Source organism: Equus caballus, chromosome 4 (assembly GCF_041296265.1).
Source record: "Equus caballus isolate H_3958 breed thoroughbred chromosome 4, TB-T2T, whole genome shotgun sequence".
Classification (NCBI taxonomy): Eukaryota; Metazoa; Chordata; class Mammalia; order Perissodactyla; family Equidae; genus Equus; species Equus caballus.
Window position 1 is genome coordinate 95,479,526 of NC_091687.1, and position 458,695 is coordinate 95,938,220.

Genomic DNA, 458,695 nt, shown 5'->3' on the forward strand with positions numbered 1-458,695 from the left:
CAGAGTTCTCAAATCAGGGCTTATTGAAGCTAAAACATTCTGTATTAGGGAGCAAAGGCTGACACAGCTGCTTCTTTGATGAAGAGAGAAAGTGGCTAGAAGCCATTTTCCTGCTGATAGATTCTCAGTCCTTTCTCTCACCCTTTTCCTTTCAAAGACTTGATCATCAGCAGTTACTATGTCCTCTGATATGGATATAGCCATGGAACTGGCAGCTTTAGATTAACATTGGCAGAAAAAGTAAAATAATGAAAGCAAATTAATTCACATTGACCTGGCATTTACTATGTCCTGATGTTGTTAACAGTGGTCCACCTCCATGATGGTGTTGGAGATCACTGGAGTCAACACAGTACAGATTCTGGAAGAATCAAAAGACTTGAATTCTATTCCTGGCTTAATTTTTCTGGACCTCAATTTTTTTTTTAATTTTCAAAATGGAGAGTTTGAAAATACAAATAAATGTCTCGTGAGGTCTCTATAACTCCATAATTCTATGATTCTATAGTGTAGTTTGGGCCACTACAATGACACAAATTCAAATATTGGTTGGGCTAAAAAGAAAAAATATGTACAATTCCCTCTCCCTGTTCCTCCTGACATAAGGGAATGGGTCTCAAATAGCCAAGCGAAATGGGCTGTCTCTTTCCAGATAGTGACACTCTGATTCAATTACCTATGGTCGTGTTGTAAACCACCAAAATTTAGTGACATTTATTTGCACATGATTCTAGACCTTGGAAAAAGTTTGTCAAGGCAGTTCTACTCTGCCACATGCTGGAACCAGAATGTCCCAGATGTTTTCTTCAATCATACATCTAATGGATGCCTCAGCTGGGATGGCTGAAACTGATGGGGGCTTGCTAGATGTCTTTATCTCTCTGTGTGCCTCTCCACGTAGCTAACTTGGGATTTGTCATAATGGTGCTGGGTTTCAAGATGGAGCATACCAAAAGGACAAGCCCCAATATGGAAGTGTCTATCAAACCGCCACTTGGGTCACACCACCTAATGTTCCATCAGCAAAAAGGACAAACCCAAAGTCAATGTGGGAGGGACTATACAGGAAATTAATATCAGGAGACAGGGTTCACTGAGGCCATAAAATAACGGTCAACCAGAGACACCAACATGGCATTTCTGGTTCAAATAACTTATACCAGTGAGTTTACTAGACCAACTTCTGAGCCAGTCTCCTACAGCCTATGTTTTGTTCTTTGAAAATAAAAATTATAATAGAAATAATAAAAGATCTCTGAGAGATTCAGTTTTCTTTAGTGGACCTATGAAGTCAAGTGACTAGCATGTTATTCTGCTATGGACCACATGGATGATATTTAGTATTTGTTCCTCATCCAACCTTTACTCCCTACTTCTTTGTAAACAAGATATATAGAATGGAAAATATGAGTTGGGTTTGGGTTAGAGCTAGAAAATTCCATTCCTTCAGTAGCACCCTTCTCTTCATAGCCTAAATGGCCATTTCACATTTGGTGATTAAGTATGTGCTTTGTCCCAGAGGCTACTGCTCATGGAGTCGAGAATCCTGCTCCGGATTGCCTCTGTCAAAGGAACAAGTCTGTCATTGGCAGACAGAGCAGCTGTAACCTCTTCTTGCAATGAGCCAGCAGCTCACTGAGCCAGTACAAACTGCTGCCATTGATTTTTCTATACAGATAATTGAAAACAGCTCGTATGCCTGCATTTCATACCCATCATTGGTGACAATGAAAAGGCCCTAATTCATGTGAATATATCATAGTCCTCATGCAAACCTTAGGTTTGGGCTGAAGAAGCATTTTCCTTTCTGTGGAAGTACAAAAAAAAAAAAAAACTGAGCTAAATTCAGAGGAGCCAGGCCAAACATAATTTCAGAGCTGAGTTTAAAAGTTATGGTTGGAAGAAATTTAAAGTGAGGCTTCAAGCACAGGACTGGACACAGAAAATGAACCTTCTGGGATATCTGGAGTACATATAGAATATTACTACAACTTAAATATTGTCAGAGGTTTCAACATTATGAAACAATCTTCAAATATTTGGCTCCATATCGTCTGAGTTTGGAAATGTGGTGATTCTCAGAAGAATGAAGATGGTTTTAAATAGACAAATTTAAAACAGGAAAACTATCCAAAGACTAAAACTAAACTGTTAATACCGGTTGTGTGTTCGTGCATTTCTGAAAGTACCGTACAGTGGTTTCTTCTCAAATCAGTGATGCCCAGAGACTTACGTAATCTGAAACTAGACTTAAGACAAGCTGATGAATTGTTTTTCCATTTCATTTCAACTTTTGGGTATATTTATTCCATGTTTTCTCTCAATCTGAGTTTTCAGAATTGTAGCTTATGTATCACTGTGAAAGTTTTAAGACATTTGTACAAGCCAGAGAAAGTAAAAAGGATTGAGGCAAACCTTAGGTTAGGACTTTAACATCAAAGCAAATAGGATGAAGTAAACTGACTAAGCCATCCAAGGTAAGAACGTACACGTACCTCTCCTTTGCTGGTCCAGTGCCCCACACTGCAGAGAACAGTGCTAGAAACATGATAAGCATTTCATCAATGTAATCAACCCCAGCATACTTTCATAGCTACAATTTATTGAGCACCTACTAAGTACTGGGCATAGTTCTAAGTATTTTTTCAGCCAGTATCTTATTTAATGTCCACAACTCTGTTTGGTTGGTGGTGTCATTTTCTATATTTCTGGTGAGGAAACTGAGGCTCAAAAAGAGAAAGCATGTAATGTGACCAAGTTCACCCAGTTTTTAATCAGTAATGTAGGTACCAAACCCAGGGCTATCCACACTGATTCAGAAAATGTAAGCAGAAAAGAAGCCCCACGACCTAATTAGATTGATCAGTGAAGGAAAACCTCCTTCCTCATTATCATTACCATCTCCTCCATGTAGTTGTAACATATAATAGTTATTAAGCATCTGTTCTCTGTGTAAGTTCTGGTCCTCTCCATCTGTATGAAACTGAGCTAATTATCTCTCCGCCTTTGAAGAGATGGCCTGTAGAGTTGGAGAACTAGCACCCTGAGGCTCACTGTACCCATCTCTGAAAATAAGCACATACTCCAAATCTCAAGGGTTGAATCCTCCAAAACGCCCACCAGTTATGAATGCTATGGCAAATATTGCTCAAACGATATACTTTGGGGATGGTTTTAGCAGAGTTTTCCAAAGGGAGGGCCTTGAACAGAGGTCTTTTAGAGCTTTTCCCATCTTTATAAGTCTTCTATTAAAAGATCCCCTTCAGAGAGTCCCCACACGTGAGAGAAGAAAGAAGCCCTGAGACCATTAATTGTACAATCTGGTTTTACAGGTGAGGAAACTTGGGCCCAAGGAAAGCAAGAAATATACCCAGCTCCTCCAGAACAGAGCTGGGGCTAGACTCCAGTGTATTCTCTTCTACCACAAATATCTCTTTGTTTCATCCTCACAGTGCCTTCAGGAGGCACCTAAGCATTTGCACTTGGCATTGCCAAACTAGTTGCAGATGAGGAGCCCCTGAGCTTTGGTGAAATCTCCCTGTCACTGGTTAGCTATGTGATCTTGGGCAATGTTTTCATCTCTTTGAACCATAGTTTTCTCCTCTGTAAAATTAACTTGTTCAACATGATTTCTAGAATCATTTTGCTCCCCAAACATATGACTCTATGATTTTAATCTATTTGTGAATTAACTGCTGCTTTTCACAAAGCACACAGGCCTTCTTATTCCTCATTAAGATTCTCTGGATTGCTAATGAAAAATGATGTTGGAACCAGAATCCCAAAGACGAACAAACTCTAGGTAAAGAACAAAACAGACATTTTCAGACAGGCAAGAACTCAGAGAATTTATTCTGCTAGTGTCTACTTTTAAGAAGTAATTTGTGACTATACTCCAGCTAATCAAGAAACTAAGAAATATGTGAGAGTCAAGAAGTGATAAGACAAATACGGAAGTCCAAAGAAGAAAATCTTAAGGTGATAATTGTATAGCATGCCTAGGAAACAATTCATCAAAATTAAAACAGAAAGCCCACGGACTCTGAGCAGAATGCCTTCAGGAGAAGTAACAGAATGGATTCCAAGAGTGATTAGGGAGCTAGATGATACTAGCGACATATTGAGAAAAACTATGTGTGTGTATGTGCATGTGTGTTTTATCTTTCAACAAGAACAAAGAAAAATAACCAACACCATGAGAAAGAAGTTCATAAACACTATATCAAAGATTCCACATATGAAGAAGAGCAATCCAAAAAAATGTAAAAAAAAAATAGAAGTTATTTGAGCCAGATGACAGGAACATTGTCTTTCATTGGGATTGGGGTCATAGCTTTGAAAGGTTCAGAAAAAAAATGTAATTGTAGCATAGTATTTGCCTCTGCAGTACACATTAACATGCCACGCTAATGAAACTCCATGTTCTCGGCTTTCGAGTCTCAGAATTAAAAAAATTGACAACACATAGAACTTTTAACATTGCTACAAAATAGAATGTAAAAGTTTACCTCTGTGACAGGGCATACAGTTAAGTTGAGAAGTGGAAGAATGGAGAAAAGGTAGGGATGTGCTAAGATCCACACAAAAACATCCTAGTGATTGCCTCCATGACCAGAGATGGGGAGGAGGTGGGAGCGGAGTGGGAAAACATAGGAGGCTGTAAAGCTTCATTAATAAATAAAAGCTGTGGGTAGAGTAGACGGTATGGGTGCAGTGTGGTTAGTGGCAACAGGCATTCTTCCCAGCCTTGTGAGGGCTGATGATTGGTCTTTCTCATCATTTTGGATGATTCTTTCTCCAGTCTCAGTTTCCTCATGTGCAAACACTAATAAGGATTTTATTGAATACTTAAGGGGGCATCTCTGCAGAGCTGTGTGGGGGGTCATTTCTCTGTGCAGCTGTTTCCTCTCTGATACTCTGCTCCATAAGCTCTGGTTGCCTTCGTCTCCCAAACTCTCAGCTGTCTCCACAACTCTGGAAATCTGCCAGAGTGTACCTCAATTTCCCCTCCCTGAGTCACTGCCTGAAAACTCTCTGAAGTCTATAAAATGGAGCAATCATAGAGCTTATCTTGGTTGATTTCCATCTCTCAAGGATTACTGTCTTTTTTTGCCTGAGGTCCAATGTCTTGACAATCATTGTTTTTTATATAAATGTTTTTTATTCAGGTGAGAGAGTAAATCTTGCCTCTGTTAGTCCATCTTGAAAGCAGAAGTCTTTTTTCAAAAAAATTTCCGCCTTCTCAGGGATCCCTTTTAGTTTCTGCCTTTCCTAAACAACCAGCTCTGCTAACCTCCTAATTTTGAAAATCTAATTTAACCACTGTTAAGGACAGTATTCATACCAACTACAACTAGCAGCCAGTAACAGAAGAAAAGAAACTAATTATATTTCTTAATTTTTATTCTGTACATTTCCACACAATTCACAATACAGAAAAAGTGTCCAAAAAGTTACTGTAACTAGTCAATTTCTTTTTCAGAGATTAGTTCAATCTCCCAAATTAATTCTATTGAAAATCTCTGTAGAGCAACACAGTGATCAAGATACTTTATATAAATAGGAAATGCAAGAAAATTAGGGAAAAATACTTTATGACTTTGTTACAAAAAACTCCATTCTTCCCTTCCCCCCCTTCCCACCCCCCTCCCTCCATTTCATATTATCTGGATCCCACTTTACCTGGAAATAAAACGTCATCATCCTACTGCCACAGCTGCTACATTTTTTGGTGTTTTTTGGATTCCACCTGCCAGCTGGCTGCTTTGCAAAAGCATGGCTCTGGGATGTGATAGGGCAGAATCAGAAATCATGAAAGAGCCCTTTATAATGTGACTGCAACTCTCCGAGCAGATGTGGCCTTTGAGAGTGCGCTACCCACAGCCAAGGGTACTCTGGGTGCCCAGGAGCCTTTTCCCACTCAGAAATCAGATTAAACGGAACATATTCATTCTTACGGAACTGAGACTGTCCTCTACTCCTTACTTCTTTACAGGAATGGTTTTCCTCACTTTCAATCAGCTATGGTCCATATAATATTCAGATTCACAGTTGCCCATTTAACCATTGGTAATTTAAAAAAAAAACAAAAACAGCCTAGCTAACCTTTACTGAGACTAATTTGAACCCTAACTTTCTAAAGATGTGTTTTGCAAAATATTCTATTGTGCTAGAATATTTTGTCTATTAAGGTTCCAAATCTCATTCCCCAGGATGGCAAGAACCCACACTTCCCAGCCCTCAATCCCGATGTTAGCAAGCATCAATCTAGTTCTAGTTGCACTGGAAATTGTTCATGTGGTCTGAGCCTCAGTCCAACCAATGGGGTCATGGGGGGCAGCAAGCAAAAAAATTTATTGTTAATAAAACCCAAAAGTTCAGGAAACATTTGGATTCATTGTACAAGCTGCAGTAAATATCAAAGCTAGAAGGTATTTTAAAAGTGATAAATCTCACCAACATATTTGAGAGAATTACCTATAAATTTAAAACAAAAAATAGTGTAAACCAACTTAGGGCTGTCCTTGTTTATTTTTATAAATAAAGACAATTTGTAAACACCTCCTATCTCTATAATTTTTAAGAAGAAATGTTATATGTAAATCCCAAAGTAAGAAAGTCATAGTCTTTGAATTTGTAAAGATTGACTATATTTAGATTTGTGAAAAATCCCCTAAATTGTCCTTATTTTTCTCAAATTTTATCATAGACCACCACAAGTCTGAGGACAGGTCTAACCTCCTATGCGTACTTGGAGAAACTCCTTCGAAAAACAACCCAGGGGCTGGCCTGGTGATGTAGTGGTTAAATTCGCGCACTCCACTTTGGCTGCCCAGGGTTTGCAGGTTCGGATCCCAGGCACAGATCTATACACTGCTCATCAAGCCATGCTGTGGCAGCATCCCACATAAATTAGAGGAAGATTGGCACAGATGTTAGCTCAGCTACAATCTTCCTCGCCAAAAAAACCAAAAACCAAAAAAACAACCCAGTACTTTAGAAAACTCTATTAGAAAGTTCTTCTTTCTATTAGCAGAGACCTGTTTTTCGCTAAATTCCACACATAATCTAATTCTTCTAAACGGCATACATTGAAAATTTCATAATGATACTCCTTGAAGCCATTCTGAACAAGTTTAATCTTCATCTATATCTTCTAAATTTGCTTTTCACGCGGATCAAAGTTTGCTGAGGGTATATATTATTTATTTGTGGGTTGCCATGGCTATTTGTGTTAAGACCAGAGCCTTATTACTGTATTACTCTTGAGAATCTTTTCACCTTTCCCCATAACACTGCTTTTCTCTTTCCTTCCCAAGCCGGGGGCAAGGAGTAGGGTGGGGAAGGAAGTGGAGTGGGAGCAGTTCTCTGAGCTAGACTCCAGATATGGGCCCATTTCTTACTACCGTCTTAAGAGTGACTCCCCCCCCCCCCCCCCCCACCGCCCCGGCCTAGCCAATTTGAAATCTAGGAACTCAGGCCCATTATTATGGAAGTAAGGGAAGATTGGCTATTAAAACTGTAGTCCACAAACGGAAACATCATAGACACATTAGTCCAGTGATGTGAGGTTGTCTTATTTAAAGACAGTAAGTTATAGAAATTGCCTCCGTGCTTTACCATAAAATATAGAGATCTGCACACCTCCAACAACAAATGGGTAGAAAATATGAAAACGAACACTAGATCCTTTGTTTTCACTTTAATTCCTGAACTTGTGACTGTTCTGACTTAGTAGAAACATATATCTTATTCAGGAGATTTGGGAATTGGCTAGCCATTGGGTAAAGTGTATGTGCATGTAAAAGGAAAGCAAATTTTATTTTAGGGTCATGAAATACCTGCTTCTAAATGATCTGGGTTATATTTTCAATGACTGGTGTTTTTACAAAAATGCTTTCATTGTCATCTACGTGGCAGGAACCTGGGGGACGGGGGAGGCTGGGAAAAGGGCCCTAATTGAGTTCTGCTCTAAAGTCGTAGAAAGCTAAACCTGGAGAATAGCACAGAAGTCTTTTAGTCTAAGCTCCCTCCCCTCACAAGTAAGGACCTGCTTTTACATGGTCCCTGATTGAGCTGTTCAGTTTTCACTTAAATACTAGAAGAAACACTAGCTGCAATAAGTTCACTCTGTCTTTTTAGAAAGTCCAATCCATTTTCTCTGGATGTAATGTTTAAGAAAAAAAAAATCCTTATATAAGTAACAAGCCTACCTCCTTTTTATTTCTGTTCCTGATTGCTTCTGTCTCTATTTTATTCTGCCAATTGTCTGCCCTACAGAACTTGAATATAACAGTCCTACTTAACCTGTTTCCTCCAAACAGTCCTATTCCTAATCCAATTTTGTCTTCTTTCCAGATCAAACATCCCTCTTCTACATATTCACGAATCTGCTCATCGAGATGCCTTGTAAAATATGAGATTCAGAATTGAAGAACAGCTCAGGCCCGTTGGTTCTTTCCACTTCCAGCGCAGCATGACTTCCCATAGCTGTACTGGGTCTCTATGTACGTGACTATGTATGGACTTAGCTGTGCATACCCAGCCATAAACGTAAAGCAATGGAGTCTTGAATGGCAAGGCCATTTTCAACACTTTGGTGCAGCATTCTGAAATAATATCATTCCAATAGTGACTTCCAAGAAGAGAAAATAGTACTAACATTCTTAAATGCTGAGAATCATAAAGTAGAGAAGCCAAGAAGTCATCCTTGGTGTTCATTTCTTCTTGTGAAATCCACCTCGGTTCCAAAACATTTGACCTTTTTTGCCCTTGAAATATGTCCAAGCTGATAATGCTGTTGAAATCTGTCTGATAGGAAAAACTCTCCATTTTTAACTCCATTTTCTGCCTCAGTTCTAACCAACTCTTGGTATGGGATCTTAGGTAAATATTTTTTCAAGGAGGCGCCTTCTAAATTATGGAAATTGGAATGATTGATGTAAAACAGCATTGAAGCAATGGTGAAAAATTATTTACTTAGAAAACATCTATTGTATACACGTTTGTCTGCTAATATCTAAGCTCTGGAGGCGGTTCTACCACTTACTATACGAATCTGCGCAAGTTGAATTCACTGCGCAGAGATTCCATCTATCTACGTAAAATGCATTATCTGCATTATCCACCTCATGGGTTTGTAATGAAGCTCAAAAGTGTCAAAAATGCTAAAGCACTAACATTTTAAAAATTACCGAAATTGTTATTAATAAACAGTATAGATTTGAGTTGTTTAAGCTATTTTCGGTTGAAAGCTATACGTGTTTCACTAAAAGATTGAGAAACAAGAGAGTTTCAGCTGTTCCCACAGTTAAAGACTCCCATTTAAGATGCCATTTGGCTCAAAATATTGAAACATTGGAAAATGGGGAAAAACCAGAGTCATCACTTTCTTATTTCCATGGGCAAGCCCTCCATTGTAATTATCATGCCAGGAGCAGAAGCCAAGGCATTTTCCATGATTGCTTTCACATACATTTACTTGGATCCCAAATATCTCTCAGGCAGAATTTTCTTCTGTGGTTATATTAGATTACATTTAATTCTAAGAATATCAGATCACAGCACTTTTTTATACTGGACAGACAGTAAAACAGATTTCTAATAGGACTTTGCTTAAGAATGCCTAAGAATATTCATCAAAACCCTTAATGCTTCCAGGAGTATTTTGCAGGAAGTTATACCTCTTAGTATGTTTTTCTTCACTAGCTCTTAAGTTCATGCCTAGTTGGTTTAAAAATTTTTAAATCTAAAGGTCACTCTCCCCCAAATTTTAAAGCCTCGCACAAAGTGATGTTTTCAAGATTAAACGTCAAGAGTTTCATAAATTTTTAAAATAAAACCCTGCCATTCAACGTCATTTTAAAAGAAAAATTTAAAAATTCACAGAATCAAATTCCAGGTCCCTCAGATACACTTGTTTATCACAATGTCCTTCCAGGTGGTCTCGTATATTCTGTTTAAATACTGCCAGTGGCTGAAAGTTTTCAACTCCATAAGCGTGCCCCCTCTACTGTTTGACAATATTTATACTTCATCTTTATGTTTATTCAAAACCCACTGCAAATTTTGCCCATTGTTTCTAGTTCTGTCCTTGAGATATAGGATAAATGAGTTTTAGCTCTCATTTTAGTAGTGTTTCTAAGTCTCATCTTAAAGTCTTGGTTTCAAATGCATTTTGAGAACAGTTCCAAGACTCCAAGAAAAAGGAAATGCAAAATGTCATTTCTTTCATATTCCTATTCTCATCTCATACTTCCAAGTCTACAACATTGCTGGCTAAAGAGTGGCTGGTACAATACAGGCTTGACTGAACCCTCAGTTCATGTTCCCCTAGGACCTGGGGGTTCTCCTGCACAGAACTGATCCCATCGGAATTTGTCTTATCTCCTAGACTGCCAGCTCCATGAAGCCAAGAGTTTTGTCTCTTGCATTCATTCTTATATCTTAGGTATGGTGACTGCATGAGAGTAAGTGATAAATATATTTTTAAATAAATAATTAACTACAAGAATGTATGATTGATTCATGAACATGAATGCATGCTGAACGACTGAATACGTATATAAATAGACTCTGGAATCTGTCCATGAGGATACCATCCAATATTCAAATCTCTAGTTTAAAATGAAATGCTTTAACAGCCTAAGAATTATTCTTTCTGCTTTCTTTTTGAGGCCAGTTCAGTGACTCTCAGTGTCCCAGGAGCACAGGGTGTCCAGGGGCACTACTCCCTGTTTAGTTCCTACTTTTAGGTTTCTCATTCAACTGTGGGGAGACAGCCTAAAATCCACAGATGGCCAGTAGGAGTATAATATATATATAATCCAGCCATCCAAGTGACTTGAAGGAGGCATATTGTTTATATGGTTGGATGTAGAAGAAGCTGCCATGATTGTGTACTCTCATGGTGTGACTAAGAAATTTGCTAAACCTATCTGTCAGATTACTTCCCAGAACAAGGCTTGTTATAGCTCTGTAAGATGATGAAGGTCAGTGAACGTGTATTTGTCCTTTGGGCAAAGTGGATACTTGTCCCAGAGGGTAATTTCTCTTTGATCCATTTTGAGCATAACATCTGGGGGAGATTTGGGCATCTGTGTGACAAAATTATTGAAGGTAGTGGCAGAAAGTCCAGGAGCAGGACTATTGCCATAGTCAGACAATTGGAAAGACTAGAGATGAGTGATGACTAGGATACAGAAAAGAGATGGGGCCAAAGTCAATCTGAGAGGCTCAGCAGAGAGAAACCTATAAGACTTCCAGTCAGCTGAACGTGGAGTTCAGAGAATGAGAAAGTTGAGAGATTCAGGGATGGCTCTATTAAGACCTGAGCAGAAGCTATTTTATATTAAGTAAATGTTAAAGATTAATTAGAAAACTCTCTAACAAATGTTCTATTTTTTCCCTAAAATGAAAATAATTCATTTAAGTAGAGCAATTTGTAGTTTTATTTGATAGTTATGATGAGTCATTTTAACAATGATCTATGTTATTTTTAAATAGCATAATTGAATAAAATATCATGCTGTTCTCAGTGATTTCATTAGCTACTCCTACTGGAAGTCAGCCAAGCTACTCAGACCCCAGCCCACATCCAAGTTATTACACCTTCCTGGCAGTAGCTTGCCCTAATTAAATATCATTAGGCAACCTACTGAATGTTAGCCCTGTAAACTCAGCCTTGTAAAGAGATGTCAGCATCACAGAGGAAGGAACTCTCCACTTGAGATCCAAAAGTAGCAGACAAGTCTCTGGGCTCAGGTGGGTTTAATGCTTCATGAAAGGTAGCATAAACAATTATGAGACCTCTTGGTCATGGATTTTATGACACAGGCAATAACAAATACCATGTGCAACTGGAATGCTGCAGTAATAGAACTAAGCTTAGTAACAGTAGAACCAACAAAGAATAAATGAAAATTTTCTGTTACCTTATCTTTGTCTGTTGGTGTTAACTACACATATATAGATGATCGGCATGCTTCTAAAATGTTTTATCTTTTTTAAACCTATGCAAAATATGTGTATATAGTATATATACACATATATGTATACAAATAAATACATTTCTATATGTCGGGGGGTGGCTTGTGTATGCAGAGTATTTTTTGCATAACATACAAGCAACAATGTTTATCAGTGTTAACACTTTATCTCTAGGGAGTGGAAGTGAGGACACTACACCAGCACTGAGGAACATGTTGACTTTGCACATGATACTCATCTATGGTATTAGAGCTTTTTATAAAAAGCATGTTCTACTCTTATAATTAAAAAATCCAAATATTTTAAATAAAGTTGACATGTTAAAAAAAAAAAAACTGCTGCCCCACATTTTCTAAGACTTGAATATTATGAGGAGTCTAGTAAATAAATTTCAAAATCCTTTAGGCAAAGAAACTGCTTCTAGGTCCAAACAAAAATAACCACCTGTTGAGTATCTCTCAGTGCAGACAGATCTGCCTAAGCACTGAGGGCAGCTATGACGAAAGGATGGGGGGGCCACTGGAGATGAGAGGCTTTCCATCAGTCATCACTAATTTCATGGCTGTGTACTCACCAGCTAAATTCTCTGTTTCAGAAATTGTGTTGGTTTTAGGTTATAACCTCTATAGAGGTAACCAGAACTCTTACAGCGAAATTCCCAGCCATGGTGTTTATTCCCTTCTTGGCTTCTGTTCTTTCTCAAGTCCTTGAATGTGATAAAGCACAGCTTAACGGGGTTCTATTTCAGTAAAGGTGGAATACTGGAATATAAGGCTTCAAAAATGACCAACTTTAAGGTTATGTGATGTTGTCTTTTAAGAACACTCCATTTCTCATCCCTCTATCTGCCTAATCTAAAAATGGAATCCCAGAGCAGACAGTGCCACCACACAAAGGGCTTTCTTCTAAGCCAAACACAGAGGAAGGTCAGCTTAGTCAGTCACTCTTTGCAATACTGTCTCAGTAGGCTTTGTAGAAAATATTTCTATAGGTATATAGTTTTCAGTCTTTCAAAGCTATGTGGGTTTTCAGACCAGGGCCAGACCATTTGCTTCTATACTCCTGGTGGCCCACTAAAGGGGATACTATAAATGTACGCTGAGTTGGAAACTCCTGGAGCATATGGTCTTAGCTCTTTCTAAAGCCCAGGACTGTCACACGCAGTGATCAATTAAAAATAAAACTGTCGCAGGAGGTAGATTTAAGGTTTAAGCCACTAAATACATAACTGTTCTGTTCATTTTTGATGTTCTTTTTTTGGAAAGCCCAGGTCCTCGGGGTATTTGCTTTTTCAAAGAGATATTTGCCTTGGTCATATATCACTCCCCATCAATAACGTAGGACTTTAATATTTTTTGTTTTTTGTTTTTTTTTCAGTTTGGAATGATTTCCAAATGTACCAGGACCCCTACAGTAGTCAGTACCTCATCTATTTTCATACCAGGAATTTACTTGTGACTTCAACTGGAGCTATTTGAATTGGCCCAGAGCCACCTGTACCCTAAATTTTCTCTGGGCTGCTTTGAGCATCACAGAGAAATATGAGACAGTAGTTGGTGAAAATAGACTCCTCCATCACACCAATGGCAGCTGGGTAACTGACTGCGTGGTCAAATGTTTGGCTCTATCTGGGGAATGGAAGGCACCATTCAAAGCCAGATTCCAGTCTGTTTTAAGGATTATATTTCTGTCATCACAGCATCTCCTTGACAGTTCCACCAACTGAAAAACTCCCAATAGAAACCCAGTGATTAAATTCTCCTGGAGCATATTTTTTTCCAGCTTCTGGAAACAATCTACTGTACTCCCTCCTTCCCTCACCATAAAACCCAAAAGATAGTTCCATTTCTAAGACTGATATATGGAAATAGATTACTCACAACCAACCCATTCTCCCACAGCTGGAAATAATGCCAACAATTTGGTTTTGGAACGACTAAGGAGAGACTTAGTCCCCATCCACTGAGAGGCTATTCCTACTGAACATAGTATATCACTACCTGTACTTTCAAAATGATATGAGGCCAAATGTGATCAGAAAAGCAACGCAACATCACTGGACCTTTAAATTAAATGTGGAGAAATGATCATTTATGTTCACATGCAGAAACACTAGGGAAACACTTTGTTTGTGTCTAAGAGCAAAATGTAAGAAAGGTCAGAAGACATCAGTTTTAGTATGAAGCAAAACCCTTGATCACCCACTTTCATTTCTGAACTATACTCAAGTCAAGTAGATATTTTCACCGAAAGTTAGAAGACTTTTTCTCCTGATATTTTAGTTATCAAAGAGTCCCTAATAGAGGTACCCGTAAATACCAACTGATCTGTGGCAGGATTAGAAGTTGCAATTCCACTGCCAGAGAGATATTTCTAGCTAGGCTCCCACAGTGGTCTGCACTAAGAACTTTCTGGTAGGGGAAAATAGAGAAAAGAATATATTAGACTACCCCATACATGAAAAGTGGGGGTATAGTGCTATCAGGTATGAGCTTGGGACCTGACAAGTAATAGGTGAGGCATCCATCAAAAAGATCCAGCATCCCAGAAATCTGGTAGTGAAATTCATAAAACAAGCCTCTGTCCTTGGGACCAGCTTATTTGGGGTAATGAAAACCAAAACCTTAGAAGGAAAATCTCAAATGGGCCCCCTCTCACCACTGTACCCAAGAGTATATACCTATTAGCCTCTGTGCAACATTCCAGTGATTGCTTCCTTGCTTAAGTGAGTTATTTTGACATATGTTGCTACTTTTGCTTTTGCTGTTTTATTTCAAGTCGATCAGCCTGCTTTCTATTATCACTCAAAAAAGTCTAGAAGTAAATGCTGTCCTAGTGCTCCATTTCCTGTAACCACAGTTCCCACACATGGTTTTCTGCTCTGTAATTTAAACAGCACTTAAAATTGAGTGGTTCTGCAAACTAGCTACGGGCCTTTGTTTAATCCATTGCTCATCTCTATTGCAGCAAAAGGCAAAGATGGCTACACATAGGCAGTACGGAGCTGTACAAACAGCCCAAGCTGACCCAGTCCTTCATGGCTACTGGCAACAGCCTGTGACCTGGGCTGCCCCTGGGTTACCTCTCTGAGGTACCTCTGCACACAGACAACTCCCATGCCACCTCACCATACCTCAGAGATATAGCACACAAGTTGACATTATCCATGTGGCACTTCCCAGCTCCTATATAATGAAAAGGGATAGGGGAGGGGAGGAGGCATGCAAAAAGTCACTAAGTAGTCGTGGTATATTTAGTCTTGGAAATGGAAGCGGTTTTACAGTTATATTTCTGCAGGACATCCAGAGGGTTTTAAAAGACCTTCAGATAGTCTTGTGGTCTTCAAAGACTGCATGTAAAGAGAACAGATCATATCATATTTTTTCAATTGATGGGTTATCACAGTGGAGTTGTGCAGTATAGGGGAAAGATGAATGCAGAGAGGGAGGAGGGAGCAGTGCCATTTATACAAACATCCTTTGAATCTTTAAAATAAATTATACAGGTGAACACAGAAGTTCATGCTACTTGCTGGAAGCAATAAGGACCAAATTTCGTGGAACTCGTATTCCACACATCCAGATATTCTGCCTCATCGTCAGTGGGCTATCTGTTCTCTTGTACATCTTGGGAGCCCTTAAAATTGGTGGCATGGTCTCAGATAGATTCTTGCAGGAGACAGACTTATGGTTTCCATCGGCTTCTTCCAGGGGAGCTGCCCGATCGCTGGGAGGGCACAGGTGATATGCTCGCGCAGGTTCTCATTGCCCGTCTATCAGGGTCAAACAGCAGTTTCCAGGTCCTCATGGCCAATGATCTTATAGTTCAGGCGGCTTTCTAAGTAAGCAGCCAAATCTGGGTCTCCAGCCTGCTGTGCTCTGTCTTGAGGTGTCTTACCCTATAGGTAACAATGAAAAAGAAAGAGACACAAACACTTGGGATGAGACGAAAAAAACCCCACAAAATTACAAAACAGAGCTGCTCAAAGACTACTCACTAATAAGGATCTTTCCATGTTTACTGTTTTAGAGTTCACAAGACACTTTGAAATCTATCATCTTATATGAGCATCACATCAAACATGTGAGGCAGGTAACTTCAAGAGAAAGAGATGATCACTTTTGACAGGTGAAGCTTATATCTAAGGAAACGAAGGTTCACAGAGTAACTGAGTGCCCAACAGGAAACTGTGGCATAGTGAGTTTTGGAACTCTGATCCTTTTTGGAAGAAGGCGGATAGAAATCATTGAATAGATAAATAGGGAAGCAGGCATTCTGATTTCTAGTTCGGTCTCTTTCTATTATACTGAACTCTGGGAAGTGACAAGCAGAACCTGAGAGGAAGGAGTGCTCATAAACGACCTTAAAGGGTTTCTTTGTTGGTTTCAAAGACTTCAGTTAAGTTCTCCTCAATTTAGAACTATCTCATCTCTCCAAAAAGTAACGTAGTATTACCAGTAATTCCACTACACTAAGACAACCGTTGTAAACCTTCCATCGAGTAATTATTTCACCTTTTCTTATAGCTATATAAATAATTATTTTTATGAAAATAAAACCACACTTTGCTAATATACTGTAATATAACGTGATTTTTCACTGAATAATATATCAAACTTTTTAATGTCATTAAATGTTCTTCTACATCATTTTAAATGATCATATAATTTCTTGCAGTCTACTATAGTGCTATATGTATACTTGCACACACACACATGTGTGATATTTTTGAAACGAGGTCGATGAATAGAAGTCAGCAATAAAAGGAGGGAGGGTGTCTATTCTCTTGAATGTTTACAGATATTATTTAACACTCCCTGAAACTTCCAGTTTTTGTTCAATGATACTGTTTTATCCATTTAAAAAGTGATATTAAGTTCTAAGGAAAGGGTAGAAGCATTATCATCATACCAAAGAAATAGCTCCATGTATAAATGCATAAGAGTTTTACAAAAATTATCAAAGACTTCTCAGTCTCCATCTCAGCTCTTGCAATGGACAGTGTCGACTTCAATTAAGCTGACTCCTGGTAGCCTAAAAGGGTATGTGGGGTAAAGGATTAAAGGAAAGTAACAATGGCTCTGGACGCTTTCTAAAATTTTACTCACTTGGTTGGGATTCAACATTTAACCACTAGGTTAAAGTTCCTATGATAATTTTATTCAACTTGTTTACAGTATTAGTAGACTATCTCATCTTTACATCAATATTAACGAGGTTGGAATTCCTAGCTTCCAAATATTCAAAGAGATGGACTGGGGTGGGCCTTTGAGTCATTTTTTAAGGAATTGTTCTATTGAGAGAAATTCTCAAGATATTGTGTCTCTCCAAAAAATTCCAAGAGAAGATCCAGTCATAATTGTCATATTCTGCTTTCACCTAGCATCAAATTACAGAATGGAAAAATTAAAGGATTCTTGAAAAGGAGGAAGCATAAGTATATTACTTCAACTGGTAAGATCTCTAAAACATAATTTTGGGTAAAAAGTGATACAATCGCACATATAGTATGACTTTATCTACTTAAAAAAATGAGAAAAACAGACATACACGTGAAGAGAAAGCATTAAAATTTTAATAATATATAGGTCTAGATAGTGGGATTTCTAGCGATTTTTACTTTTGTATTTTTTGCATTGCTAGAGTTTTCTATGTGAGAATACACTATATTTATAATCATAAAATAATAAAGTTATTTGTTTGCATTTTTATAAAAAGTATACACATAACACAAAATAGGAAGAAATCTCAAGGAACATCAAGCCCATTCATCTGATTCAGAAACTCAGATAGATAAAAAAAGAGCACTGTGCTCAAGGGCCAGGTCTGCCGTCTAGTCTTTTGTTTGTCCCTCTATTTCATGTTGCTCTTCCCTTTCCTTTTAGTGTATTATCTGAATTGAGCGTAAGACCAGCTTTTGTGTAGAAATAAGCTGTAGTCTGAGTGGCCCCAGCAAGGCCGAGACTCTTCCTTAAATCAAAGCCTCCACTGATCCTGTGTACATGGTTTGTGTTTCTCAATCAGATTACATATCAAAGCATTTGCGTGTAAATATCACCTGGGAAGAATATCACACTGAGCAATCATCTGCCGTTTGAAATCATATACCCAATTAGCTAACCAGACAGGTAACAGACCAGCTGGAAACCAGGACACAGTTTAATGTGTTTGATAGCCCAAGGAGGAATTGAGGCAGCCAGGACTTCAGTCACAGAGCAAGGATCTGGCAGGTTGCAAAGGAGGTGGGGATTCATGCAATGCAATGTAACTGGCTCAGAAAGGAGAGAAAGGTCCACGTAAGAGAAACAGTTATTTCACGATGGGCACTGCAGTCTGAGAAAACTTCAGGGTGAAAATTGCGTATAAGATGCTCATCACTGAAATAAGTCTAATGGGGTTTAAGTCATATTAGGCTTCCAAGTCATCTGTCTTTTTCTTGCCGACATTCATTGGCCCAAAACTTAGGTTACTCGGTACCTGCTTAACGAAGTCCGCATCTATATATTAGAATTCTTCTCTGCAACCCTCTCCAGTTAAGTGGCTTGTCCTTTCCTGGAGTGTACCTAGGTACTCTAAAACTCTCAGAGTTTATCAGGCTCCTCTGTGGGGTTGATCTGTATTAACTTCTCTCTCTCCCCCAAGGGCTGTAGTCCTAGGTCAAAGTTGCTAAGTTACAACAACTCCTTTACTCCAGCTTTCACTCCTTTCCTTGGCTGTCCTGTGTAAATTGGAACAACTCATGGTGTTGCCTGATTTCCCATCCTGGGAGTGACTGGTAATCACTCATATATGGGGTCAAATAAATCATAGATTTTTAAACTATCCCGGATTAAGCAGCTGAAGGAGAAATCCTAAAGGGTCTTCTCTGTAGCCAGGCCAATGTCTTTTGAACACTGTCCTGACCCCTTCTCCTAGGGCTTTGAACCCCACCTCCCCACAATTTCACTGCTGGCATTTGGCAGGAGGAGAACCCAGAAGTCCCAGCACGTCCAGAAGTTTAGAAAGCCCCATAGGCAAGCACACACCCACCCTTTGTGCTTATACATTTAAACTGCAGTTTCTCTAAATGAAGCACTTTATTTTTTCCTCCTTATTCCAAAGCCCCAGGCACTTCCATAAGCACAGAAAGGATGCCTTTGCTGCGGGCACAAGTGAAGGCAATGGTGCCGGCGATCCTGCCCAGCGGGAAGATGTTTGCACTTGCTCATCAAGTTACCTTGGAGTCCGTCTTTCTCAGAGATGCTCCTGCGTCCACGAGAAGCTGGCACACAGCCCGGTTCCGCTGGCAGGCAGCCTTGTGCAGTGCAGTCTCACCCCTAAATCAAAGATGAAATGGGAAACCACCCATAAAGGGGATGGGGGTGGGAGTGGGGATGGCAGGGAGGGGGCCGAGGGTGGCATCCCACCCCTGCTGCTGATGTCCTGTGCTCCTTGGCCTCTTTCCCTATCTGTGCTGAGACCAAGGCTGCAGGGCACATTCTGAGGAGGTGGGCAAGGGGGTATCTAAAAATGCCTTGAGTTAGTCATCAACTAACCATAAAATCTAACTCCAGCCTCTTTTTCAAACACTGTTGGTTAACTAGGCTGACTGCTCCTGTTTTAAACTATTAATGTTGGATTTAGATAATATCTAATGACACTACTAAATAGACTGATGTGTGTAGATGTGTCTGAACATGTGAAGCAATTCTCTCTGTGGATACATCTGGGCACAGCATGAGGGACACTAGATGAAGTACACAGGGAGCAGCGATGGGGAACCAGACCCTTCAGACACATCACACAGTGATTGGTAGACAACCATCTGACCCTCAGAGGAATGTGTTGCGGGAACTCCACTTCAAAGGCCCAAGCCAACACCCACTCTGCCCTACCTGCTGATTCCACATGAGTGGCAGGTGGAAGGGGAGGGGCAGCCACAGAGGTTATCTGGAGAGTTCAGGAAACAGAGCTCTCCCCTGTAGGCAGCAGGCGTGAAGCCAGCCACTCAGTCAGGGAAGCACACAAGAAAACGTGGCTATTTTCCCCCCTCTAACAGGCAGGATAGGGAGGAGGATATTCCCATTCTGAGTCAAAAATTGAAAAGATGCTTAATGCCAAACTGTTTCATGGGAAATCAAATAAAGTCCTTAGAGAAGGCAAACTGGGGTAAAGGACAACCTTGCCAATAGGATATGCAGTATGAAGACAAGCTCTCTGTAGCAATGGACAGTTTCTTCCACGTCTAGTAATTCATAGCTAGACGCCTTCTTCCCACTGGTCCTCCATTCTATTCATTCCTACTTTTCCTCCTCCATACCTGCTTAGCCACTCCCCACCCTGTCCCAGTCCACCCTGCCCATCTTTATCCTTTTTCAAATTTCTTTGAAGTGTTCTAGTGGCTCTATATGGCTTTCAGGGTTAGATGTTTAGCTTTTCTTTGTTCTTATTGGGGGAGTAGTAGCTATTTTGCTGCCCTAGGAGTAAGAAAGTTGAAAACAAGCATTATCAGTCTGGGGACCATCCCAGAGCTGACAACTTTCTCAAAGAGTGTTCTTCATCGGAATCACAGAACATGAAAATGGTTGGAGTTACCATGTTCTCAGTTTTCCAATGGTTGTATATAACTTAGTCCATTCAAGACTCGGCAAAGAGGCTTCATTACACCAAAGGATGCCTTAGGGCATTAGGGCTTAATTTTTTCACAAATTCCAGGTGAGAAAGAGTAAATGAAAAGGTAAATATATTTATTTAGACCTCTCATGCACCAGTGCAGAAGTACCTTGCAAGTAGGAAGTTCTAAATAATGACTAGCAATGACTGTGCATGCAATCATTTATGACACATCATTAATTTTTATTGTGTAACTTTTCATTCAGAAGATTAGTTCTGCACAGTTATAAATACAATGAAAGTGGACTTTTTATCACTGGAATTAAAATTACCCATTGTATGCCCCATAGACAACATTCTTTTCCTAGTTACGTTCTGAAGAAAATAATCTAGACTGTTAAGGAAAGGCAACACTTACGTTTCACTGTCTGCCATATCCAATAACTCGAAAGGTCCTAAATAAGGAGGAAAGCAAGACGCCCATCAAAATTAAGTTAAAAAACTAACCATTAACAAAAAAGTCTATAGTCACAGAACTAAAATGCTTTGAAAAACTGAATAAACAAGAGTCATTTGGTGATAGTGATAATAAGACCACTTCCCCCCTCCCCGCCAAAAAAGAAAGGCTTCTTCTGCCTCCCTGTCACCAATCTCCCGATCACCACCCAATATGTGCAGAATGGGAGCTACAAAAGAATGATAGGGCTCTGCCTTCAAGAAGCTTTCAATCAAGTTGAAGAAATGAAATCAATTGGAGCAGAATAAGTGAGAAATAATTAAGTGGCTACCTTGGGAGAAAGGGACAATCAGGTGGGCTTAAGGATCGTTTCTCACTCTCCAGTGGCAGGTTGGTGGGGATGGGGTCTTATGCAGTCTAATGTTAACGCTACAAGAGATCAGAGATATCATCCAGTCCAATACCCTTATTTTAGAAATAGGGTAAAATTCTATTTTTCATAAAGTTTCCCTTCCAAGACCTGGAAGAAATGTTATGCATAAACGTCAAATGATTATAAAGGCTTCATTAGGAAGTGAAAAGTTGTTCTGTGAGTTTGTGCATTCACAGTGTTTTATTTGTTCACTAATTCATTCATTCAATCTGCAAAAACTGCTTGGCATGTCCACCTTTCTACCTTCTGCCCCACTGCTTTTCTGCCAACTCTCCCTGCAACTCCTTCCCCTATTTAGCCTGCACGTATCAGATAAGACACATTTCTTCCATAAAGCCCCCGATGACCGCACTCCTAATATTGCATTAAATGTCCTGCCTATGTACTCCCTCACTTCTGTACTAACCCTATGTCCTATAATTGGGAGGGTAATATAATTTAATCATCCAAATTGAGACTATTCCAGACAAGTGGGGTATATGATCACCTTACTGATCCTGACATTTAAACCATATTAATATCACCTTCTGATGTGTTACTCTGCACAGTGAGACTCTGGAAAACTCCCTGAAGTTGTGGCCCATGCCTTGTCTGCCACTGTGTCCTTCCTTTGTGCCTGGCATAGAGCCTGGTGCCAAGCAGATGCTTAAATGTCTGGTTGAATGAATGGATGTACTTGGAAGTGCCAAACACAGTTTTAGGTATTGAACATTCTAGTCTTAGAAATATGATCCTATTGATTTTCTCTCTACATTGTTGGATATCGTTATCATTGAAAATTTACTTATGTGATTACTTATTACATAAGAAGAAAAAATGGCAGAAGAGGTTAGGACTTTCCAATCATGAACATCACTGGCCGAGAAGATGACTGAGATGTTATGGGACCTTCACAATCCTCCCAGTCACCCAAGAGCTAAATCATCATCTTTGCCTGCTCTCTTTCACATCTAGTCATCAAGGCAGGTTAATCTTCCTTTGCAGTGTCTGTCCTATTTGTCTCTCCTGTTTGTCCTATTTGACAAATAGGCCTCCTAGGAGGTCTCTGCCTGGAACGTAATTAACATGTGGAAAAATCAAAAGGTCTTACGTCATTTGGATTTCCTGGTTTCCACTTCATCACATTTCTTACTTAGCCCTGAGTATTTAAACATTGAAGTTCACAGTCTTTCACTTGGAGCCACCCTCTCTCAATTTGTTTCCAAGGTTCCATTTTTTTCACACAAGCTAAACTGGTAACTGCACCATCACCCAAATATTTCTCAGGCTCTCTCAGCTCTAAAAGCTTGTTCTTCCCACTCTCCCTATCCAGAACAGCCTTCCCCTTTCTAGCCACATTCTCAAATCTTTCACATTCTTTAAAGCTCAGTCTGTGATGATGGCCTCTGAAAAGAACACATTTGACAGAAGGACTCTATCCCTTCTCTGAACTCCCATAACTCTGACTGGGTTCTACCCTTGTACCATGTATTTTCTTTTCATTTGTAAGCCTTGTCTCCTTAAACAAATTATTGTAAATCCCTTGAGCATAAGAATACTTTTATTTTTCATATCCCTCTCGCATCTACCTTATATTAAGGATTCAACAAAGATTTAACTCACTTATTTTTGTTCCTCAGTTCTGTGGTTCTAAGGAAATATGAATGATAATCCCCCCCCCCAACACACCCTCAAAGAAGTGCAAAGCAGTCTAGTGCGATGCTGCAGAGTGAGGGTTCTGGAGCTGTACCTCCTCTGCTCAAAATTCCAGCTTGAACTGCCATTGACTAGACCCCGGGCAAGTTCATTTAATCTCTCAGTCCCTTGATTATTGCATATGTAAAGTAAGATTGATAATATTTATCACACAGGATTTTTGTGCGGTTTCATAAGTTAATAGAAGTTACGTGCTTAAAACAGTGGCTGGCATACTAAACGCAATGTCTAAAGTTTAGATATTATTAAGTGTTTTACTCTCTGCATAATACAGCAGGGTACACGAAGTCAAGATGTTGGAACATCAGCGAAGGAAGCAGATGTAAAAGGACCACTTCACTCCCACTTACATTTGAAGCCACTTGTTGACTCAAATTATATGTCCCAAGAACCAAGTACTCCAGGCCTATTCAATTGCTGACAGGGCCTTCTCCACAGGTCAGGAGCAAGAAGGCTTACAGTGCCCAGCGGTCCTCTTAAAAAGATACTGTCACCTTCAGTGAATCTTTTGAGCCATTCATTTTGAAAGGAATCCCATGAACGTGAGCAGCCCAGCCTCACTAGTAGTCTGTTCCCATCATTATTGCTAATTGCACAAATATTTAGGCAAGAGATGCTTTGTCTCCTCTTCTTCTTTATTGAGCACTGTTATTCGGAGCTGCACCCATGGCGGGTCCATGGACTCAGGGGTCCAAACTTCCGTGCAAGTGAGGGGACACTGAAGCAGTTCAATCGGTGCTAAAATGCCAATTGTTTGACACTCTGAAGTGGAGACAAGGAAGAGAAAGGGCGTTGCTCCTCAAATTTCTGACCAGAATCACTATAAATGCAGCCAACCCAGAACAATTCCAGGGCTGATTATCCAATTCATGAGGCAGGCATGTCTATAGTCACTATCATTTCCTCCTTCTCTTCCTTTAACCCTCTGCAGCTGACAGAGGTGAGAGAGAGAGATGCTGAGACTAAAACCAGACACTTTTGCTCTTAATTAATATCTAAAGAAACTCCAGTTAAAGCTTTCAGGAATAGCTCTGGAATGATGGGCTTAACCCAAACTTTCCTTATCTTCCCATCAACTTACATCATCACAAAATAGCAGAACATTTTGAACACTGGCAGGCCAAGAGCCAACGAAGAGGGAAGGGTGGCAGCTAGCCGCTCATGGATAGCAGTAGGGAGCTATTTTTAATAGTACAGGAACATGTTCTAATAATTTTTTTAACCTGCCTTAAAATAAGCATGTTTGCATAGTGCTAGCAAGAAGTGGGCTACAGAGGAGGAAACAAGAAGAGGAGTGTGTGCCGAATGCAGCCTAAGACAAGTCTGTAGTTTCCCCCCCATCTGTACTTTCAGTGACCCATTGGGAGCTCTTTTTAATAGTGCATCATACTGTTTAACAGTACCCTGTGAGGATTAGTAGCATCTGTGTAAGATTGTTTATTGGGGGAGAGAAGGGAGTTGGCCAGAGAAACAAAAATAATTAACAAAGACCACAAAAATTCTCTTGAAAGAAAAAAGTCTAAAGAATAGCATTTATGATTTTGGGAAAGTTAGTTTGAGTCTCACTAATAAGGGCAAGAACAGGAGAAAGAGAGAAAAAATAAAGATGACAGGGGGCTGGCCCCATGGCCGAGTGGTTGGGTTTGTGCGCTCCACCTCAGCGGCCCAGGGTTTTGCTGGTTCAGATCCTGGGCATGGTCATGGCACCGCTCATCAGGTCATGCTGAGGTGGCATCCCATGTGCCACAACTGGAAGGGCACACAACTAAAAGTACACAACTATGTGCTGGGGGGGCTTTGGGGAGAAAAAGGAAAAACAAAATCTTTAAAAAAAAAATAAAGATGATGGAATTCTTTTGATATATATCCATGGTGAACATCTGGGTTTGGGGCTTATTTTACATTTTACATATATATATGTTCTGATTGGAGGTACTATGCCATCTCCCCTAAGGAATACCATTAAATTGTCAGCAGTGACCTCACAATCGTTCCCTGAATGTAAAAGGAAGTCTTGGCTCACTGTCCCACACAGGGGTTACAACAATGTCCACACTCCACCCTGCAGCTGACCTGCACCAGAAAACAACTGTTAAATCCTACTCAAGGGACGGGTGCAAATGTCTCCACGAAACTTTCAGAGGAAGCTGATCACTGCCCTTCCACAGCCCTGCACCAGTCGTCACTGGAACCCTGCATACAATACTCACGTTGAACCACCCTGCTTTATGGTTGTTTATCCATGTTTCATTTCCCTTGCTGGGTTTTAGGAATATGGAGGGCAGAGCCCATATCTTATGTTGTGCACGAGTTTTGAGAAGTAACCTAACTTCACTCTGCTTCAGTTTTTACCACCTGTCAAATAGAGATCAGAGAATGTACTATGTAGGGTTGTTGTAAGAGTGAGACGTGTTAATACACATAAAGCATTTAGAACAATAAAGGTTAGCAGTGATTATTACTATAACTTTTTCTCAAAAGCACGTAGGACAGAATTAAATTCCTTTAATGAATTTAAGATTTTAAAGTCAAGGTGGATCCCAGCCAATACCATATTTTTTCTGAGAAAGATCCATAAAAGGAACATGGTTTCAAGAGACTGTACCATATGGCAAATGGTCTGAAAAATAAGGGGATGTACACACCAGTATTTGCGTGAAGGCCAGGGAATACAAAAGAAAGGAAGCAAAAGCTTCACAAATCTCTCGACCTGAGAAAGCGAACATGTAGTCAATAGTCAAGACTTCCAAATGGCAGGTCTGCTGCCCAGTGCTTGCTCCCGAGTCTCTTCCATTGGATACCCCAGTTCTTGCTGGTGCAATTTTATCATCAATATTGTACTTGTATTATATATGATGTGTCTTTTGTCACATGTCTCCTTTAATTTGCTTCCCACACCAAGGCATCCAAATCCCCTTTGCCGTTCCTTCCACCTCCCCGTGGCCTCTCTCTCTCCAGACCTCATTTCCCATTAGTCTCCCTGACGCTGCCAACAGACCATTCCAAATCCTCCTCTGCTCCAGGACAAAAGCTGCACAGATGTGGGGAGAGCTGGCACTGGGAACTCGCACAGCACCGTCATCCTGTCCCAGCGGGATGGTGGTCGTTTCTCTCGGGGACCAGAGGCAGAAAGGGGGTGAGGGGGGTAAAAAAAAAAAAAGAAAAGAAAGACTGAAGGCAGAAAAAGAGGGAAGACAAAATAAGCCATTGAAATCAAAAAGGAAATGCATGAGTGAGATTTCTATCAGGAAACACGGTAGGGGGCAAAGGGGTAGGAGTGGAGAGAATAAAAACAAAAGAGCAAAATGTGCAGGGTGGTAAAAGACCAAAACAACACAAAAGTCTCTGGGAGGGGTAAATGAGGGAGGAGGGAGTGGGTGAAAAACATGGTTGAAAGGAGCTGAAAAGCAGGAACCACTGGGGGGATCTCGGCTGGAATCCCTCCGCATCCTCCCCTCTCCACCCTGTCCCCACGGAATTGTTAGCTGTCTTCCTCCTCCATTCTCTTTTCAAACCTCCAAATACCCAAACTCCCGTTTTTCATAAAGGAAAACAGCATGTTGCGTAGTTGAGAGAAAAAGTCCCAAAGAAGATGCAGGATGAAAAAACTTCAAGCCTCCTGTGGCTTTTCAGAACATACCACACATCTCATGCCCCCAGCCCCCTAGCCTGGTTCTAAAAGAGCCCTTAGAAGAGAAATACATTGCTGAATGTGGTGTCTGGGAGAATAACTAATGTCTCACGACTCCTGTTCAGGGGGTGTCCTCCTGATTGCCCACCCCACTGCTCACCATAAATAACCAGTGAAGAAGAGGGTAAGGGGGTGTGACTGGGGGGTGGTGGTCCTTGAGTAAGGACACAAGCCACATACCATTTCAGTCAACCACCTTGGAAGGGGCATGCTGATTTCTCAGAATCCTTGTCCTTAAAAGCATCTTTACAATCAGGTCTAGGAACAGTTTCTAGCATTTATATAACATGAAGCCACAGGAAAGACAAATTTAAAAAAATTAAAAATTACAAAGAGATCTGCAGCATTCCAGATTGGGAAGGCTGTCCCTCTCAATCTTTGGCAGAGTATAAATTTTTCTTTATTTTTTTTCATTTATTTATTTCATTTCCAAACTGATGAGACCTATCTCCTGCAAATCTGGCGCTAAATTAATAAACACAGAGCCATAGTCTGGTATGCATCCTCAAATCTCAGCCTCACGGAGGCCTCTTGGGGGAGGCTATTTTCCTTGTCAGACCAGGGAAACGCCAGAGCCATCATCATTATTAAATTAGGAGAGACTACTTCACTGAGCAGAGGTCACATTCAGGAGATTAGAGAGTAGAGAAAGGGTCACATTTTTCATATACTTGTCCCTGACTTCAAGAAGACTATAATTTAAAGGGGTTTCTATGATTTAAAAGAGATGAATGGTTCTGCGAAGATAGTTTTCAATCCCCAAATGCACAGGTTAATATAAATGGTATCAGCAACCAAAGATATTAAAACAAACAAACAACAATCAAAACGGCTGAGTGAAGTGCTTCACTCTTAAGGATTCTAGTGAATCAGTGTGCTTACGTGAAAAGATTTTACATCCACATTCCTGAATAAGTAGAAATAATGAGATCGATGTTAAGAATGAAATTGGCAATGCCTATCAGATTGATAAATACTAATTTCAATAAAAATCAACTGCCATTTAGTTTCCGTTATTTGACTATAGTAGTAAAAAGTTAAAAATTGCCATCCATCAAAAATACAGTGATCTTTGGACTGTAGAGCATAATAAGATTTTATTTTCAAACAGAAGAGATCGCTTGTGCTTCGCTCCCTCCACAGCCTTTCTCTCACGTATCTACTGGCCACAGCGGAGATCCCGGCAAGGCTCGGAGGGTATAGGATGCCTCCTGTGACCATGAGAACAGTTTGCCTGTGAGTGAAAGGGAGGTGATTACAGAAATCTCAAGTTTTTTCTTGTTAGCATAAATATTAAGCCAAAGAATTTACAAAATATAACCTGAAAAACCGGAAAAATAAGCACCCTCTCCCCAAGAAATTAACACATTCCTTTGTGTCCTTCAGTTTTCACAGAGAGTGCTGTACTGTGTGATTTGCTCTTTGCAAAAGACACTGGGGATCGAAGAGAAACTAGTTTAGTATTGGAATGTCAGGCTTTGGTCAAAGCACTAAGAGACTCATGTGCCAGCTGGATTTCACGCCAGGCAAAGTATGTGTACAGTTGGGGTTAGAAACGCCAACCCCTGTGAGCTTGGGTTCCAGGGGCTTTTAGAGGCCCTATTATTTAAGGCAGTGGAAAAAGAAGTCGTGGGGGAAGTGAAAATCGGCACTGTTAGAGTAATGTCATCTTACGCCTCATCACTCATGCTCCTGGGGAGACTCAACTGAGATAAGGGGTTTTGGTTTTCTTTTTAGTAACAGCATATCTCAAATATTGCATGAGACATACTTATGCTAAGGGGGGAAACTGTTATTGTTAAAGAACTTGCAAAGTTAAGGAATTGTTGCTGCTAAGCAACCATAGGATTCAGAACCAAAGGAACACACGGAAGCAGAGCTCCAGGGGATTCCAGGTGAGTCAGTAGTGCAGGATATTGAGAAAGTAGGGTTATTATTTTCAGCTGAAGAAGATGGCGAGTAAGGGAGGGTGGTAGATTAAATACAGCCACAGATTATTTGCAGCTCCTTCCATGAAGCGGTGGGGTCCACTTCCCCATCCCTTGGGTCAGGGCTGGCCCTGTGACTTGTTTTAGCTAACATAATGCCACAGAGATGATGCAGAACCTTCCAGCCTGGCCCAAGAATGTCTAGAAGTTTCCATTCTCACCTTCCTGGAACTCTAGGACCATCATGCTGTGAAGAAGCCTGGGATGAAAGACCAGGTGTAGAGAAAAGCTCAGGCATCCAGGCCATTCCAGCTGTCTGAGCTGAGAGTACCAAACACATGAGAGAGTCCATAAATACAGACTCAGTCAACATTGCAGCTCACTGCAGCCTCCTGAGTGAGCCCAAGTGAGACATCAACTGATAACTGACACAGAGAGGATCCTAGGACTAGGAGGGGGAAACCAGTTCTTCAGGAAAGGTAAAGAAAGAGAGAAGGAGAGAGGATTCCTGGATTATGTCATCACTTAAATAGATGGCCAGTGCCTCACTTGGCTCCAGAGTAGGTATGTGGGTACCGAACAGCCTAAGGCATGCAAGCAGGAATTCAGTCTCACTGGGTAAATGGCAAACTAGAGAGAAAGGATTGAGGATGAAGAAGATAGCAACCAGGAGTACTTTAAACCTGAGCTAAAGGCAAATAAAGTAACAGTACATATCTAAAGCTCGCCTGAATTTTGTGCAGTAGAAATCCTGAGCTCTTGTCTATTAAGGGAAAAATAACCATAGAAGCTTTACAACTTTATGCGTCATCCGTGGGGTTGAGTTCTCACATTTGGTTCTGCCTCTCAACAACTGAGTTTTTTTTTTGGTGGAAGCAGCAAGCAGAAATTATGCCACCATTGTTTTTGTAAGTCTTGCCCAAAGAGGAATGCTTTAATCGCAGGGGGTAGAATGGTCAGGGGAGTAGGAGATGGAAGGGTGTACACCCCAGACACAGCACCAAGAATACAACTTACCTACCTAGGCTTTCCAGGGCAGCCAGGCTTGGGGTTATCCAACCCAGGCTACAAAGGGGAAAGAAATCCTCTAAAGAGCATCAGCCTACTTTAGCACACTTTTCTTTTCCTAAACCACTCTTTCCACCATAATTCAGGCCAAAGGTTCAAGCAAACTCTTCATGGTGACAAGATATTAAAGAGAAAGCAAGGTGAGTCAAATAGGACTGACAGTCTAACAGCTACCTCACAAGGTCCTTGTAAAGATTAAATGATAAGATGAGGTTAGTATAAGATCTGGCATATACGGCGTGCTTGATAAATGGCAGCTATGTTAACTACTTGTGGCTTTACAATAGGACTTAAGACATCTATATACAACTATTGTAAATTTAGTTATACATAAGATTATATTTTTTCTTTAGCCTTCAAAACAGTCACTGTATTTTATTTTCATGCGTGCATGTGTGTGTATGTGTGTTGGTCTATCACAGGTGGTTCCTGTTAGGCACTCCACAAATATTTGTTGAATGATTGAATGAATGAATGAATGAATGGAATAAGACATGTTTGCTGAATTGACGAAAAAGAAGAGCAAAAAGGTATGTGAATGCCTACTAATATGCTCAGTATTTATCGCCTGAATTTGGATGCAAAGCCAGTAGGCCACAGGTTCACTACTAGGGCTCACAGAACATCTTCCAGGATCTCTGTGTACCTATATCCAGCAGAGCTAGAGACTGTTCCACTCCTTCCTCAAAAAAAGCCAAGCCAGGCAGATTTCTTTCCCTTGCTCTTCTTTTTTATTCTAGCAACACTATAGTAAGCATGAGAAGCTGAAAGTAACGGTCAAGATTTGGTATTCATCACATGTGTTTACGCCTCTCAAGGACTATTAGAGGAAGATGCTAAAGCACATGCTACTTCCAGCAAAGGATCTAACGTCAAATTAGAAACGTAGTTCAGAAGCTGCCTAGAGGGTGAGCATGGCCTGTGACAGAGGACACGAGAGGACCAAATATTCTCAAAGGGAATAAAGTGTCTTGAGTTAAAAAAGATGAATGACATTCAAACAGCAAAAAAACGAGAAACTAGAAAGATGGAAAAAAATATGCTCATTAATCTTCAGAATGATCAGCTGCAAATATGGATTAGGTACCTGGTCCCAATCAATTAACTTCCCAAAACATAAAAGTTCTTCCCAAAACAATGAAGCTCATTATGCCAGGCTGGATTTTTTTTGTCTTTTATTTTTTAATTAATTGGCCCAAAAAATACCCTACAAAGACCTTGACATGAAAATCATTTCTATCAATTGCTTGGGTAAGGTGACTCATAAGCATCAGTGGTCTGCAATCCTAGCTGCCTCAAATAAACAGGGAGAGTCAGCTAAAAGTTGGAGAGCATTTCCACCATTCTGAAGACAGCCTGGATGAAAGTCAACTTAGAAAATGCAATCTATTTCATGGATAAGTGATCCCTGGCTCACTGTGCCTACTCACCGTGGTCAAGGATGTACTTCACGATGTCCCCATTGCCGGTTTTAGCTGCGTAGTGAAGGAGTGAACAGTGGTCTGGTCCCTGAATTAGCAGACTGCCTCCATTTTTATAGCTTTCTATTAGCTGAAAAAGAGACATATGAAAAGATGCTCAGGTAGAGTCAAGAACAAGGAAAATAGCTAACCTGTGATAAAATAAGAGTAACATAGCAAACCACAAATGTTTCTAGCCTCAGAGCACACAGAGAAAAAAAGTCAGAGATGAAGTAACAATCCTGGATTGCGTTATCACCCAACTAGATGGCCAGTGTCTCACCTAACTCCAGAGAGGGTATGTGGGTATTGAACAGCCTAAGGAACCTGAAACATGCTGAGTTACTTCTTTCTTTTCTGTTTTTTGTCTTCTCTTTTTCTTTTCTGGGTACTGGTCTCTGTCCCAAGGGAGTAAAGGATGGAGAAGAGAATAAAGCTTCCTGATGTTGGCTCAGTATTTTCAAGTGAGAGAAGAGTTAAGGCCGTAGGCAGGAAGAGCTTGGTGTCTGGGAGTTAAGCTCCTTTCCTGTCCTTTAGTGTTTGTTCAATCTCTCATGAACCTAGCTACCAAATATGGAAGCTGCTTCCCCTTTTCCTGCATGAGATCACTGCACACATGCATACAGCATACACACCCATACACATACGACTCCCTTCTCCATCCAGACCCACAGCCCAGCCTGCGTGCTTTCTGTTAATCATCCAACACATACCCAACAAGGTCAGAGACGATCTGCAAGATGAGAACCAAAAGGATTCAGAGGACATAGTAGGAACCCAAAATACCAAAATATGAGAATAGATTTTTGCAGCCTGAGATTAAGGTGTCTAAATATTGTTTAAGTTCATGAAATTCTGAACATTATAGAAAGCGTAAGTGAGTCCCTGTTTTCCTAATTTCAATATATCAGAACAAGAAGAGTCTTTCTGGAGCTTCTAAAAGGTAGTTTTAGGAGAAATAATAATCAAATAACCCAGCAGGTAATAAGCGAAAGGAATGTGTTCTACCACCAAGAAGTCAGATGGCACAACATTACCTAAAAAGTCAAACATCTCCTGAGGTCAAAGAGTAAACTTATAGTTCATGTTTTCACTCAAATGCAACCACAGAACTGCCATGTGCCAGATGCCAGGGAAACAAAGATGAATATAATTCAGTCACTGGCCTCAAAGACCTCACAGTCCATGGGGGAGACAGATGTATGAAGAAATAGACAGTAATGGAGAGGAGCATGATGAGTTTATTGTAAGACACTAGGAAGGCATAAAGCAGGGAATGGAAAGAGTCATGGAAGCCTTCCTAGGAAAGAGATCAAAAAGCAGCAGTTGAATGAAGGTAAGGAACACATGGGGACGTTCATCCCTAAACTGTGGGGCAAGAGAAGAGGAAGACGTCACTAACGGTTTCCCACAAAAATCTAAGTGAATCCTGTTCTGTTCAACTGTATTGTCTCACAATGACACTCTCTTTGTGGGCAGAGCTGTGAAGGATTGGGGTGCGACAAAGCCACAGAGACCTGAGCCATCAGCTGCCTTGACTCTGCCTGCCTGTGGAGTTTTTAGACGCTGAACACTAAGTTAGTCTGTGGGCCTCTTATGCAGCCCAAATGTGCAGTAGATAGTCCTGAGAGCCCCCACGCTGTGGTGGTTCCTCGGTCTTCTGTTCTCTGCTCACTTGCTCACGTGCTCTCTCATGCTCTCTCACTCCCTCTCTCTCTCTCCCCCTCATACAAACACACACACACACACACAACCAGTTTAGTATTTAATCTTTATTGTACTTTCTACATGGAAGATAGAAATGAATGAAGATGGAGAAGAAAGAAAAGGGAAGAAAATTACTTAGGAAGGAAAAGAAAGAAAAAGCGTGAAAAAGAAAAACTGAAGCCCCTATATTTCATCTCTCAGTAAATATGGTATTAAGTCATTTCTTAGCCATTTAGGAAATAATTATAACAGAGCATGTAATATCATAACTGGCCGGATATAGTGATTTCCCATATCTCAAATAATTCTATATTAAGTACAAAAAAGTGTGATAATGCACTCAGGACCTGGAAAATCTGTTTGCTGGACTTAAAGCATATACAAAATAAAATGAAAAGATTTCAAGTGTATGGTAGTTTACAACATTTTCTGGCTTAGAAGCTCTGCACGGGCAGGGATCAGGTCTTACGCATGTCTTCATTTCCCATAGAATCTAGTGTAAGACCTTGTAGGGAGATAGGATAGTATCAGTTTAATCCACTGCTGGGAAATGGCATGGAACTCATAGCTATACTACTCAGAGAGCACTGTTCTCTCGTGGGTAACAATTCCTAGTAACACTATGATCTGGACAGTGGCACAGGGATCATTTCCAGGAATGTGAATCTAAACATGGCAGTTTATCGAGACGTTTGCAACATTCTCACGTTTTGTTTTCTGCTAGTAACCTGTTGAAAATGTTACACAGACACTCCTCAGTTTATTCAACAGATATTCTTCAAAAGAAGTTGTCTACAAGGTCGTGCTTCTCAGCTTTAAGTCTTTTGGTTTCTCGATCTGCAATGGCACCATACTACATAGGCTGAAGAGTAAGACATAGCCTCTGCCCCTAGGCAGTTGCCTATATTATAGAGGAGATCAATGCCAGTGTGGGCTATACAGGGATACACGGGCAGTCAAAAGTCCTGATGCCTGAAAATGATAAGGGACCAGATATAGCTTTTAGAATACTCACAGACTGTATTATACTTTATAACAAATACGTGTCTCTCCACTATGTTTAGCTATTAAAAAAACACAGACTAACACTATAATGATATTAATGAAATAGCACTCTAGAGTGTAACAGGAACGGTCTCAAGAGCTTTACAGATATTATTACATTCAATCCTCACAACAAACCAGAGAGAGGGGGCAATATTATTATTCCATTTTACAGATGAAGAAACTGAGGCACGGAGAGAATTAAATAATTATACAAAGGCACGCATACAGCAAATGGCAGAGCCAAGATCTGAACGCAGGCAGTCTGAAGTGAATATTTATATTCACTCTAGAGGCAGCGACCACTTCCTTCCCTCTTAATGAAGTTCACCAGAAAACATAAGCACAAATTAAAATGTTCAACATGGATCAGATAGAGTATCTTCTTCGGTTAACTGCGATTTCCAAAGTACAAAACTGTAAGAATGTTGGAAGAGGTATGCTCTGGCCTGGAGAATGCATTTCTGGGTGTTGTCCAGGTCCTTCTTACAGATGCATTCATTTCAAGACCTGTCTGAAAGGCAACCTTTAAACTTTTCAAATATCAGCTTCTAGAGAGCTGGAACCCTGGGCACTGTGTGCACTACATCCCGAAGATGTGTAGTCCATTTTAACTTATCACGGCAAATAGCATGGTGCCCTTGCACAAACCCTTTGCTGTTAGGAAATGTGGAGATGCTGTGAAGACTCCTCTCAACCTCTCTGCTCAATTCTCAAAAGAACATCCTTCCTCTTTCCACTCAGCCAGCACAGGCAGGGGGATGATAAATGATATACGGGATCATGAAAATTTGGTGAGAAAGGATGTTGATTTAAAGTTCTGTAAAGAATCACCAGAAGTTTTGGTAGGAAGATATCTTACCTTCATAAGATCACCAGCTATTACTGCCTGCAAAATTGCTGTGAAAGACAAAAGAGAGATGTCCCATTAGTAGAAGACCCTCTCATTAAAATCTTACAAAGGGCTGGATCCATATTTTGGAGAAATAGTCTACATTTGGGGCAGGAACCAGGGAAGGAGAAGCATGCCAAAGGTTGAATCTTGGTAAACACTCTAAGGCTTCCTCTTCAGCCCTGCCCTACACAGGGACCCACCCCATCCATTATGCTAGAGTCTTCCTGAGCCCCCTCTAGCTCTGGCACAGCAAAGTGAACATGTAATTTGGACTCACACAGATTGGGTTCAAATCTTATCTCTGCCACAAGCTGTGGAACACTGGGCAAATCGTTTAACCTCTCTGAGCCTCAGAGTCCACATCTGTAAAATAGCAAGTCTAAATCTTATAGGAGAGTTGAAAGGATTACTTAAATCCTATAAATGTTCCTAACTCATCCACTAAGGCAGAGTGGGTGCCAAATTATGATTATTCTTGCTCCTTTCTCTCCAGTTTCTTCTACTTTATCCTCTTGGAGTTCAAGTAATCACCAGTAATTTTGTTTGTGTGTTTTGTAATGATAAATAAGTACCCACTGCTATGGAAATGAAGAGGACCAGAGACAGTGAAGAGGAAACAAGTATATTTTAGTTATATTTTGAAGAAAACAACCATGTGTTTAGCATCAAATTCATCAGTGACTTTTATGGAAGGAACTCTAAAAGTCTTAGATAACCTAAACTAATTGTAAAACTATCTAGCCTTAGGGAGAAAAAACAGAAGTGCATGTGCATGTCACGTAGGGTGTAGAAGAATGAGAAAATATGACTGACAAAAGGGAAAAGTATATATGAGTGTCTAATGCAATTATGATTCCTAAAGGGAACATTTGCATTTGAGTAGAAATAGTCCCTTCAGAAAATAAACACCTAGATTCTAAAACTACTCAAAAAGCATATTATTTTAAGGCTTTAACGTCACAAAAATTTGAAAGAAAATAATTTAAATTTACTTTTCAAAGTGTCATTTTGCTCTTCTTGTTTGAGTAGTGTCTCATATAGAGTTAGCCAAAAATGTAGTATCACACATCAAAGCACTTGGAGCCCCTGGCTGTCACGGAATGAAGCTCTCAAATCTTTTATATTGAGCATCGATGAGTCCTGGGTCACTAGGCGCAAAGGACCACAGGCATGTTAAACTCATTCATTGGCCCAGGGCTGAGTGCCTTCCCTCTGACCAAAGCAGAGGCCTTGAAAAACTGTGGAAATGATGATGCCTACTTAAGCACAAGAGGAAGAAGGATGCAGGAAGAAGAAAAGAATGGAGAAAAAAGGTGAACAGGAAAGAGAAGGAAGACTGTTTCCTTTCCTTAACAAGCTGTAAGAAATATACTCTTTTCCTCTCCCTATGGTTCCTACCACAATGCTTGGCACATTGTTGATGCACAACAATTAGTTGCTGAACTGAGTGAAAAGAAAGCAAAAAGAGAAGTGCAAAGGGGAGAGAGAAAAAAATAACAGTAAGGGAAGTAATAAAATGTTATGTGTCAAAAGAACCTAAGGAAACGTGTCTCTCACTCTTCATGTTATAGATGGGGACACTGGAGTTGAGAGTAAAGTCACTCTCTTGGGGCACAGAGAGTAGTGGTCCAATCATCACCATGCTGGTCTCTGTGTCCAGTCCAAGCCTCTGTCCAGTGCCCTCTGTGAGCTGACCATAGAGAGCTCTACTAGGCTCTATGAGGCCTACAGAAAACAGAAGAAAATTCTCTCTAGGTTGTCAGGTTACAGTGTTGTGAAAAGGCATGGGATTGGAGTCTAGTTCTAATCTCTGTAATTTACTAGACACATAAATTTAAGAAGCTATTCAGTCTTTTCGAATGAATTTTCTTATTTATAAAATAAGACTAACAGCTGCCCTGCTCACCTCTCTGTACTAAGGATGAAACCAAAAAAGTGCTAGATAAATAGATGTTCTATTAACAGAAGGGGTAGTTTTCAATACTTTTGTGACTGTACATAAATACATGAAAAAGACATATGGACACTTCAGCAGGAGCCCAGCAATAAGGGTCAAATTGGTGTGTGAAGTCAAGTAGACACATCTCTGTTGACACTGCACCCATCAGATGAGAGGCATGGATGAAGGAGCCAATGAGATGGTGCTTAACCCCAAGAAGTAAACCCTAAGTCAGCAGACAGGAGGGAGAGGCAGCGGAAAGTATTAGCAATTGTGGGTCTGGGAATTTGGACCTTTATACTACAGCATGTTCTCTTGACTGAGGTAGAATATTCATATTAGGAAAGAAATAAGGTTAGGGAAATTGCCCGAGGGGGCAGCTAATAAAAGCTTTGAAACACACGCAGAATCTATGTTTTCAAGATCATATTGAAACATTCCCCAGAAATTCAAAGGAAAAAAAAGGGAACTAGAAAAAGAATCAAGGAGAGAGAAAAGAAAAATGAACTCATTAACTGAAAGCATTTGTGTAATAAAATTTGGTGCCTATAAGCAATAAATCAAGATGATGAAAAAATCCCCAGGACAAAGCCTATTTAAGGACAACTAAAAATGAATGAATGAATGATCATACGAGAGACTGAGGGAAAACTTACTGGCTAGCTGTGGAGTTCAAAGAAGGTTTCCTGGAGGAGGTGAAGTCTAAGCTGACTCTTCCATGATAAGTGGATTTAATTAGCAAAGAAGATTTGGAAAATCCTTACAAGATGAAGGGAGGATATGAACAAAGAAATTAAGAGTCATGTTGTCTGAGGGACCCTGCAAAGCGGTGTATTATCACATCTGAGGTGGAGAGTGGCCTCAGTACCAGACTGCAGAGCTCCACAGGGACCACTCCAGTGGGCACCTCTTGCGTCAAAACAAGACACTTGGGTTTTATCCTGCAGGTGATGAGAAGCTATTGCAGAGTTAAAAGTGAATCAGAGGAGCATATAAATATCCCTCAGCATGCCAGTTTGATTCTGCCCTCCCCTCCTGGAAGCAGAGTTATGACCTGCTCTTGGCTCATTTTCTCCAGATTGCCCATATTAAAGCGGCTTTCAATTTCTTCCTCAGACTCCTCCACAAGCATTTTTATCTATGTTTGTTGGTTTCCAACAGCCTCCCAGTTTAAAGTCCCTATGAACAGGTAGAAGATCATATAACAGAATGAATCATAACCACAAGTAATTCCCAATTGTGCTGGAGATGGAAAGCATAAATATTTATTTTCAAGTCAAGCAATACACCCAAGGGTAGCTGTTATGCAAAATTATTAGGCATGAGGCCCACTTCTCTCTCCTGATTAATGTCCTTCCCTATGAAAACTGTTGTTTAATGTTTCCTCTGCATAAAGAGAGCCTGAATCCATTAGTATTCAACTCCAAATAATAACCTTCTGAAAGATGAAGCTTAAAAACAAATAATGAGCTGTTATGATTACAGTATTATTCTTTATTATTTCTTAAGCTCCGAGCTCGCCTTCTCACCTTTTCTAAAACTCCTTCATACTGAGGAAACAAGGCTCCCAAAATCAAAGAAGCAAGGGAAGTCAAATCGTCAATGGGACGTAAAAGTTATTGGTTAGATTAATACTAAGTTTCCTGGACAATTAAATCACAAACTTATACAGTTTGTATCCTATAGATAGGAAAGTAAGAAGGTAGAGAACTGAGAAGTTTGTCATTTTTGGAGGTTAGAACTGGAATCATTAGTTCACATGAAACGGTTTATTTTTCCTTCAGCACTATGCCTTCCAATAAACTGCTATCCAGTAAACATCCTGAGACAGAAATTTGGAACTGAGAAGCCAGGAATGTCAGGAGGGAGTCACCATCTTCCTTCTTACAGTCTCTCTTTCTCAGGCCTGGATTCCCAAGAGTCCAGATGACCTCAGACATCTGTGCATGGAAGGAAAAGAGGCTCCTATCACCTGAAATATGGAAAGAGAAATAACAGTCCACGGGCCACTGCTGGCCCACCTGCTCCTGCCATTCCAGGCCTGGTTCAAGGCCGTGGGGATGTAACTGTACAAAACAAAATCCATCCTCTCAGGGAGCTGACGTTTTGGCAACAAGTCCAAATTAGGAAGGGATATATTGTAACTGAGTCTAGAATCAGAGCCTGAGTTTAAGTCCTGTAAGCACCACTAACTAGCTGGAACCTTGGGCAAGTTACTTTACAAAGCTTTAGTTCTCTCATTAGGAAAAGGAAGATTAACTCAGTTCTTTCCTGACTCTGTCTTGCAAATAAGCTCAAGAAATAGAGAATCTGACCATTATGGTCTTCTGTAGAGAACACCATGGAATATTGGTGTTTTTCACCCCATTACACTGGAAAACAACCATTTCTCATCTGTGAAACGAGAGTTAAACCAAGGATAATTACAGCTCTAGAAGTTGGCATGTGACTACTTCTGAAGAGATAGTTTAAGTTGTGATTCCTGTTTTGCACATAAAAATATTTAAGAATAAAAAGTATACAGAACTTGGCAAACCCATATGTACGTAATTCTCAATAAGTCAACTAAAACAACTACATTATGATATATAAAATAGAGCTAAAACTCTGAGCATTTACATCTATTAAAAAAGTTAATCTTTCATATTCAATTATTTTTCAGTTCTTAAATTAATATTCTATGGCCAAATTGTTTGTCTCCTGCTAATGATAGCAGTCATTTAGATCTTTTTTAAAAAAAATTGTGAAATAAAAAAATAAAAATAAAAACAAAAACTACTGAACAAAGAATCGCTTGTGGAGACCTAGGGGAAAAAAATCAGTTGATTCATCGAGAATCATAAATGCATATCTAGCTTTGCCAAGGTCTGCATACTTTTCACTCCTAAATCTTTTCATCTGCAAAGCAGAATCACAGCCTAAGACTATCCCTTCAGAAATTGTCATATTGCACATTCCAGAGCTGTATTTGGCCTTAGTCTAACCCTCTCATTTCACAGATGAGGAAACTGGGGCTTGAGAAGTGAACTGATTTTTCCAAGGTCACACAGATAGTAGCAATCCAGCTGGGAGACAGAGGGACTCTTGTTGACTTTTTTCTTTGTTTCTTTTATTTTATTGTTTCTGACCCCTAGGTCAGAGTTCTTGCCACCTTGCTGTCTCCCCTTTAATTTGGAGTAGAGTGGGCAAAAATTAAAGCAAATAACCCAAATAAAAGTTTCATGTAGGGCTGGCCCGGTGGCATGGTGGTTAAGTTTGCGCACTCTGCTTCAGCAGCCCAGGATTCTCGGGTTCAGATCCTGGGCGTGGGCCTGGCATCGCTTGTTGGGCCACACTGTGGCAGCATCCCACATAAAATGGAGGAGAATTGGCACAGATGTTAGCTCAGCCGCAATCTTCCTCAAGCAAAAAGAGGAGGATTGACACAGATGTTAGCTCAGGGCCAACCTTCCTCACAATAAGTAAATAAATAAATAAAAATTCCATGAATGCATCACATACAAAATGAAGTCAAGTCTATGTACGGCTTTAAGTACCAAGGCTTTTTATGCCAGAGGAGACATTGAATAATGAGCACACTCATGGCAAATGTTATGTTCACAGTTCCCTTCATCTGATCATAACTGGAGTCTTCATACTTTTCCTTTATTCAGAGTAATTTACTGTACCAGAGAGCTTGCACTCTCGACTACCCAAGAGCCCACTTCTCTGAGATACATATTTCTTTATAGCTTTTCCTGTATTTTCCTTATCGGAAACATTCTGTCCAATTTTTCTACTTTGTGAGCAGCCAGCCATGGTACATGAGCAACAAACTGTGAATGCTTAGCTCCCCAAAATGGAATTTAGTATAATCGTCAAACATAGCACAGGTAATCTAACACACATTTAATGGTATGGATAACCAGTGTGAATTATGCTAACTAGGCATAAATGAGAAGCAGTTCATAAAAATGACTGCAATTAATATTATTTTACATGGTCATACTGAACAAGTCCAAGATGAGATAAGAGAAAGGAGGAATTAGATACTTTTAAAGACCTCTGCATTTTAATCTAGGCCTAGAGGAGGTTTTGACAATTGATAATAAGATACATGTCAAGTTATTTGTTAACAATAATAGCTAGAATATTGAGGGGTTTTTATAATATATTAGGACATATTCAAGACTATTCTCATAATTACACACAAATCTGTATCACTTTTCTGCTACTACATAGCAAATCATCCCAAAATATGGTGGCTTAACACATAACAATTACTTATTTTGTTCAAAAATCTGCAATATGGGCCAGGATCAGCAGAAACAGCTTGTCTCTGCTCCACCTGGCATCAGTTGGGGCAGCTTCACTGACAGCTGAGAGATCCACTTTCAGGATGACGACACATGACTGGTACCTGGGTGCTGGCTTCAGCAGGGGGCTTTGGTTCCTCTTGTGTGGGCTTCCATAGGCTGCTTGGGCTTCCTCCTGAAATGGTGGTGGGGTTTCAAAAGCAAGCATCCCAAGAGAGCCCAGTGAAAGTCCTTGCCTTGGAAACTACATTGTCACTTCTACTACAGTCTCAAGTTTGCCCATATCCAAGGAGAGAGGGCACAGACCTCATATCTTGATGGCAAGAGTGTCAAAATCATATTGCAAGAAGAATATTGTGGGATGGGAGATAATGCTGTGGCTGTTTTTGGAAAATACAATCTGTCACATCATCCGCTTGCATTGTGATGTGCTTTGAGTCAGAGGGTTGGGTTGACTCAGTTAGCACTGGGAAATGGGCATGAACAAATAGCCTTTGTTACCTGTGTCACCTATGGGAGTATATTTTAAAAACAATGTCATCAGTTTTCTGTGATGAGTATCTCAGCAGGAAAATTAAAAAGGCTGAGAACTGCTTATCTGAAAGATCAGCATTTTGGAGCAGGAAGAAGAAAGGCAAGTAGAAGACTAAGCAGACAACAACTGTTTGTTGAACTGAATTAGGAATTCTATCTACAGTGAGCTCTGTACAGAATCTCTCTTTAATAATCTGATGTGAGAGAAGAGCCCATTTACTTTCAGGAGGAAAAAGAGGAGGGGGCAACCACTCACTGAACTCTAGTCTAAATCCCTCACTCTGCCTACCAGCTTCTCCTTCGCCACAGAAATATGCAGTGGAGGGTGCAGAGAATAAGTCTTACATATTCTATTATTCTCTTATCATCCCATCATTGTCGGGATTAATCCATCAGTGCATATAAAGGCCATTAAATGCTACAGTGGTCTAATACTCAAGCTCCACCTGTGCCAAATCCCTCTTAAAGTGTGTAACCATAGACAGGAGACATAAATAGGTTTTGTTTCTAATGACAGAGTTAATCCTCAAATTCAATTAGCCCCTGCTAATTGAATGCATGAATGTATATGGGTTCTTTCCATCTGCTGCAGCAATCCTTTTGAAGCTACCTATTAGCATGGAAGAGATTTCCTGTTTGGAGAAAAAACAAACAGTCCCCATCCAGTGTTCCCTCCTGGCAGAAAACCTCCACCTTGCTGCCAGAGACCCAGGATGTACTCCCTTCAGAAGCAGTCAGCTCCACTTCTCCTATTCACCCCTGGAATTAGCTATAAACAGTGCAGGGACCAGATGTCTCTCCCAAACATCCCATTTGTTCATCCGCTGTTGTGAAATTCTTCTCATTGTCTCACATGTCTCAGTCCCATCTCTGCAATTAAGCCACAAGCACAAGGACCATGTTTTCATTTTTTTTCTCTTTGTTTTATCCACACTCCATCTTTCACTGAAAACACTATAGTACAGAAAATACGTGAAGTACTTAATCAATATTTGGTTGATCGTGGCCTGGTGATTCAACTTGCTATCATTTCAATACTTTTTGAACTCTGGATCAAGGAAGATACTCCAGGGAATGGAAGAAAGTCCACTTTACTGTCCCCTGCTGCACCTGGCAGTCAATTCTGGAGTTGAAAATATTTTCAAATCTCTTTGGTGTCTAATAGCGCTTATTACATGCAGTGAAATACTATTGCAATTATCTCAACAAACTAGAAATGTTTATCTTATGGGTCAAATCACAGCCCTATACTCAGTAATAATACATGTTACTTCCTAGGACATCAGTAGTAAGCCTTGGCTCAGTGTTAAAACAAATTTCATGGGCTAATTTTCTTTGAGCATTGGGTTAGTGAAGACAAGTTCATAGGTTAAGGGACGAATTGGGTTCACTCTTTTCCACAGTCACAGTATGTAACTTTCAGCCAGCTGTGTAAAACATGTGCCAATAGTCACAAGGGAGATGAGAGGGGTTCTTGAAAATATCTTCTTGAGAATCTATACAACTCAAAATTAATGTTTTCTTCTCTAGTGATTATATATTAATATTATCATCTTTGGCTATAGTGTGTCAACACATCTTTTTATATAATACCACCTTCTAAAGTAATATCCAACTATTCCCTTAAAACTAGAAAAACATAAATTCATTTTTAGCATTAACATTACATAACTGAACCATCAACTATTTTTGTTCAATAAATTTTAGGCTTCCACCAACAGGATTTTTCATATTTGTAAAGGGTTTTAATCTGATTACACTTTACTAAATTCAAGAACCCAAAATAGTTATAGTACACAATAACACACTTTCTGCTTCTTAACATCTGAATAAAGTAATACAACTGCATTAGCAATGTAAGGGATTAAAAAAAAATTCTAGTATTCTCCAAAAGTCCTTCATCCTCAGAATGTTGAGAGAATTTAATTTAGATTGACTAACTTTGTTTATTTTGCTTTCCTGGCTTTTGGATGATAAAGCTATAATCCTGAGGAGGTAAGAGAAATGGAAGCACTAATAAAAAAGGTCTTTGTTAGCCTCACAGATGAGTGGAAAGTGCCAAGTAGAAGGGAAGCTGCTGCTGGCCTTAGCTCCTACTGACTTTCACTGAGGATCTTAGTGAGAGCATCGGGGCTTTGGTTTCATCCCTTCCCTCAATGTCAGGCCACATTCCTCTGTGATAGGTCTCCTTGAGTTCATTTGATGTATTTTACCAGTGTCCTTCAGGACTTTTAAAAGAACCTTGGGTTGAAAAAGAGTGCTCGTATCTCATTCGGTGATAGCTGTAAGCAGATCTGACATGGCCTGAAAGTGATGGATGGCTATTGGTTTTAACCAAACATCAAGACTGCGTGGGAAATGGTGTTGAAGGGCAGGATCCAAGTACAAATGAATGTGTTCTAGAGCTCAAGAAGATGATAGGTTTATGGGTCATCTGGTCATCAGGATGCACAGTAAGTACCTTATCATTGCCTAACAGCATGCTGACCACTCTGTAACATGGAGGTCTTTTTAACTGAGAAGAATAGATTTAGCCAAAACATTCCTCCTTGGAACAAAAGTAAAGCGTAGAAGGAGTGAATATAACACAGGTCATTTTCAGGGGCATACATCAGCAAAATGCACACACAGCATAATTGAACAATTTTAAAAAAGATGAAATTTCTAAAGCCTGCTCTTACTTATAAGTGGAAAGATAGACATGATAACTTATATTTGCAATTAAGTTACAATAACACACTTATTTTGAATCATCTCCATATAAGGATACAACAGATATTATTTGGAAGCATAGAAAAATTAAGCGTTTTATTTCAGAGAAATGAAAAATAAGTCTTAACTGTCACTTCAACATTACACTAAGTTGACTAAGCAATATCATGCCTTAGAAGCAAGAATTATAAAGTAAATGGTTAGTTCTGAAGCTTGCTCAAAAGAGGCAGAATAGAATAGGCTTCGGTGTATGAGTAAATCTTCAATGATATTTATTACAGAGAAGATTTTACTGTCCAGTTGCTGTGAAGAGAAACAAAATGAAGACTAAACTTTCATTCTTCTTAGGAATTCATATACTTTTAAGAAAGTGAGAGTATCTATAAAGTAATAAGCGTGTACTTATACATCCAAACATAGCCCCTGATTGCTGAAGAAATAGAGTGACGTACGGAATGACTTCCTAGGAAACTTGTAAGAAGTTGTTCAAAAAGGGAAAATTTGCATTGGCAGAAAAGATGGAGGAGAATTTTCTACAGAGAACACCGGCTGGCATGAAGGAAGAGGTGATAAGCAGTTCCGCTTAATAAAGTAGGATGTTGGAAATGGGGGTAGGGAGAAATGAGTCAGAAATAGAGTGAAAAACGAGATTCTGGTGGAACACCTTCCAAGACTCCCAGAGTAACGTGAGGCCAAAGACCGTTTTTTTTTTAATGTCAATGAAAACCATTTAGCAACTGCATTTTCCAAATATATCCTTGGCCAGGGGGATCACCCTCTTCCTCAAAGATAAAAGGAGCTTAAATATATAGAAGAAAGGAAAGATCACTGGGACATCAGATGCCCGAAGAAGAATGTCTTTAGATGGCCACGCAGGGTTAGTTAGGGAAGATATGAGGACTAGAGAGGGGCACAGTCAGAGAAACAGAGCCAACAGTTACAGGAACAGTATGGTTCAAGTGACTGTTTTGCTGTCTTGCAAAACACCCCTCTAATTTGTTTTCACAATGGCTGAAATAATTGCCTTCACTTACCAGGGTCAAAGAGGAGGTGGAAATGTCACCAGACTGAGCAAAATTGAGTGGATTCTGGCAGATTACAAATCCCTTTTTCAATAAGCAATGGGGCTCTGCTTTGTCAGGAGAAAAGCTAGAAGCTGCATAATTAAATAGCAATGTATTTCGTTACCTTGTTAAAGAAAGCTACCAGTGTGAAAGTGGCCTGCAGCATTTATACACTTGCAAAGTTGATTTTCTTTCTTTTCAGAAAGTGGGAACATGGTGAGGTATGGAAATTGTGGTGCTTTTGTCATCTCAAGCAGAATATAACAGACCTGCACACATCTGCAGAGATCCATACACGTGCCCCACGGAGAGCAGGGCATAGGTGTCTCCAAAATACCCTTCCAAAACTGAAAATGACATTTTTGGTTTTTCCTCACATGTTTCATCGCCCAATATTCTTTCCTGGCTCAGAGGCCTGAGTCTGGGGCAGAAGAGGCCTTAGATGTCTGCCAGCTCAGCCTGCTTGCTGAAAAGACCAAGGTCTGAGGGAAGTGATCTGCCCGAGATTACCCAGCCTGAGAAGAGCAGAGCCAGGGCAGTGCCTGGTTCTTCCCACTCCAAGACCAAGGCTCTTGTCCTTGCCCAACTCCACTGCCATGCTCAAGAGACCTATGTCAGGAATGATACAAGTCATTCCCTGCCCATTGAGACATAACCTCAAGGAAGTGTTCAGTTCCAGGAAACTTAGAAAATAATAAGCTTGAATAATTCCATAAGTCCACACAAATAGGACATATCTGGTCTATTTATAGTGTGGGGACCTGGAACTGGCCACCCCAAGATATGTCTCTTTGGCATTAGGATCATTTGAGGCTGATGGCTTTTGATAAACTGGGACAGGGAAGGAGGCTCTGAGGAATGGAACTTGCCCTTTGTTAGGACACATTTACATTTGTAAGGTAAATCTCTATCTGTAAAAGGTGCCTCCCTCTCTGTACCAGGAAGAAGAAAGGCGATGACCTTCTCTCTAGAAACTCTTAATCGATACCAAAGGCAAGGACTTAAATCTGCATTTTATTGTGCTTGTCTGGTAACCTCCTGTAACTGACTTCCCTCCCCCTCCCAATGTTGTCATTTCTTTAAGGATTAAGCATCTTTCCTTAGGGAAGGAACTGATTGCTGCGCTCACCTGTGATCGCCCAGCTCCAGACAATAAACTTGCCTCCTGCTACACCCACGAAGATAGCAGACCATTACCTGCTGTGTCCATCAAGCAATGTGCCTACAGGGCAATCTTGTGACTATTGTGGGAGGGACATTTCAATCACATGTGAAACACCCTGTTTGGGGGTATATAACCACTATGTGCACCCCACTTCTTCCGTGCCCTTTCTTCCTTCGGGAAGAAAGGCCACGGGCCATGGTTCCTCATAAAGCTTTGTTTAATTTTCTCTTGCTATTCTGTCTTGTGTGAATTTAATTCGTTCTCCGGCCAGACGAACCCCCATTTGGGAAGAGGAAATGTCTTCCTCCCCTACAGTACAGAAAACAAAGTTGCGGTGCTGGGGGAAGGAAACGCTGTAGTAAAGAACTGCTTACAGGTGTTATGTGGAGTGATAAAGGGATGTTGTATGAAGCCAAGAGAGTCACGCCCTAAAATCTGGTGCACCCAAAATGGACCCAGAAAATGAGGATTGACAAAGAAGGCTGGCAAAAAGAGGAAGTATTTTAACTGACTTTATTATTTTGTAAAAGAGCTGGACTGATGAATATTTTCTAAGGTCTATCCAGCGCAGCCCAGGCCTAAGTAGCTGTAATAGACAGCCTGGGCAAACAAAACTATACACAAAAAAATGCTTCCAAGACATTGGAACATACAGGTTGAAATAACATATCCAGGACTAACCTTCTAGGAACCAACCGAACAGTTAACAATACATTCTAATATTTTGCAACTGGTAATCATGATAAGAGATGCTGAGGCTAAGATGATGATTCAGGGAAACCAGTCGCCAGTGTCTACCCAGTTCTTTGGGAGAAGAAGCCACCAAAATGAAAAATAAACCTTAGGTGGAGCACACTGGCAAAACAGTTGTCACTGAATATTAGGTTTTCTAGTCAAGTAGAAAACAGACAAATGGAGAATAATTATCCTCGTATAAAGATTGTACTACAATAACTTCAGTGTACTTGCCTAGCCCCTTGGTTACATGGATACTAATATAACCCAGATCAAATCATTTCTTACAGCTAAAATCTTAAACACGGTAAACTTTAAAAAGTAAGCATAATTCGATTCTTCATTTCTGCTGTCATGGATGGCTACATAGGGATGAAGGCAGGCATTTCCCAGTCCGTTTTTAAACACTATAGTGAGTTACCTGTAGGAATGAAATCTATGATAGCTTCATTGTCGCCAGAGAATTCATGACACATCATCTTATTTGATTGCCTCTTTCCACCCATCCAATTAAAGGCAAACCAGGAGATTAGCCTTCCTCCCTTTCTAACTCTCTCCTTTTTTCTGTTACTTTCTTTTTTTGCAACGTTTAAATACTTTTAACTTAAATATCCTTTGAGGCCAAAGGCAGTCTACAGCAAAGTCATAGGTAAATCTTAGTACAGAGCACACCCCCGACACACACATTTATAATAAGGCTTCAAAAGATCATTAGATAATTACCACCAACAAAGCCTTCCAAAGAAACCAAAAGGATCAAAGGATTATATGGTTACAATCAATAGGGAGATTTAGAATGAGACAGAATGGTGGGGTCAGGACACATATAAAGTAATATAACCTGATTTTGGAAAGCCCAGGGGGTTTGGTTTTGTTTTGTTTGCCTGTTCTGTTTTATTTTGTTTTTTAATCAGCAGTGAAGGTCTGTTTTCCTAGGAAATGTGAAAGAAGACTAGCCAAGGAAAAGCATGCGGCCATTTATTCCTTTTCCTTTCACACAGTCTTTGGGGAGCCCCCAGTGAGACCACCATAAAAGGCCATCTTTTCAGCACATTAGTAACTGAGTTTCTTTGGAAAAGGACCAGGACTAACCTATCTTCAACAACAGGGAACAATGCTAATGACCTACAATGGAATTCAAAGATGTGTATTGAAAGTTTCTGTTTGCCAACACCACATACTGCAGCAAACCTAACAGTGAGACTTGTATAGAGGGAATGGATTCTGTGCCAGCGCACAGCGTAGAGTGGGGCAACATCTCTATTCATGGGTTTATAGTTAAATAAGAAGGGCAACACCACTCATAGGGAAAAACATTTGGAATACACTCAAACAGTAAGGAAGGAGAAATCATGGGCATTCGAGTTGTCAGGAAAATTCATCATTATTTGTCCTTAGAATCTACGGAGGTGGTTCCAAGACTAGGGGATTAATGAGCACTGAGGAGGGACTTGAACGAAGGACAATGAAGGTGATCTGCCAGAGAGATGGTAGGAGCTGATAGAAACCATATGGCTGAGTGAATACAAGGGAGCTGGGATCTGGAGAGGGGCCCACAAGCAGGGAGTAGAAATAATTCACTAAAGCAACATGAGCTAAACCAGGGTGAGGAAGAGCCTCAAAAGTGAGCACTAAAAAGTTTGAATCTAATTAAAAAGCCAATGGGAGATTCCATAGTCAGAAACTGAATATAGGGCAGAAGAAAACACTCTAGCAACTTTGCATTAGCTAGCCCAAAGTCATTGCAAAGTGGCATACTGTGACGGCCAATACTGAAAGTTCTTCCTAGCAAGGCAATTAAAGATCTGCAGATGTTTGCATCTGTATCATCAGCCAGATTTACTCATCACATTTCACTGATAAATGGCTTATAGAAAATAAAAGGGGAAAACTTCTAACTTTCTTAATTCACTTCACTATTCTGGTCATAATAATTGTCTTTCTATTGTGATTATTTCCTCAAGGAAATAGCTTTCTTTCAAGAATTCTTCCTTTTTAAGAATGAGTGCTATTGACAGGAAATTAGATCTCTGTTTCCTTGATTATAGAAGTATGGGGGAAGGACAAGTGGATCAGGAATATACCTTTGAATTGTTCTTATGTGTCAAGGGTACTGCTCATTGTTATGAAAAAACAAAACAAAACAAACCAAAATCAAAATCCTCCCTCTTTAATGATTAAACCCCACCCCATAATGATGAAGTCTCCATTCAACAAAAACAATCATGATTTCCTATTCCATGAGCTCAAATCTCAGCAATGCTATTGAAAGAGAGTACAGGGGAGTGGCTAAGAATAGCGTCTGGATCTAGATTACCAGAGTCTGAATCCTAGTTCTAACCCTTACTGGCTCTGCATGTGACATTGGACAAGTCACCTAATAGGTTTGTGCCTTGCTTTCCTCATCTGTAAAAGAGGAATAACAGTAGTACTATGACTGTTGTAAAGATTAAGTATATATAAAACATTTAGAGTGGTTGGTTAAGTATATATTAGTTGGGTGTCACCTTAAAGAAGCTATTTAATCACTTTAAGCCTCAACAGAGCATATCTTAGGACACTGCCTGACACTTATAAAGTTTTAATAAATGTTGATATCTTTTTAGTTTTAAGCTCAGATAAGAGTATTTTATCCCAAATAATTTCAAAGGAGTAATTAAAATTATTTTGCTAAAACACAAGGAGTCAAATAATTAATCCCTTAAACTTAGTTTATCAAAAATCAATTATTCTTTTTCTAATTTTTCGATTTCAGAAAGTATCATAGAATTTTTTTAAAAATATAACTCTCAAGATGTTTAACCTTTATTTGAATATAGGTTTCTCTGTTCGATAGTAAGGGGAGTGAGATACACTGCACTTTTCTAACAATGTAAACTAAAATGCTGGATTAAAAAAAATCAGGAAATTTGGGAAGATGGTGGCAATAGATGCAGTAGACATTTTGAATATTCCTGAATCTCCACATAGAGAGAAATAGAGAAATTAGAAGAACCAAAAACATTTAAAACAAAATAAGGTAAGTTACCCTTATAAACCTCAAAATTTCAAGTGCCTGGAGAGAAGCCACCAACAGCCAAAAGACCTGCATTCCACCAGTGTCTGCACAGGAAAGTTTAGGGAAGCAGTGGGGCAGGTGATGGACCTGAGAATGGAAAAGCTTCAAAATAACCAACAGATATTCCCTGAAAAGTACAATGGGCCAATCAACATGACACCAGCTACAGAAACTCAGCAGTTTTTCCCATTTTTGTGGCTCACAAGCACGAGGGCCCCAGAAAGGACTAAGATACCCAGAGCATTGTAGCTGCAGTGAACTCTCAAAATTGACCAACTAGGACTCCCCTTCAAGACAGGACCCAAAGTGAGGGCAAACTTCTGTGAGCGGAACATACATTGAGCAGAACAGAGACAACAGAAGGAATGAGGTCTGGATGAAAGTGAGAACAAGAGTCAGAGCCAGGAAGTCTGAGAAACAATCTACCATATTCTTAACGGTACACAAAACCAAGAGAAGAATGAGCTCTCTGAGGCTAGAAGAGCTAACTGAAATATTTTTCTTCCTAAAATTCAGATAAACTAATTTCATATGAAAATAGAAACAGAAAGATAATGAGGTAAAAATCTCATAATTATTTTAGAAAAGAGAATAAGGAACAGAATAACATTGGTACAGACAACGAAAGTGCATTGCAAAGACTTGCTCAAAAAAAAAGTAACATACTATTCAAGGGATTTTAAAGACAGCAGTAAAGTGATACATGAAATAAAGAAATAGCATGAATCAGAATTAGAATAATTCAGAAATGAGGTGATATAATTCAACAAAGAACTAGAAATAAAAGAAAAAGAGCATTTTGCAAATTAAGACTAAACTAGAAGGAACATGAACGGAAATAAATGCAACCAGGAAAGCCTTAGGAAAAGTAGAAGATACAAACAAGGAACCTTTTAAAAATCAAAAAAGAAACAAGAAAAGAGACAAAAGGAATGAGAGAGAGAATGGCAAATGTTGAAGATAGGCAAAAAGATAAAACAAACAAATAAAATGATTTCCTGAAGAAAAAAACCAGAGCAAAACAACAGAACAAATATGAACACTTAATTCAAGAAAACTTTCTGAAATTTTCTTTAAAAATTAAAACTATATATTTAAATAGCATATTATATATCTGAGAACAATAATGTCTCAAAGTGTTCTATACTAAGGCACATTTTCATTAAAGTACTGGACATAAAGAAAAATAAAAGATCCTTTGGATATCTAGACAAAAAATGTCACTTTCATAAGAAGAATGATACCATTAGACTTTAACAGTAATGCTTTATACTAGGAGAAAATGGAAAATTTAAAATACTGAGGAGTGAACATGTGACCCAACGATTTTGTATGCGGCACAACTAATTTTCAAGGGTAAAAGGCTCAGATGAACCCCTATTACATGAAAGAACTCAGGAAATACTATTCCCAGTAGATTTTCCTAAGGAATTTACTAGCTGATGAGGATCAGACAACCAAAACAACTAGAGAGACATCAACATAATGACTGATGGTGAGCATTAACTAGTTACTTCTGCAACTAAGTCAAAAATAAATGTTAAAAGGCAGAAATTACAGTGTGCAGCGGCTATAGGATCTTAACATCAAGTTATAAATCAACAAAAATGCAAGGAAATATATTTTAATGCTTTCAGTAATCATAATTGAATGTGGTAATATTCTGAGAATATTGTATGTTAAAGTGGGATAAAGCAAAAGATTAAAGATGTATATGTGTATGTGTGTCTATATACATCCTTAATCCATACATATCTATCTTATCTCTGATCACCAAAAAGGCTCAGAAACAATGACCAACATGGTAGCACAAAGTGCCCAGCCTGTAGTCTTAAAATACTATTTCTCACTAAAAGAAATTAAGAGGTTTTGGAGAAATGACATCCAGGGCAAGAAATACACTGTCATGCCAAAAATCAAGGAAGTGATCTAAGAACACTAGGCAATGTCAGAGGTCTTAGGAGCCAACCTTAAGGTGCTCCCCCTAGCCAAAGACAGAACAATTTAAACTTCTATAAGAATAAGAAATGCGCTTGACTGAAGCCCAAAATCATATGTTAAAAATCATTCATTCATCAAGATGTTTTTAAAAAATTGGTCATTTTTTTAAGGCAATGAAGAACCAGGTAATTATCTTGATAACCAGATAAATAAGAGGACAGATTCAAACAGTTATTCAGTTTTCCTGTATGGAACTGTGTTACTGAGTAATCAAATAGTAGAGGAGATGAAGCGCCTTTTTATAAAGTGATAGAATTAGAAAAATCCCAATGACAGAATTAGAATATCACTATTTGACAACCCCCAAATAATAAATCTAGGTATTGAACATCCAAAAAAACCAGTGAAATCCAGATACCACTTGTCCCTGATAAACGAACACACTACCACCGATGGACTTGCAAAAGAGATCAGACCTGACCTTGATCAAGCTCTGGATCCAGTTGCTAATTAGTGGGAAATACAGAGGACAGAGGAACATGTGAGCCGTGTCATTAGAGCTCTTGCACTCAGCGAAATCCAGTCTGTGTGTAATTCTGCAGTTCAAATGGCCTGGGTGCTTCAGTGATAAATTCTCAATAAAAGAAAGGGGTAGATGGGGAACTGGTATTTCAAAGATACTTAAAAGACATACCATACTTCAAAAACTGGGCAAGATTAGACTACAGTATCTAAAGTAGCATATTTGAGTGATAAAAATTTATAGCTATGCAAAAAAATTACTATAAAAATCAGGATAGTGGTTATCTTTAGAGGACCAGGGGGAATGCAATTAGGATGGAGACACATGGAGGGGATTCTATTTTTGGCTTTGGTGATGGGTGTAAGGGTATTAACATGATAATAATATGCTAAGCTATATGTTGTTTTATTTTACAACAAAAACAAAATAACTTTTAAAACCTCATCATACACACACAAGCACAATCCCCACTGTTAAGAAAGACAGTAAGGAACCCATAGATCCATTAAACAAAGGGAATTCAGCGACAACAGTAGATGAACAGGTCCCAAAACTACCTGACATCCTAAAGGTCTCTGCCAAACCCCGAGGACTCGGAGCCACTCTTTGATGTGCCTTGCGTATGAGGCACAGGAAACAGATGAGAAAGCCTGGAACCTGCCCAAAGAGACTCCTACATGAAACTGTGCCCCAAAGAGCTAAATCAGTGTAAGAATGAATAAGAAATAAAGCCTACAAAAGACTCAGGAAGAAAACTTGGTGCTGCGTGGAATTAAAAACGAAAACAAAGAAAACTCTTAAGTGAAGTTACCGCCATCAACTGACCACCACACAGTCTGAATTAACGTCTGTGTTTCCTGTGTATTTTAAACAAGAAACAAGCACACACACATACAAACTCACAAAAGGAGAATTTAATTTATGTGAATCGAGTTTGGTAGTTCTCTGTGGTGACTGAAAACCCCTCTGAAGGACTTTAAGAATCCTCATGCATCAAGTCCAAGGAAATGAGCAGCTCACATAGGATAATCCTAAAACACGTGAATAAAATTCAGTAAAATTGAACAAGAAAACAATTTTGAAGAAATTATCCATGATGCATTCCAGAGAAACAAAGAGATGTAAAATATGAAAGAGAGGGTAAGACACATATGAGATAGCATGAAAATGCCTAATATGCATCTAAAAAGAATTCTAGAAGGAGATGTGTAGAGAAGAGAAAGCATTCAGAGAATGCTTGTACTTAAATGTCGATGTTAGAAAATAAGTAGAAAAAGAATGCAAATAAGCCAAATGATTAGAAGAAAGGAAATTATAAAGATAAGAAACTAATACAACAGAAAGCAAATATATAATACAGAGGACCAATGAAGCTATAAAACAGTTTCTTGAAAAACCAATAATATAAAGAGGGCTCCAAGGCTCTTGTGAGAGAGAAGAGACACACACAAGAGAGAAGCAGACACAAATACTATTAAAAATGAAAAGACAGATGTCACCTCAGGTCTCACAGAAATTACACAGACAATAAGAAGAGATAAAAAATGTATGCCAAAAAATGAAAAAACCTTCAATAAAATGGATGAATTCCTTGAAAAATAGTTACCAATACTTTTTCAAGAGAAATAGAAAATCTGACTAGCCCTACAAACATTAAAGAATATGAATCTGTGATTGAAATTTTTCCCACAAAGGAAATGCCAGCCCAAGACAACTTTACTGTCGAAATCTTCCAAGCTATTTCAGAAATAGATAACTCAAGGGTCATACAAAGTCTTCCAGAGATTAGGAAATGAGGAAACACTCTCCAACTCATTTTATGAAGCTAGGAGTATCATACACGCATTGTACAATAAAAAGGAAAATTAAAGGCCAATCGTACTCATGAACATGGATGTAAAAATCCTAAATAGAATATTAGCAAACTGAATCCAGAAATATATAAAGGAGACGAATATAATAATCAACTTGAATTCATCTCATACAAATTAGATTGGTTTCCATTAGAAAATCAATTAGTGAGGTGTACCATAATAACAGACCAAAGGAGAAAAACCATATTATCACCTCACAGATGAAGAAAAAGGTACTCAATAAAATTCAACACTCATTGAATTTAACAAATTTGAATGAAGGGAAAAGTCCTTAAAAAGCTATCTGCAAGACCACCACCACCAGCACCACATCAGTAAACTTCACACTTATTGGAGACTTGTGGGTGCATCCACTTTCAGATCAGGAACAAGTCAATGATGCTGATTGTCTCTACTTCTATTCAACACTGTCCTAAAGGTTCTAATCAGTGCCGAAAGGACCAGAAAAAATACATTCAAAGCACAATGGCTGGAAAGGATGAAACAAAATTCTGATTACTTACAGATGATATTGCCCTTACAGAATTCTTTCCTCACAAAAAGACCCTTCAGATGAAGCTTATGAATTTAAAAGTTTAACAGGAATCTTGATTCAAGATTTTGAAACAAGAAACTTGAGACATGATTCTAAAAGTTAATTGCATTTTAATATGCCAACAATGGCCATTTAGAAAGTTTTAAAACTATAACATAAAATGCCACTAAAAAATATAAAGTACCTAAGAATATATTTAACAAAAGATAGACAAATCCTTCATAAAGAAAATTATAAAACTCAAGTGATAGGCATTTAAAAGGTCCAATTAGTCTTTCTAAAAACCCAGTTAAATGTAAAGAGATATGGTTTGAGATGGAAAGATTCATAATTATGAAAATATCAATTCTCTTTATAATGACTTATAGATTCATGCAAGTGCAGTGAAAATTGCCACACAAAACTTGATAAGTTGATTCTAAAATTTATATGAAGGAAAGTCCAAGTATACCCAAGACGCTCTTGAAGAACAAAGTTTAGGGCATCTGCTTGCTCTCCCAGATATCGAGATGTACATCTAACAAAGTTAGAGGAATTAAAACACTGTGGCATTGTACAGGAATAGACATATGGATCAGTAAAACAGAAAAGAGAATCTAGAAACCCATGTATATAAGGAGATAGAACTGGCTTTGCAAGTCAGTAAAGGAAATAAATCATAATGACCGGTTATGTATGTAAAAAAAAATCAAAACAAAACTGGACTTTTACCTCTCATCAAGCCACAAAATCAGTTCCAAGATATTAAGGACACAATTGAAAGGCAATTTGTACTATAAAAACTGTACAAGAGATAATGGGACAATATCTTTATGATTATGCTGTGAAAGGATTTCTTTAAAGAACACACCAAAGGTATAAACTACAGAGAAAACGTTCATATTTGATTACATTAAATTAAAGAATATCTATTCCTCAAAAAAGTTAGAAAAGGTAAACCACAAACTGGAGAAAATTTTCAACACATATAGTCAACAAAAAATATTTACTGAGAATACATAAAAATGCTCATGACTAACAAAAATGGGAAAAAATGGGAAAAGAAATAAAGAGGCATTTCATAGAAGGGTAAACACAAACGGCCTGTAAATATATGAAAACAATCAATTTGATGTGTAATCATTCAATACAAACTAAAATCATGACACCATTTTGTGTTTGGGATACCATTTGGCTCCCATCAAATTGGCTAAAAAATTTTAATCAGTTAATATCAAGTGTTGGCAAGGATCAATGGGAACTCTTATTCATTGCAGTTAGGAGAGTAAATTAGAATGACCACTGTGGAAAACAGTTTTGTTATTATGTGATAAGTTAAATATGCGTACAGCCTAACGCCTAACTATACCATCCACAGGTTTAAACCCTAGAGAAATTCTTGCACATGGACACCAGGAGGAATTAGGAAAAATAATGCCCATAGTGATATGATTTGCAATAGTAAAAACAAAAAAACCCTGTAACCCACATAAACATTCATCAGCAGACTCGATGTTTTCATATATTCATACAACAGACAACACAACATGAAAAATTAAAAATGAATATGGTACTCATCAACAAGGGTGAACCACAAAAACACTATTTTGAACAAAAGAAGAAAATCACAGGAGTTAACAACATGACTCAATTTACAAAAGTTCAAAATAAGCAAAATTATACACACACATACATATATGGAATACATATATATACACACACACATATGTTCATATGTGGAATGTGCATATATGTAGTAAAATGATAAAAGAAACAGGGGAATTCTTAACAAAAATGCAGAATAGTAGTTATCTCTATAGGACAAGGAAGAGAACGTAATCACAAAGGCAAAGAGGAACCTTCCAGATAACCACAGATGTTTTATTTCTGAGGGTAGGGGCTGGGTGCACGGTAGTTCCTTTTGGTGACTATTTAAACTGAGCCGATAAATTTAATACATTTTTACAAATATCTTCTGTTTCAGTAAAACTATATATAAACATATATTTATATATAGAGAAAAATGAATCTGTGGTATTCGAGCCAAGAGATCGCTATCGATGCTTGAGAGCTTCAGGCCTCACCACAATGTGCTTCTTTGCACAACCTATTGCCAAATAAAATTGCCTCCAAGAATGACAGTGGGCTCATGCTTGGGCACTTACACTAGCAATTGTGGTTGTTACAATTTTATTTCCAGATACCCCCTACTCTCATCCTTGTCTGCTGTTACTGTTGCATCAAAAAAGCCACCATATAAGATGAGAGCCATTACTGCCAACAGGTCTAGGAGGTAGGACTGGAAAGGGTGCCTGCTTCAGACATTCCAGGGGGAATCAATCAGATCGTTGGCACTTCCTTTCAAGAGAGTCAATTAATGTCTTTTACTTTGTAAGCGGACAGATATTAGTTGGAAGATGACCCTCTGCCAGGGCCCTGGCACAGGTAGCGGCAGCAGAGAGGCATGCTGAGAAGCCTGTAAAATACGCGGGCTAACGTGACAGAACTGAGTCTGAGAGCTTGGAGCAGGCGAAGCAGCATGGGCACAGGAGGCAGCTCCAGGAGCACTTGAAATGATGAAGTGATCGGCACTAAACGCAGAGGAAACTCACAGGACAGGGCAATCCATCACTGCCAAGCTTATCTTCTGACAAGGAGTAGACTCCAGCTTCCAGATGTAACATTCAAACGTAATGTCTCCACTGGGATTTAGCATGGCAGGTTTCCCTGAAGCTTCGGTTTCACTCAGTTAACTAATTATGAGAGAATGTGACATTGGTATTTACTTTTTTCTACAGGGACAGATCATTTCCAGCAGGAGGGAGAAGTTGTTATTTTTGTTCTGTTTTGTTTTGTCATTAAAAAGTAATTACTTATGCAGTAGTAAATAAACTCTTGTTAGAGGGAAAAGAATGTTTCTCTATAATTCTCCGATTCAACTTAATGCTGACAATCATTTCTTTTGTTTTGTGGGAACACGGTGGATAAGAGAAGAAGAGCTGGGTGTTAGCACCGGGTGTCAAAATTAACTCTAGCACTTAATAGCTGTGTGAGCTTCCGTGAGGTATTTAGGTACTCAGAGACTGTTTCTCCAACTATAAAACTGAGGATACTACATCTATTCTGTCATGTTATTTGTGAAAGATGAAATGAAATAACGTAGTTGAAGTGCTTTAGCACAGTGTTTCCGCATAATAAGTGCTCAATAAACTTCAGCCCTTATTCTTAGTGACTCAGATACTCTATTATATAAAAAGAAACATTTTACATTTTATTTATGCCTTGTCTTGCCAGTTCTCTATGACCACACATCTAATCACAAACTGAACCTTTAACTTTGGAACTACAAACTAATTGTGTATTCAACATTTTACTCTTCTTCACTTAGATAGCAACAGCTTTCCAATGAAAATGTAACAGTTAATGACAATGTTGAAGGGAACCTTTCTCACTCCACCCCTTCCTGCACACCCTTTACCTTTTCAAAGGCAGTACACCATGCTAAGCCATCATCACTACTAAACCCACGGTGGTTCATCCACTGCTCGGACGGTAACAGCCTTATGTTTGGAATGCTTTTAATAAACTGGAAACTGATTTCACAGATGACTTCCCATCTGACTTCACAACAGTCCCTTGAGGTGGGCAGGGTAGATTTGATTAGCCCCATTTTACAGACAAGGAAACTGACACTAAGAGGGTAAGAGTCAATGAAAGGGTAATCTGTGGGAATGGAGAATGCCAGGGTTATTGAACTTCGGAAAATTAGATTTCTCAAGAATGAAGTCTCTGCTGGGGATAGCTGAAGTGACCAGTTGTTAGGGAGAGATGTCAGATCATTGCTGGAAATCAACAACACAGAAAATCAGGAGGCACAGGGCTTTATATTCCAATAGCACAATCCATTTTCCCAATGTGATCCAATTTTTCTACCCATGAGTTTGAGAAAGCAAAAATGCTACTTCTTACCTCTCTGACAAGCATACTGCATGTCATTACTGTGTACAAATGTAAGCTTGATGATATAATATTCAAAAGGTTTTATGCTAACTATGGTAAATATGAACAATGAAAAACGCATAAACAAAAGAAAACATAGTTTGAGTGTTAGGTAGAAAATAAAATAAAGGATAAACAAAAGGAAAAGAATGTTTTTCCAAGGATTCATGGGCTAGAAGATGATGAAAAATTAGATAAGATTAGATAAATCAGCATTATAATTTTACGTTACATATTTGAATAATTTTTGGACATTGTAGACTCAAACGAAGTGTCATGTACATATAATAAACTTTTTGAAGCCATGAAAATATGAAAGCCTTTTAATTTGGATAATGTTTCACATAGACCAGTTCGTAAAATAATCAATTCTGAAGTGCCATTAATACTGAGCAAGTCACCTTTCAGGACTTCTAAGGACACCAACATACGCTCATAATCTCTTAAGAATTCCTAGTGGACTATAGAATTGCAATTCAGACGCTCATAATCTCTTAAGAATTCCTAGTGGACTATAGAATTGCAATTCAGAAGTCCCACTCACATTTTTTTTGGAAATGGGGTGTAAGTTCTTATTTATAGGAAGGCCAAAGCCAACAAAGGTCATTAAGAGGAACCCTAATTCAATAAAAACCAAACACAAGTTTCTAGTTATCATTTGAACCTGGCAGCCCAGGACCTCTAAATGCAATAAAAACCTAGTCATACCAACACAGACGAGCAAACTAGCATACAACAAAATGTCATCATTAGGTGGCTGATTGCCTGATTCTGACTTAATAGGCCTAAACATAATTTGCCTATGATTCCTCATAGAACATGATATACCTTCACTCCAATATCGGGACAGATTTCATGATGCAGCTGCAGAACAGGCCTGCCGAAAACTCCCTCTCCATCTCCGTCATTCATTCATTCAATAAACATCTTTTGCGTGTTTGCTATTTTGCGGGATCTACATCAAAGAACTCACAGCCTAGCAGGGGAGACAGGTAAATCAAGCCTCAAATTTGTGTGTTAAATTCTAGAATGAGGAAAAATATTTGATGCCACAATAAGTGGGTCAGGAAGCTCTCTTGGAGGATGAGATGATTAACAAGTTCTCAAATGTTAAGTATAAACTGTCTATTTGGCAGAAGGGAGCAGTAACTTCCTGTCAGAAAGAACAGTATGTATAAAAGCAGGGACACATGATAAACTGGCAAGTTCCAGAAATTAGACGTAGTGCCACATGGCCTGCAGAGCACAGAGCACGGGTAGGAGATGAGGGAAAGATGCCAAAAGAAGCAATAAGCAGTAGAGGAAGACAAAGAGTCTATCATTTAGGACTTTCTAGTCCATGTTAAAATACGATATTGGAAAGCTGAATACAATTATTGAAAAAATGAAAAGATTCCATCCTACAGGGCAATGGGAGTAGAATTTTACTATAGAACAATCAGTTTGGTTCTATCTAGGTACACGGTGAACTAAGGAAGGAAATCTAGAGGTATGAATACCATTTAAAAGACAATTTTAAAAATCCAAGTATGACATGGAGAGGCCCTAAACTAAAGCAATGGGGATAGAAAAGAGAATAGAGATAAAAGAAGTATAAAAAACAGAGTTGATAGGATTGAGGGACCAGGAAGAAATGAGAGGATGAAGAGAGAAGCTTAAAACAGCTTTCATAGTCTTTTCATTGGCTGGCTCAATGAATAATGGCGCCCTTAGCTAAATTAGGGACTGCATGAAGAGGAATGCCAGTAGGACTCTTGGAGTCCCCATTTATCCCTCTTTTATAAGATTAATCACATTTTGCTTTATACTTAAGTAAGTGTGTCACTCCACCACCCAACTCTCCACTAGACCCATAAAGCTCCTCGAGGGGAATAATTCTGTATCATACCCCACATTGTCTCTGCATACAGTCCCATAAAGCATAATTGTATAACACGATTATATAGCATAACTGACTCATCGTAGACACTTAATGAACATTTTTGAATGACTGATTGAATAAATAGACAACTCTGAAGGTTAGATGTGACAAAACTATACATCTTATCCTTTAAATGAAATAGTTGCCTCTTAAAATGCAAATAACTCCCCTGAGCTGGGTAACAACTCGCACCACTACCAATTAGCTTCATTTCAGACTCATAACACCCTCTGTAAATCCTAATGTCCAATCTGGAAGGGACTTTTGGGAATATCTACTACAAATTCCCATTTTTAAAGACTAAAATCTGTGATTCAGAAGAGTTACATGTCTGGCCCAAAGTCACAAAAAGCATCTAGTGGTGGGACAGAAATCAGGCAGAATTCATTAAACTTTTCAATATTTGTCAACCAAAATGGTTGTAACAGATTTGAAGATAATACAAGATATCAAATTTAGCTAGGAAGAATTAAGATTTTTAAGGTGTTTGACATTCCACACTAAAAAAATACAAGGCAAACATTTTAGAGACATTTTCTTAAATAATTCTGCCCTCTGACGTGAAATTCAAGGGCTACAGCTCAACTTTTAATCCTCAATTAGTATAAGTAAGATGGATTCTTACCGTGATCTTCTGAAGAGACTGGGGACCTAAAATAAAATAATAAGCATGATAAATCTTTTGTAAGTGATCTGATAATTATAACAACGATCAAGAATAATCTCATGGAAATTATACCCCCCAAATTCAGTCAAATAGAAATTCAATATAATAGATGGTGTAATTAATGAGTTGGTTGCATGGTATATTCCAATCAATAACTCCCAAAGCTTACCTGGATTGGCTGAGTGGTAGGTGTTGGTAAAATGTCAATCTACTGAATGGTGTCACAGGACTGTAGCAAACTTAATTCAGTCTGGATTTACCATACACAGAAAGAAAACTCATAGAAAGGTGGTAATGGATGAAATCCTGTGATGTCACTAAGTGCCCAAGGCCACGCCTCCAGAGAAAATGCTAAGGATGTAAATAAGCACTAAATTGAGCATCTATACATAAAAAGAAATCGACTTGAATAGTTAAAAATGAGACAGAAGTAAAAGAAATAGCACGTAACCTTGTCATTATTGTTTTTTGTTTCCACGCTTTGTGGAATTTAATGTTTGAGTGAGCATGACATAGACCTTCAATGTGTTGGCCTTGTGTCCCTAAACCTCTGAGAATCAGGATGAGGGAAGAGGGTGACCACTGGGGCCCCACAGAATGTTTACAAATCAATGACTTTTGCATACCATTTGAGGATCAGCTCTAGTTATGGTAGTAAGATACCAATGGAGCATCATACCAATCCCTTTCACAATAAAAATCTTGTTTACTTCCCCAGCTGACTACTAACTGAGTTACGTTGAGGAATACACACAAAACCTTGTAGATGAATTCCCCTCAATCTTGAAAGATATAGTCTTGACTACCAACTCATTCTTTTCTTGGAAGAAAGAGATGCATAATACCATATTCAGAGGTGTTAGGATTTTGAAGGGAAAGGCAAGAAATCAGTTGGGAGGAGTCCTCTCCTCTAATTATCAGCCTGCCAGAGCCCAGAACAGGGAGATGACCAAAGGCAAATGCGAGAATTTGGTAATAAAGCTCTCATTGATACAACTAATACAAATGTTGGGGAAAGAATGATTCAGGGGATGCATAGTGGTTGAAGGAAAATTTTACCTACTTTGGGATGCTTGGTCCCCCGCTTTACTTTCTCTACTGATCAGTAATGTTTTTGTCCATCATGTGAGGAAATAGTAAAGTATAAAGACACAGCAGTAACAGTGAGATAGCCTTGAATTTCCATTAGTGGCAAAGTGTGAAATTGTTTGAACCCTACAGGTCTCTTCAAGTAAACTTTTGCATGTGAAAACTACAGAGGGTCCCAAGATTTTGTGGAGAGAGAATGGGCATCTGGGAGATGGACACAGAGAGCAGTGAGAGGGAACCTAACGCAGTTCTAAGTCATCACTGCAGAGCTGGCTCCTTAACAAACACCACTTGGGCTCCCCAGGTGCTGACATATCCTCTCCTTCGAGTTCTCCTATTCCATTCTGTCCCATACCAGTCTTCCCCACTAGGTTCTGAGCTCCCTGGAAACCAGGACCTGAATAAAATGTATTGAATTGAATTAATTTCAATATCACCACACCAGTGTTCAGACTCAGATACATTCTGGGGCTCCTCAAAAAGTCACCATGTCACCTTCAAACTACCTTCAGGATAAGTTTGCTGCCTCCTAGGCCAGCCGCGTGGGGAAAGCCTAGGGAATGAACCTGAAGCTCCAGATTTGTGACAACGTGGGCAGTCTCAGAGCCAAAACACATCCAATGTACCCAGCAAAGAGATACCCACAGTCTGCCTAAACGATTAGGAAAAACAAAGGGGAGAAGGTTTTGAATAGAGGTGAAATGGGATCGGAAGATGAGTCTAAAGAGTGAAATAAGATGAGATAACTTCTTAAGCTGCCTAGGGCATAGAAGAGTGAGCAACAAGGAAACATCTCCACTCCAGGTGTTTTCTGATGGGAAGTAAGCAAAAACACATCTTGGACTGTTTGCAATTCATTTCTCATAGAGCTATAGGGACAAAGAAAAGTCCATGGCAATGGATGGCTGAATGTCTCAGGTAGAGGGCCCGTGAAGCCGGCTTTGGCTGCCTTTCTAAAAAAGCAAAGCACTAATATTAAATCTGAAAAACTCCAGATGGCTCCGTTAAAGTCCCAAGGGGCTGCATTCTGCGATACATCCAGGCAGTGGGGAAGAACTATCGATTTCAGAGTGTTTTTTAAGGATTAGAGCCACGTTGAGTTTCTGTGCAGAATGTCTCCCACACGCCTGGATTTGTGGAATTTTAAGCCATATGGAGTATTTCAATCCTCACTCAGTATTTCACCTTTCATGGTAACGAGTCACTAAATTATATGACTGAGACATGCACATCATCCATTATTGCTGGAAATGGGCATAAAAAGTTTTACAGAACTTAGCTTAGGAGAGAAGCAATATCGTGAAATCAGCAATATGAGTAGTTATTTTTAAAACAGAGAGCTTGAATCCCAGGAACAGATAACCTTCCTCAGCCTGACAACTGAGGAATAAATGCACGAGAGCTCACTGCTTATTCCTCCCACTGCACCTGAAAGACTTGTGGTTTTGCCCCTGACTGTTTATTTCTCCTCCAAACACACTTCATCTTGGAGCTAGCATCTGCTCTCACCGGGTAAATTATTACCAGCACTCAAGTAACTCCAGAATTTAGAGTTCTCCTCCTCTCTTCTTTCCTCATCACTAGTCTTTTATTACAGTCTATAGAATATTTATATTTGATTTTGCTTTGTTTTATTTGTTTTAGTGGGGGTTTTTTATGTTTTTATTTACATTTCATTCAGATTCAGCAAACTAAAACAAGAAAAACAAAAACTCAAGTCCTGCATTTAAAAAGTTTGTCTTATTTTATTAAATCTTAATAATTATTATTCAGGTTTGAATCTTTCCATTTGTGTTGATTCAAACCAGAGGAGTAATTATTACTTGAGACCCTATTAAGTACCAGGCCCTGTGCCTAGTGATGGGGATACAAAGATGAACAAGATATCAGTTTCAAGGAACTTATAATCCAGTGAAGAAGAAAAAGATGTAAACAAATGATTACAATTCCGTGAAAAAATGTAATGATCAAAATATACATGAAGTAAAGAGGTAGCGAGGAAGTGAAGGAGACCAATTCTGTTCCAAAAGAGTGAAAGAAGGCTCCAGAAAGTGAGAACCATCTGACTAGGCTCTGAAGGATAAGTAGAAGTTTATTAGGTAAAAAAGAAAGGAGAAGAATTCCAGATAGAAGCATATGAATTCCAGAAAGGCTTATGAAAAGGAGAACAGATATGAAACTTCATAAGATGTGATCAGATATACAAGTAACCCAACGTTGCTAAAATGCAAAGGAGTAATAAAAGTTAGGACTAGAGACTTAAGAGGCGGGGGCCGTTTCAAACGGCTTATAATTTGTCTTGTAAGCTAAATGCAGCAAGGATCTGAAGCAGAGACATTGCACATTCTCATTTGGGTTTCTGAATGGGCAGGCTGTGGAAAGCAGATTATAAAGGAGCAAGAATAAAGGCAGAAGACAAGTTCAAGACTATTTTTGCAAAACTTTCACATTAATTCCTCTGCTCTTAAATTCTTTTTGAAATTCATGGAAAATAACAGGGAGAATGAGAAATAGGAAAGGAAATATCATCTTTAACTAAATGAGAAGATGCCCATAAACCGGAATCATCATACATGAAGAAGAGCTACCAAGTATAGGAAAAACCGGACAAGTTTCAGGGAGACAGAGAGAGAGTGTTTCAACCCTAGTCATCTTAAGAGACATGAGCTACCCCATGCACCACAGAACCTACGACAGAAGGCCCTCCACTCTGAGCCAGGGGTCCTGCTGTGAGGAGAATCAAATCCCAGAGGAGAGTGCTACTAAGAAAGAGTTTAAAGACAACAGACCCAAAGTCAAGCTTCCAGAAACACACCAACCTACTATCCCTAATTATCCATCTCAAATTAGCGGTTCCAAAAAGGACTCACCCAATGCAAATATGAAGGATGAACAAAACGGAACCAGCATGACACCCACACACAAAATACCCCAAAAAGAAAGCCGGTCAAGGATCTGCTGACACACAAAATGTAGGCTGGGAACACGCCAAAAAACTATGGCACGAAGCAGGTAAAATCTGTGAACAGATCTCCATGAAATTTAGCAACGGAAAACGGGAAGGAAGGCAGGAAGGAAGATCGAAAGGGAGGAAGGAGGAAGGGATGGAAATAGAGCCTCTGTGAACAGAAACTTAAAGAAACACGATGATCAAGAAATAGTTATAAGACGACAGCAGAGTTGAAAAAGCAAAGGTTTGCCCAGGGTCTCTGAACTAGTAAGTTATAGAAAAAGCTTGAGGGCTCTTTCCATTGTGTCACCACTCTGCTGCAAACAGAAAATTAAGAGGAGGCGAACAATTAAAAATGCATTGAGAAATAATCCATTCATTTAGTCATCCATTCAAGCATCTGCTTTGTGGAAGTCTGTTCAGCTTTTTTTCATTTTGATTGACTTCTCTGTGAATTTTGACTTGAAGATTTGCTGGTGAAAGTCCCCTTCCCAATGTTAACTCTGCTCAGTAGAATATTCTCTCCTTCTATTTGAAGGCAATGCTTCTCAAGTGAGGGTACACACAAGAACTTAAAAATAACGGAAGCCCCAGGAAAACAAAACACTATTATTAGATGGGGGATATATAACTTAACCGAGAGAAATTAAAATGTTATTTTTAAATTGAAACCAACATATTATGGACCCAAAGCAAGAGTCACTTGAATTCTTAAAATAAAGCAATAAACGTAAAAAAAAAAATCTGTGTTTTAGGCAGTCAGCTTCAGGCTATGTCTCCAAGGCCACTAAGGGGGTCAGTTTGTTCTCCTCTGGAATAGGGGGATTTCCAAGGAAAAATCTCATAACATGAAATTATCCAGTTAAATACAGCTATAACATTTTGGAATGAATCATTTTATAAGATTAATGTATGTAGACATCAAGAATCTGAGGGACAGAGACACAAATCATACATTGGCTGGTGGCTACTGTATTGGACAAAGCAACATCTAGACCCTGTCATCAGTCACTAAGACCCAAGGAATCTCTAAGAAACTCAAAGATAGTTATTTAGATTGACTTTCATCAGCAAGTTTCCATTCAAGGCCTCTAATCTTTCAAGAAGATCAATTACAATGCTTAGGGACACTGAAAAACGTGCTCCGTTTTCTAGCAGCAAAGTAGTAATACATCCATAAGAGCAAAAGAGTATTATATTTATGAAGGCAAAAACGTCTTTAAGAAGTATTGCACTTCTCATGATGTTTTACTGTTTGTAATCAATAAACCTAGAACTGAGATGATGGGCATCATGACTATTTCAGCCTTTATAATGTGGTATAATACTTTGCAACATATTTTAAGTACATGCATTTTCTTGGCCCCTTCCATGAAATGCTCTAACCCTACAAGCTCATCCTAGACAATTTCTTTTTTATTTAAATGAAACTATCTTCATTCTCCTGTTTTTCTTTGAAAGCCTCTGTAATATTTTGCTTTTCTTTTCATCTCATGGCTTTAATTCAATAGGATCTATGGCTTTTCTAGTTGGCTCTGCCTTGGAATGTCTGTATCATTTCCTTCCTTGGAAATAGATAGGAGGTCAATAGACTATCCATTTTAGATAGAGTCTTTCCTAAAGATAGATTAGACAAATATTGGGGACCCATCCTACATGGGTCTATTACTTTTTGGAGAGAATCATCCACCATTGAATGTCAATTTCCCTTTCCAGTGTCCCTAACACATATACAACTATTTAGCATTTCTAAACTATCACCTGGTCAGGAGTCAGCCAAGGGATGGGTCACCACATAGAGGTGAGCTTGGAATAAATATACAGGACAGGTGTAAGAGCCAAGTCTAAATAGGCACAAGTGTAGAGATTCATATTCTGAAAATACTCAGCAATGGAGTATTTCTCTAAAACTATGGATGGGGAGGAGAGCTCTGAGATGTTCATACTTACAGCCCAGCTGGAGAGGCTGGGGCACCTTCATTTCCCGGTTACCATCATAAAATTATAACAGAAAACAAACGAGGAATGCTGGGGTGAGCTAGAAGCTGTGCTACCTCTACACTCCACTCAGCACACTACAAATAAACAAACTCTTCCCTGGCTGTGAAGTCCTCGTTGGGGAACAAAGAAGTACACACACTGACAGCAACTCTCTCTCTACATGTACTTTATCAATTTTCCTTTTTATGCCTGCCTTTCATCTTTACCCTCCAGTTTTGGGGATGAGGACCACAGCAAAAACACCACCTCCTATAAGCATGGGGTGAGCATCCATCCTAGTCAAGAAGGAAAAGAGAAGCCTCTGGTCCCTAGCATTATATCAGCTCTGAATGTTCTTGCCCTCTTTCTTTTGTCATTCAACTTTATTTTTTCCCTCTCATTACCACAGCCCTGAGACTTCCCTGAGCTCATCTCATCCAGCTTCCTCACACTTTGGTGGAGTCCAATCTTTGTATAAAACAGCCTCCCATCATGTGCTAATGTTCTTCTTTCTACTGAAGAACATCAGGAACATTCAGTCCTGAGCCAAGTTCCCCAGGACTCATTCCCCGCCTGAATCATTATTTCCAGTTATCTGTTAACAAACTCCTGAGACGTGGTCCAAATGGAAACTGACTTCCCAGCTGGACGCTCCTTCCAGGGATATGTCAAGAGTCCACACACCCCACTGCTGCAGAAACACCATCTTTTATTTTTCTCCTGTTTTACCTTGATGTGATGATGCCACACAAATTTATTTCCTCAAACTACTGATAGACAAAGAATTTTTACTTAAATCAAGCAAGCCAAGGGAAGATCTCCTGTGATTTGAAAGCACGGCTGGAGATGATCATCTCTGAGCAACAGCTTTTCTCCCTCGAGCTTCCCTCAAGCATGTGCATTGCCTGAAAGACTGCTATGTCCCGCCTATGACATCATTTTGAGGGCTTGATGGAGAAACAGTGAGATCATAGATCTAGGTAACATCTTAACCACCATTACTGTAGTCGCAAAATATCTCTAACTAGGTAAAAGAGAACCAGAAATCCCTTGGCGCTAAGAATCTCCATCACTGATTCAATCCTCTCTTTGTCTGCTCTTCCTCCCTCTAATTAAGAATATTGCTATTAAGACAATGAACAAAGCACATACAGTAAAAAGAGCAGGCGAGGATGAGAGGGAGAGAGATGAAAGTTACAGCAACCACACAAAGTGGCATTGAAATGAGAGAAAGACAAACACATTCTCTATTCAAGTGGTCACAGACCCATTGAGGGAATGCCAAACAGCCTCAAAGGTAACATTCACCACCAACAGAGGGGAGGGTGCAGAAAGAGCAAAATCCAAGGAAGGAGAGAGAGAGACGGACGTTTGTGTGGAGGTAAGGAAATAAGTCCCAGAACTCAAATAATAAGGCTGTTTGGCGAGGTCTTCATTTGATGTAAATTTGCTCTAATTCCCTTCACGCTCATAATTTCCTATTCTCCAAGACTCTCCTACCCAAATACATACCCGACGATCCTCGCAGGAGCTGTACTTGAAAAATCTTCTGTGTTTTTTAAATAAGTTCCTGTGTTTAGTTATATTTGGCATTTCGAAAATACCAGTTTTACCACTAGCATGTACTTCCGTTCCTCTGTACACCCTCCTAAATCAGCTTGAGTTAGGAAGCCCCTGAAGGTCCTTTGAGCTTGAAATTTTACTGCCACCTACTGTTCAACTCTAAGAACTACAACAAAGTGAGAGGAAAGGTGTTTCTTTGAAATCTGGAGGTAGAGATGAGGAGAAATGGGCAAAAGTGGACAGTGGACACGGAGAAGAAACAGATGGATAGATGGCATTGAAAAAACTAATACTGAACAAGTTCAGTCAGCATGAAAACTTGACCGTCACACTTTTTATTACCTAAAAACTGAACACTCCTAGGAAGCATTTTAACATTTTGAAGAAAACATGAAAAAAAATTGTATATTAGACACAGTACAGTCATGCAGATATAGAAGATGCGACGCTTCACATTAGAAACCAGACTTTGCAATACATGATTTCTAAAAAGAGAGTAGAGGAATATGAAAGGCAGGTTATTCTAAAACCTAACCAAAGGAGATGCACCTGCAGAGACCCGGCAGGGAGTATCAAGTGGGAGGACCTTTTAGAAAGAGCCGCTGGCTGTATGCTGGTGACTCTGGGAGCCCTGGCCAACAACTCCTGTTGAGATGCAATCCACCTGGAGTTTTGCAAATGTGGGCTTTTTTTTGTTAAGTGTAAATCGAAACATGAAGCTCTGGATGGTGAAGGCAGATCACATGAGTGCCACATCTAGTGTTAACGCAAGAAACTTCTGCGAAGGCCATCTCACACAGTGCACGATTCAGGACATGCAATATCTACCTTGTGGGGCACAGAAACTGAGCAAGGGCTCACCCACAGCTAAGTATTTTTATGAAATCAAATAAGGACTTCTGAATCCAGCCTTAGAAAATGGAGGAAAAAACATAAGTGGAGTTGGAAGCTGTTTGGCAGTTCTCCAGAAGATAACTGTAATATATTCCAGAAGTTTTCCTAGCAACATCTCCTCCCACCTCACCTACTTCTCAGAAGAGGGAATTCACATCCAAGATACTGGCCCGGGAAACAGAATCTGAAAATTGTCTGTCTCCTCCCAACTCTTCTGTGTCTAAGGACAGGAGAGTTTCTAAGTAATATATTAGCAACCACCAAAACCAGTAGAGGAGCTCTATGAGAAAATGATAAATTATTATACATAAATCATAGTAACATTCAGAACAAGACATGAAAACGGGCTCCACAGACTCCATCTTAGAGCATAATGTAATTAATTCAATGTTTGAACATGAAGCCCTGCTATGTGCTTATCTCCATTCCAGGAGTTGTGGGAGATACTGAACAGACATTTCATCCCACTTTTAAGGAGAGTCTAAGGGGGTCATGGAGTGAGACAAATGTCACACAGTGTTGTGTTGTCTGTTGTAGTCGTTCTTATGCTTGGTGAATAGCCCAAGAGCCAGAAAAGTCAGGAAAGGGGAAAATGGGGTCCCCGTCTCCCTGAATTCCAAGTAGGCAGCTTCTCCAGGTTGTGGAGATATTTCCTGTCCCAGTCTGCTCGGGGTTGTGGGGTCAGGGGTCCCTGGCGTTTCCTGAGAGAAGTTCCACACTCTGTACATCTCCCCTCCCCATCTCTGATGGCAGCAATGCCACCTTCTTCCCATCCCTGACCCCACACCCGAGCACATCCAGCGCTCAGTGGTCAATATCCCTCCAACGTCAGATTCCTAGGCAAACAATTTTGGAAAGATTTCAAAACGCTCATTCATACTTTAAATCAACTTAATCAAATTACTCAAAACAAATATTTAGCTCAGATCATGACAGGCACCCTTACTTATAAAGAGACAATTTTGGGGGGGAACAGAAGTTGCCCTCCACCTTCCGAAACCTACTGTGGAAGTCCAGTGACGTGGCAGGCGTCCCAAGGAACATGGACTCCACAGAGTGGGATCCTTTGACGAAGAATGACATGACAGAAGTCTTAAATTGGGGTATCTGCCCCCTTTCAGAAAGGAAGGAAGAATCATAGTCAGTCCTTGGAAACTGTGCCCACTTTCCTGCTAGCATGCTATTTCACAGTGATGAATAAATGAAAATCAATAAGAAAAGTTAACATATTGGGGTATATAAGGAAGCCTGACCTTGTTTATCAGAACGGCCTGACGTGGCCCATCCAGCATGCCTTGTACATCTGCTTTAAACATGTACAATGTCCCAAAGCCAAGAATGATGCCGTTAAAGATAGGGATGTTGCCTCCCTCCCAAATCAGCATTTCTTTAAAGATAAACATTTCTTCCCAGAAGCTAAGGGTCATAGTGACCTAGTGTGTACATCTTGTGACCACTGACCTGCTGACCACTCGCCTGTTGTGCCAGTGAAACATCTTGTGACTGCAGTAAAAAGAGATATTCCTGTCATACGTAACCACGCTGTACACCTTGCATCTTCAGAGGACTGTTTTTCTTGGTAAAGGTGTTCTCCTGGGCTAGATAGTCCTCCGATTGGCTCACATAATAAACTCTCCCCAATTTTGATTTATAGGTTGATTACTATTTGTGTGAACACCAGCATGCTGTGGGAGATGATTCTTAACACTCTTGACTAAATTTTAATCCCGATGCTTAGAAAAACTGGGCCCTCAAGAAGAGACATGACATCACTTTGCAGAACTAACATCCCCTACGTCTATGCCAGCTTTCTTTTTTTTTTTTTTTTTTTTAGCTTGTATCCCATTCCCTTTATCCCTACTCTGTTTACCAAACTGAGGAGATTTCCATGTCAAGCCCTTAAGGAAGATCCAGTGACTAGTTCAGGGAAGAGAGGATGATGTGCACAAAAATGGATAGCATAGTGACCCCACCACAAGCACATGGCTGTCCCCAGGGGACACAAGACAGAAGAATGAGAGGGGATCCCCTATGTACCCAAGTCCCCACTTCTAGCACAGCCACCGAAAACAAGAAAAATTCCCATTCCTATACGGGCTTACCAATACTCACGCTAACTTCTGAGTGCAGGGGGAGATGGAGTGATCATCTTCCCAGTTTTAGAATGGTGCTTCAGTCATTTTGTCACAAAAGACTCTGTCACCTTCCTACTAGCTTTCCCTAAAGCCCTAAGGCAGAGTGTGGTGTTGGAAGGAAAGAGAAATACTTGTTTTGTTTTTAAAGAAGACCCCCATAATTCCCTGAGAGGTCCTTTCCACTGCTCCCTGCCTGTTAGGAAACTCAAGAAAGCACTTTTCTGCACATCTTGTCCCACTGCTTCCTAATGCTCTGGCTTTGCCTTGTCTTCTTCGGTTGGAAATCCCAGAACTCTGTTCCATCCATAAAATTTTGATGGTTTATGGTTTCTCATGTGCCAAGTTTCTTCTCTTCCATCTAAAGAACATCCAAAACCTCTTCAAGGACTAAGCCACTGTGTTCATCAACAGGGCAACATCTCTCTGAGTCAGGGGTCCAATGAATCTTTATTATTTTATTATGTGAATTTCCTGGATCAAACAGATCCATATTAAAATTTGAAATATATAAATGGATTCCACAGCCCAACAAAAATGTTTAACATTTTATATATCATTTTTTTAAAACTGTTACATGATTAGAACCAGGTTTACTATAGCCCTACAAATAGACGTATCTATTTTGGTTTGATAGAGCACCTTTTCTCTAACATCTAACTTTTTTTTTTTTTTGAGGAAGATTAGCCAATAACTAACATCTGCTGCCAATCCTCTTCTTTTTGCTGAGGAAGACTGGCCCTGAGTGAACATCCATGCCCATCTTCCTCTACTTTATAGGTGGGACTCCTACAACAGCATGGCTTGACAAGCTGTGCATAGGTCCGTATGCAGGATCCGAACCGGTGAATCCCGGGCTGCCGAAGCGGAACGTGCAAACTTAACCACTGTACCACCAGGCGAGACCCTCTAACATCTAACTTTTATCCATTCACCCAACAAGCCTGCCTTATTGAATGCCTGCTATACCAGATATGGTGCAAAGGGCTGTGGATACAGAGTGAGCAATACACAGTTTGTCCATCCAAGGAACTCACATGCTTTAATGAAGAATGCAATCAACTTTCCCTCCCATTCACAATATTCCTGAAGTGTGAGGAGGTGAGGCCACCATCTTTGACAAATGAAAAAAGAGAGCCACTTAACAGTAATAATATTTCCTCATACTGTGATCATTGGTAAAACTTGGAACTCATGAAAATAAAAGGGCAGAACTCTTGGCATCATTTTAAATAAAACAGATGTTTAATATTAAAGCACATTTACCTTAGCAAATTTTTTTTCAATGTTAGTCAAAATAAGATATGGTGCATAAGGAATTCTATTCTGGCTCTGCCACTAATCAAACTTGAAAATGGAAATGTAATTCCATTTCTGACAAAAGGTTTAGGGCCCCATATGCATAACTGTTCAAGGAGCAATTATGAAAAGAACAGAGAAAAATATCTCATTAATTATTTTGCACACATAAAGGGACCGAGTATTATCATGTGCTTGGCTAAACAGAGAGGGTAACAACTGGAGGTAAGAGAGGGAGAAAAAGAGGAAGAAAGATACATGTCAGCTAAACTGCAGTTTTTCCAGCTTGAGTGACTAGCTAGGGAGGGCGAGATTTAGACCTGTCAAAAGTAAATGGGGGTGGGACCCAACTATCTTAGCGAAACAGATGGAAGGGACTGTCCCTATCCTGACAGCACTGATTTCATCTCTAAGATGTATTTCAGCAAAACCTGCATCCCACTAAGAAGATTAATTTTCTCCTTCTTATCTGATTGTGATGCTCAAAGGATATTTCCACAACCGAGTCATTGCCCAACAGTCTGTCTTCCTGTTGACAACCTTCAGCTCTGACAATAAGCACAATTATCCTTTTTATTAGGGTCAGGCCATCACCTAATGTTCCAGGAAGAAACTGAGTAGAGGAAATAGCTGAAGACAAGAGGGGAATGAAGCTATTACTCCTATGTTCAGCCCAGAACTTCTAAAGTCTCTGGAAGGGGGAAGATTTCAGGGCTATCTTCTTGATGTGGTGGTTCAGAATTGTGGACTACACTAAAAAGGCCAATTTTCCAGTTTAAAGCATTATTAGGTGTTCTGGATATCCCTAAATAATCTGTCAGCTGCACAAACTTCCTTAAACACACATCAGGTAGAGGGATGCTCAACTCTGTTCAGTACGTTGAATTATTTGAGGGGGCATTTCTGGTTATATATGATAAAAAGCAAATACTTGTCTCCTCATTTGCAAAGCTTGAAGAAAATAAGCATAGAGCCCTTAAAAGTCTCTTTTTTTACTTTGAGGCTAAACTTCTCATTAATTCTTTCAATACTTAGCCTTTTCATATAAAAATTAAAAAGTGAAATCTAGAGGAAGCAGCAAATTCTATTTCCTCTTGTTTCTAGAACACTCTATGCATATATCCATTATAGCACTTGTCAGAAGGAACTAGAATAATTGGTTTAAGTCATATTTCCCCTTTGAATATAAGCCTTTCAAAGCAATAATTATTTCTTATTTAGTTTTATATTTTCAGTGCCTAGGTACATAAATTGCTCCCACCTAGAAGGTGCTCAATATTTATTTGCTCAAGAAATGACTAACTGAAGGGCTCAACCTGTTTCTTAGAATCCCAATGAAATCATAAATCAGACCAGATACATTCTAGTTCAAATTCTGGTAACATTCTCTCGTGTCTGAGGCAGAGCTGCCCTGCCGGTCATAAAACTCCCTCAGCCTTCTCAGCTGACCAGGTAACAGATACCTGCCCAGACACAGACATCGGGCTTGAATATCTGCCCTCGGGTGGTCTGCTACACTGTCTCTGCAGCGTCTTAGTCCAGTGGCAAGATATTCTATTTTCACCTACGTGACCTTCATCTTAGCTCTTTCAGGCTTAGGACTGGAGACACCAAGAAAAAGTGCCTCTCTTTCAATCAATTTTTGAGGTTTCGCATAAACCACAAAATATGACAACCAGAAAAGATTATTCTTATTCAGAAACTAAAAAATACCTCCCAGTCTCTTTACTTGCTTTCCCTTAGCCCATATAACTCACACGTAAGTCTGTCCTTTCCTCAAAGATAATTTGAAAGAACATACCAGAGTTTTCATTCAGTGCCTATTTTCTTATCTCACAGATCGTGAAGTTGGGAAAAGTCTTCCCTATGATTCAAATAGATTCTGTCTGCTAAAATTTTAGTTAATTTCTTCCTTATGAATCTTCTGCCAAAATGAAACATAGTCTTATCACTAATTGTGGTGGTACAATTAATGCTAAGGGTAAACGTCTTTCCAGAATGTTATTTTAAGAACTTTCTTAGACAACAAAAATATTTTTTGAACTTAAAGACAAATTTATTACGGTCTGAACAGTAATAATGTGAGTTGTGGGTGATGAGGATTTTAGGCTGGTTAATTTTAAAACTGCAGATGAGAAGCAGGCTCCAAGGAGTGGAATTTGCTTGCCCTTTGAGCAGAGACAGTTGCATTTGTGAAGGAAATCTCCATGCCTCCCTCTCTGCGCCAGGAGGAAGCGGGGATGGCCTTATCTATGAAAACTCTTAATGGGGAAGGCAAGAATTTAAGTTGTTTACTGTATAGCAACCTCATGTAACTGACCCCCTCCACTCCCCCCCCCCCCCCCCCCGCCCCCCCCCCCCCCCCCCACCCCCCCCCGCCCCCCCCCCCCCCCCCCGGCAAATTCCTCTTTTGTCTTTAGCTGAGGATAATATGTAAGCGGTGACTTCTGCCATTTACTCAATCCTGTTTGATTCTTATCTAAAAGTTGTGGGACCGTCCAATGGCTGGACCCTACCAGCACTGGTACCATTTTAACTTTTTTTTTTGTCTTGTAAAGAGATAATTCACATACCTATGCCTTAAATTTAGCCTTACTCTCCACCCAACTTTGCAGCAGAAGCGGCAGCAGCAACATGCCGGCAGCAGCTCTGCCTGCCCATGGGTCCTGTCCCCACGCAGCAGCTCTGACTGCCCATGGGTCCTGTTCCCATGGCAGCAGCAGAAGCTCTGACTGCCCATGGGTCCTGTCCCCATGCTACACTATTCTTTAAATAAAAGAGCACTACTGCCAGATCTTGAGAGTCCAAGAAATCTTTCTTTCGACTCCTCGGCTCACCGACCCCACATCATTTCGGACCTGGATTTGGCCACCCCAAGATATGTCTCTTTGGCATGATGACTATTTGTGGCTCGTTACTTTGCAGACAGGAAACCAACTGAAAAGTAGAACTTGCTTGCCCTTTGTTAGGAGACATTTACATTTGTAAGGTAAATCTCTATCTGTAAAGGTGCCTCCCTCTCTGTACTAGGAAGAAGAAAGGAGATGACCTTATAACTAGAAACTCTTAATCAATGGGGAAGGCAAGGACTTAAATCTGCATTTGTTTATTGTGCTTCTCTGGTAACCTCCTGTAACTGACTTCCCTCCCCCTCCAACGTTGGCATTTCCTTAAGGATTAAGCATCTTTCCTTAGGCTAGGAACTGATTGCTGTGCTCATCTGTGACCACCCAGCTCGAGACAATAGACTTGCCTCCTGTTACGCCCACCGAGATAGCAGACCCACTATCTGCTGTGTCCATCAAGTGCTGTGCGACAGGGCAATCTTGTGACTATTGTGGGAGGGACATTTCAATCCTATGTGAAACACCCTGTTTGGGGGTATATAACCACTATGTGCACCCCACTTCTTTGGTGCCCTTTCTTCCTTCAGGAAGAAAGGCCCCAGGCCATGGTCCTCATAAAGCTTTGTTTAATTTTCTCCTGCTATTCTGTCTCATGTGAATTTAATTCGTTCTCCGGCCAGACAAACCCACATTCGGTAGAGGAAAACACTTCCACCCCTACAGAGTCAACCACCTCTTACAAATTTATTTTAAAACTGGTTCTTAAAGATTGTTTTTTACTACATTCGTAAGTTTTGAAGATCTGTGTGTTCACGTGTTGTACATCCTTCTTCAGAATTATAGTCTTTCCTAGGTGGTCTATGTATAAGTGGAATATATGTGTATCTTTCTCAAAAACTTGTAATGTTTCTAAATGGAATCATAATATAAATGTAACCCGCTCTAGTAATAATAGAAATCTAATTTATTCTGTTTATTCCATGTCACTCTCTCTGTGAGGAGGGAGGTTGATAGATCTTAGAAATTAAAGTTAAAACCATGAGCAAACCCTGAGAAGACCCAAGGGGAGTGGGTCAATTAGAGTTTGGAGGGGAAAAGGTCGCCTTGAGCATGTGCACACTGGGTGCCACGGAGGAAGAATGAGCTGGGGAAAACATTGTAGTTGCAATCCTTTCACTTTCCCCTATTTATTTATTTTTTAAATCACTCTCTCAGAACTTTGTCTCTCTTACTTACCTTGGTAAAGAATCATTTTTTAAAATTTTATTCTTGGTTAATCATCCATTTTGTTTGTTTTATTCTCCTTGTCACTGATTTCTGTCTTTATTATTTTTATTCTTTCTTGTTTCTCTGTTCTCTACTCTGGATTCTTTTTCCAGTTTATCACATCAAATTCTTTATTAGTATGCAATCACTTTTTCCCTTCATAAATGAATTTAGAGTCATAAATTGTTCAGTGAATTCCACTTTAACAGTGTCCCGCAAATTCTGATAAATAGTATTTCCAGTTCAAAGAATTTAAAATTTCCCCTTTTATTTATTTATATAGTGAGTTATTTAACACTGTAGAGAGGATGTTAAAATTAAACTTTTCCTGTCTCCAAGTCAACTGGGGCATTAAAGCTGAAAGCAACAGAGGCCAATCATACCTACAATATTACAATAATTCTTCAGGCCCTTTTCACAGACTGATTCTTAAATATTCCTAAGGGGAATGTAAATCTTTTAAGATCAAGTAAAGATGAAATTGCATATACACCCTGCAACACAGAAGAACACAGGCATAGGATGGTCACTGCATTTTAAATAATATATTATTAGAAATCAATTCAAAATGAAAAAGTAAGTTAGCACATATTTATATTGTAATATTCTATATCAAATAAAACAATTTAAAATCTACATATATCAATATGAATACATTTTTTAAATATGATGAAATGGCAAGTTATAAAAGTATATGCATTGATACAGGTGATGAAAAGTAAAAAGATAATATAATACAAAGCAGAAAAACAACCGATAGTATGTATTTTTATGATACTCTGTTTGTTTATGGATTGAAAGAAAGACCTAATGCAAAGAAAAATGTAAAACAATAACATGACATATCAGGGTGGTTGGCACATGAGCACCTTTAATATAATTTTTGTACTTATTTAGATTGGGGCGTATTTAATATACACTTCATTTTTAAATAAAAGTTTATTGTTATTTTTTATTTCAATCTCTTTTTTTAAAAGCAAAAAATGAGGCTGGCCTGGTGATGTAGCAGTTGGGTTCATGTGCTCCACTTCAGCGGCCTGGGGTTTACCTGTTCAGTTCCTGGGTGCAGACCTACACACCACTTATCAAGCCATGCTGTGGTGGCTTCCCACATAGAAGAACTAGGACTCACAAGTAGGATATACAAGTATGTACTGGGGCTTTTGGGAGGAAAACAAAAAAGAGGAAGATTGGCAACAGATGTTAGCTTAGGGCCAATCTTCCTCACCAAAAAGCATACCTTTAAAAAAAATTAAAATAAACGTTTAAAAAAGGCCTCGCAAAAAAATTAAAAATAAAAAATAGAAGCAAAACTACTGCTTTAAAATTAATTGTCAACTATAATTACTTTTGGTTAAATTTGCAGTCATATATATATATATAATATGCATACTTTGTCTCCCTCTGCTGCAGAATTTTTCACTTTACAGATGCTAATAAAAAGGAAACTCAAATCTTTCCAGGGCAGTGGGGCTCCAGGAACCCCACCTTTGCAGTGGCCCTTTGGGAAGACAGTGTAGTACGGTGAAAAAATCATTGATTCAGAAGCCAAGCCAATCTCATTCACACCACGATTCCCACACTTGTTATATTGGGTGACCTAAGATGAATGTTTTAAACTCTATGAGTCTTAGTTTACTCATCTGTTAAGCAATAGTGAGTTTTAAAAGTGGTTGAAAGAATTAAAGATAAGTTAAGTACGATTCAAAGCAAGTAGAAGGTATTTTATCAATGCTAGCTATTATTGACATTAATGTATATTATATAGTTATATAATATATATGTTATACAATTATATTATTCCATAACTGCAATTACACCTGTTGGTATCAGAGATGAACTCTGAAGGAAATAAAGAGATGTTCTTACTAAGGAGTTAATGACACAATAAAATTTTTTTTAAAGAATTAATAGACAAATTAGGGCAAGGTAAAGTATTTGCTTTTTTAAAGTGACTTAAAATAACAATTTTATTATGCTTGTGTATTCTGTGAGTCAGGGATTCAGAGAGAGCCCACTTGTCTCTATTCCACAATGTCTGGAGATTCAGCTGGAAAGACTCAAAGGCTAGAGGTAAATGTTTGAATGTTACTTTGTTTGTTTTCCACGTGATCTGGTAGAAAAATTTTTTAAAAAGAGTCAGCTGCTCTAGTGCATTTAAGACCTAAGGTAGAATAAAAGACCAGGAAAACTGATAACTGCCCACAAAAGATCAATCAAAAATTAAGAGAAATCCCGGAAAGGATGATATAACCCAAATAAAAAGTAAGAGTTGATTTTTGATATAAGGTTTTAAGAATTTGGCTATTATACAAAGTGGTACATTTATTTGTGGCTCTTGGGAAGAATATTCACTATCTTAGAAACAGTCACTTCACACATCATGATATATACATTAAAATACTATATATAGAGAAGACAGAGCATAGGAAATGAGATTGAAACCACACTACCACACTCTACTTTTTGGAAACAGCCTGTATATAAGAACAACTAAAACACTCATCTGGTTTGTCTAGGCTTAATTCCTATTTCTGTGGCTAATTAAACCTCTAATTTTCAAACAAATCTGCCCAGAGCTAGAAGGTCACGTTTTTTAGCCATCAATGGATGGCTGACTCACCCTGGTTCACAAGCCTCAATTCCATATGAAAAAGAAGTAGAAGAACACCCTGAATTGCAAGCAATCAAAATGCCATCAGAAACTAACAACACGGTTTAATTAAAAAGGAACATCCATAGTAATTCACTTTTTCTTTTCCACTCTTCACACAACAAATAGGAGGCAGTACAGAGAAGTAATTAAAATGAAGTCGCCTTTTGCCCTTGGGCTGTCTGAGTAGAACCTTTACCAATGAAACAATTAGCTTCAGCTTTCTCATTTTTCTCCCCTTTGTCATGCTGAAATTGCTTCCGGTTTTCCTTTAGAAACAATGCATTGTCTTGCCTCTTCAGTTAACCCTAGGCTTCTCAGAATCTTAGTAATTTCATTATTTTGTAAAAATGGTAGCATGGTTACAAGGCCATTGTCCCTATTTGATTAGCACGTTGGATAGGACTAGAAACCAGTCTAACTGGAAGAGCTGCAATGAACTTGTATAATCTCTGACATGGGTTGACTGACCTGAAGTCACACAGTAGGTACAAATGAGTGTGTCCATGACCACATACTGCCCTAGAACCTGCTCCTGCAAGGAGGGATGACCGGAGGGCAGAGTCAGTGGACACAAATGTATCAACACTGTTATAAAGCTCCAACATTCATCCTACTTTCTGACCATCAGATCTATTATTCTGATCTATGAGCACATGCTGCACTGTCTACCCAGAGAGACTGAAACCACACATGAGCAACACTCCATTTCAGCCAACAAAACCACTTGGCTATATTACACAGAGCATACATCCACAGGTTCAGGACTGGAGACAAATGAAAGAGAGCTATAACAGCAAGTCAAAATGTTCACACAAATGAAAAACTATACTTCACTTCCAAACTATTCATGATCACTCTTAAGCATGTCTTCATGATGTGGCAAACACTGGGACATCTGGTAAACACTGGTTTCCAGTAAAGCAAACACTGGTGAGGTTGAAAGTATTTATAGATCCACATGCAAGGGCTCAGTGTGGCTCAGGAGCAAGAGAAATGGAAAGTGAAGCTCCATCGGGAGCTTGGGGTGGACAAAAGTGAGCAAGGTGAATAAAATGTCAAACCACAGGATGACACAGCTTGAGACAGCAGAAGCACCACTGAAAGGGCAATCCCTCCCTTTGGTGAGGACCCCACATCCTCTCCCAGCAACCACAGAGGCACTCAGCAAAAGAACAGAGAGAGAGAGCTCTTACTGTAGCACACGGGAGTGGGTGAGATCTTTCAAGTCTGAGTCCTCATAATGCGGAGTTATCATTCCCAGCCCACTATCACTCAGCATGCGTTTCCTCAGGGCAGGATTCCACCAGTCTGACATTCTGGGAGAAAGAAGGGCATCAGACATTTAAGCATTCAAAGTCAGCCACAGGACTTATTCTACTCTTTCTAAAGATGATTCTTGTCTCTAAATGTGAGAAGGCAAATGAATCTTTATTAGGTATTTACTAGGTACTTCACATTTATTATTTCATTTCATTTTCTCAACCATCATGAACTGTTTGTATGATTCTGACCTCTTTACAGAGGAGAAAACTGAATTTGAAGACGAAGTAATTTTATATATGACTTTAATAAATAAGAAGTAATGGAGCCTGATGTAGAAACGCAGATTAGAAAATAACAAAGTCCGTCCCCTTCCACTGCTTCCCTGTTCCTAACTTATTTCTAGAGAAGGCAACTAATAAGAAATAAGAAAGGGACTTATTCAAATTCTAGTGGATTTTCAAGCTACTTTATTTTTGGAACTAAAGCTAACAGAGGTCTAACCTAGGACAAAGTCATTTCTTTTGACCGTTATTTGACATAGAAGAATGACTGAGGCTGAGAGGGCGAAGCCCAGGGCAAGCTTGGCAGAACGGGTCCACTCTTTATCAGACCAAGGACCGGAGCCCAGATCAGGTGGAATGAGAGAACACCTAGACTTTAGTACCTACAGCTTCCGCAGTAGGACACAGCACCTCACTTGCTCTCTCCACTACTACAGGCTTCATTTATGGTACATCGTCTGCAAAGATGGCCTTCTCCAACCCCTCCTGGGACTCCCCAGGTTACCTCAGGACACCCTTTGTCCCTCTCAGTTTTCTCTTCATGCCAAGACTGTCTGCTATCACTAGCTCTGGCTTCCCACACACAGCTATGTATCTGTTCCATCCAGCCACTCTGTCTTCTCTTGACTCCCCCACAGACTTGATACATACCATGGATATCAGCTGGCCCTGGCAGAGTGGGAGATATTCAGAAATAGCAGCAATGGTCAAAGGAATTAGTGAAGCGGGGTAAACAGGCATGAGGGTCACCTCCAGTGAACATGTCTGTTTACAATGGGTAAGTATGTGTACACAATTTGCATATGCTGCTTGTGTGAATGTGTGTGTGCTCTCCAGGAAAATGCTTATTTTAACTATTTAGTCTCCATATACTGGGAAACCACAGATGTTCACTAGATTTCACAAGGGCGGAGATTCTTGTCTGTTTTTATTTTTGCACTGCTGTTTCTCAAGGGTTTATACTAGTACCTGGCACATAAAAAGCTCTCTAAATACATATTTTTGAATTGCTGAAATAACCTAGAAATAGTAATTATATTTTAGTGGTTCAACGTAATGGCTAAATGCATGGCGTAAAGTATCAGAAAACATAGGACTGAATCTCTATTTTTCCATTTATTTTCTGTGCAATGCTGGGAAACTTACAAAGCCCCCTAAGCCTCATTTTTCTATCTACAGATTTAGGATTATAATAGTAGCAAATATGAAGGGTCATCCTGAAAAGATGGTGGTTATAATTATTTCAATGACATGATTTAATGAGTGTCTACCAAGTGCCAAAAACTATTCTTAATATTTTACATGTATTAATTCATTTAATCTTCACACAATTCTATGAGTAGGTATTATTATTTCCATTTTACAGATGAGGAAATAAACAGAGAGCACTTAACATGATTAAGTCACTGTGAAATGGTAGTAGGAATAAAGAAAGACATTGAACACAGTATGTGGCATACTGTACCACAAAACAAAAACACTAGATTGTGAATCTAGTAATAGAAACTCAAAATTTCTTATTAACTGAGAAAGTATGCAAGAACTACTAACTCACGCCCCCATGCCTAACAGTATGGTTTTCTCAAACTTTCAAAGGATTTGAGTTATCCGTTGGTCTCTTGAAATGTAAGATATGGCGGAGGGCACCCGTGTAATCACATAAGTGCTCGATATATCATAGTTATTATTAGACAATCTATATGTCTCAGGCTACCTGGATATAGAAGAAGAAAGGAGAAGAAGAAAGGAGAAGGAGAAGAAGGAAGGAGACAATCTATAGTGTCTATAGATAATCTATGTCTCAGGCTACCTGGATATAGAAGAAGAAAGGAGGAGGGGGGGAAGGGGAGGAGGGGGGGAGGAAGGGGGAGGAGGAAGAGGGGGAGGGGGAGGGAGGGGGGAGGGAGGGGGGAAGAGGGGGAGGAGGAGGAGGGGGAGGAGGAGGAGAAGAAGAAGAAGGAAGAGGAGCAGGAGGAGAAGAGAAGGAAGAAGAGAAAGGAGAAGGAGAAAAGTAATTGTCAAACCACCTGTGTCCATTTTTATTTGGATAATACAGGCATTATAGATGCATAGGCACAAATGCAAATACAAGAGCTTTCTAGTTTGGTAGGAAGTGTGGGTGTGATGGGTAAAGAAAGCTCAGATGTGATTCAAACCTGAGTGGGAAAGAGTAATTCTACACCGCCATTTGTAAGACAGACTTTTAATGGAACCAGCTATACCATACTCTAAAGAAACACAACAAGAAAACCTGTATTTTAAAATAGGTTGATAGAATGTAAAGTCTAAAGCCAAACCAGACGTGGATGTTACCCTGTGGCCAGCCTCCCTAACAGACCACCAAAGGAGAAGCACACTCACCCCGAGGCTTGCTCCACCACCAGATCAGGCATTCCCGGAGGTGTCCCTGCTTGCTGTGACAACACCATATCTGGGTCCAGAATAAAAATCTCATCTTGGGAAATCTCCATCACAAAGTGCAAATGTTCCTACGGAAGAGAAAGAAGTTTGTCAGATGATTAACAGGATGCTCAAATCCATCATCTGAAGAAAAACAAAACAAAGCATTCTTGGTCTTGAGGAACAATAAAATTCTGTGACATACCAAATGACCACAGTGTGCATCATATGCCAGACCAATGGACATCCCTCCCTGAAGCAACATTGTAGCAAGAAGCTGGTGAGGGGGCAGTTGAATCCCTCTTGGTTTGGGATTCCTAGTTGACCCGAATCTTGTTGGGTATAACCAGAAATGGTCTTGCCTCTTCTTCTTCCCAAATACTATCAAAGAAGTGAAACCCTACATGCAACTTGGTCCAGCATGAGTGTATGATAACCTGGATGTCCACTCCCCTGATCTGGTCAAAGCTAAGTGGCATGGTTAACAACGGGTTGTATCACTGGATTCCATACTGTACCTTTTGTTTTCTCAGGAGAATTCGGACTGTGGAAACACTTGTTATCATTGGGCAAGAGCTTTTTTTTTTGCTCATTACTGAACTCTGGAAAATGATGAATTGAAATGAAGTAGCCTAGATATACTCTTGAGGACTCAGACTTGCTAACCAGAAACGAACTTAAAAGGGCATAATATTCGGTAAAGAAGCAGTAGAAGGAACAGTGTGAATGAAAATTTGGAGCGCAGGCCAGTAATAATATTTATAGCCTAGTTATTTTCTGTACTCATTTGCAAGGTCAAGCCCTATCATCTTGAGTCCACAAATCACAAAACACGTGAAGACAAATTAAAAGCTCATAGCTTAGGCTATGAGTACCATTCCAAAATCTGTAAATGTTTCAGTGTTTTTGTTAGAAAAATTTGTAAGATTAGCCTCTAATAAAATATATTTACTCAGGAATTTTTCACTTTCACAAGCAGGCTCAAGAAAACTTACCTGAGATCTGTCTATTCGATAAAAGCGATCAGCAGAAGTTGCTAGGAGAAAAAAAAATGTATATGGCATTCAGAGTGTCCCATGATGTGGCACCAAATTTACAAACTTCTCTCCTACATTGTCAATCAAAACCCTTACATTCCAGTCATGTGGACTACTGGCCAGTCCCTAAGTCTATCAAGAAAAACTCAGGACTTCCATGCCTCTGCTGATGCTATCCCACTGCTTAGCGAGCACTTCCTCATTACATCTGCATATCTAAACCTTACTTGTCTTTTAAGGACCAAGTCGAATGCTACCTCCTCTGTGAAAGCTTCTTCAGTCTCATTCTCCCTATCCCAGACAGAATTTGTTGCTCCTACTTCTAGGCACAGTTATACTTTGTTTACACTTCTCATAGAAACTATCTTCACAGATAACTATGAGACAAAGATATCTGCCTGTTTAAAGGTCTGTGTTTCATTTATTCTTTTATGTGTGCAGGTATTAGCACAAGACCTTAAACAGAGCTGGGATTCAAAGGTATTTATTAAGTAAGTAAAGATAGAAAAACCTGCAGTCGGCCAGACTTCCTGAGGAAGTGATTCTCATTTTGGAAAAGAGCTTGAAGATGCAGAGCCAGGGACCACATCTGGTCTTAAAAGAATTATTTTACTTTAAAACTGAGTCCCTAAGCCATGTCTGAAGAAAGCCAAAGCAGCAAAAAATATATATATTATTTAAGCATTCCTAAAACGGATTAGGTTGCATCTGTGGGTTGAGGAAAAAAAAAATCTTAATTACAAACTTTGGGTTTCTAGAAATTATTCTGATTATTCTTAATATTGAAAAGAATTGCATTCCTCCTCACTTGAATGTATCTAACAGAGTCCAAATATTATAAACAGATTTTCTACAAAGTACTTAGTACTAGAGGGAAAAACTCAAAATGCAAATAATCATTCAAAAATCATAAATATTTAATGAGTACCTTCTCTTCAAAGGAAAACAAGCTAAGAAATAAGACAATCATGGTCCCTGCCCTCCAAAAGTAATAGGAGAGTAAAATCTGGCTGAGAAGGACTTACTCTGCTTTGTTCTTTTTAACCCTGACTGCAATCACCTTTTAAAGCTTTTCAATGAAACTATTTATACAGTAAACTTAATATCTGGGTTAAGACCATTATCCACACTTGTAATTTTATCTAAGACCATATAGAGAACAGACTGTATATAGAATAATTCATATACGTTTTCATAATTTTCTTAAATATAAGCTGTGCCTCCTGGATTCAGGAAAAACAAATTATTGCATGTCTCGTCACTAGGGAATAAAGGAGCTGGAGGAAAAGTGTAAATTATCTTCAGAGGCAATTGACAAGCCATAAATGAAAACTGATGTCAAGATTTATGTGATTTAGATTTAGATCTCATATAGATACAAGTGCTCACTTTCACAATACTGTTCACACTCACACATCGTGTCATACTCAATTCCACATTTATATCCTCTTAGATGCATACACAGATAAACAAAAGAAAGATCTACACTGAAAACCACGTTTCCACATAGACAAGAAAGATATTGGGAGGTAGATACACTGGTGGCACATAAGCAGGAATGTATTGCAACATGGGTAATTGATAGCAAAGTAGGATTAGACAGCATCTAGGGAGTAAGAGATGCTTAAGATGAAAAATGGACTCGTTGATAATCAAAAACTAACTGACACTATGCATTCAATATGTCATGTTCAGCAAAGCAGATTTGAATGCAACTGAAATTTCTACCCTTTTACAAAAATTTATACATCATATTGAAATGATGTTTAATGAAAATAATATGAAAGTTCCATAATTTGCAAACAACATACAAATTAGTACCCATCTCATGCTTACTGAATCCATCTACTGGTCTGAATTGAAGATAGGCACTCAACACACTTTAGGAAAATGGGGGCACTGAAAAGGAGACATCTGCTTGAGCAATTTGATGCTGAGAAGTTCAGCCTGAGTTAACCAAGTTGCTTTGAGGAAAATGTCTTCAGGAAAGTGTGTTGCAATATCAGCAAGTCCACATTGTTTGAGATGGAAATACCGATCGTGGAGCCATGTGAAGGGTTTCTGAATAATCTTTTGGAAAACTAGAGTCTACTCTTATTAATCAATGCCTTGCCCTGTTGCTTCCCCAATCCCCACCCCTCCATGAAATACAGAAACACTCACCATCTAGAAAGCACCACCGTGGGGAGAGCCTCTGGGCTGAGAGAGCCCTGGGGAAGGAGGTTTCATGGTCCTGGAAAGAGACACCACACACCCTCATGGCTCCATCTGAATTACCTGAGGGGAACCCTTCACGCCACATGCTGCCATATCATCTATAGCTAAGAGTGAACAAACCTTCCCAAACAAGGCATAGTGAGAGACCAAATCACAATTTTTACTAGAAACAGAAACAGGGACTCTGCTTTGAAATGAATTATTTCACACAGAATCATTAAAACAACTCCCACATTAAATTTCCAGAAGGTTTTCAATTATTTCATTAAACATTCATAAATTATATAATTTAGGACATTTAGTTCCTTTGGGGGAATTTCTTTCCCTCTGTGAAGCTGAGAAACTAGTGGCAGCTGACTGTTATTTACATTTGAGCTCTCCACATAGGTATAAACATTTCCCCTACTAAGAGATGATAATTTAAAAAAAATAATAAAAAGCACATTCTAGTTTACAACACATGATTTGGAGCACTCTAGCCCTGGCTCATAGTGAGATTGAAATCACTGACAGAAATGGAACAAATGAGGAGGCAGGCCAGGTCTCTGTGGGGAAGACACTGAAATAGGGAGCATCCTTGGGGGGCAGCTGGGTGTGGGTGACCTTGTGTATACAGAGGGGGACAGGACAAGGAAATGGGAATAACATAGAAGTAATAAGAGAGCCAATCAGAGTTTGCATTGACTTCTTTGGGGGTTTAACCTGCCTCACTTGATCCTCAGGCAAAGCTGATGCTTAAATCAGTGATCCTCAAAGTATGAACTTTGGAGCAGTGGCAATAGCCGGGAACTAGTTGGAAATACAAATTCCCAGGTGCCACCCCAGGTCTACAGAAACCTGGGAGTGGGCCCAGCAATCTTTCAGTTGAGTCTGGTATATGCTAAAGTTTTAGAACCATCAGACTGAAGTTACTAGGACAAAAAGGATCCATTATTAGAAATCCTGGGTATATGGAGCTTTTAACATGAATGGATTCTGCAAATCAAATAATTGATAGGGAAAAAACTGGTCTCACTCAGGCCTGGCACCAAAATTTATATTTATAGATATAGACTTGTTATAGCAATGGATACAGAGATAAATGTACATTCCTCTTTTGAACTGGCTTTCTCATCCTGCTGCTGGCACTAAATGAAATCGTGACATATGCTCAGTACCTATTTATATGAGAATCATGTTTAACATTTTGAACATTATATTTTGACACATACGATACCTTGTTTTAAAGGAACTTAAGGTTCTTAATGTATTTGTATAAAGCGTAAAGATATCAACGTGTCTCAGTTTGGTGAGAAACGTAATTTATACCAAGATTTATATCAAGAAATTTGAAAGTGATTTCAAATATTTACTGGCAACTATGAAAGCTAATAAATAAAGATATTAAACAGAAACATTGCTGTCTTCTCTCGAAATAAAGAGGCTTAGACACCAAGGATACTTTCTGAATTTTGGTGTCAAATGCGCTACAGAGACCATTACAAAAAAAAATCCAAATTTCTCCAGCTAAAAATCAACTCTGAAAGAATACAGAAATGCTTATCATTTTAAAAACCTAAAGATTAATAATGTTATTGATAGAATATTCAAATTAGAGAATATTGGACATTCTTTAGTCTAGTTTAACACAAGGCAAATTGATATACTGACTTGGCCACATGACAAGCTTACCATCGGCTGGTAAAGTAATATTGATATAACTGTACACCGTTTCATGTGCAAAAGTCTGTGTATCTGGAGAGTTTTATGCATGTGCCTGACTTTATTCATTTATTTTGCTTATTTTCTGTTCATTTATTTAGTCTACACCTTGATCCACAATGCACTTGATATACCACAATTTCCTTAAACAACTTTTCTCTAAAGAGAATGTTACATTTGCTCTGTGGAAAAGTAATTTGCCATAGAACTCAATAAAATACTTCAAATAGGTTCAAAGGGGTCTTCAGACAGGTTCAACAATCCTTGAACTCCCTGAAATTTTATGCCAAATTTGGTGTGTCCATGTGTATGTGCATTTTCTCCTGTTTTCTGTAGATATCAAAGTGATCCAAGATCCCCCAAAAGGTTAAAAAGCTAATTCAAGTAATCAAAAATTTAGGCCAGAGGGAATTCAACAAAATAAGAAGATTCTAATCAGTAAAATGCCTTAACAACATCCAGACTTACAAGAATAGGAATTACTATTTCAAAGTTACTGGTGATTGTAGAGTCAAGCAGCTGAAGCTCTCTGGGCTTGCGGCTATTCTCTTGGCAGTGGACAGAAATCAGGCCAATTTCTACAGAGAAGGACTCAATGAACTTTTTGCTTATTTCCACCCACTGTCCCTCCCAAACGCTTGTTTCCAGCCCTTTATATAAAGTTTATCTACTTATATTTATTTTTTTTAAAAAACAGAGGAGAAAACGTGTTTATTTTGAATATTGGATTGCTTTAATAAGTAAGTTAAACAATACTTCACTAATTAAAGACACAGGAATTTCATGAAAAAAAATTTATTGAAAAATAATTGGATACTTTCCGAAAGGTTAAACTACAATCTGAGGAGGTGGTTAGAGAAACCAAGTAGAAGCCTAAATTCTCTGAAATAGCTTCCCTGAACTAGCTTTGCATCCTTCTCCCTCCTTTTTTCAAGCTCTTTCAACCCGGTTCATAAAAAAAAAAAGTGAGCTCTTAAGGGGACAGTTATTAATATAATGAGGTCCTATGTTAACAGACATTTGAATTCCAGAGGAAAAATGTAATTTACATGTATCCAATCTGGGAAAGATTTATAATGCAATGTAATTAAACTACTCATTTAAAAATTTTACATATCAAAGATATACAAAAGCAATGAAGTCTCAACAAAATTTTCTGCCTGGCTCTAATCTAGTCCATACATATATATGCAGATGAAAGGATCTCACCTGCATTAGAAGCCTAAAAGTTGGAGATTTTCCTGAAATCAGTGTTAAATGATGTTTCAGTGCAGCAGACTGACACGATTGTAAAACACACCCACAAAATATACCAAAAATCTATAAAATAAGAAACAAGAAACAAACCCAGCTACTAAGCACAGCCGGGTACCAGGACTACATGTAAAAGATCTGAGGGGGAACAGGAGGTGAACAACAGCCTGGGGACAGGAAATCTGCTGGTGGTTGAGGTTGTGGTTGTATTTCACTTGAGCTGAAAAACTGAGCAAAAAGTTACTTTTAGTGACAAAGTCTGCTTTGGAATATGAAATTTTTGTAGGATGAGGTCATCAGACTACGCAGTGAGATAACAAAAATGTTTCTGTCCTTGAAGTATTTCAATATCATTGGAGAGGTAGACCTATGAATGGGAAGGACAACAACACCACAGGTTGTGTATGATCCCCCCCCCCCTTTAAATAGCAAGCCCAGAGGTGGTGGGATTCTGACGGCCAAGAGCACCAGCCATCAGAACACATGACAATCCCAGCTCCACTACCTACTAACTGTGAGGTTTTTAGGCAAATTTATTATCTATTCTGTGCCTTGGAGTCCTCATTTATAAAATGGCTACCACACTATCTATTATCAAGGATTCTTTTGAGGAATAAATGAAATAACATGTGAAATGCTTAACTCATTGGCTGGTACATGTTGATACGCAGATACAGTCAAGCTAGAGGAGGAATGAATGCTGGGCCAGCTGGGACAAAATTCTTTTACCCGAAACAACTATGACCTTTAATCATGTGAGGTGCTCACGGGACATAGGTCACATTTCACACCAGATCATTTAGATGGTGCTACACCAGCATAACACTATTTTTTTTTTTTATTAAGGTTATGATAGTTAACAACCTTGTGAAATTATAGTTGTACATCATTATTAGTCATGTTGTAGGTACACCACTTCACCCCTAGTGCCCTCTCACCAGCCCCCTTTCCCCTGGTAACCACCAATCAGTTCTCTTTGTCCATATGTTAACTACCACCTATGAGTGGAGTCATACAGAGTTCGTCTTTCTCTGTAGCATAACACTATTTTATCCATAAATGCATTTATGCTCAGAATCTGGGTTTCAGAGAAAAGAAATAGGACAGATTGTATGAGTGGACACAATAAAGAATGACATCAAACAAATGCTGATGGTTGTTGGTTTGGTGCTTGTAGGGTTCGTCTTAATCAGTAGTTTGGTGCCTCTTTTCACAGTATTAGAAGCTCCATAATTGTCTTAAATACAAGGTATTGTCTTCAAGGCTGGACGTTCTCTATCACCAAGGGTAATATTTTTCAGAACACTTTATTTCACTGCCCTCTCCATTCCTCATTCAATAATAACCATGCTTCCTAGATATTTAGTTTCACCAAAATTATCTTTTCATTTGCTGATTTGTCAGTTGTCACACAGTTTACATTATTCTTATTCCTGTGACACAATTATCTCTTCTCAATGTGTATTTATTAGAGCAAATGAAGCGTAAGGCATGAGACTGGAAGGTCACAAAGACCTTCTGTATATATCCTAAATGTCTATCCAGGGATAGGGTTAAATATATACCATGGAATAGAGTGGCAGTTTTAAAAGATTAAGTTAGAGCTTCATTTATTAGCAAGACATAAGATCTGTAGTATAGTACTGTTAAAAATAAATTGTGGGGACCGGCATAGTGGTTAAGTTCACATGCTCCACTTTGGTGGCCCGAGGTTTGCCAGTTGGGATCCCAGGTGCAGACCTACACACCACATCAAGTCATGCTGTGGCAGAGTCCCACATATAAAGTAGAAGAATATTGGCACAGATGTTAGCTCAGGGCCAATTTCCTCACCAAAAAATAAACAAATAAATAAATTGTGGTACAATACGTATAGCAAGTGCATAAAAAATTTAAATCCATTTTTGTTTTCAAAAACCAACAAAACCTCAAATGTGTGTGCATGTATGTCCATGTATGTACCTTTGTATAGATGTGGATAAAGGTATAAAAGGGTGCACACTGGAAGGATGCTGTCCTAAGGTCTACTTTGGGTGGGGAGTTAAAAACTAAGCAGAAGTCTAGAACTGTGTACAACTGGAAAACTAGGATAAGCCAAGATTATAAAACCTGGCAGCCTCATGACAGAAGTAGCTAATGAAAGTCAAGAGAAATATCTTGAGGACCAAACACAAATGCATATTTGAATGGACTAAAAGTGGAGCAAGTATAAAGGGAAGTAGATTGTCAAAAAAGAATCACAATAACTTAAAGCCATGGTCTATAAGCTTCTTTATACTCTGAAGTTCTTAACTAATGATGAGCACAAAGGTGACTAGGGTCTTACATACTCAGGATTCACATAATTCTTGCGTCTTGTCTATCTATAGCCTTTTCTCTCCAACTCAAAAAAGGGAATCAGAATACATGAGTGGTGGAGATGTTAGCATAGAAGCAATATTGAATTTGCTGTAATTTTGTCTTAACTAACTCTCATTGCTAACCCATGGTGGGTGATACAACTCAAATCAGCTAACCACCCCACTGTGTCTTCACAGAGGGTTTGGCACACACGTACAGTGGATGTCTCCGGCATTAAGGAATCCTGGATTCAGAGGCAGCTGGAGGGTGACCAGCAGTGCAGTGTGGACCATGAATTAGACTTCAGCAGGAAAAGGGAAGTGAGAAAAACAAAACAGCCTCTAGCAGGAGGTCAAGTATTGGCCCCAAGAGCAGATATTAGTTTCACGCACCCTCTGGGGTGAACATGGCAGCATGCTCGTCACTAAACAAGTGACAGTCAAATGGATGGAGTATGTTTCCTTTATGAATGCTACACATTAAAATAAATACACAAAGTCTTAATTTCTGATAGAGCCAAAAAACAAACTCAAAAATATGCACCTTTCAAAAGCATCTGACTGTGGATACTTAAGAAATGTGATTGTGTGAATGCAGCTCATTTTGTGATCTGTTATTTTTCTTCATATAAATGGTATGATTTAGATGAATGCAACTGTCATTGCTCTGTAATGTAGGCAGAATGATATAACCTTGGACATACCATGCTCCTTTCTATTTTAGATGTAATAATCTCCTAAAATTGCATGCTCTTTAAATGAATAATATTAACAATTACTGCTCATTTAAAAAATCCCTGATATGTGAATTTTCTCTTTTGATATATGCTAATGGAAAAATTTGTTTCTAATGCTAAAAATATAGCCACATGCACAAAAGCAACCCTGATATTTCTCGTATATATTTTTTTGAAAGTCAACTGGCATGAATTATATGTAATTGATAAGGAAATTACCTGAACCACTCTTTGGCACGCATATGCCAAACTTGCCCTTAATTTACATTCAATTACTCATAGCTGATGCATACTTAATTTAACGACAGCACAGCAGCCCCATTACACACTCCAGTGGGTTATCCAATTAAGCAATATTCACCTAGCTTTTAACTATATCTTCACTGTGAATGAAATTCTTTCATAAAATTTAGGGAAGATGTAAGCAGAGGCAAAACAGAAGTTCCTTTGGGTCGGGAATCCCTGCTTCATTTATAAATGTCCAATCAATAATCACTTCATTTTTCTCTCGTTTACCCATCCAAATTTCTCTTCTGCCTGCCTTGACATCCCCCATGTCCAACACATCTGTTAATTCATTTTTTCTCTCTTTCCATCATCAAGTTGTGTACCAATATCTCTTCATCCTTGGTGAATAGATCCACAAGGAGATGGTTAGAAATATGTGTTTATGTATCTCCATCCAACTATAATCCCAATTAATAGGCTTGCGACTGTTATTTTTATCTTTCAAAATTTGTTCCCTTCAAACCTACTTTACCACCCACAATTCCTGCAGCAGAATACAGAAATGGGATGCCCATTTCCAGTCAGCTTTGAAAGATGAAGAAACAGTGATGGTGTGGCAGAAGATGGAAATGAGATATTCTAAGATTTTCAAGAGTCCTTTTTTTGTGTGAGGAAGCTTTCTATTAACAACAACTGAACGTGTGTGTGTGTGCGCGCGCACGCGCGCGTGCACACATGTGTATTAGCAGTATTGCCTTCACTTATAACAGCAGACAGATCTGTCCCCAGGCAAATCTTACTTTAATTCCTCATTCGATCCATTTCTGACAGCTTTGAACTAGCCTAAAGAAACATTCTCCAAAGTTGCTGGCTAGCTCCTGTCCTTCTCTAAGACAAGATAAATTCATTCCCAGGAGGACTCCTTTAAACTTATTTCAACTCATCCATTGAAAGACTCTTCTAGAATCCAGAAAATAAATTAAGGAGGAAGAGATTTCAGAGAAAGGAGAGAAATGAATAAGGACAGCTGTACGACTAGAAAGGGAATAAATCAAATATTTGTGGGAAATGCTATTTCCCTAGGACTAGACAGAGATGGAATACAATACAGATCTATCCTCCAGAAGATGATCAGGTATGTAGGAAAGAAAAGAGAGGTCCGAGGATGAACAAATGGATGTAGACTCAAATCTGACCAAGAGTTTTTTCTTATGAAAGTGAAAGACATCTTACTACTCTAAAGGGATGAAAGAACTTTTCAAAAATGTTATATCTATTTTGAAATATTCCAACCATCCTGGTGTCATTTCTCAGTAAATTAATTCTTAAAGAAGAGGAGTCACCTGGATGAACCCATTTTGCAACTACTATTGCATTCTATTATATTGACTAAAATCTCAAATTAGTAGCTTCTAATATTCTGGAAACATATTCCTGAGTGCCAACTACATTAATACCCCTTGGAAGTGGGGATACTCTGAGTGTCTACAAAATCGCTAACTGTTCCTGGTTCTCTCTTTATTCTACTCTACCATATTCTTAGATATCTCTATTTTCCTTTACCACGTTTTCTCTTCCTGCTCCTTTTTCTCTCTCCTTCCACTTTCCTCATCTAGGACATACATCTGCCTGTGGTCCCCAATCATGCCCTGAGAGCCATCAGAATGACTCAGAGTTTCTCAAGCTCCTCACTATTGACATTCGGGGCTAGATAATTCTTTGTTGCAGTGGATTGTGCACTGTAAGATATACAGTAGCATCCCGGCCTCTTACTCAATAGATTCCAGTGGCAATACCTCCCCTAGTCATGACACACAAAGATCTCCAAATTGCCAAATGTCCCATATGATGCAACATCTCCCCCAGATGAGAATCACTAGAATAATTGAATCTGCTTCTACTCCTTAGTAACCTTATGACTTGAGGTTAAGAAGGGATACAATGAAGTTCAGGGAGGGAGCAAAGAAGGAACTATGTCATAGTAGGCGGTCTCAAGAAGCATCGATAACAAATAGGTAGGCAGAGTCCATCTTCTATATGAATTCTAATTTATCTGCCAAGTTCAAGAATATCCTGAATCTGTGAGCACAATGCATTTTGCTTGTCTAACTTATCAGTTACAGGTAACATGAGATGCCACTAGAATGGATGGGCCTTTGTATTTTGACCTCACAGATGGTGTAGGCAGGAGTTTTCAGCAGGCTATAAATATCCAACACATTCTTGTATAATCCATAATGCCTTGTTAGGCTAATACAGGGTGTCATTTTTGAGCCTTAATACTTTGTTGGCAACACGCTATGAATTTGGGAAAGGAAGAAACCAAAGCAATGAAATGCTTAAATGGCTAGGAACTGCCATATGGCTCACTAATAAGGTGTCTTGGGCTCTTGTACACTTTTCCAAATGCTGGTTTTCCCTAGAGTTTTTTCTAGCCTTAGAAAACAGTCGGTTAAAATCCCAACTGCAAATTAGCAAGCTGATAGGAATTTCTCAAGTTTTTAAAACTTACTGGTGTTTATTCATTCTATCACAGTTCATTCTCCAAGCATATTCAGTGCCATCTTATACATAAGAAAGTTCATTAAAAAGGTTTTAAGACATTTTCTTGACCATGTTTCTTACAGGTCTTTCTCCTAGATCACCCCCTAACTCTCACCAAGGTGGACCAGACATTCTGGTATTACCAGTTTCTGCATTGGGAAACAAACATTTAGTATTAAATTTCCTACTAGTTGGTTTTGTCACTTTCTGCATAAAAACGATAGCATGTCTATCCAAAGTATTTTATATGCACCCTTAAAAAAATATGGAAATCAATCTATGTCATAGCCTCTCAAGAGCATTGACACTTTCCATTACTTCTTTCTTTCTTGAAATGAGTTTCACTTGTGGCTTTTATGATACCATGTTCTCCTTGATTCCCAGCTGCCCTGCTGCTCGCCTCAGGGTCCATGACTCCTCTTGACTGATGGCTCTCTTCAACTTGTGCTCTTCTTGACTGGTCAATAGACACAGATATGATATTGGGCCCTCTTCTTTACCTAAAGTCTCCCTGGGTGACCTCCACCAGCCTCTCAGATTTAAGTACCATCCATTTGCTAATTTCTATCCATTTCTCAAATTTCCATCTCCAGGCTTGACTTTTTCAGTAAGTTTTAAATTCATACATCTAAATTTCTACTCATCAAAACTTCTTGGATCAAATAGGTATATCAAAATTAGTGTGGCTAACCAGAGCTCTTTATTCACCATCCGTCCCCTTCATTCCTCCTCCTGCCTGTCGGAGATCCCAACCAAACATGAACGTTTGTCTCCCCCCAGCTCCTTGCCTCCACCAGCTCTCTTTCGTTCAGCTCAGGAAATTTCCTCACCACCTTTCTCTATGCTCTGACCATGTTAATACAGACATGGTCTCTCTCAGTTAAGCTTCCTGTTTAATGAGTAGATCCTGGACTTCCACAGATTCTTTTATTCCAGCCTCCCTAACTCCCAAGGTCTCTGTTTTTTATAACTCTGCAATGAGGGGTGTGGGGTGAAGTCACACTCCTGACACTCATCTTTGATCACTTCATTGGTTGTCCTCTATGGTCAGTGCACAAAACCTTCTCAAGTGACATTTATACTGCAGCAGTGTTGACACCAGAGTTTGACCTGATGGCAAGTAAACAAAAAATGAAGCAAGATTTTGATACAGTAAGGTAAACATCATTAATCCTCTGCATGATTTAATTACCAAATAATAAATGAAACAAATATCCTTATGATATTCTAGAGTCTCAATGATCCCCTGATCTCTGTTGATATGTACAAACATGGCATAAAGAAAATGGTACAAAATATTCATATATCAAAATTCTCAGGCCAAAATGACTGCATCAAGTAAGTAAGGATAATAAATAAATGAACTAGTTTCATAAAACCACTTTAGAATAAATGTCTGATATACTTCGATAAAATTGAAAAATTTCAAAATGTCCATCCGTAAAAAGTACAAACTCTTTACCTAAACAGTCTCTCAAAGTCTTATAGCTCTCAGGCCAATTTCTAAAGAGTAGTGATCAGCTCTAGCATTTAAAAGCACTATACTCTTAAAAAGGAAATTATATCTAGATAGTGGCTCTACGTAAATATGCAAATAATGGAGGTGAGGAATGTTGTACTCTAAAAAATAAAGTAGAAATTTGCCTTTTAATGGTTGGAAACAGTCTCAGAAGTAGAGTTTATTTCCTCAATGTAAACAAACCCTAAGTGAATTCTTATCCTTTCTATTGCAGCCAGATGGAAGAAAGGACACCAGAATAGTGAACATTTTTGTTTGAGAAATAAACACAAACAAATAAGAACATCAGGGCTCTTCCTATCATTCAGCCCCAGGATAATTAGACTGCTTTGGCTGAGGGAACAGGGTATCTATTGGGAGAGGAAGAAAGCTACCTAGAGGCTAAAAGGTATAGGGTTTTTTAAAATCGCTTTTTGTTTTTTATGGAAAAGGATCTTAAACTAGTACTGTTGGGAGTAGCAAAATAGACACCAAAACCTAAAGTAAGGTGCTAAACCAGGATTTATAAATTTAGATGTCTTTAAGCCATTCCCCCATGTGGAGGTATAAAAGGGTCCAGGAAAGGATTTATTTGGAAGAAGTCTTGGTATGCTGTGACTCCCACACATTCCTCCCAGTGAGGAAGGGTACTTCTCTGGGCCTCTCAGAGAAAAGGGCTTTAATGGAACCACTCAGAGTTTTGGATGTGCCCATTATAGTTTGGGATGATACTGTGTACTGGTACCTGAATGATGCTTGAGAATTCTAATTTGTAAATGTAAGACAATGCCAGGAGAGGCTGGTGCAGCACAGTACGGGTGAGGAAGTAGGGAAGAAATTGTACTCCCAAAGATTGCTGGGGCAAAGCATATCTGAGTATTCTCCTGGGGACTTGATGTGGGTCACAAGAGAGAGATAGGTTGAATTTATTAGACCCTGTCCAAAAGGAGGGACCAATCAGATTGCATTTTAGAACGTTTGCCTGATGGTTTTGGGGAGCAGGGAATTCTCTTTCCTTGATGTGAAGGAGAAACATAAAGCCTTGGTTGCTAATGTTGCCATCTTTAACCAGGAAAACATCTAGTCCAGATGTGAAATTTCAGAAAGAGGAGAACAGAGCAGAAAGAAAATGGAGCACAAGCCACGGCCAAATGGTACACAAAATCCCACCTTGGTCTGAATGTTTTGCTGATGTGAGCCAATAGACTCTCTCCATGTCAAGCTAGTTTGAGTTGAGTTTGTCAGTATTTGTCACTGAAAGCACTTCATCTTAAAATTTTTTTCTAAATAATACGAGAGAAAACCCACAGTCCAAATTTGCTCTAGACTAGGATCGTCCAAAACTAGGAAAAGGCAAAAGAATCAGAATGATAACATCACTTGGTTCTTAGAGCTAACTCTATCCCTGGGAAAGAGGTGGATGCTAATCCAAATGAGACATTAATTGAAAGGCGGACTTCTTTTGGCTGGAAGGTAAGAAACAAGGAGAGGCAATGTGTTACCTGGTAATGAACTCTCTGGGAGCCAGAAGAAACTGACTGCAGGTCCTAATGAGAAAAATGGAAAAAAATAAAAAAATGTATATCTACAGCTTAGGATTAGTTTGAACAAGCTGCTTCCATAACTCTGGCAACTGAACTCCCAAATGAACATTATTAAACTCATCTGGAAAGCATTTAACTCATCCAAATTCAACAAAGTTAAATAAAGAACATAATGCCAAAAATAATAAAAGCATACCAAGGTGGACTGAGAGAAGAAAGGCCATTTAGCTACTGAAGCTTACGAATCTTAAATAGGGTTTAGAAGTGAATGATATAATTTCAAAGATAGAGGAGAACAAAAGTAATAGAAAGGCAATTTTGTAATAATAAGAAGGGCAGGTCATACTTAATTTGCACCTGAACTTTTAGCTTGTAAAGAAAGCTTCTAAAGGTCAAGCACTTAGAAAGAATTGATTTATCTCAGACCAAATGCATACTGTCATGGCAAATGTGTGTATACCGATAAATTACTTGGCAAACACAGGATTTCATAGACTGCAAAGCGAAAAATCACTGGCCCCCTCTGCATATCACGAAGTGAAAACTAACAGGTTTGAAATTAAAGAGGTTTTCCTGGCAGATTCTGAAAGCCTGGCTCAATATGTAAAGTTTTATAACTAACTTGTCACCATTGTCATGTCTCACCGGCTTCCTTCTTAATGAGTGTAGTGGTTCTATTTACAGATGTCAGCAATCCTGGGTACCTTTGTCCTTATATCTGCTTCCCACAGGGCTTTATCAACTTACTGTCTGTGTCCAAGTTAGTTTTAAAACTTCTCCTCTTTGAGTTCACTCTGTCCTCATTTTTTTTTAAGAATCCTACTTTTAGTTGAACATTGGTGTGAGAAGCATGTCAATAAATTGGTTCTCAACCAAGTCAGTTTATCAGTTATGTATTTTGCTACTGCAAAATCTTAAGTCATCCAAGCATTTTTTAAAAAATAAAGGTTTGGTCTCAATTAGGATTCACTTTTTTATTGCGGGCTTTTTGAGTGAGGTTCCACAATAAAATACAAACATTATTTTGAAAAATGAAATACTATATGTTACATGCTAAAAAGTTCACAAACCTTAACCTGTTCAAGTTATCCTTGGTAAACATAGGCAAACAAAGCCACAAGCATAAAATTTGTTGACTTTTCTTCTCTCACCCATATCAGTCTTCAAAATTTGGCAGCCATCTCAAAATACTTTGCATTCACAGTTCCATCTCTATCCTTAACAACGCTGAAGAGAAAAATTAACAATTTTTCATCCTACTTTATGCCTCCTACCTGAATTTATTTCCACCAAGAGAAGTAGAACCTAGTTGGCTACAACTAGAAAGGATTTTAAACACTCTTTTTCTTCTTAATTTGTGATATTTACTTATGTATAAAATGTGGTCTGGAAGAGAGCTGCTCATCTTGGGGTATCTATCAAAATCACCCAACAGCTTTAAAAATACAAATGTCTAGACCACATCCCAAAAAAGTGATTCTAACATGCCTCTTTCATCAAGAAACAATGATAAAGAAGGGGCTATTTATGCTTTTTTGCCATTTGTGAAACAAAGACAGTGAAGATCCTCCTCAAAGTTTTGCCAAAACAGCCAATGACCACTGCGACAATGGGCTTGAGTCTCCTGGCTTTCCTGGCACAGTCCAAACTCATGGGACTGTCATATATGAGACCCTTCCTTTCTCGTTCTCTATGGTGAGACCAAACTGAGAACAAAAAGAGAGATTATTCCTTTGTGTTCTGACACAAATTCCTATAAAATACAGAAGATTCTTCTTTCCTGTAGAGTTACATTTTTTTAAATAACATCTAGCTGTCTCTGACAGAAGTCTGTGCTAGATACAAAACATTAAATAACTCCAAATCTCTGTTTTCCTTCATTATTTATCAGTGCCCTTTGAAATTCTGTACAGCTCAAAAAGTGCAGATATGTAGTCTGGCAAGAAGACAGAAAGTTCCAAGCTATAGCTATGGATCACACTAGAGCAACATCAGGCTGTAGTTAATCCACTCAATCCCTCAGTCCTTTCCCCTTTCAACCTCCTGAGGAGGAAGGATAGCAGTGGGAGGTGGGGGAGGGAGAAGATATGGTGCATGCTTAAAAGACAAGGCCGCCACATTTCCATTTCCTCCGCAAACGCATCATTTCAGAAGCAAATGTATATGTATCTGGTAATTGTTTAAAAAATGGAAAACTGAGAAGAATAAATAATTGGCTAAAGAAACTCACCTCCTGTAGGCGATCTATGTACATACGGCAAGTCTCCAAATCACAGTCTCCACGCACCACTAGAATACCCAGAGGGATGGCTGAGGGGGAAGGAAAAAGACAAGTCTAAAAGAACGTATTTGATTTGTCTAGATTGGCATAAATGTGTTTCTTACAGTTAGAAAAGTCTCATAAATATTATTGGGGTTTTTTTTTTGGCTATTTCAATATCCAAAATCCTCTCTATACCTCCCTTAGGATCTCAATCTCTCTATTTCCACAGTTGGTATACTCTTTCCTTGCACAATCCATGTTGCCTCTTGCCACCTGGGCTTCATTTCATTTTGTCTCAGTGGCCCTGATATGAAGTATAATGTCATGGAAACAGTGGATTGGCAGACCAGGAGGCTGCTCATAGCCAGCTGATAATTTATGCCTGCATTTGCAATAGCCAACATACCAGAGAGAAATTTTTAAAAAACCATGATTCTGGACACTTACCCCTTTCCCTCCTGAATGCATGGGGCTTAATCTTTCTGTCAGTTTTCAACAATTCCATATTTAACAGACTCAACTACTCAAGGCACTGTTCCTACCTGGTGGTCAACACCAGAACTAAATAGGCATGAAATATTAAAAAAAGAAAAAAAAAAAAAGGCTTCTGGAAGGTTCATAGCCTAAAAATCCAACTGATTTTAAAGATGGTGAGTGCAAATTCAGTAGCAGCAGGACTTCAAGAAATAATGAGAAGCTGTTATGTGCCTTAAATACCTGATTTAGGTGGTGGCAAATGTCACATAATGGCTCTAGTGGACAGAACCTCCTACTTCAGATATAACCATAAGATTCCTGAAACACTGAAAAAATAGTTTGCTTTCCAAAACTTCAAAAAAACATGTGTACATTTCTGATTTTAGAAGTACAGTTACACTATTAAATCCATGATTTAACAAAAAGAAGTAAAAATCTTGAATTTACCAACTAGAGACCAGCAGGCAGATGATATGACAGTGGTGTTCATAAAATATTTTCAAAAATCTTTCACTCATTGAATTTATTTTTAAAGCCTAATCATCAATAAATGGGTCTGAAAATGCAAAGTGCTAGGGCTTTAAAATTTAATAATACAGAGAATCCATTCAAAATGCATGGAAAAATCTTGAGGGAATTCACAAAGTAGTAGGGAAGTCATAACATAAACAAAAATAATAACTGTAACATAGGCTATACTAAACGTATGAATTTAGTCAATTGAAAACTACAGGAGAGAGGGACCACTTCTTGCCTGGAGGGTAGATTTTAGGCTCTTTGAAGGATATGGAGTAGCTCTTTTAGTTAGAGAAGCAAGGGTGGTCTAGGGAAAAAAGAAATAGAGCTTGTTTCTCAATATTACCTCCTAAATTGGTTTCCCCTAGGGACATCAGTACCACCACCTTAATCCTTTAGGTTCCCAAAGTGCTGCACATAAAGTTTGAAAGTGTCCATCATTTGGTGGAACTATTTAAGCCTGTCAGTGAGTAGGGACTCTCTCACATAAGGAATAAGACATGTTTACCTTCACAACCCCAATGGCTGGTAGAGAAATGGTAGATAGTCATAAAAGTTTGTAAGAAGAGGGAGGAAGATAGGCTTAGGGTCTGTTCAAGTGTGAAAGAGAAAGTGTGTCTTTAAGGGCTTGGTCAACTTTCCAGGATAGGGAAAGAAGCAAGGGTTTGGAGAAGTAGAGGGCAAGCACTGGTGGGAGCTTACCTTGGCCTGTTCTTCCCAAAGAGAAGCTAAGCTAAGCAGTAAGCAAAGGGGTGAGAAACCCTGCAAGCATCACATGTTTAGGGGAATAATAATCTGGAAAAATACTTTTTCTCTTCTTTTTAAATATAAAAAGAAACATCAAAAAAGTCTTTAGTATGGTGATCATGCATCTTTGACAGGAATGGAAGGGAAATTCAACAAGGAGATCCCTAAAGCACTGATTAAAGTCATCATCCTGAGATAGACTACTAAATAGAGGATCCAAATAAGATACTCAGGTAAGAGATGAATAAGGATCTCTAATACTTGAGGAATAATGAGAAAAATCTAGAATTTGGGCCTACAAAGTAAGTCAAGATTGTAGAAATAGCATATAGCTATAGTCAACACGAGGGTCCACATTAAAATGTTGCTTAACAATATTTTCTATTAATTTCAAGTGGGCAAATGTAGAGAAATGAAATTTAATCAATATTTATCTAGCTACTTAAATGAGAAGACATTTTACAGAAATGCAGGAATCCCATCAACACCTTTGATTTCCTTCTATTATCAATGCTTGGAGTTAGTCTGGTCGTAAATAGAAGGTGCTTGGTAGTAGATATTGTAAACTATAATTAGAGATTGGATATTCCAGACCTAGAATCAAGAAGGAATTGCTAGGAAAAAGTTTGCAACGATGCGTCATTCATTTCCCCATGGGTATAAAATCAGCAACTTTGCCTGATCCTCAAGAAGCTGAGTAAGCAAAGCAGTGCTTTTGACTGATATTAGCCATTAATTGGGCTAAAAAGGAAAGAAAAAAACCACCTTCTACCACAATTTCATAGTATGATTACTGACAATTGTGATCAAATTTATCCTTTGAAGTTAGCAGGGTGCAGTGGAAAGGACTTAGTCATTCACTCTTGGATTCAAATCCCAGCACTACTTTGGTCTTATGAATTACTCATTAGCTGTTTAATCTTGCAAGGTACTCAATTCCTCTGATCCTTGGATTGAAAATTATGGCATTTAGCATAGGTACCTTCTAGGATTTTGTGTAGAGAAATGCAACACTACATTTAAAAACAAATTACCGAAACATCATGATAGCTCTCCCTCGCTCCCTTTGGTATCTTTTGAGCATCTTTAGCTAGAAAATGCAAACATCTAGTCATCTATCTTTTAATTTATCATAATACTATACAGATTAGCTGGTAGTAGTCCATAAGTCATATTCCTGTTGATGTAAAACTAACTTCTATTCTTCCTGTGATGGGAAAAATAACTGTAGTATAAAAGAATTGTAACTTGACACTTCCATTTGGGGCTTCACATGGTGAAAACAAAGCAGAAACTTGAGGAAAATTACCTAATTTTACACTACTGACAACCAACTGCCAAACTTCACTGAAGTTCCCTTCCTCTGAATTGGGAGCAGTGAGAGTGCTCATCACCTGAGCATTAGCATCACTATCCCTGATCTTGATGATTCATCTTATTTTGGCCTTAGAGACTTTGTCACCAGTGCCAGCCAATACTTAACCCACATATTGCAGGGATCAAATAGAATTTACAAGTTCTAACTAAGCAGTAAAGAACAAGCTGGTTTCTAGATTAAGATGGCAGACTTAACACACGTACTTCTCTCTCACCAGAAATGCTACTAAACTACAGAAAATAGATTTTTTAAAGACATAAAATGAGAAAAAAGAGAAAGAAATGGTAAGGAGAAAATAGTAACAGATGAAGCAGATGGAAAATTGGTAACTGATCCAGAGCCCATGGAGCAGTCCAATCCTAAACAACAGGTGGGATGGATGGGAACCAACACAATTTACACAGTAAAACCCTCAGAAGACTTGAAAACTGGCAGCATCAGGAGCATCTAAAATAAGAAGCACTGGATGTTAGATCAGTAGATTCCACCACCCACTCTCAACAGGTGCAGTTACCTTATAGAAAATGGGGACTAATTGACCATCTGCAGAATGCAGAGATCCCCAGCTTTCTTTCCTCACCAGGCTCCCCAAAAGCTGGCAGCCAGAAGCTTAGCTTCTTAGAAAGAGATTGTAAGACTCTTCTCTGGGGAAGAGTCTTTAACTCTGAATCCTCAGAATTAAGAGAAATATTCCATCCATAAAATATAAATATGATTATATTAAAAGAAGATGAAGAATATGAAAAAGAAAAATGAGAAGGAGCATCTTTCAGAGAAAAAAATACAAAATCCTTGAAAGTAAAAATTTGATAAAAGAAACAGCTCATTAGAAAGGTCAGAAGATGAAGTTGAGGAAATCTCCACAAAAGTAGAGAAAAAATAAAAAGAGGCGTAAAACAGGACAGAAAAGCTAAGAAAAACAGAAGACTGGTCCAGGTGGTCCAATATCCAAATAATAGGAATTCCAAAAGCCAGAGAACATACAGAGGAGTAATTACTAGAAAAGAACAAACAGAAACATCGAGACTATTTCCTAAAACTGAGGAACATTAGTTTACAAACTGAAATGGCCCAACAAGTGTCCAGCAATAGCAATTGAACAGTAAAGACATTTTACTTTGTAATTTAAGAATATTGAGTATAAAAAGAAGAGTCTACATGTTTCCAGAAGAGAAAAACTAAATCACATAAAAAGGATCAGGGATTCAAATGGTTCTAAACTTCTCGAAGGCAACTATACAGTTCAGGAGGCAATGAAACAATGTCTTCAGAAGGCTAAGACTTTTGCACATAATCCAAACATCAAACAAGTTCAAGGATTGAATAAAGGGCACACTTTCTATCAAGAAGCTACTGCCATACTTGCCCCAATAAAAGTTTGCAGCAAGAATGAGGAATGCATGGGATATAACAAATGGGAAATCCAACAGAGAAGAGAACCAAAGGAAATGTGCAAGGGGATGGGGCTAGAAGATCCCAGGATGACAGCTGTACTGGGCTACCAGACAATACATACTGAAGCCCTGTGACTCAAGAGACAAGTATGGTGCGAGCTGTCTTTATTAATATTCTCACAATCCTTGTAGAGTTATTTTTCAACCCAAGGATAGAATGCCTAGGCGAGTCTGAAGCAGTTTCTTATATATATAATAATACTATATCACCCCTAGATGTGTTCTGCCTTAACCTGTTCTTGAGAGCAAGAGTTAGGTCATGATGAAGCAGAAAAATTCAAAGCCTCTAACTATATTTCCCTCTAATCATATTTCCACTTAGTAGCTAGAACCCACCGTAACACCCTGTCAAATGCTTCCCAGAATTCAACCATTACCTTGCCCACTAAATCCTCTGCGGAGGGGCTCGTGTGGACTCTCAGGGAAGCCGAAGCCAAACAATGATCAGGGACTCTTTTCAGCTCCCTTGAAAGCCTTCATCTAAAAGTGAGAGCATCATCTTTTCCTCACACAGAGAGGATTAGGCTTGCTACTCAGTTTTTCAAAACCACTCAATATCTGGTTTAGGGATACGTACATTGGTGGTAAATATACTTCTATCAAAAGAATGGCAAGTACAAAAATCAGTATACTGGTTATCTTAGTAGGAGCGAGGTGAGGGGAGGCACTTGTTCTGTTCCTTAATCTGGGTGGCAGGTATACGAATGCCCATTTTAATGTTAATCTTTAAACCTCAGTATTTTATATAAATACATATATGTATGTGTGTATATACACACACATATTACCTATACATATATAGACACATATGTACACATCCATATATGTATATGTGTACATAAAATGCTGAAGTTTAAAGGTTAATACTAAAATGGGCATTCGTGGACCTGCCACCCAGGTTAAGAAACAGAACAAGTAGGTATGTGTATACATATATGTATATAAACAAATAACATACATGAACAGAACAAGTCTACATAGAGAATGTCAGAACTAAAAATAAGTAATATAAGGTATCTGTGGCAACTAAGTTTTAATGACACTGGTGTCAAAGTTTATTATATATCTTCCAGAGAGGTTCTCTATAAGTTAAAAAAAAAAGTATAAATTAATATCAGATTGAAAAGGGGGAGAAAGTAGAGAAGTAATCAATTATTGCCAAGAGAGAGGCCCCCCAAATGATCCTTTTGTTGCAATGCATTTCCAGCAGGGGACACCAGGCATGTCAAGCAGTACTAACCCCCCTGGCTTGTCATGGCACGTGCATGTGTGGGTTTATGCAACAAGCAGCAGGATGATGTGCAGTATTCAGGCCTCAGAAGACTCTACAACAACAGCGACCACAGACTTTTCCGCACTGGCCCACGCAGCAGCCATTAGCCACATGTCATACTGAGTACTTGAAATATGGTCAGTGTGACTAAGAAACTGAAGTTTTTATCTTATTTAATTTTAATTAATTTAAACTTTAAATAACCATATGTATCTAGTAAGCATTACACTTTAGTCTTTGGGGAACTAACAACTTGAATTTCCTTAGTACCAGATACTATGTATGTCAAAACCATTCATGTTTTATCTTTCCACAAATAGAGCCTAGATCCAACAAACAAAACTACTTTTCTCTTTGCCTTTACCAGGTTGGATCAGATGGGCTTCCTAATTTCCAGCAATAGCATTCCTTGGCCATTGATTTCCCTTACTCTATCTTATCAGTACTTTCTTATTCACTTCTCTGCCCCTCCTTCTATCAAAACATACTCTGAGATCCTCCTTGGTATTTGGGTATAAATGACGAATAACAGATTAAAGCGTTAATCCTCTAAGGAGCACTGGGGTTTTAACATTTTTGATCTTTGGGCTAACATGATTGTCAGGGACTGAATGTTTGTGTCCCCCCAAAACACATATGTTGAAGCCCTAACTCCCAGTGTGATGGTGTTTAGAGATGGGGCCTTTGGGAGGTAAGTAGGGTTAGATGAGTCACAGGGTGGGGAGCTCATGATGGGATTAGTGCCCTTATAAGAGATATCATAGAGCTCTGTCTCTCTGTCTCTCCAGCACTTGAGGACACAGCATCAGGGTAGCCGTCTACCAGCCAGGAAGAGAGCTCTCACGAGAAACCAAATCGACCAGCACCTGGACCATGAACCTTCCAGTCTCCAGAACTGTGAGACAATATATTTCTGTTGTTTAAGCCAAGCATGCTATGGTGTTTTGTTACGGCAGCCCAAGCAGACTAAAAGCAATGGTGAAGCTTTGACAAATTTAAGTGCAGAAATAGGAAAGAATTTGTGGAGTTAACTGGCAATCCCCAGCCCTGAGAAAATTATAGTACCAATTACTTCTTCCCAGCCAAAATATAAGCCCTGCTCTGGCTCCCTTCTCAGGCTGCACCCTGGCCTCCATTAACCCCCTTTCCCTATTTGTTTGTTTAAGTGCCTCATAATCCAGATGTGATTAAATTAATTGGTTGAGAAATCTATTATATATTTCACACATGCATGCTCTGGATTTTATGTTTGAAATAAAATGCCAATGGGTCATAGTAATTAATTTTGTCTTCTATACTTGAACTTAAGACTACTTGAACTCATTATGCAAATTTATGCCAAATAGTGCATAAATTAACACTATTCATCTTCAACAAATTCAAAATCTTCTAGCAACCAATCTACAAGTGTACTCTTTCATCTGTAAGAAACTTCTAAAATATAAGAAAATGTGTAAAATATGGTTTCTAAAATTTCTATTTCTCCATAAGTGTTAAGCAGAGTCAGAGAATAGACCAAACTCCAGTACCCTTATATGGAATGGAATCACACAAAATTTTAAAAACTAAAGTTTTTAAAGGCTATTAAATGGAAAATCCCTAGAGTTTTAAGAAAACTTGAAAAATGTTTTCCAAAGAGTTGGAGGTATGATGCAAAAGAAAATTAAATAATTTCCTCAAGTGAATTAATTATTTGATTCAAGAAAGACAGAAGACCCTTGTGGACCAACTCTGAGGTACACACACCTCCCCGGGGTCTCTGAAGTAGACTTTATTCTGCTACAACCGCAGGGCTGTGCCCGAATTGTGTTGAGGCCAATGACTTCACAATGTATGGGAATCTGAGGTTAATGAAAATGCAAACCTTGTGGCTTCCCAGATGCAAAACTATTTTCTGCTGGCCTGAGCTAGGAGTTATCCTGACACAGCTGCTGTGAGCCACAGACTGGGTTTTAGAGAAGTGGCAAGGAGAGGAGAAGCAGGGCGCTGAAGCTATTCCTTGTCTTACACTAGAGAATCAGGCCTCCACCTCTAGAAATGCCAGTATGCCAGAACAGACATTGTGTATATGTATATTCTGGGAGCATGATCTAATCCATGCTGTATTTAAAAATACACAATCTTGCGTCTGTTATAAGGGTTTAGGCCTGGGTGGAATAAATCTGGATGAACAGGAAAATAATAATAATGATTACGTGACACGAAGAAGGAGAAGAAGAAAGAGGAAAAGGAGGAGAGGAGAGCAGGAAAGGAGGCTAAGGAGGAGAGGGAAGAAAAGAAGAAAAGAGCTTACATTAATATAAATAATTTACCAGTTTTATTGTGTTATTTAATCTTTGCCACAATCCTAAGAGGTGGATATCATTATTCCTATTTTTTTCATTAAAGTATATTTGACATACAATATCCTATTAGTTTCAGGTATACATCATAGCAATTCAATATTTATACAAATTGCAAAATGATCACTACAACAAGTCTAGTTACCATCTGTCACCACACAAAGTTATTACAATATTATTGACTGCATTCCCTATACTGTACATTACATCCCCAAGACTTCTTTATTTTATAACTGGAAGTTTGTACTTCTTAATTCCCTTCACCTATTTCGAATTATCCCTATTTCTAAAATGAGGAAACTGAGTCTTAGAACGATTAGGTAACATGTCCTAAAATGTCACACTACTCAATGGAGCACTCAGATTTCATCCCAGGTCTCTCTCACTCAAAAACCCCTGTTCTCAACTCTTCTTACTTCTCGTAAACGTGAGCCACACAGAGGACAGGGTCCCCTAGCTTTCAACACTGAGCCCAGAAAGGTGAAGCCAGGGAACTGGTGACAGGCTGACCAGGGAGTGAGGATAGAATCACAAGACTTGTAATTAGAGCTACAAGAACGGGCGAAAGGCTGTGATTGGTGGGAAGCAAATCTAAGGTAAGAAATTCTGGGCCTGGACAAAGGATCATGACCACGAGATTCAGAAAGTATGAGTAACAAACAAATTTTCATGAACATACTTGGCAGGAGTGGGGTCACTTTTAAAGACTCCCCACTCCCCTCCCTTTCCAATAGGCCAACTTCCGAGGGTCTTGTAGACTGTGGATCAAGCTTATCAAAACTGTTGACAGGCATGCTACAACCTTGTCTGTAATTTAGGGGTCACAGAATTAAACGTACCCTTGCTTACTTTATGAAGAAATGCAACTATAAGACTGTGAGCAGGATGCTAATCATAGTGACAGGAGAGACAGGAGTATATCAGACATTAATCAGAATTGTTATAGAAAAATCACATGATCTGTTTTGCTATTAAAATCATTGCATTAGAATTTCCAATATTAGGCGGAAGAGCTGATTGACAGTTAACATAAACTAAACATGAAACCCACGCTCTCGCTTGAGGTATAAAACGTTCATGACATCTGATGCACAAGATATTCAAAAGTGCTTCCCCCAGACTTTTGAAAGAGTGTTTACTAAACATTAGTTTCCAGTCTCGTTAACACTGGACATTCTTAACCTGGTAGTTTTTGTTATGATAGGTATTCTCATACCATCCATTTTAATGTTTAATTACCCTTGGTAAATCACTATATTCAGGAAATTTATTATCACAGATTTTTTTATCATTCTGATTACACAATAAGCCTATCTTGCCCTTGATACTTTTGCAATATAGCATGTGAAGGCTCTATGTAAAGAGAGACATCACGGTACCCACCTGTCTGGGTTACTGTAAAGATTAAACCAGCCAATGCCTGTAGAACACTTACTATCTGCAAATCCATCCTACATTCACTCCTCTAAGCCTTATTAAATTTATCAATTTTTCCTAATTCTATATCAACATGCACTAGCCATTCATAAAGTCTCAACCCAATTTCAGCAGACCAAATGGGGCCATTCTCACAGCAGATAATGTGTTGCACCAAAACCTCTAAAGGCTAAAGCCTAAACCAAAGCATGTAAATAAAACAATCAACCAAACCTACATGGAAATGAAAGGAGTCACAGCTGGCTGCTTTATGACACAAGCAAAGACCCTCAGAGCCAAAGCAGGAAAGAGCCGCCTTTGACACAAATCCACGTGAAACCGTTAATGGGATTTACAAAAAGGGAGAAAATTCGCAGCAGCTAATTCAACCCCTGTGAGATACTGTGACGTGTTCAACAAGGTATGACTACGGAAAAGAAAGGGCTGAAAGCTCAACGTTTTAAAAAAAGAAAGGATTTAATTATCTGACACACATGCAATTACAGTGCCATTCCTGTTAAAAGAGAATTGCGGCTAAATGGGGCTATTTACCTATTCAAACCACAAACAAAACTATCTTCAAAGGGATCATTAAATGAAGGTGTGAAACAGAAAAAAGATGTTCAGAAATTGCAAGGTTTGCAAGACTGGATTTTAAGCTCTAAACATAAACATAGAAATAATAGAATTGCAGAGGTTATGTTGAGGCTAAATGAAAATACCCTCACTTTCTGAAAAGAATAAATAATCACAGGGTTAAAAATTCATAAAATAGGAAAGCATTCTGAACAATATGGTAAATTATCAAAAATATAAATAATTTTAGAATGAATGCATTTTATGTTAACACTATTCAGAGACAGATTTTTAAAAACTTGACATCGGTAATGATATTTTAGCCACAACACCAAAAGAATGATCCAAGAAAGAAAAACTTGGTAATTAGGACTTCATTAAATTAAAATTTCTGCTCTGTGAAAGATACTGTTAAGAAAATGAAAAGCCAAGACACAGATCAGGGGAAAAAAATCTTTGCAAAACACATATCTGATAAAAGACTGGTATTCAAAATATGCAAAGAACTCTTAAAATTCAACAATAAGAGAGTCAACTGAAAAGTGGGCAAAAGATCTGAACAGATATCTCACCAAAGAAGATATATAGATGGCAAATAAGCATATGAAAAAAGTGCTCGACAACATACGTCATTAGGGAATTGCAAATTAAGACATGAAATACTATTACACATCTATTAGAATAACTAAAATTGAAAAAGCTGGCAACACAAAATGTTGGTGAAAATGTGGAGCAACAGGAACTCTCATTCACTGCTGGTGGGAATGCAAAATGATAACAGCCACTTTGGAAGATAGCTTGGCAGTTTCTCAGAAAACTAAAATTCTTACTACATGATCCAGCGATTGCACTCACTGGCATCTTACCCAAACTAGTTGAAAACTATGTCCCCACAAAAATTTGCACATGAATGTTTATAGCATAGTTATTCATAATTGCCCAAACTTAGAAGCAACCAAGATATCCTTCAATAGGTGAATGGATAAACCAACTAGTCATCACACAATTGAATATTATTCAGCAACAAAAAGAAATGAGTTTTCAAGCTACAAAAGACAATGGAGGAAAGTATAATGCTAAGTGAAAGAAACCAGTTTGAAAAACCCATGTACTCATGATTCCAACTATATGGCATTCTGGCAAAGGCAAAACTATGGAGACGATAAAAAGATTAATGGTTGCCAGGGGTTACAGGGGAAGGATGGATGAATGTGTACAGCACACAGGATACTGTTCTGTGTGATACTGTCATAGTGGATACATGCCATACATCTGTGACAACCCATGAAACTATACAACACAAGAGCGAATCCTAATGTAAAGTAGGGACTTTAGTTAATAAGAATGTATTAATATACGCTTATCAATTATAAAATGTTAATAATACAGGAAACTATGTAAGCTCAAGGTGGCGAGGGGGGAGGTGCTGAGGGGATATATGGAACTCTCTGTACTTTCAACTTAATTTTTCTCTAAATCTAAAACTGCTCTAAAAAGTGAAGTTCATTACTTTAAAAAAAAAAATAGAAAAGCAGGCCCAGCCTGGTGGCGTAGGGGTTGGGTTCAAGCACTCCGCTTTGGTGGCCCAGGGTTCACAGGTTTGGCTCCAGTCATCATACTGCTCATCATGCCATGCTATGGTAGCACCCCACATACAAAACAGAGGAAGACTGGCACAGATGTTAGCTCAGTGAGAATCTTCCTCAAGCAAAAAAAGGAAGATTGGTAACAGATATTAGCTCAGGGCGAATCTTCCTCACAAAAAAAAAAAACTCCAAAAAACAAAAAAATAGAAAGCAAGAGAAAAGAAAAAAAACTGTTCTGAGTTTCCTGTAGACAGATACTTTGCTGACATACAGAAAAATAAATGTTACCTACTTTCTTAGCCATAGTGTTAACAGTATTGAGAAAGTCAACACGATGATGGGAATAAGGGACTAGAAGTAAAAATCAAGGAGGGGAGGCAATGGACTAGATGAAGGAAGGAAAGCCCCAAGGGAGGATGGAGGGGACAAGTGGGATCTTTCTACGTTACCTCATTAGTTCCAAATGTGTCAGGGTTATCAGGGAACTAAAATTCTAACCTGATGGGCTGGCAATAATTAAATAGAATGAGTCGGCAATATTTCAACCCAATTTTTCCCCACTGTGTGCCACAGGTCATCATTAACTACCTGCTGCTCACCTGGAACCAGGGGAAATTAATAGGCATATTAGCATTCAAAAGGAAACATAACACCTAAGAACTTTGTACTTCTTGGTGCCATACCCAGGGTCTGTCAAAGGTTTCACAACCCCAGGTTATTGTGATTAAAAATGATCCTAGAGTTTGAATTCCATAGCTTGAGTTTAAACCAAGTCCTTCGCATAGTTAATTCAAAATTTCATACATAAGATAAAGTAACTAAGTAGTTTTCATTGCATTCTATGTGAGGATAATATTTCAGAGGTGTGCTTTCTAGAAACTAGCAGATTCCCTACAAATCTGGGTTTCGAACCACAGATCAAATTCTGTTTTTTATGCTGACAGTATACCACCTGAGAAGGCAACCCAAGGGACACGTGACTCACTTTTTAAAAAATCCTGTTAAACACTTTGGCAAGTATAATCTTGAATAACAACTCCTGGTATTCATTTTCAATTAATTTGGCAAATGTGTATCATGCATATGAGGAATGGTGCCGAAATATTTTTCAGGTCTACAAAGCATTCACTTAATCACTCAACACACAAGTTTTAAGGATTCTCTCAAACCAGAGACAACTCTAGTGCTGGGAGAAGGACATACAGGGCTGAGGAAGACATGGCACCTGCCCTCAAGGTGTCACAGACTGGGAAGAGGGGAGTGGCATAAAAACATCCTACTGATTATATAGTTGTGATAGGAATTCTGATAGTCAAGAAACAAGTGGGTTTAGGACACAGAAGAGCTGTATCTTCCCCAGGATGTGAGAAGTTATTTCCCAAGTGAAGAAAATTAAGGGAGTCAACAAAAGTTCTTTCAAAGAAAGGGAATTCTCCCAGTCTTAGGCCATCCTCAGACTGTAGGAAACCAAGGCACGAAAAGAGACAAAGGTTCTGGACTTGGGAAGATACGTAGGCACAGAGTACTGGGGGTGAGGCCAAGACCAGAGGCTTGGTTTTGTTATGTTAAGAATTTGAGACATTTTTCTCAAAGGGATGGGCAAATGCTGAAGAGTTTCCAACAGAAAACGGAGGTTTCAGATTTACATTGACCAAGAAGGCCTTAACGTTGCCCTCAGCTTGACTAAACTTTAGACAGGTTTCTTTCTGATTATAGGCCTCTGGCCTCCCTTTTCTTAGAGTATTTACTTCAGAAGACCTTCAATTGTAAATTATTTCTCTGCCCCTTTAAGATACAAATCTCCCAGCCTCTGGCCAGTTTTTCAACCCTGGAATATCTTTCTCAAAGACCTGAGAGTCATCCCCTTGAAATGTAGTACAACCTTCTTGTAACTTGCCTAACACCACAGTGGACTGCGGCCTGCTGAGCTAGAGAGAGTGAAGGAGAACAAAGGAAGTGAGAAGAGGGATTATGAAAATAATACAAAAGCAAGTGGCCCTTGCAATGATGGATGACAAAGACTACTTATAAAAACCTCAAAGGCGGTTGATAACACCTAAAATATCTGAAAGGGGTTTCAGAATTAGAATGTTGTTACGTGCAGAATTGGGGAAATAATATTCTCAAGCCTGGAGAACCAAGAGCAGAGGGAAAGGGGATGCTGTCACTCTTCACACACCCATCCAAACCCTAGACTACAACACCTCAGGAACTAAGAATTAGTCAGCAGTAGATCTTTTTCTTTCTCTCTTTCCAATCATCAGCATACAGGACATGATAAACACAAAAGCACAAGGGAGAAAGAAAAATCCAGGAAAAAAGTTGTTAAAGCAGTCTTCTGAACAAAGATAAAAAGAGTCAGATGGAGAAAGCAACTCAGGTCATGGCTAATAGGTTTAAAATTGCATGAGGTTTTTCTCCTACTTTGACGAATTTGGTTCATCTATTACCATTGATAATCCAGGAGAAAGTATGGGCAAAAGGCCCAACACTCTCTTCTAATAAATAATAGAAACCAGAGGTCCAGATCAAACAGTTCTGTGAAATGTCATAATCTTCCAACTTAATAGGAAAGTTCAGGAACAATAATGTAAATTTCTATTTTTGATGGCGAGAATTCCATTTCAATGAAGATTCCTAATGTCACATGCAATAAAATTCTAGTACAAAAAAATGATCTATAAAATTCCTTGGAGTTCATTCCCAGTGTCACATGTGATAGAAGTTTTTAACTGTGAGGTCCTAGAACGTACTTGATGATAAACATTGGAAAACGATATAATTGTTTTCCAGGTACATTCAGGAAGGTAATGTTTGCAAAATTCCTAGATATGGGGCAGAACCACCACTGCAAATTTACTGCCAGGGCTCTAGTATTTGGGAGAGAGAAAATACTTGACTGTGATGGTAGAATCTCGGTATGTGGCTTGGCCAGCCAAATAGATGTGAAAGTCAAATGAACTGTTAAGAGTCTAAAAGCAAAGATTCAGAACTGTATCCAAAAGTGAAATATTCTAAATGATGGTTAGAGACACTGGTTCAAATCTCTTTCACAATTTCAACATCATACTGTCCATTACACTGTCTGGTGATGGGCAAGGTCACCAACAGCTAGATGCTGGGGACACATTCAGTCATGTAGCTCTGAATTTCTGAGTTGACTGGATACATGTGGAGAATTAATTACAAAGATTTCCTAAAAATCTGCTGGAATACCTAGGTCTCCTTCTGGAAGCAAAAAGAGTAAACAAATTATACATAGACAGCTGCCACACAGAGATGTGAAATAGAGTAGTCTTAAGCAAACACATTCCTAACATCTGAAAACCTAGGGAACTCTCTAATTCTGCTTATCAGTGACTCCAGAAGGACGGCAGTGGATCAGTGATTCAGGAAACCCACTAAGTATTAAGAAAGAGTGCTTTCCACCACTATGAACTATGAAAGGCCTGCAGCTTTTACCCATGTAGCTAGCACATAAAATTGTGGTTCTGAGTTAATCTACAAAAAGGTTATTTTCAGACTAGTACATATTTCTGTCCTTGGCTCTATTCAGTTCTATATTTTTACCAATAAATTGCAAGAATATATGGAAGAAATATCCAACTTGTTGAGGATCAAACTCTGGAGTTATCTCTGACTACAGTGTAAGGCCAGAAATAGCCTGAGATTTAGATTGCCTTGCAGTTAGGTTTCCAATTTTAATGACTCAAATGCCAAATAGAGAATATTTGGCTTGACAATAGTTCATGCCAAAAATAACTTTTAAGAAAAGGTCGGTATTAACATTTTAGGTTTCACTTTACTTAGCTAATTCTGACACTTCTCAAGAAAGTAATTAACTTATATTCCAATTCCCTGAATTTGGAATAGTAGGGAGGTCAGGTCAAAAGATACAAAGAGAGAAACTTGGAGGCTAGTGATTATATGAGTCTAATCCCCAGTACCTAGAACATAGTAAGTATCAACAAATACTTGTTAATGAAGAAGTGAATGAATGGACTCAAGGATTGTGTTGTGTGCATGGTTCTTTCCTGGCCTTATTTCAAAAATCAGGTGCTGAGTTACGTAGACAAGGTAGTACTTTCAGAACTGAAGTGCCCCAGCCAGACCCATGATGGGAATGAGGCACTCATTCCCTCAGCTGCTGGAAGTGTTGGCTCTGCGGACAGCTCACAGCTGAGTCTCTCTCCAGGAAGGAAGTCACTTCACTCAAGGCTTGGTCCCTCCCAGAGGACAGCCTAACCTGTCGCCAGTAATCTTTGCCTTAACAGGGACAACTCTAAACGGCCATCCCAGCTCCAAATATCCCTATGGGAATCCTTGGCTGCAACTGCATCACAGCTCATCTTCTTCCTCTGCTCAATCCTACCTTCCTCCCTCTTCACAGCTGTCATTCCCTCTTGGAGAATCCCCAATAAATCCCTTACACGTACAATTCAACGCAGAGTCTGTTTCCCAGGGAAACCCAACTAATAACAAGAAGAATGATCCCAAATTCTTTTTTTAAAACACATTTCTATAAGTGCACAACTATGTCTTTACAAAGAAGTAGAGCTGTGTACTAGAACATGTACCAGATTAGGAGAGAGAAGATGTAAATTCTTACTAAAATCCTGTCGCAGCTATGCAACCTGTGTGAGGCAGTCTTTCTAAGTGTCCCTGGGATGACGCATGTGGACAGCGCCTATGAAAGCCCTCTGTAAACCATGAAGCACTATGCAAACACCAGGTGTGATTATTTATTATTAAATATGATGTCATGACTCTGCAGTGGCTGATGCCACTCACACATTAACATGATAGGTAAAAAGTAACAATTTTATACACCACTCTTAGAAGAAAGTCTTTAAAGAGAAACATAAGTACTGAGTTGATATCCCAGAGTTGTCAGCCTGGGAAGGTCACAACAAAATGGGCTAGGTGGGTATATAAGCGGTAAGAATTGGTCATTATTGTATGTGTGTGTGTACATAGAATAAACCAACGAAAAGGAAAATATTCCTTTGGGCAGAGATTTAAAAGGACATACCTGCAACTGATTGTTCTCATTACCAAAGGCTAAGTTTTAAAAAAAGAAGGATTAAGTATTATCAACACTTTAGGCTCATTTCCTTGTGTGAGACCTAACATCATTAGCATCTAACATAGCACAGCTCTGGGAACACTTCTTATTTTCCTATAAACAAAACAAGGCTTTGGGTCATAAAAAGAATTAAATAATGAAGGGATTTATATTAAAAATAAGATTATCATCTTTCAGCCTAATATTCCCCTGGCATCTGAATCTCTGAAGACAAGAGAGTGCACTCACTTATAAGCCGAGACGTCCAGGAACTGAGAAGTCAGGCTCAATGTGCTTATGAAAAGCCAATGAATTCAGCGATCTGTACCTGAAATGCCGCTCAGCAGTTCTGCCCGGGCCACTCACTGTCCCGCTCTTGGAATTGACTGTTTTAAATTTTCTCCTCTCTTCCTGAACACTGATACCCTCCCTTCCCTACTTTTAGTTGGTAGGCTTGCTTCTTATTTCACTGAGAAAACAAAAGCAATCAGAATAGAACTTGTGCTTCTCCCTAGTACCAAATACCCCAAGCTACCTGCCTCTGTACCCACTCCTCTGCCTTCCCTCTCTGTCCTCTGGAGAACCTGCCCCCACCCTCCACTGTGCACCAGATCCCATCTCTACTCAAAGGCATTGCTCCTGCAGTTGGCCCTCCCTCCTGAGTCAAATTGTCTCTCTAGTGGATTGGTCCCATCAGCATATAGACTGTACTATCTTACAAATTAGAAAAAAAACATCTTTGATTCCACATCCCTTTCCAGCCACCATCCCATATCTCTCCTTCCCTTTACAAACACCTCACAAAAGAAACCTAGGCAGAATCACTTCCTTTGCTCCCATTTGCACATGAACCCACTTTATTCACCTTTACCTTTTTCACTCTATAACCTCTTGTGAGGTTACTAATAACCACCCTCTAGCCAAATCCAATTACCAATTCTTAGTGCCCATCTTACTCCAAATCTCTGGGGCACGTGACACAACATCACTCTTCTTTTATAAAACATTTTTCTTCCCTTGGCTTCCAGCCAACAAGCTCTCCTGTGTTTGCCAGCTCACTGTGTTCTTCTCGGTCTCCTTTGGGTCCTCTGCATCTCCCCTGCCACTGTTTACCAAGTTGCTGAGGCCAAAACCTCAAAGGCATCTCTGAATCACTTTTTCCTCTTCAAGAGTACAGCTAATCCATCATCTACTCCTACCAGCATTACCTCCGAAATACATCCAGAACCCAACCATTTCTCCCCAATTCTGCTACTTTAACTCCCTCAACTTCCCTCTCTCACTTAGAATATCATATTAGCCTTGTAGCTGGTGCCCCTATTTCTACCTTTATAATCCAACAGTCAAGTCTCCACTCAGCAGCTAGAATTATTCAAAACAAATGCAGGCATGTTATTACACATCTTCTCAAATAATTCCACAGCCTTCCCATTACACTCTGAATAAAATCCAAAGCCTTCTCCATGGCCTGCAAGCCCTCTCCCTGTGCTGGTCCTTTCCTGAAACTTCAAAATCATTTCCTACCCCTGTCCACCCAACTAACTAGGTCCAGCCACATGAACTTCCTAGCTGTTCGCTAAACATTTCAAGGATGTTTGTACCACAGGGCCTTAGCACATCCCATTCTATCTCCATAGGGATACTCGTCCCCCAGAAACCCACATGTGCACTCACTCATTGCTTTCAGGTCTCTGCTTACATATCATCTCTTCAGAAAGTCCCTCCCTGATCACCTTATCAAAAATGGAATACATCCCTATTTTGCTTGATTTTCCTTTATAGCACTTACTGCTATATTATATTATTCATTTGTCTGTATCTCCCACTGGAATATAAGCTCCATGAGGGTGGACACTTTTCAGTACCCCCATCACTTGTACCAGAAATATCATAAGCGGTCAATGAACATTTGTTGAATTTATGAATAGATGATTTATTTGGGGGTGGAGGGAAAGCCAAAAACAGAAACTTGTCCAACAAACCAGAGGGTGGTAAATTAAGGCAAAGTCAGCTTAAACATAAAAAGGCATTTGAAGTAGCATTGTGAAAGATTTTAAAACAAACGAGATGTTAAAACAAACATTAAATGTATTTTATATAAGAAAATAAGAACTACTCCTTGGAGGGAATGGAGAGCAAAGTGATTAAATAAGTATTCAGAACTTGGACAGTGTCCTTACATGTTCTGTCTCAGTGGCCCTATACGTAAAATCCGGATAACAATGCTACCTGTCACACAGAGATGTTGGGAGAGATAAATTGCATGACATGTGTAGAAATGTTAAGACATTTCCTAGCTCACAGTAATAGTACAATATGTGTTTATTATTATTATTAGTTTTTAATAAAAAGATAAACATAACATATAGACAAAAGACAGGGAAGAACAGTAAATAAACTAAAAGTACAAAACTCTGGGTAATTGTCAACTTGTGAAAATAGGAATAAATAAACACCCTCACAAAAGGATGGACAGTGCCCTTCAGAGCACAGACTGACATCATTTACTCTTTAGATTTCAAAATGGAACACCTACCTTCACCAAATGGAAACCTAATCTCTACTGAACAGCCCAGCTGTCAACTTGTTAAATGAGGGGGAAAGATTCAATTTTAGATGAAGCAATGGATAGGAAAAAAAAATCAGTGTTTTTAGCAAACTCATGGAGCAAAATGCACTTTGACAATTTTCTAATGCTCACACTCATTATAATGAATGATGCTGTAGCTTTAAAACTTTACTCAGGAAACATATCAGGAGGTAAAATTTTAAATCCTATGTAATTTCTGTAGGGCTAAACATTTATCATTATATAGTATGTTCTTAGGAAATACCTAGTTTAACCACTGCATTTAGCAGATAAAGCAACCGAAGCCTGAAGATGATAAATGCATTACCCAAGGTCATACCACTAATTAGTGGTTAGATTGGCTTTTCTCATTCTTGCTTATATATTCCAGCCCTTCTTTCAGTTATTCAAATGATGTCTGATAAAAAAATAGGTACATAGTGTTTCTGTAGCCCTATCACAATCCTCATCACAGGAGGAAAAACTCCAGCAAATCAGCACTATTTCTGGTTTGGGGTCTTTTTTCCCCACCACTCTTTGCTCCGAGTAAGCGCTCAATAAATGTGTATTGAATAAATGATATTGTAATGTTAGATGTGCCACTTCATCTTTTAATGCCTAGCATCTACCATGCTATCTAGCTTATAATTGATGCAAATATACAGTTTTTGGAAGCATGGTTGCATCAGTGATTGAATGGCGCCACCATTTTGGCATATTTATTAAATTCAATCAAGGTCAAATACGGAAACTGGAGACAATGAAAAACCCAGTGATCCACCTCCCCCCCTCTCCGCCCCCCCCCCCCCCCCCCCAGTTTGAAGATGGATTAGACTTAGCGACTCACTCACAAAGAACAGCATAGGGAAAGGCAAAGAATAGTAACTTTACAGTGGAGAAACCTAGCAATGCAACCTTAACTAAATGATCAGGTTACCATTACCAGGTATGTCATGCTGAGATCAGATGACCCCTGATATGTTGGGACATGAAGGGTACTTCAAAATAAGTCAAACAGAAAAAGACAAATAACACACGATTTCACTTGTACATGGAAGATAAACAAACAAACACATAGATAAGGAGAACAGATTGGGGTCACCAGAGAGGAAGGGGGTGGGGGCAGGGCAAAAGGGGCACATATGTATGGTGACAGATAAAAACTAGTCTATTGGTGGTGAACATGATGCAGTCTATACAGAAACTGAAATATAATAATGTACACTTGAAATGTATACAATGGTAAGTCAACATGATCCAAATAAGATAATTTTTTTAAAAAGAAAGGTACTCCATCTCTGTAGTATTCTCTAAGAACCCACAACTCCAGTCTAACTATGAGTACAACAACAGACAAAGCCAGATTGGGAGATATTCTACAGGATACCTGGCCAGTATTCCTTATGACCATCAAGGTCATGGAAAAACAAATAAAAGGAAAGACTGAGAAACTGTCACAGACCAGAGGAGACTGGTGAGACACGCCACCTCAATGTAATGTGATGTCCTGGATAGATCCTGAAATAGAAAGCCCAGAGTCTAGGTAATCGTAGTGAAGCAATATCCGTTTCTTTGACAAAGGTACCATGGTAATACATGGTGAGGGGTATAGAGGAACTCCCAGTAGTATCTTTTGCAACTTTTTTGTAAATTTAAAATTATTCCAAAATAAAAAGTTTTTAAAAAATTCAATGATGGATACCAGATGACACACTTACAAGACCGTCTTAAGACTGAAGAAAGGGAGTTTGCAGATATCTGGCCAGATCACCAAACATGGGCATTCAGTATTTACATGTTTCATAGGTTTAAACAGCTTGCCATCATAGCAGTCTCCTGTACTAGTAGACAGGATAAAAGTAAATTGAATGATTAATTATGTTTTCTTCCCATAATCTTTCTGTGATATTTATCAGTGTTGTCAACTCTATATTTGAAAGTGAGAAAGTGAGTTGGAGGGTGGTAGTGTGTGCACTTAAGTGAGAACTATGCGTAGAAGAGGTCAGCTGCTCTGAGCCTGTCTTTTGGACCCGCAGATTGAGGAGCGGTGTGACAATAGTGTGTCTTTAACAACAGCAACCACAACAATCATAGCTACCACTTCTAGAGCGTACGCTAATGTGCCAGACTTTACACCAGGCATTTCATATACAAGGTTACATCTTACCCTCAGCACTCTATGAGGTTGCAATCATATTCTCATCTTAGAGATGAAAGATTTGGTCATCAGAGAAATTAATTACTTTGTCAACTTTGCAGCTGAGATTCAAACACAAGCATTTCTGACTTCTACTAAGTCAGTAAACAAAAGACAAAGAAATTCCATTAAGGCAATTGCCTAGGGCATAATCCTAACATCACTTGTCTTTACCAGAGAATAATATACTGAGATATTATATATTGTATAGACATACATTATAAACATCCCAATAATACCCATTATGCTGCTATAATGTATGTAAAAGGGTTGAACACTAAATTTGATATACAACAAGTGTTAGTCCCCTCCTACCCTTGTAGGCTACATCTGTTTTCAATTAGTTCCAAACTGGTTTTTGCTCTTGTGGTTTAGGCCCTAGACTGGTATTAACTATCATGACATTTCAAAAGTGCAGAGTCAGTTAACGTCAGAAGTAAAATTTAACTAGTTTACATGGGATAGAGTTAAATCTTGCCTAGTATCAAGTTATTCTAGATATAAAACTATATGTCATATTTATGAAACTCTTTTGAAGTTAGAAATACGACATATTTTCAAAAATGGATTACCCCTCGCTTACACTATATGATTACATGCTTTATTAAGGACTCATTTACATACTTCATTCAGGTTACGGGAGCAAAGTTTTTATCATTATTATAGATTTACTTTAAGAATTTTTTCTTTTTAAAGATTTTATTTTATTCCATTTTCTCCCCAAAGCCCCCCGGTACATAGTTGTATATTCTTAGATGTGGGTCCTTCTAATTGTGGCATGTGGGATGCCACCTCAGCGTGGCTCGATGAGTGGTGCCATGTCCGCGCCCAGGATTTGAACCAACGAAACACTGGGCCGCCTGCAGCGGAGCACATGAACTTAACCACTCGGCCATGGGGCTGGCCTCAAGAATTTTTTTTAACATAGCCACTTTCTCTTTATGTTCTGCTCTTAAGTTGAATAGACTTTCCTCTCCTCAACATCATAACCATTATCTTGAGGCTGAGTAATTCATAAATCCAGTGAAAAAGACATTATTTTAAGTAAGTCTGGAATTTACCAGCAAGAGCTGAGAGAGGGACTGGCAAAGACTAACTCTTTTCATGCTATTATTTTAGGGGGAATGCCCCCCATGTGTGTTGGGGCTAAATGGAAGGGAGATGGGAAGCATTTGAAAGAGTATAGTCACCTTTCTGTATGCTAAAATAAGCAAGGCAATTAAATGGACTGCCATCCTGTAATTATCAAGGAGTCCTGCCTTACAGACGGAAGCAGGGCTTTGTTAGACAACAAACATTCAAGCTTTACTCCAATATGAATAATGATCCAGACACATGAGCAAGATTCTATTAAACAGTGATGGCAAACAGCCACATGCTGCCTGGATGAATCATTTGGTGTACAACCAAGCAAGGGAACTAATTTTTTAAACCCTGTAACAATCCTGCTCTAGTTTAGACTTTGAATGTTGACAATAAGTGAATGACCTAAGAGGATGCACTCCTTTTATTCTTCTGGGATGCAGGTCAGAGTGCATTCTCAGAATCTCTTTTATCTAGATGTGGTTCTAAGCCCTTAGTTAATACTTCTGAAATAACATATCTATTTTGGCATGCACATCACATACAATTTGAACTGGTTTTTGCCTTTGTACTCAACTTGAGCCCTGCCAGCCTTCCCCTGAATCTGTAGTCAGTTACAAGGCAGAGCCAGGCAAAGAGAGTAAGAACAAATCCATAAACCCGAAGGACAAACTTTCCTGAGCAAGCACAGGAAGAAGCATCAGCACCATATAACAAAAGTAAAATGACTCAGTTAGCCACTTTTACTTCTAATGAATATGTTGTCTTCTTCAAACCCAAATCTTTAGAATGAGAAAACTCTTGGGTCCCAAAGACACGGCTGAATTTATTGGACATATACCCAGTCGCCCTCCCCAATTTGATATAAGAAGTTTCCTCTCATAGAAGTTTTATCACACAAGCTATGATGAGTAAAGCACTCGCCAGGAAATGTCAGCTTCTTGTAAAAACTCAAATCCCAATTACCTCTGGCAATGGTGGGCACATAATGCCACAGAAAAGATAGAACAGGTAATTGAAATCCACAGATAAGCCTCAAATCTCTTTCAGCCAAAAACTTCAAATGCTTCCCCACTCCCAGATGACTTTCTTCAGACTTGATGGTAAGCTGTAAAATGTTACTAACTTGAGATCCAGTCTCTTTTTTTATTTTTCAAAATTGTAAGCTATTTGTTCAGAAGTTTGAAAGAGAGAAAGCATAAAACACTATTCTTTATAATTAGTGGCCTCTAAAAGTCAGTTTAATTTACATTGTAGCTACCTCTCCCTTTGCAAGCATATATGTCCATCACTTATGGGTTAAATTAGATTCTGTGCCAGTCTGTCACTTATAATCTCATTTACATTAGAAAATATAATCTGACATTTACAGAAAGAGAAATGCAGAGGTTCAGGGAACTGTCCCTCTTCCACTTCAAACTTTCCTACCAAAGGAAATGGGAGTGAAGGACAGAGTGAGAAGGCTGGGGAGAAACTAACAGGTATTGATGTTTAAGAAAAAGAACCAAAAGGCTTGAGGAAGCTGAAGCAGCAGAAAAAGTGTCTGAGAAGGCAGACGTTTCCCACAGAATTCCCTGGGAGATTCAGTGACCCGGCTACCAGGGAAACGGATCCTTGCTCACTGCCACTGCCAGATGTGAAAGTTCCCGCACCCACCCCTGAGACTTCTGGATTTCAGGATTTCCATCCATTAAACCCCACTCCAGGTCACAGGTTCAGGAATCAGAGCTTGGAAGTCATTATCCCAAGAATGCATCCCCTACTCCAATCCTGCCAGTTCTAGCTATTTGGATCTTCTACAGCTCCAGCCAGGTCCACACCTGGAGCCAGTTGGTGGTTTTAGTTCATAAATCTCTGGTTCTGTAGAAAACTCCTTTCTTCCTGTTGGCATCTCTGCCTGTGCCTTTGGACACTGGCCCTCATCGTCTCTGACTTTATTGTACTTGACTATTGGCCCCCACAATTACAAGGAAGCACAGAACCCTAATATCTAACACACTTGTGGCTTTAACATCTTCTGGCTTACTTTACCCATTATATACTATGATATAGGCAGGGATCTAAAATACTGACTTGAATATAAAAAGTGCCCAATAAATACTGAAAAACAAGGTGAACTAAAAATTAGTTATACATTTAAAGAAGCATATGGAACATATGAACACTGAGAAGCAATTCATATGTTGACTCAATTTAAGATTTCAGAAACAATGGCGCCTCATCATCAATTAATCACTTTATCATTGCATTTTTTGACATCATATAATCACATAACAGCTAGAAGCGTTAGGCATGTCTTCACGGATAATTTTGTCACATCTGCATGAAGAATGAGGACAGTATTTGGTAACGCAGGCTCCAGGAAGATACCTGTGCTGTCTCAAGAGTTTTCTAGATGTTACTATACCATGTGGTATCACCAACTTTCTGCTTTATCATTTTAGGTAAACCTGAGACTAAAATGGTTAATAAACCAAGAGACCCTAACATGGCCATCTTCAGCATAATAATTTTATGTTGCTGCTTTCCTTTTCCAGTTCCAACTTCTTCAGCCCATATATCATCACAAGGCGTTCATATGTTATTATGTTTCCCTTCATTTCTCTAACCACGGTTTTCAAACACATGATGAATCTATCCATCAAACCAAGAAGGACCAAGAAGCTGAAGACAGGCTGATGTGATCAAGTAGACACTTTCAACTTACAAGCTTCCCGGAGTTTCTCTTTGTCATAGTGGAATCCTTCATAGTCTTGTAAACCGATTTTGTTCACCCGGATCCTCAGGCGGTCTGGGACAGACTGGGGACTGCAAAACAAGAACCAAGTAGTCAGACACAAAGGAGAGAGTGGAACTGGGGGTCACATGCACCTGGAGGGGCTAAAGGCAATATCATCTCTTCATGCTTAGAAGAAAAAGTTCACATTCAAACCAGTATCGTGAGTTCTTTACCAGCAATTATCAGAAGAACACTTCTCCAGAAACCTCAAATTTCTGGAATTTAGGTAAGAACACATAAATAAGCAGAAAACACCTTTAGAGACCACTCATCTCATATTTGGTATCAGCTTACTAAAAATTCTAATAAGATCATGTGTTCAGTTCCACAATAAATTAGACGCAGCGAATCTGAAATAGTGAGAAGTGGCACAGAGCTTTAAAGAACTGCTCTAGGTAAAATATGCCCATAACAGCCCAACATGGCAGCTTGACCCACAAAAGAGACAGAAAAACCATGAAAAGCAGACTAAGATCCACAAAGCATAGGACTGAGACGGAAACAGTTCGACTTGCCTCAACAGCCCCTGAGAGCAGCTCTCAGTCAAAGCACACTACAATAAAGTCCTCTGACGGTGCCTCTAAGCAACTCAAAATGAAGAAAAAATTTTTTAATATGTATATTGTACTTTCCTTAGAAAGGGAATAAAGTATGTAATTCATTGTAAAAGAATTCAATCCCAACAAGTTCAGGATACATATTAAACAATTAAAAGGAGTAGTGCCAAACTTTCTGAAGTACCCTGTTCTCCCTCAGAATGTCTTTACCTGGATTCCTTGGTTGTTCTTAAGTAATATTTTTAAAATAGTTTAATCATGGGCATTAGTCGAGTGAAACAATTTTCATCAGCAGCACTATGGATCAATACAGGTCTTCAATATATTAATATAACACAATGTCTACTTGTCCTTGAATATTATCTTTTACTTAGATTTCATTGGTTTAGAGAATTTTCTCAAATAGAGGATTGCTTCTCCTTTCTTATATTATGGGATAAAGGTCATCATTGACTAAAGTAGAAAGAATACCATTATGCTTCAATTTATTTCTGTAAAGGAAGGAAAGAAAGAAAATAAAGAGAGAAAAAGAAGAAGGGAAAAAAGGGAAGAAGTGAAGGAGGGAAGAAGGAGAGAGGAGGGAAAGCAAAAGGAAAAAAAGGCAAAAGAGGGATGGAAGGAGGAAGTGATACTTTTAAAATATTGTCAGGATACTGCTACCCCCACCTCAAACACACACACACATTTAATTTCAGTGCAACTTTGGAAGAGGGAGAGAAAAATAATTTAATTTCATCCCCTTGTCTAAAATCTCATTTTAGGGCAAAATAGAGTAACTCCCTCCATGTAGACTCCTATTCTACTCATCTCCAATATAACACATGCATATCCAACTATAGATACATATGTGCACACCCATACATAGTTCTCTCCCCCCTCTATACACACACTGAGAGAGACTGAGATATAAGCGCACAAATTCTAAAGAGAGATGGTGAACACAAAAAAAAGTCTGAGGTTCACTGGGTTAAAAACTAAGCCAATACAAAACCACGAGGTGGATATTTCTGAGGGAAAGCTGAGCAGATTCAATAGTTGCACTGGTCCATTCAGTCAAGGTATATTTGTTGGGTGTCTACTTGGTATTGGGGGCATTGTGCCAGACATTGAACAGGCATTGATAAATAAAATTGACGTAAGTAGTTAAGCTGTGATGGGAGATATGGTTGGACAGCATATTTGTAAATTAGTGGCACAGATTTTAAGTATCACACATACCCACACCATCATTTACAGATAGGGAAACTGAGGTTCAGAAAGGTAAAGTGATTTAATGGTCACATAGCTACTAAGTGGCAGAGCTGGGAGCAGAGCCTTGGACTCCTCACTCATTGGTTTCATGCTCCTTCTATTATATGAAGCCAAAAATCCCATGGATTTGACAGCAAAGTCATGGAGCTTGGATTAAAAGAGTGAGATGATCTTTATGTGGTGTTCAGATTATTCTTTATCAATAAATAATGGACAAAGGGATGGCTAAGTAAACTGCGGTACATTCAAACAAGAGAACTTTGGGCAAATATTACAAATGAGTGTGTAGATCTACATTTATTTAGAGAGAAGTCTGACTACGACATATTGTTAAGTGAAAAAAAGTCACGGAAAATTATGTATGGCATAATCTCCTTCATGTAAATTGTGGAATTTAGGAGTTTATATACATAGAGAAGTGTCTGGAGAAAATGTTCAACAAGCTGTTCCAAGGAGTTATCTCTACATGATGGGATTTGGGTTTACTTTACACTGAGTATCATCATTTTTAAAAAAATAATCTAATTATTTTAAAAGTATGTCAATACGTAAATGACAACTCAGGACAAGAGTAAAAATAAGAATTATAGAAAAGAGTGTTAACTATTAGAACTGAGTGGATAGGAAATAATTTAAGCGATTAACAGAGTGGCCATACAATATTCGTATCAAATGCGTGTCTCCAAATTAAGAGGGGTCTGAACTCTTTACTTTCAAGTTCACCCCAGTGACCTGCAAAGAGTGTAATTTGCAAATATCTTCCTTCAAGAATAGCAGATAAGAGGGAAGCTAGAACTACAGAATGTGGTGGCCCATCATACTCTGTAACGGGAGATGAGGGAGGACCGATGTGGAAAGACCTCCACCTAAACAACTGTTGAGACAACAGCAAATCAAACAGCAGTGAGCTCTAGTGTTCTCCGGTGGGCTGGAGGTATCAAAGCTGAGACCTGGGTACAGCAGTAGCTGTGGAGTGAGAAATAGCATTCAGAGAATGACTGCAGACCAGTCATTGTACTCCTTCTCCAGGGAGCTCCCCATCGGCTAACCAGTATGTACCACCTTTCTCAAAATCCATCAGTGCCTGCTCCCTGTCCACATGCTTCTACTTCGCAGTTTCTCATCTATGCCTGTTGATTCCAGCCACACACCATTACCTCCCATCAATCTTCCTGACTTACAGGTGGTTCACCATGGACATACAACAGGAACTGTTATGTGAATAGAACTTTCAGGATCCCAAATGAATTCACATATTCTGTCTCTTCATCTCTAGAGTAACCAGCTAAGCAAGATGAAAAGAAAATGGAGACTCTCACTAACCCCTTGTCATTTTCTCCCATCCACCTCTCTACACATTCACTCTCTCACTCTCAGCTCCCATTTTCTCGCAACAATCTACAATGCATCCCTCTTTGCCACTAGCAGCAGCTTACTTAAACCCGCTGTTCTGACTAGGGTACCTGGTGTTCGGGCCTGCTGTCAAATGTTGCCACACATGAGGCCCATCAGCAAATTTTAGGGCACTCAATCAGAGGGTCCATGACGGAAAACACCTTTGAATTATTCTGGGCCCTGGTGTAAACAGTAGGTATGGGAGGCAGCTCAGCAAAGTGGTTAAGAGCTCAGACTCTAAGTCGGATTGCCTGGATTTGGAGTAAAGTTCTTCCTATTACAGGTTAATCAGGAAACTCTGTGCTTCAGTTTCCCTCATAGATAAAGTGGGGATAATCACAGCATCTACCTCATATGGATATTATGAGAATTAAATGAGTCAATACAGGTGATGTGCTTAGAAAAACGCCCGGCACATTGTAAGTATTCAAGAGATATCAGCTATTATCAGCTTAATTACTATTCTGAAAATTGCTCTCCTAGATAAAGTTCTGCTAACGTACAATAGCATCTGCTGCTGCCAGGTATTGAAAGAATTTTAGGGCATATACAGGAACCTCCCTAGACACTTCTGAGAAGCTGCTGGGCTTCCTCTGAGAGGAAATTGTCTAGCCTGGCTGGTGTCATGATTCTCCTGGATCTTCTCCCATCTGGTATTTTACAGGCCAAATGATGACATGAAAACAGACAACTAGAACATGGGGGAGTGTACACTGAGATTAAATGAAAGCCAAGTAATTCAATTGTGTCCCTTTGTGTCATAACGTATTAGTGTCCCATTAAAGGCTGGCTGGAGGTGGAGGATGACAAAGTTGATCCTTGGAGTCTGGGGAATAGCACTGCTATTAGTTTTCTAAAATTAAATTTTGCTAAGAAATTTAGTAGAGCATAGAAGAGACTAACAACCTGGGTAAAAATGAATTTGCGTCCGTGCCAACATCCACCAGAAGCTACTCCTAAACTGATTTCAGCTCTATATTAGAGGTTCTAAACCTGACTTCCATGGAAGCTTTCAAGTTCCCAAAAGAGACTCAGCAATCTGTGAACTCCCTTTGAAATCGGGGCAGTGACCTCAATCTGTCACCTTCTAATTTTCTCAGAAATGTCAAGATTGAGCTCCTCTAAAAGCCCAGGATGACTTTCTCAAGAACCATAACAAGAGCACCTCTCACTAAAGTCACACAGATGGGCCACCACAATCTCCAGACCATAGCTTCCCTCATCCATGTTATGCACACCTGTTACCCTGAGATGTTCAGAAGGGGGCGAAGGGGAGGAGTGCCATTAAGGCAACTCCCTGAACACTCACTGCTATCCAACTTCCACCTAATTCTCATTACTCTCTGCTCTCCAGTAGGTTCTGCCAAGAGTTTGGGGGTTTGGTTTTCTTTTTAATTATTCTTGGCTCTTCAAAGACTTTCAATCCATTAGAGTCAAATTTCCCTCTATGCCTTTAAACTTCTTCATTTTTTCAATTTCTTTACTAAACACTGCTTCTCTCAGACTGCTAGCGGACGCCTCTCATTAGAATCCCCTGCACATAATATTAAGACAACATAGCACAGCACATAAAGCAGGATGTAGAGTCAGAAAAACCTTAGTTCTAATCTGAACTCTGTCAGTTAACATGTGGTTAATGTTGAGAACTCTGGAGTTAATTCCCCGAGTCATTTTCTCGCCTGAAAATGGGACTGATAATAGGAATGTAGTGAGCACCAAATGAGAAGGTACATGTAAGGCATTAGCACATTCCTGGTAAGTAGTAGGTGTTCAAAAATAATATATTGTTGTTGTTACTATTAATAGCATCCTGACGCTTCTTCAACTTCCACAAGCCCTACATTTTTTTTATTCAGTCATGGATTACAACATCATAGCAGAAGCTGGAGTCACAGCTCTAAAGAGCAGTTAGTAGATCTCAAACCTTGGCAGGATGAGAGTCTGTCAACATGGGTAGGGAGACAAGATTCAGAGTTACACAGTCACCTATAGTCTGTTGGGCGAGAAAGCAAGTGGGGACTGCTGGATGAGAATGTTTGCAAGATATTCTACTTAAAGATATTGAGAATATAAATCCTAATTCATGTTACAGAGGAGGCCCTTAAAGTTATATAATCATTCTACATTTTTACCTTGTAAATATCCTGTTTTCATTAACATTTCTTAAATGGTTCAGTGTAAGACCTGCCCCTTAAAAACACTATGTAGACTCCGATTTTTATGACAAATTACAATTTAACCAGGCATTCGTTACTCACATATAAAGAGTTTTCCTTTGCAAAGTAGAAAAACATCACAACTCTGTCTGCCTTTCTCCCTTGAGGCCTGATTTAATAATAATAGAAATAAGTTGCTTTGATTTCTTTCAAGCAATGTAAATGTGAGATTCTACCCAATCATAACTTAGATATAATAAAGTATATTTCTAACTCATCTTTAGTAGAATTCACTTGAATTGGCCCTAATTTTATGAAATGGACTTTGATTAAAATATTAATTTCTAGTGTGAATTCATGGCATAAAAGACTATTTCTTCCTCCTCTTTGCAGCTCCAGTACCTAAAATAGAGCCTGGTCTGTGTTGTTTACAATACCTGTTTTTGAATAAATGAATGAAAAGCAAGGAAGAGTCAGATTTCTCTGGGCCTATGCAAGGCCCTGAGGCCTTAGCACAGTTTGGCATCAGAGTGTCTCTGAGCTGCTCACTAGTGGCTTTTCTCTTTGTGAGCCCCCAGCAAACCCTGATTTGGCTGTCCATTTCTGTCCTTTTTCTACCTAGCTCTCTAGACCTGGAGGTAAATCCATACTGGATTATGCTGTCTCACTCCCTTGCATTTTATCTCCAGAGGGATATGCACAAAAAGAAAGAGGAAGGAATATACAAAGGGTAGATGTCTCTGCCTGAAAGGTATGCAATCCATTTCAAGACTGCCTGTTCTTCAACTAAATAACAGTCAACCAGAAACATCTACTACCACATCCTTTCATCAGCTATCAAGCTGGGCCTTATTTAAATATAATTATACTTAGTTTCCTTTAGTAACTTCCTAGAAATTGCTGCAATTTATCCTGGGACATTTTGAAACTGCCACTGACAATAATCTACCCCAAAACACACCCAAATGGGCCTTTTTACACTGAACAGTAAAACCAAATTGAATCGAGGCGTTTGAACAGATTTAAAATGGATTTCTGACACCTGCCAAATTCAGACAGAATAATTCAGTTATCTTCTGCCTAGAGTAGAGAACAATGCCTCAAGAATCTGAAATAAATTGTAAAGGTGTTTTTGAATTTGGAACCAAGGATAAACCAAAATCACATTAGCAGGAGTCAATCATGAGCTCCCACCGCCCAACATGTTGTTCTAGAGAAAGTACCTTTAAAGGTGGTTAGTGCTTTTTTGACAGAAGTTGAGCAAGTTGTCAGCCTCTTAAGGATCCATTTAGGAGGTGGTTGATATGTCATAGCTTACAAATTATTTTAGACAGCTATCCCTCCCAATCTCCAACAAGAGCATGGAATTAAAACATTACAGGGTTGGGAGAGATTATAGATGTCATATAATTCGATATTTGCTATTCCATCTGATTCAACATTCCTCTACGCCTCCATCTTCAAATGATGGCTCAGTCTCTGCCTGATCCTCACCCAGTAGTGAGGTACAGAACAGAGGTGCCCTATTCTTTGTTTCGACTGCGCTAAGCATTTGTAAATTCTTCTTAAAGAACCTAAATCTCTCTCTCCATAGTTTCTTTTCATAGCCCTTTCTTCTACTGTTTGGGTCAGAATTGGGTTTTAAGTCACTGAGATAATTCGCCACAGACACTAACGGCAAAAGAAGGTAAACCTTAAGTACCCGAACTAGACACATATCAAAAACGTTTACTGACTTCATGGCTAACAGATTAAAAATAGACTATAAGTACCACATAGCAAAGAATTTTTATGCCATTGGCCGAAACAAAACAATTTAAAATTTTTCTGAAGATTTTCAAGTACACATTGAAATGCACATTTTCATGCTTCCATTGAATTTTGTAACAAATTTTATGCTTCTGAAATTGTAATAAATGAATATGCAATCGAGTGAAATTAGCATGTGGTTATTATAAACTGTCTCTTCTGCTAGATATCATGTTCTTGGCATTTAAACAAGCAAAGATGAAGAACTAGTAGTGGCTTCACTTGGTGGCATTGCAAGCAGATTTGACAGGTATAGCAGTTTCATCACTTCTGCTTTAAAGGAAAAGCAACAGGCCAACAGCTTTGATCAACACTTCAAATTCCCCTGACCACCCATTTCTTTTTGTGGCAGTGAATGTCATAGCTGTTATTGACTCCATCATCCAATTCTGAGACTTTCATGTGAAACCACATCATATATACCTAATGTTACAACATCTGGGTACCAGAGTTACAGATTTATTTTTTAAGTCGTAGACGCTCAAACTTCCCTCTACATAAGATCACACAGTCTCTTCACTTTCTCCTTTCCTTGAGTACATGCACATTAAATTCAATTCTCAATTCTCACCCTAACTGCCCCTTCAGCAGCATTCCACATTGTGGTTAACTCCCTGCTCCTTGAAGCATTTTTCTCCTGGATTTCAGTTCAAAACACTTCCCTGATTTCCCAACTAAACTGCCAACTGCTCCTTTCTTTCCCCTGACATTCATCCTCCTTTAAACGTCGTTCAGATATGTATGCTTCTCTACCCGTTCCACTAAAACCCCACAGACCAAGCTACTATCATTTTGCATCTTAGACTGATCGCAGCAGACTGAGCAGTCAGTGTGAAATGTAAATGTGGTCATGACATGATGATTTTCTTCCCCCAGTAAATCATGAGCTCTTGAGGACAGGATGCCCAGCTATATATATGTATCTATCTATGTGTTAAGCTACTGCTTTCCATATGGACTTGCTAATTTTGCAATGAGAAAAACTATTTTTCATGACAACCGACTACATTCTACATCCCGCCTAATCATGCATGCTATGTAATGTGCATCATTGGCCAGAATGGGGACCACTCAGCAGAATTTGCTTCAAAGGAAAAACCAGTTCCCATTGCTAAAACCAACAAACAAATAATCTCAGTGCTCAGGCATCACATTTTTCCTGTGCTACCCTCATGTATGGAGTTGATTCTCTGGCTTGCCTTTGATTAATATGAATGGAGAAGAATTTCTACTTGTGATTAGACATCAACTATAGTTTTAAATCTCGTGAGAGTCTCCTGCCTTAATATTTGCTGAATTGGCATCTGGGGATGACAACCTTTCAGAAAAGTCTTTAGAATTGGAGTTTTAGACCTTAAGTTCCCACTCACACTCTTTTCATACTATTTTATGCTTAAGAAGCATAAAAGTTGGACAAATATCATGATGAAAGACAAAGGAAGCAAATACCACAGGAAATAAAGAGGGCTGGAAATTAGACATAGAGGGGACATGGATTTTTGTAGTAGAGTTCTACAAACTCAAACTGCTGAGATGAAGAACAGTTAAGAACAATTGGAATGGGAATAAGAACTCAAGCCTTGTCTTTCATCACACCAGGGCAGAATTATTTCCACTTTAAAGTAAGTCCACCTAACGGAGGTTTCCTGGCTATTAAAAATGACTAAAGATTCTATCATAAAACACTAATATGTTTTAGTACCATAGCCTGCAATGGCATGGAGAATTCTTTTGCTGTTCTGATTGTAAAGAAGACCATTAATCACTATTTCCAATAGAGTAAGGAAATGGTTCACTGGGCTTGAACCAATGAGACATAATAGGATAATGTTACTTTCGAGTCATCTAAACCACTTCAGATCTCATATGCTTAGGGGGAAAAGACATTTTTTTCCTTCAGGTTTGAATTTCTATATACCAAACAAAGGGAAAACCTTACATTTATTTGCTATTTAAATGCTAAAAATCTTCACTCGGGTTTGCAGTCACTAGCTGTTGTAATATCCTGTTCTTATTTGCAACTTGACAAAGAAACTGACTTTCTTTGCTGGAAAGGAGTGTGGAGCAAGTGTTGGGATTTGCATAGTTTAAAAAACGTCATTTCACGGAAGAAAACACTTGCGGCCTTTCACATATCACGAAGGACACTGGAATTAGGCTTACGACTACTAGGACCTTTGCTCATCCTCTAGTAACCCTACACACTTGGATGAATCAAATGGTGGTATTTGAGTGGGTGTCTGTGTAACATTAAAACAATATTTTTACCAAAAAAACTCCCTAGAGCACATGTAATTTTTAAATATTTAACACTTATTTCACCTACAAGCCTAGAGAAAAAAGTCAAGAATGTAGAATTTTTTTATATGTAAAAATAACCAAAGCAGTAGCCAAAAATGCATGCAGCAATAATGCAGTGAAAATAAATACGGAAATCTTTTAAGGTGGAGAAACGTTGTAAGCCCAATTCGTTTGAGAAAGGATTGAATGCATGAATTACAAGATGTGTTCCTGTTGAAAAGCTACTGGACAAATTGTGTGGAAGTAGTTCTGCTTCCCTCGGAAACAGGCTCAGTAAGGAGAAGATTCCATGTTTGGTTTTATATCAAGAAAATAAAAAGTATTGGCCTGACAATAAATGGCATTACATAAGAAACATTTCTGTGAATGGTTTCAGCTTTCTATATACACATTTTATAAAAGGGCGCATATACTTTCCCAAAACCTGGGTACTAGCGAAACACTATTTGCAAAATCATTTTTTCTTACTAGGTAATCAGTATTGTACTGTGTTACATTTTGACTCATTTTTTCCCTCCTGGTTGGCAATGGCTCGCCAAGGTCTGGGATACTCAGTGGTGCTACATTTGGCTCAGGAGAGAGAGAGATGGCATCACAACCCTCCTATTCATCAACCTACAGCTGGTGGAAAGCTAAGCCCCCCACTTGTGGCACAGATGTGTTCCCACTACCCCAGGTTTCTTTGTCAGAAATCCAAGAAGAAATCCAAGAATCAGAGTCCTCCAAACCCGACTCCCTTCCCAACTCAGCAAATGCAGCCAATTAGGCGAGAACTCTTTGTCACCATTCTCTAACACCTGATCCAATTACCATGGTGCTTTTTTGTCTGGAACCATTCTTCTTGTCTGTGTAAGAATGGACAGAACAATGACATATTGCTAGAACAGAGCCTGTAAAAATCATACAGTTCTATCACTACAATTGCTAACCAACAAAAACAACTTTTGTAAAGTTTGATAAGAAAACTTGAGAAAAATTTTCCTTAAGATAAACCTTTAATGGTAGACTAACAAGTAAATTAGATGATGAAGAACAAATACAAAATAAACAATTAAAATATAGTTAATATTTTAGTGCTACCAATACTGAAAAGAAAATAAGCAGAGAGAGAAGGAAAAGAATCATTTTTGCTGAGACTGTCATAACAGAATGTGAAAATAATTCGGGGTACTTTGGCTTGTCCCATTTATTGCTCTCCTTTCATTTAACCATATTACAGATAATCAGCTGTCTATCGAAGGCAGCATCCTAACATTTCATAAGCCAAGAACCTTTCTTCAAGGAAACACGTGCTTGTCTCACTTTGCCTGGGCAAAAAATGCTGTCAGACCACAAGATTTATTTATGACCCAATTAAGGAACATAAATCACCCCTCTTGAGAGCAGTAGAGTCTAAATGATTAATTAAGAAAAATAAAATAATTATAGTTCTCTGTAACAAAAAGCTGAAAAGCTTTGGCCTTTTTGTACCATTTCTAATTCTTCCAACGCCACTTTCATTTCAGTCAAATATCTTAGCTACAGCTTTGGAACTTGCTGAACTCATTTTTAGAATTTCATTTTCTGACACAAAATGTGTTGATGAGTTCTGCGGATTAATTAAATCTAGCATCAACAAGTATTTTCTTTTTATGCCTTTAAAAGTGTGCTCTCTTTTCACATCATGTAAGTGTTTCAAGGTATTATGACAGACTAGGAAAACTCAATTGCATTGGTATAATTAAATTGAAATTCTCCTACAAAGAAATGTGCATTGCAATTTATGACCACCTCAGCAAAGCAATCCAAAATAAATACCCTCTTGGAATGCTCAAAACAAACGTCTACATTTCTTTGTTATTGGTATGTTCTTCCTACTCTATGGTGGAATATGATATCAGTTATTATTGCAGTACTGGAGTAAAAACTGAAATGCTTCTTTTTTCTCTCTGAGCACAGTAAATCTGTTAATAACGTTGCAGTTGTAATGGTTTATCTAAAGATATCAATGAATACTTTCCAAAAGTATTAAGCTTTTTTTTTCCCCTGGGTGGAGAGTCCATCTGAAAACAGATCTTTTATTCACAAAGCCTAGCAAAATTACTTCTTTCCTTTTGTATTTATAGTCTGTATTTCTATAGTTGCTTTTATTATAATAATGCTTTAGGAATTCAGATCTGAACAAAAATTTAAAGTTCATATTGTTCAACCACCTTATTTTACAGAAAATGAATTTGGGTCCAGAGAGGTCAACAACCGTATTGTACCCACATAATTTATACTGACAATCTCCTATAAATAAAAGAGCAACGTCCTTCAGCTCCCCTATACCATTTAACAAAAACGATTTTAGAGGCCGGCCTTGTGGCATAGTGGTTAAGTTCATGTGCTCTGCTTCGGCAGCCCAGGGTTTGCCAGTTCAGATCCCAGACACAGACCTATACGCCACTCATCAAGCCATGCTGTAGTGGCGTCCCACATACAAAGTAGGGGAAGATAGGCACAGATGTTAGCTCAAAGCCAATCTTCCTCACAAAAAAAAAAAAAAGATTTTAAAGAATTAAGCTATCAACATGAGTAATATACACAAAGCTTAGCCTTCACACAGTGGTGACAAGAAAAAAACTAAAATTCAATCAAATTTATCTAGTATGATGTTGTTATGAGCTGGGTTGCGTCCTCCAAAAATTCATATGCTGAAGTTCTAATCTCACCTCAGAATATGACTGTATCTGGAAACAGGGTCTTTAAAGAGGAATTAAGTTAAAATGAGGTCATATAGGTGGACCCTAATCCAATCTGTCTGGTGTCCTTATAAGAAGAGATTAGGACACAGATGCACATAGAGGGAAGACCATGTGAAGACACAAAGAGAAGAGGGCCATCTAGAAGCCAAGGAGAGAGGTCTTAGAAGACATCAACCTTGCCAGCACCTTGATCTCAGACTTCTAACCTCCGGAACCGTGAGGAAAGAAATGTCTGTTGTGTAAGCCAGTCAGTCTGTGGTGCTTTGTTATGGCAGCCCTAGCAAGCTAATCCAGATGCCCACTGAAAAGACGCACTAAGCAAACCAGGACATTTTGTTTTATTACTCAGGCTATTGTCTATAAAAAGACACACAATAGAAGAATGAGAAGAATCCAGTTTTTCACTTTCCAAAATTCCAACCTGGCTTGGAAACCTCTGCTGGTTTGACGTCACTGCTCAGGATACTCAGACCCAAATTTCCACTTCACCTTCTAAAAGTCAAAGTATGTAGAATGATCTAAAAAAGTTATTGTTGTGTTTATTGAAGTAATGGGACTTCAAAAGTCATATTTTTTTAACTTTTATTTTGACTTTTTAAAATTTTAAAAATATGTTTTACCCCTGAAGCTGACCTTGCAGTGGCCTCCTTATGCCCTGCATCTCACGCCAACACCCGAGTAAACATTCGCTTCAATTTAGAAGTGACCTTCTACCACACGAGACGTGCCGACTCGTAAGACTGTTGCCACACCTACGCAGACATGAATAATTCATCTCTAAAAATAAATGTTAAAAGCAACAAGATATAATTTTAAATGTTGAGGGAGTCCTAAATGTATTATGCCTTTACATAACCGTACCAGCTGCTGCAATCTGTGTTTACCTTGGCTAAGAGAAGAGCACAGGTGCCATCCATCCACTGTAGATGCGAGCATGACCCCTCCCAATAAGCCTCGTCTGCAGACCAAACACCATCACTAATGATTCTAAAAGGCTCTCCAAGTTCTTCAGCTGAACTAGAATTTATTTTTAACTGGGGTTTATCATTCTGACATTTTTCTTCTAACACTTGAACTGCAAACCTGTAATCCCAAAGATTCACACATTTGAAACACTCAAAATTGAATTCTAAGTTATTATTCATCCAAGTTTTCTTAAAAAGGAGAGAAGTTTACATCATGCGATTTTATTAAAATATGTAAATCATACACCTGAAAATAAACACACACATACACAGGAAAATGATCAGAGGTTAAACTGAAAGCAGAGTTCAGTGCCTTAAATGCTATCATCAAAGCAGATAGCCCTGGGCGATAATATTATCACTTTATGGCATACGATCTCAAGCAAGTTTCCTAACATTTCTTATTCTGTCTTGTCACCTACGGAATGGGAATAATAGCAATTGCTATTGTTACCACATACTGCTATTAGGTTGTTAAGTGGGATCAAAACTCAAGGTGCTCAGCATAATATCAGGCACATATTACCTCCTGGGCTAAATTTAAAAACTCCACTTGGATTCTTGCTGAGAACAAGGTAAGACATTAGTTAAGTGTACCAAGGTAATACAGGGCCTGGCCTCCCTGATCAATACTAGGGATAAAGGATGACCCTGTCATGTCCCATGGCAAGTCTTGCCTACTTCATGTCTTAGATCCCTTTGGGACAGATTTTCGTAGTCTGAGGTCATGCCCTGAATTTTAGCATAACTTTAGACCTATAATCCATAAATCAGAATCTGGACTGATTTCTTTTTTCTTTTTTTCTTAAAGATTGGCACCTGAGCTAACATCTGTTGCCGATCTTTTTTTTTTCTTCTTTTTTTCCCCAAAGCCCCCCAGTACATAGTTGTATATTCTAGTTGTGAGTGCCTCTGGAGTGCTATGTGGGATGCTGCCTCAGCATGGCTTGATGAGCGGTGCCATGTCTGAGCCCAGGATCCGAATCGGTGAAACCCCGGGCTGCCGAAGCAGAGCGTGTGAACTTAACCACTCAGCCATGAGGCCAGCCCCTGGACACATTTCTGCCTAGACATGAATGAAAAATTCTTCTGGAAGCTCATCTGGCCCAGAAGTGCTATTCACCCTTAGGTTCTCATGAAGGTTTGTGTGTTAGCCACCAATAGCTTAATTCATTCTGAGGCAAACCATGTCTGATGGATCTTCTTGGCTACTTTAGAAGTAAATCTCATAGTTTACAAAGGCATACATGTAAATTTCTACTTTGGCAATGTTTTTGCTACTCCCTGATAGACTCCAGAGTATGGTAGAGTAGAGTTTATAGAAAGAAGAAAGGAAAAGAGAAAGGATTCTGAATAAAGCAGGAGTCTTATTTTCTAACTAAAAGGCCAGTATTAAATAAACAAAATGAACAGACCTCTTATAGCATATTACAGATTTTCAAGAAAATGTTAAAACAAAATCTTTAATGTGACTAGTTGGAGAACAGAATTACAGAATTTTAGAAGGGTCTTCAAAGGATCCTCTACTTCCCTGGCCAGAGGCATGCAAACGTTAAACTACCTATGACAAAGTTATGTTTTCTTCAGTCACCAAGATTGAAGATTCTCAGCTTTATCTTAGTAGTTTCTCAATAAGAAAATTCTTAAACTCAACTCAGAACCATAAAAAACAAAGACATATCAAAAATACTTCTCTTTCTCTTAGTAAAACTCCCTTTCTTCTTGAAACAAAAATCAGTTTACTTTCATCCTTTACCAAGAAGCTTTCATTTATCAAAAGCAATTTTAGAATGTTGAATCATATTCAGCTTGTAGTCAAATATGACAATTCATACTTTTTTCATGGATCTGTGTCTAACTCTGCCTTCCCCAAGGGTAACAAAGGAATCTACACAATTCAGCATTGCGAAACATCTTGTTTATATTTAAATGGTAATTGCTGTGTCAGATGGCATATTTAGGCTACAGTTCAAAATACACTGATCTCTCTGCAAAGCTGTTTTGCCTAGTTTAGCTATGACACTCAGAGTAACTGCAGTGGGTAAGAAGAGGATAGAGTATGATAGCCCTCTAGTTCTGGGTAAGGTGGGCAAGCACACCCATTATTTCCCAATGAATGCAGCTATAAAACCTGGACAGAATTCATAAAGCAGCTATTTGAGAACTCTGAAAAGTAAATGATAGCAGCAGACTGGGAAAGAAGACCAGAATTTAAAATACCATCAAACTGGTGGTGAGCTCTTCACTCCTTTTCCTTCCAGTAAACCCTGGTGTGGACTCTAGGCAGCAGAAAGCCTGAAACAGACAACAGTCGCAGGCAGAGAAAGCTCTAAGAAAGCCCTTGAGCTCTGGTTTGAGGGAAGGAAAGGGACTCTGAATGCTCAGAGAAATTCAAGGAAATCTCCTTTTTTTGTTATACTTTTTCCCCTTCTGTTTTCTTACACCCCAGTAAGCAGGCAATTTTGTCATGCTGGCAGCAGCAATGACAAAGGCCTTCAGGTGCTTAAAAATGTAAGGGAAGAGAACCTTCCTTTGTGATTAGAGGAGCTGTGATCCCAAGAGGATGGGATAAAGCTATATTGCTTCTTTTTCTCTTTCTGCCATATTATTGCTTGATACTGGACATGAACACCATTGCAGAAAGTATGCAGGAGAGCAAGGTAACTAAAGTCTTAACTTTCTGGCTGAAAGACCAAAAAAGGGAGCCCCAGGAAACTGGAAAGTACTGGGAATGACAACAGCAAAGGAGGTGCTCAGGAAACCAACTCTATAAAGGTGTTGATGAACTCTTGGGTTCATCTTTAGCTTGCAAATGTGTGAATCCGACCATAAACATCATACCATAGACTTTAGGATATGAACTACAGAGTAGGCTTTCCATCCAAATCTCATACTGCAGCTTGGTGGTACATAAACCAGATGGATATGAATAGTACTGCAAAGGCTTTGAAAACAACACTGTAGCCACAACCCTCAGAAGGTGAGTCAGAACGTGTGACCTGAATTCAACTGAGTCAATTGCCTGCTAAAACAAATAAATAATTAAGCTTCCACTTTAAAGAACTAGAAAAAGAAGAGAAAAATAAACCCAAAGAAAGTAGAAAGAAGGAAATAATAAATATAAGGACAGATATCAATGAAAGTGGAAACAGAAAAACAACAGAAAAATCAATGAAACCAAAAGCAGCTGATTCTTCAAAAAAAATCAATAAAATTGATAAACTTCTACTAAGATTGACATAGAAGAAAAGAGAGAAGAGGAAAATATCAGGAATAAAGGGCACTATCACTATAGAACTCACATAATTCTACACACATTAATCAACAATTTAGATGAAATGGACCAATTCCTCAAAAACTTCAAAAGACTACAAAAAAACTAAAACTCACCCAGGATAAAATAGATAACCCATGTAGTCCTTTAACTTCTAAAGAAACCAGACTTAGAGCTAAAAAGGGAAAAAAGAAATTTTGAGGCCCACATGGTTTCACTGGCAGATTCTAACAAACATTAAAAAAACAAATAATTCCAATTCTCAGTAATCTTTCCCAGATGTCTTCATAAAAATACTTCAACAAATAAATGTACAACTAATAATCGTACTTCATGGTGAAAGATGAAATGATTTTCCTCTAATATTAGAAGGAAAGCAAGGCTGTCCATTCTCAACACTCTTATCATTCTAGAAATCCCAGCCAATGCAATAAGACAAAAGAAAGAAAAGGCATACGAATTGGGAAGAAAGAAATAGAACTATTCCTATTCACAGACAACAGGCGTGACTATGTATAAAATTCTAAGAATTCTACCAAATTCCTAGAACTAAAAAGTGAACTTAGTAAGTCCAAAGGATACAAGGTCAACACATAAAAATTCATCACAGTTCTATATACTAGCAAATGACCAACTGGAAACCAACTTTTTAAAAACTAGCATTTAAAATAGCTCCTCTAAATGGGCACAAATCCATCAAGGCATTTATAAGATCTGTATGTTGAAAAATACAAAACAATCATGCACAAAATAAATAAATGGAGAAACATACAGTATTCATGGATTGGAAAGCTCAGTATACGAAAGATGTCTATATTCCCCAAATCAATCTAAAAATTCAATGCAAATCCTGTCAAAGTCCCAGTAAGATTCTTGGAGACACAGGCAAGCTGATTCTAAAATTTATATGGAAAGACAAAGGAACTGAATAGCCAAGACAATTTGGAAAATGAAGAATAAAATTGGGAGAAAATAAATAAACTTTAAGATTTTAAAAGTACAATAATCAAAAGAACATGGCATTGACAAAAGGACAAATACATAGATTAGACTAACAGGACAGAATAGAGTCCAGAAATTGATATCTATCAATCCAAATATATCCATCTCTATATCCGCTTCTCTATCTATAGCCAATTGATTTTTTTATAAAGATGTGAAGGCAATTCAGTGGAAAAAGTCTTTTAAACAAATGGTGCTGAAACCACTGAACATCTGTATGCAAAAAGAAAAAAATATTAACCTCAACCTAAACCTCACATCTTTTACAAAAATTAACTCAAAACAAATCATAGACCTAAATGCAAAATGTACAACTATAAAACATCTAGAAGAAAACAAAGGACAAAATATTCATGACTTGGGATTAAACAAAGAATTCTCAAGGGGGCTGGTCCCATGGCCGAGTGGTTAAAGTTCTGCATGCTCCACTTCAGTGGCCTGGGTTCACAGGTTTGGATCCCGGATGTGGACCTACTCCACCCATCAGCCATGCTATGGAGGCATCCCACACACATAAAATGGAGGAAGATTGGCACAGATGTCAGCTCAGGGCTAATCTTCCTCACAAAAGAAAAAAAAGAAAAAAAGAATTCTTGAACATAACAACAAAAGCACAACTCTATAAAGACAAAATTGATAATTCAGACTTTGTCAAAAGTTGAAACTTTTGCTCTACAAAAGATACTGTTAAGAAAATGAAAAGACAAGATATATACTGAGAGAAAATATTTGCAAAGCACATGTCTAACAAAAGACTTGGATGTAGAATATATGACAGATCCTTAAAACTCAACAGGAGGAAAACAAACAGCCCCCTAAATGGGCAAAAGATTTGAAAAGATGCTTCACCAAGGAGTATATGATAGAAGGCAAATAATCACATGAAAAAGCACTCATGTTAGAATGATTAAACGATTAAACTTTCAAAATGCTGACAATACCAAATGCTGGCAGGGATGTGGAACAACTGGAACTCTCATCCATTGCTGGTGGAAATGCAAAATGGTACAACCATTCTGGAGAAGAGTTTGTCAGTTTCTCATGCACTTAAACATACACTTCCATATGACCCAGGAATCCCATTCCTAGGTGTTTAACCTAGAAAAATGAAAACTTATGTTTACACAAAACCTGTTCACCAATGTTCATAACAGGTCTATTCATAATTTCCCCAAACTGGAAATAACCCAGCTGTCCTTCAACAGGTAAACGGGTAAATAAATAGAAATATCCATATAATGGAATACTACTCAGCAACACAAAGGAACAAATGATTGATAGGTGCAACAACATTGATAAGTCTCAAACATGTTATGGTCAGTTAGGAAAACCAGTTGAGAGGGTTATGTATTGGATACGTATTGGCATCCAAAGCAACATTAATGTGATTTTTAAAGGTTGCTGAATATAGCAAATAGCAGCATGAGAATGGGTCAAAGCTAAGTTACCACTGCCATAATACATAAAGACACAATATTCACTGTTGTGCTTAGATTTTTCTCTATGCTCCTTGCTCTATGTGACAGCGTTTTGTGACCTAATTTTAAAAATACTCTAATTTAATAAATTTTTACTACATAAATATTTCATCAGTTATATACAGATATAAAATCTATAAATGTAATACTTAATATATCACATATAGATATAAAATATTTTAGATGAATATTCAGGTTTTAAAGTGGCCATGCCTACGTGTTCTGCCTATTGTACCCTATCAAAATAAACACGACAAACTGACCTTACGACAGTGTACACATCCGGAATAAGAAACAAACAGCCTCATTTAAGTTATATGACTAAAACGCAAACACATCAAAACTTAAACAGTGAAATATGACAAAGACCACATGCACTTCTGATGTTGATACTGTCAACTCTTCAAACTCCACTGATAGAGCCACTGAAGATAGTGGTCACTGAGAGCCCTTCCTTGGACTCCAGTTTACTGAACCGGCCCTACGCAGAATGTAGAATGTACGCCACAATGGCCTCCACAGTGGGAATTAAATGTTAATTTCCTATCAGTTCTTTGGCCACTCAATTGTAAGGCCCATGAAGGTAGTGTTCTGTTGTGCTGACCACTAGACGCCAAGCACAAAACAGGGTCTGACACAGAGCACAGCAAAATAAGTATTTTTGAAAAAATATTTGTTAAAATATGAACAAAGAAATGTGTACCTATAAGGTTGAGGTTGAAAGTAAGATTATATAACTGAACTTTAGGAATCCCTCTGGCATATCGCTACATGTTAGATATCGTACACGTCAATTTACACATGTATTCTTTCAATCATTCATTCTACCAACCAACCAACCATTATATTTGGTCTCAAAATACTTCGTGTTAAGATCTGTGATCCAGGGCTGGAAACACAAAGATTCATAAGAAGATACGATCAATGATCTCAAGTAGCCTAAGTCTAGTGTGGAATGCACAAGATATAGAGCTAATGTAATTAATATCAATCTATTAAACGTTGAGGACCATTACAAGCACATCAGTAGTGAACTCCAGTGAGGATGTAACTAATTCTGACAGCAAGAATCAAGGAAGAATTCTTTGAAAAGGCAATCACTCAACTGGGCCTTGAGAAATACTTAGGATCCTAATAGATGAAAGGTGGTAGATTATAAATTGTTACGAGTATGAACTTTGAAGTCAGACTGCCTGAGTTTGCATCCCAGTCTACCACTTATTAGCTGTGTGACCTTAGGCAAGTTACTTAACCTCTCTGTGCATGAGATTCCTCGTGCACAACATGGAGATAATAATAACACATATGGCGTAGGGTTGTTGAGAGAGTAAATTAGATAATATATGTAAGCATCTGTAACAGTACCTGAAACATAACAAAAGCTAGCTAAGTATGCGTAAGATGGAGAAAAGAAAGAAGAGCAAGACAGAGGCAACAATATAAAAGAATCCTGAAGTAAAGTACTAAAAAACATTTTCTTTTTATTTGTCTTCACCAGAAAAAAAATAAAAGCATAGAGTGTACATACAAATTACTAACTATGTATAAAATGCGTTTTGCTAACTCTGTGACAGTTTTGGGTCACATCTTTTATTACAACTATGGATCCTCAACCCAGAAAAATGCACAGATGTGTGTACACACACTCAAAACTCCACACGATTTTAGGGGTCCGTCACAAATCCAGGGCAGCAGGCACTTCCTTCTTCCACGTCACCCCTGAGCCATCGCTAATGGAATGGTCTAATGGTGTTACAAACTTTCCATAAAACCAAAGCTTAGTATGGAATTTCATACAACTCTGTGCAACTATGGGCTCTAAAATATCTAACCAAAAAATTAAATTGTGAACTCAGAGGACTGAGACAAATAGAACACACAGAACTTCACAGCTCTGTCTCAAATCAGAGAAGCAGTAAAGAGGCAATTACATTAGGCGGTTTTTTGAGAAGCAGACCTGTGAAGGAAAAAGACGCAGGTAGTCGAACTCTGAGGAAGAGATGAGGGCGAGAGACCAAATGTAAAAACTGAACAGCATTGTACTCACATGGTGAAGGAGCCAGGGGGGGCAGACACTCTCCGCAGGTCCGCAGCTTGCACCTGATGGATGCTAGAGGCAGCAGGGAATGAGCAGCGAAGACAGTCAGCACAACAGCGTGGACAGATAGGGAACAAGCCAGGAGAGAGAAAGAGAGACACACAAAATTTAAACAGAAATTAAATGAGCGCATCACCAAACAGTGAAAGAAAAGAAAAGGAAAATCAAGCCAGCCACAGAAATAATCCAAAAAGCCAGTGATAGCAACGAAGCCAACGGGACACATGGCAGGGGCCGGCTCAAGGCAAGCCACAGACTAGAGCACGGGGCAGGGCACGGGCAATGCCGGAGGGAGTGCTGACGCTGGGCAGGGCTATGGGGGGTGGAGGGTTGGCATGTTCCTCTCTTGCTCTAGGTCATTCAGGACATCCAAGAGGAGGAAGCACACATGAGCGCGCACACACATACACACACACACACTCACATACTCACGCTCAGCCATATACACATTAGAGTGGTGGTCTGGCACAGTCAACTCATCTTTAAGGAGACTGAAGATAAATTGCATCCTTTAACACAGTCCTCATGATTCAGGGCATTGCAGAAATATTTGTATCAAAGACAACCATCTTCAAAAGAGTGACTCAACAAAAACTTTAACTTCTTTCAGTTAAACAACACAGGCGTTTTAAGAACTACGAAGGTAAAACCCAGAAAGCCTAAATTCATCACAGTGAGGCCATAATTCCACTCATACTCTTGGCAGAAGAGTGAAACCTTAGACTTCTCCGTTTTCTCCCTTCTTTTATAAAGGAGAGACTTCAGTGGCTATTACAAAAGATAAGACGCAGAATTTAAGAAACTAAGCCCAAAGACTTCTGTCACTTTTACACAATTATTCTGTCCCCTCTCTCAGACCATGTGAACAGTTTCACTGTACCTGCAACAGATATAGCTCCCCCCATCCCCTTTTCCCTCTGGGTACGTAAATTCTCAGATAAAGTAACCCATGAATTAATGCCTTGTTATCTTCAAAGGACTATCAGTTATACCCAGTAACACTTCTCAGCAGCCCAGTTCAAAGTTTTCCAAATAGAGATCTTGCCCTTGGATAACACAATCACCTTTAACAATGTAGTCTTAATTACTAGTGAGCTCAGGATAACAGCTGGTTTAAGATCTCCCTAAACACCTGAGTAATTTTAAATTTCTGATATCCTTCAAAGGTGCCTTTCAAATAGAAAATATAGTCAAATTTATCTGGCTATCATGTTTCTAGTACATGAATATGAACCTAGATAAATCTCCTCTATTACATTTTGGGGGGAAGATATTTACCGGAGTGCATATTTCGAGTAGATGCATAAGCCATGATAAAAAGAGATATGCTCCTGGACCAATGTGGGTGGGGGCTGCTGAACACAATGGGGTCTAGCCTTTTAGTTTGTATATAGTAATAGCAAATGGGATTATAAGCCAAGAAATATTTTTTTAGAAAAAATTATTTTTAAATAATTTCTGAGAAATGTAACATATAGCACTACAGATCTGATCCACATGCGAGCCACTTATTCAAAACATAACTGTAAGTGTCAGATGCACTGGCAGGCAGTGGGGACCCTAAGAGGAAAGCCCCAGGGCCTCCCCACAGAGCAGGGAAGAGAGACAAGTAAACCAAGGATTACACTATTTCTGATAAATGCTGTGATGGAAGTAATTGAGAGCACGATAGGATTAATGTAGGTGTATCTAACAGCTAGAAGTAGATAGAAAAGGATTCTTAGGGAAAGCGATATGTCAATGAAGTCTTGAACCTGAGTGAGACTGAGCAGATGAAAAGGAGATAGAGGGCATTTCAAGAAGAGCAACTGAAGTGCAAAAATATGAGGATGCATAAGACAGGAATAGCAAGTATCTCCTGGGCATCAGAAGATGAGGATGAAGAAGGCAACGATCAAAAAGGTCTATAAAGCTAAGGAATATAGGCTTCACACTTTTAGAAAGATCATACTAACTAGTCTATTGGAAATGACATTGTGTGAAGGGCAGCAACACTGGAAGGAAATGAATTATAAGTATAGTTTAGCAACGCTGCTGAGGTAACTAATACGGCCCTTGAACTAAAGCAGTAACTAGCAGAGGGGATAGATGGTGTGTGAGTTAAAGATTTGGGAAATAAATAGAAGGTAGATTTCAAAGAACACATTGGACATGTAAAAGTGGAGGTGAGTTTCTGGGCATGTAGGCCCAGAAACTGATGATTGGATAAAGAAGATGTGGTATATATACACAATGGAATACTACTCAGCCATAAAAAAAGACGAAATTGGCCCATTCACAACAACGTGGATGGACCTCGAGGGCATTATGTTAAGCGAAATAAGTCAGTCAGAGAAAGATGATCTCTATATGACTCCACTCATAGGTGGAAATTAGTATATTGAGAAGGAGATCTGATCGGTGGTTACCAGGGAAAAGGGGGGGTGGGGGGAGGGTACGGAGGGGGAAGTGGTGTACCCACAACATGACTAACAAAAATGTACAACTGAAATCTCACAAGCTTGTAATCTATCATAACATTAATAAAAAAAAAAAAAAAAAAGAAAGTGGAGGTGAGTGAGATGACTCTAGGGGCCGGGACATGGCGATTGAGTGGATAGTGGTTCCATCCACACAAATGTGAATGAAAAAGGTTCATGGATGGTGAAGAGAGAAAGCAAATGGAATAGTGTTAATGAGACCAGTTTTAGCTCCTAGATTGAGGTTGCAATGGGATATCCAGGTAAAGATGCCAACTAAGATAGCTGGGTGTGAGTCTTCAGATTTTAGAAGGAAAGGCTGGGCTGGAGACACAGATGTGAGATCATTAGCTTATCAATCAAAGATGAAACCAGGGGTGCAAATACAATCTCCCAGAGAAAGGGCCAATCCGGGAGGAATATCAGCTTTCAAGGGGAAAAGGGAGTCTGTTGTTTAGGGAACCACAGCACTTCGAGCTCCAATAGTCACAGTTAACACGCGATGTGAAAGGAGGGTAATTCCTTGAGATGAACTGAAAGCTACCCTCTTCTGACTGAGAACACCCCCCAGCACACACAGAGGTTTTTAAACTAAAATTCTAAAGACAGCTTAAACAAGTTCTTTCTTCCCATAGAAGAAAAGCAAATGAAATAGAAGGAACAGTTAGCAAAATAAGTAAAAAATAAGAAAGGAAGAAGGAAGAAAGGGAAAAAAAGGCAGCACAAATAAATGAAGGAAGGAAATTTAAAAAAATCTTTCAATTATCTCTTTCTGCCTTGGCTGCAATAGTGAACTTCACACAACCATGGCTGAAACAGAGAACTGATTGAGGAAAACTTGTAGAAAGGTCTTAATGGCCAGGATGCCCTCAAACTGGAAACTCCGCTTGGAAACCCAGTGGAAGAAGTCAGATTTCAAAACAAGGATTTCTAGTGAAGTAGAAAGAAGCAATCTTATGGTAGAGGATGAATAAGAGCTATGGGAGAGAAATGAAGGCTTCTCTAAACATTACATGGCAAGTAGGTGTTTTGCACTTCCTTTTGACAACATATTATCTGTATTGATTTTCTAAAAATGTAATGTTGAAAGAATTTTCATAATAAGTAGTAATAAATATCTTTGTTATTTTTTAAGATTGTTATGTGTTCGTTTTTAAAAATGAAAAGCATCCTCTCACTGCCATTTCACAGAGGTCTTTCATATGGCCTGAGGCTGCCCGGATGGAGGCACCACGGCCTCCTGGTGGGAAGTAACTGCATTTTGAATTGAGGTGGTTTCTTGAACACCTGTACAGCTAAATCTATGAAGTCATATGTGCCATGAGTACAAAAAGAAAATGATTTATATTTGTTTTTATATGTGAAGAAAGGCAAAATGAATTTTTAAGATTACAGTTACTGAGCAATCACAGATTCTTTCTCACGGGCAAGAGCTGTTTGAAACTAAACACCTGAAAACAATTTCAGGTCTGATAAGGTTATTAAACCTAGAAGTACCAGGCACAAGAATGGGAGCTCTTTGCCTGTAGATATTAAGAACTTTTAGCTCTATTACACTTTAACTATCTACAAGTGACTCAAAACAATCTAGGCTACAGTCCTATCTGAGATGGCTTTTCACCTAGTAGTTCAGAAATTTTTCCCAACCCAGTGGTTCATAGCTTAACTCTAACGTTTTTAGAGAGAATATGGTCAGCCATATACGACTGCTGACATCCTACTTTTTTTAACATATAAACTCGCCAATTGTATATTCAACCTAATAGAAGGTAAAGGCAGGGAGAAAAGAAAGCATCAGGAATGCACTAAGAGTTTCACTAGCTGCAAAATATACACAAAATAAGAAATACAACCAGATAAGCCCTCTGAATAGTGATCTAGGAAAAGTGCTGGGAACTGGGAAAGGAGGAAACAGAGGCGAGAGGATCTCTCATCCCAGGTTCAGACACAGAAGTAGGTGCCTAAAACTAAAACACCTTCAGACCACTGTCTAATGCTGCTCCTCTGTATGTGCCATCTCAGAAGGAGAGGAGAAGTCAAGTTTTGGCAGTGAGCTATGGCCCCTGTGACATCGGTTTATTCTAGGCACTTCTGTAGATTGTCATGTTGACTCAATAAATAGGTGGCAAAGCATGCCCTTGCTTCACAGGCACCGCAGGAAGCCAGCCATTCAGTACAAATAGGTAACCATGCATCACAGGCCACAAACAGAAGGAGCACCTTGGAGGGTCCCTCACTGTGATAGAAGAATGCCCCAAGGCTGAGCTCCGAAACAGCCTTGAGACAGATTAGGTATGGGGGCAGGATATACAGACGATGCTCAAAAAGATGCCCTAAATCCCCATCTTTCTCCACTTCTTTCTCCAACCCCAAATAGACATTTCAATCAAAAATTAAAGGATGCTATAAAATGAACATGCACTCTACATATCTAGTCATTATCACCTTTTCTCAAATCAGTTTATCAAAATTCCTAAGGAAAGGGTCCAGGAGTGATACATTTTGTTTCCGCATTGAGTTGTGGGTCAAGTTAAATCTAGACAATAGGATGCCACCCAGAATGGCAAACTGAGCTGAAGCACCAGAGTACACAGGACCCCAAAATGGGCTTCAGGAAAGGGACAATTCACTAATAGGCAGAAGGGGATGCAACGTGCAGAGAGGCAAGCTTCAAAATCCAGCCCTGCCAACCTCCTGCTATTAAAGAAACCAACACTCTCCAAGTGACCTGGGTAAAGAAAGGCCAACAGCATGCCTTCTTAAAACAAAAGAAAACAAAGAACACATTTATCTGGATGCATTGTATGACCCTAGAAACACTCAATGATTTTCCGCTGGTCCCAGGAAATATATACTCTAGTGGTCAGCGAAGAAGAATTCTCTCTCTAGCATACAATAATGATTTCTAAAATAAGGGTGTGGTCACTGTGTAACAAACATGAAGAAAAATTGTGAGAGAGGCCAATGAACTGCTGAGTGTTGTGGACTTTGTTCCTTTCTCAATGCAGTGAGGCCCCCAGACCATGCACATGCTCGGCGTTCTCTCCAGGGTCTTCCTGTTCACAAAGGTAGGCAAGGGGCAGACTCACTCATTGAGTAAAGGCATGGACGTTCTCCTCTTGCTCTTCTGTACCATGTTGGCCTGATTCCTCAAGGAGATCCGAATCATGGCTGGGGCCAACCTACAGGGCTCCCCATCCACTTGCATGGGGATGGATTTGTAAGTTAGCAGCATGACCTCCCGACATTGGTGCAGCCTTTCTCCATGGCCTCCAACTTGCAGGGCTGCCTGTAAAAACAAGAGTCGAAAGGAAGCAAGTAGTTAGTTCTTAAGAGCTACTCAGGATATATAACCAAAAGGTCTTTGGTAAACATATTGAAAGTTGTTAGCCATGAGTAACACGAGAAAGCTTAGATAAATCATTAATACAAACGAACTAAAATTTCTAAACTTTTGATGAGTGTAACCATAAATTCTTATTGATGGCCACTTTTCACCTTTATGTATTTTCAGTCTTAATTTAATCATGTTAGTTTAATACAAAAGTTGTTCTTTGTAAATAAAACCACACATCTATGGACAGCTTATCTTTGACAAAGGAGCTGAGGGCATACAATGGAGAAAAGAAAGTCTTTTCAACAAATGGTGCTGGGAAAACTGGAAAGCCACATGTAAAAGAATGAAAATTGACCATTCTTTTTCACCATTCACCAAAATAAACTCAAAATGGATCAAAGACCTAAAGGTGAGACCTGAAACCATAAGGCTTCTGGAAGAAAACGTAGGCAGTACACTCTTTGACATCAGTATTAAAAGGATATTTTCGGACACCATGGCTTCTCAGAGAAGGGAAACAATAGAAAGAATAAATAAATGGGACTTCATCAGACTAAAGAGCTTCTTCAAGGCAAGGATTGAAACAAAAAAACAACCCACTAACTGGGAAAAAATATTTGCAAGTCATATATCTGACAAAGGCTTAATATCCATAATATATAAAGAACTCTCACAACTCAACAACAAAACATCAAACAACCCAATCAAAAAATGGGCTGGAGACATGAACAGATATTTCTCCAAAGCAGATATACTGATGGCCAATAGGCACATGAACAGATGCTCATCATTGCTGATCATCAGGGAAATGCAAATCAAAACTACACTAAGATATCACCTTACACCCATTAGAACGACAAAAATATCTAAAACTAATAGTAACAAATGTTAGGTTGTGGAGAAAAAGGAACCCTCATACACTGCTGGTGGGAATGCAAACTGGTGCAGCCACTATGGAAAACAGTATGGAGAGTCCTCAAAAAATTAAAAATAGAACTACCATATGATCCAGCCATCCCACTACTGGGTATTTATCCAAAGAGCTTGAAGTCAGCAATCCCAAAAGTCCTATGCACCCCAATGTTTATTGCAGCATTATTTACAATAGCCAAGACACGGAAGCAACCTAAGTGCCCAGCAACAGACGAATGGATAAAGAAGATGTGGTACATATATACAATGGAATACTACTCAGCTGTAAAAGAGAACAAAATCATTCCATTTGCAATAACATGGATGGACCTTGAGAGAATTATGTTAAGTGAAATAAGCCAGCGAGAGAAGGATAATCTGTATATGACTCCACGCATATGAGGAATTTAAAATTATGGACTAAGAACAGTTTAGTGGATACCAGGGGAAAGGTGGGGTGGGGGGTGGGCACAAAGGGTGAAGTGGTGCACCTACAACACGAATGACAAACATTAATGTACAACTGAAATTTCACAAGATTGTAACCTATCATTAACTCAATAAAAAAAAAAGAAAAAAAAAGTTGTTCTTTGTGTTATCTCCATTAAATAAACAATGTAAGTTAGAAAAAAAATATAAAAGAGATAAAGCACAAAGTTTAAGATAGCTTCTATACTTATGTTTAAATATAAATACACATTATAATAAATATAAATATATATGCAAATATAACATATATTACTTAAATATAAATATGTAATATATAATAAATATACAGTGATATATATTATATTTAAATATGCATCCTATCCTTGGTTAATTTTTAAACTTGGGCAAGCTTTTCTTTTTTACCTGAAACCTCCTAAAGCTACTTCTACTCTGTATAAGATCAATGAAACGCAAAATAATACTACTCAATTGAAAACATTCTGAAAAGTAAAGTAGTTTGAGGATCAAAATCAAACACAATAAGAGTTCAGTTCACTGCAGTTGCCACGAAATGAAATGCTAATCCAACGCTAAAAGTCTGCAACAAACTAGCCTAACTTCCCCACCTTAGTGTAAAAAACAAAAACATATATACACACACACATTTGGTACTATTTACCCCTTTAGGGATAAATGAAAATAATACAATATATGTTTGGTTACAGCATGCATAGAGCACACAAATTATATTCTATAGCTTGATGAATATTTTTATACACATATGTGAATCTTGATTCCGATCAGGCTTTTAGGCAATTTACAGCAACCAAAATGTTTCCCTTCACAATCTATTTAACCTCCTCCCACCAACCAGTTGGAAACCACTATTCTGACTTCTATCACCAGAGATTCAATTCGTTTAGACTTGGATTTCATGTAAAATAAATCATACAATATGTAGCCCTTTGTGTCTGACATCTTTTGCTCATCGTTACTTTTGAGTAATATATAGCAAAGTATATTTATCTACCTTCTGCTGGCAAACATTTGATTGTTTCCTGTTTTGGACTATTATTGATGTTAACTGTCTGGTGTGTATCTCTTGGTGGATACATACTTCCTTGGGTCCCTACAATGAGTAGAATGGCTATGCCATAAGTTTAGACGTATACTTAACTTTATAGATACTGTTAAATAGTTTTTCAATAAGGATATATTATAATGCATTTTGAGTATCAGTTAATTTATAATGAATTAAACTTAAAAAAGGAACCAAATACTAACTCTAGTCCAAAATCTAAAAGATTTACATAAAAAGAAGAAAAAATATATACTATCAGCTTGTTTCCATATGTCTCATCACTACAAATGGGAAAAAAATCTTGTTAACTGAGATTTTGGAAGTCAACTTCCACTTATTTGGTTGCCAGATATTTGTATTTATCTGATGTTTTGAATTATTTTTGCACTTGTATTAATTTGAACAACAGAAACCTGATTATCTATAAACGTGAAGAGAGAAGGAACACCAAGGGACAGAAAAGAGAGAAAGAAAATAGAATAAAAACTGAAAAGTAAATAACTTATTATTGAACACCTTCAATGTTAAAAAGTCTTCTATTGTGTGCTTTACATAAATTTTATTCAATTAGTGGGAGAGCAAGAAAGCCGAAGAGAATGCAGTGAGAATTTACAAAAATTCTTTTTGACCTATCACTTGATCCTCTTATTCAGCTGAAAGTTTTTCTGGCTGTACTTAAAGGATCTATTTAAGTTAATCTATGGATTTGAGCCACTATCTCATCTCTAGAACTTTTCAATATATTTCCCTTGCCTTTGAGGACTTCTTAGCCCAACATTTTCCTGACAAAACTGTATCCCCTCAAACACTAGAAGAAATCCCATTTTCTTCTTTTCTTCCCAGTCTTGACTAGGCCCACTGACAAATAAAAATGCGGAAGCTGCCAGGTAAGAACTTATTCCTCTGAGTTTAACAGGACTGAAAACTGCCTAAATATTTTTCAACCTCTTGGGATCAGAAGGCATACAAAGGAATGCAGAGCACGTTTAAGCTGTCTTCTCAGCCTCCACAATAGAACAGCAGCGAATACCACAAACGTATAGAGGTGAACAGCTGTCAATGACAGTCCCACTTGCATATCAGAATCCATCCAAGATCACCCAACAGGCTCAAGAGGATCTACTGGAATTAGCTTTTCAGGATAAAGACAGTTCCATTACTGTCAGCACAGGCACATTAAATTGTTTTTGGAACAAGTTAGAGTAAAGATAATTTTTAAATATTTATTAGAAATAGTTACTTTTCAACACTTAGATCAGTCTAGACTTATCTTCTTAAGGCACAGGTCCTAACAGCCACAAGCATCCCCATGATTTGCTAGAATAAATCATTTACTGATAATAATACATTGGTTTATTAACGTCAGACAGTCAATTATCTGTTCAACCTAGTACATATTACTGTTGTGAAAACTTCAAATACTGCCTTTCTGGTAGCATATGATTGAGAGGAAAATGCATCCATTGCCCTGAGCTAAGCACATCCATTGCCATTTACTGCCCTCGCCCATAACAACTTTCCTTCCCTCCACATGAATGGCTTGAGACGTTCTATCTTTCCACACAATAGTCCTCCCCAGAATACTCCTCTCCATCTTCAAGTCTTACCCTCCCTTCTTACTACTCAAGGCCTTATTCTACTTGCTTCAGATGGAAAGGATGGACAATCCTGGGTTGGGGGAGGAGAAGAGAAGTAAGGGCACAACCTCCTCTCCCTCCTTTCCCATCACTGCTTCCAGCCCCTGACTCCCAGGCTCAGTCCTGCAACAAAAAGCCCAAGGCAGACATCAGTGACGTGGACCATAAACAATGGAGACAATCAACAATACTAAAACCTGGGTTATTTTTTTATGACTAACAAAGTAGCCTTGTAGGGCTAAACAACAAAAAAATAGAAAAACAGACAATGATTTATTTTCTGATATTGAACTATCATGAATTCTTGCAGAAAACCATTACAGATCACAATTTAGTTTATATGTAACAGACTAGCAGAAGCAATTTTTGTTTTTATGATTTTGGTATGTATGATTATAAACATAATTTAGGCTAAAATTTTGTTTTCTTATACTGCCCTTATCTGGTTTTATCATCTCAGAAGACGTAGCATCGTATTATCTAAAGAAACCTGTATTAAATGGACACTGTCTTTTTAAAAATTTGGGTAGGACTGCTCGTACAACATCGGTCTGCTTGGCACATCTGGGAATGGGGGGTAGGATGAGATATATTTTTGCTAGCTCTTTCAATTTTTTAAATTGACAATCTATTTTTAAAAATAAAATAAGCAAAAGAGGATAGCTAAAAATATAATAGTTTTGAAAATCATATAAGAGTGTTATGAAGGCCTATATGTCAATAAAGTGGAAAGCCTAGGTAAGAAAGAGAAACTTCTGGGAGGAAAAAACATGTAACTTGCAAAATTTGGTGTAATAAACACAGAAATTGGATAGATTGTCAATTTAAAAAATTGAAAGAGTTATCAAAAATATATCTCATCCTACCCCCCATTCCCAGATGTGCCAAGCAGACCGATGTTGTACGAGCAATCCTACCCAAATTTTTAAAAAGACAGCATCCATTTAATACAGGTTGATTTAGATAATACGATGCTACGTCTTCTGAGATGATAAAACCAGATAAGGGCAGTATAAGAAAACAAAATTTTAGCCTAAATTATGTTTATAATCATACATACCAAAATCATAAAAACAAAAATTGCTTCTGCTAGTCTGTTACATATAAACTAAATTGTGATCTATAATGGTTTTCTGCAAGAATTCATGATAGTTCAAAGTCAGAAAATAAATCATTGTAATTTTACCACTTTATGGCTTAAATGAGAAAAACCATATTGCTATCTCAAAAGACACAGAAAAAATAAGTTCAGTGCCTTTAAGATAAAAGTTGTTAGAAAACTAGAAATAGAAAGTAACTTCTTTAATAAATGCCATCTACCAAAACACATAGAGACAATATTATTCAGAGTAAAGAAACTCTAGAAGAACTCCTTTCACAGGACAAAGTTTTTCACTAGCTAGGAAAGTTTTCAAAATAATATTGGATATCTTGAACAACACAATAAGTCAAGGAAATAAAATTAGAGAAAAAAATCTTGGAAGAAAAAAAGCAAACCTGCTAACATTTCCACTGTTATCAGCTGATTCATAGAAATTACCAAACAATTCATAGGCCAAGAATTAAAACTAATAATAAAGATGGCTGGATACACTATCAACATAAAAAAATCAATAGCGTTCCCCTACTCTAGCAATAACTAAATAAAAAATAATAGAAAATAGGATGACATTTATAAAGTCAACAAAAACAATGAAGCAATGCAGAAAACTTTTACACAGAAAATTTTAAAACTCTATTGAAGACATAAGGCAAGACCTAAATAAACGGAGAGCCATGCCATATTCATAGAAGGGACAACTTAATACTCTAATGATACTAATTTCCTCCAAATTAATATACAAAGTCAATGTAACTCCAATTGAATATCAGAAATACTATTTTGAGGAATCTTGTCAAACTGATTCTATAATAAAAATTCTATTTTAAAGAATGAAAGTCCACAAATGGCTGAGAATATTTTGGAAGAAATAAGAGCAATAGACTACCCTTATTAAATATTAAGACATATAACATTCAAAGATACAGTAATCCAAACAGCGGTGTTTGCATAAGACAAGATATAAAGGCCAAGGGAAGGGACTAGAGAACAGATTAGATCCATATGAGTGAGGATATGGACTATGTTGATGTGGTATTATAAATTATGGAAGAAATAATGGGTAATTTAGTAAATGGTGTTAGGAATACTACTTTATAGAGAAAAATAAAATGAGTACTCTACCTCACATCATATACAAGTATAAACTCAGATGTCTTAAAGGCCCAGGAACAAGAAACAAAAATATAGATATAAAAATTAGCCAGCAGAAAGAGAGGAGAGAAAAATATTTCTCCTTGTCTCTCTCTTTTCAAGCAGTGTCTCTGACAGTGGCTGATTCATGTCTGTGCTTTCATATCTCACTGGAAAGCACTCTCTCCAGATCACCTCTGTCTCTATGGTCCCAGCTCAGATGGGCAGCCCCAGCAGTGGCTCCAACTCCCATGGCTTGATTCCACTCTCCAGAGTTCTAGCTCCCGCCTGATGACCCTCACTGCATAGCCCGTCAATGGCCACCTCTCCAAGGTTCCACCACTGTCAAGTGGCCCTGGCTCCTGAGTGCTAATGACACCATCTTCTCCCTTTGTCCCTCCAGCCCTGGAGGTGGTTGAGAATTTCTGCAGTTGCTAATCTATGGATTGCTATCTAAGGTTGTTGCCCTCTTTTCAGTTTTTCCTCTACATCCATAACTAGTCTTCTGTATTAAATACCATCAATTGAACTATCTCACATGATTTTTTTCTCCGATACACTACCCTAGTCATTTGGTGAGAAACTTTACTTACACAATTTGCAGTGGCACCATTATCATCCAACCTATATTTTTCTATACAAGTGTTTGCAAGCTGTTTTATTGTCATGAAGCAATATCATTAAGTTTTATTGCTTTTTTCATTTTATCAAGTATTAAGATTTCTGGACATGGCTGTGTTTTAAAGTCCTACCACAATACACGCTGTCGGGGGTCTAAATACTATCAGCAGTAGTAATGTTATTATTTCCTTAATTATTGTCCATATGAGTAACTATTTGTCGCAAAAATAATTCCAGAAATTCAGTTTCCGTATATGTAAAGTGATGAGATTTCAGTATGCTGCTACAGTTTGTTTGATACTAGCATTTTATGGTTCTAGGTTGTACCTATAACTTCATGCTCTCAAATTCCACCAAATCTCACTAAGAGTCCTCTTTTTTACCTTGACTATATTAGCCATGTCACTAATGCACAGCCAGTGTATACAATGAAGTAGAAGACAGTTGAAAAAAAAAGGAGGGGGACACAATGGTATAGTTTGGAAAAATTCACCTCCATGCTTTAAAGCTAGTTCCATAGACAATCGCTCCTCTGAAATCAGTCAAATCGTGAGAGAGTCAGCATAGTATAATCATATAATCAACAATAGATCCTGTAATAATGGGATAAAACAGATTTCTATACACCTGGGCAGAAACATACGCTATTGATTTTTTTTTTAGCACAATGCTAGTAGCATTAGTCCCTTATATTACACTCATTTTTGTATCTTGTGAAGCAAGAAGAGAAGAAATGAATAGAATGTAATAATACAAAAATACATATGAGGTCACAATAAAACAAAATCCAGACTCTATATAACATATCATCCACTCACCATATAATCAATTGTACCAGACATGCAAAGAAGAAAATGTGATCCTTTAACGAAGAAAAAAATTAAAATGATCATTGTATGGATTTAAGAGCAAACTGGACACTGCAGAGAAAAGTTTCGGTGAACATTAAAACAGGTTGATAGAAATTACTTAATCTGAAAAACAGAGACAAAAATGTTTTATTTTTTTCCATGAGCTGTGAGACAGTAGCAACAATCTAAAATACATGTAATCCAATGCCAGAAGAAGCTAGGGGGGATGGAGCAGAAAAAACATGGATGAAAATATTCCAAATTCATTGAAAAAAGAACCCCAACAAGCTTCAGGTCCAAGAAGATCAGTGAAGCTAATTACAAAGCAAACCACTGCGGAAGCTAGAATAACATCCACAATCACCAAAAAGATGCCCGTGTTCTAATTCCCAGAAACTATGAAAATCTCACATGGCAAGAAGGCCTTTTCTGGTGTGATTAGATTAAGGATGTTGAGAGAGGGAGATTATTCTGGGTTTACGTGGAGGTCAATGTGATCACAAGCATCTTTATAATGGAAGGAGGGAGCCAAGAGAGTCAGCATCAGAAACGATGAAGTGAGGACAGAAGCAGAAGTCAGAGAGATAGGAGGCCATGAGCCAAGGAATGTAGGCAGCCTCTAGAAGCTGGAAAAGACAAGGAAGTGTGTTCTTCCGCAGAGTCTCCAGAAAGAACACAGCCCTACGAACCCATTTTAGACTTCAGATCTCCAGAACTGTGAGATGACAAATTTGTGTGGGCTTAAGCCACTGTTTGTGGTAATTTATTTATAGCAGCAGCAGGAAAGTAATACAACCACACAGAGAAAATCTTAAAGCTAAAGATACAGACAAAATCTCAAATACAAACCAAAAAAAGACACACTGTATATAAAGGAATAATGATACAAATTATACCTGACTTTTCATCATACAATATGGAGGCCAGCAGAAAATGAAATAACACATTTAAAGTGCTGAAACAAGTTAATAAACTCGTCAATCCAGAGTTCTACATTCATAAAAATACAGTTGAAAAAATGAGAGGAAAGTAAAGGCATTTCCAGAAAAATAAAATTTGAAGTTCTTTATTTCCAGAAGGCCTGCACTACAAGAAATGCTAAAGGACATCCCTCAAACTCAAGCAAAACGATACCAGACGGAAACTTGGATCAACAGGAGGAAATGAAGAACGTTGAAATGTGGGATTTATATGTATGTAAAAGTAAAATATACGGAAATAGCACAAAGTAAGGAAGAAACAAGAAATTATGAGAAAAAGATTTGTAACAAAATACTTGTATCAGGAATGGGGGAGAGGGTCCTACAGACATTTAAAGGACAATAGAATATTGTGAACAACTTTATGCCAATAGACTCAATAATTTAGATGAAATGGACAAATTCCTTGAAAAGTTGAACGTAATAAAATTGACTCAGGAAGAAATAGAAAATATGAATAATTTTCTATCTATTCTTGCTTCAAAGAAATCTCAAGGCCAGATGGTTCATTAGGAAATTCTATAAAATATTTAAGAAAAAAATACAAATATTACACAAATTCTTCAAGAAGACAGAGCAGAATATCATTTTCTATCCCAATTATGGGGCCAGCACAATCTTATATCAAAGCCCAATAAAAATACTACAAGAAAATAAAGTTGTAGGCCAATATCTTCCATAATCATAGTCATAAAATGATTAACAAAATATTAGTAAATTGAATTCAGCAATATAAAAAAAGATAATACATCAAGAGGAGCTTCTCCCAGAGATGCACGGTTAGTATAACCTTCCCCCCCCAAAATGAATGGAATTTATAATGAGAAAATCATGTCACTCCCACAGATACAAAAAAGCATTGATACAATACACCACTTATTTGTTAGAAAAACTCTCAGAAAATTAGGAATAGAATCAAAATTCCTTAATTACACAAAAGGCATTTATTTAAAAAAATACAACTAAACAGCATATTTTATGAGGAAATATGAAATGCTTCCCCCTAGAATCAGGAACAAAGCAAGCGTGTTCATTCTTACCACTTTTATTCAACATATTACTGAACACCCTTGCCAGCTCAATAAAGGAGTAAAAGGCGTGTAAGGAAATAGTAAGAATGTCCTTATTCACAAAAAACATGACTGAGCATATAGAAAAACCTAAGAAATCTATAAAAAAACCACTAGAACTAATAAGTGGATTTACCAAAGTTGCAATACAAAGTCAATAAATATATGTGTACGTGTGCGTGTGCAGACACATACACACACCAGTTACATTTCTATATATTAGCAACCATAAATGTGAAATTTAAAACATTATTATTTAAAATAGCATCAAAAAACATAAACTACTTAGGAATGAACTTAACAAAGGGTGTACAAGAACCTGAAAATTGGCCTGAAACTACAAAATGTTGCTGAGAGAAATTAAAGAACATCTAACTAAATGGAGAAATATAACATGTTTATAGATTGGAACACTCTGTATTGTTAATATGCCAATTCTGTCTAAATTTATCTACAGATTCAAATCAATCCCAATTAAAATCTCAACAGTTTTTTTGGAGACACAGTCAAACTGATTCTAAAATTTATATACAAGTACAAAAAATACAGAATAATCAGAAGACTCTAAGAATAAAGTGAAACGATTCATAGTACCAGACTGAAGGCTTCCTGTAAAGCTACAGTAAGCAGAACAGTGTGGTACTGGAATAAGGATAAACAAATAAATCAAAGGGACAGAACAGAGTCCAGAAAGAGACCCACCTACAATTGAAGGGCAAAGGCACCAAAGTAATTCTATAGATAAGGTAAGTCTAGTCAACAAATAGTGCTGGAAAATAACTCAATAAATGTATTTTTAAAAAATGAATCTTGGTGGGGGCTGGCCCCGTGGCCGAGTGGTTAAGTTCGCGCGCTCCGCTGCAGGCGGCCCAGTGTTTCGTTGGTTCGAATCCTGGGCGCGGACATGGCACTGCTCATCAAGCCACGCTGAGGCAGCGTCCCACATACCACAACTAGAAGAACCCACAACGAGAAATATACAACTATGTACTGGGGGGCTTTGGGGAGAAGAAGGAAAAAATAAAATCTTTAAAAAAAAAAAAAATAAAATAAAATAAAATAAAAAATGAATCTTGATATCTACTTTACACAATACATATAAACTAATCTGAGCTGAATCACATAATAGCTAAAACTATAAATCTCCAAGAAGAAAACAAAGGAGGATATCTTCCAACCTTTCTTGGAGTACACAAAGTTTCTTAAGGACAAAAAAAGCTCTAACACAAAATAAGCCTACTTCATAAAATCAGAACTTGTAAAAATGCTTAAACTTCATCAAAAGAAACATTAAGAAAGGAAAAAGATAAGAATAGACTGAGAATATATTTACACTAAACATATCTGTCAAAAGACTTGGGTTCAGAATATGTAAATAACTTCCTCAATTCAACAATAAAACATAAACAGTCCATTAAAATATGCAAAATCCACAGACACTTCAAAAAAAAGACATAAAAGGTAATGATAAAGATAAACAACTTGTCCTTATTTTCATTTTTTGTTGTTTAGCAGTACATAATTAATTGTACAAACGTACATAATTTCTTTCTAGAGATGGAATTTTGTTCTCTCATCTGCTTCATCAACTATTAATATTATAATAGCTTTTTGTCTCTATCCATTAACACATTTTCAGCACTGGTGGGTGTTAAATTTCAGTCACTCCTCATCAGGTATTGTTGTACATTGCTGTTGGGCAAGTAAACAACACAATTTCTAGAAAGTAGTTTTATACTTTTTGTTAAGAGGCTTTAAAATGTTTGTCATTGAGTCAGTAATTTCTTTCCTGGGGATTTGTCATAAGAAGATAATTTGAAACGTGAACAGAGGTTTATGAACAATTATATTAATTATATTACCCCAAATCCAGAAACCTAGAAGTTTCATAAAGGAAACTTTTCATAAAGGAATAATTATTACACAAACTGAGACATATTATACAATGGAAGAGTAGGCAGCCATTTGTAGTACGAGTATTACTTATAATAAAGATTTCCTATATATTTAAAAACATAGATATAAAGCAAGTGGAAGAAAGGACATCAAAATATAAATAGTTATGGATCATGTGCTTATGACTGATATTTTTACTTTTAGTTCTTATACTTATGTGTATTATCAAAATAAGCAAACATTTAAAGTCACTTTTTTATAAAAAAGTAAATAAGAGGTTTTATTATCTGGTATGTGTACAACTTCAACCCTGGGAATTTCTCCATGTAATTTTTCTCACTGAATAACCTGTTGCTTTTATAATTCATACATTAAAAGGAGCCTACATATTTTACTTTCAATTAACAAAAAAGAACACTGGCTATGCTCTCTTTAAAGTTTAGGAAACTGAAATCTTTGGATTTCACAATGCATAGCAAATTAGGCTCCCAATTCCTCAATCTGAATAATGCTTTGAACTGCCTTGAAAAGTTTTAAATTGGTACTTAGAACAGACTCAACATTAAAGGACCTTCACAAATATAATGGCAGAAATAAATACAAATTACAGTGCCTGATTATGGTCTGTGTAGAATCCGAAAAGGTAATCAGGTTACCAAGCACCCAGTGAAGAATCATCTTAATTAGTAGGAATGCGTTTCAACCAGTAAAATGAATTGAAGACTTCTGCATTGAAATTTGCAATTACAAGATAAAGAGTCTAAAGGAAACAAACCTTTTTTCCCATTCCAGTAATTCTATTTCAAATCTTTCTTAAAGTACCACTCTGAATATTTTAAATACACAAAAATATACACACATATACCCAAATGACTACATTCTTCTTTTATGTAATCATCTTAAACAGATGTAAAAGTTTTCAAATAATTTATCTTCTTAGAAAAATAATCTATAGAAGAGTTTCAAGAAACGTGAAACTGAAGGGCTGAAAATAAATTTCATCTTGAGTGGAAAAAAAACACAAAAGTGTACTGCTATAGGAGTAGCAAGGCGTGCATGAAATATAGAAACATATGCCAATATTATTTAGAGAGCATAGGGTGTTCAAAACTGCAATATAAATTACATTTAACTCTTTCTCTAGGTAGAATGTTTTATTATCTTGGAAGCATTCTAGAGTCACTAGAATCTGAGGTCTAATTACACACTTGATGCTAGCTGGTATGTATGTATTTTATTATTTATATCATGTAAAGAGAGAAAAATAATTGATATAATTTTAGGAATCCATTTTCTCTTCACCAACTCCCACCTACTATTATTTTTCTCTCCTTCCTGCTAATGATAGGATGGAGAGCGAAGGATTTGATAGACCCCAAAATCACTTTCCCCAATATAGAGGGATCCCTTGAGCTCTAACCATGTATTTCAAATTGCTCTTTTTTAGATCGCCTTAGAGGTCTCACAGGGGTTTCAAATTTAACTTACATAAAATAGAGTTCATTTTTTGGCAATATTGTTTTTCTTTTACATTTTCTGCCTTATGTAATATATTCACCCTTTACCTAACAGCCCATGCTAACTACCTGGGATTCATTTATACTCCTTTTTCATCCTCCAGAATAAGTCACTATAAGTAATTCTTGTATCCACCAATCCCTCCCATCTTCATCACCACTTTCTTACTTCAGGCTTCCAGGCCTCCTTCTGTCTTCACCTGGGCTTTGGTACTAACATCCTGATTCAGCCATCTGCCTCCAGCAATAGAGATTCTGGTCGTCTTCCACACTGACATCACCGTGCTCTTTCTAAACCACAAATCTGATCCTGTCTCATGACATCGTGCTCAACTTCTCCATTAACAGTTTAAAAACCTCTTCTGCCCTGTCTTTCTCCACATCCACATCTCTATGCCCTGTATACATCGTCACTCTGAGCCACTCTCGCAGTTCGAGTACACCACTCTCTCTCAGGCTAATCCCTCTACGGGACGGCCACTCGCAACCTCAGGTGCAGAGACTCCTGCCTCCTTTGTGGAATCTTTGCTGATATTCTCATTTTATAAACACTGTTCTGCTTTCAGTTCTCCTTTCCATCCTCACATGTGCCTTTCTCTTGGAATTCACTATGTCCGACTGCAATTGTTTGCTTACTTCTTCGCTTGTCTTTTGGTCCATTTCGTAGCCATTTTACCCAGCAGTGTGTCATTAATGGATTCAATAAGTGTTTATGGAGTCAACAAACATTCCATAAATATTTATAACTAATAGTAAATGAATGAAAGCAGGGAGAAATTTTAAATAACTGGTATTACCTTGAATTTACAAAATTCCTATTTATTAGAGACCACCAATATTGCCCATATTTCCCACATGCTACATGGCCTTTAATGATCCAACCTCAGAAGTTACCCAGCATCACTTCCACCGTACCCAATTTGCCAAGTATTTATAAGCCCACCCAGGTACAAGAGGAAGGAACATAGACCCAACCTTTCATGGGATAAGTGTCCAAAAATTCCAGGCCATTTTAAAACCACAGTCACCATCTGGATGCTACTGAACTAACTTATTGTTTTGAAAATGTGTAAAGAAAAAGAATGACTTATCCTGCTTTTCCTACACAAACTGTAACGAAAATATAACACAAAAGTAATCAAACAATAGGTGAAGAGAAATTTCTCTTTATAGAAATATTCCATTTAATAAATGAAGAAGGACAGATTGCTGGATCCAGACATTCATCAGACTATTAACAAAAAAAGAGAGACAACTAGACATCACCTATCCTCTTTTGGGGAAAAAAAAAACACTACCTACAAAGTAAATTTGTGGGAAAAAATGTATCTGATGCATCAACATCCAACTATCAACTTAGAGGAAATAGAGAAGAGAGAAGAACATGTTAATTGATGCCTCAGCACAACTCAGGGAGTTATCAGCACAACTCAGACTCAGGGAGACTTTACAGAACAAATAGCCTCATTTCTTCAAAAAATAAATGAAAAAATAAAGAGATGAACAGAACCATATAGATACTTAAGATTGGTATTAATCAATCACAACAAATCAATTTTTGGGGTCCTGATTCAAACAAACAGAGCATAAATAGTCGACATTTGGGAGACGATTGGAAATTAAAGGGCTGAGTAAATATTTAGTGATATTCAGATGGTATTGTTTTAATTTTTAAAAATAGTATAATATGGTTGTGTTCATAAAGCAAAGTCTTTTTAAAAGACATCCAGAAATGTTTATAGGTAAACTGATATAATCCTTGGGATTTGCTTCAAAATGTAAGGGAGGAGGTCATAGATGGAGACACATATAAGATTGTCCATGAGATGATAATTATAGAAGCTGAGTGATGGTACACAAAGGCTTAATATATTATTTCACCTATTTTTACATTGAACTTTGCCCAAAATAAATATGTATTTTATAGAGCACACTTTACTAATTCCCCAGTGACCTTGGAATAAAGTCAAAACTCCTAGATAAATTCTATAATGCGCTCCATGATCTGGCCCCAGCCTACTACTCCAGCATCATCTACCACTCTCACTTCTCACTTACATTTAAACTACATAAAACTAATTATAGTTCCCACAGGGGACTGTGATCTCTCATACTTCCAAGTATACATAAATTTCCCTTTTTTCAGAATGCCAAGCCCCATCCTTCTCCTCCCAGCAAAATTCATTCATTCTGTCACATTTACTCATTGCCAACTTTAAGTATCAGGCTCTCCACTGTGTACCAGAGACACACTACAGTGATGGATATCTACCATTTGCCACTCTTGGCTGGCACTCCACCCTTCCCTGCCCTCTGTTTTGCCCTGTGAGGCTGACTCATCTCAGTGGCCTCCTTGTCCTCTGGCTTCTGGTTAGACTTCTCCAGAGGGAGGCACCAGCGGAAGATCTGGAGGGCTAGAGGAATGAGGTCACTGTATTCATGTCCCCGGCTCCCTCCCCACCAGGTTGACACAGGCTGGCTGCTTCTGCTTAGCAAATACTACTCCTATCAGGTAGTCCTTCCCAAATAGTTCTCTTTCTGGTACAGTTGACTGCTCCCTCCCCTTTGCTCCTTCAGCTCAGGAAAACGACACATGACCCATTGTTCCTTCTCATAAACCTAGTTCACTATTTGTAAAGAGTCCCTCCATTAAACTCTCCTCTAACTACCCAGTTTCAGTGTGCCATCTCTTTCCTGCTCAGACACTAATTACACAATTGTAAGCAAAAACAACCCAAACAAGACCATAAAAAGAACCTGACACAGATATGGACTGAGAAGTTATAGAAGATGAAGACTTAACATTTTAGAGAGACAGCATATGCAATGGCCCTGTGGTGCAACAAAAGCAGGGGCTGTTCAAAACTAAGCTTGACTTGAGAGGCTACTTGAGCTAAGAAAGCAAAGAGGGCAATAGGAAAGGCTAGAGAATTGAGGAGAAATTCAGTCTTGCAGGCTAGGTAAAGATTTAGATTTTGATCCAAAGAGCAATGGGGAAGTGTCTAATATTCTCCTTGCTCTCCCAGGCCTAGGTAAGGGCTCATCTTCTCTCAGACATTCCCTGAGACCTTCTACCACACAGCCGGGACTAGGAAGCTCTGGCAGAGGGTAAACATTCAACAAATGTTCACTGAATCAGTGAATAAATGAATGAGTAACACACATCTGCCCAGGTCTGGGGCTTTTTTTGGTCACCTCCAAGAATTCTTCTTTGCACTTATTCCTATTCGCTCTTGGCTGAGTCTTCGCCTGTAATTAGCATAAAGAGCTTTGGAGAGAAAGAACTGTATATTAACTACAACCCTGAAAAGTAAATCAATTCCAGTCCAATCTTTTTTACTTAACAGTGATTTCATCCTAGAGATGGCAGATTTAACAAGCAACATCACCATCTCAGGTGATGGACATTCTTTTTTTTTTTTTTAATTTTTATTGAGTTAATGATAGGTTACTATCTTGTGAAATTTCAGGTGTACATTATTGTCTGTCAGTTGTGTTGTAGGTGCACCCCTTCACCCTTTGTGCCCACCCCCCACCCTACCTTTTCCCTGGTAGCCACTAATCTGTTCTCTTTGTTTACATTTTTAAATTCCTCATATGAGCGGAGCCATACAGAGATTGTCTTTCTCTATCTGGCTTATTTCACTTAACATAATTCCCTCAAGGTCCATCCATGTTGTTGCAAATGGAATGATTTTGTTCTTTTTTATGGCTGAGTAGTATTCCATTGTATATATATACACCATATCTTCTTTATCCAATCATCTGTTGATGGGCACTTAGGTTGCTTCCATGTCTTGGCTATTGTAAATAATGCTGCAATGAACATTCGGGTGCATGGGACTTTTGCAATTGCTGACTTCAAGCTCTTTGGATAGATACTCAGTAGTGGGATAGCTGGATCGTATGGTAGTTCTATTTTTAATTTTTTGAGGAATCTCCATACTGTTTCCATAGTGGCTGCACCAATTTGAATTCCCACCAGCAGTGTATCAGGGTTCCTTATTCTCCGCAACCTCTCCAACATTTGCTACTATTTGTTTTAGTTATTTTTGTCATTCTAATGGGTGTAAGGTGATATCTTAGTGTAGTTTTGATTTGTATTTCCCTGATGATCACCAATGATGAACATCTTTTCATGTGCCTATTGGCCATCCATATATCTTCTTTGGAGAAATGTCTGTTCATGTCTCTTGCCCATTTTTTGATCGGGTTGTTTTATTTTTTGTTGTTGAGTAGTGTGAGTTCTTTATATATTATGGATATTAAGCCTTTGTCAGATGTATGACTTGCAAATATTTTTTCCCAGTTAGTGGGTTGTTTTTTTGTTTCAATCCTGTTTTCATTTGCCTTGAAAAAGCTCTTCAGTCTGATGAAATCTCATTTGTTTATTCTTTCTATTGTTTCCCTTGTCTGAGAAGACATGGTGTCCAAAAAGATCCTTTTAATACTGATGTCACAGAGTGTACTGCCTACGTTTTCTTCCAGAAGCCTTATGGTTTCAGGTCTCACCTTTAGGTCTTTGATTCCTTTTGAGTTTATTTTGGTGAATGGTGAGAAAGAATGGTCAATTTTCATTCTTTTACACGTGCTTTCCAGTTTTCCCAGCACCATTTGTTGAAAAGACTTTCTTTTCTCCATTGTATGCCCTCAGCTCCTTTGTCAAAGATTAGCTGTACATAGATGTGTGGTTTTATTTCTGGGCTTTCAATTCTGTTCCATTGATCTGTGCACCTGTTTTTGTACCAGTATCATGCTGTTTTGATTACTGTAGCTTTGTAGTACGTTTTGAAGTCAGGGATTGTGATGCCTCCAGCTTTGTTCTTTTTTCTCAGGATTGCTTTAGCAAGTTGGGGTCTTTTGTTGCCCCATATGAATTTTAGGATTCTTTGTTCTATTTCTGTAAAGAATGTCATTGGGATTCTGATTGGGATGGCATTGATTCTGTAGATTGCTTTAGGTAGAATGGACATTTTAACTATGTTTATTCTTCCAATCCATGTACATGGAATGTCTTTCCATCTCTTTATGTCGTCATCCATTTCTTTCAGAAAAGCCTTATAATTTTCGTTGTATAGGTCTTTCACTTCCTTAGTTAAATTCACCCTGAGGTATTTTATTCTTTATATTGCAGTTGTGAATGGTATTGTGTTCTTGAGTTCTTTTTCTGTTAGTTCATTATTAGAGTATAGAAATGCTATTGATTTATGTAAATTGATTTTATACCCTGCAACTTTGCTGTAGTTGTTGATTACTTCTAAAAGTTTTCCAATGGATTCTTTGGGGTTTTCTACACATAAGATCATGTTGTCTGCAAACAGCGAGAGTTTCACTTCTTCCCTCCCTATTTGGATTCCTTTTATTCCTTTTTCTTGGCTGATTGCTCTGGCCAAAACCTCCAATACCATGTTAAATAAGAGTGGTGATGGAGGGCCTCCTTGTCTCGTTCCTGTTTTCAGGGGGATGGTGCTCAGTTTTTACCCATTGAGTATGATGTTGGCTGTGGGTTTGTCATATATGGCCTTTATTATGTTGAGGTAGTTCCCTTCTATCCCCATTTTGTTCAGAGTTTTATCATAAATGGCTGTTGGATCTTGTCAAATGCTTTCTCTGCATCTATTGAGATGATCATGTTGTTTTTACTCCTCAGTTTGTTGATCTGGTGTATCACATTGATTGATTTGCAGATGCTGAACCATCCCTGTGTCCCTGGTATGAATCCCACTTGATCATGATGTATGATCCTTTTGATGAATTGCTGAATTCGGGTTGCCAAAATTTTGTTGAGGATTTTTGCATCTATCTTCATCAGCGATACTGGCCTGTAGTTCTCCTTTTTCGAGCTGTCCTTGTCCGGCTTTGGTATCAGCGTGATGTTGGCCTCATAGAATGTGTTAGGAAGTGTTCCATCCTCCCTAACTTTTTGGAATAGCTTGAAAAGGATAGCTATTAAATCCTCTCTGAAAGTTTGGTAGCATTCCCCAGGAAAGCCATCTGGTCTTGGGGTTTTATTCTTTGGGATGCTTTTGATTGATGTTTCAATCTCTTTCCTTATGATTGGTCTGTTCGAATTGTCTGCTTCTTCTTGAGTAAGCTTTGGGAGATTGTAGGAGTCCAAGAATTTATTTACTTCCTCTTGGTTATCCATTTTGTTGGCATATAGTTTTTTGTAGTATTCTCTTATAATCCATTGTGTTTCTGCAGAGTCTGTTGTTATTTCTCCTCTTTCATTTCTGATTTTGTTTATTTGAGCTGTCTCTCTTTTTTTCTTTGTAAGTCTGGCTAGGGGTTTGTCAATTTTATTTACCTTCTCAAAGAACCAGCTCTTTGTTTCACTGATCCTTTCTACTGCCTTTTGTTTCAATAGTATTTATTTCTGCTCTGATTTTTATTATTTCTCTCCTTCTGCTGACTTTTGGCTTTGTTCTTCTTTAATTCAGTTAGGTTTAGTTTAAGATTGCTTATTTGGGATTTTTCTTGTTTGTTAAGATGTGTCTGCATTGCGATGAATTTTCCTCTTAATATAGCTTTTGCAGTATTCCGTATGAGTTGGTTTGGCACGTTATCATTTTCATTTGTCTCCAGGTATTTTTTGATTTCTTCTTTAATTTCTTCAATGATCCATTGCTTGTTCAATAGCATATTGTTTAGTCTTCACATCCTTGTGCCTTTCTCAGCTTTTTTCTTGTAATTAATTTCTAACTTTATACCATTATGATTGGAGAAGATGTTTGTTATTATTTCAATTTTTTTAAATTTGTAGAGGCTTGCCTTGTTTCCCAACATATGGTCTATCCTTGAGAATGTTCCATGTACACTTGAGAAGAATGTGTATTCTGCTGTTTTTGGATGGTGTGTTCTATATATGTCTATTAAGTCCAACTGTTTTAGCTTTTCTTTTAGCTCCACTGTTTCTTTGTTGATTTTCTGTCTGGATGATCTGTCCATTGATGTGAGTGGGGTGTTGAGGTCCCCTACTATTATTGTATTATTTTTGATATCTTCTTTTAGGTTTGTTAATAGTTGCTTTATGAACTTTGGTGTTCCTGTGTTGGGTGCATAGATATTTATAAGCGTTATTTCTTCTTGATGAAGTGTCCCTTTGATCATTATATATTGCCCCTCTATGTCTCTCTTTACCTGACGTATCCTCCAGTCTGTTTTGCCTGATATAAGTATTGCAACATCTGCTTTCTTTTGTTTGCTATTAGCTTGGAGTATTGCCTTCCACCTCTTCACTCTGAGCCTGTGCTTGTCCTTGGAGCTGAGGTGTATTTCCTGGAGGCAACAAATTGTTGGATCTTGTTCTTTAATCCATTTTGCCACTCTCTGTCTTTTTATTGGAGAGTTCAATCCGTTTACATTGAGGGTGAGTATTGATGCATGAGGACTTACTGCTGTCATTCTGCCGCTTGTTTTCCTGCGTTACTTTTGTTTCTCATCCTGTGTGTTTTAGCCTACCCATTGACTTCTGCAATTTCTTATGCTGGGTTTCTTAGATTTTTCCTTATTTATGTTTTGTGGTTCTGTTCTGTTTTTTAGTTTAGTGGCTACCCTGAAGTTTGTATTGAGAATCTTGTGTATAATATAGTCCATTTTTTGGTGGTCTCTTACTTCCTTAGCCTAGACTGATTCAGTCCCTTTCCTCCTCCCCTCCTAAATTATTATTTTCATCTCCTATTCCAACTTGTGTTGTGAGTTTGTGTTAGAGTGATAAGATTGTCTTTGCTTTGGCGATTTCCTTCCCTTTATCCTAATGCTATAGTTGAATATTTGCTATCCTATTCTGATTCTATCTATTTGTTTCCCTACTCTGTGTTTTGTGACCCCTTTCTCCCCTTTTTTCTTGTTTCAGGAATGAGAGCCTTCTTGAGGATTTCTTGTAGTGGAGGTCTTTTGGCTACCAAGTCCCTTAGCTTTTGTTTGTCTGGAAAAGATTTACTTTCTCCCTCATATCTGAAGGATGTTTTTGCTGGATAGAGTATTCTTGGCTGAAGATTTTTATCCTTTAAAGTTTTGAATATGTCATTCCAATCTCTCCTAGCTTGTAAGGTTTCTGTAGAGAAATCCACTGAAAGTCTGATAGGGGTTTCTTTGCAGGTTATTTTCTTCTGCCTTGCTGCCCTGAGTATTCTTTCCTTGTCATTCATTTTTGCCATTTTTACTACTATATGCCTTGCAGTAGGTCTTCTTACATTGACAAATCTAGGAGATCTGAAAGCTTCCTCCACACACATTTCTTTCTCAATCTCTAGATTTGGGAAGTTCTCTTCTATTATTTTGTTGAGCACACTTTCTGTTCCATTTTCCTTTTCCACGCCCTCAGGAATTCAGATTATTCTTAAATTGCATTTTCTCATTGCATCCACTATTTCTCAGAGACTTTCTTCAGTTTTTTTAATTCTTACTTCTCTTTCTTCCTCTATCTGGAGCCATTTAGCCTGTCTATCTTCGATTATGCTAATTTACTCCTCTATGATGTCTACATGGGCATTCAGGGAATCTGTATTCTCTTTTATCTGATCTATTGCATTTTTCATCTCTAGTATTTTATAGTTTCAATGCCTTTTGTGAAGTAACTCCAGAACTCATTGACTTGTTGCTCTATATTTCCCTTTACCTCATTGAGTTTTTTCATGATAGCTACTCTGAATTCATTGTCATTTAGTTTACCTATTTCCAAGTCCTCAGGACATAATTCTGTGTTTTTATTGTTTTCCTTTTGGTCTGGAACTTTTATACATTGCTGGATGCTAGAGGAGCATTTTTTGTGCATAATGCTATTATTTGGATCCAGTTACAGCCTGTCGCCACTAGATGGGTGTCGAGAGCCATGCATTCTGAGCCCTCCGCCTTCAGCCGTGATGGCGGCGCACAAAACGGGTTGGAGGGGAGGGGGACTTTCTCCCACATGCAGACCTGGATTCCAATCAGCTCTCGCTCTCTGGTTCCCTGGGGCCCTGGCTTGATGAGGTCTCCCCACGTGAAAGCTTTCTCCATTAAAGGGTTTCCGTTGCATGGGTCTGTGGGAGTCCTGGATGATCCCGCAGACACACAGCCCTCCCCCACTCCTTCCCTCACCTGCAGCAACAATCCCAGTCTCTAGGGGAGGTAGCGAAGATCTCTCTTACCCTGTTCCAGCTCCTCTGAGGGGGGGCTCCAGCTTTTCCACCGTCCATTGTTTGGCTGCTGTGGGTCTCTGACGATTTCTGTTATTAGGATTTTTTTTGGTTGGAAAGCAGTTGCTCTCTTTGGTTGTAATTTGGAGGGGAGAGAGTCTTGGGTGAGCCTATTCAGCCATGTTGCTGACGTCATCAGTAATGGACATTCTTGACAATAGGTTCTTTTGTTATATCTCACTAATTTGAAGTGATTGAGGAAAAGTCATTTGGAATCCACTTGAGTGAAAAAGAGCTATTTTGGTTTGTTTAGAACAAGAAATACAACCTTCTTCTTTTCAAGCATAAGATATAGCACAAACCAAGGGTTGTATTTAGAAGGTTTATTTTAATTTGCTTTATAAATTGATAGTGTGGCTTGATTTACACCAGATAAAATGATAAGCATTGGTTAATTGGTTTAATTGGTTTCCTCATCATTCAATAATAAGTTGAAATGCATGGCTAAAATCTGGTTGAAATTACACTTACATTATAAATTTACTCTGTTAATGCAAGCAAATGAAATTAAAATGCAAAGCAATCTCAATACTGTGGCCACTGAATATTCATTAATGTCATAATAATGATTCCTATTCACGAATTTTGTGATAACAGAGATGCTCGTCTCATGCTCAAGCAGGCAAGATGAAGATGAATACAAATGATCACTTTCCTTTTTACCTAAACACTCAAGTCCTCATTGAAACAAAAAAATATCAAATGGCTAGGTTTCTGCATCAATGTTAGGATATGTCTGTAGCATAATGCTTTGTGTATGTGTGTGTGAGGAAGATCGGCCCAGAGCTAACCTCTGTTGCCAATCTTCCTCTTTTTGTTTGAGGAAGATTGTCACTGAGCTAACATCTGTGCCAATATTCTTCTATTTTATGTAGGATGCTGACACAGCGTGGCTTGACAAGTGGTGCTAGATCCCTGCCTGGGATCTGAACCTGCAAACCCTGGGCTGACAAAGCAGAGCACATGAACTTGAACACTACACCAGGGAGCCAGGCCCTAGCATAATGCTTTTTAATTAGCATGAAAATTCTGCATTTCATTCTGGTAGAAAATTAATCAGGAAAATTAAATGATATTCATTTATTTTTGAAGTTCAAACAAATGTGCACCAATTTTCTTAGCAACATAAAGAATTAACTTTTTGTTCTTATTTTCCTCAAGAGACTCTATATTGCATAAAGTTTATAAATTGATAAAGCAGGAGAGAAAATTATACCAAAGGACTGTGAAATGATTAAACATTTCATTTTAATAAAATAGCTGCATTTCTCACCAAGGAGGCCATGGTGAATCCAATGACTTCAATATAACCATCATCATGACGCTGAGGTTCAAAATCATGGTGATCTCCTGGGTTCCCCCAGGGCATTGTGCCAGCACAATATCTGCAAGACAAGAGTAAAAACAGAATGAAGTTATTCCATTCCCCTCAGGATCATCATTAGAGAGTGACTTATAGTTAGATCCAGTGTTTATTTCATATAAGAACAGTTTTCTGTTCTTAATGTACATCTTCCAACAGAAAAGAACAAGGATATGTCATCTCCAAAATAGGAATCTGTGAAAATGAGCCATGTTTTCACAAGAAAAGCAATCCATAGTGCCCAACTCTCTCCTAAGTAATTATTTATCAACAGTTCTCACTCAGTGATTCATATGTCAGTTTTCTATGACATATTGTGAGTTATCAATAGGTGGTTTCAGCAGTTGGTCTTGGAGGAAGACATGTGCATGTGAGTAGAAAAAGGAAAGGGAAGTGAGGTGGGGAAGCATTCAACATTATACACATAAGTAGGATAATAAGTGCCCACAGGACAAGGGAAAAGTAACTGAAGATGAAAGAGTGAAGAAGGGATGAAGAGAAGATATAAGATTAGAAAAGGAGGGGGAAATAAAGGAAATTGAAAAAGTAGAGGAAGTGAAATCCAAGGGCGAAAGGGAGAGGAACAAGAAGAAAGAGAAAGTAAGGAAAAGAGAAAAAAATTCAATAAAGCTAACAAACAATGTTTCCTGAGAATCTAGGCTCTCCACTTAAACAACTAAGATGAAAATGCTTCTGGAATAGGATTGTAAGCAACTATACTGAGCACTGCCAAAGTAATCAGGAGACTATAATATGTTTCCCTAGCCATAGAGTTACATACAATTCTCATTTCAATTAAATTTAGTCTAAATAGAACATATTTACAGATTTTGTGTCTAAGTTGTCTGGTTTGCAAGTAACAAAGGGTCAGAGATCCATCTCTTCCAAAATCTTGGCTAGGGAGCCTAGAATCTAATTTTATGCCACGGACATAATGTGCTTATTTTGAGACTAGCTAATCTTAAATACCTCTTTCTCCTGAGGTATATAATAGCACCAAAGAGAGTTGACATCCTGGCTAGAAAATGCTACTCTAATTGATCTTAGTTTTTTCAAACCAATCATCTGGCAACAATTGTGGATGAATTCCATACTAAAATCAGCCTGGATAGTGTCCTAACAGCTTTTGGGACATTGAGAACATGGATTTATTCAAATCTATCATTCTTGGGGGGTGGGAGATCAGTAATTGAGAATTCAATTAAAATGTTCCAGTTCAGAGGGTGTCTGGGTTTCACAAGGACGGGTAAGTGCAGACTAGGCATGCCATCTCACACAAAAAAACACCTACCACAGAGAACACTACGCAAACCAAGCAGGAGAACAAAATTAACAGACCCAAAACCCTTAATAAGTCATTAAAATAACTCGTTTTCATTGGTTATTCCTGGAAATTTTCTATAATGAAAACAGATTACCCCAAGTCAAACAAAGCTCACATCAAATGAAGGACAATATGAATAGAGCTTACCTGGGTATATTTAAAAATACTATACACTGGAACTTGAGTTCCTGAATCTTTGGAGTGAGATCTGTTCCATCACACTGCAACAATCAAAACAGAAAAAGCAAGGGTTTGGAAGTAGTCACAAGTCTAAAGAAATTATCAAAGATAATCAGGTTCACCATAGCATATATCATGATCTTCCCCTTGTGCCTATCTCTGCTTAAGTGAATGCCTGGTACTATGACTGAAAATTTATCACCAGACCCAGGGTTCAGAGATTGGTTCTGTTTTTATTTAAAGTGAAAATAAAGCTTCCATTTGACCAAAACAACTTTTCTCTGCTCTCACAAGCAAAGGAACTACTGTCATTTTTAACCTTGGATTATTATTAGATATTTAGGCTTGCAGTACCAACACTACAAGATTTATGAATGCTTTAAGAATAAAAATAATGAAGCCTCAAGATAAAGCCGTAGCCATCTCCACCACAGTCATCTGATTCAAACAACAGTTATGAATATACCATTTACGTTATTTGCTTTTTGAGATAATTTTTATTTTGAAAATGTTAAACATGTTTTGAAAACTATTTAAAAGAAATATACACTGCAAGCTTTTTTAAAAATATTGATTACAAATTAGTATTATCTCCATTAGTGATTTGCTCCTATAAATTTAACCTCTTACAGAATTTGGTCTTCCAAGGTAAACTGCTTTACTGAAGGCTGGACTTGACCCTGGGTCTCAAGGGCCTCAGGCTAGCTGGGCCTCAATTCGCTGTTGTGTGGCTTCCCTCATCAGTTAGTGCTTTCCTCAACAGTATCCTCTGACTAATCAGAGAAAAGGCTTTCATTTTCCTTTCTCATTTCCCACTGGCGGCGAGAGTCAAAAGAGGAACAATCTAGTCACGACTATAGACTTTTCAACGTCAAAGGTATAAAGCCTGCTTTTATATTTGCTCTCCTGACACCCTCGTCACAGAATTTCCCATTATCTTCTCCTTTGGAGAGAGGACTGAAGTATTCCCTAGCTCCCCGTGAATTTTTAAAGATTTCTTTAGGAGGAGCTTCAATCTAAGCACAACGATTCTGCTCACAGTCAAGGTGGTCTCATTCTTTCCCCCGCTGATCTTGATGTAGCCTAATTTTCATGAGCATTCTCAAAAATTGTTCCCAGGAAATCTTATAGTCCTAAATAAACAAAGTCCTTTCAATGTTATTTAGATAAGAATTAAATTCTAGACCTCGATTGAAGGGTTTTTACAAGACTCTCAGATACTAAGCAAACATCAAGTCTCCCGATTTATTTAAGGACTTGAAATGAGTCAATAGATGACTATACCAATGAAGGAAAAAGTGTAGACGTCTTAAATTATCAAAATTAACTGTTGTCAGCAACTAAAACTTTCTAAAAATAGGAAGTGATACATTCGTAGCATGCAAAGCAGTATTGTTGCATTACAGAAAAAAGTATTCTTGATATTATCGTATGTAGAACAGAATTCGCTTTTTAATTTTCTACTTTTACCTCCTAGGAAACACATCAGTGATTCTGGGAACTCATCAAATTATAGAAGGATGGGCACCTCACAATATATTGTGCTTTCTTACACATTATTGCACTTAAACTTTAAAACTCTTTAGAACAGTAATTTTCAACTTTTCCCCTATTTCAAACACACACAAAGGAAAATATTTGCATGCAAAAATGTTCCTGTGTACAAGCTCACATAGTGACAAGGCAATAAAACAACAAGAAGAAAACAGGGAAAATAGGGCAAATAATGCGGTATGTAGGTTTGTTATTGTCCTGTTTTGTGGTATAGTATTCATATAAAGATTTTACATTTATGTGAGAGATTATTAACTATTACCTCAGAAACACTGACTTCACACTGTGGCAAAGATAAGATGGTCTGTTGTTAAATATACATCTAATTGCTCTGGCTAACCTTCCATCCTTTCCATCCCACACTCAAGAAAGCATACAGTTATGTCATTGTATAAACATCCTTGTGTCCCTCTGTGTCACAGCACACTGGTCAATAATTGTCACTTCAAAGACATGTCTTGTTATGTCTGTTTTAAATGAGGAAATTAAACTCTTCTGAAAGGTTACATGATTTCCCCAAAGTCATATACCTCATAAGGGTAGACCTAGGACTGAATCCCAAATGTTTAGACTTAGTGTCTAATGTTTTTTTCTCCTCATAAAAAAGATATTACATAAGCCAATCCACCTGGAATATTACATGTATTGGCTTATATCAAATCTTTCCTAGTTATTTGGCTGTCATTTTGGCCTCTCCGCAAGCTTCTCTTAATCCTTGCTATATAGCCAACCATGTACGAGACATTCATCATCAAGAGGACTGCCAGACGTGGAAGAGAAACTCTTTAGTAGTTAAGAAGTTTATAGAGTTTAACTTCAATCCAGCTGACTTGAACAGTGGATGCCGCTCAATATGACCACTGTCCGCCGCTCACTGGCTCTCTGCACACGTGTTGCTGCTGTTCCTCTAAATGTGAAAAATAGTGGAAGGAGAGAAGAAGTTTATTTTTGGCTGGGTTGCAAGGAGTGAAGAAACAGGGGAAGTTTGATGTAAGGTTTCTGCAACTTAAATTTATTAACCATAATGTTACCACAATAAAGATCTTCATAGTTCAATGGACCAAGTGTCTTTCTTGTATCTAGCTTTAAGAAGGCAGTATGTTCATTTTTAAGAGTTTCTACTACTAAAAGATGCTTGCTTTTCATTGCCATTGTAAAGGAGCTGAACTATCTGAAAGAGATGCCAAAAGTTGTTAGCACCAGTGGTCTCTTATTTCAACTGATTCAGGAGATTCATGTCTCATATATGCTTCATTGGTGATCATAAATTTTAATTTGTTCCTCTCATGCTCCTCTGTATTCCTCTATATACCCACTAATTTAAGATCATATATTTTTCTCTATTCTCATGGACATCTTTTGTTCTGTCCCCTCTTGTCACATATTCTATTCTTTATCTATGCCATGAGAAGTTCAAGTATTGCTATATTCCTTTTCTTCCCCATCTATATATTTTTCTCTTCTGTCTTCCATTTTCTCCTTTATTTATACAAGTATGTACAACTATGTCATGTTCATTCCTCTTTTAACTTGGTTACTATAAGAAAACATTTTCTTTCTCAATAACTAATTCTATACTGTTTTAAAACACAGTCTCTGAAAGATAACTTCCTCTCTCCCTTGCCTCCAAGCAGTATGTGTCCAAAACCTGGAATAGGGACCCAGGAAGAAACAGCACCAAAAAAAAAAAAAAAAAAAAAAATCCATTCAGTGGTGAAGAACCTTGACCAGGTTGGAGAGTGAATCATGACAAAATAATGAAATCAAAGCATTTTTCTAAAATGGAAATTCCTCAGACAGCCCTGGAATAAAGGTATTTGTTTGGTGAGCACCTATTTCTACTTCAAGACCCAGCTCAACATTGTTTCTTTGATGGTTTCCCTGACCCTACCACGGTCAGTTTCCATTTCTCCCTCTGCGCCACCACCACGTTATATAGGTAGTCAACTAACAATGTTTACTATATCAGTCTACAATGAGTTATGTGCCCTTTTCCATGACTGAACTGTGAGTTTCTTCAGAAATGAAGCTAGTCATCTTATTTATCTTCATCCCCAGCAACTAAGACAGTGCCCAACACATAGTTAAATGCTCATAAATGTTGAATGAACTACACTTAATTCACTTAATGTTCTATGTAGTCCACTGATTAATCTAAGCATATAAACTGATGTTTGGAGTTCCTTTGTTGCGGCATACATATTCATATCTAAATGAAATAAGTCAACACATTCAATACTTACGACAACTTTAACATGTTTGGAAAGATCTCTAGAGCTCCTCTGTAGGAAATCAGAAAAAGCTGCCTACACCACAAGGAAATAAAGAAAAAATTTCTTAATTACATGGTCATGCCAAATCTTTGCTTCTATCTTGTAGATAGTTCCTAGTGATTCTCAATTATACAAAAATATAAAACAACTTCTCCTCCTCTGAATCCAAAGTAAAGTAGTGCAGAGTCTGTCAAGTTGAAATCTTTCTCTTTGTTTTCACATTATAACCTATAATAAGATTTAAGATCACAGTAGGAGAGTGAAAGTGTAGATCAGTCCAGGAGTCAGTATGGAGATTTATTTTGACTACCTTTCCTAACTTTCCTATTTGTCCATTAGGTGCTGATATAATCTTTAACTTGCCACTGAGAATGTCTTGCTTGATCCCCTTTTACTTTGACTCCCTCTATCCAGTGATATAAATTTAAACCACATTTTAAAATCAATATTTTAGAAGCCTTTTTTTTCTTGCTGGCCAATCACCCCCAGGGACATCCCTGAGGAGGAGAAGAAGTAAAAAGAAGGAGCCCCCTTTTCTCTTAGATATGGTTCCATCAAAGACTTCCCATGCTCCGTCAATTTCTCATGCAAACATTGATGCAAATATACCCCTGTGGCAACTACATTCCTCCCCAAGACTTTCCATACTTCTTTCAGTCTATCTAATTTCCCCATTCTCTAGATGGCTTTTATGTTTGCTTTTCACATCACTCCTTCAGTATCATCCCCTCGGTACAACATGGAGCCTTAGGGCTTTAAAATTCAAAGATGATAAACACCAGCTCTCTTTCTGCCAACTAACTGAAGACATACATCTTACTTTTATTCTTAAACCAAGACATTAAACGTTAACCTTATGTGGACATATATGTAAACATCTGAGATGTGTCTGTAATTATTTTTAATATAGTTAGCAACTTTATTACCAACAGCGAATTACTACTAAGTGATATGTAATAATTGTAAAATGAAATATATACTTACCCCTGCATAGAACATTTTATTTCGAAAACGACTGTTGAATTTCTCTGGATTTGCTTCTGTGAAATGGAAAAGACAGTTTGGTTATAGAGACCTCATTAAAGGTAGTGACTTAGATTAGCACCCCTACTTCCTTGCCCTCCCTTCCTCCCCCACAGATCCAACAGACCCAACAGCTTCATTAACATCTTTCCCTTAGTTACAGGCCAGTTGTCCAGCGCTATAAAAGTGTAGCCCCAAACTGGCAGCATCCAGCATCAACTGGGAGCTTGTTACCAATGCAAATTATTAGGCTCTACCCCCGACCTACTGAATTAGAATGTCTATGGGGTGGTGTCTAGGAATCCATGGTTTAACAAGCTCTTCAGGTAATTTGCATGCATATTAAAGGTTGAGACACTCTGAACTCTATCCAAACTAGAGGGTTGGCAGGGATACAGGGCAGGGGTGAGAGGACAATGAGGGAGGGGTGATTATTAGCTTTGACCCCCATAGAGGATGTCTACTATAAACTAGGTATGCAGCTTCCAAATGTAATTAAATATGGGGAATTTGGGTAAAACTTATTGGAAAATTTGCTTTTACATTTTGCAAAAACTAACTACCATCTATGCTCTTGTTTGTGACAAGCCTTGAAAAATCATTTGATTTAGTGGAGATATATAAATATAGATCTGCAGATGACCTGCTGAATTGACTCAGGGCATATGACAGCAAAGGCTCTGGCTGAAAAAATGGTTCAATTTTGAGTTTGTTCTTGTATGTTATTAAGGCTGAGGACAAAAAGATTAAACAAGAGTCTGCATCAAACAATGTTCACATGAATTCAAGGGATTAAAAATTCCTAAAAGAAATATCATTTCCTTAAATTCTAATAAAATTCTAAGACATTCCAAAGGAACTCACTGTCAATGTTTCGCCCTCTGCTATCTTATCCTATATGCTCATTTATCCTTTCTTAGGGCTAGGTTTTTTAAAAAAGATGTGAGGTAAAATGCTGTTATCTCTCCGCTAATAATATAATAGTATATTATACAATTGACTCCCATATTGAGGCCTCCTTAGCAACTGGATCCTTTTCCCATTTTTATATCTACCCTATTCCAAGAACAAATCAGACTTGGAAACAAAAGTTGGCTGGAGCTAAGAGAGATGTCTGCTAGTGTTAGACCTTTGCCACTAACCCTACAGAAGCCAGGCCACAAGAAAGCAAGGGATAGCCTGCAAATAACAGTACTCAATCATTCCTCACTGGCTACTAAATGGGAAGGGTTGAGCGGCTGAACATGTCTATGTGCATGTGTAAGAACTGATATATCTTTGAAAAGGATCAAAGAATATAGATCCCAACTACGTATATCAAGAAAAAGGGGGATACAGAATTGAGAAAGGGCCATTAAGAAAGTTTAAGGTTCTTTCTCCTTAAGAAAGTTGTGTCTGTTAATTGGTATGAGGTAAACCATGAAAAGCCATGCTCAAGAAATACCAATACTCAAAGTATCCCAAGATCCCAACAGTGGAAGTATCCATGGCTTATTGCTGCAATTCCTAAATTGCCCATCCTCTTCTTCCACAAGAAGAAGGTATGAGATAGTGAGATCCAAACACTCACTGTGTATGTCTACACCATTAACTTATTTACAATCTGACTGGACACCAACATTAACTGTATTAGTTTTCTATCCCTGTAAACTTGGTAGCTTAAAACATCCATTTATTTTCTTACAGTACTCTAGGCCAAAAGTCTGGACTGGGCTCTCCTGAGTCCTCTGTTTAGGGTCTTATAAAGCCAACATCAAGATGTCAGCCTGCAGGGCTCTTATCTGGAGGCTCTAGAAAAGATTGACTTCCAAGCTCATTCAGGTTGTTGACAAAATCTATTTCCCTGCAGTTGTAGGAATGAAGTTCTTTTTCCTTGCTGGCTGTTGGCTAGGGTTCATTATCAACTTCTAGAGGCCTCCTGTATCCCTTGGCTTGCAATCCCCTCCATTATCAGGGCCAGCAATGGCACATCAAGTCCTTCTCACACTTTGAATTTATCTGACTTCCTCCTCTGTCACATCTCTCTCACTTCCTGTTCTATCTTCCACTTCTGCTTTTAAGGGCTCATGTTATTACAAAGGGCGCACTCAGACAATCCAGAATTATCTTCCTATCTTAAGGCCAGCTAGTTATTAACCTTACATGACATATATTAACAACAACATGACATCAAATGGCACAGGTTATGGAGGCCAAAATCCTACCTACCAATATCCACCCTTATGGCTTCATGATTCACATCTTTCACATATGAAAAATACATTTAGTTCCTCCAAGGTCCCCAAAGGTCTCATCCCCAATATGGCATCAACTCAAAATCCACAAATCTCATCTAAATCTCACTAGCTCAAACTTTCCAAATCTCATCATCTAAATCATCTAAATGATTTGGCTCTGGATGTAATCCATTTATAATGATGATGAGGCTCTGGGTATAATCCATTCCATTGATTTAATATATTAATCCCATCCTCATACAAAACACAATAACATGTGTGCCATCAGAATGGGCTCCTAAACCCTTATTTCGTCTGTAATTTGTCTTGCAAATTAGGAAGAAATTCGTAAATATAAGTTCAACACTATGTTTATCAATAAGCAATTTGGACCCCATATAACTCACACGTCTTCCATATTCTCTGCATTGGATACTTACCCAATCTTAAGACTTGAGTTATGTAAACATAAATGACTCCAAAATCTATACCTATAGTAACATTGCTACCTTCAATTCCACGGTACATATTTTAAAAAATCTTCCTTCCAATATCATCTCTCATTAAGGACATGTATTTTTACCAACATTATCTTCATTTCACCAACACCACTACAAAAATCTTTAATTATGTAATAACTGGTCATCTAATTCATCTTCATTGCAAGTTGACTTGTCCCTCTGTACTTTTCTTTCCTGTCTGAAACATCCTCGCCCACTTCACTTCTTGTCTACGTCACACTCCTCCTTTATCTCCCAGTTGTATTATCTCCTACCCTTTCTGGAAATTTTCCCGATACATTTCCCCTGGCAACAATCCTGTCGAATTCCTATTTTATTTACTGCCTATACAACTAATCTTTTCCCTTTCTATGTATTCCCTTCTGTTGTTATTTATCTTTTATAGATGGGGCTTTTCCTCCAATTAAACATTCTATTACTGTAACAAACACTTATTGAGACAGACACTGGACTTGGCACAGGGAATATAAAAATAAATAGGATGTGGTCTTTTGCCCCCATGGAGTTTAGACTGGAGGAGAAAGGTCTGAAAATGAAAAGTAAACCATCATTTTGTATATGCCAGAAAAAGATGTCTATATAAGATGAGGTGGTGGTAACACAGAAAGGGAATGATCAGAAAAGTGTTCCAGAGGCAGGTACACTTGAATCTTGAATGATCAGTAAGTGCCACGCAGAGGTTCAAGATGGAAGAGAAGATTACCGACAGAGAACCTTGGACAGCGAGAGCTTCTCAAGGGCAAACCATGCTTGAGTCTCAGTACCTAGACAAGAGTCTGGCAGTGTGTCCTTTGCAGGGATGGTGACAATGAAATTTAGCAATCCACTGCAAATAACACCTTTTTAAAGAAATCTGTCTGTTCTTCACATGAATCATGAAACATTCATAATCCTTTGAAATGTGCTGATCTGCATGCCTCTGTACATTCAGTGAAAATAGTAAATGCTAAATCAAATTTAAATGCTGCCTCTTCTAGAGTCATAATTGTATTTCTTTGACCTTGCAGCACAAGGGTCAACTCCTCTGAACAATAAGTAATTTCAATGAAGCAGTAAAATTTAAGCAACCAATCTCAGAACAAGAGTTTGGTGTGTTTAATATCCTTCATATCCAAAAAAATGACAATCTAATTCATATAGCGTCAAAGTGAGACCTAACTTTGCCACCTGATAATCACTGTTAACATGGCTATACATTAATAGATTGGAATATTTTCAACGTACTTCCTCAAGCACTGTCATAATGCAATAATGATTAAAGTTCTGGGCAAGGCTCCAACTGACAATTAAATGACCAATCCTATTACATGTCCAAATTCTGTTCCAAATGATTGCGCTTTCTGACATGCAAGTAGCAGCAGTTCAATCATGCATGGTTTAGCCACTTGGAGAAAAGGAAAGCATCCCTGTTTTCCAATCAAATGGCGTATACCTTCTTTCTGATCAAATACAGAAACCCAAATTATTCAAACACTTGCATTCTTTATATACAGTCAATCAAAATGTTAAGACTATCTTCACTCTTTGCTTGATTTTCTCCTGATAATTCTAAAAGCATTTACACAGTGATGCCACCAATAAACTGTCTCAAAATATATGTTATTTAATTGTCCCTTCTAAAAGAAAGACAATATAGGTAGTAATGCAAAAATCTGCATTTAGCCCAAATTGACAAAACATTTCACATCTATGCCAAAAATTGTTTCAGCAATTTTTAAAGATTCTGCTTTAGCAAGATTTGTATTTATTACCCATTTCATGTAGATGGACTCACGTAATTTCCAATTTAAAGTGCTACATTTTTTGAGTGATATATGATAGGTTATTTTTTATAATAGATCTCATGAGGCTTTGAGTTGCCCTCCAAGTATTTTATGGCAAGTGATACAAGTTTTGTCACAAAGTCTCAAACTGTGAGTGTCTGTGTTTGAGAATAGTTTGAAGTCTCAACCATGAGTGTTCTTGACTTGATTACAGCCACTCACTGTCTACCAACAAAAATAAGTAACTCTACCCCTATTGAAAATGGGGCTTTGCTATCTTTCTTTTCCTTCTGCAGGTGAGCTTGGGATTTCTTGACTATCCAGGTAAAAATATGGAAAATCCAAACAAACAAAAAACAGTACAAAAAAAAAAGGATATTATCTTGAGTAAGTACACTTTTCATCACAAATAATGATTTTAACTTAACGCAGGAAGAATAGATAAACAGATACTAAGAAGTCTACACCTCTGGTCTAGGCATATCAACAATCTGGTTTCAAAATTTTGTGGATGTTTATCTTGTACCATCTTTATGCCATCTTCAGGAATGCTGTAGCTACTATTCTCAGTCAACATCAATTCTCCCTGATCAGCTCCTCAGTGGCTGGTTTGCCTCAAGTGTTCTAGTTTACCTGCAGGGCAAATGTTTGCAATTCCATTTCATATTGCATTAAAGCACTTACACCAAGCCTCAGCAATAAATTACTCAAAGATTAACACTTGGTATCTTTTAGACAATGGTTTTATAATCACACACATATAAAACTATGCATCTACACATATACACCACAATTTGCACATTCCTCTCTAAAATGAAACAGTCTCATAGCTCAAAATAAAAGAAAACATCACTTTCCCACAAGAATTCCCTTCTTAGCCTGGTCTTTCCACCTTGATGTCTCCCTCTGCTCCCCCCTCACTGTGAGGCACAGAAGTTTCATCATAGTACAAGGAAATGTATCATTAGCGTAACTTTCAGATTGATTAGGCAAAATATTAGGCTCCCTTGAATGAGCTCATTGTGGGCCACTTACACATTTAGGCCACTTTTCATGCCAGGATGCCTATTTGGGGAGATTCATGCATCAGTGATAACTGTATTACTTTACAAGTATTGTTAAGAAACTTAAAGATTTTATTAGAAAGTCCAGATCCAGAGTCTCCTGAGGAATATAAGGGAAAAAAATAAGGGAAGAAATAGAGAAAGAAATCTCCATTTACTTGCCCAAATTAACTCTCCTTAAATAAAGGAAGGGGAACAGGTTATAAATGTCAGCCCTAACGTAGGACCCTCTGAATATCTAATATCCAAGAACTGTCTATGGCAGAGAAGTGGGGAGAGCGGTGGTGGTTCTGATTTGGGTATTTGATATTTATAGTTTTGTTATCAACCGACCTTTCCATCTGTGATTTTTCTGGCTAATCAGGCCAAACTATGGCTCTCTCTTGAATCTGTATTGCTTTTATTTGGCACAGCATTTGACCCTCAAAGCCCATGAAACCAGGAAGGCAAAGTCTACCAAAATTGCTGACTTCAGTAAGAGAATTATAGGTTTGTACTTCACTTTTATTTTGTATTCTAACAACCTTAATCCTACAGCTTCACTCTTGACCTTTAGTACATAAAAGTTTTATCAGAATTTTCTCTGCAATATTGCTGGAACCTGAACATGTGAATCCCAGCTTTTAGTACTCTATTTCAAATTCTGTGAGTTACAACCACATATGCTGTGGCAGAATCTGGAGGAGAAGATCCTTTATGACTTCATCTCACAAATCACTTACTAACCTAGAGCCTACCATTATTTTGGTTATATATTAACATATTCACAAGGGACTAGGTACAGATATAGTTATGGATACAGGCATAGACATAGATTTATAGTATAGTTATATTAATAGGAAGAGAGATTAAGAGAGACCGAGAGAGCGAGAGATTGAGGCTTCCAAGCACAAGCCAAAACCCTAAACTTTCTCAGCTCTGAACGGCATAAGAAAATTGTGATGAAGTATTTAACCACATCATTTCATCTTATTTCTCTTTCAAAAAATTGTTTTGCTCCCCCAATCTTGACTTCATCTCTTGTAGTGCTTCAAATTACCTCTCAGCCTCATTCCTACCTATCTCATCCAGTGGTTTTCTCAGCACCTTCCACACCTAATCCAATCACCAATATACCCTTTTCTTTCAACCTAAACCACCTATAGTGCCCCCATTGTTCTAAGGTGTCTCTTTTATGCACACAGGGAGGACTTTATGCTTTTGCTACCATATTTCAATGGCCCTAGTTATGAAGTGTTGGACTTTATTAATCGGTGATTTGAGAAGCTGTGAGTATCCTAATGATTTTAGTGAAAAAATCTCTTTTTATCACTTGTTAGTAGTTCACTAACTTCAAAGTTTCTAGTCAAACTTAAAGATTAGCAGTCCCGAGACCTGGAGCATACATCTGATCCTGTCCTTTACCATCTTTGAGACCCTAAACAACTAGGTCTCAGGCTACCATCTGTAATAAGTTCCTATCTGGTCTGGCTCCCAGGGTCATGCCGAAGGTTAAAATGAAACAACACGGAAGACACTGTCAACACATAAGTGATATGCAAACAAAAGGAAACATGCAAAACACCTGCTGAAAACTTCCTCCCTGGGAGATGGAAATGAGACGTTGTCCTCACCTCTGGATTCATGGAACTCCAGTGTGACGTGGGCATCAAATCCAAGGCTGAAGTAATTATTGAAAACATTCAGAGGAAGCTGCAATGATGAACAAAGGCAGAGGTAAAGTTGTGTGTAACCAGGCAGAAAGAGAAAAATATGACCTAAAGCCAGACATGTGTCTCTGGGGCAGTTCCTGGGAGAAAGCTCAGTCATAACTCAAGGTAGAGGGTGTTTATGGGGAAGGAACACAGGATTTTTGAATTAAGTCATTAGTGAAAGCTCAACTCAAATGATACTCCCAAGAATTTTAAATAGTATGGGAAACAAGTGATACGAACACAAATTATTAAATGAGAATCATTCTTATGCATAAGGTAATAAGGAACTTTATTAAGCGGAGGGATACATATTTGCAATAGTTACAAAGAACGATTCACTAAGCAAACTTAGAAAGTAAATTCAGTAAGGATCGTGTCTAACCTACTTAATCAGTGGATACTCTTTTTTCAAGAGTTTCTGTTTAGTATATTAATATTGCAACTTAAAATGAGCAATGTTTAATTTATTTACCTTTCACTTATTTTCAAAAAACATATTTTTTGACAAGTCATATAAGTAACAAGGCAGTGGAAGCCATTCAGCTCTTCTCGACTTAGAGGAAAAACAAAAAAAACAAACATATATATAGACACACGCACACACACATCAGTATTCAGATTCCTATTTAGTCTATTAAACCTTATATCTTTAACACGGTCATGAAATATGCAAACACAGGCACACATTTGCTCGCACAAGCCTTGGCTCCCTTTCCCAGAGTCCTGAGGGTCCCTGGCTGTTATTACTGCAAGCTGAGTAAAGGAGGGAACGAACTATGTGCCTAAAGTCCTGCATTAAAATTGCAAAATTGATGTGACCTTACGGCTTCTGTTCAATGTTAGAACAATTAGAAAAGCATGTGGCAAATGCTAGAAGGGATATAGTGATTCTTTTACTTTTCCTTCTACAACTCAGAATGGATGATAAAGCAAATAGAGAGGTAATTTTATCTCAGTTTGATAATGTTTCCAGATAAGTATCAGGTTTATCCTCCAGATAGAAATGCACTTCTCGTCCATTAGAAATAAATGTTTAACCCTCAAGATGTCAAAAGTAAGTTTATTACATTGTTTCATATGCCCCTTGGTCAGTAAGATTTTCTGTTTGACTACAGTGAGAACCTTGTCCCATAAGAGAAAAATGAAATGAGATGGAGAGTGAGAGAGAGAACAAGAGAGATAGTATACAGAAATTGGATTGCCTTGGTCTCTAATGGAAATAAAGAATGACTCCCTCCCCCCACGGAAGGCCCTGAATCAGAGCTTACAATGATTCAGAAATCAAATCAGCCCTTAGAAATGGTTACAACTGACTGGAGAACAGAGACAAAAACTAAACACAGAGAGACAATGCCAAAACCATGTCTCACTCTCCTGGCTTCATATTTGAGAATGTCCAGTTCCTGCACTTAAACAAAATACCAGTCCTTAGTAATGACAGCAAGGGTCGGTAATCCTGCCAAAAGTACAGACATGTTCATCTCCACCATTTATGTTTTTTTGGCTACAATTCTAATCCATGTCTTAACATCTACTCATAACTTAGGTGAACATCTGGTCACCATCCCCTAAAAAAATCCCAATTTAGCCTGTTAGTAAGTTCTTATTCACATTTTCCAGTAAAAGTTGCCCCAATTTCCTACACGTCTCCTCAAAAATCCATTTTCAAAGCTCTTTAATTATCTGGATTAACGTTCCCTGGCTGCACCAAGAAGTCTTTCCATTTCTTAAGCTGTTTTGAAGAGAATATAGATTTCTATTGAGGGTTTAGCCATTCCAAGTAAAGTGGGGAAAGAATCTTAAAATTTCCATATGATACACTTATTTTATACTTTGGCAGTCTTCTATGCAATTTCTGTAAGTCAAATACATTAGAAAGAAATATCATATCCCAAGATGATACTTTTCTAAACAGCATTGTGACCTTATGAACTCAAGCTCAGCTGAGCAATCTTGATATCTACTAAAAACCTTATAGTTTCTAGATTATGATTTAGGTGAAAAAACCATGAAGACAAGACAAAACATGTTTTAACCTATTTTAGCTAAATAAGAAAGCTGAGCACCTATCACGATTGGTCAGGATCATGATGCTAATGAATTAATGGGCATTGGTTTGGTCTAAATGATATCAGGTTTTAAGGCTGGAACATCCATGAAACCTCAGCCTCAATCAAAGGCATAATCCAATAGATCAGGATGCTATTTCAAGTACAGATGCCTGGGGCTTAATCCTGCATTTATTTAATCAGAACTCTGGGGACTGAGCCTCATAATCTGCATTTCTAACAGGTACACCTGAAGACACTTGTGCACACAGAAGTTTGAAAACAATGTCACAGAAGAAAAATGGGAAATAATATACAGGAAGTGGCTCCTCAGCAACTTATCAAATTTATCTGAAATTGAGACCAGAACATAGAACAAAATGTTCCACTGAAGCTCTACAGTAGCACATTGACACCTATATTCCCCGGCCTGTTTGGGGTTGAAATAAAAGCTCAATCCCTGAAGAGAAAACGTTAAGTCAAAACATTTATTTAGGTGTCTTCAAGTCCCAATCAAATGATGCAACTGGCTTAGTTGATGCTTCCTAAACATAAGGGATATTTAAAATCAGACCAGAAATCTCAGGAGGTTATCTTTCTATTGAAAGACCATGTACTTAATGCTCCCAAACATATATATTTTTCATCTTCTTATAGGTTATGAATTTGAAAGATTAAAAAGTGGATACATGTCTTTCTGGTGTGGAAGCTTAGGACAGAACAGCTCCCTGAGCTCTGGAAGCAGCTAGGAAATCTAGGTCTTTAGAAGTCTACAGGGCAGAATCATTGGGAAGTGTTACACTCACAGCCCTATTAGCCATAAACTCAAACACTATCCTGTTTTCTCATAGGAAGGAATCAGCACATGACTCTCCCACCAGAAATGCATTCCTTGTGCCTCAGACAGATGCTCCAGCATTCCTCTCTGCTAAAGAAAGAACTCTCTAACCTTACATACGCCATCTTCAAGTTCTTCAGGAGGCAAGTCTGGGTTTCTTTCCACATGGAGATTCCAGCGATCTAGCTGTACAATTGTCCCATCTTCTACTTGGCAAAGGATCTTAGAAACAGGTTCATCAGTGTAGCCCTAAGGAATCAAAGAACACACTCATTGCCACCTAGAGTAGTAAACGGTGTAGCCGAAGCTATTTCACACAAGGAAGAGCCTTTCTGCTATAGCTCTTTGTTTATTTTGCAATTAGCAAGGCTGGGAGAGTAAACTATTTTCCTTGAGGTACTTAGAATTTAAGACAACAGTCACAGGTAATGTGCACAGAAATAGTAACTCTCGCTGGCTTGAGCTGAGGAATAATTTTTGCTGGCACCAAGAATCAATAGTTACTGGGAGACATTGGGGGCCATGCTGGATGGTTGTTCTTATCAGAGTAAAAACAGGACTCCCCACGCCTCCTACTAGAGGAATTTGGAGAATATACAGAACAAGTGTGTATGGAAAAGGGGAAAAGGATCAAGGTGGTATCTGACAGACAATTTCTTCTATTAACAATCCATTTCTCTCACCTCTCCCTAACGTTGTAGTAGGATCCCATTCCTTCCAGGACCTAAGGCAAGTCTGACTGAGGAACAGCCCAGTTAGGGAGCTACTTACTCCTTAAGCAGACATTACCAACAGCATGATTACTAAGGATAGTCAAGTCATTGATTTGGATAAGAGGAGTTAACGCTGATAACACATTAGCTGCTTCATGTAAATATTTTTATTATATATACTTTGCCTACTTGAAAAAAAAGACCTATGAGAGATTAGTTTGTTCACCCAAGGCCAGATCAATATTTGCTAACATCCAAAGATAATTTTGATGGAGCCCAGCCCAGGTGATGGTCTCATATGAGCCGATAAAAAGTTGGTGGGACTGCATATATTAGCATATTGTGCCTTCTTACTATCTTAGTGGTATAAAAAATAAAGAAATGAAATGGCTGCTTAGTGACAGGTAACTACTTCCACTAAGCTTGCCTGAAGTTGGCTCCATGGTGGAAAGGACAGCTGGCTACCTATATAGCCAAAGCCATGATGACACTGACCAGAAAAAAGGTTATAACTCTCCCAAAGTAAGGGTTGTAGATCTGAACCAGATTTACTCTTCTGTCTAGTGCTGAGGGTCAGAATCAACTCAAGTCTGTGTGATTGTTTTACAGGAAGACTTGAGGCCAACCCACCCACTGTCTTTTAATGGATACCTCAAAAATCCCCGAGCCTGTGTACTAGCCACTAATTTTTTTCTTTAACACCAAACTTGCCCTTCTCCTCTACATGATTGTAAGTTTAAACCAAAAAAATTACCAGATAAAATCATGGTTCATGGGCACCTGGATTCTCAACTCTAACTTATTCCATGGAAGGCAGCAGCATCTTCCCCTTCCATTACGACATCTGTGGAGTGGGGGACCCTGATGCCTGATAACATGGGCAGCCCGTGAGAGCAGTTCTTACCCCTCCCCAGTTGAGAGTTCGAGCCAGGTCATTCCCGGTGCCCAGAGGAAGGACCCCGACAGGAGGCTGAGGGCTCAGCTGCAATTCATCCAGAATAGAAAGGATCCAGCCCACCTACAGGCATATTGGGGGCCAGGAGAGAGAGAAGAAAGAGGTAAGTTACAAAGAAGACAACTTGAGAGGAGGCAGCTTTAAAGAGCTAAGTGAAATGATTTTATGTTTCTTTAAAACATGTTTTGATCCAGTGGCCAGGGAACAGAAAGACCACCTATCTCAGGTGGTTTCAAAACAGCAAGTCTCGGGGCCGGCCCCATAGCAGAGTGGTTAAGTTCACACGCTCCGCTTCGGCAGCCCAGGGTCTCGCTGATTCAGATCCTGGGTGCGGACATGGCACTGCTCATCAGGCCATGCTGCGGTGGCGTCCCACATAGCACAAACAGAAGCACTCACAACTAGAATATACAACTACATACTGGGGGGCTTTGAGAGTAAGAAGAAGAAGAAAAAAAAGAAGATTGGCAACAGATATTAGCTCAGGTGCCAATTTAAAAGAAAAAAATAGGGAAAAGGACTGTTTTGTACATACTATCATACCAGCAAAATCGGACCCCTTCATCTGTATGTTTAGCTAGAGATCTACTCTACAATTTAGGAGAGTTTAAAATTTAGGGAGATATATAACGTAGGGCACTGGAAGGAAGTAAGACTCAGAATCAGACTGAATTTCAATTCTGGCTTATATTGGCTGCCTAATCTTGATTAAATTATTTAACCTCACAGACTCATTTGCCTGATTTTCAAAGTGGAGATAATATTTACCTACAAGATTGTTTATAGATAAAAATATATCTAAAGCCCGTAATCTGGTGCCTGGCCCACCTAAGCGCTCGTTAAATAGTTACCCTCCATGGTATCATCTTAGAAATAGTAGTTTTCCTAAATATCCCTATATTTCTCTTAATGAAACATTATGAAAACATAATTGTGGATGGACCTAGTGCTTATTACAAGTTTAGGCAGAAAATAGATACTCATATAGCAGAAACATATTCTCATTTAATCTTTTTTTAAGATAAACAATACTTTGAGTTTAGTCTTATTACGACTATTTAGAAAAATTACCCAAAACTTGGAAATAGCAAAAAGAAACTTGTATATCCTTACAATGTCATATTAGTGTTTCACAGGCCGATCTAAGAACTTTACAATTGTAGGTTAACTTGAAGCTTTCTGTCCTCTAGAGATACAGATGTTGAGAAGAGAAGATTACTTTAACAGGTTATGGTTTTATATCCCCATAGGATATTAATCAATTTTGTCTCAAATTTAGGAAAATTATTTTGGTACAAACTACACAATCCATTTTTTCTACTTCTCCAATAAATCAGCTTTATCATAGTGCTGGTTCCTTCATAAAAGAGCTAAGTAAATTTTTGACATGTATTCATTCTAGATGTGTAGGAGGGTCATTTTTTTCAAATTTTGAAAATTATGCTTTAATAGTACATTTATTGAACACTACTGCATATAAAACACAGAACTAAGCAACTGAAATAAAAAGATAAATGAGCTAGGCTAAGATAGATAAAGTAGAATGAGTGCTCTCAAGGAGTTTACAATAACATAAAAGAGTGACATTACTGACTGCTTTCTATGTGCTAGTCTCTGAGCCAAGTTCTCTAATGAGGCATCTTATTAAACTTTAAAAGAACTCTAAAAGATCAATATATTTTTCATCTCCATTTTATAGGTAAGGAAACTGAGACTTGGAAGGAAGTTCAATGGCCTCCTTAGTATCAAATTGTTCATGTGGTAGAACTGGCACTCGAAATTAGCTATGCCAAGCTCCAAAGGCCAACCTCTTAACCACTTTGATGCCAGGAACCTTCAAATAAAAAACTAAACCCAGTTCTGGATATGGCCTGACCATCCCAGAGACAGTGGCATGGACTTTTGGAATCTTTGGAGTGCTGGAGAAATATTAGAAATTGCTTGATCAAATTCAGTTAATTTGCAGATTTATTAAGTGAGGTGCAGAGCGATCATATAATTTGCTCAAGACTAAATAATCAGAAGTGGCAGAGTCATAGCAGGTCCCTTGATTCCCATCTAAAATCCTTTCTCCTCCACAATGATTACTTCCCAGGATGGAAGACTTGCCCATCCCTCAAGAAGTTTAAAATTGTGTTTACCTTGTAGAAAGGCAAAGCACAATGTTCACCCAATGCGGTGAACTAAAAATCCGGATCTACAAAAGAGTGAAAAGTCCCTCCATTTCCCCAAACTGGGCAATTTACTCGGAGAAAACTCCTTAGATTCTGACCCAGTGCTGCTTTTGCTCTTCTTTTACACACAATACTAACAAAGCTTGCTACTAAAGAAAAAATAATACCAGATGTTAAAATAGTTCTGATGACTGTGCCATATACTGTTCCCGTGCTGCTAAAAGCACAAACTAAACACAGTAAAAGCAGATGCTCCTATTAAACTATAAGAAGGGGCTTTAAAGGACATGAAAACTCAGAAATCCCAAGAATCAGGGATCACTGACAGCAGATGCAAACAGCCCTGAGCAGAACCAGAACTCTCAGAAATGCAATGGCACTTAGTGGAAATCTAATTCAACATCCATACAGAGCAGGGAAAAGAAAGCAATCCTGAGAAATGATCATGCAGCCTCCCTTTATGGTTTGTACTCACAAGCCAGTCCATTTCTTTTAGGTAGATTTAAATTTGAAACTTTTTTCTTATGCTTAGTTAACGTGTCTCTCTCTTCTTGGTAAAGATAATGCTATGAGCTTACACCTTCAATACCCCATTTCACTCTAGACACAATAATAACAGCAAAAAAAAAAGCTTCATGCACCAGAAACAAACAAAACACAAAACAAAACAGTAAGGGGTGGAAGTCAGGAGGTGGGCTTCTGTCTGATAATGGGGAATAAAAGTTTGCCCCTTGCTGACAGGAGGCTGTGCTGGAGCCAAGCCCCTTTCTGGTCAGGAGGAGTGTGAAGAACCCCAGCCCGAGACCATGACCAATAGACAGCTGAGAACTGTTATGGCTGGAGGGTCCTGAGAAAGCCTCTCTCTAATGTGTGGCCCCATGTTCCCACTAGTTCACCGACATACTTGAAAAACCCCTGACATCTCCTCTGGATGGGCGACTTAGCCACCTATAGAAAACCTGACTCTCGTCTCAGAGCCCTGGAAACCATTCAAACTACTAGAAAGCGACAGCGAAGTGATGCAGAGAAAGAAAAGGGAAAAATCAAACACAATAAAACAACTTCCTCTGAAGATGAGCCTGCAAAGAAAAATTCTAAATCACATGAGGAATGCTGACACTCAGATGGACAGGAAAGTTAGGGGATTAATTCACTGTCCATGAAATACAAGTAACTTCCAAATGACGGCAATAACCAGCGCATCCAGCACCCCTTCAATTAAATTACTTAATTTGTTGCAACACACAGCACTTGGCATATTTTCCATCACAACTGAAGAAAGCTATCTGGACTGGGCAAAATCATTTTCCAGTTTGCAGAGTTCTTTCCTGTCTTTGTGTTAGGAAAAGCGGGGCTGACAGAGTTAGAACACCAGGTCCCTGGCTTTGCCCCTAGCAGTACAGCCATGCCGCCGCAGTGGCTGGCCAATGCTGCCACCACCTGTCCATGTTCGGCTTTAGCTATCACTGTGTGTTTCCCAAGTGCATTTTGAGCAATGCTTTCATTCTGCAATATACTTACATTAGAGGCAGCTGAGGGGTGGAGAGGATGGTGAATTGACACTTTCTTTGAACAGAGTAGATGCACGTTACGTTTCCTTATAGGCAGGCAAAAAAGTGAAGGCTATTCATACTGAGAAATCAAAGGAAAACAAGGGCAACATTTCTGAACTTTGAAAGATAATCAAGACGCAGGATTCGATGCCCAGGTGTCCCTTTCTAACATGTACACTACGATTCTTCCCTTTGATATTTTCATTTTCATTTGCACTTGATAGCTTACAAGGTTACTGTGTGTTAAAAGAAATGTTTAAAATCAGCCCTAAGGAATCAAGATAAGAGTAAAGGTATGAGCTTTTTGAAACAGAGTGTAGATTTAGGATATCCATTCACACATTCACAATGACTGCTACTGAGGGTGTACCATGCGCTTCCTCTTGAGAGAGGATGGGACAAACATAGGCTAAGGGAGAAGAGGGGCTTGGAATGGTTTGCTTGCCCCTATCAATTAAAGGAAAACAATGCTTTCTTCCATGCTGTGGCTGTAATAAGTCAGGGCATGGGGGTGCCTAATGTTTAGGGTGTATCCTCATTTACGGAAGCCAAAATGAACATGAAGTAAGCATGAACTGGGTGGCTAAAGTTCATTTAACTCCAGGTCTTTGAAAAGATGATAACATGGTTAAATGTGGACCTGCTGACCCAGCCCAGTTCATCAAGGTCAGGGGACAGGTAAGTACTGATCATGTTTCACCTCAAGGAGCCATAAGGAAGGGAGAGTGTGTGTGCCTCTGGTGTCTTGGTTCACATGCTCTTCAATATCTAAGCAGGGTGACAGCCATGGGGAGCTGGATGGGTGAAGACGTGGCCAAGGAAGGGAGAGAATACAAATTTACCACACAACCAAAGAGCAACTATTTCTGAGTGATAAACATGAAAGTTTGCAATCATTCTAGAGTTAGCTGAGTTTTCTCTCAGCCTAGAGATCAAAGATGGGGCCAGCCCATCTGATACCTGCAACTATGTGACCACCTCAGGACTATGTAAACCAGTTACAAAGAGACTACAGCTGTGCTGTCCACTGCCTGGGCCCTGGTTGCAAGTGGGGACTGAGCATTCGAATGTGTCTAATCCAAAGTGGAGGAGTGGTAAGCATGAAACATACACCAGATTTCACAGATAGCACAAATCAAACATAAAGTACCTCATTAATGATTTTTATACCGCCTGTAGGTGGAAGTGATAACATTTTAGATATATTGGGTTAAAATATTATAAATTAATTTTACCTGCTTTTTAAAATTTTTTAAGTGCCTTCTAGAAAACTTAAAATTGAAAATGTGGCTTGTATTACAGTTCTCTTGAACAGCAATGGTTTATACTATTATAATGCTGCAGCTGTAAAGATCCTTAGAGATCCAAATGTATCCCTTTGCAGATTTCAAATGTCTTAAAAGAGGTTAAGGCACCTGACAAAGGTCTCAGAAATAGTGGCAGAACCACTTCTTCCACCTCCAAGTGCAATATTGGGAGATACATCACTCTGCATCCTTATATTTTTTAATAACATAAAACTAAAGTAACTAATATTGAAGCCTAAGAACTTATTTCCAAATTACTGCAAGATGTCTATATTAAATAATAATTTGCATACTTAAATTAATACGGTTAAGGGTTAATACATCCTCATGCTAATCAGTCAAAAATATTCCATTTCGGATTCCTCCTTGAACTTTGCCATGATACTGACAGAATTCTGACAGCCTCGACAGTGACAGATAAGCTCCCCAACTAAAGGCTGCATACCTTATGTCAAATATACACCTGAAACTCTCAAGAACTATACTTCACTTGCCAGCAGTTTCTTTTCGTGAATCTATCAGGATGCTTCTTCTTTATATAAACTCTACCCTCACTCAAAATTAAAAGTTTCATATTCCAAACTGATAAAATTAAAAATATAAACAAGGTACAAGATAAGCAAAGTCTGATTCTGAGTGATTGGACTATAAAGGTTACTATTGTCAAAAATAATTAGTTCAAAAGTATGCACCAACTCTAGGGTAAATATATTACTTTTATTTTAGACATGCCTGTTGCAAGGGACCCAAGTGTAAACGTCTAGTGCATTGGTGAGTTATGTGGAAGAATGTGAAAACTGAAGTTAGGAACATAGTTAAGGTCCCTAAGAGGAAAAATTACCTAGAATATAAAAGAAAACTTATATTTAGCCTTGTGGAATACCCATTAATTATGGCATATTTAAATAAGAGAGCTAGAAAAGACAGGATATAAAATGTAGGAGAATCAGTAGTCTGTGTGTCGAGAAGGGTGGTATTAATGGCACCAGAGTGTATTCACAGACACTCAACACTGTAACTGGATCTGGTAATTAGGATTCTTTAGGGATGTACCGAATCTCTCTCATCATGCTTGGTTTTGTCTCTGACACTCTATTGAAACTTTTTCTTGAAAACCACCAGTTACTTCCTGGTCTCCAAATTCAATGGTAATTCTTCAGTCTCTCCTTACGGATATAACCACTGACTTTCTGGAAACTCCTTTTATGGCTTGTTTTCTTGACAGAATAGACTACTGATGGTCCTTCTCCTGCTATCTTTTCATTTTTCTTTTGAATTTTGACTTCGACTCCATAATTATAGGTGTTTCACAAGTGTCTGGGCTTGGCTGTCTTCTCTTCTTGTCCTTTATGCTTTGAAATCCCATATTTTCAAATACTTATCTAATTGCAGAAAACATCTCGATACCACATAACCTAGAACAGTGCTTCTTACACATATCTGCTGAGTAGAGGAAAGGAAGAAGAAAGCAGTGGGGGCGAGAGAGAGTGATGGAAGGTTCAATGGATAATGGGGAAGTTTGGAAGACAATGAAGACCAAGATGTGGAGATGGAATGGGTAGCCGATGTAGATTCGAGGTCATTGCCACTTAAGAAAGAGGAAGATATGAATTCAGGACACCAGGCATATCCTCAACTTGTCTACTGCTGTCACCAAGTTTTAGAGAAGGCTTAGAAAAGTCGTGAGTGGGATGCTGAAGTCATATGGGAAAACAAGTACATTCTAAAATAAGGAAGATGACTATAATAAAGGGTCACAATGAGTTTATCCTTTTATTAAAGATAAGTGATCTGGGGGGATGATTGAGCTAGGAAGAACACAGCATGAGAGAGAGAGTGTGTGTGTGTGCACGCATGTGTGTGTGTGTGTGGTGTGTATCTCCATCCCCAGAGGATTTGTTTAGATGTAATTTTTACTAAAAGAAGTTGTGAAAATTCCACTCTAGCATATCACTAAATATATGTCCCTAGAACACTACAATTGATTGAAATTTAATTGGCATCGTGGGGGAAAAATTTCCCTGGTCAAATAATTTTGGAAAACACTGGGTTAAACAAAGTGAAACAAGTTCGGCTTCTTTGCTGTAAGACTTTATAATTAAATTTATAAGCTAACAATGTGTATTGCAAATCTTGACGAATAGTAAACACTATTTTCTCACTTAAAAAAAAGTTTTCCTCTCCTCAGAATATCTAAATGGACCAGTGGGATCACTGTTCTATTTTTTCCAGTTGCATTTATTAGATTTAACATGTGTCCAATGCTGCATTAAATGCTCATGTGCCATCAGAGATCAAATTAGATTTCCTTGTTACCTTTGAGAATAAAACATTCTAATTAGGGAGATTAAGGAAAAGCCAAAGATAGCTCATAACAAAATCCTAGGTCCTATGAGAGCAGACTCCAAATACAGAAGAAAAAGTCAGTGGACTGCAGAATCTAAATGTGATTTTTCTCAACTCTTTGTCTTTGCTAAATATGCCAATATAAGTAGAGGGAAAAATGGAGAAATATACAAGACAGAGAAAAATATATCCATGATGTCAAACTTCAGTCCAATTCCACCTTTTCTTCAAAAATGAACACAAATAAGAACAATAATGATCTTTAAGACAAACCAATGTGAGCCAATATTCTAAGTTTTATTTCTACTAGTAAAACAAAAAAGCAAGAATTCAATTGTGTCCACATACTTCTCCTTAATAATTGTGATCAATTATTAAGAACAAATGGAAATAAGCAATTTTTATTATTAAAAGAATTTTAGTCATCTATAATCTTCATTATAATGATCTGACCACATCCTTACCTTGTGGAACAGGAAAGGATACAGTATAGTTGAGGGAGTGAAACGTAGCTGAGAAAGACCAAGTATGAATCCATGAGGATAACAACAAATTCTCTCCTAACCCTTAGAGCCTATGATTCATATGAGAAAGACGTGTGTTTTTTAGGGGATTGGAAAGACTGTGAGGTGAGAATGAAGAAAGAGATCTGTCATAAGGAAAACAAAATAAAGATGGAAGAAATCAGGGAGTTGGATTCTATTTCAAGGACCTACCGTTCCATCCCCACCACAGGCCAGAATTCGCAGATTTGGTACTTTCCTATACAACTCAAGCCTGTAGAGGAAATAGAAGGAAAAGTAAACAAAAAAATCACAGCACTGGCCATACACAGAAGAGAGAAAATGCACAGCAAAAAGTGGTAGTGGGGGTACTAGAGAAAATGTATAATCAGGGACACAATACCACCAAATCTAGTTACCAAGTAATCATAAAAGACTGACTCCAACAACTGTAGCAGAGGTTGGCAGCAAACATCATTGTTAAATTGCTGACACTGGAATGGATTTTAGGGTGTCCTAGAGTTTTATTTCCCATAATTCCTATTAAGGTGTCAGCTCACATTATTTTCCTCATTAGTTTTGACTTCTTTTTCTTTTCCCATCGTTCTCCTCCTTCCTTTCTCAAAGACAAATCATCAATTGTCAATCAATAGTCCTTTATGTCTCCTCCTCATATTTTATTAGCTTTTCCTGAATCTGTCTATTTTTCAAACCTATACTTCCCACTCTTAATCCCAGGAAACTTTTTTCAGAGAAATGGTGGGGGGGGGAGGATACCCTACTAGCATTGTCACTACCACACCCAAAATTCCATCTCTCTCTCAACTCACTCACTAACACTCAAACCACCATTTGTACTCCTCAGCCCAAAGAGGGAAAGCTTATTAGTTTTCCTTTATTTTGAATTTGTCTGCTTGAAGTTAGATCATTTATCTTTCATAAAGGCTCTCAAGAAAATGCAATTATACCAACCCTGCTAAAACGCTTGCTTAAGTGAAGCTGTTAATAGTTCTGTTCTAGAAAACATCACCTACTTAAACCAAATATTATTTTTTTCTGAAAATATTTCCTGTCCTGCCATGTTCTTTGTGGTGATATATGAAGTGTCCACCTAAAGTCTAAAGTGATAAAATCTTAAGAAACTAAGCATCTGAAAGGTCAAAAGCCAGGGTAGCAGATTTGCCTTAGTACATCCAAATACAGAAAAAACTATAGAAGTCTGATAGCAAACCCTAGTGGCCAAGAAGTTCATAGATTAAGAGAATTATGGTAGAAATACATCTTCATATTTACTGTTCTCCTGTATGTTTAAAATATGTAATTTATCCATTTTATACAGGAACATTATTTCTCTAGAAATCATCCAAACCGATATTTCTTTACCTTTGATACTGTTTCTTATTTTAAAAATAACTAGTAACTAGTATTCCTAAAGTTCTACGTTTATTAGATGACATCGAAATCATCTTAATAGATGGATTTTAGGAAGAGAATCAGACAACAGAAGAAATGACCCTGCTCTTTCCCACCACGTACCCCTCTACCAAGGGGAAGATACAGGATACACGTCACCTACATCTAGACTTTATATTCAATACTTGTAACAAAAACAGAGCATGAAACTTCTGAGAATCCCAGAAAATGGCTTGAGCAGGAATTAAAACGTCTCCCCTACTCTTGTGTAGAATCCACAGGCACCATCAATTAATCTCTCAAATGGACACAGATGCACACACGCACAGCCTTGAATTCAAATCATGAACATATTTATGAACAAATATGGCCATTCTGCACAAAGATATGCTTACATTCCCATTAATGTACATCTCCAAGGTTGAACATGCATAAGTAGAAAAATTACCAATCCTTTCCCAATTCACAGACTTGCTAATAATGTTGCATGCACATAAGCAGCAAACACACTAGAAGTATTCACTGAGTGAACAGCTGAGAAGATGGTTTGGAAGGGAATTAACCCAATGAAGAGCAATGGGGGAAATATCAGATCAAGTATTAAAGGGAGGAGAGCAGATGAGAAAATAGACGAGAGATGGTCAGAAAACATTTCACAAGGTAATCAAATAATAAAATATGACTCCAAAGCAGCAAGTCCTTCCCACTTGCCTAAAAGAGTATGGCCCACGGAGGGTATTTCCAGACTTACGCATCTTTTGGCCCTTCCTGAGAAAGATCAAAGACTTGCCGTGGATTCAGGTACCACATGAACATCTGCAGGACTTTGGTTCCCTGGAAGGAAAAAAAAATGACAATAGGAAGAAATTTCCAAATATTAGCTGCTCATTTAAAAAATAAAAATAAATCCTGTTATCTAAATAATATCTAATTAGAAACAGCATAGAGAAGTAGTTAAAATCATGGACTTTGGCCATCGATACACATAGGCTGAATGCCCAGATTAGACTGCTGTTAAACCTATGTAACTCTGGGAAATTCCTCAATTTCATTAACCTCAGCTGCCTTCTCTTTAAGGCGGAGACAAAAATGCCTAGTTCACAGACCTGTCGTAAGATTAAATGTAATAATGTTTGAGGAGCACCTCACAGTGTTTGTCATACAATAAGTGCTTAATGAATAGTATCTATAGGTTTTACCACCATTACTTAATGTATAGAAATCCTGTAGGGAAGTTATTAGTCAGCCTATGTAATTCAACAATTTTTACCTTGTTGTGAACACTACTATTGTCTTTGTATAATTTGAAATCTGGACAGTATTCACTAATTTTATTGAAATAATTTTTTTAACTGAAGCAAAATTATCACAGGCTCCCCATTTGTGTGTGTGTATGTATATATACATATATATACACACATATATTTATATATATAAACATATATTTATATATATAACATATATTTATATTTAACATATACTTATATATATATTTATAGATATAACTCCTCTAGTTAGTGGTATCAAACCTTACTTTGACATTTTTCAATTTCCATGTCTATATCTGTTTGTCCAAGCCAAACATTTCTCTCTCACAAGAACATTTTTGGAGTGTTTTAAGTGCTTGTGACATTTATAAAGATGACCATCAGGGCAAATACAAATGATCTGGAGATCATTTCTTAAAGTGAATTGAGCAAAGAAGAAAGGAAAAATATCTTTTTATTAAGCAATATCAGAAGAGCTTTAAAATTGAGTAGTGTGCCTCATCTTAGGTCATTATCAACCACAGCAATAAATATTCCTAAGTTTATGTACCTACCTCACTGTATTTGAGGGTCATCTAAGTAGAAATAGCATATTTGACTCAGAACTAACTTGGGTGCCCTAACTGGGTGATTGTGAGCATTTATAATCTTGCAGAAATTTGGTATTCAAAAATAGGAGGGCAATGTCTACTTTCCAGGGTGATTATGAGAATTAAATGAATTAGTAATAGTTACGTACCCAGCACAGTATACGGTACAAAATAGGCCTTTGTAAATGTTAGTCCCTTTCTTTTTTTGCTCCTTGTTAGTCTATTCATAAAATTACACTCAAGGGTGTGAGGGCTCAAGTGTAGTTCATAATTATCATATTGTTATGCCAGTTGTTACAGGGGCCAATGCAGGTCTTTTGTTCCACAGTTCATCCAAACCTATAATTTAAAAGTTCTGTTTTATCATGTGCTTGCTATAAATTTAGGAATAGCATCCTATCCTTAATTATTACAACTAATCCTTCAGTTTCACCAAATGACATATTTTGCTTCCTATAAAATTCAGACATAGATTTAGTTACACAACACTAACTAAAAATTGGATGAATCTCTTTCTTCCCACACCACGCCTTGCTATCAAGTCAGTTGGGGATTATCTTAAGTAATCTTTTATGTTTAATAGGTAACACCAGAGTCATTTTAATGACCAATCAATTTATTAAAAATTTCCAACTGACTCGCTAGAAAACTAATTTTTCAGTTTTAGATTCCTGGGGCAAGATGAACTGTTGACGTTAATTGCTCCTTTCCATCTTTGGCTACGGCAGAGTGCATCTCTCAGCTTCAGCTTCTCCTACTAGGCATATGATATTAGGTAATTAACATCTTTCAAAAAATAAAAATAAGAAGAATTTAGAGGTTGCTTTTCTTAAACTAAAATTTTTCCAGAAAGTTTGAGTGACCACACCATCCTGTTTTTGCTCATTTTCAATTTGTGTTAGTAGGAACACCTAATTATCTCCATTTATCCTTCTGAGGAAAGGGTATTGAGGCAGGCAAATTTTGCACTGCACACCTCTAGGAGGCACCATTTACATTGCAGCCTATTGGAATAACGCCCTCTGGAGTTGTGTGGTGATAACTTCATAACCATACATGGCTACTCTATCAGAGTCTACACTCAGACATGATATAATTACTTCTTTTTAAAGTAATCTTTCTAAAATATATTCATTAGCAAAAATAGTTAAGTGTCTGAATGAAAGCATTGCATTGTTTTTAAATTAGTACTGGTGGGTGGAGGAAAAAAAAGGCCTATCACATGTTTAAGTCAGTTCTATTACCTCTGCTGTTACCTCTAGCATAAGCTACTTTAGAGCTTTCATAAAGGTAATTTATTCAATAGAACTGAATGGTCCGACAAATACTAATTCACTAAGAAAAGAGTAATTTCTTTCTTTCTCACTGGCAGGATTAAATCTACTTAGTCATTTATACAAGCGTCATTCACTAACAAGTCCCAAACACTCTCATGGTTATCACACGCCATCTGCCAAATGCAAAAGCTGCAACTTTTGCGCGAGTCCAGTTTTCTCTAAATGAAAAAATAGCTTACACATCAATTCCAATACACTCCGGAGACGGTTCCCATACATACGGTTGTAGATACAATACCTCATTGACCACAGAACTTTTTAAGATATTGTGAGACCAGGTATTTCTATGGAGTGACAAAAAGAAGCAGTGTGAAAAATTGTTCTTTCCAATTCCATGTGTTGGGGAACAGAGTGTGACAGGAGAAAACAGGTAGATTGTTCTAGAGGGAAATGAACAGGATTCATCCATTCACCTACTATGTGCTAAGGACAGTTTTAGGTGGGGGAATAGAGAGATGGATGAAACAGAAGATCTTGCTCTCAAGAGGAAGTTCTATGCATTATTCATAAAAGAAAACATAATGGTAATGATTTGGGGGTATAGAGAATCAATTAAGAAGGGGTCAGCTCAAATACCTTACCAATCTTCTCATGTAGGCTGAAACATTCTGATATGTTAATAAGCAAGCCTTGGATTATGTCACTGAGGTATTATCTAGATCATGGAAAGAACTGCCCAGACAATAAGAAAGGCTGAAGAAAAATTAAAATTCATGGGAGGAAGAGGCTAAGTAATTATTTCAAACTGGCTCCAAACAACACCAAAGGAACACCTCATTTACTTAATCAACAGATAGGAGGCTCCTACCCTGCCCATGTGTACACTCAGGAGACCAATACGAAATCAGTTAGCTCACTAAAATGGTAAATGCTATGGTAGAGATGCCTTCTGAGAGGTATGAGTGGCCAGAGGAGATACTCTAAGCCCACATTTGGGGATCAGATGAAGGCTTTTTACATATGATACTTGAACTTTGTCTTGAAATACGGGTTAACCATTTCTTTCCACATGGAGTAGAGGAAGAAGTTTTAGGGTAAAGGCACAATATGTGTGAAACAACAAGATACGCCATGAAAAACTTCATTCTGTTCAGTCTTTGACCTGTGAGGCAGGAGTGGTGGGAGACAAAACCACCCAAGAGAGTTTAGATTAAGTCATGTATGCCAAGGATCTTGGGCTTTATTCTACAGGAAATAAGTCACTGAAATGCTCTAAGCAGGGAAGTTAAGACTTTCATTTTGAAGCATCAGTCTAGCTACAGACTAAAAAGCTAGACCTCAGGTCCCAGACTTATCAAAGGGGCTAGATGGCTTGGTTTGGGTTTTAGGCACTGCTATAGACTGAATGTTTGTGTTCCTCCCAAATTCATAAGGTGAAATCCTAACCCTCAATGTGATGATACTAGGAGGTGGGGCCTTTGGGAGGTGCTTAGGTAATGAGGTGACTAGTGACTCATGAATGGGATTAGTGCCCTTATATAAAGAGGTCCTCTGTCCCTACTGCCATGTGAGAACACACTGAGAAGATGGCTGTCTATGAACCAAGAAGTGGGCTCTCACCAGACACCGAATCTGTGGCTGCCTTGATCTTGGACTTCCCAGCCTCCAGAACTGTGAGAAATATGTCTGCTGTCTGTCAGCCCCCGAGTCTATGGTATTCTGTTATAGTAGCCTGAACAGATTAAGACAGCCGCCCCCACATTCCCAATATTGTGACTTGGAAAAAGGTATTTTCCACAGATTTATTGTTTGATTGCTTTAATTCCATCTGTTGAGGCTGGCTCAACAAGAAGATCTTGTGATTGGGTTTTGACATAAGGTTTTGACTGCCCCTCCACCCTCTTGTCAGCCTTTTCTAAGCTTTAGGAGCCTAAAATTTTATCTAAACATAATGACTCTTGATTTATCCCCAGGTTGAGCATCGCAGAAAATAACATCTTCATTGAGGTTGTTTGCTCAAGTTTTTAGAAACAGTTTGCAGACTCAAATATTTGAGGTTATTTACTCTCGTCTCCTCCTTCTTCCCACCTTGGTTGACTTGCACTTGACTTAGAAGTGGCGGACCTGGTCTGGGGAAGCCTATTCACAGATAGTAGTATGAACTTGGTCAGCATGAGCCTGTCCACAGACTGGACACCGTTCCTTCTATCACCTACTGAGAAGGTCTGTGGGAGCTCAAATCCAGGGGTCCAACTCAAGCCACACTTCAACCTTGGAATTTCACATTGAAAAGTGTGCGAAGCCACGGTCTGAACCCCTCAACTCTAAGGACTGGCTAGCTGGAATCACTCTCGTGGTCAAAACACCTGCTTAACCCTGAACTCATAATCGATGTTACCGGAAGATGAAGTTCATGAGAGTGTGAGGGAGAGAATGTGAAAGCAGGAAGCATCAAGAGATATTGGAAGGGACTAGAAGACTCAGGTAGAAAGATGTTAATGAGTCAGGAGCATCCAAGAAAAATAGTAAGTTTTGAAGTTAAAGCAGAGATAAATCTAAGAGAGAAGGTGTATTTCTTGAGCCCTCAGGTTTCCACACAGAGAAGGGGATTATGTGGGAGTAAACTCTATCTTCCACTTACTACCTCTTCTCCACAGGAGACACTCAAAGTCGATACCGTGGTCCCCAATTCCAGTGCTTATTCCCTCAAATAATTCAGATCCCAGCAGTAACAGCAGTGCTGCCAACCTCTAAAGCTCTGCAAAACACCCAGTATTGTCTCCACCTTAAGAATGTTGGAGAAACAGAAAATTATTGTGAAGTTTATCTTTAAAAGACAGGATTGTTTAAAAGGACATAGAAGCAGTCCCTATATGTGTTCCTCTCAATATATTCCTGCTAAGTGTTGGCAATTTTCCATTCACAAAAATACCGTAGGAAGGAAAAAACGCAAGAGGTATTTTACTTGCCAGCAGATGGCAATACAGTCCAGTTATTTAAAGAACAGGGGCCTAAGCAAGTGTTTTTTAAAAAGTTTGATGTCTAAGCTTCAAGAACAGAAGAGAGGGGAGTGCTTTATAGCTAGAAGCAGATGAGCAGAATAAATTTATGAAAGGGCAAAAATTAAGATTCGATAACAAAAACAACACAGTATTTCTCTGTTAATTGCAGTAAGCCTGTGCTAATCAGCGTGGTCTCTGAGTAGCAGCAACAGCATCACCTGGGAGCTTGTTAGAAAAGGAGACTCTTAGAGCAACCCCGTGACTCGTTGATTCAGAAGCTGCATTTTAACATGGTCCCCAAGCCATTCATAGGCACAATAAAGCTAGAGAAGAAAAGTCCAGGGTTCTCAACACAGGCTACACAAGAAACTGCGGACCTTATATCACATAAGGGGTCCTCCCCTCCAGGTTCTGATTTAATTACTATGTGGTGGGGAAGACATCAAAAGTTGCCCAGGTTATTCTGATGTGCAGCCAGGGTTGAAAAGCACTGCTCTAAGCCAAGAGATGAGCAGCCTTGATGATAGTAAGGACAAGGGAAGATGCTGTTTTCCAAACAAATCAATACCTTTTCATCTCAGATAAATTCCCACCTGCTGTGCTCCCCACACAGGCCCCAGGTATTCTCAGAGACTCTGAAATAACTGATGTTTCTCTAAGTGTGTTCCACAAACCACCTATATCGGAATCACCTGAGATGCTTAGTAAGCATGGACATTCCCGGGCCTCACCTCAGCCTCACTGCGCCAGATATTATGGGGTAGAGCATTTTTAACAAGTGTCTCCTTGTTTTTTATTTACACAAAAGTTTGAAAGCCACTGGACTAATTCTGGACTGAAGTTTCTTGAAACTGAAAATTTCCAAGTAAGAATTCTGATGAGTAGTATTTTAAAGGTTCTTATGACTTAGGATGTCAAACAGGTGTAGAGGTCATGTTACTAATCTCTTAACTTGTCTAGAGGTAAATAAAAGTGAACGGTCTTCCTTCTCACAACAGAACATCATACTATGTAAGGTGCGAGCACAGAATGTTCTATAAGGAGAAACTCCAGGTGAGAAGGGATGTTAACCCCTGTTTCACTTTCCTGGGGTGCACTTGCCTGATTTTCACTGCCACCCTCTGCTCTCTTTTGCTGCTTTGTCTCAACTATGGTTCATTTGGGTGAGAAGGAAAAAACGGGGCAGGGGAGGGCAAAAGTATAGAGGAAATAAGGGAGCTGCGGAATGAGAAATTCTCTTCCTCTGATTGTTCGCCAAACGGGGATCGTTTAATTCATCCTCTGACTTCCCATGGTGCAGCTGAATCTACACTCTCCTGCAATGTTAAGTGCACATTACAGCCACAGCTCAGGGAAAGGCTGGTCCCAACAGCAGAGTTAGATAACCTCTGACCACAAGTCTTCCCTACTCACTACAATGAGGGCATCAGGCTGCGCATTCCTAAGACTGAGGATGGAACCATAAATAGATTGAGCAGCAGGAAGTTAGTTTGAATGATTCCAGTTGTACATGAGTGTCTGGATTTCTTTACAGCTTTCTCAGCATTTCACATTAGAGTTAGAAACCATGTTCTTTATATTTACTAGGCTTAGCAAAGAATTCTATTTTACAGAGGAAGCATATAGAAAAATTTAAAGTTATGTAATATTCATTTTTGGTTTGGATTCTCATACTTCTGTGAATCCTAGACATTCCGGAAGTAACATCATTAGGACAACACACTCACAAGCCAAAATGTATAAAATGATAGCAAAGTCATTTAAGTCTTTTGTTTCTAACGACTGCCTATTTTTTTACTGGAATACCTTACTGTCACCTCAAATTCCTCAAACACATCTCAACCTCTTTCCCAAAATAATCCTTCCCTTTCGTGAATACTCATCAATAAGAAAGCCACTGTTCAAGTAATCTGCTGTAAAATCTTCATCATGATGTTTTATTTCCCTTAAGTAATCCATTCATCCATCTGTCCACCCATCCACTCATCAACCCATCCACCTGTCCACCCACCCAACCACCATTCTTCCATTCTTCCGTTAACTATCCACCCACCCATCCATCCATCCATGCACTCATCAATCCACACATCCATTGGATCTATCCATCTATCCAATTTATGCCAAAGCTTTGTGGATCGCCTCCTGACTTACATATATTCTCAATGTGTTAAATCAATATTCCTTAAAAATGCTTCCACCATATTCTCCTTTGTTCAATACATAAAATATTTTTAAAAACTAAAAAACTTTTTAAACAGCAAAAGACTAGTTTCCATTGTACAAATCCAAAATCTTCAGCCAAGTTTTAAGACACTGCTCCATAGGCTCATTCTAATCTTTAACCATGTCTAAAAATATACATGTTCCCCTCATTTTGTCCTCCAAATGAATCATTTTCATCACAACATCCATTCTTCTATTCATATTGCTTATTAGACAATAATTTGTTTACTACTACATGCAATGTACTAGAAATCATAGGTTCAAAGGTGCAGCCCCTGGCATTATGGAGCTTATATTTAGCAATACAGACACATGTAGAGCACTCATGTTGTGATTCACATAATACAGATGTACCAAGGGCTATGGGAGCATAGCAGACAGGGCAATTAATTTTGAAAAATGGTTCGGAAAGGTGCTCCTGAGCCTTAAAGGACGAACATGAATTTGCCACAGTAGAGAGAAGGAAAGGGGCATTACTCCAGCTTTCTCTCCTCTGCATAACTAAGCAGTGTCTGTCTTCAATTTCAGCCACATCCATGACACCATTTCCTTACCACTCCCAAGTCACTTCTTGCCTCTGAAATTCCACAGCACTTTTGGTCTGATCCAGTCAATTTAGAACTCATATATAGTTAATGTTGCTTGAATTATTTTTCCCAGTTTCCCCTATTGTGTCATTAACAAACAATACATGCTTAGAAAATTTACTTCGGTTTCCCTTGAGCTGTTTTCAACGTAATGAAATAGGAAGCAATGTTAGATCATCTCTGAAGTCCCTGTCATTAACAATTTATACAGGGACTGAACAAGAACAGGCTACATCTTAACCGGACTGTCTGCTCCTCAAACGTAGGAACCACCTACAAGCTTCTGTATGCCCTAGAAAAAAAGCTTATGATTTCATAAATGAATTTTATATAATGATTGTTATGATAAAATATATTTGGCATTAATTAGCATGTGGTACTCAGGTGGCCAAAATTATGGAGTCAATTATATTAGCTTTGCTCTGTTCCTTGGTCCCCAACCTCACCCCCAACCCTCCTGAGGCTACAGGGAGACCAGACCTAGAGAGGAGGTATGGCTCAGGGCAAATTGAACCTAACTCCCAAGAAACTCCTCTCCAGGTGCTCCTCCACTGATACTCTTAGGATCACCATCATCACAATACAATCAGCGCTCAGCACTCAAAATAAGCAGGACGTTGAAAATACATTATTTCTCTGCTTACAACACATTTCTTTTCCCTGTTCTCTACAATGTTAATAGAAATTTTTAACAAAGCAAGTGACCAAGAATTTTGAAGAAATAGAGGAAAGGAGGGATAACATTTTCTTTAAATTAAAAGCTCCCATAAGAGAAGCTTGATTGTAACTAGCACAATCTGGAAAATGCCCATTATCTTTAGCAGTAAGGACATTATCTCACACTGTTGGGTCAATCCTAATTATACGACTCCCTTCCTTGTTTAGGGTGACTGAATAGTTTTGAATCTTCAGTTGTTTCATGGGAAACTTCAAAAAATCTTACCTCAAAATGTAAAATGTACACAACTTAATGGGCAGAGAAAATATTTTATCACCCAATCTCACATGAAAATAAGAGAGAAAACCAAAGCCCACAGGAGAGTATTGATAAGAAGCCTCAGAGAGTGGGAAGAGAATTAGATGAGACAAAGACCTGGATTCTAGAAAAAAATCTATCCTTTAAACAGATATGTCACTTCAGGTATGTCATTCAACAACTTTCCTTTTTTTTTTTTCCTCCCCAAAGTCCCACTACCTAGTTGTATATCTTAGTTGTAAGTCCTTCTAGTTCTTCCGTGTGGCATGCTGCCACAGCATGGCTTGATGAGCAGTGTGTAGGTCCATGCCCAGGATCTGAACTGGCAAACCCTGGGCTGCTGAAGTGGATTGAGAGTACTTAACCACTACACCACCAGGCCTGCCCCATTAAACAACGTTTCGAAAGCTATTTCTTTATCCTCAAATGGGGTTGATACTGCATTATAGGATTTGGGCAAGAACTAGATGGAACCTGGAGAAGGTGACATTTTTGATAGCATTGGTGGTGCTGGTTGTTAATGGTGTTTGTTGTGAATGATTATCGCTATGATGAGTCATTGTTCTCTCTTTTCTCTGAGGATAGGGACAAAAGTAATCTGGCCTAATTTTAACAATAGGAAGAAATAAAGATAAGTTCATGAAGAACTTCCTAACCATGAGAGTTGAGAAACCCTGAAACATTAACTAAGAGATTCTAGAATGACCTTTCTTGAAAATCTGTAAGGAGAATGCCAGCAGTTAAGTTTTTGGAGTACTCCTGGTATAATCTTATCTGCAAGCAAAGGAATGAATCATAGAAACTCTAGGTTTTGCTTACCCTGTAATATGTAAGGCTATCCCCTGCTGGAGCAATGATAACCTTGCCCCTGAGAAACCAGTTTGTCTTCCAATGCTTGAGGCCTTAGTGGCGCTATTTTAATTGGTGCTGGGAATTGTGTTTTCAAAAAAGCACTGAAACTTCTAAGTTAAACTCACAAAAAATGACTCACCTGGTTGCCTCCACTCTTGGGGTTCACAAACACAAGCAAGGGTTTCATGAGAGGAGAAGAGATAGGTTTTATTACAAAAGGACGACCTTTGTTTTCCTGCTGAAAGAAGAAAGCAGCACTATTGAGACATACACCCATGGCTTGAAGGGCAGCCCCAAAGCAAAGGAAGTGGGAAACCACCACCACCACCACCACCACTACCACCTCCCCCAAAAAAACCCTATGTCTTATTTCATGGAGCTTATTCTTAATAGGACATTCCATATAAATCTGGGAAGAAAGTATCTCAAACTATAATTTGACCCTGGGAATTAAGGCATGCTTTGGATTTTACTCTGTATACATTAAGTATTCTAGAACTGTTAGCTCTTATCTTCATCTTCATCATCATCATCTTTGGGATAATTTTCCAGGCAAGTGCAAATGCTCTGACTCTGAAGCAGTAGGAGGTTATGTTATTTTTTTTTCTTTTTTGTAGGAATAGAAAGAATTCCAGTGTGGTTAGAGTGTAGTGAAGGAGGAAAGAGTGGTAGGAGATACGTAAGAAAAATAAGCTTGGGCCACATCCTGTCTGACAGAGACAGCTATGGAAAGGAGGACATATTTCATTGGAACATAATGCTGAAACACTTACTTCAGTTCCTCTTTTACTGGCTTTTCTTTTAAAGCTTGTTCTCTTCTTCTTCCGATTTGAAGCCTTCAGGGAGTTCTGTAGGAAAAGAAGCAAACACCTGAGCTCAGAGGCAGACAGCCCAAGAGCTTTCCCATGCAGAACCATGTAGAAGATGATGGCAGCACATGCTGTTCGACTGCATGCTTCTCATGCTTTGACACTTCCAAGCCACTGTTCATGGGTAAGCCACAGACAGAAATCAGTCGAGTGCTTCAGAGTGAGCGACCGACTCCCCACCACACGGAGAGGCAGGGAGTTAGAACCCTGGAGGCTCTCATGGACTTCACATAACAACACATGTTATACCTGCCAACCCTCCCAGTAAAAATGGAAGAATCCCAAATTCTCTGAGGGGCTCCAGTCTCCCGCCCAACCAGGTCCGTCTCCCGCCCAACCAAGTTCAAGTTCATCTCCTGGTATGGAGATCACCTATGTGGAAATGTAAAAAAGGAGGCCATTTTTCATGTTTTTCTTTTTTTTTTCTGTTTCCTTTTTTTTGGTAATGACTTGTTCTAGTAATAGTCATAAAATGACTCAACCCCAATGGAACTTTATGATCCAACTAGCCTATGATCAGCATTGAGGGCTGAGTTTTAAAACACAGAGTCACCTTAAGTTACTCATAATAGAATGGCAGTCATTGCCCTTTCTCTGTCTAAAGACTCATTGGTTTAAGAAGTCTTCCCTCCCCTGGTAGCCTTGATGTTTTCTTCTCATAGAAGTGCCTCCAATTGGTTGAAATACAGTGACCCCAAATTTACTTTCCCTGTCTTTCTCTTTTTAGGGATTTTATGGACCACAACTTTGTGATTACTTTAACTAACCATTTACTCAATATTTGATACAGATGCTTTGAGAAGAACTTCTCTTACAGGACAGTCACAACTCACTGGTTGAAGACAAAGCAAAACCAGATTGAATTAGTGGAGAGTCAGTAAGTAATAGATGGCCATCTTTACAAAGGCAAGATATTACGACCACATCATAGATGTTTAACCCAAGTGTTGAAAGCCTGAAACACAGAATTCTTAACTTAAAAGTTTATATATGTATATACAACATGCATCGCTTGAGCAGTTAAAGGTTTTCAAACAACTTGAAGAAACTTAGATATATATTCTTCTATTTCTTAGGGTATTTTTTCTTAGAGCATTCAAAATAAACCTTAGTCTATACTTATATTAACACATGATGGGAACTATTTAACTTTTATTTTACTTTCATTTGGACCACACAAAAAAAATAAGTTGATTTGTGGCATGTGCTCACCAAGGATGAAGGAAACTTTCTTCAACCACCATTTGTCCCAAGATTTTCTTCCCCCATCAGATTAAAGAATGTATCTTCAGGTTCTCTGAGTCTCACCAGAAAAGAGATCCAGAACTTCATGGGTGTTCTAGACCTCAGGTTATTTCTCATCATTCACTCTAGACTATACTTCTCCTGCAAAGAGATCTCCAAGTTTCTGTATTTCTCCTTAGGTGGATCTATTTTCATGTCCCTCTTTGGGGAAACTTTTGCATTAAAGTATTTGTTATATTTTGACTACTTTCAGTTTATTTGAAAGGGAAGAAAAATAATTTAGAACCTTTAAATGTTTGATCAGCCAAATGATCCAGGAAGAATGCTGGAAACTATTAGGCTCACAGCAACAGTCTCTCTTTGATGGCAATTAATGATGCTGAGTGGTTCTCAACAATCACTGCACATTGGTCTCACCCAGATAGCTTTTTTAAAATGCTGATACCTGGGCACCATCAAATATTCTTATTTAATCTGTTTGGAGTGAAGCCCAGGCAAAGATACTTTTTTTAAACTCTCCAAGCCATTCTAACATGTAGGCAGGGTTGCGAACTCTATTTAAAGTAGAAAGGACAGAATGAGGAGACATATATACCATGGCAAAGCAGAAGATCAATGGGATAAGAAGCATAAGCTGAGGAATCTGACAGCTTGGGTGTGAATTCTGAATCTCCCTGTTACCAGATCAGTGATCTTGGCCAAGTCAGTTGACCTTGGCCAAGTCAGTCAAACTTTTGAAATAACAGTTTCTCAATTTTAAAATGAAGTTGATAATACCTACCTCACAGAACAGTTGTGAAGTTTAAACGAGAAAAGGTATGTGAAGCAGTTAGCTTGATATCCATCCCATGACAAGCACTTCCATAAATGTGAGTTGCCTCGTTCACAGCTGTGTATCCCCAGCACCTAGCACAAATGCCTGGCACATAGTATGCACTCAAATCATTGTTGAAATAGTGAATCAATATTATTATAATTTTCAACACTTACTGAGCCTTTTCTGATCTTTGGAAAGGATCCTTAGGAAGTGAATGCGTGTCTCCTAACTTCTTTGCTGTTTTAGTTCATTTCCTGCCAAGAGCAATGCGGGATGCCAAGTGCTTACAGGAACACACTATGGGTCTTGGTTCTTGACAGGACTCAACAATTAAACTCCAAGAGCTAGGCTAATGGATCAGGCTAAGACTACTTCCTAAACTTGCCTGAACACAGAAATCACAGCTCTCTAGGTGATTCTGATGATCAAACACATTTGGGAAACAGAAAAACACATCAAAATAAGGCTTCATGTCTGAAAACAGAGCAGGCAAGGAACTCAACTCTAATAGGGAACAGACACACAAAACAGTCTTTTTTAACACAAAGTAGCAAATACAAGTGTTTCTGAGCCTTGCTGAGCAAAATGTATCTGAAGCCTTCTTCATCTCACAGAACAAGAAGCGGCAAAGATCGAGCACAATGATTGACTTACAGTATCTGGATGCTTGTATGTGAGTTCTGAGTAAGTTACAGCCCTACAGATAGTCAAATAGCAGAAGATAAGTAGTATGCAATGCCACAGCACACATCAAAATTCCAGAGGCTCCCTTCTGTTCATTGTGAATATGTATCTGTTTCAACATATAACTTGTTTCAGAAGGCAGCATAATGCAAAGAGGAGTAGATGGATGTGAAGGCAGATTTGGATTGTGTTTCAGCCATGACAAGTCACCTAGCCCTTCTCCTCTACAATATGACTTACCCTGCCTTGGTCAGTATTATTGTGAGATTTAAACAAAATAGCATGCTTTTCAAGAATGTAAAAATTATACCAAGGAGTCATTGTGTAGAATCGTTGGTGATATGTTCAAGAAACCTTCAGTTCTTGTCCTGTGTTCTAAAACAAAGCATCCTTGTTATCGGGGGCAGCTGACTCCACGATATAAGGGTTCAATTTGCCAGTTCAACATTATCAAAACAGTGAAATGTTGTTCCCTCATTTGGATTTTTGCATTCTTCTGATTCCAACAGCATTCAACCCCTGTGCATTCTGTGCCCACTGTTTTGTTAAAGTCTTAAGAAAAGATAAAGACTTTTTGTTTTCTTGTATCGGGGCAGTATTACCTTGCCACAGAAATAATCCTATCAACAAAATCTTTATTGCAGTTACGACTCCTTCCTGGGCTGTTAAGAAATTTCTATGGGTGAATCGTTCAGCTGTGAATGAATCTTAACTACGTCTTATTACTCTTCAGGGATTTTCCCAGATTAAGAGATCACAAAGGACCAGTTTTAACAATCAATTTAAAGAGAAGATTTCTCATTTCATCATCCCAAATGAAGTTGTTCCCCATCATACACTGGACAAAACTGATGGATAACAGGACCGAGAGTCATGGACTTTGTCTATTAAAGAACGTTCTCACTCTGTCCCGCTTCTGCTGCACGACTGGGACAAAGGTTGTTCTGAAGATAGGCAAGCAGAAGAATAAAGAAACTCATTCTAAAAGTAAGGACAGGGTCTAAGCAGCTTCAATTAGGCATATATGGCTAAATCACAGTGATTATTAATTAACCTTTAGAATTGACCAAAGGAAATGGCTTGGGCAATCTTGAGGGATATTGTTGGTCATTGCCATTATAGTCCGTGGTCCTCCAGCATTTTAAGATTATCCAGTCATAAGGAATAAGAAAAGACTAGCATGAAGAAGGCCCATACAAAGCTGGGAAGAAGCTGATTGTGGCATTGTTTATAAGTAAACTATTAGAAACAACGTAAATACTCATCAGTGGGGAGTTGGCTACATAAACTGTAACATATCCATAGTATGGAATATATACAGCAGTTGAAAAATGAGTTAAATCCATCTATACTAATAGAGACTTTTCTCCAAGATTCTTTTTTTTTTTAAACTAGGAAAGACAAGTTTTAAAGCATTATGTGTAAAATGATGTCATTTATTAAAAACACACACCTCCGGTCTCCTATAACTTGACCAGACAAAAAATTCATGTAACGCAGGTCTTGCTCCATCAGCTCCAAGCACTTACACTAGTGTTCGAATGTCTTTAACTTGTTTATCCAATCAAAATATTATCCTCTAACACTTTCAGTCCAGAGGAGAAACACTGACAACTGTAACTTTAAATACATCAACAGATTCAGGCTTGATTCTTAAAATTTAGTTTTGTTTTAATTTTAATTCTTTACAGTCATCTAACTTCCATCATCTTTTAACTTCTTCTTCTCTCCAAATAATTTGGAGATGAAACCAAGCAAATCATCCAGGCAGCCCTCGTTCTCCTTACCATCGAGGTTTCACGCAGCTCCCAATTCCACAACTAGTCACAGAGTAATTATCCACTCAGAGCCAGCCATCTTTTAACAGAGAAGGAAAATATGTGGTTTAAATCCACCTCTTTACAACCCACTTTTCCTGATCGTTATACATCCAAGTAGATTTCCTTTACTCCTGCTCTCTCCAGAATCATTTGTTTAGAGACAAACATCACAAATAAAGCTGACTTTATTTGATAATCCATCCTAACTGTTGTGCTCAGTATGACCTGTCAACTTGCATTGTCCTTCCTTATCCCTCTTCCCAGTGACACCTCCTGCATCCTTCAAGACCAAACACAAATGACATATTTTCCATTTAGCCTCCACTGATCTCCACAACTGAAATTGCTCAACCCTACTCCATGTTCCCACATCTTAGGTAGCACTTACCACTGTCTGCCTTAGATGTGTAGGCCTCTCACTGACCATTGCTGATTTAACCAACCTGTTTCATCCCTTCTTCTCACCACCCTGTGTGTCTCTCTCCTAAAAGATGCACATGAATCAAAAAGGCAAACCTTCACAGATACCAGAAGGCCACTCTTTCATTAGACTTACATGTGGCTGAATTCCTCTTCCAGAATCCACATTCTGCCCAGCGATTTAGATGGTTGTATCTGTTTTCCCACTAGAGAGTATATACTCTTTGTGGATATCAGATGAACATTTGATTCACCTTTGGACCTCCCACTGCATATAACAGCATCTTTTAATGTGGCTAAATAAATGTTTACTTAATTCAATTAAGAATATCTTCTTTATCATTTTTAAGCAGTTAATAGAATATAGAAATATTATCGATGTATAGAAAAAAGAGATATGAATTCTAAAAGTTGGAAAAACATTTTATCTGCTGTTCTTCATCTACCTTCCAAATTCCCTCTTTTAATCATTTCCCATGTCTCCAATTAATCCTCTAATTTTACTGCTTCCACACAATCGCTAACAGGTTGTCACCCATGCTCCACACTCTACAAACTACAGTTTTGATAACAACCCTTGTTATTTTTCTAATGTCTACAGGGTGTAACAGATGACTGCCCTATTTTTCTTTCCAATTTTAATAATGAAACTCCATACTATCATAATTCTATCCCTGTTTTGCAGGACTCTCTTCTTCCTTTCACTTTCTGCATGCGGATGCCCATCTAGTCTTCTTCTACTTTTTTATTGACTTTTTCCCATGAGGTAGGCATCATGCTAGTGAGCACACAATCCCACTACAGTGTAAAATACAACAGTTATAGTCGTATTGCAAGGTGTGCTTGAGTGCACAGGAGACGCCATGCTGTGGCCCCTACTCTTGTCTCTCTCTCTACACTCTCCATGAGAAATCTCATCCTCTTTGATTGTAATACAGATAGCTCAGGGATCAATAACTCCTGTCCTGACCCCTGTATGACTATCCACTGCTGTCACCTGTCGTTCCAGTGCTTCACCTGATACACCCTGCACTCCTAAAAGTCAACAAGAAGGAAAATAACAAGAGCTAACATTTGAGTGTTTACAATGAGCCAGCTGTTGTTCTGTGTGCTTTATTTTTTTGTTTCTTAGCTCAGTAGTCCTCATGAAAACCCTACGCATTAAGTACTAGTATTATTTACACTTTGCAGATGAGAAGCTGAAACAAGAATTTAGGTTGTTTGAGCTTGTACAAGTTATTAAGTGGCAAATCAAGTTTAGAAATCGAGGCAGTCTGGGTCCTGAGCTAGAACTCTTAACCACTACTATATAGGCCCCCAAACTCATCATACACCAGCTTTTAAATAGAATTTAGTTAACTGATTAAGTTACTTGACAGTTTTGGAGCCCATAGGAGGAAGAACCACCAAAATGTTTAAAGATATCTGATTCAGCCAGGCTTGCAATAGTTAGACAGTGAGGCAGCATGACAAATCATTAAAAGCTTGGTTTCCAGAATCAGAATTCCTGGATTCAAATGCCACCTCAAACTATTTAACAACTAAATAGCCCCAGGTAATTTATTTGACTTCTCTATTCCTCACTTTCCTCAGCTGCAAAGTGGGAATAATGGGATACCTGCCTCATAGAGTACAGTGATGATAAAATGAGATACTGAATGTAAAGTACTTAAAATGTTTCCTAACACATATAAAGGCATTCAATAAATGTTAGCTCTCCTTATTCTTCTTATTAAAATGTCCTGAACACAGAAGACAACAGAAAGGCACATGATGAAAAAAAATCTGGACTTTAGCATCCAGACTGTGAACTGTAAATACCATCTCCCATTAAAAGTAACCAAGACTCCTCAGAGAAATGGCTGATTCCAGGTATGGACAGGAAATGCACACGATGTTCCTGGCACATGGTGTTATTCCCGAAACTAAGGAAGCTATCACAAACCTCATGGTTCATGAAAAATGGAGACAGGAACCACCCGGAAGGAGTTCTAACTGGTCAAAGATGAAACAATATAAATTTAAGAAGAATAATGATGCTAGTGTATGGAAACACATCATATATATCACATAATAATGTAAGTTCATAATTCATAATGATACTTTCTAAAAACCACCGCCACTCTTAGCTACCTAATAAAATTTGCTAAGGTATCAACGTATAATTCTGAAAATTTACAAATAAAGGCAAATACTCAAGCGTTTGTCATGTATTTGCTGGTAATGAGGGAAAGGTCTCTCCATAGGAAAATCATAGCTAAAAACTGAGGAGTAAAAATTGGAGTCACCCTTTGGCAACTCCTAAAGAAACAAAAGATTTTAGGTAATAATCTTTAATGGATAAAACAACAGGTGAAAGGCTGATGGATAACTTCACAATAGCTGGACTAGGATGATAGCTCCTGAATTCACTGATCAATCCTAACACCACTGAGAATGAGCAACCTGACGTTATGTTCCTTTGAAAGCAACACCATAGAAATACACTCCACCACCCGTGTAGTCCTTTTGCCAAAAAATCAAACCTGTATCTAATTGAGTCTATATATCTAAGTATTATTTTACAAGAAATGTAGGCAATAAGGGAAATCATTTTAAAACACAATAAGGATACAACCAGCCAAAATTAAAATGAGAAATTCTACAGGTAAAGTGACCCAATTTATTCAATAAATAAATGGCATGAAAAGTGAGAGGGGACTGTCAGAAATTAAAAGAGACTTAGATATGTCAACAAAAAGTCAGTTGTGGACTTTAGATCCTGGTTTGAAAAAAATAACTGTAAAAAGGTTATTTTTGAGGCAACCAGAAAATATTTTAAGTAGTTATTCATTTTGATGGGTGAAGTAATGGTATATGGTTGCCTTTTTAAAATGCTATTTTTGCTTCTCTAAAATGAAGTATTCACAGATTAAATGATATGCTAAAATTTGCTTTAAAATACTGTAGCAAAAGAAAAAAGGGGGAGACTTCCACTTCCAGGAAGACAGAGTAGATGAGGTGGAACCAGGAGAAAAATGGATGTGGCTATGAAAAGGTAACACGATGGATACCTGTGGTGATAGGCTGTTCTGTATCTTGACTGAATCAATGCCAACATCCTGGTTGTGATGTTGTACATAATACTGCAGGATAATACCATGAGGGGAAAATTTGTAAAGTGTACATGGGATCCCTCTGTGTTATTTCTTACAACTGCATGTGAATCCCAGAATAAAAAAAAATTAATTAGGAAAACAAAAAATATGGTATGGCAGGGGCTGGCCCCATGGCCGAGTGGTTAAGTTCGCGCGCTCCGCTGCAGGCGGCCCAGAGTTTCGTTGGTTCGAATCCTGGGTGCGGACATGGCACTGCTCATCGGACCATGCTGAGGCGGCGTCCCACATGCCACAACTAGAAGAACGCACAACGAAGAATACACAACTATGTACCGGGGGGCTTTGGGGAGAAAAAGGGAAAAAATAAAATCTTAAAAAAAAAAAAATGTGGTATGGCAGAGGATAGATGAAACAACAGTGGCAGACAAGTTCATGATTATAGAAGAATTCACTACAATCTTTTCTCTCTCTTCACTTGCTTGAAATTTTCTGTAGGAAAAAGTCTTTTTTAAAGTTTAGAAAAGTAAACTTATAATTTCCCTGCAAAGTGGTATCATCTTCTGATTTCCCTAACTAGTCTATCTCTAGTCTGTCAAAATTCCACACCACTAGGTCATCCTACACACTCTTGCTAGTTGTTTTTGTCTAAAATACAATTTTCACTCTACCACGCCTTTGCTTAAAAGGATAAGTTCACACGTATCAAAAATTCCCCCCAGTCAGGCGTGAGCAACCCTAGGCTCATCTCTGGCACACCCCTACATAAACCTTCCACTGCAGTCAAGCTAGCCTCATAGTCCCATGAACATAATTTTGGACCGGTACCCTTCCTCATGCCATTTTCCTGCCTGCTATTTCCTCTCCTCTCCACTTATCTAAATCCCACCCACCTTTAAAGAGGCAGAATAAACCCCGCCTCCTTCATGAAGCTCTCTCTGATCTTTCCTTAAGATAACTACATGATTCTTCAGAGCAAGGATCATGTATTACATCACAATGCCTACTAGCCTTCCTGATACCATCATGGTTCTCGATGAAAACATGTTGATTTAACTGAATATTTAATATAAAGCTCATGGAGAGATTACTGAATTTTACAGAAAAAAACAAAGAAGTAAAAATGTTAAAGAGATTTTAAAATAACACTAAATGGGAAATCAGTACCCTTGAATTTCGGATGCAGTACTGTACTTAACTTGCTATGTCACCTTGGGCAACTCATTTAACATTTCTTGGCATTTGGTTCTAAAATGGAAAATGAAAGGACTAGATTCCCTCTTTTTTAATGTGTAGACACTGTACTTGTCTCTAGAAACGATTTCCCAAGGGGCTTCCATGGATTGTAACTTGAAAAGATTATTCCTAAATGTTACTCACCAACAAAGGCTAAACTTTATATTAAACACACAAAGTAAAACAGCATCCTTAATCCACCAGTTTTTAAGTAAAACTGAGTCAACGAGGATGAATTGCATGATTTTGCAGACCATATGAAGTCAGATTGCCTTATCTTTTAAAGATATTACATTCAATAAGACTTCCTAAGGTACTTGCACCCTAGGGGAGGCATAATCTTCTCCCTGTAGCACTAAGTCTGCCATCCCATAACTTGGAGCTGTTTAAGATGTATAGTATAAAGGTAGAAATGTTTCTATCAAAGATTATGACCTTGTTGAGAAACTACCAAGGTTTCCCAGAATATTGCAGTAGAGACTATCTAGGACAGAAAGTACAACAAGGATTGAATACAGAATGAGATTAGGTATTAAGAGGATAAATTCTACTTTGCCTTAAGAAAAGTGTGTTGCTCTCTAAGCAGGCCTTGTGTATTTAGGAAGGTCATGACCCACAGTCTGCCGTTCAGGTTGGAAGTGGTGGTAATCTCAACCAAACAATGAAGCCTGCACAGTTTGCCCTCACATTCATTCCCTGGGGATGCCCAGGCTGGAAGAGAAGAGAGTTGTATAAGAATCAGCTGTAAAGGAATTAGCTCTACCCACCACCAGTACTTTAAGGAACTCAGGAGAACACCCATCAAAGAGAGCATCATTAGCATATGAATGGAGAGGAAACTTTCCTGCTGTGGAACTTTGATTTCTTTAGGAAAGGGAGGCTGGTTCCATGAGAGAACCCAATGCTAATGGGATGAACTGGGAAAGCTAAGCACGGGACCATGGGGATGAGTGAGCAGAGATCATAGGAACCCAGTGACTAGTCAGGGGGAGAAAAGCAAGAAGCAGCAGTCACTTTTTCTCTGCACTGGCCCAGCAGCACCAGGGTCCCGGCAGTTACCTGAGGTTTCTTCACCTTAATGATCCAGGTGGGTGGGACAATAACAGCAGCATGAGCCCCCAGGGAGCAGGGTTCCTCAATGTGATGCAGCATGAAGCAGGTCACCTTATTGTGAAACTGAAGAAAAAAATAAGCCAATAAACAATTCTGTGCAAATGGCAAGCTGCAAAAAGAAAGAATAAGTTCGTGCACGCACGCTCATGCATGCATAGAGACACACACATACCACATGCACACACCGAGGACACATGTTCCTTATCACGGCCCAACCAGCTCCAGAAGCTCAAGACCAGATTTCCAATTCATTTCACTTTACAAACTGATAACAGTTGATATCAATCTTGTAGGACAAAGCCAGAGAAAACTTCATAACCTCTTAATAGGATATTTACACAAAGATGTTAGAGGTTTGGAGGGTTCTATTAATCCTAACTTTGCAGATAATTTTGTTTCACTTGACTTGTGCTGGTCACAGACTCAGCTGATTTGGGATAATGCTGAGAAGGAAATGAAGACAAGCAGAAAAGCAGCACCTACCATCTGCCTGTCCTTTCTCTATCCATAGATGTAAATCCTTCCCAGGTAGTCCTTCCAGTTTAAGAGACTCAGGAAAGAAGATGCCTCTTCCAGAGAGTTGTTAATCCAAGAGGTAACAAAGAACAAAGACATTGCTTCTGTTGGGTTTCTAGGGCCTCTAAGAAATACAGTGGCCCTATTACACTGGGCAAGTCTAAATGTTTTGTTTTGTTTAAAGGAAGGAAAGAAACGTAGAGTAATGATCATAACCATACGCCAGTGTGAGGGGCTTTACTCTAGACCACAATGCACTGAGTGACCTTAGGCCAAACACATCTTCAATCATCTTTTGTGTGGCTGTAAAGTGATAATGATGTTTGGTAACATTTGTTTTCTAATAAACATAAAATCCACATTACACAATAATTACGGGTCTTAGTTTTAATCATAGTGATTTTTTAAAACTTTAACATCAGTTTCTACTCGGATTATACTTAATGTGATCACATAATTTATCATCTTAACTGGAACAATTTTAAGAATAAAAGGGAGCACTGATAATAATTATGCTGGAACAACAGACATAAATTACGACTGTCTCAGGAAAATTGGCAAATGTGGCCACTCTGAGGATATCACATCAGGGTGATTTTCTCATCATTTCTGCATATCCTCAAGATCTGACATGATCTAGCAGCTAATTACTAAATCAATTAATCATGAAAAACAGGTTAATAAATTAATAATTCCCCATACCACCAGTTATTTGTGATCTGCAAACAATTTGATATACCAGAGAAATGCTACCTGAATACCTCTTCAAAAGTGATTTTCTTTTAGCAATTCAAATAGACCCCCAAAATGAATGGCCACTACATTTCCAAAACGGTAGCGATCTCAGAGATGACCTATTTCAACTCTCTCAATTTATACCTGAGTAATTTCCAATCTAGAGAGACTAAGAGGTATGTCCAAAACTGCACAACTTTTAAGTGGTAGAGTCAGGACCTGAACACAGGAAACCCAGCTTCCAAACCCAGTTTTTTTCTGCTGCAGAATGTGCCCATTGAGGGCACTTATTTGTCTGACATCAGATATCCTGGAAAGGATTACCTGTAGTGTTAAAATATACCACCACTGTAATATGTCTTGAAATGTTTTGTATTTTTAGTCCTTGCAAAATCACCTTCTACAGTGTGAGACCCTGGGAAACTCAAAGATATGGGGAATGGACCAAAGCTCTGCCACAATGGTCAAGTCAAAGTTGTCTTTGTAGTAAGTTAATTGGACTATTCACTAATGAAGACAGCACACATGTTCACTGTAAAGTGGGATGGAGTTCCCAAATTAATTGACCTTGGATAAACCATCTAACCACAGCCTGGGAGCTGGAGGGGAGGAAGCAGATACAGCCTGAGCCCACTGCTGCCAATGATGCCATTCCACAAGTAAGGTCTCACCAGATCAGGGAAACCAGCAGCATAGATATCGTGGCACACCACCAGGGACATCTGGACCCTGAATCTGCTTCTTCCTCTCCAGGAGGAAATATTGCCTTGATGGCATAGTTTCATTCAAGGACCAGGATGACCTTATATTTGTCAACATGTTCTTGAACAGAAGCACAAAGACTATCTGCAACAATTAACTGAAAGGAGATGCCAAGAATAAAAAATGTGGCAGGATGGTAACACAGCAAGTGCTGAACTGTCCAGACCAATACATCCCTACCCAGTTCTCCTGACACGTGGGGTCCAGGGAAATTATTCTAGAGAGGTTATTAGGTTGACCCTTATGGAATTGCCAAAAGTCAAAAGTTTTTGATCCACAAAAGTATCAATTTTATGTGTTTCAACTAAATGCATCTGCTCCTGCCCCATGGCCTTGTTTGGTTAGTTAAATCTGATGTGTGTAGAGGGCTGAAGTCTTCATGCAAACCCTTAACCAGCTGAAACACGCCAGCCCTTTCTTTTCAGGTTGGCTGTGCAATGAGAGGACAATATATCCCAGTTATACAGTCACTCAAACGAGTAGCTGAGTTGAGAAATTAAAGCAGGGGTCTGCAAACTTTTTCTACATAAAGTCCAGATAGTAAATATTTTAGCCTTATGGAGCCATACTACCTCTGTTGCAACTACTTGACTCTGCCATGACAGCACAGTCAGTCAGATTGGGCCTATGGGCCATAGTTGCTAACCCAGTAGCTAGAGTACGTATTGTCTGGTTAAAAAAAGAAAAGTACATAGGCAAACAAGTAAGAACATGAGCCATCTGGTTGGGACAGAGGTGTTAACAATGGAAAGAGGATAGACAAAAGAGAAAAAATAGGGAAATTACCATTGGATCCTAATGAATATACAGTCATGCATCACTTAACGACAAGGATACATTCTGAGAAATGCATCTTTAGGCGATTTCCTCACTGTGGGAACATCACAGAGTGCACTTACACAAACCTAGATGGTACAGCTTACTACACACCTAGGCTACATGGTACTAATCTTATGGGACCACCGTCGCACATGCAGTCCATCGTTGACTGAAACGTTATGTGCTGCACAACTGTTTACGTTCAAATGTAAGGAAGAGTTACATTTCAACGAGCAGATAGACAGCTATAACAATATCCAAACCTAAATGACAGGCACAAGATCACGCTTATCCTAACACAGCCCCATAGAAAGTCACCTACATCAAAAACAGAAGAACCAAGATGCCTGGACCCCTGTGTTAGAGGGATTATCTCACATGGCACGTTGCTTTATGTCGCCACTTCCTACCAAAGGAGGAATTGTCAACAATCTAGTGTAATGGAAAGAAAAAGTGGTCTAGGAGTGAGAAGTCCTCAATTCCAGACCCAGGGTCAAAACCAGGAGAGGATTTTCTAGGCTCTGATCCTAGGCTTCAATGTATGTAAATGAAGGGGTTAATTTATCTCTATAGTTTCTCCCAGCTCATATCTGCTATAGTTCTACAGTTTTAATCCGTCTTTTTTCCTCCAAGGATCCTATGTGAGAGAAATAATACATAAATTAGGATAACTTTCCACTTACAGACAAGAACTCAAGTGATGACATAAGCCTGTGTTGATAAAACGTGAGTCTACTTTGTTGTATTTCTTCCCAAAACTTACCGCCTGCTTGCACCAGGAACAGCTGATAGCCACAATCTCTTTACTGTGGAAGGAGAACTTTTGCTGGAAGCCCTGGGATGTTAGGACAAGAGACAGAGAATTTAAAACCACTTCAATCACAACAGGCATTTGACCTCTTAAAGTCCAATGAAGTGAATATAGCTAGAACTATCCCCACCATTCAAGGTAACTGGGACTGCAAATGTCACATTCTCCACCCTCTACCACACCAAGAGTTCCCTATTCCTGAACCACCTGGAGCATGAGAGAGGAGGCACAGTCTTTGCTATACCACTAACTACTCAAAGTCAGTCACAGAAAGAGTTGTGGGCTTTTTTTTTTCCCCAAATAAATGCGGTTCTGATATGTTTTTATTATAAGCAAAAGAAAAGCCACTATTGGTTCACATGGTTCTTTACAACAATGATCATCCATTTCAGAGATTCTACATAACTTGAACATCTGAGAACCCACAAAGAGAGAAATGAAGTATCAGAGAGTTAGGACCTAGAAGTCAGGGTCTGGGAGAAGTCCAAGGGCATAGGAGGAAATCCAAACACTTTCATCATCCCCTTGGGATCTCAGGACTCCAAACAGCAGCTTTCAATTTTTATTCTTCACCAGCAAGTAGCAATGAGATTAATGGAATGACAAACACAATCCTCTTAAGTGAACAAGCAGAATTACTTTTCCATCAAGAAAAGAAGAGGTGCTTCTTGGGCTGCTGTGGTCCCTAAATAATTACCAGAGAAAATTATGCAGTAATGCTCAAAAATTTTTTTAGCCTCCCCAAAGCTGACCCATTTATATCTGCCTGTGGAATCTAAACCCAAACAAACTAATGCAGAGCAATGACAAAAACATTTTAAATCAGGGCTTTTGTAAAATGATCAGAAGAAACACAGAAAGATGTGATGAGCAGGAAAGCTATTAAGGCACTGGCTGGATAAGTCTTGCTTGATATGTACAGACAATTCTAAGTTTAAAAAATCAACACATTCTTAAAAGAAGTCCCAATGGCATTTTTGCAGTTCTCATAATTCCTACCTATCTGCAGCACTGTACACACTACAAAGCATTTCCTCCTTTTTGAACTCTCACCTCTCTTGGTTTCCTAAAACACATCCAGGTTCTCCTTCTACCTCCCAATCTCCTGCCTGTGGACATCAGACCAGGACCAGTTTCAGTCCTCTGTGCTCTGTGATTCCTCCTTGAATCCTTCTCTTTTGCCCCAACTTCAAATCTTACTTCCAGAAACATAACCTCTTCTTAACATCAGATTCTACTGGATTTTGAAAAATTTCTCCATCAATAACCCTTTCTCAACAATTTAAGTGATCATATAATCACTCTCAGCAGAGAGCAGTGAACATAACAATCCTGAGATGGCTATCCTGACAAAGGCAGGCTTGCAAGGTGGGCCCTTGGCTGGCATCTGAGAACTTGGGTTTTAGAAGGGTTTCCCAATGCCCAGAACAGTTAAGGGTGGCTCACTGTGCCTAGCCTGTTTATACAAACAACGTGGTTGATGCCGAACACCTGTTTTCCTTCTGGGATTCTGGAAGGTAGATACGTGCTATGCAGAGGGTGCTTATGTAATGAGCCCCCAATAAAAACCCTGGGCACTGAGTCTCAATGAGACTAATAGACAATATTTAATATGTGTTGTCACAATTCATGTTGGAGGAATTAAACCCATCCCATGAAACTCCGTTAGGAGAGGCCTTTTAGAAGCTCCTCCTGGCTTCCTCCAGACTCTGCCCCATGTGCCTTTCCCATTACTGATTTTGTTTTATGTCCTTTTGTCGTAATAAATTATAGCTGTGAGTAACATATGCTATGAGTCTTCCTAGTGAATCATCCAAACTGGGGTGGTCTTCAGGACCCCTAACACTCTCATGTCCCTCCAAACAATGAGTCTTGCTATGCCTCCTTTTGTCAACGATAGTATCATTTCCCCTACAAAAGGATGCACTGTTTGCAAAACACACATGGACTGAATTATTAGAACAGGTTTGGTGTCTGCATGTTTACTGGAGTGGTGGCCAGCAACAACCCACAGAGCATGCAACACCTGAGAGTTAGAACTGCCTGACAGAAACAGCTTACAGAGAGGACACAAAGTCCAGTGGCCAAAGAGTTAGGTATGCAGGTCCTTTCAAAGATGAGGCATAAACTATTCAATGTGAAATAAGATGGCATCAAATATGCAGGAAAGACTTCACATGAGAGTCACTTGAAAAGTTCCTCAACATCTCTCAAGCAACTTTTGATAAACTGGGTAAAAATAAAAACCGAATAGAATTTCTCTTTAGAGCTATAGCAACAATTGGACTATGCGAGGAAAGAAGCTAGCAGCCAATAAGAAGTATATTGAAGCTGGTGCAGTGCCTGAGCAGGGACTCCTGAGGACAATCTTGGCTGCACAGCTGGATGCTCCCACCTGGACCCCATGTCCAGCAGGCATCAAGCTCTTCATATTTGGATATCTGCTCCATTTCTAACTTGTCTCTCCATGGACAGTTTGTTTCTCCCTGTATTCTTCATTCTATCCTGGGTACTGCCACCAGGGAAAATGCTGTTCCACATATCAGCCTCCATCTCAAAATACTCAAATAACTACTCCTTTCCTCAAGTTTACAGAACAAACTATTCATACTGGCATTCAGGGCCATCCATAATTTTCCCAGCCAATTTTTCTACATCAATCTCCCACTCCTCACTATTATAAATTCCTGTCTATAGTGAGATGGGTTTAATTATATTCCACAACTTTATTCTTTTATATTTCCATTTTTTTGCCCACTTTGCCAACTTTTTTTTTGCTGTTTTGTTATTCCCAACCCACCAAGTAGAATGCCTACCACTATTTCACGTACAGCATCTGAATTTTACTTTCACTACAAAACGTAAAAAAGTCTTCCAAGATCACCTCATTTCACCGTGATCTCTCCTCCTAAACAATAGGCCTTACTACCTTACTCTCCTTGGTATTAATGAACAGCTGCCCTAAGATCCTGGTTATTTTATGTGCACATGTATTATCTTTCTAACAGAATTATAAGCTCTTTGAGAGAAGTCCTTGTAATATTTCTTAATAGGTCTCCACAACTTAGCATAGTTCTTTGAACATCATAGGCATGACATGAATATTTTCTGATTAATTGAATAAGAAAGTCATCCGATTACAGATTGATCCAATTACAAACTTAATGCTATCTCAAATTCCTAACCGAAACCACCCTTTCCCTGCACCCTCCTCCAACCCCCATGGACACAGAAAACATGATAGGATTCTAATCTTCATTTTTAAGTCTGTGATATTGACATGCTGCATGGCTGAAAATCAATGTGATAGAATTGGTGGCATGACAGCAGCAGTAGCAACAACTAGAAATCTGCTGAATGTTGCTGTATCAAACGTCCTAGTAAACAGTCTTAAATGCTATTACCCAGCTACTATTCCATCAATTCATACATCATGATTGTATATCAAAATGAAGCTGATGGAGAGATGGCACAGCTGAGAACAGTTCTCGGATCAATCGTTTAACCTTTCCGATTTCTCCCTTCACTTGAAAATGGGAATCAAAATACAAACCTCACCTACACCACTGAGTAGTTATAAGCATCAAACGAGGCAAGGTATTTGAAAAGTTCTTTATAATACTGTATAAATGAAGGAGTAATTTTATTGCTAAGATCTATCAACTGGAACCTCATCCACCATCTTGCTGACAAAGTCTTACAGTGTCTAACGTGACAAGCAATACTCTATTCGATGGTACTGAGTGAGTGTATTAGCCCACCCTTCTGCTCAATACTGGCCTTCTGGCTTCAGGGAGAAACAGACACTGTAGTCCTGACAGCCAGGCTGATACCATAAACAGACAACAAGTCCAGCCACAACTGGGGCGCTGGGCACTGTGCTGATGCAGAATTGTGGTGGGTCCCTTGGAAATGAGCCCAGTGGTAATCAGCTCTGCGCTTTGTTTTGGATTCTAGTCTGGCAGAGTCACAGCAGCCATGGCTTCAGGGTTATCGTCTGACATTGAGACAGAAATAGAACCACATCAGAGCCTTCATGGACCAAGTTCCCACAGACCACCTGCAATGGGGAGATTTTGACTGGGATCTCAGCACAGCAAAAAGAGCCAGATTCCTAATTACCCAATTTTAAATGCTGGCCCAAATCTGATATTATGGCACTGACAGATGCCCTGACTGAATTTCAACCGACTCTGTGATTAAGGGCTATTTTGTTCATCATTATCAAAGAAGAAAATAGGAATGTGAGGTCAGATGCTCTGCATCTAACTGACTTGAGAATTATAAATACCAAGAACCTTGAGGAATAAGGTCACTTTTTTTTTGGTTGAGTTTTTTAATCAAGTTCCGTCCTTGGAATAAAGTTTAAACACTTATTACGAGCAGTTAAAGCTTTGTTGTCTCTTTTTCTTCCGCAATCTAGGGCATACACCGAAGGAACTCAGTTTTATGGCCTTGGCAGCAACCAGAAAAAAGGGCTTTACTTGAAACAAACTGAAATTATTTCATTGTTTACGTATTTAACTGAAGTTTGAGTGAGGGAATCTCCTGACCTGATTCCCTTTTTGATTTGACCTAACATAAGAGTCGATACCGCTCTTGCCTCCAAAACTTTAAACAACAACAAAATACACCTCTCCACATCCAATCGCACGTTCAAGGCTCACGAAGTATTGCAAAAAGGCAAACCCAAAGGAATTAAAAATAAGACTAAATCAATATTATCTTAAAACAAAGAGCTTCGAACATTTTTGCTCAAATACTCCCTATCCTATTTGAAAACTATGTACACTCTTTTACATATTTTATATTTAATATCTAAAATGTTCATCATAGGTTTAATTAGATGCAAAGTTCATTATTTCTAGCAAAATGAAAGCGAACTTTTAAAATAAAACTGTTATACCACTCTTGTAAATGTATCCAATGGGAAATAAATACCACAGCGATTTGAAATTCACTAAAGTAAAAGGAAATTTCCCCAGTGAGAGCAGAACTTTGCTAGACGATCTCAAACTGGTTGTGCTGTTTCAGTGCAACAGCTTTCAAGCCGCTGAAGCTGAGAAACTGTGCCAGATGAGCATCTCAGCAGCTGAAGCTGATAAATAACTACAACCTTTGAGTGACCCAGGGGCAGACTCATACCAGCTTAATTGAAAACTTTTTTCTAACCAAAAAAAAATGGCACTTATTTGACCTTTGAGCGAACCACATGCAGGATCACACAAATCTAATTGAAAACTTTTTTCTGACTAAAATGGCCCCAGTTTTAACCATATATCTCAGACTATGGACCAATTCTGTCCTACTCAGAGTGCACCTTTCAATCTTTAAGTAGCAAAGCCACCATGACTTTTTTCCCTCAACGAACTATTCAGTTTTCCACTGGTATGTGTACCCTTGCCTCGCAATGTGAATCACTGCATATGAGGCTAGTTTTGTAATATGGCTTTTCTTGGTTTTATCACACTCTAAAAATGGCAGCACTACTATCCTAGTCTGTGCATGATTAGGGTTTATTTACTCATTGAAATCCTAATTTACTTGAACTTCCTAAGTTTGCTATACTGATTTTACTGGTCTTAAGCTAAAATTTTTTATAAACATTCAAGATTTTCAAAATGTAAACATATGTGGTCATCTAAATTGAATTATAATAGTGTCTTTATAAATGGAATTACAGTAAGCAATATCTTTATAGCTTCTGACAGTGCTGCAAATTATGTGAAGCTACAGATACTTTATTTGAATTATCTTTGAAAAATCTAAATTCTTGTCTATTGGTGTAATTATATTTTATGGCATTGATTAAAGGCTCTGAAAATTTATCAGTGCCCTTATTGTCCATAATATGCTATCGCTTCAGGATAATCACTGACTTATACACATAGATTGACATTTTGTTATTTTTCAATAGAGCATTCTGCATTCCTCCACTCTAATGTTGGTAATTACAATACATTAATCAGAGCCAATCAGCCTTATTATCCTCAGACAGTTTCTGTTTTTTCCATTAATCGATCTGAAAGCCCCTGCTACAAGCTACAGATCATAAATTGAATCTCCTGAGGGGGAAAAAAAACAAAATTTGGGGCACAGGATACTCAGTAGTACACATTACAAATGTGTCAGACTGTATGAAGAGCCTAAAACAAGATATCCAGAACTTTTCCATTGCAGAGGCAGACGACTCTATGGAAGTAGACAGCTTCACCTGGGACCTTGGAATTAAGGTATAATTAGAATTAAGCCTAAAACAATGGCTACTGATTTATATTTTAATTTACATGTTAGCTATTTTAACTATGATGTTAACATTTCATATTTTTATGAACATCTTGATTCTGGGACAAAAATGCTTTATACAGATACTTAGTGTTCTAGTCAATATGACCCAAACTGCATACAAAACTTGAACTGTTGGGTTTCTATCTTTGTTCTAGAATATCAGGGAAGTTCCTTAAAGGAAAGTCTTTTCATAATGATGCAACCAGCTACAATTATGATAATGATCATCCATGAAAATTAATTTCCAGCTCTGATTGACCCATAAATGACAACCTTACCAATAAAAATTATAATTTTAGTGCTGATAATATTCACCAAGCTGGTTTTTTGGAAAAATTGTTTTTAACAAAAACAGCTTTTTTAAAAGATAAGATTGATGTTACCACACGTACCAACAGCAAATCATTCCAGCTTTTCAGAGAAGTCACATAATCTATAATATTGCTGATGATACGACATTCCAGGAAACAATTGGCTGTACTCTTTACCCTTAACTAATTGAGGGAAATGCTCCTCTGCTGATAGAACTATCTACATTTTCTTTTTGTGTAAACTGAGACTATTTTTGCTGTAACAGCCCCCAGACAGCTGAGAAAGAGAATTACAAAATTTATGAAAGTTACTCAGATTTTGTCCCTCCAGGCTTCATGAATTTATGTCATAGTAATATCATCATATAACGTATGCCTTGGAGAAAGAAAGGATTCTGCTATCTAGAAATAGTTTTGACCTCACTTTGGGGTTTTTAACAGTCAACTGATGAGTTTTCCAGCTGTGCCTAATATAGCAACTCTAGCATGCCTATTTCCATGAGATTTTGGTGGCTCCTTCCTCTATCACAGCAATTCTGCCATTTCTACTTAACATGGACTGCTTTTTGGTCAAGTTTACAAATGCCATCCTAGGGTTACATCTACTGTTCCTGCTAGTATCTCAAATGACCTAATATCCTTTTCACACCAATGTGCCCATCCAGGAAAGTGTAGAGGCTTCTAAAGGAGAAAAAGGACTACATCTCAAAAGATCTAGCTACAGGACCTAACCAATATATACCAGCAGGAATGGGAAAGTGTGTATGAGACTGGGTCCTGAGGGTACATGACAAAAGGAGGCAGGACTTAAAGTTGGATAAAGCAGAATTTCTCAAGAGTAAACTTTTACAGTCTTGAGCCAGCACTTTTAACTCTTCTGAATTTTATCCAAATGTACCACAAAGGGGCCTGAACCATATGAACACTCTGCAGAAAACCACTTGGTCCACCCTATCAATGGCATCATGTTAAAGTGGATGAGCAAGAAATGGCAAGTACATTGGAAGTCTTGGTAAAACAGAAGGTGGGGGGACAAGTCCTATGAAGAATCAGAGGTCCTACACATCAGTGAAGCTTCAAGGGTTCAGTGGTCCAGGGCATGCTAGAATATTCTGTCTAATCTAAAGGACAAATTATTACATTTTTGACTGCTAAGAATGAAGCACAGCACTTTGCAGGCCTCTTTGAGCTCTGGAGGCAGCATAGTCCACTCCTGGGGATATTGCCCCAATTCCCTTATTGGACAATATTAATTGCTGCCAGCTTAGAGTGGAGCCCAGAGCACAAAAGTGCTCTGCAGCAAGTCCAGTCTGCAATGAAAGTAGAGCCCATCCCTTGGGCCGTACAACCCAGCAGACCCCATGCTATTAGAGGTACTGGGGAGGAGAAAAGATGCCCTGTGGAGTTTATGACAAGCACCAATAAGAGAATCACAACATAGACACTAGGATTCTGAAAACAAAAGTGTGCTATCTGCAGGAAAGAACTGAATATTTTCAAAAAACAGCTCCTGGCATGTTATTATGCTCCGGTGGAGGAATACCTGACCACAAATTACCAGGTGGTCATAAGCTGGGTTCTGTGAGATCACGAGTTCATAAGGTTGGGTAGGCCCAGCTGCAATCATTGTTACATTCAAGTGGGAACATCTGGGATCTGGCGTGAAAAGCATCAAAGTGCACAAGATACATGAGTAGATAGTCCAGACTCCCTATATCACCCACTCTTATAGTAACAGGCCTCTCACTCATCTCATTCCTCTAGTTGATAGGAGTGTTGGAGGTTGATGGCTCTCAAAGGAGGCACCTTTCCATCTTTAGGAATTGCCCTAAGCCTAAAAGAGTCACCTTGGCCAAGGACAGCGCACATCCAATGATTGGTGAAGGCAGGGTAACTTTGAGGGGCTATTCCAGCTCCTTATGGGATTGGCTGCAGCCTTTGTTGTGGTTCCACTGCAGTTCAACTCCTCCCTCTGCACAATCCTAGTGCCTACACTTCTGAAGAAAGAGCAATGGGGACCAGAGTGACCAGAGAATCACATCAGCTGTAATTACTAGGACACTGACCACGCCAAAGACCAGGGGAGCAGTGGCAGTAGAAACAGCTCTACACGTGAGAACTGAGTGACTTAGCCACCTGGGCACTGCAGCAGGGAGCACTGCTTCTGAGCCCTTAATCCCCATCTCCCCGCTTTTTTGAAAAGAAACCACTTTTGGGGCCAGCCGAATGGTTAAGTTTGCGCACTCCACTTCGGCAGCCCAGGGTTTCACCGGTTTGGATTCTGAGCATGGACATGGCACCACTCATCAAGCCATGCTGAGGCAGCGTCCCACATGCCACAACTAGAAGGACCCACAACTAAAAATATACAACTATGTACTGGGGGGCTTTGGGGAGAAAAAGGAAAAATAAAATTTTTTTTAAAAACCCACTTTATTGAGGAATGACTGATATACAAAAAGCTGTACATATTTAATGTGTACAACCTGATGAGTTTCAAGATAAGTATACACTTGTGAAACTATCACCATAATCTATGCCATAAACAGATCCATCACCTCCAAAAGTTATCTCCTGTCCTCCTTATTTAAATTGCTTTTTGTGATAAGAACACAACATAACATCTACCCTCTTAGCAAAATTAAGTATATAATACAGTATTGTTAACTACAGGCACTGTAGTGCTGTACAGTATCTAGAGGACTCATTCATCTTGCATAACTGACACTTCACACCCTTTGACTAATACCTCCCCATTCCCCCTTCCTAGGATGAATCTGGACATTATTCTCAGCGAAATAAGCCAGGCACAGAAGGACAAATACTACATGATATCACTTATGCAAGGAATCTGAAATAGTCAAAGCACAGAAGCAGAGAGTAGAATGGTGGTTGCCCTTGTCTCCTTTCTTGATACTCAGCCAAGGACAGAAGGAAAAGTCAGGCTTCCGGCAGCTATGTTGGCAGGGGCTCCATGGAGAGGTAGAATCTCTTTGCCCTTGTTGTATTACCCCCTCTACACCTCCTCAATGGTCCTCCTGAGGCTAACAGCAGAACTCTCCTTTGTTATAGCTGGACAAACACACGGACAGGCAAATAACCAAACCTGTCTAACCAGTGCATGGATCCTCATCCTTGAACTTCCATGTCTTGTCCCTAACCTTGCAGGGTCTCTTGAAAGCTGACCCCCAGGGCACATATATTTTCAGATCAGCAGAGAATGGTGCTTTAAGTTGATAAGGAAACATCCTCAAAAGCTCAATATTTTCCATTATTTTTAGACTCTGTACTCTTCTTTCACAACTCATATAATATCTCAACTGTACCCTCATGGAATGTTTTTAATCATTTTGTGATTTTTGCAATACAAAAATGCTATTAAGTATACTTTGTTTAGATGCATATGTTTTAAATATTAAAATATTTAAAGTTGACCATAAGGTCATTTTAAATTAGTTTTTAACAACAATCATTAGAATAAAGAGTAGTTTTGGCATTTTCCCATTTAATTAATGCAATATGCTGTTTAATTTACTTAAACTAATTACATATGAAAGTCCATATGATTTATGGACAAATAATTCATGATGTCGTGGCATGTTTGGTTAGGAAACTGGAAGGTATCACAAATGTAGGACAAAGTTTAACTATGTGTTATTGTATTAAAAACTGCTTTCAAGATTTGCTGTTTGAAATTTCAGAAATGTTGAGTTTCAAAAAGCTAACTCTAGGGCCAGCCCAGTGGCATAGTGGTTAAGTTTGCGTGCTCTGCTTTGGCGGTCCAGGGTTCACAGGTTCAGATTCCAGCAGCGGATCTACACAGCTCTTGAGGCCATGCTATGGCAGCATCCCACATACAAAGTAGAGGAGACTAGAACAGATGATAGCTCAAGGCCAATCTTTCTCATACACAAAAAAAGTTAACTCATTTATTTTTATAACTTTACATATGTTTATAAATGAAGAAACAAGAGATAAAGTTTCAAATTGTGATTTACAAGCATATTTCCACAATTGGTACACTGCTGAGTTTGCATGCTTGGTTCCTTCAAAAAGGAAAGTCAAATTAGTTATAATCATGACTATACTTTTTCTCAACATATTGATGAATTAGAGTACTAAGGATAACTCAGTGTTGAGTGAATTTGGATTGAATGAATGCAGTATGTAGACGTATGTGGTGAAGATCACTAAGAGGTACATTTGCAGAATAAGTATGCATCCTGCCTTTACCCATTGATTGAATACAGCTTTACATTAAACAATATGTGGCAGATTAAACCCACTGCCCCTGCAGATCCACTCTCTATCTTTCTCTACCTTACACCCCCTTGTAAAAAGTTGACTTTTATGGATTGCCTCGAAAGTATCCTTCATGCTCTGGTTTCTACTGGGTTTGGCCACCAGAGATTAAAGGTGAGTGATATTGGGATATTTATTCCTCAAGACAGTAGGTCACCTCAGCCTGGCTAAGCCTCCTGACTAAAGGTTATAAGTCCTTTGAAGAGGTCCTCTCCATCTCCTTGCCTCTTCTGACTTGGCTGGACCATAGTTCCCTGCTCTTACTAGTCTCAGAGTTCTTCAGTATCACTTGCAGTTTCTCCACACTCTGTCCACACATGTTAAATATTCTCTTTATTAAAAACTCATCAAATCATATAATTTGAGTGTGAGTGTGCCATCTCTTTTCCGCCTGGACCCTGACTCTTACATAATGTTGGACTATGAATAAAACTATGTAATTCTCATAAACATCTCAGCCTGTAGTAGTCAGCAAATGTTACAGCAACTGGGCAACTGAATCCTGAGCTCTTTCGTCTGATATTCATTAAATGCCACACACACTCAGCCAAAGACATATTCAAAGCTTGAGAGAAAATCAGTCCAAATATTTACTTTATTCTTGATTTTTAAAAGTAGAAATTGAAACCACAAACACTCTTTAACCGTAAACACTCCTTAACAACTACAAAAGTTTGCAAACCACCAGTTCTAAAAAAAAACGTTTTGCCAAGTGAAGTATTTTTCACCCCATCCCAATGGGAAAATTATGGAATAATGTGTATAGGGATGTGTGTGTGTGTGTGGGGGGGGGGGTGGTTTAGAAATCTCTGGATACATAAGAATGTACAACCCTACTGATGAAAATTATGCATAGCAGCAAAGTTTGAAATGAATTTTCAATCACTTAATCTGTGAATAGAAACTGAGCCACTAGTTTTCCTCTAATCCAAGGCAGGAACCAGGAGTTAAAGAAGAGTCATTTATCATACAGCAAGGAGACATGCGTCTAAGACTATATCATGCCATAATTGCTTGAGGCTCTGAGAACTCATAAGTAGCTAGATTATAAACACAGGAAATGAATATAATTGTACATGATTATGAGAATGTTATGTGAAGAATTGGGATCACTGACTTTCTTGCTGATAGCTGTGACAAGCACAGAGCTGTGAGCATTCCAAGATGGCTGCCTGAGAACACTGGGCAGGAAAGGAGACATGGTCGCAGCAACTCAGAGTATAGGAAGTCCAGTTCTTCCCATTCAGTTGACGACGCCAATAGAAGACAGGGCCAGAGGAGGAAATGTAATAGACGCTAGGGAATACTTATCACAATATATGTAATGTTTATTGATTTTCTTTTAATAAAATTCCTCCAACTCTTTTATGGCTCAAAAGTTGTGAGGGAGGTGCCAGCTACTGTTCTCCAGTGAATATATTTTTCCAAAGTGAAGAACCTGTTCATCTAGATCCTTCCCACCCTTCACATCTCTGCCCTCAAAATTAGCTGTGCCTCTCTGTTTCTTCTCTCTTACATACACACACACATGCGCGCGTGCACACACACACACACAAACACACATTATAATGGGGAAGTTGTAGATAGTCTACAGTCCACTAAGTAAGAGAAAATCCATAAGCCCCAAGGCAATACCAGAAAGGGAAGGGTAGATGAACCCAATGAAGGAAGGTCATGTGAGAGTCGAGGGCTGACCTCCTTTTTCCCGGCAAAGTAAAATGGTGGGTATGACTCTTTCTACTCTCCCTTCCTCCTCATCTCCTTGTTTTTACCTCCTCCCCCTTTCAACCTATTTCATCTGTCCTCTTTACAGGCTAGAAAGGAACCAGCTGAGAGTCACTGGTTTGAACTGGAGGAGATAACCAGTTATAACAGATGGCCATATCCTTGAGGCTAAGGTGTGTAGCCTTTCAAAGAAAAACTTGGTAACCAATGGCTACAGTATGATTTTTTTTTCCAGGCACTGGGAAAAACAGAAAAATTAATGAGACTTTTTCCAGGTCTCTCTCACCCTCAACACCTCTACCTCAGGCAGCCAGTATTTCCTTGTATCCCTCTGTTGTCAAAAATGCTATACTGCTCAACTCACCCCAGTGCTTGACTGAAAGGAAACTCATGAGTAAAGAAAGAAATTAAGAATTAATTGATAAGGAATATATGCTCTCAAATTATCTCACTCTCTAGCAAATCAAAACTTCCCTTTACTGAGCCCAGCTTATTGGTGATATCATTAAAAGAAAAATCTTTGTAGTGTGATTCATCACCAGTTTAACCTTCCCAGAAGATCCTTTCATTCCTAAAGTAGACCTCTGTACACTGAAAAAAGCCATAACCCAAATCCGTTGGGGTCAATAACACGGAATCTATGGAATTCCACAGCACGCAGCTATCAGATCCCCATCTCACTTTTCCCAGCAGCCCCACACCCCAAGGGGCCTGTAACCAGTCATACTAAGATAGAGACGAGACAAAAATAACCACAGAGGAGAAAAGCATCTCTTTCCAGGAAGTGGATAATGCCCTAGGAGAGCGACACATTTCCTACTTCTGTGCTGTTCTTCTACAGAGTTCTGCTCATCCATGATAATATATCAACGGAAGCGGTGTTGTTCAACAACCCATTGATCTTCTATTGGTGATCAAAGAATATGATAGGCCAGTAGGCCTCAGGAGGGGGTTTTAACAAGATAGGAAGTGTTGTTATTTCAACTATCAACAATGAAATCCTCCTTAAACGTGCATCCATCTGTCTTAAAATGTGCTAATTCCTTGTCTTAAGACCACTGCCTCTTGCAGTGAGTTCTACAACAAAAATGCCTCTTAAGGAAAGGGAAGCTAGAGAAATAAAGCCTTTCGGAAGGGAAGTGACGTACTGAGCTCTAGACTCGGGTGGCAGGACTCATCTACCTCAGGTGCCTGCAAAGGCCTGGGAAGCCTCCTGTGATGGCCATGGGGTTTGGAGCCTTACCTTACCACACTGCTTACATTTCCCCTCCTGTCGACGCCTGTGCACCCAGTGATGACGCACAAAATTCTGTGGGAAGACGAAAGTAAATGAATATGTTTAAATTTGCAAACCCCAATATTAGTTTTTAAAATGACTTAAGAATACAGATTTCCATAAAGCATAATCCAAGCCCATATTAGCACACAAATGTGTATGGATGATTTAACAATAAACATGAATCCACTTGGAAAAATAAAGCTAACTCTCCATCTCCAGCGATCTTTCAGATTTGTAGAAACCATTTATCTTGTCCTCCCTTTGTGTCTTCCTCGTGGCAAATGGCCATATCAAAATTGCCGTTACTCCGCTTTCTTCTTAGTAAACACTGTGCAGATGTGTGAGCATGCCAGAGGACCTTATACTGGAAGGAAACTGAGGCAGGTAAAAGAAGTATCCTTAGAGAACTGAAAAGATGAGGGGAGAAGCTAAAACAACAATGTCCAATTTTTTAAAAAAATATGTATTTAATGCTTTTCATACGTCAGGCAGGCACTGTACTAAATATTCAAGCTAGAAAGAACCTAAAGAAATTAAGTTCTCTGAAAGAAATGAATCTCCTGAACCAGGACATAGATGGTGAGAATTTTCACTAGCAAAAGTGAAGGAAGAGAAAAGCTAAAGGAGAGAGTTGATAAAGATAAGAGATGTGGGTATGTCATGAAGTTTTTGCAGTAATAGTGTATTTAAACTGTCCTTGGGTGCTCTGAACTAGACCAGCTTTCAAGGTCTATTCTTGTCTCGGGCTGTAGGAAACACAGAAAGTCCTTTTCTTCCCAAATAGATAATGTCTCCTAAGGCACAGAGTCAAGGAGCATCCATCACTACTGCTGTTAGGATACAGTATAAGAAGAAAAGTTGTCTTCAGGCTTAATGGTGCAGGAGAACCCTCACAACTTACACACAATCCATCTCTCTTAGGCCAATACACCTAAAATACTTGCTACTTCTTTTTCTCCTGCCCTTTTCTTAGAAAACGTACTTTACCTGAGATTAACATGCCTATTGTCAGGCCACAATCCACACTTTCCCTTTAAAAGGTCCTTTAATACACATTCAGTCAACTACTAAATGCCTACTTATCTGCCAGGCACTGTTCTAAGTGTACAGGTACATAGGAAATAGATCAGTGTCGAGAAAAAAAAAATGTTAGCAAGACATGAAATTCAGAATGACAAAATCACCTCTAACAAGCGTTAGCATTATCAATCCCAAAATGCCACCTCTATTTCTCTTCATAATGTCAAATCAATTTAAATTAAAACTAAACAAAGATCCTGGATGAATAATAATGGCCTTTTAACTATAATAAGATATAAAGAAGCATAATGGTCCAAGTAATCAGTCTAATTTTTGTCTTTTCTCATTGCATCAGTTTAATAAAACAAGGACACGATTTTTAAATTGGTCTCAAAAAGAATGTAATAATAATAGTTAACATTTGTTGAGTACTAACCGTGTACCAGGCACTTTTTTAAATGCTTTACATGTAATAATTTTAATTTTGAGAGAATTTTCATGAGTAGAGGTGCTGTTCAATTGATATGTATCAGTAAATCCCATGAGTTGTTAAAGATATTGAAATATTTCTATATTGGTTGGTAAATTGCAGTTTAGTGCCCCTACTATCCCCCAGCTCCTCCCTGACTGCCTTAGCACCCACCCCACTCCACCCCCTCAACACTGGAGACCATTTCTACTTCCTCACTATTAAGCAACTAGAATGTTAATTTTTGGCGTAACAGGTTTCCAGGATTCTGTCCCAATGAGCTCTCTTTTGAAAACAAATCATGTTGCCTGGGCAATACCATTGGGTTCCCCCAGCTAACTCAGAAGACTGGGCTGCACCCAACTGATGGTGGTCATCTACGCAAGCTTAAATATCAACATAGACAATTCTGGGTCCCATGGCTGTCTGTGGCTTTCAGGACAGTGGTAGCAAGTTCAGGAGCCTGCCCAATTATCAGTGTCCATACCATCATTTCAGTGCAAAAATTCTACTGAGGATGAAGGTATTGGTTCCTCCACCTCTCTACTTCACAGGTGAGGCTGACCTCGTCATCTTTGCACCCACTAGAGTGATAAGAGCTTTAACCCACTGCCTGTTTAGGAATAAGGGCTGGGGAAGACTGGAGGCAGCTATCAATTGTCCTATATCCCAATTCATATTATTGTAGGACATATTATCAGAAGGTTTTACTTGAATTATCATTATCGTACTCATTTTACAGATTACAAAACTAAGGTACAGAGCAGTTACTTCAAACAGAAGGGTCTGAGCAAGGATTCAAAGACAGGCAGGCTGTCAGCAGAGCCCATGCTCTTACACTAATGCCTCTCCTCTGCTTTGAAAGCTCAGGTTCAAGCTCCTTCAATAAATGATTTCAATGGCTGTCAGTAGTGGAAATACAGAAAATATAAAAAAGTCAGACAGTATTATAAGAGAGAAATTTACTATAATTACTGTTAGTTTAGCAGAAGCTGAGGACAAATGAGCAGTATCATTGATGGTAAGAGAAATTCTCTGCTTATGGAGATTATAAATCACCTAATGACTATCAATTAAGGAGGGAAACATTGGGAGAATTTGATGCAATTACCTATGTGAAATCATGGCTGACTCATGGGATTATTTAGCTAGTGACAGCTCTAATCAAAAGATTAAACCAACAATTTCCAGAAAGTAACAATTATTTAGAAATTATGACTGACTTATGAATCATTCGTGCTGTAACATATACTCTTTGGTAAGCAGATTTATAATACCATATAGTTTAGTTTATTTAGGGAAGAAAAGAGAAGATTTTTAAATTGTTGATTTAAATATTAATATTTATGACTCTGCAAATTGTTAAACATTTTTAATATCATCCTTCCCAGGAAATACTAGGTAGGAAATTAAGGCATAGATAAAGTAACTTAAACAAAAGCACTAATATAGAAGAAACCAAGTAACTGCCTCCAATCTATAGCTCTCTAATTTGAGATGCCAATCATCCTCTACTCAAGGTCTTCTTTGCCCCAGTATAAATTTATTTTACCACTACTTAAACAGTTTAACAAAGTAAACATCCATTAAATGTGTGTTGAATTGAATGGAATTCTCAACCTAATTTCTTTGACGATTAAATCATGTAGTCACCCTTTTGGAAGATCATCAATTGCCTTTATCAATCAGGGGGGAAAATATATCTAAGGAATCACTGCTGTTTTCTAATCCTATTTCCCAAGCACTTTAATTTTTCACACTATTTCCTTTTGACTATTAATATCTCCTAAGTTTGCTGAACTGAAATTAGACTCAGGACTCTTACACTGCAAATATGAAGAGCAAAACAAAGCTTCTAAGACCGTAGCATCTTTTTATTGTTCACCAATAATCTCTGAATTATTCATATACTATCTTCAAGAACTGGGTAAGGAAAGGGCTATTACTCATGAGTGTTAAAAACCTCAGTGATACATTATTTCAGCGTTCATATTCAGTATTGTTAGCAGAACTATAATTGCTCAATTATTTTCAAACAGCCATTTCAATTCATAATATTATTCATAGAGCTCTTGAAAGGATCTTAGAAATTACAGACCAATCCATACAGCTTATGTCTAAGAACACTGAGGTTCAGAAAGATTAAACTTAGAGAAATCCAACCAACATTCATTTAAAAAACTTCCAAGTGTCAGACACTCCACAGAGCACAGGGTGCGGTGATTAACAATCCGGGCTCTAGATCTCAGCTCTAGAGACACCACCAGGTAGAAAACAGGCAGAGATGTCATTCGAACCTAGGTCAAACTAATTCTAAAGTGATTGTTCTTTTATTTAGATTAAGTAAACTACCTAAAGTCTCAATTAAAAATCTCAAATGGGCCATTGTCATAAGTTTCATCTTGAAACTGCTGTCTTGGACCAAGAGTTCTTAGACATTTGGGAGAAATTAATCCCTTTATAAATGCGTTCAGTCAACATATATTCATTGCTTGCATCCTCTGTGTCCTAGTACAATGCCTTTGGGACAAATTCCAAGAGTGACCTCCCAAAGCTTACACAACAAGAGGACAACAACAAACAAGCAAATGAATAATGCCCATAAATAATTACAAAATACGAAGTGCTCTCAAGGGGCAGAACAGGGCACTTTGATAAAGAACAATGTACAACCTATTTAGAGGTGGCCATCAAGGAAGACCTCTGAAGGGATGATATTTGAGCTGAGGTAACTATAAGAAAAAGCAAGCCATGCAAAGAGATTTCCAGGACAGCAATAAAATACACAAGTATCTAAAGGTGGGGAATATCTTGACGCGTGCCTCAAGAATTAAGGGTCCATGTGGCAGCCAGATGGGTGTGGAGAGGTAGGCTGGAGCCAAAATACGAATGAAGGACTTCTGACTTATCATGCCAAGACAAGGGGTGTGGTTTTTCTCTAAATGCGATGGAAATCGCTGGAGAACAACATAATCCAACTTTGATTTTAAAAGATCACCCTTAAATCATGGTGGATTGAAGGGGAAAATAAAGGAATCACAGAGAAGCTACTGCAGTGGTCAAAGGGGAGAGATCATGGTGTCTTAGTATAAGGCACTGACAATGGAAATGGAGATAAACAGATGGTTGAAGATATATTTTGTAAACAAAATTGATAGGTCTGGCAAATGAATTAGATGTGGGGAGTATATGAGAGAAGGAATCGATACGACCCCCCTCCCTCAGTTTTCTTGATTGAGGAGCTGGATCAATAGCCATCTCATTATCTGAGGTGCAAAAGAACTGGAAAAAAATAGTGTTATGGTGATAGAAATAGTGAGTTCAGTTTTTAATGCGTCATATTTGAAATGACTGTGATACATTCAATGAGCATGTCAAATGGAACTTCAAGAATAAGTGTGGACTAGGAATGTAAAGTCAGGAGTTGTCAGCCTAGACATGATATTTAAAGCCATGAGACTGGATGAGCTCTCCCAACAAGAGTATGCAGAGAGAGAACATGGCTAAGTACCAAGCCCAGAGGAATATGTAGAAATCAGAGGGAAGCAATGAAAAAGAGTGAGAAGGACTATCCAGTGAAATAAGAGGAAAATGAGCAAAGATGTCAAGACAGGAAAGCATTTCAAGAAGGATAGAACATTGAATATTTTGAATACATTTGAAAGACTGAATAAGAAAAGAACAGAAAAATATCTAATGGATTTGGCATCAGGGTGATGTTGGCAACGTTGACAAAAAGCAATTTCAGTGAATTGATAGAGTAGAAATCAGATCAGAACAGGTTAAAATGACTAGGAGGTGACATACTGAAAACAATTTATGTAGATAGCACTTTCCAAAAGTTTAGCAATGAACGCAAAACTGAGAATCAGAGCAGCACTTAAGACACAGTTGGCAGTTAAGGAATATTTTTGTTTGTTTAAGACAGGAGATAATAGAGCATGTTTACGGTGATGAAAATAATCTAGAAGGGGGGTGGAGTTGAAAATGTAGGAAAAGAAGAAATATCAAGTTCTAGATAAGATCACAACAGAAGGTGTCCAAACCATTTATGGAGGATCCAGCTTCATAGATTAGAAGTGATACAGCTACTGAACTCAAAAAAAAAAAAAAAAAAAAAACAGAAAACTTTACAGTAGTAAAATGAGCATGCAATTACAATTATCTATCCAGAGAGAGAGATCAAATGACAGGGAGTTAAAAGTAGACATATGGATCCCCTGGTAGGAAATTCATAACTCCATCTTAAAACACAAAACTAGTCCATCTATTTTCCTAAATGAAATTTCTCCTTCATTTGAGCTATCACTGAGTTGTTTTCTGGCCAATGCTATAGCGCACTTGGGTGGCATCGAGGGTACCCACAACCCTATCATTTTTCTTAGACTTCCCTCACCCTATGTACGACTTATAATCTTCCTATTGCTGTCAGAATGGACAAGCACACTGGGAGAGGACAACCGAGGGGGACAACTATTTTTCCTCTCTCAGCAACCTCCACTCCAAGCATATTGTCTTTCCATTTTTTCTCCCAATCTCCTTTTATCGGTCAGTAACAATGAGAGCATTCTTTTTCACAGTGTCCTTTTTCATTAACTGTCACTAAAAAGTCAGTGATCCTCTTTGTATGCAGACATCTATTCCTCTTCTACCCCTTCATGTATTCTCATGGCTTTAATTACTATCCTGGTATTCTCATGATTCACAAATGTCTTACCTGTAGCTCAATCTTCCTCACAAACTCCAAACTCATATACCCCCTCGGCTTTCTGTTGGGCATCTCCAATCAGGGGCCTCAAGGACACCTCAAACTTGAGATGAGTTTACAACTAAACTCATCATCTCCCCACTCCATCCTCAAATCAACTCATTTTCCAACATCTAATTGGTTTCCAGGGCAGAAGCCTGGTTTATTTTGGGATCTTCTGTCTTTGTGTCCAAAATCCAATCAAGGACTACATCCTGTCAATTTTATTGCCTTCAAATTCATATCTACCAATTTTCTCCATCCCCAGTGTTACTCTTAGTTCAGATCACTATCTCTTGCTTAGATTACTAGAATAGCTCCTTAAATTTTCTCCATTCCTCCAATATTGCTACTCCTGAACTACATGCTATTCCCTCCACCCTGTAGCCAGACTAATATATTCTGCTTAAAACAGTTTAATGCCCCACCCCCACCGACTGTGATGAGAAAACACTCAACTTGTAGCCTGGCTTACAAGGAGCCTCAGGGAGTAGCTCCTGCCCATCTCATGGATCTCATGTCTTACTCATTACATTCTCTTATGTCACTTTTGTGCTTGTGTGCATGTGTTCTTTCTGTCTAGAAGGCTCTCACTCACCTCCTAACTCCTCCCAACCTTCACTTAGATGACTCCCTGGAGTCTCAGTTAGTTGCTACCTCTTCCAAGAAGCCCTTCCTCTGACCTCTTCCCTCTCTCCGATTCACCACTACACAGGGCTAGTTTGAGGAGTACATGAGCTGGGAGAGTTTCCAAGGAGGTAAATCTCTACATGGAAATGAAAGTAATCTCACTGGGAATGTAAATGGAATGGAGAAAGTATACTTTCCAAAAGTTATCTTTACCACACTTGTTCTTATGGAGAGAACCATATATGATGCTAACAGCTGGGCAGGCTCAACTCTATTCTAAGGAGGATGGGTTCTGTTAATTGCAGGCTTTTATTTTGCCAATTGGGAAGGGCAATTTGGGGCCTGGAGCTACCCAGGCTAACCCAGGAGGGCTGAGATCCTCTCCTGACCATCTCAACCTCTAACTTTTCCTACACTGGGCTTGGTCTCCCCAAAATAAAAGCTGAACAAACAAATATGTCTGAGTGCTCTCCTCCTGTCTGTCCTCCTGTCATGACCTCTGCTTACCACAAACAGAGCCGCAACTGCTCTTCACTGTAACTTCCTGTTTACCTGTCTGTCTTCTGTAAGGTCAGGGGCTGAGCACTAAATGTAATTTTATATATATGTGTCTGTGTATTTATTTATTATTTTTATTTTTTGTTTGTTCATTTGTTTATTTAGCAGATGAAAATATTGAGATTTAGAGAAATTAGGTGTGATGCCCAAAATCAGACAGCATTAGAGCTGATTTTGAAACCAGACGTCTGACTCCAGTGTTCACAGGAATACTCAGTAACTATGCTTCCCCCTGAATAACGTCTACCCACTCAAAATTTTAAAATGGAATTAAAATGGATCTAGAGACAATAAAATGCTTTTTCTTTCTTACCTCTTCAATTCTACCACCACCCCTGCCCCTACTCTCTGGTTCATTCAGTAAGACCTTAGCTCGCCAATACCTTCCACAGTAGGAATTCCACAGGGCAGTATACACACACTGAAAAGACTGGGGGATTTTATTGGCTGTATTTGTTGATGTATTAACAAGAAACTGATGTGGAATGGAGGGAGATAGACTTTTTCAATCCCTGTGAACATCTACAAATCGAATGAATAAATGGGAAAGGAAAGGTGGTATTTGAAATAGAGCTCTGAAATACTCACTTCTCTTGGCGATCTTGAGCCCCCTTCTCGAAATGTTGGTTTACATCTGAAATTAATCTGTCATTTAAAAAGAAAAGTGCATTATATTAGGGATAAGCATCACACTAGAATGAGTTATCTGAAAAAAACCAACAATGACAGATATCGAGACTACAAAACAAAATCCCCCAAGAATAAGGATGATTTCTTCTGAAGCCATCACCTTAGATAATCTACAGAGATTCCAAGTGATTCAATATCTCCACTCCATGTCTCTTCATTCTCACAGATGAAATCAAAGTATCTTTAAACAATAATGCTCTTACACTGTAAATTTGAGAAACTGAGATAATAAAGAGTCAGAGGAAATATATGGCAGCTGAAATCATCCAGCTGTATTTCAGATATGAAAAGTAGGAAAATATAAACTTGAGAAATGATTATTTCCACACACACCAAAAATCACTTTATATTTGAGCATTCAGCACTGCCTTTCTTTCAGATGGGGAGATCTCCCAATACATTTACATCTTCTTTAGCTGCTAGATGAGGTGAAAGGAGTGCAGAAATGAAGGACATAAGTAAATGTGGTTGGGACAGCAAAAAAATATTAAGATAAAATACTAGTAGTCATTCCCACATAATATCAGCTGGCAACAACTGGTAATATGTCAGTGAAACTAAACGAATGTCACAGGGGACTCAAATATTTCCACACATAGCAGCTCAAGAGCATCGATAATGCACAGAGAACAGCACGAGGAAATGGAGCAGGAGGCGGGGAAGGAAGGAGGATGGCAGACAACCCACGGTTGGAGCCTTTCACTTCCCTAGGTGACAGATAAACGGACTACGCAGACTCCACCTCCTCTGGAGGAAAGACACCACCAGGATGTCACCACCAGCCCCACCCACACATAAATGCTGTGCAGGCAGGAGTGCTGCTCTGAGAAAGGAATGAGAGCCGGCTTCTGGCCTGGCTTTGTCCTTCGCAGCCACTTTAGGAAGAAGTAAACTCACAAAGGTCGGACATACCTAAACAAGGATTTTAAAGAGCTTATGGATTTTTTTTTCATCTTTAAGAAAAAGCATCTTGTGGAAAATCCTGTGGGTGAATAACAATTCTTAATATTGTGAAGAAAATTAGCGCATACCAGGCTTTCCTCTCTATTTCCCAAGTCAACGTAAAATGATATCAAATTATACTTCAGCAAACAATAGAGTGAATAAATCTTAAGCCTTGTCTTTCCGGTATTAATCTGGTAATAATGTTGGATGTCTAGATTTTTCAAAGGGGATTGTTTTCAAAATTTGGAAATAGAAATGGACACCTGGTCTTTTTGAAGTCCAAACACCTGCAAGGTAGCAAAACTAGCAGCAGGTGGCGCTGTCTCACCTTTTCTAGCTGTTCAATGCAGGCGGTGTGGACCACGATCTTACAGACCGCACACTTCCTCCTGAGAGCCGATTTCTACAACGTTCAATTCAAACACAAGAAAAAATGTTATCATTGTCTGTCCTGAAGAGGTCCTCGGTAGCAAAGAGAGTATATGTAAATAAAGAAAACACTGCAACTGTTTATACTACAAAGCAAACTTAAAATTTCATCTTAAACATTCAATAATACAACAAACTTCGTCAACAGTCCTTTGACCCACCAAGTATCTCCATGACTTAGGGTGGCTTAGATTTTCTCTTCAAAATATAATCATAATAGCTGACGCATATTGAGTATATATAATATGAACTAGGCTCTTTATTCTGTTATTTCTAAGTTTTATAACCCAGCAATGTAGGCATTATTACACTCTCTTTTTTTTTACATTTTTACTTTAGCAGTTAGGAGGCAGAGACAACATCTAAAGTTAGGTCGAAGTTCAAAACAAGCATTCTTTCGGGGTGGCCCCGTGGTGTAGCGGTTAAGTTTGCGTGCTCTGCTTCAGCGGCCCAGGGTAGACCAGTTTGGATCCTGGGCGTGGACCTAGTATCACTTGTCAAGCAATGATGAGGCGGCATCCCACATAAAACAGAGGAAGGTTGGCAACAGAGTTAGCTCAGGGCCAATCTTCCTCACACACACACACACACAAAAACAAGCATTCTTTCTCGACTGCCAAAGAGTCTGCATTTCAAGGGACAGTCAATTTAGGCTTCTATCCGAGGCACAAATTTATACTAATCTACTTGAGTTTCTGCCCAAATCTTCCAGAAAGCAAGAAGACAAGTCTAACTTTTACACCCAATAATAATAACAGCAGCGGCAGCAGCAACAGCAGCTAATATGATCTTAGTACTTGCTCTGCGCCAGGGGCTCTCACAAGCATTTCGCAAATAGCAACTCATTTAATTCTCATGACCCTAAGAAATAGGTACAATTCTTATTCCCATTTTACAGACGAGAAAACTGAAGTACAGTAAGTGATCTGCCTGAGGTCAGATCAATAGGGCCCACACAGCCGGGTAGTCTGGCGCCAGAGCTTATGCCTGTAAGCATTATACCATTTGGCCTCTCTGACAGTCAGTACCAGTTTAAATTCACAATGCAAATACTTTTTGAGGTTTATCTTTCCTCTAGCAATAAAAAACAAGCAGCAGGGAGAGAGAGGAATCGGTGGGATCTCGATTCATTACTGCCAGTACCACATAGAATCTAAGCTAGGCACGCTCAGGCCTCTCGACAAAGGACAGACGAGAAGGCGGATCTGCAGGAATAATTTTGGGTTTGAACACTGAGGGAAACTTATGAAAACAAAGCCAATCTGTGAAGTCGTCTCTCAAAGCATCTAAGTGTAAAGGCCCTGAGTCCCTCCCTGAAGAAAGGCGCTGGCGGAGATTGCTGGCAACCTCGCCACCTCCGATCCATGGCTGCCCCTGCTGACATCTATTTTCTGAGCCAACTGTGGCAGGAAGATGGGAAGGAATAAGGTGTTGCTGCTACCAAAGGAGGCTGGAAGGACTGCAGGCAACCACCTTGGAAGGGGCAGTATCAGGAAAGAAGCTCTCTCCTGCCTCCCCGATGGCTCTGCTCACTCAACATGGGGTATCCAGAGGGTTGTCAGACACCAACAAAGTACCCAGAACATGGCAGTACTATAGCCGCTAAGCTCGTAGTCTAGATCCCAGCCGACAGGTTTAGTTACCCTGCTTGCAGATGCTTTAATTACTCTTGGCTTTCCTCTGCCTGAGGAAAGAACATGGTCTGGAACATTAAATAAGTTTGACAATCAATTATTCTGCAAATAACAAAGGATAAGGGAAAGCAAAGCATTCTAGCTACACTACTGAAAAGTGTCTCGGGTCTACTACTAAAGGGACAGAAGGAGGGGGAAGAGTTGGAGGAGGGAGAGGAGGGCAGAAGAACAAGAACGAGAACAAAAGAACAGCAGCAGCAGCAGCAGCAGCACTCAAGGCAACAAGAATACAATTTGAATTTGCAAATTTTCAGGAGCAGAGTGCCCATAAGCAAATTATTGTTGTTCTCCTGTTTCCTCTGGGTCTCCTGGCACAGGTGGCTGCTGAAGCGCCACCTGCAGAAAATGCATGGGGTACCTGAGTCATGTGGCTAATCAGAGTCACATGGATGCTACGGAAATGAGTTGATTCCAGTCTCCTCATTATGCACAAAACCCCTGGTCGATTACACTGCAGACCAGCAAAGTAACACTCCTCATGGGAGACAACCACTGATGGGAAATGATTTAAGGATGCGTGAAAACCTCCTTCCTTACGAGTAACTCCTGCCCTGGTCTAGCTTTGTACCTGGCCCTGCGCTCTGCATTTACTTCTGCAGAGCTGCAGGGACCCCATGAGGTTCCAAAGAAGTCACTGAGGGTGGTGGGAAGAGCACCCAGCAGGCTCAGGGATCCACGTGCGCTCTCTGAAACCAGAATACCTCTCCTTTGCCTTGTTTTCCACATTGGAATTTGAACTCAGAAGCTCTTTTGTATAAAGGATCTGGGCTAGAAGTGCTTGAGAGTCACTGAGTTAAGACGTCGTTTCTCAGCTTCCTGGGACAACATGTAAATATACCAACATCATCCATCTGGAATAATCCAAGCGCAAAGTTCTACAGATGATAATAAGTGAAATAAAGTGTTTCTAAGTTACAAAACTCATTTTATTTAAACAGTACTGAATTTTAAAAGACCTTCATAAAATATAAAATTATATATTTCTGTGCCTTTTGAGGCAGGATATAAAAAAGCATAATCTGACTTTTTCTTAATAAACACTAAAACATGATACATTTCACTACAAAGAACACAGTCATTTTTCTGTTTCCTGAATCTCTGTCAGACCAGATACCCTTTCAAAGTCAATGTGCCAGTCTTTTGTTTCTCCCAATTTCCTAAATGACAGCTTCTAAATAGTTTATAGTCTGAGAAACCAGATAATTGAGGTTTATAATCATATGCAAAATTAAGTGAATAAATTCTCAACAAAGGCCTCATGTCTTTTTCCATAGTAATAAAATACACAGATTTTAGTTCCTCAACTCATGAAAACTGTTCCAGTGACTCAGTCTTAACTGCTGACTTCTTGGTTTATGACTATGTTTCAATGGGTTAAAGTGATTTGAAGTAGCTGGATAATAAGCTTCTGGGCAGAAACTGCTCAAACTATATAGAATTTTTGTGCCTGGTTATAACTTTTGTTGGCAAGATTTAAACTAAATACAAAGGTAAAACACAGAAATCTAGACATTCTAAATACTGTTAAATATTCGCTTTTTCTTAAAATTCTCTTATTTAAGCCAATGCTTCCTTTACAATGAAAGGTAATAAATCAAGAAAAGTCATTAAAATTAATGCAGCAGCTGAGTTGTTATTCTTCATATCGGGACATACTTGTTATAGAACTCAGCACAAAAATATAATTTAAAAAATAAATACAGCCTGGGACCCAAACATGCTCAAAAATTAAAATTATAAAAATTTAATAATTCATTCTCTCTATGAATTTAAAGGTCAATTATGCCTACTGCTTTAAATACCAAGCAAAGTAATCTCACTGCCCTTACTAAGGGTTTCCTGATTTGTCAAAGGAAATCCATTAATTTGTAATTGTGTGTGCGTGTGTGGCACATCTGTGAAAACTAAGATGATATAGGATATAATATAGATCATATCTCTTCATGTCATGATCAACACTTACTTAAATAATAATAACACAATGATACACTCTGCCCTAGGATAGCAGGCATAATCTAACTAGCAGACACAACAGAGATTCTAAGAGAAAACATTCAAAGCTCTGACTTGGCCCTACACGTTTCCCGTGCTGCAGACACTGCTGGTATTTGAGGCAGTGACAGCTCTTCACCAAACTTCAGCTCATATCCAGCATGGGAATAAAATCGTCACAGCCTAGACCACTGGAGCTGGGGATGGTGGCTGGAGTGGGGACAAAAGTATAAGAGGCAAGCAGTGGGAGAAAGCATATAATTGTCCCTGATACAGAGTTTATTATTTAATCTTATCCCACCCACCCACTTCCTTTGGTTGTAAGACCCAGATCCATATATACCACCAAGAAAGTTATTTTTTCCTCCTTTGAGCAAGAGATGTGATTTTTGCTAAGTAGTAATGAATATCTGGTTGTAGTTAATAGGGTTTGACAGATAGAAAGAAAAAGAGAGAGAAGGAAGGGAGTAGGGAGGGAAGGGAGGAGGAAAAGGAAACCTAGTTTCACAGGCCTACGATTTGTGAAAGAGTTGGGGCCTCCTTGCTGCCCAAGGTAACTGAAATTAAATGTCACCCATAATAGTCTGAAGTTTGACCCCAAGAAGCATGGTTCAACAAGGCTAGCTATGCCCCTTCTCAATAAGACACACACCAAACCTTATCTCTCCCTGAAGATGGGCAAACGATCCTACCTGCTTGACCATGTCTCTCCTGCTGTATTCTTAAGGACACCAACACATGCACCTCTACAAGTTCAATTACTAGAGACCAGAAGTGGAAAAGTAGGAGGAAATACTTATAGTCCTCAGGGCCAGCATGGTAACCCCTTCTTGGTCCCCCTGTCTCAGGAGAGCTCAGAGGCCAGAGCCTGCTGCTGGCCAAGCCAAGTTTGGGGCTTGCAGCATCAGTCCAGACCTGGGCTCACACACCTAATGAAGGAATCACTGCCTCCTTCCACTTAGCCTCACCCCTGCAGTGAGGCCACAGTGATAGAAGGATGAATGGCCAGGGAAGGGGCTGCAGGTAGGAACCCAACCACATTGGGAGTGGGGAAGAGGGTAGAGCAGGCACTCCGGGGAAAGGACTGGAGGAGACGCTAAGTGGAGAAAAGCTGGAAAAGGGGGGCAGATGAGGCCGGTGGGAGGGACTTACCCTCAAGCTCCCACCTAGCTGTCTTCTCCCCAGTGATTTCTCAGCCCCTTCACCTTTCCCAGATCAGAAGATTCATGCTGAGGAATAAAACTAAGGGAGAACTAGGAATCAGGCAAAGGGAAAAACAGCACGGGAGGAGAGAAGAATTTTATCTTCCCTTCGTACTCCCTCTCAGACACAAAGCTCTGTCTACTGAGCACCGTGGGGGAAGGGGTAGAGAGGAGGGGCACGGGGCACAGGCAAGGCCTCCTGTTTTCCTCTCCAAGGGTGGGCTTAATGGAATGCTCAGGAAAGTAGAGGGGAGGAAACTTCCTAAGCTTTTAGAGTGTCAGGAATTCCATGTCCTTTCAGTGGGGACTGCCTCCATGGGCAACATGAACAAGCAAAAAATGCTGCTGTATAATCCAAAGTAAATGAAAACAAGAGTTCTTTGATTTATTTAAAAACCTAATTAGAAGAAATGACAAGCATACTTGGCAAGTTGTCCTTCTCTGGGGAGCCTGGGATGCAATCTGTAAATTGGTATTAGGAAAAATGCAGAATGACATTATCTGGGAGTTCCATTAATGTGATTTCAGGGCAGAAGCACAGACTCCACTGCCACTCGTGTTGGCTCCTCTTTTCTTCAAACAGAATACAGGACATTTTGGACAAACCAGGACAGTGGATGAGTGAAATTCCAGCACATTCCTATTATGGTTCCTCACTACATCACTAAGTCTGCCTGTGACAACAAGATTTCACGACCCCAAACCAAGGAGCAAAGATGCCACATGTTCAGAGAAGTCTGTGGCCCGAGGGGAAGCTCTCCTCAGAGGGTCTCTGCAGAGAGACCTCGCTCTGTGTTAAAGGGGCCCAGCCCTCAGCCCAAGTACTGTTGGCCTATGTTGAAGAGTCACGACATTTATTTGTCAAGACCCTGTATTTTGTGCATGTCTTCTGCATAGACAAGGGCTCAATGAGGGCTGAATCCCTCTGAAATAACCCCTCACCATTGATACCCTAGATCCTAACAATGCCAGTATTACCTCAGAACATCTGAAAGAAAAAGGAGCAGGAACAACAGGAGGTTGGGTGGGGAACTCATGTAAATTAATATACAAAAATACTCATGCAATGTTCCAATATATACCAATACACTTAAATCTGCATATGCCAGTTCTCTGGAATCATGATGTCTGAGGTGTCTTACATAAATGAATTTTCCATGTGGCTGAAACAATCTGTTAACCACTGACTTTTCCAAAGAATATTTATGGACAGTTAGTCAATAAATACTTTTAACCACCACTATGTGTATAATGCAATGCTGAGTGCTGTGCAGGAAATGGAGAGGAAGAAGCTTCTGTCCATTCTAGGAGAAGCTAGTGAGCCACTTGAGGAGAAAGAAGAACTTGAAAGAAAAGGTCATAAACAGGAGAAGGCCACACATGGCTAAATGCTAAATGAACAGCTCAGATGATGAGAGTTATAATTTAGAGGAGGGTAAAACCTTGGAGGCTGAGTCAGTAAAGAGGACCTAACAGAAAAGCAAATTCTTGAATTGGGCCTTAAAAGATGTATACATTTGAAAAATTGAGGATGCTCCAGCAAGGAGAAGATCCAAAGTCTCACGATGTAGGAGGCACTGATGTCTCCTAAAAGGAACTGAGACCGGCTTTGTTGTGTCAGACGGGGTACCGAGTGGCCAGGCTCACAGGAGGCCATTTCCATGAGTTGTTGGGCACCAGGTCTGATGGTCGAGTGCTGAAGCTTCTATGTGTGCACCTGGTGGGGGGATCTGGTGGAGTAGGGTGTCCACAGGTGTGAGGAGTGGGAACACTGGCTATGTTAAGAAGCCAGAGGAGCTGTGCCATGAGAGGCTGCAAGAGAAATGGCATAGCAGAACTATTCCAAAGAGGCTCCAGAGTTAAAAGTCATAGAGGTACAAGAAGATGCAGACTCCTCTGTGTGTTTTCATATTGCTATAATCCAACACCAAGTACGCTTCCTGAGACAAAATAGGAGCTCAACAGATATTCCGGAAGGGAGGAAGGGAGGGAGGAAAGGAGAAAGGGTTTGCAGAGAAAGCCTTGGTCCCCACTTAAGCCCCCAACCCAGCCCCAGTCTGGAGAACTGGTGGCTTTGGAATAATGAGACAACCCCCCTGCTCCCAGGACATAGGCATTCTCACAATAGGCAATCCCAGAAGAAGAGGCACCCTGAAGGCGTGCGAGGGACAGAAGACCTCTACAAACACTAGAGGGAAAAACAGGGTGGAGGCTTCATGCTGATTACAGCTGAACAACAGTTTTTTTGAGCAGAAATGAGCTGTCTTCTGGGGAGCACCAGAATACTCAACGGAAAGACTATTTTGCAGAAGGCCGAGGTCTTACACAAATGGGCAGAGCTAAGAACAGAAAGTCTGTAGTACTGCTGCTCATGTGAGTCCACCAAGACCTACAGGCTGGTTAAACCTTGGAATACGTGTCTGGGTAACAGCTGTGGGCTGGGGAAGAAACCTGCTGGATAGAAGTGGGGCCGGCAAACAGACCAGTCTGCCCAAACAGAAGTCCTGGTTGGGTGGTGCAGATTAGGCTAGAAAGGTGGATTGGGAAAATATTGCTGACTCCTTAAATCAAGGCTGAGAAATACAAATTGTAACCGAATGGGCATCAGAACACTAATAAAATTTTGTTCTATAGCCAAAAATAACTTAATCTGGTGGCAGTATGCAGCACTATCTGAAGGCAGAAGGAAGAAGACAAAAGGAAATGAGATAAGTAATTTACTAATTCAGTCAATCAATAAATACTGACCACCTACTAGGTGCCAGGCACTAGGGATACAGCAGTGAACAAAACATTGAAAAAGCGCTTTTTTGATCTCATAGAGCTGACATTCTCCTGGGAGAGACAGACAATAAACAAGAAAGATAAGTATAACATGTAATATGTTGATAGAAATAAGTGCTAAAGAGAAAAAGTAAAGAAAGAACGGGGGAATAGGAAATTCGAGGAATAGGGGAAAGTTGAAGTTGTAGGTAGGCTGGCCAGGAAAGGTCTCACTGAGCAGATACATTTTGAGAAGCACCTGAAGGAAGTGGAGGCATGTGCCATGTAGACATCTGGGGGAAAGCATTTTGGCAGAGAGAATAGCAAGTGCAAAGTCCAGGGGCATGAGGCCTTGGGATGTTTGAGTGGCAAAGGGGCCACTGATGCGGGTGGGGAGTAAACTAGGTGGAGATGAGGCCAGACAACAAGGGCAGATCAGATTACACAGGGTCTTACAGGTCACAGTTAAGACTTCGGCTTTTTTTTTTCTGAAAGAGAATAAGTAATGAGAGTCCACAGTAATAATTCACATATTAGGCAATCAGGGCCTGAACTGGGTGACGAGAAGGAAACAGAAAAGAAGGCAGGGAAGTAAGAGTGATTACAGAGTAAAGCAGACCCCTCTTTCCAGTCACACGCAAGTCTCCTGAAGGTTAACACAGATTTCTCACACCTGAGCCTCATGTCTTTCAGTAGAATAACTGAGAGCCCAGGATGGCTCCACTCCTACACCTCCGGTCAGCGTGCTGTGTGTGTATACCCTCTGATTACACAAACTACAATCCCACGCTGGGCTAAGGCTGGGGCTGCCTCTAAAGCACTGCAATAAAACTCACTTAATATGCTCTTCAAACAGCATATCTTGTTGTGCTCTCAGGAACGCATCCTCTGAAGCCATCTGCACATGAAGTGTTTATGTTTTAGAGACACCTTCCATGAGTATCTCAGATGCGCCTGTGAATCCAGAGGGTAAGCAGGACCCACCTGAGCTCAGGCCCAGAAGGGTGGAGCCCACAGCTTCCCTACGACACACAGAGAAAGAAGAAAAGGGCCTTCTCACATCTTTTTTTGGAAAAGAATAAGAAGTTTTATATTTCCCCAACAGCCAGTGTAGTTTATATTTTTCATTTGAAGAGAAAGAAAACTGAAATCTTAGTGCAGAAAGCTAAGGGAAGGGAAAGGACTTTGCGAGCTGAACATGAGAACAAGAGCAACTTATGAAAACCTTTCCTCCTCCTGTAAAGCAGCCAATTGGGGCTCACCTGAGAAACAGACAATTTGTTAAGAACCGAATTGCTAGAAATTGTGTTAATTCAAAGCTAAAGTTGATGACTGGTTATAAAGAGTGATACCTCATCACATTGTGATCATTATATTAGGAGTGGAAAAAGCTACGGTCAGAATGACACAAGGTTCATTTTAACGGGAGAAAGGGTACATGCCTGTAACTCAATAGTTTATACTTATATTAAAATTTGTACCAAATCATCCTCTTTAAGAGTGGTTTAAAAGTAGCTTATGTTAGTGAATTTAATACATTTTTTTTAATAGGCAGAAAGTGGTAGGTACTGATGGGCTTCGAGAGAAAGCTACATGGGAATCTTAGGAGAAGTCTAAGTCTTGGAACTCAACTGGGTAAGCAGTGCACACCACGACTATCTTTGTAAATCTACGTAAAACTCACGTACAGTTATTGAGATACGAAACAAATACATATTGCAGCTATCACTTATGAAAAGTATAGTCAATGGCCTGATAAATCTGTATAGGCTGGCGCAAGTTTAAGGGAAAGATACCAACACACTACTGCTCTCAGAGCTGGGCTGTGTAACGCTTAGAGTGCCCCTTCATTGACTGGCCCGAGAGTGCTATACTGCACAGACATTCCTTCTGTCTGCTCCTTCATGGTCATGACATATAAATGCATGATGCATGATGCAGCCTTACAAACTTGAAGAAATCTACAAAAATCCATAATTCTGTTTCCCACTCCTGGTTCTCATTTTACCCTAGGACATTTCATATTTCCATAACTATTATTATGAACTGTCTCTGTACTTTGTTGCTCTCATCTCTTGTTTCTGCTTCATTTTTTCTCCTGCCTGCTTGTCTTCTCCTATTTCTTTATTCCCATTTGTCTCCATGCTTCTCAGCTTAGGTGCCAACAGGTCCTGGCTTAAACAACCAGGGCCAGTCAATAGCTTTATTTTATGCTATCTTCCTGTCTTTGGTTCTTTCCAGATGCTTTTGTGATTGCTCCCTGTTCAATTTTTATACTCTCCTCAAAGTTATCTCAGATCAAAGTTGCCATAGATCTTACAATAGATCAATTGAACTGTTACTATATGTGCAAAAAATGTATATAAATATGATTACAAGTACACAGACACTAGTAAGTAGAAATTCACACAATTAGAGCCTTGCATACCCAAACACATGTGCATTCACAAATTTCAAGCAGAAAGATATGAGTGAGAGGGACTGGACATATTACAGACGTTATAATGAAGATAAGTTGACAGGAAATGGTATCTCAGTGTTGTCTTACTGGCTTTCTCTAGTTCTGGGGTAGTATATCAAGGGCATAGCAGAGATCTGAGGTTTAATATAAACCAGAAAACACCAAAGTTTGCCTTTTAATCCTTGCTGGTGTGATAGTACCATATGCATCAACTTATCTGCAGCATGAATCCTAACACATTCTCATTATCAGTTTACTTTGTGGAAATAGATGGAATTGGTTTTCAAAGTTCACAGTTTAAGATTTCTAAACAATAATTTGGAGACATTTGCTTTAATCTGGAAGATTATATCTACTTAAGAAGCCATACCAAGCCGTGGTAAATTAGCTGTCCTTTCATTGCCATTTCCTATATCCTAAACTATTGATGACATAATTAAGACAAGGTCTTCTAGCCAATCTAGCCCAGGAATCCCACTATTTCAATCGTGGTTCATCCAGCCCTGTATCTCCAATTGGCAATGTGGTTTCCACTCACGTACACACACTCACCCATACCATTTTTCAATTAGGACATTATTACCACAGACAGAGTATTTACCAAGAGGCTAGCAGTGTGATATATATATATTATGTGAACTATAAACAGAGCTCACTTCAGCCACTCAAGGTGGGCAGCTGTGTGACAAGTAGGTACTATTCACCCACTTTACAGCTAAGAAGCTGAGACCCTATGATATTAAGCAACTTGCCCAAGATAGATTAACTAGGTGTGGAACCTAGGTCTTTCCGACTCAAAGCCATCTCTTTCTATTACAATCCATTACTTCCCTCTCATTTTCTTTCCTAGTAATGGATTAGGGGAATAAGACTGATGACAATAAACATATTTGACATGATTGTTTTAGATGATCCGTTCTCATGAAAGCCCCATGGGGATGGACTAATGATGACCATACCATGACTGCCTGTGCCAAGAATGGTAAACAGCAGGCTTCATCCTCCATGAGAATCAAATAAGATGGGCTGCAGTAGACATGACATTGGCTAAACACGGCTTAAAACCTCACAATAGCCTGCTAGCAGTGAGTGTTGAATTTCCCTGTAAAAAGCCTTAAAAATAAGGCAGGAATTCAAATGTCTGGGATTCTAAGTATAATGATACTTAAATGGCAGGGTTGATCTGGTGACAGGTGTCTGTGTGCATATGCATCTCTCTCAACAATCACATCATTGAACTCATTCATTCATTCCATGAAAAATGCAGGATAACTACTCAGCCCAGTCACCATTCTCAGTGCTGAGGATCCAGGAGAGTACAAAACAGGCAGAGTACCAGAGCTAAATGGAGCTTCTGTTCTAATGGTGGAGACAGACAGACAGTCAGGTAAGTGAGTAACATACTTTTTAATGATAGAAAGTGATATGTGCTACATAAGATCAACAGAATGGAGAAGGGTCACAGAGTCAAGGATAGACTATCAGCTGGGCTGGTTGTTTCACTCCACGAGATCCATCCTCTCTTTTACTCAGTGAGAGAGAGGTGATAATTATAAGGTCCGCCAAAGTTAGCACTCTGGCATTGCCTGTGGGTTTCAGTTTCTGAGAATTCATTGGAACCATTTTCACTCAAGGAGGAACGACTATAGTAACTAATTTTTATCGAGGGTTTGTGACCTGCCATGCTGTTAATTGCTACACACGCATTATCTCATTTAAGTTTCACAACAACCATAAGAAGCAGGTATTACCCACATTTTACAGATGTGAAATGGAGGTTTAAAGAGCTTAGAACAATGACAACTAGAAAATCTCAGAGACTGGGTTCAAAGCCAGGTGATTTGATTCCAAAGGCCACACACCTCCTCAAATGAAGACATCAAAAGCAGCCTTTTCCATTTCCTGTGTTTTAAAGGCATCCCTTCTGAAATCTGTATCTGCCTGGTATATGAGGTAGGTAACAACAACAAGCTCCCAAAAAACAAAGACAATGCCAACTTGGGGGCTCATGGTAGTCTGGGGTAACTGCTAACACAAATAATGCTTCAGCCAAGATCGCAGCCGCTGAGCAACAAGAATACTGGCTAAAATCTCTTGTTTCGGGTCCCTGGCACTGAGGAACACTGGAAGAAGGGAAAGCATTTCCATACACCTGAGCATTGCCTAGATGGTAGGTAAACTCTATGCTGAATCAGATGCAAATTATTTTTATTAAGTAACAAGATGGTACCAATATTAAATGACAACACAACCACTCCACACAAACATATACCCACATACAAACACACAAACACAGCCTCGGCCTAAAATTATCATTGCAGAAGAGATGATAATTATTCTCAGAGGCTCAAATTCTAAGAATAAAATAAGACACACACACATGGCTTAATGACAGTTAAGCATAAAGGCAAGAGAATTGCACAGACACAGAAAACTTATGAAGCTCGGCATAGAGATTAAGCCTCTCTGACTTTTCTTCCCTTTACCATTGAGTGGAAGTAAACGGCCTCTAATGACCACTCCAGAGGGCTATTGTTATTGATCAACATTGACAAGTTCTAGGAAAACTGCATCGTGTGAGCATTTCTCAAACAGTTTTCCACAGAATACTGAGATCCCACAAGATACCAATAGGTGTTTGTGGGAAAAATAATGGGTTCAACGATCATCCCTTCCTCTGAGAAAAAATAGGAAACCCTACAAACCTTTTGCCCTTCTTAGAGCTTCATACATAATACATATTTGTATTTAAAGGTGTTCAGTGTTTTCTAAACTTCTTTGATCACAAGCCTCTTTTAATGAACAATACCGCATATTGTTACATGAGTTCACTGCTCTCCAGAACACAATTTGGTTAAAGGAAAAAGTGTACTGTGCAAATAGACAATGGTACTGTTGATTCAGGGTCACCCAGGCGGGAGTGACAGAATCCCAAAGCTCCTGGGTTCCAAATCCTATCATTATCTCTACTGCATGAAGTGGGCAGGACCAGTGTTATATTCTCCTCAAATACCTGGGCCCTATGCCAAGTAATTGCCATTACAGTCATGTGTAACTTGATGTTATAACATTAGGGATATGTTACGAGAAATGCATTGTTAGGTGATTTCGTTGTTGTGTGAACATCATAGAGTGTACCTAGACAAACCTAGATGGTATAGCCTACTACACACCTAGGCTATATGGTACTAATCCTATGGGACCACCATCATATATGCAGTCTATTATCAACCGAAACGTCGTTGTGCAGCACATAGCTATGTAACAATAGTTGTAATAGTAACAATGGCTCACACTAAGGATCTGCCATGTGCCACAGTTCTAAGTGTGCACTTGGATGATCTCATGGAAATGATCGATCATCTGGCCAGACACATACAGGGCAACATCACTTGCACCCGCAGGAACAGTCCCACTCCCTTCCTCCACTCATACCCACTGACTAGGGCGTCAGGAGCAGAAAGTCTGTCTGTGCAATTGCTTTTTCCAAACTATTTTTGTTGATGGCTATGCTCTCCCTGAGTCATCTTGATTCATTAGCTCCTTAATATTCTAATGGTGGGAGGGGTCTCTGGCAGAGAGCAGCCTTGGCAGCTCCCTGGAGACAGAGTCTTCCGACTGGCACCCAAACAACTCAGAAAGCTGGCTTAGCCTCCTGGGCTTTATTGCTGCATTCACGGTTCCCTCTGACAGCCCACACCCCACTCAGCCAAGCTGCCATCTGGAGGTGCAGATCGTCAATCTGCTGTGCTGGACAACCGGCATGGGAGGCTGACAGGACAGGAGCAGCAAGCAGGCGGGCTTGGGCCTTTGCGAGGCTCGAGTCCAGTGCTGGTGCTCTGCAGTGTACACCTGCCAGACCTGAAGGCACAGATGGGCAGAAAGTCTCCAGCAATGCACACTGGGCACTGACTCTCTCACCTTCTCACCCACAGCACACAGATGCACGTGAACCAGCATCCGCACAGGCCACTGTCCGGTGCACCCATCTTCCAGAGATGAAATACACAGAGTGACCAGGTTCAGGATCTTTCTTTTTTTAAACAACAAAAAGCCCAAAGTTTCCTTCAAATAGGGCAGAGAGTTCCTGCCCTGGTATTCTTCTTACAAGTTTCTCCCAAGAACCCAGGGACATGGCCAGCAACCTGTTGAACAGATGCTCTGGTACTCGATTACAATGATGAGGCTTCTGACCCACCAATAAGAAGACATGGCCTGTGACACATTTTCCAGAAAAGGTTACTCCTATTTGTCACACTCACTTGGTCCCACCCTTGACCTAGTGAGACTCTGGATATTACACACAGCAGTACAACGATTGGTGAAAGCATAGGAGTCTCAGTGTTGGGGCTTGACAGAATAATCCCAAACATAAGGTCTTGTGGAAACCAAAGTCCAACCAAACTACTAATTAGCTCCTTCAACATAATGACACTGAACTATAAGCAGGAATAGGAGAGAAGGAGGGAAGATATTAACATTTGTCAACTAATTTAATCCTTCTACCAATTCTGAGAGGCAGACATAATCATCATCATTTTACAGAGGAACCTGAGACTTAGAAGCAGGGAAGAGCTGGGATTTTCCCCCAGATCTCTTTCTCTCCATATCTGTGTGGTTCCTGACTCTCCACTCCCCCTCAGCCCCATGTCACATGGCCTCCCCAATGCAATTCATTCATTTACTCGATAAAGTGATATTTATTAAGCTGCAAGTGATATTGGGAGATACCTTGGAATTCAGGTCAGGTGTTACAGGTCGGGTTTGCCATTTTCATTAAATCTTACCCACAAGGAAAAGATTAAAGCAAAACACATGAATGAAACAATAACAAAAGCAAAACAGTGTCTATTTGCCTACCCACAAAAAGAAGGTGACACAAGCACATTTAAAAATAGAGAAGATAGATCTGGTAACAGCATTCAGAAGTCTGACAGCTTTTTTTTCTCTTACCCAACCTACATCCTCTCACCCACCTAACCATCTACCTGCTCTCTTCCCAGCGCTCTCAGCTTCTGACACCTACCTGCTCGTCTGCTCACTTATCCAGAAAGCCACATCCTTCTCAACCATGGTCCTCAATCAAGTGTGTGTGTGCATCTGTGAGCTTTGTGGAGCTATCTGTGTGGCCAGATAAGGCAACTCACCCTACAGAATGGCTACTGTATTCATTTCCTAGGGCTGCCTAACAAAGTGCCACAAACTGGGTAGCTTCAAACAGCAGAACTGTGCGTTCTCTCACAACCCTGGAGCCAGGAAATCTGAAATCAAGGTGTCAAGAGCACCCTTTTGAGGGCTTGGAGGAAGAACTGTCCCAGGCCTCTCTCCTGGCTTCTGATGATAGCCTGCCGTCCTCAGTGCTCCTTGGCTTGTAGCTGCATCACTCCGATCTCTGTCTCTGTCATTACGTGGCTTTCTCTTTCTTCCCTGTGTATCATCGTGTGTCCTCTCCGCTTCTTATAAGGACCCTTGTCATATTGGATCAGAGCCCACCCTACTCCAGTATGACATCATCTTAACTAATTAAACCTGCAACAACCCTTTTTCCAAATAAGGTCACATCCTGAGATAATGGGGGTTAGGACTTCACTATATCTTTTTGAGGTACAAAATTCAACCCACAACAGCTCCTACGTGCCAGATGCAAGGACCAGGCCACTTCATTTGGCCCTGACACTCTATGAAGTAGATCAGTGGCTCTCTTTCCACTCTATGTGACAGCACATAGAATCATCTGTAGAGTGGTTTTCCTTTTTTTTTTTTTTTAACATATTCATGCCTGGGCCCACTCACCAGAGGTTCTGATGTGGTAGATCCAGACTGGGAACTAACCATTTGAAAAAATAAAATTAAAAAGTAAAGCTTCATTAGTGAATACAATGCTCATCCAGAATAAGAATCACTGAGGCCGATCTTAATAACAATACTTTCAATCAGGAAACGGAAGTAAAAGGAGATGAAACAATCTGTCCAAAGTCCACTCAGTACAGAGATGGGACAGTGGGTTTTCAAACCCAGATCAGTCTTAGCAGAAGTCCATTTCCTTCCTCATACCCAGGTTGCCTCCCTGTGTCCACAGGTATCTAGACAGTTGTGTATATCTACATATTGATGTTGGCAAGTGTCTTTTAAGTATAAAAATAGGTGTGCACTGGTATGAGCTCTATGGATTATTAGCGGAGGCGTGAGTTTCTCTGAGAACAAATATTTGGCTGAACATCTTTGTATATCCTATCAACAAAGCATGAGAATGGTTTTTACAGAGTGTACCAACTAAGCTGTGGGGTTGTTGCTTACAATTAACCGTCATTCTCAACACTGTCTGAAGTCTCTGGTACTGGGTACTCAGCCCATAAACACAGAATAAATGTCCATCTAAATAAATATCACAAACAAGAGTGGTCCTAGTTGGAATTTTGTTTCTGTTTTTCCCCTCCCCCCATAATCACGGTGGGAAACAGCCATCCTTCTGCTCCAATTTCATTACTTTTGCATCCCTTTCTCCTCTCTAGGCCAGGAAAAGAAACAGTTACTAATTTGGGGACTGTCAGTGATTTGGGAACATCTTTAATCCCATTAAATATCTGTCCACAGACATCCTACAGTATTAAATGTTGCCACTAGAGAAACACAGATGAAGAAGGATTTTAAAGGTCATCTGGTTCAGCCCCGAGGCTTTGGAGCAAACTCTCCTACACTGTCCTGTAATGTCACTGCCTTGCTTTCACTGCCCTCCAACATCAGCCCCTAAATATCAATCCAGATGGCAGCAGGAGGTCCTGGATTTGCAAGAATGCTTTGGTTTTAGATTATTGCAATGTCACCATAAGTTAGGGTGACAGTTTCCCTGACGCAGTTCTGGCTTGCGCTTAATGTTACAGCACCATTATTAATAGCAGCCACTTTCACCCTCAAAACTGTCTTGGTTTAGACAATATATTATATGGTCATGCTTCACAAGCACACGAGCATTTATGACATGCACTCCAAGTTTCGGTTCAGAAGGCACGGACACACACACACCCCCATCCATCCTTATTTCCATTCTTACCTAACACACGCCCTTTGGTGTGCTCATGCTTGTCTCACGATTGCCTCCTCCCCTGTACAATGCTTGTTCCTGCCTCTGAGTTTGCTCATGTTCCTCTCCCTGCCTGAAATGTACTCCTTCCTCAACTCCACTTATATAAATCTTACCCGTCTTTCAAAACTGTGCTGTAGCCCCATTTCCATGAAGCCGCCTCTGTCTATCTCAACCCACACTGACTTCTCCCTTCTCTTAACTTCTACTTGTGACATTTGCTTTGCTAAAAAAGGGTAAGCAGTGAAAGGCTCGTCTTCAGAGGTGGATTCACTCCTCCTCCAAGCGCTCTGCCTGCATTCTGTTTAGAAGCCTGCAGATAGTATCTGGTTATGGTAATTTGGTCCCCAACCCAACAGGTTGGCTTTCTTCAAATGTGGTTCATTAAAAGAAATGAGAATATAATACATAACCTATTTATGCATGCTTTTTTCTTATAAAACTGTCATTCAATCCTAAGAAAGCTGCAAATAGAACATTTAAACTGGGGGCTCTCTTGCAGATTTCCTTGTCTAACCTTTTACTCAAAGCAGACGAGCACCCCCGTCTGTAGCATCCTTGAAAGATGGCCGTCCAACCTATTTGCAAACACATCCTTTGAGCCCATCTCTCCAGGCACTTTGTTCCCTTGCTGGACAGCTCTGATTGTTAAAGATCTTCCTTAAAATACAGTATTTCTCAAAATTAACTTTATGGACCATCTGCACCATAATTATTTCAGGCACTTGTTAAAATCACAGATTCCCAAGTCTAACTCTAGGCATACTGAATCAGCATTTGGAGTAAAGAGAGAAACAGTAATCTGTATTGTTAACAGGTTTTCCAGGTGATGTTTATTACACCAAAGTGTAAGATCTACTGTTAGAGTCAGTAGATTCTATACATATAACTTAGTTCTACCTTCCTAACAATGGAGAGCAAGACACTTCCTAGTCTTCAAGGCAGCTCTTCAAACACTGGAAGATGGGTCCATTCTCTCTCCCTTACACCTTTAATAATCCCCCACAGCCCAGGTTAACTCTTCCTTCTACTACAACGTTCCTTACCCCGAACCAACTTGGACACATTCCTCTGGGTCTCCTCCTGCTTGTCAATGTCCTTCCCAAAATGTGATGCCCAAAGGAGGTGGAGAGAGAGTGCCAGATTTGTAATGCTTTTACTATATGCTGACAATTTTGTGAAATCGATCAATTCACACTCTCACCAGCTGGCAACAAGAGTCCCCATTTCAGCCTCATTTAGCCTTTGCTAATTTAATGGGCACACATGGTTGACGCCTCATAGTTGTTTTAATTTGGGTGACTTTGTATATATTTTTCAATGATATATTGGCCACTGGTAGTTCTTTTGTGAATTGTCTACTCCTGTCCTTCCTGGGTTTTTTTTTTTTTTTCCTTTTAATTTCTTATATCAGTCACTGTGGCAAGTAAGTCCTTTCAGGGCATTCTCTCATCGAATCCTTAAAACAACACTTCCCCCACTTTATAGATAAAGAAACTGAGCTTTCAGGAGCTTATAATGAGGAAATACAGTTAGATCTTCAACTTGCTCACTGATTTATTTCTTCCTTTAATCAACATTTCTTGGAGGAGAGCGCTTCATCTTCCAGACACTTTGTAAAGTGAGTAAATAGAGCCAAGTATTTGGGACAAAATTATGAGGAAGGTTCAGAAGAACACTGGCGATTTTCACAACTCTATTACTTCCTTACTTCTACCTAAAAGTTCCTTTACTCTTTGTCGTTTTTCCTGGCCTAGAGGTAATAGTGTCCAAGTTGCAACCAGTTAGAGGACAGCAATGCTATTTACTGATACACGATTTAAGGAGGATCTGGAGTATGTGTTCATATATTTGCCAAGAGAGGTATCATGTGGCGCTGACCCTAAAAGAGCACCAGAAAAGGATCAAAGGAAGTAATTTGGAACTAAGGCAGAACTCCATAACAAATTACAGTCCATCAGCTGGCAGCAGTATCAGTAGATAATAGTTCAAAAGTATATATGCAAGTAAGATTGGCTTTCATATTTTCCATTTTATATTATCCAAAATCCCGAGACCAGTGTTTATGCAATTAACTAGGATCCTAATGTTAATTCATTATTTATAGCATTTTAGTCCAAACAGCTGAGCCTCTCTTAGTTTTGGCTAATTTAATCAAATTCCAAGCAATTATACTTTAATTAAAAATACATATGCATAAAGTTGAAATGATATTTAAATCAATTGAATTTACAACCAGATTAAAAGAAATGCAAACAATTAAGTAGAGATTTGAGTTGGAAGCAAAATTAAAAATAATTTAATCCTACTGTCTTTTTCTATCTTTTAGTAGCCAAGATCCAAAGGTCATGAGTTCTCAATGGCACACAGTGAGTGGCAACATTGAGATTCAAATCCAGGTTTCCTGACGTTAAATGGAGAGCCTGTACAGCTGGGCCTTTCACTGACATTTAACTATTCCCAATTTAACTCAAACAAACCCTGGTCCTCCAAAACTCTCATAAAATTTTCCAACCAAAACCTATAAACTAGGCATCCAAACAGCTAATGTACTTTTAAAGGTCTTGGTTCCCCCTTTTGGATTCCAGGCAGCCTGATCAAAGTTCTCGGGGGCTATCTTCTTCTATAAGGTTTGGCGGGAACTCAATTTCTTCCTTATTAGTTATTAACAGAAACATATGCACTTGCAATTCCAAAGTCCTACATTTTGCCTCAAATCTTTCTGGCACATAATAGATAAACACCATGAAAAAGAAAATAATTGATCATGTAGATTATGATGCCCATTTCCACAAATAAGAAGGAATATATCTTTCTTTCTTCTTTACTGTTTCCCATTACCCTCTTTTCAGACCTCTAATTTTAAACTACACAAAAATTTCAGGTTCATTTTCTCAACACTAAAATTTTAGTTCCTCATAACTTACTGCCTGGCAACCATGCTCTTTTCACAGAACATAAAGAGGATTTTAAGATTTAAACAGATTGTTCTAACTAGGAACACAAAGTAAAATTTAAAACGCAGGGGATACTCCAATGCACTTGAGTGTTGATTGTTTGTATAGAATTTTATCCTCCAGAACTTAGTCTGAATTATTTGCTCGCCTACACCCACCACCACACAGGTCTTTCAGCTCATCCCCACCCTCACCCACCAGGATGCCCTCCGCCACACACACTGCCTTACAAACAAGTTTCCTGCTCCCACAGAGACCCTTCCTCCACACACACCCTCTCCCCGACCCCCAACACACAAACAAAAACCAACCCTGGGTATGATCATAAAGTAGCACATTAAACGAAGGTTTGGCCTGCATACTCAAGCCCTGAAACCAACCAAATTGACCCCTTGAAAGCCATGTTAACTTAACTGCCTGTCCATTGTCTCACAAGGGACAGGCTCTTTCAAACCTCTCCTTGGAAATCCAGTCATGGTGACCCCTGCTGCCTTCAGACTCAACTAGGAGGCCTTCCCCAGAAAGGACAGAGCCCGGATGCGGGAGGAGCACACTCACTGCAAATCTGACTTGGCAGTTCTCCTCTCCCAGGTAGCACAGGTCTCCTGAGACGTTGGTCTCCAGCCACAGGTGCTCTCCATTCACGGCATTCTCCTGCAAGGAAAAGACCCGCCTGAATTCAGTTTTATTTTCAGGCATAAAGGAGACAGATCTCAAATTTAGATTTTAGATGCCAGGAATTTAGTGAATCCAAGGAGTTTAAACACTTCTCATTTTACCTCTGAAAATACTGCTAGAGCTGGTCCTACAAAAATTATAGCAATGGAAGAAAGTGTTCGGAAAAACTTTGTTTGAGCCATAACTAAAACACACATTAGGTCTATAGATGCTTTATCCACAAATGTGGTAACCTGTGAAATAGATATTAAGTAAATGAGGGAAAAAACCCTTAAACTGTTCGATGTAAGGCCTTATTTATCTAGGCCCAATACTGCAGATTGCATGACCATTGAAGGCAAAATTCCAGTGAAAGTTGCTTTTACTTAGCAAATTAAGAAAGAGGATAGTAGTATTAAAGTATTTTAAGTAAAGACTGTTTGAAAAAACATTTATATCAGTAATGGGTAAATTATACTTCTAAGCCAGAGGCTTCTCAAAACTTAGTTTGTAATCAAAGCATAATAAATTTCTACTAATTCAAACATTTTACTGACAGTAGGGCCTTTGCCCATTTAATTTTAAATTTTTCAAATTGAATGATCTTCTTGCTTCTTAACATACTGACATCCTTCTGATGGTAAATAGAGCTGTTATGATGAATGATATGAAGTACAACAATCCTATGTCCAGAAATGGGCAATGTTTCATTGAGGTAGAAGTGTAATACTTTTTTTTAAACAGGATGATGAACAGGATTCCATTTTCCTTTTATGGCACACTACCTTAGAAATATGAAAGATTTATATATTAATTGTACATTGTGCTCATTTGCTTAAAAAGGGCTCTGAGCTATTAAGGAAAACATTATGTTGCGTTAACCATAAAGGAAAGTGATTAAGTCCAGAGGTCTCACAGGAAAACTGCTCTGGTTTTATCTTGCTCATCATAAGTACATGGGCATACAAGTATTTTTCCATGGGGTAAAGACTGAATCGTGTCCCCCCCCCCCCCACCCAAAATTCATATGCTGAAGCCCTAACCCCCAATGTGATATTATTTAAAGATGGGGCCTTTGGGGGGTAATTAGGTCATGAGGGTAGAGCCCTAGTAATTGAGATTAGTGCCCTTAAGAGAGAGACACAAGAGGGATCTCTCTCTCTCCATGTACACACCAAGGAAAGAGCATGTGAGGACACAGTGAGAAGGCAGCCGTCTACAAGCCAGGAAGTGGGTTTTCACCAGGAACCAAATCTACAGGCACCTTGTTCTTGGACCTCCCAGCCTCCAGAACTGTGAGGAATAAATTCCTGTTGCTTAAGTCACTTAGTTATGGTATTTTGTTACAACATCCTGAGCAGACTAATACAGAGGATGATTTCAATAAGGACTTTTATAGAATTATCAAGCAATTTAGAAGTCCATCTTATACATGTCACCTTTATTATAATCCACTACAGAGATGTCCACATGAGATCCCTCTGAATCCCAAAGCTTAGCATAGAGAAGCAGAAATATACACCAAGGAGAAGCTGGAAAACAATACCAAGTTTCATCCATTTCATAAAGTAAATGTATTTCTTCAGATTCAAATACAACACCTTTCTTTTCAGAACCCATAAGCTCAAATTTTTTCAGACATGAATAACCAAAGGTTATAGATGCTTCACAATCTAAAAAAGGTGACACCAACTCTTAGAACAGTGAAAGTGAGACATGAAGAAATAGGTGAAATTCACAAGCTATGTAGATGTCAAGGGATGGGGAACAATGCACAAGGACACCCTGAGATAGGGGCATGCCCTACACATCTCAGAGTGCCTCAAAACCATTCCAAAAAGGAAAGCAATGCTGATGAGAATCATCACTATGTCAAAGGGTGACCATCTTTTCATGAAAACTTTGTCTTCTCTATTGGTCATTTTTCCCCGTAGGAAGTCATGTTCAATTTTTTTTAAAGAAGTCAATGGGAAAATGGGCTTCACCTCACAGTCAACCTTGTGGAAAAATAACAGAAGCAAGAGAAGAACAGCTGTACGTTTGGACCCAAAAGTTTTCAGACAGTGATGGATGAGGACAATATTTTAAAAATAAACACTAGGGAAACCTAAACACAGTAAATATCCTGCCAACTCTTCTAGAAAGTGAAGTATAAAATGTTGCAGTGGGGAAAAGGTCAAAAACCATTGATAATACCAATCAAGGCAGGCCAGAAATTAAATCCTGGGAGGTCAAAGGAAGATAGGCAGGGGCAGGCAAGACCCAGGGACTCAGAGATTTGCAAGCGCATCCCTAACTCGCTGTGCTGGCTAGCTTCACCCAGGCCAGGGGCTGCTTGCTCCCTGCATACTGCACACCCCTTGCAAGCAGAGGCTTGCTAACAAACTCTGCCTCATATTTAGGCAGGGCTGCTAGGATTAGCTAACCTCGCTCTTGAGTGGGGATCTGATTAGAAAGACTGGCGTTTCTTTTAAAAGAGGGAAAGAAGAAGACAGAGGTCTCCTGCTACAGTGGTTCTAAAGCACTGGTTCTCAAATCTGACTGCTCATTAAAACGCTCTGGTGAGTTTTTGAGAATACCTAGGTACCATCCCCAGAGAGTCTGCTTTCTCTAATCTTAAGTGAAAACTGGATATCAGTAGTTTACAAAGTTTCTGAGGTGACTCTAATGTGCAGCAGAGTCCGAGACCCAATAATCCAGTAGACTCTACCCTACCTCTTCAAGATTGCCAGATAATAGGTTTTAGAACTCGTCCATGACTGAAGATCTATTAGACTTGATACTTCTCTCTCCTTGTACAATCACCAAAGAAGGAGAAGGTGAGAGAGGGAGAGAGATGTGGCACAAGGTAGCCCAGAGGGATTTTAAGGAAAGAGACTTGAGACCACAGATATATAGTGCGTAGTCTCAAAGCTAACAAGATAGATCCTGAAGTTAATTGAAAGGAAACAAACTCGCACAAGCCTTTAAAGAAGCAATAGAGTAAATGAAAACATTCATACATTCACCTAGTAATCTCACTTTGGGGAATGTACCCTAAGGAAATAATCCTAATGGAAGAAAAAAACTATATCCATTAAGAGGTTTGTTTCTACCACCTAATAATCAAAAACTAGAAACATCACAAATGCGCAATGGAGAAGAATGTTTATAAAAAGCAGGATAATACATGAAATGGAATATTATATAGTCATTAAGAAGTACAAATATGAAAATTAGCCATACGAAAATGGCTTTCCTCTTATCTTTACTCATATCTTTACTCTTCTCTATCTACATTGAGTCCTGAGGTTATTACATTCAATTGTCATGGCTTTAGGGTCCATCAATTAATTGTTGCCTCCCAAATTATTCATCCAATATGAACCTCTTCTTTAAACTTCAAACTCATAAAAAAACAGCCCTCTCTACATATCCACTTGGAGATCTAATTAGCATCTCAAAATTTTACATTCTCAAAACCAAACTCTTACTCCCTAAATCTGTCCTTACTCTAATCTTCTCCCTGAATTATCAGGAAATGGTATTTCTATTCTTACAGTTCAAATATTTGCTAAAAACTTTGAGGTCATTCTAGATCTCTCTTTCCCATGCCTGTCCACTAGCTAATGTTCTTGACTCTAATTTCAAAAGCTATATGAAACTCAACTACTTCTCACCACTTCTACTGTTACCATCCTCCAACATCTCTGGCTTGGAATATCCCAAGAGTCCCCCAACTGGTGTCCCTGCTCCACTCTTTCCTCCCCTTGGTCTGTTCTCCACAAAACGACCAAAGTAATTGCTTTAAAATGTAAATCTGATCAAGTCACTGATCTGCTCAAAACTCTTCAGTGGCTATCCATGCAGTTGGAAGAGTGCAAAGTCCTCACTTACCCAGTCCCTGGGTGCCTCTGACTTCTTTTTCTGTCTCTTTGCAATCTCATTTCCTGTCCCGTTTACCTTGTCTTGTATCATGCTCCCTCTCAGTCACTGACTGGGAGTCACACTGGTCTTCTTGCTATTTTCTAGGCAGGCTAATGAAGCTCTCATCTCAGTTCGATGGAATTTGCGGCTCCCTTAACTAAAAGTTGCTTTCATGAGATACCTGCATTTTGCATTCCTCATTTCATTCTTGTCTCTGCTCAAATGTCCCCACATCAAAGGCCATTTACTGCATATTCTGTTTACTATTTCCAAATGGCTTATTCCTCTCTATTCTGACTCTATGTGGCTAATTTCTGTTCACCTTTGGGGCATCAGATTATTACTTCCTCAAAGAAGCCATCACTGACCCCCAAATCTAAGTCAAGTTATTTTGTTAGTTTCTCTCATAAAACCATGTTCCCTTCCCGTCAATTATCTCAGTTGGCAATTATTAATTCATTGCCATGATCACTTGATTAATGTTTCCCTCTTACACTAGATCCTAAGCTCCATGAGAATCCTGAATGTACAGCACTTAACTTAGCGCCTGGTAAGTATTAGACGATAAATAAATTTTGGGAACTGAAAAGATGAAAGACTAAGAATCAATAAATAAATGAATGAATACATATTCTTGTTATATGCAACTCCAAGGAGTAGAAAGGGATAATCTTTTTTCTGTCCATTAGTTTGGAGTCCTAAACTGGGATAAGGAAGAATGGATGCCTAATAAAGACATGACAGTCTTTTAAAATCACAAAATGAAGAAAAGTTCTTTTAAAAAAGCATGCAAGAAAACAAAACAAGTCATGCAAGAAAAAGATGAAGCATACCTTTTGTTAGACTACATTTTTCCCATGCTTCATCCTTTTGCACATCTGTCTTGTCTGATGCCTAATAAAGTATATAATAAAGAAGTAACCTTACCCAAAGAGAGGTCTGGCCTTTGTCCTCAGCTCCAAAAAGATAATCTCTCTAAGTGTCTGGAATGTCCTGCCTGATATATGAGTATCTCTGTTTACCTGGGGGCCTTGGGCCCTGCCAGATAGTCTAAGGTAACAATGATTCATGGTAGAGCTTAGAGCTATATGATATCCGCTTAACCTCTAGAGGGGCTAGAGGCTAAAGTCAACCATGCAGGCAGTCAACCAGGTCTATGTGACCAAGCCCCAATTAAAACTCTGGACACCAAGGTTTAGACGAGCTTCCTTAGTTGGCAATATGTCCCACATGGTAGCTGGGAGAAGTTAGCACTATCCTGGACTCTAGTGGGAGAGGACAAGTGGAACCTCCATGTGTGGAACTCTCTTGGACTCTACCATGCACCTCTTCCCTCAGCTGATCTGAAGATGTATTCTTTCACTATAATAGGCCATAAATGTGAGTATAACAGCATTCAGTAAATTCTATGAGTCCTTCTAGTAAATTATGGAATGATAAATGTGGTCTCAGGGATTTTTGAACCTGCAACTGATATCAGAAGTAAGGGTGGTCTTAAGGACTCTTGAATTCTGCATAAAGATATCCACCTGGGTGGCATTCGCACAAGAATGGGGTAGACAAATGAACTACTGTGGTTTTCTTCTTACATTTTTGATGAATCCTTTTCTAGCTCAATATTAATAAACGTGAGCTTTGAAGTTGGACAGACTTATTACTTACTAGGTGTATGACCTAGGGCCTCTCTAATTTCCCTGAACTTCAGTTTACTCCCTACTGTAACTGTAATCATAACCGTCCTTCCCTCACAAGATCAGAGTGATGTTTAAATGTGAAAATGCATAAATTCCAATGCCTTGCACACAATTAGAAGTCAATCAGTGTTCAAGATAGCTATTACTGCTGCAATTACTCTGCCATTTTCCTTCCTCTCTCCTAATCCATAGATGTTGGCATTTTCCAAGTTTATCTCCTTGGTCTTTGTAGCCAAGACTGCTAGCCATTCACCGAGATCATTTTTCTCTTCTTCCTGAACATACAGCTAGACCTTATTAACCAGCCTCCTTGCAGTTAGGTGTGGCCATGTGACCAAGTTCTAACCAATGGAACATGAACAGGAGTGACATGTACTGTTCTGAGACTTTGCCCATTAAAACATCCCACGTGCATTCCTCCATGCTCTTTTCCCATACTGGACACCTGGAGTAACCTTTGGTTGATTTTAGAAGCCATCTGATAAAGATGTAAGAGCAACTGTCTGTGTGGGTCACTGAATAACTATATGGAACAGAGCCCACTCCCCCATTCAGCCTACCTGAAAGAGTCTTGGTCTGTTACGCAAGTGAGAAATAAACTTCTCTTGTAGAAAGCCATTACATGTTCGAGTCTTTTATTTATTGCAGCCTAGTCTACCCCAACTAATACAGGCCTCTTTTCTTTACTCATATTTTTGTCTGGATTTCCTTTTATTATCTACATCTACCCCCAAATTACTTACCATACACTAAACAGGAATCTCTGAGTCCTCATTTCTTCTGCTCTGTACTCTAATTCTGACATTCTCTCTGATATTTTACACTGCTGCAAAATGAATTCCCTTAAAATATAGGTACGTTTATGCCTCTCTCTTGCTCAGGATGCTTAAATGATTCCCTATTGTTTATCAAATGAAATCCAAATTTAATCTCCCATGCTAGAGCTTCCTTAATGGCACCAATCTGTCTATTCTTAACCTTCCTTACCTTCATACATTTTACTCTCTTCTAAATATAGCCATATTTTCCCTTTTTTGCACCACATATTTGTTTATTACATTCTTCCCACCCAGGAACCTCTTTCTCTCTTCTCTACACACCCATCTTGAAATATCATCTCAGAGCATCCATCTGTGCCAGACAGAAAAAATAGCTCTCCCATTTCTAAATGCAGATAACATTTCTTCTGTATTTGTGAATGCTGAGACAATTCTCTATACAAACACATATATTTACATGCATCGATCTATATATAGATGAATCCAATTACCTAAGAATGAAGATTCACCTAGGTAGACAGATATGATTCCTTGCTCTCGAGTTCTACTGAAATCCTAGTAATGGTTATAGGTAAAAAGATAAAAGTTGAGGGGGGCAGGGAGAATGTTATAGGCTGAATAACACTACAGATAGAGTACACTGACACCAGAAGCAAATAATCTACACAAATGAAGATATTTACTTCTAAAAATGTTTTGAAATAATAAGAAAATTATAAATATGTATCATATATAAATGTCCTTATAAATTCAGAGAGGAAAAAAGTGTTTATCTGGACTGTCTCCCCTTGAAAATCTTCAAGATAATAACAGGTAAGATCTATCTTGGAGGGCTTAGATCTGTGCTGTCCACAAAGCACATGACTATGGAGCATCTGAAATGCGGTTAGCACTAATTGAGACGTATTTCGGTGTAAAATTTGCAGCAGATTTTGAAGGCTTAGCATGAAAAAAGAATGTAAACCATCTCACTGATAGTTTTTATATTGATTACATGTTGAAATAGTAATATTTCTGATAGTTTTGGTTAAACAAAATATGGTGCTAAAATTAATTTTACCTATTTCTTTTTGCTTTTTTGAACATGGCTACTAGAAAACTTAGGATTTACTTTATGACTCACCTATATTTCTATTGGACAGCGTTAGTTTAGATCATCATTTCCTTAGAGGCAGAAGTTTAGACCTAGATACTTCTCACTGACCTGTGAAATTATAGGATTCTACGATTTCCCCCAGAGCCAGTGTGATTTAACTTACGACTCTCACAATTTTGGAAAATAAATGACGAGTGAGGGTGCACGAAATCATGCTAGATCTGTCCCTCTATTAACATGGCTGACTAGGGCCCAAGACCTTCACTGATTTATAGTTGGTTAGTTCCTCATGCTCTGCTTAGCAATCTGAAACCTTGATTAGCTTGATGTTTTTTGAAAAGGGGATGGGAGTGGGGCAAAATCTTGGGGTGGGAGTCACCATCGGTGATGACAGCCAAACCCGAAGGTAAAAGAGCATATAAAGAAGGCACAGGACTTGCCATCGGAAATAAGACTAAAATGAGAACACGTGTACGTGAGTGCATATGCACGCACACACACACACCTGCCTCTTCCTGGCTTTTCATTCAAGGTTTCTAAAGATAAGATGACCTCATTTCATAACCCAGTTTGAACCAATCCTGCATGAAGACTCTGTTTCCCTAATCTTGTCCCTGACCCAAACAGTGATGCAGTGCACTAACTGTGTTATGTTTCCACCTGCCTAGGAGAAAGCACTTCTTTTCTTAGCATTGTCAACTAGAGGAAAGGAAAGGTGGTTTGCATTTAGCATCTGACTTGGTTTGTGTTGACGTTCTCATTTCCGAAGCTCTTGGGACTGGAGGAAATTTTCCAGTGAGTGAGGAGAAAGTGAATTGAAATCAAGGTTTAAAACCAATGTGCCCTCTAAGAAAGACCAGGGTGGTTGTTCCACCATTGCTTTGAGAGTTGTTTTAGGCAGTGCAATGGGCCAAAACAAATTACAAAACAGTGGAGACAGAATGGAGACCTGCCTCCTATGCTCTCTACTGTAATATTAAAAACAGGGAAGAAATCTCCAGGTCCAAATTAAGTCCCCATTGCAGGAGAGGCATGTGACATTTAAGAGAAGACACGTATTATCTGTGCAACAGACACATTTCTAAATGGGCTAACTCACTCATTTAGAAACTTGGATTCCAGCCCAGGAGATGAGAATATTTTTTCCTTCTTTAAGTATTACTCCCTTTCTAGCAATTTAGCTTGTTTTCCCCGAAACTGGCTTGGCTGACATGCATGGCACAGCATCAGAGGCAGCAGCCCCTGCAAGTTGTCACCATGAAGGTAAAGAGAAGATGCCACTGGGATGAATGGGAAGATGAAACAACTGTGTGTGCTTTAAGATTTAACACGATACACTGTATTAGCAAGGAAATTTAAAAAGAGTTACTTGGGCTTCAAATAGCATAAATCTATTTATTTTCCAAGCAGGCTTTTGATTCATGTCTACGAAGCCTTTCAGGAACTGGAGATTATTTGAATGCCTGTTGACTCCCACTGAAATGTCCCCTTCTTGCTGATTGAGCAAAAAAGCCGTAATCAATTAGTTCTCTGACATAAGTAGCCAGACAATTACCAGGCCTATGATGCTGTGCCCTCCCCTGTAAAGAAGAAAAAACAAACAGAAGACATTGTCGTTCCCTTCAAGGAGCCTGAAAGCTAACTGAGAATCTAGAAAGACAACCAAAAAACACTAATTTGGCTCTAAGGTTTGTAAGAAAGCCCTGTGCACAGGCAAGAGAAATGCTGGCAAAGAGTCATCACGGAAATGAGACTGTGTGGGGCAGAGAATCCAAAAGTCATAACAAACCATTTGAGTAAATCACAGCAGGAGAGAAGTTGTTGGACTTTGAGGAACAGACTAAAAATAAAAGAGAGATAGTATATATCACTAAGCAGGAAAATGAGACTATGAAAATGGAATACTTGAAGGAAATTATTAAGTTGGTGTACCCAAAGCATAAAAACTGACTTCTGCAATAGTATACTCCTGGCCAAAATACACAAGCGCCCACCACCTGGCTCACTAAATCAGTGCTCACCTGTGTTTCAGCCTCTGCTAAGCAGGCCACTCCTCAAAGCCTTTTGCCAAAGGATATTTAGGAAACAACTGTGCCCCATCAGATGACTTTGGCACATATACTAGAGTCAGAAAGGGGCCCTCCAGGATTCCACAATAAGTAGAAAATCGGGGACCAAGATCCTAATTCCAGGTTTACTCTGACTTGCCTTGCAACTCCAGACACGCCATGAACAGTATGTGTTTTCTCACTGGTGAAATGAGAAGAGGAAAGGTGACGTAAGTCAGGGGGTCACAGTACTATAGGCCTTTGAGATGACATTCTTCCTTCTGAGCTAAAGAGAATTTCAACAGAGAGTCAAGAGCGGGGAAGGGGAACAAGGTGACTCTTGTCAGCCCTGCTCAGCCCCTAGGAGCATCACTTAGCACTATTGGGACCCTTGACCTCATCAAAGCTAAGGAATTGGAGTTCCTCCTTTTTTTTATTTTATTTTTTAAATTCTTGCCACCCTCCTCCTCATTTGGGAGACTCTTAAGAGCCTCCAAGCAAAATCAGTGCTCAATAAATGGTTACCATGAATAAGTAAAGATTGATCATTTTAATACATTTCATCCAGAAGAATGGGTTGACAGAGGGAGATAAGTAGTCACACTGCTTTCCCACAGAGAAGCAGACAGGGGGTGGGATAAAGGGAACAGGAGAGCGAGGTCAAGCCAAAGGACTGGGCTGACACTTTACGCAGAACTGGTTTAACTCCTCGAACAGATGGGCAAACTAAAGTGACACAAATGAAATTGGTGAAAAGCACATTTGTCAGGAAAAGCCAAAAATTTTGAAGCAAGGGTGAGCCTTAGCAAAAAAGTCACTGAAATGTTTTTAACAATCTGCTTCTTCCTGTCTTCTGAGAAAAATGTTTTACCTGATTGCAATAAGGAATTGTAGGGTTGGTCACTGTTTGGCTTCCGTTAACAGTAATATTAGCCCATAATTACGGTGTTTTTCAGTAACATCTTATAACTCCTCACACATCAGATCTCTAAATAAGCCCTCAGCTGGAGTATCTTCAGACAAGGCTTTCGATTTTCCATCCATTGTTAAACATCCCAAAGTGTTTCCTGCCATGCCATGATTCCAACAAGCCACCATGGCAGGGTGCCCATGTCAAAGGAGAGGGAGGCACAGAGGACTTAGTTCCTATTTGCTCTTCCCCCACTATGTCCTGCAGCCTCCCATCACCAGCCAAAAATACCATTTTGATGAAATATTAGAGTACATATCTCTCTACAGGAATCAGAAAACAATACGTTCTAGTCAAGCTTCAGCTCAAGCAGGACACTTCTTTTTAAAAGCGTTTTCTGATACCTGTTTCCAACATCAGACAGGGTTGGAGCATCCTTCCTCACACTCCAGTGACTCTCTGTACTTCGAGGTGTCACCACCCTATATTTCAACTGTCGATTTCTTTTCTGCCCTCTGCATTCTAAGCTTCTTGAAGGCAGAAACCATATATTCCTCACCTCAAAGTCCTAAGGAATTGACACAGGTTCTAGAACAAAGCAGGTAATCAACAAATGTGTGATGGATAAATGAATGCATCAACTACTCTATTTCTTAAAAAATAAATATGCAGGCTACACAGTTTATAAAGAACTTTCACACTTACTGCCACATTGGATCCTAACAATACCCATGAAGTTCCTCTTAGGGAGAGGCCACATCTGTCCCCGTCTACAGACAAGGACACTGAGGCTGAAAGAAATCAAGTGACCTGACTAATGTCACACAACTGGCAGAGAAGGGAGTGAATGTATGTCTCCATCCACATGACTTAAACTATCTTCCATTAGCATCTTCCATTTCAAATAGGGTCCTGCTACTTTAGATCGCAGAATTGTTTGGGACATCGAGAACATGAAACTAACTTTTTTGGGTGCCTGATTCCTAACACACTCTCATCATTGGTCCATGCATGTTCCTCTTTGATTTTATCTGTTTGTTTATATACTTAATTATTTTAATTATGTAAACATTAGTATAAATATATTCCATACTCTATTATGGTTAAGAGTTTACTAAATAATTGTCCTGGGATAAAAGGAAACTCCAGGAGAGGAACATTCTTCCTGAACACAATTCAGTGTGCTCAAGTGGTCTCTGAGCACTCTCAGGACTCCATCAAGGGAGAAGCTGCGTCTCAATTAGATCCGGTTTTTTGCCAGGTACTTCATAAATGCTGGCAGCCTGCATTGCTATATGTCCAAAATGTAAAATAAGAATGTTAATAAGTGTGTGCTTGGGAAAGAGGGAGAAATGTTATAAAATACAAAAAGACATTAAACTGTGGCATATGTGCTAAAATTAAAATAAAATAAGAAAACAACTCCTCTCCTTTTCCCCACCCTGCCATGCTCTTTCATTTGGGAGAAGAACATCGGTTATCTCCTCTGCTCAAACTCAACTAAAAATACTAAACAAGATTCACCATCAAGACCAGACCGGCAGAATTTCAGAACAGCGCTTCTCTACCTTCATGCCATTCCTTATGGTCCTTCAGGAAGGGGCAAAGCCTTCTAGTCCACAGTTAGAGATGTCTTTGACCAAGAACTTGACTCACTGAAGACTCTCAATAAATGTGTCTAATTGACTCAAGAATTTCAGACTGCAATCTTCAGCTTAAATTATTAGTTTTTGTACAAGTCTATCAGCTCAAATGTTAAAATCAGCTAATACACACAACCCACTGATACAGGACCCATCTACCTTTGGGTGAGGGGAGGAAGGGTAGCCAATGGGAGGACACGAAGTGTCTGGAATGTAAAGTGAGGTCATCCTCTCTTAGGAAAAATAAAAAAAAAAGCACCAAAAAAGAAAAGGTAGCTTGAGCTGAGGAAATCAAACTCTGATTCCATGATGTTGCTAAGGGTAAGCTCTATTCATCGTCAACTCGATAGGACCAAACAAAACACATGCATGGAGGTACTTTTCATCTCACAGCTGCAAATCCAAGCAGCAGGGCTTCAAATGATTCATGAAATTTTTATTTTAGTCTTCCACACTGACTTCATAGGAGTTGGAAAATGGAGCTACAGCTTGGGTATCTGAAGATGGGTCAGTCAGCAATATTGAAAATTATTAAATAAGTCTTACTCGTAACTATAGGAATCCTGAGGATGAGAAAGACACACATGCAACTGAATTATGTTTAAATGAAAACGCCGACACCTACACTCCAGTCCAGAGTCGCTCTGGGCTCCTTGGCTGGACCGTTTGCCACAGGAAGGCTGAGGGGATGCGCGGGAGCCAGGTGCTGCAGGCCTGCCCGGGAGATGGCTTTCCTGCAGCAAGAAGAAAAAACACAAAGAAAAACCAACATCAGAAGGTAATACAGAGCTAAAAATTTCCTGTGGGGTGGAGATGATGCCTGGGTTTGTCTTCCACGTGTGAAAACCTTTGCAAATGTAACAGAATGTCTCTCTCTAAAGGGCATGGTGAAGGTAGAGCGTGGCAGGTCTCAAAAGACAGGAGGACTGAGGGGACCACCTTTGAACAATATTGCTTCAGGACCAGAAATTAAAATGTAAGCCCCTTTTCAGGGCAGAGAGCAGAATGCAGGTCTCTCTGTTTACAGAAAAGGATCTAGAGCTGAAGCAGTCACAATACTTGGACACTTTTAAAGCTGCCAGAGACCAAAAGCAAGAGAAGTAGGCTCCTGAGGTCTTCTATTGAAATTCCTCCATGTGCCAGCAAAGCTGGCTACAGCATCAAGTTCACTCTTGCTCGTCTCAAGAACATCCTCCCTTACCCTCGCAGAGGACTTCTACAGAGAGCTTGCTCGAGGTTCTAAATGGGAAAAAACTGACTGGTGTCTGCTAAGAAATTGTACATGCTGAAAGACCTTACCAAGATAGCTAACCAAGGTTCATGGTAAGAGAAAACTAAAACACGTTGGTTGGATTTTAGGTTTGTAGAACATAACAGAATTCAGGTCAGAAAGGAGGGAATGAATGAGAAGAGGTTGAGAAAGTCAGCCGTGACCTCGGTCTGCAAAGATAAGAAATAAGAGGAGTTGCTTTTGCAAGCTAATATGACCATTGCTGAGCCAAGAGGAGGGAGGAGAGATAAGAGCATAGTGGAGAGAAGAAGAAGAGCAAGATAAAGGAAGAACGCAGGGCTCACCCAGGAGATCTTGGGGCATCATCATGAATAACAGAAGTTCACTTTTTGAACAGCTCCATCAAAAAATGTCAGACAAGTGTCTCAAGCTTAAATATGAGTGCTGATTCATGAACTAACTAAGCAGCTCCCTGGAAGCGGGAGGGGCTTTCCCTCTACAGGAGTGTCCACGTGTGCTCTGAGAACTACCTGAACTACAATCAGGTGGGTCTGGTGACTGCAGCTCTGAGTCCTGGATTGGTCTCAGGGTGAGGCCCAGGAGTCTGCATTTACACACACTCCCCAGGGCTTTCCTTCTGTGAGCGAGTTTTCAAACTGCTCTACGGGAGTGTGAAAGGATTTTAATCTGAAATGGAACCGAAGGACATGAAATGGAGAATCTCACACATGTGAACTCAGGAAAACGAAACTTAAGAACTGAGAGACTGACTTCCTCTAAATGCCTAATTTACAGAAGGCCAAAACTTACCCTCGACAATGAACAGCTGCCAAAAATCCCTTCCCATCTTCAAGCCAATGAACTTGCTGCTTGGACTATGAATAGACTCCCCTCTCTTTACGCTCCTTGCCCATTAAAACAGCTCTCCTCAAACCATCAATGGACTCACCTATAGCTTCCTACAGTTTGCACGTCCCAAATTGCAGTTATCTGCTATTCCCAAATAAACTCAATTTCTGGTATTTTGAGCTTGCCTCAGTTTGCCTCTTTATTTAGGTTGACAGGAGCAGGTATGTTTGGGTAGGTGGGGGAGCACTAACTTATCCAGGCCCATCCAAGGAAAGCATCAGTAACCTCACTATTCACTTTACCTCCATTAGCTCTCTGCTAATTAGCCTGTCTCATAGGATGTTAACACTGCAGTAAGAATCTGCCATCTCTGACACTAGACCCGCAGACACACTGGGTCTCCAGGGAGGTCCAGATGCACAGACTCCTTCACCCATCTCACTATACAGAGCAACAAGGCTACAGACAATGAGACAGGGAAAAGGAAGGCAGTGATGGCCAGATATATGGTAGGTCTCATCATAACTAAGCCACTGAAGGAAAGGGAACTTGTCCAGGAAAGGGGAAGGAGTCAGAGCAAAATCTAAAAGCTTTGTTGGCCGGTAGAAGGCAGATGGGCTCTCTGTACTACCACTAATCTCTGCAAACTTCACCCAGAAATGGAATTGTTGGGTAAAGTTGAGCAAGATGAACAGCAGCCCCCAAACCCAAGGAAATGCTGAGTATGAATCCAGAAAGGAATCTAGGCTTGTGCAGCTACTAATCAATGACCAGGCATGTCTGAGAGCTCCACAAATGTCCTGCCCTCTTTTTTTTCAGCTGATAGGTCTTGAGTAATCGGAAGTGATCATAAAAAACTTGCCGGTAGCCTATTTTCAGAAGTTCCCAGTGGGCAGTAGGCAGTGTACTTGCTTTATATAATTCCTCAAAGGGTCATTACAAGTATGCAGTTCTTTAATGAAGACAGTCTAAAGACAAAATATTCTCTATCCTCACTTTCATGAAAACAAATAATTAACAACATCAATTTGGCCCTTCACCCCAAAGTATATTCCATTTCATTGAGCAATAAGAAGAGAATATTGGAAGATACTTAAGGGGTGATCTTCATCCCCCAAGCATTTTTCTCCACCTAAGTTCAAGGAACTTCTTTAGCATTTTTCATTAGGACTTTTCTCCGGCTTTGAAGGACTCCATATGATGATTCTGAGTCACAGTTTTCATCACAAAAAAACCAGACCTCTGTTGAATCTAGAATCTTTAACAGTCACCATGACCTAAATTGAAACATTCCAACAAAAAATAGCAAACAGTGCCTAAGCACACAGCCTTAGAAGAGCTGAAGAATTCCTAAATCTTGGGTGAATGAGAAAATACAAACCCTTCATCTTTTCATGAACAGTCACAGAGAGTTGTGATCAGAGTGAAAAAGAAGAGAGGAAATAAAATTCTACTGTCACAGTAGAAACCACAGGACTAATGAGTTTAACTCATCCAAAGATGTAGACTTTGACTCCCAAAACCTGCTTCCTCTTGCTCCTTAGGACCGCCAGGAGGGGCAAGTCGCTCAGATAATCAAATTAGGATGCCAGGCACGCATGCGTCTCTAGAAAAGCACAGTGGCTATGAGATAAGAGACATGCAAACATTCCACCTTGGCCAAGCCTGGCAATGAAAGGGACTCTTTCTGGCCTGTGAATAGAAATGATTAAGCAAATACAGGCTTTTGTTGATGGTTTATTTCTCATTGCTGATGCAAATTTAAGGTTGGTTTTCTGTAACATTAATAGAAGAAAAGTGTCTATCTACTACACATGGAAACATTAATTAGGGGGAAAATAAGCAAGAAACAGGAAAGTCGCTGCCAGTCTGTAATTGTAAATGGGGCTTACAAAAGGACATTCCATAAGAAAGAGAATAGGAAAAATATATGTAGGTACTCCAGTGGGGTGGGAGGTAACTTCTGGCTACAGCTTTCCATTCTTCTAAATAACCATGGAGAAAATCCTTTTTTCCATTAGTTCACACATGTATACACATTTTCTTCCAAAATAAGAAAGCAATTTCATCATTTCTCAGGCCTCAAATAAAATTCGTAGATGTTATTTTTCTATTTGGATTCATCTTGGGTGTGGAAGGTGACATTTAAGAGTCTGGTAGAACTTGGTGTGTGTTGAGGGGGCAGAGATTTTATGCTGCAATTTGGTCTGATAAAAAATCAATGAGGTTTCAACTTTTCATTCTTTCCTCCTGCTCAGAATCATCCCAAACCCACAGTCAGTAAAGCCGTGAAATGCCAACGATTCTTTATATTAATTTTACAACAATACTTCAGCAGGATGATTATAATGGCAAAAGAATCTTTGAAAAGGACAACTGCAATATGAACTCTAAAATACGAAAAGAAAATACTCTATAATGCAGTTTCAAAGTCACAGTTAATGTTGATTACCTGCCATGAAAGACCTGTACCATATTTAAAGTATAAAAGCCATCATACATTTTAAATAGCATTCTATTATTTCCCTCACTTCATTCAATAAGACTATAAACTCCTAAAGGACAGGGCTCAATTCATCTACTAATCTTATTACATTCTAGCCCAGGGGTAGACACAGCATATATTCGATAAATGCTTTCTGAGTTAATGAATGAACTTGACCAAGAAGCTAGGCAAAACAGCTTGCTGATTAGATCAAGTGTTGAGAAATCTGATTAGGATGATTTGAATTATATGCCAGGCCTTGCATTTCAGAGATATTCTTTCCTGAAAGGGCCAGAAATCCTTCAAAGCAGCTCTTTCAAGATAAAGGAAAACAGAGGTAGAATTCACTGTTAGGAAGCCTGAGACAGTCAAAATGGCTTTGTGATTGACATTAAAATAGAATCCTATTGTTAAAACACTTGTAAAGTGTTACAATATTATTACACTTGTAATATTTTTTATTGTGTTTATTGAAGGAAACATGCAAGATACACTCTTCATGAAGAGAATTTTTAAAAATCTATGGGCAAATATGTAAATCAGTGGTCATGTAGCCAAGATAGCCTCTAATTATCCATTTTGCAAATTTCTCTCAATTCACTCTGGTTCTGCTCTGAGTACAGGCTGATATGGCTCCCACATCTCATCCATCCACCTCTTGCCAACTCCCTTTCCAAGTGATACTTGGTGGGAGAAGAGAATGAGGAGCCCGCCTGCTGAGAGGAGGAGCTGTGGAGTATCAGGAGGTCCCTTAGCCAGGAAGTCTCCTAAGATAAGCAACTGACACATGAGAGATTGAAGAACTCACCTCCTTGTTCTAGAAAAGGAACCAGCTGTCTAAAGCGTTACTCTGCTCCTTGGTTTAATTCCCCAGGTACATCAAGGCGGATCTTAATCATTGTGTGTTGGTGTGTTTTTCCCCCCATACGTCCTAAATTGGCACTAACTTTGCTTATACTCAAAGCAGCCCACAATGCTGTCTGGTTGATTTAGACGTGCTGCCTGCAGTGAAAAACTGCCCCAACCCCACTCAAATTCCAAATATCCCGCCAGACATTTAGGCAGGGAAACAAACCTTGGGTAATTCTTTAAGCCTAAATCTTAACCCATATTGCAGATGAACTCAAAGCATTTTTTGACAATTTAATACATATTGACATTTTCAAGATATAATTATGATCGAAATAAAGGGTTCTAAGTCATTCAGAAAATCACTTTTGGTATTGAATCTTCAACACGTGTTTTAGTCTGCCTTTGTAGCTGTTACTTTCACAGAGATTCTCCAGCAGTGGTGATGAACCTCTGCCTATGGGAAACTCAAGCATCAGCCTATTTAAAAGCCTTCCAGGTATTTCTAATGTGTATTGTGGGCTGAGAACCACTGTTCTACATAGATCTGCAGGCATCTGATACTTCATTATGTCTGCTAATGTGACTAAGCCCTGGAATTTACACATTGAAATACACTCAATCCTTCAACAATGTATTTACAGAACGTCTCTTTAATACCAAGCACTGTTCTAGATGCATAAGATACATGAATGAATAAAAGACATAAACTGTTGACTTTGCGAAGCTTACATTCTTGTAGGAAATACATTTTGCCAGGCACTGAATCACTTTACATATCTTATATGCCCCTCACAATGAGGTAGGTACTTTTATTATCCCCTATTTTTTAATTAAAAAAAATTATAGCACAGAACAGTTAAGCTACCTGTCCAAGATCACACAGATAGGAAGAGGTCCAAGTGAGATTTCAATCCAGGCATCTAACTCTAGATTGTACATACTTAACCACTACACATCCCCACAGTTCTATAGAATGCTAACAGCACACACATAGCAAAAGAGACATAGAATACAATTAGCTTCTCACCATGCTAATTTTGTCATTGCTTCCATTAGAATTACCCCGGCTCCACAACAAGAATGTGACCTTCTGGAGCGAGGCCAGGTTGGAAGGCGTTAGCGTACACAGGTTAAGAACACACCTTACCTTACCAGTCACTAGCTATGTAGTCAAGTCTCTGAACTCTTCTAGCTTCGGCTTTCTTGTAGGTAAAATAAGAACAATATTACCCAACACATAGAGTAGCCGAGATAATTTTTTTTAATATGTGAGGGATGCTTGGCACAATAGTAAGCACAATAAATAGTCAGTGCTGTTACCATTCTCTTACACGGCATTGGCAGTCAGAGCTAGGTATATGGTAAATCTCTGAATAAATATGTGCTTTTTATTTGATTGCTCTCAAATATTCCAAGTTCCCTGGACACTTCTGTTCAGTCAATAAACATTTAACAAGCTTCCGTGACGTGTCAGGCAGTTCAAAGGGGTTATTCAAACAGAAGATGATTCTTCTAGTCACAGGAAAGAATTCCACGGTTGCCAAAGAAATCATCCTTCTCCCTCAACTTGCCAAACAGCCTAATGCAAAACTAAAAAGCACCACCCTCTCCCCTCAGACAAATTTACCAACATATTAAAAAAAAAAATGCAATCCAAATGCCATTGGAACTATTTATTTAATTATATCCATGTAAATGAAGGCAACACCAAAAAGGCATTTTGTTTGTTTGTTTAATCTGTAAAGCCGACTGGCTGCTAAATGCCCCTGAGAACTTGTGAACTCATCTGTTAGACAGGATTGATTTCGCAAGCCCAACTCATCAGAACCACATTCCTAAAGCAGTGTTGGCAGAGGCTTGGTGTAGGATGTGGAAATAAACCACATTTTGAAACAAGGTGAGATTTCTTAAATGGGATTCTCTCCAGAGTAAATGATGTTCTCCTCCTTCAGGTATCAGTTGAGGGAAAAAGAAATCCTTGGGAATGGAGAAAAAGGCATCAGACTGTGACAGGTTGAAGTGCGTCCCCCCAAAATTCAGATGTGGAAGTGCTCACCCCCAGTGCCTCGGAATAGAAGCCTATGTGGAGGTAGGGTCTTTAAAGAAGTTATCGAGTTAAGATGAAGTTAGTGGGGTGGGCCCTTAATCCAATGTGACTGGGTCCTCATAAAAAGGGGAGATCTGGACACCGAAACACACACAGCAAGAATACCCTCTGAAAATGAAGGCAGACTGGGGTGATGTATCTACAAACCAAGGAATCCCAAAGATGGCCCGCAAACCTCCAGCAGCTACAGGAGAGGCCTGGAACACATTCTCCCCCACAGCCCTCAGAGGAACCAACCCTGCAGGCTCTTTGACCTCAAACGTCCAGCCTCCAGAACTGTGAGACAATAAATTTCTGTTGTAGAAGCCACTCGGTGTGTGGCACTCTGTCACAGCAGCCCCAGCAAATACACATGCTTCAAAACTAGACCCAAAGTCGGGATTTAGTAGGAGAGGTTTCGGCGAACTTCAAAATGTTGACTTCTCTTTTCCAGTTCCTCCCATGAGACTTTGGATACCTTCCTATCATAAGTCTACCCTTCGGAAACTAATAATACTTAAACAGAAAGACATTCCTATGAAAAACTACTGTTAAAAACAACATCCTCATACAAATAGATAGTGAGCATCTGACGAAGTTTTATTTAACTCAATGAGATAACCAACAGGGAAGATGAATGCAAAATCAAAGTGTATATAAGAAATTGTGATTTACAACAGTCAGGAAAGAAATGCCTTAAAAGACTGCTAGATCTGATCGAAGACTAGTTAACTTTCTACTGGCTAATGAGATCTCAATCTCTGTGGCGTGAACTTTTCTTTTGGTCTATAAAATCATAACATACCAGCTTTTCACAGGTTAACCACTAGCCTTATGGGGCTATAAACTACCAGCACCACTATCAGTTTTGGATATTTAATCAAATATACAGAGACAACAAAATTACAGTAAGCAAGAGTTTCAGGTAAGAGTCCATTACTAAGTAATAAGGTTATGCTTCTATTGGAGCAGGCTAATTAGAATATGTTCTAGTAAAGTAACATTTAAAAAAATCAAACAATAGGAGCCAGTCCCGCGGCCAAGTGGTTAAGTTCACATGTTCCGCTTCGGCAGCCCAGGGTTTGACCAGTTTGGATCCTGGGCATGAACCTAGCACTGCTCATCAAGCCATGCTGAGGCGGCATCCCACATAGCACAACCAGAAGGACCTACAACTAGAATATACCACTATGTACTGTAGGGGGCTTAAGGGAAAAGAAGAAAAAAAAAAAGAAAATCGGCAACAGATGTTAGCTCAGATGCCAATCTTAAAAAAAAAAAATCAAACAATAGGGCCGCCTCATGGCATAGTGGTTACATTCAGAATGCTCTGCTTCAGTGGCTGGGGTTTGTGGGTTCAAATCCTGGGCATGGACTACACCACTCATCAGCCATGCTGTGGCAAGTGACTGACATACGAAATAGAGGAAGATTGGCACAGGTGTTAGCTCAGGGCTAATCTTCAGCAAGAAAAAACACTATTTTCCCATAGTCAAAATTTGGGATAATTTTATTTTCACTACTCATGGTTCAAACTATTAATTAGAATCCCTTGTGTAGCTTTATATATGTCTGGAATATTCTGGGAGATCTCTTAAAATAAATTATCTCATTCTCCAAACAATAATGATAATAATTTATTGGGCACCTAGTATGCATTGGACATTCGTTTAACCATTTTCTCTTAGGTTGGAAACAGACTCTGAGACAAGCTTTCAGGTTTCCTGGAGAGTTTGTGGGAGAGTGAGGGAAGCAGAATTGGCAAAATGAGAAGCTAAACAGTGATGTAATTGCAACAAAAGTCTCAGTTGACTTCACCTGAAGTTCTAGAGCTGGAGTGGCCCTTCAGAGTGGCCGCAATTTCAGGGAGAGACAAGACTTTGAACCTCCACATCAACCAGTCTTTGGGTATGGGCAGCCCCTTGTGAGAGTATAATCATGGGACGAAATTCTCTGACGCCAGGAGCAATGCCTGGGAAAGGGGCTTAGCTGTAGATCATCAACATCCAGCACTCCTGGAAGCTGGAAAAATGAACATGGTTCTGAGAAGGCATGTGGGCAGCAAACGACAGCATCCACTACACACTTCTAATACTCATGACAAACTTATGAAATAGATAATTTTATTATGCCCATTTACTGATGGAACCACTGACATTAGAAAGTTTAAGTAACTTGTATAAGCCATAAGTTAACAGTAATAAAGCCAAGATTGGAGCCAGATGTCTGGCTCCAATGGTTCCATCACTCTGCATTCCCTCTGGAAGGGAGAGGGAGAGAAAAGAAGAAGAGTCACAGAGGGAGAGGAAGGAAAGGATCTGAAGATGGTACAAGGCCTGGGCATGCACTGGAATGAAGTGATCAGTGAAATGCCCTAGTGTAAGGGTCACTGAAGAACATTTAAGGACACAGTCTAATATTCAGTTGGAAGTTGTTGTATTGCTGTGATGAAAATGCCTCCTTTGTCTCCTCCTCCATATTTCCCACCTGCACTTAAATCTTCAGGGAAGTCTACTTCTTGCCTTAAAGGCAGTGGGATTTTATGAATGTGGAAACTAAAGAAGGGGCTGAATTTTACATCTAGGTCAATGAATATAGAATAGACTTTACCTACTGGGATAAAAAGATAATCCAAAATTGAAGAAATTTAGAAAAAGCACAAGCCTGGGAACAGAAATAACCTTAAGAACATAAGCCCTCTGGGAATCCACAGAAATTTTAGGGGAAAGGATTTGTATTTCCATGGGGTTGTTCCAGTAAAACTATCAACAGGAAAAGTTTATCTTTAGAGACCCCCCTCCCCATTTCCATGCTAGACACTGTTCCCTACTCCCTTCATTTCTCATCACCATGGCTCCTACGCTGCCTCAACCACAATCTTGCTTAACTGATGGTATCACTGAATAGATAGCCCAACACAATTTTGTAAACTGAAAATGGTTTAGGATATGTCCCTCATAAGGGTATCTGCATCCTCAAAAGGGACTCATAAAAATGCAAAAACCTGCAGGAACCAAAGGAATGGAGTCAAATGAGATTCAAAGCAGCTAAAATAATTTTCCTAAGCCACAATCCAGAATATTGTAAATGTAGATAGGGGATGGGGGACTGGATTTAGAGAGAGAGAGAGAGAGACCCACCTAGCTAACTTAAAGTCAGGCCCAGGCATAATGGCTAGGCTTACAGAGAGGCCCAAGAACATCCCTACACGTTGAGAAGACACTGCCAACTTGTATCAGCGAGGCAAGTGTCCTGGCAAAAAAGAGAATTCATCTCAGATGTTTCAGATGGAGACTTTAGTAAACGAATTACTTAAAAGTAAGGTTAGGGAACAAACCGCCAACTGATCTCAAGACTTACAATAAAGCTAAAGAAACCAGGAGCTAGTGGTATTGAAGAAAAGGGAAAGGAACGTCCAGACACTCAGAGACTAGACAGCAGGTGAATGGTTGTCTTGGTGCAGTAAACCAGAAGTAATATAAAACCAATCTAAACCTCAGCCTTATCTTTAGCAGACAAAGAAGTCCAGGCACATTCATCTCTTTTCACATTTCTTATTTTTCAAATCTTTTAGGCACATTTGCAACTCTACTAAATTCTCTCTGAGATCACCATGGCTCTCAGCTGTATCTCTGAGTGCTAGAGAGCAAAGTGCCTTATTTAAGGTCAAATAGCTAGTTGGTGGCAGAGCCAGGAACAGAAATAAAGTCTCTTCATTCCAGGCCAGTTTGTCTACATTATCATTGTATGGCCTCTGTCCATCCCATCCAGTTTGGCCTGTAGGTGTACACGTTCTTTCCATTTTCCCTGCCTCCCTAGCAACTAAGTCATCACTACCCAGATCCTCATGTTTCATATGTGTCCTGCAGGCATACTTGCAAAAAAAGAAATAGTGATAAAAACGTTTAACAAGCCAGAAAGAGAAAAAAATGTACTCAATCTGACAAAGAGCACGTATCAAAAATTTACAAGTAACATCATACATGACGGTGAAAAACTGAACATTTCCCATCGAAGATTGAAACAAAGGAAGGGTGTCTGTTCTCACCTCTTCTAGTCAACATTGTGCTAGAAGTCCTAGCCTGTGTAGTAAGGGAGAATAAAAAAGTAAAGAAAAGAAAAAGGCAGACAGTTTGGGAAGGAAAAAGCAAAGCTGTTTTTATCTGCAGATGGCATGATTGTGTGAAATCCCAAGTAATCTACCAAAATCTACCAGAAATAACATGTGAGTTTGCAGTCATAGTGTACAGAAGCCATATACAAACATCACTGTATTTCTATATACAAGCAACTACAAATTGAAAAATAAAATATTTTAAATACCATTAACAATGGCATTCAAAATCATAAACTATTAAGCGATAAATCTAATAAAATATGTATAATACCTCATACTGAAAACTACAAAACATTACTGAGAGAAATCAAAGAAGTTGTAAATAAATAAAGATATCATATGTGTATACTGAAAGACTCAATACTATTAAGATTTTAAATCTTCACAAAGTGATACATAGATTCAACGCAACCCCTACCAAAACCCAGCTGATTTTAAAATTTATGTATAAATGAAAAAGACATAAAATAGTAAAACAATCTTGAAAAAGAAGAAAAAGTTGGATGACTTTCACTACCCAATTTCAAGATCTACTATAAAGACAAACAAATCGAGAGCATGTGGTTACTGAAGAAAGAATTAACAATTAGATCAATGGAAAAGAATAGAGATTCCAGAAATAGATCCAACCACGTACAGCTTCAGAAGAGGCACTGAAACAAATCAATGAAGAATATCCTTTTAACAAATGATGCTGGAGAAACTGGCTGGAAAAACAAAATTAATCTTGACCCCTATCGCACGCTGTAAACAAATAATGCTTCAAGAGGGATCACAGATATAAACCTAAAAGCTAAAACTAAAAGCTTCTAGAAGAAAACATAAAAATATCTTCACAACCTTGGAGTAGGCAGTGATTTTTTTAGATAGGATGCAGAAAGTTCTAACCATAAAAGAAGAAATTGATAAACTGGACTTCATGAAAATCTAAAACTTCCACTTATCAAAAGAAGTATCAAAAGATACTTCTGCTCACTCTGCCATTCCATTCCTGTGCCAGCAGCAGAAATGGTAGAAACAGGACCTCTGAAAAGCTGTTCCTTCATAAAAGCAATGAGAATATCTGCAAAAAATTGTCAAAATCATATTTTTCAGGACTTGGGAAATTACCAATTGATTGGATGAGGTTAGCAGCAGCACTGGCCTGAGGGCAGGCCAAGCTCACTGTCTTGGACTGGCGGTAGCTTCCGTAAGCTCCACCAACCAGGGGCTCATCGCCTTAGCTCCCTCAGCACTGACCATCCTAACCAAGATTTTATCCTATCTTCCAGCTGATCCCGGGATGGTAGTAGCATCTTGCTGCATTCTCCTAATGCATGGGGTCTCTTTGTTTTTTTGCCTCCAACTCAGCCAAAATTATGATGATACTAACAAGACTGGACTCCCTCTGCAAAAAGAAAAATTTCACCTACCTGGACCTGAAAGCATGGGTGAAATCAATCTTCCAAAATTTGTGGGAACCAAATACTTGAGGGAAACCCAATTCGTGCCCCATTTCCGCCTGGGAGTCACCCACCAAGTGGTCTCTTCACAACATCATTTCTTCTACTGGATAGCCAGGTGGACAAATCCACCAACTAAGCATACACCCTAATGGGGGTTGAAATGTCCATAGACCCTTCTTGCAGATGCCTTTAACTTGTATGATTACTCACTTTGAGCCCTCTCCCTTTACCCCTAGTGACAACAATAGGAGTGAGGGAAGCATGTAAACTTTCTTTACTAACAGAGTACTCCAAATAGAGCAGCATCTTCTCCTCCACCCTCCCTTTACATCGATTTATATCCACAGGAGTGGAGGTGAAGGCTTTGGAGGAATGATTTTATGGTCTCAGCCCTCCCAGTAGGTATCTGGCCTTAACCACTGGCTGTTCTCTAAACTTAGAATGTGGGATACTCAGCGTGTTTATGGTTTCGGCTTTGGGACTTGGCTGAATTTCCAAGATAACAGAAAAACTCTATTCACTGAGAATTTTTAAGAAAGGAGTAGGCAGTATATTTAACAAAAATAAAATGAGTTTCAGAATCAGACTTTTAAACATTCAGGTTTTTTTTTCAGTGCCTACTATGTTTCAGGCTCTAAATTAATTGCTGATTGTACAGAAGGAAATGTAACACACACAGTCCCTCTTCTCATTGAGCTTATGCTCCTGGTTTAAAAAAAGACAGACAATAACTAAGTAAATAAACACATGAATTATTGCTAATACACATAACTGCTATGAAAGAAACAATAGGAATAATTGGTAGAGAATGGGAATTACACTGATTAGGGAAGATTACTATGAGGAGGTGACAGAAATAGGAATTAAAGTAGCCCAGCTCTCTCACTTAATAAATACATGATCTATCTATTACTTCATGTCTCCTTGACAGTTTCTTCACCTGTAAAATAGGAAGAATAACTTATACCACACACGGTTGTTGTGAAGATTCAATTAAATAAGAAGATTAAAGGCATCTTTTTCCTATTACTTTCCTTGAACACAGTAAAGGTTTTAAAAAGGCATTTACTATCATCAAATAGAGGATTAGCATTGTAAAGTGGAAAGAGAGCCAGACAAAAAAAAAAACCACATTCAATACTTATTAATTTTATAACTCTGGGAAAGCCATGTGACTGCTCTGAGCTTTCTTTTTCTCAACTGTAAAAAAGAGAAGACAATATCTTGCAGAAAAAGAGACCATAAACTACCTTATAGGATAAAAATACTTATTTGTAAAGCTCTAGTGTACTTGATATGATTAAATAAAGAACATATACTCTGAAGCAGAGGTGGATCTCTCATGAAACTAATGATGCTTAAACTTTAGGGTCTCTCACTTTTATAGGCCACTATGAGTACTAGGAGTCACAGAAGTTTTCATGTGGGAGGGGGAGACAGGACACAATCAGGAAGTATTTATATGTAAACATTTCCGGTGTACTATCTAAAGAGATGTCAGAAAAAAGGGAGGCTAAATCTCAAAGACTCCATTCATGGGTCTACAGAAAATGTGTCTGTCTTGAATATTGGCACTGAGTGATGGAAGGGAAAAATCTTCCCTTCATATTTGACTACAAGCTAGCCTTTACATGGGTTTGTTTCCTGGGTTGTCCAAAAGACTTCAATCCAAATATTTAGTATAAAGTAGCACTGGGTTAGTAAATTTCCCTGAGTGTCTAAGAAGCAAATATACAACTCCTCCCCTGAGAAACCATTTTTAAACCCCGGGCTCAAAGAATTCCCCAAAACTACCATGACACGTGAACTCTCCATCAAAAACCACAAACACAGGAGAATAAAAAACACTCAGTGATTACAAGCCAGCAAAAACAACAGACTCTATAATACTAAAAGTGTCATATATAAAATAATTATGTGTAATGTCTTCAAAGAAATAAAACATGGGGTTAAAATTAAGATTGAAAAACGAGACTGTAAATAAATAACTATTTTAAAAGAATAAAAATAACTTTTAATACGGAAAACTATAATTAAAAATAAATAACAAATGGGTGTAATATCATACAAAATCAACAGAAAAGTTAGTAAACAACAATAGATATCTAAGTAAATTATCCAGAATGCATAATAGAGATAGAAAATATGAAAGGGAAGGAAAGGTAAGAGACACAGAGAACAGTGAGAAAGTAAATCCAACATGCATCTATCAGAGTTTCAGAAAGATAAGAGAGAGAAGTGGGAAGAGGTAATATTTAAAGACATATTAGAAAGCCATTAAAAGCACTCAATAAAAGGGGAGCTGTGTTCATGTGGGAGAAGACTCAATATTTTAAAGATGTCAGTGCTCCCCTGAATGATGTATGGGCTCATAAAATTCCAATCAAAATTCCCATATGCTTCTGGATGAACTTGACAAGCTAATTCTAAAATTTACACAGAAGAGCAAAGAACAAGAGCAGCCAAGATTACTGAAGAAAAAAAGTTGGAAGTAGGGCTAGCATTAACAGATATCAAGACTCGTTATAAAGCATCACCAACTAATACAGTGTGGTATTGAGACAGGAATAGATAAATTGACCAATGAAACAAAAAAAGAGACTCAATAACAGACCAAAAATATATGAAAACTTGATTTATGACTGAACTGGCATTATAAAATAGTGAGGAAACACATTTTCCAATAAATGGTCCCAGAAAAACTGCTTATCCCTATAGAAAAAAATGAAATTGGGGCCGAACCTGTGGCCGAGTGGTTAAGTTCGTGCACTCCGCTTCGGCAGCCCAGGGTTTCGCCAGTTCGAATCCTGGGCACGGACAAGGCACCGCTCATTTGGCCATGTTTAGGAGGCATCCCACATGCCACAACTAAAAGGACCCACAACTAAAATATACAACTATGTACTGGGGGGATTTGGGGATAAAAAGCAGAAGAAAAAGAAAAAAAGATGGGCAACAGTTAATAGCTCAGGTGCCAATCTTTAAAATAAAAAAATGAAATTGGACCCTACCTCAAAGCATGCATACAAATTTATACCAGGTAGATTAAAGATGGAAATATGAAATACAAAACTATGTAACTTTAAGAGAGAATATAGGAAAGTAATTTCTGTATCAAAGTAGAGGGAAGCATTTAATAAATAAGCACACACAAAAAAATCCAGATATTCCAAAAAGAAAGAAGTTATAAATTCAATTAAACTAAGTAATTGTGTCTATCAAAAACTCTATGAAGAGAGTGAAAAGACAAGCCACAAAATTAAAAAGATATTTTCCACAAATATAACTGACGACGAATTAGTAGAAATCAATAAGAAAAAGAAAAAGAAACCATCCCCCAAAAAAGTGGACAAAGATTTGAAGAGGTACTTTACAGAAGGGGAAACCCAAATAGAAAAAAGCAAGGAAAGAAGAAGGAAAGAGGGAGGGAGGGACCGAGGGAGGAAACCTGCTCAAATTCATTAGCAACCAGAGAAATGGAAATTCACCTCCCCCTCCTTCTCCCCATTTCATTCCTCTCTCTACCACTTCAAACCCAACACGCTGGCAAAAGTTTTAAAGTTTCAGGCTTAACACTAACTCTTGGAAATATTAACTCTTGGAAAGATACAGAATTTACATATTGTACAAGATGGCACAATCACTTTGGAAAACAACAGGTGTTGTATAGGAACACTGAAGGTGCACATAGCACAAGAATTAGCAAGTACACCCCCAAGTTATACACCCTAGATATCTCTGGCACATACACACAAGATGATATCAAAAACATCATATCAGCACTGTTTGGTATAGAAAAATATGGGAACAGCCCAAACATCCAATGAAACAGAATGGATAGAGACATTGCAATATTCGCAGTGCGAAATAATACTCTATAGCAATGAAAGTGAATGAGCTACAGTTCCATAGAACGAAACAGATAAAACTCAGGAACACAGTGGTGAGTGAAAAATGCCAATTACAGAAGACATACCTTTGTAGTTCATTTATACAACATTAAAAATAAATCAAATAGAACCATACTATGTATTCTTTAGAGGTGGCATGGCATAGAGGTAAAGAGCACGCAATCTGCAGCCAGCCTGAGTAAGTTGGAATTCTGGTTACTATACTTACTAACTATCTGATTAGACAGTTATTTAACCTCTATATACCTTGATTTCCTCATCAGTAAAATGGTGATACTAGTCTACCTACCTCTAAGGAATGTTTTAAGGTCAAATGAGTATACGGCACTTCGAAGTGTCTGTCATACAGAAATCGCTATGCAAAAATGTTATGCTTCAATTATTATTAAAGATATAAATATTTGGTGAGAAAAACAATGAAAAGCAGGGAATGACAAGTAAAATTTTCAGGACAATTAGAGGAGGCTAAGGATGGATTAACAAAGACATCAAGGAGGACTTCAGAGGTTCTGGTATTCCCTTTGCTGTTAAAATGGCTAGTGAATACTCAGGTATGTACTGTGTTATTATTCTTCATAATTTACGTTTTATAAATATTTTATTGTATTCTATCTTCTTTCCCTTCAAGAAAAAACAATCAATTTTAAACTTTATAAAACTAGAAACAGAAAAGGGAGATGTGGGTTAACACAGTCAAGGTACTGCTATCCACTCAAAGTTGCCACCCTAGAAAATACGCGCAGAATCTCTCTCAATAACAGAGGGCATTTTACTGAGATTCCAGCATGTTGTTAAAAACACGAGAGATTCTTCTTTGGAAATGCCTTCTGAACCTGCCACCATTCTTTTGAACACTCTGAATGTTGACAGTCCTCATCCTTTGAGGATAGATTTTATTTTATCCAAACAGTAACAAGCTATTTAAAAACCACCTTTGATAGATGAGATGGATGATTTAGCCCCTATGAAAGATAAATGCCATAATGGTGTGTTTCATGAAACAGTTTCTCAAAGTAACTCCAAAGAATCGTGGACTTCCAGGATTAGCAAAGTAATCAAATCCAAGCTTCCTCACAACTCAGGAACTAGTTCTGCCAAGAACCCAGACAAACGGCTAGTCAGCTCAGCTTCGAATTTCCAAGTAACACCAAACTAGACACAACACCCTAGAGCACGAGTGGGGATGAGCACTGATACTTGCTCATTAATCTAACTGCTATATTTTCTAAGTTTATAATCTTTTGTTATATCTTATTAGTTAATATTGGACGACTGTTGCAGTTTTGAGATACCAAAATCTGATTTCTACCATCAGGCGCGTTAGCTCTCTGTCCCAGAGGAGAATCAGTACAAGTTGATAAGTTGATAAGCATTCATGCATGATTCACCTAAGTCATTGATGAAAGTAGCAACCAGGACATGACCAAGTACAGAATTCCTGCTCAAACAGAAACCTGCCTCCAGTTTGGAATTAATAATATTCGTGGGGGTGGTTTCCATCTTGACCATAGGGAAACCACAAAAAGCTATCAGATGCATTGCTGAAATCTAGACACAAATTATCTATGAAATTTACCAATTTATAATACCAATTATAAATTTACCAATTATAATAACCCTATCTAATAAATAAAATGAGACTAATTACATATGTTTATTTTATTTACATATATAGGTATATAATTTATATTTTTATTTATGTAATACATATACTTTATTTAAACATATTTTATTTTATTTATTTCATACTAGCTCATTGTGATTTTCCTTTCTAAGTCTACATAAAATGTCTGTTTAAGGACTCTTTGGGGAATTTTGCATAGGTTGTCATTAAACTTACTAAGCTATGATTCCACCTGCATAACTTTGACAAATGGAGTATTTTCCTACCACCATTCTTCCAGGTACTCTACCATTTTCAATATTTCTCAGACGTTATTGGTCCATGGTTCTGTGATCAAAGGAAACCTTCCCTCTTCAAAGAAAGTAGGTTTTTTAAAAATATGTTCTTTTTGATCTTGAATTCTTTCCCAATATCAATATTTATTCTGCTCCTCTAGTTTTGAGATAATTCTCCTTCGTGGAATTACCTGAAGCAATATTGGGCAAAAATCCATGTCCTTTAAAGATCTAAAATTCTAACATTATTTTCTTTTAGGATTCTTTCAATGGTACAAAATTGTTAGAAACATCCAACACATACTTGCTTTAAAATACATATTTTAAACAATGCAGACTGTCCTAAGGCAATTTTCATCTAAAAAAATGTGAGTGCCCATAATCGCTGCTTTTTTATTTTTCCTCTATTTCTTTGCATGAACTTTCAGATGGTTACCCTAGATAGAGGACAATGACATATTCAGCACAGAAAGGGAAGCAGGGAAGTGGAAAGGGAAAGAGAAGCAGGGAGAGAGGGGAAAACAGCACAGTACAGGTTGCCCAAATTCCGTGTTTGATCTTGATTCATCAAATTTGACATGCAAGATAGGAGGCAGCCAGCATCCCACAACTACCACACAAGTTGGTCCTAGACAAAATCCTTCTATGTTACCATTTATTTCAAGCCACCTTGTTATGGACTGAATCTCTGTGTTGCCTTCAAATTCATAAGTTGAAGCCCTAACCCCCAATGTGATAGCATTTGGAGGTGAGGTCTTTGGGAAATAATCAGGTTCATATGAGGTTATGAGGAAGGGGTTCCTATAATGGGATTAGTGTCCTTATTAGTAGAGGAGGTGACCAGAGCTCTCTCTCCCCCATGTGAGGACACAGTGACATGGTGTGAAGGTTGTCTGCAGGCCAGGAAGAGAACCCTTATCAGGAACTGAATCAATGAACACCTTCATCTTGAACTTCCAGCCACCAGAAATGTGAGAAACAAATTCCTCTTGCTTGTGTGTGTATATATGTGTGTGTGTGTGTATATGTGTGTGTGTGTGTGTGTGTGTGAGGAAGACCGGCCCTGAGCTAACTTCTGTTGCCAATCTCCCTATTTTTGCTTGAGGAAGATTGTCCCTGAGCCACTATCCTTGTGCATCTTCCTCTATTTTGTATGCAGGACGCTACCACAGCATGGCATGATGAGCGGTGTGTAGGTCCGCACCCAGCATCCAAACCCATGAACCCCAGGTTGCCGAACTACAGCATGTGAACCTAACCACTACAACACCAGGCTGGCCCCCAAATACCTCATGTTTAAGCCAGGCAGTCTATGGTATTTTGTTATGGCAGCCCAAGCTAAGACAGATCCTAACTATAGCAATAAGATATCTTACTGAAATTAAATATTATCTATAAAATTACTCCCCTGCTTAGAAACAAAGTAACTCCCTGTTCTCTCCAACATTAAATCCATATTTTCAACCTAGACTTTGAGTTGTCCCACCCACCTCATCCCTGCATTCATTCATGCCAGTGTCTACCTCATTAATCCATTTATGAGGTCTTTCCATCAGCTAAAGTAAGTCGCTCATTTCCATACCTTCACAAATACTAATCCTTCCACCTGAAATGGCCTTGCTTTTACTTTCTAGCTGTTCATATTGTTATCTTCCATACCTCCTTTCTTATTAGAAAGCAAAAATAAAAATAACCACCAGAAGAACTATAAACCATGAGCCTTCTCTGTGATTTCCCATAATAAAATCACCCTTCTCTGTTTACTGGCCTGGTCCTTTCCACATCTTGGAAAGCCTAGATTTGTGGTTTGGTGTTAAAGATTCTGATATAATTGGTGTGGGTAGGATCCAGGCCTTGATATTTGGAAAACCTCCCTGGAGAATCAAAAGTGCAGTGGGGGATGAAAGCCACCATGGGATCAATGTTCCTCAGTCCAGCTGCGCAGAGTCACCAGCCAAGCTTTGGAAACATTCTCCTAATTAGGAGTCACCCATAGACCTACCAGATTAGACGCTCTGAGGCCTAGGCATTTGTATCATTAAACAGTTCTCCCCAAACCCAGATTGAGAAGCTCAGGCCAAAACAGTGTGTCAGTCTGATGGTGGGGCAGGGTGGAAGGTTTGAGGCCTACTGCCCTCTTGTCCTCCCATTTTGAAAGTCCCTTAAAATCCAGGAACAACGTCCCTTTTAACATCATCCAAAACATCATTTGGTGACTTACAAGGTCATTATTAAAACCCCAGCCTCATTTAGGGAGGTACCATAGCATATGCCAAGCAGAATAAGCAAGTGTGGGCACATGCAACAGTGCCCTGTTTTGTGCAAAAGAAGAAGAGGAATACGCAAAGCAAGAAGGAAAATCACGTGTTACTCAGAAATGCTCTGTGCTCCCTGAAGACTAACCACATAATTTTGATACAACCCCCAACTTATTATATTAAGAAGCACAGAACAGGGAGTGAATTCTGCCTAGATGGCAAGTAGGGAGGGCTTCACCAAGGAGGTGGCATTTGAACTCAGTCTGAGAAGAACTTCAGAGCTGTAACAGGAAATGTCTTGTGCTGGTACAAAGAATCACCAGTGGGCTCACATGTAGGGAGCATGAAGGAAAGAAACAGAGGACGAAGTGGATGGCTGAGGGCAGGAGGATGAAGCCTTGAATGGCCTAGGAAGCAGGTCGTAGACAACAGGAACTACCAAAGCTTATATACAAGAGAACCCATTACCACTCTGGTCTGTGTCAAATCTTTCTTATTCACAACTTTAATAGAACTACAATAGAACATCCATTCAATGTTATAATTCTCGGGGAATCATGTAACATTCTTATAACTGTCTTATTATAATTTTGTCACATCTTTAGACAATCTGAACATTCATGAAAAGGTTCATGTCAGAATAAAAACTGCAAGAAAGGCTTTTAAATGACTGTAAAATTTCCTAAGAAAAGCTTACAGACTATTCGAGCTCATGATCAACCCCACTAGATATCCCCAACTGCTATCACATTCAGTTGCTATAACAACCTGCCACTCACTGCTACTTTCCACCAGTAACCTGAAGACAGCTGGATGCAGAATAGGTTAACTCAAACACAAAGCCGAAGACGCCAGTGGAGGACAACGCGGCAGGGAGGTAATTAAAAATGAAATCACTCTTCTCTTAATGATCTTTAAAAGCAAATGATAATGTAGACTCTCGAACACATGCAGCGTGTGTTGAAAGACTGAAAGGTACACCGAGAGGGAACACTTTATCACTGACCAAGAAAGGTTCTCTCCTCAAGTCCCAAACGTCATCTCCATTCCCTCCCTCTCTGCTAAGGACTCTCTGTGCAAATTCCCAAAGGTCAAGGTGGGTACCTCCTTAAACTTTCTCTTCCCAAATTTAAACATTTCTCAGCCTCGTTGCTGACCTATTCCTTTGCCTCTCCCTCTGAAAAAAAAAACAACCAGCTCTATCTCCCGGCCTAAGCAAATTCTTCCACCAATGTTGTTTTTACTCCATTCCTGCTTTCCTCTTGCAGAATGTTATATCAACAGTCTTTTGCTCACTGATAATTTTACTCCCTCCTTCCACACTGGCTCTTCTCTTTTCTTATGGAACTTGTCCTATTCCACTTATACGATAAGGTCAGCTCCCATTTCTGATCTTTCTTATTAGATTTTAGAACACTTGGGGACAAGGACTGTCTTATTTTGGGCCACAGAGTGACTAGCAAATGGTAGGTGGCCAATACATGTCAAAGTGATTGGAAGTGCATGAAGAATTTTTGCCCTGCACACAGAAAAACTCCAAAAGGGTGGTTTTCTTCAACTTGGTGGTTTAGAGCCTGGGGGATGTGGGAGGCCCAATTATTTAATCATCGGCAGAAATGGCTCAGACACGTTTTCTTGGCTCTCAAGAAGGAAAAGGAAAAGAAAAACTGAATTTTTTTGTTGCTGTTTCTGTAACTTAGAAGAAACCAGATCTCTACTTAAAATGACTAGTTGGCATTTTGGCTGCAGGGAACAGTTCTCAGGAAAAGGAAAAATGAAATAAAATCAAGAGTAGACAAGCACATTTTAAGTGACATCAGCATTTTGTAAGATGCTATGGAGCCTCTGCAAGGCTTAAAGATATGTCTGTTCACTCATTTACTACTGAATGCTGGTACTGCTTAGTAACAGCTATACTGTGTGTGTGTATATGTATGTGTGTGTGTACACACTCATATAGAAATGTTTTTATTTTAATATTTTACATAGATATTTGGAAATGTTAAGTTAAATTTCCAAGAAAATTAATTAAAAGAGCAATATTATGTAGAATGGAGATGAGGAAAGGAGAAGGAAAAGATGAAATTCTAACAAAGGAATACAAGGAACAAGGGCTCATACTTCAATTTCTCATGAAGCCATCTTGTATAAAGCCCACTGCCCAATGGCCATTCCTGGCTGAAAAATATCTCAGGGCGTACTTATCAAACTGTTTCCATATACACTGCCTCTGATTGCTTTAAACTTCCCCTAAGATCCTTCTCGCAAATTATTCAATCCACCAGCAGAAAGAGATATCATGAGCTCTGTTCTCTTCCACCAGAACGTGCTCAGAATGCAGCCCCATCGAGAATGAGGGGTGCTGACTCACCCAAATGGTCCTGCCCACTCACAGCATCTCGAGTGAATTAAAACAAGAACCAACATGACTGGCCAGGTGGCTCCTGGCCTTATGAGGATAACAGCAATGAGCAATTGAGCATCTACTTTCTGTCAGACAATATATAAGGAGTTTTTTAAAAAGCAAGCACTAGGCATTATTATTCTTCTTACGAGAGCAGCTTTACATATAAATATGATGAGGCCCAGCGAGGTTATATAATTGCCCAAAATTGCACATTAATAAAGGATGGAGTTGGGATGTGAATCCAAAGGGTAACCTCTTGGAAAAGACATGCCCACCCTGAGATAAGGTGTGATGTGTGTGTTGCCAACGGAGGCTGAGAAAGGAGCCAAAGCCAGTGACGAAGAGGTATCATGACTAAAAATGGAAGGAGCAAAACGAAGAGTGCTTCCTGACTCAGGACTGGTCTGTGGGACTTCAGAGCTTTCTCTGTTGGACACAGAAGGCTCCAGGCACCACAGCTCCAGTCACAGTGGCACTGCCTCAAAAGAACTGTCGAAGGCAGCAATACCCTGGCAGATATAGAAGAGAAGCCCTCTGGAAAACCAGGATGTCCAGGGAGGACTGCAGAGAACATGGGGAAAGTCACAGTTCTGTAATTCCTCGCAGTGAGAACAATGGTCTTCTGGACTGCACAGTGGTTCTCCCAGCCCTGAGCAATGCAGAAGAGAAACTACTAGCAGAGGCAAACGCGACTCCTAGAGAGCACAGATTTGGACCATGCTATATAAGATTAAAGGCCGTCTGACATTAGCAAAAGCTTTCCTGCTGGAGGGATTTGTGGCAAACGCGCTCACAATGAAAAAGGACCAGATTTTTCAGCAGGATGGATTTCTGTATAAAATACACAAGGGACATGGTCTTTCATTTTGTCAGCATTTTGGTCAGCAGAAGCTTCTTGGTCTTGGCACATAATATTTTAATGTCTTGGACAACTAGGTTTTCTGTATCCATTTGCTATCCTATATCCACCTTTAAAAGATGCTGTTGAAATTTAAACAAACCTGAATCCACATCAAATGTGTCCTAAAAGGCACCTAACTTGCTTGCAGCCCACCTAGGATTGCCAGCAGTAAAACACTGTGTCAAAAGGTGCATTGGGCAACATGGGGACATAGTGGCTGCTCCCCGCAGGAGCCTTCCCCACAGCAGGGGTCTCACAGCAGCCTCCTCCACCAAGAATTAGTTACAACTATCTCAACTTTTTCAGGAGCATCCCTTAAAGTGGCATGATTTTCTTGGTGAGCCTGTTGCACTTAGGCAATAGATCACAGAGTTTAAGGGTAGTATGTCTCCACTTCCCCCTTGAACACGAATCTATCATTTTCTAAGCTGAATTCACCAGGGTTTTCCAGTGGAGCCACACTCCTCCCTAGAGCCCCAGGTGGAATGGCAGTGTAGGAAGGGGGCGCAAATGAGGCCCTTGACAGGATTCATGTGAGACTTGTTGGGGAGGCATCACCCCTCAGTACCAAGGTCCCCATAATCAGATGGTGTAATATATTTATTTTCATTATATATTTATATGTATCAGACTTTCAACTGTTTGAGTTACTAGCTTACCACAGATAGGAAAAGAATGAGGGGAAAAAGTATCCTTTAACTGGAATTCACCTTTAATTCATCGTTCCTTTTACTCAAGACTTACTTCTAAAGTTTTCTGACATCCATATAATGCCAATAGTGAATTTTATTACTGCAACCACAAAATCTTCCAATTCCAAGCTCACCTAGAACCCAGGAAAGTTCTGAAAAAGTCACCAACACAGTCCTGAAGCATTTTAATGGAGGTGCAGAAAAGTGAGGGCTGGTGACGCCCGCCCATTTTCAGAAGTCCACAATCACCTACAGGATAATACAGAGAAATCCAGAACGGCAAACCCGATCTAGCATTCTGGGCCTGACCCACATTATTGTTCTTGTTTATACTGTGCATTCATTTTGTAGAAGATTCTCCCACACCCTGGTGGACGGAGCAAATCCTCAAAGCTACCCTGGCAGCTATAACACCTGCGGGAGGACACCGCGCTCCTCACACTTTTTAAAAGAACAGTGCTATCTTGGAACTGGCAGTGTAATCTAAAACCTATCAATCCTAAGATTTTTCACACTTAAAAGAACCTCGAGTCCTTAGAGTAATTTGCAAAGGGGAATTTTTGGTAAAATTATTAGATGTTTAAAGTTTCTGTGATGGTATTTCTAAATCTAGCTCTTTTCTACTCTTTCAAATCTTAATCCTGTACATGTACATTAATCTCTAAGGTCAATTAATTACATTCACGTTACTATAAATACTTTATATTTAAAATTTTTGCTACAGTTTGTTTATCCTATACTTAATAAGAATCTCATATGCTGTCCCTCCCATACATACTATTTCAAATCCCATGTTAATTACATTCATATTTAATTTTGCCTTGGAATTTATAATCATGGTTTAAATTTTTATTGTTTCAGAGGTTTTTAAACAGAAAAATTGTTATAAACACATATCATGTTTACTTTATTCTCCTTTGCTTAATCATTTAACTGTCAATGTATTATCGTGTCTCCACGATTTATTTTTAAAATTATTTTAGCAGTTAATATATGAAGATTAAAAAAATACCAAAAAGTATCTTTACTACTATCTTCCAATCCTTTTACAATTTTATGTAAAATATTTACACAAACAGATTTTATGTATCTTTCCAGACCTTTGTTACGTATTTACAAGTGTATATATGTGCGTGTACAAATAGATTTTTTATAATGTAAATCGTAGCATACTATTCACTGTTCTTGGCAATCATTATTTATTACTACATAAAGATTCGCATCCTACTTTTTAACTGCTGCATCACACTTCATTGTTTGGACGTACTGTAATTCAGTAATTAATGTACCAGTGGCACAAATTCAGGGAGCCCTCCACATTGTCTTCTATGTGAATGGCAGCCCCTGGGGTTAAGCAAGGTCCTCACTATATTGTTTCTGCAATGAAAATCGTTGTAAATAAGGCCTGTGTATATGTACCAGTAACTAGTCTATCTGTAGAATAAAGCTCTACAAGTGAACTGATTGATTAATTGGGCCCTCTAAAGGACACCATCTACACCTCCCTCTTCCTTACCTCCCATCACTGAGTCCTGTCGATTCTACCTCAAATCTGTACTACCTCTGCATTGCCTCCACCACCACCCTAGACCAGGTCACCACGACCCCTTTCTTGGACTGCAGCAAGGCCTTCCGATCTGTTCTCCCTGCCTTCCACTAGCCTGCCTAACAGCCTGTCCTCTACGGGGCCACCAATGTAACTGGTTAAAAATGCAAATCTGTGCACCTAACATTCCTGCTTAAAACCACATAATGTTTCCCTTTGACTAAGGTAAGTCCAAACTGCTTGGCATAGCCTACCAGGCCTCCACAATCAGGCCCTTGGTTAATAACCAGCCATGTCAACTCTTACCCTCCGGCACACCCCCTCTACACTCTAGCCATACTGAACCTCTCTCATGTCCTCAAGGGAACAGGCCATCATCTGGCCCTTGGCACATAGGGTTCCATTTGCCCGGAACACTAATTCCTATCTAATTCCAACCTTCCATCCAGCCAGCTACTCCTGCATTGTCAATCCTCAGCTTAGATGTAGAGCACAGTGGTTAAGAACACAGATCTAGACTGCCTGGGTCTGCCTCTACCATTTACTAGCTGTAAATCCTGAGATAAGCTAATCTACTTCTCTGTGCTTTATTTTCCCCACCTGTAAAATGGGACTAACGATAGTATCAACCTCATAGATTTGTTGTGAGGATTAAATCTGTTAGTGCATATAAGGCACTAAGCATAGTAGATGGCTCTTAGTAAGTGCTCAGTACATGTTAAGTATGATTATTATCATGTACCCTCTTTAGAGAGGTCTTCATGGACCCCTTTGACAAGGTTAGGTCCCTTTGCCATAGTAACCCTGCATAATGAATGGGTCTAAAGAGTAGATGGTGATTAACTGACTAATGTGACTGCATTCATTCATTTAATCATTCATTCACTTACTCAACACATATTTATATGTGCATACTCTGCTCCAGGTACCAGGCTAGACACCTGCAAGCACTAGACAGACTCACTGCCTTTTCCAGGGCTGCCAAAATAAGAAGTCACATAAATCAAAACTGAGCTCCCTAGTTACTGATTTTGCTTTCCAGTCAGCTAATAATATTAGAGCTGATACTTATGCCTCATGCTCAGGCAGTCTTCTGGATGCGAGACATAGAACAGAAAAGTCCAACCAAGCCCCTGACTAAGAGAGCTTACTGCCAGGTGGAGAGTCTGACAACAAAAATACACTTTTACTATAGAGTAAATCATGATAGCAGCAGTGGGAAACAAGAATGAGAGTGGAATAAGGGATGCTGTTCTAGATAAGGTGTTAATAAAGTTCTCTCAGAGGAGATGACATTTGAGCAGATCCTTAAATGAAGTGAGAGAGAGAGCCAAGAGAGTTTCGGACAGAGGTAACGTTGAGTGGAAAGTCCCTCAGATTTTTGTCTTGTTCAGGGGAGAGCACGGAAGTAGGTGAGGCTGAAGGTCCATGAGTGATGGAGAGACAGGATATGAGACTGGAGTGGCATCTGGGGCCAGAACATGAAAGGTTTTATGGGTTTTATGGCTTTTCTAAGTGTGAAAACAAACCATTAGAGGCTTTTGAGCCAGGAAGTGATATGAACAGATTTATTTTAAAGGATCACATTAGCTGGTGTGTGGAGAATAGATCTGAGTATGTGTGGAAGGGGATGTATATAATCAGAGAAACCATCGGGAGGCTACTGAAATAGTCCAGAAAATGGTGGCTTGGGTTGGAATGGTAGCAGTGTTGGTGGTAAGATTTAAGCTATCTTTTGAAAACAGAGCCATTTGCTAATGGACTGAAGGTGGATTATGAGAGAAAAACAGAAGCCAACGAGGACTTAAGGTTTCAGGACAAATGGTAGTACATTTACTGAGATGGGAACACTGAGGGAGGAGCAAGTGTTGGTGATGTGGAAATCAAGCATTTGGTTTTACATAAATTAAGTCTAAGATGCCTGTAAGACATCTAAACAAAGATGTCACATAGGTGGTCTAGAGTTCAGGAGAGAGGTAAGGACTGGAGATAAACATTTGGGAGTCCTCAGCATATAAATGGTATTTAAAGTCATTGGGCCAGATGAGGTGCCAGTGGGGAGCAGCTGGGAATAGAAAGGAAAAGAAGTGCTAATCCTGCACCCTGGGGCTCTTGACAATTATAAGCTGGAAAGGCAAGATTGTTCTAGCAAAAGAGGCTAAAAAGGAGCAACCAGTGATGGAGGAGGAAAATCAGAATGGAAGAGGAATAACTATTTATAGAGGTAAAAAGGGAGTGGGAGGAGACGAGGTATGAAAAGGATTCCTAAAGGAACTCATCACAAGCATTCTGCTGGCATTATCCCCTTTTTATTCTTAAATGCCACTCCCTCCCAGAGCCTGTGGTTTCTCTTCCATGCCTACTCCCTAGTTTTCCTTCCTGTCTCCATTTTTGCTGCACTAAATGTGTGTGTGCATGTGTGTATGTATGCACATGTGCACGCACTTGTATTAAATAGCCAAGAAAAGAACCAGTCAAAAGATAGTCAATCTAGAGGAGAAATGATAAATCAGTGGAATTCTTGGTCTTGTTTTTGCTATTTAAGAAGCCTACAGCTCAAGATATTTGAAATATATTCTTCTGGGCAGAGATACAAGTGGGACCACCTTGACAAATGGTCAAAATAACCAAATTTTCCCTAGTCTAATCAATCTTCCCTCAATTATTTAAATGTTTAGGCCTGTAACACTTGGTTTGGTTTTCCGTATTATGTCATTATGTCCCTGACGTGACCTGGAGACATCACAAGACAATGAGTCCTTGGATCTTGCTGGAAAACTTCCCCACAGCTTGAAAAAGAATTTAGCAGAGGTATTTCTAGTTAAAATAACTTAAAAATTGTTGTGTAATTTACAAAAAACTTTTGTCATATTTTTCTCCTTATAAAACATAAATAGATTTAATTAACCTTTGCAAACTAAGAGTGGTGGTAAACTAATGTGTTTACTTTCTCTTCCTATACTTTTGTTCCTTGACTTCTGATAACAGCCTCTATTTCCCTTTTAAGCATAAATTTCCATGCAAATCAAACCAAAAGAGAACAAAATGGAAAGTTTTAAATTTCTCTTTGAGCTAATATTCCCTTTAAGTCTACTGATGAATTTTTACTGGACCTAAATTGTCTTTCCCTTGTTTTTTGGGTATTATTAAGTATATCATCTCTTATTTTTATGGCTGTATATATAGTACCTAAAATTATTTATTAAATAGAATACTCAAATCCTCATTGAATTTCAGCTTTGTAATATGCCATATCTGTGGTCCAAAAGACTCTTTTAAGCCCTGTGGGGAATCAGAATTGGCCACCTCAGAATGTGTCTCTTTGGCATGAGGATCATTTTGGGCTGGTTACTTTTAAAAACTGCAGATATGGGAGAAGCTCTGAAAAGTAGAATTTACCCTTTGTAAGAGACATTTACATTTGTAAGGGAAATCTCCATCTGTAAAGGTATCTCCCTTTCTGTACCAGGAAGAAGAGGACATGACCGTATCTCCAAAAACACATCAATGTGGAAGGCAAGGACTTAAATCTACATAATAACTTTACTCTTGTTTACCGTGCTTTTCTGGTAATCTCCAATAACTGACTCTCCCACCCCAACATCCTCCTTTGTCTTTAGCTGAAGATGGTATTTAAGATGAGGGCCTCCACCATTTTGGTGAGTTGCTCAGTTTTCGCAAGTATCTCCCATGTATACATTTATAAAGCTTTCTTTGGTTTTCTCCTGTTATTCTGTCTCATGTCAATTTAATTCATAGCCCAGACAGAAAGACCCAGAGGGGAGAGGATTCGTCTTCCTCCCCTATAGCCCCAACTCATATTTCTCACTGCCTGTTCTATATCTCACCTTGAAGATTCTTTGTACCTACCACGTCCCAAACTGAACTTTTGGTCCTTCCTCCATTTCCATTAATGGTCCTCTCACCCCCGCAGTTGCTGGGAGTCCTCCTTGAGGACTCCATCACCTTCAACCTCCACAAACTATTATCACTAAATCCAGTCAATTCCACCTCTACAGTACATCTTGAGCTCTCCATTCACTGCATCTCCTCTGCCCCCACACCAATCCAAGCTGTGCTCACCTAGATTACTGCAAAAGCCTCCTAATTGGTCTCTCTTATTCTGTTCCCTTCCAATCCAAGTCCAATCTCAAAATATTTTTCTCATAGACATCGTTCTGAAAAATAAAATTAGGTAAGATATTTCTCTGATTACCAAAAACAATCTTGTCAGACCAAAATAATTCATCAAAACATAAGGCTACTGAATTATGATGCTAGTTGCTAAAAAGACCTGAGAGTTCCGAAAATCTGAGAAAAATGCAGATTCTATTTTAATAATTCACACATGATTTAATCATGAGCTTTCTTCTTCTTACTATGAGTTCTTCCATGGAGAGATCAAGGATTCATATATGGGGCAAAATCATCAACAACTCTTACTTCATGAAGAAGTCAACTAAGAACTAGGTAAGAATTTCTAAAACTTTGTCCTTTTAAAAAGTATCTTTTAGGATTCAAGAATTCTTGCTATATTACTATTGACCTCTGCTATTGACCACACAGATTTATAAAAGATGTTGATGGCATAGCACTTCCTCTGTTTTAATTTCCTTGAAAAAATCTTACATTACACATACTGGTAGAGCTTTTATGACTTCCCCTAGTCTAGTCCTCATGCCCAAATGACCTCCTACTTTGTTATTACAGGTCTGATATCAACTTTGATGAAATAGTTCTTACACGCTTCTATTTTATTTAACAAAGCACCTACTTATGCATGTTGTTATAGTTAAAGGTGCTGTTGTTTTCAAGATGTGCAAAAGAAAACAAAATACTATCTCATTAAGAGCAGATGCTTAGCTCCCAAAGCTACTTCCTAATGCCATTTCCATGGGAACAGGAATTTTTTCATTAACTGAGATGACATTAATAATCAGGTGTCTAAAGTCATACAAAAGGGAGAAAAGGGGACAGAAATTACCAGCCAATCTTTCCCATGTCAATGGGGAACACAAGCACCATGCCACTCATCTTGGAGAAGAACAGATGTTCGACAAATTAATATTTAACCTTATTTTCATTTCTAAATAGACCTTATGACAACAACAAAAAAGTTGTTATCAGAAAGAGATTTTGAGCAAAACCACTCAAGCAACAACCATAGAGCACCAGCATAATCCCACTGCTCCTCTGCAAAGCCTCTCCATACCCAACGTGGACCACTCAGAGTCAAGCACAGAGGGCATTCTGATCAAATATCAAAGAAAGGGATATTTGGGCAAAGAGGTATTTCTCTCTCTCCCCTTCTGTAGGGCTCTATTTACATAACATCAAAGAAGCAGATGAAAGAAGTAGGAGAAGAACTCAAATGACTCAAATCAGAATGTTTACAAATTTGTGAACTTCTCAAACTGTACTCAAACATTCAAATGACTAAATTTTTTTAAAATTTTTCCCCCAGATGCCCACTGTCATGTCAACAGCCTTGACCCTTAGGAGTGAAATAATTTGCAAATCATGAGGAAAACTACATGTCATTTTTCATAGCAAAACATTTTGTTTGTGGTCAGAATTGGGAATCTAGGGAACTACATTGTTATGGTTAAGCCTTTCTCCACCTACCTCTTTGGAGATCTGCAAGACAAATAATCTATCAGAGTGGAATTAAGGACAAAAAAGGGGGAACTGGCCTGGGGTCAGTCATCATAGAACAATTTCAAACTGCATGAATACAATTATGTGAATAAAAAATTTACAGAAGTTTGGAGCTACTCCCTGTAAGAAGCAAAAAAAATGTTGAACTGACTGAAAACTGCCTGGTGAAAAATGGCAAATGTTATTCTTTAACACGATTTTCTGCAGAATGTCTGGTCAATAAACATGCTATTAATTTGGTGCTTTCCTCAAAATGGTAATTTGGGGGGAAACTTTAAAAGAAAAATTATGGCACATCACAATGTGGTCCAAAACAGTGGCAACGTTCCTTTACATACATACCCAAGTGTGGGATTGATGGATGATATGGTAGTTCTATTTTTAATTTTTTGAGGAACCACCATACCGTTTTCCATAATGACTGTACCATTTTACATTCCCACCAACAGTGCACAAGGGTTCTCTTAATCAGTATCTTGAAGAAATATCTGCACCCCCATGTTCATTGCAGCATTATTCACCAATAACCAAGATATGGAAACAACCTAAGCTTCCTTTGGTGGATGAATGGATAAAGAAAATGTGGTACATACACACAGTGGAATATTATTCAGCCATAAAATGAAAGAAATATGCCATTTGCGACAATATGGATGAACCTGGAGGTTAAGTGAAATAATGTCAGACAGAGAAAGACAAATACTATATGGTATCATTTATATGTGGAATCTAAAAAAAAGATCCAATTTCATAGAAACAGAATAAAATGGTGGTTACCAGTGGCCTGGGGGAGGGGAAAATGGAGGGATGTAGGTCAAAGGGTACAAATTTCAATTATAAGAAGAATACATTTTGAGGATCTAATGCACAGCATGGTCACTATAGTTAATAATACAGTACTGTACATGTGAAAGTTGCCGAGCATAGATCTTAAGCATTTGCACACACACACACACACACACACACACAAAGGAGTTACCTATGTGAGGTGATGAATGTATTAAGTATCTTGATCTTGGCAATCATTCCACAATGTATACATATACAAAATCATCACAACGTATACTTTAAATATATACAATTTATACTTGTCCACTTTTCCTCAATAAAATTGGGAAAAGAAAGAAAACAGTGGCAACGTCAAAGTTTATTCCTGCATGGGGAAAGTCACAGATCCGAGTCCTGCTGGCTAATGTCACAAGAGTCTCAATCAGACTTCAACCCCCCAGGCTCAGAAACCAGACTTTGTCAGCCCATTAAAGAATCCTTCTCCCAGAGCAGACACTGGGAAATAAATGCAGAATGCCAGTTTATTAATTTCTGTCAAGAAAAGATCCACACAGGGACTTGGATTCTCAATCTGCATGAAAAGCAACATTTTATCCCCAGCACCAGAGCATTCTCTTCCTACTTGGGAAGGCAAAAACAAGAGTGAGGGTGGAAAGAGATGAAGGTAAGTTGGATGCAATAATTGCAAGGGTTGGTGTCAGGTTCCCATGGCCTGGCCTCTCTGATCCAATGTGCCCAACTGGTCTCTGCCAGTGTAACCCAAGTACCCAAAGGCACTCATTTGCCAAGATTCCCCCCCATCTAATCAGTGCTCGGATAAGCACCACCAGCTTTGCCACAGTGGTTTCTCCATGTTCCCCTGCCTAATCAACCTCATTGCTTATTAACACATTCTTCCTTTAGACATATTAATACTTTTAACCACATTAAAGTCAAGTCTGACTGGCAGGGGAGCCATCCCTTTAAGGTGACTTTGTACATTTCCCTGTTATAACTGATTGTGAAATCTAATTTCAGCGGGTAATCTCATGTTCTTTATTTTGAAGTTCTGGGGGGTTAGGCAGCAGGTCTGTAGCTCCCAATGACTAACAATAATCTCATTATCCTGGTTAGCTCACTTTGTCCAAATTAATTCTGGCCCAGAAAGAGAAAAAGTTTTTTAAAAGATAGCTGTTTATACGAAATTAAAATTGAGAAAAAAATGGGGTGCCTGATAGTTGCCAACATATTTCTTTTGCTAAGTTAAGAGCTTTTAAAAGAAAAAATACCACCTACTAATGCTAAGTAAAGATATTTCAACTCGAATATAGGAGAAATGACAATCTCAGGTTAAAGTAGTGCCCTTTGTAGTGGTACCCTTAGTTTTCTCACTTTTCTTCGCACCACGAGCACCTCTTTTTATTCCAGTATTGTCTAGGATGGGCATAGACTGGTGGACCAGCACTTGGGAAACCATCCTAGACGGCTCTGATGCTTACATGGTCTCCTTCCAGACCTCAGGGCAGGATGTTGCCCAGAAATGAGGGCATCTACTTTGCGTTCCAAAGATCATCCTATATTTAAGAAACAAATGTGACAATCTACAAAAACTAATATAACTCTGATCTGAGAAGAAATTTACAAAATTAATATAAAACTAATATAACTCTGCTTTGAGAAGAAATTTACAAAATTGAGAAGAAATTTAATAGAACGCCTACTTCTTCCCTTCGGAGCTAAGCTTCTAGGAGGAACAGTTCTCACCTTCACGCCTCCATCCACTCTAATTTGGCCTCTGCCCTCTCATGCCAATGAAACAGCTCTCAGCAAGGTGGTTATTAACCTTCTAATGGCCAAATCGAATGAATATGTTTCAGTTCTTATAAGATTAAGGTCTATGCTGACTACTTCCTTTTTCTTGAAGTTTTCTTGGCTTCCAAGACACACTCCTTCATCTCCTTAATGGTTTTACATTCACTGCTTAAATCAGGGATGGAAAAGAGGATTCATCTTCCTTACTGACACTGATCAAATGCAGTGGGTTCTAAGAACACTGTGCTGAGAGATTTCTAAAGGAAAGAGTGCTGCGGTTGGTAAGCAGTGTTTCCCATAAGCACGAAAGGAAGTACAGGGCAAAATGCATGCCAGATATTTTTAAATCTCATTTTAAATATTGGCGTCCCCCATGGTTTTATCCTCCACTCCCTCCTCACCCCTGGATCATGTAATTTGTGCCTGTGGCTTCAACAACGTCTCACACACTGACTCCTGCATCTCTATTTCTGAACCAGAAGTCTCTCTAAGCTAACCTATCTATTGGCCAGATATCCCATGAACACCCCCATCTCAGCATGTCTACAACTGCCATCATCTTTCCCCAGAACCTGCTGCTTCTCTAGAATTTTACATTTTGGCTAAGGGCACCATAGTTCACTTCTGACCAAGCCCCCAAATTGGCAGTCATCCCAGACTCCTTTCTCTAACTTATTCTAATTAGTCCCCAGGTCTTATTAATTTTACAATCAAGCCCCTCGCCCCCTTCCTCTCTACATCACCTTCGTTCAGTTCCTTATCAGCCTCTTCCTGGATTTTTGTCATGGTTCTCTGATCTCTAATCAATCCCTCACAAAACATAAATGCCACTTCTTTGCTTTAAAATTCTTCAAGGTCTCCCCCACGTTTTTACAAGACTTTTCTTTATAACTTCACTGAGGTGTAATAGGCACACAATAAACGGTAGATACTGAAAGTGTACAATTTGATGGGTTTTAATATACATATACACACATGAATCATCACCATAGTCAAGATCATGAACACATCCCTCACCCTCCAATTTTTCCTTGCATTTCTTTGTAATGCCTCCTCTGCAAGCTGTATGTGCTCTAAAATCAAACCACCCGAGCTAACATTAAAATCCTTACTTGGAAACTTCAAAGCTGATTTTGGGCAAGTCACTTGAGCTCTCTCTGTCTCAGCTTCCTCATTAAAGTAAAAAGGAGATAATAATATTACCTATCTCATACAAGTGCGGTGAGGATAATAAAGCTAAAATTTCAGAATGCTTAGGGCAGCCTCCAATGGCTTCTCATTTCACTAGATTAAAAGGCAAAGGCTGTAAACTGACCACAAGCAAGGCAGCGCATGACCTAGCCCTCATCTCCTACTGCTCTGCCTCATCGCTACTCCTTGTACTTACTGAGCAATTCCTTACCCTACGGACTTTATGCCTGCTCTTCCCTCTGTTCAAAACATTCTTCCCCAAATTTGCCTGGCTTCTTCCCATACTAATATCGTATCTCTGTTCAAAATGCCAGGCCTTTCTCGAGCATCCTACATGAAATTTTTACCCCCTTCCCAGCCTTCTTCCTTTCACTCTGCTTCTTCCATTTTCCAAAGTACTTATCACCCTCTGACTTCCTATATATCTGCCTATGTACTTATTACTTGCCTCCCTACACTTAAACATAAGCTTCATGAGAACAAAGACTTTGTCTGTTTTGTTTATTATTTCTCCAGCACTAGGCACATACCAGGTACTAAAATATAGTACAGACCCAACAAATGGCAGCTATTGTCAGTAGTATGATCTTCATGGTCATCATCATCACATGTGCCCTACCTAGTACCACCATACTAGTACACCTCCAACTCTAAAAGAAACCACAGACCAAACTCTCTCCTTCCAAAATTAGATACACATCTGTATTCTGATGGCAATGCCATTATCTCAACTTACATTTCTCCTCGAGTCCTTGACCTTGCCTAACCTTGACTTGGGGGGAACTAGCTGCTCCCCATAAAGTTTGCTTTCTTGGCTTCCTAAATCTGGCCTCACTGCTGAGTATACCACAGACCTTCGGTTTGGAGCTTAACCCATTTCACCTTCAACAATCTGCTAAAATTAACCTCGGAGTTGCTGGTCCCCAAAATAAAAACCCACACCATATCTCTGTCCTAAACTCTGCCAAATCAGGCCTTCCCTTCGACTAATTGTTTGTGCTCTAGTTGAACCATGTAACTTTAAATGAATTGTACATGTTATGAAATAGCCTTTAATTCGTACAAACACTTTTGCGTCTTAGCAAAAGTTTCCATCTTCCAACAATATGTTAAAACCCACTCAGTTCTTGAGAAAACCTGCAATTCTGTCATACGCGATATTGATTTCTCTATGTGGCAATTGCTATGCTATTACTAGCAATGCAAATACTAGCTAATAGACAAAATAGTGACTAGTCTCACAATAGTATGTATAATCACTTTTCAATAAATATTTGTAAATATGCATTTTGTATGCCTTTCATTCCATGGAGCCTTATAGGCATTCAATGAAGATGTATTAAATTGAGTTTGCTCATGTCACAGAATCTGTGTGATAGAGCTCCAGTACATAATCCTGGGTCATTTTAAATCTTGCCTGATTTGCAATGCCTGAGTACTTTGCATACAACATATTTGTTATAGTCAAATATTCTAACTCAGAGGTTCTCACAAATATAATATGCTAAAAGAATGTTCAGCAGTTTATTGCCTCCTATCAATGCCTTTCACTATGATAACTGCCCTAGAACCTGTGGTCCTAATTGCTCTAAACCACTGACCTCTTTCCACAGTTCAGCAGAGCATAGTCTTAAAAGCAGTTCCTGGGATCTGACAGACACCAGTCTAACGATGCAGACTGCATGAGTCATCCAAAGCCACTGAAATATTTGCTCTAAACCTCCCCATGTACTACATCTTTATCTATTTGTCAAGTTTCAGACATTGTTCCTACACAAGGGTGGACATGAAAGGTTGCTTCACTGTCCTTCCTCACTCCCTCCTGTCCCCCTTTTGTATTATTGTTCATTTATGATTTAACACCTACATCTCCAAATGGCCTTCCCACCCCTGCATTGATTTTCTCCATAACACACACAAATACACACACCACTACCACTACTCTTCCCCGCCTGAAAACTCTCAAATCTCATTCATCCCTTATAAAGAAGGCTCCTGTAGCTTGCATCCCCCTCCCCCCAGTGCCTTAATCACTCCTCAACCCACAGCAATCCAGCCTCTACTTCCAACATCCCACTGAACCTGATCTTACCAAGGTCACCAAAGGTCCCCATGTTTGTAAATCCAACAAGCATTCTTCAATCCTTATCTTACTTAGTATGTCCACAACCTCTGGAAATGTTTTTCTGTGGTAAAATATACATTACATAAAATGTATCATTTTAACCATTGTTAAGTGCACAGTTCTGTGGCATTAAGTACATTCACATTGTTGTACACCCATCACCACCATCCATCTCCAGAACTGTTCATCTTCCCCAACTGAAACTCTGGACCCATTAAACAGCCACTCTTCATACCGCCCTCCTCCCAGCTCCTGGCAAACGCCATTTTACTTTCTGTCTCTATGACTTTGATTACTCTAGGAACTTCATATAAGTGGAATCATACAATATCTGTCCTTTTGTGAGTGGATTATTTTCACTTAACATAAAGTCTTCAAGGTTTACCCACATTGTAGCATGTATCAGAATTTCCTTCCTTTTTAAGACTGAATAATATTCCATTGCATGTATGTACTACATTTTGTTTATCCATTCATCCATCGATGGACACTTGAGCTGCTTCTACTTTTTGGCTTGAATGTACTACCTTTGGAGACTTTCATCCTTCCTTCTACAACTATTGAATGACAACTATACATCAGGTACTCTACTAGCACTAAGGAAATATCAGTGTAAAAAACAAAAAACTCTGCTTTCATGGAGCTTAGATTCTAATGGGGGAGATAGACAAAAAACAATAATTAAATAAAGCATGAACATGAGGACTGCAATTTTAAATAGACTGGTCAAGACAGACCTCATTGAAAGGGTGGCTTCTAAGCAATGATTTGAAGGAGGTACGGTGGTCACCACTTTGATGGTTTCATATGCCACCTATAAAAAGATTATTAACCGCACACCCCCCCCCCCCAAATCTACATCTCCAGTACTAATGCTGCTGCACATATCCACTTGACTAAACAATAGTTTCTGTCTGACACGGAACTCTACATTAGCCTCCTAAAATCTACTCTTTCAACTGTATTCCAGATCTTTGTTAACGCGTTGCCATTGACTCAGTCATACAGGTGTGGTGCCTGTGGTAGGCAACCTCTAAGATGGCCCCCAAGGATTCCTATCTCCTGGCCTTCACGCCTCTGTGCAATTCCCTTCCCTTAAGTGTGAGCTGGACTTATCGACTTCCTTCTAACAACAGAATACAGCAGAAGTGATGGGACGTCATTTGCAAGAGAAGACTGCAGTTTCTGACTTCGGCACTCTTTCTCACATCTCTTAGAATGTTTCCGATAGGGGAAACCAGTTGCTATGTCATGAAAAACCTGTGGAAAGGCCCCTGTGACAAGGGACCATGGCCTGCCCTCAGTCACGTGAGCGATCTTACAAGCAGATCCTCCAGATCCAGCTAAGTTTTGAGGTGACTGCAGCCCCAGCCAAAAGGCTCACTGCAACCTCGTGAGAGACCTTGAGCCAAAGACCCCCAACTACGCCACTCCTGGATTGCTGCCCCCCAGATCCGTGAGATAATAAATGTTGTTTCCAGACACTAAATTCTGGTGTAATTTCTGATGCAGCAATAGATAACTAATTAGGAGAGACCTTACAACCATTCTCTAGATTTTTAGAATTCTAGACTTCTATCTCCCAAGACCTTTAAGGTGTCTGGCACAAAATAGATAGTCAATAAATATTTGTTAATTACTCTGTCTCCTTTACACGTCACAATCAATCATCAAGACCTGTCAATTTACCCTTCTAAAATAATTCGAAAATCTTCTGCATCCCTACTACCACTATCCCAGGTGGGTCCTTTCTCATCTCACACTTAAACCATGTTAGGATCTCTTAACTAAGTCTCTGTGCCTCTACCCCAGCTACTGTCCATGTAATCAATCTTTATACCGCAATTAGAATGATCTATGTGAAAAACATCTGTCCCATCTAAAACTCTTCAGGGGTGCCCTGTTACCTAAAATAAATTCCAGTCTCATTGGTGTTGCATTTTATGGCTCCATGTCAGGGCTTCTACCTATGTGTTCAAACTTATCTTCTGCCATTTGCTGCCTCACACTTTGTGTTTTAGTGACATTAATCTATTTTGATTTTGCTTTACAAACCATCATCAGTTTGTTCCTCTTTTCTTTTGTTCATACTGTGTTCTTACCTGAAAACTCTTTCCGCCTTTCTCTACCTGGTTAAATTTTACTCATTCTTCAAGAGTCCAGACCAGCAGTCATCCTGCCAGAAAGCCTTCTCTGAATCCCTCAGATTTGGCCAAGTAGCCCTTTCCTGTGCTCCCCTGGGCCCCTGACTGGACCTGTGTTCCAGCATTTACCACTGTATGGTTATACTATCTCTGAGGCACATGGTAAAGTAGAGGGATTTTCCCTTTAACTTTTTATTTAAAATAAATTAATTTTTCTTGGTGGTGCAAAGGCACCTCTTAAGTGTTTAAATGCCAATTTAGTAACAAGCCATTTTCTTGGGATTAGGAAGTGCCGGTATATAAATTTGGTCCCTATGAAGAAATAGACCAAACCACATAAGGAGCCCAAAGGAATTCTGGGAAGGAAAGAAGCAAAACCCCAACTCTCAGTGCTCCAAATTTAAAGTTAAGGACACTGGTTGGGACAGATAAAATGGGTCCTTCCAAGGCCCAGCAACAGGCAAGAGCATCAATTTCTGAGAAATGAAGTAACTAGGAGTAGGAATCAAGGCTGGAGGTCCACAGTGAATACCTGTGCTGGCTGCAATACCCAGTGTCAGTGACGCTAAAGGAACACTCTTCTGGACCCTGCTGCCCTAGCACACTGATTATGCACCAGGGGACAATGGCTGAAAAGGAGAGAATGACTGTGGCTGGGCACTCAACCCAGGGCTCCACACACAGCTCATATGTGTTGTGTATGGAGCCACTCCACACTGGAGAACACCGGCATCTGCTTCATTTCCCACACAGCTCTCTCCTCTCCTTCCCCATCTCAGCTCATTCTAACCTCCCCCAAGAAGATAAGCCAAAGGAAAATTCAGAGAGGACATCATTAATTTGGCCTCTGTCTCTTAATAAATGTCCAAACAGATTTTGCAGCATGACCCATATGAATGCTGGGAACATCAGTAAACCATTTCCAACATTAAAATAAAATAGATTCAGCATGCAATCTCTGTCAAGTTAGGTTTTCGTAAGAGGCAGCCTATCTTAATGCTTAGGCAAGGGTTTGGGAGACAAATAAATCTGAATTTCAGACCTGGCTCAACCTCTTACTGGCTGCATGACAGTGAGAAAATTCAGTTCCTCTGTGGCTTATTTTTGAAAAGGCAAAATAGGATTAATAGTAGTCTTACTCCATCAGGTTGCTGTGAAGAATAAATGAGAGAATGCATTGAAGTGCTTAGCAGTCAATAAATTTAACTTTGAAAATGGTCAGCTGAAAGAGAAAACACTTAAAACCTTTTTATATGATAAGGTCAAACGCCAAACGCACAAAGAGCATCCCATCTGTCCTAAGCAAAACAAACATCTAGGAAAAACACTGGAAGCAAAGGGAACTCGAGACTGACCATATGGGATCTTCTGCAGGTTATAAAAATAGCTTAATTTAATCAGAAACCCCTAGCTTCCAAGAGGCCTGAATGGATATGAGGAGGAAATAGATTTTGTCAATGAAGACTTGTGTCAGGCCCTTAACATTAGATACAGAACTATGATTAAATTAATCAGAGGTCATATGGATTGCAGGAAGAGATAAGCACCTTATCTAATTTTTTTTTTTAACTATCTGTCCTCACATCATTAATAACAGTGGGCTTAAATAATGATATTTATTTGTTATCTCTTATAAGTCAGGGTGAATCAGATGTTTGAGCAATCTGTGAAACAACTCCTAAAAATTAAGGCTAACTGGTTTCAAAAAATTGGACTGAAAACTATTGAGCTGAACACAATTCGATGGTAGGAAACATGACAGTGTTTTAAAAATGTAGACTCCCAAATACTTAGTTTCCTGTATTGGGCCTGTGTACACTCACCAAATGGTATTAGCTTTCCTTGAAAATATTTAGATGTGCCTTATTTTAAGAAAAAACAATACATGCAAATTTTCAAAGCAGAGACATTAGAGGATACGTATTTGCATTAGAAAAGATTCTTGATTTACAGGAAATATTCATGGAAAGATTTCTTTGAACAGCAAGATTCCTTGCACTATAAAGAAACACTATTTGCAGAAACTGAATTTGCATTCTATCTATTATATAAAGTTATATCTGTATCAGTGCATTTAAGGAATTAACAAAAATTACTAAAATCTTAGTATCATAAAATAGAAAAGCAGGAAAAGATCTTGAAGATCATAGAGACTAATCCTTTCATTTTATAAAAAGAGGTCAGTTTAAACAGGTGAAGGGATATCTTATCTCAGATGGTCTTGGGCCTGGAACAAGAATCCCTGACTTGGTCTCCTAGGCACTTTTCAACACAGCAAACTGCATCTCCTATTTCCCTACATACTATTTGGATACCGTATTTTGAAATGCCTCTAAACATAAGCTGTCAATTTTTAAGAAGCTAAGAGCCAGAGCTCAAGCCTCCTATAGATTGCTGTCCTCATGTAAGGACAGATCAATCTAGAGTTAAATGAAGCATGGCAGAGTAGATACGCCAAACTAAAGAAAAGGCTCAGCCACATGGGAGCTAATTTCACACATAACATCGTCGGCAATCTGAGGCTTCACTGCACTGGAGCTATGAAGAAATGGGGCCATTAATTCAGCCAATATTTGTTGTTTGCCTATGTGCTCCAAACTCTGAGAATAACACAAGGAATAAAACAGAAATAGTCCTTATCGTCCATCAGCAGTAGCAGCCAATACTTATTGAGGGCTCCCATGTCTGGGCATGATGCTAAGAAATCACATGGATTATCTCATTTAATACACCCAATATACAGCCCTATGAAATATGTCCTATGATGATTACCATTTTACGGATGCAGAAAAAAGCAAAGAGAGATTAAGTAACTTAATCAGTGTAACACAGCTACTAAGTGGCAAAAGTGGAATTTGAAACCAGACCTCAAAGCCTCAATCCTTAGCCAGTGTGCCATGTTGACTCCAAGCAAATACAGGAGACCTACATTAAACACATACCTGCAAATAATTATTTACATTACAATTGTAATGAGTTATACAAAGGGGGACTTTAGGCTACTCAAAGATGATTTGCAAGAAGGATGTAGTCTCTGTTACCTAGGGCTATTTTCACTCCCAAAGAATTATTCACTATTAGTCAATGTTATAGTGACATTTACCCTCCAATATAAAACATCACACTAGTAAACTGCATTTGTAGTAATGTGGGGAGAAAAGTTATGTTTATGAGTATTGAGCATTAAGCACTGACAACAACCTGACTTTGCCCATCCAAATTCTGGCCCAGAGGAAATGCCCTCTTGTACTGATGTAAGCTTGGAAAATGGCTCTTCCAGCTATCGAGCCCTGGCTTGCATGAACACTCTTTAATACACAGAGAAGGTGGGCTTTTTTCCCTTCCCTTTTCACATCCAATTCACTAGATAATCATTGTGAAGTTTGCCAGACTTTCATTAAGTCTCTTTTCTTTGCCACAGTTTTGAAAATGCCCATCATCAGTCTAACCAGCACATGCAGGTCTGGTTTCAACCTAATTATTCATGCTCATAACCATAAAAAAGAAAAGAAAGATCCACCCCCATCCCCCAGGTCTGATTGACTTACGCCAAATGAGGGCAATTAGTAGACATATGGACACCCTCAACTACCTAATGGAAAGCTTACTCTCTCACTCAGCAATGTTTTCCATCCAAATCTGTTTTAAATGAACTGGGAAAACCATGCAGAGCCACTTCATAGAACGTGCAGTTAGTACATCACAAATTGGGGATCGGGAGCTAACATCTGGCCCTCATGTGCCAGCCTGGCTCTGTGTCCACCTGAAAGAAGAGCATCTCTTCCTTTGCACAAAGACACCTCAGCTTGCCAAGCCACGTGCCCGAAAGGCTGCATTCTCCCACCTAAATTCACACCAGGTATCTTCTAGACTAGCTGGGGTCACAGTATTATTCAATCCTGTGAAAGTCACATCTTTCTGGGTCTCGTTTTTCTCTTCTCTAAAATGAAAAGATGGACAAAATAAATTCTAAGCCTCTTCCCATGTTTAAAAGTCTAAATAAGAAAAGCTTAGGCTTCCCTGGATTTTTCAGAGATGCAGTGTGATCTGCCTAAGAGGAAAAACGACTGAAACTAGAGATCCTAGAGGCCTCCTATGGGACCTTGGGCAGGACTTCTCTGTGGACCCAGCCCTGGCTCTCCAGCTAATTTCCCAAGTGGCTGCCTTAGATATCTCATTTTGCTCTCCAATAGGAAGAACAGGACCATCAGCCCAACACACAGGGTGGTCAGAATGTCCAATGAGAGGGCAGCTATGAAAGGGTTTGGCAAATGCAAAAAGTGCTACCCAAATGCGTCTGCTAGGTCCTCCTAGAGGCTTTTATCCTTCAGACCGTCCAGAGCAAGTTCTTTTTGTTCATATGCTTCCAGATTCCCTTCTTCCCTGTTTTTCCTATTGTCAATATTGGAGCTTAGGGGAGTAAATGTCTGCTTCCCAGTCTACTTTTGCCATTTGCAGAATCGAATCGGCAGTCCAGAGAAGATGGACACTGAGGTCTTAATTATTCCTACTGGTGTTGCCCAATGATTCTGCTCCACTACAACTTTCAAGGTTGGAGAAGGAAAGGAGAAGCATCTCATTGCCACAGAGAAGATCAACCAACCACTTGCCTAGGGATAAAGTTAAAGAGTAGACCCACCACAGTACTGCACAGCAAGTTCAATCTGGCTATCGCCTCTACTTAAAATCCTATGACAGGATTTGAAAATTAGGGACAGTGACAGATTGAAACACAAATTCTGTTTATGGAGCCTGAAAGACATTGCAGAAATCCACGTTCTTGGGAAATAAATCTAAAATATCTCAATTTATTAATTCTGGATGAAAGATCAGCTTCCTCTATCGCCTACTTCTGATTTTATTCACATCATTCTGGGGGAAAAGTGAGACTGAATCAGTACTGTTTGGCATGAATGCAAGACATCTGATTTGAGGAATTTCCACGGGGAGGAGGCCTGAGGTCACGCTGCATAAGGAATTTCCCTGGGGCATCAGCCTGGCCACCCTGTGTTTCTACTTTGGCCCCCACCAGAGCATTTCAGCAGTGGCAGGTGAACAGGGAGCAGCCATCAAGCAGGCTCCAGGGATCCACCACAACCACTCCTCCCTGCCTCAAAACTGGAGAGTCAGAGAACGTCTCACTGTAAGAAATGGAGACTAGAAACCACCCAGACCAGCCCGATCCTTCTCCCCCTCCCTCACAATCAGCCCCATGCTTGGCTGCTTGGTGTATTCAAAAGTTGTGCAAACATTTAACCAAAGAGACATCTCTGGAAAGCTTCTATGACTTCCTGGTATCATAATGCTCAGCCTATGACTACAATTTTAAAAACCACCCAACATAACCTAAATCTATGTAGAATGAGGCTGCTCTCATGCGAAAGCTGACTGGACCATACCACCATACCTTGTGCGTAAGGCAGCTATGATGTGGCAAGTAGAGGCAGCTTTGGAAGTGGCTCTGGGTTCAAATTCTATTCTGTCACATTCTGAGTAATTGGGCAAATCAGTTAACCTCTCTGAGTCTCAATTTCCTCATCTTCGAAAAGGGCTAATAAATCTCTACTCAAAGGGTTATTTTGAGAATTACAAAAATACATTTAAACAGGCCTGAAATGTCTATTCCAGAGCAACAGGACACCACCATTGTAGTTTGCTGCAAGTCATTCAGCTCTCCTTTCATACTTCCCACTCAATCAGAAATACCAAAAGTGAGAAAACCAATTCCACAGGTACTGTGCACATGGGAGGTCTTACTGCACAAGCTTCTTGACTTTAATTAACCAAAGACAGTAAAATTGGGCCAGCCCAGTGGCACAGCAGTTAAGTGCGCACGTTCCACTTTGGTGGCCTGGGGTTCGCCAGTTTGGATCCTGGGTGCAGACATGGCACCGCTTGGCACACCATGCTGTGGTAGGCGTCCCACATATAAAGTAGAGGAAGATGGGCACAGATGTTAGCTCAGGGCTAATCTTCCTCAAAAAAAAAAAAAAAAGAGTGCAAAAGTCAGCCTGCCACAGGCACCCTCTTCTGTACATAAACATCAGAGGTATTATTCATTCCAATACAGTTCTATAGATGGCTCTTCACACAAACCTGACATTTGCAATACTTAGAAAAAATGCAGATGGACAAGTAAAATGCTGAGGTTTGAAAAGAGGGTATGTAAAAAACATTACCCAACTTAAAGAAGAAAGTTAATCCCACAAGGTTCCTTCTGGTTTATCCTAGCTTCTAATTCTTAATATGTCATGTCCCTCTGTACACTGACTCCTTCTTGTTAGGATCGTGGAGAGGTCGTGGTTTATGCAGAAAGATTTCATTGGAAAGTGTGATGCGGTGCTCCAAGAGGTATCTGTGTCTGAATGATAAGACTAAAACCACAGGTGCATAATCTGCATGGAACCTGCTTGCCAAACATGACCACCTGTACCCAAATATCTATTTGAATCACTGAGAATGACAGTCCCTCATGGGCTCAGAGTTGAATATAGTTACGATAACTATCTCGACCAATTTGGATGCTCGCTCCAATTTCATGAATCTGAAACACTGGTTGATTTGGAAAAGCACAATCATTGACACAAATAAAGCCTCTTGATTCTAGCAATGCTGCAAATCACAGGGGCTGCTATCTAATAACAAAGCTCTATGTTTGTTAGTGCTTTTACATGTACAAATACAATACGTAAGCATAACCTTGATTCTCTTAAAAGGATTACTGTCAAGAGTTTATATTTGCTTCATGGATAGCTGGAGAAGTTATCATCAGTGCACAAGTTCTTAGTGGTCCAATTCACAATATCGCCACGCCTGTACTAATTGAAAAATCAAATATCTGTTCTTTAACAATGATCTCCTATAAATAGTTCCTGGCTTGAGTCAGATTTATAGCATACCTTCCTTCCAAAGAGGCAGAGACAAACTCTCTCATGTGGTTCTCAGATGGCAAAGGCAGTTCTTTGGCTCTGAGATTGTTCCCAAACTGATGACTGCCATTCCTCCTGCCACCCTCACCCCCCTCACCCACCTACTGCCATTCCAATTCTGTCAGCTCTGGCAGTGGTGGGTGAGCTGTTACCTCCAAAAGGAAGAAACAGAACTTTCAAACCCTTCCTAGTTAGGGTCCCCATGCAGTGGGAGCAGCAGTAGAGAACCTGAGTTGCTCTGGGCAGAAACAGAGCTTCAATTAAAGAATTGGCAATGAGTCAGCCTGGGACCCACTGACACAGCCAGAGGTGCACAAGAATGCCCACGGGATCTTGCCATCAGCTCCACTCTCCCCTACAGGCACGCAGGACCTAAACACGCAGTCCCATGTGCACACAAAATTCATTTCCAAGGCAGAGACAGGCTCAGACCCACAGGACGAGATTAATACGCAAAACACAAATATATGCTCATGGAATGGAAGCCTGGGTATATAAATAGACTATGTTTTACTCAATGTTACCACAAGAAAGAGAATAAATTACTGAGAAAAAAAATGAAGTTGGGAAGGAAAAGTTAAGTGTATGAGTGAGTAAAAAGGGCTTGATCCCAGAAGTAACCACTAGCAAGACTAAAATTTTACATATAATGGAGTTTATTAAATAAAGTAATCCATGGAAAGAGAAAGAATGGGAAACGTAAGGCTGTTTCATTATAATCATAATACCTAATAGAAGGGAGTTCTAGTGGGAAATGGACTTTAAAATTGTTGTGAAGCTGTAAAAACATCCATTTGTGGATTTCTGTCTTATAAAGTGAAGAATGTATTTTTTTTTTTCTTTTGGGCAGAACTAGTCTTTGTTATAAAAAGAATTGCTTTGATGTGCCTTTTATTCATGCAGATGGAAGGCAACAAGTACCTTCTCATTTTTCTTGGGAAAGCCTGAATCCAAAAAAGAAACCCCGTGTAAGAACTTCAGACTAACATATTAAGTATCTATTTAATTAGTGGAAATTGGCTGCACTAACAGAATTGTGTCTGCAGAGGCAGAATTGTGTTATTTTTGTTTTTGTTTCCCAAAGCTTGATTTAGCATTGATCAATCCATGGAAGTTGGGTTTGGTCTTGAAATACTGTGCTTGTATTGCCCAGTCTGCTGCTCTCAAGAGATTCAACTGAAGCCAGACTATCTGGAGTGAGGTCAAGCTTTATCTCCCCTACCCTGACCCCTGGAGAAAAGGCCCCAGGAAGGAGATACAGACCTGGAAAAGCACACTCTGGATAGGCTGTTGGTCCCCACAAGCCATGATTTGAGCCCAAATAATCTAGATTTGGATTAAGGCACTGTCAATGATTGTATTATATTTTCAGGGACTTGGGGGCCAAGCCATACTGTGAAATCTCCCCCGGAGGGAAATGAGTTTCTCACTGGCAGTCATCCTGGGAAAGAGTAATGCAGAGTTTTTAAAAACAAATGCCTTGAAACAGGGCAGGGAACTCTTCCTCGCTCTCTCACAGGCCACTTGCATCTGGACTCTCAAGCATGTAGAGGCTTAAACTAGTTCCTGCAATGGGTGGGGGTGAGATGGAGGCAAGCCCAGAATTAGTGGAATAGGAGACTCTAAAGTTAGGTTTAGGTCTGAGGCTTCCAATTTTTTTTTAAAGATTGGCACCTGAGCTAACATCTGTTGCCAATCTTATTTTCTTTCTTCTTCTCCCCAAAGCCCTGCATAGATACTTGTATATTCTAGTTGTAGGTCCCTCTGGCTGTGCTATGTGGGATGCCACCTCAGCATGGCTTGATGAGTGATGCCATGTCCACAACCAGATCCCAACTGATGAAACCCTGGGCCACTGAAGCAGAGCACATGAACTTAACCACTCAGCCATGGGGCCGGCCCCAGACTGAGGCTTCCTGAATCCAAAAACATCTGGTAATGGTTATAAACTATTCTCTGGGTCTTGCTTGCTTTAGCCTCGAGGCTTCAGTATGTTCTCATGAACTGAGCGTCATGGTGGCTGTCCAGAAGGGAACTAGGGCAACCACAAGAAGAGGTCAGACAGGCACAGTGCAAGTCCTCTCAGCAGCACCAGAATTAGCAAAGGGGCAAGCTCAGGAGACCAGAGCAGGGAAATCTAAAAAACCTCTCAGAGAATACCCAGGAGACCGGACACTGTGAATGCCTCAGAATCACTGAAACCTATTTTGAGGGGGATTTATTTCTAGCAATTTGGTTTGTGGCATTCCTTGTCATGATAACTTAAGATTAAAAAATAAAGCGTAATCTTATTTTTTTATCACAGGCTGGGGAAAATTTGGGTTATACCAACATTTGTTCAAGTTACTATTATTAGCCTCTGTTGTAAAAAACCGCTAGTGCTCACCTGTTCCTGGATCTCTTTTTCTTCCTAGGTATCTAAGAACTTTACTTCCAGCCCTGTACTCCAGTGTGGCTGCACGCCTAGGCCTGCACAGGACATGGGAGCAGAAGTGATCTCTAACGTGAACTTCAATGTCCAGGCAGTTAAGAACTGGGTGCCATCGCCAGGTTTTCTATTCCTTTGCTGCAGAGACATTAAAGATCACATGCTGAGCTGGGGTGGCAGTATCACAAGAAGAAGGTAACCTGGATCCCCCAAGCACGTGTCCTCAGAAAGAGGAGAGTGTTCCCCCTACCTCCCCCGACCCCCACCGTCCAGACTAGACTCAGACTTTGTGCAAGCAAAAAACACTCTTTTGTTGTGCTAAACCAATTAGATTCCAGGGTTTATCTGTTATGGCAATATACTCTATTGAGCCTATCCTAACAAACGCAAACCCGTTTCACAGACAACGAAAAAAGGTTTATAAAATGTGAGACATTTGTCCAAGGACACGCCCAAAGTGACTTAATCTATGACTGTGGGAGAGAACAGATTCAGATTTGGGCTCTTGTGGCTCCAGAATCTGAGCTCTTAACTCTGTCTGTATATCATCATCGTCATTCATCATCATCATGAAACACTGACTATCTGTACCTAAGTGCTAATTCGACAAATCCAGTTCTATAGACAACAAACTAAGTACAAAAGGAACTCCAGAATTCTTAAGAGTTTCACTGAGTTGAAATATAAACAAAACATTCTTAAGTCATTCCATATATAATGCTTTTTTCACTGTATTTTCTTCCAATCCCTTTAAGAACTTCCAAGTATAAATACATATATGGTTGGAATGAAAAAAGGGAGACCCAAAACTGACATACAGAATATGCTTTAAAGATGCTAATGTAATCATTATTATATAATCTTCATACATATATATAGAGAGAGAGAAAAAAAGACTTGAAGGAAATACACAAGATAGTCATTTACTTATCCCACAAATATCTAGTGAGTGTCTACTGTGTCCCAAGTACTTTTTGGCACAGAAACAGAGCATAAGGTCGACAAGATCTTTTGCTCATAGACCTCTTACATTCTAGTATTATTTCTTGGGAAAGAGGAAGTCATGGGGAATTTTTATTTTCTTCTGTGTATTTTTCTGTGTTTTCCATTCTTTTAAAGACTTTATTTCCTTGTCTCTAAAATGGGTTTGCATTTGTCAGGATAGATCCCCTACAGTATGTTGCCACAACAAATAAACTCTGGAATCTAACTGGTTTAGCATCAAAAAGGAGTGTTTTTTGCTCACACAAAATCTGATGGTATACTCCTTATATACTATCATAAATTCATTTTAAACCCACCATTCCCAACCTATTTCCATCATACCAATCATGATCTAGTCCTGTAAAAACCTTTAGGAAAATATTAGTCAGAATAGAGAGAAGGCGTCTTAAAGACACCTGGTAAGGGGAGAAAATTATGACTGGGATTATTAACTTTTCATGATTTACAAGTTACTAGCTTCTTATAATAAAATTGCCAAAGAGATAATGATAAAAATTGAGTTGGATGACAAGATAATTTAGTATCATGCTTTGCAGACAATAACAGCACCTCGTGATTATATTTTCTGAACTAAATATTGACGTGCAGGTTATGACTACAGGATTATTTATGGAGACAACAGAATACACTATTGAAATTGGAATGTATGGTTGCCATATGCCCAGAGCGATCATCAAATATTTATGAATTTAATCACCTTTCCCAACTCTAGCCATATAAATAAACTAGTAAAACAAGATTCTTAACTTCACCTAAGATAAACTCAAACAGCTCCTCTGTCTTCTGTCTTTCCATGCTCAAATCATAAAATATCTGCTGCTTGTGTCTCCTCAATTTACAAAATGCACAAGAGCAGAACAATCAAATAAGGTGAGGAGCATGGAGCTCTCCTCACCCCTCTCTTAGCTGCTACACCCTCCATCATTTCTGTAGACACTGTTCATTTTCCCCAAGCAAAGTCCCCACTAGAACCACTGATGCACTTCAGCTCACAGGTGTCAAAGGGCTGTCACTTCCCTCTTCACTACCCACCTGGCCCATCTTATTCAGGATCTAAAGAATGCTTGTTTGTCTCTCTCTCACTCCTTTTTGGCTGCCTAAAAAATGCTGGTTGTTTTGATAATTTTAGCTGAATACAATAATCAATCAGTTGCAGGCAGAGGAAGTGAGGGAAAGAAGGAGAAAGTGACTGAAAAGGAGAAATTTTACAGACTGGATGTTTGAGCTAAAAGAGATCTTTCAATTCCAAACTCATCATCTTGCATAGGAGGAATCAGGGTCCCTGACGTCAGCCATAATCCAACCCTGATTTCTATCTGTAAACATAAGATCTATGAGAACAAGGACTCGATCTTCTTCACCATTATGTCCCTGCCTAGAATAGTGCCCAATAAATATTGTTAAACTAGTGACTTAAGACGCAGTGAATAAATACCAGCACAGAAGTGGGAACAATGTGCCTAAAGCCCTGACTCCAGAAACAGCTAGGGTGGAGCTGTTCCCTGTGGTGATCGGGCCCTTGGGTGGGACCCACGATCTGGAGCTGGACATGCTCAGTGGGTCGGGTCAGAGCCGGAACACACAGTGGAGCAGAGCACAGCATCGTGAGAGAACAGAGGCCAGCACAAGGACACACAACAGGCATCAGGGAGTCGAAGCAAGAGGCAACAAGACAGGAGAAGACAACAGGTGAACCAAGATAAAAGTCCAAGCAGAATCAGCAGACCCAGAACAGAAGGCACGCCTCAGCCACGGTAAGGGAGGAGACCCTAGTCCTAGAGGAACCAGGGTGAAGGTATTAACAAGACAGGGATTCGGCTACAGGGAAACAAGATGGGGAGCAAAGGGATGCACAGTGTCATGGTAAAGAGGTGGTGCTGGACCTCAGACCTGGGCCTTCCAGCTCAGGTCCAATGCCTCAACCTGTCCATGTTCCAAGTTACTCCCCCACAACAAACACAGTCTCTCTAGTGAAGCACACTGAAACATGAGACCCACAAGGGAGGAGCCTTGTCTGTTTAAATCACTGTTGCATCCCAAGTGCCTAGAACAAAGCCTGGACACAGTAGGTGCTTAACAAATACTTGTTGAATGAGCAAATGATTGCTGATTGGCAGCTAAACGAAAGTTTCAAGGTCCCCCCACCATTACCTGTGGGTCATTTTCTCATCTACCCACCCCTACCGCCCACCTCCACAAAACCCTGATGAGGGTGTTCCAGGCACCAATCGGCAGCTGTACATAACCAGGGGGCCCTCCAGCAGAGCAGAACACTGCAGCCCAGCCCAGCCTGGGAAGCTCCTCTCCCATAGGCAGTCCCACAAGGCAGCTTGGGGAAGGCAGATTTCTAAGGGGTTTTGTCAATACTTTACTCCCCCATCTGTGACCCTGGGAATTCAGAAAGACCAGGGAAAGGACTGGCATGTTAATGAAGGTCTTTAAGGCAACAAAAGACTTTATGCTCATAATTCTGACATGTTCTCCACATCCACAGAGAATCTGGCTTAAAAATTGGAAAAAACAAAACAAAACAAAAACAAAATCGTGGGGGCCAGCCCCATTGTCAAGTGGTTGGGCTTGTGTACTCCACTTCAGTGGCCCAGGGTTCACCAGTTTGGCTCCTGGGCACAGACTTACACACAGTTTATCAAGCCACACTGTGGTGGCATCCCACACAGAAGAACTAGAGAGACTTACAATTATGTACTGGGGCTTCCGGAAGGAAAAAAAAAAAGGGGGGAAGATTGGCAATAGATGTTAGCTCAGGGCCAGTCTTCCTTGCCAAAAACCAAAACCAAAAACAAAAACAACTGTGATGAAATTTAGTAAAGGCCAGGAAGTCAGAAGTCCTAGATTCCAGGGAGAATTTCATACGAGTAACTAGATGTCTTGGCCCCAGCGTCTTCAGCTGAGTGGGATATTGGCAGATCATCGCAAAAGCTCTAGTTCCAGGCTAACTTTGGTTTTAATCATATTTCGTTTCTATCTAAGGCCTGAATGAGGCATCTCTGACTGTATTATCACTGTGACTCTCATGCCAAATAACTAGTTAAGTTTCCTCCCATCCTTTCTTTGGGAAAAAGAGGCCTCCCTCTGCCCACAGAAGCAAAGGTCTACTTTAGTGAAAAACTGGAGACTACAGAGAAAGATGTCCTTTCCTATTATGAGAACAATCATTACTGTCACTTCTTCCTTTCCATCCCAAAGTTTCTACCTGCTAGCTTGGGCTATGTAAGTCATTTTAGCTCCTTGGAATCCCATACCAATGTGTGTGTTTCTATAGCCACCATTGGAGCCTGCCAGCCATCCTAGTTCTTTCAGCAGATTTCTCCTACTGGGCAGTTACTCTGAGCATAGGGCCGCACTCCGTTCTCCTCAGTATCTCTCATCTCACCTGACAGGCTACCTTGTACTTGGTGGGGCCCATAAATATTTGTTGGGTACCTTGTCCTATGTTTTTATCATACACGTTCCTATACATGTTACAGGTGTATTTCTCCTTTTCTGATTGGTTTAGAATCTCCTTGAGTACCAGTAATGCTCATTCTTCTGATAAAGATCCCCTTAGTATTTAATATCACTAAAGTACTTTGAAGCCATGTAAAGGAAAAGAGTAAATCAAACCAAATTGTGGCAACCTATGTCTGTTAAGAGTCAAATACTAGATATTTTAGGCTTTGTGGGCCAGAGAGTCTGTCACAATTACTTAACTCTGCAGCTGTAGCACAAAAACAACCACAGACAATATATCTACATATATATATGAGCATGCTCATATTTCAATAAAACTTTATTTACAAAAACAGGCAGTGGGCCAGATTGACCTGTGGGCTGTAGTTTTTCAACCCCTGAATTAAATTTTGAAACAAAAAAATAAGCATAAGAACAACTTCTTCTCATTTTGCTATGTTTGAGAAATGTTTAATCCTCTACAGACTCTTAAGGAATAAGTTAAGAAAATAGACAATAAGAACATGACAATAACAAAAGAAAAAGCTAAAGCAACATCTCTCAGTTTATTGATTATATGCAGGCACTAGCCAGTTATCTAACTGTATGTAATACAATGCACATACGATTGACTATGGATTTAAATAAATAACTACATACAATCTATCGATGTTTCAAAATTGTAAGTCATGCCACAATAATGTTCAGACTAAAAGTCCAGCTATTTCCAAAGCGTATTCCCAGAACAAATCTCCCCTAGTCTGTTCCAGAAAGATTTCTCCCTGGATAATAAAAGCTGAAGAAACAAAGAGGTAGGCAAAAAAGAAGCAAAAACTGTGGATGGTGAGCTTCCATCACACAAGAACAACATAATCACTACAAAAATAAAAGAAAAACCAGATTTTCCGACCTGCCCAAAGGTGTCAATGGGGTGTCTTGGTTCACAAATTTCAGTCTATGAAGAGGAAACAGGAAGGTGTAATATTTACCAACCACACTGTCTGGTAATAACCTAGAACAAAAAGTAGGAAGTTCCTCGTTACTCACCAGCCATCTGAGGACTCTGGCGCTGGCACTGTGCACTTGTTTTGGTTCCTACAGCTTCTACAAAAGAAATCCATCCACCCAGGACTCATCCTTCCAAGAAAGCCAGTAGCACTCACAGACACACGTGTGTGTTCACACACGCACACACACACAATATCTGCCTGGAAGCTTGATGCTCTATGCTCAGAATAATCAGCTCAACTCCTCCCCATGAGGTCCCTAAATAATAAACCAAGTTAAATTTGAGTGGTCTGACTACCGAGAAGAGAAAGGAAAAGACAGGGTGGCTCTGCCAAAAGATAACAAAGGCCGTAAACTGATCCCCAGGAACCTGGAGTCAGTTTAAATGGCACCAAGAGACTCAGACATTCTCTGGCGCTAGCCGCTGTCCCGGAAAGTGGATTAGCTGGGCAGATGGTATTAGACTTGGAGCCGGGATCCCTGGGAGAGTCTGCCAATGACTGTTGGAGTGCCCACCACATATATTTAGGAACTTTGCAAGGATTCCAAGGCCTTTCAGGACTCAGCCACCTTGTCCCCAAGGAATCTGCACGTGCACACATCAAGGGGACAATTTAGTCCCTTGTTGCCGAAAGGAATGGAGAAGTGGGATGAAGGGAGTTGAGAAAACCTAGAGAAGAATGGGGTATAAAGTCTGAGCCAGTTTATACTGATAAAGGCTGATAGAATGTTTAATGAATTCTCTTTCCATTCTCTTTGACTTGAATTCAGTCTTTCTCTCCTTCAGATTCACAATCTGGGGTGGACAGAGGACATCGAGAGGAAGGGTGACACTAAGAGGTTATAGGAAAGACAGAAGTCCCTCTCCCACCACTTTCATGAGCAATCCAATTCCCAGAGCTCAAACAATGACAGCAGCAGCATTATAACAGCTCTGGTGGCAAATCCCACCCGCTCCCACAGAGCAGCCCCAAATGAATGGCAAATAAATACGATGACACCAGGGCAGCCAGTCCCACTGAAATGAGGCAATCAATGCTTCTGTTACAATATTTTTCAAAAAGGAGGAGGAGGAGGAAGAGAAGTTGATCCAAAAAGGGAATCTAAATTGTCAGTGAGGAGAAGCAAAGAAACAACTATAGCAGCCAAAAATTTAAAAAATTAAAAACTAGTCTAGAATCCAAGAGGGCAAAGAGAGAGTATGGGAGGGAGGTGGGGAGACAACATGCACTGGAGCAGCCTCCTTGCTGGCCCAGAGAGAGCATATGGGTCACAAGGGCACTCCTGTTTCTGCTCTCCAGCCACTGCTTCACATGCACCAGAGATGCTCCAGGTGGAGGAAGGCAGTCCAGCCCCTGCTCCAGCCCCAGGAGCTCCCTTGAGAATATAACAAAATGAGCTCCTCTAGAAGGAGACCACCATCTTTGTGTCCTGCACCTTGTATTTTCAAATGGGCTTTTCAAAGGGAAGCAGACACAGGTAAGAAGGGCAGAGGCAGAGTCTGCTGGGCAGCCAGCTCAGGATTTCCCCCCAGCTGTCTGGAATCATGCACTGGCTTAGATGCAGCAGGAATGTCTATTTTACCCTTTTCATCTGGAGCTGTCCCCAGGTGACCTCCACACCCCTTCTCTTTCACCTCAGGGCACCTGCCTCAAATAGCTTCCCTAGTGTTGTCATTCACCTCATAGATAATTGATAGCAAGTCAAGCTGATGCTAAGAAAAGAACAAGGTGGTTAGATGTGTGCCTTCTATAAATAGCCCCACGACATGACCAGCATTTGCCAACTTTTGAGCAAAGAACGGCAGAGGCAGAAACAGCAGCAGCGGCAGCTTCCCCCTGGGTCCTCGGGAGAGCTGGCTTTGCACCGGCAGCCACAGCCCTGTTGAGTAGCTTCGATTAACAGCAGAGGGCTACGAAAATGATGCCTTTCCCCATTTGGGAGCAAAATTAAAAATATCACACGTGTGGGAACTTTGAGGCTTGTTTGACAGATGCAGCAGAAAAGCTCAAACAACACACGCTTTAAAACGTTTGCCTTCTTCCTCCCATGTTATTTTTTCTCTTTTATGTTTTAGGTACTTCTGTATTTTGGTCTCGAGGGCATTTCTAGTTCTAAGGTTTTATATACATGCACTTACATGAGTAAAGAAATATGTAATCGGCACCCAGGTGAACTATAAATGAGGTACATGTTAGACACTGCAGAGACACAGAGGAAGAATAAAATAAGGCCTCCAGCCTCATGAGGCATTAATCAAGACTCCTTTTGTTACAAGTAGTAAAAACCAATTCAAAATAGAAAGAAATGCAAATGGAAAAATTATAAGGATGCAAGGCCTTTCTCAACAGCTCCCACTAAGAGTTTGCCACCAAACAAAGGGGCTGGTCTGGGGCAAAGATTAGATTAAGGGTGTTGTCTCCCCCACCCCAACCCCCACCTAGCCCCAGTGCCTATTTTTTTTATATGGCCTCAAGAAGGTTGCCTTTGATTTGAGAGAGAGGGGGAGGGAAGGGACAGAGAACAGAGGCAAGTGAACAAAGCTTTTCAGGCTTAAAAATTACTTCTTGGGCTTGGTTTCTTAAGTATGGAACAAACTAGAAACAAATCCATCTGAACGCTCTTAATTCTTTGAGGGCATTGAATTGCCAAATAAACAAGTCTAGTCTGGAAAACTCTGTAATTGCCCATCCCCTTAAAGAACCCCAGCTTGCCCAAAGCTCCACCAACAAGGAGGAGGCTATGAAAGTTGCACTGACCTTGGGAAGGCCACTCTCTCCTGGGCCCACCTCAGATATGTTCTGGAGAATAGTGGGCATGAAAGAAGGTGGACAGAAACTGTGGAAAGAAACACAACCTATTGCAATCACTGTAAGGAATCTTTACCTTTCAGGATCGATGGCAGAAATTGACTCCACCAACTTGAAATATTGGGGTCTACAAGCGATGCAGCAAACTGGAAAACAGTGGAAATTTGAAGGAAAAGGCTTAGGCCATGGTCCAGTTCCTAAACAAGTAACCGAGAAAGCCCCTCCACCTTGCAAAAGGAGGTCAATCATGGAAGGTTCTTAGGAGAGGTCTATTTTGAGCCTGACATTCACCAAGCACATCAGTTAAACAAAATAAGAAGTTCTTCCTTGACCCAGTCGGCAATAACAAGTGATAGAGAAGAATCAGAGCTGAGAATGCAATAGAAGCCACCAGTGTACATATATCACCAATAAACCTGTTTCCTGCAGAGGCCTTAATAACCAAGCAGATAGGAGATCTCTCCCCTGTTTCCAAGCAGAGCATCTCATCAATAATCCAGACAGGAGATAATATGCCAAGACCCGCTGTGCCCTCCCAGCCAAGCGTGACCTCAGGGGCTCCTGGTTATCGTGCCCTGAGTTGCCGCCTAGAAATGATGGAAATATAGCCTTGGCTGCACATCCCTCTTGTGATTCATGTGTAAGCCACACTAATAATCCCATGATGCAAACACAGGGAAAAAAATCATTCAGGAACCGTCAGAAAGGTTATTTTTGCAAGACATAAGGGAATGATTATAATGATTTATTAAAATCTTACAATGTGAGAAAGTAAGATCGACAAACAAAATCCAATTAAAGAATTCACCAAATAAAAAGGAACTGAACTCCTCCAGCCCGAGGCTGACAAAGAAGCCGTTCAGTAAAGAGCTTTACGTGCTAAACTTAGCTGGGTAAACCTAGTTATTTTCCATGCAGTGCTGTTCTTAAAAGAGCTATTTAACTTCATCCATCTCTAGGATCTAAAAGACTAAGTATTTAGACTTGTGGAGTCTTTCTATTTAAATTCCAATTTTAAAATGAATTTGCCTCAGAGACTACGTTGAGTAGATGTGAGCTGATTAATACTGTGTTGGTAAGGCTAACTCCTCATCATCTTTGCCCACACCTCCACTCCCCTCCCCTCCCATCCCTGTCCCTTCCCTTTCTTAATTCCTACTTCCTCTTCAATTTTCACCTCCTCTCACCCAGATATATCTACCTACCTTCTTTCTCTCTCAGTTATGTGGACTCCATATATTTTGGATGTGTTTCTGCATATATAACCTGTTTTGTGTTTTTTTAAAAAATATTTCTCTTTTGCATTTGTTTCTCCTCTGGAGTTTATCATTAAACATTCTCCAGGATCTCAAAAACAAAGGAAGGAGAGCTGTCCTTTGACTCTTCAAACCTTCCTTTCATGGGTACCCACACTCTATTCTGCTCCATTTAACATTGCATTCAATCCCCAATCCAAGGTCCTCAGGCTTCCACCTCCACACTCCAGGGAAACCTCGCCCCGAAGCCACCAGCTCTGTCCCCAGGGCCAGATTCTATTGACATTTCTAGTCCTATCTGCAGCTACCAACCCTGGTAACCAAGTCCTCTTTACCACAATTCCCTCCTTTGACTTCCATGCATGATTCATTCCTGATTTTTCTATCTCCTCTCTTTCCCAGGTTTCTCTTCTTCCTCCCTTAACTGCTGGTGTTCTCTGGAATTGTGTGCTCAGCCCTCCTCTCCTCTCCACATGATTTCCCCAGAAGTCACCCACTTCCACGCTCTAGCCACATCCCTATGGTGAGGAGCCCCAACATTTCATCTCAGTCTGAGACCTCTCTCCTGACCAGCTAGAAGTGAATAGCTGACATTCGAAATGTCTAAGCCTGTACCTATTATCTGTCCCTCCACACCTGTCCCCTGACCAGTACTTCCTATGAGAACAAATCATTCAAGCCAAGACCTGGAAATCAGCTTAGTACTCCACTTTTCTTCATTTCTTACATCCAGTCACTAAATCCAGCCACCCCTTCCTCCCACTCTGCTGCTCCCACACTGGTTTAGGACATTGTCCCCTCCCACCTGGGTCTTCCTGCTTCCATGGAGGCTAACTAGACATGTCACTCCCACCAGATTAATGAGAGACTCCACATTAACTACAAAGTCAGTCTAAGCCCTGTGATATGTCCCTATCTCATATTTTCCTTTCTACCTTCTAGCTATCCTCAATTATTTGTAGCCTCCCAAATGCATAAAGCTATTCCATCCCTTCCTGTCTAGTCTTTTGCAGGGGAGACATGCATACCCCTTCCCCTTTGACTGGATGACTCTTTAAGAAATATTTCACTTGTCATCTCCTCCGTGAAGCCTTCTATTATGAAGTGAACATTTGTATCCCCCTAAAATCCACATGTTGAAGCCCCAGTGTGCCTTTATTTGGAGATGGGGCCTTTAAAGAAGCAATGAAGGTTAAATGAGGTCACAAGGATGGGGCTATGATTCCAGAGGATTAGTGTCCTTACAAGAAAAGACACCAGAGAGCTCTCTATCTCCCTCTCCCCTTCCGCATGCACACACTGAGAAAAGACCACGTGAGGCTATAGCAGGAAGGTAGCTGTCTACCAGCCAGGAAGATAGCTCTTACCAGAAACCAAACCCGCTGGGAACTTAATCTTGGGCTTTCCAACCTCCAGAGCTGTGAGAAAATAAATGTGTGTTGTTTAAGCCACCAAGTCTGTGGTACTTTGTTACGGTGGCCTGAGCAGTCTAACATGCCTCCCGTAATCCCCCTCCTTCTCAGCCTGGAGAGAGATGATCATCCTTTCCTCCAGCTTGTACAACTATCCCTGTACGACAGCATCCCCCACCCTGTCATACTGCTACATGTTTATGTGTCTTTCTCACTTACTAAGTGTAAACTCCTTGAGGGCAGAAACAATGTCTCATCCATTTTTGTGCCCTTTCTCTTGGTCAAGCACAGTATCTACCCATAGTAAGTCTTCAGTAAATGCTTAGGAGATGAATTTAAAAACTAGTAAATGGAACAGTAAAATTGAATTTCTTGTTTGTGTCCGAGTTTACATGTGGGTATGCATGTGTGCAGATGTGTATGTGGGTTTGTTTGTGCGTGCATGTCTATACAATGAGACGGTTTATCGTCAAGGGGTGACAGTGTGAGTAAACCAATGTGTTTCATACTCTATTGTAGAACCATTACTCCACTCCCTCCCAAAATCCTCCTGAATTTTTCTAACGCAGTTCCTACATAAAAGGGATCATCTTATATCATTTTATACCTGTGTCTTCCTTTGTTTTCCCTCCACTTGGGGCACTTAGCCAGTGACCTCCACTGCGGGTGGTTCTATTTCCCTTGGCTGGTACTGACAACATGAAGCCAGATTGAAACACTGGTTCCAGAAATCTCTCTAAACCAATGAAATTTCAATGTAGAGCCTATTCCCCAGGGTGCTGGGAACTCTCTGCCTCACTGCTGGACAGATCTGCATGTTTGAGTTATAATGTAGCTGAGAAGAACAAGATGACTACATCCACCTGGCAGAAGTCAGTTTTTCAAAAAAAGGAGTTTTAGGCTGATAGCAAGACTAGAGAATTGTGCATACTCTTTCCAGCTTTGAGACAGATCCCCTGTGCACCCTGGGGAAATCAGTCCTCTTTATATTTTCTCTTTTCCCAGCTATTTACAACAGCTTGGAACAAAGAGCTCAAATCCTGACTCTCTTGTTTTAACCTTCCTTTGTGCAAAAGAACCTTCTTTTCCCAATAGCTTGGGCTATACCTGCTTATTTGGAGGCAAAGAGATTTGGAAATGGATATGAATCCACTTTACTACCTCCTCCCCAATCAAAACTGCAAACTCTTGGAAATAACATCTGTGACATGTAAAACTATAGCACCAACATGGTTCTAAGAGCCCCTAGGTGAGGCATGGGGCTCAAACCTCCCTGAGGTTCATGCTGCACCTCAGGCCATGGTCCATTCCAGTGGGGGCTCCAGCATTTATTTATGCCGGGATAAACTCGAAGAGGGGCAATCTGCTTGGAAAGGGAAGAAGGGAGTGGACTTTCAAACCACATTTACAAAGCACTTTCTATTAGACTGAGGGAAAGTCTGATGCATCCCCCCCAACAGGGCTGCCGGGACTATTTTGGGTGAGGTCACACTGGGGGTGATGAGGAGATATTTAAGCCAAAAGGATCATTTGTTTATAATCATGGCAATTTCTTACATTTCCCATTCTAATGCTTTAGGCTTACTCAGAAAGGAACCACTGTATTCAGGTGTTTTTAAAGTATCTATGTTCTAAATTGATAGAGATTCTCAAGCAGCTATAGACGTGGTTGGCAACATAGCCAGGGTAAAACACTTCCAAGAAATTCTTAGCTAATTACAGGCCTGGATTGGGTGGAAAGGCTGCATTAATGTGAACTCAAACACACACACACACAGCATCCTCAGAAAAGAGTCTTGACAGGCTCATATCTCATTGTTCAGAAGTGAAAAATGTGATATCCTGAGAAACCAAAAGCAGAAAGCCACGTTAGCTGTGCCATCCTCCCTACCTCAGTGTAAGTGATGAAATCAGACTGAATAGAAGAACACATGTGCCCAGAGGGTAGACTGAGGCAACCAACGCTGACTCCCCCAATCCTCTGCTGAACCTACAGTCAGGGACCCTGCCTAGTCCTCAGGGGTTATTCCCTTTCTCTGAATCAGCTGGACCATCTCACCTGCTAATCCTTCCTGTGCCCCCTCTCTCCTCTCTTTCCCTCCAGTCACGGTTGGTGACTATGGTGATTTCTCTAACAGCCAAGAGCCCTGAGGGAAGAAATGGCATTTTCCAAAACTCTGGGCTTATACCCAGCCAACTCCTTCCACCTCCCTCCCTCCCTCCCAAATCCTGAGTGCCTTTGCCAGTAGCCTGTTGTCATGGTTACTCTAATCTTTATCTGCTTTGCTTGTTAAACAAGCTGACTTCACTCCAAACCACCTCTTGGTGGCCCCCACCTCCATGTCCTTCATTGCTTCCTTCCCTGCCTTCTCCCCATCCTCACGCTCTTCCTTTCCTGCGGGATAAAAGGAAGGCACAGCAGTCCTTGTTCCCTTCCCACCCCTCCAGCCGCCAGATCTTCTCAGGAGGGTTTTCTTTTGTGCTCCTAAATGGAAAAATACCACTCTTGACAGAAACAACCAGGGATCGGAAATGAAGGTTCTACACAAGTTCTAGAAATGGAGGAAAAAAGGAGAAAAAGGAGCCAGACGGGATAAGATCAGTTAGAACTATTTTGGTTGGCAAAAAGAAACTGAGTCTAGAAAAGTTATCTGACAGGCCTACTGGGGTCGGCTAATGCCACTCCATCCCAGCGGGCTACCCTCAGAATCAGACCTACTCTAAAGAGACCAGCGCCTACCTCCCTTTCACATCCTCACATCACACACCCCATTCCTCCAGGTTAGAGGGATGACATTCCCTCCTCTGGTCCAGGACAATGCCCTTCAGGCTGCTCTAGATTCTATTACCTCCTGCCTCCCGCCTCCTTAGGGATCTTTTTTTTCCTAGCTTTACTGAGGTGTAATTGACAAAGAAAAATTGTGTATATTTAAGGTGTACAACTCGATATATTGATATACACATACACTGTGAAATAATCACCACCATCAAGCTAATTAACATTCCATCAGCTTACAGTCACCGTTTTCTTACCCTTCCTTCCTTCCTTCTTTCCTTTCTTTCTGTGGGGAGAAGACTTAGGAATCTTAATTTAACTGAAATTTCCTCAGTCTCCTGAATCTTAGACCAATTTCTCTCTTCTCACTCCTTTCCCTCAGCATACAATACAATTTCCCATCATAAAACAAAATCCTCTTTTGACCCCATATTACCTTCTAGATACAGCCCATTCATCCTCCTTTTTGGAAAGTTGTCTCCCCTTCCTGTCTCTATTTCCTTGCTTTGCATTCAGCCTGTGCAACAGTTCCCTCCAGTACCGCAGCAGAGCCCATGTTATGAAGAGCTTCCCTGCTGTTAAATTCAGTGGACACTTTTTAGCCTTTTCACCATGTTCCCTGGACAAAGTTGTCGTGGTTAACAAACAGTACTCTGGGGTCATCTGACTTATGCTCAAATCTGAGCCCTAGAATTTATCAGCTGTGTGACTTTAGCCAACTTATTTAACCTCTCTGTTGTCTCAGTTTCCTCCTATTTCATTGAGGTAATAACAGTACCTACCTGACCAGGTAATTGTGACAATTAAATGAAGCAACACAAGTAAAACAACCAAAGCAGTGCCCACTCATGGAAAGTTCTCGAAAAATCATTAGTGATATTATCATTACTTAAACCCCTCAGCAGTATTCCATGTTGCTACTCAGCCTCTTCTCCTAGAAATTCTCTATCACTTTCTCCTTGTTCCCCTACATTTTCCCCCTCAGGTTCCTTTGTGAATACCTAATCAGCTTTCTTGGAGGGAATATTTCACAGAGTTCTGTTCTGGGCCTTCTGTTCCTCTGCCTTTAAGTATTCTCCCTGTGCAAACTCAGTTATACCCAAGATTTTAACCACCATAGCACACGGTAGACCATCAAATCTCACACTTGGCCAAACTTCTCTCCTAGACTCCAGACCCATAAATCTAACTGGTGGATATCTCCACCTGGAGGTCTCATAGGCAGCTTGAACTCAACCTGACAAAACCAGAACTCTCCATCTGTGTATTCTGTCCTAAAGAATGGCACCACCTAGTAGCTCAAGCCCAAAAATTGTTTCTCCTTCATCGCTCATCCTTCACATCCAGATAGTGACCAAATCCAATTAGCTTCACTTCAGTCTTTCTCAAGCCAATGGAAGCTGTCTACTATCATAGACTTTTCCTAGGCACTCATTATTTCTGGCCTAGTTATCAAAGCATTTATTTCCCCTCAAATCACTCCCTACCTTGCTGCCAGAACAGCCCATCTTAAGGTCAATAGGATCATGTTCCTTCCCCATATTAAATCTTCAACAGCTCACTAAGGTCTATGACAGTATTCCCCAAGCTTAACTGAGGTTCTTCCTAAAAATGCAGATTCCTGGGGTGCCACCCTAAAATAACTGAAATAAGATCCTCCAAGGGAGTGGTCTGAGAAATAGTATTTTTTTTATTGAGTTAGAATTGACATATAACATTATATTAGTTTCAGGTGTATGACACAATGATTTGATACATGTATACACTGCAAAATGATCACAAGGTCTAAGTTACCATCTGTCACCACACAAAGTTACAAAGTTTTTTTTGAGAAATAGTATTTTTAATATGTGCCATGTGATTCTAATGATCAAGTAAGTTTGGAAACTGCTGTCCTCTATGATAAGAGAGCACATCCTTCATGTGACAGCTGTTCCATTTAGATTATTCCCATGATTTCTCTCACATTCTATAATACAGCAGCAGGGAACAAAAAGTGAGGAAAATATGTAACACATCTCTCTGTTCCAGTTCTCTGCCTTTGATGGCCATCGTAAATTGGTTTTCCATGTTGTCTCACACCAGGTCCCTACTGCTCCTGTCACTAAACTATTATAAATGCTGCTCCCTGAATGTGGAACACCCTCATCCCAACACTGACTATATAGCCAGCTCCTCCTCATTCTTCAAAACTGTTCAAACATCATCGTCTCCAAGAGGTCTTGCTTGGGTCAGTAACTCCCCCAAGACTCCCACCCACTCCAAACCTTTCTGAGGTTCATTTCATCTATGCTCCTCCAGCATCCTGGGCTCACCTCCATCAAAGCACTGTTATAGGATATACAGGATACTGTCTGCTTCTTGCACTCCCTTCTATAGCTTTTTTTTTTTTCCCTAATCCTAGCACCTAGTCCAATTCCTGGCAACCAGGGAATTTAATATTGTTAAGTGAGTGACAAAGAATGATCACAGTAGGATTTAGCTCCATTGTCTCAATCATTCATTTCTGTTTGAAACTTTATCATCTCATCCAAAGTATTCACTATCCCTCCCAATTTCAGATCACCTAAAATTTTAGGGGCCAGCCCTGATGGCCTAGCAGTTAAAGTTTGGCATGCTCCGCTTGGGTGGCTCAGGTTCCGTTCCCGGGCGGGGAACAACACCACTCAACTGTCTCACACAGTGGCAGTGTGGCAGTGGCTCACACAGAAGAACTAGAAGGATTTACAACTATGTAGTGGGGAGTAGCGAGGATCTCAACAAGATGGCAGCATAGGCAGACTCTGAACTCACCTCCTCCTCCCACAAACACAACCAGGTTACAACTATTCTTGGAAAAATTACCCTGAAGAGAAAGCTGAAAATTGGATAAAAAGAACCCCCACAACAAGGGAAAGTCCAGACTAAGGTGGAAGAGGCAGAAATTCCTCCTGTAGAGAAAAAAGCCACCTTTGTCAGTGGCAGAGCTTCACAGCCAGCCAGGCAGGAGCCACCCTAAGGTACATAGCTCTCCCTGGAGAAGTGGGGACCTTAGCAGGGGCACGTTACCAGTATAAGCACCCTTCAGACTCAGCACAACTGAGATGAATGTCATGTTATCTGGCTTTACTGGCTATTAAATGAAACGGGTAATACCCCCAGAAAGCTGAAAAAACACGGCTCTTAAAGGGCCCATGCACAAATTCACCCATCTCAGAGAGCAACCTAAAATCACCAAAAAGAAGGCTGCAAAGTCCTTTGGTGAAAAGAGACTCACCTGGTAAGCTCTGGGTGCATCTCGGCGAGAGGTGAGACTGCTCCAGAGACAGACATTGGTGGCAACCATTGTTGTGACCTAGTACAGGCATGCTGACACAGGTTCTGGCAGACACCATTGAAGTTCTTCCCCTGGCCTAAGAGCCCAGGGGTCTGCCCCTAACTAGAGTGCAGATTTAATCCAGTTCAGCCAGGGCAAGCAGCCCACCCTAGGGACTGGCCCCACCCAAGAGCAAGCCCTCAGGCTACTTGTCAGCCTGCAATGACTGGGTGCCTTGATCCTCTACAGGCAGGCAAGTGTGTCTGCCTCTGTAGGGCAGGGCCTGTGTGAGGACCAGGTGAACTGTGGGGGGCGTTGGTGGAGAGGTGGCGGCCTTTGCAGTGGGGCGACTGGGTATGCTCCAGGGGGTCAGGAAGTGTGCACAGACCAGGGCTGTGTTGATAGGGTGCATGGACCTGTGGGGGTTGGGGCTTATCAGTGGCAGAAGACCTGTGCTTCACAAACAGCCACAAAGAGGACTGGCCCCACCTTCCAAAGCCTGAAACAATTGGGTGCTCCCATGCCTAGGGTCAGCCCTACTCAGCTGCAATCCTAAAAGAGCTGACAACAGCCTTGCAGGCCTGAGGCCTACAGCAATGGTAAGACCTTGAGCCTAGCAACCAGCTACACTGGGTACCTACTCAATTAACAGGAAAACTGCAACAGGAGTGTGCTAGTAAACCTTGTAGCTAATGATGCTCAGGCTCCCCAAACGTGATTTACAAACAGCCAGCCCGGGAGGGAAAAACTAAATTCTCTGGGTACCTGCAATAAGAGCAACCCTGTCACAGCAGAAGGACACAAGTAGCCCACACAGGGGTCGCTCCTGGATCATTTTGACTGGTGAGGAGAGGGAAGCACACTGCTAGGCATCAAAAGCATCTCTTAAGTAAGGCCACTTCTCTAAGATCAAGAGACACAGCTGACTCACCTAATACATAGACATAACCACAGAGAAAGAGGCATAATGAGGAGGCAAAGGAATACATTCCAAGCAAGGGAACAGAACAAAACCCCAGAAAAAGAAATAAATAAAACAGAAATAAGCAATCTACCTGACAAAGACTTCAAACAAAAATTCATAAGGATGCTCACTGATATTGGGAGAAGACTGGATGAAAACAGTGAGAACATCAACAAAGAATTGGAAAATATGAAAAAGAACCAATCAGAAATGAAGAATACAATACTGGAAATGAAAAATTCACTAGAGGGACTCAATAACAGAGCAAATGATACAGAAGAAAGGAACAGAAAGCTGGAAGAAAGACTAGAGGAAATCACCCAAGCTGAATGGATAAAAGAAAAAAAGAGACAGAATGAGAACAGCCTAAGGGAACTCAGGGACAATATCAAGTGCACTAATATTCATACTACAGGTGTCCCAGAAGGAGAAGAGAGAGACAAAGGGACAGAGAATCTATTTGAAGAAATAATAGCTGAAAACTATCCTAACCTAAGGAAGGAAACAGACCTTCAAGTACAGGAAGCACAGAGAGTACCAAACAAGATGAATACCAAAAGGTCCACACCAAGACACATTATAATTAAAATGTCCAAAACAAAAGATAAAGAGAGAATCCTAAAAGCGGCAAGAGAAAGGCAACAAGTGACATACAAAGGAAAAACCAATAAGGCTATCGGTGGACTTCTCAGCTGAAACCCTACAGGCTAGAAAAGAGTGGCATGACATATTTAAAGTGCTGAAAGGAAAAAACCTACAGCCAAGAATACTCTATCCAGCAAGGTGATCATTAAGAATGGAAGGAGAGATACAGAGCTTCCCAGACAAGCAAAAATTAAAGGGAGTTTATCACCAAGAAACCAGTTCAACAAGTAATGCTAAAGGGACTTATTTAAGTAGGAAAGAGAAGACCACAAATAGGGATAAGAAAATTATCAAAAAAACAGGCAATAAAATCACTGGTAAAGGCAAAAACACAGTAAAGGCAGCAGGTGAACCACCCATGAAAATAATATGTAGGTTAAAAGACAAAAGTACTAACATTACCTCTTTCAATGATAAGAGGGTAATGCATAGGCACACACAAAACAAGAGATTAAATATGATTTCAAAAACATAAAACGTAGGAGGAGGGGAGTAAAAGAGTAGAGCTTTTAGAAAGAGGTCAAGCTCTAAAGAGACTATCAACTCAACATAGACTCCTATATACGTAGAATATTATATAGGTACCTCATGGTAATCACAAACCAGAAACCTATCATAAGTAAACAAATAAGTAAGAGGAAAGAAATCAAACATATTAGTAAAGAAAGCCATCAAACCAGAAGGGAAGAGAGCAAAAGAAGAAGAAAGAAACAGAGAAGAACTACTAAAGCCTTCAGAAAAAAAAAGTAACAAAATGGCAATAAATACATTTTTATCAATAGCTACTTTAAATGTCAATGGACTAAATGCGCCAATCAAGAGACATAGGGTGGCCAACAGGATAAAACCACAAAACCCATATATATGCTGCATACAAGAGACACACTTCAGACCTAAAGACATTCACAAAATGAAAGCGAAAGGATGGAAAAAAATACTCCACGCAAATGGCAAAGAAAAGAAAGCAAGGCTAGCAATCCTTATATAAGACAAAATAGACTTTAAAACAAAAACTGTAACAAGAGACAAAGAAGGGCACTACATAATGATAAAGGAAACACTCCAACAAGAAGATATAACACATGTAAATATCTATGCACCCAACATAGGAGCACCTAAATACTTAAAGCAATTATTAACAGACATAAAAGGAGAAATAGACAGTAACACAATAATAATAGGAGACTTTAACACTCTACTTACACCAATGGATAGATAGATCATCCAAATAGAAGATCAATAAGGAAACATTGGGCTTAAACAACACATTAGTCCAGATAGACTAGTAGCTATATATAGAACATTCCATCCAAAAACAGCAGAATACACATTCTTTTCAAATTCACATGGAACATTCTCCAGGATTGATCACATATTAGGCCACAAAACAAGTCTCAATAAATTTAAGAAGATCAAAATAATACCAAGCATCTTTTCTGACCACAAAGGTATGAAACTAGAAATCAACTACAGGAAGAAAATCAGGAAAGCCACAAAAATGTGGAGATTAAACAAAATGCTACTGAACAACAACTGGGTCAATGAAGAAATTAAAGGACAAATCAAAAAATTCCTGCAGACAAATGAAAATGAAAACACGACATGCCAAAATCTGTGGGATACAGCAAAAGCAGTTCTAAGAGGGAAGTTTACAGCAATTCAGGCCTACCTCAACAAACAAGAAAAATTCCAAATAAACAACCTAACAGTGTACCTAAAGGAACTGGAAAAACAAGAACAAACAAAGCCCAAAATCAGCAGAAGGAAGGAAATAATAAAAATCAGAGCAGAAATAAATGAAATAGAGACTGAAAACACAATTTAAAAAAATTAATGTAACCAAGAGCTGGTTCTTTGAAAAGATAAACAAAATTGACAAACCTTTAGCTAGACTCACCAAGACAAAAAGAGAGAAGGCTCAAATAAATAAAATCAGAAATGAAAGAGGAGAAACTACAATGGACACCTCAGAAATACAAAAGATTATAAGAGAATACTATGAAAAGCTATATGCCAATAAATTGGATAATCTAAAAGAAATGGATAAATTCTTAGAATAATACAACCTTCCAAAACTGGATCAAGAAGAAGTAGAGAATTTGAATAAACAAATCACCAGTAAGGAGATCGAAACAGTAATCAAAAACCTCCCAAAGAATAAAAGACCAGGCTCAGATGGCTTCCCTGGTGAATTCTACCAAACATTCAAAGAAGACTTAATACCTATACTTCTCACTCTTCAAAAAAATTGAAAAGGAGGGGAAGCTTCCTAACTCATTCTATGAAGTCAACATTACCCTAATACCAAAACCAGACAAGGAAAGCACAAAAAAGAAAATTACAGGCCAATATCACTGATGAACATCAATGCAAAAATCCTCAACAAAATACTAGCAAATCAAATACAACAATACATTAAAAAGATCATGATCAAGTGTGTTTTATTCCAGGGATGCAGGGATGGTTCAACATCTGCAAATCAATCAATGTGATACACCACATTAACAAAATGAAGAATAAAAATCACATGATCATCTCAATAGATGCAGAGAAAGCATTTGACAAGCTACAGCATCCATTTATGATAAAAACTCTAAATAAAATGGGTATAGAAGGAAAATACCTCAACATAATAAAGGCCACATATGACAAACCCACAGCTAATATCACTCTCAAAGGAGGAAAACTGAAAGCTATCCCTCTAACACCAGGAACTAGACAAGGATGCCCACTTTCACCAGTCCTATTTAACATAGTATTGGAAGTCCTAGCCAGAGCAATCAAGCAAGAAAAAGAAACAAAAGGGATCCAAATTGGAAAAGAAGAAGTGAAACTTTCACTATTTGCAGATGACATGATTTTATATATAGAAAACCCTAAAGTAGCTATTGAAAAACTTTTAGAAATAATCATTGAATACAGTCAAGTCACAGGATACAAAATCAACATACAAAAATCAGCTGTATTTCTGTACACTAATAATGAAGTAGCAGAAAGAGAAATTAAGCATACAGTCCCATTTATAATTGCAACAAAAAGAATAAAATACCTAGGAATAAACTTAACCAAAGAGGTGAAAGATCTGTACACTAAAAACTATAAAACATTGTTGAAAGAAATTGAAGAAGACACAAAGAAATGGAAAGATAGTCTGTGCTCTTGGATTAGAAGAATTAAAACAGTTAAAATGTCCATACTTCCTAAAGCAATCTATAGATTCAATGCAATCCCTATCAAAGTTCCAACAACGTTTTTCATAGAAATAGAACAAAGAAGCCTAAAATTTATATGGAACAACAAAAGACCCTGAATAGCCAAAGCAGTCCTGAGGAAAGAGAAAAAGCTGGAGGCATCACATTCCCTGATTTCAAAATATACTACAAACCTATAGTAACCAAAATAGCATGGTAGTGGCACAAAAACAGACACACAGATCAATGGAACAGAATTAAGAACCCAGAAATAAACCCACACATAGATGGACAACTAATTTTTGACAGGGGAGCCAAGAGCATACAATGGAGAAAGGAGAGTCTCTTCAACAAATGGTGTTGGGAAAACTGGACAGCCACATGCAAAGGAATGAAAGTAGACCATTATCTTACGCCATGCACCAAAGTCAACTCAAAGTGGATTAAAGACTTGAATGTAAGACCTGAAAGCATGAAACGTCTAGAAGAAAACATAGGCGGCACGCTCTTTGACATTGGTCTTAGCAGCATATTTTCAACTACCACGTCTGACCGAGCAAGGGAAACAAAAGAAAAAATAAACAAATGGGACTACATCAAACTAAAAAGCTTCTGCACAGCAAAGGAAACCATCAACAAAACGAAAAGACAACCTGACAATTGAGAGAAGATATTTGCAAACCATATATCAGATAAGGGGTTAATATCCAAAATATTCACAGAACTCATACATCTCAACAACAAAAAACCCCAACAACCCAAATAAAAAATGGGCAAAGATCTGAACAGAGATTTCTGCAAAGAAGATATACAGATGGACAACAGATACATGAAAACACATTCAACATCATTAACTATCGGGGAAATGCAAATCAAAACTACAATGAGGCATCACCTCACTTCAGTCAGAGTGGCTATAATTAACAAGACAGGAAACAACAAGTGTTGGAGAGGGTGTGGAGAGAAGGGAACCCTTGTATACTGCTGGTGGGAGTGTAAACTGGTGCAACCACTTTGGAAAACACTATGGAGTCTCCTCAGAAAATTAAGAATAGATCTATCATATGATCCAGCTATTCCACTGCTGGGTATTTATCCCACGAACTTGAAAACACAAATGCAGAAAGATACATGCACCCCTATGTTCATCACAGCCTTATCACAATAGCCAAGGCTTGCAAGCAACCTAGGTGCCTATCAAGGGAAGAATGGATAAAGAAGATGTGGTATATGTACACAATGGAATAGTACTCAGCCATAAGAAATGATGAAATCTGGCCATTTGTGACAATATGGATGGACCTTGAGGGTATTATGCTAAGTGAAATGTCAGAGGGAAAAAGTCAAATACCATATGATCTCACTCATAAGTAGAAGATAAAAACAATGACAAACAAATACATAGCAACAAAGATTGGATTGGTGGTTACCAGAGGTGAAGGGGGAAGGGAGGAGGGCAAAAGGGGTGATTAAGGACACTTGTGTGGTGATCGATTATAATTACCCTTTGGGTGATAAACATGATATAATCTGCACAGAATTCAAAATATATTACGATGTACATCTGAAAGTTATATAATGTTATAATCCAATGTTACTGCAATAAATAAATAACTAAACAAACAACTATGTAGTGGGGCTTTGGAGAGGAAAAAAAAGAAGAAAAAACAAAGAGAGGAAGATTGGCAACAGATTTTAGCTCAGGGCGATTCTTTCCCAGCAGGAAAAAAAAGAGAGAGAGAGAGAGTATGAAGAATAAGGAAAGCCTATTAAAAAAAAAAAAATTGGTTTCCATGTTCTCTTTATCCTCATAAGTTAAGACAAAAAGTCTCAAACAGGGCCCAATGCACAGAGTCCACAAGAGAAATCTCTCTGCATGCCTGTGAAGCATTGAGTGCAAGGACCCTGGAGACAATTCACATGGGATGATGCTAGCTGACTGTCCTTTTATACAGCTCATATTTATGGATCTTGTCCAGGAAGCTTTGGGTGTGAAGTGACCTGACACAGACACTGTCAAATGTCTTTCTGAACCCCAGAGACACCATATCTGCTGTATTTACTCTATTTAAGGTTTTTCAGGGCTAAATTTCATGTAAACAAAACATGCTTCTTGGGCAAGACATCCTCAGTAAGCCAGTGTTTGCATTTACGGATCATTCCCTTCATATCCAAGTACTTATAAATTTTCTGTTTCGTAACCTGTTCAAGAATCTTTTATGGAAATGATGTCAGACTCTCTCGTATACCATCCTCTCATTTTTGAAAACCTAGAAAATGTTTGCCTATCTCAGCTTTCCAGCTCCTGTCCCATTTATTATCCATGATTCTCCAAAGAGTCTAAATAGTAATTCAATAGCTTCTCTCTGTTACCCAGAATGTAATTCACGCAGGCCAAAAGGCTTGAGTCATGTAGCTCAGGCTGGTGTTTGCTTACACCTTCCTCATCCAGAGGGAATTTGAGAAAAAGGACTCAGATGAGCTTTCTTCTATAGTTATTGAAAGATAGGGGTGTATCCTAAACTCCTATAGTTTCCTTTAAAGACTCAGGCAAAATCCACTGACTTTTTCCAAGCAGAGTGATATACCTACAGACACACACACACACACACACACACATGGGTTTTGGAGTCAGACACACACACACACATATACACATGGGTTTTGGAGTCAGACGCACACACAGGTTTTGGAGTCAGAAAGACCATGGGGTATTGCACCTTTGGGCAAGACTACTAACCTGTATGAGCCTCAATTTCTTCATTTTCAAAATAAAGAGACTAATAATACTATCTTTCAGGATAGCTTTAAGATGTCAGCTAGTTAATACAAAGGCACCTATAAGTGGTACCTGCTACTACAACTGGCACTAGGCTCTTCTTCAAGCTATATGAGTAATTTTTAGCATGTAATTCCAGATTTGAAAGGGTCTAGAATAACGTCAGGAATCAGCACAAATCAATCAAGCACAGCAAGGAAAGACTTCTCCACAAGACCTGCTGAGAACCACTTATCCATGGACCTTACTCCCCTTATATGTCTGATGTGAGCTTCACACCAAACGCCTAAAAGAGTAAAGGAAGCCCCTCTGCATCACTGGAAAGCAGGTAGGCTATGTAGAAAATAAAGCCAAGAAAGACCAACACAGACAACCTAGAACAGAATTAAGCATTGGCAGCAGACCTGTTAGGATCACCCTTGCTAAGAGCTCTCAGATACAGCTTAGAAGGCAAGAGTTGAAGGAGCAGGGGAGCTGTGTATAGTTCCCAGGCGAACAGGCAGGCCCTGCTGCACCCAGCTCTTATTCCATCAGATAGAATCACCGTGGCAGTGCACTCCCTAGAACACTGGTCCACCCACAGCTGAAGCATTCTAGGGAACATCTGTGATGGAAACGCTCAAATCTTTCTTGGCTTTTGATTTCTTTTAGGATTTTTGCTTCCTTCTTCAGTTTTTAGACACAGCAACATTGAAATGTATATTAACTCTTATTCGCGCGCCCAGGCTTCAATGACCTCACCTCTTAATGAACCCAAGTGGGGCTGGATCAGTTAAAGTGTGAGACACAGAAAAGTATACCAATCCTCGTAGAAGTCCACTTCTCAGTCATTACGTGGGATGGACCCTTGGTTCTTAAACCTTTCTACATGTCTGTGGTTGTTGAGATATATTCAGGTTTCAAGAAAAAAATACCACTGTTGTTTTAGCCTTCTGAAATAGGAACTTTATTATAATTAGTCTAGGAATTTTGATTTGCCTTTCATGGGGAATTATTTTTCTTCAAATTTAACCTTTTTCTCTAATTTCTTTTCATACTCCTTTCTGGGCTCCAAAATAAGATCCTTCTGTTTGAAAAACTAGAAAGGGTAGAATTCGCAAGTCCAGTGTCACCCACTCTCATAGCAAAGACTTCTTCCTTCCTAAGAAGAGTCACTTTCACAAGGATCACTTAGGATCTCCTTAATGTGAGTCCCCAGCCCAGAGGACCCCTGCTTTTCACAAGGTCCAATGTCTGGTTCTTGGGCACAGTAGTGACTTCAACGACCAATGAGAGAGAAGTTGGAAGTGAGAGAAGTGTTCCTTACTGACCTGCCTGAGCATTTACTTTCCTCTTAAGGCAAGAGAGAAGTACCTGCCCATTGAAGAGGCTCGGCTCTTCCACGTTTGAATAGCTAACACAACAGGCCACGCCTGTCTGCCCCCAGTCCCCAGGAGGCCTCCACCCAACATGGAGCAATTTTCAGTCTCTGTAACAATGATAAAAGCATGCTGTAATACCTCTAAGCAGTAAGGACAGAGTGGTCTGGGCCTGAAAACTAGGGCTCTAAATAAGTGACAGGCGGTCTAATGGTGTTGGCATTTGCTCAGTGTGTGCATATCATCAGAATATTTATTTTAAGCCTCTAAGGGTGCCAAGTGATGGCTCCTGGGTTGACTTTGACTGGATCCTATCACAGATCCAGCAAGTATTTAATAAATGTGTTTTGCTGCTCATCTCAGATGTGAATGGTGTCACTCGAGAAAAGACCATGTTTCCTAACGTGCCCTACCCCTATTCTGACTCCATAAGTCCAGGGTGGCACTCTGGGAATCACTTTTTTTAATAAGCTCCCTGAAGCACACTAGAATTATTGTTCCAGGTGAGCAGACTCTGACACTTTAAATTAGTTTCATAATTCAGAGGAACTTTCAGCCCTCTTTTTGCCAAATATACACATCTAAAGGAATCCGGGGAGGGCCAGGATGGTTTCTGTTTAACTTGTTTCATATTACCCGAATAGAGCATCTCTTTTAGCAGTACTTAATAAGGACCTTAAAGTTCATGTAGTTCATTTCCAACCACAAAAGAAACACTGCTCTCTAACAGAAGTTCATCCAAGCCCTGCTTAAGTACCTCCAAAGGCAGGTCATTTACCACCCCGAAAGGCAGTTTGCCTCTACCAGTAGTGCTCATTACCAGGGTGGCCTTCTCTCCTGGTTTGCCTGGGGTGCCGCAACAGTCCCATTTCACACCTTATTTAATAAGCCCTCCTTTCACTCTTAAAGTTCTGGTTTGGAAGATAATGGATAGGGTGACCATATAATTTACCTACAGCACAGGATAAACTTTAAATTTCTTATCCTGAGATACAAACATGTTCACAATCTCATCCCTGCCTCCCACTTCTCCAGTCTCATGGTCCAGGCCTTCCTGCCAGGTACCCCAACTCCCACCAGAAATGCTCTCTCCTCCCATCTCACACATATGGAGACTGAGGCGCAGACAGTAACTTGCCTGAAATTTTGCAGCTTATAAGTAGAAGACTGTTTTCTTTTCCATCTAAATATACCCAGTTTCATCAATGGTTTCTCCTGAGACACTGCTTCCAGACCCTCAGGCCCTTGGCTAATTGCTCTTCTCCAGCAAGCTCTTATTCGCTCTAATAAAAGGTACGCCAGCAAACACGAGTATCCAGGTGCAGTCTAACCATTGAAGGGGCTGTTACTTCCTGGGATCAATACATTATGGTTCCATTAATGCAGCTTTTTAGTTGCCTCGTCAGATTTAGCAGCTTATATTGAGCTTTTAGTCAAACAAAACCTAAATGTCTTTTCTCTACCAGAACTACTGCCAGTAGATTTTTTTCTCCCATCATCATTGATTTTTTTAACACCCAAATAAGATTTTACATTTATCTCTTTGAAATGTCATCTTGTTATTTTTAACCCAGCATTCCAGCATATCCAGATCATTTCAAGACATATTTTTGTCATCGATTACATTGGCCATTCTTTCCAGCTCTGTGTCTGCTACAAGTTTGATAAGCAGGCTTCTTGTGTCTTCTTCCAACCTGCTGGCAAAGCTACTGCCTAGGGCAAGTCCAAGAACTGGGGATCTCAAAATGATTTCACTGGTGACATTGCCCATCTTGTCTGTGCCATCACCATTTTCCAAAGAACATTCTTGCAAAAGGTACCCCCTTGTCAAGGTTTAGAGTCATTGCACCTCAGCCCTCTGCAATGAGATGTGAACATGGGAATCTTTCTAGAAATGATGAAGCTGAATCACACCATTGACTAAAGAATTCGGCCAAGTAGCCCTCATGCCAGGACCGACTCTAAAGAAAGGCAGAGCATGATATTGAGGTTCCAGGAAGGCCCTGAAATCCCAAAGCAGTCCAGCCTTCCAGCTGGCTAAAGAGAGAAAATCCATTATCAGAGTTTCATCCCCAAAGCCTTATCCATGTTCCTAAGAGAAGTTACACTTTACACCTTAAGGTGATACCAGACATTGGTACCTCAGTGTGACACAGAAAGGTTTTCAGAGAATACCACTGAGAAAAGAAGGCTAAGAGAAGCCTGTTGAACACAAGTTTCTCTGAATGTCAGATCTAGTTGCCGAAACCTGACTCTGAGTCCCTTTCATTTATAGATGAAGACAGGAAGAGAAAAGAGCTTAAGAGATCGTTCAGGATTTACAGTCCTGAGAGAAAAGGAAGAAAGGCATACCTCAGGAAGCTCAAGGAGGAAGAAAAGTGAACGCACCCTACAGTTCTGAAACAATTCTTGTGGGGTTCTCCAACCTAACAGGAAAACGAAGCAAATTCCAGGAAACAAATTTTTTCAACAGTAACAGAGTCAGGCTTCCATTAAGTATGGCATATTAACAGGGTGTTTATCTCTGCTGTCTTCTCAAAATGCAATGTAAGGAAAGTGATTAAATTTAAACAATAAAATTCCACAAGGACAGTGAGAAAAGGAGAGAGGATAACAGGAAGAAAAAAAGGTCAACAGTCTTCTATAGAGGGAAACTGAATACACAAGTCAGTTTTGACCTAGTAGAACAAAGAAAGCTAAAAGTGGGCCAGCCCCGTGGCAGTGTGGTGAAGTCCGCAGGTTCCACTTCGGCGGCCCAGGGTTCGCCGGTTCGGATCCCAGTGCGGACATGGCACCACTTGGCATGCCATGCTGTGGTAGGCGTCCCACATATAAAGTAGAGGAAGGTGGGCACGGATGTGAGCTCAGGGCCAGTCTTCCTCAGCAAAAAGAGGAGGATTGGTGGCAGATGTTAGCTCAGGGCTAATCTTCCTCAAAAAAAAAAAAAGAAAGTTAAAATTCTCACAGAACAAGGCCAAGAAAAGACAAGCCAATTGGTACTATAGGCCTCAGAAAGGCTGAGGAATTGGAAGTAGTGCCATGGACTTCCCACAAGGCACCAAGAATCCTCCTGATCCCCTCCATCTCCCCACACAGCATGTGACCATGCCTCCTCCATCAGGGCAGGAGAGGAGAGATTTCCTTTCTAGAGAAATTGAAAGAGCAGCCCTCAGGAACCAGGGACCCCTGGGGAGGGTTTACATGGTGGTGAGGATGGTGCAGTGGTAAACACGAGCCCGAGGGAGAACAGTGTGAGTCAACATCCACGATGAAATCTTCTGTCCCCTGCCCCAGACTTGGCTCCCACAACACCTGTAGCAGACAGATATCCCCAGGAACAAGTCTGGAAGATTCTATTCTGGATAATCTGACCTGCCCATGGGAAAAGCTTCCAGATGGTGACAACCGGGAATCCGCCACCTGAACAGATCTGCAGACCCTAGCTCACTCGGCAGTGAGGCCCACTAACTGACAAGCCCAGGCCCCCGCTGAGTGTGTCCCATCAGCTCTTAGAGCCTCCTTCGCATATGTGAACTGATGGCCACACATCTCCTGACGCTGCAGGAAAGCCACTAACACAGAAGACGGGACCCAAACGCAAACTCGGGAAGAAGGAACTGAAAAATAAACAAAGGAACATGCCAAAAATAAAACACAGCTCTTGGGATTTAAAAACATCCAGAATCAAAAGTCGACAGAAGAGTTAAAAGCTAAAGTTCAGGCAACCTCCTAGAATGTAGGCCAGAAGATAACCAAGATTTAAAGGTAAGAAAATTAGAGGATCAATTCAGGAGATACAACTTCCAGATAATAGGAGTTCCAAAAGGAAAAAAATGAAGAGTGAAAAACAATGAAGAGATAGTAAATGAAATGAAAAAAAATAATAAAAGAAGTGATAGTATACATATGGCTGCTTTATGAATAGTATTTACAAAATCATCATAATTTAAAGAGTGTAGTGGTTAAAGGAGACTCTAGAGCCAGATTTACTTTGCTTTGAAGTCTGGCTCCACCAACTACTACCTGTATGACTCCAAAAGGCACGTCACCTATGTGCCCATCTGCAAAATGGAAAAAATGATAGTCCCTACTTGATATTGTTGTTATGAAGATAAGTTAATATGCGTCTAAAACTCTTAAACAGTGTCTTGCACCTAGACAGTACCCAATAAATGTTAGCCATCATTTAAAATGTTATATAATATTACAGTATAAATAGTATCATCATTAATTTGACCCAAAACTTTGATGTAAATACATGGGGAAGAGAGAGGAAGGGAAAGGATATTAGACGGGACACAGGAACGCTAGTCTAAACCCTCATCACTCACAGGAAGAAGACAGAGTATAACGTCTACAATTGGCAAATCAAGTAATAGCAGCATAAACATAGTATTTAGAAATGCAGAGGTAAATAAAGACCAGAAGGAAGAGCTAGAAGAATGGAAAGTTGCTGGGAGGGAGAGCAGCACTCAACAGTGTGGGGGAGTGGGGAGTGAGCCACATTAATATGAAGAGTTTATTTTCATAACCATTTAAAAACACACACATATTTAAGTAACCTTATCACACTGAGCTGAAACCCATAGGGAAGACAATCAAACAAAAAGTAAGCAAAGAGCATGTTTCTAGTGGAAAGGGAGGCGACCAGACTTGGAGTGCAGGCCCCAGGCAAGATCACCCCGTGCCCTGAATTTTTGCAGCCCCGCCCCCTCAGGTCCCGACATCGGCCCTGTATTCTTGCCTTCCACCTTCCAAGCCAAACCTTCCTCGGCGCCTCCTTCACATTAAGGGACAAAAGAAATCACTGCAGCTTGATTGAATGCCTGTTAAATTGTGCTCTCAAGTCTTTTGAGTTTTCTACCAAATGGTCCATATGGTGGTTTCATCAGAGAAACTAACTCTTGCAGAAAAACTATTTCTTTTACAAGATGAAATGTGGGCACCCTGTATTCTATCTAAGAGGCACGTTGTAATAGTTACAGGTGCCAGCAGATGAAAATACCAGCTAATATAAGAGATTTCTCAAGAGGTCAGGAGGGAAAGAAAGACAATTCTGTCTCCTTCTCAAAAAATGAAAAATGGGTCAGGAAATTCTGAGAAAAGACAGCACTTATGCATAGGAATTTATCATTCTGATTATGGAGCCCTATGACATGATAATCATCATGCTTTCTGCTTCTGCCACTTTCCAGGGAGAAATCAAGAAAAAATACAGGAGAAGCCGGAGCAAATTAAACACAGTGGGAAAACTCTGGCTGAGGTCAAACCCAGCTAAGGCAGTTGAGGGCAAAGTTCTGTAAAATGATTTTGACCCCAAATGTACATGAAAATTTGGAGCTAAAGTGAAAAGTTATCTCAACCAAAGAAGTGGGCTTAAAGTGAGCGGTAAAGAATTGTTTTAATCAGTCAGGGAAAATAAAACCAGTACCATCCACTGATTGATAAAAACATTAAATATTAGTTTTAAAAAATAATAAATTCCACCCAGGGGGATTTTAATAAAACCTTTCAGGAGTTTTTAAGGTTTATTTCTTTAAAAACTTAATATCATCATATATTCTTGGTGTGAACTGATAAAATATAGACAGTTACCTGCTCAAAATTATTGATGTTGACGCAATCCTTGGGTGAAATCAGTAAACGTTAACTCTATAAGATCATCAACTTCCATTTTGATATAATTCTGCTTTTTAGTCCGAATCTGAGTTTGTTTTATCTTTGAAATCATATTCATTCATTTTTCATTTGAAAATCAAACCCTTTCTTAAATCTCTACAAAGCATTTACCTACTAGTCAGTGGAAACAAGATTCACATTGCATCATACATATAACAGATATTTTCAGTGTTATGGAAATCATAAACCCATAATATTAAGTGAGCCAAAAAGCTTCTTTGTGCAAATTTAAGTGAGTTTTTTTCTTGAAAAGACAGAGTAATAGACAGATACCACAAAACATGAATCTTTATTTCAATGATATTTTAAAAATCAGAATGACTTGGTACGCTCCGATGATAGGCAGAGTGACGCTGCTTTGCTCTTGGAATAAAATGTGGCCTCATTAACTACTAAACAATCTGATAGATTGACTCAAATATGTCTAAGAGACCCTGGATGAGTCTGGAAGCTTTGTCAGTAAAACTAGAAGGACTTAAGGCCTGAGACAGATGCTCAGGTTGACTCCAACTCAAGTTGGGGAAGACCTTCTAATAATAAGTTGACGTTGTTCTTGGGTGCTCCAGAACCATTGAGAGGTGGCAGAAACCTCCAGGTTCGGACACAGGAATTGGCAGCTGTGGGCTGCAGGGAATAAAGAATGTCCCGGTACTGACACGGCCTTGTATGGATTTGTGATTTAAGGCTGTTCTGCACTACTGTTGTTCGCTCATTCCCAGAGAGAAAGTAGCAAAATAAAACTGGTGGCTGGTTTTATGCCTCTCTCTTTACGGTGCATTGCCGCATTCTCTTCCATGTTGGGGAAATTAAGATGATAAAATCTCATTTATTCTTTTTCCACTGAATGCAAACTTGTGATCATTAGAAGTCTGTTGAGATACATTCATCATAAAGATAGAAATTAAAAATAAAAATATGAATAAAATGTCTGGGGAGGAAGATACTTAACTCCACGGCTACCTCTCTCTCAGCCAGCGTCATATTATTTAAATATGCCTTTGGTCTGTTCTGTCTCTCCAGTTAGACTGTGAACTCACAAGCAAGAGCTATGCCTTATTCACCCTTGAGCTCAGATGGCCAGCACGCTGCCTGGCACAAGCCACTCAACAGGTTTTACTTAAACTGAACTGAGCCTACTTAAAGAAGGCATTTAAAAAAAAAAATCAAAGTAATACATACATTTGATTAGAGAAAAGGAAGCACGAGAGTGCTTTATAATGAACAGCCTAAGTTCCCAGAACTGCTGCTGGTCCTACTCCCCAGAGGCAACCACTCCCTAACTGTGAGAATTTGTTTTTAAGGTTTCATCACATTTATTACTAACGCAAAAAAAAGAAGGAATAAAAAACGATGCCAGTTTCAAATTATTCATGTCTCTTTATTTAAATAGGCCCAAAATATTTGGAAACACTGCTGGCAGTTATTCCAAGTTGTTGTATTCACACATTCAACAAACATATATTGTTTGCACTGAAAGTGGTGGCATTTCTGTTTTCCTACTTTTATTAGTAAAGGCCAGCTTTCTGCCCCCCTTAGGATGAAGAAGGCATAAGTCAGTGCAACACTAGAATTAGTGGGGACAGAGAATATGAGAACTAGACAACGGGGGTGGAGAGAGGAAGGGTGAGTCAGTGTCCCAGTGGGATAAAGTGCTCCGAGTTAATGTTGCAGGCTGGGGGGAATCGCCAGATGGAGAGAGCTGCTCCCCTTTTGGTTTCTCTCAGCTGACGCCATTCTGTGCAAAATGGGGCCCATAGGGCAATCGCATTATACCCCATTTTACGTCTACAAACTCTGTCTGCCACAGCAGCTCCAAGTTCTAGGGGATGGTCTTCTTATTTGGAACCAGTAAAATAATCTGCAAAATCCTTTGGAATTCTTTATAATGGGATTTCTCTTATATTAGCAAATAGGAGCACACAATGATGCCACATTTATAGCACATAATGGTAGGAGACACTCTGCAGAGACACAACAACTGGGGAAAATCCTCACTCTGCTCAGAGTGAACAAATATGATTAACTTGCAGAGAAGATACTATTAGGCTCTGCCAGAGAAACAGGTTACTGCTTTACAGAGTCAGCCAGAAAACGTGCCCTGACCCCCAGGAAATGCTAGTGCCCTGAAACAGAGACCCTGAGGGGCACCAGTGTGATGAGGCCTCCACGGATCCAAGGGAGCACAGAACTGAGAAAGAAGCTACTGATCAGGGGGCTGGCTGAATGGGAGGCTGTGAAGACAAGACAAGGAGACCAGTTCAGAAAAATTCTGTTGGCAGAATCCAGATTTAGTTACAGCAAGAAGATCACCTTCCACCTAAACTGGCGGAGAAACCCAAGGCTCACAAAGAAAAATAAACAAATAATAACAACCAAGGAACAAGAAAAATGGAGAAACTGATGTTTTCCAAATGCTTAAAATGGGCTGAGGTTTTACAAAGTGACTGACTCTCACTTCAATGCTAACCTGTAGGCATTATTTTCATTGTATAGATGAGGAAACTGAGGCTTCCAGAGGCTATAAAACCTGCTGAAGGCCACAGAAGTCATAAAGTGACTCAAATCCAAGACTGTCTGACTCTAAATCCATGTTCTTTAACATGACAAGGTTGCTGTCTAGGTGAGAAAAATCATCTATATAAATGCACAGGACATTACATATGGTAACACCTCTGAGGTTTATAAACAAGCAAGTCTGCCTCCATCAGACTTTATCAAATTTTTCAGTCACTTAAACTTACTTTCTTAACTGGGTCCCCTATAATATTTCCTGGGTGGGACTAAGTTGGGCCGATGTTTTAAAATACTACTAAGTTTTGGTTAGAGGATCCTTGACAGTCAACTGGAATTTTAGTTCTAAAAAATGAACTTTGCTTGGGGCTGGCCCCGTGGCCGAGTGGTTAAGTTCGCGCGCTCCGCTGCAGGCGGCCCAGTGTTTCGTTGGTTCGAATCCTGGGCACGGACATGGCACTGCTCATCAGACCACGCTGAGGCAGCGTCTCACATACCACAACTAGAAGGACCCACAACGAAGAATACACAACTATGTACCAGGGGGCTTTGGGGAGAAAAAGGAAAAAATAAAATCTTTAAAAAAAAAAAAATGAACTTTGCTTTAGACGGTGATTCAGTAACAGGAGCATGTCTGTGAGTAAGCTGCCTGGTGAGTCCCGGCCCTGGGCCAGTGTCTCCACCTGCCATTTAATCAGGGCGCTGCTAACACCTGCCCCTTGGAGACACACTGACAAGGAACGACCCAGAGCCTGAACAGCACACTTCACAGATGCATTTCCCAAGAGCGGAGGGGAAAGAAATCACTATTTTAAAACACACAAATTCCACTTTTTTACGAAAAGAAAGTAGTGAAGTACACACAGCATTTAATAGAACTGTATGTGGGCTGTACTGAAGCACTCCAGCAGATTCAATATTGAATCAAAATGAAACGATGGTCATCATCTGAGCGACATGGAAATCACATTAAAAACATTTTCACTGTTTAAACAGGAGGAATTAATTTTAGCTCCAATTTTTCAAGCTGCCTTTTTAAAAATCAAACTTTGAAATAGGTCAGTCCAGCAGAGATTTTCCTCAGAAAGTTACACGTTCGTGAAAAAGAGTAAAACAAGAAGCTTCGATACAATTTCCACTACACCAAATGTTCAACACTGGAGGACTTTTCCCCCCTACTGTAAATAAAATTAAAATGTTCACCTTTATACACAGGAATATAAGAAAATGGCATCCACCATTCTGCTGCGTGTTCATGTGTCTGCAACCCACACATTTACCATTACCCTTCCCCCCCCACACACAATAAAAGATAAAAAGGCACTCAACCTTCCCCTCATCCAGGGGTGCTTTTCTTTCCAGTGATCCCACATGGCTGAGGTGCCGGCAGTAGCTGAGTGCTCACAGGTCACCTTTCCCAGATGGCATCTCCTCCAAAAGGACCACCTGATTTGTCAGGGAACATGGCCTGCCAGGTACACCACCAGCTCCACCTGCCTTATTCCCTCCTCTGAGAAGCCCCCCTCTTCTCTTCCTGACCCGCTTGTGCTAAGGTCCTATATGAAAAGGAGGTGGGAGGGGACGAGCAAGAGTCAAGATTTCTGTGATGTCACGGTGGCGTTATTAGTGGCTGCTAACCATTTCTGAAAAGACATGAAAATTCTTCATCTGCTATCAAAGTCTATAAGCTATTCTCAAGTCCTTCCATTCAGCAGTTTTTCCAGGCAGGTCTCCGCACACAGGTTTTTTTTTAACACACTAAGCTGACTCAGACGCATAGGCAGAAGTTCTCTGACTCACTTCTCTCTTCCTTCTTTCTTTCTTCTTTTTTTTTTTAACTCCTTGACGCCTGACAACGTATGCTCCACTAAGGATTAGTTCTTCTCATATAATGGGGGAAAACGGGTTCAAAGATCAAGCAGGGCAGTTCGTGACCTTTAATGCTCAAAAAAATGCAAAATATCCTTGGGAGGACAATGAGGAAACAACAAGATTCAAGAAATTTTCCCAAAGTTGGATAGACAGACACTCATTCCAGGCAGGGAAATACTGACACTTCTCCGGACCTGCCGTCTTTCCTCTTCTCCCTTGCTTTCTACCCAGGTACCTCTGCCATTCCTATCTCTTGCCTACCAGGCTGTGCCTTTGATTTGGGGGTCTGTGGATGCATAAATGCTTGTGTGTACACACAGACACGCAAACAAATAAACATATACACATACAATGAATTTAATGTGTGTGGAATATAGGCAGGGTTGATGTACAGATTTTATACACTAGAACAGCCAGACCAGTTGCTAAACTACTTAAAGACTTCCATATCAATTGGGAAAGAGAAATCCCCTGCTTATTGCGTCTACAAGTCACTGAATGACACTGTCCAGTGGTGGCCACAGAGGCAGTTGACTGGGCCAAGGAGTGGAACTAGTGCAGATGCACCAAGAGCCCGGCAGTGATGGGACGGTGGAGCAGGCAGCTTGCAGGGTGGCACTTCACTGGGGGCCAAGACGCCAGCAACCCACGTCCATGCACTCAGCTGCATGTCCAGCCACCTCCTGGCTGTAACAAAGCCCTAGACTCAGGGATCTGATGCTTATCAATGCAATGAGTGAATCCTGAAATAGATTCATGTGTTTCCCTGTTTCAAATCATGGTTCATACAGAACCATCACTTAGCTAGAGACAGCTGCACCATACCAACTAGAAATCAACAAATGCTTTGGAAATTATTAGAAGGACATGATGAATGATTTGCCCTCTAACTTATATCACTTGGTAGGCAGTTATATATAGTTTAGTTTACTTACAAAACAGAAGAGACCATATTTTTAAGTGCTGAAATTATATATTTATTTATACTACTATACTTGTGGACAAATATTTTCATTACCATCTTGCTATATGTAAGCATGTGTGTGCATTCATAGATGCTTAGAAAAAAATATATAGGGCACATGGCACAGCAAGTGGTTAAGTATGGTTTCCTCTGGGGGTGGAAGAAGAGGTGTACTGGGGGCAGGTGTGTTTAAGTGAGAAACTTTCATTTTTACTCCATATTACCTACTCGTAATGAATAATGCATTTTTTATTTTTGTAATTAAAAGTTAAAAAAAAGAATACACACCCACATACACATATACAAACATGCAATCAACTGTCTATGATCCGTCCAGGGGAACTTAATGGAGGAAGTGGATTATCAGTGTCTTAAACAATGATGAAAGGAGAGGCCTTTGTGAGAAAGGAGAGGCATTTGGGGAGGCCAGGTGCACTGTGGGAGGCTTGAAGCAAAAGTGGAATGAACATAGGAAGGCAATGTTTCACAGATTAATCTAAGGGGAAAAGAAGGGAAAAATACAAGAGAAAAGGAGGAGTGATGAGATAATCATTAATTGCAAGGAAACGACTTGGCAAACTTTTTTTCCAGCTTATAATTGACATAGAATGGCAGGACATTTCAATTTAATTGGTGTGCAAGATGGTAATATGGAAGACTGTGGTATCATAAAAATAATTTTTTTTTATGTGGAAAAGGCATTGTCTACTTACCAACAAGACTTCCATGGGAACAGTATTTTAAGTTGGGATTCCACCAAGAAAGAATCTGTGTGAAATTAAGCAATGCTTATATGATTACTTAGTAGTCAAAAAAAACAAAAAACAAAAAAACCCTAATCCTAACCTTTAAGCCTGTGGTGATGAATTTCATAATTCATCTCAGTGTCACCTTGTTCCATAGGAGATACTCAAGCAACCTTTGCTTCTGCAGTCTCTGGTTGTGCAGCCACCTCTCCTAGATCCACCATCCAAGCAGCCAGCAAGCTTATCTCTATTTCTGTATTTTACGTGTAAATCACACACACACGAAAAAGGTGGACATGTCCAAATAAATGTGAAAGGATTTTGGCAACAGTGACAGCTGTGATCTAGCTTCCCTCAATGTTCCCCTGTGTCATAATGCTGGTTATGTAGATTAAAACTTTGCTTAATTTTTGAAATCATAATCAGCCTTTTCCTTTGTGTCCACAAAACTTAACTCACATCTCAATAGGTGAAATATTTGTGTCATTGTATAACTATATTTGCATCAATATATATACGTATTTAAATCCTGACCTGGTAAGTTTTCTGAGGCTCCTGGAAGGCTTTGTTCTGGATAACTGAGGTGTTTCTGTAGTCTAACTTCACCTTGTTAATTTCACATTGGCATTTACATATTCGGGACCATGAGTAAGAGGACTGAGGGGAAATATTTTGAGATAGTCAGATACCTACAATTTACAATGCAACCATAATTTGACTATGAAGTCCATCCATCCTCATTTCTTTCCTTCCACAAGAATACTAGGTGATGGGCATTCAAAGGCAAGTAAAACATAGACTCTACTCTCCAGGGGCTCACAGTCTCAACAGTTCAAGTAACAAATAAGTAATTAAACAATTAAATACAAGTTGATAAGCTCTGTGATACTAAAATACACCAGGAACAATGGGAAATACGAAAGCATGAGTAATCCAGTTTGGAGAAGGTTGCCCTAAGAGTTGACACTTTGACCTGCTGTCTTTTGAAGGACCATAGGAGATAGCCAGGCTACAAAGAAGGTAGGGGCATTTGAGTCAGGGACCATCATACATGCAAAGAAGGGGAGACTTGTGAGGGAAGGATGTGCCCAGGGAATGCCAAATGGTTCAATAAAGCCAGGGAGCACATGGAATAAGTATGGAAGAATCTAGAAAAAGAAGACAGAAAACAATGAGGAGCAATGAGAGCAATGAGGAGCCACTGAGGGGCTTGAAATCAAGGAATGGTTTGCTCAGGTTCACATTTTTGAAAGATCGCTCTGGAGGAGGTGGAAAAGGAGGCAAGGAGACCACTGTATGCCAGTCGAAGATGTTCTGTCTTCTGCTAATAGCAAAGCAGCTTGGTCATTAACAACTGTTCCACAGACAACAATGATAAAATTTAGACAATTTTTTTAGAAAAAACACTCAAAAGCACTGGAAAGTGACCATGGTAAGGCAAAAACTGGAGCAGAGATTACCATTAAAAGGCAAACTGCAATGGCCACACATGGCTGGGGCTGCAGAAAACCTCAGCTTCCTCACAGATGATTTCAAGGAAGGCAGAACTACAAGAAAATTAGGGGAAAACTTTTGGAAAGGAAGAAGTCACAAGGGGGGAGCCTAAAATCTGCAAATGAAATTTCCCCAAATCCCAGGCTAAAACTATGCATGCAAATTAACCTTTGAGTCAATGTAACCCCAATTATACACTCAGCAGAGCTTTTTAAATAAAAATTGACATGCTAATTCTAAAATCTAATTGGAAATGTAAAGGATCTAGAACAGTAAACAATCTTGAAAAAAGAACAAAGATGGGAAACTTACACTACACGACTTCAAGACTTATCTTTAATCTACAGTGTGGAATTGGCATAAAGACAAATAGATCAAGAGAACAGAATAGAAAGTCCAGAAATAGATCTACAATTATATAGTCAATTGATTTTTGACAAAGTCACCAAGCAATTCAACAAAGTAAGGAGCGTCTTTTCAACAAATTATGCTGGAACAGCCAGATAGCCATAAAAAATAAAAAGAAGAACGAACTTAAACCCCCATTCCATACTAAGCGCAGAAATTAATTCAAGATGGATAATAGATCTAAATGTGAAAGCTAAAATATAAAAGTTTTAGAAGAAAATATAGGAGAATATCTTCATGACCTGAGGATAGGGTAAACATTTCTCAGGCAGGATATAAAAAGCAATACCATAAAAGAAAAATTAAAATTTTCTGTTTATGAAAAATAGCATTAGGAAAATTAATAGGTATGTATCAGACGGGGAGAAAGTCACAAACATATATCTGATAAGGGATTTATTTTTCCCCCAGCTTTATTGAGATATCATTGATTTTTAATGTATATAAGTTCCAGGTGTACAATGTGATGATTAGAGATATATATATATATATATATATATAGCAAAATAATTATCACAATAAGATAAGTTAACACCCCCAACCTTTCACATAATTGCCATCGTGTGTGTGTGTGTGTGTGTGTGTGTGTGTGTGTGTGTGTGTGGTGATAACATTTAAGATGTACTCTCTCAACAACTTTCAAGCATATAATACAGTACTGTTAATTATAGTCACTATGTTGTGCATTAGAACCCCAGATCTTATTCATCTTATAGCTAGGAGTTTGTATCTTTGACCAACATCTCCCATTTCTCTCACTCCCTAGCCCCTGGCAACCACCATTCTACTCTGTTTCTAGGAGTTTGACTGATTCTGCATATACGATAAGGAATTTATATCTAGAATTTTTTTAAATCCTATAACTCACTAACAACAAATTTTTTTAAAATAGTCTAAAAAAAAGCTTGGACAGATAAACACTTCACAAAAGAAAATATGTAAATGTCCACTGAGAAATAATACTTTACATCATTAGTCACAAGGGAAATGCAAAATAAAACCACAATGAGATACCATTAGGTACCCATAAAAATGGCCAGATTTAAAGATTGATGGTACAAATGTTGGTAAGCATGTGGAGCTAGAACTCTCATACATTGCTGGTGGAAAGTGAACTGGTACTTTTGGAAAAGACCTAGCAGGTTTTTTAAAAAGTCAACATATACCTACCCTTTGACTTCCAATATTCCACTTCCAAGAGAATGAAAACACACGGCTACAAAAAGACTTCAAGAATGTTCAGAGTAGCTTTACTCATAGTAGACAAAAATTGAAAACAACCAAAATGGCCATCAACAGGAGAATCACAAGCAAATTGTGGCTTATTCATATAACAGAATAGTATTCAGCAATAATAAGGAATGCACTGCAAATACAGGCAACAACATGGATGAATCTCATATACATGCTGAGTGAAAGATGCTGGGGACAAAAGAATCCCTACTGTATGATTCAGTTTACACTAAATTCCAAAACAGGCAAAACTAAACTAAGGTGAAGAAAGGCAGAACGGTGGTTGCCTATTGAGGAGCAAGAAGCTGGAAAGGGACTGGGAAGGGAGGAGGGAACTTTCCGGGAGATGAAAATGTTCTACGCCTTCATAGAGGTGTTGGCTTTACCCCAAGAAGTGTGGGTTGTGGATTCATGTATCCAAACTGTACATCTAATATTTATGCAATTCAATGTTTATAAATTTTACTTTTAAAAAACCTATAAAACCATCATTATCATCATCAACTAGGGAGTAGAAGGAGAGTTGAGGTATTATGTTGATAGCTGTCAAGACTAGGTGATGGTTACAAGGCAGTTTATTACACTATTTTGTTTACTTTGTATATATATGAAATTTTCCAGTATAAATTATTTTTAAAATTTAGCTGCAGTAATTCATGTGAGAGATGATAAAGGACTGAATTAAGAAAGTAGCTGTGAAGTTAGACAAGATGAAATGAGTCTGGCTACTCTCCAGGAGGTGACTGGCGACCAGTACTGAACCAGTGTGAGAGGTGAGAGAGAGAGAACAACTCGCAGACTCCAAGTCATCCACAATAGAACTGTATTTCCATATCATCAGTTTTCATAATAGTCCTCTGTACTTAAAAACATTATTTTGAAAGGTATCCACAGACATCCGCAGATTGCTAAAGGGGGCACCCACTGCACATAAGAGCTTAGGAATCCATAGACGACTCCCAGATTTCTGATTCGAGCAATTAGGTGGACTTTCTAGGCATCATTTATTGAGACTAAAGAGAAATTACATGAAGATGAATGGGTGTTAAGGACAGGGAGCAGGTTTCAGAGGAATGATATGAGTTAAGTTTGTAATATTTTGATCAGAGAAACCCAGTAAGCTGTCAGATATATGGGTCTGCATCTCAGGAAGAGGTCTGGGCTACGATGACAGATTTGGGAGTCATTAGCACAGAGGAGATCATTGCAAACTGAGTTTCTTTCGGGCGCACAGCTTCTCGTCTAAGGTTGCCCTGTCTACATGGAAGGTTTGCACACAGTCCCCACAAAGACTGCCTGGTTCCATGGTTGCCATCCACTGAATCCGCCCCGAGAGCAGCCAATCCTGCTGCGTTACAAAACTCTCCCCAACAAGACGAGAAAGTTTAAAAGAGAAGAGGGTAGAGAAATTACAAATATGTAACGAGACATTTCAATGAATCCTCTCTCTGAGGCACCAAGAAACAACAGATACAATTTAAAAGAGGAACTAGACCACTTGTAAAATTTACCAAAGAAGATGGCTATAAACTGTTTATAACACTCATAATTGCTTAAGCACAACAAGGGTATAAAAGGATCAAGAATTGGACATTTTTGGAGGGATTTTTCAAGGGCACTGTTGATGTGTCAAGAGTCCTCCCCCCTCCACCCAAGGAAGATAGTAGTTAGGATTGCTTGTCTCTTCATCTCAAGTCAAGAGAGGGGGGCTTTAAGAGGCAGACAAACATCTGTCCTCAGCAGTTCATGCAGTTTAGGAGACAAGTAGATTTGTGTCCGGTTCACACCTGAAATACAGAAATAGAGAGAGGCTTGCTGGCTGCTTGGATGGTGGATCTAAGAGAGGCAGCTACACAACCAGAGACTGCAGAAGCTAAGGTTGCTTGAGTGTCTCCCATGGAACAAGGTGTGGGCTACGTGCTAGAGACAGCCATCTTGGGATTGGCTTAGATACTATCCAAAAGACCATAACAGAGAGTAGCTGGAGGTGTTATCAGAAGCCTAAGGGTTGAGAAAAGTGCATCCAGGAGAGCAATGCATTGCCCTTGTCTCAGGCAACTGCAAATATGAGATCCTCAGCATTGAGGGAGGGGAATTTGCAAAGATTCCACTAAAGAACTCCAAAGAGAAGTAGTCGGCTTAAACATCTGTTAAATTCAGAGAGCACTGACGCTAGAAAAACAATTTGTTACTAGTCAAGTAAGAACTTAACTGTTTCCTCCCTCCTCCTCTTTCCCAACCCAACTTCAACGTTAGAGGGGTCTGCAGCTGAGACTGGCAAATAGAAGAGAAGCGGTGAAAGAGAACAGCACAGAAAGAGAGAAGCAGCTAACCACTCTCCTCCTTCCTGACCCCAGGGCTGTGGCAGGCCCAGGCTGGGAGAGGAAAGAAGCCTCAATTCTAAATCAAGTCCAGAGGTTTTGTTTGTTTGTTAGTTTTGGGGGTTTTCTTCCTGAGGAAGATTGGCCAAGAGCTAATATCTGTTGCTGGACTTCCTTTTATTTTTTTTTCTCCCCAAAGCCCCAGTAGATAGTTGCACATCCTAGCTGTAAGTCATTCTAGTTCTTCTGTGTGGGACGCCACCACAGCATGGCCTGATGAGTGATGTATAGATCCATGCCCAAGATCTGAATTGGCAAACCCAAGGCCACTGAAGCAGAGCGCGTGAACTTAACCACTCGGCCATGGGGCTGGCCCCAGTGTTTTTATTATTATGGAGCTCTCTGGAAGCTTTAGTTACTAAATTAGTATAGGGTTTTGCAACTGAAAGGTTTTTTTATTACCTAAGAGTGACCAGCAGAGACAGAGAAGGACATGCCACACCATGCAGGTTTAAAGAATGAATGGAGGGCGAAAGAAAGACCGTTTTATGATTATGTCCCATGAGTCTGAGCTCAGTAATCCCAATTGTTACATTTTAATCATTACAGTGAATCTGGAATCTGTCTGATGGCTCTAGTTCTTTTGGTCACATCAATGCTTCAGAATTTTTTTTTTTAATTATTAGTCTTTTACTAAAAGTGAGACATCAAGTTAGGCACTGTGGGAACATGATGATGAGCAGTTGCTCGTCTGGCTGCTTCCCCTCCCCACAAGCCTTCTCTGATGATACCCAGACCTCTGACTCCCATCCACATTTCCTTCACTCCTGGACCCATATTTCCAACTACCTACTAGACAGCCCAGCTTGGTGGGGTTCATCTTAAACTCACATGTCCCAGGACGAACCTTGTAATGTTTTACAAATCTCCACGTCCTTCTCAACCCAATCTGCTCCTTTCCCTTCATTATCTACCCATCCCACACACCGCCAACAGAAAGATCTTTCTGAACCAGGACACTCACGTCACTCCCTTGTCTGAATTTTTCAATAGCTCTCAGTCTCCAAAATCCAACCTCCCAGACAGAATTTCTCTTGACGGGTCTAGCCTATGTCTCGGGACTATTCAACCACCGGCTGTCCGCATGCTTTTAAAGATCTCCCACACGCAGCCAAGGGCTCCCTCACACCATACCTCTATTCTGGTATTTTTAAAGATTAGCACCTGAGCTAACATCTGTTGCCAATCTTCTTTTTTCTTCTTCTTCTTCTCCCCAAAACCCCCCAGTACATAGTTGTATATTCTAGTTGTGGGTCCTTCTAGTTGTGGCATGTGGGATGTCACCTCAACATGGCTTGACGAGCAGTGCCATGTCCACACCCAGGATCCGAACCAGCCGCTGAAGTAGAGTGCGTGAACTTAACCATTCAACCATAGGGCCTGCCCCGCCCCCAATACCTCTATTTTGCTGGTCCAGAGTTGCTTGGAATGCCCTACCCACCCACAGGTCCCTAGCTGGAAAATGCCCAAATGTCACCTCCCCTGTAAAATTGTTCCTATGCTCTACAGGACGGAGAGTTAAGCAGGTTACATACCTCTGTGTTAGCATTTATCATGTTTTATTTTAATCATCTCTGTGCTTACCTATTTGCCCTTCCCTTGGCTGCCCAACAAAACAAAACAACGCTCTTTGACAAAGCCCCCCTCCCTTTTTCTTGCATGCCACCATGATGCTTGGTATAGAGCAAGTGCTCATAAACATTTGTTTTAACTGAATTTAAGTGACACGAATTAATGACTTCAAGGAATTTTTAATTTAAAAGGAGAAATGAGAACACGGATTCTATCTTATTTATCTCTAACACAGAGTAGGCTTCAGTGTAAGTTTGGTGAATAAATGGATGCATAAATGAATAACAGATCGGAGAGAAAGCGGGGTAGCCCTACAAACGGAGCGGATGAAGACGACAGAAATTTAATAGAGAGAGACAGGACATACTTTTTTTTTCTTTGCATTTCTCATTCCAGTACCCTACGCTGCAAAGCTTAAAATAAATGAATGCAAAAGAGTTGGAAGGAGGAGAGGTTTTCTTTAAAAAAATAAAATAAAAATAAAAAGACTGCCACCCACTACCCAAGCTGCCCTCCCACCAGAATGACTATAGTTTTAGCATCCATAATAAGATTGTGGCAGTTTTGAGAATGTTGCCATAGTAACCAACCTTAGCCCTCCCCCTAATATAAAATTTAGCAAAAGAAATAAATAACAGACTCCCATAGACACATTATCAGACCTTTCCATATAAATAACCTAGGTAATTAAATGTTTCAAAACAGAATATTTAGAGAGCCGCGAAAAAAAAGATTCTACAAAGTTTATTTTTAAACGAAGGGGGAAAAAATCGCAAAACATCAGCTGGAATACTTGGCTGCCTGCATGGTTTCAAGGAGTCACAATTTCCCAACTTGCCTGGACAAGAACCACAGTCAGAACAGAGAAGCACAACTCTGTATTCTGATGCACAAGCAACACTCTTCTCAGGAACTCTCTATCTCTATTCCAACATATAAGCAAGACAACTCTCCCTTTTGGAATCCCCCAAACACAACGAGGGGCACCTGGAAAACATTATCTGTAGCAGACCGTCATAGTACTATTGCCTGGGTAACACCGTAGCTTTTCTACATCCATGCTCCCTTTCCTTTCAAGAATTCTCTAGGGGCCGGCTCGGCGGCGCAGCAGTTGAGTTCGCACGTTCTGCTTCTCAGCGGCCCAGGGTTCGCTGGTTTGGATCCCGGGTGCGGACATGGCATCACTTGGCACGCCATGCTGTGGTAGGCGTCCCACGTATAGGGTAGAGGAAGATGGGCACGGATGTTAGCTCAGGGCCAGTCTTCCTCAGCAAAAAGAGGAGGACTGGCAGTAGTTAGCTCAGGGCTAATCTTCCTCAAAAAGAAAAAATACGTTCATGAAAAACCAACACACAACACATTTAAAAATAAAACTCTCTAGTTGACTTGTCAATCTACAGCAGGGGTTACAAATTTGTTCTGTAAAGGGCCAGATAAATATTTCAGGCTTTGCAGGTCATAGAATCTCTGTCACAACTACTAGACTCTGCCGTCGAAGCACCAAAGTGGCCGCAAATAATACATAAATGAAGAAGCACACCTATGTTCCAATAAAACTTTATTTACAAAAACAGCCCAGCCAGATCTGGCCCCCAGGCCACGGTCTGCTGAGTCATTATTCATTAGTCTTCCTTGTATAGTTTCTATGTACCACAGGAAACACTGTACCACCATCTTTAGCCCAGTGGGAAAGCTAAGCACACAACAGTACGCAGCACTCAAAGTGGGGAGGAATAATCGTATCGATGATCCTAGGACCGACTCTGGAAACGACTTCAATAAGCTTCTGTGAGAAACTGTGAGCTTCCCTCCCATAAGAATTTCAAAAGCCAAATAGAAAACCATCTGTCAGAGCACAGTAGGTACAACGCTGCCTGCAACCAACTGGATGCTGTTCTACTTTAAATGGGTAAGAAACCTGCCTGACTGGCATGGGGCCCAGTGATGCATCTCTATTCAATAAAGCAAATTATTATCAATCTGAAGCCTGGAGCAATTTCAACCAATTTGAAAACTTGGATGATTTTCTGAAGTTCCTTTAAGTTCTAGAAAGAGACTTGGATTCAGCTGGTGAAACAGAAAGAGCAGGACTCTGGAGGTAGATGGTGCTTGAATCTCACCTTCTCCGCTAACTAGTTGTGTTACCTGAAACCATTGAATGACTGTTTTATCATCTGTAAAATGGGCACAACAGTGCCTGTTGCTGGATTTGTTGAGGATTAAGTTAGATAATCTATAGAGGACACATGCTATAGAATAAGGATTCAATTAATGTTAGTGCACTCCCTTTAAGGGAGCAGGCAAATCTCCAGCCCTTGGCTTCATTTTATCTGTTCTCTCAGAGAGACATCACTTGGGTCAATGTTGCAAGCGTTCAAAGAATAATTTTTTCTCCTGGCAAACTGCTGTAGAAGGAGCTATGAGCAACGCTTAAACAACTCATTAGCACAGAAATCCGTTTAAGAGAGCAACAGCATGTGACAAGCACCTCACCTCAGTAACTCTCGTCTCAGAACTCACAAACCTGCCCCTCTCTGTCTATCCTGCTCCATTTCTGTGTGCGTCAGTCTACCTCTGAGTACATGTTTTTCTCTCTTTCTTTCCTTGCTCTAAACCATTTTACGTCTTCCCCTGTCTCCTCCCTTGTCTTCCTCAATTGGCTGTGATATGAGCTGGAAGTATATTTATTTAATGGTTTCACATTCCTTCTCAAATGACCTAAATTAGGTTGCTGTTTCTTAAGCATGCCTGATTAATCTATTTGGTGAGTCAGTGGCCCTGATATAGAAAGATTCTCCACCCCTCTTCAAAAACCTTTGTAGCAAATCTCTTCCTAAAGACTCATTACTATTAAGCACTAAAGAAAATCCTTGTTTAATGGAAAAATGCAAACCAGCTCTAAATAGAAGGACCTAAAGAAACCAGAAGAGCTGGACTTCAGGATTCTACAGACTTTTCCAACTGAGACTAAGCCCCTTAATAGTTAGAAGACCCTATAAGATTCTTAAGCATGAAAATTAGCCACCACCATTTGTGGAAACTCCCCTTTTCTATCACAGCGATTCTTTGGTGATGAAAAGAACTCTATTTTAATTCCACTCTCCAACTTTCTGTCACTTGGTGACAGGGGTCGAAAAGGTTCCTGACTTTTGCTCTCTGGAGAAAAATATTCTCTGGAATATTTTATTTCAGTGGTGGGTGAAGAAATATAGTGAAACATGAATCACTCAATCCTTTCCCCCTCGCTTCAATTATTCTGTCAAATAATCATGAAACTTCCAGATTTAGGCTCATGCACAAATGTGCGTTTTGATATATTTCAGCCACACGAAGTAATGCAGTTTATCCACAACTCACTAAATTGGTTGTACCAAACATCTGAGTGGTCATTCAGAGAGGGTGAACTATTTAAAAGGACTGAATTAAATACGGCAGAGAAAAGAGGGTATCTTTCTACTGGTAGTACCGCTTTGAGTCATGAACCACAGGTCTAGAACACATTGGTTTACCCATTAACACAAATAATTACTGAGCATCTGCTGTAAAACACAACAGACGGGGAGAGCTGGCTTCCAGGAATCATGAGGACAGAGACAGGAATCCATTAGGATGGGAACGGACAAGGAGATAGGGGAAAAGAAGGAGAGAGAAAGTTAGTTTGGAAAACAGAAGATGAGAGATCAATAACCACTTTGCCCAATCCTCCAAAGGGGGAATATATTTATAATAGAAATCAACAGTAAAATGTGATTCTACTTAGAATCAATATATTTAGTTCCTACATTGAGAGATATTTTATTTCCCATTCATCCATTCATCAAAAATTTATTAAGCATCTATTACAAATAAGCACTGAGCTGGGTACTGATCTTGAGGAACAGAAGTGGTACTTAACAGCAACAGAAGGTCTCTCCTTCCAGGAAACAATCACATCACTAATAGCTAACATTTACTGAGTGCTTACCATGTACCAGGCATTTTTGTAGGCAACTTACAAGAATTAGCTCATTTGATCCTCACAATTGCCTTGTGAGAATGGTACAGAATAGTTGTTGTTATTACTGCTATTGCATCAGATGGTTTCCGTCTGTTCTCCTTTCTTCTTTCTCTTTAATGTAAGACCCAAACTGCTTGGTAAGATTTCTCTCCTTTCTAATACCAGGAACTTCAGTAGCAACTGTCCTCTGTCTTGCCACTACCTTGATCTATGTCCACCTGCCTTCATCCCTAGATTATGGAAACAACCACCGAGCAGGTCTATCTGACTCCATTCTCTTCCCCTTCCAATCCAGCTAGCATTGTGCTGAATTTCAATCACTTTGAAATAAACATTTTTCCATGTTATTCTCCTGCTTAAGAACCTACAACATGCAAAAAATTGAAATGTGCTACCCCTGTCCGTCTCTAACTTTCCTTCTCCTTAATGTGTGATTCCTATAATACATTCTCAGTCAAACATCTGCATATCTGGGAGAGCCAACAAGGCTTTTTGGAGGGCTTTATATTCTGGAGTTTGAATGCGATTATTTAATTTGTTCATCATTTCTCTAATAACAACCCCAAATAAGCCTCCTCCCATCCCCACACACATTATTGAAAATTATCCAATAAATTTAAATATAAACTCCTACCAAGCTTTCAAGATCCCCATCATCGAGTCATAGCTTAAGTAATCTGCATCAATTCCCATAATTCTTATATAAATCCTCACCTCTAGTTAAGTTAATCTTCCTGCTGTTCAGTTCACAACGAATTTATTGAGCACCTATTCTACGCCAGTCACTGAGGATATATATATGAACAAGACATAATCTTCACCCTCAAAAATTGTACAGTTTTGGGGCCGGCCTGGTGGCGTAGCAGTTAAGTTTACGCACTCTGCTTCGGCGGCCCAGGGTTCACCAGTTCAGATCCTGAGCGCAGACATATGCACCACATATCAAGCCATGCTCAGGAAGGCATCCCAAGTATAAAATAGAGGAAGATGGGCATGGATGTTAGCTCAGAGCCAATCTTCCTTAGCAAAAAGAGGAGGATTGGCAGCAGAGGTTAGCTCAGGGATAACCTTCCTCAAAAAAAAAATTTTTACAGTTGGAGACCTACTGCATCTGATAGATAATTCCCCCCTCCATAGTTTGGCCCATATTTTCATACACCTGATATGCACTCACCTCCTCCCTTTCCTTAAAGCCCAACTCAAATAACGCCTTTTTGGACCACTACGGTTCATAAAGACTTTCTCCTTCTCTGATATTTTTGAAGTCCAACTCTTTATCTTCATTATAAAAAACTACAAGAAGGGCAAGACTGTACAAAAATTGATATCCTTTGAAACTTTAGGGAAGTAGATAATATACTTCTGAGATTTAAGTTGATAAAAATCAACATGAAATAGATTAGGCCAGCCAATGGCAGGAATCTTCCCAGGACAACCACATAAAGACGTAAATGTGCTACAGGCACGCACTCCTCAAACTTTACTGTGCATATAAATCACCTTATTAAAATGCAGATTCTGACCCAGTAAGTCTGCAGGGGAATCTGAGATTCTGCATTTCCAGCAAGCTCTCAGGTGGTTCCTGATACTGTGGCTCCCGAGCTACACTTCATGTAGCAAGTCAACAGCAAGCATATCTCAAGGGTCCCCAGCCAACAGCTCACTATCAACCAGTCAGTCCCAAAGCCCCACTGCCACAATTCTGTTCTGCTGGCTTTATTAGGGTTCCAAGCTGAGACTTCCACCCAGACTTCATTAGCAGCAACGAATGCCCCTCCCCGTCTTTGATGATCTCAAGGTTTAATGGTAATATCTTGTTGTGGTGCCTCTGATACACAGAAAGTTGAGGTACGACATTCCCCTGGAGACATAAATATCAATCTCCCCAGAGTGGAAACCAGCACCAGACTTAATCATCCAGCTGTATCCTTTTAGCACACCCATTTCCATTTTTCTGATTCTGTACTCACCAAGCAACTTTCTGGATTGAAATCTGTGTCTGAAAAGCAGTCCTGATAGTAAAATCACTCAGGAAGAAAAAACACTTGCAGAATGGTGCTCCATAAAAGCAATGAGAGCAGCAGCAAAAATGGTCAAAATCAACATTTTCAGAACACTGGAAATTAACCAAAGGATTGCAAGAAAGATAGCTGATTCTCTATATTAGTAAGCTCTGTGGCATCTAACCCTGCCCCATTCCCATTTCCCTCTCCCCAACTCTGCAATAGCGTTGAAAACCAGCAGCCTTAGAAACAAGGTAGCTGTGAAAACCAGTGACCTACCAGCTACTGGAGAGAGCAGAATGAGTCTGAAGCTCCCCTAAATCCTCATCCTCGGAGAATTATCACTACTGCCCGGCAGCTCCCCGGGAAAGTCCCATTCACAGGACTTATCTTTATTTGACCTGACTCAGATGTTATTAAGTGAGGAAATCCCTGTCCTCAGGGTGTTTCCCCAAAAGAATCAGGAATTGTTAAACATCACAGCTGCCTGAGGTGGTGACACCAATTGGAGCAAACGAGAAGCTGGCCAAAAAATTTAAAATAAAATCTGGAGAATGAGATGTCCATAGGGAGTCTGCAAAAATTCTGACATATTCCTGGGAATCAAGAAAGCCATGCATATGCGCAGGGCCGTACATCGTTCTCAGGAAAGACCCGAGAAGGCCTTAATCTCTCACCAATGGCTGACCAAGCAGGAGGTGAAGGCTAAGGCAGAGTTGTAAACTGCCAGAGCATTGAAGGCATACCCCAACTCACACACACAGACCTGCAGCAAAGGGAAGGGAGATTAGTTGAAGGACTTTATGGAAATATCTATCTAATCATTAGATAACCACTAGGCTAACCAAGTAGAGACTTCAGATGCTACATACAACAAAGAAGATAAACTTTACAAAATTAATAAAGTCCCTAAGAAAACAGCATTGATAACAACAAACATTACTACTGCAAGCAGCAAGGACAAACCCTGAGTCAGGAAGGCAGATAACTTGATTTCCAGAGATGCAACATTATATTATTTTAAAATTCCAGTTTTCAACAACCTAAAAAATGAGACCCATAATGAAATAGAAAAGTACGGCCAAAAAACAGAAAAAAATAATCAGTCAGTAGAAACTGTCCTTGAGAAAGCCCAGATGTTGGACCTACTACACAAAGTTTTAAATATTCAATGAACTAAAGGAAATCTTTCCTAAAGAATTAAAGGAGGGGCCAGCCTGGTGGCGCAGCAGTTAAGTGTGCACGTTCTGCTTCGGCGGCCTGGGTTTGCTGGTTCAGATCCTGGATGCGGACATGGCACCACTTGGCAAGCAATGCTGTGGCGAGCGTCCCACATATAAAGTAGAGGAAGATGGGCACGGATGTTAGCTCAGGGCCAGTCTTCCTCAGCAAAAAGAGGAAGATTGGCAGCAGATGTTAGCTCAGGGCTAATTTTCCTCAAAAAAAAAAAAGACTTAAAGGAAAATATGAAAAAGATGTCTCACCAAATAGACAATATCAACAAAGAGACAGAAATTATAAAAAAAGAGTCAAATATAAACTCTAGAGTTCAAATATACAATAATGTAAATGAAAAATTCTGGAGGGCATTGACAGCACAACTAAACAGGCAAAAGAAAGAATTAACAAATTGAAGACAGATCAATTGAGACTACCAAGTTTGAGAAAGAGAAAATAGTAAAGGAAAATAAAGTCTCAGAGAACTGTGAGACATGAACAGCATATTAACAGATGCAAAATGGGAGACTCAGAAGGAGAGGAGAGAGAACAACTAGAGAGAACAGTGAACAAATACCAGATGAAAACTTCCCAAGCGGTGAAAAATATTAATCTACACATTCAAGAAGCTCAATGAACTCCAAGTCAGATAAACTCCGAGATCTGTATCTAAATACTCAGAGTTAAACAGTCAAAAGCAAAAAACAAACAATGTTGAGAGCAGCAAAAGAAAAATGATTCGTCACATGCAAGCAATCCTCAATATCATTAGCAGCTGACTTCTCATCAGAAAACATGGAGGTCAGAATCCAATAGTATAATATATTATTAAAAGAGCTGAAAGCAGAAGACTGTCAACAGGAATACCAAATCCAGCAAAAATATCCTTCAAACTGAAGGAGAAATTAAGATATTCCCAGAAAACCAAACACTGAGTGAACCCATCAAAGCAGAACTGCCCTTCAAGAAATACTAAAGGGAGTCCTTCTGGCTGAGAAGAAAGGATGTTATACAGTAACTTGAATACCCGTGAAAAAATAAAGACCACTAGAAAAAGGAACCACATAAGCAAATGTAAAAGACAGTGTTAATATATTTTTGTTCATAACTCTTTTCCCTTTCAGATTTAAATGGAAACTTCATAAGCCAATAATTTTAAGATGTTGTTAGTGTGGTTATAATGTTTAAAGAGGTGATTTGTATGACAATAACAGCACAAAGAAGGAGGGAGGGAACAGAGTTATATATGAGCAAAGTTTTTGTATTCTATTGAAATTGAGTTGGTATTCATCCGAACTAGATTTTTTAAGAAAATATATCAAATGTAATTCCAGAGCAACCATTAAGAAAATAGCTCAAAAATATATAATTAGAAGGGGAAGTAATACAAATAGTACACTAAGAAATATATATTTAGCATCAAATAAGGGAGTAAGGAAGGAATAAAAGAACAAAAAATACATGAAGGTCTCAAATCAATAACCTATCCTCCCACCTTAGGAAAGTAGAAAAAGAGAAAACTAAACCCAAAGCAAAGAGAAGGAAGGAAATAATTACGTTTAGAGCAGAAATAAATGAAACAGAATAATCAAACAATAGAGAAAATCCACAAAATTAAAAGTTGGTTTTTTAAAAAGATTAATAAAATTGAAAATCCCTCAGCTAGGCTGACCTAGAAAAAAGAAGGAAATTTTAAAAGTAGGAATAAGAGCAGGACATCTCTACTGTTCTTACAGAAATATAGGGAACACTATGAACAACTCTATGCCAACTAATTAGATAAGCTAGACAAAAGAGAAAAATTCCTAGAAAGAAACAAACTACTGAAGATGACTCAAGAAAAAATAGAAAATCTAAATAGACCTACAACAAAGAGGCTGAATTCAAAATTACTGAATTTTAAAACTTCTCACAAAGAAAACCCCCAGGCCCAGATGGCTTCATTGGTGAAATCTACCAAAGCTTTAACATCAATCCTTCAAAAACTGTTGCAAAAACTAGAAGAGCACAAAACATCTTCCAACTTATTCTATGTGGCCAGTATTACCCTGTGTATTACGGTTCTCCAGAGAAATATAATCAATAGGAGATACATAGATATCTAGATAGAAAGTGTTGCCAAGGATGTGGAGGAATTTGAACCCTCATTCACTGCTAGTGGGATTATAAAATGGTGCACTTCAGAAAACAGTTTGGCAGTTCTTCAAAATGTTAAACATAGAGATCCAGCAATTTCACTCCTAGGTTTAAACCCAAAAGAAATGAAAACATATGTCCACACAAAAACTTTTACAGCAGCATTATTTATTATAGCCAAACAAATAACACATATCTGACAATTAAAAGGAAGGAAGGTCTGATACATGCTACAACATGGATAAACTTTGAAACCACTATGCTTACAGAAAGAAAGAAAGAAAGCCACAAAAGATCACATGTTGCATGATTCTATTTATTCGAAATGTCCAGAATAGGCAAATACATAGACAGAAAGTAGACGAGTGGTTGCCAAGGGCTGCGGGGACCAGGGAGATGGAGAGTGCCTACTAATGGATACGGGGTTTCTTTTGGGGATGATTAAAATGCTCCAAAAATAGATGGTGTGGATGATTGCCCAACTCTGTGAATATACGAAAATCTACTGAAGTGTACACTTAAAAGGGTGAATTTAATGATATGTAAATTGTATTTCAATAAAGCTGTTATTTAAAAAAAGCAGTCCAACTTCTCATAAGAACATATTGAGTTCAGTTATTCTGCCTAGAATTTATTCCTTTAAAAGTAATCATTTTGACATTATGGTTCATTAGTTTTTGGCTAGACTGGTTAAGAAGTCAATCTCCTGCTTTTCTAAGGAAAAGTGATAAAAATACACTTCTGAACCTCCAAGATTTAAAGCCAGAACACACAGGAGCCCAATGTGAAATAGGAGGGCTATCAGCGTCATCCAACTCAGTCAAAGGAACGCCTGAATGAAAGAACCACCAAATGAGAGATTAGTTACCATACCTCCCACACTACACAGGCATTGTCTGCTGTTCCATCAGGTGCATCCATTTTGCATCTTTAACTAGCTTTTTAACTCACTGTGATTATGACCCATGTATTTTAATTTTTTTGAAATTCCCCTCGTTAATGATTAGTTCATTACTAATTTTAAGTATTCAATGACATTAGAAATCATCTGGTTCAATTCGTCAGTACGTATATCTCCACATGACTGTTGAGAATAAAGAAGGAAAACAATGAGGCAGCAGGAGTATGGGGCATGGTTGTTTTCGGTAAATAGTTCCAGGACCTTCACAAGGCGAATGAGAAATCTCAGGTACCCAAGAGGTGTGAGGATCCCAGTTTCCTCATTGTAGGATGTGGCAGGGCGGGGCGTGAGGTTGTTCTCAACAGAATTGGCAAATATACACTATATCCTTAGAACAAGTTGGATTGATACACTATCCAGGTGGCTTCTCACTGGTTTCAGGAAAGGAGTAAAAGAGTTTGTTGCTCATTTTTAATAGGTATAAAACCAGACAAACACAAGATTGGCAGAGCAGAGATTCACCTCAGACTTGCTGGCTTCAAAGCTTATTGATAATCAAGGCTTATTTCTGAATTGTACACTCTTTGATACATCTCATATTATTGTTAAATTTTCTGCCCCCATCCAGTGTTCATGATGCCTAATCAACTATCTGCTAGTTGATCCTTGATAATGATATACTTGGCGGAGTTTGGCAGTTAACCCCTCCATCAGAAGCTAAAGCAAGAATTTTGTATAACTTGGAGCAAAGAACTGCTGCCTCACCTTAGAAAATACACATAGACTTTCGAGGGTTTCATCCTAAAATGCATCCTGATCAGCAGTGAGCTAAGTGCCGACTTTCTGTAGTACAATTGTCAGTGCTCTGCAATTTTTCATTGTGCAAAGTGTTTCATTCTACCCTGTCTAATGAAATCTTGTGCTTCTCCTCCTATCATTCTTATCCACTGACTTGTCATTTTACTTCAGGGGCCTGAGAAACTTCTCATGAGGCATGGCTCAGGGATCAGGAAGAGAAGAGAAGGGAGTATCAACCAATGCTAAAAATCAACTGTTAGGGAGAAAGTCAAATGTCCCCCTAACTTTCAAGTCAACATCTGACTTCCTTCTCTATGCACTTGTAATTCATACTCTCCCACTCACATGGAGATGTCTTTTGTCATTTCCTTAACTTCAGGGACACTCTTGATGTTGCTTTGAACATACAAGAAAGAAGGCAAAAATCAATGAAGAAAGGAAAGCAAGAAAAAGAAAGCAGATGGAGGGAGAATAACGAGAGGGTGAAGAGACCACCACTCTCCCCAAGCCCACCTGGCCTTGCCTATTTTCCTGCTATTGGAGCTGGAAATGGGATTAGGTTTCTGAACCTCATGAGCTGCTAAGAAAAAAACAACCAAGGTTGGAAAGAGCAAGGGGGAATGGACACCAGAAAAGTAAACAACAATGTCCTCTCCATCAGTATAGCTATAGAGTAGAGCGCAAAAACAAACACACACTAATAACATCAAAACATTAGCCCATTAGACCTAAAGACCAGAAGGCTTGGGACCCTCTAGTTCTCAACTCTGCGATTTTGAAAAAGTCAAACTGTAGGTTTCAGCTCCCAGTTTCACCAACCACAAAATGGATATAATTCTGACAGTGTAGTGAGTGGCACTGTCACCCTCTCTGCCACCACTACCTGCCGTGATGCGGGTCCTCACAAGAGAGTCTGATGAATCAGGATGGAGATTATTCTCTTTGATGACGTATCTCATTCCTAATCCTGAAATGGAAATAAAGGAGTGTGCGTACATGCCCAGACATGCACCCACTGGGGGTGAGGGCAGGAGGAAGAGGATTAGGAAATGTTCTAGGAGAAATAAATATGGGCTTGTGGCTGGGAAAAACATGAGCTGGAAGAACCACAGACCTCAACTCTCGCTCTGCGGGAAAAGGTTTAACTTCAAGATGCGCTGCCTGTCACATCAGGGGAAACTGCAAAAACGTCTGTTTGGAAAGAACTCTCTTCCAGCTCTAAATTTACTCCATCTCTCCCTTTTGTTTCTGACTTTAATCCTTTGTTCCAGTTGTTTTCACACCTGAAATCATAATAATCCCCTATTAGTGATACCATAATTGTTCCTAAGTAACCACATGTGCTGTCATCAATAGCGGTTATGGCTCTACGGGGGTGTGAGATTTGCCCATTGATTTGTATAAGCTCTTGCCTGATGAAAGAGATATTCTTCCTCAGGAGAAACGTGAAGGTGATTTGCGGAGATGCGCCAATTTTCCTGAGTAAATTTCATATCAGTGCCGAATTACAAAGGAGCCTTCCTTTCCTACCTGTCTCCTTCCTCTAACTCCTTCCCTTGCTGGGAAACAGTTTATCTCTGAGTCAGAGGAAGTCTGATGCGTGGCTGTTCTCCCTGCACATTTTACTCTGGGTTTAATTTAACTGGGTTTCATTTAACCAATATTTACTGACACTCATTAATACAATTTGTGAAGCACTGTGCCAAATATTACAAAGAATAAAAAAAGAGAAGAGGAAAACCCTCAAGAAATGTATGATTTAGGAGGTAAAATAAGCCAAGTACCGAAAGTAATGACTACGAGGCAAATCAAAAGAAGGATCACAAGGTAAGTATCAATACTACCAACAGGAAAGTCCAAATTCAGGTCAGGTCACTTGCATGAAGAAAAGGCCAGCCAAGACATCCTGGAGACATAAGTGGGCACTTAGAACATTTCAACATTTGGAGAGAAAGGATGGCGTGGTCCTTGCTGAGAGAGGAACATAGGTGAGACAAAACGAAATTCAGGACATGGTGAGAAGACCAGATTTTTGTAAGACACAGCCAGATAAGGCTTTCACACAAGGATGGATCAAGACTGAAGTTCTGCTTTACAATTCTGATATCAGCAAGCGTACAAAATGGATCCTCATAGGAATCCTCTTCACTGATGTCAAATTTTTTTCAAGTCATGCATATTCTATATCACCACAATTTTATTTGTACAACTTTTTATTTCTTCATGATGTTATTTTTCTCATCTGGTTTATCAACTAAGAGAACCCACCTTTCACATCTACGTGTCTGTCTAACAGATTTAACATATCATTTTGAAGACTCTTGAAGTTTTTCCCTGAGTAAAATTATTTCCCCCACCTACCTATGAATTTCTTACACAAATGCAGTTGCACTTGCAGGACTTTCTATTAAAATACAAATACTTTCCTGCAGATGTGACATAGGAAGTCCATATCAAATATCTTGGAGAACTTAATAAGCACTAAATGTATGTTGGACAAGAGCAAGGGTTTGAGGGTAAGACTCACCTGGGTTCAGATTCCAGTTCAGCACTCACTCACTGTATGATCTAAGCTGTGTGAGTAAATAATAGTATGAGCATGCGGTTTTCATTATCTGAAGAATAAGCTAAGAAGCATGTCCACTTTGCACAATTGTCTATTCTGAGGCTTGAATGAGATATCTCCTTTGTGAAATACCTGACAAACAGTAAGCACTCAATAAATGCTTTGAGAAGCATTCAACAGTAAGTACTTGGTTCCTCTTCTCTTCACATCTCTAGCTCCCAGTAAGATGCCTGGTATACAGTAGGTGCTAAATGCCTGATTTTGATATTGTCAAAAAAGGAAGCAGTTAGGCATCAACTTTGGACTTCCCATTCCCTACAGGATTTATGAGCTTCAGCAGTTGCTTGGCCTCTCTGAGCATCAGTTTCCTCTTCGGAAAATGAAGAAAATTACAGTTACTGTAAAGAGATTCTACAAGAAAAATATCTGTAACTTTCCAGGCACCTAAGGAAAGGTGAGTTTTTTCTGCTTTAATAAGATTTAATTGTTGGCTCTCTGTCCTGCTTTCTCTCTGGAAAAGAAGTCCTTCACTCATTCTCTCCTTTTAATGAGTCTTTCTGGCCCCCTGCAATCCATTTAACATAAATAAAACTATATCTGCTATTATAAATTATCCGCAAGAACAAAGGCAGGGCAGTTTGGAATTCTTTGAAGAAAAAATAAAAAGATTGGAACTGTTTTGGTGTTTTCGCACTGGCTGTTTAACACAGATACTAGCTGGGAGAGGATACGAAGGAATTCCTCCTGGACTTAGAGCTTGGGTGGACACGGGGAAGGAGAGGAAATGGGATATATATACTTTTTTTTTTTTGTAAAGAAGCCTGAATTTAAAAAACTATTCACAGCATGGCTTTGCCTATCCACCAAAAGAAATGGGAAATTATGTTCATCCTTTGAGAGTAGAGTAAAATTTCTGTCTGTTTAGTCTAATCTTACTTTGTAGGCTCATGTAGTTGAATGGATATTCTTTCCAAATCCTCATTCCTGTCTCCTTTTATATGTTCAACTTAAATTACTTGTTTTCTAAGTCTGTGTTTTCAGCTGTGTTTCCACCAACTCATTCTCAAAGAGAATAAGTTAAGAAAAACCGCAGAGGCAGCTGGGCTGTATATTACCTACTTGTTTATACACCCCTGTCATTAAAAACTACAGGTTGACACACATGGATGACTCCACTATTGTACTGATGTTATTGAGCGCTATTTTGCCAAGATGCTTTAAAAAGATAATTTCACTCTGTATGCCTTTTCTCTTTTTTATTTATGTTTTTTAACATAATAGGTTCTAGTTTGTGTACATCTCCAGTAAATCCGTCTCTTTGTCTTTCAGCTGTGCTTGGGGGAAGCGAACGCTGACTCACATTGGGTCTGACATCTCTATTGAGTGTGACAGCACTCTCCTTACCTGCCTGACAACCACAAGTGCCACTTCTGGTGAGGGAGTGAATGGAGAGAAAAGCTTACCACCCCCTCTGGTGTCCAGGGGGGTGGGCAGAGCAGGTCCCTGGACAGAGAGGAGACCCCCAGAGTCATTATGAATTGTTGAGGCAACCTGCTGGCGTGAGACTTCCTAGACAAGGATCCAAAGAGAAGCAGCTGTGGTTGGTTTCCCAAGCAGACGTGACACAATGATTTGTGACAATACAGTACTGTCCCCACTAGAAACAATGGAAAAAAACACGTTCTTCAAGGCCAAACAAGGGCAGTGCATAAGCATGCAACTGGCAGATGAATATGAAAACCTGCCATCAGCTTTTCTGAGCTCAAAAACTGAAATGATTCACATCTATTCTTGCTCCCATCCACAGCATTTCTCTTTTGCATGCTCCCCTTCACAACATTAATTCCACTTGCTCTCAGATGGGCATAAACTCTTAGAATTTTATAATTGGAAATACCTTCAAGATCACCAAAGTTCAAGCTCTCATTTTAAAGCTAAGGAAACTGAGGCTAAGAAAGGTGAAAGAAGTTATTTGAGTTCACACAGGTCAGCCAAGGCTGAGCCAATGTCTGAACTGTGGCCCTGAGTTGGAGCGAGCTAAACAAAGCATGAGGAGATCATCTCTGTGATGCTAAGCGATAATACAGGTGGCACTTGAATTGGGTAAGAGCGAGGTGATAGGGTATTTCATTTCCTCTTCTCGACCTCATCTATTATGAATCCCATGTGAGCACGAACAATTGTGCAGCCTCCCTTTTCTACCGACCCTGCCCATGCTGCTTTAGCATTCCGACTTACCAGATGAAGGTACCCACCTGAAAGACAGGAGAGGGGATGGCTTTAGAAGACAGGGGAAACAATAACAACAGGGATAACAAAGGTAGGGTTCTCGCTGATTGTGAGTATATGCCAAATGACCTACAACTTGCATTTCATTCATAGAATTGCTCTGAGTCAGGTGGTGTTATCCTCCATTTTGCAAAAGAAGAAATGCAGTCCGAGAAAGGTTAAGTAACCAGTCCAAAGTGATGGAGTCTGGATTTGAATTCCAGTCTAGCTGATTCTGAAGTCAATGCTACACCAGACTGGGAAGAACCAGGCACTGAACCTTTGCATCTGTGCTCAGGACTGAGGTTAGTAACAGAGCCAGGCTTCTCGTCCACCCGCCTACCCAGCAAGCATGACATCATCCATGCCAGTAACCCAGCCAGGGTGAAGCAGTGCAATAAGAATTGTACAAAATCCCTAAAGGGCTCTATTTCCACCCCCACACACCAATCATCACCACCAACCTAACCGGCAGAGGGCATAGGGAAAGGGGAGAACAGGACCATGCAGGTGCTTGCTTCCCCTAGCCTATGAGCCATAGGAAGAAGATGCTCACAAAGCATAAGGCACAAACGTAAGACCTATGCCAAACCCCTAAATCCTCGCTCACTGGAATAGTTTGCCATGTGTTTGGTGATTTGTCCTGTTTAATATGGAGACGAATTCCCAAATCTATCTGTGAAGACCCAAAATATTGTGCATCATGCAGTACTGAAATTATATGGGTTTTCAAATACTAGAACTTCTTTTTAAAATAAAATGTTTCAAAACCTTCACCCAGGATCAGCTTTCTTTCCGGTTTGGATGCCTGAAAAAATACATAATGATGAAAAGAGACTAGGAATCAGTAACACGTCCAAATGAATTTTGTATTTTGTCATAACAGTACCAAGGTACATTTGGAACAAAGAAATATTACATTTATGCATGAGCTACATAGTTCATGCAGTTTTCAGACTACATCAGAAGTGCAGACAGATTTATGGGCCTCCTGTAATGATCCAGCAGTTCACAGGAGAGCCTAAATGAGCCACCACTAAAGTGAAGTTCCCAAGCATCCTCTAGGCCAGTGCTTCTCAAACTTTCATGTGCTCACAAATCTTCAGGGGACCCTTTTAAAATGCAGATTCTGGGGTCCGGCCCCGTGGCTGAGTGGTTAAGTTCTTGTGTTCTGCTTTGGAGGCCCAGGGTTTCGCTGGTTCAAATCCTGGGTGCGGACATGGCACTGCTCATCAAGCCATGCTGAGGTGGCATCCCACATGGCACAACTAGAAAGACCCACAACTAAAAATACACAACTATGTACCAGGGCACTTTGGGGAGAAAAAGGAAAAATAAAATCTTTAAAAAATATATATATATATAGATAGATTCCAACTGAACAGGCTGCGGGGCCAGGCCTGAGATTCTGCATTGTAGCAGGCCCCCAGGTGAGCTCCTCAGGGGATGCTGTGCTGCTGTGAGTGAACACACTTTGAGGAGCAGGACCCTGGCGCTTGAACCAACCCAGGCCCCGCCCAGACTCACAACCACCTGCCTGTCCACTCGATCACGTCTCCCTTGCTCGTCAAGTCACACATCCTCTTGCTACCATTTTTCCTAAGGAGTGAATATGGGTGTGTGTGTGAATGTGGCTCCCAAAAAGGTGAATCTCGTCTCTCGGGCCTGGCTAATTCCCCTTTCACTCCCATTGCACTTACAAATCAGACTGTGTTACACAGCCAATTAAACTCTCTACCTGTGATTGCCTCATGTCTGTTTTAATTGCATTTGTGTTGATGTTGTTGGTGTTCAGCTGTAATTTCCTTGAGAGCAAGGACTATGTAGTTCTATATATTCTCCACAGCAACCAATACTTGCTCAATAAATACTTGGTGTTTGATAAATTGCTTGGATGAGAAATATATGCATCCTGGTATAGATATTAATGTGTAAACAGTTGAGTATATGAATGAAAGAATTATATAGACTAATTAATCAGTAAACATTTATTTCATAAAAATTATAGGTGTCATTTATTGAACACTTAGAGACAGGCACTGGACTAAGTGCCCTGTACGTCATCTCATTTAATTGTCACAAGGACCCTGGAGGGAAAATTCCAAGCCCATACTTCAACAGAGCACTGCCTCTCATGAAGTGCCTACTATGTACCATAACTTGGTGCAAATCTGGTCGATGGTCATAGAACAAGGCACTGTCCTGCTCTCCAGGCAACTGCAGGCACAAATAATGAGGCTGCAATATGACAAGTATAATAATGCAGGTCAACGCAAAATGCCACGGGAGAAGAGAGACAACCATCTGGGAATGTTGAGAAAGGCCTAAGAACTGACATTTAAACTAGAATTAAAAAAATAAAAGAAGAAGAACCCAAGCAGAGACAGGGAGAAGAGCATACAAAGGTATGAGTACGTATGTGCAAGGCACAAGAGTGTGAAAGAACATGGTAAGTGTGAGGAGGCCCCAGAAGCTTGGCGAGCTGGAACCCATGTTGCACATGGTGGCATGCTGAGAAAGCAGAGTGTGACGCAGTGGTTCTCTCTGGGGAGGTGGAGGTGGCTCACTGTGGAATAAGTGGTCTCAGAATCACCTGGGGAGCTTTCTCAAACTGCAGATCCCCACCCCAGGCATGTGCTCTGTCTCCCTTCCCCGTCATCCATAAGCTGATCAGAATCTCTCTAGGGAAAGAGAGTTTGGGAAGGGAGAGTTGACAAGCTCCCTCAGGGATTCAGATATGGCTAACGTGGGTGAGAACCACTGCTCAAGAGGTACAATGAGCTCAGCATTGGGGGATTTATCCCCTCGGATAGGCAATGGAGGCAAGAGAGCGTTAGAAACGGAGAAATGACAGAATCAGAACTATTTTTAAAAGATGCAAAGTATGGATTGGAATGGAGGAAAAGTAGAGACAGGGAGAACATGAGGCTGCCGAAATAGCAATAATAAAGATAATAATAGCTCAGACTTATTGACGTCCCAGGCACTGTTCTAATTTAATAGTGTAATCAACAGATTTGAGAGCCTGATCTGAAGCAGTGTCAGGAAGAACGGAGAGAAGGAATTGCTTCAGGGGAGATCTCTAATTGGGCAGGAGATGTGCCTAGTGTTATAAAGGTACTTGGTCACTGTGTATCAGTCTGAAGTCTTGGGCTGTCCTAACCCCTGTCCCTTTCCCCTCAGTACTTAATGATGACACGATAGACATCTAGGGTGTGTCCTGATGGGAAGTTTAGACACAGGGAGAATCTCCAGGGTCAGAGGAATTTTCGTTTAGTTGAAACCACAAAACTGCGAACAAAAGAAAGGGTGAAAAAATCTTCTGGAGCCAGCGGCAGTTTGGATGCTGCAGCCTTGGCCAAAAATGATGCAGGAGTACGGGGTTCTCCTGCTTTCTTGAGCTAGAGTCCCATACGTTTCCTGGGTTTGCTGAGCTCGGAAAATGGAGACCTGGGGTGCCTCGTGCAGCCTTCTCAGAGAGGCCTCTGTGGCTATTGACAAGCCAGAGCAGGGGCTGTCTCTCATTGGGGGAGCCCTGAAAATGGAAAATAGTATGACTTAGAGTTGAGTTAATAAAAGAATGACTGGCAACAGCAAGTTCGGAGAGAGTCAAAATCTATAATGCTAATGGTGAGTTCCCTTCAAATTAATGGATTTATGTACAAATTCATTCATCACTCATTTACTGAGTAGCTGCTATGTGCCAGGCAAAACATTAAGGGCTGGAACAAAGAGATAAAGGAAAACTGTTTTTAAAGGAAAAAACCCACTAGACTATGAAGCTACTAAGCAAGTCTGATTGCCCCCAAGACATTTATTATTAAGGTCTTACTCAGACTGCTAGACAGACTTTATGGTGAAGGTAAAAGAAAGAACACGAGCACCATCAAGGTTACATCTTGACTGCTCACCGAAGTGCAAGCCCCCGACTACAGATCATTGCATTAGTGGGGATGGAGCAGGATGTCTGCAGGCACAAAGAAATGTCTCATTTGTTGAAATAACACCAGTTTATTTCTAACCCACACTGCCTGTCTATAAAGGGCTGGCTGGGGCTCTCTGGGACCCAGGCTGACAATGGAGAACGGTGCCTGTAAACTGTAGCAGAAGGAAAATAGATTGCTGGAGGGGCTTGCTTTGGCAAATAAACATTCCAGCCCAGAAGTAGCATACATCCTTTCCAATCACAACATAGTGTCCCGAACTAGTTATGTCCCGAACATAAAGGAGCCAAGAAGTACAACCTACCACACTCCCAGAGTGGAGACAGAATATTTGGTGACTAGCATCAATGACTAACATAGACACGTGGCAGAGTTGGCCCTGTCTTAACTGACCATAATCCCAAAGATTGAGCTCATGCATCAGCCTTGATCAGACAGTCTAACACGTTTATTGTCAAGAGAGAAACTAAAATTGTTGCTGAGTTCTGCACCTGAAGCAATGGTGTGCCATCCAAAGATGAAGTGATAAAGAAAGGGGATGGATCTAATAACACACAAAATTGAGCTTAAAGTGATTAAACAGTAACACCCCTGAGCTACTCCTTACCTACTGCTATCAAGAGGCTCTTTAATGGTATTACACTGGAAGAGTTACGGGGTTTCAAAAATGGCAAGATCCATTCTGACCAAGAACTCACAAAAGGGATTTAACATATCCCCTCCCATCTCCCCACCCATAATCACAGCCTGCAAAAGCCACCTTCCCCCTAAAATAATTTCCTAACCAACCTCAGAAGAAAAGAAGCACAAAATAGTCTGTTAGAAAGACCAAGAAGTACCAGCATTTTATAAAGCCTATCAGGAAGAGCCGAAATCTGTCATGTAAATCCCTTTGATGTGGAGAAAGACTGAGACTTAGTATAAGGGCTGTGATGCAGCCTTCCAGATCAATCAGAGTGTGCAGGACAAGAGCAACATGTATACCCATTTTGGACCAAGTCTCACCGGTTAAAGGTGATTGAGCTCTGGTTCCATAGTGAAGAGAAATGCAGCCTGATCTCAGAACGAATTGTCCTTCCTTCATCATCTGTGTTAAACAAGTACAGGAAATGGAATCTTCATAATTTCTGATTGCCCTGGCAAAGCCAGGTAGGGAACAACTCTTGAAGTATCTATCTGTTCTAGCCTGGTTATATATTTTACTTTGTTTTGTATCTTGCAACAACCTGTGCGGTAATTGCCATCTGTAGTTTACAGATGAAAATTCTAAACTTCAAAGAAGTAGAGAGGCTTGGTCAAGGTTCAACATCTCATAAGTAGTAGATCCCAGGAAGATCTCCTTCACTTCCCATTCCCCCAGGCCTCCAATTTGGAGGAGAACCAGTCTATTGTTGTAAAAAAGTTAGTTTATAATAATACTTAATAGTGAAGGGTCTAGGCAGAATGACCTGGATATGAACCCAGCACCAAGTCTTCGAGTTGCAATTTGAGTTGCAGCTTCAACTTAACTATAAAATGGAGACAGGCGTCCCATCATATAGTCTTTATGATGAAAATAAGATTATATATAATGCTTAGGATGGGTCTGGTACATGATAAGAGCGCAATAAATGTCAGCTATCATCATCATCATCTAGGTTCTATATCCTAGAAAGGTGAGAGGAATTTAACTGTACCAAAAGTTATACCCAATCTCTCAAGGAGTTTCACATATATTTCCCTGGAGTCATAACGGACAGTGAAGTGCCAAGGCAAAATGACTGATGAAGAAACGCTGCTCTTTTAAGGTCATTATACTGAGCCCCTAACATGATCATCATAACTAAAATTTGATATCTCAATGTGTGAAAGACACTATTCCAAGCCCTTTGTGTGTATTAATTCATTTAATCCTCACTCACAATAACCCTACGAGGCAGAGTCTATTAATATCCCCATTTTATAGATAAAGAGATCGAGGTCAAGAGAGCTTAAATAACTTTCCCAACTCCATACACCTAGGAAGTGGTAGAGTCAAGATTTAAACCCAGGAAGCCTGACCTTAAAGCCTGTGCTCTACCCACTAAGCTATGCTGATCTGTGTAATGTTAATTAGGTGTAATTTTTGAGGCAATAACAATACAGGATGTGTTATATGTGTAAAATGAAAGATCGCAGCCTCCCAAATCATTGTTGCATGATGAATTGAAGTACGGCAAGCATAAGTTGTGAGAACAGTAGAAACTGTCAAGACTTCATCAAGGCAGAGCCTCAAACAATGACACTGTGAAAGTATGCCAGGACACAACTTGACATTCAATCAGAAGGAAGGGAGCCCCTCTTTTTAAGCAAAGTAAATAGACCAACGATGACGCTAAGAGGCGAGATCCACCCACGCAAGAGCAGACTTAGGGGAACCAGCTACAGTTCACGAGTGATTGGACTAGTGCTCACAGGTCTCATCAGCATTTCTAAGACAAAGAGAAGAGAGTCACCCTCAGGAGCATCACCTGCACAATAAAGAACAATTGCATATGGGCCTACTTTGGTGAAGAGGCTAAAAACCAATTCCTGTTTAGCCTTTGATTTCTCATTTGGCTTTGGCAAACTTAGAGTCTTCTTCATATGTGTTAGAGTAAATAAGTAAGAATGAATCCAATGCTTATATTCCCAGGGCAGATTCAGATCAGGGGGAAAGGATGAGAAGTGACCATGACCATCCCTTTGGGTCATGTCAGATTGGGATTTGCAGGGCTGTGGACATGAACACTTTAGGAACCATCGCCTTGGGTGCTGAGTGTGCTGGTGTTGACTTTACAGTATTAGACGTCTACCATTCAAGGAACAGAAACAGAAAGAAACTGACATCTACTCAACTTCATCCTCCACATCGAGGACTTCTCCCAAGGACCTACAGTCTTTATCACACTCTGCAGTTCCAGACCACTTTGCAAACATGGCAGAAAGTCCTTAGCTATAAATTTCAAATCCTAAAACAGCTCTTACCATGAGACAGATGGAAAAATGCATTTTTGGCAAGATTCTAACCCACTCAAATGTAGTGATTTTTCCCCAAATTGAATTTATGAATTTCAAGCTGCATTTAATGCTGGCAAAATGCAACTTCCTGGTTCAAGATATTTAATAGCTCTAATAGTTATTGAGTGAGATGTGGGCAAATGAGACTAATATATGGATATAATTTCCCTTGAAATAATCTCAGAAGCGAAAGCCCAAAGGAAAACATGTTCACAATGAGGCAAAATGGATTTCTCCTCAACATAAAAATAGTGCAGGACACAATATTAAACCCCAAAGGGCAACTTTGCTGCCTCTATTGATCAATAGTTTGTCCTTCCAATTCTCCTTTTTCAAAGGATCTCTGCAGTGGGATGAAGGAGTGGATGTGGAGGTATGATAAAGGATGGAGGGGAAGAATGAGGAGAAGAAGCTACCAGTGAAGGATGATGACCCCCCACTCACAAAAATCTTCATCAGGCCATTTCTAATAGCAGGACTGTCAGCTCAGGAGTTAAGAAAAACTTCTCAGCTCTGGAATGGAACACTGTCAAGTATTCTTATAAATTGGGGAAATGCCAAAAAGGGTTCAAATTCCATCATCAACTTCATCCCTCTTAGAAGGGGTGAGTCTCTTGCACTCCTGAGCATTTGACAGCTCCCAGTTTCTCTGACTACCTGGATTTGAGCTGCTCCAAGCAATGTGGCATACAAATTGAGGCTTGGAACTAGACTAAGAAATGCCCCAGACTCTCAATATATTATTAAATAGTATAAGCCTCCCTAGAGAACCAGCATAGAGAAGAATCTGAGCCTACAAATATTCCAGAAGCAGAACAAACTACGTAGGTATATACTTTATATTTAAAAACAAATAGTACATTGTTTTTAGGTCAAATAGGTATATAAGCTCAAAGAAAATACACTCCATGGGCAGCAATTTCCTGGCTCTGGATTAGTCAAGACATCTCCAACTTTGGACAATGGAAGATTAAGCTTCCCCTTAGCCAGCCTGAATCTTACTGCAAACATGGAAATATCAATAATTATCTAAAGGATTTGCTCTCTTTTAGCCTCTCAGTAAAAAACAGGACTAAATAACATTGGCTTTCCATTCATAAAAGTAGAATTATTTGTTTTATTATTACTTTTCTTGGGTATTTACAGAATCCGCATTCCTTCCACTGAATCTTGCAAAAAGTCATCCCCCCTTTCTCCCGGGAGCAACTACAGAAAAAAAACCACACTGTGAATGCACCTTAGAGCAAGGAGAATGCAAGAGCCTTCCCCTCCATATGTGAAGCCAGCACATCTGATCCCTCTTAGGAAATCATATTATTTGAGTTGCTGGTCCAGCTTCTGCAGATGGCTATGGTACTGAGCTAACTGCTCCCTTTTCAGAAATTAGCTAAAAGCTTTACTTAAGAAGATGGGAGTTGAGTCTATCGTGAAATACAAAAAAGAAAAACCTAATTGGTCTCCAAGTTTCCTCTTCCTCTGATGTGGGTTAGAAACAAATTTTCTAATGAAATAGTACATTCAGTCTCTCAATAAACATTCTCTAATTCACGTATTCAATATTATCTAACTGTTTATTGAAAGCCTACTACACATCAGTCACTGAAGTTCATACAAGGGACATGGACATGAAAAACAATGAGGACCTAGGCCTAAAGAAACCTACAAGCTTGCATGATACTCATAACACCAGCTATTGTCTAACGTCTCTATGATATCACTTATCACGTTGAAAATAAAAAGTACTGTGGTAGAATAGAGTAAGAAAAAATGAATTCTACAAGGGAGAGGAGAGACTTCAGACTCAAGCTCACATCTAGCACAGATCTTGAAATGAGACTCTGTCACTCTTTCTATTTCCTTTGTGGCTCCTTCTTATGGGCCCTTATACATTGCCACGACTTTACAGTGTTCTCTAGGTCCCCATTTCTTCTCATCCTAAAGACTATCTCCAAATAATCATGTTCACTCTCATGATTTCAGTTCTCATTGCAAAATCTGCACATCTACCCTAGACCATTCTCTTGAAAGTCAGATTCCCTTTCATGTTTGCCTTTTCCATCCTGATGGCTCACAGGTACCTCACATGCAATATAACTGACATTTAATTCAACATTTTCCCCATCCGGTGTACCTCATCATCCTCTACGCTTTACCAAAGGTGGTAGCTCCAATAACCAACCAAATCTGAAACCCAGAAGTCATCCTTGATTCTTCCTTCATTCCCAGTAAGTCATACTCCCTTAATCATTAAGTCCTCTTAGTTTTACATTCTAAAGATTTCCCACATACCCTCCATCTCCTAGCTCTCCCCTTGCCCATTTTATTTCACCTAAACTAGCACAAGAATCTCTACTGACCCATCCTCTGTGCAGTCATTTGAATAAACTAATTGAGAAGCAAATCTGAAAAACTCCCTTATCTAAATCCTCTCAGTAGCTACCCATACGAGCCATAAAATGGCAACAAGTCCTCCATTCTCAATACTGGCTCACTGCCCTTAGCATCAGCTTCCAGTGCCCAGGGCTTCCCCATGAAAGGCCTCTTTCTCTGCATAATATTCTCACAGAAGCTTCCAGGTTTTCCCTCCTTGTTCTGCTCTTCCAACCTGTGGGTTTCACCAACTCAGTCTGACTCAAGTTTTCAAGTCCAGACATAGTTGTATGGATAACTCAGATTAGAAGTCTCCCCTGCTGCATCCTGCACTGTTAGACATCAGTTCCAGCCAGTCCTATGCCACCTCCAGCTTCCGGAAACCTGACTTAGGCAAGAGTGCCAAACTCCTATTACGCAGGAAGAAACATCAAGACCTTTTCTTTCTGCGTTCATGCCTAAGAGGGTCACCCTAGGCTTCTGCTATCATCTACGTCTACCTGTTGTCCCAGTTGGAACTATTCCTGGCTGGATGTAGAGGAGACTGAATCTTTCAACAACAGGTCCCCAAGCTCTTTATATTCTAGTACCACCAGCCCCCACTCATATCCGTGCAGCAGCCCTCTCTACCCCACTCCTCATAACCTAATAGTGCCCTCCAGTGTCAGGCAATCTAACTGCATGTGAAGAAGCGGTAAACTGAGAACACAATACGCTCTGCCCCATTAACCCCAATGGCCCTTCCCACAGGTGGTGAAACGTACTAAAGACCCAGAAATCCTCCCCCTTTTCTCCGTAAGGTGTATTTACATCAGGACTCACTGAGCTCCAACTGGTGGCTCTACTATTAGGAAAGGGAAAGAAGGAGAAGGAAACAAAGTAGTCATCTTCCTCCCTCATTTCCAGGTAGTGACAGTGGTAACCACCTGGCTTCCCAGCAGTGCTACCCAAGGCCATCAACATTATCTGCAGAGGTCAGGTCCACAGTCTCCTGCAAAGCATAGATTGGGTTGTTTAGACAGGAACTAGAATAAAATGACCCAGCTGCGTGGTCTTAGTTCTGGCAACTCTAGAGCCACCAAAAGAGGAACCCTGAGATGTGAGTGGTGAACAGTCCTACAGTAATGAGAAGTAGTTCTGCCACCCAGCCACAGAGACTCTGCCCCAAGGTTGCCTCTGAGCCAACCTGTCATCTTATATATCTCTGTGGCTCAATCCTGACATTGAAAACAGCCTGTAGAAACTTCCGAAGGGCCTATGTCAGGAATCTTGCTCAGCACTATGCCACCACTTAAGACACAATTTCCCAAGCCCAGGCCTGACTTGGAGGGCAGTGCTTATTGTATCTCCCTTCCTAACCAAAATATTCCCTAAGTAAGAGCAACCTGGTCATCAGCTTTGACCTATTGAGGTCATTAGATGCCCTCACTAAGGTAGCATACTCTATCCCCTAGAAGGCACCAATCTTTTCTTTATTAAATCTTCTCTGTCCACTAACCACCCACCCTCTGATTTCTATCTGATCTGGCATTTCTGTTTGGAGGCACATTGTTTGAAATTCCTCAAATCCAGTTCACAAGTCCCCTACCCAGCCCCACAGAATACTCAGGCTAACAGCCATAAAGAGCACGTGTGAATACACAGACCACCCGAGGCACAGACCACCCGAGGCATTATACCTTCCCAGCACTACCACTTGCAAGACGTAAAATCTTGGGAAAATACTTAACCTGTCCTCCTCATATATAGAATGAGAATAATCATAATACCTACCCCCACCCTGGGATTGTTTTGGGGAATAAATGAGTTAATACATGTAAACTTCTTAGAACAGTGTCTGGTATTATACATAGTAAAAATAAATGTTAACTACTATTATTATTCCAGCAGCACAGAATCTGTATCCAACTTGCCGCATTCTTCCACCCAGAAACCCAGATATCAAACTTTTCCATGCATTTGCCTATGTGCCCCACACTAGCCTAGGTGTTAGAAATATAGCATCGAACAAGTCAACAACCTCGTGGTGTTTATACTTTAAAGGAGAGACAGATAATAAAAATAAACAAATACATAATATAATATCAGACGGCATCAAAAGGCACAAAGAAAATAAAATAGGGTTGTGCAACAGAGAGTGATGGAGAAGGAGAGGCAAATTATTCTGTAACAGATGGGGTGGGCAAGGCAGCCACCGAAGAACTGACTTTTGAGCTAAAACTTGAATAACGAAAGACATGAAAAGATCGAGAGCAAGATTTCCCAACCTTGGCACTACTGACATTTTGGACCAGATAATTCTTTGTTGCAAGGGGCTGTCCTGTGCACTGTAGGATGTTTATCAGCACCCCTGACCTCTAACCACTAGATGCCAGTAGCATCCCTGGAGATATGACAAAATCATCCTCCTTGAATAATATTGAAACGACAAATTAAATGATAACGTTCTTACTATACTGGTCTCATTCCTTGACCCAACCTATCCACTTTACATTCCTGAATTATCAACCCACTTTCAATTTTCTATACAACCAAGTCATTTCCCATGGCCATGTCTTTGCTTATGTTGACTTCTTGACCTTTGTGGAAGGCCCTTCCCACCCCTCTTCAAATGAATAATTCCTTCCATTGAATAACTCAACTCAGCTCAAAGTCTCATTTTCTAATTTCATGTGTACATCTCTATCATCATACTTTACACACATACAGTTATGTTTTATAATTATCTGTCTACTTATCTATCTCCCCCCAACTAATCTGTGAGATTCCCGTGGTCACGGAATGGTTCTTTTTCATTTGTATTTGGTGCCTAAAACACACATTGAGTGCTCGACACACACTCGATGTTTCATAAATGTTTGTTGAATGAATTAATTGCTAAGCCCTCAAAGATTTCACGATAATTTAGAGGCCAACAAGATATACACAGACATAACTCTCAAATAATAGCAAAAATGATACCTGATATAAGAGAAATAACAACAAAGTGTTATTAGAGTTCAGATTGAAGAAAAACTGCTTTCCAATGAGTACCGTACTCATTTCCATAGGACAAAGTAAATACTGGATATTGTTAAATTGTGCCTCTTCCCAGGCCCCAATACAGTCCTATAGTCATAGCTGATGGTCATAATTTTACTAGTGATCAAGAAAGGCCTCAAAGACAGGATGTGAGGATGTTTGTGCTTCATACTACCATCACCTCTACTGGAAAGCCAGTCTGGAGATATCAGTGGATTCTTTCAATGCTAAGAGCCCTAAGAATGCAGGAGACCCAACCTGTGTGTCTGAACAAGACCTGTGCTAAAAAATATCTTCTGATGTTCTTCCTGCCCAGCCTCTTTAAGACATCACATCTACTAAGTTTGATTCCTGTATGTGTGTGTCACAGGCCTCTCCAGCCACAGCAGGGCTAACATCAGACAGTGTACACTGGTATGAAAGTACCAGTTGTCTACAACCAGTGTCCACGCCCACACCTTGTCCATACTTCAAATATTGTTGTTCCACCCTTCAAATATAGAACTTATAGTTATTCTGCACTTCAAATACCCTTCTTGGCTTCACCCATATTTGGCTGTCAAACCATGAGCGACGCTGTCTCAGAACATGGGAACCAAACCACATAGAAGTCATTTATCCCTTTGGTACAAAGATGAGCTAACTGCAGAGTATTTTGAGAAGATGGGCAGGCCACTGCGCTACAGACTCTCAAGACAAAACTGAAGAAAATACACCCAACTCAAAAGCAAACAGACAACTCAGAGACTGGGAAGTGTCTGGAGTTGGGCCACAATGTGCGTCATGTGGTTCCATAAAATAATAATCCCCTGGGGTTTAAAGTTCAACAGCATAAACTAACAACTTAGGAGTCCAGGAATGTGTCATCAACCACACAAGTGCATTCCTAAAATGGCCCAGCTGGAACATTCAGCTAAAGCTTTCTGCGTCTGTATGGTTCGCTAAGTTAGTTCCTGCCACACAGTTTTTTGCACATATTCCCATCTCCCTACCCCAACTCCCACCAGATTCCTACTCCAAATACGAATCAAAACTCAAGACAAGTGTATTACACAAAATTCATACACAGATAACTTTTACTTCTATGCTTGTTGAAAGCTAATAGTACAATTAGAAATAATGCTAAACTTTAAATTTTTTCTTCCCCTCAACTGCCCTAAACCACAGCAAAGTAATTATCAAATAAAACTATTCAAAAAAAAAAAAAAAACCAGGGCCACCCCAGTGGCATAGTAGTTAAGTTCACACATTCCGCTTCAGCAGCCCAGGGTTCACCGGTTCGAATCCTGGGTGCGGACCTACATACCACTTGTCAAGCCATGCTGTGGCAGGTGTCCCACATACAAAGTAGAGGAAGATGGGCACGGATGTTAGCTCAGGGCCAGTCTTCCTCAGCAAAAGAAGAGAGGAGGATTGGCAGCAGATGTTCGCTCAGGGCTAATCTCCCTCAAAAAAAATAACAAAACAACCCTGCCGACTGCACAGAAGTGAAGATTTCCATTTTGCATGTGGCAATCCTGAGGCACAGACAGGTCAAGTGCTTCAGTCAGGATCAAAATCGTGATTAAAGGCTGAAAGAAGACTTGGATATTTAAACTCCAGCTTAACTCAGAACCTGGTGCTCCATGCCCCGCTTGATGTTACCTCTTAATATAGCTATTGAGTCCAGCCCACATTTAAACACCTACTCACAGACGTTACACCAGATAACACTCCTCAACGAAGCTGTGTTCCCAGACCCACATCTTTGTACCCACACAGCAAATCCAAGAATTTCAGACTACAAGAGATCTTAAAGATATCTAGCCCAGCCTCCTCAGTTAGCAAATTATCACAGTTCTCCATAGCCCACTGCAACTTCCCATCACCAAGAAGGTGAGGTCGAAGCTCATATGGCGAGCAGCACTGCATCACCTGACCCATCATTTCCAGTCTCATAGCCTGCCAGTCCACTGTGAACCTGCACCCTGGGATCAATAAACAACTTGCCTTTTCTAGAATACACCATGCTTTTTCAAACATCCATGACCATGCTGTGACCTCTTAGGAGCACACTTCTATTCCTTGCATACCTACAGAATCAAGCTTCAACAACCTGTTCAAATGTCATCCCCACTGTAAGGCATTCTCTGACCCTTTCAGAAAGCATTACTGCCCCTTCCTTCATCATCCCATGAGCTTTTCACATGCTTCTGACATAGTTCATTTCTTACCATGTGTAAATCTATGTTGTTTGTATTTCTGTCTTCTTCCACTAGAAAGTGAGCTCCTTGAAGATAAGGACTGTATTTCATGGACCCATGACAGAGGGAACGAGATAAAAAGAAACAGAAGAAAAGACAGAGGGTGCTCAAGAAAGAGAATTTAAGAGATTTGCTCAAGATCACCCAAATGGCTACATGAATTCCACATCACGGGGGCCCCAGTCACATTCTGTCATCCACAACAGGAGGCACAAAGTAACTTTGCAATCAATACAACATCCCACATCCACCTACTTCCCTTCATTTTCTCTCCACCAGGACATAGTTTCTGGTTCTGAACATAGTTTCCTATTCACAGTTCTGCCAAAGCTCTGGTGGAGACACTTGCAAGTGAAAACCCCCTGCGAGGAGAAGACATTTGAACCTAGCATAGAAGAGCAATTGATGAGGGCCCTCAAGTGAATGGTTTAGTAAATGAGAGTCTTCCATGCAAGACTGGAGGGCAAATGCTCAGAAGGAACACATACGCTTCCTTCTCCCAACAGTTGCTACTGGAACCGCTATTCCACCCCAAAGCCTCAACCTCTTAAGCTTCTAGCATACCAACCCCAAGGACAGTATCTCTGGGGGCTGTGGGTCTTCCTGGTTGTCTCTTGGATGTCTGGGAAAGCCCCATCACTGATCACAGCCTCTCTTACTTGCAAAGAAAATCAGCCAGGAACACTGGCCAAGAGATTAGCCAGCTGGCAGCAGCTCCAGGGATGGCGCTCGGTGAGCCCAGACCAGCCTCCCAGCACTGCGCAAGGGCCTCCCCTGGCCAGGAATCAGACTTTCCAGCCTATAGCCGGCCTCCTATGAAAGTGTCATGGCAATCTACCCCTCCCCTGGGCCTAGCCCAAGAGGGCAGCCCCTCCCCAGCTGCTACCAATTTGCACCTCATTAGCAACAGCCTCTCCCCAGTGATAGTCCCTCAGAAATCGCAGACTGAGCACCTCGTTGGTGCTAAACGAACTCTGGGTGTTTTGGGAGAATGGCATCTGAGCTGCTAGGAGAATGAAAAGTCTCAGGGCTTCCCAGAAAATCAGGAGCGCACAGGCTACAGACAGAAGACGGAGAAGAACATTCTGTCTGGCAGGAATCAGTGGTTCAAGGTGAGGAGGTGCTGGCAATCAAAGGGATATTCTGAAACTTTAGATGATGGCTGCAAGGCAAATGGTGAGCTGAATGAATGCACCTGGATTGTGGCAGAATGCCAGAGGGAAGTCACAAGAGAGATCTCCTCTACTTGGATGCTTGAAAAATAATGTAAAACTACCCATCCCCTCCTGTGTCACAGAGAGAGACAGATGAAATGCCTATGAAATTCTTAAAAGTCCCTTAGAAGTAAGATGCACTAAAAACATTATTGTCTGTTCAAAAATTCTAGAGAAACACTCTGATTTGTCAAATTTCCTATTGTTCTCACTGAGGAAGAACAGAGTGAGCAACTTCCAGTTCACCAGGGTGAGTTGGACACATACCTTTATCCCAACTCCCTCCAGAAATTCCCACTAAAATGAAAGTAAAGGAAATAAAAGACATAATTTCACAAGAAAAAATAAAAAGGCAAGACGACAGCAAAAAGGATGACAAGAAGATTTCTGGAAGCAGGAGAGTGAATTGAGTAGAGGTCACTGAATGGAGGCAGAGTAGAGAAAGCTGGAAATTAAGTGTATTAAGGGAGCAGAAGCAAACAAGAGGCAGATTCACCCCGGAGAACTCCAGGAAAGCTCTGGAATTGAAGGCATCAGGTATCGCTAAAGGGGAGGGTGGGAGGAGGGGCTGAAGTCTTTAAGGAGACTGCTTAGATCTCCATCGTGAGCAGCCTAGTGGCTGGCTACTCCTGCCATACTCCAGCCAGGAGACGGGAGATTTCACTTCTAACCAGAAAGAACTAGAAACACCAACCACAACTGAGTTTGAGTAGGAGACCCTCTATTGAAAGCAGAGAGATCTACTGAAAGTCTGTAACACCGAATAATAAAAACTCCAGCCCCAGAAAAATAACAGTTAGACGTAAACTTCTTAAAAGGAAAGTGCAGCGTTCTTCTCTGAGGAAACTAAACAGAAAATATTAACATTTAGGGCTTTCCCAATAAAACAAAGCAGGTCCCCAAACAATCGCTCCATAGTGAAGCTTAATGGTCTAACAAGTCACATTCATGCAAACACACACACACAGAGCTTCCATTCAGCCTTTTGGGGCCTCTCTCTTAAATACAACTGGATCCTCAATATTTCAATAGAGTCTCCAACATGAAAAGAAGATACTAACATAAAAGAAAAAAAATTTTTTTGAATAAATCAGAGCTAATACAGGGTGACTAAAACTTAGGGTCCAAAAATTATCATTAGTATCCTCAGAGAAACAAGAGAAGATATTAAAGCCATGAAACAAGAATAGAGTTCTATAAAAACAAACTCTAGAAAACAAGAACTTTTAGAAATTAAAAGTAGGGTCACAAAAAAACTAAAAACTCAATAAAAGGATGGAAAATAAATGAGGAAATCTCTCTGAAAGCAGATAAAAGGAAAGGAGAACTTCAATAGAAAAAAAGTTAGAGGAACACTCCAGTAGACACAATAGCTATACAATATAAATTCCAGAAAAAATGAATAGATAAAATGAAGAAAAAGAAGATATTCTCCCCTCACCCCCAAAAAATAATACCAGAAAATGTCTTAGAACTCAGTTTTCAGATTGAGGAGATCTAAAAAGTTCTCAACACCATGAATATATGTACTCATGCTAAAGCACAAAGCTTTGAAATTTCTAAACAGTAAATATAAAGAGAAAATTTTTCTTTAAACCCAGAGAGAAGAAAAAAATATAAAGTTACTGAGAATCAGAACAGCACTGGCCTTCTCATTGCAACTTTTGGAAGCAGAACAGCGATAGGAGAATGCCTTCACCATTCAGAGGCAAAATGATTTCCAATCTAGAACTCCATACCCTGAAAAACTCTCAATCGAGTGTGAAGGATAAATAGATACCCTCAGACATGAAAGGACTCAAAATACCTACCTCCTAAGCACCCTTTCCAAGGAAGCTACTGCAGGATGTGTCCCACTTCCTGGGAAACTTTTTCAACTCGGTCATCTAAAAATATGATGAAAGTTCATGGGGAAAAAACCCATCCAGGAATGTGGCATCATTGTTCTTAAAATTGTTGTGTGCTCCAGTGAACTAAGCATAAACCAAAGAAGGAGACATGCAATCTGGAAAATAGGGGATTCAACTGTGGGAAAAAGCAATGAGAAATCAAGAAAATGAGGAAGAACGAAAGCTGTGCTACAATAAGTCCAGAAGGGGCGAGATGATGGAGGGAACCAGGTGGGCTGTCTACATGAAAAATAATGAAACGGATACATTATTTGATATGTTTAAATATAATAGAAGATTTATGGTTCTGCTAAGAAGTTTGTGGAAGAATTGGAAATAAGCCCACATAAAAATAATTTTTAAAATGAGACCAATAATACAAGAAAGGAAATGTCTTCAATAGCACACTGGGTGGTTCAGCTATGCATAAGATTTACAACATCAATAATAAGCTTTTATTAACGATTTAAGTAAAATTGTGATATGAACATATTGAAAAGATGAAAGAAGGGATACGTGCCGGGGGGGATAAAAGAGAATGAAATCCTCACCTTCTTATAGGAAACAGTTGAGAAAAATTACGGAACAGCACTTAGTGGAATATTATTTATAAATACAAACGTAGAATCCAGAAGAAACAGCTAATGTATCACAGCAGCTTTGGGGAAAAGGGAGTAGGAGAGAGACACAGAGAAGGGAACTGCTGAGTTTTGTTGTAAGCTCTGTGCTTCTAGTTAACTATGAACTATGTATTAAGCTACGCTTATGTATTGCCACACTTTGATTAAATAAATATTGTATTTAAAAACTAAAGCAAAAGTTGGCTAATCCCCACATATCTGCAATGGCACATCTCCAAAACGATGTGTCCCATTAGCAAACCTATGCTCTAGAGCTGTCATTAAGAAATTTAATTACCCTGAGAAGTTCACAAGGTCCCCACATTATTCCATGGCAGATGACGTACATACGATTCAGCATGGTGATGGCATAGCAATAGCTTGCATTTATAACAGGCTTTACAATTTACAGAGCGCATCCGTTATTCCACTCAGTCTCAAAAACCATGCCGCGCAGTAGGTACCACCAGCCTCATTTTTCAGATGAGGACACCGGGCATCAGAGACAGCAACAACTATCTGAGGGTTAGCAACTGACACACAAAGCAGCAAATCCCATCTACACACATATGCACACACCTACACACACACACACACACACACTCGCTAGTAGGCAGTCATATTTTCTAACACAGATGAACAGTGACACATCACCAGACTGATGTTCTAATTATACTGATGCTGTTGTCAACGTAGGGCAGTGAGGAGTAAACATTTCTGAACGAAGGCTATCAGGAAACAAAAATGCAAGTCGCTTTTTTTCATTTAAAACAAAACTGGCTTCATTGAGTAACATGGAAAGATATATGAAGTTTTGCATCCAGAGTTTAGTATTAATGAATAGAATTATGACATTGCTTGGTAATCTCTACATTCGTAATAACTGGACTTGGTTGAAAAGCAGGTAAAGAGAGTTTTTTAATCTTAATCCTGAAATTAGTTTGCAGGCTGTATCCCATCAGACAGGTCGTGTGAGCCTGTGAGCCTGAGACTGCTCATCACTCCGGCTGGCCTTGAACAAAGATCCTATTCCTTCCTGCCGTTTAACATCCCTTTGATCTCAGAGTTGCTCTCTCTTCTACCCTATTTTTCTCTATTTTCCATTTATATGAGAAAAATGATGATTTTCCAAAATGCAAGACACGAGCCAGCTCTCAGGCATTGCAATGCAATGTACATAATGCAGAGAATAAGTGAGGCATCTTCCTAACCCTTCAGGAACAAGCATGAAAGCCAGGGGACAGAATTGGTCACACTGACTTTCCACCACAATGCTGCACTCCATTTACTGAAGATTGGGTCTGAGAAGAATGCACAGTTGGCAGCTGAAAGCAAATCTTTCCTAGCTGCAAAATTATCTGTATTTCTATTAACTGATCCAGCCAATCTCTGTTCATGTAATAGTGTAAGACAGCAACACAGCTCTCTAACAGTGAAAACAAGCTGCTTGACTACTATTTTTTTTTTAAAGACTGGCACCTGAGCTAAGATCTGTTGCCAATCTTCCTCGTCCTCCTCCTCCCCCTCCCCGTCCTCTTCCTCCCCCTCCTCCTCCTCAAAGCCCCCCAGTACATAGTTGTATATTCTAGTTGTAGGTCCTTCTAGTTGTGGCATGTGGGACGCCACCTCAGCATGGCCTGATGAGTGGTGCTAGGTCTGTGCCCAGGATCTGAACCAGCAAATCCCTGGGCCACTGAAGCAAACCACGTGAAGTTAACCACTCGGCCACAGGGCCAGCCCCCTTGACTACTATTTTCTAATAAATTCAGAAAACATATTTCTCCCATCAATTTGTTCAGCGATTTCTAAGCATTGTAATCTGGAAAAGAACTTCCCACTTCATTTAAAAAATTCCAATGATGTGATATTATGGGAGTTTCTCCAAACAGAGAGAGAAAGTTCCCAGCTCAGAGGCAAGCCATTTCCCCAAATTTTCTGTTCAAAACTTAGGACAAAGTTGCTTTTAACTAAAGCATTACTTAACGACATCAAATCTAACCACTTATTATACTGCTTTATGTAAAAATGAGTTTCATGTTCAGACTCTGAGGACATCACAGTCTTTCCCAAATTCTCGTAAATTTGAGATTCACCCTCCTTCCTCCTTCCTATTGTCCTGGAGGCCTTAGGGGAGAATGACTCTCAGCTACCAAGGCCACTGCAGAGAGAAAAGGGGTCTCCCTTCCCACTTTATGACCCAGGGGAGGGAAGAAAGCTCTGGTCCAATCTGGAATGTTGAGTGGCAAGGCAGGGTGGAGGTGTCGCTTCAGCAGCAATGGCCTCTGCAGTAACAACAGTGGCTCGAGAAGGGGAACTGGTAATAGATCCATGGAGAACAAGGTCTTCCCACACTAGGTACAGGACATCACCTCTCTGCCCCCAAGCCTGAACGGCTTTCTATTAACTACAAAATCTAAATTCTTCTGATGGCATGCAAGGCCTTCTGTAATGAGCATTCCATTTACCTTCCCTGCCTGATCTTCCAGTACACATCTCTAGGAACAAAGCAAAATTATTCCATAACTCACACTGCTGCCGAAATATGTCACCCATTTCCACCCACCATGTCCTATCTCATATGATTCCTACTGCCCGGATTGTTTTCCATACTCTCCCTCCTTATGTCCCATCTCCTCCTGTTGAAATCCTACCAACCCTTCAAATTCAATGCTCCAAGAAAACTTCTCCCAAGTAAAACTAACCTCTCCCCTACTCTTTTGTGTTCCTCCAGCCCAGATATGACCATGTGCATCACTTTATGCCTGCTGTTTACCTTTGTTCAAGCTGTCTTAACAAGTATAGAGTAGATATAACTCCTAATGAAGGCCCTTTATGCATGGATTTCTAGGTAGTGGAACCTTTTCAAAGATCTCCATTCCTTCAAAAAATTCAAATGTTGGATTTCAGGGGCTGTTCAAAAGAGACTGGAAGCAAATGGACTGTGTTCAGAAATTCTGTTTCTATTTTGCCATTTAGAGCTTAGGGCATGTTTCCTCCACTGAATCAATGATATGAACAAATCCACCTAGCTCTTGCCTCTTCCTCCTTCAAGGGACATTCAGCTCTCACCTGCTCCAGAAGATCTTCCACTCTTCAATCAGACGTAGGTGCCCTTCTTCTGGGCTTCCCCACCCTGTGCCCTGAACATCCATCTCTCTTGGTATTTATCACTCTGTATTGTTATAGGTCAATTCCTTGTCTCTCTCCCTCACTAGACCATAAATTCTTGATAATAGAGATTCTTATTTCTCTGTTATTTCTAGCACTTAGCACAGCATTGGCACATAGTAGGCATTCACTACATTTTTCATTTGTTTCCCCGATAAGTTATAAGCAATGTGAAGCAACTTTAAGGTGGAAATCAGACATTCTTCAACTTTGGATTCCTCACCAAGGGCTTGAAATAATGCTTTGCACATATAATGAGTATTCCATAACTATTCCTATAACATAGGTAAGTTTCTATCCAGGAGACTGCTCATGTTATAAAACATAGGTGAGAAAAACCCAATGGATCTCCCAGTGATGCTTTTTTTCTAAGTACTTTTTCCTGATTTTCAATATCAAGACATCCAAGAAAGCACTCAGTCAGTGGGAGAGCCTCAGAGACTATCGAGATTCATGAATTTCATTTCTCATCTTCTGAAGCTCTCTCCTTTTCCATTTCTCATCATCCTCACAAATTATCTCACTGCCTTCAGCAGAAGACGCACATTACTCGGGTTATTTTTAGAACACCCTTGTGTGCAATATTGGCAGTTCAAAGCACCAGAGAGAATCCACACAAACACACAAGGATTCTCTTGGGACTTTTTCTTTGTCCTTGAAGCTCTTTTCATAGCTTCCTAAGGTCCTTTCTCCAGGAACCAGGTGACCACATTAAAGCTTTAAGTCCATGCGTTTATTTCCATGCCTCCCTGGTGAATTTACAATAAATATTTATTGAACGTGATGGGAACTAATGTTAAGAATAGAACAAGGAGCATAATGAGCAATTTATGTGACACAGACACAACCTGAAGCTGCATGTCTATACTCCAGGTTTATACCCTACGTCTTCAACCGTGCCCTTGCCCAAATGTCAGGAATCAGTAGATTCCCAAAGGAGGAGCAGTAATGCTTTTCCCCCACCCTTCACCCTATCCCCAAATGCAACTACCACAAGCTGAGCTAAGTATTTTCAATGGCAAAACAGCCAGTCCACCCAAAAGCTAGAGAACATGTTCCCTCCTGCATATAGTTCTGTATGTCTCGCAACAGAGGGGAAGATGCACTTTACAAAGAAGAAAGAAGACCAACTCCCTGTCTTTACCCTCATGGAAATCATTCACCACTGTAGTGAGGAGAGAGAGAAGACATGACAAGCAGAATGATCAAAAACACCAAGAATGATTTTCCCCTTTTCCCTTTCTACAGTGTTTTCTCCTTCTTAGTTATACCTCTTAAGTATAGCTTCTTAATTAGGGAACTAAACTTCTTAATTCAAGAACTATATCATCCAAGGTGTGATTCAAGGATGACTTGCTAGAGGTGTCTGGAGGTCTGATAAATCAGTACCTTGACACTAATCCCTAAAGCAGCACTGTTCAATAGAATTTTCTGCAGTGATGAAAATGTTCTATATCTGTGCTGTCCAATACGGTGGCTACTAGCCATATGAGGCTATTAACACTCAATGTATGGCGAGTGTGACCGAGGAACTGGATTTTGAATTTAATTTATTAAATTAGTTTTGATGGGTACATGCAGCTAGTGTCTAATGTATTGGACAGCACAGCCCTAGGACCTGAAACAGTAAAATGCTATCCTCTTGACAAAATAAGTAATCTTCTTGGCCACCAAATATATGTTTATCCAAAGTGCAGATGGATTTCTTTATCAGCTCTGTGTCAACTCACTAAAAGAAAGTTCTCCAAAACCGCCCAGACAAATAGCTTACGCCATTTTAGAAGATTTGACCACAGGCGTTTCTCCACCTGCAGTAGGGTCAAGGGGAGGGTGGTGCTAGCATAAGTCTGAAAAATAGAGATAATAGTAAATAGTACTTAAAGAGAGAGCTTGCCCCTTCTCACTTAGGAAAGACAAGAGAAAGGGAGGGAGAAGGGCAGGGAGGGAGGGAGGGAGAGCCGGAGGGAGGGAGGAAGGAGGAATCTTAAACATTCTAGAAGTGTTTGGCATATGAACTAAATACAAAACGTGCCAAATAAACATTTAGCCAAACTGAAATGACAAATCTTAAGTGAAATGGCTGCAACCTAAGCAAAACTTTGGAAATGTCATCAGTAAGTTGTTGAATTGGCAGTCTGGAAATTTGGCTTTTGGGAGGAGTTTTATAGCAATTGGCCTGCACCCATGCTAACCCATATACTCATGGCAAACAGTGGCCACAGAAAGGGAACTAAGTCCCCAGAGGCATACCTACAGTGTGCAGGTTGTGCCCAGGTAGAGACTGAAATCCAGCCTAAGTGCCACCCACCTCATGCTCGATCCTGGCTCTGGGGCTGACAGAGCTCAGGAGTAAGGGAGGATTTGTGTTAATTTGCCCACCCAGTCTTGGGACCTGTTTCTAATTTGAACAAAGACACCATATGTGCTAATGGTGGCCCTGGTTAGACCACATTTTTAGTTTACTGCTCAATTCTTATGAAGAAGGCCATGGACAATTCAGTTTGCTATCAATAGCTAGAAAAGTGAAGCTGATTAAACACTCCCTTAAGATAAGCGAAGAATAAAAGTGAAGATGGTTAGGCTAAAGAAAAGAGGGCTAAAGAGAAATGTGAGTGTTGACTTCAAATATTTGAAGACCTAGCATATAGAAAAAGCAGGAGAGTTATCCTGAATATCCCCCAGAGGTGAAAATGTGATACCAGTAGGTAAAAATAAAGAAGTCAGTTTTGGACTCAACATGGAGGCAGCATGGTATAATGGAAAGAAATGTGGGCTTTGGGTGATTTAGAACGGAGTCTGAATCCTGACTCCATCAATTAACACTTCTTTGACTTGAAGCAAATTATTTCCCTTCTGTGAGATTCAGCGTCCTCATCCATAAAATAGAAATAACTCAGAGAGTCGTTGTGATAATTAAATAAAAGAACAATTAAAAAAAAGGAGGCACTAAGTACCTAAATCATGTTAAGTATTCATTAAATGACAATACTTTCATTTTTCCTATAACAAAAACTTTCTAACAATTAGACCTAACCAATGGTATAACTATCCCCCTAATGTAGCCAAGAACTCCTGGCACTGAAGACATTCACCAATAGAGACCGGTGGACCATTTGCCAATGATATTTTATCAGTTAGTTAGTTAATTTCAGTTACAAACGACAGAAACCAACCATGGTTAACTTGAGCAAAAAGGAATTTCTTGGGAAGTTGGGATAGTTCACAATTCATTAGCAAAGCTGGTGATCCATACTTGGAACAGACAGGAACCAGGGCGGCAGGAACTGTCCTACCAGGGCACTGCTGCTGGATATGAACAAACTGGCATCCTTGCCAACAGTCTTCTAAAGAGTCCAAGTCCAAAAGAGCCCGGGTGTCCAAGCTCAGCTCACACACTTGCCCTAAGGCAGTTTGGGGTGGCTGAGAAGAAGCACCCGCCGCAGCTTCCAAAGACCTCACTAGCTTCTATGGTGGAGAGCTGGGCACCTTGATTTACAATCCCACAAGAGTGCACACGACAGGGTAGAGGTAACTCCCGAAAGCAAAATAGGGTATATTTATACATTTACAGCAGGATATAGCACAGAGTGCTTATAGTGCACTCGTGCTTAAGGGCATTGGCCAGGGAGTTCTCCTGGCATTCAAACCCTGGCTCCATTGCTTGCTAGCTGTAAGGCCCTGAGATGTTACGTCATTACCCTGTGCCTCAGTTTCCTCTTTTGTATAACTGCAGATAGTAATAACCACCCCATAAAGTTGTTGTAAGAATAACTGAAATATGTACAGCACCTAGCACAGTCCCTGGCTAGTAAGCCCTCAATAAATATTATTGTTATTATTATTAATATCACTATGAATAATGCCAAAGGTGCACCACTGAGGACCTCCCAGATATGCTTTTTCTGAGAGACTCTTAGGATCTTGCTCCTCTGTGGTTTCACTCCAGGCCCAAAAGTCAATGATTTTTAGTCCCCTCCTCCCCAACCCTCTTGACTTGATTTCCTTGTGTAGATAATGGGTTCCAAGAACACCAGAGTTGCTTCACCAAAACTGTTGTGAGTAATTGTAAAAAGTGCACAATAAAATATATGAGAAGCACTAATTGCTGGAGAGATGCTCCAAACAACCACACTAATGAATCCAGCACTACGGTGGGAATAACCATTTGCCATTTGTGGATCCATCCGTGTATTATTTCCTCCAAACGCTTCCTTTAGTTCCTGGAAGAGGTACTTTGCCATAAATGGGAGGACAATTTACTGGAAGTCAAAGCCCAGCTTCCACGTATCTCATCTGCTCCCAGAAAGAGGTATTTTCTCTCAAATGGCTTGAGAAGGGGGACTGGGGAGCGGTGTTGTGCAGTGCACTCTTAGAAAACAACAAAGTTTGCTCTCTTAACAATTCCCATGAAGCAGTTCTCTGAAGAAAATATATTTGCCTAGATCTGCAAAAGTTTCACAACAGTTTTGCAAGTTATAGCAGAGACGGCAGAAATGCCTTGAAAGGCAGGGCCACGGGCTTCCACACATGGATCATGTAGCCTTCAAAGTTAATGGCAGCGCAGACAGAAAAATGTACCACCAGACAGCTTTGTAATTTGACATCTCCCCTTTTACACACATACTTATAGACATTAAATACACGTCTTCCTCTATACTCACACTCTTTCTCCTGATAAAACGGAACTCCATGACTTATGCTAGCCTTGTAGGGGATTTTCTTTCTCTTCATTTTCAAGAGCATTCAATTGCCAGAAAACATCTCGATAGAATGAAATCTTGCCCACAATCCAACCCCATGGCTGCAACTAGATTTGGTTCTATGCCATATTACTTCAAAAACTTAGAATTCTAAATTACCCAGAGTATTCCATTGAGATGTTACCAGTTAACATCAAATATGGCCTCAAAAGCGTACCTGTTCGGCAGTCGTATTTTCTGGAAGTACTTCCAAATCCTTAAAGCTGCACGTAGCTTGTGCTTGCTGCTCACTCTTAGTCGCAGAACCTGGGGGTTTGGTTATTAGGTGGTCACCTATATTGAATTTTCTCCATATATTCAACAAAGGTGTTGAGGTGCCTATTTCTTCTCCTAAAATCAATCAGCCACAGGAGCATATGCTATATGAAGATGAGAAATGCAGTTGCTGTAAAAATGAAATGCTATTCTTGGAACACCTATGTCATTACTTGAACTGAATCTCCTTTACAATGAAATGGCTGCTGCTTAGCAACTAATGCAAAGGAAGAGCCTGACTACTTCTCTTTTTTTTCCCCCAGTAGGAGGAGTATTAAACATAAACCATCACACTGTGCTTTCATGTCTTCACGTACACAGGAAGAGTAATGGGGATGACAATGAAGTCATCCTCCTCATCAATGCAGTATGGATTTCGAATGTCAGCCAGTAATCGATTCCAATTTTGTCCATTATGATCAAGAATTGAGATAAATTCAGATAAATGAAATTAACAAAAGGGAAATGCTGCTAACTATCTTTCCATAGAGAGGTGCATGGAAGCAGTGCCCTGAAGTGGAAAGAACATGGGACTTCACATCCAAAAACCAGCCTGAGCCTGGCAGTGCCCCTTGCTGGCATGTGGCTTTGGGAAAGTCTCTTAGTGGTCATGCCTTCTTCCAGAATTGTACAAGGGCTGTGAAAACAGCACCTGCTCTACCTGCTGCCTAAGATTGTTTTGAGGGTAAAATTAGATCAATTATGTGAAAGCAGTTTATAAATGGTAAAGCCCTAAAAGCACCAAGCACATTTTTACCATAAGTACCTAAATTTAGTCAATATTAACAGTTTAAGAAATCTACCGAAATTTGTCTTTTTTTAAAAATCCCTTAGATTTTGTTATAATTCCTCACTGGCTCATAGAAAGCTTCTGTTTTAATCTTTAAATAGCTTTGACATTTATTTTTGAACTAGAGATATATTTTCCTAAGAAATTCTGAAGGTTTTCTTCAAATGTGAAAGAATGACTCAGGTTTTTGAAATGATCCTTTGGAACTTTCTAGGTGCCTTTAACTGAACACACGAACATACTTACGAATTCTGAAGGACGTTGTTATGGAAAAACTTACATTGCAAGTACTTGCAGCCTGAATAGGCTCTCCAGTTAAAGGTGAAAAACTCAACTCTTCTAAGAATATTTTTAAAAAAATAATAGAATCATGCTTACTATGCCATTCAGCCACATAAAGCGCACATAAATTGGTCCTAATTTCTTCACTGGACCCCAAGCGATTGCGCCATTACCCGCCTCCCTTCAAGTTCCACTCTGATTTCAACAAATCATAAGGTCTTGCACTAGAGATAGAATTTGAAGGGGGGAATACCAGGCTATAATCCCCATAAATCACTTCCTGGCCGCAGGAAACCAGATTTATTCTCCCTCTCAAACAATGGAAAATTCATATAGTTTTAAAAAGAACCACCACGGAGCGCTCCGTCTTGGCCTCCCTACAACTGCCAGTAGCACGCAGCTATTCACAGAGCTGAGTCCACGCTCGCTCGGACAGGAAAGGAATTCCTGTTCTCTCAGCCCATCAACTTCTGTTAAGGCTTTTCTCTGGTCCTGTGGTAGGTCTGGCTGGGCCCCTAAGATGAAAAACATGGGTCTCTCCTCTCAAGGGATTTCGGCCTAATAAACCACTAGATGGTGAAAATACGGCTATTTGCACACAGAAAATGGGAAAGCGTGAAAGAACCAGAGTGAAAGAACCAGAGTGAAAAGCTGCATTAGGGAATATGCAAATGAAGGCAGAGATCTTAACTCTGCCTTTTACCTAGCTATGTGACCTCAGGCAATAAAGACCTCAACATCTTTATCTGTAAAATGGAAATAATATAATCTCTGCTTAATTGAGGGTTAAATGAAATACTATATATACAATGTTTAGCAGCTCTGGGCACAGAGCATTTATCAAAATCAGTAACTTATAATGATTAATCTTTACAAGTAGGTAGGTAAGTAAATTAACACTTGCGGTCCGAATTTGAACCAAGAAAAGCTTTTTTCTTCTCCTGGCTGCACTTCGCAAAAACTCTGGAAGTGTACAGGCTGCCTTTGCTGCCACTGGGAATGGTGTATCAGAGGCCAGTGGCAAGGACATGAAGAGTGGTGTCTGTTGCTTCTTGGCCATTGTAAGAAAAGGCAGGAGGCTGTGGGTGTTCACTCTGCCAGGGAAGATCACGCTCTGTAGCTTCTGGGGTTCAAGGTTGTTCTACTTCCTGTGTTACTTTGGACACTGAGGACAGTGCTTCCATTGGAGAGAAATAAAAATATGCTTCAGCTTAGTCTCTACATTGAGAGGGGGCCAATTTAAAAGAAAGAAATTGTTTTAAATCAGGCTTTCTTTTCAGAAACCTCCACAGGGAATGCTCTCCGTCTGAGAGAGACTGCCTCAAACCCTGTCACACACATAAGGACAATGATGAGAACACAGTCCTTTCAGTCTGAAGAACGCTCCAGAAGTTTGTCTCAAAGTGATACTTGGAATCCTTTCCAACTGCTTTCACATAAGCTTATATAAAGTTCTTTTTTTATCTTTAAACAAATTGCTTTCAAGTGTTTTTAAAACAAAAACATTTTTCCATAGAGTTTTGACATTTTTCTCGTATACAAAGGAATGACACATTTTAAAAATGTACTTGGACCTTTCAAGGAGTCTATTTTCTGGCTATTTCCTGAAAATCTACGTGATACACAAAAAACACAAACTGCCTTTTCTTTGCCTTTTGAAGAAAAAAAGGATTTACTCCCTCAACACTTAGTCCACTGTCCTGAGCCAACAAGTTTTACTTGTTCAACAAATATTTAATAATCATTTAAAATTTTTAAAAATAAATTTTGTTTGGCCTGGTTGAGATAACTGATAGAATATCCCAGAAGGCTGAGCCTTCTATTTTCTGAAATAATCCAGGACAGGTAACATCTGGAAAGCTGTTTTCTCTGATGCCAGGACACGGCAGCCAGCCATTGTCTGTACATACGAAGCAAATATCATCAAGCCAGGCCAGGAGAGAAATAATCTCTGTCCTAGAGCCCCTGGTGACAACTCTATTTCTAGTACCCCTGACTTTATCTACTTATCTAGTCCTGGCACTGAGAAGCTCTGAGACCTCTGTCACCTAACCCTCCATTTCTGGCTTCCTGCTCGCAAATGACCAGCTGGGAGGGTGGGCCACTGATCCCTGACCCCTCTGCACACTGATGGTGCCAGTCTTCTCTGACCTTGGCCTTCTGCCCGCTCCGATTCCCAGAGCACTCAGGAGCAGCAGAAAGCTGCTCCTTCATATCCTCTGGTAAGAGTGAACTATTTTTTAATAAGCTGTGAAAGGAAGAGTACATATTTTGTACCTTAATGAATGCCAAAATCTTTAAATTAAATTTCTTAAGTGTATCTATTTATTTTCATATTACCTGAATAATGTTATCACTAGCTCGTGACATTTGATTAAGGCTCAATATTTTGAAGAAGAATAAACAAATTTGCTCTTATTTGCTCAAATTTGGACTTAAGAACGGAAGACTCCCCTCTAACAAACACTAACAGCACTTACTTTGTGACAGAGAACATGACAAGTTCTCTGTCCTTCAAACAGTCCTACAAGGGGGTTACTATATCACTACCATTTTACAGGCAGGGAAATTAAGTCACAGAGAGGTTAAGTAACTTACCCAAGGTCATACAGCAGGCAGAGGTAGAGAACTGAACCCAGGCAGTAGGGCTCCAAAGTCAGGGCTCTTAACCACTACTCCATTCTGTCTCTTAGGGGATTGAAGAGCAAGAATAACGAGATTTGACTGCAGTTTAATTATCACAATTTCAAGCTTGGTTATTCCCCCTCCATCCAACAAAAGCCAGACCATTAATATTATAGCTTAAATCAGAACTGGTTCCTTATTAGGGCATTATTTATGAATGTAAAAATCTAAAAGCAAATCTCCCCTTGAGACATAAGGACTAAGGAAATAAGAACTACAAAAGTCCCTCAAAAAGCCGTTGCCTTTGAAAAACAGTATTTGTTCCGTTTCAAAGGCTCACAGAACCTCAGGGCTAGGAGGAAAGAATGTCCAAATTGATCTGCAAAGACCCTTCTTCCCACCTTTACCTGGCCATGGCCCCTCCCTCAGCCAACACACACACCTGATGACTAGATTTCCTCTAACATAGCCTGAGCAGAGTTCACGCCACCTCTCTTTGAACGCTGTGGATGTCAGGAAACTCACCAGCCATTCTTCAAGTGCTTCCTATGTTATATGAATCAAAAGAAGCTGGCACTTTTTCAAAGACTTTGTTATTAAGAGAGTTAAAAACAAAACAAAGGCTTAAAGTCACTAGGCCAACTAAGGAATTCTTCCTAAAATAACTTTTCCACCAAAGTCAATCAGGTGAGGCGGAAGGAGAGCTTGAGTGAAGTAATACAAAACAGAGGCTGCTGGAGGAACCTCAGGCCGGCTGGACGACGGTCAGGACAGATTCCAGGAACGCGGGCTAGCTATCTTTCTGCATTTCCAAGTTCTAAGCACAGAAGGAAAAGTCAACAGAAAATTCCCTGAGGAGAAAATCAATGATGCCCCTTGGAAAGGGATGAGACAGACAGAAAGAGAGCCCGAGAGCTAATTAGTGCTACTCAGAAGGCAAATTAAGGCCTTTTCTTTGACAAGCTGCAAATAGCTGGTTAAGTGAGAGCTTCTGCCACCCCTCTCCAGCCTCCAACAGCTGGCTAAACGGCTGGTGCAGGTACCCACACAGGAAGCTGCAAACAGAAACACAGTCCTGGGCTGTTGGGCCAAGTGTAAATGAGAAAAAGGCAGGTCTTTCTCTGAGTCGAAAGGAAATCACAATTGAGATGGACAGGGAATGGATAACGGTAGTAGTTTATTCAAAGAAGGCAATTAAATTCATTCATTCAATAAATATTTATCCAACACCTACTGAGCAAGAAGAACAGGACTTGGAGATTCAAATGATAAGGTGCAATTTCTGTCTTCAAAAGAGCTAACAACTTAGCGGGAAATAATAATAATTAGAGAAGTTAGATCCATGCAAGTCACTGTTCTGAGTCCTTTGCATAAAGTAACTCATTTAATTCTCATAACAAACCTCTAAGGTAGGTCTTACTATTACCCCATCTTAGAGGTGAATACGCTGAGCCCCAAAGGGGTTGCATAACATGCCCAAGATCAGCTAGAAGGTGTCAGGTTCAAATCCTCGTCTAAGTCCCAGAATAGAAAATTACAATTCAGTCAGAACACAGCTGTTTGAAAGTGCCATGTGAGGACAGGGCAGGGCTAAGCATCAATCAGAGAAAGTGGACACATTTGAGCTCAATCCTAAGGAGTTTGCATGGTGAACAAGCCAGAGAAGAATCACAGGAGTATTCTGTGCAAATAGACATCACTTAGCATTTTTCTTTCTTTAATCTCCTGCTTTGCATTGGTTTGTTATGCCTTGCAATAGGCATAACATTCCAACCAGTTCAAACAATTTGAAACTAGTTCATTTTTATAGCTATTTCAAGCGAATTAAATTTCAAAGAAAAAAGAAACGTAATGCTTAGATTTTGTTTCTCTCCTCACCTTCCTTCCTCAGTTATCCACCATAAGAAAAGCTCTCAGAGGGGGCTGGCCCCATGGCCGAGTGGTTAAGTTCGTGCGCTGCGCTGCAGGCGGCCCAGTGTTTCGTCAGTTCGAATCCTGGGCGTGGACATGGCACTGCTCATCAAACCACGCTGAGGCAGCGTCCCACATGCCACAACTAGAAGGACCCACAACTAAGAATATACAACTATGTACCGGGGGGCTTTGGGGAGAAAAAGGAAAAAAATAAAATCTTTAAAAAAAAAAAAAAGAAAAGCTCTCAGACCACCATTAATTTGCGGTAACAACTGTCCTAAAACTACAACTATAGGGTCTCAGAAAAAATAATTAGGATCAGTGTTACCAACACAAACCCACGCAAGAAAGCAAGTGTCACAGCCCAACATGTAGGCAATGGTCCTTCCAGATGCTTCTGGTCTCGGAGAGGGAGTGCCTCTGAACCCACTTCAAGGACACCTCAGGATTGCATAAGGGATGTGTATCCCAGATCCTAGCCCAGAAGGACATGGCAAGTGCAGCCAGCCTGAGCCCTCACTAAGAGTCCTCATTTTCTCAGATTAGAAAGTGAAATATTTCAAAGAGCGAGCCCTAGTCTACTTTAATCTGACCCTACGAGGCAATGCTCTTGCTGCCACAGCAGAAATAAGCACCAGCAAAGCTCCCTTCAACTTCTCCATCCTCTGATTCAGCAGGACCCAGTGCTGTCACCATCCCATGTGAAAACCAAGCCTCTGAAAGGTCAATCAGAGCATATTAAGTACTCTGGACAGTGGTTCAAGCGCAGTCTTGCATGTGTGTGTCCTGATGGCGGAAGTCTACACTTAGCCAAGTCCCAAGTAATTACTGGGGAAGGAAACATTAAATTAGAACCAAGGTTTTCATCCAATCTTAAAGTCTCTAAATACCTAACCAATATATAAAGCACAGGCAAAGACATTAAACTGATTTACAAAAGAGGATGCTGCATGCTGGTTGTGTATGGGGGAAAAGAACACTTCCCCCATACACAATCAATTCCCAATCAATTTCCCAAGAAAGAACAATGTCCACGCTATCCTGTTTGGCTTTCAACATCCCAATCATCCTTCTTATAATCACATAATCTTGAGCTGCAGGCCAAAACACAAAATGGAAATACTCTGTTCTTATTCCCAACCTATAAAGAATAATAGATCCTTTTTTACCTAGTTGCCTAAGCTAAGAAGTTTAATCCTCCTTGCTGCTACTTCTGTCTCATACCAACAACTCCCCTTATGGAGGGTCTGGTATTACCATCCTCATTTCTAAGTAGAGAAACTGAAGCACAGGCATCAACATCTCTTAAGTAATGGTAACTGCTCAGGCCTCCTTACAAGCAAAATCACATTTCCTCATTGAGTCTGTGCTGCTCGAGGAGGTACAGACAGGCCAGCTCTTCGCTGGATCTAGGTTCACCTACACAACACCTGTGTAATCTTAATTAAAAGGCATATAAAACTCTACAAGGACTATCTTCAGAGACATGGCAGGTGTCATGTAGGTGGTTTTGTTCTCAGAAGCAAAACCAATCTATTTCCTGATGATCATGAATTTATATTCATTTTCATTTCTGAAACAGTAGAGGAGTTCCTTAAAATTATATAGCCAAAGGGACATGGTCCAGAGAATAAAGTAGACAAGAGATAATCCGCAATGACCTGTGGCATATTATGGAAAAGGTGAAAGAGCAGCGTCCACTGCACCCCGACATGCATACACATACACACCCATGGGGAGAGGTCAAGCCAGAAATGAATGTTTAGGAAATCATGGTGCAGTCGAAAGAGAAAGTCACTTAGAGTCACATCTGGGTTTAAACTCTGCCTCCTACCCAAGCTCTAAGCCTCAGATTCATTTTCTGTAAAATAAAAATAACCATAATCACAACATAAGACTGTCATGAAGAGTAAATAAGATAAAATATACCATAACACCTAGGGCAGCGCCTGGCACACAGAAGACAATAAACATCGGCAGCCTTCTCCTTCTCCTCCCCTGTGTGCTTCTAAAAGATTTTTTTCTTTAATTTTACTGACTTAAATGGGAATTCTTATGGCGGTTAAAAAAAAGAAACCCAGTTCCTACACATTATATAGTCACTGGCACATATGTATCTGTTGCAGCACCATAATTTGCAAAGAAAAAGGAAGTAGTAATTTTAAGAGAAAAGTACCAGCTCGCTTGCACTGCCTTCTAAACCCTTCAGCTTTACAGTCTCCAGAGACTATTTGCTCTAGGGGAGCCAAATCTAAAATAAAGGAAAAATTCTCATGGGAAAAATGGTTCCCTAAAAAAGGAAGAAAAGATAATGAGGGGAAATCGAGGGGTATATAAAGGAGTTTATTTTACTTAACAAAGTAAAAGTCAAGCAAAATGAATAATCTGCCTCCAGAAATAGTTATTTAAAGGCTTTTTGTAAAGGGCTCTGGTTCCTAAAAAGACAGGAGTCACTGCATATGCCCACCCACTCCTCATTTATTTTTAAACCCTAGCTTATAGGTTCCTTAGCAACAGAAGGAACAGATGAGACCCCCCTACACACACGCACACGCACACCCTAGCCCAAAGCCCCCTTCTTTCCTAACAAGTGTCGTTCTGCAAATATCTGTGTTCTTCAAAAGATATTTTTGACCTACCTGCAAATCTCCTCTTCTCCACCCCAAATGATCCCCCTTACACAGCAGCCATACTTCTCACCCCAGCTGAACCCATCTGCTTAGATTCCATTCTGTGAGGGCTTCCTGACCCCTCTCCATGAGCTCCCACCAGTCGTCATGCTCAGATGCACCCCGCAAGTGAGGCGGTGTGGTCCCCACTGAGAAGCCAACACCCAACTCCAGCCAAAGCTGCTTACAGACCATTGGTTAACCCACCAACAAAATGGTCAGGCCCGGCTACATCTGAATCCAGAATGAATGGCTTCCATGGCAAGCGGGTAGGCCATTCACCATAACTCTAAAAACAAACAATCATCATCGAAATGGAGACACTCTCTACGTTACCCAGGACAAACATGTGCCAGATAAAATCACCTACCTTTTCCATCTTTCCTCTAGTTTGGGACTGCCTGGCCTTGTTTGGCTGGGCAAGGCTTATGAGTTCAAAGATCAATTGTTTAGCCTTTGGTAAAAAAATAGAGCAGCAATCCTCAGATATTAGTGTGCTTACACATTGCCTGAGGAGTCTGTTAAACATTCCCACCCCCAGAGAGCTTGATTTTGTAAGTCTGAGGTGGCGGGCATTTTTAACCAGACACCTGAGACGATGCAGAATCAGGTGGCTTGCAGAACTGGAGACTGTAAAGCTTTATTTACCAGGAAATGATGTTCACAAAGGAGGACCACCTCTGTGGATTGTCAGGCAGACACAGTATTATTATTCCTCTAGAGAAAAATGCTGTGTCTGGGTCCATGTCTATGTTTGCATGTGTACACACTTACACACACATGTGTGAGCATGCAACCCAGAAAGCCACGGCACCACACAGTACCCATTTCCAGGAGAGAGGCTCAGAGAATGATCTCAACCAAGAGGCTAGCTAAAATGATTTCCCTTGCAAACTCCGGCTCTGTAGCCCTACCCAGTGAGGAGTCTGATGAATACCAATGACACAGGAGCGTTTCTCAGCCCGAGAGGCCAGACCCACAATGTGCTTCACGTAATCAACTCCCTCTCCCACTCGCAGTTCCTAAATTAGGCTGAAGTTAGTCCCTGTTCCCCTAAGGGCCAGACAGGCCATCGTACCTAGGAAGTGGAACTGCCTGTGTCCCAGCATCCCTCCCTAGAGCTACTCCACTCTCCACCACCTGTCTATTTTTAGAAACCAAAAATATAAAGAGAAAGATGTATTTGGTCCTGATCTATGTGAGTAACTAAAGGAGCAAGTCAGGTGGGAAACTCCCTCAACGCACAGCGAACAAAACACACTCTTTTGAGGGATGCGAGAGCAATAACCTCACCAGGAAGACCATTTCGGAGTCACCAGAAGCCAACACGCAGACACAGAGCACATGCCCTACTGGCTGGGACCTCCAGTCCAGCATCGCCTGCGGGGATCCCAATGATTCATACGCATACCCCCATAAACACAACGCACACTCTCACAAACCCACACACCTCTATCATCTGCTTTTGCTTACATAACAGCACATGGTGTGACAGGCTTAATACTTTATATGGGTTTCTGGAAAGGACTGCTAACTTAAAGAAGTAGGGTCACAAGAATGCTTCTACTGACCCCTTTTCAAGAAATACTCCGACCCTAGCAAGTGCAAATTTTTGTAATTCTATGCTTGTGTTATCACCACAGCTTTTAAAATTAACAAGCAGTAAGGGTAGTTTCCGAAACTCTCCCACCTGTCCATATTTTTATTCTCCCCTGGGGATGGAGTGGAAGAGGGGGCAGAGAACCTACTGAACATTCATTTCTCCTTTTTGGATCCTGACACAATTGGGCGTAATCTTTTATCATAATTTGGGGGCCATGTAACCCACACTGTGCTTGTCTCACAAATACATCCATCCTCAGGGGCAAGTATGGGCCCCTTTTGCCCTCACCCCTAGCTTGCCAGCGGGCCCCCCCCCCACCCCCGCCCCGGTTGTCCTTCTCGGCACACCCAGGAGAGAGGGAAAGCCCTCCGTAAGTGTAACCCCCGTAACCAGTTGCCTATCTCTAGACATGGATTCACATCTGACTCTTCCTTAGTGGGGAATTTCGATGCAGGTCCAACTTCCGTAAGGATTTCCCTTCCGGATAGCGCTGTTCCTTTCTGCCTCCCGGGTGATCTCAACTACCAAGTTAGTGCCAAAGGCTCATCCAGGGAAACCTGGAAGGTAGGGGGAGTGGCTGAAGATGACATCGGCTTAGGGACAACTTTGAGGACTTCTCTCAAGCAAACCAGCCATCTCTGTGTGTGCCTCCCCCTCCCACACACACGCGCGCGCCTTTTTGTTGCTGCTCTGACCTCAGGGACCCAGTCTTCTCTCCGGTTACAGGAGGAAACCAGGCGCACGTAGCTTCCCTCCAGCCCAGAATGATGGGATGAGAAGAGAACACATATCCCCAGAAAGGGGAGGGAGAAGCAGAGACAGACAGAGAGAGGGAGAGAGAGAAAGAGAGAGGGAGCGCCAGATGCCCCCAACTCCGTGGAAGCGCCTCTCGGCGGGAGAAGTGTGGGTCTCCCGCCCGCGGCGGCGGCACCTGTCTCGGGCTGCCGGGCGCCGGCGCCTACCTGTAAGAGACCTGCTTCCGGAAAGTTAAGTTCCTCAGCTTCTCCTCCAGCGCCTCGTCCTTCTCTTTCGGGCCGGCGGCCGCGGGCTCTTCCAGGGCAGCGGCCCCGGCCGCCGCCGCTGCCCCCGCGCCCCGCGGGTCCGCGCCGCCCTCGGCGCCCAGGCAGCAGCTCCCGGCTCCGCTTCCGCCGCTGCTGCTGCCGCCTGTCGCCCCCTTCTCCTCGCCCGCCGAGGAGCTGGGGTTCATGGCGACCGCTCCTGCGGCCGCGGAGGGAGGCGAGGCGGCGGCGCCGCAGAGGCCGGGCCGGCTGACGGCGCTGGCGGCCGCCGCTGCAGGAGAGCCGGCGGGTCCGCGCGCGACTGGCAGGGGCAGCAAATGGCAGCCCCTTCCCGCAGCATCCATCCGCGGCTGCACCGCACCGGGGCATTGTGGGAAACTCCGTGCCTCCACTCCCCCTCCCCGACCAATCAGAGGCCACCTCCCTCCGACTCGCCTCTCCCTCCCCCTACAAACCCGCGCCCTCCAGCCCCCTGGCCTTTTCCTAAACCGGGAGCGTGAGCCAGAGCTGAACCTGAACTCTGCCCTGAGGCGTCGGGCTGCAGGAGAGGAGGACAAAGGAGAGGGGATAAGGTGCCGCCGGGCTCGGGGCGCTGGGCGCGAACACAGGCGGCAGGAAAGGAGAACGCCGGAGGGAAACTCAGAGGAAAGCGTGCCGCGCCCTGGATAATACACGAGGAAGCTGCGACCCGGACTGGCGCGCTGCCTTGCCCGCGCAGTCGGTCCGTGAGCGGTAGCGCTCACCTTGGTCCCAGTCCCCTGATGCTGAATGTCCGGGGCAGCAGGCTCTCCACCCCGGTGTCCGGGTGTGCAGAGCTGGAGCCAGGCAGAAGCCGCCCTACGCGGGAGACCTTTGGGGGATGTAGGAGCGTGGTCGGTGCAAACCTGGGAGAGAATTCGTGCGCATTGTATATAAAGGGGGGCGGGAAGGTCAAGTTTAAGATACAGGAGGATCGCCTACCTCCTCTCTAGGGGCGAAGGGTGGGACTCCATCCCTGGATCCTCCAGCCCAGCGTCTTCCTTAAACAAAGCAGTCTCTCCCTAAACAGCTGTTAATTCGATTGAATCGGATCCCAGGGCCCTCAGTGAAGAGGCAGAGAATCCAGGAGGCAGAAGTGAGGACAGGAGCGCTGGGGGCTGCTGCCGCGTCCGAGCGAGAAGGAGAGAAGGGCCTCACCCGACAAGAGGCTTCGAACCAGTTTGCACCCCACTGCTGAAACGAACCCAGCTTGCAGTCTCTGCAGATTTAACTGTCCACCTCACCCCTGTTTTTGTTTCTAACGTTATCGAAAACTGTATGGGGTTTGAATGATTTGTTACAAAGTGTGTGAGACAGTTTTCCAAGTTAGGAATTGCCACACAAGAATCTGCCGTAACAAACACGAGAAAGATCCATACTTAAGGCTAAGTGTAGTCACCAAAATATATACGTACATGTAAGAGGTAAGAGAACCAGACCAGTGAAGAATTTCAGGTCGGTCTTGTGCAACCCCGGAGAAGTTGCTTGATTTCTTTTCTTTCATTTTCTCATGAATGGAAGTAGGAGATTGAACAAAATACCCCAAACCTCTCCCAGTTTCCACATTCTGTAATTCTCTTCTTATGTACGTCATAATAAGCCAAAGGTCGGGGCATTTCCAGAGCGGAGTGAGGAAAGGTAATAAGAATAAAAATTTAAAAAATGGCTAGTGGTTATTAAGCCCTCATTTTCACGTCACAAGTATGGTGCGAAGCACTTCACACCCCTGTCTCTTTACATTTTCACAGCACCCCTCAAATGTGAGTAATTTCCCCCATTGCTCAGGCTCTGCACCTAGAAATTGGAAGAACGAGGGATCACACCCAGGCTGCCTGGTTGTAGGTCTTTGCTCTTCACCCCCATACAGTGTGCCCCACCTTCAGAGGGGACTGGGAGTGTTAGGTGGTTCTACAGTAATGTTAAATGAGAACACAAATATCTAAAACCAAGGAAACATCATCTTACATGGAGTACGGGACTGCTTCCTAACTGCTCTCCATACCTTCTCCAATCAATTCTCTAACTTGACCCCTAAGATACTTCTGATATGTTATCCTCTACCTAAAAACTTTCCAATTATATCATATTGTCATTACGGCAAAGTTCAAACAACCCTTTAACTGATTTTCAAGGCCACATTAGCAGTTGGTGTGCCAGCCCTGCCCACCTCCCCCTCACACTGACCAGATAGTGCCACTCTGAGTTGGACTTTGTACAAGTCCCAGATGCTCTCTGCTCCTGTCTTTGCACACATGGGTCCACTGTCTCTAGTTCCATGCTCCTCTCATTCCTAATATTCACCTTGTCACTACTACACCTCCATCAGATTTTAGCTTACATGTCTCTCCTCATTAGAAGCCTCCACTGATCTCCTTCTGGACTGTGATGGGTGCCCCTCCAACAGGCTTCCATTGCACCATTAGATCAAACTTCAACCACTGTAACTGTTGGTCCCTTGTCTGTCTCTCCCACATGTAATGTGGAGGCTGTATGTTGTTTATCACCACATCTCCAATAATTAGCATGACAATTGTGCGTATTATAGGCCATCATTAAGTGTTTATTGACTTAGAAAAGAAATATCAGTGGTTTTGAACATATGCTCAAATTCACTCATTATAAAAGAAATTTAATTTTAAACTATAATAATATGGCATTTTTTAGAATAAACAGCTTGATAATAGATAGTATTGGTGAGGGGCTAGGAAAACCAACACTTTCGCAAATTGTTGGTGTAGTTTGGTGTAGTCTTTCTGATGGGAAATTTGGTAATATCTATCAATATTTGAAATGCACAACCTAATCAATCTAGCAATTCCACTTCTAGGAATTTGTCCTCTGATATCCTTGTGGGTGTACGCCAAAAATTTAAGACCGAAAATAACCTCAATGTTTGTTAACATAGGATGAATTACCTAAATTATTATTTATCCAAACAATGGAATTCTCTGCAGCCACTAATAGGAATAAGACAAACTGATACATATTAACATAAAACAATCTGAAAACTATGGTGATTAAAAAAGAAAAGCAGTTATTTAGTATGTTACCATTTACAGAAAAAAATGATAGCTGTTGATATAATATTTCAGGAAAGAGGCACAAGAAAACAAGGACACTTAGGCAGAGTTGAGTGGCTCTAGCTAGAATCTTGAGTTTTTGCCTGATTGAATCAGTACATACCAACAGGAGAAAGAATGTCTCCCAGGCTAACAGGAAAGCCAGCTGAACCAATCAGGTGTGTATTCGCCTGTTTACAGAGTGTAACAAAGATGGGCTAAACAAAGGAAAATAGGGTAAAAAAACATGGTCATTGAACATGCACCCAAATTTAAGAAAGAGAGAAACCCTACACCTGAGAAACACAAATAATTCCAGCATGAGACAAATGAATTCTTGTTGTGGGATGGCCTTCTGAGAAGTGACTTAACATTTCATTTATCATTTTAGACAATATATTTTCCTTTTCATGTTTCAATGGTCACTAAGCAACCTTGTAAATATTCATTCAGCTTCTTAGTTTCCTTGACTCTAACAAGTGGAATCCTTGGAAATGGGTCAAAAGCATTCCAATCACAAGAAAGGAAATTGACGCTCAAGTTCAAAAATGCATCTTTATGATTTTGAGTAACATAAGTACATAAACAGGAAAATGAGCCTGTCTGGGTATGTTAAGCATCCCGCTTCTAATCCCAGACCTCACCTGGACAGTATCTTCATCAGTGGACCCAAAGCCATGCCCCCTTAGGTGGACTTCTTACCTCATCTTTCTATGATCAATTACTGTTCATTCTAAAAAGGTATCGTCCCTGTCTTAAATACCAAACCTGAGTCTCCTCAATTCTAAGCCTGATCAAAAAAACTTTAGGCATGAAGTTTTAAAGAAAGAAGAGATTTTTTTTTAGAGTTTAGATAACACCGCAAGATCAGTAATAAAGAAAACACTATATCTCACATCTAAAAAGTGTATGTAGTGATCAGAAATTTTCAGGAAATAACACAGAACCACCTTTTTTTAAAAAGCAAGTAACGCACGTAAACCCCCTCCACACAGACACACATGCACGTTTAGAATCTCGGTTATTAAGAGACCAACCTAAGGATAATAGAGCTTTTGAAAATATTGTCACTAAACTAAAAAAGAAAAGGAAGCTTCCAGAGTTGAGCTGACGTGTGTAAGCTTATTTCTGTCTCCCAACCTTTTCACTTGCTATTTTTACTGCCTGGAATGCTATATCCCAGAGGTTCCCAAACTTTCTCAGTTCACAGGACCCTTAGTGTCTCCATAATTATTTTTCCTGACGCCTCTAAGCCAAAAGAAGAACCTAACATTTATCTTTTTTAGGTAGTCAGGTCCTAACAATTTAATAAGCACTTATGTCTTAAACTTAGTAGGTGCTTAAAAAAATAATACTCACAAATTGGAAGGAAAAAGTGTTTGTGTTTCATTCTTAAATAGCCACAATTATTTACTAATGGGATATTAATGGGCACAGAACAGCTTCTCAAACCTCGGAATCATATTGGACACCACCACCTCCATTTCCTGTTCCACATTAATTTTCACATGGTATTACTGTTTGTTTTTTTTTTTAAACACTGGCACCTGAGCTAATGCCTGTTGCCAATCTTCCTTTTTTTTCTTCCTCTTCTCCCCAAAGCCCCCCAGTACATAGTTGTATATTCTAGTTGTAGGTCCCTCCGGTTGTGCTATGTGGGATGCAGCCTCAGCATGGCCTGATGAGCAGTGCCATGTCCGCACCCAGGATCCGAACCAGCCAAACCCTGGGACACCAAAGCAGAGCACGTGGACTTAACCACTTGGCTCTGGGGCAACCCCAGTATTACTCTTTATCAGAGCAACTACTGAAAACCCAGCTTTGCCAAGATAATGATATTATCGAAAGAAAGTAGCGTGATTCAGCGTTGAAATTGTCAACTACCTTGAACTGGTAGTTTGCATGGTGTCTAATAGATGTCAAGCATCACTGAGTTTCCCTCAAAAATTTAAAATTTCCTGCAATGCCCCTGTGGATTCACAGCAGAACTGAGCATCCTTGTGCACAGTTTGGGAACTGTGGCTCTACCCCAGAATTTTTGCATAGTGTTTGTGTTTGTGTGGGTTCCCTAGAAAACAGATTTGGAGGCAAAGCTTACAAGCCAAAGCTTTATGGGAGATTGTAACCCTAGGACTTTATGAAGGGGAAAGAGAAGTAAGGCAGCAAAAGAGGGAAAATAAATTCAAGGCAGTGAGTTATGAGATGGCTGCAACCTCACAAATAAACATACCTGGTGGCTTAGTCACCAGAACTTCTTCCAGGCAGGCCTTACATCATCACTTATCTGGGAACATTCTGCCTGCAGAAGGAGAAGGAAGTTCTCTGCCAGTTTCCTTCCAGTCTCTTGTCTCTCACTGGTTGAAGTATGTCTTTTAGGGAATTAACTTATCCTCACTTCCAGGTTGTGTTACTGGTTCTTTATGGTGGCCTCTGGGGAACCCCGATCCCTACCCCACAGCAGGACTCTTCATCCCTTTCTGGAAGTGATGGGAGGCACCTCTAAGGATAGAGGCTGGTTGGGCCTGACACCAAGCTGTTGAGTCTCCTGCCCATGTGACCTCAGTGGAGGCTGTGCCAGTGTCTGGGCCTCCTTGGGGGAGGCTGAGAGAGCTGGCAGGGGTAGGATATGAGGCCATGGCAATGGCAGCTGGGGCTGTCCATCAAGGAAGCAAAGAAACAAGGGGGTGGGGAGGCAGGTGGAGAGGCACATAAACTAGTTTTACACGCTCTGCTTCTTCTCATTCAGGTCTTACTTCCCATTCCCTTACTTACCTTGTCAGAGAAGCCTCCCTGACACTCCTTGAAATGCCCTTCTCAGCCGTAGCTGACATACAACTTGGTTTTATTCATTTTGTAGCACTACTCACTGTCTAAATGGTTTGCCTATTTACTGTAGTCTTTCTCCTCTCATTAGAATATGAGCTCTATCTTAGCTAACGTGTTCAACAAAACTATACCAGGCACACAGGAGGTACACAACAAGTGTTTATTGAATGAATGAATAAATGTTATCCAATACTCATTTGCCTAGAGGGAAAATCAGAGGGCCAATTGGGAAGGTGCTGGGATTGTAAATTTACCAGCCAATAAGGGAAGAAGGGATCTAAATGAGGACTGTGTGTTAAACCCAAGATTCTCAGGCCTACCCCACTGCCATACAAAATATGAAGCTGCAGTGGAAGCCTGTTGAATTAGAATGGAGAAAAATTTTTTGGATTCTACTGATAGGAATCAGTAGGAATTCCTTAGCACAGGCAGTCTCTAAGATAGATTTAAGTAAAAATGGAGCTATTACATCTCCAGGATGTAAGGGGTCTTCAGAGAAACCAATCCAGCCTTCCATTCATGCACGGTGCTCCCACCGCATCCCTTCATGGGATCCTTTTTGGCCTTAACTGATATTACAGGGGAGTCACTACTTTCTGAGACAAGCCAGTCATTTTCAACAGGCTGTATCATAAAATTCTTCCTGTTTTTTCATTATTATTCCCTTATTCTAGTTGTTGGTGCATCCCCCTGCCAATAACATAATTTATGCTATTCCTTTACTTGAGCAGCTGGTTTGTGGACCAAATTGAAATAATTAACATTTATTTCCATTAAATTTCCTCTTGCTGTGTTCTGACCATCATTCCCTCATCCAAAAGTCTTTGGGATCTGAAGTCTGTCATTCGTTGTATTCATAGTCTCTCTCGGTTTCCTATCAAGAGCAGGTCTGATCTGCAACATTCTGTGACGTCACCGATAAATTTCCTGAAAGGATAAGGTTAGGATCAAAATGTGGGGTGTACCCCTAGAAACCTCGATCCAGGCTGACAGTCATTTGTTTCACAGGCTGTTACTAAATGTTTACATGTGATCTACACTGTTCTAGGCGCTAGTGATTCATCAGAGAAAAACTAAAGCCCCTGCTCTCTTGGTGCTAACATTCTAGCGCTCCATTAATCAATAACATTTGCAAATAGTTGTTAAAATCCAAATTAAAACATCGAGTTGAACTTCCATTGAATCCATGTTGCTGTATTAATGTACAAAGTTCTGTTGAGGGACTATCTCTAATACTCTATTCCTATTGCATTTCCCCAAAGTATCAGACAAGAAACCCTATCAAAGAAAATTAGGCTAATCTAACGTGACTTTCTAATTAACCCATCCTAATTTCCAAGGATATCTTTACTTTTCAAACATATTATGAACATTTCTTGAGCTTCTTCTTTACGAACACTATGCTAATGCTAAGGATTCAAAAATGGGCACAGTTCAATAAATTCCCTGAAAGAGTTTATCATTTAACTGTAATAAATAAAAAACACTTCCTTTCTTTTTCACTAAAAGTAATGACAGTCATGTGGCAGACACTATGGCCTTTTTACTCACAAGCCATTCATGTCTCCTTTCCCTCTCATCTTCCTAGACTTCAGAGATATAAAAGATAAAATACTCTTTCCCATACCGCCCTGCAGTGAAGTGTGACTGTGTGACCTGGTTCTGAACAAAGAGATCGAAGCCAAAATAACCAGATGGGGCTTCTGGGAAAGTGTTTTATTAGTACAGAAAGATAATATGCCCCTTTAGTCCTTTGCCCTTCTTCTTTCTTCAATTCAATGCCTAGAGGTATAATGCCATCTTGCAAACATGAAGACAAAAACCATTTCCTAAGGCTGGAGGAGTCGGATGTAATGAGCCTTGGTCCTCAATGACTTCCTTGAGCAGTTGCCAGCCCAGGACAGCTCGCCTACCACTAGACTTTCTATTACGAGAGAAAATTAAACTCCAATCTGTTTAAGCTACTGTTGATCGGATTTTTTAAATTTGTTTGCAGCCAAATGCATTCCTAACTTTTAGTTGGCAGAAATGAATTCAGAAAAAATTTAATATATTGGTTGAAATATTCATAATAATCTAAATCAAATGGAATATTTGGGCTATATCCCCCCAAAAGGCTACTTTTGTGAATAATTTCCAGAGTTAACTAGGAAATTAACAATATTACTCTTTAAACAAATCATCCTACTTCTGGAAATATATCTTAAGTAAAAATCCCAAGTAAAAAGATTCTAAGTAAAGGAAGATATTTGTTGTAGAATTGTTTATAATGATGAACAAGTGATCTAACAGACCAAATATAGGAAAATAACAAAGTAAATTTTTCAAAGCCCATTGAAGGAATATTATAAAGACCCCGAAAATAATAGTTATAAGTCTACGTGAATTTGTCATACAAATTGCTGGTGAAGTGCTAATGAAAACACAAGATATAAAGTTGAATACCATCATTGAAACCATATAAAATATAGGTATATAAGTCAGAAAAGGAATGCACAAATAGGAAAATAATTGGTTCTGAGATGACTTCTAATTTTTTTCAAAATTATTTATAGTGTTATAATTGTAAGACATTTTAGATGATAAATATTATTTTATTAAATATCATATTCTTTCAAAAATATCTTTTTGTACTTCCACCAGGAACAGAAGTATCATAAACTTTTGGTTCGGAATCACTGGAAATGTAAACAGAGCTATTTAACTTAAATAAATGGCATAAAACATTTTAATTCCGTAAAGGAGTTATTCTTGTAATATTGGGAAAGCTCGTTAAGGTTAGAATGGTTCCTCTCAAGAATGAACATGCAATGTGGAGTCAAACGAATTAAGAAATTTGGGGTTTTTTCATTTTCCTTGCATATTATGGACAATGAAATTATTTTCATAATTAAGATTGTCTTTTGCAAGAATAAAAATGGCAATAATAAGATGTCAGAGCTGGGGAATTTGGGAGATTATCTGTCCCCACCTTTCATTTCACAAGTGAAGAAACTGATTCCTAAAGGGGCTGGCCCAGTGGCGCAGCAGACAAGTTCACGTGATCCACTTCGCTGGCCCAGGGTTCACTGGCTGGGATCCCAGGCACAGACCTACGCATTGCTTATCAAGCCATGCTGCAGCAGGTGTCCCACATATAAAGTAGAGGAAGATGGGGACGGATTAGCTCAGGGCCAATCTTCCTTACCAAAAGAGGAGGATTGGTGGCAAATGTTAGCTCAGGGCTAATCTTCCTCAAAAAAAAAAAAAAAAGAAAACCCTGATACCTAGAGAAGTTAAGTGACTCACCAGAGGTCACATAGGTAGTTAGTGAAGAACAAGGAGTAGAGTCTGGTCTTCTTTAATGTTATTCATCCCCCAGAATAAACATTTATTCATTAAATAAGCATGTATTAAGTAGCTACTTTGCACTGGACACTGTGTTAAGCACGGCATTCAAAGATAAGTTGGAAACACACTACTCTTCAAGGATCAGAGTCTATGGGGTGAACAACAGGATAATAATTATAAGACATATTGACGTAAGTACTTATGTTCTGCTAGATTCCAAATGCCTTGGAGCATGACCTTGAAAGACATAACAATTGATGTCTGAGGAGCCCAGAGAAGAAGTGATTTTTACCTTGCTTCCAAAGGTTTGAGTGGAATTTCACAATCTGGAAACAGTATCTTGCAAAAGCATAGAAAAATGAAGGAACCAGGTGTCCTGGAGAATGCCAAACACTTTAATATGGCACTGACTTGGAATGGAGGGGCAAGTGAGAAGTGGAGGTAGACAAGGCTAGAGTGGCATGTTATAGACACTTTGAGAAGTCCTTCTATTCTATTCTGAGGATTTTGAACTTTGGGGAACAGGCAAATAAAAATCATGGATTATTCCTAGGTAGGGAAAATAGTATAATTAGATATGTTTTGGAAACTTATCAAGGTGTGGAGGACAAAGCTAGACAGGAAGAGACAGGAGGACAAGTTATGAAGTTATTGAAATAGTCCATGTAAGAAATACTAAAATACATTGGTGGTTAGGGCTTCAATATATCAATTTTGGGAGGACACAAACATTCAATTCATAACAGTTATCTTTCACTATATACAAAAATTAACTCAAAATGGATCAAAGACCAAAATATAAGATCTAAAACTATAAAACTTTTAGAGGAATATATAGGAGAAAAGCTTCATGACATTGGCTTTGGTGAAGATTTCATTGATATGACACCAAAAGTACAGGCAACAAAAGTAAAAATAGACAAATTGGACTTCATAAAAATTTAAAAGATCTACATATCAAAGGACGTAATCAATACAGTGAAAGGGCAACCTACAAAATAAGAGAAAATAATCACAAATCATATATCTGAGAAGAGACTAACATCCAGAATGTAAAAAGAACTTCTATAACTCAACAACAAAACACTAAATAACTTGATTTAAAAATGGGCAAAGGATCTAAATAGACATTTCTCCAAAGATGATACATGAACAGCTAAGAAGCGTATGAAAAGACTCTCAACACCACAAGCAACTCAGGAAATGAGAACCAAAAACACAATGAGATATCATCTCACACCCATTAGAATGACTACTATCAAAAAAACCCACAAAAACCCCAAACAGAAAATAACAAGTGCTGATGAGAATGTGGAGAAATTTGAACCCTTATCCACTGTTGGTGGGAAAGTGAAATGGTGGAGCCACTATGGAAAAGAGTGTGGCAGTTCCTCAAAAAATTTAAAATAAAATTATCATATGACCCAGCAATTCCACTTCTGGGTATATATCCAAAAGAATTGAAAACAAGATCTTGAAGAGAGATTTGCATACCCCTGTTCATAACAGCATTATTCACAACAGTCAAGAGATGGAAGCAACTTAAGTGTCCATATGAATGAATGGATAAACAAAATGAAGTATATACATACAACGGCATATTATTCAGCCTTAAAAAGGGAGAAAATTCTGACACATGCTACAACATGGATGAACCTTAAGGACATTATGCTAAGTAAAATGAGCCAGTCACAAAAAGACAAATACTATATGATTCCATTTGCATAAGCTACCTAGAGGAGTCAAATTCATAAAGATAGAAAGTAGAATGGTGGTTGCCAGGGGCCAGGGATAGAGGAAATGAGGAGTTGTTTAATGGATACAGTTTTACAATGTGAAAAAGTTCTGGAGATTGGTTGCACAAAAATGTGAATATACTTAACACTTCTGAACTGTACACCTAGAAATGGTTCAGATAGTAAATTTTTTTATGTTATGCTTTTTTTACCATAATAAAAGTAAAACAACAACAACAACTTGTGGAAAGCTTCTGAAACAAGAGGTAAAAAAATATATTTGGGGGAAAAAGGAAAATGAATCTATGCTGAGACCACAAATTATGGAATCTGTCTTTAAGTCTCAGACCATGAGCAAGGAAAATAAATTCTCCTAAGAAGATGGGTCCAAATGAGTAGGAGCCAGGTGAGGGCAACTGCAAGACAAGGGAAGAAACAATTTCCTGATGGAGCCATCTAAGTCAAGATGCCAACCCCTGCGCCAGATTTCAGGACATTGGAGATTGCTCTTCCCTCTTCATTAATCAAAGATAATGCAGAAATACAGGGTGGAATTACTTGGCAAAGAGTTTTCCACTTTCTGCCTCTCTGAGATGAAGCTGATTGGAGTGAGAAAAGTTCCCTGAGGACAAACGCTCCTGCTCTTAGGACTAGAGCTTGCCTGCAGCAAAAACACGATGCTCAGAGGGCTGCTTTTGTTATCAATATTCACAGTCCCTCTGGTGACCCAAGTGCAATCAGCAGCACTCACCCAGGCCAATCGACCATCATGGAGTTTGCATTTCCCCTTTTGTTTCAAGTGAGTCAGGTCTTTAACTGGATTGCAGTAAAACCTCCCTGGTCCAACATTGCTTCTGCTGTCCAAGGGGCTTGAAAGCAGCTCCTATTCCATTTCATTGAACTCCTGTTTGACTCATAGTTTATACTACTCTTTCTCAATCCTCACTCATATACCGAACTCTCGTAAAGGAAAAAAAGATTCTTATCATCTCCTACTGACTCATTTAAATTCTTACAATTATAATTTTTACAAAACAAGGCACAGAGTCCTTAGATTAGTTACACGACTATAAAATCTGAATCATTTCCAAATACAATACAAAAGCAGACAACCCAAATATTCAAAATCACAGTTTTAATGTATGACGGGTAACGCTGTTTTCCCCATACTGAACCACCACCTTCAACATGCATATGGTCCTGTTTGCTCCAGAGCAGGTTCTTTTGAGATGGGTGTTTTGAGAATCCTCAGCTCTCTAGTCACATTTCTATACTACAAACTGTGAAGCCTTTGCTCTCACAGCCCGTTCTGGCGCCATTTGGCCTTACTTAGCACAAAGGCATCGTTTACATAATAATTCCATCTCTATCCTTTTGTGACTCATAAGCCCACAGTCACAAACTAGTGCTACTTGGTGATCAGTGTAAACGGGGCTCCTGAAATCACAGGTCATTTAGTATTGAGAGGATAATCTAGGTCACGCAGAATGGACATATACTATATTAATTTTCTAGATAAACGTAAATAAAAACAAAAGTTTTAATTTTGAAGAGAAATAACAGAAGCCGTAGGTTCTTGGGGTCAGTTGAGGAACACTGCACCATACATCCTTTAGCATCCACTTAATACTTAAATAAAGTATTTCATCGTTTCCTACAGGACCCAATAAATCTGTGCCCATTGTGCGCTGGAGACATGAACAGACATTTCTCCAAAGAAGATATACTGATGGCCAATAGGCACATGAAAAGATGCTCATCATCGCTGATCATCAGGGAAATGCAAATCAAAACTACACTGAGATATCACCTTACACCCGTTAGAATGACGAAAATATCTAAAACCAGTAGCAACAAATGTTGGAGAGGTTGCGGAGAAAAAGGAACCCTCATACACTGCTGGTGGGAATGCAAACTGGTGCAGCCACTTTGGAAAACAGTATGGAGATTCCTCAAAAAATTAAAAATAGAACTACCATACGATCCAGCCATTCCACTACTGGGTATTTATCCAAAGAGCTTGAAGTCAGCAATCCCAAAAGTCCTATGCACCCCAATGTTTATTGCAGCACTGTTTACAATAGCCAAGATGTGGAAGCAACTTAAGTGTCCAGCAACAGACGAATGGATAAAGAAGATGTGGTACATATATACAATGGAATACTACTCAGCTGCAAAACAGAACAAAATCATTCCATTTGAAATAACATGGATGGACCTTGAGAGAATTATGTTAAGTGAAATAAGCCAGCGAGAGAAGGACAATCTGTGTATGACTCCACGCATATGAGGAATTTAAAATTATGGACTAAGAACAGTTTAGTGGATACCAGGGGAAAGGTGGGGTGGGGGGTGGGCACAAAGGGTGAAATGGTGCACCTACAACATGGCTGACAAATATTAATGTACAACTGAAATTTCACAAGATTGTAACCTATCAATAACTCAATAAAAATAAAATAAAAACTATGCCCATTGTCATAGATTATAATTGACCAATTGTTTGCTTGCCTCACAGGTTGCTGAACTGATTAAGATTCCTGTTTACTGCTTTGGAATCAATACCAGACAATTTATTTTTTTCCAGTTTTATTGAGATATAATTGACATATAAATTGTATAAGTTTACGGTTTACAACATGTGCCAGTCCATTTATTGGGTTTAAAGAAAATATTATTTATCAGGCCCAGGAAATGGATTTAGTCCACCTGTGGGTCATTTTAGGGCATGAAAAGAAGCTCTGTCAGCGCACCACAGGTCGTGCTCCAATTACCTGCATTCAGACCACAACACCTGAGCATTCACACTTCCTGACTTTCATTCGGCTAGACCCTAAGCTAGAGAATGGGAACTGGATTTAAAACATGCAAGTATGGAAAAATCTATACCAGTCTTTCCATGGTCAAACCCTATCTCAGAAGGAGTTTGTAGTGGAAAGGATGCTGGATGAGAAAGCCAGAGCCCACCCTTGCTCTGTCTTTGTCATCAAGTAGTTGTGAGGCCTCAAGCAAGTCACCTAACTTCTCTAAAATTTAATTATCTTATTTACAAAATGAAAGAGTTCAAATAGAGATTCTCTGAGATTCTTTCTCTCTCCAAGAATCTAATAAATATGAACAAGGTGGAATCTGGAGAGTTGAGGCAGACTGCCATCTTCACGTATTTTGTTGTCCTAAAGCCACCTGAAGGATGCCTTTACCACTCAATTGTTTCATTTTCCCCTCACGTCTTTCTCTTGCTCCAGCTTCCCCTTTCTTCTCTTATTCCTCCCTTCGTGCTCCAGATGGTGATCACCATCCAGGAAGAAAGAGGAGTGGCATCAAGAACACTTTCAAAGGGTATGACTGCAGAAGTTCTTAAAGATACCAGTGTGTTCTCTCTCAGGAGCAGATATGGATCCTTTTGATGTTTTTCTGTCTCAGAAAGTAATTTCATGAGTGCGTTTGCCAATCTGAATGTTGAACTCTTTCCAAAAGATCACTTCATCAAAGCTAATGGATGACTGCAGTCTGGTAGTCAAGAGTTCCTTGATGTGTTTCCTGCTTCATTACTCAATAAACATTAAATAACAATAACAGAAACGATACTATTAAAATCACTCTGGGTGAATTCTTTGAGATGGAAGGAAATAGGAAGGAAGAGGAGAGAACACATTAATAATGCAGGAAGTTGTAACTCATACAGAAAGAGATGTGTTTGTTTCCCCCAGCTCTGAAGTTGCCAAACTGACTTCATGATTTGCTTTGAATCTGTGAATGCTGACTGTTTTCAGAGTGTTGCTCTGCCAGGTGATGAGGTGGAAGCATCTGCCCTCCTGGAGGGATATGTAATCACACTGAAAATAGTAGCTCCACTGTGCTGGTTAAATTGTCATTACTCTTTAAAAGACGATATGGAGAGATTTAAGAGAGTTCAGAGTCAAGTAATGAAGACTACAAAAAAATTTAAAATGAGGAAAACAAAATGAATTAGAAATTTTATTTATTTATTTTTTGGTGAGGAAGATTGTCCCTGAGCTAACATCTGTGCCAATCTTCTTCTATTTTGTACGTGGCACAGCTTGATGACTGATATCATTTCTCCCTCCAATGGACCTGCAGCAAAAATGCTGGTCAAGAAGGGAGGACTCTAAGTGCCCCTCTGATGCAGAGTAAGCAGGAACAGGCAGCCTCTCTCCCAGCCAGCTAACTGCTTCAGCCTCTGCTCCAAAAATTCCATCAGCTCAGCCAGGTAACTGCGCAAGGCAGCGAAGCAGATGGCAGGCCTCCTGTGCAGCTTTCTGGATTGGGGATCATCTTATCCGGCACAGCTATCTGGGCTGTCCAACAGGTTCCTAATTTGGAAAATGGTCCTATATGGACTGTCCACCAGGTCCCAATGTTTGACCACTCTAGTGGTTGAGGTGCTCAGGCAAAAAGCAGAAAGATTAGGGAGTCAGAAATCTGCACTCAAGTCATCACATCCCCCAAATCTCCCAGGGCATTAATTTAACCTACACCTTGAGAAAATGCTGGGGAAATGTCGCATTGCTTTTGAGGAATTCTTGGAACCTCTAGTTAATTTATTGGTTTCTCTCTTATTCTCTGTTCCACCCACAGTTTCACATATCTATTTCCATTTCTTGGTGCTCGTCTTGTACCACTTACCTGTGTGTTCCAGTAATCATTTTTCCATGCAACAAACAAATTCTTTCCCCCTCCCTACTTGCCCATTCTTTTGCACATGTATAGCCATTAAGATAAACAGGAATGTTTACGTGTTTCGAAATGTGAGTGATTGTCTCAGTGGAAGCGTTTAATAAACACTAATGGCTGAAATTCACTCCAGACCAAATTATTCAAACTCTCTTGGAATGGAGCACAGGCATCAGTATTTTGAGAAAAACTTCCCAGGTAATTCTAATGTATAGTCAGGTTTGAGAACCACTGATCTGGAAGTTTATTGGTTTCTCCTGGGCACAGCAATCTGGGCACTTGCCATGAAGTCAATGTTACTTGATAAAGTAGCCTGGTTTCCCATGGCCCTTGAAGCATTAATCAATAGGTGTCACAGTAGTTCCTGGAGCGGAGACATTTCTGTGGGGTGGGTAGGGTCATTAAGGAAAGTGTTTTGGCATCAGTGGGAAGTCATAGAAAGGTTAAAATTCTAGGTATAGTTCCACTCTGTGAGGAATCTCTATCTAGAAACATTACATACAAGTAATAATAATTATAACAAATGCTTATGTAGTGAATGCCATGTGCCAGTTATTAATATATTACTTATGTTAACTCACTCTAAATTCACAATAACTTATAAGGTAGATACTATTGTTACTCCCATTTTGCACATGGAGGAACTGAAGAGAGAGGTTAAGAGACTCGCCCAGGACAATGAAGCCCATGCATTGCAGAGTCAGGATTTTGAACCTTCACTGTCTGGCTTTAGGATCTGTGCCCTAAATAAATCTAAGATAGTAGAATATCTCTGGGGCAGAATCTCGTTATAGAACCATTTAATTCATCTGTGATTACTTAAGCTGAACTAAACCTTTCCTCTTTTCCATGTCTATTTATGGGTTCTAATTTTGCCTTTTAAAGACAAATCTGTATCGTACAATGAAGGACTCATGTATCTAAGATTATAGAATGTTAGAGCTGGAAAGTCCTCATGAATCAACCAGCGTTGCCCTGCCTTTTATAGATGGTGAAACTGAAGGCTAAATGTTTGAGATGGTTCCGAGGCTACACAGTTAATCAATGGCTCCACCAGAACAAAAGCAAGACTTCTCCTAAATTCCAATCCAAGATTCAATCCATAATGCCTCTCGAAGACAGCCTCTGTTCTCCTCCAAGATAAATAACTCAGTCACCTTCTACTTTTCTATATAGTGCATGACTCTCAGCTTCTTTATTTTTTGCCCTCATTTTGCCCTACTTCAATTTATCAATATTCTTCTTTAAATGGAGAACTCCACCTTCATTCCCGGCCATTTGGTGGATTAACTTGTCCAAAAACATTTCCCGTGGTATAGAATACCTACAATTCTGGATAAAATATAGAAAATATCTCTTTTAATATGTCTGCTTCATTTATTAAGCTGATTTTAAAAGTAAGGGAAATACTCAAAGAGCCAGAAATAATGAGAAAGTTTGCGCTAGAGGAATTTGCTGAGCCTTGTTAAGTAGAAGTGGATCTTTAATGGGCTCTGGAGCTGGGGGATATGAGATAAAGCCTAGATAGGCTAATAAGTTGGATTGGAGACCCCCACATAGCCAAGATCCTTGAAGCATTGCATCCACGGTGGGAGACCCAGAAAAAAACCCACAACACAGAGGAAGTTGGGAGGGTCAATTGCAGTGTGGATGCTTGGTGAGCAGACAGATAATAGGAAGAAAAAGTGGAAGAAGAAGAGGAGAAGAAGAGGAAGAGAGAAGAAGAAAGTCTCCTCAAAAATTTCTAACTACATTTGTGTAGATTTGGGGTCAGAATTCGTACTAATTATATGGACACAACTGTATGAACACAAACTAGAAACTTAGTTTAAAGTAGTGCCAGGTAGGTAGAGTCTTGATACCTAGTAAAATAAAGGCAGATTTTCCTTGGAGGAAAACAGTTTAAATCTAGGCCTCAAAGAATTTCCACAGATAAAGTTTCAAAGAAGATGAGTTCAAAATCAAATATCACAAAACCCACAAAAAGAGGCAAGCTACCATGAGTGAGAGTCCAAAGAAAAACAAACTGCAGAATCATCCTGCAAAAAACTGCACATCTGGGAAATATTAATACAGAATATAAAAGAATTGTGTTTAATATGTTTAAAAAATAAGAAAAGATATTGAAAGCGTGATGTAAGAACAAATGACGATCAAAACAACTAGGCATTTCCTAAAAAACCAAATGGAGCTCCAAGAAAAATTAACTGCAATTAGAAACGCAATGGACATATTAAATAATATGCGGTAGACTCAAAGATGTGCCACCAGATTCCCCTTCAAAGAAGGACTTATCCATCTGCAAGGTGTGTGATCATCAGACAGCCTCCAGCTATCAGCTCCTTCAGAATTTGCCTCATTGCCTTTCTCAAGGTCACCGGAGTAGCCCGTAACCAGTGACTGAGTGATAAGGGGATATAAAGTTTTTGACTGTTCCATCCCAAGGCAGGACAACTCTGATGGGAAATCTTTCACTTCAGAGCTCCCTGCTGGATTAGCTAGGACTTTGTTAAGGCTCCATTGCAGCTTGCCTTTTCCCTCCATCCAGTCCTGCTTCCTTCTCTTTCCTTTCAAAGGTTTTGCTCCCTAATAAACAGCTTATACCCCAAACTCAATTCCAGATTCTGCTTCCAGAGAACACAACCTGTAACACAGCAGATTAGACACAATGATAAGGACACCTATTAACTTGGAAAATAGGTCTAAAGGGATAACCGCAGAAAGACAAATATGCGAGTTAAGAGATACTGCGGATAGAATAAGGTCTGGAACAAGAGAAGTCAGAGTTCTATGAGGAGGGAATAGAGAGAAAGGGGAAGAGGTATGATTTGAAAAGATAATGGCAGAGAATTTCCAAAATTGATGAAATATACCAATTCTCAGATTAAGGAAACAATGAATCTCAAGTAAGGTCAATAAACACATCGTTGAGTTTATTATTAGACAAAGAAAAGGTCAAAGAAAAATAGCAAAAGAAAAAGTCAGATTACCTTCAGATAATCAAGAACTAGAAAAACTGATTTCTTAGCAGTAAAATTGGAAACCTGAAGACAATGGACTCGAAATATTGAGAGAGAATAACTATCAATATAAAATTGTCAAAAAAAATTAATTATGTGATAGAAGCGTCAGCTAACATGGTAATCATATTGCAGTATATAAATGTATCAAATCAAATCAAATATTATCTCAATAAAAATAAAATAAAATTGTATACCCAGCAAAACTATCTCTTATGAATTAGGAAGAATAAAAGACAATTATAGACAAACTGAAGCTTAGAACAAGACTCTCACATGACTCTTTTCTTGTATAACACTGAGCAGGTATTTTTAAAATTCTGCTGCTGCAGCCTCCTCATCAGCAGTACCTGCCTCCCCCTCAGGTTTAACATTTTTCCTATCTTATCACCTTTTGAAATGTGAGAGGCAGCCAGCACTAGCTGAGAAGGGTTTAACGTTTTTCTGACCCTGGGTATTGTGACCATCAGTTTCTTTGGCTTTGGGTTTCCCAACAGTGCTCTCCACTATGCTTTTTAATCAATCCTCATCTCATGAATCCAGAAATCTAGCTGCTTTTCCTTCTTTATAGCTTCATTACTCATTAGAGATGTTACTTTAGCACTTGCCAGAGTAGCCTCACATACAGGTTGGGATTTCCTCTTCCTTTTTCTTGATGTGCTGTGTTGTTGATTTATTAGCACTGAACTTATGGCCAACAGTACTATAACTCATGACTGAATGGAGCTTATTGAACACATATATTCTCTGTAAGGCACACCACAGCTTTTTGCCCTTGGGAACACTAGACAGAACTTTAACACTATGCTTGGGGGCCATCTTAAACAGCAAAATCACCAACAAAAAGCACAAAAATGGGGGAAACATGGCATAAACAGATCACAAAAGGACATTCGTTTAGAGTTTGAGAGCTGAGATGAGAAAGCAAAGTGTCACCTTGTTCGACCTTAACTGAGAACATGTGCATTGGGCAACTCAAAATTTTTGCTGCTCTGAGCAAGTCCATAAATTATCATGAAAGTGCTGTGAGTATTGATTTGGGGGTTACAAATAAATTTAAATGAGGAGGCGAATTCACACATAAGCTATCTGTGAATAACGAGGATCAACTGTACAACTAAAATATTGCACAGAAATTGCATGAACATGGGAGAGTGGCTCAGAATTAAGGCATTCTAAAGTCCTTAAGTTGTTCAGGAAGAGAATACTTATAGTAACTAATGTTTGATGTTTAAGATAAATATGCATTAAAAGAATAAAAATAGTGTGTTTCAAAAGAATAAAAAGAATGTGTTTTACTTCAAACAATAACAACCAGGTGTCATTTTATACCCAGCAGACTGGCAAAAATTAAAATGAGATAACATCAAGCATTGGTGTGAGTATTTGCAAAACAGAACACATATATTGCTGATGGAAATATAAATTGACACAACCATTTTGACAAAAGTTTGTCAATAGATAAGAAGGCTTATGATACGTATTTTAAAATGTGGTACCCAGAACTGAGTGGAATACGACATACATGAATCAGTTAACTCAGAGTAGAGTGTACTGTTGACTCCTATGACTTGAGGTGGGTTCTGACTTTGCACTCACTCCACAACAGTCACATTCCAATGTGTCAACAGAAATTTCTAGATATATCTCTAAGCCAGAGCTTCCTCAATCTATTATTGGAAAGGTAAGGTTTTGGATCTAAAAATAGGTTTTCCATACACCAAGCGCTCTGCATCTATCTCCCACCATCCACTTCACCCTCTTAGCTCTGCCTGCATAGCTGCCACCACCGTCAGGTACCCAGGGAAGGCAAAGACCTTGTAAAGCTTACAGAGGAGGTGTGAAATGCCATGCGGTCCTGATGGGAGCTCTCCCCTTTGCCATACTATCTTCTCCTCCTTTTAACCCAGGACACATTCAGCTTCTATGTTTTTGATCCCAGCTTGAAGATTGTTTTTAAATTTGTGTCAAAAGTTCTAGCTCCTAATTGTTAATAACATCTACTCTTTTAGACATGCTGAGCCCTTTATCTTTGTTTGTGCAAAAAGTCAGGCACCTCCAGAGCAATGACATCATCAGAGACCCTGCAGGTTTAGCAATGTCAGAGGGAGACGGAGTTTGGGCAGGGCAGAGAGAGACTCACTCACTGTTAGCCCTTGGTGCCAGCCTTTTACTACTACTTAGGCAAAGGTGGAGTGAGAGCAAGTGCTGAATCATCTAGAAGATTCTTGGAGGTTATTTGATTGAGATAATACAAATAGAACACTATACAGATATACACACACACATATATGTATATGCACACACACACACAGGAGAGAAATTCAAGTTACATTAAACAGTGCTAACCTCTACTCGATGTATTCTGATATTTTCTATTTTATTCTGTGCAATGTCATCCCATCCTATCCCATCTCATTCCATTCCATCCCATTCTGTTCCTCTTTTTTAAACTGTTGATCAAAACACACTGAATTGATTTCCCAACCCCTCAACCCTCAGTTTGGAGAACACTAGGCTAAAGGAAAAGGAACATTCTCAAATTTAAGACAACCAACCACTGTACACCATTAACGTTCTCTGACACATGTGAATGGACAACAACAGCCATTCAGATTTTTGAGGAAGGCTGATAATATAAAAGAGAGAGACCAAAATGGGGAGGAGAAATGAGAGAAAGAAGTGCGTGTGTGTGTGTGTGTGTGTGTGTGTGTGTGTGCTGGAAGTGGTAACATTTTTATATACCATAACAGAAACTAATAATAAATGTCTAAAATTGATACATCAAGTATTAGCAGCATAAACACATAATTTAGAAATATAGAGACAAATGCTTTTCTAAACTGAAATTGGTTACTTTCAAGAAGTAAGACTGGTGAATGGAAAAACGATAGAACAATGGACTCCTATTTTTCAATAAAATCTTTTTAATATTCTAATTCTTTTAGTCATATACAATATCACTGCAATAATTTTTTTTAATTTAATTATATTGCAGGAAACTTTTGTCGTTAGTTCCAATAGCACTCTTTCTACCTCTTTTTTCCTCATTATGCCAAACATGCAGTCCCTAATTCTAACTGACTTTCCCTGTAGCCCCCCTCCTAGTTCAATTTGTACCCCCTGTCAAGTACTGCCCCTGGGGTAGGATTGCACAGAATTAAGTGTTCAGTAATGCAAATACCATTTCTACCATATTTTTTTTCTGCATTCATTTACAATTTAAACTATCTCAACCATGGTAAAAAGCAGTACCAACCAATGAAAGTATTTAAATGATAACTAAGCCAAGAAAGGAAACATTCTGTGGATTGGGGGCACCTTTTCTGTCCTAGCAGTCTCTAAATATGCAGGTGGGTTTATATTTACATTTTTTTCTTTGAGGGGAGGTCTTTTCTTTGAACCAGCCCAAGCGCATGGAACCTCTCATGCACCCATCAGGAGACTGAACTTGCCGTCTGTTCTATCGTAATACCAGGGAGGACATTAGTTACGAACACTCTGGCAGCCCCAATTCCCAAATACTTTTCACTTAAGAATCATTAAACATTTTGCAACAGACTTCTTGGAGAACAGCACAACAGCTTCTCTGGCAGCTTTCTTGGTATCCCTCAATGGTTATTTTAGTTCCTCCATCTAAAAACAACAGCATAGCAGGAGGAGGAGAACACATGGGCTCCCCGTGGGGCCAGAACTCTTCTTTAAAATTGCCAAAAGATCCAGCAACAGCTGTGCCCATTGGAAGACAACATCAACTTGTGCAACCCACCCAGGCTCATCAAACTAAGAAGGATCAAGTATAATCAGCCTCTTGAATGGTGACTTGGATTATTTTGCAGGAAACGACTGAGATGAGCCATCTTCCTTCTTTTTCCCTCTCTGTAGAGACAGGGGAGTGTCTGTTTGGGAGTGTCCCAAATCCTGGGTTAAAACTCAGTCCTGGGGCTGGCCCTGTGGCCGAGTGGTTAAGTTCGCGCGCTCCACTGCAGGCGGCCCAGTGTTTCGTTGGTTCAAATCCTGGGCGTGGACACGGCACTGCTCATCAAACCACGCTGAGGCAGCATCCCACATGCCACACTAGAAGGACCCACAATGAAGAGAATACAACTATTCACTGGGGGGCTTTGGGGAGAAAAAGGAAAAAATAAAATCTTTTAAAAAAGAACTCAATCCTGCTAATTCTAGGAAAAAGAGTATGACAGTGGCACCTTGCAAAGCAATTCCATTGGAGGGGTCATGGATGACTTGGACAGCGAGGTGTCACCTGCCCAGATGAGGCAAGACGAATGGAGATGGTACTAGGTTGGAAATCAGGACAGCTGGTTCGTGATTCTGCTCTGCAGAACCTCACTCACTGTGTAACCTAACGTGGAGCCATTCAAGTCTCTGCAGCCCCCATTTCCTCAGCTAAGTAACAGAGACAGTAATGACTGCCCCACCTTGCTCATGGATGACATGTGAAAGGGATCTATATAAAGCACAAGGTCTTACACAAGTGGGGTCATTAAGAAAATTTTGAAACATAATTTTTGACACTAATGAAGGTTCCTCTCTGGGATTAAGAAGAACAGACCCCAGACTGCAATTTTTTTCGTGTAGTGCAAAGAAAGGCAATCGATATGCAGACTCCTCCACCGCTCATAACCCAGCTGCCTCCCTACTCAGGCCTCTCATTTCCTGTCCCTCAGGGTGAAACTAACCACCCTCCCCACCTCCTAGACCCATAACCAATACAGTATCCTTTATTCTCTTTCTTGTGACACCCAGAAAGTCAGCCACCAACTGATCTAGAAGCTGTCAATTCACA

The 458,695-nt window shown here is 39.6% G+C and overlaps 1 protein-coding gene across 13 annotated transcripts; it reads right to left on the reverse strand.

Annotated features, from left to right (window-relative positions):
* Positions 1-11,752: 11,752 nt before the first annotated feature.
* DGKI (diacylglycerol kinase iota) lies at positions 11,753-435,580 on the reverse strand. 13 transcript variants are annotated; one of them, XM_070265905.1, is made up of 35 exons: positions 435,148-435,580; positions 287,996-288,104; positions 275,196-275,291; positions 254,387-254,461; positions 253,012-253,068; positions 244,964-245,029; positions 231,047-231,118; positions 227,398-227,514; positions 217,271-217,393; positions 216,926-217,000; positions 216,292-216,390; positions 206,129-206,211; positions 204,178-204,238; positions 196,031-196,144; positions 194,525-194,662; positions 191,447-191,525; positions 184,231-184,286; positions 183,217-183,279; positions 179,387-179,460; positions 177,826-177,937; positions 153,899-154,098; positions 148,300-148,362; positions 127,267-127,367; positions 101,848-101,927; positions 99,576-99,620; positions 87,719-87,788; positions 85,514-85,554; positions 84,480-84,607; positions 81,768-81,890; positions 61,858-61,883; positions 34,926-34,963; positions 31,283-31,403; positions 20,999-21,035; positions 19,205-19,304; positions 11,753-15,886 (listed from the first exon to the last, which is right to left on the reverse strand). In XM_070265905.1, the coding sequence occupies exons 1-35, from the start codon at positions 435,546-435,548 to the stop codon at positions 15,770-15,772; spliced, it is 3,360 nt and encodes a 1,119-aa protein (XP_070122006.1). In that variant the 5' UTR covers positions 435,549-435,580; the 3' UTR covers positions 11,753-15,769. The 13 variants fall into 13 exon arrangements, 11 of the variants coding, with proteins under 11 accessions (XP_070122006.1, XP_070122011.1, XP_023495536.2 ...); XM_070265906.1 differs by having other exon boundaries at positions 15,220-15,886; positions 216,292-216,387; XM_070265910.1 differs by lacking the exon at positions 217,271-217,393 and having other exon boundaries at positions 227,413-227,514.
* Positions 435,581-458,695: the final 23,115 nt, after the last annotated feature.

What these genes read in the sequence shown, in the direction of transcription:
- DGKI (XM_070265905.1), bottom strand. Translation starts at nt 435,548, where the DNA reads ATGGATGCTGCGGGAAGGGGCTGCCATTTGCTGCCCCTGCCAGTCGCG. An exon ending in CAGGAAGGGCCAAAAGATGC is followed by an intron (nt 204,239 to 206,128) that starts GTAAGTCTGGAA and finishes TTTCCTCTACAG; the next exon opens with GCTTGAGTTGTATAGGAAAG. An exon ending in GAAGTACATCCTTGACCACG is followed by an intron (nt 21,036 to 31,282) that starts GTGAGTAGGCAC and finishes CTCCTTATTTAG; the next exon opens with GACCTTTCGAGTTATTGGAT.